Source organism: Panthera leo, chromosome B1, assembly GCF_018350215.1.
Source record: "Panthera leo isolate Ple1 chromosome B1, P.leo_Ple1_pat1.1, whole genome shotgun sequence".
Classification (NCBI taxonomy): domain Eukaryota; kingdom Metazoa; phylum Chordata; class Mammalia; order Carnivora; family Felidae; genus Panthera; species Panthera leo.
In genome coordinates, this window is record NC_056682.1 from 62,669,219 (window position 1) to 63,245,934 (window position 576,716).

Genomic DNA, 576,716 nt, shown 5'->3' on the forward strand with positions numbered 1-576,716 from the left:
ATGAAATTAAAAATGTTATAACTGACCTGCAATCATGGATGGATGCAGCCGCGGCAAGGATGGATGAGACAGAACAGAGAATCAGTGATATAGAGGACAAACTTATAGAGAATAATGAGGCAGAAAAAAAGAGGGAGATGAAGGCAAAAGAGCACGATTTAAGAATTAGAGAATCAGTGACTCATTAAAAAGGAACAACATCAGAATCATAGGGGTCCCAGAAGAGAAAGAGAGAGAAATAGGGGTAGAAGGGTTATGTGAGCAAATTATAGCAGAAAACTTTCCTGGGGAAAGACACAGACACCAAAATTCAGGAAGCACAGAGGACCCCCATTAGTCTCAACAAAAACCGACCATCAACAAGGCATATCATTGTCAAGTTCACAAAATACTCAGGCAAGGAGAGAATCATGAAAGCAGCAAGGGAAAAAAAGTCCCTAACCTACAAGGGAAGACAGATCAGGTTTGCAGCAGACCTATCCACAGAAACCTGGCATGTCAGAAAGGAGTAGAAGGACATATTCAATGTACTGAACCAGGAAAATATGCAGCCAAGAATTCTGTATCCAGCAAGGCTGTCATTCAAAATAGAAGGAGAGATACATATTTTCCCAAACAAAAATTAAAGGAGTTTGTGACCACTAAACAAGCCCTGCAAGAAATTTTAAGGGGGACTCTCTGAGAGGAGAAAAGATGAATATATATATCAAAAGCAACAAAGATTAGAAAGGACCAGAGAACACCACCAGAAACTCCAACTCTACAAGCATCGTAATGGCAATAAATTTATAACTTTCAGTACTCACTCTAAATGTCAATGGACTCAATGCTCCAATCAAAAGATATAGGGTAACAGAATGGATAAGAAAACAAGATCCATCTATATGCTGTTTACAAGAGACCCACTTTAGACCTAAAGACACCTTCAGATTGAAAATAAGGGGATGGAGATCCATCTATCATGCTAATGGTCAACAAAAGAAAGCCAGAGTAGCCATACTTATATCAGACAATGTAGACTTTAAAATAAAGACTGTATCATGAGATACAGAAGGGCATTATATCATAATCAAAGTGTCTATCCACCAAGACCTAACAATTGTAAACATTTATGTGCCAAATGTGAGAGCACCCAAATATATAAATCAGTGAATCACAAACAAAGAAACTCATCGATAGTAATACCATAACAGTAGGAGATTCCAATACCCCACTCACAGCAATGGACAGATCATCTAATCAAAAAATCAACAAGGAAACAATGGCTTTCAATGACACACTGGACCAGATGGACTTAACAGATATATTCAGAACATTTCATCCTAAAGAAGCAGAATATACATTCTTCTCCAGTGCACATGGAACATTCTCCAGAACAGACCATATGCTGGGACACAAATTAGCCCTAAGTAAGTACAAAAAGATCGAGATCATACTGTGCATATTTTCAGACCACAGTGCTATGAAACTCAAAATCAACCACAAGAAAAAATTTGGAAAGGTAACAAATACTTGGAGACTAAAGAACATCCTACTAAAGAATGAATGCGCTAACCAAGCAGTTTAAGAGGAAATTTAAAAGTATATGGAAGTCAATGAAAATGATAACACCAAAACCCAAAACCTCTGGGACGCAGCAAAGGCAGTCATAAGAGGAAAGTATATAGCAATCCAGGCCTTCCTAAAGAAGGACGACAGATCTCATATACACAACCTAACCTTATGCCTAAGGAGCTGGAAAAATAACAGCAAATAAAAACCCAAACCAAGAGAAGACAGGAAATAATAAAAAGTAGAGCAGAAATTAATGCTGTCAAAACCAAAAAAACAGTAGAACAGATCAATGAAACCAGAAGCTGGTTCTTTGAAAGAATTAACAAAATTGATAAGTCGCTAGCCAGTTTGATCAAAAAGAAAAAGGAAAGAACTCAAATAAATAAAATCAAGAATGAAAGAGGAGAGATCACAGCCAAGACAGCAGAAATAAAAACAATTAGAGAATATTATGAGCAACTATATGCCAATAAAATGGGCAATCTGGGAGAAATGGACAAATTCCTAGAAACATATGCACTACCAAAACTGAAACAGGAAGAAACAGAAAATTTGAACAGACCCATGACCAGTAAGGAAATTGAAGTAGTACTCAAAAATCTACCAAAAAACAAGAGTCCAGGGCCAGATGGCTTTCCAGGGGAATTCTACCTAACATTTAAGGAAGAGTGAACACCTATTCTCTTGAAGCTGTTCCAAAAAATAGAAATGGAAGGAAAACTTCCAAACTCTTTCTATGAAGCCAGCATTACCTTCATTCCAAAACCAGACAGAGACCCCACTAAGAAGGAGAACTATAGACCAATTTCCCGGATGAACATGGATGCAAAAATCCTCAACAAGATATTAGCCAACTGGATCCAACAATACATTAAAAAATTTATTCACCATGACCAAGTGGGATTTATACCTGGGATGCAGGGCTGGTTCAATATCTACAAACAATTAACGTGATTCATCACATCAATAAAAGAAAGGACAAGAACCATATGATCCTCTCAATAGATGTAGAGAAAGCATTTGACAAAATACAGCATCCTTTCTTGATAAAAACCCTCAAGAAAGTAAGGATAGAAGGAGCATACCTCGAGATCATAAAAGCCATATATGAACAAACCAATGCTAATATCATCCTCAATGGGGAAAAACTGAGAGCTTTCCCCCTAAGGTCAGGAACAAGACAAGGATGTCCACTCTCGCCACTGTTCTTCAACACAGTATTGGAAGCCTTAGCGTCTGCAATCAGACAACACAAAGAAATAAAAGGCATCCAAATCGGCCAAGAGGAGGTGAAATTTTCACTCTTCCCAGATGACATAATACTCTATAAGGAAAACCCTGAAGATTCCACCAAAACGCTGCTAAAATTGATTTTTTAATTCAGCAAAGTTACAGTATATAAAATCAACTCACAGAAATCGGTTGCATTCCTATACACCAACAATGAAGAGAAAGAAAGAGAAATCAAGGAATTGATCCCATTTATAGTTGCACAAAAAAAACATAAAATACCTAGGAATAAATCTAATCGAAGAGGTGAAAAATCTATACGCTGAAAACTATAGAAAGCTTATGAAAGAAATTAAAGAAGACTCCAAAAACTGGAAAAAGATTCCATGCTCCTGGATAGGAAGAACAAATATTGTTAACATGTCAATACTACCCAAAGCAATCTACATATTCAATGCAATCCCTATCAAAATAACACCAGCATTCTTCACAGAGCTAGAACAAATAATCCTAAAATTTGTATGACACCAGAAAAGCCCCCGAATAGCCAAAGAGATCTTGAAAAAGAAAACCAAAGCAAGAGGCATCACATTCCCAGACTTCAAGCTATACTACAAAGCTGCAATCATCAAGACATGGTGCTGGCACAAGAGCAGACACATAGATCAATGGAATAGAATAGAGAACCCAGAAATGGACCCACAAACGTATGGCCAACTAATCTTTGACAAAGCAGGAGAGAATATCCAATGGAATAAAGACAGTCTCTTCAGCAAGTGGTGCTGGGAAAACTGGACAGCGACATGCAGAAGAATGAACCTGGACCACTTTCTTCCACCATACACAAAAATAAACTCAAAATGGATAAAAGACCTCGATGTTAAACAGGAAGCCATCAAAATCCTCGAGAAGAAAGCAGGCAAAAACCTCTTTGATCTTGGCCACAGCAACTTCTTAGCATGTCTCTGGCAAGGGAAACAAAAGCAAAAATGAACTACTGGGACCTCATCAAAATAAAAATCTTCTGCACAGCAAAGGAAACAATCAGCAAAACTAAAAGGCAACCGACAGAATGGGAGAAGATATTTGAAAATGACATATCAGATAAGGGTTAGTATCCAAAATCTATAAAGAACTTATCAAACTCAACACCCAAAAAACAAATAATCCAGTGAAGAAATGGGCAAAAGACATGAATAGACACTTCTCCAAAGAAGACATCCACATGGCCAACCGATGCATGAAAAAATGCTCAACATCACTCATCATCAGGGAAATACAAATGAAAACCATAATGAGATACCACCTTACACCTGTCAGAATGGCTCACATTAACAACTCAGGCAACAACAGATGTTGGCGAGGATGCGGAGAAAGGATCTCTTTTGCACTGTTTGTGGCAATGCAACCTGGTGCAGCCACTCTGGAAAACACTATGGAGGTCCCTCAAAAAACTAAAAATAGAACTACCCTACAACCCAGCAATTGCACTCCTAGGCATTTTTCCACGGGATACAAGTGTGCTGTTTTGAAGGGGCACATGCACCCCAATGTTTATAGCAGCACTATCAACAATAGCCAAAGTATGGAAAAAGCCCAAATGTCCACTGATGGATGAATGGATAAAGAAAGTGTGGTACATATATACAATGGAGTATTACTCGGCAATCAAAAAGAATGAAATCTTGCCATTTGCAACTATGTGGATGGAACTGGAGGGTATTATGCTAAGTAAAATTAGTCAGAGAAAGACAAAAATCATATGACTTCATATGAGGACTTTAAGAGACAAAACAGATGAACATAAAGAAAGGGAAACAAAAATAATTTAAAAACAGGGAGGGTGACAAAACAGATGAGACTCATAAATATGGAAAACAACCTGAGGGTTACTGGAGGGGTTTTGGGAGGGGGTATGGGCTAAATGGGTAAGGGGCACTAAGGAATCTACTCCTGAAATCATTGTTGCACTATATTCTAACTAATTTTTAAAATAAAATAAAATAAAAATAAAAAATAAAAAAAGTTAATAGAAAAAGAGGAATGTTACAAGATTATTTCAGGCTATTCCAAATAGAAAAACCAAGTTACATACCTGAACTGTCTGAGGGCTAAAAGAAGAGAAAGAAAACAATTTTTCACTCTTAAGGGTAACCTGCTTTTTCAGTTTTATTTAAAAAAAAAATAACCCATATGTATGTTTTCTTTTTCACTTCTTTTGCACAATTACCTCTCTTGAAAATTTTCTATAAACTATCATAGCATGAAAACACATTAAACTTGAAGTTAGAAGAATGGATTGTTACTAGTTTTTTCATTGGTATTATACTGCCATCTAGTGACCACAAAATTTATGACTCATCTGTGCAACTGAAAGGCCAGTAAGGGCTGCCCAAGGCAAATCAGCAAGTAGCTGATGCAGCTTGTCAAAGTCCCCTTCCATTAGATGTCACTTCCCGGACAACTCACTGTATCAAAGTGCCCCTCCAGACTGATGCTTGCTGCTGACATGTCCCAGCATGAAAATGATTTTTTTATATTTATTCTCTTCTGTGTATCAAATAGGCAACATTTACATGCTGAATAAATCACTTTAATTGGACTCATGAAGGAAATGCCCTATTGCATCTATTAATGTCTCTTTCACTTCTCCTTCATAGCAATCAGGAAATGTTTCGGATCAGGTGGACCTCAAACATTTGCCTAACCATTTCAATATGGAGAAACTAGGAGACCATTGTGGTAAGAGACAGGCATACGGCAGCCAATGCATCTAGATGTGTGTGAACACAAATATTTCTGCATCTATTCTGGCAGTGACTGTAACCATAGAATGCCTAAACTATATAAAACTATTTATCTTCTCAGGGTGCCTGGGTGGCTCAATCAGTTAAGCAGCCAACTCTTGGTTTCGGCTCAGAGCATGATCTCATGGTTCGTAGATTATTATAAATTTTATAGAGAACTATTCTCTATCTGCCAAATAAGCCCAAGCTGCTGGTTTAATTGCTTTTCATTCCTCACCACACTTACTTTGTATAATAAAGGTGAATTGTTTGATCGGCTTCATCTTTTTCTCAATAGTTTTCCACATTCATTTCTAAAGGTATCATAGAAAAAAACATGTGACACAATGTAATCCAACTGGGATACATTGACTTACTTGATTTTCATATAAACAAAAAGGGATTGGTGTGTACTTGTAAGATCATCTTGTCTGGCGAACATCTGGCATGAATATATCTAGAAAATAAGGAGGCATCCAACTTTAATCCTCCAAGGAAAAACTCTCCAGAAAAATGGAAGCACATTTTACAAGATGGAACAGAGAATAGTGGTGCAAGCCTTATAATCTAGCAATCTATTGCCATCAAAGAAGCAAGGACTTCTCATGTTTACTCAAGGGAATGAGATGCATGTTTCTCATGAAAAGGATCATCAGAATTAGAGATACTACATTCCATTCAGGCTGCTGTAACAAAATTCCATACACTGAGTAACTTATAAACAACAGACACTCATTTTTTTTCACAGTTCTAGAGGCGGGGAAGCACAAGATCAAGATACCAGGAGATTGGGTGTCTGGTGGGAGCCCACTTCCTGGTTGGGTGTCTGTCTTCTCACTGTGTCCTCACATGGCAGAAGGGACAAGGGACTTCTCTGGGGCCTCTTTTATGAGGGCACTAATCCCATTCATGAAGCCTCCACCCTTGTGACTTAATCACCTCTCAAAAGCCCCACTTAGTGGTACCATCACAGTGGGCATTAGGATTTAACATATAAATTCTGGGGACCAACATCCACTGTATAAGATATTTTCATAAGAAGGGACAGTGAGCAAAATGTTTATATAAATTCCAAAAGCAGAGACTAAATCTTTCTACTTAAAGAAATAACTCATTAATAAATAAGAAGTAATTAACTGATTTTATTTTGCCTTTTCTTGATAGAAAGTTTTAAAATAAAATTGATCTTAAGTATTTACTAAGCATATCATCATAAAATGATTAGCTTTCATACCCTTTTTCATAGTGTTTGAGGAGAACATAGGTTTTTAAAAATTTGTTGCCTCTTGCTATGACTAAAGCGGTAGGGAGATCTCTTCTACGTGCCTGCAATTTATGTTCTCACTTCAGAGCATCTTCTCTCCATCCATGGTGTGTCCTCTAATCATGGACCACCTCTAAAAGACCATCCCAAGCAAATGGCATTAACTACAGGAGCCCTTTCTCCCAATTCTATGCCAAGCATGTATATTTCACTACACACAGACATGCATAGAAGGAAGAGCACTAATCCCCCCGCCAAAAAAACGCCAGATTAGCATTCTCCAAATAGTGCTATGGATGTTAACAGGCGTTAATGTGAAAAATGGGTACAAAATCAAATAAGTTTGGGAACAATTTTACAAAAAATTGGACAACCTAGAAGAAATGGATAAATTCCTAGAAATACACAACCTACCAAGACTGAATCATGAAGAAATAGAAAATATGGGCAGACCAATGGCTAATAAGGAGACTGAATCAATAATCAGAAACCTCCTAACAAGCAAAAGTCCATGAACAGATGGCTTCACAGATGAATTCCACCAAACATTTAAAGAATTAATGCCACTCCTTCTCAAACTCTTCCAAAAAATAGGAGAGGATGGAACACTTAAAAACTCATTGTCAAGGCCGACATTACCCTGATGCCAGACAAGGACACTACAAAAAAAGAAAACTAAATTATGGGCCAATATCCCTGACAAACATAGATTCAAAAATCCTCAACAACACAGTATTAGCAAACCAAATTCAGCAATACATTAAAAGGATCATACACCATGATCAAGTGGGATTTATTCCAGGGATGCTGGAGTGGCTGGACATCCACAAATCAATTGATGTGATACACCACATTAACAAAATGAAACATAAAAATCATGATCATCTCAATAGATGCAGTAAAAGCATGGGACAAAAACAACAACAACAAAGATAAATAAATGAGGCAATAGATGCGTTCATTAACTAGATGGGGGAATTCTCTCACAATGTATATGTATATCAAATCATCAATGATGTACACATTAAATATCTTACCTTTTCATTTGTCAATTATATTTTAATAAAGCTGAAAATGAAAAGGAGTAGGTAACTTTGGGATCCTTCACTGACTGCTAAATGGTGCGATGTGGTAAGGATTCAAGATAATCAGGACACTTTGAAATATAATACCGTTAAGAATAAAATGGTAAATAGAATCAGAACAATCTTTTCAACCCATCCCTCAGATCACACACCCTCTCATTCCAAACTCTCCCCTTGTTACCTTCTACATCCTTACTTTGTCCTATTTTCTTCCCATCACCTATCACTGCCTCAAATGATATATGTTCCTTTTTAAATTTTCATTCTGTCCCCTCCGTCGTGTGGTCTCTAAAGCTTAGAAAAGTATCTGACATAGCACAAGCATTTAGTAAATAATAATTGAATTGCAAAAGGATGTTTTATTATAGATTTGAGCTGTCAGAAACAAAGTTATATCCAAAAGCTACTTTTGTAGATAATAAAACAGACTTATATGTATATCCAGTGTAAAGAACCATTGGTCATTTCAGCCCACACCTGTTACCACTGCAACTCCTACTACCTCTACTCTTACTACTACTTTTAATAATTACTGATAATAACAATAGTAAACCTCTTTTTTTTTTTCCCCCTAGTAGACCTCTTAAGTACTTAATACGTGCCAGGTGTTATACTGAATACCTGACATGTGTTAAATCGTTTAATCCTCACAAGAATTCCATGATTCTTGAAATTATTGAATCAGATTCACGTGACTCAGAACTCACCCAACGTCAAGCTTTTCTAATGACTTCAAGATTAGAAGGGCACAAGTAAAGCAGGGAGTGGCCTGGAACATCCCAAATGAGAATGTAAGTGATACATATGAACGGCGACACACACAATGACAGAGTTACAGTGTTATGAGAACACAAACATTTTGACTCATTTAGGAAGAGGAAGGGAACAGAATGGCCTCGTAGCACGCCATGGCTACGGAGTACTCCTGCATGTGCACATACATGGGGAATACATATCCTCATACCCACACGTGTTCAAGAAAGAAGCAACAACAAAATTCATCTGTGCTGTAGTATTCTGTTTGCCTTTCAGAGAGAACTCTCGGGATCTCTTGACAGCAACCCAAGGGCCACGTTGGACAGCAGTTCTTTTGGAAGCCTGGGAAATGCCAGAGCGAAGCCCAAAGCGGTGGAAATCAAGTGACCATAGCTGCATGTTTATGAATCTTGAAAGTTTTCAGAACACATTCATTTGCTTTTAAAAAGTATGCCCTCTTGGGGCGCCTGGGTGGCTCGGTGTAGGTTAAGCGTCCGACTTCGGCTCAGGTCATGATCTCACTGTCCGTGAGTTCAAGCCCCGCGTAGGGCTCTGTGCTGACATCTCAGAGCCTGGAGCCTGTTTCAGATTCTGTGTCTCCCTCTCTCTCTGCCCCTCCCCTGTTCATGCTCTGTCTCTCTCTGTCTCAAAAATAAATAAACGTTAAAAAAAAAAAAGTATGCCCTCTCTTTTTGAATCGCTTATCATGCGAAGTGAAGAAAGAAAAAGTAAATGAATACGACTTAAAAAATAATGTGAACTTACAGTATGTACAGAACAATGGATTTCCTCGAATAAAGTAAGCATAGGACTAATAGGAACCGGGATAATGAGTTATGAAGATATCCCTACTTTAGAAATAGGCGAAAGACGCTCGCTATTTATTATTTTTTTCAGAATGATATATTCTTATTTCTCACAATTCTGTTTATTACAAAAGTTTTACACACATAGCTGTAAAAGACATATGAAACGTTTTCCTTCCTTAATTCTAAGATTGTGCATCAGGCTTTCACAAGTCTGTGATCTAGAAGTGTGATCCAGGCTATAAAAGCAAGTGTCTCAAAGGAAAAGCAGAGAACATACCTGAAGACCATTAACGTATATATGTAATGTAGGAGATAAAGCACAGACCAGAAGTCAACATCCTAAGAGATTAGTTAACATCTTAAGTGATCTTAAAATCTTAACCTTGGAAGCCCCAGAAATCTGCAGATGGGAATTTGCCTGCATCATATGCAGTTGAGCATGTGCTAAAGCAGCCTCCATATGGCATCCCTAGTAACTAAAAGGACTGCCATTGCCCTTCTAAGGAGCACACATTTTTTTTTTATCCTCATGCACCTGACTTTCTCAGAATTACTAAGCACTATATTAATTAATTTAAAAGTTGATTAAGACTCCTTTACTCAGGGTGCCTGGGTGGCTCAGTCGGTTAAGCATCCAACTTCAGCTCAGGTCATGATCTCATGGTTCGTGAGTTCAAGCCCCACATCAGGCTCTGTGCTGACAGCTCAGAGTCTGGAGCCTGCTTCAGATTCTGTGTCTCCCTCCCTCTCTGATCCTCCCCCGCTCTCATTCTGTCTCAATCTGTCTCTCAAAAATAAATTAACGTTAAAAAAATTTTTTTTAAGACTCCTTTACTCATCTACAAGGTAGAATGGGACAAGAAAATAAACCAGATCTGTAAGAACTAAAGATGACATAAATTGTAATTAATCTACAAGGAGAAGTTGTCAAGTTGTCAAGGACTGTGGGGAAGATTTAGATGAACTATCTGCTTTCCATAAGTTTGAAGTCAGCACCCAAATCTTAGTGTTTTCTTTGGGGAACTCTTGGGGTGTAACACATATATCTGGAAAAAGCAATAATTTGAAAATACAAAGTGCCCTTATGAAAACTGTCTGCCAGTGAAGGAAGAACAGGAAACCCGCCTATCCCAGATCCTTTAATGACAGCAGATGGAAGCCATCTGCTGCTGTTGAAGGGAGGGATATAGGCAAGAAAACCAGTTATCAAAAACCTTGCACTGGGGCATGTGGGTGGCTTATTCGGTTAAGCATCCGACTTTGGCTCAGGTCATGATCTCTAAATTCATGAGTTGGAGCCCTGCATCTGACTTTGTGCTGACACCTCAGAGCCTGGAGCCTGCTTCAGATTCTGTGTCTTCCTCTCCTCTTTGCCCCTCCCCACTCGCACTCTCTCTTTCAAAAATAATAAATAAACATTAAATTTAAAAAAAAAAAAAAACCTTGCACTGATACCAGGTCCCTGAGAATAAACAACTGTACTCCAGACCCTGTTTCAAGTAAGAAGGCAGGGATTGTTTGCCACTAGGGAGGATCAGGAATTTTGAAAAAGCCTTATCCCTAAGATCAGCCATATAGGCCTCCCTAAGACTGAGACTGGTACAGGAAAACCAAGAAATCTTCTTCTCGTGATTCCAAGTCTTACATCAAATACCGAAGAATAATCGCCTACTATTAGCAGAAGGCATGGAGAGAGACCTTCTGCACCAGGGTACAGTCATGCCAGAGCTTCTGAAATCTGAGAATAGAACAGAGATACTGAGAGAAACTTTGGTGCTCCAGGTCTCACCCTAAGCACAAGGCAGCAGCAGTACCCTGCAAAAGGAATTCACAGACTTTGATGCACTAACGCACCAATAAAACCCAACTCAACTCTAGTCTATATTGATTTGCTTTCCCCCCCATGCACACACACTGATGACTTTATAGAAGAGGCATGCCATTACTGAGCATAAAAATTGTATACCTCCATCTCTATTGCTCTTTTACACATAATTCCCAGCACTCAAAAACAAAATTATACAACATTCAAAAGAAGGGAAAATATGACTCATTGTCAAAATATAAAATAGCGACATTGTCAAGAGATAAAAGAGTCAATAGAATCAGACACATAAATGGCCTAAGTTGTTGCCATTATCAGACTGAGACTTTAAAATAACTAGCATTAAAATTTTAAATGATCTAGTAGAAAAGGTGGACAATCTTTGTAAACAGACGAGAAATTTCAGCAGAGAGATGGAAACTCGAAGAAAAAGAAGAGGAGGAGGAAGAAGAAGAAGAAGAAGAAGAAGAAGAAGAAGAAGAAGGAGGAGGAGGAGGAGGAGGAGGAGAAGGAGAAGGAGAAAGGAGGAGGAGAAGAAGAGCCCAGTGGAAATGCAATGAGTGAAAAATACTGTTCCAAAGAGGAAGAATTCCTTCACTAGGTTGGACATAACATAAGAAAAGAAAATGCATCTGAAGATAGGTCAATAAAAATGATCCAAACTGAAACACAATGAAGAAAAAAAGAAAGTCAAAATGGAAAAGAGCATCTAATATTTGTGAAACAATATTAAATAGCCTAAAAGAAACAGGTAGTCGGAGTCTCAGAAAAAGGAAGAGAGGAAGAACTATTTGAAATGATAATGGACAGCAATTTTCTAAAATTAGTAAAAGGCAAACAGGCCATAGAAGAAGCTCAGAGGACTCCAAGCAAGGTAATACAAAGAAAATCTCCATCAAAAGAGATAGCAAACACTGTTCTCTTTCTGTCTCTCATGGGATTGTTTTGAATCATAATAATATGTGTATACATATTGCAAAACTTTTCAATGGTTAATGGGTATTGGGATTACAACTAAAGATAACTCTTCCTGTGTGGTTAAGACTGTTTCAAAATCCCTGAACTTTAGAGTAAAGAAACCAGTAATTCAGAAGCCCCTACTGTTTGTCAAACATTCCATTATATTCTTCATACACCTTACCTCTTTCAGCCACTACAAAGCATTCATTCATTCTATAAATACTTATCAAATGCATACATTTTCCTCCAGGCCTGGCATCTCTGAGAAAGTAGCATAAAATGTAAAGCCAGAGGATGAGGTAAAACCCTGTACAAAGGCAAAAGTGACTAGTGAGGGAAGGGGGAGCCTGCTTCTATCCAGAAGAATCAGGAGTCTCAAATGTCCTCAGATAGGAAGCAGCCTGGCTCATTCCAGGAAATGACCATGGAGTGGCTGCAGTCCTCCAAGCCAGGGGAAGAATGAGTAAAATTGAGGCCTGATCGTCAGGCAGGCCACCAGTGCTTTGTGGAATGAAACAAGGCATTGAGCAGAACGGGAACTTCAGTTCAGAGCTTCCTGACTCACTAGCCTCTCTCCTCTTCCTGGGATAGTTCCCAGCTTTTGTAGAGCTTTATGTTTTCCAGAATCCTTCCATGTTCCTCATGCGTTTGAGCGTTCCTAAACTGGATGGCTGATCTTCAGAGCCCTGGCCTCCTCACTGCACGTCTAAAACCACTACTTTGCTGCCAAAACCTAGCCAGTGGCAAGAGGGATAAGCTAAGCAATCTTCCAACTTTGAGTGACTCAAATGCTTGACTTATTAGGGTCATGAATGATGGGGACTTGACAGACCCATCGGCTACTTTTGCATGTTTCTTGTTTCCTGCCCCCAACACACCTCATGACCAGAATTTATGTAACTAAAGGATTCTGCATCAAATGGTTACCACAAAGGATGCAGTTAAAGGTCATCTTTATCTCCCCTTTTCCTTTATTTATCAATAATGCAATAATGAAGCTTACAGGGCAGAGACATACAGGCAGCTGGTGGTTGAAGGCCGGCACACCTTTGGAGAGGATTTATTACCAAGCTGTCATATAAAATATACACTGAAGGGCTTCCCTTGACCTATGACTTTCTTAGATACAGAAGGGGAAGGAAACACTATCAAGTGCTTTAAGCATTCGTGAATACTCCGAAATGCCTGACGCCATGTTAATGAAATGCCTTTACAAGCCTGTTTGTCATGATCTCTGTGCCTGTACTCTGGGACTTTTCTCACTCCTGCCTCCTCAGATCTTATCTTTAATCTTCCAAACTAACTTACCTCTGCCGATTTCTAATCGTGCTTTCAGGTGTGTTCCCTGTGCTACAGTCTACATCATAAAATATCATAAATTAATTAGGCTCTTGAGTTCTGGCTTTACTGATGGTCTATTTTGCACACTGTTCAGGAAGTATCTATGTGCAAACACAGAGGTCGGCTTGTGTTTGGGCCCAGACTAGATGCTGACTCTCAATCCTGCTGCAGCTGCTTGGCAAGTAGGACCCAGGTCCCTTGGCTAAAGTCCTCTGTCACAGAGATTTTTTTCTTCACTTCCTTCACACTTGTTTCAGTATCTTTATTTTCATTCCCACTGCTGTCATCCCTGGACAGATGGTAACCACACTGTACATAACTTGCAACCAGCTCCTAACAAGTCTGCCTGATGTGATTCCTGCCCTTTCCTGCTCCCATTTTCTGTTTCTCACCCCACACTCTGTGAGGTTCCTCAGTAGCTCCCCAAGTCCTACATTCTGATATTTAAGGCACAAAATAAGACAGCCTCATCAATGAACAGTGCTGTGAGGCCTATTGAGATAACTAGGAAGATGGAATTCACCAGCTTAGTCCCCCTCAAATTTTAAGAAACAGGATAGAACGATAAGATTGAAGCCCGTAGAGTTGCACTTATAAAGTATGGAATAAGAGAACTCTATCAGTTAGGGTCCAGCCTAAGGAAGGCGGAAACTACACCCCATGTTTGAACAGAGAGAATTTGATTTCCAGAATAGTTTAGTAGATGAAAAATTGTTAACAAGGTAACTTAAAGGGTAAAAAGAGACATAATACAGGTAGTAACTGCAGGAAGCGATTGCCATCTGTAGGACTAAGGAAATGAAGGGAAGAGCTTGAAATGATTAAATGTTAAAGACTTGGGGCACCTGGGTGGCTCAGTCAGTTAAGCACTCAACTCTTGGTTTTGGCTCAGGTCATGATCTCACAGTTGGTGAGTTTGAGCCCCACATCAGGATTCTCTCTCTCTGCCCCATCCCCTCATGCTCTCTCTGTCTCAAAAATAAATAAATAAATAAATATTAAACAAATAAATAAACTTATAAATACATACATACATACATACATACATATATACATACATACATACAAGAGACTTGGGGGAGGGGCCGGTTGATGTTTACAATTTCCTTCTTTTATTTCTAATTCCATGATTTTTTTTTTTGCCCTCCCCCAGGACCTCAGTTACTTGGGGTTCTTAACTGATAGGGTGACGAAACCTTCATGTGTGATGGATGGGTCTGAATCCCCAGTTGCCTGCTTCCACTTTTGTAGTTTTCCATTAACTTTTACAAATGAATGTGAAAATACCAAGAAGCACCCCAAAGAGTCTTCCTTGTTCCAGAAAGTGTCATCTCTGTCCCCCTCCATATAAAACCAATCAATTTCCCCTGCCTTCCCAGACAGAAAGTCCAGAATCTCTCTCTTTTCATGTGTCTCAGTTATGTGTTTCGCTGTTGGTGAACATTCTGATTAAGATAATAATGCTGAGGGTCACCTGGGTGGCTCAGTCAGTTAAGCATCCGACTTCCGCTCAGGTCATGATCTCACAGTTTGTGTGTTCAAGCCCCGCATTGGGATCCTTGCTGACAACTCAGAGCCTGGAGCCTGCTTCCGATTCTATTTCCCTTTCTCTCTGCCCCTCCCTTATGCTCACTCTGTCTCTCTTTCTCTCTCAAAAATAAATAAACATTAAAAAAAAATTTTTGAAAAGATAATACTGCTAAAATATTACATATATTATAAGAAATAGGAGAATAATTATTAATAGAATCAATCTTTTAAAATGATTTTTAAAAAGTAGAAATGGAGTTTGTCTCAGTAAATTAACACAAATGATCTTACTTATGGAAATTGGTTACCAGTTGCCTAATTATTACACAGTTTAGTTATGCATGATTATCATAACATTTTTATCATGCATTTCATTCGACCAGAATATTAAACTATACAAGTACACTCACACCTCATAGTCTGGGTTTGTCCAATAAAACCGTCAGCGTATAATGCTAGCAAAAAGTAGAGGAGCATGTTGTCAATCCACACGCTAATCCATGGAAAAGCAATACTGTCTGCTGCAAATTCCAGGCGACAGTGGACATTCTGGTTTGTTTCACCCACTGGCATTTGATAGTCATGCCAAATTTCCTTTACCTGAACGTCTGTGTGGGTAATCTTCACCAGAAAAAAAAGTGGGATATGTTGCCCCCATTCCTTTTTCAATCTGCAACTTTTTTAGGCAAGTTAAGACAGAGTGTTTCTTTAATTAAACCATTTATTTTTTTTTAAACATTTGTTTATTTTTGAGACAGAGAGAGACAGAGCATGAACGGGGGAGGGTCAGAGAGAGGGAGACACAGAATCTGAAACAGGCTCCAGGCTCCGAGCAGTCAGCACAGAGCATGACGCGGGGCTCGAACTCACAGACCGTGAGATCATGACCTGAGCCGAAGTCGGACACTCAACCAACTGAGCCACCCAGGTGCCCCAATTAAACCATTTAGAAACAGATGGTATGATAAAGTTGATAATGGTCTGCTAACAATATCCAAACTCAATAAAAGGACAGTGAGAAGTTCTAACACTACCTCAATATGAGAAAACGTACCTATCCTCACTTAATCTCCTCTGTTGATTATTTTTAAATTTGCCAACAGCAATTTTAAAAAGATTGTTTTATTTCTTAATAAGATTTTAGAAGAGCACAGATATATACAAAACAAATTGATAGTAATTTATTAAGTTGTCCCTAAGGCTTTAGCTTTCTCTCTTTGAAATTTACAGCTATGCAAAGATTTGGATTTGGCATTAGTGGGTCTGCATGCAACTGCCTCTGGATGTCTAATTCAGTACAAAATTAAAGCAACAGAGTTTTTGGGTTTTTCGTCTGTTTGTTTTTGTAATGCCAAATGCTAACATAGCGTAACGTAAGAGTTGTTTCCAAAGAGAACGCTATTCTAAGCAGCAACATCAGGCCTACTTGACGTATTGTTTGACTTGTGAACTGCGGATATCCAGCTAGCTACAAGTACAAAAAGTTTTAAGGTGAACCACAGAAATATATTTTAAATGTGTATAAACCCCCATCAGGTTGTCTCCACTTTAGGTTGACAGTGACATTGAAATGTCTGTTCTGTAATCTTCTTCCTTGACGTTGCAAGTTTCAAAATAAGACAGCACTGGTTCCAAAGTTTTATGTCAATCGTAATGGCTGTGTTAAAACTACGTATAGAAAGGCAGCCAGAATTTAGAGATTTGAACACCAGTCTTAGAATGGAATTGGGTTAGGTTTGAGTTTCCACTCTCTCACTTGCTGGCTGCGTAAACAGCAACAACTGTTATCCCCAGTGCCACCCACAGGAAACATATAACGTACATACATAAAGGAAAAATGAGAAACATTTGAAAATAGCCTTTAATGTTAAAACTTACAAATAGTTTAATTTTAAATATCCCTGTAAGACATTCTTTCTATAATTCATTATTCGCGAGTTAAGAGAACCCATCTTGGAGTACCAAGGTGGCTCAGTAGGGTTGAGTGACCAACTTCAGTTCAGGGCATGATCTTGCAGTTTGTGAGTTCAGGCCCTGCATCTGGCTCTGTACTGACAGTGCAGAGCCTGCTTGGGATTCTCTCTCCCTCTCTTTTTCTTTGTCCTTACCCGAATCGTGTGCTCTCTCTCTCTCTCTCTCTGTCTCTCTCAAAATGAAGAAGAAGGAGGAGGAGGAGGAGGAGGAGGAGGTGGAGAAGAAGAAGAAGAAGAAGAAGAAGAAGAAGAAGAAGAAGAAGAAGAAGAAGAAGAATCAATCTCAGAGGAGGGGAAAGGGGGAAAGGTAGATACATATCTCTTATATATTATTCATCAGACGGATATTTAAATTACCAGTGTTTTGGGGTTTTTTTTCCCCCCCAAGAAAAGACTCCCTGTAAGTCCTTCGTGTCCTACCTTGGCATCCAAAGATAATAAGATAATCAAATTGCCTCAAACACAGCTAAAATACTCATCAATAGAAGTTTTGATGTGGACATGTCCCGCAAGAACAGAAACTCCTTAAGGGCAGGATTTGGGTCCACTGGGTTCGGCGTTGTGCCCTTACATGGGGAGCAGTCCTGAAACATACAGTAAATACTTGTGTGACTAAAGCCTCCATCATTTGAGAGAAAGACATCCTTTTGCAGCCAAAAGGACAAGATGAGGTGCATTAGGTGACTATGAGGCAAGAGAAGGGGTTAGGTGAGGTTCAGGAATGGAGACTGAAGGGTGAAACCTACCACCCTTAAGATCTGGGTGGTAGAATTATTCAGAATTATGCCAAATCTCGCATGCCAGTCTAGATTGCCAATTAATACATATAATTGCAAATCCCACAAAGCAGCAACCACTCCAAAGTGAAGCACTTAGTATATTATGTCTATACTCAAAAGATAGTGCAACGCACTTCTGGGTGTAAACTATATAACATACAAAGGAAATATAAGTGAATGTATTTATATCCATAGCAGGTTCTAAATTGGAATCAATCTTTCCTAGGAAAAGGAGGAGGAATGGTTGGACAAACTATATTTAGTGAATAGATGTTGAAGTTATTTGAATTCTACACATTTGGACAAGATCAGAGGAAAAGATATACACACACACATATACCATAAATCAGAGATAAATTTAGAGCCTACCTCAGAATTTCTTACTTACACTCCTAAATTAATATTCCCCTGGGATGATCTGGTGGTGTAATATATTTCTGATTATATTTCTAACGGGCAGAGAGCAGAGAATAATGAGAGGTCAACAGATGGTAGCAAAATGGTCTGGGTTTCAGTGTTGTCTCTGTCATTTTTTATAATCTTTGGCAAGTTGGTTAAATTCCCTGAGCCTCAGTTTATCATCTGTAAAGCAGAGACATTAACACATATTTAGCAGGTTGGTGTGAGAATAAATAAGGTAGGAAAAGTGGCTGGTACAAAGGGGGTACCCAGTGACCCATTTTCCTCCATTGTTTCCCTAATCCCCATGACTACATACCCATTCACCTTGATCATTTTAAGATGCTCTTTACCTAAAAATATAGTCAAATAACTCATTCAAATGTTTGCTTTTAATACAGCCAGACTGCTGAACAAAATTATCTCTTCGAATTGGTGAAAACAAGTAAACTGATAGCTTTATCAAAAAGCCCCAAAGTTAAGCTGAACATTATAGCAGATTTTATGGAGGATTACGATGGTTTCTGTTATTTTCTTTGAAGAGAAAAGATGGCCTGACTGAACACAAAACCTCCCGGGGCTTCTGGGCACAGTGAACAGAAACTTGTTGAAGGTGATTACTTCGCTGTACTATAATACATCTTACACTAGCTTCAAGGTGGGAAACGCTGTTATTCTTGCAGCTGTACTCCTTTCCTGACATATTGAAGTTTCAGGAAGAAAGCAGTAACAATTTGTGATCTATAAAGAAAAGGTATATGTGATACTTTAATCTCATAACCTATCCCTCTGGTTTAGCGTAGGCCAGAAGTCTATTAAAATGGGTATTCAGGGGCGCCTGGGTGGCTCAGTCGGTTGGGCGTCCGACTTCGGCTCAGGTCATGATCTCGCGGTCCGTGAGTTCGAGCCCCGCGTCGGGCTCTGTGCTGACAGCTTGGAGCCTGGAGCCTGTTTCGGATTCTGTGTTTCCCTCTCTCTGACCCTCCCCCGTTCATGCTCTGTCCCTCTCTGTCTCAAAAATAAATAACGGTTAAAAAAAATGTTTTTTTTTTTTTTAAAAAGAAATGGGTATTCAAATCCAAAGCTGACTTCCCTATCTTGCCCTAAGAGCTCTTTGCATGACAGGCTAGAGAGGGCTTAGCCACTTCCGCTTTTGATGGATGGAAGCACTATCTCAGCACACCTGAGGCACTGCCCATAAGTATATAAAGTCAGGTGTTAGGAGCCACCACCTTGCTTCCTGCCATATGCCAACTGATCCGATTCCAAGATCTCCCAGTTCCTCCCCCCCTTGCCGCTAGCCTCATCTAGCTGGTGCACTGACTCCTCCATATCGTCTCCCACTTTCTAGATGCCCTGTTTGTCACTGCTGTTGCTGCAAAATGATTTGGCAGTTTCTTCACTAGTTGAGACATTCCTGTAGGACACACCACAATAAGTAAATAACAGCATTTGGGGTTTCATATGTAGTAGTATATGTATTTGTGTTATAAGCAGTTGAGTTCCATTTCTGGACCTGGTTCTTGTGACTGTGGACAGCTTACTCACCTGGAGTAAGCCAAACTGCAAAGTTCAAGGGCACAGTCCTACAGGCTTCCAAGTCTGCTCAAGACTTCTGGAACCACCTGCAAGAAGTTAGAGTCCAACTACAATCTTGGGAAGGTCCGCAAAAGACGGTCCTTGCTTCTGACATCAACTGCAAGTTTGGGAGTTTCCCAAAACTACCTCAAGTATGACAGTTCACGAGGACGACTCAGAATTCACTGAAAGCTGCTATAGTCATGCTTGTAGTTTATTATAGGGCAAGGATACAAATTAAAATTAGAAAAGCAATTTATGCATAGGGCAGAGTCCAGAAAGATTCCAAATGTGAAGTTACCATTTTCCTGGAGACCTGTTACCCTCTCAGCATCAATGTGTGACAATATATATGGAGTACTCACTCAAGTTTCCACATTCAGAGTTTTTATTGAGGCTCCATTACATAGACAGGATTCATTGTTTGGCTTCGTGGTTGAACTCAGCCTTCAGGCCAACTGATACTTTGAAAACCTATGACCCCCACCCTAAATCACATGGTTGATCTCTTTGGCATGGCCACCACCCTGAGACTGTCAGGCGTGGTCAGCCTCCACTGTAAACAAAGACATTCTATCAGGTGTGATATAGATCACCTCCCAGAAATCAAGGGCAGAGGCCAGACCTCTCTTTGGGCAAGGCCAAATTCTTTACTACACATTACTTAACATCTCTGAGAGTCAGAGATAGTCACCTGTAAAACGAGAATACTCGTGTTGGCCCCATGATTTTTAAGCTCTAATTCATTTAAAAAATGCAACTATTCTCTAGATTCAAACACCCTACCTTAAAAGAAAAACCTTTGAGTGTTCTTCTCAACTGGAGTGATTTTTCTATGTCTGGCTCAAATATCGTCAAACAACTCCTGCGTTTAAACCCTACTTTCCAAAAAGATCTTTGGCTATTCTGAAGCACTGGTAGAAACACGCGTGAGCTGCATGATCTAGGGCAAGCCATTTAACTTCTCCAAACCTCAATGTCCTCATCTAAAAATGGAGATGCCATACCCAGCTGTTCCATCTCACAGGGTTGTTATAAAATAAAACCAATTTGCATACATGAAAAAGCTTGTTAAGCTAACTTTATTGAAGGTAATGGTGAAGTCAAGCCCTCAGGTGCTAGAACTTGTGTCCCCCAGGAGATGGGACCTAAAGTGCTGAACAAAGTGGCTGATGTGCCAAGTTCGAAAGAGGCTTTTCTACCAATGCTTCAGAATTGCCAATCAGAATTGACGGGTGCTTCCAGCACCTCATACCTCCACAGAGCCAAAAAGACAGCAGAAGAGGAGGGAGGGTACACTCCAGGGCCCCCCAGACACTGTCAAACCAAAAGTCTATGAGCAAACATTCCAGAGCCAACAAAGTTTCATCAAAGCTCCACAACCCCACCAGTCCCCCTTCCGTCTCCAAGACCTACGATGTTTTCTCTCCTCCTTCCAAAGTCCTCCCCTCCCGCTCTGCCTCAGCTCCCCTCTCCCACTTGCCTTTTAAAAGTAGGAAAATGAGAAAAGAATCAAAAAAAGAGAAAGTGAATATTTATTATGTGCTGCCTTTACCATCAACAAGGTGACATTCTTTCCTACTCACCAGTACTTTTGCAAGACTCCAGTGAGTGGGGTCAGATGTAGCCCAGACCTGGTCCCCAAGGAGCAATGTCCATTCACAGGGGGAGAGAGGGAGCCACAGAGCCCCGCCCTGACATTACATTACCCTCTGTGGAGAGCTGGTTAATGGCACCTGACTTGGCTTGGGCTGCTATGGGCTAACCAAGAAATTCAGTTTCTTTCCATTTTGATGAATGATTTATAAGCTTTGATTGGTTTGGTTCCAAAATACAAGGAGACCAATTTTTCTCACCTGTGCTCTGCTGCAGCCAAAGGCAAATGAGATGTCATGAGCAAAAAAAAAAAAAAAAAAAAAAAAAGAGGGGACGGATGCAAACAGTGAATTGTTCTTAAGAGGGAAGACTGTTGCCCTGCAAAGGCTGGTGCCTCTTTACTACAGTTGTTCCAGAAGACTAAACAGAAGAGACTGTATGTCTTCATCTGATGTGGCCCAGAGCCAACCTGTCAGAGACTTCATCTGTTCATGTAAGAGGTAGGAAAAATATGAATTTGGAACATAGTTCTGGTCAGTAACTTAAAGAGGCAGGCACAGACATTATTTCTAAACAAATTATTGCTGTGTTTACTACTGCAAGCAGTCAGACTCTGGCAGAGACCAGAGGGCACACTCCCTCTTAGCTCAGGGGGAGAGTTAACGACAGTAGAAGACAGACTTGAGGGAAACCAGGGAAAGCGACAGGCATGGGGCAGCCCTAGAGCCAGAAACAGAGGAGCCACTTATTGCCACCCTAAGCCTGGGGTGAGGGGACAGACTGAGAGAGAGAAGCCGTACAGCAAGGGCCACCTGACAAGATTGGTGGTATTTGGTGGAAGAATGGAGACAACACTCAGTGCCAAGGAATGGAGGTAGCCTGGGGAAGAAGGCACACATTCCTCCTGACCTCCAACCTTGACATCTTCCTTTGGTGTCACCCAATCACAAGTCCAAAGGCAGAGGAGTGCCTGGATGTAGTCCAGGACAGAGCATGAAAAGTAGAGATGGAGCTGGAAGGAGAAACAAAAAATAGTTCGACAAGGATCCTTTATACGTTTTGTCTTATGTGGGAATAGATGACGCGTTGTGTATTGAACTGGATCCTCCAAAAATATATGTTCAAGTCCTAATCCCTTGTTCCTGTTTACATGGCCTCATCTAAAAGTAGGGCCTTTGCACATGTAATCAAGTTACAATGAGGTCCTACAGGATTAGGGTGGGTCCTAACCAATGACTGGTGTCCTCATAAGAGGAGGAGAATTTGGACACAGGCCCAGGGAAAACACTATAAGACTGCAAAGGCAGAGATTGAAGCGATGCATCTGCAAACCAAGAAATGCCAAGGATTGCCAGCAACCACCAGACGCTAGGAAGAGGCAAGGAGGGATCCTCCCCTAGAGGCTCTGAAGACATCACAGCCTCACCTCTCCCTTGATTTTGGACTTCTAGTCCCAGAACTGTGACTTAGTAAATAGCTATCATTTTAAGCTATCCAAATTGGTGGTGGTTTATTATATAGCAGCCTTAGAAAACTAGACGACCATGTATACCATAGATGATAGACCCCATATCAGCATCAATGCGCTGGTGTTACTGTGCTTCAGTGAAAATATGTCAAATGAAAAGCTGTTCTCAGAAGTAATGGTTTCAGGAGGGATGAGTTATCTTTATCTTATTTTTTGTGGTTATTTATTTTTGAGAGAGAAAGGCAGGGCAAATGGGGGAGGGGCAGAGAGAGGAAGACACACAATGGAAAACAGGCTCCAGGCTCTGAGCTGTCAGCACAGAGCCCGACGCGGGGTTCCAACTCATGAACCGCGAGATCATGACCTGAGTTGAAGTCGGACGCTCAACCAACTGAGCCACCCAGGTGCCCCTATCTTTATCTTTTTAAAATGAGAGGGGGGCAGTGTCACTACCATTCACTAGTACTCATAAAAACTATGAATTTTTTAGGTGACCAGTACCTAGGTGATATAAGATGTTCCTATAACTACCTTGAATGGGACATTTTTGTGATGATCTCAGAAGCTTTTCTAAACACTCTAAAGCATAGCTTCTCAGCTAGAGCCTCTTTTGCCCCCGCCCTGGGGGTCATTGGCACATCTGGAGACATTTTTTGGTTGTTGTCACAGTTGGGGAATGCTACTTGTATCTAAATGCATAGAGGCCAGCAATGCTACCAACCATCCTACAACGCACTGGCCAGCCCACGACAACAAAGAATTTTCCCCTGCAGCGTCAGTAGTGTTGAGGCTGGGAAACCCCCATCTAAAGGAATATTCCAGGATCATAAAGTGGGAAAATGATTTGTAACTACAGAAACAATGAGCGAATGCACATTAATCCTAATGAAGATTATTAGTAGAAGGCTTACAAGGGCACATCCCAGAGATGCTAAATGACTACTGGTCACTGGCCACTGCAAGCATAGGCTTCATGATTTACCACTCACCCCCTAATCGACAGCATTTTTAACTGTTCTTTGGTTTCCTCATCTGTGAAATGGGGATCTCCCTAGATTCCCACGGATCTCATCTCCCTAGATCCCTAGACCCATCTCCCTAAATTCCATCTCCCTAGATTCCCACAGATCCCATCTGTGAAATGGGCCTCTCCCTAGATTTTCTAGGGAGAGGAAAGGAAACCCAGTAGGAAATGTGCTTTTGCACAGTAACTCCTCCAACAATGCCAACTATTATTATTATCATCGCGAGTATCATCGCGAGTATTATCATCATGATTATTACCACCATCACTACCACCTGAGTCCCGGGGACCATGGTCCACCACCACTTTGTCCCATCTCACTTCGGAGTTGTCTCTGTTTTGACATGACCTGATTCCGTGAGATCTCCTGAAAACCGAATTGCTGATCTTAGACAAAAATTCTAAAATAAAACCCAAATCCAATTCCACAGAAACGTATCAAACTGCCACTAAATGCTAAATGGAAATCCCATTTTCCTTTGAATTACTCCATATCCTTACCATGACAGACTCAAGTTTCTGTTCGCCATTTCCTTATTTTGTAAATAAAAAGAAAAAAAATCCCCACTCTATATTCATTTCTTTAATGGTTTAGCCAGAACAATTCTGGATTTTTCACTATTCAGTTATGTGTCTAAGAAATATTTCGATTATTTTATGTAAAATTAAGCTGGTTACAAGTTCTGTAAACATACTTAAGTTCGTTTTTGCTTATCATAGTTCTTTTAAAAAGGTAGAACATCGCAGGGTGCCTAGTGGCTCTGTTGACTAAATGTCCGACTGAGGCTCAGGTCATGATCTCATGGTTCATGAGTTCGAGCCCTGCATTGGGCTCTGTGTTGACAGCTCAAAGCCTGGAGCCTGCTTTGGATTTTGTGTCGCCCTTTTTCTACCTCTCTCTCTCTCTCTCCCTCTCCCTCAAAAATAAATGAACATTAAAAAACATTAAAACCAATTTTGAAACATTCCAGCCCTTGCCAGGCTACCAAATCTATAACTGTTTTGCCCCTTTATTTCACACCCCATTTGTTTCTTGCACCCACCCTTCAGTCCAGCTGCTGTTTGGAACTCAGAGAGCATAAATGCTTGTCGGAGCAAATGGACTGTGGTTCTCCAAAAGGAGATTCCAGAGAAAACCATGCCAACCCGAACCCAAATGGAGACACAGAAAGAGCACAGGAATGTTCATTTTCTTTCCCTCGTGTTCTCAAAATGTTCATTTTTTTTCCCTCGTGAGCTTATCCTGTCCTGTTGTAATTTCTTCTAGACCTTAGATACACAGCCAAAGTTCATTTTCCTGGCAGATTCTGTGATACCCTCTCTCACACACCTATAGCTCACTGGTAAAGGATGCCAAAATTAACCAGAGCAGACTTAATAATAGTATTTGTTGAGCACTTATGATGACGCAGGCACTGTGCTAAGTGGTTCTTCAATGGTATGTACATATGGAGGGAAAAGAAAAAAATAAAAGGAGCTCCTTCCTCTTAAATGTGACTTCTAGCAAATGGGAAGTACCAACTGTTCCCTCCTAGCAGCAAAGACCTACTCTCAGTTTAGGTTAATATTTGCATCCTGAATTATTTAGTCACTAGCTAACCAGCATGCACTTGCCTGTTCTTATACCCCAAATGATTATCTTTAAAGGGAAGGAGCGCCTGGGTGGCTCAGTTGGTTAAGCATCCGGCTTCAGCTCAGGTCATGATCTTACGGTTCATGAGTTCAAGCTCTGTGCTGACAGCTCAGAGCCTGGAGTCTGTTTTGGATTCTGTGTCTCCCTCTCTCCTTCTGCCCCTTCCCCCACTTGTGCTCTGTCTCTCTCTCTCTCTCGTTCCAATGTTAGTATATGTGCTGCCGAAGCGAGCACTCTCTCTCTCTCTCAAAAATAAGTAAACATTAAAAAATTTTTTAATATAAAAAATAAAGGGAAGGAGAAGAGGATGTAGGAAGGGGGAGTGGGGAGAGGGGAGGGGGGGGGAAGAGAAGGGGAAGGAGAAGGAGAAAAAGAATGGAAGACCAGGACAAAATTTGACATTCAATAATTATCAGAAGTTCACATAAATTGCAATATTTTAAAACTAAGAGTTTGTGTGGTCTGAACTCTACAAAGAATGTTTATACTTGAGGAACCTTTGTGGCTACATGTTACCGCAAAGCAGCTTCAGGCGGAGCGTCTTTTTCTCACTTGGACCCTGTTTCATACTTGCTTCTGTCTTTTAGCAAAACAACCTCCTGCAAGAAAAAAGTAATATCCTTTTTAAAATTCAGAAATGATTTTTCCCCCAAGAAATTATGCACAATGTTCCCACAGAGGCATCTTAACTGCCTTGCTATTATTTGGCACACACACTTAACATGGAAACAGACATCCTCATAATTGCATACATGTCCACAGCACAATAGTTTTGCCATACAATCCCATTGTTTTTCTACACTATTCGGATAACTAAGCAGAAAAACTACTTCAAAGTGCCATCTGAGCCATGGAGAGGAGTTTAAAGACAGCTTATTTAGGCTTACTCTAAGAGGTGGGCATTTTCACAGGAGGTTCTTAAAAATGAAAAAGAAGCAGGTCTGTTTTGAATACAGAAAGTAGATGAAGGCAGTAGTGGCACCCTCTACCTACCTGTCTTTTCTCCCACATCCCTGGTTCTGGGACGGGATCCCCTCAGAGTTCTGCTACCTAGCCCCCAACCACCTTGGATGCGGCTGATACTGAATGAGGTGCTGATAGCTCCTGGGCATAGCTAACTATAGGCGTAGAGACAGGGATGGAGAGAAGAGGATGAGAGGGAGGGCGAGGGAGAGAGGGGGAAAGGATAAGATATGTCCCATATCAGCAGGGCATGGTTGGACTCAGAGCATCCCCGTATAGTTCAGATTTGACTCCTGCTGAGCATTCCTGCCCCACTGCCCTGCTCCCTCTTGCCCCAGCACCTGTACGCCATCATCAGGACCAGTTTTCACTGACTCCTCTCCCCCTATGGTTGCTTCGTCTGACTCAGAGGCTTCTTTACATTCTTAGGAGTCACTCTGTGAGGGTGTGGTGGTGGAGGGAGTATGTCTAAAGACTTGAGCGTGTGTTGTGCTCAGAGAGGCAACATGACCAACAGTTATGAGTCAGCACGTTCTATGGTCACATAGCATGGCCAGTAGAAAGCGATTTCTGAGCCATGGCACATTTTAATCACAACCTCAAGATTTTCCTGTGCTTTCCATTTTGACCTTCCCTTACGTTCTACAGGAAATTTCCTATTCATAGATTTAGGAGATTATTAGGAAAAGAACTTTAATAATATCTTAATAACAACTGTCTTCTAGTTAAGTAGGGGAACATGGAAGTTCTGAAAGGTGCCCGCCCATTCACCGAGCCTGTCACTCAACAAGTTGAGGTTGCTGCTTGGGTGTTTGAGCCACGTCCAGGGCTCTTTCTTTTCCACCACACTTCCTGCTCTTCTGAGTTCATCCTTCTCAGTGTTTTTTTTTTTTTTTTAAGTTTTTATTTATTTTATTTTGAGACAGAGAAAGCTTGAGTCAGGGAGGGGCAGAGAGAGAGAGAGAGAGAGAGAGAGAGAGAGAATCCCAAGCAGTCTTCTCAGTGCCAGTGCACAGCCTGATGCGGGGTTTGAACTCACAAACCATGAGATCATGACCTGAGCCAAAGTCGGAAGCTTAACTGACTGAGCCACTCAGGTGCCCCGATCCTTCCCAGTATTTAATGTATCTGGTTGCAGTTTCTCATATTTGTCAATAGTGAAGGAAGCAACCTAACTCTTCATGAAATTTGTTTCGCCCAGGGGACCTGGTTTCAGATAAGCCAGGACAGATTCCAAAATGAGGATCTGTGCTCTTTGGGGTCAGGGCCAGGGTTGGGGGAGTTACATGGCTGTGGAGAAGGTCAAGGGGGTTCTCTAGAAGGCAACCCACCCTGGGAATGGCTGAGGCTAGGAAGACTCCTTCTGAGGAAGGCCCCTTCCCAAGGAAAGGAGGAGGAAGAAGACAGTCTGCACAGCTTGCTCTCAGCCTCTTTTCTGCCTAAATGTGGCCATGACCCAGAGAGGTCCAGAAAGGCAAAGGGAGAGAGAGCAAAGGAAGAAAAATAGAGGAGGCAGAAGAGAAGGACAGACACCAGGCAAAGGGAAGTTACGGAAGCCTGTGACAGACAAAATGTATCTGGGAGACAGGAGATCAGGAAAACAGAAAAGTAGAAATGCAAGAGAAATGGGCACCGTATTTTAGGTTGCAAAAACTCAAGACGATATTGGGTTTGAAAATGATTCCTAAGTGGGGAAAAAAATTACTTTCGGCTTTTCCATTTGTTTGTTTGTTGAGCTGCAATCCCAAAGCATCTGTCTGTAATGAGCACGTTCTCCAAGCACCTAAGAAGGCCACATACAGCTCACGTGGATGGGTGGTTCACGGCTGCCTCAGCTACACAATTAGAGTCTGGTGCTGTGATAGCCGGGGGGCGTTTTCTCACTTCTGCACGGGTGAATAAGAGGAAGAGGAGATACTATGACCACGTCTGTGCAGGCAGGAGCCTGCAGGCCTGTTCCACTTGGCAAAGCACTCAACCAAAAATCCAGCATCTAATCCTCCTTTTCATGTCTGCCTGTCAGCTCTGCATATCTGTTGGTGCCTCCCGTGGATTGACAAAGAGCACATGTGGTGGTTGGGACCTGGAGGTGTGCACGTTAAGCTGGCGTTTTCTCACTTTAATTACACCCATACTTGGCTTTGAAATACCTCCGTGTATTTAATGCATAAGAAAGTGTATTTTAGGTTTAAAGCAAAGAATGCTACACCACCCACCGTTTTCATCTCCCCTCACGAGACCCCAAATCCCATAACAGTGGTTCATGTAACCAGATAAGCCACAGCAACAAATCTACAAAGCTCTGGTTAGACTCAATGCTGTTTTCTCACCACCTTGCTCTTCAAATGTAAGATTTAAAATAAACACAGAGGAGAAGCTGCAATGAAGTTTCTGGAGCAAAGGACAGCAGTAGACCAATGACTATGGCCAGCTGCTTTGAGATTGTTTCATTGCAAGGGCAGGGAATGGGAATGTGCCTGGTAGTATCAGGGCTGATTTTTTAAGGAATTTCTAGAATAAATATTAGTGTAAATGTAGGTAAGAGGAAATAGCAGTTTTAGTCAGAGAGTTCACTGAAAAACTGTAAGTCACATAATCAGGACAATAGGAAGAACATACTATTATTTTATTTTAACATTTATTTTTGAGAGACAGAGCACAAGCAGGGAGGGGAAGAGAGAGAGGGAGACACAGAATCCAAGCAGACTCCAGGCTCTGAGCTGTCAGCACAGAGCCAGACGTGGGGCTGAAACTCACAAACCAAGATACCATGACCTGAGCCGAAGTCGGACTCAACCTACTGAGCCACCCAGGCGCCCTAGGTAGAACGTATTATTATGATATTCAAAGTCATGAAATTTGGCTAATCAACCGCTGATTCAGCTACTCAAAAAAGTCATTATGTCATTTTCTGGTTTACATATTTTACATATGTGTTATGTTCTGTCTTCTAATAATCACCTGTGATGTCTTAGTAATTCATTAAATACCCTATTCATGTGTCAGTCTTAAGTCTATGAATACGATTTCAACCAGATCAATTTGAAGACACCAAGCCATTAAGTTTAATTCTCAAAAATTACGTAGAAAATAATTATGACAAAAAGACTGTATTTCTTCCTGTTTTGTAGCAACTGCAGTAGGTAAATGTGTGTTGAGGGAGTTTACGAAGTAGAAGTGCATGGTTATCTGCACCGATGGCAATGGGAAGTGTTTTCTTCCCACTACATTTCTGTGTCAGATTGCATGCTGCCAATGAGGCTCTGATTTTATTTATAGGTTGATGTTGGAGCACTTTAGTTCAAGTGTATGCCGCTCACCTGTCACTGTGCTCTCTCCTCTCTGAACATGCATTCATTCCTCCGACAAATCCCTGCAGATAGACATGCACAATCACCCAGAACTTCTGGGCAATCTCTCCATCTTCGGTCACTGTCATCACCGGATGGACACTTAGCCGATAACATTTCAGAAGCACTAAGCTTTCACAATGCAAGTTGGACACTGACCTCACAAATCTTGAGGTATAAATTCATTATGGTTTTGTCTCTCTTTTTCATTTTATCAGATGACCTTCATATTGCTGATTAAACACAACAGCAAGTAGAAACAATACAAATAATTATTTAAATAATTTTTAAGGTATCTAAATACGACTATAGTTGATGCTAACATTATTACTAAAGAATAGCTTTTTACATGAGGTCCGGCCAGTTTTATGCCTCTTTATTTCTGCTCTCCACTGAGTACCATCAGCAGACTCAGGTGAACTGCGCTTGCCTAACTGATCTTGATCTAACATAGGCATATTTATATCCTATCTCTACCCCAATATTACACCATCACTCTTATAATAGCTAGGCTTTCACCTCATCCCCAAGTGCTGGTCCCACTTGTGGGTCTTTTACCTGGGTTTCTTCTGTGGTCCCAGCTTCTAAGTAGCAAATCCCATAACTTAACCTGGCAGTGAAGGTAGTAGGAATAGAAATAACCACACTTTTTTGAATAATAGTCATGTATTGTTGAGTAATAATGAAGGCAATTCCATTTTTATCACTTGCAGTATATCAGACAGTTTTCTAAGTGCTTTACATATATTAATTAATTTAATATGTGCAACACGGGTCCTCCTTGCCAGCCTTCCTTCTAGGATGACAGACTGACCAGGAACGAATGTCCAGGAGCAAAAGCCTCACTATCCACGGATAGCCACCTTGAAACTAATGGACTGTGTCCCTTAGCTTGTGTCTTTATCAAAGCACTGTCTTCATCAATTTTCTGCCTGATTTCAGGAACCGTAATACTTAATTTTCTACCCCCCTACTCTACCTTGCTGTAGTTTGCCCTGACTACAACTTCAAGAGAGACACGACCTCTGCAACCAGAACCTGCAGCTGGTCAGGCTCCCAGAAGTCCCTGCCCCCATGGGGCAAGTGAGAGGCAAGGAGGAAGTTATGATGCCACATCATTCTATCCTCACATGCCCTGTTCTGCTGTTAAGTTACTGGCCGTGCCCTGGTATCCTGAAATGTGTCTCTTCACAGCATTAATGTTGGGGTCAAGCATAATATCTGGGGCAAACATCACCATGTCCACAGGGAACAGGACCAAACTAACTGGATTCCTAGTAATTCTACATAGCAAGAAGCCATAAAACAGGAACTTGTATTTATTTGCAAAATGTTTTAAAATTATCTTTAAAGGGTAGGTCATAAATCGTGCTCAGAACCCAGAAGTGTAGTGATCAGCACATGTGAAGTAGTCAAAGGAATATAAAACAAAGATATGTTTCATCAAGAATTCAGTCCTTTCCAGGTCATGCTAAAGAGATGAGGTAGGCTCAGTCGGTTAAGCGTCTGACTTCAGCTCAGGACATGATCTCCCGGTTCATGAGTTTGAGCTCCGCACCTAGCTCTGTGCTGGGAGTGCAGAGCCTGCTTGGGATTCTCTCTCCCTTTCCCTCTGCTCCTCTGCTCACGCTCATGCACTCTCTCTCTCTCAAAATAAATAAGCATTAAAAAAAATTTTTTTAAAGAAACAAAGTAGGGTAAAAACACACTTGGAATCAGACAGACATGAGTTTTAATCTTGGTCTGACCACTTACCAGTTCTGTGAGGTAAAAAAATTTAGCTTAAATACTGAGCCTATTTCTTCATCTGTTCAACAGCAATGTTGCAATAGTTCCTAGCTTACAGCTTTGTGGTGGGGTTTCAAAATCCTATATTTCAAATGCCCAACACAAAGCGTGGACAGCTCCCAGCTGACACCGCGGAGCCTGCTTAGGATTCTATCTCCCTCTCTCTCTGCCCTCCCCTGCTTTCTCTCTAGCTTCCTCTCAAAATAAATAAAAATAAACTTTAAAAAAAAAGTTACAAAAAAACCACTGATCCTCAGGAAATGTTTCAATGATTTAAGTTAATCGCACGAAACTAAAGTTATACACTACCCTGGAAACCCCTGTTATAATTGAATTGATTCACTGGCTGTCTAGTAAAAAGAAGCAAAGGGTAGAGAATCAGAACATTTGTAAGCACCAGAAATGATATTTACCTAAGAACAGCAAGACCAGGATATAGTGTATTTATTTTTGAACTAAAGGTCCAAGTACATTCTATCTTGACATTTCTGAGGCAGAAACTCCAAAGGCTGTCCAGTTTTATCCACAGAAGAAATCCTCATGAGGATTTAGAAAAGAGAAGTTGAGTCATATGTTGGAACAAGTGATGATTTTTTAGCCTCCCGCAATACCAAATCATGGAAAGATTTCAGAGGTTGTATAAATAAAATATGAATATCAAAGTTCATGGTTCCCTTTCTGCAAGTAATGTTTATCTTTGTTTATGCAAAGCATTGAAAATCAAAATGTGAGTGGAGATTAGCTATTTCTTCCATAACATGTCTGATTTTCTCTATGAAGGGGAAAAAAGCAGTTTAAAATGTGTTCATTATTTCATGAAAATCAATTCCCCAGCCCCCTCCCTTTCTGATTTTTGTTACCTACAACAATTTAGCTCTGTTGTTCATAATCCAGATCTGGTTAATCCTCAGCCCTCATAGCCTCCAGATTCTTACCTGCTCTAACAGTTACTTTCAAACTAAATCAAAGCTTTAACGCAGTTTTCATTTATGCTAAATTTATATGAGGCAGGAATGTGACATAAAACCTCGAAAAAATGTCTGTCCATTTTAGAGTGTATTAAGAGAAGTATGGTAACCAAAATGAGATAGCAGCTGGTCCCTCTTGACTTTTGGAAAGAAACAAAAACAAAAACAGAAACCCCTCATGTATTAAAGTATTATACCTCTTAAAATTTTAGGGATCCAACATATAGTACCCATTTCTTCCATTCCTGAGTTCAGAACCAGTTGAAAAGTAAGACACAGGAAACCAACAGACAGGTTAAACGGCTTTGTTATTGATAAACTAATTGGAAAAAGTGACATTAGATCTGTGGTACAAAGAGCCTATTAATTTTCTATGCCCACAAGCCCTTCCTGTCCCTGCGCACACACCCAAAACCTACCGCAGCACCTAAGGGAGAGTCTGGAACTGCCTCTGTCCAGGTCAGAGAAGAAAGGGAAAGAGGAAGCTTACAGTCCTTTGATAGATTTGTTCACCCGATTAGGTTAGCTTACCTGCCATCACCTAACAATTAAGTGATTGACTTCACTGTAGGAAGAGTGAGTGAGACATGGGAACAGAGGCCAGTTTTATCCCAGTGGAGGTCCTTCAACAGAGAAACACTGACCAAGAGGAATTTCCCTCCCAACAGCACTCGATTCTAAACCCTTCATTTGATAAATCAGAGCATGTTGAGAGCGTGGCCAGGAAAGCGGAGACCTTTGAAACCCTGTTTCATAACAAATAGATTCAAGGGCAAGACTACATGGAGTGAACACCTTCCTTCCAATAGCTGAATGCGTAGCTGACTTGGTCTGGTGGCAGAGACAGATATTCTATTTGTTCCTCCATATTTCCTTCATCCTGCTCAGTTAGGCAAACGCATATGACTAGCCCTGGCCAACAGATTGCGAGAAGAGCTGACATGTGTCTTCCCCAGGCTAAGTCAATAAAAGGTCCATTCTTGATTCTTCAGTCTCTCTTTCCATCTGCTTCAGTGACTTGGGGAGGTCCCACATACCAGGTGGTGCACCTCCATTAACCTAGGTCTTAAATGAAAGACAGAGAAGGAGTTCAAGAGTGTCACATCACGGTCTTGCAGAATAAAAGCAGAAAAGCACCTTCCAGAGTCCAGAATCAATTCTGAAACCAGGACCATTCTCCATCCCCAGAAGAGGAGGCCTAGAATACCCACTTGGCAAGATTTCAGAATTGCTGTAGACCAGTGGATACTATGCACCTCTCATTCCTCACCATTTCAAGTTGGAGGGTTTATGACATTATCTTGACCCTATTCTGTTGTATGTTGGGAGTGAAGGATGCAATAACCTGTCTTTTTTGTTTGTAGATTTGTGGAGCAAGAGGGGCCACATGCTGATCTGATATAGAGGTTATTGTGGGATCACTCAGAAATCCCAAACTTGAAGCTCAAATCCTTGATTTAAGTTGCCTCACTTGTTACGGGGTTAAGTGACTTCTATATTTGGAAGAAAGGAGAGCAAACCTATGTTGGCAACCAGAAGGCAGAGCTACACTAGTGACAGTGTTGCTCACTAAATATTGTCATCCAACGGGGCTGTGTGACTAGCTCTGGGCAATAAGCCATGGGTGGAAATGACTTCAGGTATCTCTTACATGTGTCTGAGTCAAAACTACGCTTTGATTGTGCTTAAGCCATTATATATTTGTGGTTCTAGTATTACAACAGTTAACACTACTTTAACAAAAACCCATACCTGGATGTTGATCAACCATACCACCACCACCACACACACACACACACACACACACACACACCCATACACTCAGTCACTGCATTGCTCACACCTGCTCATATTTTGGACCCGGGCTTACATACATCAAGAGGTTATTTCTGAGTCCCCTCAGCTGGTCTCATTTTAAGTTTCTCTATCATGCTCTCTTCCTGCACATCCTGTTCTTCCTGCCATTTTACTTATCACAATGGATAATTACATACTCATTTCTGTGTACATATATTTAAAGCTTATGTCCAAAACTGATCCATAAGATCCATAGATTCAAAACCTTTTGTCCACCACAGTAATATACACGGAGTTTGCACTGTGCTTGGCAAACAGCCATCACAGTCAAATTTTAAAACGGCGAGGATTAACAAGTGAGAGCCCATTATCAAGGAAATACACTTTTTAATGACAAGACTACTGCTCTAGACCAAAAATCACAGAGAATTAAAATAAAGACCATGGGGATATTTTTTTTTACCTTTATTCATTCAGAATACAATTCTAGACCAATCTACAGCCAAGAGAAAACCCTAAGCTTTTAAGTAGTGTTAGCAGGCTGAATAATATAACAGTATCGCCCCCATATGTGCAAGCAGGAAGTCAACTCTCATCATAAAATACCTTTCTAAACATTTATTTTTCCTTCCCATCCAAAAAATGCATTAACAAGATCATGCTTATATAGCTAGTCAGCACAAGACAAATGACAATTTATACTGAACTATGTAAGTCTCGCGGTATAATGCTCACAACACCAAAATGTAGCTGTTGACCTTTTCAGTGGCATTCACTATGTGGCACTGTTACATTACACTAAAAGGACTTCATTAGTTTTTAAAAGCCAGAATTACTCAAAAACTTCTGGATCGTAAATAACACGTGGAATATTTCATTTAAGTCTAAAATGGCAGATCACTCAAACCTTTCCTATAGTTCTCCATGTAATATACGTAGGAAAATGAATGTTATATGAGAAGAAACAGACCAAGTTCTTATACTTTTACCTAAAAGTCTAGTTGTTTATTTTAAGTGATATCTATTAATATTTAAATGATTAAAAATAAATCAATGTTAAATATTGCACAAGATCTAAAAGAAAATGGCCACATTACATCATACTACATTGTATAGATAGATTGATTAAAAGCAGCTAATTAGAAGCTTTTTAAAAATTTAAAGTTTCTGACATCATTTTCCACCATTCCATCAATTCTTCCTTTTCTACTTCTTTCCTTTCAGAAAATGACTCCAGTTCAAAATCAACCTAAAGGAGAAAAACAAGAATATTTTGTTACCAACTGCATGTGTACTTTTAAAAGCTGAAATTAAGTAAAAAAATTAGTGCAGTTTTAGATCTTATAGGATAAGCTCAGTATAGCCACCTGAGCTATATATAGTATATCCTAAAAATCTCTTGTGATAAACAAAAGATACTTTCAGAGGAAAAAAAAAAATCAAAAGCCATTATGTTTGAAATGTGCTTTGATCTAATAGCCTTGTAGGATTATTTAAAAGCAGATTTTTTAAGTCAATTTTCCCTCCAATAAGAAGATGTAATTTAGAATGAATTTTCTAACTTTGACTCTTCACTGAGCTTCTCCTATAAACCTTGAGTTTTCTCCTAATAGCTGGGAAAATATGGAAGAATGTAGTTCAGTGTCCTGGTGTCCCAAACCATAAGTTCTGCTTTCTAGAATCTTGAATCTGTTAAAGAAACTGATGGAGGCACATACATCTCCAAACAACCACAGAAGCCAGGGGCCCAGGAACTCAACTCTCAGTGTGAACTGGGAGTTTTCATCAGGTCTGTGGACAATCCCTACATCTACACAAAAGGCTATTCAAAATCTGTACTCCCCAACCCCAACCCTTCTCAGGACCTCTAGATACTTCTGTCCCCATTGCAAACAGAACTAAGAGTTCCTTGGGGCACCTGGGTGACTCAGTTGGTTAAGCTTCTGACTTCAGATTTCAGCTCCGATCGGGATCTCATGGTCATGAGATCAAGCCCTGCCTGTGGGGCTCCTTGCTGGGTGTGGAGCCCGCTTAAGATTCTCTCTCCCTCTCCCTCTGCACCTCCCCTGCTCGCATGCACGAGCGTGCTTCCTCTCTCTGTCACTCTATCTCTGTCTCAAAAAACTAAGCAAATAAATAAACAGAAAAATGAATCAGAAATAAAAATGATGTTTAAAAAAAAAGGAACCAAGAGTTCCTTCATCTGGCCACTTAAGCCCCTAGATGTTTAGGAATATGACTATACTCACTACCTCCTTGAAGTAACGCAGGCCAGAAAGGCTAAGATCCAAATAATTAAATGTTTTACAACCTATTTCTGGGGCTACTTTTTTCCAGGTTTCATTTGCCCAAATTTATCTCCTGATTTTAATACATATACAGCCTAATGTACACATACACACAAAGAAAACCAAAGCATCAGTTAAAAAACTCAAGGTATTCTGTTTGCAAAACCAAGCCCTTATACTCCAACTCAGGGGCATGAACAAAAATGCAATAAATTCTTTACAGGTAATTCTTTCGACTGGAAAGTCTGCAGGCCATTTCCTGGTTCCAAAAATGTAATGCAAAGATAGCAGTAGAATCCTCACCTTCCTAGCAAAATAGGTGGTACCTCCTTAAATGAGATGCACTTTTTGATACCGCTTAGCAGAGGGTCTTTCTCATAATATGTGCTTAATAAAAGTTTGGTTAATGCCTAAAATCACCTTGCAGGCATGATCAATTTTTCCAAATACTCATTCAGTAAAGTGTTATATTGGATGCTGGAAATAAAAAGATAAATGGAACAGAAATCTCATTTAAACTGAAATCACTGTGGCAAAAAAAGGTTTAATTTTTTTAAGTTGTCTTTGATGTTCTTGGGTATGTCTTCAAAAAACTGAGAAGCAATAAGGGAGCTTCACATTGAATGGTATAAAATCAACCAAGGAGCCCTTGGTCAAGTCACTTAACTTTGCCAGCTTCAGTTTTCTCATCTGTTAAATGGGGGTATTAGTGGTACCTACCTCATAGGGTTATTACGAAGACTAAATATAAATCACTTAAATATACCTGACACATATTAATTGCTTAATAAATCTTAGCAATTATGATTTCTTACCCCAACAGCAGGGCTATAAGGGACTGCTACTTTCTTTGTTATTGCCAGATACCCTGGAGCTGAAGCTGTGAGTTTATAGTTTCCAGGTACAAGCAATCTCCAGTAATCGCCATCCTTTGCTGTAAGGAAACAAAATATCAAATCACATAATTATGCCATTTTAGGAATACCCAGTATACCTCCGTTTAATTTCTTTGATTCCCTATTTTGAAAGTAAATGTTTATGGAATTTGATAACATTCCATTGAAATCAGTGTTACATTCTCTTAGAGGAAGTAATTTCTAATAGCAATTTTACAAATACTAATGTCAAATTGTCAATAAATCTTATAAGATAATGGATCTTCATAATCATGTCAGGTGTGCCACAGGTAAAAAGATATAGAAAGCCCCCAAACATGGAGTCAGGGCATCTGATGCTGTGTTTTGATTCTGGCCAAGTATCTTGACATGAAGACCCAATGGTGTAAGTCTAGATCAGTGCTTCACAAAGTGTGGTCCAAGAAAGCCTCATCAGAAACCTGAGGTACTTGTTCTTGTTTTTTGTTTTGTTTTTTAGATTTTATTTATTTATTTTATAATTTTCGAGTTTTATTTAAATCCAAGTTAGTTAATATATAGTGTAATAATGATTTCAGGAGTAGAATTTAGTGACTCATCACCCAGCGCTCAGCCCAACATTGCCCTCCTTAATACCCATCATCCATTTAGCCCATCCCCTACCAACACCCCTCCAACAGCCCTCAGTTTGTTCTCTGTATTGGAGTTTCTTATGGTCTGTCTCCCTCTCTCTTTTTACCTTATTTTCCTTCCTTTCCCCATCTGTTTTGTTTCTTAAATTCCACATATGAGTGAAATCATATGATATTGATCTTTCTTTGACTTATTTCACTTAGCATAATACCCTCTAGTTCTATCCACGTTGTTGCAAATGGCAAGATTTCATTCTTTTGGATCACCGAGTAACATTCCATTGTATGTATATACCACATCTTCTTTATCCATCAGGGATAAAGAACCCTGAGAAACTTGTGAGAAATCTCCTTCTGAAGATTCAGAATAAGTTGTTCTGGAGTGCTGGTCTTGGAGGGACTGCATTTTCAGTTAGTTCTCCGAAGAATTCTTAAGCAGAAGTAAGGTTCACAATCTTTCTCACCCCACAGGTCCACAGCTCCCTCCTAACCTAGGTTAGGTTCCCTGGCCACCCTATAATCACTGAAAGCACGTGCCTTCAACTCATTTGCTTTTCCCTCTTGGTTATACATGCCTGGCAAGCCACCAATCCTGGATAATTTTCGGCCCTCCGCCTGTCACCAGCTGCATGCAGCCAGAAGAAACACACCGTCACGCTCATCAGTCTCCGACACATACACGCCAACCTAACCGAGGGCATGGAACTGCCCTGCTTTCCTTCTGGTCCCTTCCTCCCTGGTCCTTTCACACTCCCATCTTCCTAGACCAGTGCATATCAATCACCTGGGAAACTTGGTACTGTGCGAATTCTAATTCACTAGCCCTGGGGTGAGGCCTGAAATTCTGCATTCCTAACCAGCTCCAGGGCAGTGCTGAATTCACCTGCTGGTGGGGGCTGAGCTTTGAGTAGCAAGGTCCTAGTGGACATTTCACACTTTTTCCTTTTTCCTAACACCGCCGACACATCCTCTTCATCCTCACTCCCAGTAGATGCTCTACATTTTATTTCACTATGAAAATGAAATCAGAATAAAGAAAACCCTCATGGCCACCTCTTCCGGTCTTCCTCTGACCCCCACATCTCCTTTCAACAGGCGCCATCATTTATCTCTTTCGCTTTACAGCAAAATGTCTGAAGAGATTTGTCAATACTCTCTTTTTTCTAATGTCTCTCCTAGTCTCTCTTAGACCCTCCGATCAGGCTCCCACTGGTCCGTGGAAACAGATTCTGTCGGGATTCTCCACACTGGTTCATGCGAAAGGTTTAGCTTACCTGGCACTCCGGATCAGTCCCTCCATCTTGAAATACTTCCGGGCTCCCAGGAAAATGCACTTGGTTCTCTCTCTACCTCAGACTCCATTCCTCCTTACTACTTTGCCCTCAAAGGGGTGGAGTGTTCCACAGTTTCACTCTTACCTATGTTTCACTCTTACTCCTCAGATTTCACTCTTACCTATGTTTTTTCCCCCTGTTACATTCTCCTAAAATTCTCATACCATGGAATGCAGAGGAAATCCTATCTCTATGGCACCAGGGTTCACAGACAGAAGAGACTTCATGTGGCAGAGGGGTCAAGGTCTGGGCTCCCCGAGGGCTAAGGGAGCAGTGTCTTGGCACAGATTCTGGTATATTGGTTGGCAAGATGTGCTGGCCACATCTTCTGGGGTTTTAATAAATATTTGTTAAATAGATAAATAAATGGAGCTTTAAAGGGGAAACGTTAAGGATTTTTAAAATATACAAGTTATAAATGAGGAGGTTAAGAAAGAAGTAATGGTATAGAGTGGTTTGGAAAATAAGGTAAAGGTTCATTAATTATAAGGTCTAGAAATAAATGAGTAGATTATACATAAAAACATATTGTTGCTGGATAAATGGAATGGGACTATGTAGGTTTTCCAGGAAAATACATCCTTGTCTCCAAATAGGGAAAATGGAAACGGCATTTGGAACTCAGAAATAGCTAACATCCAGCTCAATTCTGTTAACATCCTGTTTAACCCTGAATGAGTCTGGATTTTTCATACAGATGAAATAAAGAAATGTGTGAGGAATCCTAGACACTGGCATTTTTCTTTCCTCCTCTTTTCACTCCCTCCTGAGGTCGTCCCATTAACAGCTTATTAGCACTTAAGACAGAAGGGAAAGACACTGATAATTCAACTCCAGCTAGTTCATCTGCCTTTGCCTCAGGAATTCCACAGAATCTCCAGTGGGTGGCACCACCTGGCAGCTCCAGGCTGAGACAGCTGAGGAAAGGGCGCCACCTGCTGCACCCCAATTTCTAAGCCAGCAGCCATCCAGAGTGCCTGACTCGCTCCCACAAAGGAAATTTAACTAGGTCAAAGCTGGGGGAGAGGGAGGTAAAGAGACAGGAGGCATTCAATTGTTTTGCTTAGAATAGCATAAAAATTGTTAACTATAGTAACAAGTAATCGTGCTCTGTGTATAACACTAGAGCCTCCAGATCACGGCAGAGAACACCCACCAGATGTAACGTCATGGTCTATTCCTTCCACGGAGATGGTTGCATTGGCAATTGGGTTACCTTGAAGGTCCCGGACGAAGCCTTTAACTCCTCGGTGTATCTGTAAAGGTCAAGAACAACCACAAAAATCATACTAGAAATGATCTGACGACACATCTCTGTCAAGAATCTCCTTATTTGCTAGCATAATACTGTAGATCCTCATTGTTTAAGGATCAAAATATGCTCAAGAGGCTGCTGAATTTTGTTGAACACTCTTTACACTGCTTTTCCTCAAGTAGACAAATGAGAAAAAAAAAAACCCTGAAAACTGAAATCTCGTTCTGAGTGAAAGAAAGGCATTAAAGTACCTTCCGAACCACCAGAATGAAAAACAAAAACAAAAACAAAATTGTCTATCACATCTGTAAAGTAGTTCTGGTCTTAGCATATTTCATGACTTTGTCCCTCTTTTATTGGGTCACCAAAAATAGGTTGTATGGCCACTGCCAGTTAAGAATAATATTACATTACAGCCCTTTAATATTTGTTCATGTTGAATGAAAACACATACTGTGACTGCTCTTGCAATCGAACAATATTATTTGCTTGAAAATAAGTGACATGAAAGATCTGTGAACTTCAAAACTGAAGATTCGGTTCAGAAAGAAAATGAAGGAGATGCTGTCGAGAATAATGCCCCCCAGATTAAGTTGCAGTCAACAACTAAAGCAATACAAACTATAAAAGCAGATTTTTTCCCCCTCATTTTGAAACAATGGTTCAGCTAAATCAATATGTGTTTGAAGTGACAGAGAGTCACTTCAGGTCTCTTGGAAAGTGCTTCTGGAAAACCAAATGGTAATTCATTAAGCTTACTTAACAGAAGATTCCCGAACTCTCAAAGGCTCAGGTTGGCTCAGGTTCCTCCTCACTCAATTTAACCCTAGAGAGTGAATATTCTTTTGCTACCGATGATACTGGAATCCTTCCTACAGAAGGCACAATAAGTGTCAAGTATGCTTTTGTCATCAGAGAATAAATCTGGCAGTGGTACAATGTTTTAGCAAGGGGATGCCCCTGATTATCAGCAAATCCTTTTGCATTTGCTTTTTTTTTTTTTTAAAGCAAAACCTCTGAAACTCTACAAAAATCACATGTACTTCTTTCCTCTAAAGGCAATTTGGGGATCTGAAAAATTTTACAGAAAAGGAAGAGAGATATACATAGAGAAGAAAATCAGGGAAAAAAATACAAACTTTACATTTCTTAAGATGAGGGCTCATCAAAGAAATTTAGAAAGCTTGCAAACAAGCAATTATTTACCTACATGTACTTTATTCATCTTGAGGCACCAAAATCCCGGTATTATCAATATTATAAACCTTAGAGAAATAAATTTTTAAATTTCCTTATCATTGGAAAATAAGCCAAACAATCACTCCAAAAACATATAGTTCACCTGCATTAGGCACAAATACACCCAGTTAATATTCATTACTTTTTTCAGCCTCTGCAACCCAAGATTTATGGTCTGTAGCTTAACAAATAGTGAAATAAGTATCTGTCCCTGATAAGCCAGTTTTTGGAGCAAACTTCTCTGTTGGAAAACTTCCACTGTAGTAATAAATCTCAATGGAAATGTTATGGGCTCTCACAACTCTACATGAATGCAGCTGTCACTTTATAGCTTTTGCAAAGGAAATCACAGAGAAATTCAAATTTCACTCATGCCTGAAGAAACTATTTGCTACACTTGTCCCTCCTGTAATGTTCTCTCCTCAGATTCCAGGACATCAATCAACCAAAGCTGGAGAAACAAAGAACATCCAGAAGATTCTCCATTGTTACTAAAACTGTGCATAGCAGTAACCCTTAAGCCCTCCTATACTTAAGTGTTACCCAGAGAGCTTGCTGAAATGGAGACTTGGGGGTCCTACCATGCAGAGTGGGATTCAGTGATGGAACAGGAAACTCATTTTTAACAAGAATCTAGGTGATTCTGGTGCAGGCGCCCATGAACCATTCTTTGTGAATTTTGTGAGGAATTTTGAGAATTAGACTGTTCCAAAGCTATTGAGAGAGAGGCATTCCACCACAGCAAACTGTACTAATTAACTTTACAATTCCAATTCCTACAAACATCCCTTTAAAACTCTGCAAGAGATTTCCTCTCAACCAATTATAGAATTAGACCCCCTAATCACCTATTTTCCATGAGTCGTAAACTAATCCATGGTTAGGCTTTAGGTCCAGGTGTTCAATTACTAATTCCCACCATACTGTGTCTCATTGTCAATGAAATAATTTCAACACAGAACTTCTGGCAGTCTTCACTCATATGTCATCAGCCTTTGAGTCCCTAAATTAGAGTGTTCTATGAAGCAAGTTGGATGAGCTCATTGTAAATATCACTCTTCTTGCTTCTACACAACTTGCACCGTAATACTGATGTCCTATAGGGTGGACCACTTGATCTGTGGACAGATCACATTCTTATTCCAAGTGGCATAAAACAGGTCTGTACAACCCTCTTCTTTTCAGTTTATTTCTATATAAATTGATATAGCTCTTAGATGAATTAATACATGCCTAACTGCCACCATAAATATAACAAATATTCTCCTCTTTCCTGATGGTATACCTTTGTGGGTTTTGTTTTATATTGAGTTTTTTTCTTAAGAACAAGACTTAAGCAGCAGCTGAATCTGTTTTTTCAATTGATGATCAGAGTAATCATCTTACTGGTGTTTCAACTATAGTAAATCTTACAGTAGTCCCAAGAAGGCTTTGCTGAACCACCAGGACTGGATTAGGGACCCAGTGTACTGCCACCGATTTTGTAATGGGCTTTTATTTTAGCATTTATCATCCTCTCTTGTGATTAGGTATTGATGTCTCTGAACTCCACTAATATGAAGTCAGTCACTATCCCCAGTGCCTCACAGTGTGCCTAGGACACTAGAGTAGCTGAATACATTTTTGTTGAAAAAATATGTAAATAAAATGAAAAGCACTGTATTAAAGAGACATTATCTGATATCTAAATGGAGAACACACACCAAATAGCCCAGTCTTACTTCCTCTACTCAGAAAATACATTTACAGCTCTCCTTGAAGGAGACACTATTAGAGGGGTTCCTATCAAGGTCGTTCTAGGGTCGACATGGCTAATTATCTTTAGCCTTTGTTGCTGAAAATGCCTTTCTATATTAACATGAAGCGGGATTCCACTGATTGAAAAAATCCTGTGTAATAAGTAATTTTTAATCATTGTGAGTAACAGTGGATCTATTCCATGAGAATCTCTTTTGGTAAGGTACTATATGGATATCTGACACATGTAAAAGAATACTTGAGCTGATTTTACAGCTTTTTAAATGCATCAGTCTCATATGCATGTTTGTATGTCAACATATATGCAAATAGATTCACGTTTATTTCATAGCATTTGTTTGTATCAAATTAGTTTTTAAATTAATCTGGACTATCTGCTGGCATGTGAAACTGATATCACCCTATCTGGCTTTGGGTGTAAACAGACATATACAGAATGCAATTTGAAGACTGTCACGGCACTGCAGGCAAGGAACAGAGTCTTTAGGTCTGTTTCGCCCCCATGGCCGCTGGTGCCAATGTCTACATAGTATAGAGATGTGGGGTTGGCAGGGTGTGGCCTGTATTGAGTCTCAGTAGGTAAGGTATCTAACTCTGGTAGATGATGAGATTTCCCCTCCCCCCCCCCCAAATTCTGTACAGACTCCACAGGAATGGTTATATAAGTGCCTGTCTAGTGAAGATCTAAGTTTCTGTCATCAGAGGCAATATGGCATGGTGATTCTGGAACTAGACAGCCTGGTTTAAAATTCTGCCTGATTGGGGCCCCTGGGTGGTTCAGTCAGTTAAGCTTCCGACTTCAGCTCAGGTCATCATCTCGCGGTTTGTGAGTTCGAGCCCCGCGTCGGGTTCTGTGCTGACAGCTCAGAGCTTGGAGCCTGCTTCGGATTCTGTGTCTCCCTCTCTCTCTGCCCCTCCCCCGCTCATGCTCTGTCTCTGTCTCAAAAATAAATAAAATATTTAAAAAAATAAAATAAAATAAAATAAAATAAAATGAAATTCTGCCTGATTGACTTCAGGCAGGCTGTTTAACTTGTCTGGTCTCTGATTCCTCACTTTTAATTCAGGGATGATGATGACGATGAAGATGATGAAGATGATGAAGATGACGATGATGATGATGATGATGATACCACTTCCCCCACAGGTTTGTTGTGAAAATTAAATGCATTAACGATTACATGTAAGGCATTCAGAGCAATGCATGGGAAACAGTAAACACCCCATAAAGGTAATTATTATGATTACCTGAGATCTAAGTCGAGGCTGAGACAAGTGGAGCATGTGAGGCACAGAATTTAAGGAAGCACTCACACTCAGGTGCTAATCCTATACCCACATGCCTCCAAGAAAAAGTGCCTCCTTAAATTTTGGGCCCTCAGTGCCTCACTTACCTCACTCTTGTCCTAGTCCTGCCAGGGATGGCTGACTGGCCCAAGATGAGCAGGATGGAGGAGGGTTCTAGGACTGCCTGGCTTAGAGCAATATGAATGAAAACAGGGCATCACGTCACTTCCCACAAATCTCAGTTTAATCAGTTCTCAGGAAATATTTATGAACCACAAAATCTCTGACAAATGAAAGCCTGTTTGGACCACTACTGACATGTTTTCCAAATGTAGAGTCCTCATTATGAGTCAGATGGACTCCTCTGGACCAGACTCCTCTGAGAAAATCATTGTATGCCAGGTTTAAATGCTCTTAGATCTCCCATTTTATGCTGGAGATGGTGTTTACCTGTTCGAGGTAGCTAATAAGGGAGTTTTTGTTATCCTCCCAGTAGCTCTTCAGAGTCTCTTCAGGTGGAAACTTTTCACAGCTAAGCTCCACGGTGATCTCGAAACAGTTGCTGCTGAGGTAATTGAAGTCTTGCATTCCTGCCAAAGCACCAAATGGAAAGTCAAAATACACATGTGGAGACTAAAACTCTACACAAGCCGTTCTGCTGAATGGAGAGCCAAGTAAAAGACACACCAACCAGTACATTTTGAGTAGCCTATGGGAAACCACAAGGAAAATCACCTCCTGTAAGGGACAGAACAACATAATTGGGAGACTGTTACTGCCTTAGAGCACAAAATCTCTCAAGTTCTTAAGCATTTACTTAGTGCATTGCTGTTGTAGGGTGCCAAAGCAGGCATCAACCGTGTTCCGTATTGTTGGCATTGACTTCAAAGAAGAAAACTGGGAACAATGACATCCAAATGACAAAATAAGGGTTTTCTTACCATCTTCCTCGAAAAAGAACACCGATTTGGGCAATCACCCATGGAACAGAGTGCCTTTGTGGAAGGCTGAGAGTCCAGTGTAGAAGTTCCAGTACACCATTGGTGGAAAAAGTCGAAGATTGGATGCATTGAAGAAAGTGACAGTAATGGTTTTGCTTTACTTGTATCACCCCTTCCCCACGGTGGCATAGCTCAGTGCCAAGAGAGAACTTTTTCATCCACCATTCCTCCCACAAGGAAAAGTAGGATCCTGTGAATGAGCTGTGCTGGTCACAGCTTCTTTCTCATCCCATCCAGAAAACTAAAGTATGCTACATGGCTTGGCTGAGCAAACAGTAGCCAAGACTTTCAGAGTGCATCAAAGGGATGTGAATCTTACTAACCATGTCACAGATCCCATCAGGAAGCCTGCCCATTAGCTGCTGGGGTCACCTTTCCTGAATACCCCCCCCCCAATGGCCCACAGGCACTCCTAACATTCTGCATACACCATCCACACACCTGTCACCCCATAGCCAGCTCTCTGTGTATGCCACTGACAATAGCAACAGCAAGCATTTGAAGATGCCTCATGAGTCATACAGCATACATGAAGCTGGCCCAGATCTGGAGGCCTGAGAGAAAGGACACAAATTTGAGCGTTTAGCACTGCCCTGGGGAAAACAAACAAGAGTCTATCAGCAATTGATCTGGACCTTGTAGGATCAAAAGAAGGCATGCAATTTTAAGTATTCTCCCCCTAAGAAGTTTGGAGCAGGTATGTCACAGAAAAGGTCTGGGAAAGCCTCAGAATCTCTAGCAGGGCTAACAAGTTATTACTCTACCAAAGCCAGTCAGTAAAGACAGAAGGAGGTAACTACTTCAAATGTGAAGGCAGCAACACAAGACTTCAAGGAACATTAAAAAAACAAAGGAAACATGATACTATCAAAGGAACACAATAATTTTCTGGTAGCCAACTGCAAAGAAATGGAGATTTGTGATTTTCCCAATAAAAAATTCAAAATAGTTGCTTTAAGGAAGCTCAGTGAGCTATAAGAAAACACAATTCAATAACAGAAACACAATTCAATGAAATCAGGAAAATAATATGTGGACAAAATGAGAATTTTAACAGAAGACAGAAATCATAAGAACCAAACAGAAGTCTGAGAGCTAAAAAGTATAAAGAATTAAATGGCAGGGGAGGAGTGGGTATAATGCAATAGAGAGCATTAACAGAAGACTGGATCAAACAGAAGAATCAGTGGGCAGAAACAGGTCATTTGAAATTATCCAGTCATAGGAAAACAAAGAAAAAAGAATGAAAAAGAGTGAAGAAAGCCTACAAGATTACAGAATACCATGAAGAAAACAATCTACACATCACTAGAGTCCCAGAAGGAGAAGAGAGACAGAAAAGGCAGAAAGGTAATATCAAGAAATAATGGTTTAGAACTTCCCAAATCCAGGGAGAAATTTGGACATCCAAGTTCAGGAAGCTCATAGGTCCCCCCAAAATTTCAGTTCAAAAAGATCTTCTCCAAGACATATTATAATAAAACAGCCAAAAAATCAAAGACAAAGAGATAATCTTAAAAGCAGCTGGGCGGTGGGGGGGGAACAGTCTGTAACTTACAAAAGAATCCCTCCCCACCCCCAAGTAAGGCTATCAACAGATTTCTCAGCAAAAACCTTATAGGCCAGGAGAGAGTGGAATGATATGTTCAAAGTGCTGAAAGAAAAAACTGCCAACCAAGAATACTTTACTCAGCAAAGCTATCCTTCAGAAATGAAGAAGAGATAAAGACATTCCCAAACAAAAGCTGAGGGAGTTCATCACCATTAGAAATGTCACTTACATTACAATCACTTACAAGAAATGCTGAAAGGAGTTCTTCAAGCTGAATTGAAGGGATACTAATCTGTAACATGGAAACATAAAAATATGCAACATACTGACTGGTAAAGATAAATATATAGTCAAATTCAAAATACTCTAACACTATAATATAGTAGTGTGTTAATCACTGAACTCTAGTATGAAGATTAAAGGACAAAAATATTAAAAACCACTATAGCAACAGTAATTTGTTAATGGATACACAACAGGAAAAAATGTGAACTGTGACATCAAAAACATAAAATGTTTGGTGGGAAAAGGAGTACAAAGAGTTTTTGTAAGTGATCAAAATTAAGTTGTTATCACCTTAAAATGGACTGTTATGTCTATAATATGTAAACCTCATGCTAACAACAAAGCAAAAACATAGTAAATTCACAAAAGATAAAGGTATAAGAATCAAAGTATATCACTAAGGAAAAATCATCAATTCACAAAGAAGGGCAGAAAGAGGGGAAGAAAAGAACTAGGGAACTACAAAACAGCCAGGAACCAATAAGATGGTATTGTGTTCTTACCTATCAATAATTAAATATTAATAGTTTGAATTCTCCATAAAGACATAGAGCATCAGAGTGGATTAAAAAAGAAAACAAAACAAAATAAAACAAGACTCAACTATATGGTGCCTACCAGAGCCTCACGTCATCTTTAAGGACAATGAAAGCTCAGAATGAAGGAATGGAAAAAGATATTCCATGCAAGCAGAAACCTAAAAAAATCAGGGGTAGCTATACTTTTATCAGACAAAATACACTTTGAGCCAAAAAACTATAACAAAAGACAAAGAAGGTCATTAAAAAATGATGAAAGGGTAAGTTCATCAAAGGACATAACTCTTGAAAATTATATATGCACTCAACACTAAAGCATCTAAATATATTAAGCAAGGGGTGCCTGGGTGGCTCAGTCAGTTAAGCGTCTGACTTCAGCTCAGGTCATGAGCTCACAGTTTGTGGGTTCATGCCCCACATCGGGCTCTGTGCTGACAGCTAGAGCCTGGAACCTGCTTCAGATTCTGTCTCTCTCTCTCTCTGTCTCTCTCTCTGTGTGTGTCTCTCTCTCTCTGCTCCTCTCTTGTTCACGCTCTCTCTCTCTCTCAAAAATAAATAAACATTAAAAAAAGTTTTTAATAAATAAATACATATATTAAGCAAATACTTAAGACCCGAAGGGAAAAATAGACAGCAATACAATAATAGGGGAGATTTCAACATCCCACTTTTAATAATGGATAGATCATCTAGTCAGAAATCAATAAGGAAACAGCTGCCCTTGAACCATATGTTAGACCAAATGTACCTAACACACATATATGGAACATTCCATCCAATAGCAGAATTACACATGGAATTACACATGGCTTCTCAAGCCCACATGGAATATTGTCCAGTATAGAGTCGCAATTATGTAGAAAATTAAAACTACACATTTCTGAAAAACTAATGAGTCAAAAAAGCAATAAAAAGGGAAACCAAAATATCGTAAAACAAAAATAGAAACACAGCATACCAAAATTTATGGGATGCAGCAAAAGCAGTTCTAAGGGGAAAGTTGATTGCAATAAATGCCTGCATTAATTAAAAAGAAAAATCTCAAATAACAGTCTAACTTGATACATCAAGAAACTAGAAAAAGAAGAACAAACTAAGCCCAAAGTTAGCAGAAGGAAGGAAATAACAAAGATCAGAGCAGAAACAAATGAAATAGAGACAAGTAAAACAAAAGGAAAGATCAAGAAGCCTAACAGCTGGGTTTTCTTTAAAGATAAACAAAACTGACAAACATTTAACTAGACTTAAGAATTAAGAGAGCGATGACTCAAAAAAAATCAGAAATTGAAGAGAAGACATTACAACTGATATGACAGAAATACATGCTTCTTTTTTTCTTTTGTGCTAAGAATATTTAACATAAGATCTATCCTCTTAACAAGTTGTCATGTGCCTAATACTGTATCATTCTCTATAGGCAGTTTGTCATACAGCAGACCTCTAGAACTTACTTATCTGGCATAGCTGAAACTTGATACCCATTGAACTCCCCATTCCCCTCTACTCTCAGCCTACTATATTCTGGGTTTCTATGAGCTTGACTATTTTAGACACCTCATATAAGTCGATCATGCAGTATTTGTTTTTGTGAGATTGATTTATTTCCTTTGGCATAATGTCCTTCAGGTTCAACCATGTTGTCGTAATGCCAGGATCTTCTTCCTTTTGAAGATTGAATGATATTCTATTGTAAGTATACACCATATTTAGCCAGTAAAATCTATTGGGACTTCTAATCAAGAAAGTAGGCAATTCTGTCTTCTGCACAATGACTGTTTCAATGCAACATGATGCTTCACGTTTCCATGTTTTTTCTCCATCTTTGTTTTTTCTTGTCTATTCTATTGCACTGGCTAAAAATTTTCAGGGCAGTGTTGTTTATATAGATGCTAAAAGTCATCCTTATATCGTATGTTTGATGTGTCACAGTTGGGGTGAATACAACTAGAAAGTGGTGTATCTGGGCATCAGCCCCCATGATGAATCTGAAACCTACACTCTCTCTTTTTTGCTATAATAACTTGCTGTTACAGAACAGAGATAGTGGAACTATTTTATTTATTTACTTTTTTATTAAAATGATCCCAACCCTTTTAGAGACAGGCACCAACAAAACTTTACCTTTCAAGAGACAGAGAGAGAGAGAGAGAGAGAGACAGAGAGATTACTGTGAATGAGGCCAACAATTGGATAACCTGAAAAAACAGATAAATTCCTAGAGGAATATAGCCTACCTACCAAGACTGAATTATGAAGAAACAGAAAATGTGAAATAGACCTATTACTAGTAAGGAGATTGAACCAGTAATCAAAAATTTCCCAACAAAGAAAAGCCCAGGACAAGATGATTTACTGGTGAATTCTACCAAACATTTAAAGAAGAATTAACACCAATCCTTCTAAAACTCTTCCCAAAAAAATTGAAGAGGAGGAAACACTCCCAAGCTCATTTTACAGGTCAGCATTACCCTGATACCAAAGCCAGATAAGGACATTACAAGAAAAGAAAACTACAGGTCAATATCCCCGATGAATACAGTTGCAAAAATTCTCAATAAAATACTAGCAAACTGATTTCCACAGTTCATTAAAAGGATCATAAAGAATTATCACATAGAATTCATACTTGGGATGCAAAGTTGGTTCAACATAGGCAAATCAACAAATGTGGCACCACACTGATAGAATAAAAGATAAAACTCATAATCATCTCAAAAACTGCATAAAAAGATTTTGACAAAATTCAACATCTTTTCATGATAAAAACTCTCAGCAAATTAGATATAAAAGGAATGTACCTCAATATAATAATGGGCAATCTGACAAGCCCACAGCTAACATCATACTCAGTGGTGAAAGGCTGAAAGCTTCCTCTAAGATCAGGAACAAGAAAAAGGTGCCCACTCTCAACACTCCTTGCAACATAGTATTAGAAATCCTAGCCAAAGTAATCAGGCAAGAAAAAGAAAAAAGACATCCAAATTGGAAAAAAAAAAAAAAAAAATGAAGTAGAACTGTTATTGTTTGCATATGATATGGTCTTATGCATAGAAAGTCCTAAAAATCCCACCAAAAAACTGTTGGAACTAATAACTAAATTCATTAAAGTTGCAAGCTACAAAATAAACCTATAAAAATTAATTACACTTCTATACACCAACAATGAGCTATCTAAAAAACAAAGAAAGTAAACAATCTCAGTTACAATAGTATCAAAAACAATAAAATACTCAGAAATACATTTAACCAAGGAGGTGAAAGATCTATAAATGAAACACTGTAAGACATTGATGAAAGAAACTGAAGAAGACACAAATAAATGGAAAGATATCATGTGTTCATAGATCAGAATTAATATGATTAAAACATCCATACGACTCAAAAACATCTACAGATTCAATGCAATCCCTATCAAAATTCCAATGGCATTTTTTTACAGACAGGAAAAAAAAATCCTAAAATTTATGTGGAACCATAAAAGATACCAAATAACAGAAGCGATTTTGAGAAATAAGAATAAACCTGGAGACATTACATTTTCCTATTTCGATCTATACTACAAAGCTATAGTAATCAAAATGGTGTGATACTGGCATAAAAACAGACACACAAATCAAAGGTACAGAATCAAGAGCCCAGAAATAAATCCTGCACATACAATCAACTAATTTTTGACAAGGAAACCAAGAATACTCAATGGGGAAAGATAGTCTCTTTAATCAAAGGTGTTGGGAAAACTGGATATCCACATGCAAATGAAAGACATTGGAATTTTATCTTACACCATACACAAAAACTAACTCAAAATGGATTGAAAAAGTAAATGTAAGAACTGAAATCATAAAGCTCCTAGAAGAAAGCATAGGGAAAAAGCTCTTTGAAATTGGTCTTGGCCATAGTTTTTTTGGCTGTAACAGCAAAACACAAGCAAAAAGGGCAAAAATAAACAAGCAGGACTACATCAAACTGAAAACTTCTGCACAGAAAAGGAAACAGCCAAAAAATGAAAAGGCAATCAATACACAGAATGGGAAAAAATATTTGCAAACTATCTGATAAGGGGTTAATATAAAAAGTATACAAGGAACTCATACAACTCAAAAAACAAAAAAAAAACAAATAATCCAATTAAAAATGGACAGACAACCTGACTAAACATTTTTTCCAAAGAAGACCTAGAGATGGCCAACAGACATGAAAAGATGCTCAACATCACTCATCATCAGGGAAATGCAAATCAAAACCACAATGAGATGCCACTCATTGTTAGAATGGTGATTATCAAAAAGATAAGAGATAATTGCTGGCAAAAATGCAAAGAAAAGAGAACCCTTGTGCACTGTTGGCGAGAATGTAAATTGCTACATTCACTATGGAAAATGGTAGGTTCAGAGGCTTCCCCAAAAAATTAAAAATAGAACTACCATATGATCTAGCAATCTCAATTCTGAATATACATCCAAAGAAAAAGAAATCATTAACCAGGGAAGATATCTGCACTCCCATGTTCACAGAGGCATTATTCACAGTAGCCAAGACATGGAAACAACTTACGTGTCCATGAACAGATGAATGGATAAAGAAAATGTGGGATATATAAACAAGGGAATATTATTTGGCCATAAAAATAAGAAAATTCTCCCATTTGTGACAACATGGATGGACCCTGAAGGCATTATACTAAGTGAAAGAAGTCAGACAGAGAAAGACAAATACTAAATGATCTCACTTATAAGTGAAATTTTAAAAAGCCAAACTCATAGAAACAGAGTAGAGCAGTGGTTGCCTAGAGGGGGACAGGGAAATAAGGAGATGTTGGTCAAAGGGTACTCACTGTCAATTATGAGTAAGTCCTGGGCATGTAATATACAGCAAGGTGACTACAGTTAATGATACTATGTTATATACTTGAAAGCTGTTGAGAGAGTAGATATTAAATGTTCTGATCACACACAAAAAAAAGAAAAATGGTAATTATGTCAAGTGATGGATGTGTTAACTAACCTTATTAGGTAATCATTTATATAATGCATACATGAAATAAATCACATCAGACACCTTAAACTTACATGATGTTATATACAATTATATGTTAATGAAGCTGGGGAAAAAATTAATTTCTTAAATAATAATAATTTAAAAAAAAAAAAAAAAGACAAATACTCAACCCTTACTGGCCTGCAGAAGAAACATGCGTCCCTCTAAACCTACTTTTCTATCAAGGAAGAGCTTGAACAGTCATGTAAGATGATCTAACATACTATTTTATTCTTTAAGTCTAACCAATATCCCAGTATCATCCTGAGGGATTGAGAGTCTTAATAATATACTACATATTGGGGCACCTGGGTGGCTCAGTCAGTTAAGTGTCCAACTTTGACTCAGGTTATGATCTCACGGTTTGTGGGTTCAAGCCCTGCATCACATCAGGCTCTGTGCAGACAGGTCGGAGCCTGAAGCCGACTTCAGATTCTGTGTCTCCCTCTCTTTCTACCCTACCCCACTCACACTCTGTCTCTCTCTCAAGGAAAAGTAAACGTTAAAAATTTAAAAAAATATATAGTACATATTAATTTAACAATCACTGAATATCTCCTACATTTGAGGCACAATAATAACAATTCAAACTGCACCAAGAGAGAAGATTCTATAACCAGAACAATTTTACTCTGAACCTGATTCAAGTTAATAGTGAATGCTGTTGGTGCCACCAGATTGCTTTTTGTTTATTTATTTTGTTGTTTTTTATTTATTTTTGAGAGAGAGAGCGTGAGCAGGGGAGGCACAGATAGGGGGACAGAGAATCAAAGCAGGCTCTGTGCTGACAGCAGTGAGCCCCATGTGGGGTTCAAACTTAAAAACCGCAAGATCATGATCTGAGCCGAAGCTGGATGCTTAACCGACTGAGCCACCAAAGTGACCTTGCTTTTCCTGAGCTGGAGTGTCCACCCCAAACTGCTGTTGAAGTGTTGGCTATTAAGAGCTCAGAGCTGCCCCTGTTTTCCAGGAGAATTGGAAACCCCACTTGGCTTCAGGGTTCTATCTCCTATATCCCATTCCAAAACCCTCCACAGCAATCATCAAGGCAGGACAACCTTGCCTGTGATTTATACTTTCTCCCAAAAGCCCAAGCCAAGGCTACACTGTCCCTGGGATCACTTCCTTGTTCAGCTCTATCCCCTTCCTTACTCTGCTTCCCTCACTTCCATACAGGGTTTTTCCTAAAAAGCACTTCCTCAATAAATTACAAGCATCCAAATCCCTATCTCAGGCTCTGCTTCTAGAAAACATGGACATAAGGGGCACTGATTTCATTCACTAGAGAGTTAAAGAAAGTCAAGGCTTTCTTTGACTGATTACTGTGGTTTATGATCTCTAAGATTAATACTATTAATATCATAGTCATTATTTTACAGATAGGGATTTCTTGGTATTCTGTAGACAATACACTGTTTGTCCATAAAGGGAAGACCAAAAGTATCATTAAAGCTTTTATAAAAACTGAATTATAAAATTTCTTCCCATATGATGTATTCAACATAGTCTAAATCCTAAATCTGACTTTATTCCTCAAGGTATAGAGGAGAAAAGTGCTAAATCTGATCTGGCATGATGCAAAATATAAGTTGAAACAGAATAGACATATATCAGAAACAAAATCAGGAATAATATTTTCCTCAGGGCATAATTCAATAAAAGAAATAAACAAACCAAACCCTATAATTAGCTAGTGCTGCTACTGCCCTAATTCTCCTGCATTTTCAGGTGGGTCATAGACAATCCTTCTTGGGCAAAGAGGGGGAAAAGACCACATCAGTAGCTTTACATTTCATTCTTCATCTTCAGTAGAGTGACTCTTACACAACTGTGGTGGTCTGGGTAGCCATGAAAATAAGAGCTCTGTAGGGGCTCGGTTAAGTGACAGACTCTTGGTTTTGGATTAGGTCATGATCTCATGGTTCATGAGTTCAAAACCTGCATTGGGCTCTGTGCTGACAGCACAGAGCCTGCTTGGGATCCCCCTCTCTCTGCCCCTCCCCTCCTTGTTCTCTCTCTCTCTGTCTGTCTCTCTCTCTCTCTCTGAAAATAAATAAGCTTTAAAAAGGAAGGAAGGAAGGAAGGAAGGAAGGAAGGAAGGAAGGAAGGAAGGAAGGAAGGAAAACCACAGCTCTAAAGTCCATATGGGGCAAAGGGACTCAGGAGTGCTCCCCTGGTTGTCTAGAAGATGCTTTCTCCAGCATCTGAGCTGCATGTGGGCTTTTCCCTTTTCAGACCCCATAAAAGGTGAAGAGTTTCATGACATAATAGTGCTTATTATAGCAGTGAAGATAAAACTAATATTACACATCAAACAGTCCCCATTATCCCATCATCTAAAAGAAAAAAAAAAAAAAAAGGTATCTAGACCAAGATATGCTAAAAGCCAAAGCCTGCCCTCCAAAAAATACATTTGCCTACAGTAAAAGCTTAACTAACATGTAATAAGGAAGCTATCTTATTCCCTAGGGCCAGAATTTCAAAAGTAGGGTAGTTAATAATATTCAGTTTATATTTTCCCAATACGTGTCTTTAGTTCATTTCTTCTATGTCTTCAATTAGCATCTTGATCTTTAAAAATCAACAAAAACAAACCTGTACACAACAACCATTCATGCAGAAAGCTAATTTTAATGAACTATAGGGTTAGCCTATTTCTTAATGTTTGAGGAGGACTGAAAAATCTCTAAAGTGAAATGGTAATTATAAAGAATTCACTATCACATGATCAAAAAGCGAAACGGAAACTCACCACCAGGTACACTATACCAAGCAGCACCATTGGTTGTTCCATCTATGAAGCTGCTGTCATCGTCATTCTTGCGACATGGTGGCCGATTGGGATCAGACATGGGTGGGTTAAAAGCAGAATACGCTCGAGCCAAGCTTTGGAAAATGGCATCATCTGGGCAGGAGCTATATTCGTGAGCACTACCTAGTAAATAAACCCACAGATTAAAGAAATTAACACAGACCAAGGAGCACTCCTTGTTTTCTGAAGAGTGATTCAGTGTTGTTTCTTGCTGATGTATTTCTTTAGCTACATCACTATGGGAAAGGAGTGAAGGTTTAAGTGCTCAAAAGCTACACTTAGCTTTTAAATTCTATAACATTCCGTTCCATGCAACAATGTAGAAATTGGGTAGAATGCACATTCTATTTATGAATTGAAAGCTTCAGGAGAAAAGGTGATAAACTTGTGGTGAACTAGACCTGAAAAAACAGTAAGATTTCCATTGCTAAAATTTTTAATTTTAAAAATGTACCTGTACCAACCTCACAGCCACCGTGAGCCACTCTCACACATATTTTTAGTATTTGAGTTTAAATGTTTTAAAAAATCTCCTATGTGTAATATGTAAATAAATAATATATATTTTGATACACTATATTCTTCTTCATATGTTATAAAATATGCTAAGCTTTTAAATTTCCCAGCTATTGACAAACTAAGAAATCTCTAAATTTTAATGATGTTTCAGCAGAGACTTTTCCTCAAAGCTCAGAGTTTCCAATATCTAAAATTATTATCCGTGGGGCGCCTGGGTGGCTCAGTCGGTTAAGCGTCCGACTTCGGCTCAGGTCATGATCTCACGGTCCATGAGTTCAAGCCCCGCATCGGGCTCTGTGCTGACTGCTCAGAGCCTGGAGCCTGTTTCAGATTCTGTGTCTCCCTCTCTCTCTGACCCTCTCCCGTTCATGCTCTGTCTCTCTCTGTCTCAAAAATAAATAAACGTTAAAAAAATTTTTAAAAAAAAATTAAAAAAAAATAAATAAAATTATTATCCTGTGCTTACAAAAAGCAATTCTCCAAACACCCTCAGAATCCATCCAAAGCAGGAAATTTCTTGGAGCAAAAAAAAAAAAAAATAAGTTGAAAATAACTCTCTGGCTAAAGCTTGCTGTGCCTGAAATTTAACTAAAACTAGTTAGAGAAAGTCAAAGTACCACTCCCCACCCCCACGCCAGACACCATCATTCCAAATGTGAAAGTGTGAGTGTATGTTAAAACACGTAGAGATCCACATGGGCCCTCATCAACCTCTGAAAAGACTGCTTCCACTTTTAAGCCATCTTGTCCACACACCTATATACCTCCCATTATCTCTCCATTCTTCCAGGGTTCAAGAATGACCCAAGTTCATAATGTCTGTTTTCTCTCTTTCTCCTGCATTCTGTCAAGATCACATTCCTCTTCAACTAAGCTTATGAAAAACTTACAGTCCTTTGCTGCATACCCGTGCCACATGAGATATACATATATACCCGTGCCACATGAAATAAGGGATGTTCCTATTAAACGTATGTATTTCTATAGGTAAAATCACTTACGGACCAGGTCCTTAAAAGGATATTATAGAAATCATTCTATAAATCCTCATAAGGTAAGTGTAAACCTTGAACCATTAAAGAAACAAGAAAAACACTTACCACTCCGCGTCTCATCATATGGGTAATTGGCCACGAGGTCTCCTCCGTGGAGATTGGCAGAGAGCACGAAAGGAATATCCATAATCCAATGAATGACTGCCTTGGTCTCAGGAGCAAGCTGTATTCAAGATTAGAGATTAAAAGGATTATAAATTTGATTATCATTGGGGGGATCGCTTGACAGGAAAGGCACAGAAAAGAAAAACAACAAGAACAACAATCATTGAAAGCTGGGCATAGGCCATATTTCAAGCACTTTGCGGCTGTTTTCATAAAAATAAAAAAGATTCCAGTAAGAACAGTATTTCCATCTCTATATTCTCACTTATAATAAAAAAATATATTGCAATAGTGTTTAAGTTTCGTTAGAAGTTTTACTTTTGTGAGCTGCCAGCTTTTTTCTCTTTGAAACTTGAAAACCATTGTGCAAATCACTTTCAAATTCTGGGGCGTCTCCATCTGATCTTTGTTAATAATAGCTAAGAGTAAGAAAATGAAAAAAGAAAATAGTTGGACTGAAGAACTAGGTTCTTTCCCTATGGTGATTAAACTCTAGAAATATATGGGAGATTTTATTTCTTTTATTATTAATAATTATTATTTATTATTTTCTTTTATTGCTTACTATTTTTCCAATTCCCTCTACTTCTAACACTGTCCCTGTAAAAAATATTAAACTGGGTCTCTTTCAAAACTCACTGTAAAACACCACTTTACTTTAAGAAAACCATCTTAACCAAAGGCAAAAGTTTCAGAAATTCACGTTGTCTTTTAACGACTCACAGCCCTTCATATCTTGGTAATAAAAGACGGAAGAAATTTATAGCAAAGAATTAATCTGGAGCCAGAAGCTTGATCTTTCATGTGATGAGTTTTCAATACTAACTAGGAAGACTCTCAAACTCCCAAGTACCTCATTGATTTAAAAAAAGAGAAATATTTTCCTGGAGATGTGATCTGTACTGTTCCTTGGGACAGAAAATCTAACAGCATCAGTAGGGTTTAATGGTTACAGTAAGATCTTGTATTTCTATAGCTCTGTTCAATTTATGAATGAGCATCACACATCCCCATTGTATACACAGATATTCATCCCCCTTTCACAGGGAAGAATCTAGGGGTTGAGTGTGTCAATAATACATCCAAGTTCACACAGCTGAGGATTCAGTCTATGAAACTATAAAGCCCATGTTATTGTCAGTATGTCAACTTTTTTAATGTATCAAAAATATCTTATTTTCCACGTAGGCAACTTACAATTTGTGAAAAAGTGTGATTTAGAATAGGGTGATGTTTTTATTATTTGTTTAATGGCTTATCTCATTCTCCCTATAAAAACTGTTTATTGTAGTGGCACCTGGGTGGCTTAGTAGATTAAACGTCTGACTCAGCCTTTCGGCTCAGGTCATAACCTCACAGTTCTTGACATGGAGCCCCATGTCGGGCTCTGCACTCAGTGCGGAGCCTGCGTGGGATCCTTTCTCTCCCTTTCTCTCTCTCTCTCTCTCTCAAAATAAAATAACCTTTAAAAAATGTTTATTATAGAAAATGTAAAGGAGACAAACACAAAGAAAGAAGATTATTTTATTCATAATTTTACCTTCTAAGGATAACCATTGCTAACATTTACATATATCTTTCTCAGTCTTTTTCCAAACACTTATATATTTTCTAAACGTGATAATTTATGTATCATTTCATATGTGACCTTTTTTGTTTGACAACAGGTAACAAATACTTTTTCATGTCATTGAATAGCCTTCTAAATTATTGTGGTAATGTCTGGGTAGTATATAATGTATAGATGTATCATTCTTTTTTTTTAAATTTTTTTTTAATGTTTATTTATTTTTGAGACAGAGAGAGACAGAGCATGAACGGGGGAGGGTCAGAGAGAGAGGGAGACACAGAATCGGAAGCAGGCTCCAGGCTCTGAGCTGTCAGCACAGAGCCCAACGCGGGGCTCAAACTCACGGACCGTGAGATCATGACCTGAGCCGAAGTCGGATGCTCAACCGACTGAGCCACCCAGGCGCCCCTAGATGTATCGTTCTTAAACATGAATAAAATAATGGCTAATACTTACTAAATACTTTCTGTGTGGCACATTGAAGTCTCGCATCCATCCTATGAAATAGGGACTATATGTACTCCCATTTTACAGATGAGCATATTGAGACACAGAGAAGTTAGGCAATATAGCATGAGGCCAGTCAGTTGTAAGTGGCAGGGCCTGGACTCAAGCCCAGTCAGTCTGGCTCCAGACCAATGCACCAGCACTGACAATCTCCAATTGGTGGGAGGTTTTGGGGAGAAAGGGAGCATTTTGGTCTGAGGGTACAAACTTTCAGTTATAAGATAAGTTCTGGGGATCTAATGCATAGCATGGTGACTTAATAATACTGTATCGTATACTTGAAATTTGCTGAAAGAGTGGATTATAAGCTGTTCTCACCACAAAAGAAAACTAAGGTATCTATGTGAGGGGATGGATATGTTAATTACCTTGATTGTGATAATCATTTCACAATGTATACATATATCGAATCATCACGTTGTACACCTTACATCTATACAATTTTTGTCAATTACATTTCAACAAAGCTAGGGGATAGGATCTCTAATTATTGGGTATTGAGTTGTTCACTATAAAAGAAAATTCTATGAACATGCTTGTAGTTACTCTTTGTGCAGATCTATACTTTGCTTAAGGAAATTTCCCTAAAAATTGAATGATCAAACCGAAAGCTAAGCACATTTTTTAAATTTTAAATACGCATTCTAAATTGCTTGTCTGTAAAATATAGCAATAGTATATTAAACCTGCTATTTCTCATCACTCTTACCAACATAGGATGTGTGTGTGTGTTTTAATCTGTCACTTTGATACACGACAAATTAGAATTTTTTTTTAATATGCCTCTTTAATTAACAACACTAGAACCATTTTTATATGTTAGTCACCATTCATGTTTATTCTTTGGTGACACTTTTATACATGGTTTAACTGATTTTTCTATTGAAATGTTGATCTTTTTTTATTAATTTGTAAGAGTTTTTTACTCAGTAAAAACATGACCATCTATATTATAGACATTTTCTAAGTTTGTCATTTGTCTTTCAAGTTTCTTTCAAATTTAATAATGATAATAATTAAAATACAAAATATTAAGGTATTTATGTTGTCAAATCTACTGATCTTTTCTTTATGGTCTCTTCCTTTGTTTTTTTATTTTATTCATTCACTCAAAAGCTATTAAGTGGTCACCATGTGCCAGTTTTTCTATATAAGGCATTTAGAAGCTCTATCCCCGTCTAAAAATTATATATTTACCAAAGTTTTCCTTTATGAGGTTCATGTTTAGATAGATAGATAGATAGATAGATACATTTTATGTTGATTTATGCTGATATTTGTGAGATGGATTTGTCTCAATTTCATATATAGAATTTATCCTTTCTTTCCACAATGATCTGAAACATTCCCTTACCATATACTAAATTCTTACACATACTTAAATTTGTTTCTGGAATTCAAATTAATTTGTTAAATCCAGTTTAAATTTTGATTTAAATCAACCTTAAAAGAACATATATGGATCACTTAATCAAAAAAATCTTTAATCCAAAAAATGCATATGCTTTTCTTTGCGATGAATTTATGGTTTATTAGGCTCGACTGTTCAAAAAATGGCAATAGTGTCATATGATATGAGTGTAACACATTCTTTTAGGATGTTCTGCTTAAAGTTTTCATTGTACTATTGAATTTCTTGTCAATCCCCTTCCGTGTTCAACCTTTTCATTCCTCCTATTCACTCAAACCCAGTGATTGGTACTGACAATTGTTTCAATGAGTTGAGAAGAGACAGAAATCTCTGAAGACTTTAGGAAGAGGGTGTAACTCCACTATGCCTTGGGGGAAAATAAGGCAGGGTTTGGACAGGGGGAAAGGGGAGTGGTAAAAATAAGAAAGGAGAAGAGCACACTTGGAGGAAGTAGGCAAGCACCCCCCGGGGCAAAGGACTGGTTTGAGTGGGAGGTCAGGAGGCAAAGCCATACAGTGACAGACTCTACTGTTGTATTTATTATTCACCTGAGAGGGTTCAAAACAGTGTGCATGTATGCTTCCATACATTCACAGATTGATACATGCATACAAAATAATTCTGGGGTGCTTGGGTGGCTCAGTCGGTTAAGCGTCGGACTTCGGCTCAGACAGGTCATGAGATCTTGTGGTTGGTGAGTTCCAGCCCTGCGTTGGGCTCTGTGCTGACAGCTCAGAGCCTGGAGCCTGCCTTGGATTCTGTGCCTCCCTCTCTCTCTGCCCTTACCCCCCTTGTGTTTGTTCTCTCTCTCTCTCTCTCTCTCTCTCTCTCTCAAAAATAAACATTAAAAAAATTAAAAGATAATAATAATCCTGAAGGATACATGCCAAAATGTGAATGGCGGTCATGTAAGACTATAGGGTAAAGGGTTATTTTTCTCCTCATTTATATTTACTTTATCTTTTTGTTCATAATAACATATTAATTTTGTAATAAAAAACATTTTTAAGAATCACTTTTGAAATAAATTTTACAGTCCTTAATACACAAAATCATATTCGGCCATTAGGTTTGACCTACTGTTAATTCTTATATATACACTGTTGTTAATAGACGTGTTACCACTAACACGTGAGTAAATTAAGTGAGTAAATTCCACAATTTGACAAATTAAACTCAGTTTGTCTTTGGCTATTAATAGAATGCTTTAGGCTGTCTAAATGATGAGATCCTCTTTGTACTGTAATTATGTCTTTAAGTAATCCATAGAGAAACTTCTGGAACACCTTCAAGATTAAGCCCCAACAGAAGCTAGAATCAATTATGACCCACCTTTAAAATTTCCATTTAAGAACTGTAAATAGAGCTCAAATGTTATGTTCTATAATTAGATGGCTTTGGCTTTTAAAATATATTAAAGCTGTATTTATTTCCTTTTCTTCACAACTCTAGCCACTAAAGACAAGTATAAATTTAATAAAATTGTTTGATTTAATCCACTCTGCTTTCAAACAATCCAGGCCAAGGCTCATGTACTAAACCCAGATAACAGTGGTGGTGACCAGGCCAAAGAGCTCAAGAACAGATGAGAAAAGACAGGAGCAAGAGAGAACTTTTATTCAGAGGCTCAGAAGAACAAGGAAACAGCTGGAGCACTTGGTAAAAATGTAGACTCCTCTTCATCACCCATTTCCCCAGGACACACACACCAGAATTCCTGAATCAGCATTCATAAAAATCTGCATGTTGGGGGGGGGGGGGGCACCTGGGTGGCTCAATAGGCTAAGCATCAACTTTTGATTTCAGCTCTCTGGTCGAGATCTCACGGTTCGTGGTTTCCAGCGGTGTTGGGCTCCACACTGAGAGCCTGGTTGGAATTCTCTCTCTCTCTCTCTCTGCCCTTCCCCTGCTCTCTCTTTCTCTCTCAAAATAAACAAAAACTTTTTTTTTTAATCTGCATTTTTAACCCCTAATTCCTACAAATCTGGACATTTAAAAACCATTATAAGGACAGATGGGCGGTTGCCAGAGGCAGTGTTGGGGGATGGGGAGGGAAATGGGTGAAGGTGGTCAAAAGGTATAAACTTCCAGTTATAAAATAAGTCATGGAGATATAATGTACAACAGGGTGACTATATTAATAATACTGTACTCTATATTTGAGGTTTCTAAGAGAGTAGATCTTAAATGTTCTAGCACAAGAAAAAACTGTATGTATGGTGACTAATGGTTAACTGATTTATTGTGGTTATTTCACAATATATGCAAACACCAAATCATTATGCTGCACATTTGAAACTAATGTTCTGTTATATGTCAACTGTATCTCCATAAAAACAAATAAATAAACATAGAAACTACTATAGGGATATAGAAGCTGAGAAGGAGAAGTCAGAAAAGGGGAAATGTGTAATAATATTAAGTAAATGCCTACTATATGTCTCCTACCAGGCACAGTCTAAACACTGTCTCAGTCTTAATGACAGAGATGGAAACAAGACAAGATGAGCCAGACATGAGCAATATCATCCCAGGATTATTAGGCAGGTTTACTGAAGATTTAGTCTAATGTAAACACACCTTGCTTCTGTTCCAGAAAAGAGACCAATTTTTTAATTTTTACGTATTTCTCTTTAATTTACCTTTACCCAGAAAAAGTATTGGCATTGAGATTGTTTCAATGAAAGCTCTAATTTTTTTTAAGTATCATGAAGATACACCTTTTAAGTAAGTATTGCTTAAGCTGGAAATAAGAAAATATCCAATACAGAGATTATGCAAATATTACACAAGCTCTATTGGGGAAGAGGAAGGTAGTGCTGACAGAAAATAATGGCATTGCACAAAGGCTGCCAATCAAATGTCCTGTCAACATGAACTTATTTCATAGATTCTTCTTTGCGAGGTGACAGGAATTGCTTTTCTCATTTCTCAGATTTGGTGAAGACAGCACAGGCAGGTTAATGCAAGCAGTGGGTAAAGTCTGTAGGCTAATATCAGCATTGGGCTCCCACAACAATTTTTCATTTCCTGCTCCCTCACAGCTTATCACACAGGACTGCCCTCTTTTCACCTCTGCTGACCCCACCCACTCCCCTGCCTTTCCAGCTATCCCTTCATCCAGGAAAGATGCATGGGGACTGAGAAAATGCAACTGTATCTGTGAATCAGAAGCAGGAATGTTTAAGTCACCCACTCACCAGGTTCTACTAGAATCCTCAGCCCCTGCCAGCCCTTTTCTGAGACCAGTTTCCACTTGTAGGCATAGCCCAAGTTTCTGGAATGAATCCTAAACATAGGCAGGAGAGTTTTAAGAACTTTACACCAAGAATCCAGGACCCTCCTTATCTCCTGGATCCTCTCTCTGGTGCCCCAACCACATGATGAATGCTTGTCTGAAACCCCAGCTGTGGATTTTCAGATATTGTGATTTGCTTGCCAAGCTCGATTGCATTCATTCATAACAGATTTCCAGCCTGCTATGTCAGGCTCAAATATAAACTATAATTCTTGCAACCAAAAGACTGAAATCTAGAATTAAAAGGCAAAATAGTTATAGAAGTAATTATAACAAACACAAAGCTCTATATAATTGTAAGCACCACACTGAAGTATTTATAAAGAACATCGAGGAAGCTTAACAGGATCTGTCTGGAAGAGCTGAAGAAGGCTTCACAGAGGAGATGACATGGAAAAGAAAGGAAAGAGCATGCCAGACAGTTGGAACAACACATAAATAGGCATAAAATAATAAGAAAAGGGGGATGCCTGGGTGGCTCAGTCAGTTGAGTGTCTGACTTCGGCTCAGGTCATGATCTCACAGTTTGTGTGTTTGAGCCCTGCGTTGGGCTGGCTGCTGTCAGTGCAGAGCAGCCAGATCCTCTGTCCCCCTCTCTCTCTCTCTGCCCCTCCTCCACTCACTCGCTCTCTCACAAATATATAAACGTTAAAAAAATCATTAGAAAATGGTGTGCTTAGGGAGCAAAAAAGGAGTCGGTGGACTAGGTATATGGACTATGAGAGCCCAATTAAGGAACGGGTCGGCCAGCAGCTGCCGGACCCCAAGGGACACTTGAGCAGCCTTGGCATTATAGTAAAATGGAGAAATCATACTTTCCACATTCTCACTTAGGAAAGGTACAAGAAGTAGTTGGTGAGCCAAAGCAGAATGGCCTAGAAAAATCGAAGAGGAACTGAAAGCTGCCAACAGCGGTTCTCCACCTTTCCTCCACTATGGGCTCTATCTCTCTCCAGGTAACTGAAAACAATGTTCAAACAATATTGGTTTGAAGGAGCATCGAAGTTTAGTGGAGATGTCAATGCATCCATCTCACTCTGACGTACATAACACAGAGCACTGAGAAAGTATGCTGAAATAGTAACAGTAGTTCTGGGTCCTGACTTCAAGTACTTTATATCTATTAACTCGTTCAATCCTTATAACCATCCTATGGGGTAGACATTATCATCTCCATATCGGATGAAGAAGCAGAAGCATATAGTGGTTAAATAACTTTCCAAAACTCATGCAGCAAATATGGAGCCAGGGCGGCCAAGGTGGCTGCTTCCAGAGTCTCCATGCCAAGCCATCACACAATTCTGACATACTGAGTTTTTACTTTATCCTCTGGACAGTGGACACCTGGCAAGGCTTTATAAGCAATGGGGCAGTAATCTGTGTATGAAGATCACTCTGGAGGAATTTGAGAAGATTGAACAGAATTGGGAGAGGCTGAAACCCAAAGCAAGAATAGGGGACTACTGTATTCATCAGAGCAGGAGACAGTGGGGGCCTGAACCAAAAAGTGGAATGAATTTGCAGAGTAGAGGAAACTGAAGAAGTGTTATGGCCCTCAAATCACTGGGATCCAACTGATTGCTGGTGGGTGGTAACAGTGATGAGAAAATCAAGGCTTTGATGATAGGGTAAATGAGAAAACACTGTTTTCTTATGGAAAATGTTTCTTTTTGAGGCCCTGGGTGTCGCCAGATAAAGGGACTCAGTGAGTAAGTAAAATAGAGAAAGAGAACTCCACAGGAGATCGGGAGTTGCAGAGATGGGTCTGCAGGGAAGGAGATAAGGGTAGCAGATTGCACCCTGAAGGCCAGCACTTAGCCAAGGTAGAGGAAGCAGGGAAAGAAGCTGAGCAGTAATTGGAAAGGCAGTAGAAGGGGCATGAGATAGTGGAGTTGTGCAAAGCAAAGAAGGAGAAAGTTCTGGAAAAAAAGAAAAAGATCAACAGTGTGAAATGCTCTGATGTGCTGATAAAGCACCTCTGAAAGGCCGTGAAGACTTTTTAAGACACCCCCAACTGGGTTCTTCCTTCATGTCCCCACCCCACTTCTTATTCCCCTGACCCCCTGCCCAATTCCATGGTCTCCAGCCTTGACTTTCCAGGCACTGGCTAATTATCCCATACAAGCTTTAGTATTACTCTTAAGTCCTCCATTATGTTGAAGATATTAGAACACATTTCCTTAGGCTAGAGGACAGAACCCAGGAAAACTACACATATTCGCTACCTTCGTGTTTTGATCCACAATCTTCTTCAGATTTTTCAACAGATGATTATTTGGACCACCTTCTTTCTCATTCACATAAACTATCCTATCCAGGTCTGGAAAGTTCCGGTTCAGATCTATTCCCTGGGCATTGCTTCGACCCACAAACCAGTCCTTGAGCTCACCAGGCTGAAAAAGATCAAGGGGCAAAATAATAAGTTATTTAGTACCACTGTTACTATTTAATGAAGGTTTTCATTAATGATTTTTAAAATAATTTATTAAGATTAATTATTTCAGCAATATCCTCTCAAAGCTGCATTTTCACTCTCTTACTGACAAACACATGAAGGTATCAGGTTTAAAGTATTTGTTATGCTCATTTCAAAAATATTTTCAATGAATAATATTTTAAATAATAATATTTTAAATGTAATAATAATTACATTTAAAAGATATGTATCATCAAACTGCAAAAAATATCTGTGTATATTAGTAATAGATGATACCTTTCACAGCATGCCAATCTAGGGGCACCTGGGTGGCTCAGTCGGTTAAGCATCTGACTTCAGCTCAGGTCATGATCTCAAGATTCCAGGGTTCAAGCCCCACATCGGGCTGACAGCTCAGGGCCTGGAGCCTGCTTTGGATTCTGTGTCTCCCTCTCTCTTTGCTCCTCCCCCACTCACACTCTGTCTCTCTCTCTCTGTCTCTGTCTCTCTCTCAAAAGTAAAAAACACTTAAAAAAAAATTTATTAAACGAATCATGCCAGTCTAGATTTGGGTTTAAGTAAAATATTCATTGGCTTTGTAAATCACAGCAATCAATCTTTTTAGTATTCAAAAGAAATTACTAAAGATAGGAGGTTTTAAATGAGTTTAACATAAATTATTTACATATTAGTAATATACCTCCCTCTTACAGTCTTCATGAACAATTTCATAGAGCTCTGTAAGTTCAAAAATTTCTGTTCAATTTTAAGCCCTTTATTCCAGTAATGGCATAATCTGGAAATTTAATGAATTTCCAAGACATTTAGCTATATTCCATAATGCATATTTCTTGTTTTACTATTAAATTATACATAATCTATGATATAGAGCTAATTCCCATATTCTTGAGATTATATAAGCCCAGATGACTTAGACTCTAAGGAATAAAAATCTAAAACAGAAAATAAAAATGATAACCTTTTTGTCCTTCTGTCTTACAATTCTGAATATAAATAATTATATTTATAATTATTAATTATAATAAATAATATTACAGTTCTTAAGATAGTAAATAATTTAATTCTCTATTATTAGAATTTTCCTTTTATCACTTTAGAAATTGTATCGATGTTATTTACAGAAATTCACTGTCTGGGTTTCTTACAATGTCAAACCGACAGATCACTGGATCTTTCATTTTTAGAGTACAAATCAACTTTCTACGTGGAGATAAGCATCCTATTATATACTTTAGTACCTTCCTATGAAATAAGAAAACTGCAGCTAAGGTTCTCCATACCTGTGCAAACAAAAAGGGAACGCATACCATATATTTTCTCTTACAATTTTGTCATTACTTCCCAGGTTCTCTAACAGTTACAATGTATTAAATTAATTTCATGTTTGATGTAGGAAGAGTTCTTGTTGTTGTTGTTTTTTACTTTACTCATCATACATAGACAAGAATTAAACATTCATCTGGCCAAAATATTTCTTCCTCGTTGTCAGTAGAGGGCGCTATGACATCACCTCATTCAGAGACAGCCATGGCATTACTCTTCAACACTTGGCAATAGTCCTATTTTTAGATTTTTAGAAGAAAGGAAATTTATCTAGTCACAAACGTGGGTGAATAAATATGATTTATTTAACAACAAAACATTAATTGAATATTGACTTATCAACAAAATTTCTCATTGGCAATCTCTGCTGAAGAAACTCACCCACCATCTCTTTCCTTCTAAATTTTTTTCTTGCCAGCAAGTTGAATGGCATGTCCCTTATATCCTCCTCTGCCCTCTATGTAAACTTCATATGAGTATATTACTTACACATAAGCACATAGGTACAAACATATGAAATGAAGAAAGCGTGCCCTGCTCTGAGCTGGCCAGAACTCACCTGAGATGCAGCCTTCTCAAAGCCATCGGGGTTGAGGGAAGGCATGATGTGGATACGAGTGTTGTGGATCAGCTTGACGATGGTCTCGTTCCCCTTTTGGTATTCGTTGCACAGGTATTGGGCCAGGAAAATGAGCAGTTCCCGTCCAACGGCCTCATTACCATGCATATTCCCAATGTATTTAAATTCAGGCTCACCTAAAAGAGCAAAAATCGATAGTATGGAGACACTTTCTATAGCTCCAAATGGAATACAAATGGCATACAGTTATGAGTATATTGTATATCTCCTAATTTACTACACATAGCTGACAGTTTCTTCTGCCTCCCGAATTGCTACCTAAGAAATCTACTTTAAATATCAAAAATACTCCAAATGCTTCTTTCCTTCCAATTCTCTCTCCCCAGCTTACCAGCTTGATAAGGACTGAACTGTGTCTCCTCCAAATTCATTTGTTGAAGCCCTAATCTCCAATGTGACTATATTTGGAGACAGGACCTTTAAGGAAATAATTAAGGTTAAATGAGATCATAAGGGTCAGACCCTAATCCTTTCAACAAGAAGAAGAGACACCAGCAATCCCTCTTCTCTCTCCCCAGGTGCATGGAGAAAGGCCATTTGAGGACACAGTGAGAAGACTACCTGAAAACCAGGGAGAGGTCTCAGAAATCAACCCTGCTTGTCCCTTAACCTTGAACTTCCAGCTTTCAGGACTGTAAGAAAATCGATTTCTGTTGTTCTGACTGTTCACCCAGTCAGCGGTATTTTATTAGGGCAACCCGAGCAGACAAATATACCATCCCACCCTCAATAAATAATAATATACTGCATGCCTCCTATTGGTTGAAAACTGAACTTTGCATTTTTTTCTTACTTAGTCCTCACCGAACATCTAAAAGTAGGTGTTATTTTATGATGAGCAAACTGAAGTTCAGAGTGCTTAAGAGGCCTGACCACAGTAACACAGCCCATGAAGCCAGGATTCAAAAACTGGTCTTCTCATTTAGTTAAGAGTCATTGTTGTTGTTGTTGTTGTTGTTGTTGTTGTTGTTGTTGTTTTTCCTCTTTTTAATCCGAGTGATTAAAACCATGAACTTCTGGAACCCGAGCGCATGGGTTCAAATCCTAGCACCAAGACTTACTGGCCAGCCTTGAGCAAGTTACTTTGGCTCTCCGTGGCTCTGTTTTCCCTATAAAAGGAGAGAATAGAGTCTACCTACAAGATTATTTTAAGAACCAAGTGAAAGAATCAGTATAAATGCTTAGAACGGTGCCCGGCAAATAACAAGTGTGGTGTTTTCCTTACATAATCTAATTTTTTCTTTACAAAAGCCCACTAAAATGGGAAAGACAGATATTTTTATTGCCATTCTTCTTGCACAAATGCAGCCCATAGAGGATACGTTTTGCTGAAGGGCTCAGAATTCAAACACAAATCACTGTGGCCCGTTTCTGCTGCTCTCCATTGCATTTTAGGAGGAGTAATAAAATTGTGGAGCAGAGCAGCAAATGATCTTAATTAATCCTGTTGTTCTGTTCCCTTCTGCTTTATCCTTCCCCCAGGCCCAATTTCTGCAGTGGAAAGAATTTTCCCACTTACAAAATCAACTAGAACTTCTCACCCCTGGTAAAAGAAAAGCTGGAAATATTTTTCTTCTGGAAATATGTTATCTGAACATCCTTTGCATGAGATTCCTGAGTGTGTGATTTAAATGATTACCTATTACAGAGAACCATGCCCTTGTGTGACCTTTCAGCCCGCACTTAAGCTAATCTTAATCTAGGCAGGAGCAGGATCAGTGCTATTTATATGCCCCTCATTTTTTTACTTTCAGTGAAAGTCGCTAATAAAACTACCCCCAGGGACTTGCCCACAAGGTATATGAGAAGAGATCTTTTCTTTGCTTCTGATTTCAAATGTCATAATAACCTTCTTCCTTTCTGTCAAACTCATGTGCTTTATACCTTCCCCTACTGGATATTAATCTGATTGAGGCACAAAAGAAACTGTAGCAGTCCACTACAAAAGAAAATAGAGATCAAACAGCCAGGGGAAGATTACAAGCCTCTTTGACAAAGTTATTGAGAAGACTGCACTGTGGGAGGCAGTCTGGTCCTGCCCCTCACCTAAGCACAGCTTTGCTGGAGGCTTCAGTCACTCAGAGGAGCTTGGCCCACAACCCAAAATAGTAGATTAACTCACTGAAATTTTGTATTACTTCTCTGGTTTAAAAAAAAATGTGTATATATATATATATGATATATATATATGATATATATATATATGATATATATATATGATATATATAAGATATATAAGATATATATAAGATATAGATAAGATAGATTAACTCACTGAAATTTTGTATTACTTCTCTGGTTAAAAAAAATGTGTGTATATATATATATATATATATATGTACATACACACACACATACACATATATATATACACATTTACTCATTTAAAGGAGAAATAGCAAACTCATACTCGCTTAGCCCCCCAGTGTGTGTTTGGTCATCACAGTATATTTTATATTTGAATCTGAATGCTTCTGCAAAGAACTTGCTCTCTAGGCTCTGACACAGGCATTACCATCCTTATGGCCTCAAAAACGCCTAGTTTTCAAAGTCAGAAAATTTCCGATGTGATTTTGTTTCCTCAACTCTGTAGGAAATTTCTCTGAGAAGCAAATCTCCCCTAAAATGTCTCTTATATTTATGAGGAGATAGTAATAATAATGACAATAGCAATGCTTTAGTTCGACGTGAAGAGAGAACTGTAAAGGTCATTTTCTAGAAGACATTAATGTATGGAAATGGAATTCAAGGCACATGTGACTTAGCAAAAGAAAAAGGCAAGTGTATTTTTATCTTCCACTGTCTTCTGGAACAAATTAGATTGCTAGATAATGCCATCCCCAGAATACAGAAGAGCTGTGTTAAGCCTACTGACGTGTCTTGTGAGATGAAGAAGAGCCACACTTTTTAAATATAGCATCTGTTGGGGGCGCCTGGGTGGCTCAGTCGGTTAAGTGCTGACTTTGGCTCAGGTCGTGATCTCACGGTTTGCGGGCTCGAGCCCCGTGTCGGGCTCTGTGCTGACAGCTCAGAGCCTGGAGCCTGCTTCGGATTCTGTGTCTCCCTCTCTCTCTGCCCCTCCCCCACTCACACTGTCTCTCTCTTTCAAAAATAAATAAATATTTAAATAAAGCATCTGTTGGATGCACATGCAAAACTGGTGTCTGACACTACAGGAGACCCGAAAGCCAATAGAAGAGCGTCCCAAACTTCAAAGAATGTAGGGGCTGGAGGAGGACACAGATGTGCACACAAACAGTATTCGGCAGTGAGGCAACGATGAAGAAATGTTGGATACATAACCAACCAGCTTCAAGGTTCTAAAGTGGAAGGAATATCCCTGCCACCTATATGGCCCTCCTCCCTCCCACTGCCAAAATTATCTTTTCATGACACAACCCCCATTGGGTTTCCTCCATCTAAAACCCGTCAGCAAACTAGCTTCCCATTTGCTTTCACCATAAAGACCAAAATTCTCTACAAGGGCTTTAATTTCCTTGCAGTTCGGCCTACTGCACCTCCCTAGTCTCCATAGGCACCTCCTTCACTGGGGCTCTGGCCTCTTTACTTCTCTCCCACCCATTCTGCCTTCACATTCTTCCAGTCATGGAAAACTATGGTCTCCTCAGAGTATCTCTAGTCTAACTCCAGTTCTTCTGTTATGTTTAATACCTCAGTGTGAAAATATACATTAATCAGTGTGATTGTTCGATCTTGCACCCCCAGACTACACGGTCTGTCAGTCTTGGGATGGTGTCTCTTTTAGCTCACTAGTACACTACTCCTACCCAACGTAGAGCCTGAAACACAACAAGAGCACAATAAATACTGACTAAATAAATCCATGAGTAAATGAATAAATGAAGGGTCTTGCTTTTCACTCCCAACCTCCCAGCAGTATCACCGACAGCAGAAAGTGCCCTTGAGATGCAGCTGGGCTGTGGCCACCTGAAAACTTTCTGGCACAGTGAGGAGGAAAATGAATAACTGAAGGGGACTTGAGACAGGGTCAGGGAGTTCGTGACCTGGGGGCAATATTTAGAGACCTCAATGCCTGTTGCTGTATCCGACATTCCCAGGCGGGAATGGAAATTCTCTGGGAATGAAAGCAGCAGTGTTGTGAACAGCTGATTTCCCAGGAAGAAGATTAATCTCCATGGTCACAAGAGAACCACAAAACCTCTAGGCAAGAACTCCCTAAGACTATTTTTGTTGTAAAGTCTAAACAAAGAGTCCTGGAGAGGCTTTGCCTTCAGAATCCTTCATTTGGAAACAGAGATAAAATTGAAGACTCTGAACTTACAATAAGCCCCTCTAAGTCCGTTTACCTTACATTTGTTTACAGGAGGACTGACGGCTTTTCAACAACACTTCATTTTCTTTTCTGTGGCTCTAAAGCCGTAGTTAACAATGGGCTGTGAAATGGAGGACGTGTGCATGCCTGTTTACGGTGTCCATACAGAACGAATCCCGGGTTTAGCAGGTGTATCATCTCCTGTGGACACAGTTGGTAACGCACACACACCCAGGTGTTAGCTCATCCCTCTCCTGGCAACGGGAAGCCAAGGCGGCAGGAACTACTCTTAGTGCACTTGGAGATGGTTGATTTTACATTCGTCTTACCTTCTGCACTCGCTAGCGAATTCATTTTCCTTTTTACACAGTGATTACCCTGAGTTCCTGATCCTGCAGCTGACGAATCATATTTGCGCAATTTGCCAAATTGCCAATTGCACTGACTCAGGAAGCACAGGTCCCCCTGTTGCATCAATCTTTCCACAATTTCACGTAACCATCAGTTTTCCAGTGACTGCACATGGCATACAGTCATCGATCAAGCCACGATTAAAAGATAATCACCTGACAAACCAAGCCCCAGCCTGGCTGGGCTTCTGTCTTTTCCATCTGCGTCACAGAACAATCAATGTACCTGCCTGGATTTGTATCCTCATCTCAACAAGAGAAGAATAACTGACAAGTATTTTAAAATAAGAGCCAAAGATTTACTGAAGTCAGAAATAAATAAATTTCAAACTGGAGCAGGCAAACGATTTTTACGTTCCGTACTTTTAACTCTTCATTTGTTCCAATTGTTTATTAATGTGATTTGAAATAACTAAATCACTAAAAAAAAAAAAAAAAAGAAAGAAAGAAAAGAAAAAAACTTGAAGAAATACCAATCGCTGCAGGAATAAAACACAAGTATTTTACAATCCCAGAAAGTCACACGCCTTAGGCTTGGCCCATGGGTAAAGGTTGAAGCTGACAGACTGACAAAGGCCCCGGATGGTAGGAATTGATGGCCTTAAAGTGACCGGAGAGCCTCTAAAGCAGAAGTTCACAGGCTCAGTAGGCTGAGCCAAAATAATTAATCATCATCATCATCATCATCAAATAAAGGGGTAAAAGTAAAGAAATCATACTGTCTGCCTTTCTTACAAAAAAAGAAATTCTACTTTCACTACCTTATTTGACCCAGTGGTCACCCTGTCTGTCTCTAATATTTTCTCCTCTTGGAAACAGCTGACAGGCTGATCACTTGGGTAGAGGACTTGATCAGATGACTTGTAAGGCCCTTTCAAATCTTAGAGTCAATAATTCAATGACTTCCACATGGGAAGAAAAGAGCAGAGGACAGATACCTAATGGAAAAATGAGATAAATGTAAAAACAGGTGGTAAACCGTGAAACTCTATGTAAGAAGTGTAGCATCATTATTTAGAAAAAGATAAGTAGGTTAAGGGTATTTTAAGAAAGAACTTGATTCTAGTAACAGAACTCTACCATCTTTCATTCTGTAAATAGAAATGAAACTCATCCTGAGATGAATCTATTCCTCCAACATCAAATTATTGCCAAAATGTTAAGTCCACTAACTCATCTGAAAGGTATACTTAACTCACTGATTTCACAATTCTTAGAGCTGGCAACAATTTCAAAATACATGTTCCTGGTGCGTGTAATATACTAAACACATTGCTGAATAACTATAGTATCCAAAAATAAAGTCTTATATCTCAAAAACATGGTAAAATGTGCACAAAACCAACGATTTTGAGAAATAGATCTATAAATAGCTATACAGGCAGTATAATCTCTGAACTGATTTGCTTTACAAATGGCTATGCAAGCAAGTTGGAACCATCTATGGAACAGATGGGCCTTTTCATCAATGATCTCCCTCTCTCAGTGGTAAACCTGGGGTTAAGACATTAGTGCTACTAATTGTTTCCACTTGCTTGACATTCTAACATATTATAGCTTGCAAATCATTCTCACAGAATGAACCCTGCAAGTTTCCTAAAACTTGTCAATAAATATGTCATTAATTGGCTCACGTTTTAGCACATTTTAGCGGCCAAAAATGCTGAGCATATTCCTAAAAAAATCTCCAAGGGTCAAATAAGTAACGGAAGAGGGTGGGTATAGACATGAAAATAGATTCTTCTTCCACGGAAAAGATGAAGAGAGAATAAAGAAGGAAGGCGAGAAAATAAACCAAAGAAGGGCAAAAGAAGAACAAATCAGTTGCAGAAGACAACACAGAGTATGGAAGATTATATTACCTCCCCTTGCTTCCTCCTTCATAGTCCTATTTTAAAATAACTAAATTTACATGACATCTTGAAAGTAAAATCTTACTTCATCTGATTTTTAATGGGCAGCCAAAAGAGAATGCATTACAGAATTTTTCTGCAGAGATGCATTCCAGAATTATTTTTGAAAATATTAGTTATGCATTAGCCATAACATGTAATTTTAAAGTTCTCTTACAAATGACATCTAGCATGTGTCTAGTAAGATCCTGAGGAAAGACGGATAAACAAAAGAGCAGAAGATACTCCTAGCCTTACAAGTCTATAAAAACAATGTCAGAGTTCCCAATATTAACATATAACTTTAATTTTTTAAATTAAAACATTTGTTTTTATACAAGTATCCTAGAAACTTTTTACAAATACCCATACTCAATGATGAGCAAGTAAATGTTTAACAACCAGCTCTGAGCTCTTTGCCAATTTCCATGGTATAAATACACCCATCATGGCCAATCTGAAGCTATCAATGTGAGGTCAGTCAGCTCACAAATTTCCTGAAAATTAAAAATAGGTCTCATAAACCAGTTGAAGCCTACACACACCACTGCATATGGAGAGCAATCATTTGGAATATATGGTTTACAGTTTCTTCACCAGTTCTCCAGGAGCAGAATCTGAGGTCTAAGAAATCTGAAGGATTTTCAAACACATTATAAGAAATAAAACCATGGGGCACCTGATTGGCTCAGTCGGTTAAGCTTCCGACTCTTGGTTTTTGCGGGATTGTGATCCTGGGGTTATGAGATGGAGCCCCGAGTTGGAAGAGGAACCTGCCTAAGATTGTCTCCCTCCCCAGCTCGCATGCAGGCACATGCACACTCTCTCTCTCTCTCTCTCTCTCAAAAAAAACAAAAACAAAAACAAACACACACACAGATTTGTTTAAATATGTGTGTTTTTGCTTATTTATATTTATATATTTTTTTTAGGCTAGCATCTACCATACTTTCATTATGTTTCATTTTATGCAGTAAGAATTAAAAGAGGTTTGAGTTTTTTTTCTATTGAGATAGAGCTTTTTACTAAAGCACTGCACCATTATCCATTCATTCTAGGGAGAAGGAAAGGAAGAGAAGAGTAGAGAAATTTTTTTGGGGGGGTGGGGGGGCTGAGTGATTTATTCTAGCAGTTACTGATTGACTGGATTATATCACTCTTTGGTGTAAAGCTAATTATAATAAATCAATGAAAAAAATTTACTTTAACCTATGAAGTAGTTTTTCTAAAAATTTATCATTCCAGGTATTCAAAATTTTTTCTGTTCTTCCTATTGTCTTGACCTTCAAGTCTATCTTCACAATGAAAAAGGCAGTATAATTCCCGTGCCCACTCACAGAAATCCATAGTTTAAAAATCACAGTAATTGATTATTTAAAATTAGTAATATGAAACTTTTTATAGTTACTATCTAAAGAAAGGCTAACTAGAAAAGTCTTAGATTCAAAAAAATCTTTGATTTGTTTAAGAGCATCGTGACATGAACATAGAACAAATTTTAATATAGAAACCAGATAAGGCAGAGATTATTTTAATGATGCAGTATCATGAAATCTTTCTGCAGATATTAATCACCAGGAAAGACAGAATTATTTTTAAAGTACTATAATAGTTATATCTATAACACCAAATGTTTATCAGAATGCCTTTGTGCAAGTATTTACAGAAAATGGATTCTGGACCTTAAAGCATCTTTTAGTAATTTTATTTTGGGGCACCTGGGTGGCTCAGTCAGTTAAGCATCTGACTTTGGCTCAGGTCATGATCTCATGGTTCATGGGTTCAAGCCCCACATCGGGTTCTGTGCTGACAGCTCAGAGCCTGGAGCCTGTTTTGGATTCTGTGTCTTTCTCTCCCCCATTCTCTCTCTCTCTCTCTCTCTCTCTCTCTCTCTCTCTCTCTCCTCTCTCCTCTCTCTTCTCTCTCTCTCTCAAAAATAAGTAGACATTAAAAAAAATTTTAATCAAAAAAATAAAAAATAAAAATAAAAGTAATTGTATTTTACATAACTCTTAAAGGCTCTCTTGTCTTTCACCAGTATTTTTATTATATAAAATAAAATGTGAGGATTAACATATTTAAGGGGCCAAGAACAGAAGAGTTCAATGAACTGGCACCAGAAGACAGGGAAAGAAAACATAAATGGACCTGGTTTCTAGCAAATGATGACAATTCAGTCTTTGCTGGATCTCTCACTAACATATGTGGTTGTGATTAATGTGTCCGTTTTAGAAAATAATGTCCATGAGGAGTCATGTTGTAGCTTGGGAAGAGAAGTTTAGGTGCAGCATCGGGTTCCCAAAGGCTGTTGTGAGGGGAAAGGTTTGGACAATTCTGCAAAGCTCCAGAAGACAAAACTGGAATCGTGACTAGAAAGTCTAAAGAGAGAGTATTTAGCACAGCTAAAGAACAGACTTTCTTTCAGCTCAAGCTGTTGAAAGCCAGAACGGCTGTTGTGAAGTCATCAACTCCCCTAGAAGGCACAGAGTCATCTCGAAGCCATGCTGCAGAAGCTGGACTGGATGACCTCAGATCCTAGGATTCCACAGAAACAGAGCCTAATAGCTTTTCTTTGACAAACTATTGGTGTTTGAGCTTCTAAACTTGCCCTACACAAATTGTAGTTCTCAATAAATGTTACCTGACAGCTTGTACAGTTCTCTGGAACAAAGAGAAAAAGGTAGATCATCATCGTGAACTAAAACAAGATTACAAAAAAGTAATGGAAAAACACAAGTCCGTATCCAGCAATCACCACTCTGCATGCGTATGAAAAAGCAGCCCATCTTACTCCAAAGGTGATAGTGAAAGTGATGTCATCAGAACCTATGTGGGTGGAAAATGTCAAGCATTTCTAGCCGACACGGATGAGTGGAGAAAAATTTCAGTTTGCTAATAAGCAGGTGAGTGGTAGCAATACCAACTACCTAAAACAGTAGCAGCAGCACAAAAACTTCATTGAACAGTCTCCTCCCAGAAACTCCTTGGAACTTTCTTTTCCTTCTTCTCAGGAAGAAGATAACTCAAAGGTCAAACGGACTTATCAAAACATCTTCAGGTTGTTATTTTCTCAATCATAACTAAAGGCTGGCAACGCTAAACACACACTAGTATCAGAAGCAGTGGGCAATATAAGAGAGTATACTTTAGAGAGTAAGGAGCAAAACAGAGCCCTCCAGATCTCTCTGCATGCCTCAGCACCTTAGAAAGCCTGTACTAGGTGGTGATGATTCCCTTGTGGGAGGGCTGGGTCTCCTCTAGGTCTCCCGCCGGGAGATTATTCCATACCAGGGCATGCGTGAAGTATCCCCTTTTATTCAAAGTTGTTAAAGAAAACACTGCTGACTAACTGCTCTCTAGGTAAGAATCAGTTGTGGGCTTCTTACAAATACGGATTTCTGAGTGCCAGTCCCAAAGATCATACTTCAAGAGGTCTGAGAAGAGGTCTGAGCAACTGTATTTTTTTTAAAGATCTTGAGATGATCCTGATGCCCTTCTGGGATTAAGAAAGAATGATTTGGGAGTAGGTTCAGGGAAAGTCTAGTAATGGAGAGGAGTTCAATGATGCCAGCCGAAAATTGGGAATTCCAATGGTGAGGGTCAGTGGGATACAGACTGAGTAGGATGATAGCTCTTAATTTATGAGTCATTGGAGCTTTTGTTAAAATTTGATTTAAACAAAAGTATGAGTTCTCTTCCCTCACATTTGCAAAAAAAAGTTCGCAAAACTATACAAAGATCTTACAGACTTAAGGAATTTGTACTAGACATTTAGAAGTCAGAATCTGGAAAGAGAGAAATCGCAGCCCAGATAAATATCAACATACATTTCTTACATAAGCTTGTTTCCTGATCCAGATAAATAGACTATTTCATGCCCTTCCTTACTGCAAATGGAACACAGCAATATGGCAGCAACAAAGCACTGTTCAAAAGAAAGTTAGGAGATTGGGGAGCATGGACTTAAAGAAGACAGACTTGGGTTTGAATTTCAGCTCTAACATGATATATCTAAGCTTTTGCAAATAACCTCTTCCCCAAGCCTCAGGATTCTTTTCTGTAAATTGGCTTACTAAAACTTATTTTGCTGAGTTGTTGAGAAGATTAAGTGAGAAAATATACAGCTTGAGACATTTTGTGCCATGCCCACAACCAATAGGTAACCAATAAATGGTTGCTCATGACTGACGCTATTAACATAATATAAACAATCTTCCATACTGGAAACAGATAGAAGCTAGAAGCTTCCAACAGTAATACGAGGTGGTCCTGGGATCTTTCAAAGAGCTGTGGAGCCTAAGTGAGTTTGGAAAATTAACCAATCCTTCTAGGAGTATAGATAAAAATATCAGCCTAGTGTTGACCTATTCCATAGGGCAGGCTCCTCAAACTTGGCTGTCAATCACCTGAAGATCCTGTTAACATGCAGATTCCAATTCAGCAGATCTGGAGGAGGGCCCGCCTGAAACTCTAATGAGCCCCCTTGTGTGCGTGTGCTGGGGTGGGGTGGGGGGGGGGGTGCACTTGCTGCTGGTCTGTGGAGCACTCTGAGTATAGGAGGGCCTTTCGGAACCTCCAGAATCAAGAGTGGGGGATAGAGAGAAAAAGAAAAAGCAAGTGACTGACTTCCTTTAAATTTTTTTTAATGTTTATTTATTTTCTGAGAGAGAGAGAGAGAGACAGAGTGAGTCGAGGAGGGGCAGAGAGAGGGAGGCACAGAAGCCAAAGCAGGCTCCAGGCTCTGAGCTGTCAGCACAGAGCCCGATGCGGGGCTTGAACTCACAAGCTGTGAGATCACGACCTGAGCCGAAGTCAGCTGCTTAACTGACTGAGCCACCCAGGTGCCCCAAGAGACTGACTTTCAAATAACAAAAAGACTCTTTGGGAACTTGAGTGTTTTTTCTTAGTGTTGGCTTGCTGCAACCAACTTGTGTGCCCGCCCACCCAAAGGCACACAGTATAATTTTGGAGGCCGCTACATGGCCTCAGGCCTAAGATTCACTGTAAATGCTAAACTGCATGAACAAAAAAATATCTGCTGATGTATACTGAACCCAATGTTAGATACAAGAGGATGGTAGAGTATTACAGGACTTCTTGAAACATCCCTATACTGCTCTAGAACTAGTCAGATTATAGGAAAGTATATGGCTTTTCTCAATTTTATATCCAACATTTAAATTTTAAAAATACATTAAATAATTATGTATGGCTCTACATTTTTAATGTAGTTATGAATAAATTATGAATAGTCATGGATTCTTATAGGCTATGCAGTATCATATTTTCTGTATAATTCTCCCAGTATAGTACTTTCAAGATTTTTACATATTGCACCTATCCTAATTTTATCTCCCACTCCATCTCACCCATCTTCTGCTACTCTTTTATTTATTTCTTTGGGGACTAAGATAAGCACTTGAGATTATTGTTTTCTTTCTTTCCTTTTTCTTTTTCTTTTTTTTTTTTTGCAATGAAAAGGAGAGGGTAGTACAATGAGGGGAACAAAATCTCATCCAAGGACAGGTTGGCAACTAAACAGATACATGCACTCCCCAACAAAGACTAGAGATTTCTGATCTTATAATACGTTTTATTTTTTTATATAAAAAAATAATATGGAAATACTCTGCTAAATAAAATTTAAAAAAAAACAAATAAGGACAGTTACTAAGTATTAATTAATCGTCTTTAATTTCATGTGTCCCCAAGTAAACAATACCTACAATCCCAAAACATCAATGTAATATTTTATATTGAAACCTTGTCATTTTTCTTGTTCATGATTCTTTTAAAGTTATTTAAGATTCTGTATTTGGATGGTGTGAGATATGATGTCCAAAATATTCTTATTGAAACATTTCTTTGTAAACAAAATAAATGGCTATTTGTTTTCAAGTGTAATGGTAAAAATAATCATCTACATCAAAAGTTGCCATTTAAAAATAATTTCTAAGTGCTTAACTGCTCAAAAAAAAAAAAAAAAAAAAAGGATAAATAACTGTATCCCAAGCCCAGCAAGAAAAGAATTTCTTTTCTGGTAAGATAATTAAATAACATAAAACAACCCAAAAAATCCTTCATGAAATTGCACGACACCAAAGCAAACGCACAAAAACTTTTACAGCTTTAGCTACATAGTTTCATCGCATATCTCAACTTTAAGGTAGGAAGTACAGTTATTTCCTTCAAATATCTGGTACTCTCCTTTCATTATTTACCAATGACTCTCCTGTCTTCATACTCACTTCTCCGATCTATATATGTCTTATCCCCACAGCGTGTAAATATGAAAAGACATACCTAACAGAGCAACAAGGGCAGTCATGAAAATTAACAAACAGAAGTCACAAAAAGAATTAGATCCCTCCTTAGATAAACTGGTATTCTGGAAAGCAAAATTAGCAGCTCAACATTTCTGGTGTCACACGTGAACCCATTAACACACACGGCAATGTTCAAATGTTTATTAACCTCCATCTCATCTTATCCTTCTTCAACTCATGGTATACATGTAGGCATTATCATTACGACATCGGTAAACACAGACTAATCGTGTCACAACTATACCATGTATGAGACCTAGGTTTGGTGATATTAACAACGGCCTGCACGTGCTAAGGTCTTACCCTGTGGCAGGGGTTGTTCCAAGGACTTTCTATTTATTAATTAATCACACATGCACACACATCCTATGAGGTAGGCACTACTTTCATCTGCATTTCATAGATGAAGAAACCAAGGGTTTGGGAATCTAAATAGTGTCCTCAATATCACACACCTTACTAAGAGCAGTGCTGGGATTCAACACCCATGACTGAGCACCATAGCAAATTATTTAACTACCTTGCTATCTGCCTCACTTAATCAAATTTTAATATTCCATTCTGCTTTGTCCTGAATATCCAAATTCTAGGGTACTGATATCCAATAATCCATTGGACACTGGATGAAAGATCAAAAGTGTCTTAGCGTGGCAGCCCACTGCTACAGGTGTGGTAGAACGAAGGGGTCAGGTAGGAAGGATAAGAGTACACCCAGTAATAAATGAGGTCGCCTTTTGCTTTAGTCTTTATTAGTTCCCAGCAGGGTCAGAGCCAGCAGCGTCTCCTTCTTATGGTTCCCTTCCCCAGACAGAAGTAAGGCATTTCCTGTCCCAGTTAGGTGCCACACATCACAAGATGCAGCTATGGTATGGACTGTAAGAAAGAGGTATCGCAATCCCATGTTCACTGTGGCACTATTCACAATAGCCAAGATGTAGAAGCAACCTAAGTGAACGTTGACAGATGAATGGATAAAGAAAGCGGGTAAATACAATGGCACATTATTCAGCCTTAAAAAGCAAGGAAATCTGGGGCACCTGAGAGGCTCAGTTGGTTAAGCGTCTGACTTCAGCACAGGTCACGATCTCACAGTTCATGGGTTCAAGCCCCACATCGGACTCTGTGCTAACAGCTCAGAGCCTGAAGCCTGCTTCGGATTCTGTTCTCCCTCTCTCCCTGCCCTCCCTTGCTTGTGCTCTGTCTCTCTCTTTCTCTCTCAAAATTAAATAAACATTAAAAAAAAAATTTAAAAAGGAAGGAAATCCTGCAATATGTGACAGCATGGATAAATCTTGAGGACATTATGCTAAGTGGAATAAGCCAGTCTCAGAAAGACAAATATTGTATGATTCTAATTATATGAAGTATCCAAAATAGTCTAACTCAATAGAAGCAAAAAAGAGAATGATGGTTGCCAGGGCTGGGGTAGGGGAAATCCATGTCAACGTGTATAAAACTTCAGTTATGCAAAGTGAGTAAGTTCTAGAGATCTACTGTACCTAGAGTTAACAATTCTGTACTCTTTTTTAAAAACCGTTTATTTATTTATTTTGAGAGTGTGTGTGTGTGTGCACAAGTAGGGGAGAAGGGCAGAGAGAGAGAGAGAGAGAGAGAAAAAAAGAATCCCAAGCAGGCTTCCACACCCAGCTTGGAGCCCAATGCAGGCCTCTATCCCAAGCCCCTGGGATCATGACCTGAGCCAAAATCAAGAGTCAGTCTCTCAACCCACTGAGCCACCCAAGCACCCCAACAATACTGTACTTCTAAAAATCTGTTAAAAGGATAGATCTCACGTTGTGTTCTTACCATAATAATAGAAGAAGAAAAGCAAAGCAACTGGAGAATGTCATCCAGTTTTCAATAACGAGCATCTTGTTCTTCAGTTGCTACAGCCATCCTGTTCACGGGGCTAGTGCAACTGAGCATTGCTACAGCCCAAGATGAATCCCTCCGCTCACCAAATAAAACTGGGGGGAATACAGTGAGGCTAGGAAGAGAGGATATGGCTGGGGTAGCAGGAAGTCTGCGGGAACTAGAATTGGCAAGCATAACAAAGAATAGCAGAAGCCAGTAACAACAATGGCTGTGCCCTGTCTCCCCCACTTGGCTGTCATTACCCTCCATACCCCACCTCAATCAGCAGTTATTTCTTTTTCTAATTAGTTTCAAACCCAAATGGGCTGCCAACTTAAGAAGATGCAGTACCGCTCCCCAGTGGTTAAACGTGGAAGTCCTGAATTAGGCTACATGTCTGTGTTCCAACATTTACCAGCTGTGAGACTTTGGGCAAGTTATTTATTCTCTGTACCTCGGTTTCCTCAACTCAGATGTAGCAATGACAAGAATACCTACATACAGGATTATTGAGAGGATTCAATTTTTAAAATCTATTAAAAACAGATCAGTGGCTTACATGTAATAAATGTCCAAAAAGTTTAGCTACTTGATAATGATGGCAGTGAAGGTGAGGGAAGATGAAAGAAAAGGAAGAGAAGGAAAAGGAAGAACCACTAAGAAAATGCTCTTTGCTCTATTCTTTGTTGACTTCTATATAGACTTTTCCAATGACTCTTACTTACTCTTCCTCCTAATTCCTTGAGAACCTTCAAAATGATCCAAACCCCAACGAGTGCCCACATTTTTGTAGTCGGCCCCTTTAAGTGAACTTGGCTGAGCTCCTTCATTTATTCAATCACAGAAGTATTTATTGAATGTCTACTATGTGCCAGACTCTGGGGTTACAATGGAAAACAAAACAGACTTAGACCTGAACCTGAAAGTATCCTAGGTCTTGGATTCTGAGTTCTGGGACAGATGTGCCACTGTTAGGTTTCACTCCTCTTCCATGAATTTTCCATCCAGAGACATCCTGCAGTTCCTTTAACATAACAGTATTTTGTATCCTTCTTTTATTGTTGAGATTAAATTGTCAGGACTGAATTTTTAAGATTTATGTCATAAATTTTTTGCTGCCATTTGCTTGTCTCTTATCCATGAGATAAGGAGCACCAGAGCCTCTCTGGGAACTGAGAAGTCCCAATCTCAGAGGGAATTTTCAAGCACTAATAACCACCAGTGTTTATTAAGGACTCAAATGACCCTGAGCAAAATCCCTCAAGGCAAATACTTCCCAATTTGAGAAATAGGGGCAGAGGTGGTAGTTTCTCGCGCACTCCCTGGAATTCTCCCAGCACTGATTCTCATGTTTACTAAGGGCTGCAGGTTGTCATGACACCATATGGGAATGCAATTGGGAGGGTATGAGGAGGATATCTTATAAAGTGCATAGGGCTTTAAGTGCATACATTATTATGGAAATGTACTCTTGTTTATTCCGTCATGTTCCTATGAACCGTGATACCAGTGACATTTTCTCAAGCCCTGGCAATCATACCACTGCTCCAGAAACCATATTGGGAGCGGTATGGCAGGTAGCTGGGGGAATTCTGAAACTAACGTTTGGTTCATTTCTGCTACGAATGATTATCTTGGTAACACTTCCAATGGCCAACATCTGGATTATAAGAGGGACATGGCTCAAACTGATCTGACTTCTGGATACATGAAGAGACAAGGTTATGTTCTATAATGACAAAGATTAACTTTAAAACCACCTTTCTTCCTCCCTCCCGGTGATTCAGCACAGACAAAAACACAGCCTTTCTGGTTAAATACGTCACGGCATGAGATGCATGTTGAAAATTTGGAGAGGATACATGGAGAGTGAAAAAAGAAAAACACACACAACACAGTGTTTTTAGCAGGAAAAACTAAAGAAAGCAAGAAAGGCTGATGTGGAAGTGTTACATGAAGCTATATAACAGCATAATTGTATTATGCAAATGATAAGCTTTGAGCTAAGGTATTAAAATCTAAAAAATTCTAGAAAGCAGAGAAGCTAACTTGACAAACAAACAAATTACATTGTGTTCATTCATCAGTCTAGAGCTGATCTGGGGAATGGTTTAGCTCTCATTATTCCTCCAGCTCCCCATCACCTCAACGTTCTTTTATCTAGAACACTGATGCGTACAACTTAAGAAAGCTGCTCCCCTTTTCTAATCAGATGGCTGCCCCAATCTCACGGTATATAGAAAGTTCTAACACCCACGATAAACATATATTCTCACTAGTAACGGTATCCTTTGTTGGTAGTCTTTCTGAATTTTTTATAACAATGAGAAGTATAGCATGAACTTCCTGTCACATTGAGATAGAAGATAAAAGTTTGAAACTGAAGTATATCTTCAAAGTGTTATGAGTCACATAAAAAATTGTTTCAGCAGACTTCTGCTACAACATATTGTTCCTTCTATGTGAATAAATCGGCAATAGAGAACACAGATGGCTCCTCCATGAATAATTTATTTCTAACAATTTAACTAGGAAATGAATTCCTCTTGACTTACAAATCAGAATGATGAACAACAAAGACATGGTCTACTATCCTTTCCCCAGTTAAGTCTTTGGTCTTTATCTCCTCTTCTTTTACCTTACCCATTTCCCTTTTCATATATTCTGTTGCCTTACCCAAGTTTAAAGTTGCTTCAACCCAAGGCTACCTTCTGGCAATTACGAGACAAATCACATTTATGTTGTTATTTGGGGTTTGGGCTTTTGGGTTTTTTTTTTATTATAGTTGTTCATATTGGGGTGGTTGGTTGATTGGTTGGTTTTTTCAAACATAAAGCTAGGCTTTTTATCCAAAAACACCTTTCATGAACCAGACAAATGAAGTTTTCCTCATTATTCCCTTTTTTCTAGGTCAGAATTATAAGAGCCAGATTCTCTGAAAGCTTATGCCCTCTTCCTGACTACTAGTCAGACATCTTGGAAAATTACACACGCTCTTTTAAAATACCAGGACACATCTCAGTCAGGAGTGCCTTGCACCAAGTCTGCCCTAGGTTAAAGGGACAAGTCTTTGCACTACAGGTCAGTCTAAGGATCTCCACCTCTGCTTTCGGCTGTTGGTGCTCATCCGTTGACCAAACACTCCTTGAAACTCTATTAGGAACTCTGCCATCCATGAGTTACAAGAAATCCAAAATCAGCTCCATATATTGCCCCAGTAGCAGCCACTGGCATGAATCTTTCCAGTTCTTAATTAGCCTTAAAGCCATCCAGTTCTTAATACACATTAGCCTTAAAGCCAGAATGCGCCCTTTCACTGCTTTAAAACTGTCTTATCTTTTTAAAACCATATTTTTTGCGTGGATTTGTAACACTAATGTTTGAAATTTCCTGTTCAAATTATCCATTTGTCTTCTCCACTAGACTGTAGGGTACATGGGAGCAGGAACTGTGACTGTTTTGTCCATTATGAGGACCCTAGCACAGAGACCATCATAAAAGAAGATGCTCAATAGATACATGTTGATGGAATGATCAATAGAGGGGGAAACGTGGTGCAGCATATCTGTGCCTCAAATAAAGAAGAAGAGATGCCCAATTATTTCCCCTACTCTTTCCTCAGTGGCTTTTTTGTACTTCTAAATACACCTGTTGCTTTGGCTAGACCAAAATGGTCTCCCTAACCTGAGCGTTGGCACCTGGGAAGAGATCTGTACCGCAAAACAAACCCCCTACATTGATCCAATTACCACAATTTGCCAATATTTCTTATATCCATTCTTATATCCTTTCTGAATATTCTTCCTTTCACTCTCCTCATCATCTCTCACTAAGTCTATTAAAATAGTCTCCTAAGGTGACTTCCTACCAGAACTGACCCTCCCCTCATTCATCCTCCCCACGATGGCCAGAGTGATGCTTCTGAAATGCACATCAGACTACCTTTCCCCTAACTAAGCTCCTTTGAGATCTCCTTAGCCCTCACAGGATAAAGTTCAAATTATTTTGTATTTGAACTTAATCTAAACTCTAGGTAGCTTATGTTGATGTCCAATATCTGGCCCTCATCCACCCCTTCTAGCCTCTCTCTGACTCATACTTAATCCTCAACAACATTAAATCATTTGTAGCTCACCATTTACACTTCGTTCTATCACATCTCCATATGTGTGCACATTATGTTCTGTCCGCCCAGATTCTTCATTCCCCACTTTTTCATCCAAAAGAACTTACTCAGACTTCAAGATTCAGTTAAGATGTTAGCTCCTCCAGAAAACCTTGCCTGAATTCTTTCCATACCCCACTCGCTGCCCCCAGACTGGCTGTATACCTTTCCTCCCATGATACCCAGCACACGATGACATCATAGTAAATCTTCCATTGTCTTAAATTCATATGTTTATATGGCTCCTATTAGACATAATGACTTCAAGAGCCACAACGGTGCCTTCTCTATTTATATATCCAAGATCTAGCAGACTGCCTGAATTTATTATTTAACAAGTATTAATCTCCCCCCCCCCCCACTTCCAGTCCTTGAGAAAACAATAAACTCAGGTGCAGGGAGGTTGACAGAATAGAGCTGGTTCATTCAGGATCCATACCCTCAATAAAGATCCCTAACTTAAACGAGATCTAAAGTGGACATCTGATGCTTTTGCTGGTCCAGAATTTATATTCCCTTTGTTGAGTAATAATAGCACCATGATTTCCTCCACTCTCAATTCATATGAACCACACCCAATCAGCATACTCCGTCTCTCTGACTACAACAACTGTTTCAGATATGAACATGTGATACAAGTCAGACCAAGAAGACTCAATGAAAGACTTCTGTGGGAACTTATCCTTCCCAAGAGAAGTGCCCGTCTGAAATAGCAGACAACAAGGAGAAGAGCATTCTCCCTGACCAAGTCCTTGAGATCTCACTTTCACTCTGATCCAACCATGCCTGAAGCTGACAAGAGCTATCCTAGGATCTGCCATTTCTGCAAACCAATATATCCTCTTTTTCCCTGGAGTTAGGCTGTCTCTCACTCACCGTGAAAATTTCTATACAGTGTCCAACTTAAATAACCACTTGAGATATCAAAGCTCCCAAACCAGACCAATTTTGAATAAATAAAGTAATAAAGAAGAGTAACTAGTGAAGGTTAAAATTCTTCTGTATGTCAAAATTGAGCGGTTTTTTTTACTCCCCGAATTCCTCTATAATACACTTGAGTTGAGGTGCAAAAAAATAAAATTAAAATTAAAACACATTAAATAAATTATTACAATCTGTTTTACATTGGACTGTCTCTAAAATAGACCAAATAAGAAATTGGCTGGGCTTTGGAAAACTCTGGCCCAATAATAACGTAATGTTATTCTTTAAATGTGTTTTGATAGGAAACAGACTAAATGTCTAGGGGCATTTTAAGTAGAGTAAAAGCATCATACACTAACTTGAAGAAAAACTGTTTGATGGAAGAGCTTTAAAGGTGAAGTTACATAATGATACAAAACTCCCAAACACAAGGAAGTCTTTCAGCCTGCCAAGAATTAGCGCCACCTTTGGTCACAGGGTCTGTAGAGGCCACTGGTTTAAGGTCCTTCACCTCTGACCTCCATCCACAGATGGGCAGGGGTCTGGGCCGGAAGTAGAGGGGGCTTCTCACCTTCAGCTTAGGAAAATGAACTACCCTAAGGTTCTCATCCGCAGCCAGGGCAGCCATCCCTGATTGGAGAACAGACATGAAGGGGAGCAAGTCTGGTATTGAGGCAGCAGGCATGAGAGAGGTCCCCAGTGGAAGGCGAGCCCTTGGGACATGTGAAAGTTCAGACACAGAAAGAGCTTTATATGGTGACCATGCCATCCAGCTCAGGGCTGAACACAGACAATGGCATAGGGCACACCCCTCCCAAACGTGGTTCACATTGAACAAAACAGTTGAATTGGTTTTACTCACAATGCAAGTTGGCAGTTGTTAGAATACTGGTAAACTGTAGAAAGAGATAGCAAATATTGTACACCAAGCCTACACAGATAAAAGGAAGTAAGCAGAAAAAAACCTTATTATATTCACATAGTGTTCTTCAATTTATGGGGTATTTTTTATACATTATTGTTATATTTGATCATCACTTTACCTTACCACAAGCCTCTGAGATGATGCAGACCTGATATTAATAATCTCACTTGATAGGTGAGAAAACAGAAACCAAGTAAAGTGACTTGTTCAAGGTCGCTTTGCCAGCAAGTTGCAATACTAGAATCCAGATTTGGACCCTCCTATCCCAAAAGTAGATACCCTCACCATCCCAGGCTGTTGCTCTGAAAAATATCGACTATCCACACAGCTAAAAAGCATTTATTCTGACTCTATACAAAAGCATCCCTTTCACCCGTGATATGCAGTTATTATTACCATTTCGATTGTTACATAACCAAGATTACAAAATTACAGAACACTGCAAGAACCTAAAATTGGAAAAAGTCACAAAGCATAGTTTAGTTTGGAAAAAAAGAATGCTATAATAAAAGAACACAGTTGTTTTCCTTCAGGAGGAAAGCCAGGAGTCTGACTTAATAATACTCATTGCAATGTGAGGAAACATTAAACAAAAGTTAATAACTGGGTCTTTCCTAGGTCCATCAAAAGCGGGTAAAAAGAAATGGGTCTCTGGTGTATCTTCAGGCTATGTGTTAGAAATGTAGATGATCGTAGGGCTGGTAAAATTAGGGTAGATATTCTGAAAGGAATTATGAAAGCTATTTCCTCGGTTTGAAGATTTATTCGAAAACATATTTTCTATGTCTAAAGTGATTCAATAATGATTCTGCCAAAAAGTCTTTGGAATAGTCTAGATCAGGGCTTAGCAATCTATAGTCCATGATCTGGCCACCTGTTTTTGGTAAATAAAGTTTTATTACCAGGTGTGACAAAGCCACACCTATTCACTTATGTATTGTCTATGGCTGTTTTTGCACGACCACAAAGTCAAAAATAATTATTATCTGGTCCTTCAGAAGAAAAGGCAAATGAGACCATTAGAGGAATGAAAGTGACCCAAACCAAAGATTGGCTACCTCTCTTTAGGACTGACTCATCAGTCTCTGCTCCTCAGAGATTCTGTTTTAGACAAATTGAGTTCAAACTACCTATAAGAAATTAAAGTTAAGATATATTATGCTGGAGTTCAGAGAGAAGTCTTAACTTCTCTGGGGTTACACATGCAGTCTTCACTCTGCATCGATCCAGTATGCATGAATATTGGCTACCATGGTTTAGCTAAAAAACACCAGTCCCCAACAACATGGCTCAAATTTCATGGTGTATTAGGTGTGAGTGTTTGCATAAAGTCCAAATGTCACTAACCCTTCTGTCCACAAATAACTCCTTAAAATAACGGGTGTGAATCATGATGAGTGACCAATCATGTCCCTTCTTTTAAAGTTTCTTGGTGACTGGCTACAGGACATCTGTCATTCTGTTTATGCCCAGACAGCAAAGCACGTCGTTGTGTTGCCTTCTTACCTCACAGTAATAAACACGTATGACTTTTCACAAATGGGATCATTAAAAGAGAAAAATGGTCAACAAAGATGAGATTGCACCAAAGCAATGGAGGGTAATACTGCGGGAAGTAAAATTCAAACTGAACTCCAATGGAGTCCTGGAAGAGACAGCTGACCGTGGGAATACTAGCTACAAGGACACAGCTTCCATGTGAGAGACTCTAGCTCTGAAGCCACAGGAACTTAGTGAAGGGTAACGGATCTACATAAATGAGGAAAGCGGTGGTGAGGAAAAAGATAAAGGGGTCCTAGAGGAAGCAACGGTGGCAAAACATTTAGCTTTAAAGGAACTTTTGGAGATGTTTTACAACACCGAAAGTGCAAAGAATAAAATGTTGGTAGCTGATCCAAATTCAGAAAGCAGCACTACAACTTACCAAGGCATTTAGTTCATTCTACAAGGTAAGTTATACAAGAAGCAAGCAAGAACTGTTCAAACTACTCTTGATTCATTCTTTACCAAGCAATAAAACACTGATTCTCAGTATTTCTATAATTTTCAGTTACAGTGCACTAAACAATATGAGGCTTACTATTTTCCATTTCCCTCTATATTTATGACCAGAACCTAAAAGAGTTTTTAACGTTTTAACAAAAAGTTTCAAAGACTGACTTGTTCCCTTGATTATGAAGATTGTTTTGCATGCTTCCAGTTTGTACAGTCATTTCTACGATCCTACACTCCCATGCAGAGTGAAAACTGCTTATATACTTTGACATCATCTGCATAAAAGTGGCATCTAAAGCCATGAGACTATACGAGACCTACTTAGAAAAATGTTTTTTCAACTGTAAGTTGTGACTCATTGAGTGGGTAGTGAAATCAAGCTTGTGGGTGTGAAGAGGCTTTTTTAATGAAATAGAAAAGAGAATATATCAAAATGCATTGTTTTGTGAGGACTTTGATTCAGTGTGTGTGTGTGTGTGTGTGTGTACTCAGCAATGTTGGAAAATGTGTTTTTTACTGCATAGGGATCGAAACAAGTTTGAAAGTCACTGACCTGGGAAATGTGTGCAGGGAAAGAAGAGATCGAGGACAAAGTCCGAGAGTATTCTAAATATTTAAGTTTGGGAAGTGGAGAGCAAACTGTGAAAAGGGTAGAGGAGAATCACCCAATAGGGGAAGAGGAGCATTAAGAAACCACCAAGTCCTGGAAATCAAGCATGAAAGTATTTGCTTTTTAAGAAAGAAGGCATGGTCAACAAAGTCAACTGCCAAACAATTACTATCGTACTTAGCAGTGTGGGTACCGATGATCCTGACAGTGACAGAGATGGTAACTTTCAATGGAACTGTAGGCTCAAAAGCTTAATTGAAATTTATTCAAAACAACAAGGAGAGTGAAGGCTGACAGAAAAAAGTTTTGCAGTAAAATGGCACAGATTGCCATTTAAAATTTTTAAGGAACATGATATCAAACTGAACAAATGTCAGCACACATAATATCACATATGGTATATCAAATATGTTCAAACTTATTATTTTTTTGCTTCCCTCTACACCTTTCATGAATCATAAAGCTAAAAGGGCACGTGAGTGGTTACAGTCTTCGTACTCCCAGAACTTTCAGGGGTTGTTAATATTTTACATCATGTTTATAATTCCTTCCTATTATTAACCAACCCATAACATGTTCCACTAATTAATTCACTATATATCTGTCCTTTATAAGCACACACTCAAGCTTTCGTCCTTTCTTCTTTTGCTTCTCTGAATTATTTTCCAGGGATCTTTTCTACTGCAGCCTGAAACACACTGGCATCTGAATTCTCTCAGAAAGTCATATAGGCAAAACCATGGTTCCTTTTCATTTAACTGAATCCATGTAAATTATGTGAGACTATGGTTTTTTCATATCTTTTCCGATAGTTTTGACCAACTAGCTCTGAAGATCGTTCGTTATCATGAACTCAATTACCAGTTGTTGCTACCTGTCTTCTTGTTTATACCCTATTGGCAGCTTCCCTTGTTCATACTTCCAGGACCTCACATCCACCAAGAACTTATGAAATACAAATTTCAATGCAACATAAGCCAGGTGGGCACTGTGACCCACGGTTGATGTTCATCAGTTCCACCGAGTTCTTCGGGTGCTAGAAGTGAATAGCTAGAAGAAAGAGGGCACACAAAATATTTAGTATTAGGTTGAGGCACATGAAATTGCCCTCTCTGTAGGCCAAGAATAGCCAAATATAGGCAGTTTCATACGGTTCGGCCTAAAAGTTTTTCTTGCAAAACCTGTGTGTCCTTCATGGTCACTAATCAAACACTACCACATCTCCCTTTCACTTTGATTCTCCAGCTGGCAAGTTTCTCTAATACCAATTTTCACATTATAGATACAAATTATAGATGGAAATGTATTCATTTGGGGCACCTGGGTGGCTCAGACAGTTAAGCATCTGACTCTTGATTTCGGCTCAGGTCATGATCTCACGGTTGTTGGGATTGAGACCCAAGTAGGGTTCTGCACTGACAGCATGGAGCCTGCTTGGGATTCTCTCCTTCTTTCTCTTCCCCCTCCCCAGCTTCCACTCTCACACACTCTCTCAAAATAAACAAAAAGAAAAAGAAATGTATTCACTTAGCAAATATTTGCTAACTGACTACTATACAAAGCACAGGATTTGATGATGAGAACTGATAGTCAAAACGCCAGACATGTTCCCTGACCCTCAGATTTCATAGTCTAACAAGGAACTAAATGTCAGACAAACAATCACACAAGTACTTACTTAATTAAAAGTGAGATAGAAGTTATGAAATAAGTATGGATATAACAGAAAAAATCTAAGTCTGGAAGGATAGGGAAGGTTTCCCTGAAACCATTTAAGCTGAGAACAGAAGGCTGAGTGGGAGTCAGGAAAGTGAAGTTTTCCAGGGAGAGGAAAACAGCTTGTGTAAAGGCCCCAAGTCAGGAAGGAACTTGAAGCTTTCATGGATCTGAATGAAATAGGGCCACTAGGACTGGCTCAAAATGATCAAGAAGGAAGGGGCTCAAGATACGCAGAATAAAGAAACCACGCTTTGCCTATTTATTGCAGAGCAGTGAAGCAATTAAATAGCTTCCCGAAAGGGTCAGAAGCGGTTAGATTTGCATTTCAGAAGGATTACTAGCCACGCTGTAGAGCAAGGATCCTCAGTAAACGGTGGCCAGAACACCAGCCCTGCTGCTATCCGTTTGGCAGATGGGTTGGTTTGTATACAGTCTCTGGCCTCTTCCCCTTCAGTGGCAGACTGAGTAGTTGAGACAGAAACTGTATGGCCAACAAAGCTAGAAGTATTTATGATCTGGCCCTTTACAGAAAGAGTTTGCCGACCTCTGGTGTGGATAATGACTTGCAAAGACCAAGAAGGTAATAAGGAAAGAAGTCAGGAGACACTGTGATGGTCCAAGCAGGAGATGCTATTGGATTAGGATAGTGGTGGGGGTCTTGGAGAACATGGACAGATTTGAGAAAGATTAAAAACTAGAACTGGCAGATTTTGGTGATGGCTGGGGTGAGGCAAAGGAGGGATCCACTGTGACTCCCAGGTTTCTGGTAGGAGCAGCAAGCGGTAAGGAGGTACCACTTATGCAATTAGGAAACAAAGAATAAACTGAGTTTAAGGGAGCAGATCAAAATGGTCTTGAACTATAGCTACAAATAAGAATAATCCATCTTTGGCGAATCTATTATCTGTGCCCAGCACAATGACTAGAATATGGAATGATGGAAGACAGGCACAAATAAATCTACCTACACCAATGAGCTTCTCATTTTTTAAGGAGCTGAAATGTTTTAGAAGTGTTTATGTCTTCCTGGACCATTTTCTCTGGCATCATCCTGATAGTCTTACATTGTTAGTCTTACACTGTCTGTCTTACACTGACGGTTTCTTTTTTCTTCAGTGGGGTGGTGTGTAAACAGGAAAAGGGATGCTTTTTGTTTTGTTTGTCTATTATATTTATCTCTCGTATCTTTGTTACCTAGGTTCTCTATTAGCCACTGCACTGGATAGGAATGACTACTTTATTCCATAAAGCCTTCAATGTACTTCCCTTCCTTCGGCTCTCTTCTCATATATTTAAAATATTCTCATTATTCTCTGGGGCCTTTATCACCCATTACCATATTTTAATGTCTTTGTGTTCAAACAGAAATCTAATCAACTTTCACATATATCTGCTCCAAACACCAAATTCTTAGCTACTTCATTTCAGTTGCTGCCATTTATGTTGTATGGAAAGAGCAGAATCTATTTCAGATGTTTCAAACTTGTGAGAAAACAGCATCTTTTGGTGAAAAAAAGCTGGGTCTTTGTCAGAAAAACTCCCCCCATTATCAACTGCGTGTTCTTACTTGATGAGGATATTAACACCTCTTCACAGAAAGCTATGGGAATTAAATACAGAGATTATATATGGAAAGCACCTGGCCGAATGCCCTCAACATATTTTCGTCTATCTCTCCCTTTCTCTTTCCCTCTCTAATACAGAAAGATAGCTTTGCTAGTCCTTTCCCCTTTCTTGAAAGGGTGATTTTGTAGCACTGACATGCCTGAACCATAGCCAGGCTAGTATTTAGATACAAAAACAAATGCTGAGGCTAACCCAGGTGGCATAATGTAAGACAGTGGAAAACAGAGGTACCACCTTAGGACAGAGAAGCCCTACCAGAGTAGAAAATGAGAGATATGGAGAAAACTCAACACTATAACTCCTGAAGCTTAGTAGAAATATGACTCATAGCTCAACATAAGGACATCTAAGGTAAGAAAGCCAGGAGGCTGGGAAAAGGCAGGGCACACATTGGAAACACCAGAAATGGGGCTCAGGCTCCATTCCAGACTGAGCACTCTCAGCAGGGAGCTGGTGCCAGGTGCTGAAGAGCTGTCTTTGGAATGATCACAAAGTCTCCACTCAGGTAAGACAAGTTTATTGGAAAAAGTGAAAAGATAGAGCCAGTCATGAGCAACCGTGAAAGCCAGAATTCCTTCCAGTCAGGCAGGGGGGCTGCATTCGTAATAACAAGATGGTGGCTCAGGCCTTACCCATAGTTCCATTCAGTCCCTGGTTTCCTCAGGACCGTGCCAGCATTCTTCAACCTTGGTGTCCAAATATTTAACTCAACTCATTTTCCGATTGTTCTTTTTTGCTTTTAAGTTACAACTTCTTCACTCTAAATTTCATTCTCAGGGCGCCTGGGTGGCTCAGTCGGTTAAGCATCCGACTTCAGCTCGGGTCATGATCTCAGTTTGTGAATTTGAGCCCCACGTGGGGCTCTGTGCTGACGGCTTTGAGCTCAGAGCCTGGAGCCTGCTTCAGATTCTGTGTCTCCCTCTCTCCCGGCCCCTCCCTCCCCCCTCTCTCTCTCTCTCAAAAATAAATAAGCATTGGGGCGCCTGGGTGGCTTGGTCGGTTAAGCGTCCGACTTCGGCTCAGGTCATGATCTCACGGTCCGTGAGTTCGGGCCCCGCGTCGGGCTCTGTGCTGGCAGCTCAGGGCCTGGAGCCTGTTTCAGAATCTGTGTCTCCCTCTCTCTCTGCTCCTCCCCTGTTCATGCTCTGTCTCTCTGTGTCTCAAAAATAAACGTTAAAAAAAAATAAATAAATAAATAAATAAGCATTAAAAAAATTTTTTAATTTCATTTCTCTTAGTAGGCCTGGAAAGTATATACCCTAAAATAGCTTTCTTTGTTTTTTTTTTTAAAGTAACTTGCTTTTTATATTTCTTCTGTGAACCATATATTAGATACAAATAAAAATCACTTTCATGTAGATCTATGTTTTTTTGCAAACTTCAACATGGAGTGACAATTATATATTTTACTACCACCCAATTTCAACTATCAATCATAGTCCTTATCTTCTTTTGGAGATTTGTGCTAGAAATGATGAAGCTTAAATATTAATTGACAACACTCTTAGTCTGTTACCTTCAAAATGTCACTGAAATGGGATCCTGCAGAATATATCTATAAACATCATTCTGAAATCCCACACAAGCACTTAAGTTTGGAATCAGGCCCAAAACAATATTTTTTATGTTATTTTTGTCACATGTTGTTTTGCACTGCTTTCAAAAAATTTTATGCAAACTTCCCAAAGTGACATTTTCCTCAGAGAACAAGAAAGTCTTGTAGTAAGTGTGGCTAAGAGTACCTCTTCCAAAAATTGAGTTAACACATGCAATCAATTTGGCCACATATGGTTACTTGCAAGCAGTAATTTTTTTTAATGAAAACTACCTCTAGGCTATGTAATTTCTGTAGCTAGTAAAAACTGGTAGAAAAATAAAGACTAGACTCAATCCGTTTTAAAAAGTAGAGTAGCAATAATGATAACATTATTCTATTTTTCTTTGATATTTCCACTCAGCTTTCAAACAATCAGATTCTCCAGGTGCACAACAATTACCTGTGGAATGATTCCCACACAGTCATGGCAGGCCTCTTGCCAGCTGAGGTTACGATTTTCCCGGGGATTAGATGTCAGGCATAAAATTTGTTCTTACCTATGAGTCATATATACAGCATAAAAAAACAACCCAAAAGCACAAGCACAGTATAAACAAGGACTTATAATAATTCCTTATTTTGTCTTGGTGTTTATCATCGCCTTTATATTTTATTTTTTATGTGTGTATTTAATTTTTCTTATAAATTTGAAGTGCTGTTAACCTGGCAGGAGCTTAATCATCTTTAAAGTATGTGTAAAAGGACTCTTAACTATAGAGAGAACAAACTGATGGCTCGGGGTGGGGATGCTGGGAGGATGGGCGAAACAGGTGATGGGGACTTAGAGGGGCACTTGTGCTGAGCACTGGGTGTTTGTACAGAAGCGTTGAATCACCATATTGTACACCTGAAACTAGTATTACATGTGTTAACCAACTGGAATTTAAATAAGAACTTTAAAAAAATAAAAATAAAGTGTGTGTAGGGGCGCCTGGGTGGCTCAGTCGGTTCAGCATCCGACTTCGGCTCGGGTCAAGATCTCACGGTCTGTGAGTTCGAGCCCCGCGTCGGGCTCTGTGCCGACAGCTTGGAGCCTGGAGCCTGTTTCGGATTCTTTGTCTCCCTCTCTCTCTGACCCTCCCCCGTTCATGCTCTGTCTCAAAAAAATAAATAAACATTAAAAAAAATTTTTTTTAAATAAAGTGTGTGTAAAAGAACAAAGAATCTTGCCAATACATTTAGTCTGGAAATGTTATTGTACAAACTTCAATTTTTATTTTTTTTTAATTTTTTTTTTTCAACTTTTTTTATTTATTTTTGGGACAGAGAGAGACAGAGCATGAACGGGGGAGGGGCAGAGAGAGAGGGAGACACACAGAATTGGAAACAGGCTCCAGGCTCCGAGCCATCAGCCCAGAGCCTGACGCGGGGCTCGAACTCACAGACCGCGAGATCGTGACCTGGCTGAAGTCGGACGCTTAACCGACTGCGCCACCCAGGCGCCCCAAACTTCAATTTTTAAAAGCATTGAAAACAGGAGATGAAGGGAATTAGAAATTGTTAAATTAATGGTCTTCAGAGTCACAACTCCCTGAGCCTGCATCCATGTATAGTGCCCCCTGGCCTGCTGGTTATCCACAGCTGGTTATCCAGCATAGACAGGAATAATTGAAACCATTGAACCAGCCAGTTTCTAATTTTTTTTTTTAACGTTTTATTTATTTTTGAGACAGGGAGAGACAGAGCATGAACGGGGAGGGTCAGAGAGAGGGAGACACAGAATCTGAAACAGGCTCCAGGCTCTGAGCTGTCAGCACAGAGCACAATGCGGGGCTCGAACTCACCGCGAGATCATGACCTGAGCCGAAGTCAGCCGCTTAACCGACTGAGCCACCCAGGCACCCCTGAACCAGCCAGTTTCTAAGTGAACTACAGCAAGCTAGCAGAAGAATTGCCCGGCTGAGCATAGCCCAAATTGCTGACCCACAGATTTACGAGAAAAGCAAATGACTGTTTTTAAGCCACTGAGTTTTGGGGGTGGTGTGTTAGGTAACAATAGATAACTAATATAAGAGAGAAGAGTGACAAGATTGGTTAAGAAAAATAGTAAAGATTGGTGCTGTTAAAAGATAAACTCAGGCACAGTAAAAATTAGGAGTTCATTTGAGCACGAATTAATTCGAATCAGGCTGCATCCAATCTCCAATCTAGTGGATAGAAAGGAGCTCCAAGGAGCTGTACGAAATGACTTGTAAAGGTAGAAGGGAGCAGGAACAAAGAAGTTATACTAGGCAAAAAAGAAAAAAAAAAAAAGCGGACTGGTTACTGCAAGGTTACTTCCTTTAGGTGATGGCAGGGGTCTATCAAGATTACCTAACTAGTGCTGATCTGATGATTCCCGACTAACTGGCTTAAAATTCCATTTCTGGAAGAGATGAAACTAATTAAATCTCAGTTTAGTGATGTGGGGCTAAGCATAAGCAACTCCATTTTGGGCCTGTTTTGTTTTTAACCGGGTAGTAGGCTGAAAATGGCCCTTTAACAGATATCCATGCCCTAATCCTCGAGCCTGTGAGTATTGTCTTATGTGGCAAAAATGAAAGAGTCTTTGCACATGTGATTATGTTGAGAATCTCGAGATGGAGCGATTATGCTGGATTATCTGCGTGGGTCCTAGCCACAACCACACATGTCCTTATAATGGAGGTTTCCCATACAGAAGAGGAGAAGACAAGGAATGGGAAGCTGGAGGAGGAAAGGAAGGGATTCTCCCCTAGAGCCTCTCGAGGGAGCAGTGGCCCTGCCAACACCTTGATTTCACCCCAGCAAATACTAACTTTGAAATCCTGGCCTCCAAAATCTTAAAGCATAAACATCTGTTCTAAACCACCAGGTTTGTGGTAATTTGTTACAGAACCCACAGGAAACTAATATATTGGGTAATGCATGTATATGGGAGACCAGGAGGTCTTTATGTTGTGATGCCAAGGGAAAAATTATCTCCCATTTTGATAGGGAAAAGATAGGATAAAATAGGCAGAGAGGGAAAGATTAGGACCTCATACCTGAGGTCCTGGGTGGGGAAAAACACATATTTTGGAACAATTCTGGGAGTGTCTGACCACAGCAAACACCCTCAGGCATAAAGTTCCTCTTAAGAATGTAACAGACAGGGGCACCTGGGTAGCTCAGTCAGTTGAGCGTCCGACTTCGGCTCAGGTCATGATCTCACGGTTTGTGGGTTCAAGCCCCACGTCGGGCTCTGTGCTGACAGCTCAGAGCCTGGAACCTGCTTCGAATTCTGTGTCTCCCTCTCTCTTTGCCCCTCCCCTGCTCATGCTCTGTCTGTCTCTGTCTCTCAACAATAAATAAATGTTTAAAAAAAGAAAAGAAAGAAAGTAACAGACACCACTTACTCCACCTCTGGTTCCCCTCAGGAATTTGACAAAAAATAAGTGGTAGACCATAAAACACATGACCCACAAGTAAAGGTATGGCCATAGACTACCCCTCACACAATGGAAACGAGCCAGTTGGGAATGGACAACACAGAACCTAGAGCTATCAAGCCAATAAAGATAGAACCTGGGAAAAAAGAAGGGGGAAGGGAAGGGGGAGCTGACCAGAACCTTATAAAACAAGGTTTCATAGTCGCGGGCTTTCACTTTCAGATGTCTCCTCTCTGTAAAGAGAACTTTCATACTAGTCTTCCTTTCTGACCTTATAATCTAATAAACTTTTGCTTGCAGCTCATTTTGGGTCCACCTCTTCATTTTTCAAAGTGGCAAGACAACAAATCCTGGATATTGAGGTAAAAAAAAATCCTGCAACACCATTATAGACAAGTCTTTTTTTGTTGAGCACCAGGTCATGTTTGGGTATTTTCACATCGGAATATTTAAATCTTGCCCAGGAGTTTAAGAAAATACAATATAAAGTGTATAATCTTAAGGAAAATTTAAGGAAAGTGCCCATTTAACTAGTAAGTAATAAAGAACATTATTTTCACATTTGTAGAATGAAATATGAATTCATATGAATATTTTCAAGAAGAAAATGACATCTAAAATAAATATCAAATGTGCAAGATATAGTTGCTTTGGACTACACCCTAAAACTGGTGTAGGTTCTAAATCACTACACTATACCTTATTGCTAGGAAACATGTCATAGAAAATATTGGGAAGTATTATATCCACTTCTATTTCATCCGACTAGTACAACGGGATACTTCTGATACGTTCTTAGAGGAATAAAGCATCAAAGACAAAGAGATCCATACAAACTGTAGAAGACAGGGTCTCCTTTAGAGAATCTAATATTCAGAAAGAAATAATTGAAAATTCTTGTAGAGTCTTAACCAATGTCCACATTATTTTTTTTCCACTTTAATTTAGAAATAATCCTCCACAAAATAAGTAACTAAATTATGCCATATCCATTAAACAAGATTTAACACAACAATTAATATGTCCTCCAAATAACTGTAGAAAACGGTTGAGAAAGTGTTTATGACACAATATTTTTAAAAGGCAGAACAAAATTATAACATGTACATATATACACATAAAAAGAGGACAAAAAGGGAACAATGCCGAAGGATTACTACAGCTAAACTATTTCTACTTTTTTGAATTTTCCCAAACACGCGCGTGTGTGTATGTTTCTTTTAGAAAACAGAAATGGCCCCCCTCAGATAGAAATGAAAAGTTTTACTTCTTCCTACTTCTAAATGAATTTGCGGCATTTTATACGATTTAATATTACATACACTAGACCACTGAAATGGAAAATAAAACCGAAGCCAACAAAAGAGCTGTATCTCAAACTTTCCTGTTCATATCCATCACCTGGGGATTATTTACATGGAGATTCTGATTCGAGGCGTCAGGTCTGGGACTCAAGAGCCTGCATTTTGAGCAAGATCTACATGTTGGTGATGCCACCGATAGAAGGGACAGGGGTGGGCACCACACTAAGCAACAAGGAAAGACACAGGGAGCAGATGGCGTGGGGCACCTGAGATGACTTAATCACTATAACTGGACTGGTTTATCGTCTTCCGCAGCTGTTTAAACAGAATAAATCACTACACATAACAAAGGCTAACTTTAAACTATAATTCAGTGAAAAGGATTGCTCCAATAACCTGGCCTTCAATTTCACGTTTTTAAAAATACAGAACAGAAGCTTGTTTCACATCCCTCTTGAAGGAACAGCATTTACAGACTTACATAAAGTTTTGGTTGTACCACTAAAGATAGAGCTGACAGAGACTTAAAATTCTAATGTTGAAAGACATTCCCCAAGAGAATTTTTTTGAGTGTGGAAAATTATCAGCTATTTTGATTTGGCTGAAGACCCTACAGTGTTGCTGGTGAGAGCCCTGAAATCCAAAATACAGAGAATAATACAGAAAAGCTTATTACTCAAGTCTTCAAGTAATTCTTTCAGGTATTTAGATAGGTATTTAGATGTGTGCTTCTGTCTTAGAAAAGACATTCTGTCTCACAATGCACATCTACATTATAAAAATCTATTTTTCCTGTTGTACATATTCATTTAGTTTAAGGAGTCACCTAAGCCAAAGCAGGTGTAACTGGCACTATTGACCTTTGGGACCAGATCACCCGCTGTTGTGAGAGGTGGTTCCATGCATTACAGGATGTTTAACAGCATCTACAGCCTCTACCCAACAGATGCCAGTAACACCTCTCCATGAGTTGTGACAACCAAAAATGTCTCCAGACATTGCCACAAGTTCCCTGAGGAGCAAAATCTCCCCCGGTTGAGAACCACTAGTCTAAAATGTCTACTTGGGGGGCGCCTGGGTGACTCAGTCAGTTAAGCGGCCGACTTCAGCTCAGATCATGATCCCGCGGTCCGTGAGTTCGAGCCCCGCGTCGGGCTCTGTGCTGACAGCTCAGAGCCTGGAGCCTGTTTCAGATTCTGTGTCTCCCTCTCTCTCTGACCTTCCCCCATTCATGCTCTGTCTCTCTCTGTCTCAAAAATGAATAAACGTTAATTTTTTTTAAATAAAAAATAAAAAAATAAAATGTCCACTTGGACTTTATTGGTATTAAGTGACTTTTAGAAGAAATATTTGGTTTTCAAATGGATCTGACCTTAAACAATATTTGCAGGGTCTCACTGTATTATCAACATCTTAGTAACTCTGGCAGATTATTTTTTACTTCTTGCTCATCTTTATCCAACTAAGAAATAGGCAGGTGGAATTTTCTATTTTCCTAAATAAAAAGCAGGCAAACCTTTCACTCTCTCTTCTATCTGTAGGTACATAAAGGGAATACTTACCCAAAATATTGCTTGAGCAGAGTTCTGTAAATTCCTCAGGCTCAAGAAATTAATTTAAGAACTAGAAGAAGTAGTAAAAAAAGGCCCTATAGTGTTTTCTTTCACAAGATAAAAAGACTTAAAAATCAGAGTAAAAACTCCTGAGTTAAATACAAAGAACCAACAAAAGCTGAAAGATAATATAGATTTATAATTTCCTTATTACTATGAAAATACAGATCTATATTTATGGTAAGAAACAATGTAATTTAAAAGAGGTTTCTGAGGCACCCGGGTGGCTTAGTCAGTTGAGCCTCATACTTCAGCTCAGGTTGTGATTTCACTGTTCATGAGTTCAAGCCCCATTTCAGGCTCTCTGCTATCAGTGAGGCTCCCACTTCACATCCTCTGTCCCCCTCTCTCTGCACATCCCGGCTCATGCACTCCCTCAAAAATAAATAAACATTAAAAAAAAAAAAAGAGGTTTATGGGCACCTGAGTGGCTCAGCCTGTTAACCGTATGACTTCCGATCAGGTCATGATCTCACGGTTCGTGGGTTCAAGCCCTGCATCGGGCTCTGTGCTGACAGCTCGAGGCCAGGAGCCTGCTTCAGATTCTGTGTCTCCCTCTCTCTCTGCCCCTCTCCTGCTTGCTCTCTCTCTCCCTCCCTCAAAAATAAATAAGCATTAAAAAAAAATTTTTTTTAAAAAGAGATTTTGACTTTTTAAATCATTACAGAAACTAAAAGTAAAGAAGATGTCATTCATTGGACAATGCAGAATAGAAAGCAAATAGTAATAAAAAATAAAAGCATAAAAATAATGATAGGATCAATAATAATAATTACATCAATGAGGGGCGCCTGGGTGGCTCAGTCGGTTAAGCATTCGACTTCAGCTCAGGTCATGATCTTGGAGTTCATGGGTTTGAGCCCCATGTCAGGCTCCGTGCTGACAGCTCAAAGCCTGGAGCCTGCTTCAGATTCTGTGTCTCCCTCTCTCTCTGCCCTCCTCCACCGCTGCCCTGCTTGTGCTCTGTCTCTGTCTCTCTCTCTCTCAAAAATAAATAAACATTAAATATAAAAGAGGAAAAGAAGTTTATAACATCATGAGAAAATAACTGATTCTACAACTTCTGATAAATATACCTTAAAAAAGTTATATGGAGAGACAAAAAAAACAAAAACAGAAAACCAGAATTTGCACATCATATTAAGCAAACCCAAAACTAAAAAACAAGTAAAGTAGTTATGCCAAGTTGACTTTAACTTTTTTAAAAAAGAAGTAAGCAGTATTTTGAAGTCACAGTATCTACTGAGTATGTAACTCTGGATAATGCATTAAGAAAAGCATATGCAACAAACACCCTTGGAAATCCAAGCAGAAAACAGTCAAAGCTCAGTTACATAAGAGACCAACACGCCTTCACCAGTTTACAATCAGTCAAGTAGACAAAAAGAAGGGATAGTGGAGGTTTTTAAAAGAAAGATAAAATTAACCAAAACATATCCAACTGGATAATCTAGAAATGGGGAATTCACTTTCTTTTTATTTTAATTTTTTTTTAATGTTCATTTTTTATTTGTGAGAGAGAGACAAAACATGAGCAGGAAAGGGGCAGAGAGAGTGGGAGACACGGAATCAGAGGCAGGCTCCAGTTCTGAGCTGTCACAGCACAGAGCCCGATGCAGGGCTTGAACTCATGAACTGGGAGATCATGACCTGAGCTAAAGTCAGACGCTTAACTGACTGAGCCACCCAGGTGCCCTGAGAATTCACTTTCTAATGTACATATGAAACATGATGGCTAATTACATAACCGGTCATAAAGAAACATTTAATATATTTTAGAAAGCAAAATTTTACATAAGACTAGATCATATTCTCCAATAATCATACAACGAAACTAGAAATTAATAAAAGTTTGAAAAGAAGCCTAGAATTGGAAATTTTTCTTAGAGAGCAAAGGAAAAATTAAATATAAAAAAGTATTTATAAAAGAACAATAATGAGGTTGCTAAATATTAAAACCTTTAGGATTGGTTCTCAGAGACATTGTCATAGCTTTAATTTTTTTTCAAGTTTACATATGAAAATAAATGAGCAAGACTAGTTTTAAATTGTAAAAAGATGGAAAAACTTCTTTAAGAAGTAAAAAAAAAAAAAAAATTAGGGGCCCCTGGGTGGCTCAGCTGGTTGAGCATATGACTCTTGATTTCAGCTCAAGTCATGATCTCGGGATCGTGGGATTGAGACCTTGTTTTGTGCTGAGCATGCAGCCTGCTTAGGATTCTCTCCCTCCCTCTTTCTCTGCCCCCTCTCACATGGGAGCTATCTCTCCCTCTCTTAAAAAAAAAAAAAAAAAAAAGTAAAAAATAATTAAAATATAAGCACAAAATAATAAGAAAGAAAAACAATGAATTGAATAAACAAATTCCAAAGTTCCTCATTTGAAGTGATAATAATGATGGAATGGGCTAGCACTTCTCAAACTGGTGTTAAGAAAAAAAAACCAATAACCATGCCAAGAAAAAGTCTTCCTCTACACAAATAAGTTCTTTATTTTTAAGTTCTTTAAAACATTAAATAGACTTCACAAGTTTTCTTTTTTACTTTAAAACTTCTCTGATCTTTTCTTATGTTAATATGTACTTTGAATCCTCAAGAGGGGTATTTAGTAGAATTTCCCAAGTTCACTTGCCATTTTTTAGTATTCAGAGGAGAAGAGCTTTGCAAAATACTGAAACAGAAAAACCCTTAGCAAAACCATCAAGGAGAAAAAGTAGAAATAGATTAGAAACAATGAAATGGAAGTATGTGTTAAAAGGAAGTCTGTGCACAATTACACGTTAATTTAAATGGGAGAACATGATTTAAGAAAGTGCTCGTTGTCAAGATATGCCTTCCAGGTTATATAAAACTTGGGATTTAAATTAGGATGTGATCTTAACTCAAATTATGAAATGGATGAAAACGTGAGCAGAAAATATTAGCTTATATCCAACTTTAAGTTAGCATTTTATAACTACAACGCACATTGTCCTCTCCTGGGTGGAAAGCTATATTATGTGAGGAGAGACAAACGTCCAGGGTCCCTATTGTAAAAGCAGGAAAGAAACGTGGTTTTCTAGGCAATGTGAGTTCTTTGGGCAAACCTAAAGAAGAACAAGAAATCCACCAATCTGGGAATGAACCCTATCTCTGACAGGAGGACGCAGAGGACCCACACTATCAACTGCCAAGTCCAGGAGGTGGAATGGGGGCAGAGGTCATTTGCTGACCAACCATACAAGGTACATCAAAATTAAGATTCAGTACCTTCCCTGCCCTAAAAGTACACCTTTCAATAGATTTGTTGTTTTCTGCCCTAAAGAAACCATTAGCCTGCAGAGCACAGTAATGAAAAGTCTCCAAATCCTAGGTGGACTGTAAAATATTTTCTACTTTATTACTGCACTCCCAGTAAGTTTCTGCCTTAAGAGAATGCTTAATTTGGCCAGTCTGAGGCAGTCAAAGGGAAATAACTAGTCATCTGGCAGAGTGCTAAGAACTATAATTTTCCTGTATGATGCAGACCTAAATAGAGCCATTTCTTATTACATTAACAAATAGGTAGACCTCAATGAAATAATTTTCTCAAAATAAGTTACAACTTCAAATCTGAGGACGTTTACATAAAGTACAGGCCAATCTCCTTCATGAATGTAGATATTAATATCTAAATAAAATATCAGAGTAGAAATACATTAAAAGAATAATCTGCCCCAGTTTATTCCTAGTATCCCTTAAATAAAAATTCATTTCAAATCAAAATGACATTTGATAAAACTAATTAAGTATTGCAAAGGTGTAATGTATCTCATCTGCAACTACAGGAGTACAGTCATTGATGTGCTCAGGTTCGCACACTGGCGCTTATACACGGTGAGCAGAAGGGCCATCCATTCCCAAGAAGGCAGAAGGCAAAGATGCTTATTGATGTTACCATGTAACAAAGTACTAGAAATTCTGCACTTTTAATACGTGTGTGTGAAATAAACTGGGATATATGAACTTTGACAAATCATGCAAACATTGTATACAGATTACACAGTATACTCAGAAGAACTGAAAAGAATCAACCAGACAACCATTAGAATTGAAAGCTCAGGGGAGCCTGGGTGGCTCAGTCGGTTAAGCGTCCGACTTCAGCTCAGGTCACCATCTCGCGGTCCGTGGGTTCGAGCCCCGCGTCGGGCTCTGGGCTGATGACTCAGAGCCTGGAGCCTGCTTCTGTTTCTGTGTCTCCCTCTCTCTCTGCCCCTCCCCCATTCATGCTCTGTCTTTCTCGGTCTCAAAAATAAATAAAAACGTTAAAAAAATTGTTTTAAAAAAGAAAGCTCAGCAATGGCCAAAACAGGAGATAGATAGATAGATAGATAGATAGATAGATAGATAGATATGACAAGTTAGTAGTTCTTTTACTGCAGAAATAACGAGTTACAAATACGATGAAAGAGAATTAATCCACAGTAGCAAGAAAAATACTGTTCATATGGCCATGACTTCAATGAGAAGTAGATTACCAATATTAACAAAACTGCTAAAATTTTCTGGAAAAAAGACGTAAAATATTTCCATTTTTCCCAGATTCGTATTTTGATGTATCTTCGGTCAAAATAAAAGAAGATATTTTCGTTTCACACGACAAAATGATTCTTAAGACCTCTTAGAAAATAAAAATGGTGGGAATAACAAAACAAAGAAAATCAGTAAAGAGATGAGACCTGAGAATTAGCATGAGGATAGCACTAATCGTTTGAGATATTAAGAGATACCCACACATATAAAGCCATAGAAGTGAAAAATCTACATATGAGAACAAGAAGAGAAAAATAATTAGCTGTATATACCTCCCAGAAATAACCTATTATATTTCCTAATCACTGATTTAAAAAAAAAAAAAAAAGCATTCTAAATCTGAGGTTAAAAAATACAAGATCAATTGGCTAGCAACTTGCAGAAAATAATGTTTAGCACTTCACCTACCACCCTATAATTGAGCGGGTGGGTGGATGAGTGGGGCAGTTGGTTGGTTGGTTGGTTGGTTGGTTGGTTGGTTAACTGGGTGGTTGGCTGGCTGGTTAGTTGGTTGGTTGGTTGGTTGGTTGGCTGGTTTTTGAAACTTTGCATTCAGCAGTTGCCAACTGAAGGCTGGAATCAGAACATCCTCTGAAATTTTTTCACCCTTCATCTGCCAAGGTACCACCCTTGGATAAGTGTAAAAGTCAAGTAGTCCAATGGACAATGGAATTAAGTACTGTAATGTGCAGCTCCCCTTCCCCTATTAAGAAGCACTGACATAATGGCAAGAGGTGGAGGACGTATAGAACTGAGTTCAAATCCTGACTCTGTTACTTATTAGGTATGTGACTTGAGGGCGCTGACTTGGTTTAGATGATCCTCTGCTTCCCCTATTATAAAATGAGGATGATAATACCTACTTCAAAATGTTATTTTAAGATCAAATAAAATAGTTTATGTAAAGTGTCCAGATCTCATGATTCTGGCTCATTTAAAAGTATACTGATATATAAGCTTGTTTCTCTGAAAACTGTGTTTTTTTTGAGTAAAACAAATTTTCTTAGTATATCTAATTCTTTGCCTTTGGTTCTCAAGGAAAGGGGCTGAAACATCATCACATCATCCACTTCCCAGTCTTTTACTTGACTCATTCCAACTTAAAATACAATACTTAATCTTAAGTAGTTAAAAAACCAAGAGCAAAACAATGAAAATAGATAAGAATAAAATATATTACATTATTAACTGCTTCTTCTAAAGAAGGAAGTGAAGCACCTAACATCTCCACTGCGTGAAATCAGAGACATATTCCAGCACATAGCAGAAATGCTTCAGTGGTCCAGAATAGGGTTGTAAAAACCCACGCTTTATCTGACTTCATAAGCTGGACACTGCTGTAAGAAAATGAAATAGGTAGTTCTCAATCAAAATTTAAACTTAGGTCCGTTAGGTAAAAACTATTCCCAATTCTAAATGTTCGACTGTGTCTATCCTGAAACACCGACAATGATTTTTTTTTTCAAATTCTCCCAATACTACTTTAAACCATCGATTTTCTCTGCTACAATCTCAACTTTCAAATTAATATTCTTTACTTCAAACCTCAACACTGTTATTTCTCATTTTCTATTTCCCATCCCAAAGACCTTTCTAGGGAAGGAGAGAGCAAGAGAGAGAGAGAAAGACTGAGAAAGAGTGTTTTGTGCACTCTTTAGTTAGAAAATTATGATTGTTACCTTAGCAACCTATTAATATTCTCAGGGTAATTCTTTCTTACGTCAAAAATGTGAAAGAAACAGACTCAATACTAATCCAACTCTTTTTAGGCAAAACAAAATACTTTTGATAATTTTGGTCACAATCTCTAGACAAACAAAACTTCTGTTCTAATAGAATAATGCATCTCACATTTCTATTATCCTGACTAAATGCATACTTACTTAATATTCTGTTTCTGTACCAATCATCCTTTCCTGTAATACTAGCAAAGAGTTTTCATTTTTCCCCAAAACTGCAAACTACAGATGGATAATTTTACAGTCTTTGTGATTTTTAGCACAATCACTGCTCACTGAATACTTCCTGTCACCATCTGCCTCTTTTAAGGCCAAATAGGACATTTCTTGGCTTGTTTATTTTTCTCCACAGTCTGTTGTCTGGCATTTTTTCTCACCACCTTCTGGCCTTCTGTGTTTTTGGATAGCTGCTCCAATCTGACTCTGGGCTCTTTCCACCCTTGTGTTTCCTGATTTTTCCAATGGGTCTTGAATGTCAACCAGTGGGCTAAGTTCTCATTCACACAGAATCTGTTTGCCTCACTGCTAGCTGATGACATTTGTGTTTTAAATCAACACATTTATTAAGTTCTTAAATCTGTTATTCTTCACGACTTCCTACATTGATGTCATCTGTCTTAAGGTAAATGCTTAGAAGATGAGAAATTCTCATTTCCCCTCAGAATTCAATTCAAACGTGTGTGTAACAGTGGCACATGAATTTGATCCTTAAAGTGTTTCATAATGTACATTTGACAAAATACTCCTTACACAGAACTAAACCAAAACCCAGATACCAAACCAAAATATGTCAGACTTTGTTAATACTGAACAGAAAATGATTTACAGTTCTGACTTCTCTCTTCCACTATCCATCATTTGCTAAGTTCCCACCAACGTCCAGGCACAGCTTCACAGTTATACTGATGTGTGATGTACTATAATTTCATGCTCTTGTTTATATAGATTTCTCTGGATTAAAATCATGGTTATCAGGGCACCTGTGTGGCTCAGTCGGTTAAGTGTCCAACTTCAGCTCAGGTCATGATCTCACGGTTCGTGAATTCAAGCCCTGCGTTGGGCTCTGTGCTGGCAGTTCAGAGCCTGGAGCCTGCTTTGGATTCTGTGTCTCCCATTCTCTCTGCCCCTTTCCCACTCACACTCTGTCTCTGTCTCTCTCTCTCTCAAAAATAAATAAACATTACAATTTTTTAAATTAAATCATGGTTCTAAGTGAAATGCCATCAAAAAAGACAAAACCAGTGATGAAAAACACTTACTGCCAATAAATATTTGTTTATGAGTGAATGAATAAATGAAAGCTCCAGCTTTACTGTTTCTTTTACAACTCTAAAGTTAATGAATCTCCTTGAGCTTGTTTCCATATCTGTAAAATGAAAGTACAATTCCCACTTCATCAGATTTTTGTATTAAAGGAGATGGTCCATATGAAGTCCTGGCCCATAGATATTGTTCAATAATGATCTGTCTCTACATCAGATATCATCCAATAATATCAAAGGAATCATATTTAACTTAGTCCAAATATTTTTACAAGGCTACATCTGACTGTTAGGAAGTTCATTCATAAAAAAAAAAAAAAATCCCAACTAAGGAACTGGACAGTTTCCCAATTTCCATAACCATCAACACCACACCTGGCAGTGATCCCTCACCCCCGACTCCATTCCATATTATTTTCTAGTTTGAGAAAATGGCCCTATTATGCTAAGTGAGATAAGTCAGAGAAAGACAAATACTGTATAATCTCACTCATACATAGACTCCAAAAGAAACAAACAAATCAAACTCATAGATAGAGAGAACAGATCGGTGGTTGCCAGAGGCAGGGTGGGGAGTGGGCAAAACAGGTGAAGGGGGTCAAAGGTACAAACTTGCAGTTACAAAATAAATAAATCACAGGATGTGCCATACAGCATGGTGACTACAGTTAATAATACTGCACTGTATGTTTGAAAAGGGCTGAGAGTAGATCTTAAAAGTTCTCATCAGAAGAAAAGAAAATTTGTAACTCTGTGTGATGATGGATGTTAACTAGACTTATCATAGTGATCATTCTGCCATAAACTCAGATATCAAACCATTATATTGTATATCTGAAACTAATATAAAGTTATATGGCAATTGCATCTCAATTAAAAAAAAAAAGATAACAAAAATGGGCTTTTCTCTCTGCCTCTTAAATTCATTGGTTGATGTGCACTTTTTGTAAGGAAACCCACCAATTCTCTAAATAAAATCCAACCCCGATCCTGCAAGGTTACAGTAAAAGAAGCATCCCATTTAGTGAAGGGAAGCTAGATGGACTCTTTTTCTCTGGAATCCTGGACATTTACTCACTGGCTCATTCAAAAATATCTGTTGAGTGCCACATTGTGCCAAGCACCATGCTGAGGAGGATACAGCAGGGAAAAAACTAAGTTCCCACCTCACTGAGTTGTGGCCCTAATAAGATATCCAACTGCAAAATAGGATATCCGGGGCAATGAGGAGGCATGTGTAGGGTTACTAGAGCATATGGAATAAACAAACCCAAGCCAGGCCTGGAGAATCAGGGGGACATCACAGCGACACTGAAATCTAGTGAATGGGATAGATAGCCAGACATTGATGGAGAAGAACAGTGTCAGCAGAGGAAAGGCAAGTGCAAAGCCTAGCGTGGAAAAGGCTTTGGGACTCTGGAGATCAAGCAAGTTACATGGAGGGATCTAAATTGTCCACTGCGTTTTCTCCCCTTGCTGGTTCCTTCTGTTAACTCAAAGCCTCCAGCTCCCTTTTGTTTAAGTATCTCACCCTACCAGGAGCTATGCTACTGGAAATTTGAAACAGTATTTTATGTGTCCCTACTTGGGACAGAGCTAAGGAGAGCAGCACCATAGAGCTGGCCCCACAGTGGCAGCGTAGCTGAGGAGACACTCAGAGAGGCAGGTGAATGGAGGTGGGCAGATTCAGGGTCAGAGGCTCGGCTAAACCCTCCCCATTTACGTTCTCCTCCAGCACTGGATGCGGAAGATGTGGCTTAGCCTTCTTGAGGAAGCCAGAGAGTTTCCTTACACCTCCCTCACCTGACAGCACTGATTTGGCCTCATCAAAAGTTATGAGTGAGCTGATACAGGAGTGTAGACGGTGGCTGAACTGCCAAGGGAGGACAGATGAGAACATCCCTGACCTCGTCCGGCACCTACATTTCCAAAAAAACATTAATGCCATGCCTAGAACTGGAAAACTAAAGCCAAGGTTGAATTCTTCTTTGCATTTAGTGTTTACCTCTGGTGGGTCTCCATCCTAAACAACACTAAACAAACAAAAACATCTGTCTCCTTTGAAGAGTGTATATAATGGCATAATGATGCTTAGTTCATTCTCCTGTTCTTACTGTCTCCAGTTCTTACTTACAAAGTAGATGAAGGCCTATATGCGGCAAAGATAGCATGTAATATGTCACTAACTAAATGTATTTGTACTAATTTTTATCTACACATTGTACTCGATTGAAATTACACACTTTCGGCACGCCCAGGTGGCTCAGTCAGTTAAGTGTCCGACTCTTGACTTTGGCCCAGGTCATCATCTCATGTTTCATGAGCTGAAGCTTCGCATCGGGCTCTGCAGTGTTAGGGCTTCGGATTCTCTGTCTCCCTCTCTGCCACTCCCCTGCTCTCTCTCTCAAAATATAAATAAAATGAACATTGAAATTATACACTTTCAAGCTATAAAATAATTAGGTGATGATTGGGAGAGAGACAAGAGAGAGACATGGAATACAAATGTTCACCAATGAGCTTGTACTCATGGTGAAAACTTAAGTATTAGTTTATTGCTAATTATCCCAAAGCATACTTTCAGGGCAAATAATGCTGAGAAAATAGTAAGGATTGTGGTGACACTTACCCTGAATAGTGCTGCTTTCACTTTGCTGCATTTAATCCACACGATAAAAGAATTTATTAACATTACCCTCCAGGTAGCAGTAGCTTTAAAAGATAATTCAAGTCAGTTCTTACACAATAGCTCCCCAGAGAACAGCAACGGATCCTACAAAGTAACATAGGAAGAAACACACTTGTCTGCTGCCCCCATGTTGGAAGTAGATTAGCTCCCTGCCGTGGAAACGTGTGAAAACCTTTCTCTGAAGACTCTTCCTCAAATCAGGTCAATGACCCACACACAGTTTCAGGTTTGGCACTACGGACATCTTCACCATTGTACTTGCTTACAATTTGGGAGCCTCAAGGCTAAGGGTGAAATACAGACTCCAGACCAATGTCTCATTCAACATATTCATTTGGAATGCACTTATAATTAGGTAGTTATAGGAAAACTCATTCTTCTACTGTAAATTATACTTTATTTTAAAAAAAATGGTTTCCTGCTCTCCCAACGTGGCACTTTGCAGTCACTACAGGTCACTTCTAAATGCAAATATTATCCTAAGCAAATAACCAGCTATCCCTTCCTCATGCGAGGTGGTACTTTTCAAGCTCCATTTTATCTCTGGATGCCTTCTTCTGGATTACTTTACTTTGCGTGTGTGTGTGTGTGTGTGTGTGTGTGTGTGTGTGTTATTTCTGTCCAACATTTCTTTGGACAAACTGTGTAAACCAGTTGATTTTCACCAAATATTGTACTGATGGAGCCAGGTAGTCTATGAGGGAACACAATTCAAGCTATTAACACACACAACACAATTTATGTAAGAAAATGTTCTTAGCTTCCTGATTGCATCGCTGTTTTCATTTTTCTTACATAAAAACTATTCTTAGAAGCATAACAAAATTTTGCTTTTCAAGTAAGAACATCTGGCTTTAAGTTCTATACAAATACACTAAGATTATTTAAACTCACCCTTCTTTATTTTTTTTTTATTTTTTTTTTTATTTTTTTTTTATTTTTTTTTTATTTTTTTTATTTTTTTTATTTTTTAATATATGAAATTTACTGTCAAATTGGTTTCCATACAACACCCAGTGCTCATCCCAAAAGGTGCCCTCCTCAATACCCATCACCCACCCTGCCCTCCCTCCCACCCTGCCCTCCCTCCCACCCCCCATCAACCCTCAGTTTGTTCTCAGTTTTTAACAGTCTCTAATGCTTTGGCTCTCTCCCACTCTAACCTCTTTTTTTTTTTTTTTTTTTTTTTCCTTCCCCTCCCCCATGGGTTTCTGTTATGTTTCTCAGGATCCACATAAGAGTGAAACCATATGGTATCTGTCTTTCTCTGTATGGCTTATTTCACTTAGCATCACACTCTCCAGTTCCATCCATGTTGCTACAAAAGGCCATATTTCATTTTTTCTCATTGCCACGTAGTATTCCATTGTGTATATAAACCACAATTTCTTTATCCATTCATCAGTTGATGGACATTTAGGCTCTTTCCATAATTTGGCTATTGTTGAGAGTGCCGCTATAAACATTGGGGTACAGGTGCCCCTATGCATCAGTACTCCTGTATCCCTTGGATAAATTCCTAGCAGTGCTATTGCTGGGTCATAGGGTAGGTCTATTTTTAATTTTCTGAGGAACCTCCACACTGCTTTCCAGAGCGGCTGCACCAATTTGCATTCCCACCAACAGTGCAAGAGGGTTCCTGTTTCTCCACATCCTCTCCAGCATCTATAGTCTCCTGATTTCTTCATTTTGGCCACTCTGACTGGCGTGAGGTGGTATCTGAGTGTGGTTTTGATTTGTATTTCCCTGATAAGGAGCGACGTTGAACATCTTTTCATGTGCCTGTTGGCCATCCGGATGTCTTCTTTAGAGAAGAGTCTATTCATGTTTTCTGCCCATTTCTTCACTGGGTTCTTTGTTTTTCGGGTGTGGAGTTTGATGAGCTCTTTATAGATTTTGGATACTAGCCCTTTGTCCGATGTGTCATTTGCAAATATCTTTTCCCATTCCGTTGGTTGCCTTTTAGTTTTGTTGGTTGTTTCCTTTGCTGTGCAGAAGCTTTTTATCTTCATAAGGTCCCAGTAATTCACTTTTGCTTTTAATTCCCTTGCCTTTGGGGATGTGCCGAGTAAGAGATTGCTACGGCTGAGGTCAGAGAGGTCTTTTCCTGCTTTCTCCTCTAAGGTTTTGATGGTTTCCTGTCTCACATTCAGGTCCTTTATCCATTTTGAGTTTATTTTTGTGAATGGTGTGAGAAAGTGGTCTAGTTGCAACCTTCTGCATGTTGCTGTCCAGTTCTCCCAGCACCATTTGTTAAAGAGACCGTCTTTTTTCCATTGGATGTTCTTTCCTGCTTTGTCAAAGATGAGTTGGCCATACGTTTGTGGGTCTAGTTCTGGGGTTTCTATTCTATTCCATTGGTCTATGTGTCTGTTTTTATGCCAATACCATGCTGTCTTGATGATGACAGCTTTGTAGTAGAGGCTAAAGTCTGGGATTGTGATGCCTCCTGCTTTGGTCTTCTTCTTCAAAATTACTTTGGCTATTCGGGGCCTTTTGTGGTTCCATATGAATTTTAGGATTGCTTGTTCTAGTTTCGAGAAGAATGCTGGTGCAATTTTGATTGGGATTGCATTGAATGTGTAGATAGCTTTGGGTAGTATTGACATTTTGACAATATTTATTCTTCCAATCCATGAGCAGGGAATGTCTTTCCATCTCTTTATATCTTCTTCAATTACCTGCATAAGCTTTCTATAGTTTTCAGCATACAGATCTTTTACATCTTTGGTTAGATTTATTCCTAGGTATTTTATGCTTCTTGGTGCAATTGTGAATGGGATCAGTTTCTTCATTTGTCTTTCTGTTGCTTCATTGTTAGTGTATAAGAATGCAACTGATTTCTGCACATTGATTTTGTATCCTGCAACTTTGCTGAATTCATGTATCAGTTCTAGCAGACTTTTGGTGGAGTCTATCGGATTTTCCATGTATAATATCATGTCATCTGCAAAAAGCGAAAGCTTGACTTCATCTTTGCCAATTTTGATGCCTTTGATTTCCTTTTGTTGTCTGATTGCTGATGCTAGAACTTCCAGCACTATATTAAACAGCAGCGGTGACAGTGGGCATCCCTGTCGTGTTCCTGATCTCAGGGAAAAAGCTCTCAGTTTTTCCCCGTTGAGGATGATGTTAGCTGTGGGCTTTTCATAAATGGCCTTTATGATCTTTAAGTATGTTCCTTCTATCCCGACTTTCTCAAGGGTTTTTATTAAGAAAGGGTGCTGGATTTTGTCAAAGGCCTTTTCTGCATCGATTGACAGGATCATATGGTTCTTCTCTTTTTTTTTTGTTAATGTGATGTATCACGTTGATCGATTTGCGAATGTTGAACCAGCCCTGCATCCCAGGAATGAATCCCACTTGATCATGGTGAATAATTCTTTTTATATGCTGTTGAATTCGATTTGCTAGTATCTTATTAAGAATTTTTGCATCCATATTCATCAGGGATATTGGCCTGTAGTTCTCTTTTTTTACTGGGTCTCTGTCTGGTTTAGGAATCAAAGTAATACTGGCTTCATAGAATGAGTCTGGAAGTTTTCCTTCCCTTTCTATTTCTTGGAATAGCTTGAGAAGGATAGGTATTATCTCTGCTTTAAATGTCTGGTAGAACTCCCCTGGGAAGCCATCTGGTCCTGGACTCTTATTTGTTGGGAGATTTTTGATAACCGATTCAATTTCTTCGCTGGTTATGGGTCTGTTCAAGCTTTCTATTTCCTCCTGATTGAGTTTTGGAAGAGTGTGGGTGTTTAGAAATTTGTCCATTTCTTCCAGGTTGTCCAATTTGCTGGCATATAATTTTTCATAGTATTCCCTGATAATTGTTTGTATCTCTGAGGGATTGGTTGTAATCATTCCATTTTCATTCATGATTTTATCTATTTGGGTCATCTCCCTTTTCTTTTTGAGAAGCCTGGCTAGAGGTTTGTCAATTTTGTTTATTTTTTCAAAAAACCAACTCTTGGTTTCGTTGATCTGCTCTACAGTTTTTTTAGATTCTATATTGTTTACTTCTGCTCTGATCTTTATTATTTCTCTTCTTCTGCTGGGTTTAGGCTGCCTTTGCTGTTCTGCTTCTATTTCCTTTAGGTGTGCTGTTAGATTTTGTATTTGGAATTTTTCTTGTTTCTTGAGATAGGCCTGGATTGCAATGTATTTTCCTCTCAGGACTGCCTTCGCTGCATCCCAAAGCGTTTGGATTGTTGTATTTTCATTTTCGTTTGTTTCCATATATGTTTAATTTCTTCTCTAATTGCCTGGTTGACCCACTCATTCGTTAGTAGGGAAACTCACCCTTCTTTAAAGCAGATCATCCTATTTATCATAAGATTCTTAAAATTATATAGCTTTGCTTTTGTTTATCATAAAAAAGCTTTCTTTGGAATAAAACCAATTTTATCCAAACATGCAGAATTATTTTCAATATACATTCATCTGGTCAATTTGATAGATTAAGACTCTCTTCAAATAGTAATCCTTTAAGTTATTTTAGGAAAACTAATAAAACAATAAAAGCTTAAAATGTGAATTACATAAGCTTTATGTAATTTAAATCCTTCATGGATTTTATTTTGTTATTTTATTGCAGGAAAAACATATAACTATCTTGAGAAAATAACAAAGCTAAGACAATTTTTCTCAGTATGCTATAAGAAAGCTCAGGAAATGTTTCAAACTGAACATTCTTCTTGTCCGTATTAAAAATAGAATATTTCTCCAAATGTTATTAATAATTTAACTTAGAGTAGAATCATAAATATGCATGAATGGAAGATCACTTGCTCAGAAAGACTTTGGACTACCCTTTTCCATAAAGATGAGCAGCTTGCCAATTTTCAGGTATCTCGAGGCACCTCTATGCCAGAAGCTCTGAGGAAGACGATGGAAAGGCTTCAATGGTATCTTCCCTGATCTCTTGGGCTGTGCTGGCTGCCCCTCAGTCTATGTTCCCACAGCACTCTGCCCATGCCCAACACATAGCATGTGCCGTAATCACCTATGCACAAGTCAGTTTCCCACACATACGTTTCCAAGCCATTTGAGTGATCCTTGTTTTTTTTTATTTGGGAAAACAGCACAGAAAGGTTAAATAACTGGTTTAAAGTCTCGAAAGTAGTAAGTGAAAAAGCTAGAATTCAGTTTAGAGCTATCTGATGCCAAAGTCCCTCACTCCCCATTATACTTCACTTCTGCTCAATACCTAGCATCGTACCTGCCAATGCTGTTGTTCAAAAGATGTCCGTGTATTGAGTAAACGTATGATTGCATCGCATTCTGTGTTAGAGAGAACAAGAGTGAATAAGATCGCCATCCCCTGTCCCCCCAGCCTCCACTTCAGCTCCATCGTCATGGGGTTTCCAGGCCAGGGTAGGAAGTAATGAACATACAACACGTTGTGGAGAAGTGGTATCTAGGTGAAGATTGAAAAAGAAATAGGATTTAACAACTTTAAAAAGAAAGGCAGGTAAGAGGAAGGAAGGGAAGATAAGATGCTTGAGGCAGAGGAAAGGCATATGTAACATGGAAGAGGCAAGAAATGGAACGTCTTGTTAAAATAAGCAAAGTTGAGGGGCGCCTCGGTGGCTCTGCCCGTTAAGAGTGGACTTCTGCTCAGGTCATGATCTCGCGATTTGTGAGTTCGAGCCCCATGTGGGGCTTCATGCCTCTGGTGCGGAGCCTGCTGGGGATTCTCTCTCCCTCCCTTGCTTTCTTCCCCTCCCCCACTCTCTCTCATTCTCAAAATAATTAAACTTTTTAAAAAGTTTAAAATAAACAAAACTGAGTAGGGCCAGAGCTCGAGGGGGAGAGGGGAGTAGCAAGTGATGAGGCAGCAGAGGGGAGCAAGAGTCCGTCAAGAAGTCTCCTCGGTACTGCACCAGAAACTTCAAGGCTGCTAAGACACTAGATCCTAATTGTTCTCACCACAAAAAAAGGAAATGACAATTACCAGATGTGACAGCTCATGATGCTGCGGCGGCTCTGCTGCAACAGATAAATGTATCAAATCAACACATCGTATACCCTGAACTCATTCAGTGTGATATGTCAACTCTATCTCAATTTTTTAAATGAGAGAGAGCAAGAAATCATGCTGAGAAGTTTGGGCACGATCCTAACAGTACAAGCAAACGGTTTTAAGCAGAGGAGCAACAAAGATTTTGTGTTTGAGAAAAACCACTCTGCCACAATTGGAAGAAAGGGCAATGGAGGGATGTGACTGCTGAGAGGCTGGGAAGCCAAGGAGACGGGCATTAATCAAAGCAAGAGACGAGGAAGACTGTATAACTTCTTCCTGGCATAGAATTTTAAATAGGTCACTTTTAAATTTTTTTTGTAGTTGCACATTTTTTAAGTGTGAATAAAACACTGCCTCCTTCACAGGGTTGTTTTTAAGATTCAATGCGTGGGGACAGAGCTGATCGCATGAGATGGGACAGTGTGCTGGTGAAGGGCACAGACTCTGGAGTGAGACAGTCTGGGTGTTATCCTGGCTCCTCTACTTCCTCTCTGTGACTCAGTTTCTTCCTCTGAAACCTCTCTGTGACTCAGTTTCTTAACACATAAAATAGACAAAATAGAGATAATAATAGAAGGTGACTCATCGTGTTTCTTGAGAGGACTTAATGGAACAATGCCTGTTTTATTTATTGCCTTCTCCAGCATCTAGAACTCTGCCTGGTAAGTAGAAAATGCTTACTGATACTAGTAATTATTTGAAAACTATAAAGGACTACATCATTGTAAGGTGTCACTGTAACTGTAGAATATACTTGCCCAAAATTTTCCTGCCACCAAACTATATTTTTAAAAATCCACAGCCTCAGGGCACCTGAGTGGCTCAGTCAGTGAAGCATCCGACTTCAGCTCAGGTCATGAGCTCACAGTTCGTGAGTTCAAGCGCCATGTTGGGCTCTGTGCTCACAGCTCAGAGCCTAGAACCTGCTTCGGATTCTGTGTCTCCCTCTCTCTCTGCCCCTCCCCTGCTCGCGCTCTGTCTCTTTCTCTCTCTCAAAAATAAATAAACGTTAAAAAAAAATCCACAGCCTCTACATAAACCACACAATTATGTTCTTTTAAACATAAAAGTTCATTTACATTCTTCTCTTTTGCTTCTTTCTTATGTTTTTCAGAATGTGCTTTACTCCTTCAGACAAGACTTCTTCTGTTGAATGAGTTGGTACACCTTAACTTCAGGCTGGCTAGCACCCAAGTGCCCTCTAAAATCATCTAAACCCACTCTGCATGTGCAGAGGTGCTGTTCCACTGGAAGACCTTGGATGCAGCTTCAACACCTTTAAAAGCCATATTAGCTCAGCCAAGGAGCCCTGCTAAAAGTTACAAGTAATTACAAAAAAAGACGGTTCCCTTGTGTTCAGAACATGTTTTTATATTGAAAGAGATGGTTTCATCCTCATGGACCTAAGGGACACTCGGGTCCCACTCTCTTCCCCACACTGCTCTTCTCCCCATTTCTGGTAAAGGAAGGTCTGCTTCTCAAATTGTCAGCAACAGGTGTAGAGTTTCAACTAGCAGGGCTAGAATCCACTGAACAATTTACCACATACTATGAGAGCACACTCTTCATTTTGAATAAAACTATTTCATTAATCATTTGATCAGATAAACAGAATGTGTTTGCCATGGAGCCTACACCCTTACAGGAATCTAGATACCCATGAGAAAACCGCTCTGAGCCCATCACAAGGTTTCCATTGTGTATTATAAAGAATTAGAATTCAAGTGGCCATACCCCCACCCCCAAAGAGGAGAAAACTGGTCTCCATCTTCATTCAACAGAGAATGAGGAGGGGAAGTGCATTCATTGATCAAGGCTGTTCTTGGCCAGTGATTTAGCCATGTATATGGCACTGATTTATCAGCTGTGTAGAACGTCAAGTATAGTCTACCTGATGGACTGTGAGTTCCACAGAGTGAGATAAACCAAGTAAAACAAGGAATCAAGGGAAGTTGGAATGCAAGGAGTAAAAAGAGGAGGAGAGAAAGGGGAAGGAAGGGAGAGAGGGGGAAAAGGAACAAAGGAAGGGAAGAGGAAAGGATGAAAGAAAAAAACTTGACCAAAAAATCCATTTTTAAGTAAACAAGAACTGATAGCACTTCTCTTATGCTACTAAAAAACAAACAAACAAAAACTTCCTTTCCAATAATGTCTTTTATTTTAATAATTTCTCTCCTCAGAGAAAATAAAGGGGGGGGGGGAGAATATTCCCTCTAGAGAAGAGAAAGAGACCATCTCTTAGATACAATGAGCTAGGTTTTGATCTTAAGTAATACTGGGATCAAGATCCCATGAGATAATATTGAAATAGTCATTTCCTTATTTCCTTGAACATTGGAAAGACTGTAGAATGTCCTACATTCACCATTCTCTCTGGTCCTGGATTCATCTACCAGTGCCACCAGGAAATTACCTTTGACATCCCCTGAAACCAGGCTTTCTACAAAATTGTTGTCCTTTAAGCCACAGATCCTATGGCATCCTCAAAAACTCCAACACATACACCTGCATGGGCGTGCACACACTCACACACACACAAGAGATGACAGCACCATAAATGAAAAGAAAATTAATTTTGAACAAGATTTCCCCACTCTCTAAACTAATCCCAGGTTTTCTGTGAGGCCTTTAAAATATCTTCTGATAAATTACTCCATTTTCCATTATGGGAAAGGAACAAATACAAAGACAAATATGGTCCCCTCCCTCTTTTTTTTTTTTTTTTTTTGGTTTGTTTTTTTTAGTAACTGCACGTATAAAACCTCTGCCTCCTAAATCAAGTAGTACTGAGATTCTATTTCGGCACCCTCTGGGATGACAAGTTTCCAAATGTGTAATAAAAATAAATCTCCATTAATAGCTGGACCTTTAGCAGCTGAGAGAGTCACTGGTCCCTTTCGTTTACTCACTCAGCTCAGTGTGATTTCTACTTTAGGCACAGCTGTGAATAGGGCTTTTAATAATGAGGCTGCATTAAAAAGGGATCAGTTCATAGCTCTGGGTTTCAATGATTATTTTTTTGACCCTTTATAAATTGAAGTTGTTCTTCTGAGTGAATTGTTCATACATTTCAAAACTGACCCATTAAGATCTCTAATTTTTTTAAATTAATTCATTTAAAAGCTTTGTATAGTTGACAGACAAAACTACTTCAGGAAGAGGGACAACAGGTTCACAGTCCTGAGATTATGGATAGCCCATTAATACTGAGTCTGTATTTACAGAACTCAGCAATATGAAGGGTACCAGGTGAGCATACGCCCTAAATAAACTATGGCATAAAACAATTCAATAAAGACCAGCTTAGCATAGTAGACCAGACCACCACAGTATTTCGCAGCTTCTTCGAAAAGCATTGCGACACTGCTATTTTTGATGTTTTCTTTATCAAGATTTCATTTGTACACTGAAAGACTCAGAAGCAAAAAGAATCATCAAATTAAGTTTATTTTTAGTCTTTCATACAGATGGCATCAAGTCACTGAACCTGACCATGGATATAAGAGTGCCTAATAGATTCCAACCAGCTTCACTCACCTTACTTTCTAGTATTCAGCCTCATAATCTGGCTGCTTTCCATACTTCCCCAGAACCACCACGCCCTCCATGATGAGCTTGCTCATACAGTCATGCACTTAGCTGCTCTAGACATATTTGTGACAAAATGAGTATCAGAAAGGTCAGTTGCTGCTCTGTGATTTCACCAGTTGGAGGTAAATTCTTGTGATACATAAATGAATCCATTCCCACAATGTCTCCTGCAGAAACTTGTCCTAATCCTATAATCAGAGTTAATATGTTTTTTTCCCTCTATGTACTCCTAGCACTTTGTAACTATTATTGACTTTATATTATTTTCTCTTGAGTCTCCTTCCACTCCAACTAATAGCTCCTTGAGCATCAGAAACCATATACATATATCTAGGGGAATCATCAGAGTATATTACAGTGACTCTCAAAATGTGGTCCCTGGACCACCAGCATCAGCATCCCTGGAAACTTGTTAGAAATGCAAATTTTCAGGCTCCACATCAGATCTATTGAGTCAGAAACTCTAGGGATGGGTCCCAGTAACCTACGTTTTTAACAAGTCCTTGATGTGATTCTGATGCGGGCTCAAGTTTGAGAACCTCCGCTATATTTAAACAACTATGGGTTTGGGAAGCAGATAATCTAAGGTTTTGTTTGTTTGTTTGTTTTAATTCCTACTGTACCATGATGATATTAAGTAAGTGATTTGACATCTCTGAGTTGCCCCTCCTCATCTATGAAATGGAAAGAACATTAAACGATGCATGACAAATAATGTCTGTCTTTATTTTTATACTGCTGTCTTTGTATTTTGTATCATCAACCCCAGGTATCTAGTCAACACTGAAAATACTTTGTTCTCACATTTATTTACCTAACTAAACCAAATGAACTGAATGAAATTAAAAAAATAGGCACGACCATTGGGAACCAAATCATGTGTCTGCAAGCAACACCACTGATAGATACAGGTAATGGGTGAAGAGGAAAGTCACGTAAAATGCCAATGGGGAAATATTCTAGGTCAATAATCCTTACTGCTTTATCTCATAGTGACTCTCCTGTTATCTCAAACTCCTGACATATCTTTGCCACAATAAGAATTCCATTCTTTGTTAGACATAAAGGACTAAAGTTTAGACATCAATATCCCAAATCCCTAAACAGTCACTGCAAATATTTACAGTATCCACATAAACTTTATACTATAGAAGTTGTTTGTTAAATAACTCCTTTCAGTCAGAAATAGATAACTATCCACCCATATTGTATTCTGGGATTTAGAGAAGGTCTTAGGGAGTTATCTCAATCATTTATATCTGGGGGAACCAAAAAAGCTTATTCATGACAGGTGAAAATATTGTGAAGGAGAGTTACTTTTTAAAGAAATAGTCTTTTCAAGGGTGCCTGGGTGGCTCAGTCAGTTAAGCATCTGATTTTGGCTCAGGTTATGAACTCGTGGTTCCTGAGTTCAAGCCCCGCATCAGGTTGGAGCCTGCTTCAGATTCTGTGTCCCCCCCCTCTCTCTGTTCCTCCCCTGCTTGAACTCTGTCTCTCTCTCTCTCTCAAAAATAAAGAATAAAAAGTTAAAAAAAAAATAAAAGGAATATTCTTTTCAATAAATGGTGCTGGGACATTGGATATCCAGATGCAAAAGTAGGAAGTTGGACCCCTACCTCACACCATATACAAAAATTACCTCAAAATGGATCAAAGAGCTAAGTATAAGCATTAAAACTGTAAAACTCTTAGAAGAAAACATATATGTAAATCTTTGTGACCTTGAATTAGGCAATGGCTTCTTAGATATAACACCAAGAACACAAGAAACAAAAGAAAAAATAGATAAGTTGAATTACATCAAAATTAAAGGCATTTGTGCTTCAGAGAATGCCACGAGGAAAGTGCAAAGACAATCCACAGAATAGGAGAAAACTTTTCAAATCATATGCCTGATAAGAGACTTGATTCCAGAATATATAAAGAACTCTTACAATTCAACAATAAAGACAATAGCCCAACCAAAAATGGGCAAAAGATTTGAAAGGATATTTCTCCAAAGAAGATATACATATAGCCAATAAGCACATAAAAAGATACTCAATTTCATTAGTCATTAGAGACATATATATCAAAACAACAATTAAATACTACTTTACACTCAGTTGGATGGTGGCCATAATTAAAATGACAGAAAATAACAAGTTCAAGAGGATGTGGGAAAATTAGAACCTTGGTACACTGGTGGTAGAAATATAAAATGGTGCAGCCACTTTGGAAAACAGTCTGGCAGTTCCTTAAAATGTTTAAGAGTTACAATATGACCCAAAAATTTCACTGCAAGGTATATGCCCAAATGAAAACATATGTCCATACAAACACTTGTACCCAAATGTTCATAGCAGCCTTACTCATAATAGTCAAGAAATGGAAACAACCCAAATGTCTATCAACTGGTGAATGGATAAGTAAACAGTGGAAAAATCCATATAATGGAATATTACTCGGTAATAAAAAGTAAGTACTAATACATGCTATAATATGGATGAATCCTGAAAACATTATGCTAAATGAAAGAAGCCAGTCACAAAGGAACACATATAATAAGGTGCCATTTATAGGAAGTATCCGGAATAGACAAATCTACAAAGACAAAAAAGATGTAGATTGCCTAGGGTTGGTGGGGGACTGTGGAGAGGAAATGGGGAAATGGAGAGTGACTGCTGATCAGCATAGGGTTTCTTTTCAGGGGGATGAAAATTTTCTAAAATTGGTTATGACGGAGGCTGCACAGGTCCATGAATATACTAAAAACCACTGAATTTTATCCCTTCGCTATGTGACTTGTTTGGTGTGTGAAGTCTATCTCAATAAATCTGTAATAAAAATGATAACAGCAAGGATTTTTAGCCATTAAAATAAAAGAGGAAAGTTTTAGGATAAAGATTGAGAACAGTATAACTCTGAAATCTCAAGAAAAAAACTATGAAGTCAGTTCAATTATATACTCCTTGTTATAATGTATCAAAAGAAATACAAAGAAGAAAATGAGACCAAAAAAATGAATTATAAAGTGTTTCTGACTTCCTCTTTTTATGTTATTAGCAAGCCAGAAAACAAATATCAGTAGCATATGTCATAACTTAAATTCTGTTTAACAATGAAATCAACTGTCACATTTAATGGTAGTGGCAGGATTTGAGAGCAGGGGCTCCAGTGAGGATCTATTCCCAACCCCCTAATTTTACAAAAATAGACTTCTTTAACATTTTTCATTTCATTTCACACTGCTTCCCCATCAGTATGCAAACATTAGTTTTTATTTAATGAAATTCTAATAAACTGTCTTCTGGAACATATGTTTCATGGCCTGAAGAATGAGGATTTTTTTTATCTTAAATTTCTTACACTGTCTTCTTTTCACACTTAATTGACTTGAACCTTTGCTGTGATGGTTTCCTTTGTAATGTAAACAAATCATAAATCATCCACCATTCAAACTTTTCCTTTTAATAATTTGTCTAGATACTTATACGGAGCTATGAAAGAATCAAGTAGCCATCTAAATACATTTTTTATTTTTTTTTAATGTTAATTTATTTTTGAGAGAGAGAGACAGAGTGCGAGCAGGAAGGGACAGAGAGAGGGAGACACAGAACTGGAAGCCAGATCCAGGCTCTGTGCTGTCAGCACAGAGCCCAACGCAGGGCTCAAACTCGGGAACAATGAGATCACAACCTGAGCCAAAGTCAGATGCTTAACCAATGGAGCCACCCAGGAGCCCCTAAATAATCTTCATGATCACCGTTATTGTTAGGTGTTTCCCAGAGCTGACTTTTTAAATCTGAGCTCAAATTTGGTCTGTCTGCTCTTCACTTCAGGACCAAATATTTCCTAATGTTTGGTTATTTCAAAACCTGAAAAAGGGAGGAAAAGTCTTGCATTTTACATTACAGATTTCAAAACAGTAATTATTAAGAAAGAAAGAAAGAAAGAAAGAAAGAAAGAAAGAAAGAAAGAGAAAGAAAGGAAGACAGAGGAAGGAAGGAAGGAAGGGAGGGAGGGAGGGAAGAAGGAAATTTACAAATATTTTTAAAGACATGGGTAGTTTTCTCCTTCCTATTTTTCAATTTGCCAAATTTCTGAGCTTTTAATATTGACCCTTTCCTGTTCAGTGGAGAGTATATCTTCCTGTGATATACTTGAAAGTTTGTATTTTAATTCACATGGTGCCATGCAATAGGCCAGAATCATTTGAAGTACAAACCTCCTCCGAGAGTGAATTACATATCACGAACAGACTGTAACTACGACAATAGTAAATGTACCACAAATGGGACCAGTCTTTTACAAAATTCATTCAAAGACTGAACCTGAAGAGGTAAGTTAACATCTAAGTTAAATAGTGAGTAAATCAGGCTGAAAATGTTTGCCATCATTATCACTGGCACATTCTCGTTTTCTATCACTAATAGATTGGAACAAAACATAAGGACATCCTGGTCTATAAAAAATTACTAAATCTTTATTAAATATATCTTGCAGATGAAAATAAAGTTGTAGTCTGCTGAAGAAGAACTAATATGAAAAAAATAATCTGTAGATTTATTACCTTTCTTTACCTATCTTTTCCTCCTCAAATTATCTGACTCTTACTTCAACAGTTGCCTGGCCAGCCTCCCCTACCCCACCCTTTTAATACATCTAGCTTAACGTTAAAATAACAAATTTTACAAACATACCACGTTTCATAGATTTACCCTTATGCTTAAAACTCACAAGAGCCCTTGTTACCCACCATCATATCTAAACTCCTCTGTCCAGCTTTCAGCATCTCACACCAATCTTCAAAAATATTTCATGTTCCCCCAAACATGGGCCCTCCTCCACTCAAATAGGTATTCATATCTCATCAAAACAGGAAATGTGGGAGGAGAACAAGGTTTGGGGAATAAAAACAATCCCTATTATTCATTAAATGTACATTGTGTGCCATGAACTATGTAAAGCACTTCACATGGCACTATCTCATTTTAACCCCACATAAACCTTATGTGATAGGTTTTCTTTTTATTCTATTTTATTTGTTTTTAATTTACATCCAAGTTAGTTAGCATACAGTGCAACAGTGATTTACCATTTAGCCCATCCCCCCTCCCACAACCCCCCCAGTCACCCTCTGTTCTCCATATTTAAGAGTCTCTTATGTTTTGTCCCCTTCTCTGTTTTTATATTATTTTTGCTTCCCTTCCCTTGTGTTCATCTGTTCTGTGTCTTAAAGTCCTCATAATACCCTCTAGTTCCGTGCACAGAGTTGCGAATGGCAGGGTTTCTTTCTTTTTGATGGCTAAGTAATACTCCATTGTGTGTGTATATATATATATATATATATATATATATATACGCATATGTGTATATATGTATATATATACACCACATCTTCTTTATCCATTCATATGTGATAGGTTTTCTAATCTTACAGAAAGAAAATTGAGCCATAGAGAGATTCAATATCTTCTTCAAGGTCTCTAAACTACTAAATGGCAGAGCTGGCAACCTATGTGTGTCTTATTCCAATGCTCAAATTCTTGCCTGTATGTTGAGTTTCCCTCATAGTAAAGGTGTTGACGAAGTAGATGAATATGCAAACCTGAAGTTAAAGGGGAGAAACTAGAGCTATGTGTTGCAGGCATTGGCTTGTACTTAACTGTACCTATCTCTATGAAGGAGCTTGTCCAAAGAGAACTGTGTGACGAGAAGAGAAGAAACCAAGAACAGAACTCTGGGCAATGCCACTACTGAAAGAGTAGACAGAGGAGGATACCTCAGAAAGACTGAGAAGAAGGGCACCTGGGTGGCTCAGTCAGTTAAGTGTCTGACTCTTTATCTCGGCTCAGGTCACGATCTCACGGTTCATGGGATCGAGCCATGCATTAGGCTCTGCACTGACAGTGCGGAGCCTGCTTGGGATTCTGTCTCTCCCTCTCTCTGCCTCTCTCTCTCTCTCTCTCTCTCTTTCTCTCAAAATAAATAAATAAACTTCAAAAAATAAAATAAATAAAAGATTGAGAAGATAAAAGGAGAACCAGGGCTTACCCAGCCCAACTCAAAGAAGAGGAGCTACAAGTCACAATAAAGGAATGTGATCAACTGTATAAAGCAAAAATAAATAAATAAGGTTAAGTATAACAAAGACTGAAAACTGTTCAGTGGAAGTTGTAGTTGAGAGCCAAGGTGACTCAGAACTTATCACCCAAACCAGGAAGTTTTGAGAGCAAAGCGAGGCCCTGTTAACAAATACTCAAGGACCACAGATCGAGGACCACAGATTATGGCTCCAGTGAAAGCCAGGACCCAAGGTCACCCTAGGAAGAGATCATGAGTGCCCTTCATGAGAACAGTTTCAATAGCGTGATGCCATGGAAATCACACTGCTGTGAGTTTGGAATGAGTGCAATGAAGAGGCAGAGAGAGATTAATCTTTCAAGAAGCTTGGTTTGATGGATGAATAAGAAAAGGTTCGTGTTTGAGGGGAAACGACCCTCCACTCACTCCTTATTCCTTGGTCTGGCTCTTTCCTCTCGGTTCTACTGAACCTGCTCCCCGACATGTCACAGTGACTTCCAGCTGGTCCAGGAAGCCAGTGACCTTCACTGAGACCTCTGTTTCATCAACTTCCACAACAGCACCTGGCATTGCCCTAGCCCCCCGGCCCTTGAAACTTTCTCCTCCCATGATTTCTATGGCACTGAATTTTATCAATTGTCTCCACTTCTCTGACTACTTCTCTGCTCCATCTACCACCTCTAATCTTTAAAATGTCAATATAATCCTAAGGCTCTGCCCTGAGACACCTTCCTTCCTTGGTCTATTCTCTCTCCCTCAGCGGTCTCATCCACAACCACCACTTTCATCTGCACCAGCCATGCCAATGATTCCCCAAACTCTTCCTCTGTCTTCAAACTCTCTCCTGAGAGTTTTCATTTCAAACTAATGACCATACATCTCTCTCCTGGTGGTTGGTCCACAACACCTCACTAAACCTGTCAAAAGCACACATTCCTTTTTTCTTAAACTAGCAGCCCATACGTTTTCTACTTAAGGACATCATAATATGACTAAAGCCTGTCTGTTAAGATTTTGCTGCCTTTGCATGTGCGGTAAGCGCTGGACACAAAGTATGCTGTTGTTATTCTCCAAACATGAATTACCTTGGAACCCATTCTTAGAGAGCTTGGGGTTACAATTCGGGGGAAAGGGTTATAATTTACATGAGTGTTATTGCTTCTTCTAGAATCCTCTCTTCATCTAAGCTTGCTAAGATCCAGGCCAATCAGGCACCACTTCTTCCTCAGAGACTTCTTGGAATCCTTATTGAATATATCTTCCTCCATTCTTTAATCTCAAACTTCACTTTGCATTTCTATTAAAGTACTTGCCATATTCTGTTTTGATTATCATATATATGCACCTTATCCCCTCCTACCATATTGGAAGCTTCTTAAAAATTGGGTATGTCTCTTTATACACAACAGACACTTATTATTTAGAATGGATACTTATTTAGATAATACATGCATTTCACATCTTTTCACTTCTTACTTGAAAATCCATTCTTTTTATCACCCTCAAACACAAAAGAAAAACTGACAACTATTCCTGTTCCAATATGTTGAACATCTTCAATAATCATTATTTTTACAATATATCTCTAACCATATGGTTTGTGGAGATACAATGGGAGAGAACAGTTTATCAAGTGGATTCATTTTTAGACACATCAAGATTAATATGATCATGTAAAGGTGTATATTTAGGCAAATAAATTTGTATAACATAAGCAAGCTCAAAAATAAAGCTTTTAATTCCTAGTGTCAAAGCCTAGATGAATTAATAAAATTGGCTACAATATGCAGTAATTTGAAGTAGAACTTCTTAGTCACGGATTAGTTAAAACAACTAATTCCTGCAAAACCTATTTTTAACACCTCAGCGTACGTCACCCGATAGTCTTTGTCTAACAGAACTGTACCTTTAAATACGGCTTAATGCCAGATGGTCTCCTCAATAAAAAAACAGCAGGAGGCAAATATTAATGTTACTCAACAAGCAAGTCTTCAGACACTCAACCAATGAAATTAGTCTTCAGTGGCTAAGCCATTCTGTCACCATGGCAACACCTACTTCAGAAAAAATATTGGATCTTCCAGTGAAAATGAGCACCCATCTTAAAACTCCAGTATGCTCCAAGCTATGATGGTCAGGTTACTTTAGCTAAAGTAATTGACTAGATCTTTTCACTCATCTCACATCAGGTCCACCTATGAAGAGTCATTTGCCCTTCCATTTTGAAATGTTTATCTATACTGTTTCTAACTCTCTTGATTTCCTAGATAAACACGCTCCATTTAAAGGTGTGTGTGTGTGTGTGTGTGTGTGCATACACTGGTAGGCTAAGTCCTAAATATAATGACAAATGTCTTAGAAAATTTTAACTGGTACATACTCTTAGGAGTCTGTTGCTAATATTATATCTGATTAAAGAGATTAATCAAGGAAATAAATAATGTACAAACGACCAGAATGGTATTATTACCAGCCTCTAAGCTATCTAATATGAATAAAATTGCATAACTTACATTACATAAGTTAAATCTTATTTTTAATTCAACTCCATTTTTAAGTTGAAATGATAATTTGCCCAAGGGCAGATAACCTCGTTTTACCTGATGAAAATGCAGAGAACCTAGTGTTTGGAAATACACTGTAAACTCAAGATATGAAGGTGGGGTAGCAAGGAGACCTTGGAAGCAAGGAGAGAGGGTGTCTAGGAACATAGCAGCAACCCCTGCTCAAATCACATATGAGAAGGAGAATTTCTCGAAAGAGAAAAGAGAGAGAAAGGCAAGAAGAGAGGAACTGGTCTGAGCAGAAAAGAAAGGGATGGATGAAGCAAACAGGTGTCTTAATGTACTGATTTCGTGTACTGATTTAACAATGTAGCTATATACCCATGTATATTCTAATCTGGATTTTGCCACTTACAAGCCTGTGATGTTAAATGTCGCCTCCCTGTGCGTCTGTTTTCAAATTTGTAGAATGGGGATAATAATAGTACCAATCCCACAGGGGTTCAGGATTAGAGGAGTTAAGCCTCTGAACAGTGTTTGGCACATACTATACATTATATAAGTATGAGCAAAGACATAAAATCAATTCCTATTCCTTTTACAACGTTTCGATAATTTTGCTTATGTTTTCTCTTTCACTCTATCTTATTTATACCATTTTGAGCTACCTCAAAGACAGGCTGTAGAAGCTATAGCAGAAAGACCCCAGGCCGTAAACCGTGATGAGTCTGACACAAGCACACAACCTAATAGATTACTCAGTCCAGTTAAAGATAACTCAGGAAACGAATTCAGAAATGGGATGTAATATATCTCCCAAGAACAAAAAACCTCATTGCACAAAGAACACATTTGATTAACTAAAACATATTTTTTTCCATGAAAACACAACTAACTTTAAAATTTCAACATATGTAAACACACACAATACAAACACACTTTCTTTTTCCTTTTAAGGGAGGAAAAAAGAAAGGGTGAATGCAACATTTGAGTGGTAACTCCTTTTTATGAGGAAAAAAAGAAGTCCTTTTTTGAGGAGAAAAAAGTTGCAGTGGTCTTAGAATAACTGACTGGATAAAAAGTCTACTAGTTTTTATTTACTTATGACAAGGGATGGCTCTTCTTCGTACTAGAATTAGACCACTCTTTGGCCCATACATGCAAGACTGGGTTGTCACAAACACTATAAATATTTTTGGTCATTCTACTTCTGAAGTCCTTCAGTCATCGACAGGCCTTGTATGTGCCCAGCTAGCATTCTCTGAAAAAAATTTCCAGGGACGACTGGGTGGCTCAGCCTATTAAGTGTCTGACTCTTGATTTCGGCTCAGATCATGATCTCGTAGGTCCTGAGATCAAGCCCCATGACGGGCTCTGTGCTGATGGGTCCTCTCTCTGTCCCCACCCCACTCACGTGCACTCTCTCACAAGCCTCTCTCTCTCTCAAAATAAATAAGTAAACTTAAAACAAAACGAAATTTCACAAGAGTCCTGTAAAATTTTCTATGTGAAATATCACATAAAACCTTTGAACTACATAAAAATGCAGCATCTGTGATTTCAGGTTTAATCCTGCGTTGTCTATTCAGCTTTTAAGCAGAGTATATCTTTAACGGAAAGTAAGAAACAAGCTGAAATGTAATCCACACTCTTTTTCATTCTAATCCACTGCTATAAGAGAACTTGGAAAACGACCCTAAAAAGTCACTTTTTTATTAAGTTGGCAAAGAAGTAGCTGCTGACGAAACTGCCCAAGCAAATCATTACCAGTATTATTCCCTGACCCTTAACACACAGAAGACTGTCTCCCCACCCCTTCTTCCTGACCTCGCGCCAATTGGCCTCTGGACTCCCACCCTCATGGATGCCCAAATGACCACAGAGCAAATGGGGAATTAGAGCCAGAGTCTGAATAATTCAGACACAATGCTTTCACCTGAAACAATATGATAACCAGAAGGCAAGTTATTTTATCCTGAATTAACTTAAACTTATCTCAACTCTTTTCATTGTAGTATGAACCCATTTCCTGCTCATGAGAACACACCCTCCCTCTCACTCAAACATCAGCCTGAAGATTCTAGCATTTTTACTGCTTGCCCAATGCTGCCTGTAAATTACCAACAGAATCTATCATCGAATCATCGTGATAGGGTCTCGCAAATGGCAAAACACAAAACAAAAATGATTCACCCATATATATTTCATATACATTCTTAATGTCTTCCAATAATGCATACCACTATTTTCTGTACAATAATTTAAGGGGCATTTTTCCGAGGTATAGTACCTACAAAACTGTATCCTTTAGATATAGCCTATTTATTAGATATGCAGTATAATATTAATAATTCTTCTACCATTATGTTTTATAAAACATACACAAATATAGAAATAAAGTTCTTTTTTTTAATGTTTATTTATCTTTGAGAGAGAGAGACAGAGTGCAAGCAGGGGAGGAGCAGAGAGAGAGGGAGACACAGAATCTGAAGCAGGCTCCAGGCTCTGAGCTGTGAGCACAGAGCCCGATGCGGGGCTCAAACTCACGGACTGTGAGATCATGACCTGAGCTGAAGTTGGATGCTTAACCAATTGAGCCACCCAGGTGCCCTTAGAAATAAAGTTCTTTAAGAAACTGTGTCCTGATTGTTGGTTTGAAAAAATTCTCAGTAAATATGTACTCTTCTTTAGCACAAGTAACTTTATTTACATTAAAATTTAATGTAGACATAGGAACAGGACAACACAAGTACTATTTTTGAAAAAGAAACCTCACCCAATATTACTTATTTCTATTCTGTACCCCTGACTTCCAACAACACAATGTATGATTCATTCTGCATGGGGCACACAAGCCTTGAGCTGGCCTTACAAACCACAACACCCTCACAATGGACTTCTCCCGCTGTTTACATTCTCCTGGGACTAGGATTCCAATTTGGAATACATAATTTAGGAATCTAAGACATCACTATAAAGGGTCAGTGAGATGGGAGATGTCTGGATTACATTCCCCCCAAAATGCCTGTATGTTTTCTAGGAAGTGCTGTGATATAGTGCATATCTGACCTTTGTTAATAAATTCCCATAAATGTATTGTAGCGTATGTGTAACTGTCCTTTGGACAACCTCTGGTTTTGTCAGTGTTTATCCTGAAGCAAGATAAAGTACCTCATCTTGTCTCCCAAAGTAATGTACTCCACAAAGCATCACAGAGGATAGTAGATTCTGCTGACTTCTGCATTCGGCATTTCTGTCCTCCCCAAAGTTTCGTAAGCCATCAGCCGTTAAGTCTTTCTCTCCCTCTCTGACCATCCACACCGTCTCTGAACATGTTCCTCTCCTTATTATTCAAGTTAGCGGATTCTTCAGGGTTGAATGTCCAGCCCTCAAAAGAGTTCATCAGAGCAATCTTCCAACAAAAGTTTATTCCTTCCTAGAGAGTAGCTACTACAGCCAAAAGAAATAAATAAATAACATTTTCTATATACACTTAGAGTATGCTGAAGTGATTCATTTCAATCTTTTCCTGATCCGGCCACTTAACACACTGTCCGGCCTCCCCGGGCCTGGCCTTGTCCATCCACCTCCAGCACACCCATACCCAATTACAGCACAAGAGGCAGGAAAATCTAATCCAAGGAATTGAAAACACGGACAAGTCACATTCCTGTAAACTCCCGCACAGACTTCAGTCCATGCAAATAGCTTATGACCCTCAACGGCCACATAAGAAACAGTCATGTTTATTCCCCTCTCTGTATCCACATCGCTATGGGAAATGCTCTAAAAAGAATGCCCAACTGTCTATCAGGAAACGGGTTCTAGGCCTCCTAGGCTACATAAGCTTTGGCAGGTTGTTTAATCTGTCTCTGGGGTTCAATTTATTCATCTATAAAATGAGAGTGTTCCTTCCAGATAGGAAAAAAAAAAAAAAAATTCTATGATTCCATTTCACAATTCTATGTAGCACTAATAAAGACTGGGCTTAACATTAGGAACAATTTAAAATAATTTTACCCTAATCAAAAAGCTATAATTTGAAAAATTAGTTAAATACTAAATATTTCTGCATAGTGAATTTCTCTCCCAAAATCGTCTGACAAACTACATGATCATTATTCAAATGTTACACAAATACATCTGGATGAACATTCTGGAATGGCTGCCAACACATGGAGAAGAGCTATGGGCTGAATTATCCTTCAATAACTCAAACTACATCATTTTTTGGTGTTGCTCTTATTTTGTTGTTAAGGACAGTTTTTGAAATGTATAGTCAAGTATAATTGAGCTATATTTAACTGCAGGAACTTGGTCCAACAAAATCAAAATTACTTGACATCTTTTTACTCCAAGACTTTTAGCGAATTTCCAGTAATAGCTAGGTAGAGGTGGAAAACTATTGGTAATTAATTGTTACTTATTACAATATAATATATATTATGTGCTTAATATAATTATGATATCTGATATGACCATATCATTTATATGCTTAATTTATAAAATGTTATATATAATGTACACAATATGTTACATATTACATATATATATAACATTATAATATATAATGTTAGCATAATCTCCATCCCGAATAGTTTTACCCTCCGGAGGAGGGAAATTTATCCCAAGGGACAACATTCTAAACACTGTATTCTCTTTAACGAGGTAAAAATTTCACATGTTAGTGAAAAGTAATTATCTATCACAACATTTATTGAATACTTACATATCACCACTAACAGGGACAGTGAAGAAAAAGATACAACAATGATCTTATACTGGCATAGAATGAATTCCTCTCCTCCACTTTCCAGATTTGATTCACTATAAGACCTGTTCAAGTCCCCCTTCCTTCTGAAAGCCCTCCCTTCATGATTCCTCTATCAACCCCTTACAGAATCTGAGTCAATACTTTCATAATAAGTACTTGGTAAACTGTCGTTTGTTGCTCCCTTTTGTAAGTATCTCTTCAATTTGCAGAATGTCGGTCATAAGTACCTTGTTATTATTGTTAAATAGGTTCATTAGAGATACAAATATAATAATATACAGTAATAAAAGATGCACATCATTTACTGACTTCTACTACCCAGAGTTGGATTTCCAAATGTGAACTGGGTTAAAAGCACTTCTCTCCGGCATTTCTAAATGCCTAGTGAATGAATGTTTTTAGTTATGCATTTAGGGTGATTTATACCTGCAAGTTGTAAGTAGGGCCTTTTTTGATAATACAGTGTTCTTATTACCTTGGTCTGGGAACTAAGAACATCATGGAAAATGTGGTATGGTCTACAAATGAGAGCCTTCTTGTCCTCTTGGAAATGTTGGCAGAGGTATAAATGCTTTGCTTATACTACTGTCTTTACAGACTCCATAAATACATTAACTTTATTCTATGAATTTGGGGGGAAATACCAGCCCGTCTCACCCTTCTGTACATTCATTTAAGAAACACATTCTCATTCATTCCCTCTCCCTGTACACAGAGTTCACTGAATTATAGCGATCAATGGTTCACCTTCGATATTAAAATAACAATGGCAGCAATGATAAAACTATTCAGGAAGAAATACTTAATGTTCCTGAAAGTTACATGTAATTTTTTTTAAATTATTTTTAATTTTTACTTATTTTTGACACAGAGAGAGAGACAGAGCATGAGCAGGGGAGGGGCAGAGAGAGAGGGAGACACAGGATCCGAAGCGGGCTCCAAGCTCCGAGCTGTCAGTCCAGAGCCCGATGCGGGGCTCGAACCCACAAACCGTGAGATCATGACCCGAGCTGAAGTCTAACGCTTAACCGACTGAGCCACGCAGGCGCCCCTACATGTAATTTTTTTAAGATACTGTCTTGCAAACTGAAATACAGTCAAAAGAGAAGGAGAAATGTTTCTTAGAACAGTATCAAGTACCCCAACTCCCATCTATCCAGCAATCTGAATCAACTATAAAAAGCATACCCAGAAGTCTAAAAATAATGGAACAAAGATCTCAGAAATATTAAAAACAACTGACACATAGTTCATGGTTTTCACTGCAAGTGCAAGGCTTAGAGTCATTCCCAACATACACCACCAATTTAGACACGTGAGTAAAATTATTGCACTTTTTTAATGAAGGTTCTCCAGTTCAGTCCACAGTGACCAGAGGAGAGAAAAATCAGTTGCTGGAATGGATTTGAGAGGTACAGTAAAATTGTGCATCACTCACTTGTATGAAAACATGAACCTCTTAATCCCAGACACTACAGTGGACAGTGAAACACTGGAATCAACCAAACACCAGGTAAGTATATTGGGGAGACCTTCTAAGCAACACACAGGCCCAGATGTTGTTCTAACCTGGAGAAAGGTGATGTAAGGAAAGCTTATAGGATCCTTCCCATGCATTAGCAGACAGAAGGAAACATCTTATCAGATATTTTGCAAATGTACAACGCTTCCAAAATCTCCTATAGCTCTTGAATTGGGAAGCAAAAATTCTTTCAGAGGGGGATGTCTCCCTACTTTAATCTCCCTACTGAGTTCTGAGCCACTGCATACAGAAAGTAATGCTAAATGCAGCTTTTTGACACCTGTAAAGAGTGATTTATGCAAACAGAAACAATTTAGAAATTAATTTGGTTTTTAAAATTCAAGATTGAACTTATTAGAGTTACAAATTATAAACTCAAAATCCTAGTTATTCCATAAGCATTTAAGTTCAGTCGATAAATCATACGGATGTATTTACAAATCTAGCAGATTCTATAATCTTACCTTCAAGGGAAATCTGCTCACTGAATTAAATTATCTTAAATATTTCAAACTGTAAAACTAAATTTAACACGTTCAATTTCCTTTTTAAGTACTTTGACTGATTGACAAACATTCCTTCTTAAATAATATGGTAAATTTAATACTAAATGTACATGATCATTCTTTCTTTTAATTTTATTTAAACAAAACAAAACAAAACAAAAACAGCTCACCCGTTTCTCCCACACCCTACTCCATACATGGTGATTCTTAAGTTCTCTTAATGTTCTAATACAGTTTACAAACTTGTTAAAGTTTCATCTTAAAAATCATAATTAACACACTTTCCTATTGGAATTACAAGATTAATCTTTCGACAACGGAATCTACCAAATTGTATTAAACATTTTAAGTTTTAAAAGTCCTTGAAATCCCAATAATATATAAATTATTTCTAAATCTCTTTAGGGTTTAAGAGTCTTACTCAAAAGCAAACAGCTACGTCGAGCCACACAGTTTTGTGGTTACCTTCCCAAAGGAATGTGGGCAGTGTCGGGGGTTACCACCTCAGTTGGCTGAAGTTCTGGTCAAATGAAGCTGACAGCTATTGGGGGCAATTTTTGTCACCACCTTGACTGCCACGTTGAGCTCAATTTCTACTTCATGAACTGCAAAACTTAAGAGAGCAATGGTGACCTTCCCACCTCCCTAGGTTTATGCCCTCTCTTCATCTGATTTTCAAGACAAATTGGAGTTGGCAATTCCCTCCCAGGGGATTATACCACTAATTTGACTTCGTACTTCCTTGGCTCTTAAAATAATTTAGTAATTTCCATCTTGCTTCTTTCTTTTCAATATTTTTTTTATTTTTTTAAATGTTTATTTATTTTTGAGAGAGAGAGAGAGAGCACGAGCAGGGGAGGGGCAGAGAGAGGGACACACAGAACCCGAAGCAGGCTCCAGGCTCTGAGCTGTTAGCACAGAGCCGGACGAGGGGCTCAAACCCACCAACAGTGAGATGATGACCTGAGCTGGAGTCGGACACTTAACTGACTGAGCCACCCAGATGCCCCAAGAAATTTCCATCTTGTTTCAAAGCTATTTTCTTTCTTTCCATTATCACTCTGTTTGACAATGCCACACTACTCTTACAAATATTGAAAGAGTATTCAATTCCATGCTAAATATAGTATATAGTATATTTGTCAAATCAATTAAGAAATTAGCAAGAAGGCCTAGTCCCCTGGAGAAAAGGAAAACTCCAGCACAAGCAATGATTTACATTATTAACTTGTACCTGAATATACAACCAGATTTTTGAAACTTCATTTTGCAACTCTGATTTTTGCGATAAATGAAATGACGATGCTCAGGACATGGAAGCCAAGAAATTCGGCTTTTTTGTGTAGCTGATAATAGGCTGTCCCTGTTTGATAAACAAAGGCAGTATAGACTTAACCCAAATGTGCCTGAGGACTCAGACTGTTCTTTCTACAGCCCTATAACACTTCTTTTTTTTTTTTTTTAATTTTTTTTTAATGTTTATTTTTGAAAGAGAGAGAGAGACAGAGTGTGAGCAGGGGAGGGGCAGACAGAGAGGAAGACAGAATCCGAAGCAGGCTCCTGGTTCCGAGTTGTCAGTACAGAGCCCGATGGGGGGCTCGAACCCACAAACTGTGAGATCGACCTGAGGTGAAGTCAGACACTTAACCGACTGAGCCACTCATGGCGCCCGGCCCCATGCCACATCTTAGAAATAACCCCCTTGAAGGGTGCCTGGCAGGCTCCATCGGTGGAGCATCTGACTCTTGATTTCAGGGTCTTAAAAAATAACCTCCTCAAGTTACCTGTCTTTTTTATAGTGTAACTATTCTTAATATGGTTATGAAGTCTTTTCTAATGCATAAAGAACAGCAAGTTATGTGCATTTTTATAGGGGATTAATTAAGATTACTTGTGACAAGATCCTAAAAAAAACACACACAAGGAAATCTTTCAAATGTTTTGGGTTTTTTTTTTTTTTTTTCAACAATAGGCAGACTCTTTCTGCTTCTTTAAGTTCCCATTAAGATAAATACTCTCCAATTCCTCACCTGTGATGGGTATGGAAAATCAGTTCATGTAGGACCAAACTGGAGGCTGTTTACAAAGAGAGGGAGAGCTGCTGAATAAAGGCTGGGCAGTAAAAGAGCTGGTACACATCCCTGAGTGTTTACAACCCCAAGGAAACAGACAAAAGCCTCCCAATCGTTATTCCGATGACGACTCTATTCTAATAGCCACAGAAGAAAGGAATAGCCAAAGGTGGCATGGGAACACAATGTGGGCCCACATTAACCCATTAGGTTCTCCAAACCTACCTCAGAGGGTATCTAGCTGGAATCCTCATGAAAATAAAGGCAACTCTGACCAAATATCTAAAACCCTGGTGGAATATCTGACCAGATTTAGAGAAAGCAACAATAACTCAAAAAACCTTCCTGAAAGAAAAAAGCTTCTGAGAAGACTTTTTAAAATTTTTTTTCCAGTTTATTTATTTATTTTGAGAGAGAGCGCACAATTGGGAAGAGGCAGAGGGAGAGTGGGAGAGGCAGAGATTCCCAAGCAGGCTCCACACTGTTAGCACAGAACCTGACGTGGGACTCAATCTCAGGAACTGTGAGATCATGACCTGAGCCGAAGTTGGACACTCAACCGACTGAGCCACCCAGGCACCCCTATGATTTCAATTTTAAGTAATCTCTACACCCAACGTGGGGCTCAAACCCACAACCCCGAGATCAAGAGTTGCAAGCTCTACCGACTGAGCCAGCCAGGTGCCCCAAGACTTTTTTCTTTTTTTTTTTTAATTTTTCTTTTTAACGTTTATTTATTTTTGAGACAGAGAGAGACAGAGCATGAACGGGGGAGGGTCAGAGAGAGGGAGACACGGAATCTGAAACAGGCTCCAGGCTCCGAGCTGTCAGCACAGAGCCCGACGCGGGGCTCGAACTCACGGACCGCGAGATCATGACCTGAGCCAAAGTCGGCCGCCCAACCGACTGAGCCACCCAGGCGCCCCAAGACTTTTTTCTTAATAAGCCACTTAGATAAAAGATAAATGTCTTTCATTCCTGATGGTAGCTATGAGTAGGAGTGAAAACAAGGAAAATGAAGGCTCTTTTAGAGATGCAAGTGGAATCTCTGAATATAAATACTTAAACCAATTTGAAATTTCAAATAATTTAAAATTATTTCTCCATTCATGATTATCTTGCCATCATCTAGACAAAGCCTGTATGTCTATATAGTATTTTAGTCTATTTGTCTATGTAGTATCATTCACATCCATAAAATATTCACATGAGAATTATCTATCTATATTTTGTATTGCTTTAGCATCTTCCAAAGACTGAATCTGACTCTTGAGAAAATACATTTAACAATTGGGTTTCTCTTTGTGCGAGCACTCTAGAGGTCCTGTTGACTGTGTAGAGTTAATACAGGTTCCCAAAAGTCCCTTAACTTAATTCCCATAAAGCTGATTATGGGAAGAATCTGGCTTAAGATTGACTGAGTTTCCACAATGAATGAGACTGGTTTGCTCTAGTAAACTTCAAAAAAAATAAATAAATAAAATAAAATAAAGATCTGTGCTGAACAATGTCACAATTTGAGACAAATTAAACTATTTCAATAAGACTGTTTGTGCTTTAAAACAGATGTCCAACACTGCACCTTCAAAACACAAAAAGGACAGAAGACATTTTGTTTTGCAAACGTCTAACATTTCCGGTAGTTTCCCCTCCAGATACTGTTTTTACGAGTGATCCAGCAAGAATAGAATAGGGAACCCTTTGACCCTTATATTTATATGCAGCACACATTTTACAGAATAAAGTAATGTGACCACTAGTGACACAGCATGTAAATTAAGCTCAATGTGTGTTAAAGAGTAAATGCAAGTCAAGAAACTAACTCATTTCATGATATGCAAAGGCATTGCCTGAAGGGGTGACTAGCAGAGAAAATAAAATAGCATTTTATTGTGGGGATTCAATGGGGATTCAGTAAAAGTTCTCTAAACTAAATGAATGGTATTAGCTACACTGACAAAAGCCTACATTTTCTTTTCATCTTGGAAAGATGCCTTTACCTTGAGATGTTACATAGCAATTTTTTATAATGGTTATGAGAACAGGCCATTTTTAAAACTATCCCTTGACTAGAAAAAGAAAAAAAAGGAGGGGGGGGGAGTTTCAGAATATTGGTCAGGGAGGTGACAGCCCAATATTTATATCGAGGTTTTCCTACTCTGAACTCATGGTGAAGCTCATGATTTGTGCAAGTTGTTGAAATGAGCTCTAGAAACAAAATATTCCTTGGGAGAAAATAATTACACAATGGCAGTGAATAGCAGCTATGTGGTAAAGAGAAAATTTTCTGGTGTTGAATAATTTAAGCCATGTAATAAGAGAAATGGGGTAGGTCCAATCAGACAGCATCACTCTGGGATGTGAACATGTGAGTCGTTGCCTGCAAATGCAAATATGTGAGATCATTGTTGTTTTTCCCAATTACCCAACACACAAAACCACAACAAGGGATTTTTTTTAGGAACCAGGATTTAAGTTAAAGATACTTAGTCTCATTTTTGAAATGAGCGATCTGTATCCATTTTTTAAATAATCTGTCTTTGAAAGCAAATGTCTTAAAAATGAGAGGTATTATTATTGTTTTATTATTATTATTATTATTATTATTATTATTATAGAACTATGATGCTCAGCAGTGACTTTAGAGTAAACAGATTTCTATATAAAAAGAACACAAGGTATTTATTGGCAGTAGAAAATTATTTCTGAGTTTTATTATAATTCATTCATTTCTTCTTCAAGAATCAACTCTGTAATTCTCTACATGAGCCACCTTATCCATTAAGGATCACTATTTGAGGACAGTTAAAGATGTAGGCGATCATTTGAAAATAATAAAAGGCTCTGGTAATACAGACAGGATCTCTTCTGAAGCCACATTTTATTAGAAAGAGCTGGCTGCTGGATTGCCTACAAAACACCATAGCCTGAACTTTGAAAGAAAGAGAAACATTCGCAGAGGAATGGACTGGCAGCAATTACAGTAATTAACAAGGGAAGGAAAGAGCAAATTTAAACGTATTTCAAATTTGAGCTCATTCGACCCATCAGCTGGCTTTGAGATAAACCTCCTTTTCTATGGCATTTTCAAAGGCATGATTTGAGTGCCATCTCATGAAGGAAGGGATGATTAAAACCTGGGTAGTGTGCTTTCTATGTTCAAAAGAGCATACAGTTTTAGGGAAGCCTGAGTGCCTCAGTCAGTTAAACATCCAACTCTTGGTTTCAGCTCAGGTCATGATTTCACAGTTCTGAGTTCAAGCCCCACTGACAGTGCAGAGACTGCTTGGGATTCTCTCTCTCTCCTCTCTCTCTCTGTCCCTACCCTGCTTGTGCACTCTCTCTCTCTCTCTCAAAATAAATAAACTTAATTTTTTTTTTAAAGAGTACACAACACCAAAGGCTCATGCAGATTTTTTAAAGGTCAAAAATTTTACCAAGTAACTTTTTACTGATCATCTCTAGAACTTTTATTTAATGCTTAAGAAGCCACCTAATTTTTCTACAATGTCTCAAGGGGAGGAGTCTAGTTATAGCAGACAACAAACACAGCAAGCCATTACTGAAACGTACAGGTGGTGGATTCTCCATTAAGCAAAACTGGATGCATCACAATAAAGCATCAGTGTATATATAAGAAAAATCCCAGTTCTACCCCTTCTTGTTGTCACACTTCTGGTATGCTAGCATGCATGAAATCAACACTGACCTTCAATACAGCTTCGTTTTGTGATGCACCATTTTTTGTCTGTTTGAGAAATTTTATTTATTCCACAACCATTCTCTGAGTGGCCACTATGTCTTACACACAGTAGTAAACATTCAGGATAAATACAATCCCTGCCCACAAAAAGCTCACAGTCCACTAGGAGAACACAGACCAACATTGGAAAATACCATAATAGAGGTAATAATAGACTGAGGAATTTATACTTACTATTTCATTTAAACATCAGATTATTGTCATCTCATAGGTGATGAATTTCAGACTTAAAGAGAAGTGAAGTAATTCACCCAAGAGCAACTAATTAAAACTAAGAAGAGATGGAAAAGAAAAAAAAAAAAATAGGAAGAGACAAAATTTGAACAACACCCTCCTGACATCAATGTGTGTACTATAAACCTTTATGGTACAGCTATTCAAAGAACTATGGAAAACAAAGAATGGACCCCACTGAGAGTAACAAAATGAGGGAGGGGTGAGAAAGGAGGTTTCAAAGAGCTTTCACTCACACTGAGTCTGTAAAAGAATAAAGTATTCAGGACCTGAACAGTTTCATTATAAACTTTTTGGAAAAACAAGTTAGTCTGCCAAAGTAAATCCTGGGATTGCCCTGGATTTATTTAGCTACCTGAAGGAACAAGCATAAAGACATTCGCAAATAACGATGAACACTTTCACTGTTCTTACTGAATGAAGCAAAAGAAGATGTTAAACTGAAGAAAAGCAGAAAAGCCTCATATTTGAAAAATCGATAAAAGGCAAACGTTTGTGAACAAGAAACAGTGACAAGCAGGGAAAAGTCCCCCTGGGCTGTCAGCTGGCCTTGTGCGGTACCATCAGAACAGGTAAGCATCCGTCAGGTGTCACGTGGAAACACGGCCAAGAAGGCCTTCTCCAAATGAGCAGAGCCAATGGAGCACATTTTCCAGACTGACTGAAAGTGAAGATTTTTAACAAATTAGCCCGTCTTCTCAATAACTAGAGGCAAGCGACCTCACTAAATTATTTGCTATGTATTCTACTGCTTCGGCCTCACAGCAACCCTACGAGGTCTGAGTTTTTAAGTATTCCTGTTTTAGAGATGAGAAGAACAGGTAAACAGAAATTGAAAGCACAAAGCTACTGAGGCGCCTGGGTGGCTCAGTCGGTTGGGCGTCTGACTTCAGCTCAGATCTCACAGCTCATGAGTTCGAGCCTCACATCAGGCTCTGTGCTGACAGCTCCGAGCCTGGAACCTGCTTCATATTCTGTGTTTCCCTCTCACTCTACACCTCGCCCACTCACACTCTGTCTCTCTCTCTCTCTCTCAAAAATAAATAAACATTAAAAAAAATTTTTAAAAAAAGGCATAACGCTACTTCCCAATAAAGGAATTGGAACGCATTTGTTAGTTTAACCTTTCCTATCAAAATTATCTGTCCTATGATTGCCTCAGAACCGTATTTCTCAATTCAATAAGCATATCTAAAGACTTTACACAAATCACTATGCTAGATGTTTATGGGCAAAAATAAAAAAGGAAAACATATGCTCTCCATCCCTGAGGAACTCCTTGTATGAGTCTCTCAGCTACAGAATTGCCAAACTAATCCTGCATAATATGTTAATGAATGATAATGTACTAATGCTTCTGTGCAATACTAGTTCCAAGATGAGTTCCTTGGAAAAAAAAAAGGGAGGGTTGGGGGAGGAGAGCCCTTGGGGAAAAAACATTGGAAAATACTGTATAGTATACATCTAGCTTGGAGATTTGAAATATAGGCTAGCTTATTTAAGGGCTCTGATAAGGCTTGCAATATACAAGCCTATTTATTTTTGTTTACCTACTGTTTCTCAAGCCAAGCTGACCAAATGTTCCATTGAATATACTTGGGGGAAAGCTAGGTTATGTGTAACCCTTTATGGGGGCTATTTTTGTATTTGTCACAAATATCATTCCCAAAGGAAGTAACTGCAAATGTGGGGATTTCACCCCTAGGGTATGCCAATAAGGGATGCTGGGAGGTGACTCCTTTGCCATCTCTCAAATCAGTTTCCATAAAAAACTGGTACTGAGCACAGGATATAATGTTAGGGGCCAGTCCCATTTCCTCACTTCCATAAGCCAATCACACGTCAATCAAATACACAATTTCTGGCAAGAGCTGCAATGACTCAGGTCTAAAAATAACTCTTGACCATATGTGGTACACATCTAGATCCTTCTCCAGAATCTAACCTCTATGTTCACTAACTATAAGGTGTTATTCAGTTGTAATCACTTCCCATGAATACATAACATACTAACTTGGTATGAAAAAGGCCATACGAAATAATCAAAATCCCCACTTTGTTTTTAATTTGGACAGAAATTTTGCCAACATTAAATGTTCCATCACAATATTTGGCAAATGAATACTGGCATTCGTACACTTTCAATTTTAACAGATTTTGGAAGGAATAGGTCCAAAATAATCATTCCAGCCTTTGAGAGAGAAAAATCTATGCTCCAAAGAATGTTTCTAAGATAGCATTTTAGCTATAAATCAGATTTACTTCCCAAGAGCCATCTTAAACTACATGTAAAAGAATTCACGTCTTCTTCTTCAAATTAGTTTATTTCTTCAAATGCACCAATCTAAACTCCAGTTCAACTCTGGGAGGAGTGGTCTGGGAATAAAGATTCATTGCATAGACATAAATTAATACTATAGGTTTCTTTCATGAGTATTGCGATGATGGATATGCATGCTTAGGAGAGAATATGTTTGGGTTTGAGCACATGAGTCCCTAGGTGTAGAAATATTTTAAAAGTATAAGATATAAGCAAACAGGAAGAAAAATAAGGAACATGACAAGTCCTGGAAGGTATCGTATGGAAGGGAACACATCTAAGAATCTAGGATCAGCCAAGAGCCCAGTTGGAGGACGCACTCACTGTTAACCCAGCCCTCATTCTAGTCCTGCATCTGGGGTCCAGACTCACAAAGTGTGAGGAGATGAAACTGGTTCCAGGACTACTTGTGGTTCTTCTAACTGAGGATGGCTGATACCCACAACCCTCCTCCAATACAGTTTTGTGGGTCTCCAAGTGATACAAAATAATAACTAAGACCCAACATTCAACCAGTCAAGAATCAAGTTGATTCCTCCGGGGCCACGACAGAATAAATACGGATATTCCTTGCTGATCAATTCAAAATGGAACTTTCTTTCCCTTTTGATGAATTCAAATGCAGAATATCTGAGAGAATGAATCATTTTCAGTAGAGAAGTTAGAGCTCAGCCCACAGCCTAGTACCAAGCAAGTATGATGGTCACTTCTTTCTGCTCAGAAAGACAGTTGATGATGTCAGCCAACACCTTCCATCCGTAACCTGCTAATCTAACCAAGTAAACCTCTTACTTGCCAGTTCTACCACAGGGAAAGTTTTATGTGTACTGTAGATGTTGTTTTGTTTTGGGAGAGCTCTTCTATTATAATAACTAAATCCTTAGTCATTTGCTATATTTTTCTAAAGTTCATTTTTTTTAAGTTTAAAGTTCATTCGCTACAATTTGGTTAGGAAACTAACAAACGTGACACTTCTCTCTTACTGGAAGGTAAAATGAATATTGGCAAGTTGATCAAAGTCCTAATCAAGTAAATGAATTTGTTAACCCCAATGTTATCTCCTACTAGCTTAATCAGAAATATTATTTCAGGGGTGCCTGGGCGGCTCAGTCAGTTAAGCATCCGACTCAGCTCAGGTCATGATCTTGCAGTTTGTGAGTTCGAGCCTGCAGCAGGCTCCGTGCTGACAGCTCAGAGCCTGGAGCTTTCTTTGGATTCTGTGTCTCCCTCTCACTCTGCCCCTCCCCCACTCATGCTCTGTCTCTCTCCCTCTCTCTCTCTCAAAAATAAACATTAAAAAGTTAAAAAAAAAAGGAAAGAAATATTATTTCAAACAAACAAAAAGGATACTTACAAGGTGAAAATAGTTAAGACATTGACCTTAGATGCACAGGACTCTGTTAAAACATACATCAACTGCACATTTCTTGCCCTCTTGTCATCCAGTCTTCAGTAATTTAATGTTCCCAATCTCCTTTACCCAGTCCTCCCACACTGTTCTTCCAGTTCCTAATTCTCAATTCTCCAGAGCACAGGGAGTAGCTTGGGTATCACTTCAGAGCCCATAGAACTTGGCCCACTTAGCAATCAAAAAGAATGAAATCTTGCCATTTGCAACTACGTGGATGGAACTAAAAGATATTATGCTAAGCAAAATTAGTCAGTCAGAGAAAGACAAATATCATATGACTTCACTCATACGAGGACTTTAAGATACAAAACAGATGAACATAAGGGAAGGGAAGCAAAAACAATTTAAAAACAGGGAGGCGGACAAAACATAAGAGACTCTTAAATATGGAGAACAAACAGGGCTACTGGAGGGGTTGCGGGAGGGGGGATGGGCTAAATCGGTAAGGGGCATTAAGGAATCTACTCCCAAAATCACTGTTGCACTATACACTAACTTGGATGAAAATGTAAAAAAAAAAAAAATTAATTAAATTAAAAAAAAAAAAAAAGAACTTGGCCCACTTAGAGTGTGGGGTGCTCAAAAAAACAAAAACAAAAACAAAAACCAACAACAAAAAAGCATTGAATGCATCCATTTCTACCTCAGAATAAGTGTGCATATTTCTTTTTCATTTCTTAAAATATTTTACTCTAAAAAGAATTTGAAAACCATTTGAGAAAGGTGGATATTCTCCAACTTCCTAAGAAGTTATTCATACAAGTACTGTCAAACTTCAGTTTATTTATTTATTTTGAGAGAGAGAGAGAGAGAGAGACTGCAAGCACGAGAGCAGGAGCAGGGGAGGGGCAGAGAGAGGGAGAGAGAGAACCCCAAGAAGGCCCCAAGCTTGACAGCACAGAGCCTGACGTGGGTCTCGATATCACGAACCGTGAAATCATGACCTGAGCTGAAACCAAGAGTCGGACGCTTAACCAACTGAGCCACCCAGGTGCCCCGTATCAAACTTATGTATTAATCAGACCTCTCTGTTTACTAGTTTTAGAAATAAGACAACAGGCCCAAAGTGGAGTCATTTATGCTAAGCCCCACATCACCAAACCAAGACTTAACTTAATTACAGTTTTATCTGTTCCAGAAATAAAATCTTAAACCGGCCAATCAGGAACCACTAGTCAATCAAAACTAGTGATCAGCACTAGTTAAGGATTCTGCCTGATAGATCCCTACCATCCCCTAAAGGAAAGTAACCTTACAATAATCAATCTGCTTTTTTGCCTAACTTCTTTCTTCCCACTCCCTACTGCTTATTTTGCATAAAATGGGCTCATTTTGCACAACTCCTTGGAGCTCCTTTCTATCTGCTAGATTGGATGCTACCCCATTCATGAATCGGTGAATAAAGCCGATAAGATCTTTAAAATTTACTGTTAAATTTTGTTTTTTAACACTAGTTCACTGAAAATTTCTAACCTACTTATTTCCTCTTATAAGTGGTAGAGGGAGAAATTACCCCTGTGGTATTTTTAGTGTTGGGTCATAATAGGTCATTTCTACCTTTAAAAATACAATGGATGGGGCACCTGGCTGGCTCAATCGGTGGAGCATTAGATTCTTGATCTTGGGGTGGTGAGTTCGAGCCCCACATCAGGTGTGGAGCCTAACTAAAAATCATAATAAAATAAAAACAAATGCAAATACAATGGATAGACATTTGTATTTTGTTATTAAGTAATACCATGAACTTAAAGTTCCCTTCATTTAACAAGGAACTATAAAGCACATAATGTAAAACATTTGAGTTCACTTTTATAAAATGGGTTTGCTTGTTTTTTTGTTGTTGTCTTTATGGGGAATAAAACATTTTATTTTAAAACACTGTGTTATTCAACTAATGACTGAGTTCATTTTTTCCGTAATACATATTGAGTGCCTGTTGTGTGCCAGATTCAGGCTAGGTGTTGGAGGCATAGTCCCCCTCATCCACCAACCCCCTCCCTTCCGCTTATAGAGTTTGCAATCTAAAAGAAAAATTGGCAAATCTTGAAAGTCTATACGTTCCAGGTATTAAAGTAAAAAAATTACTGTTTTCATCTTCAAAAGCACATTGCATTCTAAGAGTAATATCACTTTAGAATATTATTTCTAGGGGCGCCTATGTGGCTCAGTCGGTTAAGCATCTGACTTCGGCTCAAGTCTCACAGTCCGTGGGCTCCAGCCCCGCATCGGGTTCTGTGCTGACAGCTCAGAGCCTGGAGCCTGCTTCAGATTCTGTGTCTCCCTCTCTCTGCCCCTCCCCAACTTGTGCTCTCTCTCTTATTCTCAAAAATAAATAAACATTAAAAAAAAGTTTTTTTAAGAATTTTATTTCTAAACTTGAAACAAGACAACAAAAACGTTAACATTAGCTTTCATATAATCTTGAAGAAACAATGTAACAAATTCTGAGGAACAGTCTCTAAAAGCAGAATAACAAAAGGTTCTTATTAAGCAGGCAACAGGAGACACAAATATTTAGATTAGCTTTATCTGTGCCTGGGATATCATGGCTTTGGTTATTGGAGATTTTGGTTATTTGAGGTACCTGGACTTTGGTTATTGGAAATAACCGAAAAGGAGTCATCGCATTTTAAATTTTCCTTTATTTTCAGATAATAGTAAGTAAGAAACTAATCTTCAAACTTTCTAAGTCTACACGCTGAGTCCTACTAGACCTTACTACATAAAATGTTTTCTAGGATTTCATTTTAGGGTTTTGACAGCAAATTTATTCAAACCTTTCCTCTTCTGTTAGCTGAAGGTAAGAAATGTTTCCTGTTTGAAGATTTACTATGGATCAACCCATACACTCTGCATTTGAAGATCCAAGTGTCCCTATTAGTCACTTACTTTCATCTTTTTTCAATTTGATTCTTAAATATCATTATAAAACTATCCTGGCCCTACACTGAGAATTTTTAGCCTATTTTCTAGGTTTCTTTGTCATAAAAAAAACAAACAAACAAGCATCCCATGATGATATTAGTAGGCCAGATTATTTTAACAGTATCTTTACTATCAGAAGACAGGCCTTATATCACTCTAAGAGTTACATCATTTCCAAAGAGCAGAAGCATATTGAAAAGGGCCCCAAGAACATTTTTTAAATCCCTTTATTGATACTAAATGAATCATATTTAATGTAAATAAAACGTGCTTAACATATTTAGAAAGAAGGTGCTTAAGAACGCCTTATGGGAATGTTCCTTATGGGAACATCAGCTGAAATAAAAACCTGGTCACAAACTATTCGTGTCAACTGGCTAAAGCAGGGGAAATGGGGTATTCCTTTTTTTCCTTAGGCCTTCTGCGGTTTCAAAATGGAAACGTCTGTCAAGAGGCCACTTTCGCACCCTGGGAAGGAAGACCTGCGTGTCTGCCCACCACTCCCACCCCCCACCCCCCCACCCCCGTGTTGCCGCTATCTTTAACACCCCGGGAGCACGCCAGCGGCGCGCATACCTAACACACACACACACATACACACACACAGGTAGGGATGGGTATGCAGAGCCCGCAGGACCCAGTAAGCTGGTCCTCTGCAAATGAGGAAACGAATGATAAACGGCTCTTCCTCGTTTCCTCTAAGTCCCTGACTTTTGCACCTCGTCTCTCTACTCTCGTCTGCAAGGAGGACTGATGTCCTCGCTGGGGACTCTCAATTATTCTCCCGGGTCGTTGATTCGGCCAAGTGAACACCGCGTTTTGCTCGCGCGCAGATTCGCCTGCTCCGCGATCCCACCTCCACCCCGCCAGCCTCTCTGGCCCATGTTCACCAAAGGGCGAGCTAAGGGCTGGGGTGGGCTCGAGGCGGGGGGCGGGGGGGGGGGGCAGGAAGGACCGCAGAGACGGGGGACCCGGCGACCCGCAACGCTCTAGGTCAGGTTCATCTCCATCGCCATCCCTCCCTGCACTCTTCACCTTCCACCCCAGCCGCCCTTTCCCATAGGGCACCCGGGCCCCACCTTGCCCCACCGCCACCAGTCCACCCCTCTGCGGCCCTCCGAGACGCCCCTCAGAGACGGCAGGGTGCAGCGCCCTTACCAGGCTCATGGACACCGGGGTTGTCGGACAGCTCGATGACCAGGAGCTCCCGGCCCTCGAAGCTGCGCCCCACCGTGTAGATCCTGCTGATGGCGGTGCACTGCAGCCACACCGACACCAGCGCCTCGCGCAGCTCGGGGTAACGGTGGTACTCGAAGGAGATGCCGTCCTCCTGCTGCAGCCGCCGGCGCCGCCTCATGCCCGCCGCGGGCGCCCCGGGCTCCTGGGCTTGGGCGCCCAGCAGCCACCCGCAGGCGGCCAGTGCCCCGCACAGCGCCAGCAGCGCCCGGCCTCCTCTCGCGGCCATCGCCCCGCGCCGCCGCCGCCTCCCGTGCCTCGCTGCGCCCGCGGCCTCTTTTGTCTGCGCTCGGCGACTCTGCCGGCCGGCGCTGCTGGGGGCGCCAAGTTCCGCAGCAGCCTCCGCCCGCCTCACCTTCCCGGGGCCACCGAGTGCGCGCTGCGCGCTGGGGCCACCCACAGGGGAAGGGCGAAGCGGCGGCTCCGGGCCGCACTACCGGCCGCCGAGCCCAGGGGAGCAGCAGGAGAAACCACTGCGAGGAGGGGGCCGGCGCCCGCGAGCGGGATTCGGTAGTGGTCGGGGAGGGCTGCGGGCGGGCTTGGCTCGGAACCACGTCAAACGCGGAATGGCGCAGGGGACGACGCAGGTGAAGTGACAGCTCAGGGCTGGGTCTGCGAACGTTGATGTCATTGAGAGACCCACGGCACCGGAAAAGTACCCTTGGGTTGCTGGTGGAGGCTTTTAAAGTAACATCTGTTCTAAGACCAGGGTTTCCATCTTGATGCACCGATAATTAGAGAATATTCCAGAAAAAGAAAGAAAGAAAGAAAGAAAGAAAGAAAGAAAGAAAGAAAGAAAAAGAAAGAAAGAAAGAAAGAAAGAAAGAAAGAAAGAAAGAAAGAAAGAAAGAAAGAAAGAAGGGAGGAAAGGAAGAAAAGGAAGGAAAGGAAGGAAAGGAAGGAAGGAAGGAAGGAAGGAAAGTTAGGAAGGAAGGAAGGAAGGAAGGAAGGAAGGAAGGAAGGAAGGAAAGGAAGGAAAGGAAGGAAGGAAGGAAGGAAGGAAGGAAGGAAGGAAAAGAAGTATTGGCAGCCAGTTACCTTGTCCCTCTGATGGATCTCTAATGACTGTATTGATAGTCCAAACACAAACCCAAGAGTTGGATTTTCATTTATTGCAAGGTCTTGCTGGAGAACAGAACATTGTGCACTTTGATTTAGAGGCTTAAGAGAATAAAAATGCATTCTATCATCTTGCACATACTGTCTTCACTTGCGTTAAACGCACATTTCTGGATTCTTTCAGGAAAAAACAAACAGAGGCTGTCATTTGGCAGTTCCTGTGCCAACATCCATCTGTAACGCCCCTCTGGAAAACAAAGTGTAACGCTGGGGACAATGGATGTAGTTTGGCATTAAGATTAAATCTTTCAGGAGCAGTTTATTTGGGTAGTTCTGGCTCAGAGTTTCTTACTAGATTGTAACCAGGATGTTGGGTGGGACTGCTGTCATCTGAATGCTTGACTGGGGCTGGAGAATCTTTTCCAAGAAAACATTTAAAAATGAAAAGATGAAATTCTGTTATAGAAAGAAAACTCTGATCCTGAGAAATAATGTCTCCGGAACCCTCCTAAAGTTATTGTAAAAAATCTGTAATCATTTAGAGCTTTAAATGCCCACCCTTTGGACAAGATTTATGTTCCTGGAGCAACTCTGACATAGATGTGATTCTGAAGAGGTTGCCATTTGGATGTAAGAACTGTATATATCTAATTAAATAATCCATCGAGTACTCTAAGCAAGCAGAAAAACTGGACACATGTGGGTCATTTTTCATGTTAGACACTTTTTTTTCCCTTAACTTACTCTTTTTCTACCTGCCCAACAATGTATCACACTGAATAAAAACTTTCTCCTGGAAAAGGACCCAGACATTTAAATGATTTTATTGGATTAAAAAAATTGTTTTGGGGTGCTTGGATGGCTCAGTCAGTTAAGCATTGGACCTTTCATTTCAGCTCAACTCGGGATCTCACAGTTCGTGGGATAGAGCCCCACCTCAGGTTCCATGCTAACAGGGCAGACGCTGCTTAGGATTCTCTTTCTGCCCCTGCCCCCCCCCCCACCCAAAATAAATAAATATACTTAAAAAAGAAAAACAGAAAAATGTTTCTGGAGAAACTGGTTCCACACCCTTCTGTCTACATTTCCTACAGCAGCATGTGTCTTCTTTTTTGGATTTCTTTTTAGGGGCGGGGGGAAGCGGCCACTGTGTGGACATATGCCACTCATTAGATTTGAATCCAGTCATGTTCCTTGTCAATGTACACAGAGCTAAGAACTGTATATTTTCCACCAGGACCAGTCTGTGCTTGATTACATAGTCCAGAAGTTTAAAACCAGAGTTATAATTACATTTCTAAAATCATGCCCAAAAGAGCAACCTTGGAAACCTAGAAAAAGAAAATGGAGAGGCTAAAACCAATACCTTCAGAAGTGGGAAGTTAAGTTTTCATGTTAGCAATTTAAGGTAACCACACTAATTTGTGGCTAGGTGGGGCATATCAACTAGTAACTATACACATGCACAACATAATATTCATTGAAGTCCTGTGTCGCCCTTTAGCTGTCTCCGTAAACAAAGGGCGTGTTTTCTATTTTTTCCCAAATCTCATTTTTATGGGTTGCTTTTACTTGTTTTTAAGTGAGTGGAATGTTAATGGTTACGTGGTCTCACTTAAGGAGGAAATTTTGCACCTTAGAAGTTTGTTTCCCTTGTATGGAAAACAAAAGGCTCTGATTGGATTATTCATTTGAGGACAAGTGAATCATCTAGAGAGTCTGTAAAATATGCAGCTTCATGAACCCCATCAGTGCAGGTCTGACATGTGTTCCAAGTATTGACAAGAACACCAAGTATTTTCGATTTTGATATTTGATTGACCATCTCACTTGAGAAATACTGTCCTAAATGTTTTCTTTTCTTTCTTTCTTTCTTTCTTTCTTTCTTTCTTTCTTTCTTTTCTTTTCTTTTTTAGTGTTTATTTATTTTGAGAGAGAGAACATGAGTGGGAGCGGGGCAGGGAGAGAGAGGGAGAGCAAGAATCTCAAGCAGGCTCCACACTCTCAGCACAGAGCCCAATGCGGGGCTTGAACTCACCAACAGTGAGATCACGACCTGAGCTGGAATCAAGAGCCAGACACTTAACCAACTGAGCCATCCAGGTGCCCCTGTCCTACATGTTTCCTAAGGTCTTTTTCAGATCTAAAATGTTATGATTCTGGAAGAATTTTTTTAGAAAAAAAAATAGATGATAGATGATAGAGCTCCTTCGTTATTTGGGGGCATACTACATACACCAAGGAACCAGTCTAAAGGAATTAAAACTTGGTCCTTGAATTTCTGGACTATTTTAGGTATAGGTCATCTTCATTGGAGCACATACTACTTGTTTGTGGTTTCATAGCCAATTATATAAAAGCCATATATATATGTGTGTATACACACACACACACACACACACACACACACACACACACACACACATATATATATTATATATATACACATACATCCTTATTGCCAGATAGAAAATCCTGCATGCTAAGTCTCTAATGTGTTTGACTGTGTATACCTACAGTTAAATCTAGTATGCAACCTACATTTCAAATTGGGCATTTGTGGGGTACCTGGCTGGCTCAGTAGGTTAAGCTTCCAACTCTTGATTTCAGGTCAGGTCATGATCTCACAGTTTGTGATTTCAAGCCCCCCATTGGGCTCTGCACTGACAGTGTGGAGCCTGCTTGAGATTCTTTCTCTCCCTTTCTCTCTGCCTCTCTCCCACTCATGCTCTCTCTGCTCGCTCGCTCTCTCTCTCTCTCTCTTTCTCTCTCACTCTCACTCTCTGTCTCAAAATAAATAAACTTTAAAATTGTGCATGTGTAAAAAAGAGAGATCTTTTTTCACATCACTTTCGGACATTGGTATGGGCATATTTAAGCTCCCCAAGCCTCCATTTCCTGCATCATTTCTACTCCTTTCAAATCTGGAAACTATCTCTTCCTCTATTCCAAGCCTTTTATTCTCTCTTCCAAAGCCCTGTCTAAAATTCATCTACCCCACATAAGTTCCATGAGCACATAGCTCTATATCCATCCAGTGGTGTGCTGGTAAACGTTTTCCACTCAGCTCTCCAGGGGTGGGGTGAGGAGACCTGATTTAGAATGTTTGCTGACTTCCGCGGTGTAGATATTCCCACCGTGGCTGATGTCAAATTAAGGATGTGACCTTACCGAGCACAGGTGTTGAGCAGAGATACGCATTGGCACACCTTTAGATGGCGTGGTGTGCATACACATTCCTTATACTCTTCCTTTTCAAGAGGTGGAGCTTAATTCCCTTACACGTGAGTGTAGGCAGGACTTAGCGACTCACCCCTAGTGAACATAATACAGCAGAAATGATGGGACGTATCTACCAAAATCAGGTTATAAAAAGACCACAGTTTCAATCTTTCTCTCTCTCCCTCCACTCTTCCTCTTACAATTTGCCCTGGACCACCTTGTGGAGAAGCTCACATAGCAAGGACCTGAACGGAGGCCTCTGTCAAACAGCTGAGAGGGACTGACATCCTTAAGTGCATCAGCCTGTGAATTACTGACGCCTGTCAACAACCATGTGAACAGGCTTGGAAGTACATCCTTCAGTCCCAGCCAAACCTTGAGATGGTGGCATCTCTGACAGCTGACTACAACCTCAGAAGACACCCTGAACCAAAACGACCCAGCTCAGCAGCAACCAAATTGCTAGCCTACAGAAACCGTTAGAGAATAGATGTTGTTTTAAGCTGCTGGTGGAGTAATTTGTTACACGGCACCCAATAACGAATACACATAGTTATTTCCTTGATACAGATGCAATAGACACAAATAACCTCAAGAACAGAAGAGGGTAACAATGCGGCAACATAATTAAGAAGTGATGGGGTCACCTGCATAGCTCAGTCGGTTAAGCATCTGACCTTGATTTCAGCTCAGGTCATGATCTCAGGGTTTGTGAGTTTGAGTCCTGAGTCAGGCTCTGCGCTGACAACGTGGAGCCTGCTTGGGATTCTGTCTCCCTCTCCCTCTCTACTTCTCTCTCTCTCTCTCTCTCTCTCTCTCTCAAAAATAAATAAATAAACATTTTTAAATTAAGAAGCGAAGTGCTGAATTTTGAGTATTTATTGCCTTTTGAGTATTTATTGCCTGTTCTACATATAATTTATTTAATGGCAAGTTTATATAATTTATTTTTTGTGAAGACTGGTTGTGTTTAATAAGTGCCTCATAAGATGTCTTAAGTTTTAACAATTGGCTCTTGCAAGTGGGTCAAGCTGCCTCCAACAAACTACTATACTTACTTCTAGTCTCCATTCTTCACTTAGCAGTATGCCCTCCGTTTATGGCTGGCCCTCCTCCGCAGTTCCCCACAGAGGCGATATTGTATCGTTATTCAGTTTTCATGAAACTTCTGTATCAGAATCACCTAGTAAGCATGGGCCTGTTCCAAACCAATTGAATCTAATTTTCTGGGGACGGGGGCTTGGAAATCTGCATTTGAAGAAGCTCTCCCCACCCCACCACCCCACCCTCGCACAGTGATTCTGATGCAGTACAAATTGGAGGAACACTCAGTCAAGAGACTGGCTTTGACATCTGACAGGACAGCGTTCTAGTCCCAGGCCTTCTTGTTTTGGAAACTGCTCAATGCCTTCATCTGAAAACGAGGGATACTATGAGCATTCCATGAAATAAAGCCAGCAAGGGGCTGGGCACAAGAGAAGCGCTCTATAAACGGAAGCCTTCCGTGCCCCTTCACTCCTTGCTGGGACGAACCGCCATCATGGCACCCTCTCACTGGCCACTGCAGCACCCCATCCAGGTATTCCTGCTCCCGCATCCTTCCTCCTCCCTTCTGAACCCCAAACACCGAAGTCTGACATTCCTTGCTAGCACTGACGACATTCTCTCAGCCAGCCTCCCCTCAACCATTCCTCTGCTCACACTCTGGCGGACCCCCGTGTGCCCGGCCAGGGCTGTAGAGGCTCTCCTGTTGCCCTCACTTCTCACTCCTCACATTTCTCGCAGTTGTCTCACCGCTGGGCTGTGTGCGTATCAAGGTCAGTCAGGTGTGCCACCACAGTGTTCCTGCCACTTCCACTTGTGCTTGTGTAATTAATCAAAGAGGTGAAGTGATAAATCCAAGAGCAGAAAAAAGTTGAATGCTTTGGATGCACTCAAATTTTCAAAGTGGAATTAAGTGTGGAGAAAACAGTCAAGGACTGCGGAAAACATAAAAATCTCTAAAAATTCTGCTCTTAGATTTGTTCCAAAAGCTGCCACTTTACTATAAAGGAACTGAAACTTTTACCCTAAGGAACAGAACATACATTATCGTGAAAAGGCCTTGAAAAGGCCTTGTTCCTGAAACTAGCAACCAAGAACCAACCAATGGATGAGCATGTGCTTCTATTTTAAATTTAAATAGATTATTTAAACTGCGCTTGTATGCTTCATTTTTTAATTTTTTAAAGTTTATTTATTTATTTTGAGACAGAGAAAGGTGCCAGTAGGGGAGACGCAGAGAGAGGGAGAGGGAGAGAATCCCAATCCCGACACAGGGCTCAAACCCATGAACCTGTGAGATCATGACGTGAGCTGAAATCAAGTCAGACCTTAACCTCCCGAGCCATGCAGGAGCCTCTGTATGTTTCATTTTTTATGATTCTCTTCTTCAACTGATTTTTCCTTTAGCCATATTCCAGTTATATGAGGTAAGAAGGTAGATATGTACCACAGCAGACGGGTAACAAGCAAATGCCTTCTGAATGTGCCACTTGAATGAGTACTGCCAATAATCCATCGCCAAGTATCACCACTAAGCATCTAATTACCACCTCAAATTAAATGTGGTCCAAAAGGTTTATCAATGGTTTTCTACAACCTTATCCTGTACCAATTTCTCTGTAACCTAGTGGCCACCTCAGTATTACCAACCTCCCAGCAGCCTCATCCAAAAACATATAATATGAACCGTATGTGTACCTTTAAATATTTTGGTAGCCATGTTTTTAGAAAGTAAAAAACAGGTGAAATTAATTTTAATACATTTTGTTTAACCCAATGCCCCCAAATATTATCATCTCAACCGGCAACCGATTTAGAATGTATCAATGAGGGGCACCTGTTAAAAGCCTGACTTCGACCCAGGTCATGATCTCACAGGTCGTGGGTTCAAGCCCCGCCTTGGGCTCTGTAGCTGACAGCTCAGCGCCCGGAGCCCGCTTTGGATTCTGTGTCTGCCTCTCTCTCTGCCCCTCCCCCACTCATGCTCTGTCTCTCTCTCTCTCTCCCTCAAAAATAAATGATCATTAAAAAAAATTTTCTTAAAGAATGTATTAACGAACTATTCTTCCATACTAAGTCTTCAAAATCAGTTTTGTAACTTACATCACCGCACATCAGTGCAATTCAGCCTAGCCATGTTGAAAGTGCTCAATAGGCACCTGTGGCTAGACAGCTGTATTGGACAGCTGACAAATCTTGCCGTTCTTATATTCCTATCTTCTAAAATTATTCTTTGTGATTTATCTTCACAGTTAATGCCATGGTCCAAGCACTGGTTATTTCTTTGCCTGGACTATGGCAACATCCTCTCCTGGAGGTGACTCTTCTCCATCACTGGTTAATCAGAGTTTTCAATCTTACTTCTTAAACCTCCTTCATCATTCACCCTGATTCATCATTCACACTATCCACCATCCTGTCACATCCATCACTCGGCGGATCAAAACCAAAGCTGCCAACCCCTTAGTGAAAATAAAAGGAAACCTTGTTTAGAGTGGAGTCAGGAGGCCAGCAGAGGGAGCTCTCAGCCCTACCACTCCTGGTGAGTTTCAGGCCCAACAGGAAGAGACACTAGATACCACTTCATTATCCCAGCCAAAGAAAGGAAGGTTTCCTCCTTCCATGGCAACAGCCCAGCCAATAAGAGACAGTTACAATTCAGGCAATGAAAAGCCACTATACTTCCAGCTCCCAGTCTACTCCAATGAACTTTCAGTTTCTAACGGTCTCTCCCAACCCCTCCCCTTTTTGCTCTATAAAAGAGTGTTCCCCTCCTTACTTCTCCAGTCTCACCTATGGCTTTGCCCCATGTTGGTTGTCCTGGGCTAAAATTCTTAGCTGTTCCTGAATGAACCCATCTTTTGCTGGTGAAATGACTGGCAGTTTTATTTTTAAGTTTTATTTAACATCTTCGGAGAATTTTATTGGGGAGCCCTAGGAAATCTTACATCTTGTGTCTCTTGCTGCTTCTTTCACTATTTCATTTACTCTCCCAACCTCATTTTGAATTCCTGCACCACCGTCCCCCAAACTACAACCATAGTGATATCTACACCAGCCTTACCTCCCACGCTGTCGTCCCTCCTCTCGAGGCCAGCCCCATCCCTTACCTCCTATTCCCATCCTCCTCTTCTCCACCAGGCGATCCTCCTCGCCTATACTTTCAGGTCCTCTTTCTCCCCTTGCAATTCCTCTTTGCACCATTCTCTCCTATGCTCTTAAAAAACAAAACAAAACAAAACAAAACAAACAAACAAACAAAAAAAAAAACCCTACATTCTGACTTGAGTTCACTTTCCCTAGCTAGCACCCAAATACCTCAACTTTGTCACATCTCATTCACTCTTCCACTCAACATCTACTCTGTAGATTTTATGCATCTAATCAGACTCAACACCAGGGGGCCTGGGTGGCTCAGTTGGTTAGGCCTACAACTTCGGCTAAGGTCACAATCTCACGTTCTGTGAGTTCAAGCCCCACATCAGGCTCTGCACTGTTCGTGCAGAGCCTACTTGGGATTTTCTCTCTCCCCCTCTCTCTCTGCCCCTGTCCTGCTTGGTCTCTCATTCTCTCTCAAAATAAATAAATAAACTTAAAAAACAAAAAAGAATCAACGTTCATTGACCTTTCCTGGGCTTCCTCGGGGTCCCACACTCAGCTTAGTGTTCTTCCCTCCCTTGACATGCTCTGGGTGGCCTCTTCCATGCCCGTGGTTTTGGTTATCACCTCCCTGCTCCCGCGATCTAAAGCCTCATCTCCATTCCGTCCCATTTTAGAGATAGAGATGGCCTTTTGTGTGTTTGCCTCCACGGCCTAACACAGCAGGATCCACAGTTATAGGGGCTCAATATGTTTGCATGTGAATGAATGAATTAGTGAATCTGCTACCAACTCCTGCTAACCATGGTACTCAGACTTCTCCCCAGGTTTGTAATGTTCTGCTTACTCAGTAAGCTCCTGGATTCCCACATTCTCCTCCAGGAACCCTTCCTCAGCATGACACAACTACAACAGCCTTCTTTTCACTCAGCAACCACGTCCACCAAGTTGCTTGCGTGTAATGTGAGTCATTTGCCAATTTTCTCATTTTATCTGTGTACTTGTTCAGTGTAGTTTCTATTTCTGTTTACATTATTATTGTCCGTGTTATACTTTTAAGTCTACCACACCATAAGTTCAATATTCAGAAGCGAAAAGTGGGTTTTCTATTATGTTTTTACCTTTGGAAACCAAACTGCTGAAATGAAAATCAGATTGCCGATTTTCACTGCCAAAGAATGATTGGCTTTCCCTTCGGCTGCTGGAGGCTGACCAATGCAAAGAATGCATAACAATTTTACGATGTAGGATGCTAACAACTTAATGGGGCTCAGGAATGTTAAGGATTACATAGTATACGGACAAGTACCGGAATGTTTTTGTTATCAATAACAACCATGACTTACCTATTGCCTTATTTTTCAACCCATAATATTTCTTGTACCTTTTAAATTTGAGTGTCCAAAAATGAAAGCTATTCACCTCTGTTTCGTGCAACTTACAAGACATCGGGGTGATGTCACTTATTTAGTGAAAGCTGCTCACTTCTTTACAAGACTACAAAATTAGCAATGCATGTAAACACATTTTGTGCCCACACATGTTTTAAAGTATCTCCTGCCTTCGCCAACACTTTGGAAGCCTCCCTGCTACTAGATGGACTGACCAAAGTGCTAATTAGGTCAAAATTAATGAGGTTAATCATACACACAGAGAACAAAACAAACAAACCTCTTACTCATTGTCAGGACTATGCCCTTAATTTCAGAAAAGCTTTGTGCATGACAGCAAACCCAACTCCACTGAAAGTTTAAGTCAGATGGCTGTAGGTGGGTGAGTGGTCAGTCACATTGTTACTGGCAAAAAAGAAAAAAAAAAACATACACAGCACATTCATCAAGTGGATACTCAATGTTCACAATAGCTATGACTTTAATATAGTACCATACATAATTTTTGCTGTTAGAAACCTCAGTGTTGTCTGATTAGTCCTCGAAGTTAAATCAGGATTCTCCTGCAACCCAAACACAAAAGAACCTTCCACTGGCCCTTTTGTTGAAAAATTAATCTGTATGTGGAGTCTTGGTCCAAGCTGGGTTTGCTCTCCACTTGGTTGCACGATTTACTCCAGGGGCCTGCATCCTGAGATATGTAATTTGGGGGAGGGCAGATCATTCTACCAGGTAGATGAGAGGCCAGGAGGTATGGAATGGTCACTGCCCAGCAGAGTCCTATGGGGGGCTGAGCCTAGGTCTTGGGGCCAGGTTTGCCTTCTTGTGAGTGACCATGGGTTGTCTTTGTCCGGGGGAATCTGTGGTCAAAAGAATAGAGTTTAGGTGAGAACTTAAGTCACATTTGTGTAAGAGAAGAATGAGGAGTTAGGGGTGGAGAGAGAATAGTGAAATAGCAAAGAAAAAGGAGGAAGAGGAGATGAGGGGGAGGAGGAGAGAAAAAGAAGAGAAGGAAAGAAAAAGCAAAAGTAAGGCAGTTGAAAATCCAGTACTATGTCTATTCAAGGGTCTTAGAAATTTTATAAACTTCATCTTCCTTAGTGTGAAATGTGTAGGAAATTTACCTTCCTTATGGATGATTAGTCCTAAATCAAACCGAAGAATCTCTATATCTTATTCAAGATGCACAGCAGCATAACAAAAACAAAAAAAAAGCATGACATTTATAAAGCATTTCAGTGTTCACAAAGTGTTTCTCCTGCATTTTCCAACTTTATTCTCAAACTTTTTTCATTTTATTATCCACTTTTTACAGATAAGCCACCTGAATTCATGGAGGATAAATTCAAAAGCAAAGATATGTGAAATCAAAGAGAAATATTATTAACTCAAAGATGTATTTTAGAACTACCCCTTCATTTAATTTTTTGGACTTGAGCTCATTCTACTCTAGAAAAATGTACTATAAATCTAAAGTCTTAGCGTGTTACTAGGAGCCAAGAACAAATTGAATTTCTGTGTCTTCCTCCCCTCTGTGAAAAAATTATTATGTCTGTGCTTTTACCAACGATAAAATGTGGTGTTCATCGGACTTCAACTAAAATTATATACTCTGCTATTTAAAAACAAGATACCAAAAATGGAATTAAAAAGATAATACAATAACTTGCTTATAAAATATAACAGACCCTAGTAGCTAAGGGAATGCATTGCTTTATTGCCCTTAAATTTTCCATTTATATAATACATAGAAAAAAGTCAGAAGTGCATCTTCTCTTATATACCCATGTTTGAGAATGAAATTACCAAAAATGAAAATCAAATGTCATGCTCTCGTGAGACAAATGTCACAAAGGATGATTGATTTTCTCTTTAGCTATAAGATGTTGGCCATCTTATACATTTTAAACTCTTATAAATTAATAAATCTTGTAAATAAATAGGGTCTTTAATTAGGGAGTAAGTTAAATTGCTTCAGGAATCTATAATGGTAACTCTAAACTAAACATTACACAGGTGCACACAACACTAACCTTTCATCATAATTAATAATCATATCTACTTGGATCTTTAATACTCTCGTCAAAGTATTGATCCCCACTTCCCCTCCCTGTCGTAGACTCGTTCTTTCTTGTCCAGCAAGAAACTGGGATGCAGGGGGGCGCCTGGGTGGCTCAGTCGGTTAAGCGTCCGACTTCAGCTCAGGTCACGATCTCACGGTCCGTGAGTTCGAGCCCCGCGTCGGGCTCTGGGCTGATGGCCCAGAGCCTGGAGCCTGCTTCCAATTCTGTGTCTCCCTCTCTCTCTGCTCCTCCCTGGTTCATGCTCTGTCTCTCTCTGTCTCAAAAATAAATAAACGTTAAAAAAACAATTTTTTTTAAAAAAAAAAGAAAAGAAAAGAAAGTGGGATGCAGGATTAAAATGCGAGAAATGGCTAATGTCCAGGAGAAGACAAGAGCCCCGATGAAGGGTTCTTGCTCCATTTTTATTAGGATCAGAGGGCTTACAAAAATGGTGATGGATGTGCACAAAGAGGCAATGAAACTGTGAACATTAACCCATGGGCATGAGGGAAAGGGGGTTTTGAAAATATGCGGTGCTAGAGGTTTGGGTTAATACAAAACAAAATCCTGGCTCCGGTTGGAAGGTTGTTTACGGCAGACTGAGGCACTACCTCTGTCTACCTAAACTGGTCTAGGGGACAAAAAAGACAGAGCATGCAACCTCAGGGTCAACAAGGCACCTTTCTTTTGTTAATTAGCTCTGCTCTGGACAACTTCACCCCGCAGAGGTCTTACAGCTCTCTTTACCTGTCTACCTAATTCGGTCCTTCCTTCCTGTTAAAGCCACGTATTGTACTAAATTGGGGGCGTTCCTGCCCTGAATACCTAATCTTGTTTACCTCATATACCTTTGTCCTATACTGGGGTCTTTGCCCTGCCCTATCTATACTGGGGCCTTTGCCCCACCCTCTTTATACCCATTTGCCTAATCTCGTTTACCCAAACTTGGGTGAGAACATACTATGGCTTTCTAATTCTTTATGCCTTGTTAACACATCAGGGAATTCCTAAGCCTATTCCCCACACTTCCCTACACACACATACAACCCCTGTTTCTCCATGGGTATTTCATCTCAGAAATGGCCTCATTTTCTATTTGTTCAATAAAATTCCAATTGACAGCCTTGATCTTCCTTTTTTCCCCATGCCCCACATCAGCACTTTCCATCAATTCTACCATATATATATACACACATATATGTATGTAATATGTATATATATATATATATATATATATATATATTCCACCCTTTCTTTTTTTTAATTTTTTTTTAATGTTTGTTTATTTTTGAGAGAGTGAGAGAGACAGAATGCTAGCAGGGGAGGGGCAGAGAGAGAGGGAGACACAGAATCCAAAGCAGGCTCCAGGCTCTGAGCCATCAGCACAGAGCCAGAAGTGGGGCTCGAACCCATGAACCATGAGATCATGATCTGAGCCACAGTTGGATGCTCAACTGACTGAGCCACCCAGGTGCCCCTATATTCCACCGCTTCTTGCCATAACCACTGCCATTACCCTAATCTCGGCCTCCAACTTTTCTCACATCAACAATTGTGATCGCCTCCTAACTCATCTCCCTGCTTCTACACCCGTCCACCCTGAATTTATTATTCCCACTGCAGCCCATTTTCAAAATTTAAAGCAGATTATATCACTCCCCTGCTGAAAATTTCCAGGAACTTTCTAATGTACTTGGAATAAATTCCCAACTTCTTGCCTTGCCTGCCTCTCCCATCCCATCAATAACCACTCTCTTGGGATCCCTAAATGCAGTGGGGACTCCCAGGTACTATCTATCATATCTTCCTGTTCATTTCCTTCAACACACTTATCACAAAATGCCGTTTCTTTACTTGTGTTGCTTTTTTTTTTTTCCTATAAAAGATGAGCACCTTGAGGGTAGGTTCTTGACACTAGAGTCTAACTTACAGAAGAGATTCCATAAATATTTGTTGAAAATAATGAGACATATGTCCTGACATTTTAACTCAAGTCCACAAGAACTTTATCCCTTTTAAACTTTAAAGACTTTAAGGAAATAACCAATCCGCATCTAAAAGAAGAATATTATCCCTAATAGACTTAATATCTACAATCTTTTTTTCTTAAGTTTATTTATTTATTTTGAGAGAGAGAGAGAGAGAGAGAGAGAGAGAGCATGAGCAGGGGAGGGGGAGAGAGAGAGAGAGAGAGAGAGTCCCAAGATGGTTCCTCACTGACAGTGTGGAATCCGATGTGGGGCTCGAACTCACGAACCTCAAGATCACTACCTGGTCTGAAACCAAAAGCCGGAAGCTTAACCGACTGAGCCACCAAGGCGCCCCACTATCTACAATCTTTGAACGAGACACTGTCCTAATTATTGGCTTTAACTTTCTACCCCTATGTCATATTTTACAAATAAGGAGACTGAAGTTGAGAGATGTTAAATAATTAGTACAAGTTTATATAAACAGGAAGTGATGAAGTCAGGCTGATGGAGAAACTGCATCATTTTCATGGTATGGGCTTTCCATTCATTCATTCAGTCAGTCAGTCAGTCAACAAACTTATTTAGAACCCACCATATGCCAGGTACTTGGTAGTTACTTGGTGGGATGTGGTCAGTGAGGAATGTAAATGGATTAACATATAGTCCCTGACAGAGAAGAGCTCAGAGCTCACTCTCCAGTGTGGAGACATAAGACTGCCTTGTCCAGTGATAAACATGTTCTCTGGCTAGAACCAATCACCATGCATAGGAGAGTTTATTTCAATTAGGATGTAGCAGAATTGAAATCTTGGAAAAACACATCCTGTTACGATGCGACTTGTTGAATATTTTAAACACTTTGAAAACAATATACAATATAAAGTCCAATAACTAATTAATTCAGATTCAGAACACACTACACCCCAGCGGCTTGGGAACCGACTTGTGGCAGGGAGTGTTACCAAACACATTGAGTCATTAAGTCTTCTTAGTTGGGTAAAACAATTAGGTTCAGCTGCCACATCGCTCAAAATTGCTTCATGAAGGATTCTTTCAAGATTTAGTGTGCTATTTATTGTCTTGTTCCTTGCCTCAGCGAATTAATATGCTGATTCGTTGATTCGGCTTAAATTTTATTTCATACTTGCAGAATACCCCAACAGCGCAACTAAAGCCCCGTCTTTAATCTAGTTTTATCTCTTCCTAGGAAGTAGTTGCTTATCTCCTTATTGTCTTCAGGCCGCCTCCCAACATCTCTGTCTTTCAACATCCACTTAATTGACCCGCCCCTGGATGTCTATGACCAACCCACACTTGGCTAGACAGCCAACTGGGGCCGAAATAACACCACCACATAGAGAAGGGGCTCAAATGGTACCTTGAGCTGATGGGATTATGTAGGAGAGGAAACAGAGGGCAAGAGAGAATGAGTCACAGGTACTCCGCTGGAAAATAAACCACAGGGCCCCTTGGCCATTCTTCTACCTTGGCTTGTCTCATGTATACGCCTCAGAGCAGGGCAAGCTCCCTTGTTTGAAATGCTTCTGGAACAAACTCCAAGTCACATCACGAGCTAGTGTTATTCTGCAACTTCTTTTCCCATTGCTCCCAATGCTTCCATCCATCTCTTCGTATGTGGCATATTCCTGGTCTGAGCAGGTCTTAATGCATGTTGTTCACTGTACTGTGATTATTCTTCCCCTTCTGTCCCCACTCCATTTCTGGGTAACTTCTGTTGTTATTCAGGTCTCAGAGTTCTTATGGGGGAACGTTCCCTAACAGCCTCCATCAGGTGTGAAAGATCCCATGGCTGTGTGATCCCAAAGTTCCTTGCGTCTCTCTCCCTTCTCAGAGCTTTTTACTAATTGCTTATTTAATTGACCAAAATCTCCTTTATACTATAAATTTTGTGAAGGCAAGAATCATGTCTCTCATGCCTTCTAGTGTCTTCTACTGCCTAGCATAGGTTGATACAAAACTAAAACTAAGCAAATATTTATTGACTGCATGAATATATAAATTCTTACAGAGATCAAGCAATGCTCCTCAGTTGACACTGGATACTCCACCATTCAAAAATAACTTGCTCAAAATCTACATCCGTTAAACCGCAACTGCTTCCATAGCTACGGGAAACAGCCCATGGTTATGGACGTATGCAGATCTGAGAGAAGTATTGTCCTGAGCTTGAGGAAGAACCATCACCACTGCCTATTTCTGCCAGTTCACATGGAACCTGGAATATAACTCTACTGACTCTGAAGTCCTGAGCAGCTGAACTAGTCAGGACTTGCTTTGTTACAACTTAAAATAAACTGAATTCAAAATGGCATAAGCAGGGGCACCTGGGTGACTCAGTTAGTTAAGCATCTGACTTTGGCTCAAGCCATGATCTCACAGATCATGGGTTCGAGCCCCGCATAGGGCTCTCTGCTGTCAGCGCGAAGCCTGGCCTGCTTCAGATCCTCTCTCTGCCCCTCCCCCAGTCTCTCTCTCTCTCTCTCTCTCTCTCTCTCTCTCTCTTTCTCTCTCTCTCTCTCAAAAAAAACCAATTTTTTTTAATAGCATAAGTAAATAGGAAGTAATATAGGAAGGAAGGACAGAGGGAGGTGGGGAGGGAGGGAAGAAGGAAGGAAACTAATTCACAAAATGGAGCTGGCCTCTTTCCCAACTTCTTCCAAGGACTCCACCAACCCCAGGAATCTCCATCTAGCTATCCATCCACCTATACGTCCCTTTCTTGCCTCAACCTTCTGTGCTAGCTTCATTCTCTCCAGGGAGAAGGACTTCTACAGGGAGTTCTGCAGGCACTTTCAGCACTCTCTGTCAATGCCCATACATAAATTCCCTAAGAAAGATTATGGATCCGTCAGCAGACTTGGGTCAGGTGCCTATTCTCAGGCCAATCCCTGGAGATAAGAAAATGGGGCATTATGGTAGGTTACACCTACAATTTTTTTTATCTAAAATCCTGGAACAAGCAAAATCTCTATAAAGACTAGAAATACAGGTAAAGATTCATTATCATCAAAAACATATCCAATCTGTAATAAAAATTAAATAATATTATCTGTGTTTTCAGGTTTTATATAAGACTTCATAGACTAGAAACTAGAGTTCTGGCTTTAAATAATGTTCATTATCTAAAAAGAGGTCAAGATTTTGTGTGTGTGGCTTTTTTCTAGCTTGATCTTTGTTTCTGGAAGACAAGCACTTTCCCCAACCATCCCTCAGCCAGAAATGGATGGAAGTCATCACCAAGTTCCCAGTCTGGGACTTTTCAGTCTATAAACAATTAAAGCTGTGGAGCCGACATGTGGCCATATTAGAAAGGAATATTTTTTAATGGTTAAGTCTCAGAACAGTGAAGTCTCAGAGTATTTTGTTGTCTTGTGATCTGTCCTCACTCCACTGAATTAGTACTTTAGAAAACCATTCTTACTCAATCCTCACAGTCTGGTGTAAGAAATTCTTTCTAACATGTAAGCTTAGTGTAGTAGGTAAGCGATGGCTATAGACTGCTCTTGGATTAAATGGTAAAAATAAACCGGGGTAGCATGAACAAGACTTAAGAAGATCATTTGCTTTGGTAAACTAAATGGTCTGGGGGCATAGCCACCTGGACAATCTAGTTCCAGAGTTGTCTTATGCTTTCAATCCAGCATCAACACTCCTCACAGCAGGAACATCACTTCATTTATGAGGTGCAAAAAAAAAAAAAAAAAAACATGATTCATTTGGACTAAAATAAGAAAAACTGATAAAATGGATGATAAATATGATTTTCATGTAAAACTTCCATCAAGTTGAAAACTTGATTTTTTAAAGTTTTTGTGCATGGGGGTTCCCTTTTCTCCATATCCTTGCTAATACTTGTTATCTCTTGTCTTTGTAATAACAGCCATTCTGACATAAGTGAGGTGATGTCTCATTGTGGTTTTGATTTGCATTTCCCTGATGGTGAGTGATGCTGAGCATCTTTCCATGTGCCTGTTGGCCATCTATATGTCTTCTTTGGTAAGATGTCTATTCAGGTCCTCTGCCCATTTTTTAATGGGATTATTTGGTTTTTTCGTGTTGAGTTGTATGAATTCTCTATATATTTTGAGTGTTAACCCCCTATTAGATATATCATTTGTGACTATCTTCTCCCATTCACTAGGTTGCCTTTTCATTTTGTTGATGGTTTCCTTTGTTATGCAAAAGCTTTTTAGTTTGCTATAGTCCCATTTGCTTATTTTTGCTTTTTTTCCTTTGCTGGGGGAGACACATCCAGAAAAAAAGTTGCTTCACAGTTGAATTCTACCAAACATTTAAAGGAGAGTTAATACCTATATGTCTCAAACTCTTCCAAAAAAAACTAAAGAGAAGGGAAAGCTTACAAACACATTTTACACGGCCAGAATTACCCTGATACCAAAACCAGCAAAAATGAAACAAAAAAAGAAAATTACAGGTCAATATACCTGATTAATATAAATGAGACAATCCTCAACAAAATATTAGCAAACTGAATCCAACCATATATTAAAAGGATTACATACCACAATCAAGTGGGATTTATCTCAGGGATGCAAGGATGGTTCAACATCGGCAAATCAATCAACATAATACATCACATTAACAAAATAAAAGATAAAATAATATAACCATCTCAATAGACGCAGATAAAGCACTTGAAAAAATTCAACATTCATTCATGATGAAAATTCCCAACAAAGTGAGTATAGAGGGGATATACCTCAACATAATAAAGGTCATATATTAACATCATACTCAACTTTGAAACTTACAAGACACCGATGAAAAAAACTGAAAAAGACACAAATAAATGGAAAGATATTCTGCGTTCATGGATTGGAAGAATTAACATTGTTAAAATGTCCATATTACCTAAGTCAATCTACAGATTCCTTATAATATCTATTGAAATTTCAACAGCATACTTCACAGAACTAGAACAAATCTGAAATTTTCACAGAACTACAAAAGATCCTGAGTAGCCAAACCAATCTTGAGAAAGAAGAAGAAAGCTAAAGGCATCACTCTTCCTGATTTCAAACTATACTGCAAAGCTATAGTAATCAATACAGTCTGGTATTGATATAAAAACAGACACACAGATCAATGGAACAGAATTTGAGAGCCCAGAAACAAATTTATAGATACAAAGAACAGACTAGTGGCTTCCAAAAGGGGAAGGGGGTCAACAGTATGGTGCTGGATGGTAATGAAGTTTGTGGGGGTGATCACTTTGTAGTGCATACAGATGTCAAATCATAAATCTGTACATCTGAAATTTCTATATTAAAAACACAACAAAATGGACTTTATATTTCTGAGATAAATCCCATCTGATAATGTATAATCCTTTTTGTATCATCCTAGATTTGGTTTGCCAATATTTTCTTATGAATTTGTGCATATATACTCAAAAGGGATATTGCTCTGTAGTTTCTCCTTATTGTGATGTTGTTAATCTGGTTTTGGTATCTAGGTAATACTGGTCTCACAGAATGCATGTGAACTGAGTTTTAAACACTGCTGTTCTCTCTCTCTCTCTCTCTCTCTCTCTCTCTTTCAATTTATCTATCAGGTCACTGCCAAGTGTTTTCACTTTCTTGGAAAGTCTATATACCTATAGGTAAAAAGACTTGGGTCAACGATTGATTATACATTCATCCACTTAGTAAATATTTATAATGAAATCATTTTTTAAGAAGCATTTGTCAGCGTATTCTGGTTTCAGTCCAAAATAGCTGTATTTTAATTTTATTTAGCATTCTTAGAACACCAAACACTCTGTAGGAACTGGGATGGCTACTGTGGATAAGATCATCGCTATGACAATCCCTGAGTCTCCTGGGAGATACAGACCAGCACATATCCAGTGTGCTAAGTTCTACGATAGAAGTCAACAGTCAACAGTGTTATGGGAGTACTTCAGAGGAGTACCCATGTCTGACCAGAAGAGAAGAGGTTAGGGGTGCCTGGGTGGCTCAGTCAGTTAAGCATCCGACTTCGACTCAGGTCATGATCTCACGGTCCGTGGGTTCGAGCCCCACGTCGGGCTCTGTGCTGACAGCTCGGAGCCTGGAGCCTGTTTCGGATTCTGTGTCTCCCTCTCTCTCTGCCCCTCCCCCGTTCATGCTCTGTCTCTCTCTGTGTCAAAAATAAATAAACATTAAAAAATAAAAAATTAAAAAAATAAATAAAAAAGAAGAGAAGAGGTTAGAAAATGATCACCAGAAGGGAGTAGAAATTGAACAGAAGAGGCTAGGGTATCTCTGGATACTGAGGAGGCCATGGATCAAGTGGGCATGAGGCTGAGAACAGACAGACTCTAAGGTTACCTGCTGAACCGTGGATCCTAAACCTTTTTCCAGAATTGATTCCCAGAATGAATCTGGGCATCAGGATATATTTCTCCCGAGACAGAGATTGAAACTGAACCCAACCTATAGAGAAAGACAAAGGCTGAAAAGACTCTCTTGCTGCCTGATTATCTAAAATGGTTTCACAATCATATTTGCAAATTCTTTCCCCCCTCAGGAACTTGGAAATTTCAAAGTGCATTTAAAGCTATTAGGCACTTGATTAAATATCTCCTCCTCTCTCCTGGGATTCAGTTCTCAATCTTAGCAGGGCAATCTCGCTTCTTTTCCCAACGACAGATCATTTTCCCTTGGTAAGGAAGTGTAAGGGCTGAGTAGCTCCAACTGCTACTCTGTATGCTAACAGTGCATCACCTACTCGTGAGCAGTAACCAATGCCCTATTCTTGCTTCTTACTCTCTACTTCTATTACTAGCAGATGAATTATTTTATAGCAAAGAAAGCTCACTGAATCTCCATGGGCTACAAGAAGGTGCATTCAAATCTGCCAAAAGGTTAAACAAAATTTAAAATTTTCTTTATAAGGTGGACACAATCTTTTGTCAAATTCGATAGACACGCGTGCCCTCTACACGTACCAAGCAGCATACTCCATAAGAATCTATGTTACTGAAGTCAAACTCTAAGCTGCCAGAACATTAAAGTGCAGCAGACTTCAACTGACCCAGGAAGCCCCGATGCAGAGTTTCTTTCACCTTTGGCGTGTACTTCAATGGACATCCCCCTTTGCCCTCTGCTCTCCCCAGCACTTGCTGTTATTTACTTAAGACTTTCTCAATTGATTGTTAAAATGGCAGCACAGTTGCCAAATCCTACATTAAGGTGCTGTTGTGTGCTCTCCTCTTTTTTTAATCGATCGACATTTCTTGAACTCCTATAACATAGGAGGCATCCATCACATCAGATGTGCAAAGGATATGGAGGAAAATACAGAGAATAGGAAAATCCCAGCCTGCCCTGCAGGCAGCTTAGCCACTCATGACCTGCATGCCTTTGATCATTTTAATAACCCTCGCTGCGCCTCTGTTTCAGGCTGAGAGATTAGCATGAGCAAAGGTACAATAGTACATAGTGCAAAATAGGTAACTTTGGCTAAAAAGAGGTAGCAGCACATAGTAGCCTGTGCTAAGGAGTGATAGAGACGAGTGTTACAGAACCCACCGTGGGGAGAGTGGGGAGAGGCTGCAGTCACCTGAAGCGGGAATAAGACCTTATAGGAATAAGAAGGAGGGGGCGGTGGAGGGAGGCTTGAGCCGGGTCCTTAAAAGTAGGGAAAGGTACGGAGTTTTTAACAGAACGAATAGCTAACATTTATTGCCCACAGCAACACATACATACTCCACATGGAGGATCTTACTTAATCCTCACAAAACTCCTATGAATTACTATTATCCTCATTTCATACGTGAGGAAATGGGTTGAGGAAGAGGAGGGGAAAAGGCTTTCCAGGAAGTGAAATGACTTATCGGGAGCAAAGGAATGAGACCTGCTATGAGGGCATCTGCGGCTTTGTCTCTCCTGTTCCTGTCCCTGCAGTGCTGGTTTCAGTCCATGAGCAAGCAGCTCCTGTGTTTACTTGTCCCGTGATCCTCTTCTCTGCCACCAGCCCTTTCCTTTCCATACACAGCGAGCCTGTGTCTGTCCCCGGAGTTTTGCTTATTTTCCTAGTAGGCTTAAGGTAATTTCAGTTAGTGCATTTTAGCCTCCCACATCCCCTTGCTTTTGACATGTGGACTTCAGCAGTACTCTAAAGACATTTCAAATGGTCCTCTAGTGATTTTATGTAAGAATGTCAGCATTTGCCAGTACCCTGCCATTCATGTGACCAATGGCGTGCCACTCTTCCGAACATTGGCAGAGATGCTAGTCTTTTAGAATGGATTGGGAGTTAAATCCTCAGAGATGAACATACAACCCTCTGCCCCCTTGCTCACGAATGGTTTTGGGTCTTTCTCCAGCTGGGGGGATATGGGACTTGAACATGGATTTAACAGCCCTAGGCTTTACGTAAGAGCATTAGAAATGGGAGATGTGGGACAGGGGAGGTCTCGTGACACACTGCAAACCCAGGCTTTTTTAAAGGTCTAAATGTCTTTAGCCAGGATATGTAGAAGAGTGAGATACTAGTTCACTGGGACAACACAGATGTAACTCTAACATTCATTTTAGCTACAATATTAACCATAAGCTTTCAAATTACTTCATTACCACTATCTTTACTTTTGGTAAAATCCAAAATAGATAACCCGAAACAGAATATTTTGCTATTTTCTAGAGTAGGAGAGCTATGTATTTTATTTGTACTCTAGTCTTCTTACTTGTTTCATTTTTGTCTGTCAAGTGTAATAGAGAAGATAGTTTAATCCAGGGGATTTTAAGAGGTCTGGCCAGTAAATCATATTAAAATGTATTTGTACTAAAGTGTTGTGTGAGCCTTGCTTTCTGGGTAGCTACTGGTTTAGAACTTTCTTCTCAAAAGCCTGTATATAATGACAAGGGGAAATTTTGGAGACCCATCCCCTGAGATTTTTATAGAAGATGCAAGTCTCCAGTGTTGTGAGCGTAGTAGCCACAAGCACGGCTTCTGAAGTCAAAAGGCTAGCCCTGTGATCGTGAGTCACTTAACCTCTCAGACAATGCCCTCACAGAGAGGCGGAGAGAATGGCATTTGCCTCAGAGACTTAAATGAAACCATACATTAAAAGCTCATGGCAGAAGTCAGGGTATACATTAAGTGCTCAGTAAGTTAACTAGTATGAAAAGAATGAATGAGGTGAACCAAGGTGTTTAGCACCATTTCCAACAGTAGATGTCACCCTCCTCCCAAGTACTGAGTCAAAACATCTGTGCATTCCATGAACATTAGAGAACAGAGGGTAGAGAATAAAATTTCCTACAGATAGCTTATAATTAAACAGCACGATTTTAAGTACAGCCCCCAAATCGCTGTTTGAGAATTAAGAGCTAACATTTTAAACCACGCCCACACAGGAAGGGAAAGGGATAGAAAGAATGAAAAGGGTCATATGGTCTAGGTACAAATTAGAAAACATGGTCTAGCAGAATAGTCTCAGTTCAACTTTCTGAATCCTTATTTGAATCTCTTTATGTTTGCAAAAGAAGGAAAAGAAACTTACCCAAAAATGGCTCCATATTATAAATAACAATTTGGCAGAATTATCAATTCTTTGAGTTGAAATCTAGGTATGAGATTAAATCAGCTCTAAAAAGTTTAGTTCTATTCTTCCATCTGCACAGAAAACATACACCTCAAAACAGAGAAAAGAGCTGTCTCAATATCCTCCATCTTATTAGCTCAATGGAATTGCCTGCAATCATAGCCTTATAAATACATGTTGAAACTGCCAAAGACGTTCAGCAAATGAAGCACTTAAAAAAGTAGAATTATTCCTTTTATTACAAAACTTAATAATTTAACGATTTCTGTACTTTTCTTTAGAAGAATAAAAAAATGACAGCTGATACTCAAAACCGGAAACCAGATAATCAGACAAAAAACATCACATTTATTTCAACAGTTCAAAGTGCAAATACAGCAAGTCAGTCCACAATGTTTCAAGATAGTTTTAAGTATAATGAAAACTTGATCTACAAAAATGAAAGGGTAAACAGCAGAAATAAAGCTCAATTTTTTTTAAAAATTCAAGTAACCCAAAAACCCTTAGACTAAAATATTCCACTTATGACGATTCAGAAATGCCTTCATTTATGGATACCAGTAGTATTTTGCAGTCCAAAAGGACTTCTCAAAGAAAGAGAATCACCCAAAACCGGTCAGCTTAGGACAAGAGTGGAGGTTCTTGGTGCGGGCTCTTCCTGATTTGGCGGCCTCACTCACACTGTCAATTGATGTGGTCCAACCCATGATACTTTGAGGTTTAGGCAAATTCTAAAAAATGTGTGAAGTTCAATATGAGGCTAACACCCTGCTAAGAGTTTTTGAAACGGCCCCCATAGATTTAAAAGATTTTATAGACCGATTTTCACTTCAGGACTATGGTGTTATTGGGGGAAAGACATAGATTAATACTTGTTCCATTACTTCGCACCTTTCCGTAAGGTTAGCAACGTGGCCTTTGAAACTTCCTTGTGACAGTCGTCCTTCAGTATCTATTTACTTATTTCCACACATACAGAACTTTATTTATATAGAGTAGAAAAAGTTCCCACTAGGAAGATAATTAAAGGTTGTTAATGTTCCTTGTATCACCTGGCAGCCAAGACACGTTTATTTCTGCTCCGCAGAAGCAATGTTAGCTACTTGCTTCAATTCAGGAAAGTGTATCTTCAGAAGGTTTAGATGAGATATTTATTTACTCGGTCTTTTTTCCAACTTTCTTCATCTTTTCATTATAGGCAATAAATTGAGAGTCTGTTCCAAAAATTCTATCCCACCATGTAAATGTTGAAGCATAATTTCCGATGAAGTTCATATGGTGGAAATCATGATGCCGAGAACCAGCATAGAAAGGGATCAGATTTAAAGGGTTGAGAGGAATGTCATAACCACTGAAATAAAAATGATAAAGATTATGAAGGAAATAAACCCACTTCAAATAACTGACATTTTCATTGACAGTCATCTGCCTGTTAACTAATTCGAGTAACTTTCCATGTCACCTAAGTCACATTTATTTCCGACATGTTTACAAAGACAAAACCTCACAGAAAAATGGTACATATTCTAGAAACCATTTCAAGAAATTAAAATAAAAACCTTAATAGATCTTTGGAACTTAATTTTATATATCATGGGATCAGAGAGAGGGCTTATAGTAATGAATCTTTAGACACAGCCTTTCAAGAATTATTTTTCTTTTCTGTTTTAGAGGAGCTTTCTCACCACAGTTTGTAATGCCCATAAAAGTATGTGTCCTTTAGGAAAAGTTAAATGAAAGGAGTGACTGGGGACTCCTGGGTGGCTCAGTCAGTTAAGTGTCCAACTTTTGATTTCAGCTCAGGTCACGATCTCACGCTTCATGAGATGGAGCCCCGCGTTGGGCTCTGTGCTGACACCACGGAGCCTGCTTGGAATTCTCTCCCTCCCTCTCTCTCAAAAGAAAATAAATAAACAAAAATCTTAAAAAACAAAACATATGTAACAAACAAGGCTAACATGAACCAAGAGGTTACAAGACATATAACCTAACAAAAATGGGCAAACGATATAAAAGGGTTACTCAAAGAAGACAAAACACATCGACTGATGAGCACACACAGACGCACAGCCTCTCAAGTCCCTGAAGAAATGCAGATCACAATACTGAAAACTCTTCAGTTCTCTTAAGGACAAAGAGTAAAGACTGTATCTATCCGGCTTGGAAGGTGTTGTGGGAGGGCAAGCATTCTCGTATATACTCCTCCTGGGGATGTAAATAGGGACCCTTTTGGAAGGCAGTTGGGCAGTATCAATCAAAATTTTATTTCACTTGACCAAGCAATACATGAGTACATTCTAACTGTAAAAATGACAACTGCCAGAGACAGGAATGTAAAAAAAAAAAAAAAAAAATGTTTATCCAATGATTATGTTCTCATGTTTCCTTTAAATAAAAATAACAAAACTAATGTGTCTTACTAGTCTGCTTAGAAAGATCGGGGCGCCCGGGGGACTCAGTCGGTTAAGCATCCGACTTTGGCTCAGGTCATAATCTCGTGGTTTGTGACTTCGAGCCCCACGTTGGGCTCTGTGCTGACCGCTCGGAGCCTGAAGCCTGCTTCAGATTCTGTGTCTCCCCCTCTCTCTGCCCCTCCCATGCTCATGCTCTGTCTCCGAATAATAAATAAACAGTAAAAAAAATTTAAAAAAAGATAATCTTACGACTGTGAAAACAAAGATATATTTTGATACCTTATACCTGAATAGAAACCATAGCTCACCTATGGACGTCAATAGTTTCCATCAAACGAATGGTCACCCATGCCCAAAGGAAAATGACATGATCACATAAAAGCATGATTCCAATAAAAAATCCAGTTCCAAGAATCAGAGTTTCCAAGGGATGTGCATATTCAGCTTCCATTCCAAATGGAGCCTAAAATAAATAGGTAAGAATTACTTAATGTGTTGTGACTGTTAATTTTATGTGTCAGCTTAGCTAGGCTACAGTGCCCAACAGTTTGATTGGTCAAATACCAGTCTGGATACTGTTGTGAAAGTACTTTTTTGATGTGACTAACATTTAACTGAGGAGACTTTGAGTAAAGGAGATTACTCTCCATACTGCAAGTGCTCTTTATCCAATCAGTCGAAGACCTTAAAAGCAAAGACTGAGGCTTCTCAAGGAAGAAAGGATTCTCAAGACTGAAATACAGAAACCCTGCTCAAATTTCCAGCCTGTGGTCTGTCCTACGCATTTCAGACTTGCCAGGCCCCACAATCACATGAGCCAATTCCCTAAAACAAATCTGTGTGTATCTCCTATTGATTTTGTTTCTCTGGAGAACCATGACTAATACATAACATTAAATATATTCTAATTTATTTATACATATGGTTTTATAATATTATATTGTTTCTTTATGTAATGACAGTATACCTAGCTGAAGATATATAAACAATAACCGTAATTCTCAATAAAAACATCTTTTTGTGGGGGCCTGGATGGCTTAGTTGGTTGAGTTCAACTCTTGATTTCAGCTCATGATTTCACGGTTCATGAGTTTGAGCCCCGTGTTGGGCTCTGTGCTGACAGTGCGTAACCTGCTTGGGATTCTCTCTCCCTTTCTCTCTGATCCTCCCCTGCTTGCTCATGCGTGCGCGCGCTCTCTCTCTCTCTCTCAAAAATAAAGAAAACTTGAAGCAAACATCTTTTTGTTTCTACCAAACATCAAAAGGTCTAAAGATGTCCCTAATAAAATCTTAATAACTGCCTTTAATGGTGTTAGATAAAAACATTAAACAACTTAAACTCTAATTTTGGTTTATGCAGTTGAATTTGTTCTGCCCAGAAAAGGACACTTGATTTAGCAGACCCTGTCATCAGGATCAATGTGTAACACATTGACATAACCAGTTGGACAAAGGTACATGAAAGCAGTTCTGATCAAATCAGTTTTTGTGGAGGCCAGAATGAGGTGGAACTGTGTTAATCAAACAAGTCAGTAATTGTTTCAGAAGTTTAAAGATGAAAGGTTCATTGTTTTGGGATCCAATTTAAATGACTTTAACATCACTATGGCCTCTATTAATCTGCCACATACCAACTGTGATAGGATAGTGCTCTGGCCCCAAAGATGAGTGACTGAACTATTTCATATAACATTTTTCTTGAAAATTTATAGAACTGGTTGTATGTATGTGCGTGTGTGTGTGTTATGGTCTTAACATGTTCACGCCAAATAAAAAGCAATACAAACATCACTGACAGTTTTTTAAAAGCTTGAAGAAAAACATTTTGCCTCTAATAGAAAACAAAAAAAATTCTAACATACCTGAAACTCATGATGAACTTTATGAATATATTTATATATTCTTTTATGATGTAAGAGCCTATGCAGAAAATAGTGCCAGGTATCTTCAATCACTGCGCAGCCTAAGCATTTTACCAACAGCAGACACCTTTAAGATGAAAATACTGTAATGAGTATACGATAACTTACTTAAACAATCTAGATTTTTCCTTGGGATCACTGCTTGAGGAATTACATGAAACCAAATACCCACCAACCACCTGACCTAACTGGATACACTGACCAGCAAACTCTCAGAACTGATAAGTACAACGTGACTATATTATAGCTGGTATTATAATACCTCTGAAGAAGGGGTAAAGAGATTGACACTGTAGCAATTCTAATTCATTTTTTAAAAATGCACATGTATAGGGGTGCCTGGCTGGTTCAGCAGGTAGAACACATAACTCTTGATCTCAGGGTTGTGAGTTTGAGCTCCACATTGCTCCACTTAAAAAAAAAAACAAAAAACAAAAAAACTGAAAAAATTTCACATGTATAAAATCAGAGTTAAACAAAATCCAAAACATCTAGGAAAGGAATAATACTGATGAAGGACTTGAACTGAGATTATTAAGAGTTAAAATCATCACTTCTTTTCCACCAAAGAGAGGGTCATAAGAGCAAGGGGCAAAAACATTTTATATACAAATGAACACATACACAACGCTTTTATACGTTAAACATATATTACAAAGAAAAGAAAAAGTGTACACCTAATATTGGTATATCTGTATTTGGGTAAGTCAGGAGCAAACAGTTGAACACAAATATTATTTGAACACAAATACTTGTGCTCAGATAATATATATGTGTCTGTATGGACACAACTTTTATAAATCTCACAATTACTCTCTTCTCTTTTTATTCATTTTGGACTTAAAATGTAACAGAGTTTTTCTTGGTTGAAGCATATGGATCTGTATACAGTCACATAAAGGGTGCTACTGAAACTTCTGATGTATGTAAGAAATCACTTTCCAATAAAATATTACATTAAAATATAGAGAGATAAAAAATGGAAACATTTTAAGTTTCTACTAATGGTTTACTTTTCTACATTGTATTTACTTCTAAAGTTTAGAATAAACATTAACCAAATGAAGAAAGAAGATCAACATTAAGGATATTTTAACTAGATAATAAACCATGACTGAGTATCAAAATCAAATCTTTATCTACATACCATCTTGGCATTCTTTCCCAATCATAAGGAATATTAAAATACTCTGTAAAATAATAAGTTCCACATATCAAAGGAAGCTGGATACAAAAGTGATTAAAGAGAAGTACTTTAAAACATTTCCACTGGTTTTCCCATGTTTCTGGTTTATCCTAGGGAGAAAAATCGTAGTATTTAGTATTGTGTCGGTAATTTGACCTGAAAATCAGAGTGAATTCTAATTATTTCTGTAATGTTTCTATGTGACCTTAATTCTACATTATTTAATTAATCTTATATTACAGTGACTATGTTGTAATAAGCAAGGGCCAGGAATCACAGCACCCTCCCCTTCTAAATTCTTGACAACTATGGTAATGAGTTAAAATAGGTGAAGAAACTGTTCCCAAACAAACCCAGGAATAAAGGTCACAAACAAACTGAAAAAAAAAACAAAACAAAAAAACACCACACCGTGAATCACTCTTCTGTCTTTGCTGCCCACAGAGCCCTCACTTCTGTCAGCAGGAATTTCAGAGAAGACATGTGTTATGCTGAGATCACAGGCAGGTTCTCCCAGCTGTCATACAGACCGCACTGGAAACCTGGATTACGGAGGTGAAGTGATGCCTCCAGCCATTTAGCGGTACTCAGAAATAAGTGTATTCCCAGAAATAAGTGGATTTTTGTCATTTCCAATGACAGAATTATAACTCTCTGAGCTGGAAGAACGTCAGAAATGAGTCCGGTGGTTCCCAAAGAATGGAGAGCTACTGCCCACAGATGACGACATTCAGAGATGAAAGTCAAAATGAGAAAAGTGAGATCAATGTTGTAAAAATGTTCAGAAAACCTCATCAGGATATCGACTTGGTTAGCAAGCCATATAAAAGAATCTAAATTTATTCGATTTAAAGGGCTGCAGTTAGATAAGAAAAGGTGCTTCTGGTTTCATAAAAAGACGGTGATAATATATAATAGTTATTGCTTTGTTTTGCATGTCCTTACTTAAAAATCCAGACAGCTGCCAGTCAAACTTTTTTAACTAAACCATAATATCCCAAGCAAGGAAACTACTGCTCAGCAGAAGCCCAGAGAGGTCTGCTACCTTGCCCAGGATCACACGGGCAGGGACCCGAACTAGAACTAACTAAAATCTAGGTCTCCAGTTCTGGTCTTAAAATTCTCTTTTTTGTTGCTCTTAAAATTCCTTGAGTTATCCTCTCTAACAAAAAGAAGAAAAAGCATTTAATAGATAACCAATCTAGAGAGCCAGCCTCCAATCTCAGGGCCACCATCACTAGCTAACTAGCTCTGAGATGCTCACAACTCTGTTTCCTCAACAATAAAATGAAGGGATTAGACAAGATAATTATTAATTAGCTATCTCTACTCTGAGATTATCTGACCTCCTTACTCCAAACCTCCAGTCTGTGATTGGGGACAAAATAAATTAAAGAGCCTAGCTTGGGCAAATTTTCCCTACAAATTCCATTTAACAGACTTTTAATATGCTAGCTTGAATGTGATACCCTAATTTAGCTGCAGAAATTAACACACAAATCAGTCAACTATAAAATCACATGGTTAAAATGTACATAAATTAGTTTAAAAGATAATGAACAATGGGGGAGCCTGGGTAGATAATGAACAATGGGGGAGCCTGGGGTGGGGGGGGTGGGGGGTGGGGTGGTGGTAATCTGCTTGGAATTCTCTCCCTCCTCTCTCTGGCCCTCCCCTTGCTAGCTCTCTCTCAAAATAAATAAATAAATAAATATTAGAAAAAAAGATAGTGAACAATCAAAAACTCCTACCTAGTGGAACATCAGAGTTTACTGCATTTTACACTTTATATATCACTGCATCCTAATATGAAGGAATACCATTATTAGGACAATCGAATGTTTTTAGTATACGCGTCCCTGAGGAAAACTGCTAGAGAACTACGAAGATGTGATGTTCTGTAAATTTCCCTCTCACTAGTGAGCACGCGCACTGACTATCCCCTAGTCTATCCTGTTTGAAACTGCTCTCCTCACTGCCAGCAACCTTCTTCCTGTGCCCACAAACAAGGGTTTCAGGGCTTTTGCCTTCAAAATGCATAAACCTGTAATTAACTGTACTGATTCTGTTGCTTGTTTTTAAACCCTTTTATGAGAACTTGTACTGATTTACCAACACAGTTCATTTTGATATCAAAAAGCTCAAAGCAGGGATTTTGATGGTGTTGAACCTCAAAGGAAGACAAGACAGCATGAGGCCATATACCCGCCCTTTCCATTTCTGTTTCTAAGTCCACCTGTAACCAACTAGACAATTACTTGTACGGTCTTTTGCCACCTTTTAAAGTCATTCATAAAACACTGACTGAAAAAGGTCTTCTTCTCTCTGGAAGTGACCACCCTCTGACCAGTGAGTCAAGTGTGGAGGGCAGAAGGAGGCCAGGGACACTCTGGCCTGGCCAGACATACCATGATTCAGCCCTATAAGCAAACAAATCAAGAGGTGACACACTCTAGTCAGAATCATCCCAAACATGCATGAAGACAGACATCCAAATTGAACTCTGCCTTTCAAAGCAGGCCCTGTTATAAAAAGCATTTTGGAACTTCTGTCCTTAATTTAGGGTAAGAGAATACTCCCCTTTGGGCATGTCCCTTTTTCCTTCCTCTCCAATCTTTTTGTTCTTCCCTTGGCTTACAGTCTAGTCGCCTGATCGCCTGCAGTATCCCCGGACAGGATCAATGACGCCCTTTGCGTGAGCACTTAAACTCACTGGGAGAGGCAGCGGGGCAAACAGACCCATGGGGGAGAATGTGCACACCGCCTGCCACCTGACGGGTACTTAGTAAGTGCAAATTAGTCTCCACAAAGGAACACTCTCAAATGTTCTACCAAGACCACGTGTCCTTGAGTTTTAGTTTGGCATGACTTTTTAGAAAAGTAAACAGCAAGCATTAGAAACTATCATGGGTTTGCCAAGTGCTGATAAAGCATCTCTAATAAGCTAGTCCAGACTCTTTGCTGGGACCCCTGTCACACTCTAGTTGACACTCTGGTAGAGCTCACCATTTTCCCTGTGATTAAAACTGAAAAGCAGCACTGTGTGTATCTCAACACTTTGTCATGCACGGTGGGATCTCAAGAAATTTAGTGCACTAAAACAAGTATCTAGAAACTAGGGGCCTCAGGACTTCCTCATTTGGGATGACATGAATGCTGCTCAACCACTACCATATTATTTAAGGAAAAAACAAAACGTTTAATAACCCCAATCAAGATCTTAGAATATTAACTTACACTTAGCAGCTGAGACATCAGGGGTAGGAGCGAATTGCAAATTATCTACAAATCCCCATAACTTTCCTTTCCAGCTAGTTTAAGAGATTAAAATTTCTAAGCCCAAATTAGACAAATATCACATCTAATGAAAGCATAATTTAACAAATTATTCTTGAAACATTAGCAGTAACAATCTAGGGCTGTGCTGTCCAATATGGTAGAACTAGAAATGTGTGGCTATTGAACATTTTAAATATGGCTAGTCTAAACTGAGATGGGCTAAAATTAATGTAAAATACACAATTGATTTCAAAGTCTTATTGTGAGAATAAGAACATAAAATATCTCATTAAGTACTTTTATATTGATTACTTAAGATAATAGTTTAGATTTATTGTATTAAATGAAGCATAATACTAAAATTAATTCCCCTATTTCTTTATACTTTTTTATGTATTCTATCAGAAAATATAAAATTATGCATGTTCCTTCACTGAATTTCCATCGGACAGCCGTGATCTAGATTCTCTCAAAACAAAGTTATATTTACTTTTAAAACCTTCCACATCAACGATAACATTGCATTGTAAGTCCATCACACTCACCTTCTGAATTTTGTACTTTTTCATGTAAGGTATAAATTGAAACAAAAATCCAGGTAAACAGAACAAGAAATAAAGCGCCTCATGAACTATCAAAGATCCCCATGTTGCAATCTGGAATTTCGTGTAATTATTCAACATATAGTTCCAAGCATTTTTAAATGGTTCTTGTAGAGGGTTCTCAGGTAACAGTGAATCTACATACTCCACAGCCAAGGATGCCGAACTAAAGATGCTGATACTTTCATTTGTTGCCATTTTTCAAATCTCTGCAGAAAGCCTTAGAATTCTGTAAAAATAGACAAATAAATACATAAAACAGTGAAATTCCAGCAAAATAATTTTTAAAATTCATCTTCTGATAATTTTTAAAACAACAAATACTAAAGTACCAATTCTCAGATCCTAAACATGTGATTAAAAAAAAAAAAAGTCAACTACTAGATGTCATCACCGTGTCCATTTGAGGACACTGATTTAAAAGCCACACGTTAAGTTTCAAGAGCAGGATCTAAAAGAACACTGGACAAAGAATTTCAGACTATATTTATTTATTTATTTATTTTCAATATATGAAATTTATTGTCAAATTGGTTTCCATACAACACCCAGTGCTCATCCCAAAAAGTGCCCTCCTCAATGCCCATCACTCACCCTCCTCTCCCTCCCACCCCCCATCAACCCTCAGTGTGTTCTCAGTTTTTAAGAGTCTCTTATGCTTTGGCTCTCTCTTCCACTCTAACCTCTTTTTTTTTCTTTTTTTTCCTTCCCCTCCCCTACGGGTTTCTGTTAAGTTTCTCAGGATCCACATAAGAGTGAAAACATATGGTATCTGTCTTTCTCTGTATGGCTTATTTCACTTAGCATCACACTCTCCAGTTCCATCCACGTTGCTACAAAGGGCCATATTTCATTCTTTCTCATTGCCATGTAGTATTCCATTGTGTATATAAACCACAATTTCTTTATCCATTCATCAGTTGATGGACATTTCAGCTCTTTCCATAATTTAGCTATTGTTGAGAGTGCTGCTATAAACATTGGGGTACAAGTGCCCCTATGCATCAGTACTCCTGTATCCCTTGGGTAAATTCCTAGCAGTGCTATTGCTGGGTCATAGGGTACGTCTATTTTTAATTTTCTGAGGAACCTCCACACTGTTTTCCAGAGCGGCTGTACCAATTTGCATTCCCACCAACAGTGCAAGAGGGTTCCCGTTTCTCTACATCCTCTCCAGCATCTATAGTCTCCTGATTTGTTCATTTGGCCACTCTGACTGGCGTGAGGTGATATCTGAGTGTGGTTTTGATTTGTATTTCCCTGATGAGGAGCGACGTTGAGCATCTTTTCATGTGCCTGTTGACCATCCGGATGTCAGACTATCTTTAAAGAGACTTTTCAGTGTGGTCTCCTTGGAAAAACTTGTAATTTCAATTAGCAATAATGGAGTTTGAGTGTCACTTAAAACCAAAAAAAAAAAAAAAAAAGAAAACATCTGCCAAATAAGACTACATAAAAATTAAATACTTCTGACTGGGGAATAAATAATTATAAGTAAAGTCAAAGATCAAATGACAAACTGGAAAAAATATTTCCAACACTCATGACAAAAGGCTGCCAAGTGTGCTTTAAAGAAAGACTAAAAACCCAACAGAACAATGCCAAAAGACATTCCCAAGGAGTTCATGGAAAAATAAATATAATACAAATGTTCACTAAACAAATATGCAGCTCAGTTCCACTCAAAGAAATACATCCTAAACCAAAAATCTTTAAAAGTTTCATGGTGCTCAGGACCCAATATCGGAAACACACTTTGGGGAAACAGGCATCATTATACATTGCTAATGGAAGGATTAGTATGTCTGAGGAAAAATTCATAATATTTGTCACAATTAAAAATAAATACACCCTTTGATCCAGCAATTTTCTTACTCAGGTACACTAAGACTGAAGGAAGCATTGCTTATAGCAGCCAAAACAAAGAAAAAAGAAAAACAACATAAATAAGTCCATCAACAAGAAAGGAGTTAAATAAACCCTAAGTCCTTTCACAGGCAATTATACAGCCACTTAAAAGAACAAGGAAAATCTGTATGTTCTTCATAGAAGGATGTCTAAGATACAATGTTAAATGAAACAGCAGGTTGCAGAATAATACCCATAAAGAAGAGCCCCCCCACTTTGTTTCTGTGAAAACATTATATATTTATCTGTGTGCGTGCACACGTGTACACACACACACACACACACACACACGATGTATGGAAGGATATCCAGGAAACAATTGAGAGTGGTGACCTTTAGAGGAAGAGATCAAGAGGAAAAGATGCACACTCTTGTCCATGTGCACACACGGGATGAGGGGCGGTGAGACGGGAGGAGAAAAATTCTACTTTCCATTTTATACCTTTTTGCAATTATAATTTTCTCATGAATATACTTTACCTATATAATAAATAAGCGTAACGGGTCATGAAATCAAAAAAGAAAAACTTACAAAGAATGTTACTTTCCTAAAAATGTTCCCTGTTGTTCCTAATGTGCAAATTATGAAGGACAACTTTAAAGACAAATTGTTTAAAGCCTCAGAAGCATTCTTTTCTTTTTTTAATGTTTATTTATTTTTGAAGCAGAAAGAGAAAGACAGTGTGAGCAGAGGAGGAGCAGAGAGAATCCGAAGCAGCTCCAGGCTCTGAGCTGCCAGCACAGAGCCCGACACGGAGCTAGAACACGAACGGTGAGATCATCACCTGAGCCGAAGCCGGACGCTTAACCCACTGAGTCACCCAGGCGCCCCAGAAGCACTCTTAATAGTGCTCAAAATGCCCCACTCCCAATGCTGACCTCTCACTGTGCCTCACAGAGGATACTGGGGAGCTCAGTCAACTTGCTCAGGTCTCTGAATTCACTTTGTATGCTTAGTTCTTTTGTCCTACTCATTCTCAAATGGCTTATACTATGGGACTACAGTTACATCCTGGCCATTCCAACCTCAAAATTTCTCTTTTCTCACTCACCCTCTCTGAGAGTGACTAGTGTTTTGTTCCCTTCTTACCTTAAGAACTAGTCTGTCACTTGTCCTTTCTTACTCTTCATCTTGCCCTCTTCACTGAGTCCATTCCTTCAAGTTTAGAAAACATACTCATGTCTCCATACTCGTACTTTCACAAGAAAGTCTTCCTTTCTTGTGAAAAGTTTTCCTAACCTGTATCCCCCACTTCCCCAAGCCACTGTCCCACTTTTCTTCTTTGAACCAACCTCTTTTTTCTCTAGGGAGAAATCAACAAAAAGCCTCTCCCTGCTTTGTTTGCATCCAAACACGTCACTCAACCACTTGCAATCTAGCTCCCATTCACGCCAAGGTGTCTTCAGTCTCCTAACTCACAAGATAAAAGTCATTCCAATCCTCATTTTTCATGAGATCATCACCAAATTTGACAATGCTTAACCAACATCACTTAGTAGCTGTGTGACGTTAAGCAAGTTATAGAACCTCTCTGAACCTCAGTTTTATCATCTGCAAAATGTACAGAATCGTAACTAGAAGGTGGGATCTTTTCATAATATATGTGTATGTTTATATATATATATATATATATATATATATATATGAGATATATATCATATATATATATCTCATATATGAGATATATATCATATATATATATCTCATATATGAGATATATATCATATATATATATCTCATATATGAGATATATATAGAGATACACATATCACCACAATGTACACCTTAAATATCTTACCTGTCAATTATACCTCAATAAAGCTGAAAAAAGAAAAACAGTTTTAATGAGTCCAAGACATAATACACGTGAAGTACTTAACTTAGGACCTGACACACAGTAGCTAAGCTAGCAGTAATTGAGCACTTCCTATATGCCAGGAACTGTGTTCTAAGAACGCTACATGCTCTCTCTATATTAAAGACTTTAATCCTTCACAAAGCAGGTGATTTTATTATTTCCATCTTATAAATGAAAAACTGAGGTTTAGAAAGAGTAATCAACTTTTTTTTAATGTTTATTTATTTTTGAGACAGAGAGAGCATGGGGGGGGGGGGGGGGGGGAGGTGCAATGAAAGAGGGAGACACAGAATCTGAAACAGGCTCCAGGCTCTGAAAGGTCAGCACAGAACCCAATGCGAGGCTCGAACCCACAAACCGTGAGATCATGACCTGAACCGAAGTTGGTCTTTCAACCAACTGAGCCACCCAGGTGCCCCAGAGTGAGCAACTTTCTTAACCCAAGTTACAAAAATACTAACTGGGGGAGATTATGCTCTCATCCACTATGTTCTATTGTAATCAACAATAATAAAGCATACAACAGGGGAGCCTGGGTGGCTCAGTCGGTTAAGTGTCCGACTTCAGCTCAGGTCATGATTTCAGTTGGTGGGTTGGAGCCCTGCGTCGGGTTCTGTGCTGACAGCTGGGAGCCTGGAGCCTGCTTTGGATTCTGTGTCTCCCTCTCTGCCCCTCCCCTGCTCACGCTGTCTCCTTCAAAAATAAATAAACATTGGGGCACCTGGGTGGCTCAGTCGGTTAAGCGTCCGACTTCCGCTCAGGTCATGATCTCACGGTCCGTGGGTTCGAGCCCCGTGTCGGGCTCTGTGCTGACAGCTCGGAGCCTGGAGCCTGTTTCGGATTCTGTGTCTCCCTCTCTCTCTGACCCTCCCCTGTTCATGCTCTGTCTCTGTCTCAAAAATAAATAAACATTAAAAAAAATTTTTTTTAAAAAACAAAAATAAACATTAAAAAAATTTTTGCTAAAAAGAAATTATCTATAGTATCTATAGTCTTTCTGTCCCTAGCCCTTTCTCCTAAACTCCAGGTTCTGATTATCTAAAACTCTACCGGCCATCTTCAATTACACAGTTCAGAGTTCCATCAAACTCAACATGCCCCAAAATTCAGCCAACTGCTCCCTGTAACCCTGCCCAAATATTCTATCTTCCTTAACCTCTAATTTGGGGAACTGCACCATCATCTACTTAGTCATCTCTGAAAGAATGTTCCCGGTCTCTCCTCTGCTGCCTAGGTCAAGCCTTCAAACTTACCCCCAATTTAGAGACTTGGTGTAATTCAGGGGTTTACTCTCCCGACACAAGAAAGGAGAGTTGGATACATCTTTGCCAAATGAACAAAACCAAAAAACTAGGAATTAAACTTAAGGAGAGGGGAGGGGAAATAAAGAGTTCTTTTCCCTTTTCTTATCCTTGTGCAACCTGATTGGGAGCCTGCTCCATTCTCAGGAAGAAAAAAAAAAAATGAGTTATCTGTGTATTCTCTGAGAAACTCTGAAGTTTGGCTGAGCACGGTCGGCCAGTGTCCATCCTTTGGCCCATATACCTTGGCTGAGCCCGGACTGCAGCAAACAGTTCCCTCATTGGCTGGCGTTGCCCAATCTCTTAGCTTGCCCTCCTTAAACACTACCTTTAAGGTACAACGGCAGGGTCTAGCTAAACAGCAGAGTTAACCCCCTTCTTTTAAAAAGATGCCAAGGGAATGCGTCCCTGAAAGATAAAAACCAAGGCCCTGAGCGAGGCGAAACAGGCCCTGCCAGGCCTTCACTCTTCACCTCTCTTATCTCCCACCTTCCCGCTGTATTCTCACACTTCACGTGTAACGGGCACAACACTCCCTTGTCGGTAACGTCCGCCATCCAACTCCTATTCATCCTTCAGTGACCTCCTCTCAGACGCCCTTCCCAACCCCACTACCTCCACTGCACATACGCAAGAGACCTTATCTCCCCAGTAGTGCTTCTGCTTTTGCAAAACTTTCATCACTCCTTCACCCTGTGAACTATCTCCTAATATATCCCGTCTTCGGATGACTGTAAACTTTTAAAGGGCAAGAACCATGCCCCAGCCTAAATTCATCGTTTGAGATTTCACACGGCTTTCACCTGTTCCCCTTGCCTTCCGTCCTCACAGCGGGCGCTGCCGCCCTTCGAGCGCGCATCCACGGCCGACCCCGCTCCCCTCAATACCACGGGGCAGCTGGCCGGCGCCCGCCCGCTCCCCCTTCCTGGCCTACCAGTCTCACCTGGACGACCGCGCGGGAACTGCGGGCCACCGTCACCCAGACTCCACCAGGTGCTGCACCTTCGGAACCTGCCTTTCCGGCTCGAGGGTGGAGCTAAGAGGCCGAGGCGGCTTCTTTTGCTGTTATTGGCTTGCGAGGGCTCCCAACCCTCCTTTTCCGCGCTGTGATTGGTCCTTGCAGTAGGCGGACTCGTGTGACTCGCGTGAACAAATCCCTGGCGGTCCCAGCCATTGGCTCTGCGAATGGAGTGAGGATAGTGAGACCGAGGCGTCTAGCCAGTAGCCAGCGCCGCAGCGCGCCTGGAGGCGGGGAAGCGCGAGGACGCGTGACGGCGTGAGGGGGCGGACACTACCACCACGAGAGCCGCTGCAAGGAGTTGCCTTGGCAACCGGGGTTCTTGAGGAGTTGCTGCCGGCCCCCGCGCAGTCCCTGGAAGAGGGTACCAGGCCGCCCTCCGCGCGACTTTAAGATGTGACTTGTGTAGCAGTCGCTTGGCAAAAACCTGGGAAGAAAAAGTATAAATGAGTTTTAAGATCTGTTTTGACGGTTTCTTTACAGACAGCCTTGCCTCCCTCTGCTCTACCTTGGATCTAGATCATTCTTCTTCCTTGTTTCCCCAGCCCCAGTGTCCCTTAATAACCCCCTATATATGGAAGATGGAGAATTTCAAACGCAATATATCTCCTGTGATCATCTAAAGAGTTATGATTACCCCCATTTTCAGATGAGAAAACACGAAGCTCAGAAAAGTTTAGCAAATGGTTTGACTTGGCAGACGGCTGCTCCCTGGGGTGTTTAGGCGTCAATCTAGCCCATAGGCCGTGACCTGAGAACGCCCACGTGGTGTACGTGGTGTAATCCAGGTGTGGGACAAACGGGCAGAGAGCTTGATGCGCTTACAACTTTTCGGGAGCCCTAGCCTCGTCTCCGCCATGTGTCAACAGTAAAATACTTGTGTACGAGGCAATAAGAGTCGTGTGTACAGATGGTGTAATAGTATACGAATTTAAACAGGGCCTTCTAAGAATTCGCACAAAGGCACCATTTGGGCTAGGTGAAAGCACTTGCTATTCAGTAGTTTCTGGAAACAGGATGCCATTGTTTCTCTCAGGGCTATGCTCAAACTGGTTCTTCTGCCTGAAGTACTCAGCCATCTCTTCCCTTACCCATCACCCATCAACTCAGGCACTATCAGCTTGAGGAAGTCCCCTTTTGGTGGATGTCTCTCGATAAGTTCAGTGACTCTCTCGTCTAACTGTCCCATGTCTGACAACCACGTTCTCTGTAAAGTATCAGGACAGAGAGGTCAAATCAAATGAAAAGCAAATGGATCTGCCCTTTTGGTGGTCAGAACCTTGTAGGACGCCTGTGCAGGCAGGTGAATGGTGTCCTGGAATGGATGCTGTGGTGCACCACCCAAATCCCCCTCTTCAGGACTGAAGCAGGCATTTAGCTTCTGAGTGTTGGCAAAGACAGCCACCTCTCCCCACTGGCACACCCCCTTTTCATGGGACCGGAGTCCAGTGACTGAATGATGCCGCAGTACAAAAGCGCAGCCCCTCATCCTAATTTAGGACTACTTTGCTTGTCCAGCCCAGCTCCAGAGATCTCCCCTCTTGTTGGCTGAGGTTACCAGGCTTTCTCAATTAGCAGTGTGCTCTTGGGTAACTTCTCAAAGTCTTACCTAGTACATTTGTAAAATGAGTATTGTAATAATACCTACATCTCATTTGCACAAGTATCTGGAATACAGGAAGTGTTCAGTAAAGTGCTTACTGACCATTTCAGATCATATCCACCATAGTAGATACATTTTCTAAATCAGAGCAGGTGTATGTATTGGAGGGGCCAAATTATTATTTTAAATCTTGGACATTTAGAGCTGAAAGAAAATACAGATATGGCAGCCAACTCAGTTATTTCCCTACAATGAAGAAATGGGATGTTCAGAGAAGAGCAACGAAGGCGGTAATTTATCGAGGGTCCTCTGTATTTCAAGCTTATTATAACACACATCATTTCTTTCAAATCCCACAATAACCTTGTGACACAGGCACTATTGTTGCCATTTTAGAGAAGACAAAATAACAGTCAGAGGTTAAGTAATGTGTTTAAAGTCACAGCAAGCAGCTGTTGGAGAGGGATATAAATTTAGAGCCACCTTCTGATTCTTATGCCCATGGGTTTTCCAGTACACATCTTTTTCTTCTTTAGAGTCATGAGGCCAGGGTTGGAACCCCAGTCTTGATTCAAAGTGTGATTCCACTCTCCCCTGTAACCTCCTCTTCCAACTGAGGCACTGGCAGCCATACAAGCCAATAGGAGGCAATTTGCTCAAGATCAAACTGAAACAAGCGGCAGGCATAGCACATCAATGTGTATTATGCTACCCTTGTCTCTAATAAAATAAGTCTCATAACTCGGGGTGCCTGGGTGGCTCAGGCGGTTGAGCATTTGGCTCTTGGTTTCAGCTCAGGTCATGATCTTATGGTTCGTGGGATGGGGCTCTGTGCTGACAGTGCAGAGCCTGCTTGGAATTCTCACACCCTCCCACTCTCTCCCACTCTCTCTGCGCCTCCCCCTTCTCTCTCCGTCGTTCTCTCTCCAAATAAACAAAGTCTCATAACTCATCAGCAGCTAAGATTATGAATACCCAGGACCTCATGCTCTAAGAGATGATAATAAAAACCAGGAATCATATGCCAGAGTCTAAAGGAACTCCTAGCAGTATGCACCCCATCCACCGTACCCTTGCCACCAGTGCATTTGGCCAAGAAAGCAGAGATCCACACAAAGCAGGAAGCAGATTTCCTTCCCAATGCAGATGCTCAAATCTAGTCTTGAACTCTGCTCAACCTGGTGCTGTTTCTTTGGCAGGATTTCTAACATGCCTCTCTGTCTTAAGTTCTGCTCTTTTTTGTACGATAATAGAACATACCAGGAATGGTCTTCTATGCCTTTTTAAAAAGGGGTGGGGGGTGGGGGGTGTTCCAAACTGGAAAGACAGAGAGGCATGGGGGAACAGGGTACATCCAAAGCCTCTGAAAACAGTTATGAATCCACCCACTGACAAAACGTGGCAAAACTACTTTATAGTATAGCTATTAAAGCTTCAAAGGAAGTAAAGACAAAGTGGTGTTTGACATTTTAAGTATTTAAGTCTCTGTTACCTTAATAGATTGCATTTTAAGAAAAGCTTACACATTTTTTAGATAAGTCTAATAATGCACAGAGAGTTTCATAGAATATTAGTGTTTGGAAGCGATCAGGAAAGATAATGACACACATTTTCCTTGATGCCACTGTGGGAAACAGCTAATAGTGCTCTAAGTTCATTAGATCCTCAACATGTTCGTTGACAGTGGATGTGCTTGGAGCCACACTAATGCAGAAATTCACTTTTTCATATGGTAAGCAGAGGCTTTTTCTTTTTCTGATTAAGTTCTTTATATTTCCATTTATAATTGGAAGTTCGAGTATTAAATATGGTTGTTTAAATTTCAGTACTCTGTATTAAACTAAATGGAAATTTTATCACAGGTATAATTCTTTCCTCTTGGTTATCCATTGTTCTGGCTAACGTTCTGTCTATGCTAGCCTTTTAAATTCCTCTTCTGAGGCACAGCCACCATATCCCATCGCACTTTCTCCTTCCCATTCCCCTCCCCACTCGTCCTTCCCCTCTTCCCCTTCCCATCTCCTTCCCTCCCCCTCTGCACCCTGTCAGGGGTCCACAACCTCAGCTGTCCATCTTGCTCCCCCACTCCCAATCCTTCAATTCCTTTTATTTAGTATCAAAATCACAATTCCTTTCTGAGTTACTTTAGAGCAGATTTTTTCTTTTTTCTTTTTGGTCCATTGCTCTTTGTTCTATTGTTATCTTGTGCTTAGATTAGGGGACAGAGGAATATAAAAACTTTAAATTTCACCAATACTTGGGAGACTTTTCTCCGATGGTTGAGGTAACTTTTTCTTGGATAACAATTTTCAGGGACCTCAGTTAATGATAACAGACTTGCCTTATAGGTTACTTTGGCATCAAATTTAAAATACTGATTTGTGAAGTTACAGAAAATGCAAACTTTAAAAAAGAACAGAAAAACGAAGTAGGCAACTTTCTTAATATGAAACTAAATAGATACAAATCAAGGACAATGTGAAACAAATAATATACAAACTTTTATTCAAAGATATTCAAGAAAGACATGTTTTGGTCATTTTAAAGTGAGATTAATTGAAGATCTCAGAAAAATTGTATTTGATCAACGCACATGGCTACTCACAGAAAGTTCTCTCTTCTGTTAATAGCAGCTAAATTTATACACACAGAAAAAATTCTTAAGACCATGCAAATTCAGTTGAATTCCATACATTCATTATATTCATCAAAAACCTGCAGTAATATTCATGCCAAAGAGTTACTTTAAGAAAAAAATTAAAAATACACACCAAAACATGACCAAGATTAAACTAAGGAAAATAATAAATAAGCATAATTTATATTTTATTTAAAAAAGTTTGGCATCACACATAGTCAAGTGTGTTACACCATGTTCATTCCTCAGAAGTGGCATTTTAAAGTGTTAAGCATTGTTAAATATCAAAAAATACAACTCTGTTTTACAATGTAGTACTGGCATAATTCAAAGTACTGTGCCAATTATAAATAGTATAATCAAGTTTCAAACATCTTTTCAAACATATTTAAAGGAAAGCATATAGACACACATTATATGCACACAATTTATTATACTCATGTAATCAAAGGTATTTTATAAAAGCAAACAGTTTTATCCCTCACCTAGTTTGTATACTTACATAGATTTTAATACCTGTTCAAAGATTTTCAGTTCCTGTGTATACAGATTTTCAGGAGAAGGAATAAAGATAAAATTTAATTTTACAAGAACACACATTATTTTATCTTCCTTCACAAAATAATCCATAGTCATTCAAGGTTGGTAAAGAACTAGTCTTTAAGAAAGCAACTGTTGTCTAAAGACTACAGAGTAAGTACTGCAGTCCGGGATTCTTATTAAAACTCAGTCAGCTGCTGCTCATTGCAGAAAAAGCCTATGCGGTGCTTCTACCAAAAATAATCTTCAGTGTCTGAGGCCTCTCAGGGCAGCCGATCGTAGCTTCTGCTGAGACGTAAAGTGCAGCCACAAGTGGAGAAGTGCTAGGCTCTGAGTCACTTCAGAAATACTTGGTGAAGCCTGTCTCTCCAGTATAAATATGCCAACAATGCCCTTCAGGCTCATAGTGGTTTATCAATAACTGTGACTCCTGAGCAAAGACACAAAGAAATAAGACAGAAGTCACAGGCACCATTCTGTACCTCTCAGAAAGCAGTGGACTCTTTCCTACAAAAACATCAGGGACTGAACAAATCATGGTGTTTCAAGGTCTCTTTCTTAAACTTTATTTAATACTACTATCATTTTAATCTAAATGACAGCTAAATCTCTGTTCCGGTTATGGACCAGAACCACATCAGACTATTTAATCCAGAACTAACCTTTTGCTCTTTATAGTTATAATTAAAGGAAAATAATTTTATTTTATTCAGGAAATGTCAAAATCCACCTAATACTCAAAGGGACACAAGAGACTTTTGGGGGTGATGGATATTTTCATTATCTTGATTGTGATGATGGGTTCATGGGTATATACACATGTCGAAACTAGTAAAATTCTACATTTTTAATATATGCTGTTTATTTTATGTCCATTATATCTCAATAAAGCTATTTAAAAAATTCACCTAATTTTGAGCTATGTTATTCTGGGATCCTACTATATATAGTTCTTCTATTAGGTGTTTGGATGATACCTAAATAACAGTGATGGTTAGTTAGTATAAACTTCTTTTCTCTCCACTATTGGGTCAATATCAGCATGAATATTAGAATTTAGAGTGATATACATATGTATCTGTCATCAGAATAATATGCAACATACAATTTTAAAGACCTGTCATTATATTTATTATTATTACCAATCTCTTACTAAGAGAATGGGCCCAAAATGGTATTTTATATGATTCAACCACTGTTTTGCTTAAGTAAGAAAAATTATGCCACTGTCTTACTGTAGTACTATCACACGGCACCCTGCCAGGGGAGGTGTTCTAGTGGTTATATTTCTTGGATAGCTGAGTAATTAAAGACTTGCCACATAGTGAACTCCACTCTATGTAGATTTTAGCCATATTAAATTTTATTGTACTGTTCTACACTGGAAAGGTTTGGGATTTTGAATTCAAATGACTGTAGAATGACAAAAGAATACCAGTGCCTTATTTTAGAATATATACATCCAGTATTAATTATTTTGAGAAAAGAAATATACTTTGAGAAAATTCTTCTGACAACATTCTTACATAAAAATCAAGATGATGTAATCTTTCTCATATTCCAATAGAAGACAATTAGACAATTATTACCTGCGTAACTTCTCCCTGTGCTCATACAAGATGACACAACTGTCCATTTATCAGTCGTTGGGTTATAATATTCTACTGATGCCAAGTTACAGGAACCATCATCCCCTCCAACTACATATAACAGACCATTAACTGCACAAACTCCTTTAAAAAAATTATGGAGAGAAAAAACAATTAATTTTAAAACTTTGGGGAAATATAAATACCCCTATATGTGTTTGGTGAGGTGTTCCAGAGACACTGATTTCCTTGAAAAGAGGCAAGAAGAGAAGATGGTGAACATGAAAACAATTCCTCTTATATTTGAGAGGTGAACACCACTTCCGAGCTCCTACTCATGCCATGTAGGCAGTAGCTGCTTATGCAGGCACTATTTCAGTTAGTCTTGACAACAACCCTACTTTATGGGTCAGAGACGATTTTAATTCTTATTTTGTTAAAGAAAAATTAAAGGTCAAAACGTTCAGTTAACTTTCCCAAAGTCAGCTTCTTAGGGAACCCTAAAGAAAAAATATATATTGGTAGAAGGTAAAAATGATTTTGAACTCTGAAATGATACTGAATGGTTAGCTATTTTATCTCCTGTAAGAGGAGAGAACAATATTATTTATTACTAGAATAACTCATTTTTTTGGAAAAATTCAAAATACCTAGAAAAGCATATATAAAAAAAGATCACCTCTAATTCTGTACTACTTAGAATAATGACCAGTGAAATTCTGATCTCTACTCTTGCAGACTCTTTTCTATGCATATATACTCAGATACTTCTTTTTTTAATCTTAAAGTTCCTCATACTACACATGCTACTTTATTACCCACCCACTCCTAAATGATATACCTTGGACACTTCCCTAAGTTAATAAATACAGATCTATGTAATTTATAATGGCTGCATAGTACTCCATCTATGATAATACCATAATTTGTTTGTCTTTTAGATATTGTTATTTTCAGGTATTTTTGCTCTTATCATGATGTTGCAATGAACAAGGATTCCTCTTGCATACTTTTTTTGCATACTTGTGCAACTATTTCCTAAATATATTTTTTTACAAAGAAAATTGCTGAGTTAAAAAGATAAATACCTTTTTTTAAGATTTTATTTTTAAGTAATCTCTACACTCAGCATGGGGTTCAAGCTTACAACCCCGAAATCCAGAGTCGCATGCTCTACCGACTGAGCCAGCGAGGCATGCCAAGATGAACACCTTTTAAAAGCTCTTTATTTTAGTGTATATTTTAAAAGCATATTTCTAAGAATTTTAAACAAGGTTCAGAGCTATTAATAAACTGGCACTTGGAGGGCATTAAAACATCCAGACGATGCTGCCCACACACTGGTCTCTGTAGTTTTGTAGATGGTTTTTCTAACATAATGAACAGATGCCTGCGGATTTTTAACATAACAAAATAATGAGTTCAAATCTCTATATGGCATTTAAAAGTGGACAAGCAATAGTATTTTCTGTGCAAATGGAATGGATCTTCTCTACTCAAATTCAATTGTGTTACTATTCTAGTCTCTTGACAGGGAGCAAACTCATACCATTTTAATGTAGCTCAAACACTTGAAAAGCAAGAGCAAGATGGTAGTTCTACATACACAAATGACTACCTTATTCTTCTCACTAGCAGAAATGAACTAACTTTGATTTGAAAACAATAAAACACAGGTAGAGAAGAAAGCCACAGACTATTCCAATCTTTAGGAAAATAATGAAAGCTAAATGCAAATAAATCTCCCAGTCCAGCAAGGCACATGAATGTATTACTGTGGCTTTTCTAACTTTGTATACACCAGGGTCAAGCACTTATTCTACTTAATAATTTGTGGGTCTTACCATAGTTCTGGACTGTCTAAAGCAGAGAGGTTTTTAGTACCTCACCAAATACAATTGACTAGATGAGGGGAAAGGTCAAGTGGAATTAATTATAAATTCTGTTCTGTTACGGACAGTCCTTGCAGTCCCACGTACTTTGTCTCCCCTCATGATCACACTGAATTAAACAGAAATTTTTTTTTAATGTTTATTTTTGAGAGAGAGAGTGTGTGTGTGCCTGTGTGCACGATGGGGAGGGGCAGAGAGAGGAAGAGGAATACAAAGGATCTGAAGTTGGCTCCACGCTGACAGCAGTAAGCCCTAAGCGGGGCTCGAACTAATGAACAACAAGATCATGACCTGAGCCAAAGTTGGACGCTTAACCAACTGAGCCACCCAGGCGTCGCAAATAGAAATTTTTGTAAAAATAAAGAGAAATTCAGAGGAGCATTTTGGGCAGGATCGAGGGTGCATCTTGCGACATCATCCAGTGGTGAACAGTGAGTTTGAGAATCATGAGGAACTTATTTTGGACTGGAAAATGGCATGAAGATAATGGCATTTTCAAATAGACCAGCATTTCCTGAAAAGACAATCTAGCTATCCTGGATCTAGTTTCCATTTCTATTTTCCTTTCATGGATCTTCTTTCTAAGAGGTTAGTTCCCTAATCTTGAAGACCTCAGTTTTCTTAAAATTACTTGTTGCTATTGTTGTTTTAGTTTTTCCATTTTTAGAAATCAAGAACTAGTAAATTAGGGTTAGCTTCTTCAAGCTTCAGATTCAGGTAAACAACTAGCTTTTAACCTGGTACCAATATTTACTCAACCAGACTAAATTGAGAACTGTAGTCTCTAGTACATTATGCATGGTATGCAATAAAAAGTGTTTGTGGTTAAGAATGAATGAATTCAAGCATCAAATATAGAGGGCTCTTCCTCTCATTTAGTCACCAAAAAGTAGCCACTAAGCTAGGCATACACTATATAAAATTATTACATAAGCTTCTGTCTTTAAAGAACCAATCTATTAGAAAACCCAAATCACTAAAAGAATAAATATACAGCAATACTAGTAAAACTCTGAATACAAATCAATATACATTTCATAACTGTAAGCTAGACAGATACCTGCATTTCTTCTGCACATGTTCATATCTGCAACCTGCCTCCATGTATTGGTGGTGGGATCATACACTTCAACACTTTTTCGTACTAAAGGACCATCATGACCCCCTACAGCATACAGTAAATTGTTTAACACACCAACACCTATAAAACACAAAGAACCAAACTAGAGCAGAGTAAAAGGGACAAGAAATTCAGAACATATTGGGGTTTCTACAAATGACTTGTAAAAGTAAGTCAATATTAAAGCATACAATCTAAGAAATGGAAATGAACAGAATTGACAAGTGAGTATCCCAATAAGAACTATTATTCTAAAAGAGGGATGTCAAATAGAATAAAAATAACATGTACGTGAAACACAGAGAGGCAAGTCCTTTAACATGATCTCTTGAAATCAACTTTCATGGTGTAAGCAAACCAGTATTAAAGCACAAAATTTGTAAGAAAAGGATATGAAGAGACTTGATTATTGAGTTCAATAAGCACTCAAAACAAAAACTAAAAGGAATGCCAAACAATATAAATAATTAAATGAAACACAGAAGAAGCCTTTAATATAGCACTTACGAATTTTACAGTGATATTTAAGTACACCTACTACCACTACCTGCATAATTCAAAAGACATTTGACAGTGGCATTAAAATCAGTATGTATATTTTCCGATGGTATAAAGAGATGCTAATGAATCATTTCACTTGTTTAACTCTTTTCCATCATTTTCATACTTCAATTGCTAATGAGTTTCCTACGTACCGGCTCCACTCCGTCTGGTGCTCATTTCTGCTATATAGGTCCACTCATTTGTGGTAGCATTATAGCATTCGACTGTGCTAAGACACTGACGTGACGCTCCATCATACCCCCCTACAGCATAGAGCAAACCTAAACAAGGAATCACAAAAAAAGCCAAATTCATAAAAAGCCATTTTTTCAAGTCATAAAGTATTTTCCTCCACAGTAGCAGTTTCCCTTTTGTTACTCATTTTTATAAATTATGAAGATCTTGCCTAATGGTGACAGTAGAGTTACCAAACTGCATTATGAAGATCTATACGTGATGGTATTAATTTAACATCTTCATCAATAAATCTGACTATAAAACAGAAACATAAAACTCACTACATCTTTGGATAACATTATTTGGTAAGTGAACAACATCCTGGAAAACAGAATATAGTAATCTTAGTAACTTGGGAAAAAACAGTTAAATCAAGAATTAGTACCAATATGCAATAGAATATTATTTGGCAATAAAAAGAAATGAGGTACTAGTAAACGTTATAGCATAGATGAACCTTGAAAACTTTATGCTAAATCAAAGAAGCCAGTCACAAAAGAACACATACTATATGACTTCATTAATATGACATTTCCAAAAATGGGAAATTTATCCAGAGACAGAAAGTAGACTAGTGGCTGCCGAGGTCTAGGGAGAATGGGGATGACAGTTAAGGGGAGTGGACTGGTTCTTGGGTTAAAAATGTTCTAAAATGAATTGTGGTGATGGACGTACATTGAATTGAACACTTTAAATGGCTGAATTGTTTGGTATGTGAATTATATCACAAGAAAGCTTTTCAAAAAAAAACTCAGTGCAAAGAATTATACCCACAGTAGGGAGGGAGCGAGAACCCACAGATCTGCCCAAGCAAATAAAATAAAAATCACACCAAAAAATAATACTTATAGCCTACTTAAGCTCTGTTGGTAAACAAAGTAGGATATAAATAAGTAACTGTGGCAATACATCCTCTTAAATGTGAAATAGACTTTCTCTAGAATTAAAATTTTTCACTTATGTCATTTGATTTGTTCCCCAAATAATTGTATTAAGATCAGTTAACAGTTTTATGTAAGGTAAAAACATACACACACACACACACACAGAGAGAGAGGGAGAGAGAGAGAGAGAGAGGGAGAGAGAGAGAGAGGGAGAGAGAGAGAGAGGGAGAGAGAGAGGGAGAGAGAGAGGGGGAGAGAGAGAGGGGGAGAGAGAGAGAGAGAGAGAGAGAGAAAGAGGGAGGGAGAGAAGGGCAAAGAAGAGGACAGAGGGAGAGAAGGAGGTGAGGGGGAAACAAGGGCCTTACATAGGTTACTTTATATAGACAAACTAATTTAAAAAAATAAATAAAATTTTACGATGGCTACTCCTTTCTTTTAAATGATCATTTGCTTGCTCATTTAGAAAACTGGTGTTTGGATTACTAGAAGAATCACTGCTAGCAATCCAGAAGCCGTATGTGCCTGGAAATGTTCACCTAAAAGAACAGTCAGCACCCACCTCCAACAACACCGACACCCACGCTGCTCCTCCTTGTGTTCATGGGAGCCACGTGAAACCACTCATTTGACTTTATATTATATGCCTCCACAGATGATAAACCTATAATAAAGCACAATGCTCTTCATTTCCTCCTCTAAAAAAAAGTGAGGTAATTTTTCTTTTATATATATTATTAGGGAAAAATACTTTAGGTATGTTAAATTGGGCTAAAATGAAAAGAGGAAAATGGTGGAAGGTAAACATGTCAAAATAGGCATAGCCTCTCTTCCCCAGGGCCCCTAACCATGCTACTCACACTTACTAGCTTTTTAAATGTAGTAAGAGGACTGACAGTGATCCATAAGGAAGAAAATTTATATACTTAGTATTCTTACACCATTTAAAAGAGTTCTTTTAACATTTATTTATTTTGAGAGAGAGAGAGAGAACAAGTGCAAGCAGGGGAAGGGGCAGAAAGAGAATTCCAAGCAGACTCTGTGCACTATCAGCACAGATCTCATGAACTGTGAGATCATGACCTGAGCCAAAATTAAGAGTTGGACGCTTAACCACCTCAGCCACCCAGGTGCCCCTAAAAGAATTCTTGATGAGAGTTTTTAAACTTATCTTTATAAATTCCCGTTAAAACACTCAATGTCTAATTTTGCCCCAATTCGTTCCCTAAATGTGATTGTTGTGTTAATTCTAATGCAATGTAGAAAAGATGAAAAGGAAGTTACCTGTACTGCCATCAAAGCCTCCCACAGCATATAACAATCCATTTAATACAGCAGCCCCCAAAGTGCTTCTGCGGTCTCGCATGTTAGCAACACTGGTCCACTGATCTTTCACGGGATCATAGGAATCTACAGTGCGGACTCTTAAGGAGCCATTAAAGCCACCAACAGCAAAAACGAGCCCAGCCATGTAGACCATCCCTGCAAGAGAAATCCAGCAGTTAACGATGAGTATGCAACCATACTCATACCATAGATAGACTACCATACTATCTAAAGGCTGCATTCCAGTAAGTCTATAGCTGTTGTCAGAATATAAGCTACTCTTAGGAGAATGCTGACTGAATAGAATTCTACTCATTAGCAAGAGTATCTAACCAATACATTTTCCTCCTTTCTAAGATTATTAAAAAATCCAATGGTATGGGCTGACATATTATTCTGACTCTTGACTTTTTCAAATATTTATTTATAGACTTAAATACTGAGCCAAGAAGTTTGCCAACCACTTGTATACAGCTCCCATGGCTTTCAATTTTGGATCTTCTACTTTATATGTGTATCTTAATTTGCACAATATATTCTGGTTTATCACAGTGCGATAAATCAGGGGACAGTAAATTACAGCCTGCAGGCTATTTTTTGTAGAACCTATGAGCTGGGAAGGGGTTTTACATTTTTTTAAATTTATGTATTTATTTTGAAAGAAAGAGACACACACGAGAGGGGCAGAGACAGAGAATCCCAAGCAGGCTCTGCACTGTCAGCATAGAAACTGATGAGGGACTTGAACTCACCAACCATGAGATCATGACCTGAGATGAAACCAAGAGTCGGACACTTAACCGACTGAGCCACCTAGGTGCCCTTACATTTTTTTAATGGTTGAAAAACACCAAAAGAAAATTTTGTGACACGTAAAAAATTACATGAAATTCAAATTTCTGCATTCATAAGTCTTACACAGCCCCACCCATTCATTAATGTAGTATCTATGACTACTTTCACACGATAGTGGCACATGAGTTGTGACAAAAACCATATAACCCCCAGAGCCTAAAATACTCACTCTCTGGTCCCAAAGAAGTTCGCTGACCCTGGGCTAAAGAGAGGTTAGGGAATCCCTGGATGGAGAAGCCAAATTGCTAGCCTCTGGATCTCAACCACCTTTTCACTTTTCTAAGCTTTCTCCTGTGCTTCTCCTGATCTGAGAAGCCCCTCTCACCATCCACTGTGCTTTCTTCAAGTTTAAAGTCCTACTGAAAGTTCCACATTCTCTAGGAGGCCTTCCTCGAACCACTTGAGCCTGAAGAAATTACCTCTAGCTCCTGAACCCCTAGAGCAAATAATACTCTATACAGAGCATTTGAGGTTAATAAATCTTACTGAACCTGCATTATCATCACTTTAAATTGTTCAAAGTTTTATTTTTAAATTCTGTAGTGTTTATGTCACTGTTCAGATGAAGGCAGGCATTGTGCCTCACAGTTCTCTGAATCCAGCCAGGAGAACAGGAATCACCAGCTCTGTGTTGACCAGCTCAGTGTTTCCTATGATGGTGTCAGGCAGGCATACATCACTACCCCCGACTGTCTTACCCTCTGATGCTTCATCCCCAGCTCCCAAAATATTTAGGGATGTGTAGTCCTTCATATGGCACGAAGACTCCTACTGTTCAAATGAAGCTGCCCATGTTGGCAGCTCCCTGTCAGAGAAAGGAATGACTTCTCAGTCCCTGCTTCAATCAGGAAATGAAAACTCAAGCTAGTTTCTGGTAAATCTTCAGAGTTTGGGGAGAGCTGTAGGCAGTGGACAATTTAAGTAGGCAGGGGACTAACAAATGCTAGAGAGTAACCCCTGGATTCCTGAGTGCCCTCAGTAGCAGAAAATGTGGTAGATCTCCTGGGAAGGTGGGGGGAGAGGCAGTGAGCAGTGAACACTGCAGGCAATATATTTCACCGTGAAAATGCCCTATATCCCAATTCATAAGGAGCACTGGGGAATGTTCACTGTGGAAATTTGGTCCATTTCAATGTTTTCTTTTCTCTACAAACAAAACAAAAATCTATCATTTCTTGCAGACAGTATAATATGCTTACCAAGTGGTAGGGTATAAATGACCAAGTGGTAGGGTATAAATATATGAGTCCAAACACTCTGGGGGAGAGGTGGGTGAACTAAAAGAATTGATACTTGGGGCACCTGGGTGGCTCAGTTGGTTAAGTGTCTGACTTTGGCTCAGGTTGTGATCTTGGAATTCATGAGTTAGAGCCCCACGTCAGGCTCTGCACTGACTGCAGAGCCTGCTTGGGATTCTTTCTCCCTCTCTCTCTCTCTCTCTCTCTCCCTCCCTCCCTCCCTCCCTCTCTCTGTCTCCCACTTGTGCACTCGCTTGCATGCTCTCTCTCAAAATAAATAAACTTAAAAAAAATAAATAAAAGAACTGATATTCTTCACAGTTATAGGGAAGCAAAGCACCCAGACGTTTGAGTAATTTGGCCATAATTCCACAATTAAAGGGCATCAACTCTAATCTAAAGTGGGTAGAGAAGCACACTGTACCTTCATGGGGACACAGTGAAAGTAAAATTTACTCATGAACAGTAAACTTTGGAATGGACCCAGGCTAATGACTTATGGTGCAATAAAAAGGAAACTGAATCAGGAATCAGATATGAAGTAAGAAACCAGTTATAAGTATCACAGAAGACTCCAACAGTAACAATAAAGATAAAATACCTAAGAATAAACTTGCCAAGAAACATGTAGAAGCATATGAAGAAAATGTTAAAAATCTACTAAAGAGGGGCACTTGGGTGGCTCAGTTAAGTGTCTGACTTCAGCTCAAGTCATGATCTCACGCTTTGTGAGCTCGAGCACTGCGTCAGGCTCTGTGCTGACAGCTCAGAGCCTGGAGCCTGCTTCACATTCTATGTCTCCCTCTCTCTCTGCCCCACCCCCGCTCATGCTGTTTCTCTCTCTCTCTCAAAAATAAATAAAAACATTAAAAAAATTTTAATAAATAAAAAAATTAAAATCTGAAGAAAGAAGACAGGAGTCCCATCACCAGTCCCATCACATATTAAATTATAAACCACAGTAATTATAACAACAACTGCTCTGTTTTGATGCATAAATTGGCAAGACAAATCAACAGAACACGATATTTAGAATAAAACCAAGTAAATGTAGAAATTTAGTATATGATAAGGGCAGCACTTCAAATGAGTAGAAACAGCTAGGTTAGCCATTAGAAGTCTTTGGACAACCGGATACCATTAAAAAAACAAACTCTACATCTTACTTCTTATATCAAAATAAAGTCTAGATGTTTTTGATATGAATATAAAAAATAAAACTCTGAAAGTACTAGAAAAATTCGTATTTTAGAATATAATTTTGTTTTAGGGAAGAAACCTAACAGGTACCACCTTAACCAAGTGATTGAGGTTACTATCACCAGAAATACCCCATCTAATCATGAGAAAACATCACACCCAAAACTGAGAGACATTCTTCAGAATACCTGACCAAGTACTCTTCCAAAGAATCAAGGGCATGAAAAATAAGGAAAGACTATGGAACTATTACAGAGGACTATCACAGAGGTCAGAGGAGGCTAAGAAAATATGACAATTAAATACAATGTGGGATCCTGAAACAGAATAAGGACATTAATGAAAAAACTCATAAAATACGAAGTCTGTAGTTTAGTTAACAGTAATGTACCAACACTAATTTCTTAGTTTTGATAATTGTATCACAGTTGTGTAAGATAATAATATTAAGGAATAAATATATCAGAGCTCTTTGTAGCATCTTTGTAACTCTTCTGTAGGTGTAAAATTATTTCAACACAGAAGTAAATAATTTTTTTAACTTAAAAAAAATAAAAAACGTGTATGTACATACACACACAGTTTTACAGTAAGGATTTTCTACACACGAAATAAATCCTTAAGTCTAAAGGCAAAACTCTGATGTACAGGACTTCATAAAAAGGCAAAAATTTGGGGAGTTTGGGTGGCTCAATCAATTGAGCGTCTGACTCCTGATTTCTGCTCAGGTCATGATCTCACAATTCGTGGGATTGAGTCCCCCTTGGGCTCTGCGCTGACAACATGAAGCCTGTTTGGGATTCTTGCTCTCCCTCTCTCTCTGCCATCCCCCTGCTTGTTCACACGCATACACACTCTCTCTCAAAATAAATAAATAAACAAAAAAAAATGGCAAAAATTTTACATGGCAAAAATAACACAGGTAAAATCAACAAAGATTAACACAAATATTCACACATGTGACAGACAAAAATGGTACTTTCCTTACCATATATCTGTCAAATCAATAAAATAATATAATAAGAAATGGCAAAAATCATAAACTGACAATTCAGAAAGATGTTTAACTTTCCTCATAATAAAAGAAGTATAAAGTAAGATAACATTTTTCACCTACCAGACTAGCAAAACTCTAAACATTTAATCACAAGATGTTGTTAGGAATGTAGGGAAATTGACACCTTCATATTTTACTATTAGTAGTAATAATTGGTAGTTCCTCTTAGGATACCCTTTGAATCAGTCATTACAGTTCTAGAGTTTTACACCCCACTAAAATATACTGGCACGTGTACATAATAATGTATATATAAGGAATTCATTCTGGCATTGTTTATAATGTAAATTTAAAAACAATTTTTAATGTTCAATTAAAAATTCGCAAAAATTACACTACATCCAGACCGCCCCCCCCCCAAAAATACTAAACAGCTCTTAAAGAATGAAGTAACTCTATGCTGACAGGTAACAATCACCAAGAAATACTGCTCAAGTACTGCCTTCCATTTTGCTATGGAAGCTATGAATTATGGATCCAAATTTGAGTCCCAGGAAGAATCCTTAGAATTTACAACTGCCTATTCTGACTGCAGTTTTGGCTAAATAAGGTCTATTTCAACAAATGTTTATAAAGTGCATGCTTGGAAGTAGGCAACTTACTGTGGATTATGGCTAAGTCAGGAGTCTCTTAGAACTAAGGGTCCCACTCTAAAAAATTATTTTTCAGCACTTCAGCAAAGGTAACTAGGAAAATACTGACCAAATTGCTAAGTTATTCCGCTTTATATTAGAGAATCAGAAAGGTATGTAAAGATGAAGACTGAGTGGCTGTTCCCAATAATGTCTTGGGACATTAAAGACACGTCTATTTTGGGGCACCTGATTGACTCAGTTGGCTAAGCCTGCAACTCCTGATTTCGGGTCAGGTCATGATCTCATAGTTGGTGGGTTTGAGCCCCACATCAGGCTTTGTGCTGACAGCATGGAGCCTGCTTGGGATTCTCTCTCTATTCTAATTAATAAAACAGGACCTCAGAGAGAAGCTCCCAATGACACAGCAGTAGAGAAATGACCATAATGCATCATGCTTACCTGCCCTACATCTCCTGGAAGGCAATTCTGCTACTTGGTGCCATCGCTCTTCTTTAAAGTCATAGCATTCCACACTTCGGATAGCCTTTGGTGCTTGGCCCCCAACTACCACCATCAGCTGGAGGGCAGAAATGCAAGCATTTGAATAAACAACTATTGCATTTTGGGGGGATTTAAAATGTCTTACAAAGACATCGATGTGGAGAGTGTTAGGATGAAGATGGTGGGGTGAGCTGGGGAAAAACAACCACCTAATCAACACTTAATAAACATCAACAAAGGGGGCACATATTAGAACTACAATTCTATTATCTAGCACATTTAGTCAAAAATAAGGATTTCAGAAACTAAAATAAGTTTCTGATCCTTCAAGCAAAAGCAGAATTAAAGCCAAAAAACAGCAGGCAGTCAGCACTGGCAAGGCTGCAGTACGTCATAGGGCTTGCTATAAACTAAACCCTGGCTTTGTAACGACCAGGGATTAGATCTCCACAATCCAGGAGTACAGACAGAAGTGAAATTTATGTTAGTGGGTAGGTGAGATGAAAAGGATGGTAAGGCATTAAAAGAAACATGGAAGAAGGTGGGGGGAAAAAAAACCTATTGAAAAAGGGGGAATAATTGAATTGGGAGTTCACAAGAGAGCACACATTCCTGTATCTCAAATAGAGATGCCACACAAATAATGGAGATGCTAGAAATCATAATGAATGAATGTACAATAACCTAGTGCTGAGAATAAACAAGGTCTACAAATTTCTTCATTTCAACTCAATCCAACAACTATTTACTAAGTGCCTGTCATCTATCTATACTTGTCCAGAACTAAGCTAGGTGTTATACACATAAGAAATATAAGACATAGTCTCTACCTCCCAAGAGCTTATAGATCTCACTAAGGAGACAAGACCCATGAAGTAATTCAAGAACAATATACATTTATTTATGACCAAAAAGGTATACGATTAGTATAGACATTAGTCACTAACGCTGATCAGAAAATGGAATGTTGCCATAATTTAATGAAAGCTTCCTGGAGGGAGTGGAACCTTGAGAGACAGATGGAATTTAGCAGTCACTGTGTTTGTCTTTTACTGAGTACAAAGGGGCACTTTTTGGCAACAATGGAAACACAGCTGTCAAATCAGAAGAACATAAAAGTTAATGATGTCACATATGGAAAACTTTAAAGAATGGCAAGGACCTTAGGGGAAAGTTGAAATGATGATAGGAGAAAATAGATGTTCAAAGGAAATAAAAAAATCAAAACAAACAGAAAGTGGAATGATTCATACATACAAAGAGGGGAGGTTTGCAACCTTGACTATGACCTACCTGTACTTAGAACTACAGAAAGACAGGTGCACAGAAAACAGGATTCCTTAGAGTAAATCCCAAGTTTCCAAAAAGAATCCTATTTTAGTAATTTATTAACTGGAGAGTTTAAGGAATTTTAAAGGTTTTAAAAAGAAGACTGAGCATAGACCAATTACACGATTTTCTTCAGATGTGTCATTTTTCTAATGTTGATGTAAATAAATAAAAGGAAGAATTAACAAAGAAAATCCACGATATTCTCTCCACATATTACGGAAGAGGAAAGAACAGGGAAGAAGGCAAGGTTGTAAAATCATAGAGGTAGAATAGACAGAAAGATCAACACCATATCCAGGTGTTTATATAAGATCGATCAGAATTTAAACTTCTAAACACTGTCTGGCAGTTAGGCAATAGTTAAGAGGCTTAGTTAACATCTCTGATAAAGATCAATCTAAAAAAATCTCCACACCTGAAAAACATAATCCAGTGAAGAAATGGGCAGAAGACATGAATAGACACTTCTCTAAAGAAGACATCCAGATGGCCAACAGACACATGAAAAGATGCTCAACGTCGCTCCTCATCAGGGAAATACAAATCAAAACCACACTCAGATACCACCTCACACAGGTCAGAGTGGCTAAAATGAACAAATCAGGAGACTATAGATGCTGGCGAGGATGTGGGGAAACGGGAACCCTCTTACACTGTTGGTGGGAATGCAAACTGGTGCAGCCGCTCTGGAAAACAGTGGAGAGGTTCCTCAAAAAATTAAAAATAGATCTACCCTATGACCCAGCAATAGCACTGCCAGGAATTGACCCAAGGGATACAGGAGTGCTGATGCATAGGGGCACTTGTACCCCAATGTTTATAGCAGCACTTTCAACAATAGCCAAATTATGGAAAGAGCCTAAATGTCCATCAACTGACAAATGGGTAAAGAAGATGTGGTTTATATATACAATGGAATACTACTTGGCAAGGAGAAAGAATGAAATCTGCCCATTTGTAGCAAAGGGGATGGAACTGGAGAGTATTATGCTAAGTGAAATAAGTCAAGCAGAGAAAGACAGATACCATATGTTTTCATTCATATGTGGATCCTGAGAAACTTAACAGAAGACCAGAGGGGAGGGAAAGGGAGTAAAAAAAAAAAGTTACAGAGAGGAAAGGAGGCAAACCATAAGAGACTCTTAAATACTGAGAACTGAGGGTTGATGGAGGGTGGGGGAGAGGGGAAAGTGGGTGATGGGCATTGAGAAGGGCACCTGTTGGGATGAGTACTGGGTGTTGTATGGAAACCAATTTGACAATAAATTATACCTACTATCTATCTATCTATAGATAGATAGATACAGATATATATATGAAATAAATCAAGCACATGTTGTAATGTTCTAGAACAAGATTAAGTCTAAGTATAGTTATACATTTTGAAAACATTGTACTTCTCTATGCTCTGCTTACTTATTAAGGTGTTTGACATGTTCAAAAAAATTAACCAGGCTAATTTTTTAAGTCTATTCTAAATCATTTAAGGGGATTCAATTATTTTTATAATAAGAGTTGAAATATTTAAGGAAGATTAACTTATGAAGTTTATTGACAATTATTTAATAAATCAAACATTTAAGAAAATGTAAAAAAAAGAATAAAAAGTTTATTATTATTTTTTTACAAACCTCTAGCTATTCTACCACTGTTCAATAGAAATGTGATATATATAATGTGCATATCATTGTAAATTTTCTAGCAGCCACATTAAAAAGCATTAAAAGAAAAAAAAATCTCCAAAGGGAATATTTTTTTAAAAGACCTTGAGAAACAATATGGGTTTATTAGATTTCATGATTCTTAAACTTTGAATCTCATGTTTTCCACGCAGTAGTTCACTTTTGCGTATCAGAATAAGAATGGAAGAGAAAATGTACTACTGAGTACAGAGAATGCTAGTGTTATCTGTTCTGTACTCACCCAAGTAAAATGGGGTGAGGATTTGGGACTCCAGGAATCAGAGAGAACAGGGACAAAGAATGTATAATGGGAACACAAGAGAGCAAGGATATTTGTATGACATCAAGAGACTGCACTAATAACCACTATGCTACTAACCATCAAAAGAGGTACTCATGACTCTAACACTCCAGTTATTTGTAAAAGACATTTGATATCATTTGAGAAACACCAAACTAATTATGCTACTGTAAAGAAATAGAAAACTGGGAACACTTTTGGTATGAAAAAATTAAATGTGACATATTTAAGGAAGGCAAGGGGTAGGGAGTTAAAAAAATTCAAGTGACCATCCTAAAATGTAGATCGATTAAACTTTATTTTTTTTCTTCACCTATTAAGTATTAGTTAGAAATTGCCTCCTGAAAACTCCAGTTTCATAATTTTCCAGTTGGAAATCTCAACACATATGCTGGGTAAAATACAGAAAAATAGATACACAGAACTAATGATAGCATTTGTTAAAAAAAAAAACAGATTCCAAAGTAAAAAAGAAGCCACAAAGTATAGTAGCAAACACACATAGTTTGTCACTATGATGTCCAAAGCCAAGAGCGCCTTACAAAATCCCAATACTGTTTACTGGAGATGCAAAACTAATGTCTGAGATATACAAAGAATCATTCATGCAAATTTGTATGTATATATCAGAGCCTAATATAAAAAGTACTAAGTCACTGTCATGGTAGACATATTGCCAAAACATTACAAAAGTTTCCTTAGAACCACTACCGCATTTTGTCTGATTTTACTTATCATTACTATGAAATATGTAGGCATGAGAAATTAATCTTTGCTTCATTCTTACCTACTCAGAATTAATCTTGAATATAACCACTTGAAAATGCTGAAAGAGCATCCAACATAAGCACTTTTTCAAAAATATATGTAGATAAGTAAATTTTGAGAAGGGATCATGCAAATGCAAGGTCAAAGCAACAGTGGAGTTCACTACCATTTGCCATGTCTGCTGCCCCTCCTCCCTAGCCACCTGAGAAAGCAGAATGAAACAGAACCTTCATGGACGGTATACCAACCACAAAAAAAAAAAAAAAAAAAAAAAAAAGCTAAAGAATTGAGAAATCCAAAAGTATAATAGATTGGAAGGGCCATTCCAAAGCCATAGCCAGAAAAGCCCAGAAACAATATAAACTGAACAGATAATCACAACTCTACAAAAGAGAAAATAAAATACCTGATAAGATTTTACCAAGAACTCTTTAGAAAGTTTCCAAAAGTGACATGTTTATTCCAGAAATTAGAAGAGAGTTAGTTTTCACTCTAAAGGTCTTTGCAGGATAAAGATAGCAATGCTAAAGATGCCAGAAGAGGGGATATACAGATATGAAATGTTTAAAAAAGTATTAAAGATAAAACAAACCAGAAGGAAGCTGACAAAACTAGCATAAAATAGTAATTTAAATGGGCTAAGACTATCAACACTTATTATAATTTTTTTTAAGAACAAAAACTGACACCAAATAATATGGACAAATATGAAGTGATGAAGATTTATAAAGATGGCTATTTATAAAAGCAGGTAAAAGGGTATTTGGAAAATGTAAACATTTATAAAACCAGCAGACCCAGATGGCATGCATACTAAGATGTTAAGGGAACTAGCTAATGTACTTACTGAGCCACTTACAATTATTTTTGAAAAATCTTGGAGAACTGAGGAGAGATCAGAAAATTTAAAAACGGCAAATACCAATTCTCAAAACAGGGTAGGAAGTGAATGCCTTGTAAATACCTTCTAAGTGATAATAGTTCTGAGTAAAAATTTAGAATATTTTGAGAAAAGCATCCAAACCTCTAGGAGACGACAAAATGATGAGTAACACGCAGAGGGATGTTAAAAAAAAAAAAAAATCATGCCAAATTTGAGTCTATTTGATCCTGAATCTCACTGGACATTACAGGCCAAATTACTTATTTTTGGCTGAGATAAATTATCTCTGTTTAGATAATAAACATAATCATATGGACTGAAATTTTCTGCAAATGGACTATGTCAGTGAGTGGGTATTTCTAGCAAGGTATCACCAGGGAGAGTGCTGAGGTTCATTCTAGATTAAAATGTTTACTAATGATCTAGAAAAAGGAGTAAATAGCATACTGGTAAAATACACAGTTGGTTCTAAATTGAGAACTGATGTTAACACTGGGCAGAACAGAAAAACAGTATCGATAAATATGTGAAGCAATTAAAAATGTAGATTCCAAAAATAAAACTTGAAAAAAACACTAAAAAACATTAAGTGAAAGAATTTAAAAGACATAATTTAATGGAAAGGATAGAGTGGTAACTAAAGATGATATAAAAAAAAAAACAATGGGTAACAGATTCTTATTTCTTAATTGATCATTGCCCCAAATGCATACAAGAGCTAAAAATACATAAATAAAAGCATTACACTATGGATCATTCTGATTAGACCCTACACAAAATGACACATAAAGTGCTGGTCTTCCAGTACTGTGAAGATGAAAAATGAGTACAAGAAATTGCAAACAGAGACAGAAATGAGGGGTTTTTCTGAAAGGAAAATTAAATCAGTGAAACATACATGGCTTCAACTAAAAAGATAAAGGTAGAATATGAACGTTGACACAAGGGAAATATGAACACTGGAGATCTGGGAGGACATATGGTGAACCTTGCACTGATGGCTACATAGGAAGTGTGAGTGCACCGTCAAAGAGTATACAACAGGGAATAGGAAGGAAATGTACTGAACAGGCTATTCATCAGCTTTAACTCTAATATGTAATTCTGAGAAACTACTTGGTCTTCAATTATTATCTATATGCGCAGCTTCCAGAGAAATCTTTTTACCTACTCTGATTTTCCTTTGTACTCTAACTGAAGCTAATGAGACTCAGAAGGGAAAAAGATCAGTTGCCTTCTGTTCCAGAACAGTGACATCATGCGGTTTATAAAGATTAAATGAACCAAACAATCCCCACCCTCTACAGACAAACCCAACAGGGAAGTTGAGTTATATACACTACAGTGAATTTCCAGGCACATAAAAATTCCAGACGAGTAAAAGTATTAACAGCCTCACTATGGGCCTTTCAGATGAAATAATAAGTGTGAACAATAGATCCTACTTTGGGAAGGTTCATGGGTGTCCTCAGTCGGGTCCGGACACTCTTCATTAATATACGCTGCTCTGTCGGCAGCAAATGATACTTCATAGCTTCAATGAGGTAATCTTTGCAGGCACTGCTATTCTTGACCAATGCCTCCTCTTCAACCCTCTGTAAGAGAGAAGACACACCCCATGAGGGGAACAACTATTTCATGATAAAACGGACAAAGCAACAGAGTAAAGAAGAGGGAAAAAAGCAGTAACTATCCTCTCTGGTTCAGTCTTTCCCTTACAAAGGAACATTTATAAATATCACCAAGAGAAAAATAAATGAAGTCCAAAAATGCTCAAGTATCTGGTGTGCAGAGAAAAACATACGTATGCAACAAAAAGAAGAACTACAATCAAAATTATATACCTCAACATCGGCTACAGAATAATCTTTAGATCATACTATATTTGCCTATTTCTTATCTTTAAACATCAAGCCAAAGAGTAAGAAAAGAATTTAGACAATGAGTTCTTCAGGTAGAGTAGGCAATACTAATAAGCTAAAGACAATTTTTCAAACACAAAAAGGCAAATAAAATATCCAGAAGAGGGACTCAAAATATTCTATAACAATGTGCCTACACCACAACTAAATCTTGTACCTGCTATTCCTGACCTCAAATGCAGGACAGGTTTTTCTGTTCATTTTCTTAATAGTGGAGTATCAATGATTATACAGATCACAACAAATAATGAGGCTTCAAGAAATCCTAAAATGCTCAGACTGAATCTCTTAATAAAGAAGGTTTCCTTGGATGGCTCCAATTATAAAAATGTTGAAATGTTCCAAGTAGGATACTAATAATAAAAAAATAAATTCAAAGTTGTTCATAGACTGCTAAAGATCCATTTATTTCTACTTATTTCAAATATGGTGGTTTTCCTCACCTTAGAAACAAAGACAGAAACCCAATGCATGCCACTATAATACTATGAAGTCAAATTCAATGGTATTTGGGTCGCATGTCAAAACTCCATTTCTGCAGGGCAATCAGAAGAAGCTATCAAAGGGAAAGCACAGAAGATGCAGAGCAGGGACACAGAGCCACAGGTGCATTTATTTATGTGTAAATGACCATAAATACTGCCTCAATAAGTTCTAGTATCTGCTTGCCCACATCAGAAGTGGGGAGAAGTAAATTTCCAAGAATGGGGAGTGGTCTAAGTAAAGGAGCAGCTGCCGAGGACTGCAGGTGCCTTTATCATTCTCTGTCCTGCGCCCTGTGGTCTGCATTCTGCAGGTGTTATCACCGTGTTAACAGAGATCTCCATGCTGTCAGCCCAGTGACAAAGTGCTATGTGTATTCAGGTGTTGTGAATATGCTTTTACCTGAACTAAATATTCCCGAGGAAGCAAAGGTAACCGCACATGTTCCATCAGCCGTGCCATAAATTCCTGCCTTACATCCTTGTCATGGTTTACCCAAGCTATTACTGCTTCAAATACCTTGCAGAAAATGTGGGGAAAAGAAAATAAGTAATGAGTTATGTACCAAGGCATCTGAATAAAGTATGATGAGATTACATTTTATATACAACTCTTGCTAAGACATTCAAGTTTAATACATGGCTCAGGGGCACCTGGGTGGCTCAGTACTTAAAAAGTTATCCAATCTATTTCTTTTTTTTTTTTTCATTTGACAGAAGTACTTTTTTCCCCTGCTTTATTGAAATATAATTGACAGATAACATTGTATAAGTTTAAAGTGTTCATTGATAGACTTGTACATTGTGAAATGATTACCATCAAAGCTCTAGCTAACCCTTCCAACATGTCACATAATTACTTCTTTTTTTGTGGTGTGAACATTCAAGATCTATTCTCTTAGCAACTTTCAAGTATATAATGCAGTTTTATTAACTATAATCACCATACTATACATTCTCCAGAACTTATTCATCTTATAACGAGAAGTTTGTACCTCTTTGACCAACATCTCCCCATGTCTCTCACCCTCAACCCCATCTACCACCACTCTACTATGTTTCTGTGAGTTGTTTATTTAGATTCCACATATAAATGATACCATACAGTATTTGTCTTTCTCTGTCTTATTTCAATTAGCATAATGCCTTCAAGATCCACACATGTTGTCACAAATGGCAGTATTTCCTCTTCTCTCATAGTTGAATAATATTCCTGTATATGTGTGTGTGTGTGATACTTCCTTATGCATTCATCCACTGAGGGACAACAGGCTGTTTCCAAATCTTGGCTATTATGAATAATGCTGCAATAAATCAATGCACATGCGAGTGCAGATGTCTCTTCAAGATTCTGTTTTCATTTGCTTTGGCTATATACCCAGAAGTGGCATTGTTGGATCATATGGTAGTTCTATTATTAATGTTGTAAGTACTTTTAGTACTTTTATGTATCTAGTATTTTTCATTTGGTATTAACTAAGCACTTAACCAAGTACACTATCTAATCTTCTTGAACTTAAGTGGTAGCTATGATAATCAGATGATACGTGATCTAATTCACTGTTGATGACTTTTCTAAATTGAATTTGGTTCTATTTACTTGATTTAAATCTCAAGTCTCTTGCAATTCCTATCAAAATAACATCAGCATTCTTCACAGAGCTAGAACAAACAATCCTAACATTTAAATGGAACCAGAAAAGACCCCGAATAGCAAAAGCAATCTTGAAAAAGAAAACCAAAGCTGGAGGCATCACAATCCTTCAAGACGTATTACGAAGCTGTAATCATCAAGTCAGTATGGTACTAGCACAAAAACACACTCAGATCAATGGAACAGAATAGAAAACCCAGAAATGGACCCACAAACGTATGGCCAACTAATCTTTGACAAAGCAGGAAAGAATATCTAATGGAATAAAGACTGTCTCTTCAGCAAATGGTACTGCGAAAGCTGGACAGCGACATGCAGAAGAATGAACCTGGGCCACTTTCTTCTACCATACACAAAAATAAACTCGAAATGGATGAAAGACCCAAACATAAAATAAGAAGCCATCAAAACCCTCAACGAGAGAGCAGGCAAAACCTCTTTGACCTTGGCCACAGGAACTTCTTACTCAACATGTCTCCGGAGGCAAGGGAAACAAAAGCAAAAATGAACTACTGGGACCTCGTCAAAATAAAAAGCTTCTGCACAGCAAAGGAAACAATCAGCAAAACTAAAAGGCAACCAACTGACAGAATGGGAGAAGATATTTGCAAATGACATATCAGATAAAGGGTTAGCATCCAAACTCTATAAAGAATTTATCAAACTCAATACCCACAAAACAAATAATCCAGTGAAGACATGTGTAAAAGACATGAATAGACACTTCTCCAAAGAAGACATCCAGATGGCCAACTGACACATGAAGAAATGCTCAACATCACTCATCATCAGGAAAATACAAATCAAAACAATGAGATACCACCTCACACCTGTCAGAATGGCAAATATTTAACAACTGAGGCAATGACAGATGTTGGCAAGGATGCTGAGAAAGAGGATCTCTTTTGCACTGCTGGTGGGAATGCAAACTGGTATAGGCACTCTGGAAAACAGTATGGGGGCTCCTCAAAAAATTAAAAATAGAACTACCCTATGACCCAGCAATTGCACTACTAGGTATTTTTCCAAGGGATACAGGTATGCTGTTTTGAAGGGGCACATGCACCCCAATGTTTATAGCAGTGCTACCGACAGTAGTCAAAAGTTTGGAAAGAGCCCAAATGTCCGTCGATGGATGAATGGATAAAGAAGATGTGGTATATATCTACTATGGAGTATTACGCGGCAATCAAAAAGAATGAAATTTTGCCATTTGTAACTACATGGATGGAACTAGAGGGTATTATGCTAAGCAAAATTAGTCACAGAAAGACAAATATCATAAGGCTTCATTCATATGAGGAATTTAAGATGCAAAACAGATGAACATAAGGGAAGGGAAGCAAAAATAATATAAAAACAGGGAGGGGGACAAAATATAAGAGACTCTTAAATATAGAGAACAAACAAAGGGTTACTGTGGAGAGGTTGTTGGAGGGGGAGGATAGGCTAAATGGGTAAGGGGCATTAAGGAATCTACTCCTGAAATCATTGTTGCACTATATGCTAAATAATTTGGATGTAAATTAAAAACTAAATTAATTAAAAAAATAAATTTCAAGTCTCTTTGGAATAAAGCACCCAAAATATTAAAGCAAAGTGATGTTGTGGGATGAAAATCATATACCCTTATAAACAACTATTTTTGGCATTTCTTTAGATTTACAAATAGATGTGGACCATACACTTCTAAACTGAGGGTCTGCAAAATAGATGAACTTTCTTTTCTCACAATGGAATATGTTAAAATCTAATATTTGAATTTTTTCAAAAAATGAAATAAGATCATTACAAATTAACAACATAAACCTATGAGAAAGCTAATAAGCTAATATGAAGATAATAATTGACTACATAATTTCCTTCCAGACTGATGAACACATAATCAATAATTTTTAAAGTGTTGTTGAAAATGCTTAATGATGATAGTTAAGTTGATTACCAGGAACAAAAAATATTTATTTTGATACAGGAAAAGAGCGAGAAATTAAAAATAATCTACATTATAATGAACATGCCTCCTTAATTTATTTGGTCAGCAAGCACCTACCAAGTACCTCTATGTGTTGGCTGCTAGAAATAGAGGATCCTGTAAATTCTATCTACTATTTCTCAGCTCTGCTTTCTCTTCACCTGTTTATACCATCCTGAATCAGATCCAACTACTCACTGGTTTGACTTCAACATCCTATCTGTCCCTCACCCCATTTCTGGGGTTTTGTTCATTCAGCATATCACCACTGTGACAGGTGGTCTCCAAACTGGTCCCCTAATAAAGTACATCTCTCAGTATCCACATCTTATGCAGTAAACCTCCCACAGGGAATCTAAGCTGTCCCTGTGTAACCAAAAAAAAAAAAAAAAAAAAAAAAAAAAAAAAAAAAATTGCAGATGCAGCACTGTGTGACTTCTGAAGCTGGGTCATAAGAAGCTTTTCTCATTCATTATGGTCTCTTGAAATGCTCATTTCAGGGGAAGCCAGATGTCATGTAAGAAGTCTGATTACTTGAGGTGCACCTGGATGGCTCAGTCGGTTAAGTAGCCAACTCTTGATTTCAGCTCAGGTCATGATCTCATGGTCCTTTGAGTTCAAGCCCCACGTCAGGCTCTGCACTGACAGCATGGAGTCTGCTTGGAATTCTCCCTCTCCCTCTCTCCCTGTCCCTCCCCTGTTCACTAATGCTCTCTCTCTCTCTTTCTCAAAATAAATAAACATTAAAAAGAAAAAATAAGTCTGATTACTTAAGATCAATCACCATGCTATGAGGAACCCAAGCTAGCCACAGAGAAGGAGGGTAGGGAAGGGGAGGGAGAAAGAGGTCAGAGGGAAGGGAGATACCAACCAAACTTCAGCCCAGGAGCCAGATAAGTGAATGAAGAAGCCATCATGGATATTCTGGATGGATGTCCAGACGGACTGAAACCCCAGCTATACGGCTAATTTGGTATCACGCTGGTATCTCCAGATATTCAAGCCAAGCCAGCTGAAGCCCCAGACACTACAGACTGTTCCTATATGCCCTGAATGAATTCTGCCCACAGAATTGTGAGCATAATAAAATGGTTATTGTTTTGTGTCACTACACTTTGCAGTGGCTTGTTATGCAGCAGTGGAAAATCAAAACAACCTTCATGACATTTCTATAATATAGGTATTACCATGGCATTCTCCTACCATTTAAAACCCTTTAAAGGCTTTTTGTTACAAGGATGACGTCAAGTTTCTTTAATACGGCTGAGAAGATATTTTATGTCATTTTCCCATCTTATCTCCCAGCATTCTGCCATACATATTCCAAACTCTAATCACAAAGAACCAACCTAATATAATTATTCTTTCATGCCTTTTTTACATTTATGTATTGTACCTCTTCCTGGAATGCCCTTCCCATTCCCACCCATCCCGACTTCCCTGGAAAACTCATAAACATTTTTAAAAACTTGGATCATAACTTTGGGAACAAGCTGATCTTGTTCCCATCCCTGGAATGATGTAATGTTCCTACAGTACCCTCTACAGCATTCTGTAGTCATCCATTTACCCCGCTGGTTGTCCCTCCAGTGGAGTAAAGAGTTCTATTTTGTTAGTATTGCCATATCTGGGACTCCGTGACAGTGTCTGGTACAAAGTAGGCACTCAATATGCGTCTGTATGCGTCTGAATAGTGATGTTTTCCTCTCCCCTGTATTTCTAAAGTGCTAAGATTATACATCTAACAACCATTTACTGCATGTTTTTTCATATGGTATAGTAAATACGTCTTTTTGTGCCCAGGCAGGAATAAAGCTAAATTTCATACAACTTTAAATGTAAAGCATCAAGGGGGGCGCCTGGGTGGCTGAGTTTGTTAAGCACCTGACTCTTGATTTCGGCTCAGGTCATGGTCTCACAGTTCGAGAGTTTGAATCCTGCATCAGACCCTGCACTGACAGTGCGGAGTCTGCTTGGAATTCTCTCTCTCCCTCTCTCTGCCCCTCCCCTGCTCGTGTGCGTGTGCTCTCTCTCTCTCAAAATAAATAAATAAACTTAAAAAAAAAGTTTAAATTTTTTTTTTTAATGTTTTATTTATTCTTGAGAGAGAGAGAGACAGAGCATGAGCGGTAGAGAGGCAGAGCAAGAGAGGGACACAGAATCAGAAGCAGGCTCCAGGCTCTGAGCTGTCAGCACAGAGCCCAGTGGAGGGCTTGAACTCACAATCCGTGAGATCATGACCTGAGCTGAAGTCAGATGCTCAACTGACTGAGCCCTAGGCACCCCTTTAAAAAACGTTTTAAATGTAAAGCATCGAAAGAAAGAAAGTTTCACTTCCTTCAAACTTTCACAAGCTTTTGTGCCCCGATTCCCATAGGATACAATACCTATCCAAAGAATAAAACTCACTAAGAGAAGATTCTTCATCAACAGGAAAGGTACAGGTGGCTGACATAGGTAAGCTCAAAATGTGGAGAGATCGGAGGCTACAACCAGACAAAGCAGTTGCACAGTGCTCTGGAAGGGAGGAGGGAAGCACTGGGCCGGGCAGAGTATAAGTAGTAGGAGATCAGTCTAAAGAGCATGGTCACGAATGTTCAGTCTAGAACAAGCTAAACTTTATTAGCCCTGGTAACTTCCACCAACACACATGATGGTGAAATTACTTTGGTCTGAGAAATACTGCATTTAGATCACAATTTTTACAGACATCTAGCTGTAGGAAGAAACCTAGCACCCATAAGGGCTTATTTCAGTTTAATGTGTTCAAGCACTTGCTGTGGGGTCAAGTACAAAACTCTAATGTCTAGCAATTTAGGGAACTTCCTATGGAGTGAAGAAACACACCAATTTGCACAGATAATCAAGTTGACTAACTGAGTTTTTAATACCTTACAGATCAAAGGTCACTGGCTATCACTACACATATAGGATTACAAAGTTACAAAACAAAGTGAAATAAAGAAAGGAAAAATATTACATCACTATATACTAGGAAAAAAATTTTTTCCTTACCTTCTCTTCTGAAGAAATGGTAAGTTTGTCGCTTGAGATTAAGCTGCACACTTGTTCAATGCCAAGATTGAGAAATTCTTCACTAAGGACAACATCTGCAAAATGCTGCTCTGTTTGGAGGTTAAAAATAAAATCCATTAACACCAACATTCCATTATCCAGCTTCAAGCTGCTTTAAAAAAGAAGAGGTTTTTCTAAATCTAACCTAAGAATGAAAAGAACAAATTACTTCCTCAAAGCAAGAACTAACAAAGCCCAAACAAACTCACCTGGGGAAGTGGTCTCTACTTGAATAACAAAGCAGAAGCATGAGCAGAAAGGCTGCCTTATCACATACTCAGCTGAATCACTTGTGTTTTATGTTGGTATTTTAAACATGTATTCCTTACACAGTAATAAGACTACCAGTATTTAAATCAGTAAAACCTTTTGATTACATAAATCAGAAAAATATATGGCATTATATACTAACACATTTGAATGTATTATGTAAAACATTAGAGGGTTCTAGAACATAATGGAGGAAGGATGGAAACCTGCTTTACTTGAAAACTTTAAACAAAGAAATTTTAAATGCCAGTTTGAATATATGACCATCATTTAAAAAACAGAATTGATTTATAATATAGATAACTCTGGATTCTATGGCAGTTTATCTGGGGATGAAATCACACTATTTTTTACTTTCAACCCCTTTCCAAAAACTAGTAAAATTAGTAATTCTTAAAATACTAAAAAAACCTTTCTTTGATTTCAATGATAAAATATTCCCACTTCTCCAAAGGGGGCAAAAAAAAAACTATTAGTATAATCAATGACTTTACAACTTTAAGAATAAATCATCTACAAAGTAACCTTTCCTGAAACTCCAGCTCTCATTTATAAGACATGAGCTCACAAGGAAATGTGGCACTTTGGAGTCAGACACACCAAGGTTAAATCAGAGCTCTGTCACGTACTAACTTGGAAAACCTTGGGCAAGTTATGTCATTTCTCTAAGCCTTGGTTTCCTCATCTATAAAAGGAGAATAATAATACCTTACGCAATAAGACTGCTGTGAGGATTAAATGAACTAAGCACCTAGCATTGTGGCACAGTAGAGAGTAAGGATTTAATAGTATAGCTCTTAAGTGTATTGTAATCCCTAAGTTCTAAGGTAAACCTAGGTATTTTCTAGGTCTTCACAATTAACCATATTCTAATAGTAATTTTGTTAAAAGGCTTCCTTAGGTGAAATAAAGACTTATCTCAAATGTATTTCAACATACCACAGAAACGATTAGTTGGCTTCCCTTTCAGAAACACTTCAAAATCTGGATTTACATAAACCCTATAACTATTCACTTTACAAAAGATTCCTTACAAAATCACTTTAAAAATGATAAGCAGCTCTAGGATAATTATAAAATGATGTGGATTTACAAATAATCTGACACACAATTTTTTTCTGTTGGAAAAAGTTTATTTTATCTTTTTCATTTATTTTTTATTAGAGTTGACAATATTAATATTAGTTTCAGGTGTATAACACAGTGATTCAACAATTCTATACATTATGCAGTACTCACCAAGGAAAGTATAGTTACCATCTGCCATCATGCAGTTATTACACTATTACTGAGTATATTTCCAATTTGAACTTTTCATCCCTATGACTTATTTATTTTGTAACTGCAAGTTTGCACCTCTTAATCCCCTTCAACTATTTCACCCATCCATCTATCTTTTTACCTCTGGCAACCACCAGTTTGTTCTCTGTATTCAAGAGACTTTTTCCAGACTTATGTGTGTGGATTTTGTGTTTTTTAGATTCTGTATGTTAAGTGAAATCATATGGTTTTTGTTTTTCTCTGAGAAAGGGCCATCCATATTATTGCAAGTGGCAAGATTTCATTCTTTTCCATGGCTGAGTCACATTCATTGTATCCATATACTACTTGTTCTTTATCCATTCATCTATCAATAGATACTTGGGCTGCTTCCATATCTTGGCTATTGTAAACAGTGCTGCAATAAACATCGGGGGGTGGGGGGGCATATAGTTTTGTTTTGCCACAATAAACCTAAGGTTGCATATATCTTTTCAAATTGGTGGTTCGTTTTCTTTAGGTAAATATCCAGCAGTGGAATTACTGGATCAAATAACATTTCTATCTTTAATTTTTGAGAAACCTCCCTACTGTTTTCCACAGTGGCTGCAAGTATTTACATTCCCACCAGCGTGCACTCAAAACACCTTTTCTCCACATCCTTGCCAACATTTGCGTTTCATTTCTTTTCTTTTTAATACTAGTCATTGTGACCGGTGTGAGATGATATCTCTTCATGGTTTTGATTTGTATTTCCCTGATGATTAGTGATGTTGAACAAGCACTTTTTTATGTGTCTGTTGGTTATCTGTATGCCTTCTTTGGAAAACTGCCTATTCAGGTCCTCTGTCCATTTTTAAAACAGATTATTTGGTTTTTTTGTTACAGAGTTATAGGAGTTATTTTTTTTGTTTATTTATTTATTTTGAGAGACAGAGAGAGAAAAAGAGAGAGAGAGCAAGCAAGCAGGGGAGGGGCAGAGAGAGAGGAAGAGAATCCTAAGCAGGGTCTGCACCATCAACGCAGAACCTGACACTGGGCTTGAACTCACAAACTGCGAGATCATAACTTGAGCTGCAGTCAGACATTTAACTGACTGAGCCCCCAGGTGTTCCATGAGTTCTTTATATGTTTTTCATATTAACCCTTTTTAGGATACAGTATTTGCCAACATCTTCTCCCATTCAGTAGGTTGCCATTCTTTTTTTTTTTTTTTTTTTTTTATGGTTTCTCTCACTGTGTAAATGTTTTTAGTTTGATGTAATTCTGGTATTTCATTTTTGCTTTTGTTTCTCCTTGTCTGAGAAGACATATCCAGCAAAACGTTGTGAAAGCTGATGTCAAAGAGAGTATTGTTTATGTTTTCTTTTAGGAGTTTTACGGTTTCAGGCCTTACATTTAGTTCTTTAATCCATTTTGAGTTTACTTTTGTGTATGGCTTAATGAAATTCCAGTTACACTCTTTTGCATGTAACTGTCCAGTTTTCCCAGCACCATTTATCAAAAAGACTATCTTTTCCCTAATGTATATTCTTGCCTCCTTTGTCATAGATTAATCGACCATGTTATTTTGGGGCTCCCAATTCTGTTCCATTGGCCTAAATGTCAATTTTTATGCCAGTACTGCCCTCTTTTGATTATTATACTTTTGTAATATAGTTTGAAATGAGAAAGTGTGATGCCTCCATTTTTGTTCTTTTGTTCCAGTCTGAAACCATAGTTTATTTTTAATGTAGCTAGAAATCCAATAACTGTATATTTTTAAGCAGAAAAAAACTCCTTTACTTTTCTTTCTTTCAGCATTGCTAGCATAAGAAAAAAAACACTTCTGGTTTAGAAATGATACTGAGTTTCTATGAAAATGAAGGTACTTCGTATTTGTGGAAATTAAAAGCACAGGACACATTTTCAGAAGACCACAAATTTTACTTTTACCCCTTTATGGTAATATTTGAAATGTTAGAATGTACTTAGCTAATATATAATTAAGTAAATTAAATAAGGGACCCCAAAAGGAACTGGTCTTCTTGAGTTATTCACAGCACACATTAGAAATTTTTAGAGAGAACACACATTAACAACAACAAAAAAACACTGACAAGCCCAAATGCAAATTTATATGCTGAGTATTTTTAAAGGGTTTAAAAAGCATGTTAGCAGACAGCCTTTTCTCACTTATACAACAGATGCATTTCTATCTGCTTGTGCACAGCAAAGGGTGAGAACCTGAATCAACTTACTTATGACTTCAGAAATGTGCTATTTCAGAAATGTATTCCATGGAATTTTATTCACTGCTCCTATCACTGTCTCTTCAAATAAGCAAAGTACAGAGGCTTTTATCCCTTGAAACTGTTTTTAAACATCAGCACTTTAAATTGAAAGATAGGAGGAAACTTAGCAATTCCTGGTACCGCGCCTGGACTTAGTCTTAATAAATGTAAGAGGTGAAATGTGCAACAGAAAATCTATCATTTCTTTATTCTTGGAGGAGAAGGAGGGAGAAACAGGAGAGACGGAGGTACGGTGTAATATTTAAGAGCTGAATAGGAGCACAATGACTCATAATACCATCAACTCCACATTGAAGAACCATGGAACTCATCAATTTTATAATTCATGCTGAACCACAAGTTTGGTTCCCTTCTATGTATATCAATGAATTCAAACCTCATGCTCTCCAAAATATGAAGATGAATAATGGAAGATAAACTCCAACTATAACAGATATTTCATAAGTAGAAGGCTAAACACCAAAGGGAATCCCTCTTAGAGAGCCAAAGCATAAAAGACTCTTAAAAACTGAGAACAAACTGAGGGCTGATGGGGGGTGGGAGGGAGGGGAGGGTGGGTGATGGGTATTGAGGAGGGCACCTTTTGGGATGAGCACTGGGTGTTGTATGGAAACCAATCTGACAATAAATTTCATATATTGAAAGCAAAAAAAACAAAGGGAATCCCTCTTTCCAACATCTTTTGATATGGTAACATTTCACTGAGGGGGAAACCTAACACTTAACTATGAAATCTTTTGGTCAAGTAAGAAATTACAACTGCTTACATAATCACTATATGTATTACATATTAAATTAAACCCAGCATTACCTATGCTTGCATAATTATGCTGTGAATGATGATAGCAGTGATGATGCCACCAAAAAAAAGGACTACTTTTAACCCCAAAAAAGTAAGGGTGGGCAGCGGGGGAGGGGAGGTGACAACAAGTAGAAAGCACACAAAGAGATGGGCATTTTCTGACCAGGAAAGGTCATTCTAAACACAGAAATCTAAAAAGAAAAGTATTCCCCTGTGTGGAAATAATGTGAAACATTTATTTTCTGTATCAGACAAGAACACAACTAAGAAATCCAACCCTACTGCAGCATTATAAAAATCATGCCCTCACCAGTGTAAGCGTAAATGCATCTGCACAAGGGCAACGCCACATAAAAGGAGCAAGGTTGCTGCTGTTCTGCCAGTACTTCCGGCCCCTACCCAGGTCCTACTGCAATACTGGTGGTCCCAAAGGTTTTATTGAAATAAATCATGTTTAAAAAATAAAGCACTTAAAAAGACAAGTCAAAATGCCTCAGTAATCATATATCCAACTCAAACTGCATCTATTTAAATGTTATATTTGCCTCCTGCTAATAAACCTCTATTTCACTCAAGCTGAGCAGTAAATCTTCCATACTGAAAAGTATCTTCCTTGCCCAATTAACCCAAAGGGAAAAAACTGAAATCATTAGTAAAGAAAAACGTAGGGGTTAACACCCCCTTTTAATATGTTTTAAAATATTTTTAAGGTTGAAAAAGTGTTTAAAGTTTGTAATTCCCAGTAGGAAATCATTATCTGAATGAACCCAATGGCAAGCCACTGTAAAATGTTTCAGTTGCATGCGAGGCAGAAGGGTAGGGATTATCTTCACAGCACCCCAGCTTTCTCCATGAGAAGGTCAGAGGGACGCTGACTCCTTCTCCTCCAGGGTTTGTATTATTGCAGCATCCAATAGGTGGTCTACATTGCTTTTCCTTCAGCAAGGGCTTTATTTGTCAGAAGGGCATTATGCCTGACCTCCAAATTTGGCTGACAATTTACCCATGAGATTCATAACATTTGGGTTGCTCTGATATCCAGACATATTTGCTGGGTTCTGGGCCACATCCTGGAAGGCCACCATAACTTCTGGATACTGCATGGCTTCTGGGTCACTGAGAATTTCATGGAGCCCAGGCATTCCTGCCATTCCAGGCATTCCTTGAGGAAAATTACCAGGCATTAAGAAGAAAGTTATCCGGGAAAGAGCCATAGTGAGCTCCTGATTGTCCTCTGGCTTCTTCCTCCCTCTGGGCTCTCTCATGTTCTTCCAGAGCCTTCTTAACCCTTTCTATTCTTTCTTTGATCTCTTGCTCTTTCAGTTTTTGCTCATACTTTGTTCGATATTCAGCAATTTTCTGGGCCCTTGGTTGAACTTCTTTCAGCATTGCACTAGCATCTTCATCATAATCCAGTTTACAAGTAAGGGCAAGATCATGTAGTCCAGAAGTCTGTGGTGCTTTCCCTCACCACTTGTAAGGCTGAGCTGAATCAGGATTTATTTCAATAGCTCTATCACAGTCTCGGATGGCAGCATTTGGCTTCTGTAATTTGATGAAGACACTGGCTCTCTTGACATACAGAACAGCCAAGCAAGGATTCAGCTTGATGGCATCTGTGAACAAGTCAATGGCTTTCTGTAGTTCACCATCATTCAGGGCATCAATGGTAGCCACTGTTCTATCATTTGCCTGATCCATCATTTCCTCAGTTATCTCTATATTTTCATCCCCCATTTCTTGAGGGGCATCAGTATCCGGTTCAATCACACCACCATTGTCAATTTCTAGATCATTTTCCTCACTTGAAGGTTCATCTGTCTTTGTTTTCCTCTGCCTTCTCACTGTGTTTTCTTCCTCGATATGGTCTTCTCATTTAGTTTTATGGGTAGCAGGTGCTCCACTCACTCATGGAAAACACATTTCCTCAGTGTGTAGAACCCTCGGGTCCTGCTTACACATTTTCACAAAGGCCCCAAAGCTTCCTCACTTTGCGGGGTCCATGGTCCATGGTCCAGAGGTGGCAGGCGGTGGGCACGACTAAGGTTGTGGCTGATTCCAGGCGTGGGTACTAGCTCTGCATGACCATGTGGAAGGAAGCTGTTCTTCTTTCTTAAGAAGGATTGCTTTGGCTATTTGGAGTCCTTTGTGATTCCATAAAATTTTTAGGAATTTTTTTTTTCTATTTGTTGAACAATACCACTGGCATTCTGATACGGACTGTACTGAATCTATAGGTAGCTTTGGATGGTATGGACATTTTGATAATATTAACTCTTCTGATTCACGAACACAGGATGTCATTCCATTTATTTGTATCTTTTTCAATTTCTTTCATCTAAGTCTTGCAGTTTTCAATGTACAGATCTTTCACCTCTTTGGTTAAATTTATTCCTAAGTATTTTGTTGTTTTTGATGCTATTACAAACGGGATTGTTTATCTGTTTTTCAGATATTTCATTGTTAGCATACAGAAAGTCAAGTTTGTGTGTTGATTTTGTATCACATAACTTCACTGAATTTGTTGATTAGTTCTAAGTTTTTTTTTTTTATGGAATCTTAGGATTTTCTATATATATGAGATCATATCATCTGCAAAGACAATTTTACTTCTTCATTTCCAATTCAATACCTGTTATTTCTCTCTCTTGCCTGATTGCTTGGCTAGGACTTCCAGTACTATGGTGAATAGGAGTGGTAAGAGTGGGCATCCTTGTCTTGTTCCTGATCTTGAAGGAAAACTTTTCAGCTCTTTCACTGCTGAGTATGATGTTAGCTATGTGTTTGTCATACATGACCTTTACTATATTAAGGTTTAATATATTAAGGTATGCTCCTTCTATACCTAATTTGTTGAGAGTTTGTCTCATGGAAGGATGCTGTATTTTGTCAAATACTTTTTCAGCATCTGAGATGATCACATAATTTTTATCCTTCATTCTATTCATGTGTTGTACCACATGTATTGATTTGCAGATGTTGAACTATGTTTGTTATTTTTTTTTTTTTTATTTTATTTTATTTTTTAATATATGAAATTTACTGTCAAATTGGTTTCCATACAACACCCAGTGCTCATCCCAAAAGGTGCCCTCCTCAATACCCATCACCCACCCTGCCCTCCCTCCCACCCCCCATCAACCCTCAGTTTGTTCTCAGTTTTTAACAGTCTCTTATGCTTTGGCTCTCTCCCACTCTAACCTCTTTTTTTTTTTTTTTTTTTCCTTCCCCTCCCCCATGGGTTTCTGTTATGTTTCTCAGGATCCACATAAGAGTGAAACCATATGGTATCTGTCTTTCTCTGTATGGCTTATTTCACTTAGCATCACACTCTCCAGTTCCATCCATGTTGCTACAAAAGGCCATATTTCATTCTTTCTCATTGCCACGTAGTATTCCATTGTGTATATAAACCACAATTTCTTTATCCATTCATCAGTTGATGGACATTTAGGCTCTTTCCATAATTTGGCTATTGTTGAGAGTGCCGCTATAAACATTGGGGTACAGGTGCCCCTATGCATCAGTACTCCTGTATCCCTTGGATAAATTCCTAGCAGTGCTATTGCTGGGTCATAGGGTAGGTCTATTTTTAATTTTCTGAGGAACCTCCACACTGCTTTCCAGAGCGGCTGCACCAATTTGCATTCCCACCAACAGTGCAAGAGGGTTCCTGTTTCTCCACATCCTCTCCAGCATCTATAGTCTCCTGATTTCTTCATTTTGGCCACTCTGACTGGCGTGAGGTGGTATCTGAGTGTGGTTTTGATTTGTATTTCCCTGATAAGGAGCGACGTTGAACATCTTTTCATGTGCCTGTTGGCCATCCGGATGTCTTCTTTAGAGAAGTGTCTATTCATGTTTTCTGCCCATTTCTTCACTGGGTTATTTGTTTTTCGGGTGTGGAGTTTGATGAGCTCTTTATAGATTTTGGATACTAGCCCTTTGTCCGATGTGTCATTTGCAAATATCTTTTCCCATTCCGTTGGTTGCCTTTTAGTTTTGTTGGTTGTTTCCTTTGCTGTGCAGAAGCTTTTTATCTTCATAAGGTCCCAGTAATTCACTTTTGCTTTTAATTCCCTTGCCTTTGGGGATGTGCCGAGTAAGAGATTGCTACGGCTGAGGTCAGAGAGGTCTTTTCCTGCTTTCTCCTCTAAGGTTTTGATGGTTTCCTGTCTCACATTCAGGTCCTTTATCCATTTTGAGTTTATTTTTGTGAATGGTGTGAGAAAGTGGTCTAGTTTCAACCTTCTGCATGTTGCTGTCCAGTTCTCCCAGCACCATTTGTTAAAGAGACTGTCTTTTTTCCATTGGATGTGTTGAACTATGTTTGAATCCTCTGGATAAATCTCATTTGATCATGATGTATGATTCTTCTAATGAGCTGTTGAAATCAGTTTGCTAATATTTCAATGGGAACTTTTGCATCTATATTCATCAGTGATATCGGGCTATAGCTTTCTCATTCTCTGGAAGAACATGAGAGAGTCCAGAGGAAGGAAAAAGCCAGAGGACAATCAGGAGCTCACTATGGCTCTCTCCCAGGTGGCTTTCCTCAGAATGCCTGGAAGAACAGGAATGCCTGGGCTCAATGAAATTCTCAGACAGTATTCTCAGATAATGTCCTTATCTGGCTTTGGTAGTTTTAACCCTTGCAAAATGAGTTTGGGAATATTCCCTCCTCTTCTATGTTTTGGAAGAATTGGAGGATTCGTGCTAATTCTTTAAATGTTTGATAGCATTCATCAGTGAAGCCATATGGTCATGGACTTTTCTTTTGGGGAGTTTTTGATTACTGATTTGTCTTTGAATTTTGACTGCTTTATTATAATGTGTCTTGAAGAAAATTTCTTTAAGTTGATTTTGTTTGGTGTCCTACAAAAGCTTCATGAACTTAAATTAAATATCCAAATCTTCATCCAGATTCGGGTAGTTCTCAGCCATTATTTCTTTAAATAAACTTTCTGCCCCTTCTCCCTTTCTTCTCCTTCTCAACTACAGTGATTCACCAGTTGGTCCTTTTGATGGTCTCTCATAGATCATGTATTCTTGCATTCTTTTTCCCTTGTTCTCCTCAGACTAGATAGTTTCAAACTTCCTGTCTTCAATTTCACGGGTTCTTTCTTCTGCTTGATCAAGTCTGTTGTTGTTGCTCTCCACTGCATTTTTCATTTCATTCACTGAATTCTTCAGCTCCAAAACTTTTTTTTATGATTTCTTTTTGTTAAACTTTTCATTTTATTCATGTATTGTTTTCCTGAAATCACTGAATTATCTGTGTTTTCTTGTAGCTCATTGAGTTTTCTTAAAACAGCTACTTTGAATTCTTTATCAGGAAAATCACAGATCTCAATGTTTTTGGGTTTGGTTATGGGAAGATTGCTATAATCTTTTGGTGGTGTCATGTTATCTTGATTTTTCATGTTTCTTGGCGTTGTGTGCTGCTGTCTTTACATCTGAAGTGCAATCATCTCCTCCAATCTTAACTGGAGTAATACCTTCTTTCAGCCCTGCTAGAGATTCCGAGGATAATCTTAAAAGCAAAAAAGGGAGGGGGGGGGGACCTTGTAACACACAAGGGAGTTCCCATAAGGCTATCAAGGAGATTTCTCAGCAAAAACCGTATGGGCTAGGAGAGAGTGGGATGATCTATTCAAGGTGCTGAGAGAAAACAAACACAAAAAAAACTGCCAACCAAGAATATTTGGCAAAGTTGTCCTTCATAAATGTAGGAGAAATACTTTCCCAGATAAAAAAGCTAAGGTAATTCACCATCACTAGACCTGCCTTAGTAATGCTGACAGGGGTGCCTGGGTGGCTCAGTCAGTTAGTTGAGTGTCTGACTTTGACTCAGGTCATGATCTTGTAGTTTGTGAGTTAGAGCCTTGCATCAGGCTCTGTGCTGACAGCTCAGAGCCTAGAGTCTGCTTCAGATTCTGTGTCTCTCTCTCTCTCTTTGCCCACCCTACCCTCCGATTGTGCGCTCTCTCTCTCTCTCTCTCCCAAAAATAAACTTTAAAAAAAAGAAATGTTGACAGGAGTTCATCAAGCTGAAATGAAAAGATCCTAATTATTAGTAATATGAAAACATATGGAAATATGCAACACTTTGTTCATGGATAGATACAGAATATTTGTTGTTGGGGGTGGTGGGGCAAAAACAAGGGATGTCTTATGCCACTGTGATAAAAAAAAAAGGTTTCAGGGGCACCTGGGTGACTCAGTGGGTTAAGCATCTGACTCTTAATTTTGGCTCAGAGCATGATGCCGCAGTGTGTGGGTTTGAGCCCTGCATCAGTCTCTGCACTGACAGTGTGGAGCCTGATTGAGATTTTCTCTCTCTCTCTCTCTCCCTGCCCTTCACCTGCTTGTGCTCTTTCAAATTAAACTTAAAAAAAAAAAAGGTTTTTAATCATATGAAAATATTAATGATTAAAATTTTTAAAACAAAGGAAAAAAAAACAAAATATTCTCAAACTAGGCCTAGTTTTCTTCCCCAATAAGAAAAGCATTGCTATAGACAATCGATGTATTTTACTGTCTTGACTTCAGTGGACAAATGCTGTCCTAAGAAAAAAACAACTGCTTACCCTCCTCATCCTGGGCCACTGCCCCACTTTGCTGGCCTTTATGCCAAACTTCTTTAGGGCAGATCTTAATAATGAAGCCTCTGTATTTTGATTCACACTCACGTCTTTATCTGTTGTAACACAGCCTTTGGCCCATCCTTCTTCCCCTGAATTTGTTCTTTGGAAGTCCTTTTCTTGAGATTAAAACTTCTCAACCCCTGCACAGTGTTTAACCCTAAGGTCACTCTCTCCCAGTCTGGATTCTATTAATACTTTTTTGAAAAAAATTTTTAAAAGATTTTATTTTTTTAAGTAATCTCTATACCCAACATGTGAGTTCAAGCCTGAACTCATAACCCCAAGAACAAGAGTCACATGCTCTACGAACTGAGCCAGCCAGGTGCCCCTCTAATCTTTCTGATCACTCGGTCTGTCTCCTTCAGCTCCCTAAAACTGGGTATTACTTACAGTTCTGACTGCCCTGAGCCCTCTTTTCATTCTCTGCTTCTTCTCCCTTAAGTATCTCATCCACATTTTTGTGTCCCAGTTATCTTTAACTAGCACTCCAGTATGGTTGCTCCCAGATCCAACCTCTCTCCCCAAACTCAATATTTGAATTTCCAGCTGTTAGTCTCCACATGATCTCTATCATGGCTCTTTTAAACAGACAGATCCACCCCTTACTGTGTACCCAGCAATACACATAAGCAGTCCTCTAAAACCCTCACTTTATTCACCACTTTAGGCCACTTACAATGGCCTGCTTTGAGCTGTACTGTCTTAATTTTTCATCATTGTGCATTTTTCTACTCCTTGGCCGGATTCTTAGCTAGGTCTGATTATCTCCTCAAAATAAATCAAGGTCTTCTACTAGCCTGCTGTCTTTGCTTATTGCTAATAAACTTGCCCAGTGGGAGAACTTCTAAAATTGATAGTGCATTTCACTGTTCATTCTCCCTTAAGCCATCAAGACTAAGACCCACCTACACCTCAAACAGGGTCAGTACCTTCCTCCAAACACCTGCTTGCTCTCCTGTACTCCTTTTGTGTCTTAATGGCTCTCCTACCCACACTGATTCCAAGGCTAAATGAAATCTCAGTTGATTCCTCACTCCCTTTTCTCTCTTTTTTATTATAGTAAAACATATAACATAAAATTTAGCATCTTAACCATGTTTAAGTATACAGTTCAGTAGTTTTAAGTACACTTAGATTGTTATGAAACAGATCTCCACAAATTTTTCATCTTGAAAATATGCAGCTCTATAGCCATTAAAGAACTCCCCTTTTCCCCCTTGTACATCCCTTCCTCCCTTTAAACCTGAAAATAAATTGTTTCACAAATCCTATTGATTCTTTCTCTGTAATGCCATAGAAAATCATAAGATTTAGTGGGGTAAGGGATCTGAAAGGTCCCCAGACACAACTTTTATTATGTCAGGGTAATCTCTAAAACTTTTATATTCAGTGGATATCTGGTATAGTTCACAGATATCAGCAGACATCAAGGCATTCACACCATTCTTGAACACTGAGTGTAAGTGGAAGTTCTGCTTTATGTTGCACTAAAATATTTTCCCCTCTGATTCTGTAGCACTGATTCTAACTCTGCCCACCACAGAACAAGATTACTCTCTCTTGCCCATGAAATTCCTTCAGACTTTTATAGAGCATTATATTCTCCCAAATTTCCCTCCCAAGGTCTGTAACTCTTAAGTCTTTCAAGCATTCCTTGTATAATATCATTTGGGGTCTTCGGTTTGTCAGTCTCTCTCAAAATATGTAACCTGAAAATGAACTCAATTTCACAGATACGGTCCGACCCGGGAAGAACAGAATGAGATAATCACCATACATCTTTCCAGACACAGTTACAGTACTATTATTGAATACACTATCAACTAAAACCCTAACATCTTTGGATTGGTTTGGCTAATACAAACCTAATACTTGTCATAAGCCAAGATAAGAACTTCTTTCTTTTCACTGAATGAATTCTGATTCAGCTTGCTGCACCTCAGCAAGGTAAGGTATTAATTAACAGCTACTGCAAACTGGAAATATGCACACACTAAAATGCACTCACAAAATATTTATTTAAAATGTAATGCTAAAGGGCAGATCACGTCAGAGTTTAGTGTGTTTCCTTTACTCACATCCAGGGTTAGTTTCCACATCCCCAATCTTGCTTCAGTCACCTCCTCTCTATCTTCATTATCATGGTTCTCTGTTGCCAACTTCAACTATTGTTTCCAATCCTTTCACTGACATGCTGACAGATTACTCTTGTTTAACAGCACAGAGCTTTCACTGTGACTTCAGTAACTTGCTCTTACTAGTTTACCACCGCTGCTGAGTAAAACCAAGCTAGTTAAAAATTTTTTTTAACATTTATTTATTTTTGAGACAGAGAGAGAGCATGAACAGGGGAGGGTCAGAGAAAGAGGGAGACACAGAATCTGAAACAGGCTCTAGGCTCTGAGCTGTCAGCACAGAGCCCGACGTGGGGCCTGAACTCACGGACCGCGAGATCATGACCTGAGCCGAAGTCGGACGCTTAACCGACTGAGCCACCCAGGCGCCCCTAAAACCAAGCTAGTTAAACTGGCATTCAATAATCAGTTCCTTTTTTTCTAAAAAAAAAAATCCCATGACTGCAGTAGGGCATAATTCCCAGCAGTACAGACTACACCATGAATATGCAATATACATTAAACACATATATTGTACATATAGGATATACAGATGTATTCTTCCTTATTGGTAAGGATTCTCTTCACTCTCTAGTAGGACAGCTGCACTTTGCTGTCTGCTTCCCTTCTGCAACTAAAATAAACTTATCAAGAAATGACTACCCTATGATACAGCAATTGCACTATTAGGTATTTGTCCAAAGAAGACAAAAATACAGATTCAAAGGGATACTCCGATATTTATACTCCGATGTTTATAGCAGCATTATCAACAATAACCAGATTATACAGAGAGCCCAAATATCCATCAACTGATGAATGGATAAAGATGTGTTGGGGCACCTGGGTGGCTTAGTCAGTTAAGTGTCTGACACTTGATTTCAGCTCAGGTCATGATCATATGGTTTCGTGAGTTCAAGCCCCGCTTCGGTCTCGGTGCTCACAGTACAAAGCCTTCTTGGGATTCTTCCCCTCTTTCTGCCCCTCCTCTGCTTGCATTCTCTCTTAAAAATAAATAAACTTAAAAAAAAAAAAAGATGTGGTGCATATACACAATGGAATATTACTCAGTCATCAAAAAAATGAAATCTTACCACTTGCAACAATGTGGATGGAGCTAGAATGTATTATGCTAAGTGAAATAAGTTAATCAGAGAAAGACAAATATCATATGATTTCAGTCATATGGAAGTTAAGAAACAAAATAGAAGAACATGGGAAGGGGAAGAGAAGAGATGGAAACAAATCACAAGAGACTCTTAATGACAGAGAACAAACTGAAGGTTGATGGAGGGAGGTGGGTGGGAGATGGGCTAGATGGGTGATGGGCATTACAGAGGGCACTTATTGTGATGAGCACTGGGTGCTGTATGTAAGCGATGCATCACTGACTTCTACTCCTGAAACCAGTATTACACTGTATATTAACCAAAATTTAAATTTAAAAAATTCTGAAAAAATAAAAATAAAAAAATAAAGACAACCCATAGGATTTGTTACACCAGGTTTATTGGGTTCATTAGTTCTGGTCTCTCATCCAAAATTAAGTCCAATGAAATTGATAATAGTCCAAAGTTTTTCTTGTTCCATTTTGTACACAGTGATAAGCCACAAAGTACCCTTTAGGTTTGATTTCTCAATACCAAACACCTTGTTGATCAAAATTAAGCCATGAAGAATTCCTATAATTTCTCTATATTCCATCTGGCGCAGAATTCCATCTGAGAAGTGAGGTAAGTGCATGGATAACAATAGTATTTTAACACACAAACAGCTCATCCCTGAGAGAGAAAGTATTTTTGGGAAAATAAAAGTCTCTCTGGTCTTCATCTTCCTAATTAATAAAACAAAAGTTATCTTAGCAGATAACTGCTAAGGTTCCTACAAGTGCTAATACTCTGTGATTCTTTCATTCTGAATACTATTTAGTCTCTAGGGAAAAAAAAATTACATATATATATCCAGCAGCTCCATTAACACAGATAGCTTTGGCAATATCTAAAAACAGCTAACTCATCTCAATGAGAAAAACTATCAACAAAGCAGAGCAGAAGAGACTGCATGTTTACCAGGACACAAATGAGGACCATAATGAATGTAAAAATATAAAAATGATTAATTCTTGTAAGAAGCATCAATTAACGTGGCATGAATTCAAGAAGTGCTGTACATCAAATTCTTTCACAGTTCTCCAAAGGAAGAATCTTCTGTAGCAGTAAATTAACATTGCAATAGACCCTCAAATAATCAGCACCTATTCTTTATTGCATATCATACAATCTAGGCTAGTAATACTATTAATTAAAACCACCCTCTTGGGTGTCTAGGTGGCTCAGTCGGTTAAGCATCAGACTTCGGCTCAGGTCATGATCTCACGGTTCGGTTGGTGAGTTTGAGTCCTGCACTGGGTTCTGTCCTGATGGCTCAGAGCCTGAAGCCTGCTTCGGATTCTGTGTCTCCCTCTCTCTCTCTGCCCCTTCCCTACTTGCACTGTGTCTCTCTCTTAAAATTAAACATTAAAAACAAAAAACAAAAAATAAAAAATACTCTCTTAACACAAGTTTCTTTCAAAAAGGCAGGCTTCAAAATCATGGGCTTATTTTGACAGATGTTTACCCCAAGCAGTGATTCCTAGCCTAAATTACAGAAGAGTGAGCAAATTGACTAAAGCAAATTGATTGGAAAGGAAAACAAAACAAAAAAAAGTTACAGGAACTACTTTTACAAGAGAATAAGGCAAAATGTGGATATAGTGAATCTGGGTGTAAGTGGAATATTACTGGCCTATAAACTCCTTGTAAGCAGGGGTTACATCGCACTGAGCTTATCACCCCCAGCAGTCTGGGTGGAGTTAGGTGCATAAAGAGGGTAGCTTTGAAATGACTGACCATTGAGTCTAGGTGGAACAGCCAAAAGATTACTGGGGTACTGGCATCAGAGAGCACACAGATTTATGAAGAAATACAAAAGTATGAAAAGGCAGGAATATAGTCAGCACAAAGGTTGAGACCTTGGCATTCCAAATAGCAGCAAGGTTCAACATGCCCCAGAATTGTGTTCTAAGGTGGCAGGTAGGTTTATATAGGAAAGATGGCAGTCACAAGCAACTATGAGGAAGGAGTCTCAAGGAAGTCAACAATATAGATCTTGAACTTGCTGATGGCAGTAGAAAAGAAGTAGAGAGGGAAGAAACACTCTAGGTGTCAAAGACAGAGGTAGACACAGGCCTGGAGAGAAAACAGGCTGCAGAGAGAATGCTGTAGGCTGACAGCCAGCCAGTGCAGAGCCGAGGATGGTGCCTGGAACGGAACAACAGTCTGAAGTCGTATCCCTTTACCCACCTTCTCGGTGAGTCGGGGGAGTGGTCTCCTAAAAAAGTTTGCCCCCAACATGCAGGTTTGCAGGGAGGGAGCAAAGTTTTATTTAAGACAAAGGGAGAGGGAACATACATGAAAGCAGGGGGGCATATGAAAAGTTTGATCGCTGTACAAGCACAGTGCAAAGGCTAAGTGGAGGGCAGCCCAGGCATCCAGGCCCAGGATGTAAAGAGATAACAGGGTTAAGAGCAAGAGTAGAATGAGAAATAAACTGAAAAGTATGGCAGTGACTGGAGAAGACTTCTTTGCAGGTTGTCCTAATACCGAAGAATGAGGAGTGTTCACCAAGCCCAGAATTTCAGTTGGAGCGCTGGCTTGAAAACGATACGGCAAATTTCCCCAGAGATCACTTAGAACTAATAGTAAGCAGCTTCTCAAATTTTTCATATAGGGAGTGGTGAGATGAAGAAATGACTAAGAATCTAAAACTATTGTTCCCCTTAAGTGTGTCTGAAATTCTTTTATAATTCTACAACTGGCAACTTTTATTTATCAACATAGAAGGTTAAAATCTAACTTTCAAGTTCAAATCTAACTTCCGAAACAGTCTGGGACTATTAAAATGCATCAAAACCAGTAAGTTCGGTTTTTATCTCCTCTATATTTTTATCCTGAGGAAAATGCTAAAGGTATTTGTGATTTGGGACATGGTTAAATACGGATGCCACTCAAAACATGGGAAGTAAAAGCATCCACAATCCAGCATTATCGAAACAAGTCTATACAACTTGGAATTAAGTGTGAAAGTTTTCTTTTTCAGGCTTGAAGCAAACATAATTTCATATAGCTTTTTAGCTAAGAAAATAGTCATTCAAGACCATAACAAAGGCTGATTACAGTCCAGAACACCATGCCTCAACGTGCAAATCATTTCCTTGGCTGGTCTGGTTGCCCTCAGTTGTCCAGGATTTGAAGAACATATCACTACATGCCCTGGTGAAGCGGTGTGGGCCAGTGTGACAGGCTGTGACTGCCAGCATCATGCTGCGGAAGCCATGAGTGTACAGCAGGATGAATAGAAGGATTTATACCCTCCCTGCCCAGACTTTCTATCCTGCCTACTTGGTTTCTCACATTTTTACTTTCTTCAAAAATGTGATATTATGAAAAAATAACAAGTTCATAGAAGACATTTCCATGGGACACCTTAATTCTTTCATTATACCTGTATAATTTAATTTAACTATAATAAACACCAGAGAGCTCTTTTCCAATCTGCAAGAGAAAGGAATAAAGCAGATCTTATGTCCAGAATCTCTGGTAGAGTTTTCAAAGGACAGGAGTGCTCCAGTCTCTGAAGTGCAGGCTACGTTGGATTAGAAAGTGCCCTGAGGTTAAGCAAGCCTTCTTTCCTTTCCTTTCCCATTCTTCCTCTCTGCCAGCTCCCCTCTCTCCTCCCTTCTTCTTTCCTTGTATGTATGTCTGTATGAACCCTTCTATTATTGCTCTGTATTCCTTCCTTCCTTCCCCTTCCCCTTTCCTTTCCTTTCCTTCCTAGAAAGGCCTGTCACAGGCCTACCTAGCCCACTATCTAGGACAGAAAAATGAAAAGGTAACATATTAACTTCCTCAGTTGTCACTGTCTCCCTTCACCGCACCCCCCCCCCCCCTGCCCAGATCATTTCACATGCTGGATTGTTTGAACGTGAAAGTAACTGAAGAATTTGGGCAGATTTTCTGGATGCAAAAAGTGCTTGAATTGTACAAAGAAAGAAGGGAAGGACTAAAAAACTATCATTTGTTCACAACAGAAAAAAAAAGTTACCTTCCTGCAAGGACTCCTGACCTCCCCACCTCCTATCTGCTTAAGATATAAACAACAATCAGATATTTTCACTAGGAAGAACAACTGTTTTTTAGTAGTCTACTGAATTACATAATTCAGAAAGCTTGTTATTAATATACCAAAGTATATGGAGATAGTTTCATTATATGAAGTTGGTCAATGCAATTTTATTTCTTTAAAATTATGAGTGAAATATATAGATAATATGACAGAATGGCTTCAAATAATACAAGATGCAAAAATTCATCAAGATGTAGACCTACCATTTGTACTCTTCTACATATACATTAGATTTCATCAAAAATAACATAAAAAATAACAACAGAGGGGGGGATAGTTAATAACAGAGGGATATATAGTTGAACAAGATTTTCCATGAATTTACAACATTTAAAGTTCAGTGATGAATACTATTCTATTTTTATATGTGTCACAGTTTTTCATAATAAAAAATGCTGTAAAATGTTACTTATAAACTCAAGCAAATATAAGATTCAAATACATGGTATAAAAACAGTGTATCTTTTAAGACTAGACTTTGATTTAAAATATAGAACATTAAAAGCTAAGAACTGGGGCGCCTGGGTGGCTCAGTCAGTTGAGCATCTGACTCTTCGTTTCAGCTCAGGTCATGAGCCTCACGTCGAGCTCCACACTGAACATGGAGCCTGCTTGGGATTCTCTTTCTCTCCTTCTCCCCCGCTTGTGCTCTCTCTCTCTCTCTCTCAAATATTAATTAACTAATTAATTAAGGGGAGCCTGGCTGTCTCAGTTGGTAGAGTATGCAACTCTTGATCTCAGAGTTATGAATTCAAGCCCCACATTGGGCATGGAGTCTAGCTTCAAAAAAAAAGAAAAAAAAAGGAATTTTTCTTCATAATTTTGCTGAAAATGACAATAAACTCTCCATGAAAATGTCTTTGCATAATTATGAAGAAAGACTCTACAAACCAAGATACAGAAGTGTTCAAATTCTAGTAGAGAATTGTTCATATTTTATACTTTATAATAATACATTTAAGATTTTAAATAAGAGAAAGAAACAATTAAATCTCATAAAAATCTCCTAAACACACAGTACATGAGTTGGTTCTGACAGGAGAAGAACTAGGAGTTCCAGTATATCATGTGAATTATGGGTGGACATCTTTTGCATGAATCCTGCTTTACTCATTCTGTCCCCAGCCCCTCTCCCTACCTCTTAAAAGTCAGTAATGTGTATCAAGTAATAGGAGACAACGAGCTGCCCAAGAAAGATATGTTAAACAGTGATTGTTTCCTGCAGAAAAAAAAAAAAAAAACATCCAAAAATATACAAGCCTCCTTCATTCTCCCAATATAAATCACTTATAACAGGCACATTATGTCTAGAGTTAATGGATCTTACAGATTTAGAAGGAAAGTTTTCTATTTAGCTGAAGAACAGCTGAAGAACACTGGAACACATCACTGAATCCAAATTTATCTTTGGTTTTTCTTAAAATGCCTCATCCCACTCAAAAGGATTACATGAATATCATTACATATTATAGGCATTCCCCAACTTACAGAAGGGTTATGTGCTAAAAGTTCATCTCTAAGCTTTCTGAAATTCAGATCACATTTTCTCACTGAAAGAATTTTATAAAGGGTAGTCAGGTCAGTCAGGTCACCCTAAGAAATCTATAAAGTTCAAACTTACTGGACCTTTTATGTTTCTCTGCAGCACTGTGGTTTTCTTTTCTTTCCAACTAGCCACCTAACCATTATTTCTTTGAAAAAATGGAACAGAGATTCTAGGAATACTCGTCTCCAATGCTTTGTGCGTGCGTGCACGTGCGCGCGCGCACACACACACGCACACACACACACACACACACACACCTTGCCCAGGTCTATGTGCCACGATGTCCCTTACCCATCAGAGTAAGCACAGTAGAACAGTTTAGACAAGGGGCTCTTGCGTTTGAAGGCTGAAGGAAGTTTTAGGGTTCTGTTTTATTGGGTCTCACAAATACAGGACAGAGATGGTGGGTTATAACTTCTATCAGGCTTATCTTCTCAAAGATGATTTAAAAAATTAGAAGCTTCCTAATAATCACTTTTAATACACATATTTTTAAATGCTTATAAACTCAGAGGAAAAATCAATTAGAGGTTACTTTTGTGTACTTTAGCTACATCCAAAGCTACAACAAGAAACTCTCCTCGTAGACTGGAGTGATGGGGGGATCAGAGGGTCCCTACACAGCAACTGAAGTGATGGCTTCCTCGACAAGGGCAAAGGGCTGCCCTCTGCCACAGGAGGGCGCCAGCAGGAGGTCCTGAGAACTGTTGTCTAAGGAGAAAGCTGCCTGTATTTCAAATCTACTTTTCCACTCTACCCAAAGGCAACTAGATTTCATCACCTTGAAAATGGTTAAGCCACTAGATTGTTCTCCTGGGTGCAAGAAAAAGGTGTAAGAAGCCATAGAAATAAAATGACTTAGTTTCATATGCAAATATTTTCTCATATGCCTGTTAATTTGACAGTTTGAAAGAAAGAGATATAGAGATTCAATACTTGCATAAAACTGGTATTCTATTCTTTAGACTCAATACCAATTTATAGAGTTTTTTGAGGTCAGAATTTTGTAAGTATGCTTTAATTATGCAGTGATACATTATAAGATTTTAAATGGATTTTTATAAGGTTCAGATCCAAAAACATGACATAACTTTCCAGAAATTACTACAGAATTTTATCAGAACTCAAGAGTTCCAGATTCCTCCCGGTCTCAAACTCAGCTGAGGTCTACTCTACTTGCCTGCATAGGTGTTGGCTTTGTTCAGGAGGTCTGTGCACGCGTGCATATCAGCAAAAGCCCGAATTCCTAAGCAGTTGACAGGGTGAAGCTGAGATTCCAAAAATTCACAGCAAGTCTTCTTCACATCCTGTAACTGTAACAGCCCAGCTGCTGGGAGAAGTACCTGCAACATCCAAGGAAGCAGTTAGGCAGGTGGATGAAAGAACAGTCACTACTTACCACTCCTACCCAGGGCACAACAGATGCAGGCAGAATTTATCTGCATCCAGACCCAAACACTCCATAGAAGAGGAATGCAACAACCATTTGCCAAAAGGGTGATGCCCACATTCCCCCATAATTTCTACAGTATTTTTCAAGGATCTCTTCCTGGCCATAAGAATATAAGAGATAGAAGATCATATTAGATTAAGGGTTCTGTTTATAAGCATAAACCAAATGCACCTTTGAATTTTAAAAATATAAATTATTAGGATGCTAGGGGGTGCTATACGGTTCAGTGAAAATGTTTTTTCCCCTTAATTCAAGCAGTCATGAGTTTCAGCGATTTGTAGGGAAGGCATGAGCCCAAAGTAATACATATCACAACAAAGCCTCATTTTGTTCTCCCACTGTCTGAAGAGCACAAGCTGCTTTCCTTAAGAGGACAGAGCAGTTTTAAATTCAACAGTCTCTGTACAAGCAGTTTCTCTCAAATGTAATATATGTGCTAAAAAAGAAAACACAAAAGGTAATTACCTAATATTAACTTTTTAATTTGTATTTTTATTTGAGTAACTCCACGAGATTTTGTATTAATTATAGGTTTTTCTATGGGATTTAACCAGTATCTTTACTATAAATACTATATTCAATACCACAACTACTTTTCAAATAGGTCAATAATGGAAATGTTTTTTTCTTGTAAGTGAATTAGTGTGAAGCTATGCTAAGTATCACATCTGAAAGTCAAATTAAATGGGAAAACATAAAAAATGAAGTTCTTGAACATCTGCTGCTCTTTTACAAAGGCAAAAGAAAATATAAGCCTCAACTATTAGAACAATGGTCAATTTTAGAAAAGATCACATTAGCATAAAAAAATAAATAAAACCTAAGTTCCTTCAGGAATTGACTCTTATATCTGCCAAGCTGTAGCCCAAAGGGAAAAAGAGAAAAGAAACAGTAGTTCTAGAAATGTTTTATAATTTTCCTGTATCTATGTAATAAGTCCTAAATGTGGAAAAGAAAGAATATGTTTGTGTCTTTGCATGAATTAAAGACTGAGAAAATAACTTTATGTTTTAGTGCAACTGTACCAACTAATAGTTTTCTCTAAAAACATACAAACAGTATCTAGTGGGCTTTTCCTTCTGAGTTTAAGAAAAATAAAGTGCAAATAATGTTGTTTATGGCCAAATCTTTTGTATAATATGTATAGTGTGTTTCATTATGTTATGAGAAATGATCTCCATGGAAACCTTTAGTTGTTGATAATTTGCAAATGGGAGGTTTTCCCACACGCGTATAATTGTGCTCTGAAGCAACATAAAATACATTCCAAGATGCTTAAGAGTCTGCCATTTAATTCAGCGAACACATACAGTTAAGAAAGTGGTCTTCAGTGTAAGATTCAATCTCTGTGAAATTTGCACAAGTAGTAATGATCACCCATCTGATCAGCATTTTCGCAGGGACAATCCTGTGAGGTAGAGTAGTATTCAAACTGCTTGGTAATGTAGAAAAGGCAGGAGCTTTGGGGGAAAAACATGGCTGAGCAGAAATGAGCTCACTCATGCACTGGTGGTAGGAGTGTATACTGGCTTCAACGTTCTTGAAAAACAATTTGCCCATTTCAGTCAAAACTACAAATGCACGGGTGTGCCTGAGTGGCTCAGTCGGTTGAGTAGCTGACTCTCGACTTCTGCTCAGGTCATGATCCCAAAGTCATGAGTCTGAGCACCGTGCTGGGCTTCACGCAGTGTGGAGCCTCTTAAGATTCTCGCTCTTCTTCTCCTCCCCCCGCCCCGTTCACAGCGTCTCTCCCTCTCTCTCAAATCATTAAAAGAAAAAAATACAAATGCACAATCCTCTAACCCAGCAATTTAACCTATAGATACACTGATAAATGCACAAAATCTCACATGCACAAGATATTGTTTGGAGCACTTGGAGCACTACTCTGGGTAATAGCAAAAGTGAGGGTAAAGCTTAAATGTCCATTGTGAGGAGACCAATTAAACAATATCATCCATTCAATGGAATACTCTGCAGTCATTCAAAAGAATGAGGAAACTATATGAATGGGACAGTTTCTAAAATACATTCTTCAGTGAAAAAAATTAGTGATTGATTCATACTATGCTAACTAATACATATACTCCCTCACGTATATATATATATATATATCCATCTAAAAAAAGCAGCTACAGCAAGCTTTTAAAATTTTTGTTTCATTACTTGCAACTTCATCACTACCAAGCCCATATCTACCTCATCAGGAGACTGAAATTCATAAAACTGTGTAATATATACACCAGGAATAGAAAAGTTATTCCAATTGTAGGCCATGTAGCTAGAAATTCACGTATAATTTTAATTTTTAAATGACAATGATGAGTCAAGTGGTTCCATGTTTGGCAAACAATATGTATTAAATACACCTTAAAGGTTAGTCAAATGTATAAAACAAGCTTACTCATAATTTCGTTGTCAGTAAATCCTTTAAAATTGCCTCAGTTTTATGACATAATTTTACTAGGACTAAATTTCAATAGCTCCTAAGTATTAATTATGTACAGCTTCAAAAACAATGAATAACTAGCCCAGGCTTACTAACATGACCCACAGTCACTCATGCTGAAAACAGGAAAGCAGCCAGGGCCACAGCTACTTTATGTATTAGATAGCCAGCAAAAAAACAAAACAAAATAAAAATGCTTCTAATTTCAGATGAACCACCTCTCACAATCAGAACCACTCAGTTGGCAGCCTGTGAGCTAGATGCCTCGAGATCAAATCAAATCAAACCTTCTAATTTGTCTGATAAAGAAATCAAATCCCAGAGGAAGCCGGAAGACATGACCAAGTCATACAGCTGGTCAGTGGAAAGCTGAGAATATAATCAAATTTACCAACTCTTTGGTCTATTGTTCTTTCTACTACCTTGGGCCCTATCTGTAGGTGCAGAATGGAAGTGCTTGTCCAGTTTTTAAATCTCCAATACTGCTCTTTTCAGCAAGAGTAATAAAGACCACAATCATTTCAACAACCCATTCTTGCAATTGCTTCCATTTACTGAGTAATTACTACCTCAGGCACTGTGCTGAGCACTTGTCACACAATAATATCTGATTGTCTCCATTTCACACAAGTGAATATAGAGGGTTGGAGAAGATGGGTAACTTGCCCAAAGTCACACACCTCATATGGAACAGGTAGAGTCCGCTCTAAGAGCAGTATTTAACCAAAGTGAGTTGTAACGCTTTTAGATGGCACACATAAACATTCTGATGTCAATAGTTAGGAATACGATTTTAAATACGATTTATTTAAACAAGAACTGAGCCAATGTAGAGAAAACATCAAGTATTTACCAGTGTCAGCAGTATAGAATATAGCAAAATCATGAAAGTACACACAAATTACTAAACTTTAGAAAACTCTGAATTGAGAGGTCACATTAATCCTTCAATATCTGATAGCATTCTGATTTTTACGGTTTTTACATACCACTAAAAGGAAGGATGTGCTTTAATCTGGGGCTATCACAGTCCCATGGCATATTTTCTACAGAGTGGATAAACTCTACTCTTAGTAACAAATGTCGGTAACACCCAGCAATGTAAAGAAGTGGTTTCTTAATTTGTTATTTAGGTCACAAAAATATCTTGGGCATTGTAATTAAGAGGTCTGAAGAATAAATTTGTGCCTTTAAAACTAATTTTTCTGAGCTCCCTAGAGCAAAGGTACAGCTGAATAGTGCTGCTTCTTATATGAAATGGAATCATATTGACACAATAAACCTCCAGCCACATAGCATTATGACCCAATGGAAATTTCCACTTGTTCCATTTTTCCATACACTAGTATTAACCCTGAAATTGATTAAAATAACCCTACGGTGCTCTATGATCTAAAGTATATTCTAAAACATCAAAGAAAAAGCAATTATATTTGTTATATAATACAAATGTTAATGATGTATTCTAAGAATCAAAAAGTGATTAATTCCCATATATTCTATTCCCATATATACTAAAGGGACGGCCACACTCCAAAAGCTGAAATATTTCTCTCGATTATGTTGAGCCCTAAGAAAAAATACAAAGCTGGCAGTGTGTCTTGGGGCCCAGCCTTTACCTCTCCCTCCAGCAGCCTCCTCCCTTGCTTCCCCTTTAGTTCTATTCTATCAACCTGGAGCTTCTCCACTCAGACCCTGGTGTTTTCACCATGATCTCTCAGTCCCTTTCAGGTCACTACTAACAGCATCACACCATTTCATCTGCTTTGTAACACTCACCAATGTCAGAAATGATTTTATGTATCTGCTCTCATGTTTACTGTCTCTCTCTCTGCAAAAGAATATATGCTCTGGGACCACATCTGTTTACCCCCATTGTAACCTCAGGCACTACAAGAATATCTAGATGTATAATAAACGAATCAACCTGAATGTAAATTAACGTGTTACTCTCATAGGTATTTGTATTTTAAAAGAGATACAAATTTGGATGTCCTTTAACCCAGAAATACAAACTGTATTTCTAGGCTGTGTCTATATGGGACATCTGTGACCTACTGCAAATCCTTTCAGCCCCAACTCTTGCTCAAGCCAACACTGCAGCAACCAGGTCCAAGTAGACTTTGATCACCTTTGTGAAAATATAACTTCACTGTGCCTCACCACACCTCCTACCATAGCTCTCTCTGCCTTCCTAGCCAGGGAATGCACTGGGGACTCACACCTGCACTATCTGGAAGCACAGGGGAAGTAATGCTTATGGGGCCACCCTGACCTATGGAGAATGGTCTAAGGAAAGATGACAGCTAAATGCTTCTCCTCTTTATTCCCAAGCAGATACTTCTGAGACACATTTCATAAGCCTCCTCAGAAGGTCCTGGTAAGAACAAACATCTTACATTTTAGCTGTAACCAGATCTATACCACACTTTGAATTGGTTTTCCCTCCTTTCCAATTCAAATTCCCTATTCATTCACTGTTGCTCTCTTGGATCACTTTCCAAATAAACTAACTGTACGAAATCTTGCTTTCAGGGAAACCCCAGGCCATTACACTGCACATGGAATAAACTGTAAGTGTGAATATACTTAGTTATAAGTATGAATTATAGTGCTGTTTATACTATTAAAAATTGAAAAGAACTCAAATGTCCAATAACAAGAGACAGATGAAGTAGATTCTGTACTATCAGTAAAATTGAATACTTTGTAAATATTAAAAGACATACAATAGACACATATCTAATGACCTGGAAAAATATTCCTAATACATTCAGTATACAAAGATAATTTCTAAACAAAATATACAATACAATCCGCTTCTTTGTAAACACACAAACACAACAACATAAAGGGCACTAGAGGAATATAAATATACTGCAATTGTTAACAGGGATCATCTCTGGTTAGTGGTAGTGTTAAGACTTTCTATTTACTTCTTTTTATTTGCATTTCCTAAATTTTCAATAATGAATCTGTACCATTTAAATAGTCACATATTATTTAAGAGAAAGTCGGGGAGAAACAAACAAAAGACTGTCTTTCTGGATCTCTAGAACTCCAGACAATATAGCAATGGTGAAGGGAGCTATTTATTTAATAATTATCACCCACCGCTTGCCAGACATTGCTTCAGTTTGACCTGTATTCTGAGTATCAGGAGTCTCAAAGGCCTATGATCATCAAACTAGTGTTCTGCAGAGTGTTGTGGAGGCTCTACACATTACTCTTCCTGTTCACGTGAATAGCGCTATCTCCAAGTGCTGGGAAAAACATGAAGTAATAGAACATGACCAGCTGATTAAATAAACTTAGAATCGACCACTTCAGCAAATAGAAAAAAATTATTTTCACCTAGATATGCTGATTTCCAAAATAGGGAGACAATAAAAGCCTAAGCATTTTACACTGTGGAAACATTTTCTGCAATGAACAAAAGAAGCAGGGGAAAAGCTACCACTGATTAGAGAAGACAAGTAGAACACTAGACAGAGAAGACACCCGAGACAAACAATTAGCACCCGTGTGACACTCTTACACCAGCTGCACATTTTAAAGTAAGATGCTTTCATCCTACTTCACTTTGTTTGACAAGCCAAATTATACAGAAGATGTTTCGCTTAGACAAGTACACTCCTTCTGCTTGGCTATTAGGATCTGCAATTTATTTTCAGCTCGGGCACTTACTCCATAGGGGGAAATAATTTATGTAGTAAGTCTTTTAAATCCTGAGCCATTAGCAGTGTGTTTATTAGAAGAGACTACCAAGGGGTCTGACTGCTCCATAGACAAGATTTCCAGATGTCTGTGAAAGTATGCAAATATGAAACAGCTCAGTCACTGTTAACTTTACAGTAGGTTTACTGCTAAAAAGCAGGTTTTTTGTTCATTTCCCAGCCATTTTATATTCACATGAGAAGCACCTGTTTGTCTACAGAGTAAGGAAGGGCCTTGTGTGTCAGGAATGACCTGGAAACAAAAAAGGAGACAGCTGTTCAAAGAGCACGCAGAGACAGAAGAAATTATCCCCAAACTTAAAGGAGCTCTATGTTGTTGGACCAAAAAAGTCTCACTACGAAAGAAAACCTAATATGCTTTCATTAGCATATATCTTCCAAAAGAAAACCTAATAACTTTCATTAGCATATATCTTCCAAAATCTGCATTTAGTCTCCAAATTATAAATAAGTCATGTTTCACAAGTTTACTTTTTCAATTGGCTGCTTACTACTCATTTAATCATAGAAACAGTATTGAAAAGTTATAAATCACAATATCAAAGAATATAATATTACTACTTGACTGCTGTGACCCTATGGGGCACTGGGTGCAGGAAAGAAGGAGAAAGAAAGTTTCCTTCCTCTTTCTGGGGTGCAGGCCTGGCTGGGGGCAGAATTTTGAAATAGGAAGTGTGCGCCCTTGGCATCCTGCCACCTCATTCACACTTTTACAACTCAAAGCCCTAAACCTTGGCCACCAGGAGTCAGCCTCTGCTCTGTGCACCCAGCTATGGTTCTCCACACAGATCTGCCTTTCCTGACTGCTAAGTGTTTCATCCCGTAAATATACTGACCTCACCTCTCTCCTCCCAACACCCCACACCCCAAGCTCCATCCCTCGGGATAGCTACTGCCAGCAGAGTCAAAATGAAAGCCGTCTTATTATTAATTCATACTAATTGCTAATAATGCATCACCTTCCAGGACAAATCCCTTCCAGGGACATTTAATGTTTTAAGAGATGCTAACTCTTAAGCAGAATACATCTGTAACTGAGGTCATTTCCAATGGTATAATAAATGAAGCGAAAAGGCAAAAGAAGTATGGAAAGAGGGAATATGTGGGCAATGTGGCTTTCCCACAGGCTGAAAACCACCTATCCTATACTTCCCTTTTAACAACTGCTTTTTCCATTCTTTTTAACCTAAGTTTTCTCTAAAATTTCTAACTTATTCAACAGTGGCTCAAATGTATAACAAAGACAGCACCTACCTTGTAGAGTTGTTGAAAAAAATTAAATAAGATGGCCTACCATTCAACACAGTGCCTGACACATGGTAGAGTAGAGCATTAGCTCCAATTCAAGGCATTGCTTCTCAGATTGAATCCAACATCCAATCCCATGACAAGAGAATGCCAGGATTTCCTTTCTCCCTCACAAGATGATGTTCTATGACAGATCATTCCCAAAGAGCACAAGGTTGCTTTCTTTTTTGAGCAAATATTCCCAAAGTAAAAGATACAATCCAGGACACTTTGGAAAAGAACAAACACAGCATGTGAAAAAGGGAAATACAGGGGCACCGACGTGGGTGGCTCAGTTGGATGAACATCCGACTACAGCTCAGGTCATGATCTTGCAGTTCGTGAGTTTGAGCTCCACACTGGGCTCGCTGCTGTCAGCACGGAGTCCACTTTGGATCCTCTGTTCCCCAGTCTTTGCCCCTCCCCTGCTTGTGCTCTCCCCAAAATAAATATTTTTAAAAAAGAAAATGGGAAATATGTTTGATATCCCACTAGTTATTAAGTAAATATAAATTAAAATAATGAGACCACATTTTGTAACTATTGCTACTTTTAACAACATATATTCAGGTCAAGGTACGGTAAGCCTTGGCCCCTATCACATTTTTGCCTTCACTGTAAACTAGTCAACTCTCTTAGAAGGGAAATAGACAAGGGGCGCCTAGGTGGCTCAGTCAGTTGAGCGTCCGCCTTCAGCTCAGGTCATAAACTCACGGCCTATGGGTTCAAGCCCCATGTCAGGCTCTGTGCTAACAGCTCAGAGCCTGGAACCTGCTTCCGATTTTGTCTCGGTCTCTTTCTGCCCCTCTCCCACTTGTGCACTGTCTCTCTCTCTCTCTCTCTCTCTCTCTCTCTCTCTCTAATACAAATAAACATTTAAAAAAAATTTTTAAAGAAAGGAAATAGGCAGTATTCATCAAAGGTACCAAAAAATATAAAAGTTTAAAGCATTTGATGCTGGAAGTACGTTCCTAAAAATCTACCCTGAGAAAATAGTTCAAAAATTGGAACAGACTAAATCCATAAATTTTACTTTAGCATTATTTATAAGAGTTCCTGGGGGAAAAACCAGAAACAACTATGGATTTAACAATATGTCAACAATTAAGTGCATTATGTTAAACCACATGATGAAACATCATAATCAATGACAATGAAGACTAATAATGGTTTTAAAAAACTAATATTTCTAAAATATTTGCAATAACATACAATATTATAAAATTGGATTGACACACTGCTCTAACCTATACTCATATTAGAAAAACTTAATAGACATCAAGTTCCTTTGATGTCAAGGAACTTGATTAGTAAAACAACGTTGACAGAGAAAAAACAAACAACAGAACATTTCCACACAACTTATTTTTTCTAACACATAATGGACGTAGAGACAGTGGCGCACTGGTCTTTTTAACAACAGATTGGCTCCCTGCCCTCGCATCTGTCAGTTCTATAGCTGGCAGCACTGGATCTGGATCCAATCCTGTCTCTAATCAGAGAGAACGTCTGGGCTCTAACTAACAAGCAGCACAACCTGGTCGACTTCATGTCAGTGCTAATGTGACACTGGGTACTTTGATGCTTTGTTTCCTGGACAAAGTTCCAGCCCACCTTCCTGTAACTAGGACCCTCTCCTAGTGGGCATCAGCAATGTGGCCCTGCTTCACTGTGCATGGAGCAGTTCTCCTGGAGGCTGAAATGCTGCCCCTGGGTGCCAGCCCAGAAAATAAAGCCTTGTTCCCAGGCTCCCTTCTCCTCTTGTTCTGCAAGGACCTCCTGCCGGGCTCAACTTCTATTCATCAAACATGCCTATCCTATGGGCAGTTCCTGATTACTCACCTAAGAAATACTTATTGAGCACATAGTCTAGGGTCTAATCACTAGTGTAGGTTCTAGGGCAATGGCAGTGAACAGAATGTACAAATATACCAGCCATCCTAAAGCTTGGATTCTAATAGGTAGTGCTTCCATTTAGTAAGGGCATGTGTAATTTCCATCATCCCAGCACTCCACCCCTTCAAAGTGGTCTTTGGATCTCAAAGTCTACAGTCTAGGGGCACGTGGGTGACTTGGTCGGTTAAGCATCTAACTCTTGTTTTTGGCTCAGGTTGTGCTCTCACAGTTCGTGAGTTTGAGTCCTGCATCGGGCTCTGTGCTGATAGCGCAGAGCCTGCCTGGGATTCTCTCTCTCCCTCTCTCTCTGCCCCTCCCTTGTTCTTTCGCTTTCTCTCTCTCCCTCAAAATAAATAAATAAACAAACACAAATTTTTTTTAATAAAAATAAAGTCTAGAGGCACTGGAGGACTCAAGAGCTATAGATTTTAATCCCCATCTGTCACTAAATTCCTATAAAGCCTCAGGGGCAGAATAGAGTTAGCATGAAAAGAATGGAGAATGGAAACCATACCACAGGCTCAAGAGGCAGAGAACTCTGGTCTTGAGTGCTAGCTGTGTGAGCCAAGAAAACCACTTAACCCTTCTGAGCTGCAATTCTCTAAGCTGTAAAAAACAATTCTGTATCCAAGATGTTGTAAAAACTAAATGAGATTAGTACTTTAGCAAAGTGGCTGGAACAGGGAAGGTAGGCAGCCCCTTCTTCCTCAATGAATATTTTATTCTATTTCCACTACCATTTATCAGAATTAATCCACTTTAATTTCCTCTCCTTTAGTCCTTCCTCTCCAAAATCACTACAAATAAAAAAACATGAGTACTAGTCTCTTGACTAACTGATCATGCATTTTACTCCTATTATAGATCAAAATTTCCCCTGTATCTCCCCTGGATTCTCCAGGATTCTTCCTTTCCACAACCTCAGAATTTCATGAATAACCAAAGAACAGACCAACAGACTGTCAGTGATTCCACATCCACCTTCCAAAAACAGAATTTAAACTGGTGGTGAGACTGAGGCATCAATGCACTGTCTAAAGAAGAACACAGGGACCAAAAAGTCCTGTCAGCAGGCTTCAAAAATATTTTTTAAAGAAACAAATAAAAGCAAGCAAGTTTAAGGGGCCAATGTTATCAATAAAGGTGATGAGTCTTAGTACGAGGGACTAGTGACACTTCCGGCTTTTCAAAGGTGCTGCATGGATGTATTTACAACTGTGCATGAGAAATGCCAAACTGTCCCAATAAGTTATCTTCACTGTCTTTCTGTGGCAGTCATTCCTTAGACCAGGGAAAGTAATCCAAATCACTCTCCAGGGTACTATGTTGCTTTATTATACACAACTCCCTCTTCCTCTCCTCCCTCTTGGTCTTTCCCCTCTTCCCCTCTCCCTCTCACCTTTCTGTCTTTGCCCGCTCCTTTTCCATCTTCTTTCTAAATTGATTTCTATTATTCAGAGCCTCTCCACCCCTGCAGATTACCAAGTCTATTCCAGTGGAATTTTTTTAAGAACAAAGAGACTGATAATACTTTTTGAAGATTTTTGTTTGTTTGTTTTCACAAATATAACACTTAAACCACATAGACACCCATGCATGTATGCACACAAACACGCACATCCATAACACACTCTTCCTCCTTAGACAAATGACTTTTTCTGTTGCATGTCATTTTTCACCAAAAATTATTTTATATTCTCTCTTTCCAACCATGTCTGTAATCAATATTCATATACTATCATCTCCCAAACTGTCAAAGTCTAGGCTTGACATGAAAGAGAGATCACAGGATAAAATTATTGCTGGAGAATAAAAAGTGAGAAAATATATGATAAGAAAGCACATGTCAAGCAAAAAAAAAATCATATTTAATAGACAATTTAATAACTTTACCTATCTGATTAGCTTCTCCCTGACCCTAACTACAGCTTAATTATAGACTATGTATTTCTCAACGTTCTTTATCAAAGTGCCTTAAATCCTATTCATAACAGCCCCAAAATTTAATTTTTTTAATGTTTATTTATTTTTGAGAGAGAAAGAGAGAGTGCACGCATGCGAGTGAGCAGGGGAGGGGCCCAGAGAGAGGGAGACACAGGATCCAAAGCAGGCTCCAGGCTCTGAGCTGTCAGCACGGAGCCCTATGTGGGGCTTGAACCCACAGACCACGAGATCATGACCTGAGCTGAAGTCAGACGCTCCACTGACTGAGCCACCCAAGCGCTCCAAGACAATCCAAAACGTTAAATACAGGTCCATTATCACCCCCCCCAAACCGCAATAAACCCATACAATGGAACACTCAGTATTTATAAAAAGGAACTAACTACTGAAACTTGCAGCAACACAGATAAATCTCACAAGTATTATGTTGTGCCAAAGAAGTCAGCCTCAAAAGAATACATTCTGTGTGATTCTATTTATATTAAGTTCAATAACAGGCAAAACTTAGAAATCTTATCAATGGTTGCCTGGAGTCAGGGGTAAGAAATTTATTAGAAGGAAGCTTGAAATTACAAAGGTTCAATATCCTGATTTGGGTGTATGCATTTGCTAAAACTTAGCAAACTGAACAGTTAAGATGCATGATGTACGAACAATAGCCCACTAGGAAAAAAAAAAAATGAATGCTTTAAGCCCACACAAAGATTAACCAGAAGTCAGTGAAAGGCATTTATAAATTATGAAACAAAATTTTTAAATGGAAAATAATAATCCTCTCTGCTAGAATCCCAAATAAGAAAATAAAAACATATTAAAATGTATTTACATGACCAAATCTCTATACTAGTATTTGTAAAGTTAATTTAAAACAATAGCTTTTGAATACATGTTAGTGATACAGCTATCTTCTATTTTCACAAAAAAATAAAGTTTTCATAAATTACATATCCTGGGAAAAGACACATGTACACATGTACACCAGATGATCAGAAGCATATTAATTCTAATGTGACATTGGAATTAAGACTTCGAGGTCCAAAAGGTAGTACTTTTTAAAGCTGTATGTCAATAATGCTAGGATTTACAAAACCTTTGGCTTATTTCAAACCAAATATGCCAGAACCACAGATAATTCAACCACTCTAGGCTCTCACCACCTAAAATGGTTTGAAGAAAGGGACCCTGAACACTGGCAACAACCTGGCACAGATGTACTATGCTCGACGCAGGCTCCAAACCTAAACAACGTGATATAAAGGTCAAAGATCAAGAAAAAAATCCACCTAATAAGGACTTTGATATATATCTAACTTTTCTAACTTTTTTCCCATGCTCAAATTAGAACACTGCTATAAGATGCTAGGTCATAAACAGGATGGAGTCATTTTTTGCTCATCAAGATAAATTCTTCCTATACACCCCATGAAGCTAATTAAAATATGACTCACAAGATGATTCAACCATGGACATCTTCAAAGATTATATATTCCAATAACATAAAACCACAAGTACCTTAATTATTAATATTTCTGGAGTACGTAGCTTTTCTCTCAACAAATACTTAAAAAACATTTTAAGTTTGATGTCTATCTAGTTTTATAACATGTTCTTATGATAAAGCTTCTAGATTTTTCTCAAACTAGCTGAACTCCAATGGCTTCTTCTATACTAAATTTTAAATAATAAGCTTTCATTTATTCTATACTCTTAACTTGTACAGAGTAAAACATAATTTAACTGGCATGACTGAAAAACAGATATTCTAGCTGGTCAAGCATTTTCATTAAAATTATAAGGATTACCAAGTTCAGACTTAAAATATAATAAAATACAATTAACATCAAAATTCAATTGTAAATAAATTTAAGTTGTCTCGTAATTATTTTTTTAAGTTTATTTTATTTTGAGAGAAAGAGAGAGAGAGAGAGAGAGAGAGAGAGAGAGAGAGAGCGCACACACATGAGCAAGTTGAAGGCAGAGAGAAGGAAAAAGAAGTCCAAGCAGGCTCCACACTATCAACCCAGAGCCCAAAAAGGGGTTGATCTCACGAACTGTGAGATCATGACCTGAGCAGAAATCAGGAGTCAGATGCTTAACCTACTGTGCCACCCAGGTGCCCCTACAGTAATTATTAATATAAAAGAAATTCACCACTTGGGGCCTCTGGATAATAATAAAGTAAAATTATCACTATTCTGGTAAAGTGATAAAATACTAGGTTAAGAGTTTTCTGGGTATTAGGATGTCAGACAAATTCATTTCAGTGATAGGATTTCCCATTGTTATCCCATAAACAACCACGAATCCTCAAAGTTTGATTCAATACATTTTTATGTTTGGGTTTTTTGGGGGGGGGGGTTTGTTTTGTTTTGTTTTTTACCTTTTAACATGTGTTTTCTAAGCACATCATCTGCCAAACTCTTTTAGTCGCAAAGAACTTCCTTTCTATCTCATAAGAAAAAGAGAACATGGGTGGAAAAAACAATAAGGCTTCCATAAACTCTGCTAGGAAAAATATCACTTTTCTTTGAGCCACTGCATGTCAAACCAATAAAAAAGGGTGTTACAAATTATACTGCAATCACCCCAGAGTGCTGCCTCCACACTAACCAAATAAACAAGTCTTGTCGGGTGGAGAGAAATCTATAGCAAATTCAGATTTTTTTTTTTTTTTGGTCACAAATATATTTCCTGATTCAGAATATAAAAAATGAGGGTAAGGTTACATGAGCCATTTTCTTTAACCCAATGATCCCAAACAATCTCAGTGGGTTCTTCTTCCTCGTGGTCTCAAGACTTTTTATTGCTGCCTCATTTCTTATTTCTGCTCAACATTTATAGAGCACTTCAATATTTTTATAAGCTTTAACTGGTATATTTTATAGCATTTCTGTGAGATGTCAAAGTAGTATTAGCCTTATTTATAATAGCTGAAAAGCAGAAAGGTTAATGTTTTCCTCAAGGCCATTCCTGAAGTCAGTGGTTAAATTCAAGATTTGAACTCTGAATTCTCATACAATAATTAGCCAGAGTTTTTTTTAAGCACATGAAAGTTTTCTAGCAGGGAGCAAGTCTAAGGGGGCTGCATATTATTTTCTGAGTTATTCAGTAATAATTTGAATATGTAGTATTATATACTTAATTTTAATTATTTATTAAAGTAAAAACATTTACAAAACTGCTCAATAGATGTTTTGTTCACCCTCAAGATAAGCATTCTACTGAATTGCTTTGGTACTTAGGCAACTTCTAATTGTGTGGCTAAGAATGGAAAGTGGTCATTCAATCAAGAGAACTAAAAAGCAGATCTGGAATGTGACTATAATTAAGGTTAAAACATAACCAAGTGTATAGTTACAGTCTCTGTCAGAAGAAATCATTTTTTTAATGTTTATTTTTGAGAGACCAATAGAGACGGAGCGCCAAGCAGGAGAGGGACAGAGAAAGAAGACACAGTATCTGAAGCAGGCTCCAGGCTTGAGCTGACAGCACAGAACCCGATGCTGGGCTCGAACCCATGAGCCATGAGATCATGACCTGAGCCAAACTCTGACACTTAACAGACTGAGCCACCTAGACTCCCCATGATATTACATAATTTAAATAAACACAAATAATCCAATGAACTGTAAGTGTAAAAGGAGAGCTGTTTCTACGAAAACTAAGTTGACTGCTTTAGAATGACTTGATCAACATGTTACTGCAAAAAAAAAAAAAAAAAAAGGTTTCTCAAATTATACATGGGGAAGGAAAGAGAAATTGTGTAACTGAAAGATGACTTTGCACTGAGATTTCAAGTGTCTGAGCTCTTGCTGTACTTTTTTAAAAACTCTAAAATTAGAGTTGATCCATCATTATGATGTCATATGTGTAAAAACACATATGGCTCTCTAAGCAGCTGACCATACTAAGTTTTACAACAAAAGATTGCCATACGATTGTACAGTTGCATATTTTAGGTTAAAATAAAATATCTGGGGTATACATGTATCCTTGTTTGATGATTTCTCCACTTTAACAATATTTTGTTGATCAAGCAGTCAACCACATCAACAGGTCTCCTACTGTGAATGCCCCTCTCTGCGAGGTCTTCTTTTTAGGACCGGCTGGTAAAACGCTATAGAACAACATTCTGTCAGCACTTCTGGTCTGAAACGAACAAAAAAAACCTGCCCTACACCACCAACAAAATGGACACACTATGTCGAATTTTCTACTGTACTGAGATTGTGTAAAATACTTTGGTGTGTTTGTCGCCAAAAGCTAATTTTAAATGTCTCTTGAAAAACTCTCATTTAAATTCTGTTCCTTTTCTAAAAGGATTGGATTTTCTATTTCAAACAATTTCAATTCATGCAAAACATAGAAGTTTCCTGAACTGTTTAAAACCTATCCATTCACAATTATGAGATGCTTAAGTTCTTCTTAAATGACAAAAGTTCTAATGCAGACAGAACTTGTAGATGAACACTCATAATATTAATTCGGGAATAAGAATTTACTTACATTGGCACTGCCTATTAACATCCGTACCTTTGTTTTTCACACTTACATCAAGTGAAAAAGATTCTTAGCTACTTTTAGCAAGCCAAAACAAATACCCAAAAGCTGAGAAGTCAAAATGTATATAAAACCACAAATTTAGCAATGAAGTAAAGGCTTTTAAAAATTCAAGTTGCTTTAGAAGTCTCCAAAAATGCTGATCAACACACAGAATGAAGAAGAGTTAAAAGGTACTTTTATTTATAAACTCTCTAAGCAACTATTAGTTCATGACAACTTAACAGTTGCTGTATGATAATGAACTAATTACTTAACCTTCTTTAGCTTCCTTAATTGCAAAATGGAGTAAAACCTACCTAAAAAGATGATGAATATCAAATGAGATTTATGGAAAATACCTAGCACATAGTTGAAAATAAACTCACGCGAAAGCCTTTCATTCATATAAATGTATATATTTATATATTTATTATTTTATATTTTATTTTTATATTTTATATATATATATATATAATATATATAAAATATACATATTATTTTTTCCAAGTATTCCTAAGAGTGGGAGAGTGAGGGAGGGAGAAAGACAAAGTACATGAATTCTCTAAAAGTATATGTGTATATGCAAAACTCTGCGTATAAATGGTTATATGTACTTTACTTGGGAAAAGGTCCATAGTTTTTCATCAGACTCTCAAAGGAATCCACGATAAGCCCCAAATTTAAAAAACTACTTCATAATAGCCCTTGGCTTTATTTTCTCTGTTCCCAGATGTATAGTTTATAAAATTTGACTGGAAACTCTAGACACAAGTTAAACCTAAATTACTCAGTAGCAGCAACAAAAAAAATGTTCAATTAAAAGCATGGTCATGGTAAGATATATATCCTCCTTTTATTTCTCCTTTAAAAAAATACACAAATTCATTTGGCTCAAATTATTCCCCAACCTTGCCATAAATTAAAGCAAATATCTAAACTCAAAGCCAAAGTTAAAAAACCTAAACAAAAAAAACCCAACAGCAACAGCAAAAAAATCAGGGAAATCATAAACAGCCAAGAATTAAAGTCCTATTACTTATATAACACTAATGATTATACTGTTTTTGGAGTTAATGCTTCAAATTAATCCATTCCTCATTCTGACTCAAAGTTAACAACCTTTACTTCAAATAGCTGTTATATATTTTTTAAATTTGTGTAATAGGAGACTCACAGAAGGAACCCTAAACTAGGAATCAGGAAAACCAGGGTTATGGTCCTATTCCGTCACGAACTAAGACAGCTGGACCCCAACACTCTATGGCACTATGATTCTACATCAAAACATGCAATCCCAAAGTAAAAGGCTAAGATACCTGCTATCCTAAAATTGTATTTTATTATTGCTAAAACAGAAACATGGTAAAAGAGAGGTGACCTGACAAGAGATTTGATTCTAGGTGTAATGAGAAAATATACCTACAACAACAAATTTTTGAATTACAGGAAGTTCTATCCCCACAGTCAGTTCTCTCAAAAGAGATAGGGTCAGGGTGGGCGTCCAGCTGGCGCCACTTTAAACTTTAGCTTAACATTAATAAGAACACCAGATACCTCCACCCTAACACTCCTTTCCCTAAGGTGAACAGCACTTATAAGAAAGATCTAACAAAGTACAGACAGGCAAAAATACAAAAAACAGTGGAGACAGCAGTTTGGTGTATCTTGATAGGTAATCTCTTACTTTGTATTTCACCGAAAAATTACGGAAAAGGCAACTTGTTTTAATGAATTTTATTTCCAAACTGCCTTTTCTAAAATAGGTATTTTTCGATGGACAAAAATAAGGCTTTGCACACTAAGGTACCCCTATGTTCTCTTCCCCCTTCCCCTCAAAATAAAAACTACATGAATATTAAGCATTTAACAAGTCTGCCAAATACACCTCTTTGAACGTATTCCTGTAGGAGCTGAACACATATACAAAAGGCAAATCAGCATGGCAAGAGGTTTTCTGAAAGGCTGCGATGACTAATATTTCAGGACTGGAACGTGATAGTTATTAAAAGAAACACGAGAGGCGAAGCGTTCTCCCAGTTCCGCATAGACCCATGTCTCCACTGCAAGAACTACTACAAACAGCATTCAGTGCTGAATTCACACAGTCTATTGTCTCAGGCCTAAATCATCTTTTGCAAATTTCCCTCATGTCACATATTACGTGAATCAAAGAAACCAATCAGCAATTCATTTGCTGAAGGTCAGATATAGGGCACAGTAAGGCCCATGCACTCAAATGAATTTAAAAAGGGAGGAAAAAGAAAACCAAGATAACTTCTTGTTGAAAATGATGCCCTAGAATCCAGCAGACAGTAGAACTATACAGAAAAAATTAGATTGAGATCATATGGTGGTAGTTACCTCCTGACATGTACCAAACACCTTCCTCCAGGTTAAAACAAAAGTTCACCTAGCAGGTGGTTCACACCTTTATACATGACTTGAATATCAACCAAGGTTTTTTCAAATGCCTTCCATCATGAACTGGATTGCCAAGCAAAGGCAAATGAGGCCACCCATGAAAGACCACCAGAAGGCCTCACCACTGCCAATATTTCAGATTTAATAAAAGCATTCTTAGCAAGTTCATGTCCAAAGATTTCAGTCTCCAAATTCAAATATTTTGCATCCTATTTCAACTAATTACAAAAGCGTTAAAAGACTGAGCTCAGACTTTCCTATTCGAGTAAGTAGAATTTACAGACCACTTCTTAAGAAATAGTCCTAATTTGGGGCGCCTGGGTGGCTCAGTCGGTTAGGCATCCAACTTTGGCTCAGGTCATGATCTCACGGTTCGTGAGTTCAAGCCCCACATCGGGCTCTGTGCTGACAGCTCGGAGCCTGGAGCCTGCTTCGGATTCTGTGTCTCCCTCTCTCTGTTCCTCCCCCGCTTGCACTGACTGTCTCTCTCTCTCTCTCTCTCTCTCTCTCAAAAATAAATAAAGATTAAAAAAAAAAAGAAAAGAAATAGTCCTCTTTTTTGTTGTCCTCAAGACATACTTTACCTGTTGGAAGGAGTGTAAATAAATATAAACTTTCAGATGGCAGTTTGGCATGCCTATCAAAAATTAAAACATGCATGTACCTTTTGATCCACCAATTACATTTGAGAAGTCTATTATATGACATTTTGGATGTAAATATAAAAATGTTCATTCAATGCAGTATTTTTATAAAGGTAGGAAAATCATATATGCTGATTAACATATGGGATGCCATTCAAAAGAACGGGTTAGACCCACATGTATTGATGTGTAAAGAACTTCAAGAAACTTTGTACAGTGAGAAAAGCAAGTTTCAGAAAAACTGTGCATGTGTGTGAATGCATGTATATATAAAACTGCACAAAAAATGGTCTGAAAGAATTCACACCAAGCAGGTAACAGAAGCTACCCTCTGGGAAGGAGAGTGGATCAATGTGTGTGGGCTGGGGTGGGCGAAAAAGGAAGGGCAGTTTAAAATTGGGACCTTCACTTTCTGTGCTTTATGCACCTGTATTATTCACTTACATCATAGATTACAAAACATTTATTCTTTACAGAAAGCGAGAAAATGCAATGTCAAATTTTAGCTAAGCTCTAGAATCACTTATATGCTGCAACAGGAAAAGAAGTAAAGACCACTGATAGTCAAAAACATCCCTGTAGATTTGAACCTCAAGGGAACAGAGAAATGTAGGCAGCATCAGTCAGTAGTTACAAATGAATATGACAGCATTTTCACAAACAAGCATCACTCAGAGAACTAAAAGATTACAACTTTAAGATTATAAAGGACACTGAAATCAGAAACATTACTCAAAAGATATAATCATTCCAAATGTCTCCTGGAAATTCAGTTTTAACAATGAATTCTATTACTTTGGTACAAAAAGTATACTGTGGGTATGCTCTTTTGACTTAAAAATCTGGCATATACAAAGAGCTAAATGGTATGGGGTGTTTATTCTTACCTGTACATTTTCTTCTGTAACCTGAATTTCTGCAGTGTAAACATAATCAATTAGCATCCTCAGGGTCCAGCCATCTACCTCTTTTATTCGAACTCTCTTTGCTCGGCTCTCACTCATCTCACCTAAAACACAAAAGAGTGAGAGTAACGCTACAGCAAGACACTCTGTGAAAATACCAATGCCAAGACAGATTCATCCATTTTCTTGCCACTCATTGTATTTTGGAGGCAACACAATCCGCCGCTTCTTGCAGACCTGCAACATTTCATCACCTCCCCTGAAAGCTTACCTGAGCAAACCATAATATGTACTTTCATTACCCACTTACACCTGAAAATCACATCACCACACTGAATGTGCCACGTGTCCAACTATAATACCTGTGACATTGTAAGTTCAGTATCTGATGGTTTTTCTGGTCCGTGCTTTTTTTTTTTTTTTTTTTTTTTTTTTTTGTAAGAGAGAGAGAGAGAGGAGAGAGGAGCAGAGGGGCAGAAGGAGAGAAAGAGAGAATCCCAAGCAGGCTCTGCTGACATAGGGCTCAATCCCATGACCCCAGGATCATGACCTGAACCAAAATCAAGAGGCAGAAGTTCAACAGACTGAGGCACCCAGGTGCCTCTGATCCATGCTTCTGAGCATCTTGTTTTCTTTTTGGATTTCCACCCATGACTAGAAGAGTCACAATGTTACCCCTTTTGGCTAACAGCAACCAGTACTTGCTAAAAAGGACTCACTGGCCTAGCAGCATTCATTCAACAAGCACAGCAGTGCTGGTCATGGGCATGAGTGGCCTGGACACAGAGCCTCTGCCCTGGGGGATGACACAACCTTCATGCAGGAAACAAGTAGAACACACATTACAGAAGATGCTGAGGGAAGACAAGACAAAAGAGGGATCATAAAAAAGTTAGTCAATGGCAAGGGCTTGTTATAGGGATCTTCTAGCCCAAGTTCTCATCCGGTTTGTCATCTACAGTCACTTTGCCCACAAATGGTAAGTCATTTCCATACCAACATTTATTACTAAAGCCAGACATTCTTCTATGTCACTGCCTGCTAGAAAGTGCTATACAACCTCTCTCTTTTACTCACTGAACTAATTAAGCATTCAAGGATCATAAATAAGATCCTCTCGTGTGGAAAGAAACAGGAAAGCAGAAAAGAGAAGGGAATGTAGGGAGAGAAAGCAGCAGGTTTGAGCACACGTGTGTGGCCAAGAGAAAATGACCCAAGACATAGGGAAACACAAACTTTCGAATGGAGGAGAAAGAAAACTTCAATCAAAAATGACAAGTGCAGAAAAAAAAAATGACAGAGGCAGTTTAAAAATTATAATGAGTGCTATAAGACACCTTAAAGAAAAGGTTTGGTTCTAGAATTCACGAGGCTTCAAAGATTAAAGAAGCATGAAAACGATGCTGCCACCCCTCACCTTCACCTTAATCCAGCATCTCCTGTTAGAAAAACAACATAATTAAGCCTCAGGATTTCTTGAAAGTTCATTTCTTTTTTAGACACAGTACACTGTCAGCGACCATAAGCTATCAGAAAAGCCTATGGGAATCAATAATTACACCAAATTCCTTCGTAAACACAAACGCTGGGAGGAAAGAAATAATAATGATGTACATTTAACTGCGTGCTTCCCAGGAGATTATTTCTGACAAGATCTCAGAAAGAAGCTGTTTTCCTAAGAGCTAAAATATCTCAAAACTATCCTGCCACTTCCCAGGGGAGGAAACATCCATCTGTATTATAAGGGAAGGGAGCTGGTTAATGAGAAAGAGGTATATATGCCTATACAGCAGAAGACAGGGATTGGGTTACGAGTCTGCTGCCTAAGCACGTTTTTCCCTCTAAAAAAAGGGAGGAAAAAAGAAGGGCTGAGAAATACAGAAATATAATTCTTCATCTGCATATAAGGCACGTTCCTCTATCCTACTCTCCCTGGATCTTGTAGACAGATGGGATTTGTATTATCTGGAAGTTCTTTGGTGCCAAAAGTAAAGACACTTGGGTAATTCTCACTTGGACTTTAGACAAAAGCCACACCTAATTCATCTATAAGGCTCAAGCGATGCATAAAACCCCACAGGGCCTGGGGCCACACGAATATAAAACCATGCACTTAGTTCTCAAGGACTGAATTCACCTCTTAGGACTTAGGCATGACTTAGCTTAGACACAAACACGTCTGACTTTAATTTATATATATATGACTGCCAAGCAATTTTTAATATCATCATTTCTAAAGTATTACTAGAAGACATACTTTGCTAATTCATACATTCCAAGGATCATTTTTAATATGAATTCTTTCCCCAGAAAACTGCATCTGCTTCCAACAAATTCAATCTCTATCATACGCTGCTTTAGAAATGTTTTAATCTTTGTTTCATGTTAACCTGTGAAAGAGTATCAAAACAAATAGCTTGTCACAGATTGCATTAATAGCTTAAGAATTCCAGTAAATACTGAGAATTAATACTAAAGACATACTAAAGACAGTTGTAAAAGCTTTAGATTTAGAGTAAAAGTAGATTTAGATCGGGGAGCCTGGGTGGCTCAGTCGGTTGGGTGTCCGACTTCGGCTCAGGTCATGATCTTGCGGTCCATGAGTTCGAGCCCCGCATCGGGCTCTGTGCTGACAGCTCAGAGCCTGGAGCCTGTTTCAGATTCTGTGTCTCCCTCTCTCTCTGACCCTCCCCCGTTCATGCTCTGTCTCTCTCTGCCTCAAAAATAAATAAACGTTAAAAAAAAAATTAAAAAAAAAAAAAGTAGGTTTAGATCTAATTCTAGTTTTTATATACCACCTGAGTTACTGCTCTTTGCTGTTTATAGAGAAAACCTTTAAGTAGTATGGTTTGTGACATTTACTTTTGACAAGGCACTAAAAAAACATATCCAATGTAGTCAGGTGTCCAAGTCTTGATTTTAGCTCAGGTCATGGTCTTGTGGTTTGTGGGATTGAACCCTGTGTAGGACTTCATGCTGACAGTGCAGAGTCTACTTGGGATTCTCTCTCCCTCTCTCACTGCCCCTCCCTCCCTCCCTCCCTCCCTCCCTCCCTCTCTCAAAATAAATGAATAAACATTTAAAAATTAAAGAAATAGGGGTGCCTGGGTGGCTCAGTTGGTTAAACATCCGACTTTGACTCAGGTCATGATCTCACAGCTCATGGGTTCAAGCCCTGTGTCGGGCTCTGGGCTGACAGCTCAGAGCCTGGATCCTGCTTTGGATTCTGTGTTTCCAGCTCTCTCTGTCCCTCCCCACTCATGGTCTGTCTCTCTCTCATAAATAAATAAACATTAAAAAAGTTTTTTAATAAAATAGAATAATTAAAAAATATCCAATGATACTGTACAGTTTACCTGGTGTCGTTTTTAACTTCACAGAGTCTCTCTCCAAATTAGAGTGTTATGCTTCTGTATTTCGATCATGTACACCTCTGAAGCTCTATGTGGATATCCACACAGACATCATCACTAAAATTCTGAGAGTCACTTTTGACTCTCCCCTCTTCCTTACCCACCCATGCCATCATTCACTAAAACCTGCAGAATTAAGCTCAGGGAGATCTCAAATCAAATACACCCCCCCCCCCCATCCCTTCCACCACTATGTCACCAGGGTCCCTGCTAACACCACCACAGCAACTTCCTAATTGTTTCCCAACCCCCAGGAGGACTCCACAGATCTAACCATGGCACTCAAAAGCCATGAGCTGCTCTTAGTCCAGGCGTGTGAGCCCCTTCCACATCCCATCCCTGCTTAGCTATCCAGCTTCCTCTCTCCCTCTCCCACTTCTAGCCTTAAAATGTATCAGGAAAGAACTTCCCATAGTTCACATACAGCGAACAATATCCTGCTTTAATGCCTTTGTTGAGTTTTCTCTTTCTCTCCCCATGCTTCCATTTACCAGGCTAATCTCCATTCTTCAAGATTCAGATGGACCCTCTGCAAATAGGCTTACCTGTTGATGAGCCAAGGCTGGGTTAGGCTCCCAACCTGGGTATACTTGGGTACCTACTGCAAATGCACTCTGTTATACTATACCTAGCTCTCCCCACCTAGATCTTGAACTCCCTGAGAGTGAGATGTCTTTCTCATTTTGTCTCTGTATCCCACAATGACTGACCTATTGTAGATACCCAATAAATTCTGGTTGGATAAATGAATGACTAAAAAAATAAAAAGTAAAGTGTAACAATTTAAAATGTAGGATCTTTACTCAACATAATTAACATGTGAATTAATCTCAAGCATGGGTATTCTAGCTATGAAGGATTTCAGTCAATATTCATTGAATATCCACTATACATCCCAGGCCAAGCTAAGCCCTTCACTAGTGAACACTGCACCATCCCTACTCTTTTTCTTTTAATTTTTTTATTGTTTATTTATTTTTGAAAGACAGAGAGATGGAGCTTGAGTGCGGGAGGGGCAGAGAGAGAGACAGAGAGAGAGACACAGAATCTGAAGCAGGCTCCAGGTTTTGAGCTGTCAGCACAGAGCCCAACGCAGGCTTGAACCCATGGACTGCTGAGATCGTGACATGAGCTGTAGAGGGATGCTTAATCTGCTGAGCCACCCACATGCCCCTCATCTCTACTTTCTTTGAGAAAAAAATGAAGTCCTCCAAATTGTAAAAGTTTATGGACATATCTCTGAATAGGAACATTTCCATCTCAAGGACCTTTAATTAAGACTCCAGAAATCCAGCACAAACTGGTAACTTTATTTATCCATTCTAAAGTTCTAAAAAGTGAATAGGTTGAGACGGCAAACCCTAAGATCTGTTTCAATACAAAAATCCTATGATTCTAACTTCAGTTACTGTTCAGCATATAAAAATATTTGGAGAAAAAACATAAAAACAAAGAATCTTTACTCTGCTGAAACCTTAAGAAGTGAATGACAAATTTATAGCTACATTTAATAAATAAATTTTATTCCATTACTTTCAAGTTCACATATATTCTAATCATTATTCTAATCATGTATTTGCCATTAGTCCTGGGTTACAAAGAAGCTATTGACACACAGGTATTTTCATTCTGGCAACCTGTCCTGGATGCCCCTGCCAGTCATTCCCTATGATGGTCATGGTGCATAACTCCCCAATTCTACCAATAATAAGAGGCAAACATGGTAACTGCATTCCCCTGCCAGTTTTGGTCTAGTTTGAGTAACTTCTGGGAAAGTTCTACTAGACCCTAAAGGGGAGAAAAAAAGAAAAAGCAATCCCTCTCTTTCCTTGAGATGTTGGGTTCACTCTGATAGGCATCTTGCATTCATGAGGGGCAGCAACCTTGGTATAAAATTTTTACTGAGGCTAGCAGACAGAGAGACAGAAGAAAGCAGATCCTTCATGAAATCTTTCAGCTGCAGATCTGACCATGCCTGGTGTCCAGCCTACTTTCCAGTTATGAGAGAAGAGATTTCCTTACTATTTAAACCAGTTTAAGTACAGTTTCTGTTATGTGCAGACTAAAGCATCCTAACTTAGGCTCTTAATACACAAGACCCTATTTAATTCTCTTCACAGCAGTCAATAATATCAGAAATTATATTTTCTTTGAATTTACTCTGTCTAGCCTTTCCTCCTCTTCCAATGACAATCATGAGAACAGGGACCTGTCTTATCCATTTCTAACATCCCCAAACCTAGGATAATGCCTAGGACATAGAAGATGCTGAACAAATATTCCTTGATGAACAAAAGCATGAATCTTAGACAAATATAACCATACATACAACTTTCTAAAACTCTCACTTCTTGGGGAGAGAAAAGCCATGGAGGGTAGGGAGCTGTTTTTGCAGAGAGAGGACAGACAAAGGGGGAGAGGGAGGACAGAGAAAGGGGAAGAGTGCAGGAAAAACGCTTCACCTTTAGTAGCTGGAGAGAAAGAGTGAAAAATGCTCATGGGGAAATGAACAAGAAATCTGTTCTCCAAAACTACTGATGGGAAGAAAGGCGAGGGTTTCAATACCACCAGGATTCTATAAACCGTGAAATGCAGAGTCTCAAATTTCAGAGCTCAGTGCCTGGCAGTGCTCTGGTGAGGAAGCAGGACTAATCCCCAGGAGCAGGCAACAGGATGTGAAGGGTCCATGTGCCACATAGGAAGAAGTGGTTCCCCTGTTTGGAGAGCATTTGGTAGAGATCATACAGCCTCCCCACAGGCAAAGGTCCCAGCAGACCCTGGAGAGCAGCCGTGTTTGCTGACAAACATATTGGGACAAAGACACCAGAGTGTGGTGAAACCAAGTGCCGGCTGTGTGTTGTGATTTGCCAAAATCTCTGAACCTCTGCCGCTGCACGATCACACAAACCTTTTCAGAGGCAAGCCAGCACTTGGCCATTGCTCACCGAGACCCTCCCTCAGGGAGTCAGGACAGGACTAAGCCACAGGGGTCTCTGAAGTGTGAGGTTTTGAAACACAACCCAATCTGAGATAAAACTCTGGAGGGAGGTGCTGCCTGGCAGGCTGACAGTTTGGACATGGACAGAAGCTTGACACAAAGGAGGAGTGCTTGATCGTGGGTAGGCGAGAGCGCAAAGTTCCTGTGACAGAGACTAGGGAGCTGGGTGAGGCCATTCCCACCTCTCCCGCACACCCATAAACTCACCACACTGATCCACCCCAGTAAGCTAAGCAGTGCCACCTTGTGGGGAACGGGGCCACTACACCAAGCCCCACCCAACTGTGCCCTCCAAGCACACCCCTAGAAAACCAGGACAAGTCCCTCCACCTGCATAGTTTACAGACTATAGAGGACTTCATAGTTTCAATTCTAGGGAAAACTGGATATAACTTCATTTGGGTTTCATTCTGTTTCCTGGTTGATCTGTTAATTTTTTTTTTTTTTTTTTTTGCTTCTGTTTTTGTTTAACTTGGTTTTGTTAGTTCTCTGTTTCTTTTCTTTTCCTTCTCCTGGATACAGAAAGAGAAAAATCTATTCTTCTTTTCTTTTTCTTTTTTTTCCATTTTTATAAAATCTTTTTTACTTTATTAAATTTTTTATTCTACCTAATTTTCTGTATTTCATTTTACTCTATTTTATTACGTAATTCTTTTAATTTTCTAATTTTTCTCACCTTTTTTTCCCTTTTCTTTCTTTTCTTTCCCTTTTTGTCTATTCTATCAAGCTTCTTTCAGCAAGCAGAACAAACTAGGATCTAGCTTCCTCTATTTGATTGTTTTGTTTCTAATTTTTTAATTTTAATTTTTTATTTTATTAATTTTTTTCTTCCTCCAAAATGACAAAATGAAAGAATTCATCCCAAAGGAAGAACAGAAAGAAATGACAGCTAGGGGCTTAATCAACACAGATATAAGCAAGATGTCTGAACTAGAGTTTAGAACCACAATAATAAGAGTACTGGCTGGGGTTGAAAAAAGCATAGATTCCCTTTCTGTGGAGATGAAAGAAGTAAAATCTAGTCAGGACACAATTAAAAATGCTATAACCAATGTGCAATCTCGAATGCATATGGATGCCATGGTGGCAAGGATGGACGAAGCAGAGCAGCAAATCAGCAACACAGAGGACAAGATTACGGAGAATGAAGCAGAAAAAAAGAGGGAAACAAAAGCAGAGGAGCATAATACAAGACTTAGAGAACTTAGTGACTTTTAAAAAGGATTAATATTTGAAAGGTAGGAGTCCCAGAAGATGGAAGAGAGAGAAAAAAGGGACAGAAGGTTTATGTGAGCAATTTGTAGCAGAAAACTTTACTAATCTAGGGAAGGACACAGACATCAAAATCCAGGAAGCACAGAGAACTCCCATTAGATTTAACAAAAACCAACCATCACCAAGACATATCATAGTCAAATATACAAAATACACAGACAAGAAAAGACTTATGAAATACCAGCAAGGGAAAAAAGTCCTTAACCTACAAGGGAAGACACATCAGGTTCACAGCAGACCTATCCACAGAAACTTGGCAGGCCAGAAAAGACTGGCAAGATATATTCAACGTGCTGAATTGAAAAAGTATACAGCCAAGAATTTATCTGGTAAGGCTGTCATTCAAAATAGAAGGAGAGATAAAGTTTCCCAGACAAACAAAAACTAAGGGAGTTCTGACCACTAAACCAGCCTTGCAAGAAATTTTAAGGTGGACTCTCTAAGGGGAGAAAAGACAAAACAAAGACTAGAAAGGTCCAGAGATCATCACCAGAAACACCAACTCTACAGGCAACACAATGGCACTAAATTCATATCTTTCACTACTCACTCTAAATGTCGATGGACTAAATGCTCCAATCAAAAGACACTGGGTATCAGAATGGATAAGAAAACAAGACTCATCTATATGCTGCTAAAAAAGAGACTCATTTTAGATCTAAATACACTTGCAGATTGAAAGTTAAGGGGATGGAGAATAATCTATCATGCTAATAATAGTCACCAAAAGAAAGGTGCAGTAGTCATCCTTGTATCAGATAATCTGGACTTTAAAATAAAAACTATAACAGATGAAGAAGGACACTATATCATAATTAAGGGGTCTATCCACCAAGAAGACCTAACAATTGTAAATATTTATTCCTCCAATGTGAAAGCACCCAAATATATAAATCAATCACAAAAATAAAGAAACTCATTGATAATAATACCATAATAGTAGGGGACTTCAACACCCCACTTACAGCAACGGACAAATCATCTAAGCAGAAAATCAACAAGGAAACAATGGCTTTGAATGACACACTGGACCAGATAGACTCAACAGATACATTCAGAACATTTCATCCTAAAGCAGGAGAATGCACATTCTTCTTGAGTGTACATGGAACATTCTCTAGAACAGATAGCATATTGGGACACAAATCAGCCATCAACAAGTACAAAAAGATTGAGATCATACTGTGCATATTTTCAGATCACAATGCTATGAAACTCGAAATCAACCACAAGAAAAAATTTGGAAAGACCATGAATACTTGGAGATAAAATAACATCCTACTAAAGAATGGGAACTCTTTCAGAGGAGCCAGGATAGCGGAACAGCATGGAAGATTTTTTGTGTGTCTCGCATCCATGAAATACAGCCAGACCAACACTAAATCCTCCTACACACCTAGAAAACTGATTGGAGGATTAACACAACAGTCTTCACAACCTGAACCACAGAATTCAGCAGGTACACAGCGCGGAGAGGTGGACTAGGGGAGTGGGAAGGCACGGGAAGGGAGGTGCTTTTGCAAGTGGAGAGAGGATGGAGACTGGGGGTGTGGGGAAAAATACGGGAAAAGCACCCCTCCCCAAAAGCAGCTGGAGAGAAAGTGGAAAATTGGAAACAGCTACAGGGACTAAACTAAAAAGGGAGTAAGGAGAAAGGAGAGGGTTTAAATTCCATTAAGACTGTAAACAAGGGGAACACAAAGTGTGCAACTCCTCAGCTCAATACCTGGTGGTACTCTGGTGAGAAGGGCAAATCCCCAGGAACAGAGTGGGGTCCGGGAGGTTCTTGGGCTACACGGGGAAAAGTGGTTCCACTGCTGGAAGGACATTTGGTAGAGACTATTGAAGCCACCTGGTCCCAGCAGACTCCAGAAAACGGCCACATTCGCTGGTGCTGGCACAAGGTCGTTAAGGGTGAAGCCTGGTGCTAGATATATGTTGTGATTTTCCATAACCCCGAAAAGCTGCTGCTATGCTATCTTGCAAACTTTTTCCGGGGCAGGCTGGAACCTGGCCACAGTCTCTGGGCACTGGAAGCAGCACGGTCCAGCAAGCATTCCGGGGTGCAGCCAACATTCGGCCATTGCTTGGTGAGACCCTCCCACAGAGGGGCAAAACGGGTCAAAGCCACAGTCCTTCAGAAGTAAGGGACCGGGGAAAACAGCCGCATCTGAGACAAAACTCGGGAGAGAGGTACTGCCTGGGGCTTGGTCACCGACAGTGAAGAAGCAGGGAGTGGACTAAAGCTGAAGACAGAGGACGGGTGCACGACTGCTGATCAGAGAGAACAGAGTTCCCATACTAGAGACCGGGTAGCTGGGTGACGCCATTTTCACCGCTCCCGCACATACGCATAGACACCTACCAGCGCTAAAACCATCCACCCCAGTAGGCTAGCAGCGCCATCGAGTGGAGAACAGAGTCTTTACACTGAGCCCCGCCCAACTGGGCCAACCTCGCTCTTCAAGAACACAAGTCTCACTGCCTACTTAGTTTATGGACTATAAAGCGCTACATAGACTGACTTCTAGGGGAAAACGAAGTAATTTCAGTCCTATTTCAATCTGTTAGCAGGTCCATCTATTCAATTTTCTTTCTTTTTTTTCTCCTTTACACTATTCTTTTTCTTGAATACAGAAAGAAAAAATTCATTTTTATTTTCAATTTTTTATTAAAAATATTTTTAATTTTTTTTACTATATTTTTTGTGTCAATTTTTTCAAATTCTATCTTACTTCCATCATTCTATTTTTGTCTACTTCAGTGTATTCACCTTCTCAAATTTTCAAACGATTTCCTTTTCTTTTTTTTTCTTTTTTCTCTTTTTCATTTCTATTCTTTTTCTTGAGTTCAGAAAAACTTCATTTTTACTTTCAATTGCAACTAAAAATATTTTCTTTTAATTTTTTACTATATTTTTTGCTTTTATATAAATTTTTTCAAATTCCATTTTACTTCCATCATTTTATTTTAGACTCCCACTACTTTGAAAGTGTATTCACTTTTTAAAACGATTTCCTTTTTTCTTCTTTTTCATTTCTTTTCTTTTTCTTAAACAGAAAGAGAAAAAATTCATTTTTATTTTGAATTATTATTAAAAATATTTTTAATTTTTTTCTACTATATTCTTTACTTTTGTGTAAATCTTTTTAAATTCTATTTTACTCCCATCATCTCATTTTAGTCTACTTGAGTGTATTCACTTTTTCAAATTCTCAAACAATTTCCTTTTTTTTCTTCCCTCTTTTTTTTCTCTAATCTGTCAAACCACTTTCAACACCCAGACCAAATCACACCTATGATCTAGCATCATTTACTCGATTTTTTTGTGTATGTTCTTAATTTTTTAATTTTAATTTTTTAATTTTAATTTTTCCACCTTATTAATTCCTTTTCTCCCTTCAAAATCACAAAATGAAGGAATTTACCCCAAAGGAAAGAGCATGAAGAAACAACAGGCAGGGATTTAACCAACACAGATACAAGCAAGATGTCTGAACCAGAATTTAGAATCACGATAAGAATACTAGCTGGAGTCAAAAATAGATTAGAATCCCTTTCTGCAGAGATAAAAGAAGTAAAAAATAGAATGAAATTAAAAATGTTATAACTGACCTGCAATCATGGATGGATGCAGCCGCGGCAAGGATGGATGAGGCAGAACAGAGAATCAGTGATATAGAGGACAAACTTATAGAGAATAATGAGGCAGAAAAAAAGAGGGAGATGAAGGCAAAAGAGCATGATTTAAGAATTAGAGAAATCAGTGACTCATTAAAAAGGAACCACATCAGAATCATAGGGGTCCCAGAAGAGGAAGAGAGAGAAGTAGGGGTAGAAGGGTTATGTGAGCAAATCATAGCAGAAAACTTTCCTAATCTGGGAAAAGACACAGACGTCAAAATCCGGGAAGCACAGAGAACGACCCCCATTAGATTCAACAAAACCCAACCATCAACAAGGCATATCATAGTCAAATTCACAAAATACTCAGGCAAGGAGAGAATCATGAAGGCAGCAAGGGAAAAAAAGTCCCTAACCTACAAGGGAAGACAGATCAGGTTTGCAGCAGCCCTATCCACAGAAACTTGGCGTGGCAGGATATATTCAATGTGCTGAATCAGAAAAATATGCAGCCAAGAATTCTTTACCCAGCAAGGCTGTCATTCAAAATAGAAGGAAGGATAAAAAGTTTCCCAAAAAAAAATTAAAGGAGTTTGTGACCACTAAACCAGCCCTGCAAGAAATTTTAAGGGGGACTCTCTGAGGGGAGAAAAGATGAATACATATACATATACATAGCAACAAAGATTATAAAGGACCAGAAACACCACCAGAAAATCCAACTCCACAAGCATCATAATGGCAATGAATTCATATCTTTCAGTACTCACTCTAAACGTCAATGGACTCAATGCTCCAATCAAAAGACATAGGGTAACAGAATGGATAAGAAAACAAGATCCATCTATATGCTGTTTACAAGAGACCCACTTTAGACCTAAAGACACCTTCAGATTGAAAATAAGGGGATGGAGAACCATCTATCATGCTAATGGTCAACCAAAGAAAGTCAGAGTAGCCATACTTATATCACAAAATCTAGACTTTAAAATAAAGACTGTATCAAGAGATGCAGAAGGGCATTATATCATAATTAAGGGGGTCTATCCACCAAGAAGACCTAACAATTGTAAACATTTATGCACCAGATATGGAAGCACCCAAATATATACATCAATGAATCACAAACATAAAGAAACTCATCAATACTAATACCATAATAGTAGGAGACTTCAATACCCCTCTCACAACAATGGACAGATCATCTAATCAAAAAATCAACAAGGAAACAATGGCCTTGAATGACACACTGGACCAGACGAACTTAATAGATATATTGAGAACATTTCATCCTAAAGCAGCAGAATATACATTATTCTCCAGTGCACATGGAACGTTCTCCAGAATAGACCATATTCTGGACACAAATCAGCCCTAAGTAAGTACAAAAAGATCGAGAGCATACAGTGCATATTTTCAGACCACAACGCTATCAAACTCAAAATCAACCACAAGAAAAATTTGAAAGGTAACAAATACTTGGGAGACTGAAGAACATCCTACTAAAGAATGAATGGGCTAACCAAGCAGTTTAAGAGGAAATTTAAAAGTATATGGAAGTCAATGAAAATGATAACACCACAACCCAAAACCTCTGGGACGCAGCAAAGGCAGTCATAAGAGTAAAGTATATAGCAATCCAGGCCTTCCTAAAGAAGGAAGACAGATCTTAGATACATATCCTAACCTTACGCCTTAAGGAGCTGGAAAAAGAATAGCAAATAAACCCCAAACCAGCAGAAAACAGAAAATAATAAAGATTAGAGCAGAAATTAATGCTATTGAAACCAAAAAAAAAAAAAAAAAAACAGAACAGATCAATGAAACCAGATGCTGGTTCTTTGAAAGAATTAACAAAATTGATAAACCACTAGCCAGTTTGATCAAAAAGAAAAAGGAAAGGACCCAAATAAATAAAGTCAAGAATGAAACAGGAGAGATCACAACCAACACAGCAGAAATAAAAACAATAATAAGAGAATATTATGACAATTATATGCCAATAAAATGGGCAATCTGGAAGAAATGGACAAATTCCTAAAAGATATACACCACCAAAACTGAAACAGGAAGAAATAAAAAATTTGAACAGACCTATAACCAGTAAGGAAATCAAAGTAGTAATCAAAAATCTGCCAAAAAACAAGAGTCCGGGGCCAGATGGCTTTCCAGGGAAATTCTACCTAACATTTAAGGAAGAGTGAACACCTATTCTCTTGAAGCTGTTCCAAAAAATAGAAATGGAAGGAAAACTTCCAAACTCTTTCTATGAAGCCAGCATTACGTTCATTCCAAAACCAGACAGAGACCCCACTAAGAAGGAGAACTATATAGACCAATTTCCCTGATGAACATGGATGCAAAAATCCTGAACAAGATATTAGCCAACTGGATCCAAAAATACATTAAAAAAATGTATTCATCACGACCAAGTGGGATTTATACCTGGGATGCAGGGTTGGTTCAATATCCACAAAACAATTAACGTGATTCATCACACCAATAAAAGAAAGGACAAGAGCCATATGATCCTCTCAATAGATGCAGAGAAAGCATGTGACAAAATACAGCATCCTTTCTTGATAAAAACCCTCAAGAAAGTAGGGATAGAAGGAGCATACCTCGAGATCATAAAAGCCATATAAGAACGACCCAACGCTAATATCATCCTCAATGGGGAAAAACTGAGAGCTTTCCCCCGAACATCAGGAACAAGACAGGGATGTCCACTCTTGCCACTGTTATTCAACATAGGATTGGAAGTCTTAGCCTCTGCAATCAGACAACACAAAGAAATAAAAGGCATCCAAATTGGCCAGGAGGAGGTCAAACTTTCACTCTTTGCAGATGACATGATACTGTATATGGAATACCCAAAAGATTCCACAAAAAAAACTGTTAGAATTGATTCATGAATTCAGCAAAGTTGCAGGATATAAAATCAATGCACAGAAATCAGGTGCATTCCTATACACCAACAATGAAGCGACAGAAAGAGAAATCAAGGAATTGATCCCATTTACAGTTGCACCAAAACCCATAAAATACCTAGAAATAAATCTAACCAAAGAGGTGAAAAATCTATATGCTGAAAATTATAGAAAGCTTATGAAAGAAAAGACACCAAAAAATGGAAAAAGATTCCCTGCTCCTGGATAGGAAGAACAAATACTGTTAACATGTCAATACTACCCAAAGCAATCTACATATTCAATGAAATCCCTATCAAAATAACACCAGCATTCTTCACAGAGCTACAACAAATAATCCTAAAATTTGTATGGAACCAGAAAAGACCCCAAATAGCCAAAGAGATCTTGAAAAAGAAAACCAAAGCTGGAGGCATCACAATCCCAGACTTCAAGCTATACTACAAAGCTGTAATCATCAAGACAGTATGGTACTGTCACAAGAACGGACACTCAGATCAATGGAACAGAATAGAGAACCCAGAAATGGACCCAAAAACGTATGGCCAACTAATCTTTGACAAAGCAGGAAAGACTATCCAATGAAATAAAGACAGTCTCTTCAGCAAGTGGTGTTGGGAAAACTGGACAGTAACATGCAGAAGAATGAACCTGGACCACTTTCTTACACCATACACAAAAATAAACTCAAAATGGATGAAAGACCTCATCTTTGATCTTGGCCACAGCAACTTCTTACTCAACACGTCTCTGGAGGCAAGGGAAACAAAAGCAAAAATGAACTACTAGGACCTCGTCAAAATAAAAAGCTTCTGCACAGCGAAGAAAACAATCAACAAAACTAAAAGGTAACTGACAGAATGGGAGAAGATATTTGCAAATGACATATCAGATAAAGGGTTAGTATCCAACATCTATGAAGAACTTATCAAACTCAACACCCAAAAAACAAATAATTCAGTGAAGAAATGTGCAAAAGACATGAATAGACACTTCTCCAAGGAAGACACAGATGGCCAATGGACACATGAAAAAATGCTCAACATCACTCACCATCAGGGAAATACAAAGCAGAACCACAATGAGATACCACCTTACACCTGTCAGAATGGCTAACATTAACAACTCAGGCAACAACAGATGTTGGCGAGGATGCAGACAAAGGAGATCTCTTTTGCATTGTTGGTGGGAATGCAAGCTGATGCAGCCACTCTGGAAAACAGGTTCCTCAAAAAACTAAAAATGGAGCTACCCTACAACCCAGCATTGCAGTACTAGGCATTTATCCAAGGGATACAGGTGTGCTGTTTTGAAGGGACACATGCAGCCTCCATGTTTATAGCAGCACTATCAACAATACGCAAAGTATGGAAAGAGCCCAAATGTCCATCGATGGATGAATGGATAAAGAAAATGTGATATATATATTAAATGGAGTATTACTCAGCAATCAAAAAGAATGAAATCTTGCCATTTGCAAATACGTGGAGGGAACTGGAAAGTATTATGCTAAGTGAAATTAGTCAGAGAAAGACAAAAATCGTATGACTTAACTCATATGAGGACTTTAAGAGACAAAACAGATGAACATAAGGGAAGGGAAACAAAAATAATATAAAAACAGGGAGGGGGACAAAACAGAAGAGACTCATAAATATGAAGAACAAACTGAGGGTTACACAAGTGATTGTGAGAGGGGGGATGGGCTAAATGGGTAAGGGGCATTAAGGAGTCTACTCCCGAAATCATTGTTGCACTATATGCTAACTAATTTGCATGTAAATTTTAAGAAATAAAAAATCAAATTAAAAAAAAGAAAAAGTACATGGAAGCCAATGAAAATGAAAACACGAAAACCCCAAACCTCTGGGACACAGCAAAGGAGGTCATAAGAGGGAGGTATATAGCAATCAGGTCTTCTTAAAGAAGGAAGAAAGGTCTCAAATACACAACCTAACCTTACACCTAAAAGAGCTGGAAAAAGAGCAGCAAATAAAGCCCAAAACCAGCAGAAGTCGGGAAATAATGAAGATTAAAGCAGAAATCAGTAATGTATATTTAAAAAAAAAAAACAAAAACAGTTGAACAGATCAATGAAACCAGGAGCTGGTTCTCTGAAAGAATTAACAAAAGTCATAAACCCCTAGCCAGTTTCATCAAAAAGAAAAGGGAAAGGACCCAAATAAATAAGATCAAGAATTAGAGAGGGGTGATCACAACCAACACCACAGAAATACAAACAATAATAATAAAATATGAGCAACTATATGTCAACACATTTGGCAATCGGGAACAAACAGAAAAATTCCTAGAAACATATAAACTACCAAAACTCAGATAGGAGGTAGAAAATTTGAACAGACCCACATTCAGTAAAGAAATTGAATCAGTAATCAAAATCTCCCAACAAACAAGAGTCCAGGGCCAGATGGCTTTCCAGGGGAATTCTACCAAACATTTAAAGAAGAGTAGCACCTATTCTTTTGAAGCTGTTCCAAAAAATAGAATGGAAGCAAAAACTTCCAAATTCAGTCTATGCAGCCAGCATTACCTTGATTCCAAAACCTGACAAAGACTCCACTAAAAAGGAGAACTACAGACCAATTTCCCTGATGAACATGGATGCAAAAATTCCCAACTAGAACTAGCCAACAATACATTAAAAGAATTATTCACCAGGATCAAGTGGGATTTATTCCTAGGATTCAGGTCTGGTTCGTATCTGCAAATCAGTGTGATATATCATGGTAATAACAGAAAGGATAAGAATCACATGATCCTCTCAATAGATGCAGAGAAAGCATTTGACAAAATACAGCATCCTTTCTTGATAACCCTTAAGTAGGAATAAAAGGATTATGCCTCAAGATCATAGAGGCCACTACAAAAGACCCACAGGTAATATCATCCTCAATGAGGAAAAACTGAGAGCTTTCCCCCTAAGGTCAGGAACACAAGGATGTCCATTCTCACCACTGTTATTCAACATAGTGTTGCAAGTCATAGCCTCAGCAATGAGACAACACAAAGAAATAAAAAGCATCCTAATGGGCAAAGAGGAAATCAAACTTTCACTCTTGGAGGACGACTTGATACTCTATGTGTAAAACCCAAAAGAGTCCACCAAAAAACTGCTAGAATTGATCCATGAATTCAGCAAAGTCGCAGAATATAAAATCAATGCAAAGAAATCAGCTGCATTTCCATACACCAATAATGAAGCAGCAGAAAAAGAAATCAAGGAATCAATCCCATTTATTGCACCAAAAACCATAAAATATCTAGGAATAAACCTAACCAAAGAGGTGAAAAATCTATATACTGAAAATTATAGAAAGCTTATGAAAGAAATTGAAGACACAAAAAATTAGAAAAACATTCCATGCTCATAGATTTGAAGAATACTGTTAAAATGTCAATACCACCCAAAGCAAGCTACATATTCAATACAATCCCTATCAAAATAACACCAGGATTCTTCACAGAGCTACAACACATAATCCTAAAATTTGTATGGAACCAGAAAAGATCCCAAATAGCCAAAGCAATCCTGAAAAAGAAAACCAAAGCTGGAGGCATTATAATTCCATACTTCAAGCTGTATTACAAAGCTGTAATCATCAAGACAGTATGGTACTGGCACAAAAACAGACACTTAGATCAGTGGAGCAGAATACAGAACCCAGAAACGGACCCACAAACGTATGGCCAACTAATCTTTGACAAAGCAGGAAAGAATATCCAATGGAATAAAGACAGTCTCTTCAGCAAATGGGTGTTGGAAACACTGAACAGCAACATGCAGAAGAATGAACCTGGACTATTTTCTTACTCCATACACAAAAATAAACTCAAAATGGATGAAAGACCTAAACATGAGTTAGGAAACCATCAAAATCCTAGAGAAGAAAACAGGCAACAACCTCCTTCACAGCGGCCACAGCAACTTCTTACTTGACATGTCTCCAGAGGCAAGGGAAACAAAAGCAAAAATGAACTATTTGGACCTCTCTGCACAGTAAAGGAAACAATCAGCAAAACTAAAAGGCAGCCAACGGAATGAGAGAAGATATTTGCAAATGACAAATCAGATAAAGGATTAGTATACAAAGTCTATAAAGAAATTGTCAAACTCAACACCCAAAAACCATGTAATCCAGTGAAGAAATGGGCAAAAGACATAGACACTTTTCCAAAGAATACATCCAGATGTCTAACAGACACATGAAAAGATGCTCAAAATCATTCATTATAAGGGAAATAGAAATCAAAACCACAATGAGATACCACCTCACGCCTGTCAGAATGGCTCACATTAACAACTCAGGCAACAACAGATGTTGACAAGGATGCGGAGAGAGAGGATCTCTTTTGTACTGCTGGTGGGAATGCAAACTGGTGTAGGCACTATGGAAAACAGTATGGAGTTTCCTCAAAAAATTAAAAATAGAACTACCTATAACCCAGCAATTGTACTGCTAGGTATTTATCCAAAGGATACAGGAGTGCTGTTTTGAAGGGGCACGTGCACCCCAATGTTTGTAGCAGTGATATTGACAATAGCCAAAGTATGGAAAGAGCCAAAATGTCCATCTACTGATGAATGGATAAAGATGTGGTGTGTATGTATGTATACACACACACACACACACACACACACACACACACACAATGGAATATTACTCAGTGATCAAATAGAATGAAATCTTGCCATTTGTAACAACATGGAAGGAATTAGAGTGTATTATGCTAAGCAAAATAAGACAGAGAGAGACAAATATCATATGATTTCACTCACATGTGGAATTTAAGATACAAAACAGATGCACATAAGGGAAGGGAAGCAAAAATAATGTAAAAACAGAGTGGGAGACAAACCATAAGAGACTCTTAAATACAGAGAACTGAGGGTTGCTGGAAGGGTGTTGGGTGGGGGAATGAACTACATGAGCAAGGGACATCAAGGAGGACACTTGCTGGGATGAGCACTGGGTGTTATATGTAAGTGACGAATCACTAAAATCTATTCCTGAAATCATTATTATACTATATGTTAACTAACTTGGATTTAAATTTAAAAAAAGAAAGTAAAATAAAATAGAAATCTCACTTATCATTCAAATGATAATCCCCATTTTCCTATTCTACTCACCGAATCATGTTCAATATGACAAAGGAAATCATCAAAAAGCACAAAAGAGTAAAAACAAAAATCCAATTATTTCCTACTAGATGTCAGATATTTTAGCCTGGGGTACTAAATAGGCCTCAAATGTATTTGTAAGAGAAACAACATTTTAAATTCCACATTTATAAGAAACAAGTAATTGAAAAACACAAGAACTCAAATGATATATGCTTCCTTAAGTAAGAATTAAACCACCTGGCCTTGCTCTAAATGGGCCCATACTTCACAGAGTAAAATCCTGTGACTGTATCACACAATTACTTTTCACCTCCTTTCTCTACCCAAATACTTGGAACTACAAAGAGTAACACAATCCTTTTTTTAGGTAATAGAATTTGAATAAAAATTCCTCCTACAATTTATAGGAGATTAGAAACAAGGGCCAAAAAAGAACCTCTTCATGTTCCCCATTTCCTAATAGGTGAGGCCTAGGAAAACAAGAATAGGGTAACGACCTATGCCACTGCAAGCACTTCTGATTACCCACCGAGCAGGAGAAAATAAATATACATAATGTACGATGGAATGGCAGCATGCAAAGGTCTACTGGTTTCCTCGCTCTATTTTTTATAATAAAGTTTAACAGGGTTTCAGACCAAAAAACAAAACAAAAAGATACAAGGGATTCATAGCAAATCATAGCAAACCACAAAAAAAATATATGTACGCTAAACCACCTACACCAAATCTCCTTATCTTCCTCACCTAATCTCTGACAAGTGATGGGCTATTCAGTGGATTCAAAAGTAGAAATGTACAAAGACTGCCAGAAAAGTGAATAGCATCTATTGCTAAAGAACCAAAAAGTCAGGGGCACCTGGGCAGCTCAGATGGTTAAGCGACCAACTTCAGCTCAGGTCATGATCTCAGCATTTCTCAGCCCACATGGGCTGACAGCTCGGAGCCTGGAGCCTGCTTCAGATTCTGTGTCTCCTTCTCTCTCTACCCCTCCCCTGCTCATGCCCTGTCTCTGTCTCTCTCTCTCTCTGTCTTTCTCTCTCCCTCTCAAAAATAAACATTAAAAAAAATATTTTTTTAAGTCAAGCCTAATAAGTATATGAAAAGATGTTCAACATCATCACTTATTTGGGAATTGCAAATTAAAACTACAAGAGATGCCATTTTATACCCATTAGAATGACTACAATTAAAAAAAATTAACAAGTGTTGATGGGGATGTGGAGAAATGGGAACCATCCTACATTAACAGTAGGAATGTAATATGGTACACCTTCAAAAACAGCATAGCAGTCATTGTTAAGTTTAAAGAAATTTACCCAGCAATTCCACTCCTAGGTATCTACTTCCATGAGAAATGAAAATAAATGTCCATGTAAACAATGGCACATGGATATTGACACCAGCATTATTCCCAACAGCCCAAAACTGAAATTAACCCATATGTCCATCAACTGGAGAATGGACAGCCAAAATGTGATACATCCATACAATTTTATCTATTTAGCAATAAAAAAGAACAAACTGATAATAAATACTATAACACAGAAATAATTTACATACATAAACCCAAAATCATTAATGTGGGAATAAAAATGTTCCAAAATTGACTTATGGTGATGACCACTAAATACATTTACTAAAATTCACTGCCACTACACTGGAAATGTGTAAATTTCATAATATGTAAAATATGCATCAAAAAAGTTGTGAAAAAAACACAACTGAGGTATTCAATTCATTTTATATGAATCAGAAATTAACACAGTATCCCTATTTTGCATTTATCTTAGTATACCGCAATCTAAAATTTGACTACATGTAAAAGGTATATTAGACTAAAAACAACAACAACAACAAAAAAAAAAAAAAAAACAGGGAAAGTGAAATGTAGTTTAGGTCATAAGGTAAACAGAAAAGAAGACAAAGATATAACAAGATCTCCCATCTCTATTTAGCATGCATGTCTCTGGATACCTAAGGGTCAGGGAGATTGGAGACTCTAAGTGCTGCCTTTTGAAGGGAAAGGAAACTAACCTTGATCCTGCAGTTTTAAGTTACTTTGATCTTGCATTTTTAAGTTAATCACTATATATTTGTGTAGCTCTATAAAAAATAAAACATTTATCAAAAGAAATTCTAGTCTAAGCGTTCCTCAATCTTCTACTCTTACAAAATATAAGGACATTTAGAAATTTAGAGTAAAAGAAAAATAATTGATCATATGGTATTCTTATTTTTAATTTTTTGAGGAACCTCCATAGTGTTTTCCACAGTGGCTGCACCAATTTACATTTCCACCAGCAGTGTACAAAAGTTACTTTTTTCCTACATCTTTGCTAACACTTGTTACTTCTTGTCCTTTTGATTCCAGCCATTCTGATAGGTGTGATTTGCATTTCCCTGATGATTAGTGATGTTGAGTACCATTTCATGTGTCTGTTGGCCATCAGTGGTCTTTTTTGGAAATGTCTATTCAGGTCCCTGCACATTTTTTACTGAATTATTTGGTTTTTGATATTGAGTTATAAAGGTTCTTTATATATTTTGGATTTACAAAAAACAACAACAACAACAACAAAAAACACACCAAAAGCATTAATTCGAACAGATACATTTACCCCTATGTTTACTGCATTATTTACAACAGCCAAGATATAAAAGCAACCCAAATGGCCATCGATAGATGAATGGAAAAAGAACATCTGGTATACAATATTAGCTGTAAAAAAAAGAATAAGATCTTGGCATTTGTACCACTATGGGTAGACCTAGAGGGTACCATGCTAAATGAAATAAGTCAGAGAAAGATATATACCATATGATATCATTTATATATGGTATCTAAAAAACAAAACAACAAACAAGCAGAAACAGACCCATAAATACAAAGAACATAAATAGACCCATAAATACAAAAAACTTGCGGTCACCAGAGGGGAAAGGGGGGCAGGACAGGCAAAGGGGAGAAGGGGAGTTGGGGATACAGCTTCTAGTAAGGGAATAAGTTAAGAGGATAAAAGATACAGCATAGGGAATACAGTCAATGGCACTGTAATATCATAGTATGGTGACAGATGGTGGCTACAGTTGTGGTGAGCACAGCATAACATATAGAGATGCAGAATTACTATGCTGTACACCTGGAACTAATGTAACATTGTGTGTCTGCTATTCTTCAACTCAAATAATAATAACATAATTACTGCCAAAATTAATTATATATTTTCTATGGGCCAAGTAGAGTGCTAAGAAATTCATATATATGATCTGATTTAATTTTTATAAAAATCCTAGAAAGTGGGTAAAATTACCATCCTCCTTCTCCAGATGGGGAAACTGAAGCATAAGTTGATGATGTGAGTTTCCCATGGTTTCCAACAAGGAAATAGCAATAGCAGTGTCATGTGAGAGAATGCCACCTACAGGGGACAGCCCTACACTAGGGAATTCTTAAGTTAGGCTGACACATTCCAGCCAGAACCTTCCTCTCATAAGCCTGGACACTCTGTTTAGAACACTGTCCAGGGGAAATAAATAAGATGTAAGATGTAAACCATGAGACTGAAATGAACCCTAGGACATAAAAATCTGACTAGTCCCACATTATTAGTATTGACTTTTCAAATCAGCCTCAGCTAAAGGCACCCTCCCAACTTGGCTCACAGCCCCTCCGCTATCATTCCTACATTCTTGATTATTTAACTCCGTTCAGGAACAGCAAGGCTGCAACAGGCTGAATAGTGAGGGCCTTCCAGACTCTCCTCTACTCCCAAAACATTAAGCCCATCCTCTTCACGTGGCCTTCTGGACTCCTCTTCATTGGTGTGAACCCTTTAAACCTATGTGGCTTCAGGAAATGTCAGATCCCCTTCTCTTCAGTGCTGTCCATCACAGCCCTCGCCATCTGCATCACTGCTTGGGCAACCAGATCTTCCATACTCTACTACATACTTAAAGTGTGCGTATTGTTACTGGGGGTGGGAAGCACACTTACACGATTGTATATTCCTGGAAGTATCTAAGCAAAATGTTAGGCACAAGAAATACTTCATGATTTCTAAAGTATGAATATCTTTTATTATTTGCACTTTTTCATGTAACTATATTCGTATTCATAAGTGTTTTGTTTTGTTTTTTTAGAGAGAGAGCACACGAGGCGGGGAGGGGAAAGAGAGAAAGAAAGAGATCTTAAGCAGGCTCTACACTTAGTTGGAGTGGAGCCTGACACGGGGATTGGTCCCCCGACCCTGGGATGATGACCTGAGCCAAAATCAAGAGTAAGACACTCAACCAACTGAGCCCCCCAGACACCCCTGTATTTATAAGTATTTTGTTTGTTCTACCAATACTCTTAAGATTATAAGCTCACTGTTCTAATATATGACTTCATTTCTTTGTACAGTAATATATGTTTAATTTTTTTAAGAGAATGAGTGGGCAAGCATAAATTACTTTTTTTCCAGAAGTACTGAAGTCATTTTATATATTTTTAGTTACCTAAGTGCACCATTTTTTTTTATATATTTAAATCAAAGGACATTAAATAAACATCTCTTTATTCACTGTAAACAATCAACGAAACATATGTGAAAATCATTTGGAAAAAAAAAAATGGAAAACAGTAAAAGCACTTTTCTTTTGCCAAAATAATCAAGTGCCAAAAGTTGTTATAATTGGCAGGCAGGTAAACTCGGCCAGTATATGTAGATGTAAATACAACGGGGCAAAACTAGCATAAAACTATGAGTATGTGAATATAATGCACATATACACACATGATTACAAAACCGAAAAACAACAGGGAGGAGGAATTTGAAACAAAGCAAGAGCGTTTACTTCCATTACAGCACTTCATTTCATAACAATAAAATGTTAATAAGAAAAGAAAATGTGGAAAGAAAAGCCCAGATCTGTATACGCTTGAAAAATACCCAGAACTAAGACATTTCATACCTGTAAACATGGCATGAAAATAAGGACTACAGGCAGCCAGCACCACTCTGTGAGCAGAGATCTCCATGTCTTCAGCCACAATGGTGACATCACACAGCAAGTTTTGACTGTTCACAAAGCAGAGAAAGAGAAAATTTTAATGATACCAATAATAAATGTATTCAGCATCCTGTGCTAAAATATTACAGTAAAAATTGCAACATATTACACTCTTCTGAAGTTGAGACTTTTAAAACTGCCATCCTTTACTTTAAAACAGAATTCCTTAAACGTGAAGCGCACAGAAAACAGTCACAACAAAGACCCGACATGAATTGGGCCCTCACTCAGAATCCTAACTTTGTTCAACAGAGAAACCTTTCCCAACTTGATTAATGATTTCTCAACCTAAATAAATTACTGGCAGCAAACCATCAATGGATTGTAAAAGGAGAGGATGTTTGAATTAAGAACAGTTTGAATTAAGAAGTGGCAGATGGCAGTCTCACATTAAGATGAGACAAAATAAATTGTATGTAGAAAACCAAATTGGGTCAAAGTACCAAAAAAAAAAAAAAAAAAGATATTTAAAATGATGCTGGGTCATCAAGCAAAGGTAAAACTATATTCAATTACTCCCACTACTTAAAAGGCATAGAAGACATTTTAGGCTTAACTTAATCACAACATTTTACCAATGCCAACTATCTCTTTCCTCAAAGCTGGAAAACATTACCACGTACAAAATTAAAAAGCATTTTGTTACCTTAAAACAAACCATTATTCAGCAAGCATAATTATACCTCCCATTCTGAAATATCCATTTTGAGCCATTCAAAACCATACGGTGAACACTTTCTACATTCTACACAAACTGCTAGATGAGCTTCTCCCGCTAAATAAGAATGTCACAGGATATCTTTTTGGCAAAAAGTGGTGCTGATGCTTATTCCAGAACAAGCAAGGAGGCTGCAGCTCTAAAACTGACCTTACTGGTAGTCATGTCATTAATGACTGAAAGAGGTGTGGTGAACCCAAAAGTCCTTTCCACACCTCACACACCCAAGCATGAATTTGTGTGTATCCCACACACAGGTCACACTTGTCCCCTCCTCCACTATTCTATCTCCTACAAGGATGGCCTGCGGCCTGCTATAATTTTCTAGTAGCTCACAAGCAACATTTTCACATGAGCTTAACCAAATCCTTGAAGTTTTCCACTTTTCCACACTGCCTGTTTCTGTAGAATTCACACCAAAAGTTTTTGGAGATCCTACTGGCATTGACTTTCCCTCCGGTCTAGGGGAAACTGTAAGAAAAAGGAGCACGGCAGCGCCGGTGATAACTGTGCTCCAGAGCCTCCCTGCTGATGAGCCTGCTGTGTCCTTTAGAGCAAAGTATGGCTCATGGGTGTCAATTTAATGGCTCAGGATGCTGTATGAGACACCAGGTAGGTCCCACGTTAGAGTCATGGAAGTTAGAGTCATCAAAGGTGGCATAAGGTCACTCTTCGTGATTCCTCCACTGTGAACACCGACAAAGTCTATGTCTGCTCTGAGAATATAAAAACCATACTGCAATTCTATGAATTCCATGGTTTTACAAGTAACCAGGGTGGGAAAATTCAGTGGTGTTTTCAGGAGGTTACTATGCAAGTGCTTTACCTGCATGTTTTATCTCATTTAGGACCCACCACAATCTTACCAGGTAGGTATTATTATGATTTTTACCCCCAAAATGTACAGCTGGGGAAGTCAAGGTTAAAGATGAACAATCAGCCTTAAGTCCCCACTTGTGGAATGCCAGGATTCAAATCCATGGAGTCTGGCTCCAAAGCCTTTTAACCACTACACAAAACCACCTGTGTGTTTTCAAGACTTGTTAAAGCTTGAATGAAACAGGGAATAAAAAGTATAAATCAAATAACACCAATCTATTATTTGGCATACTATATACTAGAAACAATTTTAAGTTCTGTATATAGTTTATAAAAGGCACAGTTTTAGTGGGGTTTTAGCACTACAAGCATATTCAGAAAGATCAAATTCAACAAAGCACTGCAAGATCATCTCTGACCTTAAGGAGTCTAGCAGAAAGGAATGACCGTGCCAAGATTACAGGATAAAGTAGAAAAAATCACTGTAAAGGTGCTATGGGGAAGCATCTAAAGCAGACTAGGGGTGAGAAAAGTCTTCCTGCAGCTACTGACCTTAAGCTGAGTTTTATAAACAAGTAGGCATTAGCGGGATAGAGAAGCGGGATAGAGAAGGAGCAAGGGAGCTCCTAACAGAGAGAACAGTATGTGCTACTGCATGGAGACGTGAGGCAGCACAGCACAATGGGGAACCCTGGAAAAAGGAAAGCAGAGAGAAAGAAGGGTGATCGAAGAGGAGGTCAGCAGAGATGCACACAGTCTCTCAAGGACGGGGCCATCCAGGTTTTCCTATTATGGCCAGTGCATCTGGACACAACTCAAACATGAGCCAAGTACATTTTTATGCCGATTTTCCTTTTGTCAGTACTAATCTTTCTTAGTGCTCTAGTTTCAAGATGGAACATAAGTGGAATTACACTTGGACACCCCAAAATCACATAATTAATTACATTTAGCTTCAATTACAATTACTTATTGATCAAAACCATCTAGCATAACACCTGCTGGCTGTCACATAATTAGCTCAGCCTTACTGGCTTATTAGCTGACATTAGTTAACTAGGAAGGTAAAAACACTGCCAAATCAGTATGTAGCCACACCCTGGGTTAGGTCACACAGAATCTAAGGGTCACATTCTAAAACAATAACATATTTGGTTCTAGTGCTTCATTTTTTATCTTTTTGTGTCCAGCAATAACGTATTTTATTTTGTAATGTTTTTCAATTTTTTCAATATTTTTTTTTTGAGAGAGAGAAACAGCATGAGCAGGGGAGGAGCAGAGAGAGAGAGGGGAACACAGAATCGAAAGCAGGCTCCAGGCTCTGAGCCGTCAGCACAGAGCCTGATGCGGGGCTTGAATCCATGAACCATGAGATCATTACCTGAGCTGAAGTTGGATGCTTAACCAACTGAGCCACCCAGGTGCCCGAACAATAACATATTTTAAAACGGCACTCAAAGACAAGAGAGACCAGGAGCATTTGGGTGGCTTAGTGGGTTAAGCGTCTGACTTTTGATTTCAGTTCAGGTCATGATCCCAGGGTCATGGGATTAAGCCCTGAGTCAGGCTTCACACTCACATGGATTAAGATTCTCTCTCTCCCTTGTCCCTCTCCCCCGCTCCCGCTTGCTCTTAAAAAAAAAAAAGAGAGAGAGATCTGACCAGCTTTCTTATCTTTCAGCCAGTGTGTATCTAACTGAGTATGGCCCTTACCTCTTTCCAAATGTGCATGCTTGTAAGTAGTACAATAACTTTTGGATGAGGAGGAGGACAGGTACACATGAAAAGTTTGGCAATAAAAATTAAAGTGAGTTTCTGAGTTTATATTCCTATTACTTGAAATTCAATGAAACAATGAATGATAGAAGGAAAAGTCTTCCAGAATAGTAAGACAAATAATTGCTATTTAGCAAAATTTGCATCTATTCATTCATCATCAAATATCCAGAGTGGCTACTGTGCACCTAGCACTATGTTCATTTACCACAATAGCAAGGCAATGCCCATGACAGCAAGGAGTTCCCAGTGGAGTGGGGAGAAACAGACAAGCTAACAGCTAATTACAAAAATGAAACTGTGACTTTTAAGATGGGGCACGTGTGGCATGTTTGGGAAGATATAAGAGAGGCGAAGCCCAACCTTAAGGTGGCTTTGCAAAGGAAGATGCCTCTAAGCTCAAATGTGGAGAACAAAAATTATATAGGCCTTTTGTAAAACCCAAATTGCCTAGAAAAATGAAAGGCACTCCAAAACCTAAATGAAACAGCATCATGCAAATTGGTCCTTCTCAGGAAAAATGCTGCTTTGAAAATTAATGAAACATGCCTGACATACCAAGACATCCTTTAGTTTCCTGACACAAAGTCACAAATTCCTAAGAGGAGAAAAACCGATCACTGCTGTGTACATATCAGGCTTTCAGAGGTCAAAAATAATTAGTAGTCACATGAAACAAAAATTGACTTTCTACTGGAAGCCGGCACGGTGAGGCAATCACATGGCATCTGTCCGTCTGTCTTCCTCGGGTGCCACGGAAAACCTAGAGGCACTTCCTGCCACATGGAGTGGACTCGGTGGCTCGTGAGACGAGGCTTCCACCACAGCCCAGGGGCAAACCCCATACCACGGCCTGGAATGTGTCCAAAGTCATCTCTGGAACAGCAACAGGTGTTAGGATAAAGAAACAATAGCAAGACATAAAAAGAAACGAGGCAAGGGGTCAGAGGTCAAGGAAAGAAGCCAAGAAGTTTAAAAACTGGTCAGGAAGCAGAGGGAGAGCCAGATGTGGAGCTGCTGTTCAGGACATGGCTGCATCGCCGAGTACTGGTCACTCGGCATGAAGGGAGATGAGCTGGTTTAAAGGCGAAAGGCTGCACAACTGCTGACTTAAATTAGTCATATTTAACCAACCCTCCTCTGACAATTTCATTTAACAGACAACGGAGATGCAATCTGGCTTATAATGTCAATAATCTCGAAGATCAACAGAACTCCATGGCATGTGTCACCACCATCTTCCTTCTTTTTCTTCTTAAAACTATGATGGTTTGATTTTGATATGAATTTAAATTTCTGTGGCAGTTAAGCACAGGGAAAAATGTAGAGGCTGGGTTTACCCAACACAGATTCACCACCATAGTGTAAGTCCTGATAGCACAGCCCCCTCAACAGATTTGCACCTGCTGAAATTTTCAAACAGAAAGCAGGAAGTGGTGACAATGTGGAAAGTTGTAGGACAACCTACTACAGTCAATAACTTAGAAACTGCCTTAAACTAGCAAGGGTCCCAGAATATAGAGATTATTCTTTTCAAACAGAATCAAGACAGCAGAATGACAGTGAGGGGTGTCTGGGTGGCTCAGTCGGTTAAGCATCCGACTTCAGTTCAGGTCATGATCTTGCAGTTCATGAGTTCGAGCCCTGCATCAGGTAAGTTTAAGCCTCGCTTTGGGTTCCCATGCTGACAGTGAGGAGGCTGTGTGGGATTCTCTCTCTCTCTCTCTCTCTCTCTCTCTCCCTCTCTCTCTCTGCCTCCTCATGGGATTCTCCCTCTCTCCCTTTCTCTCTCTCAAAAAAGAAAAAAATTAAAAAATAAAAAAGAGTGACAGTGAAAAATGACAAAACGGAGCCACTGGAAGGCACACAGGAAAGTGTGTTACTAAATACCTGCAGAGAAGGGAAGGTAACATCTCCAGATTTGAGGACCTACAAGAACACTTGGTCACAGTTGAGAGAAGATGAAAAGAATAATTAGAAATAAAATGAAGGAAGAGATTAGGGACAGAGAAAAGCTGGTGGGGAGAAGAACAGAGAAATGAGGAAGGTGAAGGATTTCGGGGGGTAGGGACGGGAAGAGTAATGCAGCAGAGATGAGTTTCTGAATATGCAGATGAAAAGCCTCTGTGGTAGAAAGTGTAGGATGCATACAAAGGAAACTTCCTCATTACAAAGTATTTTTTAATTGGTGAAATAAATCATAAGCTACTCTTAGCTATAATAAAGAAAAAAGCCAGAGTAAGATCTTCTGATTTTCTGATTTAACAGGCATAGTAAAAGCGAGCTCTGAAGCCGGTAGGTATTCAACAACATAAAGAAAGGGAAAAGAAAGGAGTTGGGTCAGTAAACTCATTTATTACTATCCACTATTGGTATTCTTTGAAATGTTCAATGATCCTATCCATGCTCAATAAACACCACTTAAAAAGAGATTAATCACATGTGCTTAAGAAACACTGCAGAAGATTACCAGTTAAAGTGAGACTAGAAGTTTCAAACTGTATCTTAAAATTTCTAAATAAACAAGTCTATTTGATTTGGGGCTCTACCCAACTGCTCTATCTTTCAAGGAATGTTTTACATCCTACTCTAGTATAACATGAAAACAAAAGAACCTGGCAATGTTTTACTACAGAAAAAAATATATGTTCGAGCAATAAAAAAAACTCACATCGTATGTAACTTCCTGAAATCTCTTTTAAAAACAGTCCCATAAAGGGGTGCCTGGGTAGCTCAGTCAGTTAAGCATTTGACTTTGGCTCAGGTCATGATCTCATGGTTCCTGAGTTTGAGCTCCCCCACTTGCACTGTCTTCCTGTCTCTCTCTCTCTCTCTCTCTCTCTCTCTCTCTCAAGAATAAACATTAAAAAAAAAAATTAAAAACAGTGATATAAAGCTGTGAAGAGAAAGGGAGATTGACTTAAGTTTGTTCTTTAATTCACTTGCCATCTAAGCAACAGAGTATAAATAACTAAAGAGCCACAACTCCAATTTTTCACAGATGCACAATAGATAACTTAATCCTACTGGTGATCTGGATCCACAAGGTCTAAATGTCCTGGAGGAAAAACACAATAGGCACTCCTTTAAAAGACAGCTTCAGGCTTTTTTGATTAAATTATACTCGGGAAGGTAAAAACTGCTGTTATAACTGACCTACTAAATATTTATGACTTAGATATGATATATAGAGGAGCACTTGAACTGCTTCAAATGATTTATCCTTACTAAAAACTTTCAACTCCTTAATATAACTTAAGGATCAAAATTCTCTTCCTTCTAAACAAGCAACAGGTTGGCCCTAACTAACAGTCACTGAAATTTTTAAAGCTCAGATACTCTTATCCCATAACCTACAAAACAGAAGTTGTGTGTGTATGTGTGTGTTTAATGTAAAGGCAAAAAGCTATCTCTTGACATTTCCTTTCTGGGGCCACCTCAAAAAGCCCATAGCATAATGTTCTCAATAAAACCTATGTCTGAGATTTAGTCTGCTTGTCTTCTCCACAGACTCACTACAGTGTTTTACACATAATTAGATCTATTGCTTTGATTTTGAAAATGTCAGTATCCTGAAAAATTCCTACCCCCACCAATTCAAGCTTGGGAAGTTGAAAGAGCTGAATTTTCTGCCAGAGATGCGTTGCTAAAAAGACCTGTCCTTTCACTACACTGCCAGGTTATGCCTCCAACACCATTCATTTTACAACGCTGCTCCCTTTTTCAAAAACCTTCACTGATTCCCAGTGCCCACAGGATTAAGTCCAAATTCATCACGCTATTTAAGCCTGCACAATTCAGTCCTTCTCCCGCTCCTAACCTTTTCTGCACAGACTCCCCAGCACGAACTCTTGATTCACTTTATCCAACAAGTTATGTTTATCCCCCCCCGTAGCTCATGCAGTCATCCAGGCCAGGAACTGCCTTTCCTCTCCTGTCCTTTGTATGAATCCTACTGCCCGCGATCAGGTCCAGCAGAAACCTCTTCTTTGGGCTGCTGTGGATTTCTCCTGTGAAAATCCTCTTCAGCATGCACTGTTCCCCCACCTCATCCTCTCCTCTAGACATCTCCTATAGCAATCTAGACATTCGCAGGGCATGGGCCAAGTCTGATGCTGTTTCTGGCTCCCGCACAGCCGCGCATGCTAGCAGATTTCAAAGGAGAACCAGCTGCTTACAAACACTTGTAGAATACACTGTTTACAAGTAACTGCAGGGTTTTTAAGCCAAGTAATTTTAAGCTATTCAAGCTCATACTGGGCTGGGACATGGAGCTATATCTGGGCCTCCTGTCTAAAAAAGAAAACAAAAACAAAAAACTAGTTTAAAGAAAATGTCACATTCTTTTTCTATAAACTATATTAATTCTCAAACTTAAACTTTACAAAGCTCTTGCCCGCTCACTCCCACTCCCCCAACCACACCTTACAACAACCATAACTAGAAAAAAAAAGTTACTCTTACTCCTAAAATATCACTTCCATCAGTCAAACATTCATAAAAATGCTCTCTAGTGTATGGCTGTTATTCTACCAGTTAAAGGCAAGGGCCCAAGAGCAGAGCAATAAGAACAAGGAAGTTCTCTCTTCCCAGAAGTCAGGAAACCACTCTCAGCTACCTCTTCCTGGCAGCAGGAAGTTGATGCAATGGCAGGAAATTAAAGATTTTCAGCTGTTTAAAGAATAGGCTTCCTCCAAGATTTTTTTTTTTAATTACTCAAATGGGCCATAAGGGTTAAGAGAGAAGTGAATGATATTTTAAAAATTTTTTAATGTTTATTTTTATTTTTGAGAGACAGAGAGAGACAGAGAGAGAGCATGAGCAGGAGAGCGGCAGAGAGGGAGAGAGACCCAGAATATGAAGCAGGCTCCAGGCTCAGAACCCAATGAGGGGCTGGAACTCACGAGCCATGAAATCACGACCTGAGCCAAAGTCAGACGCTCAACCAACTGAGTCACCCAGGTGCCCCAGAAGTGAGTGATATTTAAAACAAAACAAAAGGGTTCTGATGAATCCCAAGAGAGTTTATTAAAAAAAAAAACAAAACAAAACAAAACAATATCAGTTAGTGAGTTTATTAAAACAATCCTGGATATAGAGCTGGCAGCAAACACCCTCTGGCTATTTAAAAGTCGTTCTTTGTTCTGAAAATCAGCATCAACTACCAGCCTGGTGACACGTTGGTTCCTGATATGGTACGACACAAAGAGTAAGACGCTGTTTCACAGCCATATAGTTCACACCCAAAACGGGACAAATAGGTACATGAAGGCTAGAGCAAAATAAACCCAGGATGAAGCAAGGACACCAGTGCTGTGCATGTAAGCAGGAAAAAATCTCACAGACTCAGAGAAGTCAGAGCAGCAATGAACCTCACATTCCATCCTGTCTCCTCACTTCACTTTATAGTTAAGCCTCAAAGAAGTAAAACAGTTCGCCCAAGTCCAGAGTGTGTCCCTAAACCGGGGTCATCCACCTCAGGGGAAGGTGTCACCTTCCCTGAAGTTTAGTGAGTCATGCCTAGGTCAACAGAGGCCCTACTCACACCAGTGGAAGGCCATGGTTATGGTGCTCCCACAGAAGGGGGTGGGGAGAGGAAATGTGAACAGGAAAAAGTCAGTCTTTCTAGACTTTTCAAAGAAAGAGAAGAGCCATTAAAAATCTCAGTCTTAAAATGACCAGACTAGGGTCACCTGGGTGGCTTAGTCGGTTAAGCGTCCGACTTCAGCTCAGGTTATGATCTCGTGGTTTGTGAGTCTGAGCCCTGTGCTGACAGCTCAGAGCCTGGAGCCTGCTTCAGATTCTGGGTCTCTGTCTCTCTCTGCACCTTCCCCGCTCACACTCTGTCTCTCTCTCTCAAAAATAAACATTAAAAAAAAAACATCTTAATGACTATTTTTCTTACTTTTCAGTTCCATTTAGTAACCACTGCAGTTTACATTCAATAACTACTGTTAAAACGGGATTAAAAAACTAGAACAGCACATCCGGACCTGCTGGGTTATCCCAACTACATATTTTCCCAAAGACTAAATGAAAACATTAGAAATACTATCAGAGCTGGACTAGGAAGCAAATCAAGTATGTTATAGTCGATTTAACTTCCTTGTCCCTCTCCACTTCACTCTCCACCTAGCAGCAAGTATGTTCTTTTCAAAGTACAAATCTGATCATGTCACTACCCTGCTTAACACTCTCCAGTGGCTTCCTCCCATGACAACAAGACTGAAATGTGTAAGGCCCAGAGTATGCTGGGCCCCACCTGCCCACTCAGGCTCCTCTCTTGCCATGACCCCCTTGACATCTGTGCTCCAGCTGCCCCTCATTTCCTCCAATGAGGCCAGCTCTGTCCCACCACCAGACTTGGGCACTGCCATTCCCTGTGCGTGGAACAGTTTTCTAACCTCTCCCACCCCCATCCTGCCTTCATTTCCTTACCTCTGTTTTGCTTTAGTTCTCAGCACAAATATTTCTATCAGGTCGGGAAGCCTTTCCTGACCACTGTTATCAACCTTCACAGCACCAGGCAGCCCTCCTTCATAGCACTTACTGCCATTAAAATTTACAGTAAATTATGTGTGTAATCCTCTGATTAATGCCTGCTCCCTGCATTCAACCATAAGCTATGTGTCTCATGCTCACCATTGTATCTCCAGCACCCAATAGATAAATATTTATTGAATCTTTACGTAAAGAAAAAACAAACAAATGATGGGCCTAAAGGGTGGACTTTTACGAAGACATAGCACATAGAGATTGAAGGACAGTTTAAGTCACTCCCTTCTTTTTAGTCCAAGCTTTTAAAATATATGTACTTTCACAAAGAGAACAATGCAGAAAAAAATACTTTCACAAAGGGCTAAGAAAACTAAACCAAGGTTAATACACACATTAGTCTTTTAATTAAAAAAAAAACAACTATTCATTTTCCAATCAACTTTTAAAGTCACTTTTTTCATATCAGTGACCTTTAACATACTTAAGAATAACGTTAACAATGGGCAGGTCACCAGTCCTCAAAATTACTACCACCACCACCACCACCAAAGTATCACATTTTTCCCTTACAGTTTTCTTTCCGTATCTTTGTGATAAGTGAGAAACCCTACACCAAGCCATCCAATAGAACTATGGGAAATATATGTAATATAAAATATAATGCAATTCATAATTTTCTAGTAATCACATTAAAAAAAGAAACAAGTGAAAATAATTTCAATAATATATTCTATTTAACCCAAAATATCCCATATATTATCATTTTTAAATGTAACCAATATTCTTAAAAGTTATTAATAAAACATTGTACATTCTTTTTTGTACTAAATCTTGGAAATCCACTTTGTATTTTCTACTTACAGAACATCTTAATTCAGATTAACCACATATGGCTAGTTGCTACATATCGGAGACCAGCCTTATACTATTCATGCTTCTGATTAAAAAAACAAAACAAACAAAAAAAAAAAAAACCCGTAGAAACAGCTTTTAATGTTGTCTATATCAAATAAAGAACCAATGAGGCATGAAGAGCATATTCACTAGAAACAACTACAAAATAAAGGGAAGAGACCCATGTTACATGAATATTAATGTAATAATACCTTCTTAATTCATTCATGACTTTGAAAGCTTTCTTCATATGCCAAGGATTCACTGTCACTGGGCAGTGTTTTTCAGTATTATCATCTTTTGAATCGAGAGGCTTCTGATGACCCTGCTTTGTGCATCTGTACATAAAAGAAAAAAAACAGAAAAGATCTTATTAAAAATAATTTAGTTCTGGCTTGTTAGGCTATAAGAGATACAACAAATCTCTCAAATTCATTTAGAAGAAGTCTTGCAGTATATCCCAATGTAAGATCAAGACACAATTCAGAGCACTTTCTGATGGTCACTACGATTTCAACAAAAAAGTGGGTAATCACCTCCACGGTGTCAAAGCTCTATCACAAAGGAGCACAGAAAATTCAGTAAAAGTGGTTCAGCAGATACTTTGAAATAAAAATGCTGAGAAATGATCTCTGTTGGAAATTAACATGCTTTTAACAATCTGCTGTAGTCATACATTATTTACAAACCAAGACAGGAACAGGACCATATTTTACACAAACTTCAAAAACTTAGACTCTGATTTGAATTTTGCTCTCTACCTGCCAGGCTATTTATTTACCCCATATATTTCAGACCTACTCTTGTAACAAGAGATTAATCCTATTAGTTAAAGTTTATTGAGTATTTACTATTCAGCAGCCACTGTGCTAAGTTGTTTACTTGTATTATTTGCTTAATCTTCACAACAACTCTGTGAGCTCATTACTATTACCATCCCCATTTAACAGATGAAAAGATGAAGGCAAAAAACAATTTAGGTAACTAAATAGTAGAGCTGGGTAAGAGCAAAGTCAGTCTGACTCTTTGAGCCCATTCTTTTCACTAATGTTCAATACCATTTCCTACATTAAGCAATGATATTTAACTTCATATTTAAACATAATTTTTAAGAGCACAGGCTGTATTAGTATTGCTGTATAAACTACTCTTTTGAGACTTGGGAGCAAAATAATTAACAAATAAAATCAGGGTACCATGGCAGGGAGTGGGGATTAACTACTAATGGACACAAGGGAACTTTCTGAGAAGACAGTTGCGCAACTCTAGAAATGTACTAAAAAATCACTGAATTGTACAACTGTAATAGGTGAATTTTATGGCATGTAAATTATACCTCAATAAAGCTATTAAAGAAAAAAATCAGGATACCAAATTAAGCCTAAAGAAGTCATACTTGCATATATATCACACAAAGGACAACAGGCAAACATCATTATTTATTGCCATATTTCTCTTCGTACCTCTTTCTTTCCTGACCCATTCTGAAAGGATCACTTATTTTTAAAGTATTACCTCTTACGAATTCACTCAGCAAACATTTTTTGAGTCCCAACTATGTACCAAGCACCATTCTAGGCACTTGGAATACAGGTGAACAGTGAACAAAAAAAAAGACTCCTACCCTCACAGAGCCTGGAGTCTAGCAGGGGCGATGGGGAGGAGACAATACGCAGAACAAATCAGTAAAACAGGCAGCACATCATAAAATAAGAGCTACGGATATAAGAACAAAGGCAGGGTAAAAAGAATCGAGAGGACGGAGTGATACAACTTGCACTAGTCAACAGGGCCATCAGGTCATCAATAGCCCAACTGAGAAGTGAGATCTGAACCAAGACTAGGAGGTGAGAGAAGGTCCAGAAGGAATGAAGAGCTAGAGCCAAGGCCTACATGTGCCTGGTGTGTTCCAGGAATGGTGAGGCCAGGGCTGGGGCTATGGGGGCAGAGGGGAGTGCAGATCATGTAGGACCTGTGGGACACTGTAAGGACTTTGGCTTTTACCCTGAGTGAACAGGGAGGCATCACAGAAGAATGACACCATCCAAGTTACGTTTTCAATAGGATCACTTTGGCTGCTGGGTGAGAATAGTCAATGTGGGCAAAGATAAAAGAGTGTAAACTATTTAGAAGAGTGATTCAGTAGGAGATGCCAGAGGCTCAGAGCACAGTAGTAGCAGTGGAGGTAGGAGCAGTGATGAGAAGTCGCTGGGTTCTGGGTATATTTTAAAGGTAGTGCCAACGAGATTTGTTGACGAAATGCACGTGGTGCATCAAAGAAAATCAGGATGACTCCCAATTTTTTGGTTTGAGCAACTGGAAGGACTGAGTTTCCATTGAGATGGGGAAGGCTGCAGGTGGAACCAGTTTGGGGGTAGGAAGATCAAGAGCTTAGCCTTCACACATGTTGGTTTTAAGATATCAGACATCCAAATGAAGATGTAAAATTGGCATATTAGAGTCTAGAGTTGGAGAAGAAACTTTAGCTGGGTAGAAACGTACACATAGAAGGTACACGAAGCAATGGAACTCAAGCACTCAAACATTAATGTAACCTCTACCATTAACCACAGATGCTATCTTTGCTCAGTCCTCCATTCAACACTAATTGAGGCATCTGATTCTTCAAGGGTTTGCATACCAGAAGTGGAGATAAGTCATGTGTCCCTATCACTTGAGAGTTTTTAAAGGGGGGCCTTACAAGCAAATGAGTACAAGACCCTGCCTCCTGGAGGTGAGCCCACAGCTGGAATGGGAGAATAGGACAGTACATCCTCGTGTGTGTGTGTGTGTGTGTGTGTGTGTGTGTGTGTGTGTGTGTAGAGGGATGGGTTACGCTTGGCCTGAGAAAAAGAGCTAGTAAGTCTAGGAGACAAAGATGAAAGAACATTCAGATCTGGTGGAGGGGACTGGGAAACATTTTATAGTTTAAGACATATTCTCATGCTATTCCCCACCACCCTTTCATAAAGAAAACAGTAGGAGGAAAGGGAAATTATATAGATATATTCAACCTATGCAAACTTTCTGACCACATAACACTGAACGTCCGCATGTATAGCAACTTAAGAAGTTTTACATTAGCTTCTAGTTTAATAACTTAAGAGTTTATAACAAAAGGGAAATATAATATTGAGGACTGACAAAACTATCACAGAAGGGCTTTTCAATGCTCAGAATGGAAGTGAAAGCAACTCAGTCCTAGAAAGAATACCATTATTTAAGAGCCAAGAGTGTTTATATTTGCTTAAGAAATTATGAATTAAAACTGCCTGCATTAGAGAATTAACTTTAAGACAGCTACCATACATGGGGCGCCTGGGTGGCTCAGTTGGTTGAGCCTCTGACTTTGGCTCAGGTCATGATCTTGCAGTTCATGGGTTCAAGCCCCTGCTCAGAGCCTGCTTCGGATTCTGTGTCTTACTCTCTCTCTCTGCCCCTCCCCCGCTCACACTCTGTCTCTCTCAAAAATAAACATTAAAAAAAAATTTCTTTTAAAACTACCATATAGCAATCAATATCTATATAGGTGCATTCTTAAAGCTATGTTCAGCTCCTGCTTTTTCTGATGTACTCCATAAACTCTACAAAGAAAAGACTTTATTCAAAGGCTTAAAGGAATAAGAAATAACACTGACTTTTTTTTTCAAGTGTTCTCTGTACTGAGAGCTACTTACAAATACAGCACCCTGCTGCACAGGGCTACATTTTCAACACTAAAGTCCTTTCCATAATTTTCCATTTCCTATATGGTTTTGTGTTAGATAGTCTCTCACTCAGAAGCAGAACTGAGTAACAAAATGATACATCATGCCTAAAACTACAGATGTGGAAAATGAACATACACTAGGAACCAGCTAAGTGGGAGGTGAAGGTTTACCCTTTCAGGTATACCAGTAAGTGCAGTTAAACCTTCTCCCTGCTTCCCTTCTGAAGCAGGGAGGTAGCCTTTTCCAGAGAAGCTCCTCATTCTGAAAACTGTCTTCTTTTAATTATCTAGAAGAGATACTTTTTCAAAGTTCTTTCATTTTAAGTCTTTCCCCAAGTCTAACTCGCAACCAGTCTTAAAACTTTCCAATAGCTTACTGCTATCAAAACATACTCAACATAGTTGAGGTTTCCAAGGGTCTGGATCCCAATACACAGCTATGTTTTATAAGAATCTTTGAGTCTTCCTTCAATGACTGACTCTTGTGTAAATTTCCAGCTGTGGGTAAGGTTGGCTTCTCAGACCAGGTAACTAGGTAACTCTAACTCTGCCCCAAAACACACTAGTGACAGAAATGAACTCTCAGAGAAGAAGAAAATAAAGTCTCTCACAGGGCTGTCTCCCTCAAAGAGTCAATATCCATAAGCAAAGGTTTAAACCTACTGCAAGAATTCTGTGGCCATCTTAGAAATGAGGCATAGTTTCTTTAGATATACATTACTTGTTCTGGCAGAGTGATTCCTAATGGCAAGGGTCAGAAGGATGAGAAGCAAGGAGTACCTGAGTGGCTCAGTCGGTTAAGTGTCCAACTCCTGATTTTGGCTCAGGTCATGATCTCATGGTTTGTGAGATGGGGCCCCATGTTGAGCTCAGTGCTGTCAGCTTGGGGATTCTCTCTCTCCCATTGTCTCTGCCCCTTCCTCACTCATGCTCTCTCTCTCAAAATAAATAAACTTCAGAAAAAATTTTAGGAGCGCCTGGGTGGCTCAGTTGGTTAAGCATCCAACTTGGGCTCAGGTCATGATCTCACGGTTTGTGAGTTTGAGCCCCGTGTCAGGCTCTGTACTAACAGCTCAGAGCCTGGAGCCTGCTTCAGATTCTGTGTGTCCCTCTCTCTCTGCCCCTTCCCTGCGTGTGTGCGCTCTCTCTTACTTTCTCTCTCAAAAATAAATTTTAAAAAAATTTTTTAATTATTGATTTTTAAAAATCAATGAGCCAAACAATTTTTCAAACTGCACTCAACCATCCCTTTTCCCATGAAGATTTGGGCAAGCCCTTTTTATAGGACTAGGTATATCTGAATGACAGCATCTCCAGAAGCAGGGGTGAAAGGCAGCTATGTATAATTTCAAAACAAAACAAAAAAAGTGATGTAATATGTCCCACCACCCACTTCCCTCCCACCCCGGGACAATCATCTCAGATTGAGAACAAACACTTTAGAACATATGAGTTGTTCATGTTTTTAGGGTTTTCTGGTAGAAACAATGCTGTAACTCATGTGAATGATGCAGCTGCAAAATTTAACAGGGGACCAGACATTTTCACATGCAGGACACAAATACTTAGCCCCTGGGTGGCCACCATCTCTGCTCTCCCCTCTGCCTGTTCACCTCAAAGGCTGTAAGACTCCCTTGCTCACAATGAGTCACCCACCATTACTCACAAACTTCTGCCAAGTTCACATCAGCAGCTGTTGTTTTCAGTCACCATCCATGCTCTACGGCTCTGAAGTTTCTCCATTACTTTATAATATCTCTTCTATTTTCTGTGCTGTCTTCCCTAACTAAACTTCCACTCAGAAGCTGATTATACTAACAACGCTCCAGTTTGCAAGTCCAAGACATCAGAAGGCCGATATTTTAACTAGTATGTTATGTCACTCTACAGTTTCCCAACAAAATAGTCTCACATCCTTCATCTCACCCACCGTATATTTAGAGGTTGTAAAAATATATATATAAATATATATATAAATATATATAAAAATATATATATATATAACCACCGTAGTATTTAGAGGTTGTAAAAATAGAGGGCTTTCTCCACTGGAAACAGGATTTGGTTTGTGGAAGAGTTGCGGCTTCAGTTTTTGCAATTAGCTAAAGACAAAGAGACATGCTCTGCAGATTCTCTTCAATTGTTTGGAATTCAAACTTTCATTAGGTATAGAGCCAGCAGACTAACTATCATCTACAGACATTTATTTGGTCCTATTACCAAATAAATGTAGCTTTAAAAAAGTTAGTGTCTATATCTATTTACATGTAAGAACTTGGATTGTACCTTCAGTATGAAGACCTATAGAACTGAATATAAAGCATCTTGTGAGACAAAACAAAATCCCTGCTCTCCAGTCACAGAACACCTTACAAGACATCATAATGATGCCACTGAAATCTTGCCATTTGTGATGACATGGATGAACCTAAAGGGTATTGTGCTAATTGAAAAAAGTCAGACAAAGACAAACGCCACATGATTTCACTTATATGTGCAATCTAAACAAACAAACAAACAAAAAAAGAGAAAAAGACTCATAAATATAGAGAGTACAATCTGGTGGTTGCTAGCGAGGAGAAGGTTTGGGGAGTGAGAGAAACAGGTGAAGGGGATTAAGAGGTACCAACTTCCAGTTATAAAATAAGGCACAAGGATGAAAAGTACAGCATAGGAAATATAGTCAATAATATTGTAATAACTTTGCATGGTGACAGAATAAAAGGTAATGCCACTGAATACATCAGTATAGCACATATATTGCCAAAAGTTATGTTTCAGATTTCTCTGAGCTGGAAAAGCTGGAAATGCCCAATTTTCCTAAAATGGATTAGCAATTAAGGGAGAGCACTGAACCTACTGGAGGACAGAGGGAGATCTCACACACACCCTGGACCCACTACTCTCCCCCTGGGATTTAGTCGTGTGGCTTTATGTTAAGTGTGCGTTGAAGCACTGGCAGGAGGACGTGGTTGGGATGTCTGAAGTGGAGAGGTTGATGAAAGTTGGAATATAATTGCTCTCTGATAGAACAATAAAGCTGTAAAAAGCTCTGCTTCAGTTCAACTCAGCTTGCTCTCCCTCTTTCCCTCCCACCTACACGACAAACAGAGCACAATCAGGCACTTTTTGTCCCTGGCAGTGACTATTACCAGGAAAGGGACCAGGGTAAAAAGCATGTCTTATGCAAGATCAATCTTATTTTAAAGAATTTGTTATAAACAAACAGTTAACAAAGCGCTGTCAGAGTGGGATATTTGTGATGTGCTAAAATAGGGAGAAAGAGGTTGGTGATCCATTTCAAACACTTCCGTGTCTTTTATCAACTCTTTTTTCTGGCCTTTCTTTTGCCACTTTCCCTAGTATTACCAGCACTTGGCTAGTAAGAGAGGGCAGCAATTTGATTTCACAATTCAGTTGACTAGGCTACATTTTCTAACACTCGGATGAAAACACACTAGAAGAGGACCAGAATCAGCTGGAAGACCTGAATGGTATTCCTGACGATGCCAAATACTAACCAAGTGACCTTGGGTGTAGTCACTTGGCCTCTCTGGCCTTTAGACTGTTTACTTACAAAATAAGGTGCTGTTATTCCACAAATATGTCTAATACGAAATGTAATAGGAAAGTCAAAGATAATAACACCTCACCTACTTGCCTCAGGGAGCTGTACAAGCATTAAATACTGTATGAATGTAAACACAGAGTTAAGAAGAAAAATGTTGAGGTTAGGAGCTGAACTGAATATAGAGATATATTTTTATGGATTTGACTGGCCTTCCTCCTTTTTAATTGTGACATTCAATTAAAAATTATTAGCAATACTCCACGCAGCCACCAGTGTTAATAAATCAAGTAGATAAGCACTGCCTAGATGCTGACTGCATACCCTAACATAAGCAGAATAGGGGAGATGAAGGAGGCTGAACGCAAGAAGTTTCTCCAGTTACCATCTAACTGGGGAGGCACATCTGAAACCACCAGGGAATGGCACAAGTCAGCACACAGGTGCAAAATAATGGGCTACCAACACTAGAGGAATGCAAAGAGCAGCTGGAATGAATTAGAGTAAATAGGGAAGACTTTGTGAAGGAAGAGAGGGTTCCAAGTGGGCTTTGGAAGAATTCCAAGTTGTTTTAACTGGGGACAGGCTGGGAAAAGGCTGGGGATTCCTCACTCATGATAAGGCAGAGTTTACTCTAGGAGGTCAAAGCACATAATACTTTTGAACATACTGTAAGATTAGGACAAAATGATCGAGGACTCTGACCATCTATCTGGTTGAGATAACTGGTTTGGTAAGTCACTTGATGTGACTCTAAGATGTTGGGGTCAAAATGGTAAGTGGATTGAAAGGTGAGGAAACAACACATAGAGTTCAACAGGAGAAAAGGTAAAAGAAAAATGCAGGTATCAAGGGATGAAATCTGTTCAGGATAGAAGGAGTCAGAATGGACACTTGAAACCATGAGTATACAGTTTCCAGAAGTTGATAAGTGTGGAGGATGATGAGAGACAGAGAGACAGAGAGACAGAGAGACAGAGAGACAGAGAGAGAGAGAGAGCGAAATCAAAGACCATGCCAAGGCTTTGGGTATCTGGGACCAAAAGGATGATTATTCCATTGATTATGTGCAGATGTTATAAAGGGAAATCAGTTTGAGAACAAAGGTTACAAACTCAGTTTTAGACATGTTGAATCTGATGTGTAAGCGAAGAGCAGAGAAGTTCTATAAGAAGTTGAAAATTCAAGACTGAGGCACAGATCTAGAGCCTAGGCTTAAGACACAGATGGAGCCACAACTTAGTGATCAATAGTTATTAAAAAGAACTGGCCAAAACCTGCATCTGTGAGGAGCAGCCACTGCCAATGAACCATAACAGAAGAAAAGCCATCTAAGACAGAAAACAGTGATCAGTGAGAGAGTCCCAACTTCTCCTCCTACTTGATAACCTTCGAAAAGGAATTTACCGTCTGAAAAAAGATAAGAACCTACACCAACATAATCTCATGTTCACAAGATTAAATGAGATAAAGTAATAAAGTAAATCACATTTAGCAACCTAAAACCTATGGGAGGGAACCAAGAAAAAGCAGTGTCATAGAAAGCAAGGGCTTATTTTCAAGGCAGGATCAGTGAAAAGAACGGGTCAAAAAAATACTTCAGCAAATGCCAGCCGTCTGAAATGTAAAACAGTAAAGCACATAACACACAAAGTATACTGACCCTAGCACTACGGGAATTGTATTAAATATTTGTTTGCTATCAGTTTCAACCACAATGAAAAGGACTTTGTTTTCTGAGATATTCCCGAAGTCTGGTCATAGTAAGCACCCAATAAATATGAATGAAAAACCTTATCTCCCTTATTATCAATAGTAAACAATATTTAGAATTTGGAAGAATTCTATAGAAGAGCATCTGAAAAGCAATTTTCATTCTCTGTATCACCTGAAAAGAACCTTCTCCCTGGTCTTAAGGAAGAAGTTCAACTGTTTTCATAAACACTTCTAGTGCAGTTCCATTACAGCCACAGATGAGTAAATTTACAGTCACCTTCAAGAAAGCAGGCTTACTGATATTTATTGAATGCCTACTGTGTGTATTATAGAAACAAGAGGTTTGGGGCTATTTCGTGGGAGAGGGAGGAGTGATTTCCCAGCATCAGAAAAATTTAAGACTACTGCATCAATGTTACCTATTTCCAGAATCCACTTCTCAAGTTCCCAAATACACCTCAGAATTTTCCTTACATAACACTTCTTTCAACACACAGTGATCCATGTCTTCTTTCAACATCACCTTGTCAGCCATTATTACTCCTACATATTTTAAACATCTTTGTCTGTCACTGAGGAGATTCACCTATCATCTGACAGATGCCCAATTTACATTCATGCCTACTTAAACAAAACCAAGAATACATTCCAATGTGCTGTAAGACAAACCAATGAATACTGGGGTAACCTGCGTCAAGGTTCCAAATTCACAGTAACTCAATCTTAAAATTAGAAAGAACATTAAACATCATCTGGTCCGGTGGATCACAAAAGCTGGGCTCCAGTAAACTTTTTATTGATCCGTGACAAAATAAGGAAAATATAGTAAGTTTTCATAAAACTAAATTAATTCAATTTAAAGACTATCCTTTTAAGTCTGAGATTACATCCTTCTTTGTATTTGGAAAGGGACACTAAACTGTCCTTCCTTTTACAAAAAAAAAAATGGTGATAGCTTATAATTATTATTTCATCAATTTTTTTTCTACTAAGCAAAAAAATAAGTTAGCAGTTCTGTGATGGACCTCAGTTTATTTATTTATTTATTTATTTAACTTTAAAGGTCAGTGAAATCCAAAATTCTGAAAACCTCTGCTCTGATTCAACCAATCTTCTGCTGCCTAAATCCCTATGAACACAGTCAAGAAGATGTCTGTCTGCCTACGCTTGAACAACTCTTATGCCAAGAGTCTCCAGTGATGTGGAATCGCTGATCCAAGATATGGTTGTATGTGAGACATGTTTGCTGAGCTCTGTGAAGGAAAAGCAAAGATGTAAGGCTTGTAAAGAGAAAGCCAACATGTAAAAGCAGAGCCATTAAGAAAACAAGGACCAAAACAATGTTCAGTGAGAGGTGGTCAAAGGGATGCATGCCACCCTATACCTCAGCCTTCCCTCAATTTCATAATTATGAAAATCTTTTACAAAAATAACTATAAAAGCTAGAATATGCAAAACATTCCTGAGGTCAGGGCTGCACGTCTCAGTTTACCACCCAAAATTCCTATACTAACCTACATCTAATTTTTAGTTACACACCTTCAGATTCAATCAGAGGCAAATGTCCCATCATCTTAATATCACCCAGACTCCTAAATGCAAGAGAATCTAAACGTCACATATAAGATCCAAAAAACAACAGGCAGAGAGATATGAAGCCCAGTGACAATATGAGAATCAAAAAGGATGAGGAGAACTTGAAGGCAAAGAGTGAAAGAGTGGAAAGAGTAGAAGAGATCAAAACCTAATTTCAACGAGCCCATCCCATCCCAAAGGAACTAGAGAACCTGGGCAGTCATCCTACCCCTCCAAGACAATGTGCTAACAGGCTGAAGGGCAGCAAGGTGGGATCTGAAAACAGTGTAAAACTGGCTGTCACAAGAGAAGGACGAGCATAAGCTCCTCCACAGTGGCAGGCAGAGACAGGCATTCAAATATTCGCAGAATTAATGAGTTAATAAACAGACACTCACCCAAAGAGGACCTGAGCTCCTGCTTCCAACCACATCACCCAAGGCATTTTAAGTCCACATCAAACATCTTTCCTTGCCTTAAAGCTCAGGTTAAAAATCTAACCTTACAAGAAGCTGAGCCCTCCCAATAACTTTGACTGCCTCCATCTACCCAACTCAAGCCCAGTGAGGCCCAATAAAGCTCCTTCCCAAAGACACTGTCTGCAATCCTCAAATACAGCACCTATGATTTAGTGTGGAAGGAAAAAGTAAGCTAATGGGAGTGAAGGCAAATAGGCCAAGGGGCAGGAAGGGAACCTATTTCTGATTCTAACAAATTCTGGAATGAGGGTTAATTTTAGATGGGCCAAATGAAAATAAACCCCATTTGTATTTAGTGTTAAATGAATATCAACAATCAAGAAGTCTCACCAACTTTAGCCACCCCTCATTAAAAGAAGTTTTAACAAATCTTTCATCCCTGCTGACATTCCTTGTTTTCCATTACATCTCAGCCTGTCATTGTTCCAGCATTATTGATGGAGTCTCAATACCAGAGAGTTGTGCTGGATACCAAAATTATGATTAATTGATCTGTCCTAGATTCAGTTTATCACTATTTCCATGCACACGTCCATTTCATTTTCAATTATTTCTATTTAAATCATTTTCTACATCTCTAGTCCCTCCCTCCAGAGGCTGCTTTTTGTCCACACCCTTTTTCCACCTGCATTCTAAGAGCCCCTTGTTCTTTCCTGTAGTTTCCTCTGCTCCAAAAGTAAAAGGGGACTGCAGGAAACTGATATAAAGGGAACAGGCTTAGTATAGATAACATGCCTACATGATATATTCCATATACTATGTGCTATCTACATACAAGAACCATTTCCTGCCTTAATTGTCTCTAAGCCTGGACAGAACCCATGTGCTGGTGCTATATTCATGCTGCTGATGCTAACAATCCACCATCATGTTTCCTAGGGTTTAGGAGCCTTCCCAAACCCGCTAAAGAACATGACCCGATCACAAAGCCCTCAAAGCTAAGTGATCACGAAGCCACTGAGCCCTTGCTTCTACTGGCCAGGAAGGGTCAATTCATCAGTTTTATCATCTACTCCTTAGATCCCCATGACCTGTTCCACTCAAGCTAAAAATTCTGTAAGGCACTTTTAGAAATTACAGTTCCAGGATCTTATAGTTCCAGCTCTCCTTAAAAGGGCTGGACATCAAAAAATTATTCAGTCCAGGCCAAATACCCATATTTTGGCTGGAATTCTGCCAAATAACCACAAGAGGCTGGTGCGGTACAACTGCCATGGAGTGAAGCTGGCCAAATCTAAGTGAAAAACGATAAGGCTCCATGAATAAGCTCTCGTGAAAAGGTACACTGATCTCAGAATGAGGTTTGCTTGAGGTTTGAAAAGTCAGATTCAAGGGGCTCTTGTTCCCTGATAAAGGTTAAACTAAGGAAGGCAAATCAAAATGGAAATTTTCAAAACTCCTGGGGATTTATAGTCCACTTTTACCAAATACTTTCAAAAAATATATACTGTACTGAATAATGCAATTCTTCAGTATCTTCCACGTAATTGTTCAACTGTTATTATTTCTGGAAAGTAGTTTCGCTGCAGGTATCTTAAATGTATTTGGGTACCAAGGAAGAAGACACCTGTGCCTGGCAGGTAGCTACACTACTAATTTGCCTAGGGTACCAAGGAAACAGAAGATGCTCTGGTTTCTGGATACAATTTTCTGCAGTGCCAGGTAAAAGAGGTCACATGCCCTGAACAGCCGTGGCTCACTTAGAGTGATGTAAAAGCTCTTCAGATATTAATTTTGCTAGAAATTCGAAGAAGCAAGCAATCTAAGGTCAATTCATTTAGACGCCGGTGTCTGGTACTTTCCAGTTCCCTTTTTTCAACGGACTCCCGTGCAGCATATCTCCATCCCTTAGAAAGGGGTTGGCAAGCTAGGCACCAGCAGCCCAAGCGTTCCAGGGAGGCGCACACAGGACGGGCAGAGTCCCCAAGCCCAGCCCAGCCGGAATCTTCTATTCGCCTGGGATGGGGAAGCCCCTTCCCTAGATACTATCCAGGGTTCTAAGTCACTGCCTGGCCAGGCTGAGTTTCCGCCCGCGTCCGCCTCAGGACTGCGGGAACCGCACCTCGTCACGCCCCGCAGCTCCCACCTCCCGCCGCCCCCAGCGTCCGCTCCCCGGCGGCTCCGGGCGTCTTCCGCCGGCGGGCACCGGGCGGCCGTGCCCGAGCAGCGCCCGTGGCCGGCGACACGCGCCGCAGCGGCGCGCTTATCCGCAGCCGCACAGCCCGCCCGCCTGCCCGCCCGCTCACTCACGCGGGAGGCAGCGGCGGCGTCTCCATTGTGGCTCCTCTCGGGCTTCAGAACGCAGGCACCGACCGCCGCCGCCAGCACCATTCCAGCCGCGGACGCCGGCACTGCCCGCCCGCCGAGCCGCGTTCCATCCGCCCCGGAGGGGGCGCCGCGCTCGCCTCACCGCGCGCCACCACCTGCGGCGGCGGCCCCCGCGGCCATGGCCCGCTCGGCCGGGCGCGCTCCGTCTGCCTGCGCGGCTCCCGCGCTCTCCGGAGTGCGGGGCGGTGGCGGCGGCGGCGGCGGGACGGGCGGGCGCGCGGGCTCGGCCACTTCCGGGTTTGGCCCCGGCCGCGCCGACGCCGTGACGGGACGGCGATGCGGCCTCCCGCGGCGGCCGAGGACCCCTCCCTCGGCGCCTCCCCTTCCTCTTGCTGCTGCTGCTGCTTCTGCTGCTGCTGAGGGTGCTGGCGCTGCGGAGGGTGCTGCTCCTGCTGTTGCTGTTTGAGGGTGCTGCTGCTGCTGCCGCCGCCGCCGCTACTGCTGTTGTTGGTGGAGGCGGGCGGGCGCCAGCCAGGAGCGGGCGGGCGTGCCCAGACGCGGGCTCGCGGGGCGGGACGGGGGCGGCGGCCGCCCGCAGCTGGGGTTGTGGGTCACCCGGGCGGGGGAGCTAGAAAATGGGGCGGGGGGCGGGTTGTCTGTGCGGAAAAAGGGCACCCGAAAGCACGGCATATTAGCGCTCGCTATTGACTTACTGCTCTGCTTTGCAAGCGTGTTCACATCCTTCGCTTTTGATTTGAGCCTATGCCTGGGGAGAGGGAAAGGGTAGGCATAACCAACCACTTCCTTTACAAATGGTGAAACTGAGGCAGGAAGAAATGAATTTGCCTGTCCAGTGTTCCAAGCAGGGACCTGGGCCTCCCCTCTCAGTGTATGATCCCTTCGTTGGAGAAGTGAAATGAGCACCTACTAGACAAGGTGTTGGTACGGAATGCGATGAGAGGGCAAAGCCAGGTCTGTGGGCTCGTGGAGCTGTCAATCTAGACGGGCGGAGAAACAAACGAACGATGCCTGCTATGAAGAAAATCAGAGTGAGGAGCTGGGATGCTATTTTAGGAGTAGCCAGAGAAGGCCCCGCAAATGATGTCATTTAAACAGAGATGGAATAAAATGAATCTTGAGGAAAGCAAAGAGCGCTCAGGGCAAGGGAAGAGTCATGCAAAGACTCCTATGCAAAATCTTGCCTGGCTTGTTGAGGAACAGGAAGGAGAACAATGTAGCAGGTGGTTGTCCAGGTGTGTCCAATAGCATCTGGGAATTTGTTAGAAATACGAATTCTGGAGGCCCACTTCAGATCTACTGAACCAGAAACTCTGGGGTGGAGCCTAGCCGTCTGTGCTATAACAAGCCTTCCAGAAGATGCTGATGCGTGCTAAGGTTTGAGAATCTCTGGTGTAGCTGAAGCAGAGTGAGGACAGGAAACGAGATGTTGTATGGGGCAGACTGGCATATCACAGAGGCCTTGTAGGCCATCATAAAAGATTTGACTCTTATACCGAAAAGCAACTGGAAAGTTGTGAGCAGCTTGATCTCATAATTAAAAGGACACCTTTGCTGGTATTTGTTTTAAAATATTCCACAAAAAAAAAAAAAGAGGGTAAAAAATAGGGGAAAAAAGATAAGGAAGGGGACACCTGGGTGGCTCAGTCAGTTAAGCCTTTCACTTTTGATTTCGGGTCAGGTCATGATGTAACAATTTGTGAGTTCGAGCCCCACATTGGTCTCTGTGCTGACAGCATGGGACCTGTTTGGGATTCTTTCTCCCTGTCTCTCCCTCTCTCTCTCTCTCTCTCTGCCCCTCTCCTGCTCACTTGCTCTCTCTCTCAAAATAAATAAATAAACACTTAAAAAAGCTTTAGAAAAATATGAGCAAAATGTTAATTTTTGATGCTAAGTGATGGGTACATGGGGGTAGTCATCATTTATGTGTATTTATGTGTATGCTTTTAAAGGTCCATAATAAAAAGTTGGTTTTTTTTTTTTCCAAACGATGACTGATTGCTATGTGAGCAGTATATATAGGGAAACAAGAGAGCAAGCACAGAGATTAGCCTAACTGGAATAAAAAAAATAAGGATGACCTGGACTAAAGTCAGTGTGATGGAGAGAAGTGGTCATATTCCAATCCTATTTAGAAGATAAAGCACACAGGAATTGCTGATAGGTTAGATATGAGTATAAGAGAAAGAACAGAGTCAAAAATGATGCCCAGTGTTTTAGTCTGGGTTCTTGGGAGAATGGAGCTGACATTTACTGAGAATGGGGAAATAGAAAGAAACAGATTTGGTCAGGGGGAGGGGAGTATTTTTAAACTCTGATTTAGACACAGTTAAGTTTGAGGTGTCTATCAAACATCCATGTGAAGATAGGAGTAGACAATTAGATATATGTATCTGGAGGGGATATAAATGTGGAGTTTGTCAGCATAGATATTATTTAAAGTCATGGAACTGGTTGAAAAAAAATAAAGTCATGGAACTGGTTGAGATCAACTAGATAAAGTAGCTACAGAAAAGAAGAGGACCAAGAATTGAGCCCTGACGCACTCCAACATTAAGATAATAAGATAAGCAGAATTCAGCAAAGGAGACAGAGAAAGAGCAGTGGGTAAGGTAGGAGGAGGACAAGAAGTTTCTTGGTGGCCTAGTGAAATGTTCTAGGAAAAGGCAATACTTTGGTATGCCTTAACGTGAGCTAACCTTTCTATAATGTGGTGGCATTATTGATCCATCATGAGTAGGAAATGACTAAGGATGTCATCATTGATGACATTCTCTCATTGATGGTTTTTCTCGGGTCACCAAAAAACCTCCTACTTTATAAGGTCGTTGTAAGAATTAAGTGAAATCATCTATGTAAGCATATAACACTAAATGTACAATGGGGGCACTTAATACATGGTCGTTGCTATTATTATTTCTACACATTTCCGTGACTGTCCGTTATATCTGTACCTGGCTTTGCTAGGAATTGAGTTTAAATGCTAGTCCCAAGAGATACACACTAACTTAGATTTGATCAAACCTGTGGCCTGACTTCTTTCTTCTGCATGCAAGCTGAGTGAACAGGGCTGTTTGATCAGCCATTTCAGGAACTCTTTCAGGAGAAAACAAAAACAAAAAACAAAAAAGTCTCCTATTGCTTTCGTATACTTCTACCCAAATAAGGAGGTGTCAGTCTGACAAGTAGATACGCAAGTCCAAACCATAGCTCCTTTCACATCTCCCCTGGATTAATTTTATCTGTTATAATTCTCTGCTTGTTAGGGGATCCAGGTCAACTAGAATGCTTAATGTCTACCCAAACTTTTTGTTTTTCATATCTATTTCTAAATTTATAGACTTTACAAATGATCTGGGAAAGAATACCTTTTTACCCTCATACAGTTCAACCTCACTGAGAGTTAAACATCAGCCCACAAGCTCTAGTATTCTAGCTTGTTGGCCACCAGGTAGATTTGAAGGCAGTCTATACACGTTTCTTTTCTTTTTTTTTTTTTGTAATGTTTATTTTTGAGAGAGAAAGACCGACAGAGCATGAGTGGGGGAAGGGCAGAGAGCGAGGGAGACACAGAATCCGAAGCAGGCTCCAGGCTCTGAGCTGTCAGCACAGAGCCCGATGTGGGGCTCAAACTCACGGACAGCAAGATCGTGACCTGAGCTGAAGTCTGACGCCCAACCAACTGAGCCACCTAGGCGCCTTGAAGGCAGTCCATGTTTCTAACTCAAGTCTCTGCCATGGAGCCCGTTCCTTGCAAAGAAGAGGAACAGCCAAACCCACAACTTGGCATCTCCTCTGAGAATCTTGAAGCAATTTGAAAATGTTAATTCATCTATGCTGAGCTTTTGTTGTTTTCTGAAAAGACAGTGATGGAACCCTTGGCTTTCAGACATATGTAGACCTGCCTAAGATCAGCAGCAATTTATGAGGCCAGTTTCCATTTTCATCTTTGTGTGGGCCAAGTAACTTCACAAAACTGGCCCTTGGCAATCAAACATCAAGATTTAATGCTGCCTCACCCTTCACGAGGGAAGTAAACAAAAATGCTTGTCAGGATGAACACAAGGCCATCTGTGGGGGAAAAAACTTTTAATATATCTTCCTTTGTATATGAGTTTCACTATTTTCTCAAGTAAAGGATGCAAAAGATTGGGAGTAGCTTTCCAAGGGCCGCTAAGGACTTCTCATTTCTCTTTCCCTTGGAATGGTGCTCACTGGACACGCAAAGGTGTTTGACCTCTCCCTGCTTGGGTTATTAGCTCCACCCACCTGCTGATTATTCTTTGGATGAGCTCCTCACTCCTTACAGAGGGATGAGACCTTACAAAAGTCCGTCCATTTGTTACACTGTTGAAAGAGAACAATTCCTTAGCCATATTAGTAACCATAACATAAAGCTAATGTGAATAACCAGATTATATCACTTGTAAAGAAGATGGAACCACACAGAGGAACATGTCCATGACAGGAGCTGGTGGCAAAAATTACTGAGATTCATTTGGAATCCGATGTTGCAGTAAAACTAATGACATGACATGGCAGGTGCAAACACATCACGTGGCAAGAATCTGGGAACTGAGAATCGTTCCTGTAAAGAAAAGACTTCACGTCACTAAACAGTATAAAACTGTAAGATCCTGTTTTTGTAATTCCTTTCAGTGTAAAGATAGCAAGTATGAAAAGCATCACGTGTTCAAAAATATGGTTTTAAAGAAGATGGAGACCTTCTAAACAGTCTCATTTTCTATCCTAAAGAGTTAGTTTAAAATGCATTTCTTGAGTTGTTTCTCTAATTTTAAATCAGGGTTTTTTGCTTTTATTCCTTGGATTTGGAAGCAGCTTAGTGTACATAATATACTATGAAGCATTTCAAAGTATCCTTGCAAGATTTTGCTATTTAGCAAATGGGTTTGTCGATACATTAAAAGTATTTATTACAAGCTTTGTGCTGTTAAGTGGGGTGAAGTGTGTCTTCTGCTCCAGACCAATAGACAATTCTAATTGAAGGAATCCTTCATTTTTATGACTCCAGTTTACTCTGCAAATGCTTGCTTCCTTGTTTTCATAGTCTTTAAGATACCAACCTTTCTTCCAGCACAACACACCTGCCCATTACCCTGTATCAGAGGTTCCTGGAGAAATGAAAGCAAATTGTTTGCTGCAAAGTTTAATTGGAAATCTGTTGGAAGTGGTACAGGAAGTATCCAAAAATAGACTTCACACTAATGTATATCAGGTAAGCAGTTTCTCTGTGCTTTTTTAAGAAAAGGAAATCTACTTAATCTATTTTTACTTGTATATAGTTATAAGGTATCTATTTATGTAGTCTAGTGATGTAATACCTCATTATAGAATTATCTAGGACTAAACATCTTTCTACACAGTCAGCAATGCTGGCGGAAAGGAAAAGCAAGTAAAAATTCTTGACAAATTACAGGAAGCATTATTAGCATGCTGTCATTCATCTCAAGTTATGCGCGCGCGCACACACACACACACACACACACACACACACACACACACACACGAGCTTTTATCCACTGCTTCTCTTTGTTCATCACAGCTGACTGTTAATAGCATAGAACCTAAGCAGTACTGTGAAATGAGTTTGTTGCTGGCATTCTCATTTTCCCCATTCTGTTCCTTTTTTTTTTCCTTTTGGCATCAATATACCTATCACCTCTAACCATCACCAGCTACAGGTCTCCAGTGTCCTTTCTTCATCCGTAACAAAACCTATAATAACAGTTAACAGAATGATTGATTAGTGGATTACACTTTCATACAATAGCTTTAGTATAATGAGGTAACTTCATATTGGCATTACTCTAGCTGAAGAGAATCTTCATCATCTACTCCCTATTCTTTCTCCTAGAATACATTCCAATGCCTTCTATATTCTCTCAATCACAACATTTTTTGATAATAAAGTGTGATGTTGAAATGTGTCATTTTCATTAATGGAGGTGTTACTGTGCAACACTGTGAATGCTTTACTTAAAGAACAATGCTGACAGAAGAGATGAAAAATATTCTTGAACTCTAGACTTTTTGAGACCAAACCTCCGGGAGTTTGTATTATTTGTTCAACTTGTTCACATGGTAATATGAAAAGATAAGTCTTGAATTTCCACATAAATCCTAAAATTGGAGCTCAGCCCAAGTCTTGGAATTATTTTTGCAAGTGAGGATCTTTTGCCAAGAAATCCTTTCTAGTTCTTAATCTGGTTCTAGTCAGCTTCTGGATGCAGAGAAGCATGTTTAATGCAGGATATAAGTGGTTAGTCAATTCCTGAGGCATCCATATTTCTTCATTTTTCTTGTTAAGATCTTGGTAACAATCCAACCCAAGAAATAGAGTTGAATCCAGGCTGCATATGTATGAGAACTATTCTTCATTGAACTAAAAATGAACCTAAGTTGCCATTTTGAAGTCTTTGTTAAAAGCCAACTAAAATTAAATCATGAGAAAAATATTCCTAGTCATATTTTCTGAGGCAAACTGATTCAAGCAAATCTTAATTGTATTATACTTAGGTATTATGTCAATTTTGTATGCCAGATAGGGAAAACCCTGACCACCCTATTTTAGGTTACAGCTGTACCCTTAACACTCCCTAAACTCCTTTTCTAATTTATTTTTCCCCAAAGCACTTATCCCAATTTAACAAGCTGTGTTTTACACGTTTATTTCATTTATTGTCTGTCTTCTCCCTTGGAATGTAAGCTCCGTGAAGGCATAGATTTTAGTCTGTTTGGTCCCTGCCATATGCAGGCTTAGAAACATTCTGGCACATAGTATGCGTGCAAACAATACTATTGAATGAGCAAATTGACACGATTTATTGTATTCACCAAGCAAAACATTTACTCCCAAGAACACATATTCTAACTCAGATTCAGGCAATGTGCATTTTAACACCTATATACAACATCTATATATTAATTTTTCTTTCTTTTCTTTTTTCTTTCTTTTTTTTTTCTTTTCTTTTTTTTTCTTTTTTTTCTTTTTGTCTTTTTTTTTTTTTTGCTTTTGGAAGCATAAAATCAATGCTCCCAAAAATAAGTCACAGAGAAACTTATGTTGATTTCAGTCAGTGAATCAGCCAACGTGTGTCAAATGACTTGTTTGATGAATATACTGTGATAGGTTAGGAGTTGCGGGGAGTGGTAGAAATAATAAAAAGCTTAAGCCAAGAGTTCTGCCTTTAAGAAACTTGTAGCGGGGCACCTGGGTGGCTTAGTCGGTTGAGCATTCGACTTTGGCTCAGGTCATGATCTCGCGGTCTATGAGTTCGAGCCCTGCCTCAGGCTCTGTGCTGACGGCTCAGAGCCTGGAGCCTGCTTCGGATTCTTTGTCTCCCTCTCTCTGACCATTCCCCACCCATTCTCTCTCTCTCTCTCTCTCTCTCTCTCTCTCTCTGTCAAAAATAAATAAAACATTTTAAAAAAATTTAAAAAAAAAGAAACTTGTAGCTAACTTCAGACACAAGAAATAAATCCAGTATATTAAATCAAATTAATTAAACAAAAATACCAGACAACAAAGTCTTCACAAATAAGATGAATACTGACTTGAGCACTTAAGAAAGAGAAAGCACATAGTAGGAAAAGAGAATGTATTCATGGACAGTAAAGGGGGATTTTAGACAACAAATGATTTGAAGATGGGTAATAAGAAACAAAGCCAAGATGTTAATGTGAAGGTCAGATTCTAGAGATCCTTGAATAGATTCTGGGCTTTATATGAAGTGAGTAGACAAGTATTAGAGGAATATGCTGTCTGTATGTATATGTGTGTGTGTTTGGGCAGGTAGTGGAGTACAAACTCTACTGTAAGAATTTCAATCTGGCATTGGTGTGCAAAATTAGCAGATGGAAGAGACTGGAAGCAGGAAGATGAGTTGGGAAACTATCTTATCCCAAGAGTTCGTGTGTGAGACGACAAAACTTGAAATAGAGCAGAGTGCTATTAATGAAAAGAAAAGGCCAAATGGCAAAGATGAAATAAGCATGACTTGTTGACTAGTTGGACATGGAGGCAAAGGAACATAAGTCGTCAAACACCCCAGGGTTTTGAACCTAAGAACATGGTGATAGAATTGATAAAAAGAAGAAAAAAATCACATGAGCTAAATGATAATGGGTACGGTTGCAGGCCTGCAGAGTTTGCAGTAATAGCAGGATACCGAAAGGTATCCTGCAGGAAGCTGCAGATAAGGCAGGACAAGGCCACTTGGTACAAAGATACAATCACTCATAGAGTTATCCAACCCTGAAGAAACAGGTAATGCAACTTTCTGTGGCCAGCTACTTTGTTGTAAGAGGTAAACTCTCCCGTGTGTTCGCCACATTTTTCTATGCATAGATTGCCGGCCCTGTTTTGTTACTTGTTAACTTCTTAGTTGCTGATTTTTTTTTTAATTAGGGACATAGTACGTGATTCTATTCTTCCAGTAAAAACTCAGACCATAAAGTGAAATCTCCCACTGACCTCTTCCCAATCCCTTCCCAGAGGTAAGCCATTAACCGTTTTATGTATGTCCTTTCAAACATTTTTCTGTGCGGTTACATGTGGATATAGTACATACAGAAACACATGTGTTTGTATTTGTTTGGTTTACATAAGCGGAAACACGCTGCATGGTACCATCAGCCCATTAGCAGCTGCTAAGGAAATCTTACTGCCAATTTGCTGTAGCTGTGGGGAACCCAGGCAGGGATAGCTCGGCTGCCAGTTGCCAATACATCCAAGATTTTAACTGATACTAATTTCAGGGAAAATTCTGAACATCGGAAGTTTGGCTAATGCATTAGATTAGATTCAACAGTACCTCGCCAGATAGATACTCCATTGCGTCTCGGTACCACAGACGATTTTTCCCTCCCCTCTCACCAAAACACACACACTCTTTTAGAAATCATATTTTTGTCCTCATCTTTAGGCAATAAGATTCAAGTCACTACTTCTCCAGTAATTTTTTTTAATGAGTTACATTACCAGAAATCCTTAGTATTTCTAGATTCTCTATTTCTGTTTTTTTCATCTCTTTCTAATCTGTACCTTTTCTCTCCATACTTTTTTCATTCCAGTTACTGCTTTTAATTGTTTTCAAGTTTATTTATTTATTTAGAGAGAGCGTGCACACAAGCAGGGAAAGGGCAGAGGGAAGGAGAGACAGAATCCCAAGCAGGCTCTGTGCCATCAGCACAGAGCCAGATATGGGGCCCGAACCCATCAACTGTGAGAACATGACCTGAGCTGACATCAAGAGTTGGAGGCTTGGGGCGCCTGGGTGGCGCAGTCGGTTAAGCGTCCGACTTCAGCCAGGTCACGATCTCACGGTCCGTGAGTTCGAGCCCCGCGTCGGGCTCTGGGCTGATGGCTCGGAGCCTGGAGCCTGTTTCCGATTCTGTGTCTCCCTCTCTCTCTGCCCCTCCCCCATTCATGCTCTGTCTCTCTCTGTCCCAAAAATAAAAAAAAATAAAAAAAAAAAGAGTTGGAGGCTTACTCTTAAAAACTGAGAATAAACTGAGGGTTGACGGGGGGAAGGGAGGGAGGGGAAAGTGGGTGATGGGCATTGGGGAGGGCCCCTGTTGGGATGAGCACTGGGTGTTGTATGGAAACCTATTTGACAATAAATTTCATATTAAAAAAAAAGTAAATAAAAAAAAGAGTTGGAGGCTTAACCAACTATGCCATCCAGCCTCTCCAAGCGACTGCTTTTAAAAAGAAGGCTTTCTCTTTACAACTCAGAGTATGGGACTGCCTGGGTGGCCCAGTTGGTTAAGCGACCAACTCTTGATGTCGGCTCAGATCATGATCTCATGGTTCGTGAGATCTAGCTCCATGTTGGGCTCCGTACTGACAGTGTAGAGCCTCCTTGGGATTCTCTCTCTCCATCTCTGTCTGTTCCCCTACCCCGACTTGCTCTAACGCATGCACTCTCTCCCTCACTCTCTCAAAACAAATAAATTTTAAAAAATTTTAAAAATAAAACTCAGGGTATGAGGAAGATCTAGAAGATTTGAGTTATGGTTGATAGCTGTTCATTCTATATTGGTCAAAAGCTGCTGAAATTTCAAATTTCATTCTTTTGTGTTTTTGTTCCTGGTTAAACTTTCCTAAAACCATAGTAATTACATGCCTACTTATAATGATTTACTGATTTACTTTAAAGCGTATTTAAATATTGCAGCAACATGCATTTTATTTAGCACAATCTGTTTTTAAAGTTCTAACTGTGGGAAGCTATATATGCTCATAATTACAGTTTATTTGAATGTGTAATATTTTTGGAAAGTGAAGTACCATACTTTGGGGGGGTGGAATGAAAATAATTTATGTATTTTTAAATGAACTAAAGATTTTTTTTAATGTTCAGTATCTAGGGTAATTTTTAAATTCGTTGGTTCTATTTTATATTTTAAGCCTTGAATAAAAATATCTTTATACAATGAAATCTCACTAATGTTTTCAAAATCCATATCATGTGACCACCTCTAACTACTTTGGTAATTGTGGTGATTAAAATATCATTGAGAGATTTTTTTTCTTATACTGAACTCCATACAAAACCACTTTTGCAAGTAAGTGGATGTGTCTTTCAAAAAACTAGCTGAAAATTATTTACATTTATCAGTAACTAATTATAATCATGGTATTAGAAAAGTATGGCTAAAGCCACTTTGATAACTCATCCAGTCTGTTAGTTTCATATGGGAGTATGACCAACCCTATAAACATTCAGGATATATTTCAGAATGTTCCCCAATAACTCATTCCACACTTTTACAGTCCTTTTCAAGATTTAGTACCTAGCACTGTGTTTACTTTGGAGACAGACGCAAAAAATAACCTGTCTGGGAACAGCTTGTCTACCCTGAGGAAATGAGATATACATACCTAAAATTATAGGGCAATATGGTTTATGACTGTAAAGATATTATGAGTTGGATTATTCCAGAAACACCTTTTGGAAAGTAATAATTTGATTTGAGCCTTGGGGGACATGTAAGATTTACATTAGTAGAGAAGAAAAGGGAACAGTTTCCTCACATAGGGAAGGAAAAAACAAAAAACAAAAAACAAAAAACAAATGGTAGATGTGGGAAAAATTGTAGGTCTACCCTAACTGGAGTTTAAAAAGAATAGGTGAGATTGAACAGGTAAGACAAGGTATTTTCCCAGAGGACCCCCAAGGCCTCAGTGTGGGATGGTTGACAATTGGCCTAATAAACTAGAAGACTGAGGATTTTTAACAAGTGAGTAAAACATTCAGGCATTACTTTATTAAGATTTATCTGGCTGAGGTGGATAGACCAAGTTGTAAGTTGGAAGGTTTTAGAAGGACGGACATTGATTAAAGATGGCTTTACACGTGTATCAAAAGGTTTAAAAAATACATATGTCCTGGGGCACCTGGGTGGCTCAGCTGGTTAAGCGTCCAACTTCGGCTCAGGTCATGATCTCACTGATCGTGAGTTCAAGCCCCTTGTCGGGCTCTGTGCTGACAGCTCAGAGCCTGGAACCTGTTTGAGATGTTGTGTTTTCCTCTCTCTCTGCCCCTCTCCTGCTCAAACTCTGTGTCTGTCTCAAAAATAAAGAAACTTTAAAAGTTGTTTTAAAAATATATATGCCCTGTGACACAGCAGTTCCACTTTTAGGAATTTATCCTAAAGAAGTAATCATAGATGCAGATAAGTCAGCTACCAGGATATTTAATGCAGTGTATTTCAATAACAATAAATTGGAAACTTACATTGGTGACCAAATGTTATTATAATACCAACATATAGTGGCCTGTTATGGGACCATTAAAATTGATACGTTATAAGACTACTTAATGTCATAAAAACACGACATACTGTTGACAGGAAAAGAAAGTTACAAAATTTGTGTATAGTATGATCCTGTGCATGTAAAAGGAAAAAAAGGTGTGTGTGTGACAGAAAGAGAGAGAGCATCTCTGTGTGTAACTGATAAATTGAGCAAACAGGACACATTTTGATTGGGTGAAAAATGCAATTTTTATCTTCCAATGTCCTTTTAAGTGTGTGTTCATTGGTGTTCCTGCCCTAAGGTGAAGTGTGGGAGAGCCCCATCACTTTCAGGAAACAAAAATTTCTTCAGCCAGTTACAGTTCTACAAAAACCACAACTCAGTCTCAATAGTCAAAGTTCCAATCCTGGCTTTGTGCTAATTTTTCTTCTCCCCCGCCGCCACCCCCCGCCCACTTCTCTGACTACTTCAATCTGAAATCTCGCAAAGGGAAAAGTTGGAGAGGGAGTGAGATCCCTCAGCAATACTCTTTAGACTTTGGATGGCTAATCAGGAAATTTGCATTCGAGAACCACCTCTGTGTATCAAACTAGTAAATTAACCACACCAATTTTTCATCACCTCATGTGAAAAATGGAACTAATAACACTTGGCCTGCCTACATCTTAGATTTATTAGGCACATCAAATTATATCGCAGAAGCAGAATTACTTTGCAGAGTTGAAAAGTGTTTTAGCAGTGCATTAGGAGATACAACCCACTAGACGAGGGATCCAGAAGCCAAATGCCGACAGGAGGCCAGGAAGGTAACATAAATGGCTATATCATTGAAGATGTGAGGTCGTAAATAGCAACTGTAACAACGGGCATCTGACCTTAACGTTGAGGATGTGGTACACAGTGGTAGGGAAGATGGTACGAAGGATGGAGAGCTCGTGCCCAGTGAGAGGGAACAGCTGCCCCTCAGATCGAAGCAGCTCGTGCCATGGAGACATGCAGGCCGTACTGAGATGCTCGGATATTTCAAGGGAAGTCCCAATTTCTGATTTTTTGTGAAATCTAATTTTCCAATATTGACAACTGATTTAAATACCAAACACAACATAGACCAACAATGTGTGATTTGAATTTACAGTGAACAAAGGCTAGATTCAGGCCCCACGACATCACTTCATAATCCTGTGCTAGACTACAAACAACTTGAGGGCAGAGATCTTGACTTTTATCTCTGTGGTCCTGATATTTTATATAATGTCTGACATAGCTGGTGCTTAATATACGCTGGCAAAATGATAGATGTGCACTGCTAAATTGAAAGACTGTTTCTACACATGAAGTCATCCAACAACTCAAGACTGCCTCGTCATAAGGGTTTTTTTTTTTAATATATATATAAATTTAATCGTAACAATCCTCCCTTTGATTTTCCCAACCAGTCAAAGTAGAGTAGGGGAAACAAGTAGAAGACAGCTAAAGGAATACATGCAACATAAAAGGTGAATGTGAGCAAAGAGTTACATTAAATAAATAAATTGTAAGAGGTTTTGTTATTTCTGGTGCTTTGTTTAATCTCCTATAAGGAGATTGGGTTTATCTGATGGAAGTGGGTGGATTTAGTGAACTAAAGAGGTAGGTGAGAAGAACAGCACCTAACTTAGGGGATGTGGGTGTCTGTTGTGGGGACCGCGAGTAGTCAGAGAAGACTTCCTAAGGATGTGTTGCCATTTAATTCAACAAGTGATTTAATTGAACAAATATCTATTGAATATTTACTATGGAATATATCAGTGAGCAAAACAAAGACTCTAATCCTCATGGAACTTCTATTTTGCTGGTGGGGACAGACAGACAATAGACATAATGTATTAGAGAATTATATAGTACCAGGGAGCCTGAGTGGCTCAGTCGGTTAAGCATCTGACTTCGGCTCAGGTCGTGATCTCACGGTTTGTGGGTTCGAGCCCCACATCAGGCTGTGTGCTGACAGGTTAGAGCCTGGAGCCTGCTTTGGATTCTGTGTCTGTCTCCCTTTCTCTCTGCCCCTCCCCTGCTCATGCTCTGTCTCTCTCTGCCTCTCAAAAATAAATAACTGTGGAAAAAAGTATTTTAAGAAAAAAAGAAAATTATGTAGTATGTTAGATGGTATGATGGTCAATTTTATGTGCTGGTTGGCTAGGCTATAGCCCCTAGTTATTCAAACACTGATCTAGGTGTTGCTGTGAAGGTTATCCTGGATAATCTGGGTAGACCTGATTCAATCAGTTGAATGACCTTAAGCATAGAACTGAGGTTTCTCCACAGAATGAGAAATTCTGTCTACGGACTTCAACTTCAACTCACATTGGCAAGTTCTAGCCTGCCCTTCCTGACAGCCTGCCCTGTGGATTTTGGACTTGCCCAACTAGCCCCCATAGCTGCGTAAGCCAATTCCTTATACTATATTTAAAAAAAAGTCATTTGTGTTTGTATCAAACTACTGCCACGAAACAAACCACCCTCCAAATTTAATGACTTCATCACCATTTGCCCAAGATTCGGTGCACTGGCAATTTGGATTTAGCTAGGGTAGTTCATCTCCCCTCCATGCCATGTCAGCTGGAATCACTCATGTGTTTGCAATCGTTTGGCAAGCCAGCTGGGCTGGCTACCACCAACCAAATGGCCTCATTCACAGACAGGTCTAACAGCTGAGTGAGGCGGCAGGGCCTCTGGGACAGCTGTCTTACCAGCAGACTAGCCCAAGCTTCTTTAGGTGATGGCTGGGTTCAAAAAAGCAGCAAGCAAGCCAGTGCAAATACTCCATGTTCAAGCACTCATCAAGCCTCTGCTTCTGCCATTGGCCAAAGCAGGCCATATGGCCAAGCCCAAAATCAATGTGGGAGAACACATTACAGGGGCCTGGGTTTAGAGATGCATGACTCATTGGGTTTGCCATTACTTCAACAACCCACATTAGGGGCGCCTGGGTGGCTCAGTCAGTTGAATGTCTAACTATTGTTTTCAGCTCAGGTCATGATCTCACGGTTTGTGCTTGAGATTCTCTTTCTCCCTCTCTCTCTCTGCCCCTCCCCCACTCACTCTGTCTCTCTGAAAATAAATAAACTTAAAAAGATAATAATAATTGGCTAGGATTTGAGCCAAATCTGACTTCAGGGACTGTGCTCTTAACCACTAAGCTCTACACGAGGGAAAGCCGTGGGAGAAAGACCAGAGGGGTGAGTTGGGGCAGATGGTGATGGGCCCTGAACACCGTCAGGGTCGTTTCCTCCAGGTCCATGCAAACTGCAACAGCAGGTATAGGAAGCAGCAGGTAGAGGATTTGTGGGCTGGGATTCCTGAAAAAAGAGAGAAAAGCTTTAACCAAGAAATAGAGCCAGAGTCATAGCCTGGGAGAAAATGAACCCTGGACCAAACCACAGAAGGCAGGTGGTGGCATAAATAGATGTCAGCATCTAGAAGTAGATACTGAAGAAGGTCAAGAGAAAGGAGTGAAAACAGTGTTCTAGACATTGCTGCAGACAAACCAGAAGTTAATTTTGCATCTTGAAGGGTGAGGTACCCCTAAAAACTGGCATCTGCTTTTGTAACAATTTGTCTGGAGTCATGCTCATCATAGCAGAAATAAATTCAGTTTTACTCCGTTTTCGTGAGGGTGCGGGTGTATGTAAAAGCCGGGAATAGTGGATGTGCCGAAATAACAGTGAGCAGCTTTGAGCAGCCTCTGAGTGTATTTATAGATATCAAGCACACGAAACACGCCCACATCATACACCCTCTCCCCAGGAATCCAGGATGTATGCAGAATAATACAAGGTGTACATTTGGCAGTCTGTACCACACAGGGGTGTGCTGGGTGTAATAATTTTAAAAATCCTTTATCATACCTGACCAGTATTTTATCAAAGCTATATGATGAATGATTAAAAGGCTTGTAGGCAGAATCATTTTGAATGCACAATTTTTCTTTTTTCCAACATTGGTGCGACATAATCTGTCTGAATCTCTTTTTTTTTTTTATTTTTATTTTTTTATTTTTTAAATTTACATCCAAGTTAGTTAGCATATAATGCAACAATGATTTCAAGAGTAGACTCCTTAATGCCCCTTACCCATTTAGCCCATACTCCCTCCCATAATCCCTCCAGTAACCCTCTGTTTGTTCTCCATATTTCTGAGTCTCTTATGTTTTTGTCCCCTTCCCTGTCTTTATATTATTTTTCTTCCCTTCCTCCATGTTCATCTGTTTTGTATCTCAAAGTCCTCATATGAGTGAAGTCATATGATTTTTGTCTTTCTCTAACTGACTAATGTCGCTTAGCATAATACCCTCCAGTTCCATCCACATAGTTGCAAATGGCAAGATTTCATTCTTTTTGATTGCCAAGTAATACTCCATTATCTTCTTTATCCATTCACCCATCTTCTTTATCCATTCATCCATCAGTGGACATCTGGGCTCTTTCCATACTTTGCCTATTGTTGATAGTGCTGCTATAAACATAGGGGTGCATGTGTCCCTTCAAAACAGCACACCTGTATCCCATGGATAAATGCCTAGTAGTGCAATTGCTGGGTCATAGGGTAGTTCTATTTTTAGTTTTTTGAGGAACCTCCATACTGTTTTCCAGAGTGCCTACACCAGTTTGCATTCCCACCAGCAGTGCAAAAGAGATCCTCTCTCTCCACATCCTCGCCAACATCTGTTGTTGCCTGGGTTGTTAATGTTAGCCATTCTGACAGGCATGAGGTGTTATCTCATTGTGGTTTTGATTTGTATTTCCCTGATGATGAGTGATGTTGAGCATTTTTTCATGTGTCCATTGGCCATCTGGATGTCTTCTTTGGAGAAGTGTCTATTCATGTCTTTTGCCCATTTCTTCACTGGATTATTTGTGTTTTGGGTGTTGAGTTTGATAGGTTCTTCATAGATTTTGGATACTAACCCTTTATCTGATATGTCATTTGCAAATATCTTCTCCCATTCTGTTGGTTGGTTGCCTTTTAGTTTTGCTGATTATTTCCTTCGCTGTGCAGAAGCTTTTTATTTTGATGAGGTCCCAGTAGTTCATTTTTGCTTTTGTTTCCCTTGCCTCTGGAGATGGGTTGAGTAAGAAGTTGCTGTGGCCAAGATCAAAGAGGTTTTTGCCTGCTTTCTCCTCGAGGATTTTGATGGCTTCCTGTCTTTCATTGATCTTTCATCCATTTTGAGTTTATTTTTGTGTATGGTGGAAGAAAGTGGTCCAGGTTCATTCTTCTGCATGTCGCTGCCCAGTTTTCCCAGCACCACTTGCTGAAGAGACTGTCTTTATTCCATTGGATATTCTTTCCCGCTTTGTCAAAGATTAGTTGGCCATATGTTTGTGTGTCCATTTCTGGGTTCTCTATTCTGTTCCATTGATCTGAGTGTCCGTTCTTGTGACAGTACCATACTGTCTTGATGATTACAGCTTTGTAGTATAGCTTGAAGTCTGGGATTGTGATGCCTCCAGCTTTGGTTTTCTTTTTCAAGATCGCTTTGGCTATTTGGGGTCTTTTCTGGTTCCATACAAGTTTTAGGATTATTTGTTGTAGCTCCGTGAAGAATGCTGGTGTTAACTTTGATAGGGTGTTGCATTGAATATGTAGATTGCTTTGGGTAGTATCGACATGTTAACAATATTTGTTCTTCCTATCCAGGAGCATGGAATATTTTTCCATTTTTTTTGTGTCTTCTTCAATTTCTTTCATAAGCTTTCTATAGTTTTCAGTGTATAGATTTTTCACCTCTTTGGTTAGATTTATTCCTAGGTATTTTATGGGTTTTGGTGCAACTGTAAGTGGGATCGATTCCTTGATTTCTCTTTCTGTCGCTTCATTGTTGTGTGTAGAAATGCAACTGATTTCTGTGCACTGATTTTATATCCTGCAACTTTGCTGAATTCATGAAACAATTCTAGCAGTTTTTTGGTGGAATCTTTTAGGTTTTCCATATAGAGTATCATGTCATCTGCGAAGAGTGAAAGTTTGACCTCCTCCTGGCTATTTCGGATGCCTTTTATTTCTTTGTATTGTCTGATTGCTGAGGCTAAGACTTACAATACTATGTTAAATAACAGTGTTGAGGGTGGACATCCCTCACTTTTTCCTGACCTTAGGGGGAAAGCTCTCAGTTTTTCCCCATTAAGGATGATATTGGCATTGGGTCTTTCATATATGGTTTTTATGATCTCAAGTTATACTCCTTCTATCCCTACTTTCTTGAGGGTTTTTTTATCAAGAAAGGATGCTGCATTTTGTCAAATGCTTTCTCTGTATCTATTGAGAGGATCATGTGGTTCTTGTCCTTTCTTTTATTGATGTGATGAATCACGTTAATTGTTTTGCGGATATTGAACCAGCCCTGCATCAGGTATAAATCCCACTTGGTCGTGGTGAATAATATTTTTAATGTATTATTGGAACCAGTTGGCTAATATTGTGTTGAGGATTTTCACATCCATGTTCATCAGGCAAATTGGTCTATAGTTCTCCTTTTTAGTGGGATCTTTGTCTGGTTTTGGATGTCTGAATCTCTTAACGTCAAGATATATCAGTTGTGACCTCAGGTGAATGGATTAATGATAAGATGGCAAAGGGTTGAAACTATTCCTTTTTACTCCATTCAGTTCTCTACCATCACTTTTAACAACAACAACAAAAATAGATTGCTTTTATGGTCAAGAAAACCTTACTAAAAAAAAAAAAACAAAAAAAAACTAATGGAATCTCTAGACAGAACTGTCTGGCTCTGTTAGTATGAAACACAAGCAGAGAATTATCAGGGAACAGGGGGTACAGGTACTTTTGTCAGAGGGATACTCCCCCAGTGCTCCATGCCCCAAATATTGGGAATGGAGTCATTAAATGCTAGGATCAAATTCCAACCAATAATAGTCTCTAGGCATGAAATGTCAGGGCTCTGGTAGCCTTTTGATTTGTTATCTTTACAGGCAATGGAGGCACACATTGTTTATCAGAAAAGACATCAGTTTTTCACTCACCAGGAAAGAAAGAAAGAAAGAAAGAAAGAAAGAAAGAAAGAAAGAAAGAAAGAAAGAGGGCTGCCTTGGTGGCTCAGTCGGTTAAGCACCCAACTCTTGATTTCAGCTCAGGTCATGATCTTGGCAGTTCGTGAGTTTGAGCTCCACATTGGGCTCTATGCACGCAGCACGGAACCTGCTTAGGATCCTCTCTGTCCCTCTCTCTCTGCCCATCTCTCACTTGCAGTCTCTCTTTCTCAAAAATAAAGAAACATTAAAAAAGGAAAGAAAGAAAAAACAAAGAAATTACTGTGAGACCCAGGCTTAAAACAGACAATACAAAAGATTGAGGGCATCTGCTCTCCTGCCACCAATTTAGTGAGGTGCAAAGAAGAGGAAAGATTGGCAGAGACTCAGAAATGCTTAATATGAGAGAGAACACAGGCATAGGCTTGTCTGTTCTATACCAAGTGTGCCCGAAGTATGTTTTTATTTTTTTTAATTTTGTTTTAATCTTTATTCATTTTTGAGAGGGAGACAGAGTGTGAGCGGGAGAGGAGCAGAGAGAGAGACACAGAATCCGAAGCAGGCTACAGGCCCCGAGCCGTCAGCACAGAGCCTGACGCGGGGCTCGAACCCACAAACCGTGAGATCATGACCTGAGCCGAAGTCGGACGCTCAACTGACTGAGCCACCCAGGCACCCCAAGTATGTTTTTAATGATACAAACTTATTGAGCACCTACCCTGCTGCTGAGTGTGACGGGGGATGCACCAGCAAATAAAACACCACTTCTGATCTCAAGAAGGTGATAATTTAACCATCCATGCTGCTCTCTAGGACTTTGTAGCAACTCAAACACTCTCTCCCTGTTTCTTGGAATTGGATCTGCTTATTTGCTTGATTTCTTCTTGGTCTCTTGCTACTTCCCGCCACTAGTTTCCCCACATATTTGATGGCTGGTGGACTTTATTTTTTATTTCAAGTCTCTCACATCTGATTTCCTGGGAGAAAAAAAGACAGATTAACATGTTATTGGTTGGGATGTATTCAGTGACTCACTCCTCAGGGTTCCTAACTCACAAGAGCTCAGTGACAGGAGAAAACACCTCTTTTTCCAAGCTGTTAATTCCTTCTTTAGGTATAAACCATCTCTTTTAACACAATTTCATAATGAGTTCTCTTTGGACATAGTAACAGTAGCAAAAGTTATTAATCCAATCTTTCTGACCTTTAAATGATCAGTTAGGTCCTATACATCTGAGTTCTTTGTCTGGCTCTGTGACACCCAGCAATATCACACTACCAGGTTTCAGTTGTACCTGTTACTATCTGACTAACTGTCCAAAGGAGACAGCAGAGGAAAGCTGAAGCCATCTGGCTTCTGGCTACCACAGGTCCCTAGAACAAATTTTTCCTGCTTGCTTGCTTGCTTGCTTCTCTTTTTGAATAATAGCATGGAGCTCATGGAATGTTCTGAGGAGAAACATTAAATAAGCTAGTGCCTGGATTCATAGGAACAGGGAGAAATAAAACACGTAGAATTTCTGAAGGTCATTTATTGAAAAGAAGGGAAAAGGGATGAGGCTAGGGCACATTTCATTCTTTTTTTTTTCCTCTGTCGTTTTCCCTTCAGTGTGAGAACACTCTATATATAATATCCTTCCAGCCTGCACATATATCCGTGGTGTCCCGGGTAAAGCTCTGTCTCCTCAAGCTCCAGTAGGCCTTCACTGAGAAGTAGCCCAGGACAGGGAAGGGATAGTAACCCAGGCCAAACAAAAGAAAAGCACACAAAACTATTATTCTTTTAAATTTAGACAGAGTTCAGGAATCTATAGAAATTCAGAGGTGAAAGAGCCCATTTTTGGTTAAGAAGACAAGGAAGGGATAACAGAGTGGGTGGCTTTTGAGTTGAGTTTTGAAGGATGAGTAGGATTTCCATGGCAGAGTTGATGGATGGGGAAAGACAAACTACCTGCTTCCGTCGTAGTGTGAGATTGTAACTCCTCCTCCCTGAGATCCATAGCTTCCTCTATAGAATGAAGATGTGAGACTCTGGAAAGTTTCCTCCCAATTCATCTCTTGTTCTAGCATGTGATTCAGTCTCCAAGTGAACTTTGGCTAATATTTGCTTGGATCTTCACCAAGATCTTTCCCACTCCTCTGCTCCTTTATGCTAATTTTTGTCTTTCTCCATTTCCCCCCATTTATCTTCTTTAAGTTAATAATGAGACAATCATAGCTTATATAAATAAGTGTACTTGTTGGCCAGTGCTATGATCATGTTGCATATAAACAACTCCACAGTTTAGTGGCCTTTGACGTTAATTCTCCCACTCAGGTTTCTGGGGTAGCTGCTCTGGCCTGGACTTTTCTGGACCCTTCTGGTTCACCTTCCAATCTTAGTCAGCTCTAGTTTATTCTCATTATCACTTCCAGCTAAGGTTTTGTATTCTTACCTTTGGCTATACCATCTCCCAACACATTGTTTATGTGGAAAAAGACAGAGTTAATATTCATTAGCTAAATCAACAAAAAACCCACAAAATTTTCCAGAATCTTGTTTAATGTTGAAATGAATGTTCTAGAAATAGCTAAAATCAAACCATAAGGAACTGCTGTCTGGACCAAGCTGTATACACATGACACAACTACCATTGTTGTGTGGTGAATAAAAGTGATGATGAGGATTTAGTAATATCTCACTAAAAAAACCTAGTACTTTAAGAAGATGAGATATTTCTAGTAAGGCAAGATCACAACGTTTGTACTTCTTCTGAAGAAAGTGTTTGCTAAATAAATTATTAATGAAAAAAATCCAAGAGGAACCATTAACAGTCTTCAGAAAGTCCTTTCAAGCATTCTTGAAATTCTATGGCAACATTTATTTGCATATGAATGATGAACAAATTAAAAATTATTTTTATCTGTTTGTTAAAACAGGTTCAAAAGAAGCTCTCCTTAGAAGTTTTGTGGAAATTAGCCCACATTGCAGAAGAGCTTTAAAATACAAACTTGTAGATCTCAAAAAGAACTCTATAAAGTCTTTCAGATAATTTTTCTGAATTAGAGTTTTTCCCACATTAAGCAATTTTGCCCACCTACTGATGACTTTTAACAAAGCATTTTAGGAGGGATAGCAAATAGAGGATTACGTTGGATATTTTAACCCAAATAAGTCAGCCCAGACAAACCCCATTACATCATGACACAACTATACCACACTGTACCACACTGAGACCTAACTGTACCAAAACAACCTGAGAAGAAAAATTATGGGAAACACAAAAAATATGAGTATTACGCTCCAGAATTGACTCTGCTTATATCTTTTTTTTTTTTTTTTGACTCTGCTTGTTTCTTAAAATAAGTCTTCTTCCATGGGACACAGGTAGAATGTCCCTGTTTATTCTCCAGGGAATGCGTTTCTCTAATAGTTCAGTGTAATTGTTGTGCAAGGAATGGTAAACATATGAAAATATGTGCATGTTTGCTATGCTATTTGCCTCCAAATGACATATGCTTGTGAGTATTATTTGTGATTCTAGTTTCTGGCAGTAATAGACTCATTATCTTAAAATATTTAATCCCTGGGGTGGCTGGGTGGCTCAGTCAGTTAAGCCTCTGACTCTTGATTTTGGTTCAGGTCATAATCTTAAGGTCATGGGATTGAACTCACAGGCTCTGCAGTGAGTGTGGAACCTGCTTGATATTCTCTCTCTCCCTCTCTCTCTGCCCCTCCCCCGCTTGCACTCACATGCACAAGCTTTTTCTCTAAATAAATAAATAAATAAATAAATAAATAAATAAATGGGTGGCTCAGTCGGTTAAGCATCTGACTTTAGGTCAGGTCATGATCTCACAGTCTGTGAGTTCAAGCCCCATGTAGGGCTCTGTGCTGACAGCTCAGAGCCTAGACCCTGCTTCAGATCCTGTGTCTCCCTCTTTCTCTGCCCCTCCCCTGCTCATGCTCTGTCTCTCTCTGTCTCAAAAATAAATAAAAACATTAAAAATTTTTAAACAAACAAACAAACAAATGTTTTAAAAAAATGTTTAATCCAGGGGTGCCTGGGTGGTTCAGTCAGTTAAGTGTTCGACTTTGGCTCATGTCATGATCTCACAGTTCATGAGTTCAAGCCTCCAGTGGGGTTCTGTGCTGACAGCTCAGAGCCTGGAGCCTGCTTCAGATTCTGTGCCCCCCTCTCTCTCTGCCCCTCCCCTGCTCATACTCTGTCTCTATCTCTATCTCTCAAAAATAAATAAAAATTTTAAAAAAATTAATGTTTAATCCCTGTGCACTGTAGTAAATAGCATTTTTAAGTACTATATGTTCAATTTGATGATGGTTTATTGTTAGTGATCCTGTGTTTCTTTGTAAACCTAAAAATCAAATAAATTTTTCTTAATTTTCTCTCTCCTTTTCTTCCCAATTGTGTTCATGCATTCTCTCTCTCTCTCTCTCACTACCACATCTTCCACTGTTTATTTTCCCAACCACCTTAGACCCAGTCAAATACTTTAACCTTTTGGAATTGACATTTGGCAAGGGTTAGTTTTATCTGTTTCATTTCTGAAATGCAGTACCAGAGATTTCAACTGAACTCAGCCTTTTATCACACTAATCAAGGCACAGACTAAGCCTTCCAAATTCACAGCTTGCTCATGAACTCGACAAGTATGGGATGGGGGAGGAAACTAGAACACTCCGTACTGCATGATCCTCCCCATCGCTCTGTCACCTCTTTTACCAAGAAAATTTTCTGAAACTCCAAGCTAAATGACCAGTTCTTTTTAACCCTCTTTCCTTCACAGTAGTTTTCAGTATTTATACCTGCTTCTCAAGCTTTTTTTACCTATACACCTAATTTTTCCCGAGTTTTACCTTCTGTGTCTTGTTATAAAAATCAGTGTCTCTGCAAAAATATACAATTATAATTTTTTAAAGTTTATTTATCTATTTTGAGAGAGAGAGAGAGAGGACAAGTGGGGGAGGACCAGAGAGAGAGGAAGTGAGAGAGAATCCCAAGCAGGCTCTGCACTGACAGCAGAGAGCCCGACATGGGGCTTGAACTCACAAACCGAGAGATCATGACCTGAGCCAAAACCAAGAGCTGGATGCTTAACCGATTGAGCCACCCAGGCACCCCAATTATAATATTGAATTCTTTTCCATTGACATACCCTGGAGATTCTCATTCACCCCTGAGTGAGGAGTGGAGGGCCTGGGGTTGACTCTGTACTCTGAGAATCACTGCTCCCACTGTACTGCTCCTGGGAGCTTGGTTAGTAAATCTGCCAAAACTGAAAAAGAAATTCTAAAGGATAAGCCGTTATTGTTGTAGATATTCCAAATTGCATTAAACTAAGAGTTAGGGCTGTAAACTATAAATGAATTGGTCCCTCGGGGAAATATGCAGGTTTCTATGTGGCTCTACAGTTGGTCCTAGAACCTTGCACTGACTTTAGAGATTTTGCAACTAATAAAGACTAGCAGCCCATGATAATCTTTGTTTTGCTAAATAGAATTTAGAGAGCTGTTTGACTAATCTAAGTGAGTTTTCTATTTTCAATCCCTTTTCCAAAATATGTGGTTCTGCATTTCCGTTTTTAAATGAAATTGGCTTATGCACATTCCTTACAAAAATGAGATCCAGAAGTTAGTGATTAACGAATAGATAAGGCTGAACAACATTGGAACAATGTGGTAAGCTTGTCCTCTGTTAGGATTTCTCTGACCTTGGGAACTTGGGTTTCTAAAGCTGAAGGTTTTTTGGTTTTTATTTGTTTACTTTCCTTGGCAAAGCAACAAGGTAGAATTTGTCTATGAATGTGAAACACCAAAAATATTAAAGTTTACACATGCTTTCATTTTTTCCCTTTAGTTATCAATATGGAATAAGTGCACCCATAGCATTTTTTTTCCTTTTCCCAAAAATAGTTTATCAATATTATCTCATTAACCAACCCTTACTGCCCCCCTGTGGCATAAGGCAATGTTCTCTTCCCTCTCTGTCTCTATTTAAAAAAAAAAAAAATTTAATGTTTATTTATTTTTGAGAGAGAGAGAAACAGAGACAGAGTGTGAGTGGGGGAGGGGCAGAGAAAGAAGGAGACACAGAATCTAAAGCAGGCTCCAGGCTCTGAGCTGTCAACACAGAGCTGAACACGGGGCTCCAACTCATCAACCATGAGATCATGACCTGAGCTGAAGTCGGTCACTTAACCAACTGAGCCACCCAGGCGCCCCGGCTCTCTGTTTATTGGGCTGACAAAATCTTCTAGAAATAAAGACATTTGTCCAAACCAAACAGTGTAACACTGCTAGAACTGGAATAGAATTTTAGACAGCAGTGTCTAAAATTTCTCAATCAAATTGCAGCAGAATATGTAATTTGACTCAATGTATATACAGTGTTAAGGAGGCTTATTTAAGACAACATTTTATTTAGAGGATGCCTTTTGGCAGTTTCATTACATGAAAAAACTAAACCTTAAATAACTATATGTGAAAAATTTTAAGAAATATAAAGCCCATTCTGTTCTATTGCTCTATGTGTCTATTTTTGTGCTAGTACCATACTGTTTTTGATCACTATAGCTTTGCAATATAGCTTGAAGTCTGGAAGTGTGATGCCTCCACCTTTGCTTTTATTTGTCAGGGTTGCTTTGGCTCTTTGGGGTCTTTTGCGGGAGTTCTATACAAATTTTAGGATTGTTTGTTCTAGCTCTGTGAAAAATGCTACTGGTATTTTGGTAAGGCACAAAAATAGACACGTGGATCTGTAAATAAAACAGAATAGGGGCGCCTGGGTGGCTCAGTTGGATGAGCGTCCGACTTCAGCTCAGGTCATGATCTCACGGTTCATGGGTTTGAGCCCCTCATCGGGCTCTGTGCTGGCAGCTCAGAGCCTGGATCCTGCTTCCAATTCTGTGTATCACGCTCACTCGCGCACACTCTCTCTCTCTCTCCCCCCCTCGTAATCTGTTTCTCCCTCTCTCTCTCTCAAAAATAAACATTTAAGGGGCGCCTGGGTGCCTCAGTCGGTTAAGCGTCCGACTTCGGCTCAGGTCACGATCTCGCGGTCCGTGAGTTCGAGCCCCGCGTCAGGCTCTGGGTTGATGGCTCAGAGCCTGGAGCCTGCTTCCAATTCTGTGTCTCCCTCTCTCTCTGCCCCTCCCCCGTTCATGCTCTGTCTCTCTCTGTCTCAAAAATAAATAAACGTTTAAAAAAATTAAAAAAAAAATAAACATTTAATAAATAAATAAATAAATAGAACAGAATAGAAAACCAGAAATGAACCCACAACTGTATGGTCAATTAATCTTCACCAAAGCAGGAAAGAATATCCAATGGCAGAAACAACAGTCTCTTCAACAAAGGCGTTGGAAAAACTGGACCGCAACATGCAAAAGAATGAAACTAGACCACTTTCTTACACCATACACTAAAACAAGTTCAAAATGGATTAAAGACCTAAATGTGAGACCTGAAACCATAAAAATCCTAGGAGAGAACACAGGCAGTAACTTTTTTTACTCTGACCATAGCAACTTCTTTCTAGATATGTCTCCCAGGGCAAGAGAAACAAAAGCAAAACTAAATGATTGAGAATTCATCAAAATAAAAAGCTTCTTCACAGCAAAGGAAACAACAAAACAAAAAGGCAACCTATGGAATGAGAAAAGATATTTGCAAATGACATATATGGTAAAGGGTTAGTATCCAATACTAGAACTTATAAACTCAACACCCGAAACACAAATAATCCAATTTAAAAAATGGGCACAGGACATGAACAGACATTTCCCCAGAGAAGACATCCAGATGGCCAACAGACACATGAAAAGATGCTCAGTATCACTGATCATCAGGGAAATGCAAATCAAAACTACAATGAGATACAACTTCACACCTGTCAGAATGACGAAAATCAGCAACACAAGAAACAACAGGTGTTGAAAAGGATGTGGAGAAATGGAAACTCTCTCACACTGTTGCAAACTGGCGCAGCCACTCTGGAAAACAGTATGGAAATTCCTCAAAAAGTTAAAAATAGAACTGCCCTACAATTCAGCAATTGCACTACTGTGTGTTTACCCCCAAAATACAAAAATGCACCCGGATGTTTACAGCAGCATTATCTACAATATCCAAATTATGGAAACAGCCCAAGTATCCACTGACCTATGAATGGATAAAGAAGATGTGGTATATACACAATGGAATCGCCACACAAAAGGATGAAATCTTGCCATTTGCAATGACGTGGATGGAACTAGACAGTATTATGCTAAGCAAAATAAGTCAGTCCGAGAAAGACAAATACCGTATTATTTCACTCACATGTGGAACTTAAGGAAGAAAGCAAATGAACGAAGGGGGAAAGAGAGAGAGGCAAACAAAGAAACAGGCTCCTAACTATAGAGAACAAACTGATGGTTACCAGAGGGGAGATAGGTGGGGGGATGGGTGAAATAGGTGACGGGGATTAAGAAGTGCACTTGTGATGAGCGCCAGGTGTCATATTGAGTCACTACATGGTACACCTGAAACTAATATAACACTGTGTTACCTATACTAGGATTAGAATAAAGACTTAAAAAAAAAGAAATATAAAGACCACATTGGTTGCTCTCAATATTATGGAGATCTTGCCTAATAGCTGCTTGTGTTCAGAAATGCTTCAGGTCATGGAAGGGAAGACTAAATCTATTTCTAAATCCAGTCCACTCTTTTGGAACATAATACCCTCTTGAAATACATTTGATAGTTCAATTACCAATTCTGTTTCTTTGCCAGAAATATGCTTCTGGCAATAGTGTGCAATAGACTTGGCCTTGCCCTGATGCTATATTTTGGCCTGTGACTCCGAATGTTTCCTTCATGGAAGTCGATAGTGCTTTACAATGATGCTTTTCCTAGCCTTGTGATGCATCATTTTTGTATATTTCACAGGAATGCAAATATATTTTGTAAATTCAAGAGATTTAAGTTTCTGAATAATGAATGCCACTTTTGAGTATAAATGTAATATTTTGGTGGTAGAATGTTTTAAAAAGATACATAGATACAATGTGAACTCTTTGAAGCCACATTATTGGGTAGGCAGTCATCTGACCTTATACTAACCACCTTATTTCTAGTGTACTAAATACCTCTCAACATCTCCTGTAGTCACTGAGCTTTTTTTTTACATTTTTCTTTAGGACTGAGGGTATTTTAGGGGAGAAGTTTTCCTTGACATGATCACTGTTCCCATATCTGCTAACATATGCATTGCTGTGCTGAAAGGAGCTGCATTTAGAGTCCTTTTTTTTTTTTTTTTTAATTCTTTTTTGATAGCATCAATTTAAAAAAAAAATTTTTTTTAACGTTTTGTTTATTTCTGAGACAGGGAGAGACAGAGCATGAACAGGGGAGGGTCAGAGAGAGAGGGAGACACAGAATCTGAAACAGGCTCCAGGCTCTGAGCTGTCAGCACAGAGCCCGACGCGGGGCTCGAACTCACGGACCGCGAGGTCGTGACCTGAGCCGAAGTCGGCCGCTTAACCAACTGAGCCACCCAGGCACCCCTTGATAGCATCAATTTTTAAAACTAGCTTGCTGTTTTTAGAACATGATATATGCTCACTATGAACAAAATTCGTTTTTTCTTTTTTTTTCAAAATTTTCTTTAAATTATAGTCAGTTAACATGTAGTGTAATATTGGTTTCAGGAGTAGAATTTAGTGATTCATCACTTACATTTAACACCCAGTGCTCAACGCAACAAGTGCCCTCCTTAGTACCCATCACCCATTTAGCCCATCCCCCCCCCCACACCACCCCTCCAGCAACTTGAACAAAATTCTAACACGACAGAAGAGTACAAATAAGAAAATAAATACACACCTAAAAGCGCATCACCAGAGAAAACATCTGACAGTGTGGTGAGCATCCTTTAGGCATATCTACCCATTTGTAGACTAGTGCAATTTTACATAAGGGAAATCACTCACTGTATACACTATTCTGAAACATGCTTCTTTTCATGTTAATCATTTGTCCCTGAGATCCTTCCATACCCATCAATAAAGAACTACTTTCTTGTTTTACAGGCTGCAGTGTTTTCTTTTTTTTTTTTTTAACTAAAAAAAAAAAAAAAGATAATTATCGAACAATTACCCACCACTGGATTTGACTTAGGCAGGCCCTATAGAGGGTGTCTCCACCTTCCTGATTTATTTTCAGCCCTTAAGGGCATCATTGTAGGTGAAAATCAGGGTGACATAATCCTGGAAGTTTACCACCTGGTCCTTGTTCCAGTCCAGGTCATCCATGAGCTTTGCAATTTGAGTATCCTGCACCTTTGGGCCAATGGTGAACTCTTTCTGGATCAGCAACTTCAACTCCTTCTTGCTCAGGGTGTTCTTGTCACCTTCCCTGCCCAAGTACTTGTGGAAGATGGCCACAAAGAGGCCAATAGCCTGATCCAGGGGGTACGCCATGGTTGGACACTAGGTTTAGCTAGCACAGCCTGGAGAGCATGGAGGGACCAGCGGGCGGTGGCCAGCCTACCTCTTAGCCTACAGGCTTCAGTGTATTCTACTGAATTCATGTGTCACCTTGACACAACTTATCTAGGCTATTTCTAAATTTCTACCATTATAAACAAAGCCACGATGAGTATCCTGTGAGAGTATATCTATTCTCACTTATTCCTTTATTTCTTTTGGATAAATTCATGCATGTGTGATTTTGGGTCATTTTTATGAATATTGCCAAACTATCCTCTAGAAATATTGTACCAATTTACATTCTCACCAGTAGGACATGAAAGTATACATTTCCTGAGACTATATCAAACTCTGAATGTTATTAACCTTTTCAATATTTGTTGAGGACCAAACAATAATATTTCATTAATAGTTTACTTAGCTAGTATTTGATTCCTAATAAAATTAAGCATCTCCTATGCTTATTGGTTATTTGGATTACTTCTTTTTATAAATTTCCTGTTCATATTCTTTTGTCATCTTTCTTTTGTTTTTTCCCCCATAAAGGTATGTATGTATGTGTGTGTGTACATATGTGTGTGTGTATTAGCACTTTGTTATATATCATTTTCTGAAACGTTTTTCTAATTTGTCATCTGTCTCTCTCCCTTCCAGATAGTGTGAATTATGAGTTCGTTTTCTATTTGGTTGTCTGCAATGCAAAAGTTTAAAAGGTCAAAGTTAACAATCTTATCCTTTTTGGTTTCTGAGTTTTTGTGACATGGTTTTAAAAAGTTCGCCATATCTCAGGGCACCTGGGTGGCTCAGTCAACTAAGCATGTGACTCTTGGTTTTGGCTCAGGTCGTGATCTCACAGCTGCTTGTGTTCAAGCCCCACATCGGGTTCTGTGCTGTCAGTGGGGAGCCTGCTTGGGATTCTCTCTCTCCCTCTCTTGCTGCCCCTCCCCGACTCATGTTGTCTCTGTCTCTCTCAAAATAAATAAATAAACTTAAACAACAATTTTTTAAGGGGTACCTGGGTGGCTCAGTTGGTTAAGCATCAGACTTCGGCTCAGGTCATGATGCAGTGGGTGGGTTCAAGCCTCTCATCAGGCTCTGTGCTGACAGCTCAGAGCCTGGACCCCGCTTTAGATTCTTTGTCTCCCTCTCTGCCCCTCCCCCGACTCATGCTCTGTCTCTCTCTCAAAAATAAATAAACATTAAACAATTTTTTAAAAGTCTCCCATATCTCAAAGGGAAAAATATTTACTCATTTTTTTTTCCCTCTAGTACTTTTGTTCCATCTATCACACTTACATCTGTGATATATCTAGGAGGTATTTACGCAAAAGGAGTTGAAGTCTGGATCTCTATGTTTTTTGTTTTTGTTTTTTGCTGGATGACTAATCTATTGTCCCAAACCCTTACTGAATGACCTTTCTTTTTTTTTGTTTATTTTTTTTATTTAAAAAAAATTTTTTTAAGTTTATTTACTTTTGAAACAGAGAGAGACAGAGCATGAATGGGGGAGGGGCAGAGAGCGAGGGAGACACAGAATCGGAAGCAGGCTCCAGGCTCTGAGCCATCAGCCCAGAGCCCGACGTGGGGCTCGAACTCACAGACCGCGAGATTGTGACCTGAACGGAAGTCAGACCTTCAACCGACTGAGCCACCCACGCGCCCCTGAATGACCTTTCTTTACCACATATTCAAAATGCTACCTTGGGGTGCCTAGGTGACTCAGTCTGTTAAGTGCCTGACTTCAGCTTAGGTCATGATCTCACAGTTAGTGAGTTCGAGCCCCCAATCAGCTCTGTGCTGATAGCCCATAGCCTGCTTCAGATCCTCTGTCTTCCTCTCTCTGCCCCTTCCCTGTTTGTGCTCGCTCTCTCTTTCTCTCTCTGTCTTGAAAATTAAAATAAATAAATAAATAAATAAATATCTGAAAACAAAACAAAAAACACCACAAAATGCTACCTTTATCTATAAATTAATATGTATGAATATATGCAGTATAGTGATTAACACTGTATTTGGAGTCAAACAGATCTCAATAAAGTTTGATCATTTTCTTCATATAGCACTTATTATTAATGTTTTCTTATGTAATTTAAATTTTTGTGGCTATTGAAATCAACATGTTGTCTGCCAACATATTTTATGATTAGGGATTTTTTTTGTATATAAGCCAACTATTAATTTTATGTATATATAGATTAAAATAACCTGCAAAAATGACAATTTTGCTGCTTCTATTCCAGCTCTTATTGAACTCCTTGTTTTAATATATTAGTGGCCCCTTTATTTTACCCCAGACATTAATGAGTTAAGGAAATATTCATCTAATTCTACTTTACTGAATGTTTTCATTGAAAATGGATATTAAGCTTTATTAAATGCATTTTTGGCATCAATCAAGATGAACATCAGTTTCTCTCCTTTGACCTATAAATATGGTGAATTATATTAATACTTTTATTTAATGCTATAAACTACATTTGCATTTCTGGAATAAATCCCACTTGGTCATGGATTATCAGTCTTTTAATATACTTCTACATTCTGTTCAAGACATGCAAGATTATTTTTGCATTTATAATTTGACTCTAAATAATGTATCCTAACAGTCCCACCATTTTTTTTTTTGTTCTACTTCAAGTACCAACTTTGAAGTCAATTAATTTAAAATATTATGCTTTATAAAATGGAACTACTAAAAAAAATCAGAAATGAGAGAGGAGAAATAACAACCAACACCACAAAAATACAAAGATTATAAGAGAATAATATGAAAAATTATATGCAAAAATATTGTACAACTTAGAAGAAATGGATAAATTCCTAGAAATATATAATCTCCCAAAACAGAATCAGAAAGAAATAGAAAATTTGAACAGATTGATTATCAGTAATGAAATTGAATCAGTAATGAAAACACCCAGAAAACAAAAGCCCAGGACTACATGGCTCCACAAATGAATTCTACCAAACATTTAAAGAAGAGTTAATACCTATCCTTCTCAAACTATTCCAAAAAATAGAAGAGGAAGGAAAACTTTCAAATTCACTGTATGAGGCCACAATTACGCTGATACCAAAACCTAATAAAGGCACCACACAAAAAAAGAGACCAATATCTCTGATGAACATAGATGCAAGCATCCTTAACAAAATATTAGCAAACAGAATCCAACAATACATTCAAAACTCATTCACCATAATCAAGTGGTATTTATTCCTGGGTTGCAAGAGTGGTTCAATACATGTAAATCAATCAACATGATACATCGTATTAACAAGAGAAAGGATAAAAGCTGTATGATCATTTCAATAGATGCAGAGAAAGCATTTGACAAACTACAACATCCATTCATGATAAAAATGTTCAGCAAAGTAGGTTTAGAGGGAATATACCTCAACATAATAAAGACCATATGTGAAAAACCCACAGCTAATATCACACTCAATGGTGAAAAGCTTAGAGCTTTTCTCCCAAGATCAGGAACAAGACGAGGATGTCCACTCTCATCACTTCTATTTAACATAGTACAGGAAGTCCTAGCCACAGCAATCACATAACTAAAAGAAATAGAAGTCATCCAAGTTGGTAAAGAAGAAGTTAAACTTTCACTATTGCAGATGACAAGGAGGTGAAAGACCAATACTCTGAACACTAAAACACTGATGAAAGAAATTGAAGAAGACACAAAGGAATGGAAAGATAATCTATACTCGTGCATTGGGAGAACAAATATTGTTAAATTGTCCATGCTACCCAAAGCAATCTACAGATTTAATGCAATCCCTATTAAAATACCAATAATTTTTTTCACAGAACTAGAAAAAATAATCCTAAAATTTGTGTGGAACCACAAAAGACTAGCCAAAGCAATCTTGAAAAAGAAGAAGACTAGAGGTATCACAATCCCATATTTTATGATATACTACAAAGTAGTGGTAATCAAAACAATATGGTACTGGCACAAAAATAAACACATAAATCAATAGAACAAAATAGAGAGTCCATAAATAAATCTATGATTGTATGGTCAATTTATCTTTGACAAACAAGGCAAGAATGTGTAATGGGAAAAAGACAGTCTCTTCAATAAACAGTGTTGGGAAAACTGGACAGCTACGTGCAATGGACCACTTTCATACGCTATAGGAAAAAAAAACCTCAAAATGGATTAAAGACCTAAATGTGAAACCTGAAACCATAAAAATCCTAGAAAAAAGCATAAACAGTAATTTCTCTGACATTGGCAGTAGCAACATTTTTCTGGATATACCTCTAAGGCAAGGGAATCAAAATAAAAAGTAAAATAGACTATTGGAAAGTTTCTGCACAGAAAAGGAAATGATCAACAAAACAAAAGACAACCTACTGAATAGAAGGTATTTGCAAATGATAATATATTCAATAAGGGGTTAGAATCCAAAATATATAAAGACCTTATACAACTCAACACCAAAAGACCCCAAATAATCCAATTTAAAAATGCGCAGAAGACATAAACAGACATTTCTCCAAAGAAGACATCCAGATGGCCAACAGATACATAAAAATATGCCTAACATCACTTACCAACAGGGAAATGCAAATCAAAATTACAATGAGATATCACCTCACACCTGTCAGAATGGCTAAAATCAACAACATAAGAAATAACAGGTGTTGGCAAGGATGTGGAGAAAAAGAAACCCTTGTGCCCTGTTGATGGGAATGCAAACTGGTGCAGCCACTGTGGAAAACCTTAACAAATTAAAAAGACAATTATCATATGATTCAGTAATTCTGCCACTAAGTATTTACTCAAAGAACAGGAAAATACTGGTTTAAAAAGATACATGCATCCCTTTGTTTATCACAGCACTATTTACAATAACCAAAGTATGAAAGCAACCCAACTGCCCTTTGATAGATGAATTAGGATAAAGAAGTAATATCTATATATCTATATCTATATCTATGAACATAGTGGAATATTACTTAACCATAAAAAAAAGAATTAAATCTTGCCATTTGCAAAAACATGGACGGATCTAGAAGGTATAATGCTAAGTGAAATAAGTCAGTCAGAGAAAGACAAATACCATATGATTTTACTTATATGAGGAATTTAAGAACCAAAACAAATGAACAAAGTAAAAAGAGACAAAAAACCAAACTCTTAGATGCAGAGAACAAACTGGTGACTATCAGAGGGGAGGTGGGTAGAGGGATGGGTAAAATGGGTGAAGGGAATGAAGACATTTATCATAATGAACACCGAGTAATGTATAGAATTGTTGAATCCCTATATTGTACACCTGAAATTAATATAACACTGTATGTTAATTTATACTGGAATTAGAAAAATTAAAAACAAAAATAAAATAAAATGTATAAATACATAAATAAATGAATAAATAAAATGGAACTACTATCATGTGTGAATTCTACTCTAAGAGAATGAAATGGTCTATATGAATTTTCTAAAGCATAATTGTGTACTATCTCATAATGTATAATTACATTAAAAATTTGAACTTGAAGGTATATATACAAGAGAGTTATACATATGTCCTACAAAAAATGTGTACACAAATGTCCATAGAATTATTCATAATAGCCCAACTGGAAACAACCCAAATATCTACCAATTGACAACTGGATAAACAAAATATGGTATAGTCATACAATGAAATATTATTCAGCAATGAAAACAAATGAAATTCTAATACATACTACAACATAGATGAAAATCTTAAAAAGATTTATACAACCTGACTTCGAGGTTTTCTGTAATATATCAGTAATGAAGAAAGCATGGTATTGAAATAAGGAGAGACTTATGGATACAGACTAATGGAACAGAATAGAAAATTTAGATCCACACATATATAGTCAAGTGGTTACCAACAGACATCAAAGCCAATTAATTGACAAAGATGGTCTTTGCAACAAACATTACTGGAACCAAATAGTTTTCATACAGAAAAAAATGAACCATAAATACTATAAACAAACATTAACTTGCATTAATATAAAAGCCCAAACTTCTGGAAGAAAACGTAGGAGAAAATCTTTGTGATCTTGGGTTAGGCAAGGTCAAAGCACAAACGATTAAAAAAAAAAAAAAAGGATAATTTGAACCTCATCATATTTAAAAACTTTTGATCTTTAAAAGACAGAAATTCTGAGCTTCCTTTCTTGCTGGTGATCTGAAGAGGTTGGAGGACTAAGGAAGGACTCATGCACTCATGGATGGGAGATAGATTCACGCACATTCTGAAGAGCAGTCTGGCAGTACTTCATCAAACTAAGTACATGTACAATGTGTGGCCCAGCAGTCTTTCTCATGGGTGTATACGATATCCTCACACAAGTCCAGGGAGTGGCATGTATAACTACTTTCATTGGCGTATTAATGGTGGTAGACGCCAAAATAGTATAAAGCAAAAAAAGCAACTATTAATTTATATAGAAAACTTTTTAGCATTCCCAGACCCCCCAAATAACCTCTTTTAGGCTTTTCTGATACGTTCGGACACATCTTGCTAACAGACGCACAAATAAACTGAGATAAAGCACAAATGTTCACGAACGATTCAAAGTTACAGCAGCTTGATGTTGAGATGCTGAGGGTAGTTCCCAGGAAAGAAGCCCACTAGGGTTACTCTGGCTGTTGGGGGGCAGAGATGAGGGGCATGACCCACAAAACAAACTCTGACCGCTATTTGCACTGTTTGTCTTTTTTATAAAAGTGAAAGTCCTCTTTGGATTTCTTTCAAGTTAGCTAAAAGAGTTACTAATGTAGGTCTTTTGTAAGAGTGAAATGGCATAACATGAACTTTTGAGAAATGGGGGAAGACTGTATATAACATCAACCATAATCTTCAAACCTGAAAGCAATTCATCCTGGTAGATTCTACTTTTTTCAGGTTACAAAAAAGAAAATGACCCCTCTGCACCCATTAGGATGGCTATTTTTTCTTAAGGAAAATAACAAGTATTGGTGAAAATGTAGGGAGAAATCGGCACCCTTGTGTAATGCCGGTGGGAATGTAAAATGTTGCAACAGCTGTGGAAAACAGGTTGGCTGTTCCTCAAAAAGTTAAACATAGCAGTTTGCAGGGTGGTGGAGTGCAAAGGTCAGGAAAGAATTCTTGAGACATTGTATGGCTCAATTTATTAAGTTTATTGAAGTAGCACAGGGACAGTACAGAAAGACCTGCACTTGAGCTATGTGAAAGCTGGCGGTTATCTGCTTAGTGCTCAGGGGGGAGGGGACAGGACATGTAAGAAGTATTAGATCATAAATGTCTTCCTCGAATTTCTCCTCACAAAACTACTTTCACAAGATTTCTCTGGTGTTTATCATTCAGTTGGATATTAACTATCGGTAAGATTTACAAGCCGTCATGAGACCCATTGAGAATGTGGCAACCAGGGGCACCCGGCAGATTCAGTCGGTAAAACATGCGACTCTTGATCTCGGGGTTATGAGTTTGAGCCCCACAGTGGGCGTAGAGATTATTTAAAATAAATTCTTTAAAAAAAAAATGTGACAACCAGCACGTATTTGATCCTTATCGGAACTATGCAGGCTATAGGTCAGCCTTCCAGGCTAAAAGTGAACATTTTTCTGCTTCCAACCCTCATCAGAAGTACCATATGACTCCACAGCTCCGCTTCTGGATTTATACACCTCCAAGAGTTGGAAATAGGGACTTAAACATATACTTGTACATGAATGTTTATAGCAGTGTTACGGTAAGCGTAAGCGAAAGGTGGAAACAACCCAAATGTCCATGGGAGTGGATAAACACAACGTGGTATATACATCCAATGGAATATTATTCATCTGTAACAAGGCATGAAATTCTGATACATGCTACAGTGTGGTTAAAACTTGAAAATATTATGCTAAGTGAAAAGCCAGACACAAAGGACAACTATTTTATAATTCCACTTATGTAAGGTTCCTAGAATAGGCAAGTTCCTAGAAACAGAAAGTAGAGTAGATGTTGCCAGGGGCTGGGACCAGAAGGAAACGGTGTGTTGTCGTTTAATGGATATAGAGTTTCTGTTTGGGATGATGAAAAATTCTGGAAATGGACAGTGGTCGTGGTTGCAGAATACTGCTAAATTGTACATCTAAAAATGGTTGAAATGGCAAATTTTGTGTTATGTCTATTCTTTCCATAATAAAGAGAGAACAGCAAACACAAGGTTCAGAAGAGCTAAGTGACTTACCCGAGGCTATCTCCCTAGCAGATGCCAGAATTGGGATCAAACCCCTTCCAACTGCCCCCAGGGTGGGACTTTCTTGCCCTGCCCCCTACCATCTCCATCCTCCTGCCATCTCAGCACGAGAGCTGAAACAAGGCAGAGGCGCCTCCTTGGACCTCAGCTGGGAACCTGTGCATCAGGCTACTCAAATTTTTCCAGGCTCTGCACATGTCCACAAATGACCATGAAAGTACCACGAGTATTGATTTGGGGATTACAAAGAAATTTTAGCAAGTAGGTGAATCCATGGACACGCAATCTGTGAACAACGGGGATCGATCATATTCACTAAAATGTATTTTTAAAATTGGCCAAGTTTTGGAAGTTATCTTCCAACAAAATGGGTACAGATTTATATAAGGTAGTCTCTCTCTGGCTTTACTTGAATGGACATTTCTTCAGCACACGTGGAAAACATGTCAAGCTCTGTATACACTCTTACATGCACATAACATTCACCTGAGAAGCTTGTTAAAATGCAGCTCCTGGCCCTCTGAAGAGGTTCAGGTGATCTAGGATTGAACCCAGGCATCTGCATTTTTAAAAGCAAGCTCAGATGATTCTGACAGCTGAAAAGAAAAGAAAGTATATGGCAGTCCTAAACCTGGGCCTAACTCTGGTTTATGCACTGCAGCCAAAAACTACAAGTAACACATCTGTAAGTCAAACAGACTTGGTTTCTTGGCTGGTCTCACTGCAACCACACACCATGGAGACCACACACCATGCAGGAACTATGAGGGCATCTCATTAGGACAGAGTTAGAAGGAACTGTCTGTGGGAACTTGGCTCGTGTTAGACATTTTGGAGAAGAGTTCAACACAAGCAGGTGTCTGCCATGGATTGGATGCTGGCAGGAAGTAATTGGGTATCTATAATTGGGTACCTTGATCATTTTTATCTAGAAGGCAGGAGAAACGAAGAGGGGTTAGAGCTGCCATTGGTAAAGAACCAGACCAGGAGTTACTCTGCTGGGAGACAGGACGTTTGATTGTTTTTATGATTTCATAGTGACCTTGTTTTTTGTTAAGCTCAGACCCAACTCCACAGTGGTCTTGCTTTTGTTTCACTTCATTACCAAGACAAAGTGCCCTCATCCAATGTTGGTGCTCTAAGAGATTGTTTATACTCAACAGGAAACCATCATGGCCTGGCTGTGAGCGCCATGAACTCTATGGCCCAGTTGACAGGACCAGGCCAGCTCCCAGCTCTTGAGGGTTATTTTGTTCTTTTTGGTCCTCTTAGACATCAGTTGTTTGTCCCATTTGCCCCTTCTTCCATGGTCCTGTCACTCTCCCTCATTCCATTTTGCCAATGTCTTACCAGATTCAAATTCAGCAATCGGCTTGTCTAACATTCGCATAAAATGTCCCATGCTCAAAAGGGTACCAGCACCTATATTTCCGGATAACACATATACAAATGATAGGGAGAAATGCTCCCCAAACACTCACAGTAAAAGTGAGATGATACTTGAAGTTGCTATCTCAAAGGAAAAATTTTGTCTTTTTTTTTTTTTATAGCTCTTGGCATATCATAAATGTTAAGCAAATATGAAATGGATTGTGGTGGTGAGCTTGGGGAGAAAAAGGAGGAAGCAGTTGCGTTAAAAGGAGTCAGAGGTGTTTAATCTCATTTTAAATCCTCAGAGAAGTTATAACCACCTCTAACAAACAGCTTTAAGTGAGTTGTGGTAAAAAGGTGTGGATCTAGTGATCAGAGGGTCATTAAGAAAACCATTATGTAGCCTAGATTTCTTAGAAAAACAGTACTTTTTAAGACTTTTAGGAGAGCCAAATTCAATTTCCAGTGGTTCTGGATCTACCTCAGACAGGATGGCTCAAGCTGATGGGTTTGCACAGTGATGCAAATGGTTAATAAAACCTAGAGCTCTGTAAATGGAGTGACGGTTACCGTAAGTATGCTAATTATTAATAACTACAAATACTTGAGTTTAGGCATTCCCAGGATGCTTTTACTTGCTCGGAATCTGGGAAGTAGAAATGCCAAGCATTTACATCATAAAAAACAGGATTTGCCCATTGAAAATACCTGGCTTTGATCATATATTTGGGCAGTATCATCCACCAAAAATTTTTGAATTATTATCTCTATAAACCAAGTCTCTGATAGTTCCAAATAATGACTGAGTGTTTTAGTGACTGAAGAAGAAAATCTACTGTTACCAAAAAGAAAAGGTAAAGATGAAACTAGCCCAGGGAAGAGAGAGAGAAATCACAACAACTTGACAAATGAAGCAGCTCTAGGTAATCTATTCACAGCAGCTCTCCCAATTCTAGGTGATCTTTATTTCTCCCTGAAACAACAGACTCTCTGAAAGCTCTATTTTGAAAGGAAAAAAAATTGTATTTCCAAATGCAGAACACTTAATTACTCCCTTAGTATCGTTACCTCTTAATTTCTCTAGATGTTGTCTGGAAAGAGAAATAGCATAAACATACAGAGAATTCTCTATTTTTTTGAGACTAGATTTATTTCAATCTTGATAGTTACATAGAAGCACATGATTACTCTATAAATGATCCAAGTAAAATATGTGTTTTAGGATCTTTATTGGTGTGTTGACAATACACATCGATTCAATGAAACCGTTTTATAAAAGGAAACCCGTATGAAATAGACCAGTGGTGGGCAAATGTAAGTATATTTTAGTTTTGTATCAAAAAACAAAATGATAGACTTGCCTGTTTACAACATTTAAAACTGAAGTATGTATCACATAATTCTCTGGCTATGTGTCACATTATTATTTGCCAATCTTCCCCATAAGAGATGAAAGATTGGAAATATGTTCTTCAATTGAGGAGAGTCTAGGTGGTTCCAGAAATGAATGTGTACAGAGCCAAGTAGGTAGAATTTGTGGATACATTGGAAAGCATAGTTCTGTCAGGCTTCCGCCCAGTGTGCCAACCATACCTACACTTGGTCTGTGTCTCTCTGAGCCTTCAAAGTCCTGAACCTCTTAATTGTCGTACAACAAGCTAGAGTTCACATACTTTGCTGGTAAAGTACATGAACATGAGACTTTCTTCTACAGTTCTTATTTGCGTGGCTTTTCCTTCCTTCCTTCTTTCCTTCTTTTCTTTAAGTAGGCTCCACGCCTAATGTGGGGCTTGAACTCATGACCCTGAGATCAAGCGTTACATGTTCTACCAACTGAGCCACCCAGGTGCTCCTATTTGCCTCACTTTTAAAACCAGGTGAATTGTTTATGTAATAAGTAAAAACAGCAAAATCTCTGTTGCATTTACTTGAACCACAACCGAGAATGATACAAAAGGAAAAAAATCCTGATTAGGAGAAGGAGAAGAATGAAAAGGTGCTTCGATCTCATGAACGTAGCGTTGGAATTTATATATACATAGATGATTTATGTGTCTTCATGAACTTAAAGCAGTTTTTCTGTAAGACACATATCTGCAACACGTTTTGAGAGCAGACACATCATGAAACAGTACAATCACGAGGATGGCATTTAGGTGTGTTCTCTTTCAGGGTTAACATACCACAATTTTCCTCAGTCTGTTCATGTGTTTAATTGCCTTCTGTTATTATTTTTTATGCAAGACATCTAGCCGGAGAATTGGAGCAATTACGTTTGGCTCGGATTCCCTCTGAGAACAGAGCCTACTAATTGCAGCGAAATTCACCCTTCACCTGCGCTTTCAGTTGTCTGCCTCAGACCCGTGTACCCAGGCAGAATGTAGGGCTTGGGACATTGTTCAGGTAAACTAACAGCCTCAAAATAATTTGGAGGAAAAAATACATTTTCTAAAATACAATATGGTTGTGAATTTACAATGGTTTTGAGAACATACTTTACTCACCAATTGTTTATAAATGACTGCTCAGCACGTCCCTTGGGTATTTAATATTCACATAATAATATATGTGCAATACTAGTTATAAAAGTGAAAAATGTAGTTCAAACTACATGGAAAAGACTGAATCATTGAACGGAGTCGTAATATTTGGAGAATCATTGTAATGGTATTTGAGCCACAGGTCCACTATTTTCATGTGACTGTTCAGTAGTAGGGAGATGGCAATACGGTTGACCTTGATCAACACAGGGATTAGAAGCACCGACCCCTGAGTAGTCGAAAATTTCAGTATAATATTTTTAAAATTTTTTTAACATTTATCCATTTTTGAAAGACAGAGAGACACAGAGTGAGAATGGGGAAGGGGGCAGAGAGAGAGGGAGACACAGAATTTGAAGCAGGCTCCAGGCTCCAGGCTCCAAGCTGTCAGCATGGAGCCTGATGCGGGGCTCGAACTCAAAGACAACAGATCAAGACCTGAGCCAAAGTCGACCGCCCAACCAACTGAACCACCCAGGTGCCCCAATCTTAGTATAAATTTGACTCCCCTAAAATTTAGCAACTAGTAGCCTATTGTTGACCAGAAGGCTTACTAATAACATCAACAGTCGATGAACAAATATTTTGTACATTATATGTATTTTTTAAATATTTTATTTATTTCTGAGAGAGCACAAGCATAGGAGGGGCAGAGAGAGAAGGACAAAGGATCTAAAGGGGGCTCTGTGCACTGGACAACAGCGAACCCGATGTGGGGCTGAAACTCACAAACAGTGAAATCATTACCTGAGCCGAAGTCAGATGCTCCATTGACAGAGCTACTCAGGTGCCCCTGTATGTTACATGTATTAAAAACTGTATTCTTACAATAAAATAAGCTAAAGAAAAGAAAATGTTATGAAGAAAATCATAAAGAAGAGAAAATACATTTACAGTACCGGACTGTATCAAAACCAACCTGTATGGATACGGACCCGTGCAGTTCAAATCTGTATTGTTCAAGGGCCATCCATACACCTCAGCCAGACTGAAATATTTTTGTGTTTCTGATTTTGTCATGTTCGCACAGAAGCAGCCTTGCTGAGAAACACTAGGATGTAGATCATTTCCCCCATCCTTGTCAAGACTAGATATTCTCTTGTCTTTAGTTTTTACCTCTAATCCTGACAAAGTAATGCTGGCTTCCCTCCCCCGCTCCCCACATCAGGTCCACCCTGCAGTTGGGCCAAAAGGCTGCCCAGATCAGCTCCCAAAAGACCCCAGGAAGGCAGTTCTAGGTGGGCCTAGAAAATGCACCAAGTTTCTATTGGGTCAGAGTTGCTTCTCTACAGTGATGCTGGTTTTATTTTTGTTTTCTCCCTGTTTTTCTGTAATAGTTAACTATCTTTATTTCTAAAAAACTATTTATACTTATATATTTTACTGTCGTGCTGCCCCTATCATTTAACTTCTCATTTTATCACCAATTCCTAAATTTATTTATCTGACATAATTGTTAAATTTCATGTTCTTGTAAAAAAAAACAAAACAGGATCTATTTTGGATTTACATTATACTTAACTTTCCCTCTCCTTATCTTTTATTTAGATGTACTTCTCCATTCTCCAGTACATTTTTCTCAGTTTAATAGTGTCTTGCTTGTCTGATCAAGAGCTACTCGAAGTTTGGTATTACTAGGGTCAAGGTCAACCTTTGGATTATCAATAAATAGGATTTTAACTTTAAAAAAGTAGTGTTGGTTAGTTTTCTGTTCAGTTCCATCAATTTAGCCTTGTCCCTCTTTCTATAGTATATTCTCTTTTTTTATGCATAGCTTTATACATTTTTATCCCCTTAAAGAAAGAAGCTCGCATTTGTAATTTTAACCTGAAAGTTAAAAAAACTCACATAATCTGAATTGCTCAATCCTCGGTATTTTTAATACACAATATTGCCTATATGACTGTACTACAATCATCTTTTAGCATGCTTTGTGTTACCTTGATCTTTTTAACTATAAACAGAGAGTCAAAGTTCTTTTACCAAATTTGGCTTATGGAATTGGAATTCAGTCCTAAACCTGCCTCAAAATAGATGAATAGGCAAATAGCAGCATATTTATCAGGACAAATCACTTCCAAAGGAAAAGGCTAGAGAAGCACTGTTTTAAAATAAAACTTCTGGTGGGCACCTGGGGGGCTTATTCAGTTGAGCATCTGACTTCCGCTCAGGTCACAGTCTCACAGTTCGAGGCTTGTGTTGGGTTCTGTGCTGTTAGCCCAGAGCCTGGAACCTGCTTCTGATTCTCTCTCCCTCTCCTCTCTCTCTCTCTCTCTCTCTCTCTCTCTCTCTCTCTCTCTCTCTCTCTCACACACACACACACACACACGCACAAATAAATAAACATCAAAAAAACTTAAAGTAAAACCTCTGGGAACAATCACTTGCTTATCTCACATTATTATCTTTAATTAAGTGCCTATTGATTCTACTCATGCTGGCAGTTGGATTTGTGGGTTTTTGTTTTTCCTGAGGAAGGCTCTTCTGGACCTGCATGTCTTGGAGGCAATTCCAGCATGCCTGGGCTGAAGATCAAAAAATAAAATAAAATAAATGTAAGAATTCAAAATCTTAGGGAACAATATGGTAATTAAGACACATGGCAACTGGTGGCAATTACTGCTTCCCTCCTTGCTCCTCAAGCTGTCACTAAAAGTCCTCTTTTCAGGCTGGCCTCTTTACCTATTTAACATCGATTCTCCTGAAACTGTCTGCTTTCTGGGAAAAAAAAAGTTCCAGGCTCACCTTGATTTTTTTCTGCCCCAAGACACTGGATCAGCTATTTTGAAAAGCTCTGCTTTTTTTAATGGAAAACAATACTGGAGGATAAAAAAAGACAAAATCGGGCACTACAATGTATTTTAGATTGCTTAACAGGACCACTGGAAGGAGTCAGATGACATCAGAGAAGACAGTCCCTAACATACTGTAACAGCAATAATCCCTTAACAACAACAATGAATTCATGTTGATGTTTCCAATTTACCTCCAGTTAAATTGAGTCCCTCTTGTATTGTTCTGCTAGGACAGCTGATTTTTCCACTTTAGTTAATGGAGCTCTGGTTTACATTAACATGCCACAGTACAGGTTGTCATACTATGCATCTTAATTATTGTGTTGTCCCCTAAAATGTCAAGTTCTTAGAATTCTTTGAATTTCATCTTTGGATGCTCAACCCCGGTGTCTGGAATTGCCTCCAACGTATGCAAGTCCACGGAGCTCTCTCTACCCCCTTCTCAATATCACCAGAAACACCGAGCAAGTATCTTTAAAACTGAAAGAAACCCACGCTTCCTCAGGAACACATCCACAGATCCAACTCAGCCTCATAGGCTAAGTCAGTGAACACTTAGTCAAAGATAATAATATCCAATGGGCAAATTATTGGTTCTCCAAATTACTTTGTTTTTCAACAATGCTTCTCTAGCCTTCTTCTTTTGACCTGATTTTTCCATTATGTTTTTTTTTTTCTCTTACACTCTCATGTCCTTGTTTGTTTGAGTATTCCTTCATTTCTTTTCTTTTAAATATTTATTTATTTTGAGAGAGAGTGAGAGAGCACGATCAGGAGAAAGGGCAGAGACAGGAGAGAGAGAGTACCCCAAGCAGGCTCAGAGCTCTCAGCAAGAAGCCCAAAATGGGGCTTGATCTCAGGAACTATGAGATCATGACCTGAGCCAAAATCAAGAGTCGGAGGCTCAACTGACTGAGCCGCCCAGATGCCCCACATATTCCTTTATTTCTAAGGCTGTCTTAGGGCTGAATTCCAATTTCAAAAGTCCTCGGATGCATATGTATTGTCTCAGTGTTGTTCAATCCCAGTGATCCAAACCAGGCAAAAGATAATCTGAAAACAAAACTAAATTATAGCTAGAATCATTAGAAAATTAAGTTACATGGAATAGAGAATTCTCTTCCTGGAAAGTTTACTCTGAACAACTTCTGTATTTCTTGTTGATTCTGCTATATTCCCATAAGAACCATTTCATAAAAGACAAAAGCCCAATTGAACTATATCATATTTCCATATTCAAATAACTTTTAGATATTCCCCTAATGGCATTATGTAATTCCCAGACACTTGGCCCATCTACAGACTCCTGTAGTTCAAGAATTTTTTTCACCCATTAAATTATAACGATAAGAAGTTTTAGTGCAACATATCCAGGTTCTCAATGGATTAAAACACCCCATGCCTATACACCACTCCTGTACTTTACAATAATTGTCTAGTCACCGCGGAAATAAATACTTCAATTTCCACTCCTCCGGTTGGCGCTCCCCCTCTGGCGTCAGCTGCGCTCCTGGGGAGGGGACCATGGAGTGGCAGACAGGACTGAGGCTGATGTAAATCAGAAGGCCCCTGACGCCCACCTCACCAAGGAACTACTGGACCTTGTTCAGCAGTCATGTAACTACAGGCAGCATCCGAAAGGAGCTAAGGAAGCCGCCAAAACCCTCATCAGAGGCGTCTCTGAGTTCATCGTGATGGTTGCAGACGCTGAGCCACTGGAGATCATCCTGCACCTTCCCCTCTGTTTGGATCAGAATGTGCCCTACCCCTAAGTGTTTGTGCACCCCAAGCAGGCCCTGGGGTGGGCCTGCAGGGTCTCCAGGCCTGTCATCGCCTGGTCTGTCGCCAGCAAAGAAGGCTCACAGCTGAAGCAGCAGATCCAGTCCATTCAGCAGTCCATTCAAAGACTCTCAGCCTAAACGGACGGCCCCTGCCCCACTCCTCGCTGAATCCCCCCACGCCCTCCCCACCCTGGGGCTGTATATCATGTTGTCTGTGTTAGCATGTAGTACCTCAAGCCACCTTCTCTTATGATATTACGGTACTAAATCTGGTTTTTGCATTTTTGTATTATTTTTATTTTACAGGTTGTCATCCATATATTAATCCCCCACCCCAGCCCAATCTCCCATTCTACTCTTTCTGCCTTCTTATCGTCCCTTTTGAAAAACGAACTAATGCCAAGAACAGGCCAACACAGTGGTGACACCATTCAAAGGCAGGGAAGAGCCAGGATAGAGATCCGGTTTCAGCTTTCAGCCACTAGCTTCCTATGGTGTGTAGAACATGATGGCTATAAACACCATTCACTTTGTAGCCCTTGTGCCTGGTGTACAAAATCATTCCATACAGTATTTGCTCTCTATGAAGATGATGTATCATCTGGGGAGACTGCATGTATCCTGTGAGGCTGTTAGGTGTATGTTCAAGTGTTATTTGCTAATCTGCTTCTGCTGTTTGCTTTGGTAATATGGTGTTATTCCCCCTCTCCCCCAACTCCTAAACATGCCCCTGAGGGCAGCAGCATGCCAAAGATGTGAGGCAGAATTCCAGAGGCTGCCTGGGGAAGTTAGACATGGGGCAGTTGACCTACGTCATGAAGGAGTCCAGAGTAGCAAGAAAAAAGAGTCAACTGATGGTGGAATGAAGAAGTCTGGGCAAGTCATGGAGACCTGACTGGATGCTACAGCAGAGATGTTGGAGTCAAGGAAACATCCTTTGTGGTGAATGGAGATGTCTTCAGTGGACACTTGGTACCAGCCCTGAGAGCCCTTACCCCTGTTTCCTGCAACAATGTGGGTCAGATAGATGTATGTATTCTTTATTTTTTTTTATTTTAATTTCTTTTTTTAATTTACATCCAAGTTAGTTAGCATATAGTGCAACAATGATTTCAGGAGTAGATTCCTTAATGCCCCTTACTCATCAGCCCATCCCCCCTCCCACAACCCCTCCAGTAACCCTCTGTTTGTTCTCCATATTTCTGAGTCTCTTATGCTTTTGTCTCCCTCCCTGTTTTTATATTATTTTTGCTTCCCTTCCCTTGTGTTCATCTGTTTTGTATCTCAACATCCTCATATGAGCGAAGTCATATGATATTTGTCTTTCTCTAAGTTCACTTAGCATAATACCCTCTAGTTCCATCCATGTAGTTGCAAATGGCCAGATTTCATTCTTTTTGATTGCCGAGGAATACTCCATTGTATATATATACCATGTCTTCTTTATCCATTCATCCATCAGTGGACATCTGGGCTCTTTCCATACTTTGGCTATTGTTGATAGTGCTGCTATAAACATTGGGGTGTGTGTGTCCCTTCGAAACAGCACACCTGTATCCCTTGGATAAATGCCTAGTACTGCAATTGCTAGGTCATTGGGTAGTTCTATTTTTAATTTTTTGAGGAACCTCCATAATGTTTTCCAGAGTGGCTGCACCAGCTTGCATTCCCACCAACAATGCAAAAGAGATCCTCTTTCTCTGCATCCTCACCAACATCTGTTGTTGCCTGAGTTGTTAATGTTAGCCATTCTGACGGGAGTGAGGTGACATCTCATTGCGGTTTTGTTTGTATTTCCCTGATGATGAGAGATGTTGAGCATTTTTTCATGTGTCGGTTGACCATCCGGATGTCTTCTTTGGAGAAGTGTCTATTCATGTCTTTTGCCCATTTCTTCACTGGATTATTTGTTTTTTGGGTGTTGAGTTTGAGAAGTTCTTTATAGATTTTGGATACTAATCCTTTATCTGATATGTCATTTGCAAATATCTTTTCCCATCTGTCGGTTGCCTTTTAGTTTTGCTAAAAACTTCGCTGTACAGAAACTTCCTTCGCTGTTTCCTTCGCTGTACAGAAACTTTTAATTTGGATGATGTCCCAATAGTTCATTTTTGCTTTTGTTTCCCCGGCCTCCAGAGACATATTGAGTAAGAAGTTGCTGCGGCCAAGGTCAAAGAGGTTTTTGCCTGCTTTCTCCCCTAGGATTTTGATGGCTTCCTGTCTAACATTGAGGTCTTTCATCCATTTTGAGTTTATTTTTGTGTATGGAGTGAGAAAGATTAGTTGGCCACATATTTGTGGGTCCATTTCTGGGTTCTGTATTCTGTTCCATTGATCTGAGTGTCTGTTCTTGTGCCAGTATCATACTGTCTTGAGGATTATAGCTTTGTAATATAGCTTGAAGACCAGTAGATGTATGTATTCTTTATCACATCAGAAGGACAGTGCTAGTGGGCCAGTCTTGTGAGCATTCTAATAAAGAAAGATAAGAACATTCGTAAAAAATACATGAATATATATGAAAGAAAAATATAAAGGAATATGAATATTCTTATTCCAATTTTTAAAAAAGGAAATAAATACTTCAAATAATCCACTGATATTAAAGATTTTTTAAAAATATAAAAAAGAAAGGAAAAGACGGTTTCTCTTTCAGTTAGAAGCATAGGGAAATCTCATAACTAAGAAACATTAACTTCTTCAGTTTTATTGTACCATACATGTCAATTATTTTTTTGATGATAGAAGGAGAGAGTTTTACTCCATTGTAACCAGATGGAAGAAAAATAAATGTGAGTCCAAATAGGCAGGTTTGTAGTTTTGCTGTCACGAAGATGAAGAGCCTGAAGTCTGATGATTTCTGTTTTCTCATTGAATTTTGTTTCACAATGAAATATTAGGGAAGAGCATCATCTCAAGAATGAGTATATCAGGAGTGCAGAAAGTTTAAACATAGAATAGGAAATGTAACATCATTATCTCAGGAGTGGGAAAACTGGCCAATTTGGAACACCAAGGGATTGATAGGCAGAACCAAGTATCCATGAGGTCTGTGACCATGAATTTAAAGTAGAAGTGTTTACCTGGATTGTGTGATTCAAAAACGTCCAAGGTGGCAAAAGAAAACTTTGAATCAGAATTATTCTGACACACCCCATCCTGACCCCAGCCAAATGCCAAGGGTGGGGAGAGGGGAAAGTGAGGTGAGATTATCTATCTACAAGTGAGCTATTAAAATGTTAGATCATAGAATCTAGACCACCAAAGAGAGAAGGAGGTTGAGAGAGTCCTGACACTGCATTATGGTCAAGAGACTAGATGCTAATAAGAGGTTGAGGAATAGAGGTTACTAGAGCAACTGAACTGAAAGAATAGGGAGTGATAGTTAAAGAATGAGTGTTTGAAAACAAAGTTTCAGCAGTGGACATATTTTTTGAGATTGGTATCTTGGTTGTGACCGTGGGAAGTGGTTGCCAGGAATCGAGTAGAGGAAAAAGTCATTAGAGACGTCTTAGGTCCTTTTCAGTCTTACATTTTCAATTGACTATTAATGGTACATAAGAAAAATGTTGATTTTTTAAATTTGTATCTTGTCTCTGATGACCTTACTAAACAATCTAATTGGTTCTAATTATTTTAAAGTTGATTACTCTTGAATTCTCTGGGGAGATAATCATCTTACTGACAAATAACAACAGATTTGTCTCTTCCTTTCTAGTAATTCTACCCAACCTTTTCTTCTTGCCTTATTGAATTGCCTAGAGAACCCTCTTGCACTGTTGGTGGGAATGCAAACTGGTGCAGCCGCTCTGGAAAACAGTGTGGAGGTTCCTCAAAAAATTAAAAATAGACCTACCCTACAACCCAGAAGTAGCACTGCTAAGAATTTACCCAAGGGATACAGGAGTACTGATGCATAGGGGCACTTGTACCCCAATGTTTATAGCAGCACTCTCAACAATAGCCAAATTATGGAAAGAGCCTAAATGTCCATCAACTGATGAATGGATAAAGAAATTGTGGTTTATATACACAATGGAGTACTATGTGGCAATGAGAAAGAATGAAATATGGCCCTTTGTAGCAACGTGGATGGAACTGGAGAGTGTTATGCTAAGTCAAATAAGCCATACAGTGAAAGACAGATACCATATGTTTTCACTCTTATGTGGATCCTGAGAAACTTAACAGAAACCTATGGGGGAGGGGAAGGAAAAAAAAAAAAGAGAGAGGTTAGAGTGGGAGAGAGCCAAAGCATAAGAGACTCTTTAAAACTGAGAACAAACTGAGGGCTGATGGGGGGTGGGAGGGAAGGGAGGGTGGGTGATAGGTATTGAAGAGGGCATCTTTTGGGATGAGCACTGGGTGTTGTATGGAAACCAACTTGACAATAAATTTCATATATTAAAAAAAAATAATAAATTGCCTAGAATACCCAGTAAAATGTTGAATAGTGATTACCAGGGTCCACTTTGGTTCCTGACCTTAACAAAAATACTTCTACTATTTTTTTTAATGTTTATTTTTTGAGAGAGAGAGAGAGAGTGAGAGCATGTGTGCACATGAGTGGGGGAGGAGCAGAGAGAGAAGGAGACACAGAATCTGATGCAGACTCCAGGATCTGAGCTGTCAACACAGAGCCGGAACTCACGAACTGTGAGATCATGACCTGAGCTGAATGAAGTAGGATGCTTAACCAACTGAGCCACCCGTGTGCCCGATGAATACTTCTACTATTTTATCATGAAATATGGTGTTGGTTATGGCTTTCTGATATATTCTTTTTATCAAACTAATAAGTCTTCTCTTATTCCTAAGGTTTGTTTTACTTCTTGCTTTGAAATCAGAAATGTGTATTACATTTTACTGAATTTTTTTTCATCATTTATGAAAGTAAACACAACTTTCTCCCCAATCCCTTAATACAATGGCTCTCATATTAAAAATGCAGACACTATTTCAATCCAATTCAACAAATATTCTTTGACTCCTTACTATATGCTACACTGTAATTTAGACTGTTACTGTTCAGTGTTGAACAAAATATGTATTTTTAAAAATCTCTTCCCTCATCTAGTTTTCATTCTTATGGATCCATCTACCTCAGCACTCCCACTTCTAGGGATTTATTCCACAAATATATGGTTAAATGTATGTAGGTTCAGGGGTATGTATTGGAACAGTTTTCTGTGTTGTAGAATATTCAATAACAGATGAGTAAAAAAGGAATAACGACCTATACACAGATAGAACACTGTGCAACTATTAAAAGAATGAGGTAGACACATGTGTAGTGACATGAAAATTTCTTTAAGATGATTAATTTTTTTAAAGTGCATCTTGGATCCATTATGCAAAAGATACGTGTGTTTATGATGTACATGTATAGAGAGAGAAGTGAAGGATACTGTGATCGTTAATTTTATGTGTCAGCTGGACGGGGCTAAGACATATCCAGATAGCTGGTAAAACATTATTTTGGGGTGTGTCTGTGAGAGCATCTCTGGAAGAGATGAGCATTTGAATCAGTAGACTGAAGAAAGCAGACCACCCTCACCAGTGTGGGTGGGCATCATCCAATTCTGTGAGGATGTGACTGAAACACAAAGGTAGAGGAGGGATAAATATGGCCTCTCTGCTTGGGCTGAGACATCCGTCTTCTCCTGCACTCAGATATCGGTGGTCCTCGTTCTTGGGCTTTTGGACTCAGACTAGGACTTACGCCATTGCTCTTCACTCCCCGTCTTCAGGCCTTTAGACTTGGACTAAATACCACTGGTTTGTTTGGTTCTTTAGCTTGCAGATGGCAGACTGTGGGACATCTTGGCCTCAGTAACCGTGTGAACCAGTTCCTGTAATAAATCTCTTATGTCTACATCTACGTCTACATGTATCTTCTCGGTTCTGTTTCTCTGGAGAACCATGACTAATACAGATATCCATCAAACTGTAACAGTGGTGGTTGCCTCTAGGGAGGGAATTCGGAATGGGAGTGGGGTGAGTAGAAGCCACAATATGTTACTCTATGGACTTATGTATTGCTCCAACCATTTGCAATGAGAATTTATTTGTGTATATTTGTGAAATTTTAAAAAGAGAGAGAGTGAAAAAACAGTATGAAACTGCTGTGAAACCAGCAAAATTTTGACAGATGGTCTGTCAAAACTACCAGGAAAAAATGCAAGCACTAGGAAAATAACAGAGGAAAAAAAAAAAATCAGGGAAATATCCTCGGTTAATTAGCACTGAGAAAGAAAAGAAAGAGAACGATAGAAAAATAACCTAAGTAGTTAGAATCTAAACCTAAAGCAGGAGATCTGAGAGATCTTGAAGAGCTCTTAAGTATGACCACAGCCCATTACATCTGTGATTTATGAAGACCATTTTGTCAAAATGAGAGCATCACGAGTCTCTCTTGCAGCTCTATTTCAGAAAAGCTGGAAGGCATCATTTCGTTTCAACACCCGAGAGGAAACAATCATGAGCCAAGAAAGATTTAAATATCCTCTGAGACAAGAGTTTTGCTTGCCAACTTTTAAGAAGCCAAGATTTACTTGTCATGATGAACCAAGATGCTGAGCAGAGAACAGATTCCCAAGTCAAAGTCAGGGACCGAGCACAGTGACATCTGCAAGTCAGATGTTTTTATTCAAGAGTTGTTGTTTTTTTCATTTTTAGATTAGAAAATTATTTGATATATGCTTCTCCAGTCAAAATCAGATCACATCAAAGGGAGACCATGGCAGCTTTCTGGATATTTAGCTGTCCATGTCACTGAGCCCCCCTGTTCCTTGCACATTATCCAGCAGTTTAGAAAACACTTGCTCATGCATTACCTCAGGGGGTTCTCAGAACAAATCCAGGACTGGTACTATTGATCTTAGCTTAAAGGAGTAGCTTCAACCAAGATCACCTTAGTGAATGGCATAGATCTAGGGCTGCTGACTCCAGCATTCCCCACAGTGATTGCTCAGGCAGAGACAATTAATGTGTTTGATCTTTTCTTAAGCAATATTTGGGTAGCAGTACAAGAGGAGGAAAGTAGATAGCTTGGGATGGAGCAGGAGAACCGAAACAGGAAATAAATAGTACAAAATGAGCTTGGGGAAGCATGTAAAAGGGGAAGTGAATGAGCAGTCTTGATTTAGCTGGAGGGTTTTTTATCTGTTGTGATTAGGCATACCAAATGCCACTGTAGAACTTTGAAAAGGGAAACGGCATGACGAAAACTGTGGTTGAGGGAAATTATTTGAAGCATCCAGCATCAAAGGAAATGGTAAAAGTGTATCGGAAACAAGGGGAGTGGGGCAGTACAGAAAAGGTGATGAAAATCAGAAATATCCAGCGCTTGGGGCGCCTGGGTGGCTCAGTTGGTTGGGCGTCCGACTTCAGCTCAGGTCACGATCTCACAGTTCGTGAGTTCGAGCCCCGCGTTGGGCTCTGTGCTGACAGAGCCGATTCTGTGTCTCCCTCTCTCTCTGCCCCTTCCCTGCTCATGCTGTGTCTCTCTCTGTCTCCCTCTCTCTCTGCCCCTTCCCTGCTCATGCTGTGTCTCTCTCTGTCTCAAAAATAAATAAACATTAAAAAAAAAAAAAAAAGAAAGAAATATCCAGCGCTAGAAGATTCCCAAGACCCTGGAAAGACGAGCCAGTCAGACTGTGAATGAAGAATGAATCAAAAGATATATGCCAACATTTTATACCAAGTACGCCAGACTGAAGTAATGCTAGTGACCAGTGGAAATGTTGACAGGGTGGCTTTTTTTTTTCTTTTTAGTTTTCAAAGACTTTTTACTGAAGAAAAAAAACAAACAAACCCAAAACGCAAATCAAAATATTTCCCATCTGAGGCTATTTCTTTTTTTGTCTTTTAAAAATTTTATTACACAGCTCTCTCCCATTCCCATGTGTCAGAGGAAAGATGTCCTTGCTCTTTCCAAAACCAATAGTGGAGAATGTTTAGAAAACAAAAGTCCAACTAGTTTCCCTCCTTCCCTGCTCCCAAATACCCACCGAGTGTCAACCAAAATAGCAGGACTTGCCCCCTTAATGCTTACATTTAATTCACATTTTTTTATTTTTTTAAAGTTTATTTATTTGGGGGCACCTGGCTGGCTCAGTCAGATAAGCAACCCACTTCAGCTCAGGTCATGATCTCACAGTTCCTGGGTTTGAGCCCCAAGTGGGGTTCTGTGCTGACAGTTCAGAGCCTGGAGCCTGCCTCAGATTCTGTGTCTCCCTCTTTCTCTGATCCTCCCCTGCTCGCACTCTGTCTGTCTCTCTCAAAAATAAACAATAAAAAAATTTTAAGTTTATTTATTTATTTTGAGATAGAGAGAGAGCATGCACACACACACACACACATGCACACACACGCACGCATAAATGTGAGAGGGGCAGAGAGAGAGGGAGAGAAAGAATCCCATACAAGCTCTGCGTGCCATTGGCACAGAACCCGATGCAGGGCTTGAACACACGAACCATGAGATCATGACCTGAGCAGAAATCAAGTGTCTGACACTTAACCAACTGAGCCACCCAGGCGCCCCTAATTTAACATTTTTAGCACAACACTGGAGATTGACTCTAAATCAGCAACAAAAATTGTATATTGACAACATTCTCCAAAACACAAAAGAACACAACCAAACCCTTTAGACACAGTAACTTTAGGAGTTTTATCTATGCAGCAGTTATTTTTTTTAATCACCCAGCGATTTTATATTATATGTATATAAATTTTCTTCCTTTCCTTTGTGGTTTTTCACCCCGGTGCTCGGAAAGACGGAGGCGGGGTGTCCAGCTCTGTGGTCTGAGGAGGGCAGGCTCTCCTGGCAAGACCACATCTCAGAGCAGGTTGCAAGATATGCAATGGGAATTCCAGGATCCTCTGTCCCCAGAGATTTCTTTCCTCTGCAGGGACAAATCCTCACCTCTAAAAATGTCCCCCCACCCCCAATATGTAAAGCTTCAGGTGTCAATAATCAAGTGAAACTTCTTATAAGGAGTTGGTGGTATAAGTCTGGAGAAAAGTAAGAAATGACTGCTAGACCTTTATATATGAAAGCCGTTTATTTAGTTAGGTGATCATGACAATCAGGAGCATTGAGAACTGCCCATGTATAAGAAACACTGGAGAGGTCCACCCAGTAGCAGGCAGATGGGGAACTCAACCAAGAAGGAGAGATCAAGGTAATAGTGAAGGTTTCAGCAAACGGCATCCACCAAAGTGGGAAGAAGGAACAGGAATCACTAATCTACCCAACAAGATCTGCAAGTCTGCAAATACAGCCTCATGGAACATGTCTGTTAAGCTATGGTTTTACAGCAGACATCCTCTTTGCTTTTGCTAACCTCTTATTAAATGGAAGCAATCCTAGACTTAACAGCACTCATTATTGCTACGAAGAGATTATTGGAGAATGGCAGGGTGTTGGAATTACTTTATTCTAAAGGTATATAAAATAAAAGGGAGGAAAGCAAAGCCCAAGTTTTAGAGATAGCCCATAATGAAAGAACAGGGGAAATGTTAGTGAAGGAGAAAGAGAGGAAGATAATGGTAGAAGGAAAGGAGAAAATAACAGTATCTCAAATCTTAGGCTAAGGTAAAGCAGAAAAAGAGAAGTGCTGTTAAATGTAACAAAAAAATCAAAAAGTATGAGAACACACCAAATAAAGGTTTCAGTTATTTGATAATCAGGAAACCATTGGAGATGAAAAGAAAGGTAATTTTGGTGAAGATGCGGGGATGAAAATGTGAGAATGGAGAGCAAATTGCTGGGAAGGAATGGTGGTTAGGAAGGCCATAGGGAAAGAACAACTCTGAAAGACAGTAAAATAATGCAATGACAATTGTTAGGGAAAGAAAATTGAATTTAATTGAAGAAGCATTTAAGGAACATGTATGGTATGCATAGCATTCTGTTAGGTGCAAAAAAAAAAAATGTTTTAAGAAGAAATAGTCAAAGGAAAGTAAACGGTAGGAAACATAGATGAGAAAGGTGGTTCCCAAAAGGCTAATGCAGGGAACCCAGAAAGAATAATAATCTGTCAGCTGGCTGCTCAGGTATGGTAGAGGAGGCGTGGAGGACGAGTTGGGGTAAATGAAAAGCAGGAGCAGAGAAAAACTCAGCATAAAAGTTTGGCCTCAAAAGGGAACTGGTAATCACTAACTAAGTACAAGATTGGCAACTCCAGTCAAATTGTAGATAAACGTAAGGCTGGAGTGGGGGTCAGGGAGGTGAGGGTGGAGGGTCTGTAAGAAGCTTAAGCTGAGGTCAATCATGGGGACAGACCAGATCACTGATAGCAGCCTGTTGTTTGTTTGTTTCTTTCTTTTTTTATTTACATCCAAGTTAGTTAGCATATGGTGCAACAATGATTTCAGGGGTAGATTCCTTAATGCCCCTTACACATTCAGCCCATCCCCCCCTCCCACAATGGCATGTTGTTTCTGAAGTCAAAACAGAGCTGGATTTCAAATCTGGTCCTGTCACCCTCTATTTGTATGACCTTGGGGAGATTACTTAAGTCTTTGGAGCTCTAGTTTTTCCCCTGGAGAAAGAGCTATCTCATAGTGTTACTGTGAAAAGTTTTTGATGGGAATGCAAGCTGGTGCAGCCACTCTAGAAAACAGTATGGAGGTTCCTCAAAACACTAAAAATAGAACTACCCGGGGCGCCTGGGTGGCTCGGTCGGTTAAGCGTCTGACTTCGGCTCAGGTCATGATCTCACGGTCCGTGAGTTCGAGCCCCGCGTCGGGCTCTGTGCTGACAGCTCAGAGCCTGGAGCCTGTTTCAGATTCTGTGTCTCCCTCTCTCTCTGCTCCTCCCCTGTTCATGCTCTGTCTCTCTCTGTCTCAAAAATAAATAAACGTTAAAAAAAAAAAATTAAAAAAAAAAAAAAATAGAACTACCCTACGATCCAGCAATTTCACTACTAGGCATTTATCCAAGGGATACAGGTGTGCTGTTTTGAAGGGACACATGCACCCCCCCCATGTTTATAGCAGCACTATCAACAATACGCAAAGTATGGAAAGAGCCCAAATGTCCATCGATGGATGAATGGATAAAGAAGATGTGGTATATACATATACAATGGAGTATTACTCGGCAATCAAAAAGAATGAAATCTGGCCATTTGCAACTACGTGGATGGAACTGGAGGGTATTATGCTAAGTGAAATTAGTCAGTCAGAGAACGACAAAAATCCTATGACTCACTCATATGAGGACTTTAAGAGACCAAACAGATGAACATAAGGGAAGGGAAACAAAAATAATATAAAAACAGGGAGGGGGACAAAACAGAAGAGACTCATAAATATGGAGAACAAATGGAGGCTTACTGGAGGGGTTGTGGGAGGGGGGATGGGCTAAATGGGTAAGGGGCTTTAAGGAATCTACTCCTGAAATAATTGCTGCACTATATGCTAACTAATTTGGATGTAAATTTTAAAAAATTAAAATTAAAAGGATTAAAAAAAGAAATTGCCAACACCAAAATGTGAAAAAATAAATAAACAAATACATACATACATACATACAACTTCACATAACATAAGGGTAGAAAAACGTGGTCTTCTGGCTCTTTCAACATGACTAAAATATGTAAAATTGAATAGCGACAAAGGATAGACAATTAAGCCTTTCATTATGGATGAAGACAGCCTATTTTCAAAGCATCTAATTAATTTAAGTTGTGACATTTTTTGAAATTAAAAAGTAATCTGCAGGAGGAGCCTTTAATAGTATTGACTTTTAGTCAAGAAGTTACGTTCCTTTTGCTTTCGAGTTTAATTCAATAAAATAATTTTGTTGTATAATCTCCCTCTCTAAAAGCGAAGCAGAAGGATTTACCCGAACAGCATTGTAAGAGGAGTACTGGTGTTCTGATAAAACTTCTAAGGAACTTAATGCATTCAATTCTCTCCAGAATGTAAATAAACCACAACTTTTTCAGTTAAAAAACAAAAAAAGTGTATGAGATAGTGCCTGTAAAAGCAAGTAGTTGATATTCAGTAAGTACTGAATGTGGCTATTTAGCCACTGTTATGAACATAAAGTACAAAAGGACAAAAACGTGGGTGAGGGATACAACATTGGATTGCATCTGGACACTAAGGCACTATGGTTCTGAGGAAATGGAGTAAGGGAAGCAGGAATGAAAACACCTCAGAACTCAACATTCAGTCAGAGGGCTGGGAGATCATCTTTGATACTTTCTGAGAGATATCGTCAGTAGTGCTATCAAAGAGGACCCCCTCCCATTAGAACAGCAAAACAGCATTTCAATTTTAATATGTTTATTATTAAGCTAATACATATGCAAAAAAAAAGTCTGTATAGAAAAGCCAGGGACGCCTGGGTGGTTCAGTTGGGTGAGCGTCCAGCTCTTGATTTTGTCTCAGGTCGTGATCCCAGGGTCGTGGGATCAAGCCCCAAGTCAGGCTTGGTGCTGACACAGAGCCTGCTGGGGGTTCTCTCTCCCTCGCTCTCTGCCCGTCCCTTGCTCAAGAGCTATCACGCACACGTGCACCATCTCTCTCAAAATAAATAAACTTAAAAAGAAAAGAAAAAGAAAATCCAGAAAATATTAAAAATGAGTTTAAAAAGTTATGTAGTTCTATATGTGGGAGCTAACCACTATTAAAATGGTAGGGTAATTCCTTAGTTTTGTTTTCTGCATACATGTAGGGGGGTAACAACTGAATCCTACTTTGTTCACTTAATATCATATCATAGCTTTTCTCCATACTTCATCTTATGGGTATACCATACGTCATTTATCAAACAGCTTACTATTGAACACTTGAGTGTTTTTAATTTTCTCTAATATAAGTACTGGAGTGATATTAATATCACTTTGCATCATTTAAAACAGTTGTGTAGTACTCTATTGTGTTACTAAGCCTTAATTTACTCCCCATTTGTCTCCTACTTGACATTTTAATTTTTTCTTTCTTTTTGTTCTTTGATATTGAAACAATATCATAATGTACTTGTTCATACTTTTACATATTTGTGTGTATGTGTGGAGACAAATTCCTTGAAAAAAAAACACACACACAACTTTTCAAAAAACCCAAACTCTTGATACAGACAGCCAAATTTACCTCTGGGAAGTTTGTGTTGATTTTCACCCCATCAGCAGAACCTGACTGCCCATTTCAACACATGCACATTAATAATGAACAATGATCGTTTTCTTAAATGTATTGCTAAATTGCTGATCGAACCAATAGTTTATGCTTTATTTTTCATTTATTATTAACAAATTGCTGATCAAACCAATAGTTTTGGGTTTATTTTTCACTTACTATTAACCAACTTGCACACATACATTTTTATTGGCCGTTTGTTTTTCATAGAATCCTTTTTAAAATCTCTTTTAAGGAAAATATGACAATCACAGAAGCCTATTTTTAAGTACCATAACTTGAACATCAGAAATCACACTTTTTGCACAATTCTCAAAGGGCTTTGTTCTGTTGCCCACAACCTAATAGCTGGAAGCAGAAGCATTTGGCTTCAACCCCCAGTAGCTCTTCATTATTTAAAGGATGGGATGGAAAACTCTAGTGGATATCTGAGACTATGTCAGTAACAGAGCCTCTGTTATCTTCTCTGAGTGCTATTTCCTCATGTACTCTCTGTTGCGGTGCATTGAAGGGCTAGGTTGCATAGACTATAGACTGTATATTTTTCTACCATGTTTGATTAAGCTCTGCCATTTCCTTCAAGTTGGAAATAAGACACTGGACAATGGAAGTGTTGACTGGAATTAATTGTCAAACAAGGCAGTGGGTATATTTCTTTTCTCATGGCTAGTGATAGTAAGGGTAGGGAAGTGCAGACATTTCAAACAGAAACAATCTTATTTAAAGAAAGAAAAAGAAAAAGAAATAATCTTAGTTAGATGGAAGAGACCACAAAGATTGCAATAGCAAAATCTGGTTGCCCAAATTTCTCCTATTCTGGGAACTCCTTCCTTCCCTGCTCACCCCTGAAATATATCTAAATTATCACCAACAGGTTGATTCTGCTATAGACAACTGTCAGAAACTAGGCCAATCTCAACCCTTGGGAACTGGAAATTTTTCTCACCAGGTGGTTGGACCTGAAGGCTAATAAAAATTTGGTACATTTTGGCAGGTAGGTTTTCTGCCATGTGGCTTGGGAAGCAGAGAAAGTTGGTTAGCAAGAGGGAAGAAGGTAATAGATGAGAAATAGTGCGAAATATTTCCTTGGTTCACTATGATGCTGCAGGCTCTAGTTCTAGTCCACTGGCATGTGTCCCTGCCTGTATCTTTATAATCAATTCTCTCAAATTCATTCTCTATCTATCTTCTTAGTGCTGGCGAGGGTTGGTTTCCATTGCCTGCAGACAAGAGAATTCTAAACAATGCAACCACCCCAATCTCTTTTTCTATCACCTTACCTATAAATAAAGAACATGCTGATGATTTTAAATTGATGAGGAAAGGGATATATCTTTTCCCCTAATGCCTTTATCCCAACTGTTTTCTTTTCTCTAGCAAAGCAAAATACTTGCAAACCATTTACTATCATGTTCTTGTAAATGTAATGAAGTTAATTGTAAATGTGGTCAATTCAATTAGTAGATGTAATCAATCCAATTGTACGACAACCTTATTGTGTGATTGCCTTGGATATTCCTCTTACTCAGAAGAATGCTAAGTCTTTTAAAGAGCATTCCAATTAATTATTTTCCTAGGCAGTCTTAGATAGTAAGGTAGGCATGTTTTGAGACATATTATTGAAAGATTTTCGGGGCGCTTGGATGGCTCAGTAGGTTAAGTGTCTGACTCTTGATCTCAGCTCAGGTCTTGATCTCGGGGTCGTGTGTTCAAACTCCGCATTGGGCTCCATGCTGGGCACGGAACCTACTGAGAAAGAAAGAAAGAAAGAAAGAAAGAAAGAAAGAAAGAAAGAAAGAAAGAAAGAAAGAAAGAAAGATTTTCCTATTCAAAAATATTTCCCCATTTGGGATGATGAAAACATTCTAGAATTAGATAGTGGTGATGGCTGCACAACCTGGTAAATATATTTTTTTAAAAACCCACAGAATTGTACACTTTATTTTTATTTTTAATTTTTGAGAAAGACTGAGTGAGAGAGAGGGTGCATGCATGAACGAACATGAACACAAGCAGGGGAGTGGCAGAGAGAGGGCGAGAGGGAGAATGAACCCCAAGGAGGAGCCTCACCCATTGTGAGTCTGAAACAGGGCCCGATCTCACGACCCTGAGATCATGACCTGAGTTGAAACCAAGAATTGGATAGTTAACCTACTGAGCCACCCAGGCACCCAGAATTATACACTTTATTTATTTTTATTTTTTTTAACCTTTATTTATTGTTGAGAGATGGAGAGAGACAGAGCACAAGCAGGGGAGGGGCAGAGAGAGAGGGAGACACAGAATCTGAAGTAGGCTCCAAGCTGTGAGCTGTCAGAACACAGCCCAACATGGGGCTCGAACCTATGAACCATGAGATCATGAAATGAACCGAAGTTGGATACTTAATCGACTGAACCACCCAGGCGCCCCAGAATTGTACACTTCAAATGGTGACTTTTATGCCACATAAATTAAATCACATAAAAAGTAATAAAACGAAAAACAACAACAATGAAAACCTGGCCACGCCGAGTAATACATATTTAAATTAGAATAGGAAGTAATAAAATTAAGTTTGTTGATGATATAACACAGAAAAAAGAAATGTGTCACCAACTGCCATGCCAAAATGTCTCTAACTCTATTACTGGAGAAATTGGTCCTTTAGTTAAAGCTTTGCCACTTTTGGAACCCCCATTCATGAGCCAATAAAATTTTCAAGGTTACATAAAAAAAAAACACAAAAAACAAAACAAAAAAAAACACTATTGGCCATTCACTCTTTTAGTTTAACTTATCTGGTAAGCAGCAATCACTTATCAGGGTGTGAAGAGAGAAAATATGATGGAAAAGTATAAATTCCCTTCAGTGTAGACAGTTGATGGGGGAAGATAGTGGTGAGAAAGTGGGCAGTGAGCAAAGAATGGACTGTAAATCATGCTAGGCCCTGGACAACTAGAAGATAACATTAGTGCTTGGGGTCTATATAGAGTAGCAGGGGATCAGATTGTGGAGTAGGAAGAAAAAAGAAGAGGAAAGGAGTGCCAAATAGAGCAGAAGTGCAGGGAAGGGGGTGGGTAATGAAGCACTTAAGCCACATTTGAGCTCCCTTATAACTACCCCAGAGTGGATCCAGCCTGCTTTCATCCTTCTGAAATCCTGAGCTTTCCATGGAAATCGCAAAGACAAATCTTAGAACAAAACTAAATTATTAATGATCCTTAAAACAAAATGGACTTTTTATCTCTCTGACAACACACTTGTTCTCCTTTGCTTGCTAACTACAGATCACACACAGCTTACATTTCTCTTTGTTCTCCAAGAGGTACATGAACTTTTTGAATTCTTGCCATATTATAGAATGACAGGATGGGGTTTCGTCAATGAGGTGTGATGGGTAAGTCTAAGTTACACAGGCAGCAAAGCACTAAAGTTTTCACTAAACTACTCCAAAGACTCTTAAGAAAGCACAATGAAAATGAATTCTTTAGAAACAGTATTTACTAATACTTAAAAAATAATGATTAAAATTATGTCACTGTTCCCATCCAAAATTAAAATGAACTTACAGATAGATGATTAAGTAATGACTTTGTAATTCAATATGTACATAGAGAATTTAGGTAATGTTACTTTCTCATCAAAATGTTTTGGGATAAATTTGACCTAGGCTTTATCTTTGCTCATGTAAACAAATGCCTATGAACCACGGAGAAGTAAATGGAATTAGCAATTGCTTGAGAGAAGACCAACGAATGCAGTGGTGATGGTTAGGTACTAAGATAGAATTGTTCTAATAGTAACAGCTAAACTTTACTGAATACTGACTGTGTACCAGGATTTGTTCTATGCATTTTACACATACTAACTCATTTAAAATTTACCATAGAGGGGCACCTGGGTGGCGCAGTTGGTTAAGCGTCCAACTCTTGATCTCAGCTCAGGTCATGATCTCACAGTTTGTGAGTTCAAGCCCCATGTCGGGCTCTCTCTCAAAATAAATAAACTTTAAAAATTTAATAAATAGGGGCACCTGGGTGGCTCAGTCGGTTAGGCATCTGACTTCGGCTCAGGTCATGATCTCACAGTTTGTGGGTTTGAGCGTTGGGCTCTATGCTGACAGCTTGGAGCCCGGAGCCTTCTTTGGATTCTGTGTCTCCCTCTCTCTCTGCTCCTCCCTCACTCATGCTGTCTCTCTCTGTCTCACAAAAATAAAATAAAACATTAAAAAAAATTATAAAAAATTTAGTAAATAAAATTTACTCAGTTGGTGGAGCATTTGACTTTGGCTCAGGTCGTGATCTTATGGTTCGTGAATTCAAGCCCCACATCAGGCTTGCTGCTGTCAGCTCAGAACCCGCTTAGGATCCTCTGTCCCTCGCTCATGTTCTCTCTCTCAAAAATCAATAAACATTTTAAATAAATAAATAAATAAATAAAGTTTACTACAATGCCATGAGATAGGTAAGGTTAGTATCTCCACTTACAAAATGAGGAAATGAGGAAGAAGTGAGAGCTTTACCCCTAAGGTCAGGAATAAGACAAGGATGTCCACTGTTACCACTTTTATTCAACTTGGGACTGGAAGTCCTAGCTACAGCAATTAGACAACAAGAAGAAATAAAAGACATCCAAATAGGTAAGGAAAAAGTCAAACTTTCACTGTTTGAAGTTGACAAGATATTATATATAGAAAATCCCAAAGAGGATGAGCACTGGGTGTTGTATGGAAACCAATTTGACAATAAATTTCATATATTGAAAAAAAAAAAAAAGAAAATCCCAAAGATTCCACCAAAAAACTGCTAGGACTGATAAATGAATTCAATAAAGTTGCAGGATACAAAATCACTATGTGGAAATCTGTTGCATTTCTATACACTAATAATGAAGCAGCAGAAAGAGAAATTAAGAAAACAATCCCATTTACAATGTAGCAAAAGTAATAAGACACCTAGGAATAAACCTAATCAAAGAGGTAAAAGAACTGTACTCTGAAAAACTGTAAAACAGTGATGAAGGAAATTGAGTATGACACAAAGAAATGTAAAGACATTCCATGCTCCTGGATAGGAAGAACAAATATTGTTTAAATGTCTATACTACCCAAAGCCATCTACACATTTAATGCAATCCCTATCAAAATACCAACAGCATTTTTAGAACTAGAACTAATGATCCTATAATTTATATGGAACCACAAAAGACCCCAAATAGCCAAAACAATTTTAAAAAAGGAAGGTAAAGCTGGAGGCATCACAATTCCAGACTTCAAGTTCTAGTACAAAGTTGTAGTAATCAAAACAGTATAGTACTGGCACAAAAATACACACATAAGTCAATAGAACAGAATAGAAAATCCAGAAATAAACCCACAATTATATGGTCAATTAATCTTCTACAAAGCAAGAGAGAATATCCAGTGGCAAAAAGACAGTCTCAGGGGCTTCTGGGTGGCTCGGTTGGTGAAGCATCTGACTCTGGATTTCAGCTCAGGTCATGATCTTGTGGTTCATGAGATGGAGCCCCGCATCAGGCTCTGCACTAATATCACAGAGACTGCTTGGGATTCTCTCTCTCCCCTTCTCTCTGCCCCTCCCCACTTGCTCTCTCTCTGTCTCAAAAATAAATAAATAAACATTAAAAAAAATTTTTTTTAAGAAACAAAAAAAAGACGGTCTCTTAAATCAATGGTGTTGGAAAAAACTGGACAGCTATATGCAAAAGAATGAAACTGGACCACTTCCTTTCACCATACATAAAAGTAAACTCAAAATGGATTAAAGACCTGAATGTGAGACCTGAAATCATAAAAATCCTAGAAAACAGCACAGGCAGTAATGTCTCTGACATTGACCATAGCAACATTTTTCTAGATATGTCTCCTGAGGCAAGGGAAACGCAAAAGTGAACTACTGGGATCTCATCAAAATAAAAAGCTTCTTAAAAAATAATAAATAAATAAAATAAATAAAAAGCTTAACCCAAATAATCCAATTAAAAAATGGGCAGAAGACATGAACAGACATTTCTCCCAAAAAGACATCCAGATGGCCAACAGACACTGAAAATATGCCTAAAATTACTTACCACTGGGAGAATGCAAATGACTTCACACCTGTCAGAATGGCTAAAATTAACAGCACAAGAAACAACAGGTGTTGGTGAGGATATGGAGAAAGGGGAACCCTCTTACACTGTTGGTGGGACTGCAAACTGGTGCAGCCACTCTGGAAAACAGTATGGAGGTCCCTCAAAAAGTGAAAAATAAACCTACCTAATGAGCCAGCAATTGCAATACTCTGTATTTACCCCCAAAATACATAAACACGAATTCAAAGGGATACATGTGCCCTGATGTTTATAACAGCATTATTTACAATAGCCAAGTTATGGAAGGAGCCAAATTATGGGGAGTCCACAGATAGATAAATGGGTAAAGAAGAGGTAGTATGTATATATATATATATATATATATATATATATATACATACATATATATATATGTATATATGTGTGTGTGTATGTATATATATGTGTGTAGATATATGTATATATATGTGTATACATATATACATATATATTTACATACACATATACATTTCCATATATATATACATATACACACATATAAATATGTATATATATATACACACACAATGGAATGTTATTCAGTCATAAAAAAAGAATGAAATCTTGCTATTTACAATGACATGGATGGAGCTAGAGCGTAGAATGCTAAATGAAATAAGTCAGTCAGAGAGAGACAAATATCATATGATTTCACTCATATGTGGAATTTAAGAAACAAAACAAAAGATCAAAGGGAAAAAGAGAGAGAGAGAGACAGGCAAACCAAGAAAGAGATTCTGATAGAGAACAAACTGATTGTTACCAGAGGGGAGGGGAGTGGATGGGGGAAATAGGTGATGGGGATTAAGGAGGGCACTTGTGATGAGCACTGGGTGCTGAATGGAAATGTTGAATAACTATATTGTACACCTGAAACTAATATTACACTGTGTTAACTATATTGGAATTCAAAGAAATTTTTAATGAGGAAATGAAGGTACCAGCCTGCTGGTGACAGGAGTAAAATAAATTGCAGGGAGATCCCAGATTTAAAGTAAAATTCAAGAAGTTTGATTAGTTCTCCCCTCTCCCTAGAAATTCTCCTTCCAGTGTTAAAATTTGCAGATTCTGGGTTTTGTCTCATTATCTCACTTGTAAGGTTTGTCACCTTGAGTGCCTTGCCCAAATCCCCCAGGGGACTGTCATGACTCTGTATGAATTCTGTGGGTATAGTTCTAGAACCTCCCAGACTAAAGTGAGCTTTGACGCTTTGCTTTTGTTGCCTAAAAGGACTTCAGACTTTATTCAGAGTGAGATGGCAAGCCATATGAGCATTTTGAGCAGACAAGTGTCATGATTTTATTTTTGTTTTTCACAGATCACTCTGGCTGGATGTGTAGAAAATAGATTGGGATGAGGGCAAGGACTGAAACAGAGAAACTAATTAGAAAGCCACTGAAACAGTCCAGGTGAGAAATAATTACGGTCTAGGTTAGGGAGGTGGTAGAGAAGGTAGTGGGAGATAGATTTTTAAATATATTTTAAAAGTAAAGCCAGTAGGATTTGCTAATGGCTTAATTGTGGGCTATCTCCAAGTTTATTGGCCTTAGAAACTAATTGAAAGGAGTCTTTCTATTCAATAATATGGGGAAATCCATGGAGAAGGATAGAAAATTAAGAGTTGTTTTTTTGGATATTTTAAGTTGAGATGCCCTTTAGACATTCAACTGACAATATTTAGTAGGCTTTTAAATACATGAGTCTGTACTGTAGAAGAGAGGTACCTTTGTTTTTTTTTTTAATCCCTCCTCCCACCATGTTCTCAAGCAAAGACTTAACTCATATCAAGCTACAAATTAAGATGGAAATTTTACACATTCTCCTTTTAGAAATGGTTTAATTTCAATAAAGGACAAAATGTTATGCCATTTCCTGGTGGCACAATTTCAGACATTCATATTACTCCAATTTGGGGTGAATAAAAAAGGCATCTAAGTGTTGCCTGGGCCATACCACAGAAGTAGGTATTTATAATACTATATAGTCACTCCTCATGATAATCTATGTTCAAGAAGCAGACATCCTTATAGAAATGTCAATGAGTACCTTGACATTTTACCACTTTGAAGAAGAAATTTCTTGTATTAAATATGTTCTTGGATTAAACAGATAGTTGATAAAAATTATGCTTAAAATAAATTTACTTCCTTTTGCTCACTGAATGGTTTTTAAATATGGATGAAGAGGGAGAGGTAGGGAATGTTTTCACAAGCTGAAATTTTATCAGGAAATACATAAAGACACTAAAATCACAGCACCCTATCAGAATGTGTGAAAAAAATACAGTATACAAAAAATGTTTTAAAGTCTGACGTTTTTACATGCAAAAAAGACACGCATTTTCTTTATAAAATATACTTAACTGTATTTCTCAACAGCTAAATACGTTTCTATAGTTGGATTTATAGCTGGAAAAAAAAGGAACATTCTCTAAAATGTCCAACAGAAAACACTGAAACCACTGTTATTTTGCTTTTATGTTATTGTTTGTTTTTCTCAAATATTCTTCAAAATAAAAACCCTTATCATATCTTGCACTAAATTTAGAGTGCTGTTTCACTAACATATATAAGATATAATATTTTACAAAATATACTTACACATACATTATGTTTGTCTATTTGATCTGTGCAACAATCTTTCGGAGCAAGTGGTATTAAAATCCCCATTTTGCAAGTGAGAAAAGTTGACACTCAAAAAAGGTTAAATGATATGCATAAGATGATATAATCAACTGATGGTTTTAAAATAGGCTACAGTTTGGTTCTTCAGATTCCGTAACATGCTGATGCTTTGCATTTCCCCTCCTCCCAACCCACAATACCCATTCAAATTTTATCCATTTTCCTTTTCCTTGAAACCATAATGTTTCTATCAAAAGAGGCTTTTTCAGGGTGCCTGGGTGGCTCAGTCAGTTAAGCGCCTGATTCTTAATTTCTGCTCAGGTCATGATCTCATGGTTTGTGGGTTCAAGCCCCACACTAACTGTGTGGAGCCTGCTTGGGATTCTCTCTCTCTCTCCCTCGCTTTCTGCCCCTCCTGTGCACACACTCTCTCTCTCTTTCTCTCAAAATAAATAAAATTTTAAAAAACAATTCTTAAAGTGGTTTTTTAAAGAAAATACTCACTGCCCTTGCCAAGACAGTTGCCCTTGCCCAGAGTGAAAGAACAATCAAATGTTTTCTGTGAGCCTGACAGAGAAAGGAAAGAATTTGTCTGAACATGCCATGTATCCCTCTTTCTCCCCTACTTCCTACTTCTACCTTCCAAATCTGATCCCGATCTATGTTAAAGGCTGCTTTAAACCCCTTTTAATTTGAACATCTGAGTCATCTCATAGCTGACCCCTATTGATTCTCTTCCCCTTGAAAGTGACTGATATTTTTCTAGTTCTTTGTATGTCAAGTAATTTGGGGCTGTATCTTGGAGCTCGTGAATGTTGTAAAGACTCTGGATTTTATTATATTTCTCCTAAGAGTGTGGCCAGTTTTGTTTTAGAGATAGTGATCATTTAGCAGATAGTTAATTTGGCTAGATTCAAACTACAAACTTTGTCTCACCTGCAGTGGGGGGCAGCTCAAATATCAGCTCCGTTCTTTTCTCTTTAGCTGCACTGCTTGCAGTCTGACACCATGCATGGCTCAGGAAGCAGCCTGAGTCTTGGTGAAATTTATACACAACATTTTGGACTCCCTTCTCTAGCTCTTTCCTTTCTAGGATTTCTCCATCATGCTTGTTCTGCGCGCCCCCTATTTGCCCCAAAGTTATTCTTCATATCAGAAAGATGGCTAACTTCCTACTGGTGTTTTAGCTGCTATGTACCCTGAAATGACTGTGTCCACTCAGGGAAAAGCTTCAAATCAACAGGAAGCTCCCCCTGTCGTTGTCTCTCCCTCCAAGTTTCAACTCTTCTACAAAAACCTACTGCTTTGCCCACTCTTCATAGGTCGTTGTTTTTTATATTTTTTCCAGAGTTTACAACTGTTGTCTGCAGTAGGTTTGATCTATCAGTTTGCTATGCTATACCAGAAGCATACTTCTCCATATAGATCTCCATTTCAGTTATCTGTTGCAACAACCCAAAATTTGGTGGCTTAAAATAACAACTATTTGTTCGCAATTTTGCAACTTGGGCTGGACTTAACTGGGTGGTTCTTCTCCATGCAGTGTTGGATGCAGCCATCTGGAAGCTTGAATGGGGTGGAAAATCCAAAATAGCTCCACTCACATGCCTGACACCTCAGATGGAATGGCTGAAACAGCTTTGGGGCTGATCAGATGGCTTGCTTTTTGCTTTCTTTCGAGCAAGATAGCTGGACCTGTTTATGTTGTGGCTTAACGTTTCAAATGGAAGTATTCCAAGAGCACAAGCCCCAATATACAAATACTTATAAAGCCTCTGTTTGCATCACACTTGTTAATGCACCATTGGCGAAACAAATCACATATCTAAGCTGAGAGTCAACATGGGAAGGAACTGCACAAGAATGACTCAAGCCGTTGAGTTGAGGCTACCAATGTAATAGTCTACCATAATCTCTCAGGTACCTCTCCTCCATTCAAGTTATAGGTTACCTCTCCCCACTCTTCTACCTCAAGTATCTTTCTCTATCATTTGTTCCTTCCTCAACCTCTCTCTCTCTCTCTCTCTCCCTCTATTGATTCTTTCCATCAGTATGTAGGTGATCTCCATATCTTGCTCTTAAAATAACACAAAACTTGACTTTGACCTAGTACCCTATCTCTCTACTAACTCTCACAATCAAACTTCTTAAACAGTTGTCCCATTCAACTGTTTCCAGTTCTCCATCTTGTGATTATTTGACTCCATAAGTGATATGGCTTCATGCACACCACTACATTGGATTGCTCTCATCAAGGTCACTCACACCTTTTTATTGTTAACTATAACAGCTGTGGCTCAGTTCTTTGATTAACTCTCAATAGCACTGAGCAGTGTAGATCAATCCCTTCTTGAAACACTCTCTTCCTTGTACCCACCTTACTTTATCTTCTTCCCTTGACAGTACAGTTCCTTGCTGCTCCATTTATTCCATGTCAGTTTTTAAAGTGTTGTCCTTCCTGAGGTTTTATCTTGAGCTCCCTTCTTTTTTTGCTCTAACATTATTTCTTGTCATCTCATCCTTTTCAGTGCCTTTAGTTACCATCTATATGCCGTTACCTCCTGAACCTAAATCTTTGGCCCAGATCTCTCTCCCTTAGCTTCAGAAGTGTACATCCAATTACCTACTCGACATTTCTGCTTGCTTATCTCACAGGTAACCCAAAATGAAGTTGTTTCCACTCTCCCCAAAACTATCTCTCTTCTTGTGATATCTCTCTTCATGACCAACACCATCAATGGCTCTCGGCTATCCTCTTACCTCCCTTTTACCCACTCCCACCTCCATCCAACCGATAGTGCTCCGTCCCCAAGTAGATCAGCCATCAATGATCTCATTCAGGTTTCTGCCAGGATATCATCTGATTTCCCTGAATACACTGTCAGGTTTCCTGCCATACCCCATCCACATCCCAATCCTTCAGGCACATATATACATAAGCTATTTATCACAGACAATCCAGAATGATCTTTCTATATGAAATTTATCCACTCATTTTAAATCCTTCAGTGGGTCCCCAACATCTGTAGAATAAAATCTCAACTCCTTACTTGGGTGACAAGGTCCTTACTGATTTGGCACCTACCGCTCAAACTTCCTTTCTTAGCTCTCTTCAACTTCCTCTCAAATCCTCCCCCTTCACTCACTTTCCCTCTTCTGCTTTTCCAATTACACACAATCTCAGTCACCCTGGCACGGGAAATTCAACATGTTATCTCTGAAGTTAGACTAATTGGCTGTTCTGTCACTGCCTTAGATGTGTGACCTCGAGCAATTTACAAGACCTCTCTGTGCTTCAGTTTCTTATCTGTAAAACCAGAATTGTAATAGTATCTACTTCATAAAGCTGCTGTGAGAATAAACAGGTAATGTATGCAAACTCCTTGGCCTAGTGCCTAGCACCTAACAAACACTCAATTAACATTATAGCTTTGGGGCACCTGGGTGGCTCAGTCGGTTAAGCATCTGACTCTTGATTTGGGCTCATGTCATGATCTCACAGTCATGAGATTGAGCCTCCTGTTGGGCTCTGTGCTGAGTGTGGAGACTGCTTGGGATTCTCTCTCTCCCTCTCTCTGCCCCTCCCCCATTTGCACACATGCGCTCTTCAAAATAAATAAACATTAAAAAAAACATAGCTTTTATTATTTTTTTTCCAGCCATACTATTTTTAGTTCTTCAGTCTATTCATCTCCTTCCTTCTGAGTCATTTGTGAGCTGCTCCCTCAGCCTAGAACATTCTCCTTCCTCCAACATCCTCCTCACAATCTCCCCTTCCACCACCACCGCCTAGCCAACCCATACACATACTTCAAGTGTTAGTTTAGACATCATTTTCCACTGGAGGTCTCCCTTCCAAACTACTGTATTTCTTTCTATCTATAGTATCTATCACACTGAAGCATCATCTCCTGTTTATTTCTTAGCATCTCCACTAGGTTGGAAATTCTCTGAGTGATTTGGGTGATATCTTTCCTTCTCACTCTCTTCCTGTAATGGACTGAATTATGTCTCCCCAAAATACATATGTTGAAGTCCTAACTCTCAATAACTCAGAATTTGAAGACAAATTCTTTAAAAAAAGGGAATTAGGTCAAAATGAGGTCATTAGAGCGGGCCCTAATCCAATATAACTAATGTCCGAAATTTGGACATAGACATGTATGTGTATAGAAGAAAGATTGTGTGAAGACAGAGAAGACTGCTATCTACGTCTTCTAAGCTAAGGAGAAAGGCCTCAGGAGACATCAACCCTGCCAACATCATAGATTTCTCCAGAACTATGAGACAATGCCACCCAGTGTGTGGCACTTTGTTATGGTGGTCCTAGCAAACTAATATACTTCCTCATGTTGCATCTAGCAACATGCCTTGCAAACAATAAAAGCTCAAAACTATTTGCTGCATGAAAACAAATCATCCTGTTTTCTCCAATCCTATTAGAAAACGCCCCAATGAGTTGGAATAACAGTAATAAGCTAAAACTTTTTGTCCAGACCAAAGATACCACAGAAATGTGAGATTAAACCAAAATCGAAATCTAAACACTAAGTTTCAAACACTTGCAAATCACTTCCCTTTTTTTCCCTTTCAGAAACAGAAGGTAGGAAATCTTTTTTTTTTTTTTTAATGTTTATTTATTTTTGAGAGAGACAGAGACAGAATGCAAGTGGGTTAGGGGCAGAGAGACAGGGAGACACAGAATCCGAAGCAGGCTCCAGTCTGCGAGCCGTCAGCACAGAGCCCGATGCGGGTCTCGAACTCACAGAGCTGTGAGATCATGACCTGAGCTGAAGTCAGATGCTCAACCGACTGAGCCACTCAGGTGTCCCAGAAGGTAGGAAATCTTAAAAGTTGTTTATAAACAGCTGAAGCAAAAGAGAATATTTACAGTATCTATATTCCAAGCAACTTTGCTTTTGATTGATTTCATCCCTGTTATTTAATTAATGGGGGTGTGTATTTGAAAAAGTCACCAAAAGTGCTCAGGATGCCTGCAACCGGCATCCAAAAGCCCCAAGTCCTTCAGGCCCTCAGAGGTAGCAGGGAAATAGTGGGGGACAAAGAAACAGTCCAAAAGATTCTCTTGCTAGGAAACAACTTTCATTCCCTCCTTAACTTTCTCTTGATGGGCTAAGATAACCCAAAGCAGAGAACCAAATGAAATGATTCCTCTATCTTAGTTTGCTACTATATCAGTATGTAAAGTTTATTTGATCTTTTCCTCAATCAAAAAATGAGGCTCCCTAAGATATAAAGAGTCCATTTGAATATAATATCTGCTGAAAAATTACAAGAATGAATGGAAACTCCAAATCTGCAATGAAACAGTTTTATATTGCTTTGCATGTAGTTTAAAATCTTCATGGGGCGCCTGGGTGGCTCAGTCGGTTGAGCGGCCGACTTCGGCTCGGGTCATGATCTGGCGGTCTGTGGGTTCGAGCCCCGCATCGGGCTCTGTGCTGACAGCTCAGAGCCTGGAGCCTGTTTCGGATTCTGTGTCTCCTTCTCTCTGACCCTCCCCCGTTCATGCTCTGTCTCTCTCTGTCTCAAAAATAAATAAACGTTAGGGGCGCCTGGGTGGCTTGGTCGGTTAAGCGTCTGACTTCAGCTCAGGTCATGATCTCACACTCCGTGAGTTCCAGCCCCGCGACAGGCTCTGTGCTGACAGCTCAGAGCCTGGAGCCTGTTTCAGATTCTGTGTCTCCCTCTCTCTCTGCCCCTCCCCTGTTCATGCTCTGTCTCTCTCCATCTCAAAAAAATAAATAAACGTTAAAAAAAAATTAAAAAAAAAATAAATAAACGTTAAAAAAAATATCTTCAATCATCTAAAATTTCTGTAAAGACAACATTGAAGAAATTCCTTTTCTGTAAAATGAGCATAATCTCACCTACTTCATCAGGTTATGAGGTTTAATGAGGTAACTTTTAGAAAATAGCAACATAATACCTAGTGTATGAAGGACATTTAAGAAATATTAATCTCCTTTCCCCGCTTTCCTTCCAGAGGAAGGAAAAATAAAGACAACCAGAAAGTCCCTTCTCAAACTCACAAAGAATTTCGGTTATATTACCTGGCTTTGTGTTCCTGCAGCCTGCACACAGAAGAGTATCACACAGCAACAGATTAGTGTAGTACGTGAGTATGGCCTTAGTGATGACGATGATCATAGTTGAGGCACATTAGCAAAATCTCACACTTTAAAATTCTGTTTTCAGCGATTCAGGAAGTCAACCTCCTCACACAATGCCTGGTAAATACTAGTGCTATTCAAATAATAGTCCACTTTACTAATTTAGTATCCACTGAAAAGCCACTTCATACATGTCACTAACAGGAAACAAATATCTATCTTTACGTGCTGAGACGGAAACACTAAACATTTGTCCCGTTTGATGAAAAACATTACGCCGGAGTCCACGGTCTCCATCTTACTGATAGAGGAACAGCGCCGCTCAGCGGGCTAGTTGAGAACTGCACCTCTAAATGCAAGTGTGGTTTGGGAGCGTTTACAACCAAGTATTTTAGCTACTGCGAAGCAAGTCAGTTTCTTAAAGTTTCTGGATAGCTCGCAGTCCTAAAGCATTGAGATGGACATAGCACCCTGCCGAACCTTATTGCTTACTCCTAGGGAGTGGCCCCCTAGCAGTATAGGGGATGTGGTGTGGAGTGTAAGAGGAAGGAAGAAGGGGTGATAAGGTGGAGAAGAGTTCATACCACAGAGTATATCCTAGGGAGAGCTCTAAGTCTGGAAGAAATACTTTGATGAGCTACTTGGAGAGGAGGGTAGGGCATCAAGGTCCTGCTCAGGCAACAAGAGATGTAAGCTGAATGGATATGCATGAAAAAGAAGGTTTTTTTTGCTCCTAAAAAGGAGAGAAAAGTGGAAAAGAGGAAGAGGGCTGAGTCAGTAGGACAGCAGGAAGCCCTACCTTCCCCAAATCCTCAGGCAATCCTATAGAATCCGCAAGCACCTGGCATAAATTGGTTTCCTGTAGAAATCAGCAAAGGCAGAAGGGCAAGAAGAATTGAGCTAACTAACGTCTGGGTTCCTTTTGAAAGCCGCGTCTTTTCCTGGCTTTGGAGGGGTGAGTGATGGTAAGAAGCAACAAACCACTTCCTCAGTCTCTCTGACTAGCTTCTCAATCTCTTGCTTCTATGTTTGGTTAATTATGTTATGGACCAGAAGGCAGGCCCTCAAATTCTAGACCGCAGACTGTCCAATGGCATAGAAACAGAGTTGTGAGACAGGTGGGAGGATTATCATCCCATCTTGGGGAGAAACGAATTGAAGTATCATTATGTGATTTGCCAAAACAACACTTTGAGTTCATCATTGGTGCCATCTGAATTTCTGCCAAGGAAAAACATCTAATCAGGGTGATTGCTCAAAGTGTTTTTCACCCACTATGATGCTGCTGAACTTAATCAAAGAGCATTTATTAAGTACTTAATTACATGCAGTGCTGTGCTGGATACCCACAGAGAGAGCTATGTGCACTGGCCCCTCCTTTCCAGCAATTTGCATATGGAGAATTGCAGGAAACAGAGAAGGAGACAGGAAGGAAGCTACAATTTCACGAGTTCCTCATATGTGCCAAGGCCCAAATAGATTCAACACGTGATTTAATACTTCCTGTCACCTTATGAGACACAGATCACTGTGTCCATCTCATAGATAACGGAAAATGAAGCTCAGAGGGGTAAGTGGTAGAGCTGGAATTCAAGCTGAGTTTTCTGGCTCCAAGGGTCTTTCTCCATGCCATGTTGGTGTGCCCAGGCTGACATGGGAAAGGGTGCCCAGAATGAAAAGCCTCCTTAAAACAAGAAGCTGACTTCTAAGCGTTTAGGGGTGGAAGGCAGAGATATGTGTGTTATGTATACTTTGAGATCAAAGAAAATATGCCCTGCAGACACTTCTTTCAGTCTCTAAAAATTTGAGATGAGAATGTTTTGTTCATTACCTAAGGCTTGAGGTGCCTGAGAGATAGCTGCCCTCCTCTCTCTCTCCTACCCCTCCCTCACTCCCCGTCCTCCCCCCACCTCCATCAGCCTCTTTAAGAGACTCTGACAGTGCCTTCGGGGGTTAATGCCCAGACCTGAGCCAGTGAATCTGCCCCAGATGCAGGGCATTCTGGGAGTAAAGCTGCAAGGTTATGGCAGGATCCACCACAACAAACCTGCCCAAATGAGAAATTCACTGCTGTTGGTAGCCCAGCGATGTGCCAGAATGCCCAGCCAAGGACCCTGCCACCCAAGTAGCCATTTTACTGCCTGGCATTAGTCCACCACTCACTGTCAGCATGTGATGTTTGAGTGTTGGAGGGGGGTTCCCCCTGCTTTGCCTCAGACATCCTACACTACTTACCTACCCACTGCCCCCCATCAGCCCTTTGGCTGTTTCACATAGATCTTATTATCCATGTATTGATCTAATTAATGAAGAGCATGGGTGGCTCCCCAGTTCAACACCTTTCCACACCTCTTCCCCTCAACCCCTCAGGTGCTCCTGTTCTTCTACTGTTCCTCTCATCTCTGTTCCTCCTTCCCACATCTCTCCTTCTAGCCCATCCTCCTTGCTCTATTTCCCCCACTCCCTACATTCCATCAGCGTCTTATTTTTACACCTTATCCCGTGTTTCTCCTTGACTGAGGTCAATTCAGCCACCATTTGTTGCCTATTTAGTTCTGGGTTGTGTGTGATAAATTCCACCTTAGGGTGTCTGAGGCATAGTCAGGGTGGGGGTGGGGGTGGGGGGAGTAAGGCATAAGCAGGATATTTCTAGTGATTTCAGGAAATAATTATTATTGGGAGTCAGACAGGAGCGCCTGGCTGGCTCAGTCAGTGGAGCTTGTGACTCTTGATCTGGGGGTTGTGAGTTTGAGCCCCATGTTGGCAATAGATATTACTTAAAAAAATTAATTAAAGGGGTGCTGGGGTGGCTCAGTTGGTTGAGCGTCCCACTTCGTTTCAGGTCATGATCTCCGGTTGTGGGTTCGAGCCCCACGTTGTGCTGTGTGCTGATAGCTCAGAGCCCGGAGCCTGCTTCAGATTCTGTGTGTGTGTGTGTGTCTCTCTCTCTGCCCTTCCCCCTTCATGCTCTGTCTCTTTCTCTCTCTCAAAACTGAATAAACTTAAAAAAATAAATTAAATTAAAAATTATTGGGAGTCAGACAGAAAAACAGTATGTACTAGTATCTAAAGAGATGAGAAAGATTTTTATCTTCTTTTTAGCTCTCTAAACTCTGAATACCTGGCTTAAAATTTGTTCATCTCTCTCACTAAAGGATAAAAGTCAATTGAAAACGTGAAAAGAATGAGAAAATGATACTTCTTTAAAAAAAAAATTCAGGGTTATTACTGTCAGGTGGCTGGAAAAAGGCTGTATAGGGAAAGAAGAGGGGGTGGCCGGTTGCCATGTGTTGAGTGGACAGGCATTATTTATGATAAACAAGCACGGTCCTTGCCCTTGAGTCAACAGCCCTGCTCAGCGCTGAGGAGACCCTTCCTCTCAGCCTCCCCTGGTCTGCAGTCCCGGAGGACTCCTCCCTGCATTTCTGTTCATGTTTCCTCCCACCCCCCCCTCCCTTCCTTCCTTCCTTCCTTCCTCCCTTCCTTTATTTCTTCAATTACGATTCCCCAAGTTTGATTCAATATATATAATTCAAAAACCAACCCTATTTCAGACATTTAGACAATGAGGTGGATTTTTAAGTCCTTTTTCTCCCATTTTATTTCTCTTGGCTACTTTCCAATGACACACCAAGGGACAACTTCATCTTTTAAATATATATTTTTATGTATGTTGTTGGATATTTTTTTCTAAAAGAAAATTTTCTACGGATTTTCCAAAGCACAATTCTTTTCTAAACTATTTTTAATTATAAAAACATCATACCTGTTCTAGAAATATACCTCTGCATATGCACCAAGATGCACAGGTATACATAAAAAAAAAAAAAAGTAAGGGTGCCTGGATAGCTCAGTCAGTTAAGCACAGGACTCTTGATTTCAGCTCAGGTCATGATCTCACATTTGTAAGACTGAGCCCTGCATCAGGTTCCATGCTGGGCATGGAATCTGCTTAAGATTCTCTGTCTGTCTCCCTCTGCCCCTCTCCCTGCCTTGCTTACTCTCTCTCCCTAAAATAAAAAAAATGAAAGAAAGAAAGAAAGAAAGAAAGAAAGAAAGAAAGAAAAGAGAAAAGAAAAGAAAAAGAAAGAAAAGAAAGGGAAAGAAAGAAGGATGTTCATTTGTGCCTGGGTGGCTCAGCCTGTTGGGCACCCGACTTTGGCTCAAGTCATGATCTCACGTTGTGTGGGTTCGAGCCTGAGTCAGGTTCTGTGCTAACAGCTCAGAGCCTGGAGCCTCCTTCACATTCTGTGTCTTCCTCTCTCTCTGCCACTCCCCTGCTTGCTCTCTTGTCTCTCTCTCAAAACTAATAAACATTAAAAAAAATTTTTTTTAAATAACAAATAACTGAAAGCAAGCTAAATATCCATTATTTGAAACTGGTTAATAGACTATGGTATTCATAATTAGAACACTATTCAGAAATTTAAAAAAAAAATGGACCTACATATGTTATAAAAACAAAAACTCAGTTTTACAATAGAGGGAAAAACTAATTTTATTCATGGAAAAAATGTATGTGGACTAGAAAAACCAAATGTTTTAATATGCAAATTTATGCTGTAAAAATATACAGAAAAATACCTAGAGAAATATATGCACAAAAAATGCTCACTGCAAGTCATGAATTACCTGATTAATTAAAAATTTAAAAATTAAGGTTTTAAAAAGTCATACATAGTAAAAATTTCATAGTGCAGGAGAAACAAAACATTTTTCTACAACCTCAGTCCTACTCAAATAGAGGTAATCATGAATGATTCTTGTATATTCTTGCAGAACATTTTCATAACTATACAAAGACAAATATGTGAATAGCTATTTTGCCTCCAGTGGAAACATGTACATATAATTGCAAATTGAGATTTTTTTTTTTTACTCAGTATATCATTCTGCAGTACATATTGATCAGTGTTATAGATGTACCCCTATGCTTTTTAATGGTAAGTTTCATTGGTACAGTATTATATTTAGTCCTCTATTGACATATATCTAGATTGTTACTGTTTTTAATAAAGAGGATGTTTCAGATACAATGGTGCAACAAATGTCCATAAACAAATATCTTTCTTACTTTTTCCAGTATAACTTCAGGAAAAACTCCTACAATTAAAGGATAAATATTTAAAAGGTAGATAAATGTTGATTTGATAAGTTTGACAGACTTGGCCAAATTGTTCTCAGAATGCTGCAGTAACTCATACTGTTTCTAATAGTGTGTGAATGTTATAATACTTTTCATCTTTGTCAATCTGATAAATAAAATAGCATCTTTTGGGACACCTGGGTGGCTCAGTCACTTGAGTGGCCAACACTTGATTTCAGCTCAGGTCATGACACCAGGGTGATGGGATCAAACCCCATGTCAGGCTTGGAGCTGAGCACGGAGCCTGCTTGGGATTCTCTCTCTCTCTCTCTCTCTCTCTCTCTGCCCCTCTCCCTTACTCATGCTCTCTCTAAAATAAGAATAAAATTTAAAAAGATAAAATAAAATTTAAAAATAGCATCTTTTGTTGTCTTAATTTGCATTTTCAAAATTATGAGTGAAATTGAACATACTTATGCTGTTTGCATTTCTATTTCTGTAAACCACTTGTTCTTATCATTTGCCCATTTTTTGAAACTTTTTTTGTTTAACATTAACTTGAAGTGCTTTTTGTATAACAAAAAATTAGCTCTTTATCATGTGAGTTAGAGTTAGGATCATGCAATAATTCATAGTTGCATGGTAAGCAATTGTGTGTGTGTGTATTACAGACTTTTTATTTTTTATTTTTTTAATGTTTATTTATTTTTGAGACAGAGAGGGAGACACAAAATCTGAAACAGGCTCTGGGCTCTGAGCCTGGACAGAGTCTGACGCGAGGCTGGAACCCAGGAACAGCAAGATCATGACCTGAGCCAAAATCGGACACTTAACCAAATGAGCCACCCAGGTGCCCAATATTCCAGACTTTTTAAAAACTATATTTTTATTGTGGTAAAATATTTATAACATATCATTTGCCATGCTAACCATTTTTAAGTGTACAATTCAGTGGTATTAATTACATTTATAATATTATTCAACCATCACCACTATTGATTTTCAAAAATTTTCCTCACCCCAAATAAAAATTCTTACTCCTTATGGAATAATTCCCACTCTCTCCTTTCCCAGCTCCTGGTAATCTCTAATCTACTATCAGCTTCTTCTAGATACTTATAGAAGTGGAATCATATGATATTTGTCCTTTTGGGTTTCACTTATTTCACTTAGCGTAATATTTTCAAGGTTCATCCACACCGTAGCAGGTATCAGAACTTCATTCCTTTTTATGGCTGGATAATATTCCATTGTATGTACATACTACATTTTATTTATCCATTCATCTGTTGATGGACACTTGGGTTGTTTCCACCTCTTGGCTATTGTGAACAATGCTGTAATAGACAATAATGTACAAGTACCTGTGTGAGTGCCCACTTTCAGTTTCTTTGGCTATATACACAGGAGTGAAATTCTCTTAAACTGACTTTATGTTTAGCATTTTGAAGAACTGCCAAACTGTTCTGGCTGCATCACTTACTTCCCACCAGTAATGTACAAGAGTTCCAAATTTTTCTACATTGTCACCAACATTTGTTATCTTTCATTTTTCTAAGGATCGCCATTCTAGATTCTAGTAGGTGTGAAGCACTATCTCATTGTAGTTTGGCCTTTCCCCAATGACTAATGATGCTGAGCATCTTTTCGTGTGCTTATTGGCCATTTAGATATCTTATTTGTAAAAAAGTCTGTTCAAATTCTTTGCCCATTTTTAAATTGAGTAGTTTCGTTTTTGTTAGTATTGTTGTTGTCATTGTTTTTGAGTCGTAGGGGTTCTTTCTATATTCTGGATATTAACCCCTTCTAAGATATATGATTCACAAATATTTTCTCATTATGTGCATTGTCTTTTCACTTTCTTGTCTTCTGATATGCAAAAGTTTTTAATTTAATTTTATTTTACTACATAGCATGACTCTTATTTTGCAAACTACTGTTACAACAAACTATATTATACAGCCTCTTTTTGCCAATAAATATAGATCTACCTCATTTAAAAAGTTGTTGGATAATATTCTAAGTATGGATACATAGTTTACTTAACTATTCCACAAATAATAAATATTTGGATTGTTTTCAGTTACTTGGCATTTAGCATTTATATTTTAATTTTAAGTTGTCTTTTTCTTTTCCATGCAGAAGTTTCAAACTTTTTATGTAATCAAATGTATTGCACTTTTTTCTTTAGTGCTTCTGAGTTTGGGGTCATGCATGGAAAGTCTCTCTTTTTTCTTCCACTGTGTTACAACGTTTTTTCCCTAGAATTTTGTTCATTCATTTTCAGGTTTAGATCTTTGAACTATTAGGAACTTATTTTGGCTTAATAAATATGGGAGTGATCAGTTTTTCTTTCTTCCCAATGGCTAGCTGACTTTCCCAACAGCATTCGCTAAATAATCCACCAACTGGGGAGCCTTATAAAAGAGATATAAAGTTCAAGTTGAGGGTGCCTGGGTGGCTCAGTTGGTTAATCATCCAACTTCAGCTCAGGTCATGCTTTCACAGTTTGTGACTTTGAGCCCTGTGTCCATTTCTGTGTTGACAGATCAGAGCCTGAAGCCTGCTTTGGATTCTGTGTCTCCCTCCCTCTCTCCCCTTCCCTCGTTTGCTCTCTCTCTCTCTCTCTCTCTCTCTGTCTCTCAAAAATAAACAAAACATTAAAAAACATTTTAAAGGTCAAGTTGAAAAAGAAGTAGGACCTTTTTAGCACACAAGGGTTAGACTCTGAGTCTCCTGAAAGAGAGTGAAGCTTACTTATCTTTCAGAACTGAATCAGAGCCAAATTAGGGAGCTACTGCTCAGCTCAGTGTACAAGACTATAGCTTCTAATTGACGTTCTTTATTCATGCCCTTCAGTTCAAATATCCCTTCCTTTCTACTTTGCTCTGTGGAACCCAATTCAATTGCCACCTCATCCATAATAAAATTATTTCCTCGTTCTCCAAAAGTTTGTTTTTGCTCCTGCTCTACTTTAAACACGTATCAGAATGTCTAGGAATCCTTTTCAACTGTGAACTCTAAGAATAGAAAGGTAAAAATGGGAAAGGGTTGACAGGAGATACCAGAAAACTGGGCTGACGCTGGAGACCATAACAGAGTATTAAAGCATAATTAGGAGAAAGCTGAGGCCTGATGGGAATTCGTGAGTATAATTTACTCAGTCCATGTAGAGGTTCATTCTAAAGGCAAGAGTCTAAGGCAAATCCAAGATCAGCATTTACAAAGACTAGCCAGGAGGAAAGGAATAATAAAAGGAAACAAAACCTACTGAATTTTTACTTTGCTACAGGGCCTACCAGGGTCCCATATTGGAGAACTTTAATACATATTTATTGATGAATAAATAAATGACTAAGTGAGTACCAAACATGAAATCAGACTCCAATTTTCTCTATTATTAACAAATGACCAGGGCACCTGGGTGGCTAAACCGGTTAAGCGTCAGACTTCGGCTCAGGTCATAATCTCCCACTTTGTAGGATTGACCACCACCTCAGTCTCCACGCTGACAGAGCAGAGCCTGCTTGGGATATTCTCTCTCCCTCTTTCTTTGCCCTACCCCTGCTTGCACACTTGTGCTCTCTTTCTCTCTCTCTCTCTCAAAATAAATAGACATTTAAAAGAGAGATTTTAAAAAGTGAAATAAAGTGCAAGTAATAATATTACACAACCCCAGCTCTGAGGACTATCATAAGGACCAAAATAGTATGGGGTTTTCAAATGTGTAAATGCTTTGTCAATTGTGATGACCATATAAACACTACACTTAGACAGGCAAGGCATAGACACACCCATGAACAAATTTAAATATTATTTGTTTCTGTCTTTTGTTTTGTCTCCTTTTTAACACTCTAAGTAACTTAATTTTTTTAAATTTTTTTTTTAATGTTTATTTATTTTTGAGACAGAGAGAGACAGAGTGAGACAGAGTATGAACGGGAGAGGGTCAGAGAGAGAGGGAGACACAGAATCTGAAACAGGCTGCAGGCTCTGAGCTGTCAGCACAGAGCCCGATGCGGGGCTCGAACTCACGGACCGTGAGATCATGACCTGAGCCGAAGTCAGACACTTAACCAACTGAGCCATCCAGGCACCCCATAAGTAACTTAATTTTTTACTTAACTTAAAGAATAAGCCCATGTCTAGCTTATATTAACAAAGGTGTTATAAACAAAAAATCATCACATATCCTGGTTTATTTCACCTTGGTCCAAACAACTTCAGAGATTTGGAAGTTATAAGGTTTTCTGAATATTGGAAAATCAACATAATTATTTTGTAAGTTACTGGAAGACACTTTCAAATGCGCTTTAAACTGCAGCACACTGAATTATGAATTGCATTTTAAAACAAAAATTTTGGGGCACCTGAGTGGCTCAGTCAGTTGAGCGACCGACTTCAGCTCAGGTCATGATTTCAAGGTTTGTGAGTTTGAGCCCTGCATTGGGCTCTGTGCTGGCAGCTCAGGGCCTGGAGCCTGCTTCGGATTCTGTGTCTTCCTTCCTCCTCCTCCCTGCTCGTGCTCTGTCTCTCTCTGTCTCTCAAAAATGAATAAGTGTTAAAAATTTTTAAATAAATAAATGAAACAAAAAATTTACTTCTTAAATACCTAGAACGTAATTAAATGAGAGATCACTGCAAAAAGCTTAAAGCCCCATCTTCTGGTTTATTCTGAAATAAGGAAATCCACCCATGAAAATGCTGAAAACTAACTTGGCTGGATTACAGATCAGAAGTGAGCAGAGATCAGGTAAAATTAGCTCTAGAATAACTAAGGAGTAGCTTTGATTTTCATGAAGGTTACAAAATGCATTTTCATCCTAAGTTTCTGTAAATGCTTTTCTAAAACTTTAAAAGAAAAAAAAATTCTTGGTCTAAAACTTCACATACTTGGTATCTATCCAAAGATAAATTATTTTTGGAAGTTTTAGCAAATTTGTTCTCCCACTCCCGCATTAGTCAGTGGAGCTAAAATAAATCTTTCTGCCTTCAGAAACAAGTGTGTTTTTAAATGTCAGCACAAGAACTTCAGGAGAACACAAACCAATAACGTGGGAGGAGGTGCTGGATAACAAGTCTGAAATTTCATAGGTTCTGAGGACCTCTAAATATACCTTCTTCACCCAAATTTGAAGTGTTTGGTTACAATTGGATTCTATTTGTGGGACCTCGTGCTCTCAAAGACCCCAAAATTTATGGAATAAATGGAAATGGCAGAATATTTCCAATTGCTCACCATTTAACACTACCATTAAACTTCTTTCTAGAGAAAAAAATTTCTAGGAAAAGTATATAAGCCAAAAATAATTTGATACATTAAAATAACTGTAGACTTACTTTTTCTGTCTGTTCATTGAAAGGGAAATTGTCAGCAGCATCTCTCTAGGTATCTAAGAGAAGCTTAGCTACAAACCTTTATAAGTGCATTCCTGACAGAGGTACAGGGAAGCTTAAGAGAATCGTAGACAAGTCTAGCTAGGATTGACTCAATCTAAAATGATTTAAAAAATCAAGTTAAGGGGCGCCTGGGTAGCTCAGTCAGTTAAGTGATGGACTTTTAATTTCAGCTCAGGTCATGATCTCATGGTTTGTGAGTTCGAGCCCCACATCAGGCTCCACACTGACAGAGAACCCCTGACACGCTTGGGATTCTTTCTCTCTGCCCCTCCCATGCTATGTCTCTCTCTTTTTCTCAAAATAAGTAAAGTAAACTTAAAAATAAAAAGCCAAGTTAAAATCAGTATTAGTAGCTAATGAGATCTCACTTAAAAATCAATAATAGGGGTGCCTGGGTGGTTCAGTCGGTTAAGCATCCAACTCTTGGTTTGGGCTCAGGTTGTGAGATCTCACGGTTCGTGTGTTTGAGCCCCGAGTGGGGCTCCACACTGTCAGTAAAGAGCCTGCCTGGGATTTTCTCCCTCTCTCTCTGCCATTCCCCTGATTGTGCTCTCTCTCTCTCAAAATAAATAAATAAACTTAAAAAAATAATAAATGTTTTAAAAAATAATAAAAATAAAATCAATAATAAATATTAATTAAGCACCTATTGTTTGCATTATACATGATACTATGGTAGGCTGAATAATGGAAGTTGTGTTGTTAACATTATAAAGTGAATTAAGGACATATTTCATATTGATGTTAAAAAATGAGATATTATTAACACTTTAGTATCTGTGATCGAGCTAAGCACTGTGCTTGAAATAATGTTGATGGTGACAACATTTATAGGAAAGATAGAAATCTTTGGAAATTAGATCCAAATCTAAAGGTGAACCATTTGGCAGAAAAACAGGTTCTCTTTATCTTCTTATTCCTCATAGGTAAACAAATGCAAGAATTTCCACTAAAAATATTTCAATCGTGCAACAATGAAATGTCACATACCTTTATAAATATAACTTCTTTTATGGGGCTTTGCTTATTTAAATTGCTTTGACCAACACTAGAATTTTATATGGACATAAGATTTTAACAATCTTCCCTGATAATGACTAAGTTTTAATTTCCCATACATTTCATCTATGCCTGAGTTCTATAAGAATTCCTTTTGGAATTTTGAAGAGAGTTCCCCAGAACTGTATTCCACTACCTAACCCATTGTTTCTGTTTATATTCCCTGAGTAGATGGCAATTATATATTATGGGGCAATTATATATTAGTGGCAATTATATAGTTTTCTTTATTTCTTTTTTTTTTTCTTAGGTTCATTTATTTATTTTGACAGAGATAGAAAACCACAGGGAGAGACAGAGAGAGATGGGGACAGAGGATCCAAAGCAGGCTCTGTGCTGACAGCAGAGAATCTGATATGGGACTTGAACTTGTGAACCGTGAGATCATGACCTGAGCCAAAGTCGGATGCTCAACCAGCAGAGTCACCCACGTGCCCCAATATATTTTTCTTTATTTCTAACTTTTCCCCTGGACGTACTAAACATAACTATGCTTGCGTGGCTAGGCCTAAAATTAAATCTTCTTCTTCTTTCTAAATTTTCACTTGCCTTTCTACAGAGCATTGTTTTCTACCACTCTTTCTAATCCCTGGAAGTTGCCATCTCCTATTGAAGCACACCTCCTAGCCTGACCCCACTCCTCTACCAACCCACTCCTATAAAATCTTGCAAACTTCAAAATTTTATTTCCTAACACCATTGCCCCCTTCTGGTTTGCACAGAGTAATCACAGATTATTCCCACAATGAAGCCTGTTAGCCTACCAAGGGCACCATCATCTCCCCCCACCCCCCGCCAACTTTTTTATTTTGAAAAATGTCAACTTCCAGAAAAAAGTCTTCCTGAACTATTTGAATAATGTAATATTTTAATGTACTATTAAAACAGTGACTATGCATGTTAATAATACTTTAATAAACCTGACTTAGACAAAAAAGGTGACTAACCTTTCTGAGTGCTTAGAGGCAACACTGTACCGAGAGCATTACATGCATTATTTCATTTAATCAAAAATCCCTCTGAAATTATATCTATTAACAGTTCCATTTTTACAGATGAGATAACTGACTCCTAGAGAATTTAAATAAAGTGCCCAATATCATACCCCTAGTAAGATGCAGAATTCTAACCTTCATGACTAATTCCAGAGCCCGGGTCTTTATCTTTTTTCATTTCGTTTCATTTCATTTCATTTCATTTCATTTCATTTCATTTCATTTCATTTCATTTTATTTCATTTCATGGAGAGAGAGAGAGAACACATGAGGGGCAGAGAGAGACAGAGAGAGAGAGAGAGAGAGAGAGAGAGAGGGAGAATCTCAAGCAGGCCCCATGCTCAGTGTGGACGTCCTTATTTTTAGCTATTGAAGTAGTTGGAATGAAGTTTCATAATGTCCTCAACTAACTTTCAAAACGTTTGGTTAAAAAAAAATGTGTATGAACACTTGCATGCGCGTGCGCGTGCGCACACACGCACACACACACACACACACACACACACACACACACAGCCAACTGTGGCATAACATGAACAACTGATGAATCGATGTGAGGGCCACACTGATGTTCATTATACTAGTCTTTCAACATTTCCCTATGTTTGACATTTTTCAAGATAAAATGTTAAAGGAAAATGAATGCCTAGAAAAGGCTCTTGATAAATAACTCAGAATCTCAGGAAATTTTTAAATTTCCTGAGATTTAAAATTTTTGTTTAACATTTATTCATCTTTGAGAGACAGAGAATGGGTGGCAAAGGGGCAGAGAGAGAGACACACAGAATCCAAAGCAGGCTTCAGGCTCCGAGCTGTCAGCACAGAGGGTGGGGGCTCCAACTCACAAACTGTGAGATCATGACCTGAGCTGAAGTCAGACGCTCAACCGACTGAACCACCCAGACACCTCTAAATTTCCTGAGATTTTAAAGATCAGGTAGAGTCTTATATCATGTTTTCCTTGGCTGATGTTTGAATAATTTTATTTCACCAATGGCATAAACAGGATTACATTATATGCAGTGTAAAAATACACATTAAAAAGTATGGGTGGTACCTGGTTGGCTCAGTTGGTTGAGCATCTGACCCTTGATTTTGACTCAGGTCGTTATCCCAGGGTCATGAGCATGGGGACAGCTTAAGATTCTCTCCCTGTATCCCTCTCCCCTGCTTGCACTTGTTCTCTTTCTAAAAATAAAATTTAAAGTTCTATTAAAAGTATGAAAGTGTGTATATCCTCCCTAGTAGGGTTAAATTAGGGAGCTGATATTAGCAGAAATTTTTACTTTCTTTACATTTTTACAACGATCATGTATTTTCAGAAAATTTCATTAAAGTTTTGTTTTTTATTCCACTAAAAAAAAAAAAGCCCTGAAAATTCTAAATGCTTCATTTCCTATAAGCGAAATCCGTAAATATGTCATGTAAATTAGAATCTTTATTTTGTTCCTGTCATTCTGCTAGTGGAGTTTCCAGGTATAAATGGGAGCGATAGGATTCTATAGCTGTTTCTACTTATGCATAGAGCTGTGTCTGCAAACAAAATCTAAGGAAGACGATGAAAAATTAATATTTTTAAAAGAAGCAAGTGGCAGCCGAAAATAGTTAAATTCTTGGATTTGGAACACAACCTTCAATGCCCAAGTCTCCGGCCAACAGCCGACCTCAGCAGAGATCGCTGGAACTGGAAGGTAGGACCAGCCAAAGCGACCCACAGAGCTGGTTTCAGAGAGGGACACGCCCCTCCGCCTTGGCCAATCGGGAGAGAGAAGGCGGGGCTCGGGAGAGAGAAGGCAGTGCTCGGGACCCGCCGGAGGCGGAGCGGGAGTCGAAGGGGTGTGTCTGAAGTGGGGGCCGCTAAGTCCTAGAAGGTGGCAATTTTCCTGGGCCCGCGGCGCGCGGCGCAGGTGGAGAGGCCGGCTGGCCCGGACTTTGGCCTCGGGCTTCGGGAAATGGCGGCTGGAGGCAGAATGGAGGACGTGAGTGCACGGAAGTGGCGGGAGGCTGGCCCCGGAACCCCTTTCTTCCCTTGCTGGGCGCGCTGGGCGGAGACTGCGGAGGGAAGCCACCCTTACCCGGTGCGACCGCGGCCGGAGGAGGCGCTTCCTGTGCAGGGCTGGCCCGGGACTCGGGGTTCTGGGACAAGACACCCAGGGGGGCAGTGGGGTCCGCGACGCGCTGGCTCCAGGCTTACTTTTCCGAGTGGAGGCCGGGTGGGCTGCTGGGCAGGGGATGCGCGGATGCTGGGGGTCCCAGGCAGGCGCCCAACCCACGTGCGGCGCGCGTCTTTGATCCCGGAACTGGGAACCTCACGTGATGCGCGTCTGGCCTGACAGCCGTCTCTGGGGTGCTCCTCTGAGCTGGGCCGCTTGGCTCCGCTCAGACGTATTGGGTCGCGGGGACGAATCTCCCTCCTCGTGGGTTCCCTGCCCTGGCTTTAGAGGGCTGTGAACGTGGAGCGGCTGCGACATGCAGGCCGGCTGCCAGTGTCTCAGGGGTCGACCTGTCACTGGCATCGTCCAGCAACCCGCATTGGAGAAAAGCAGTGTCGTGATGTTTTGAATGTAACCGTGATAGGCAGAAAAGGATTTTTAAATCTCCTTGCTTAATGGATCCAAACCAGGTTACTAAAAAACTAGTCGCCTAGTCTACAGTCTGTAGAGTACGAAGTAAAATATTTGCATAAGTATATTGAAACATTTTTAGGGGAAACATGTAATTGTGCCCAGAATAACTGGCTGCCCCATTGTCAGGTAATAAAATTTTTATCCTTGAGAAATGCGAAGTTGAAAGAAATGCAAAGCACTAATTTGGATTAAGACATTAATAGGAATTATTACTGTGATCCTGTCAGTTCATTAGGGGCATCAGGCAAGATTCATAACAGTTCCAGCCCTACATGAGCTTAGATTCTTGTGTAAATAGCAACAACAGTTAAGGTATCTTAACTAAAAACCAAACAATTTCTTTTTATTTTATTTTATTTTATTTTATTTCATTTCATTTTTTATTATTTTTTAAAATTTACATCCAAGTTAGCATATCGTGCAATAATGATTTCAGGGGTAGATTCCTTAATGCCTCTTACCCATTTAGCCCTTCCCACCACATACAACCCCTCCAGTAACCCTCTGTTTGTTCTCCATATTTAAGAGTCTCATGTTTTGTCCCCCTCCCTGTTTTTATATTATTTTTGCTTCCCTTCCCTTGTGTTCATCTGGTCTGTGTCTTAAAGTCCTCATATGAGTTAAGTCATATGATATTTGTCTTTCTCTGACTGACTAATTTCGCTTAGCATAATACCCTCCAGTTCCATCCACGGTAGTTGCAAATGGCAAGATTTCATTCTTTTTGATTGCTGAGTAATACAACATTGTGTGTATGTGTATATATATATATATATATATATATATATATATATATATATATATACCACATCTTCTTTATCCATTCATCCATCGATGGACATTTGGGCTCTTTCCATACTTTGCCTATTGTTGATAGTGCTGCTATAAACATGGGGGTGCGTGTGTCCCTTCGAAACAGCACACCTGTATCCCTTGGATAAATACCTAGTAGTGCAATTGCTGGGTCGTAGGGTAGCTCCATTTTTAATTTTTTGAGGAACCTCCATACTGTTTTCCAGAGTGGCTGCACCAGTTTGCATTCCCACCAGCAGTGCAAAAGAGATCCTCTTTCTCCGCATCCTCGCCAACATCTGTTGTTGCCTGAGTTGTTAATGTGAGCCATTCTGACAGGTGTGAGGTGGTATCTCATTGTGGTTTTGATTTGTATCTCCCTGATGATGAGTGATGTTGAGCATTTTTTCATGTGTCGGTTGGCCATCTGGATGTCTTCTTTGGAGAAGTGTCTATTCATGTCTTTTGCCCATTTCTTCACTGGATTATTTGTTTTTTGGGTGTTGAGTTTGAGAAGTTCTTTATAGATTTTGGATACTAATGCTTTATCTGATATGTCATTTGCAAATATCTTCTCCCATTTCATTGGTTGCCTTTTAGTTTTGCTGATTGTTTCCTTTGCTGTGCAGAAGCTTTTTATTTTGATGAGGTCCCAATAGTTCATTTTTGCTTTTGTTTCCCTTGCCTTTGGAGACGTGTTGAGTAAGAAGTTACGGCCAAGATCAAAGAGGTTTCTGCCTGCTTTCTCCTTGAGGATTTTGATGGCTTCCTGTCTTACATTTAGGTCTTTCATCCTATTGAGTTTATTTTTGTGTATGTTGTAAGAAAGTGGTCCAGGTTCATTCTTCTGCAGGTCACTGCCCAGTTTTCCCAGGACCATTTGCTGAAGAGACTGTCTTTATTCCATTGGATATTCTTTCCTGCTTTGTCAAAGATTAGTTGGCCATACGTTTGTGGGTCCGTTTCTGGGTTCTCTATTCTATTCCATTGATCGGAGTGTCTGTTCTTGTGCCAGTACCATACTGTCTTGATAATTACAGCTTTGTAATACAGCTTGAAGTCCGGGATTGTGATGCCTCCTGCTTTGAAAACCAAACAGTTTCTAATGATAAGACTAAAACTTTTTTTTTTTTTTTCAGTTGAAAAAATGGAAAACTAACTGTAAGACATAGAAGTAGTTTTGACATTCATATACATTTAAAGAAAAATCATTGTTTCTGAATTTTTAAGGGTGAGATTCATGACCTGACAATGTATGGGAACAAAATCTGAGGAAAATGAGAGACTGTTAAGCAAATGTGTGCAGTAAATGCTTCTTGGTTGATTTTAACTTGCCCCAGGTTCTTGAATCTGTAGCTTTTCGCTTTGGGATGAGTACAGTCCGAGAAATCAGTTTCATCAAACAATTGGAGATTGATGTTTCACCAACAGTTACATACGCAAATCCCTTTAGATCTGAGCAAGTTGCCTGTTTTTGGTATTTTGTGGATATGATTTCTACCATTCAGTAAGAAGCTAAAACTATGGTGTATGCTGTAGGACTAGACATTTAAGTGAGTTAGCAGAGGCAGAGGCTTTTTAGTTAGGGTTCATTGTTTGCAAGCTGTGAAACCAACTCTGGTAAATTTAAAGAAGTTAGGAATTTATTTGAAATGATACAGTGTGGATGAACCCTTAGGCCTCTGAAAGGACTTGAAACAAGGGCAGCTCAAAGGATCTAAGTGATGGGGGTCCTTTCAGGGTCAGCCCTGGACTGAATCTGCCCCACCATGGTCCCCCTTTGCTTTGTTGCTCATAGAATTGGATTGCCCAGCCCTCTTAGGTTCCACCTAGGCCAGAGGAGGGTGAAGAGTATTGAAGGATGTGCCCAGTGGGTCCCCAGAGGAAATTGAGTTATGGTCACAAAAGAAGAGGAAGGAGATCCGTATGGGCAAAAACAACAGATCTCTTGTACAGATCATAAGTTACTAATAGTGTAAGTAAAGAAATTATTTGGATTCAGGAGTTGTCTTCCCTTTACCCTTCACATGCAGATGGGGAGGTGCCATCTGAGGGTGATAAGGTATTGTTTGTGTGGTTATATTACATTTCCTATAGAATCCACTGGACAGTTTATTTGATATAGCCACCAATACATTGTATTTACCGAACATCTATTAAGTGACATAGAGAAGAAACTGTATTCTAGTTTCAAACCCCAATGTAGTCAGGAGAAACAAAAGGTATACACATAAAAAAGGAAGTAATACAAGACAGCATAAGAAATAATCCAATTAATGTGAGCAGTACATTTTATAGCAATTTAAAAAATTTTTTTAATGTTTTTATTTATTTTCTGAGAGACAGAGCGAGTGGGAGAGGGACAGAGAGAGAGAGGGAGACACAGAATCTGAAGCAGGCTCCAGGCACTGAGCTGTCAGCACAGAGCCGGATGCGGGTCTCAAACTCACTAACCGTGAGATCATGACCTGAGCCGAAGTTGGACGCTCAACTGACTGAGCCACCCAGGCACCCCAGCAATTTTAAAGTAGAAAGAAAACACTTGTCAGGACAAGTTTTATGGAGACCTTAAGTCTTGGTTGCACCTTGCAAGGTGAGTTGGATTCTGAAAACAATAAGAGAGGATGTTTGTGGGGCACTCCAGAAAGGTCATTTAGGGTAGAGGAGATGGTGCGTGGAAGAAAGGGAGGTAAAGGAAAGACTTACCGTTAAGTCTTCAAGGCTAGCTTTGTATAAATTCCCAGGTCCCAAGTGTTCAAGTTGGGCAATCTTTCATTCACTCCACACACATACTGAGCACCTACTCTGCGTTAGGTGCTACGTATAAACAATATATACTACAGAGTCTCTGCCCTAGTCAAGCACACTATTCCCACAGCTTTGATACCTTGTGGTTAGTATTATAAGTTAGCAGTAGGAACCACGATTCCTAGCCAGCATGGAGTAACAGGGCCTAGATTTATCCTTCTGCCTCAAACAACCAAAAAACTGTATACAATATATGAAACAACACTTTTTAAGATATTGAACATCAGGCAGTGAAGGAAAGTGTTTTCCAAGAGACAGGAAACAAAGTGAGTCGGGGGTGCCTGGGTGGCTCAGTCGGTTAAGCGTCTGATTCTTGATTTCAGCTCAGGTCATGATCTCACGGTTCGTGAGTTCGAACCCCGCATCAGGCTCTGTGCTGGCTGTGCAGAGCCTGCTTGAGAGTCTCTCTCCCTCTCTCTCTCAAAATAAATAAGCTTAAAAAAAAATTTTTTTTTAATTTAAAAAAACCAAAGTGAGTCATAGGATTGCCCCAGCCGACCACCTTGAGAGTCTGCAGGCTGTGATAGGAAAGGGCGCCCCAGCAGAGGTCAGCAGGCTCCCTGAATTGAGGAGATAGAGCTGAGAGCCTGGGGAGGCAGAGGCAACAAGGGTTCACACGGCGGTCCCTGGAAGAGGAGAGAGCTGCACAGAGGGAGAACTGAAGATGTGCAGAGTCCCCCTTAGGTAGTCAGCAGGGTCTTGCTCAATACATGCCTGTGAGGACATTTCCCACAGCCTGGAAAAGAACCACCTGAAATGATTAGAAGAAACAGTACTTAGTGCTCACACAGGGCCCGGGATAGTGCCTGTTCCACCAGTCAGACTGGAAACCCCATAATTCACAGGGTATTAGGTGCTCAGAAAGGTCTTGCCTTCATAGTGGGGAAAAATTAGCCTTAGACTAAACACAGCTATGGTCCAATCTAATAATAAGTCTTAAAAGCAAGTCCAAAAAGATCAAACTGTTTCCAAGTAACTTAACTGCATTCCAGAACAAAGCTCAAGGATATTTATAGGAATACAAAACTGTCCTGCACCCAAAGAGATAAATTGGGAAGTCTGGCATCTGATCCCAAATTACTAGGCTTTGGTAATTATGTGACATAATGAAGGTGTTAACTAATGCTTCCGTGGTAATCATTTTGCAATACATAACTGCATCAAGGGGCGCCTGGCTGGCTCAGTCAGTAGAGCATGTGACTCTTGATCTCAGGGTTATGAGTTCAAGCCCCATATTGGGTGTGGAGCCTACTTAATTAAAAAAAAAAAAAAGTGTATCAAATTAACTCATGGTACACCTTAAACTTACACAATGCTATATGCCTATTATATCTCAATACAGTTGGAAAAACTATCAAGCATGCAAAAAGGCAGGAAAATATGACATATAAGGCAGTTGAAACTGATTCAGAAATGACATGGTAGAAATAGCAAACAGGGACATTAAAAAATTATTATACCCGTTTTCTCTACATTCAAAAGGTTAAAAAGACATATGGAAGATAGAAAATAGACCCAAGCCAAACTTGGGGACATGAAAAGTAGAATGTCAGATGAAAAGGGCAGTAGGAACAGTGTTGAAGCATCAGGGAAGCCAGTGATTTTGCTGAGACAAGCCTTGACACGTGGGCAAAAATAGGTAAAGGCCCAGGGACTGAAAGAGTTTTGTGAGAGATGGGAGCAAGGAGCAGTCGGCATCAGGGGGAAGAGAGAGAATGAGAGGCAAGTCCCAAAAACTAGCTTGGGAATGGGTTGGAAAAGAGAGAGCCAGTCTAAGAATTTGGCCTGTGTTCTGAGGATCATCGGGAGGGACTCAAGGTTTAGGGGAAAGAGACGTGTATGTTATTTTAGAGGATGTCCAGCTGCAGCAAGAGTTTGCTGAGGTCTGGAGACTGGAAGGCAAAGGCCATGAGAAACGCTGGGGCCTGCACTGAATAGTGAGCACAGAGAGAAAAGAACAGACTTAGGAGTTCGGATGGTAAAAGGAATACTATGTGGGGAAAAGCAAGGGAAAAGCAAGTTAGAGACAACAGCGCCTGCTAGTTACTCACTGCTTAGTCTGTGCCTGCCAACATTCTGGCACTTTTATGTATAGTAACTCATTTCATCTTCCCAAGAAAGCTATGAAACAGGTGCTGTTATTATTCTCTTTTTTGGGATGAGGAAACTGAGGCATAGAAAGCTGAAGTAACTTGCTCACAGCTAGGAAGCAGTAGAACTTGTAGCTGAAGCCAGGCAGTTTGACTTAGGAGCTTGCCTTTGACCACAGTACGTTCTGCCTCTGCATCTGATCAGAGCTGATCCTCCCGCAGCTCCTGGTGACCTCTCCTGGTGAGCCCAGGTCTTTGATGATACGATAATTGAGTTAGGAACACTGCGAAGATAGGTTGGGACCAGTCATTCATTCATCGGGTGTTCTCTGGGTGCTAACCCTAAGTCACTGCCGGGTGCCAGGATTACAGAGACAAGGGATGGGAGTTCGTGGGTCTCATGAAATGTACTGGGGACGGGTAAGGAATAAGACCGTCAAAGAATAGTATGATAGAGGAAGTGAGCACAAACGTGGGAAGACATGAAGGTGTGGCACGATCCAGATGCTTGGATGCCTGAGAAGGCTGCCTGTGAGAATTGCCCCAGCGGGGCCTGGACGGATGCACAGACGTTAGCCCTGTGGAGCTAGGACATCTGCTGACTGAGAAAGAGCCAGAGGCAAAGGAATCTCAAAAAGAACAGAACTAATCAGAATCATACCATAAGTTACGGCAGACTGAACAGGAAGCTATCTAGGCACTGAATGAAAAAAAAATTGCAGAACAGCCTTGAACGCCTGAGCTTGGAAATTGAGAAGCCCACCCCAGATCTGAGTTAGGCCCCAGATTATTATTTTTATCTTTGTAATCTAGTGCCCAGAAGGCATCCCTTATACCGTTTGTCTCACTCTATCCCTTCCAAAGAGTCCTTATCCTCTGTTTCCAAATGCTGTTCTCAGGCTTCCCTTTTTCTGTTGAAACCTTTATTTCCATCTTATTTTGTATTTCGTCCAATGAGCTCACTTACATTATCATTTCATCCTGTATGCCTTTATCCCTAACCTCCCCAATGAAAATGTAATCTTTTGGACAGGGACTGTGTTTTATGTTTTTTAATCTTAGAGTGCCTTATGTACGAAAGTTTTCGGTTAGGGCCTGAGATTAAAAGATTGCCGTATGCATCGGAGACCTGGTAGTACTGTTCCTGTACCGCCAATACCTTTCAATAAGACCGACTGAAGTTGTAGGTTGTAGCTCAACCCCATCAGCTACTTCAGTGCCATTGCCACTAGTTGTTTTCATTGGGAATCTGATATCTATAAACTAAAGTCTCCTCAAAGATCTAGCAGGATGATGTTTCCTTCTCTAAAATGTTTCAATCATAACTAAAAGTCCAATAAAGCCTCCACTAGCTTTCCAAATTTTTGTGGAGCACCAGGATGTAGTTTAAGAATTGCAACCACACACGGGGCGCCTGGGTGGTTCAGTTGGTTAAGCATCCGACTTTTGATTTCGGCTCAGGTCATGAGCTCACGGTTCCTGGGTTCGAGCCCCACATCGAGCTCTGCACTGTCAGTTCCTCTGCTTGGGATTCTCTCTTTCCCTTGCTCTCTGCCCCTCCCCTGCTTGTTCTCCCTCTCTCTCAACATAAACTTTAAAAAAAAAACCAAAAACTAAAAAAAAAAAGAACTGCAACCATATGTAATTATTTCATCAATAATGTGAATGATGTTAGATAAATCAATATCTAAGTTTTGAGGGCTTAAAGAAAAAATGTTTGCTTTAATCTCATTCTGTATTATCTCATTTGAAGATAACTGAAGTTAAGATTTCCTGTACCCATTTTAATACTTGCTTCACCAAGTTGTGTATAGTAGTTGTCTAGAAGTTTATGGTCTTTTTAAATTGGCTCTAGGTAGGGAGTCTATTTTTCTTGCTTCTAACTTGTATAATGGTTTTTTAAAGCTTTATGGTTTATTTTTTTAATTTTTTTTTTAACATTTATTCATTTTTGAGAGATAGAGACAGAGCGCAAGTAGGGCTGGGGCAGAGAGAGAGGGATTCACAGAATCTGAAGCAGCCTCCAGGCTCCGAGCTGTCAGCACAGAGCCCAGTGTGGGGCTTGGACTCATGAACCATGAGATCATGACCTGAGCCAAAGTCAGATTCTTAACCAACTGAGCCACCCAGGCACCCCAAAGCTTTATAGTTTAGTAGATTTGTCTTAGAAACATAATCCAGAAAGTGGTGATTATAGTTTGCTTCTGTTTTTCTGTCCCTCAGGGCTCCTTGGATCTCACCCAAAGTATTGAAGATGACCCCCTTCTGGACACCCAGCATCTCCCACATCATTCATTACATGCTCATTTTAGACCCAGATTCCATCCTCTTCCTACGGTCATCATAGCAAATCTGCTCTTGTTAATACATGTAAGTTGGCTGGGACAAAGTAATCCATACAAAGGTGATGTTCTTAAATATATATAGAAGCTCTTTAGAGGGCAGTTTGGCTACATGTACTGACATTTAAAATGTGCATACTTTTTGACTCATCTCTCTTCTTCAAAGAGTTTACTGTAGATGTATTTGCTCATGTGTCAGGGGATTGTTGATAATAGTACTCCTGTCCATGATATCAACTTACTGCCCCTACCACCACACAGAGGACACTTTGTATGTCCCATCCATATGAAAGAATGCTCTGCAGTCTCTGAAAAAGAAACAGGATGGATGTGCATATATTAGACCAGCGTTCACAATTATATTATTGAGTGTTTGCAAACATAGGTTTACAACAGTGTGCACAGAATGTTCCCATTCACACATTTTAAAAGAGAATTCAGAGGGCTGGTGTGCATGTGTATTCCTGGCTAAAAACAGATTATTTCTAGATGCATTCACATGACTGTTTTAACACTAGTGGCCACTGAGGTGGAGGACTGAGGGCCCCATAGAAGGAATACCTGATATATTTTACTATCTGCCTTTTGTACTATTTGAATTTTTTTCCCCCATATGCATGTATTTTTCAGTTACAAAAGAAAAAAGAGATGTAGATAAATCTATATATGTTGACAGAATCTTATCAATTTATCTACACTTAGGAAATAACGTTAAGCAGAGAAATCAAATTACAGCAGAACAATAAGTACAGTGGTGCACCTTATTTTATATTATGATAAAATTATAAATGTCTGGGGATTTTTAAAAACACACGTGTTGCTACCAGTAGATAAATAAGTCCTGGAGATCTAAGGCATAGCACAGTGACCACAGCCAACCATACTGTGTGTATTGTAAACTTGAGAGTTGCCAAAGGTTACATATCTTAATTGTTCTCACCACAGAAAGGAAATGATAATGATGTGAGGCGATAGAAGCGTTAGCTAACACCAAGGAGGTAATCATATAGCAATATATATTAATGTATTAAATCCACACGTTATAGGTGCACCTGGCTGGCTTAGTCGGAGGAACACGTGACTCTTGATCTCGGGGTTCGAGCCCCACATTTGGTATAGAGATTACCCAAAAATAAAATAAAAACTTAAAAAAAAAAACCCAAAACAAAGTGGTACTCCTTAAACTTACACAATCAGCATCATGTACCAAAAGGAACCCCTAAATGGACAAACAAACAAGGGAAAAAATCTCCATGTATGAATGGTCTTGTTGTGGGCTTACTGATGGCTCTGCATCTACTCTGTTAAAAATCTCCATTTCAGTTGTCGAGATCTGAAGTGCGAGGGGACATAGTTATTCTTGGCTACAATGTGAGAAATCCAGAGGGCAAATTCTTAGCAGCCCAAGTGTTTATGGGGATGAATGTGGTTCATTGACTTGCTCAGCTGCTGCTCCAGTGACACGCACTGTGTAGCCTTGAATTAAGAACTGAATACCCTGACGGGGTGCTTGGGTGGCTCAGTCGGTTAAGCATCCGACTTCAGCTCAGGTCATGATCTCGCGGTCTGTGAGTTCGAGCCCCGCGTCGGGCCCTGTGCTGACAGCTCGGAGCCTGGAGCCTGTTTCGGATTCTGTGTCTCCCTCTCTCTGACTCTCCCCCGTTCATGCTCTGTCTCTCTCTGTCTCAAAAATAAATACACATTAAAAAAAAAAAAATTTAGAAAAAAGAACTGAATACCCTGAGGAGACAGATGTGTCCTTTCTCCTTGTGTAGATCTAGTAAGTGCAGTGTGGTTCTGCCATGGCTTCTGATCCCCAGATTATCAACTGAAGCACTTCTTTCCTGATGCCACCACATGCAGAGGTGGCCTCCTGGTCCCTGCATCGTGGCCGGTTTTTCTTCTTCTTCTTTTTTTTTTTTTAATAATATACTCCTTAATTCATGTAACGTACTCTTTATGTATACATACCCCCCACATACACACAAACATACACACATACCACTTAAAAAAAAAACTTTTTATATTAAGTTGCCTGCCTATGATATTATGGGGTCGGTTGCCCTAGTTTTAGGACTAAGAAAATATCGTGTTAAAAAACAAACAAAAAAAATACCAGCATTACCCTGATACCAAAACCAGATAAAGACACCACCAAAAAAGAGAACTACAGGCCAATATCTCTGAGGAACATAGATGCAAAACTTCTCAACAAAATACTAGCAAACCGAATCCAACAATACACTAAAAAAATCATTCACCACAATCAAGTGGTATTTATTCCTGGGTTGCCAGGGTGGTTCAGTATTCCCAAATCAATCAATGTAATAGATTACATGAATTTAAAAAAAGAACTATATGATCATTTCAATAATGCAGAAAAAGTATTTTGGCAAAGTGCAACATCCATTCATGATAAAAACCCTCAACAAATAGGTTTAGAGGGAATATACCTCAACATAATAAATGCCATATATGAAAAACCCACAGCAAACATCATCCTAAATGGGAAAACACTGAGCTTTTCCTGTACAGTCAAAGAACAATGTTGCCTGTGATACATTCACAGGGATGTCTATTCTTACCACTTTTATTCAACATAGTACTGGAAGTCCTAGCCACAGTAGTCAGATAACAAAAAGAAATAAAAGGCATCCAAATCAGTCAGGAAGAAGTCAAACTCACTATTTGCAGACAACATGACCCTGTATATAGAAAACCCAGAAAACCCGAAAGACTCCACGAAAAAACTGCTAGAGGGGCGCCTGGGTGGCGCAGTCGGTTGGGCGTCCGACTTCAGCCAGGTCACGATCTCGCGGTCTGTGAGTTCGAGCCCCGCGTCAGGCTCTGGGCTGATGGCTTGGAGCCTGGAGCCTGTTTCCGATTCTGTGTCTCCCTCTCTCTCTGCCCCTCCCCCGTTCATGCTCTGTCTCTCTCTGTCCCAAAAATAAATAAATTAAAAAAAAAAAAAAAAAAAAAAAAAAAAAAAAACGTTGAAAAAACTGCTAGAAACAATACACGAATTCAGTAGTGTCATGGGATATAAAATCAACATACCGGAATCTGTTGCATTTCTATACACCAATAATGAAGCAGCAGAGACATTAAGGAATCAATCCCATTTACAATTGCACCAAAAATCGTAAGATACCTAAGAGTAAAGCTAACCAAAGAGGTGAAAGGGCTATACTCTGAAAATGATAAAGCACTGATGAAAGAAATCAAAGGTGACACAAAGAAATGGAAAGACATTCAATGCTCATGGATTGGAAGAACAAATACTGTTAAAATGTCTATACTACCAAAAGCAAGTGGCACATTTAATGGAATCCCTATTGAAATACCAACAGCATTTTTCATAGAGCTAGAACAAACCTAAAATTTGTATGTAGCCACAAATTAGTTACCAAAGCAACCTTGAAAAAAAACAAAGCTGGAGGCATCAAAATTCTGAACTTCAGGTTATAGTACAAAGCTGTAGTAATCAAAACCATATGGAACTGGCATAAAAATAGCACATAGATCAATAGATCAGAATAGAAAACCCAGAAATGAACCCACAATTATATGGTCAATTAACTTCAACAAAGCGGGAAAGAATATCCAATGGGAAAAAGACTGTCTCTTCAACAAATGGTATTGAGAAAACTGGACAGCAACATGCAGAGGAATGAAACTGGACCATTCTCTTTCACTGTACACAAAAATAAGCTCAAAATGGGGTGCCTGGGTGTCTCAGTTGTTTAAGCGTTGACTTTGGCTCCAATCATGATCTCATGATCATGAGTTGGAGCCCCGAGTTGAGCTCCACACTGCTGCTGTGGAGCCTGCTTGGGATTCTCTCTTTCTCCCTCTCTCTCGTGCTTTCTCTATTTGTGCTTTCTCTCTCTCTCTCTCAAAATAAATAAATAAATAAAAGGAAAAAAAAAAACCTCAAAATGGATTAAAGACCTAAATGTGAGACCTGAAACCATAAAACCCCTTAAAGCACAGGCAGTAATTTCTCTGACATTGGCCATAGCAACTTTCTTCTAGATACGTCTCCTGAAGCAAGGGAAACAAAAGCTAAAATAAACTATTGGGACTACATCAGAATAAAAAGCTTCTGCACAGTGAAGGAAACAACAAAACTAAAAGGCAACCTACAGAATGGGAGAAGACATATTTGCAAATGACATATCCGATAAAGGGTTAGTATCCAAAATCTATAAAGAACTTATAAAACTCAATACCCCAAAAATAATTCAATTAAAAAATGGGCAGAAGATATAAATAGACATTTCCCCAAAGAAGATATCCAGATGGCCAACAGACCCATGAAAATATGCCTAATATTGCCATCAGAGAAATGAAAATCAAAATGGTAATGAGATATCACCTTGTATTTGTCAGAATGATTAAGATCAACAACACAAGAAACAACAGGTGTTGGTGAGGATGTGGAGTAAGGGAAAGTCTCTTGTCCTGTTAGTGGGAATGTAAACTGGTGCAGCCACTCTGGAAAACAGTATGGAGGTTTCTCAAAAAGTTAAAAATAGAACTACCCTACAATCCAGCAATTGCACTACTGGGTATTTAACCCAAATAATACAAAAATACCAATTCAAAGGGATACATGCACCAGTATTATTTACAATAGGCAAATTATGGAAACAGCCCAAGTATCCACCAACTGGTGAATGGATAAAGAAGAGATGGTGTGTGTGTGTGTGTGTGTGTGTGTGTGTGTGTGTATCTATATATATGTGTGTGTGTGTGTGTGTGTGTGTGTGTGTATACACACACACATACATATATATACATACCTATATATGTGATGGAATATTACTCAGCCATAAAAAAGAATGAAATCGAAAGAAAAAATTTAAAAAATAAAAAGAATGAAATCTTGCCACTTGCAATGACATGGATGCAACTAGAAAGTATTATGTTAAGTGAAATAGAGAAGGACAAATACCCTATGATTTTACTCAAGTGGAATTTGAGAAACGAAACAAATGAGCAAAGGGAAAACAGAGAGACAGGCAAACCAAGAGACTTTTTTTTTTAATTTTTTTAACATTTATTTATTTTTGAGACAGGGAGAGACAGAGCATGAACGGGGGAGGGTTAGAGAGAGAGGGAGACACAGAATCTGAAACAGGCTCCAGGCTCTGAGCAGTCAGCACAGAGCACGACGCGGGGCTCGAACTCACGGACAGTGAGATCGTGACCTGAGCCGAAGTCGGCCGCTTAACTGACTGAGCCACCCAAGCGCCCCAAGAGACTCTTAATTACAGAGAACAAACTGATGGTTATCAGAGGGAAGGTTGGTAGGGGGATGGGTTAAATAGGTGATGGAGATTAAGGAGGGCACTTGTGATGAGCGTCAGGTGATGTATAGAATTACTGAATCACTATATTGTACACATGAAACTAATATTACACTGTATGTTAACTAATTGGAATTTAAATTAAAACTTAAAAAAAACTAAGAAAAATGTCTATATGCTACTTTATGTATAATGGATCAATTTGGTCCAATGTACAATGTTTTATAGTATAGAGTATATGGTGACCGTTCAACTATTTGCTTTATGTTAATAAGCACCTTGAGTTGCCATAGCAAGTATTACTATTCTTGACAAATCACTTTGACAAATCACATATATTTTACTTTATTGAATTTTTTTAAGTTTATTTATTTTCTTTGAGAGAGAGAGCATGAGCAGGAGAAGGGCAAAGAGAGAGGGAGAGTCCCAAGCAGGCTCCGCGCTGCCAGCGCCAAGAGTCAAACGCGTAACCAACTGAGCCACCTAGAAATAAAGTTTTTTAAATGATGCTTTTTATTAGTTAACCTTTGAGGCACTGAGTTAATGATGTTCACTCTTTTCAATAAAAGAGAAGTGAGCAGATGGGGCGCCTGGGTGGCTCAGTAGGTTAAGCGTCCGACTTCGGCTCAGGTCATGATCTCGCTGTCGGTGAGTTCGAGCCCCGTGTTGGGCTCTGGGCTGATGGCTCAGAGCCCGGAGCCTGTTTCAGATTCTGTGTCTCCGTCTCTCTCTGACCCTCCCCCGTTCATGCTGTGTCTCTCTCTGTCTCAAAAATAAATAGATGTTAAAAAAAAACTCAAAAAAAAAGAAGTGAGCAGAAAGCTGTTTACCATTTACTCATCTCTGTTAGATGCATTGGGGGTGATTTGTCTTATTTGTGATTTGTTTCCAAACTTCCTGTAAAGTTTCCTCCAAATTTTCTGCTTAAAATGTCTGTAAAAAGGCAAAAAAAAAAAAAAAAAAGGTTTTAAATTCATTCATAAAAACAGGATAACAAAATCATAGGTATGAGTATGTGCTGGGATGGTGATTATTATTTCTTAATTCCAAATATTGAACATTAATCCTACTGCTCTCCTTTCCACCAGGTTGTGTTTGTCATTTTGGCGTTTTTAACAGGTGTACTTTGTTCTTACCCGAATCCAATTGAGGACAAGTGCCCAGGAAACTATACCAACCCATTGAAAGTTCAGACAGTCATAATCCTTGGGAAAGTTATTTTGTGGATTCTGCACTTCCTTCTTGAGCGCTACATCCAGTATCACCACAACAAAGTAAGAAACCGAGGCTATAACATGATCTACCTGTCGACAAGGCATCTTAAAGGACTTGCCCTGATGATCCACTCCACTGGTAAGTCTGGCTCAGCTGGTCTGTGGCTTGCGTCAGTGGCAGAAATGATAGCAGAAAGAAAACGTGAAATTTGACTTTATAATCCAATATATTCTCTCATTTTTGTGAGATGTGTGTGGTGGCCACTAAAATTGGGATCACCTTAATGTCTTGAAGCTTTTTAAATAATATATTACAGCTTTAACTTTTCTTTGACATCTGTGTTTGCTATTCTAGGGGAGGGAAAAAATTTTTCCCTCTACCCTTTCAGGTAGATTCTTTTCTTTTTTTTTTTTTTTTTTTTTTCTGAGCCAGCCAGATGCCCCTGACATTTTAATTTAACTTTAATTCCCATATAGTTAGAATACAATGTTATAGTAGTTTCAGGTGTACAATATAGTGATTCAACACTTCCTTACATCACCTGGTGCTCATCGTGACAAGTGCCCTCCGTAACTCTCATCACCTATTTCCCCCATCTCCCTAACTCTGTTCCCCTCTGGTAACCATCAGTGTGTTCCCTATGGTTAAGAGTCTGTTTCTTGGTTTGCCTCTCTCAAAAGACCTTCTTTTTCAGTTTGAGTCCAGAATAAATGCTTACACATTTTGAAACCAGATTCGAAATTATTTTTTTTCCTACAAAAACAGCTGTACAGAATTTAATTTTTATTTTTTTTATGCTCTATTAGTATATTTTCTATTTATTTATTTATTATTTTATTTAAATCCAAATTAGTTAACACATAGTATAATAATGATTTCAGGAGTAGAACCAGCGATTCATCACTTCCATATAACACCCAGTGCTCCTCCCAACAAGTGCCCTCCTTAATGCCCATCACCCATTTAGCCCGTCCCCCCACCCAACACCCCAGCAGGAATCCTGTTTGTTCTCTGTATTTAAGAGTCTTTTATGGTTTGTCTCCTTCTCTGTTTTTATATTATTTTTGCTCCTCTTCCCTTATGTTCATCTATTTTGTTTCTTAAAATCCACACGTGAGTGAAATCAAATGATATTTGTCTTTCTCTGACTGACTTATTTCACTTAGCATAATACACTCTAGTTCCACATAGTTGCAAATGGCAAGATTTCATTCTTTTTGATTGCTGAGTAATATTCCAGTGTATGTATATACCACATCTTCTTTATCCATTCATCAGCTGATGGACATTTGGGCTTGTTCCATTCTTTGGCTATAGTTGATAGCGTTGCTGTAAACATTGGGGTGCATGTGCCCCTTCGAAACAGCACTCCTGTATCCTTTGGATAAATTCCTAGTAGTGTAATTGCTGAGTCGTAGAGTAGTTCTATTTTTAACTTTTTGAGGAACCTCCATACTGTTTTCCAGAGTGGCTGCACCAGTTTGCATTGCCACCAGCAGTGCAAAAGTGTTCCTCTTTCTCCACACCCTCACCAACATCTGTTATTGTCTGAATTATTAATTTTAGCCATTCTGACAGGTGTGAGGTGGTATCTCGTGTGTGTGTGTGTGTGTGTGTGTGTGTGTTTTCCATTGTGGTTTTGATTTGTATTTCCCTGATGATGAGTGATGTTGAGCATTTTTTCATGTGTCGGTTGGCCATCTGGATGTCTTCTTTGGAGAAGTGTCTATTCATGTCTTTTGCCTCTTTCTTCATTGGATTATTTGTTTTTTGGGTGTTGAGTTTGATAAGTTCTTTAAGGATTTTGGATACTAATCCTTTCTCTGATATGTCATTTGCAAATATCTTCTCCCATTCTGTCATTTGCCTGTTAGTTTTGCTGATTGTTTCCTTTGCTGTGCAGAAGCTTTTTATCTTGATGAGGTCCCAATAGTTCATTTTTGCTTTTGTTTCTTTTGCCTCCAGAGACATGTCAAGTAAGAAATTGCTGCAGCCAAGGTCAGAGAGGTTGTTGCCTGTTTTCTCCTCTAGGATTTTGATGGTTTCCTGTCTTACGTTTAGGTCTTTCATCCATTTTGAGTTTATTTTTGTGTATGGTGTAAGAAAGTGGTCCAGGTTCATTCTTCTGCATGTCGCTGTCCAGTTTTCCCAGCACCACTTGCTGAAGAGACTGTCTTTCTTCCATTGGATATTCTTTCCTACTTTGTCAAAGATCAGTTGGCCATACGTTTGTGTGTCCATTTCTGGGTACTCTATTCTGTTCCATTGACCTGAGTGTGTTTTTGTGCCAGTACCGTACTGTCTTGATGATTACAATTTTGTAATACAGCTTGAAGTCTGGAATTGTGATGCCTCCAGCTTTGGTTTTCTTTTTCAGGATTGCTTTGACTATTCAGAGTCTTTTCTGGTTCCATACAAATTTAGGATTGTTTGTTCTAGCTCTGTGAACAATGCTGGTGTTATTTGGTTAGGGATTGCATTGAGTAAGTAGATTGCTTTGGGTAGTATGGACATTTTAGCAATATTTGTTCTTCCATTCCATGAGCATGGAATATTTTTCCATTTTTTTGTGTGTGTCTTCTTCAATTTCTTTCGTAAGCTTTCTATAGTTTTCAGTGTATAGATTTTCCACCTCCCTGGTTAGATTTATTCCTAGGTGTTTGATGGTTTCTGGTGCAATTATAAATGGAATCGATTCCTTGATTTCTTTTTCTGCTGCTTCATTATTGGTGTATAGAAATGCAACTGATTTTTGTACATTGGTTTTATATCCTGCAACTTTGCTGAATTCATGTATCAGTTCTGGCAGTTTTTTGATGGAGTCTTTTAGATTTTCCACATAGAGTATCATGTCATCTGCGAAGAGTGAAAGTTTGACTTCCTCCTTGCTAGTTTGGATACCTTGGATTTCTTTGTGTTGTCTGATTGGTGAGGCTAGGACTTCTAACGCTATGTTGAATAACAGTGGTGAGAGTGGACATCCTTGTCATGTTCCTGACCTTGGGGGGAAAGCTCTCAGTTTTTCCCCATTGAGGATGACATTAGCAGTGGGTCTTTCATATATGGCTTTTCTGATCTTGAGGTATGATCCTTCTATCCCTACTTTCTTGAGGATTTTATTAAGAAAGGATACTGTATTTTATCAAATCCTTTTTTTAATTATTATTAAATTATTATTATTAAATTAAATTATTAAATTAATTATTAATTAATTTATTTATTTATGTTTTTTTAGAGAGAGAGACCTAGTGCAAGCTGGGGAAGGGCAGAGAGAGAGGGAGACACAGAATCTGAAGCAGGCTCCAGGCTCTGAGCTGTCAGCAGAGATCCCAACATGGGGCTTGAACCCATGAACCATGAGGTCATGACCTGAGCCAAAGGCAGACGCTTAACTGACTAAGCCACCCAGGTGCCCCTGTCAAGTGCTTTTTCTGTGTCTATTGAGAGGATCCTGTCGTTCTTATCCTTTCTTTTATTAATGTGATGTATCACATTAACTGATTTGTCAATATTGAACCAGCCCTGTGTCCCAGGAATAAATCGCACTCGATCGTGGTGAATAATTTTTCTAGTGTATTGCTGGAGCCGGTTGGCTAGTATCTTGTTGAGGATTTTTGCATCCATGTTCATCAGGGAGATTGGTCTGTAGTTCTCCTTTTTAGTGCGGTCTCTGTCTGCTTTTGGAATCAAGGTAATGCTGGCATCATAGAGTTTGGAAGTTTTCGTTACATTTCTATTTTTTGGGAGAGCTTCAAAGGGATAGGTGTTAACTCTAAATGTTTGGTAGATTTCCCCTGGAAAGCCATCTGTCCCTGGACTCTTGTTGGTTGGGAGATTGTTAGTACATTTTCTTAAGGGGCAAGCTGCGAGTTCATCCACTCAGTGATGTTCTCAGTGGAAGCCGCAGGGCCATGCTATAACAGAGAAAGAAGCATATTATAGAGATGGCTGATTTGACTCATCATGAAAGGGGTGACATTTTTACTGTTCCCTGGGGTAGAGTTTGGCTTATATGTTGAACTGCTGATATGTAGTACTTGTTTTGGGCCAGAAGATGTCACTATGACCTTTCCTGCCACCCACAAAGATAAAAGCAAAACCCATTTTTAACTTATATGAATTATGACAAAAATAATGTTCAAGTGACCGGTCTGGAAATAGTATTTTTGAAGCCCACCAAAGGATTGTCTAATCTTTACCTTTCCTCTCACTTTCAAATTCTTGCTAATATGACCCTTAATCTGTTTCTAAGCAATCGGACCCTTACTTTAATCACAAATGGCAACACTTTTATGTTGCTCATATAAGGAAGGACCCAGAAAATCAAAGAGATTGGGACGGGTATTTACCTTGTTTCTATTTTCTTTAAGTATTTTTTCCTTATATGAAGAATAAGAAGGTAAATCTATGAGGCTATAGGATTTCCAGCTAATCAGATGAGTGTAACTATTGTTTTTATTGCTGGTGATAATATTGTCAGATGGTGATTAGCTTCATCCTGATACTTTTTCTCTATAAAATTGGAGATATAATATTTATCACACAAACTCTATTGTAGGAGGAAGTGAACAGTGCCTAGTAGGCATTCAAGAAAGGGTAGGTATCCCCAGAATTATCAGAATAATTCTGATTTCATGTAATCCTTCACAGTTGCAAGTACATTGCCATACAACCCTTCCTCCAAGCAGGTCCCCATGGCAAACTCCGTCATACACTACGCTACGGCAAGACCTGGGCTCTTTGCTCCAGAATTGTATTTTTCTTCTGTGTTATATTTTGATGGTCTTCAAAACCAAGTAATAGATATGCTGAGCCAGGAGTGGGGAGGGGGAATAGCTCATATTTATCAAATACTTGCCATTATAAGTATTTTTCACATATTAACTCATCTATGCCTCACAACAGGACTGTGAGCAAGGTCCTGTCATCCCCATTTTTCAGACGAGGAAGTTGAGGAGCAGAGGTATCAGGTCACTTGTCCACGGTTAGCAACGTGTCCCGGAGTTCCACCCAGATGGTGCGGATAACCGCAACATCCTTAGCCTCGCGGCAGTCTGTGTTGTTGCAGTTTGTCACCAGCATGGGCGACCAGGGTCCTCGTGCCTCTGGATTCTGAAGAACTGGGATAATGCAAAGTTCTATGAACTGCATCCTTTCTCAAATGCACACAAGACTCAACGCATATGCCATTGCGAATAATTTTATAAAGCAAAAAATCATTTCTTAGCTTTTAAGTATTATGGGGCATCATTAACTCAGACGGGTTGGGTTTTTTTTCCTCAAGAGAGCAGCAATTTGGGGCTTTTGTCCTTTTGCTCCCTTGACTGCTCAGTGTAAGTGGCCCCGTTGTAAGCCTGCCCTGGGGCCGGCTCTGTGCTCTGCTGACTCTGTGTTTCTTTCTCCTCCTCAGGCAACACGGCTCTTCTCCTCGTGCTGTGCGTGCAGCACTCCTTCCCGGAGCCCAGCAGGTTGTATCTTGACCTCATCCTGGCCATCCTGGCCCTGGAACTCATCTGCTCCCTGACATGTCTGCTTACTTACACAGGTGAGAATTACAACTACACAGTTGGGACAGACCCCTTTAACTGCTTGTTCCATCCCTGATAGTGGGAAGTTTGCTGTTATCTTTGCAGCAGGGTGTTTCTAGTAGCTAAGAGCCTCTTTAGCACCTCTACCTCTCGTTGCTGACCACATCCAGACTTCCTCAATTTCAAACGAACAGGAAGATACCAACAAGTCACGCTTCTAAGTATGTGTCATCAACAAATCTTGGTCAACTCAAGTAATGCCTGATCATTAAAAAATACAAAAACAAAAGAATTTTAAAAACCCACAACCATTTGCTTCCTCAAAGGCAACTGAAATGTAATTCTGGCATTAAATTTAAAATAATGAAATACAGGGGCACCTGGGTGGCTCAGTCGGTTAAGCATCCAGCCCTTGACCTCGGCTCATGGTTTGTGGGTTCGAGCCCCATATTGGGCTCTGCGTTGGCAGTGCAGAGCCTGCTTGAGATTCTCTCGCCCACTGTCTTTGCCTCTCTGCCATTTCTGTGTTCTGTCTCTCTCTCTCAAAATAAATAAATAAACTTAAAAAAAAAAAAAGAAAAGAAATACAGGGGTATGTGGGTGGCTCAGTTGGTTAAGCATCCAGCTCTTGATCTCAGCTTAAGTCTTGAACTCTAGGTGGTAAGTTCAAGCCCGTGTTTGGCTCCTTGCTGGGTATGGAGCCTGCTAAAACATAATAATAATAATAATAATAATAATAATAATAATAATATAATAATGATAACAACAAAATACAAAGTAAGTAAGTAAATAAATAACGCGTACAAAACTGCATTTAGCCTAAACTTCCTTTCGGATAAACTATTTATGAACCCATTTTCTAAATTTAGAGCTGTCTGAGGGTTGGTCTGTTTGTCTGTCTCTCTCTGTCTCTTTGCCTCTCTCAGAACTCTCAGTGGTAAAATTTAAGTAAGCCTTAGATACGTTAACATGAAAAATAGATGGAAGGATACTTTTAACAGAAAAAAATTGAAGCCCTGGAAAAATCTAGATGTCATTCCTGCTGCAATATTGGCATGCTGTACAATCTGTCCATAATAGTAGCTAATTTTCACCCACGAACATATGGCCAACTAATCTTTGACAAAGCAGGAAAGAATATCCAATGGAATAAAGACAGTCTCTTCAGCAAGTGGTGCTGGGAAAACTGGGCAGCAACATGCAGAAAAATGAACCTGGACCACTTTCTTACACCATACACAAAAAATAAACTCAAAATAGATGAAAGACCTACATGTGAGACAGGAAGCCATCAAAATCCTCGAGTAGAAAGCAGGCAAAAACCTCTTTGATCTTGGCCACAGCAACTTCTTACTCAACACGTCTCCAGAGGCAAAGGAAACAAAAGCAAAAATGAACTATTGGGACCTCATCAAAATAAAAAGCTTCTGCACAGTGAGGGAAACAATCAACAAAACTAAAAGGCAACCGACAGAATGGGAGAAGATATTTGCAACTGACCTATCAGATAAAGGGTTAGTATCAAAAATCTATAAAGAACTTATCAAACTCAACACCCAAAAAATAAATAATCCAGTGAAGAAATGGGCAAAAGACATGAATAGACACTTCTCTAAAGAAGGCATCCAGACGGCCAATGGACACATGAAAAAATGCTCAATATCACTCATCATCAGGGAAATAAATCAAAGCCACAATGAGATACCACCTCACACCTGTCAGAATGGCTCACATTAACATTGGTGCATTGTTACATTGTAACATTGTTTCAATCTCCTTTGCATTATTGGTGGAAATGCAAGATGGTGCAGCCACTCTGGAAAACAGTATGGAGGTTCCTCAAAAAATTAAAAATAGAACTAGCCTATGACCCAGCAACTGCACTACTAGGTATTTATCCCAGGGATACAGGTGTGCTGTTTCAAAGGGACACATGCACCTCCATGTTTATAGCAACACTATCAACAATAGGCAAAGTATGGAAAGCACCCAAATGTCCATCGATGGATGAATGAATAAAGAAGCTGTGATATATATATACAATGGAGTATTACTCAGCAATCAAAAAGAATGAAATCTTGCCATTTGCAACAACGTGGATAGAACTAGAGGGTATTATGCTAAGCAAAATTAGTCAATCAGAGAAAGACGAATATCATATGACTTCACTCACATGAGGACTTTAAGGCACAGAACAGATGAACATAAGGGAAGGGAAGCAAAAATAATATAAAAACAGGGAGGGGGACAAAACATGAGACTCTTAAATATGGAGAACAAACAGAGGGTTACTGGAGGGGTTGTGGGAGGGGAGATGGCTAAGTGGATAAAGGGGGCATTAGGGAATCTACTCCTGAAATCATTGCACTATATGCTAACTAATTTGGATGTAAATTAAAAATATGAAATTTAAAGGTAAAAAAAAAAAAAGTACCTAATTTTCTGGCACTGCTCAACAGTTATTTTGTGACAATAAAATATCTTGTCCATTTTGAAAGAGATCATTTCTCTAATTATGAAGGACAAAATCACATCGGTCTCAGTTTCTTTCATTTTACTGTTTTGTTTTGTTTTGTTTTGTTTTGTTTTTTGCATACCCTTAGGCCTATAGAAGAGTACTTAGAATGTGAATGGAGTGACTAGTTTGTAAATGTGAAGGATGTCACATTATTGACTGATCTTTGTAAATTTTTCTGTAGTTATCAGCTAACGATGAAACAAATTATGTAGAGGATTACATTTGTCCCTCACTCTAAAAACATAAATTTGTTGGGGGGTGTGGGAGAGGGGAAAATGGGTGATGGGCACTGAGGAGGACACTTGTTGGGATGAGCACTGGATGTTGTATGGAAACCAATTTGACAATAAGTTATATTTTAAATAAGTAAGTAAGTAAGTAAGTAAGTATCATACCCACTTAACCTCCCAGAAAAGAATGAGACTTTAGTTTTAAAGTAAGGTTTATTTTCCAATATATAAGAAACAGCTTGCTGTGTCAGTAAAGTGATCCATGTGACAAATGAATATTGAATTACTTTATTGATTAAGATCAGGTCCATTCTAAACACATCTGTCAAATGCTGTAAATGAGGTGATAGTTTAGATCTGAATATGGAACTGGCATGTTATGTTCCAGTATCTACAACTGTTCTTTACTGCGAGGGTGCAAGACTTCTTGTATTAAAGTGTTTTCTGTAATACCTGTGGAATGGTCTATGACATACAAGGAGGTAACAATCATATTCCAGATACCATTTGAATGTCATCATGTAAATAAGAGGAAATTAATACTGTTAAAATGTAGTCCAAGATTTATTTCTCTAGGATTTATTGTACCTTTTAAAAAAAATTTTTTTTTTAATATTTATTCATTTTTGAGAGACAGAGAGAGACAGAGCATAAGCGGGGAAGGCGCAGAGAGAGAGGGAGACACAGAATCCGAAGCAGGCTCCAGGCTCTGAGCTGTCAGCGCAGAGCTCGACTCAAACTCACAAACCCGCAAGATCATGACCTGAGCCGAAGTCAGACGCTCAACCGACTGAGCCACCCAGGCGCCCCTATTTTACCATTTTGAAAGAATTTGCTGTAGCATTTTTAATTAATTATAAGTAAAATAGGCAATGTTAAAAACAAAAAGACAAAAACCTGAGAGTGTTTAAGAGGTAAAGCAAACAGATGTTCCAAAAATCCTGACTGGAATTCATTTTCACAGTTGGACACAAATATATCAGTTACATGGAACCTAAACTTAAAATAATTTTATTTTATTCTTTTCCATTTATTTTAATCCATTGTCTTCCTAATTAAAAAGAATTGCTTTATTCTATACTCTAAGACTTAATGGCATATTTCATCTTCATTCACATTAAATTTTAAATTTTTATCTGAATAAAAATGCCATTAAAATTGTTTAAATCTCAAATAATATGGTTCCTAATGTTAGAAAACCTGATAATTGGTATTTCAGACCTGTAAAGTAAATAGATGGTTTACACAGGGAAGTGTTTATAATGATAATAATTATAAACTTCGGGTTTCTGCAAATATTGAATTGCTTTAGAAGATTCAAGTATGACTGTTTTACCTCCACGTCGTCAATAGTAGGTTTAACTTTTTAAATTATAATGTTCCCTTAAATGTACTGTAGGTTCTGATAGGAGAGATTTAGGGAATAGCTTCTAGAGACAAATGTTGCTTTTGTTCGGTGTCATGGCAAATTTAAGATAGGTTCCCTGATATATGGATTTTTCTTGCTTCTCCATACTGAAATGATTTTAAACAATAGTGAGTTTTGGGGTGCCTCGGTGGCTCAGTCGGTTAAGTGACTGACTCTTGATTTCGGCTCTGGTCATGATCTCACGGTTTGGGAGTTCGAGCCCCGTGTCGGGCTCCATGCTGACAACCAGGTTCATGGGTGGCCTCCAAACTGCCACATCCACTGGGTCCTCTTCATGTCTTCATCTTTGTGGCAGTGAACAGTGACTGCGCTTTCCTCATGCTCCTCCTGCCTTTGCAGATTCGTTTTCTTTACTTCTTTAATATTGGTAGGTTTTGGTGTTCCCTCGTCTTTTTTCATCCTACATACTCAGAGTTACCATCTGTACACTCATGGGCAGCCCTCAGATGAACAGAGCCACCCAAACCTTTACATCCATCTGCTTAGTGATAATTTCCATCCAAGTGTTCCAGTGTACCAACAAGGCAGAGGTGGAACATCTTTCTCTTCTCCCAAACCTTCCCCATCCCATCCCTCCTCCCCATCTCAGCTAGCAGGATCAGCCTGCACCTTTTAATCAGAAACCTAGACATCCTTTTGGATTCTTCCTTCCACCTTACTCTCCCAGGGATCAATCATCAGTCCTGTTCAGTCTGCCTGCCTCTCGAACTTGTCTCCTTTCCTCTGTCACTGCCACTGCCTTAAGCAGACACTCATCACATCCTGTGTGGACAATTCCCTTCCTCTGTCCTCTTCATTTGTATTCCTTACTCCTGCTAATATAATTGTATTCATAGGTAAATTCAAATCATTAACAACATCCCTGTTCAGAGTTTCCTTTTTTTTTTTAAGTTCCTTTTTTTTTTTTTTTTTTTTTCAGAGAGAGAGAGAATGTATAAGCACCAGCAGGGGAGAAGCAGAGAGAGGGAGAGAGAGCTGACAGTGCAGAGCCTGGTTCAGGGCTTGAACTCACAAGTCGTGAGATCATGACTGGAGTCGAAATCCAGCGTCAGATGTTTAAAGGACCGAGCCACCTGGGCGCACCCCTGTTTAGTGTTTTCTAACGGCCTGAGGAAGAAAATCTGCAATCTTGTTGTGGCATAAAAGGCTCTCCATGAGCTGGCCCTACTCATCCCTGCTCTTCAGGGATGATGACGAGATGCTTTCAATAACTTGCATTTACTCTCAGGGCAAATCTAATGCCTTGGCACGGCAACACCAGTCACTCATATCTTCCCTACCTACGTTTCCACCCCCTCATACACACATACACCTTGTCAAGGTCTTAAGTATTTGTTCAGGCTCTTCCTGCGCCTAAAACACCCTTCTTCTCTACTCCTCTAGTCTGTGTGATTAGTTCTTGTGTTTTCTTCGAGGCTGGATGCAAGCCCTACCCTCCTCCCTCTCCATGATCCTCCCTCCCATCCCACTGCTGCTGAGTTAAGGGGCAGCTTTCCAGGGCTGTCACAGCTCCTTGTGTAAGCTTTGATTTTTGTTCTTTTCTTTTTTTTTCTTTTCTTTCTTTCTCTTTCATTCGTTTGTTCATATATTTATTTTGTACAAGAGAAAGAAAGCATGTATGAGCAGGGTAGGGGCAGAAAGAGAAAATCCCAAGCATGCTCTGAGCTGTCAGCACAGAGCCCGACTCAGGGCTTGAACTCACAAACCATGAGATTATGACATGAGCTGAAATCAAAACTCAGACATTTAACCTACTGAACTACCCAGGCGCCCCTTGGTTCTTTCATACTGCCTTGGAATGTAGACTTATCATCTGTATTTTTCTCTGGACTAGTAGCTCTTTTTATAGGGTAGTATCAACAGTGAAGGCTTCAAAGTTTTGGTTCCTGGATTAGAAACCTGGCTACTTGTCTACAGCCATACCCTGACGTGCCTGTTCTTGTCTGATCTTGGAAGCTAAGTAGAGTCAGGCCCGGTTAGTACTTGGCTGGGAGACCTGGCTACTTAATTTAACTTCCCTGGACTTCACTTTATTGTGGAAAGTAAGCATAATAAGAACATCTACTTCAGGGGATGGTTCTGAGAACTGAATGAGGCATTCCGTGTAAAATAGTTTGCCTATGTTTTAAATTCACAAAGAAATCATAGCTGTTATTATTATTATCAATAGTAACAATACTGTCTGTATACCCAGTGTTTAGGACAGGCCTGGCACATAGACTTTCAAAGGTTTGAGTACATCAATAAACAAACCTGTTTATTCATTTTATGAAGCATTTTTACCCATATTAACTTACTTGAAAAGCATAGCCAATTAATGTAATTTGAATAAGTGGAAATACATTTTTTTTCATAATTATCTAACCTGACAATGACTTTATTATTTTAGTGAAAATTCGAAACTTTAATAAAGCCAAGCCACAGCCTGATGTACTTGAAGAAGAAAAAATCTATGCTTACCCCAGCAATATAACCTCGGAGACTGGATTCAGGTAGGCTTTGGATGGGGTGTAAAAGACTAGAGAGAGAATTATAAAAATTTTTCTCCCCTGGAAATTTAGAAAACATTCTAATGCTTGGAGTTTATTATTATGCATATGTGCCTTTTTTGTTTGTTTGTTTTTGGTAGAAGTTTATTTATTTATTTTGAGACGAGGGGGGAGGGGCAGAGAGAGAGGGAGGGAGAGAGAATCCCAAGCAGGCTCTGCACTGTCAGCATGGAGCCCAATAGCAGACTGGAACTCATGAAGCGTGAGATCATGACCTGAGCTGAAACCAAGAGCTGGACGCTTAACCAACTGAGCCACACAGGCACCCCCATGCATATGTGCCTTTAGAATTAAGTTCCATTTGCTTAATTCCATTCAACTGTAATGAAACCAAGTCTAATGAAAGAATCTTATTTTGGGATATTGCCTTGGCTTAAAATATCTTAAGAAAGAGTCACAAATACAATATGCTGTACTGAAAACTATTAGCGACCCATTTGCAAAGAGACCAATGAGTATTGGTGAATTTGTGCAACCCGTTAATATCCTGATTGTTTGCAGGACTATTTCAAGCCTAGAAGACATCGTTGAAAAGCAAGGAGACATAATAGCGTACCTGAAGCGACACAATGCCCTGTTGAGTAAACGGTTGTTGACTTTCACTTCCTCCGAGCTAGACTCTCCACCTAGTAGAATGTGAGAGACTCAAGGCCAAGACAGCAGGTGCAGAGGACTCCAGAGTAACGTAAGACTGACTGACAAGCTGTCCTGGGGAATTGCAGCTTTTGCCAGATAACATTTGACAATTTTTGTTGGAAACCTGAATTTCATTTTCACCTGTGTGGCTGTTCAATATGTGGGACTTGCGGGTCACTTGAAAGGTACTTCATCGGTAACTCAAGGAGGTCTGTTTTTGCACATTTTATAGTTGTTTAACTGCCTGGTTTATCATAGGATCAAAAGTATAATTTAAACACCTCCTCGCTCAATGCTTGTACCACATGACATTAGAACCCTGTAATAATTTGGTTATTTATATAGAGGAAGTCTGACTCGATAATCTATTTTAAACAGGGTTTTGATCAAATAAGTTCTTTCCATTCTCAAACTGATGAGAGAGTCATTGTTTCTGGTGGTTTATGTTTTTTCCCCCTTCAGAGCTTTGTCATGTACTTGACATGCTCATGTGGTTTGGGATTACAGCATGACCTGTGCTGCAGCTTTTATGAAGCATTTCCTCACTGTAGGACCAAGATCTCACTAGGTGATTTCCTATGCAAACTCCTACAGTTTTCCATTCTCCAGAAATAAGATACTGAGTTTACATGGACCAGTGTTAGACTGACCAGTGTTGCTTGTTACATCGGCAGTACTTTTCATTAGCAACGACTGAAATACTTAAGAGAAAACTTGAGAACTTTCCCTTTATTTTTTTTATTTTATTTATTTATTGAGAGAGGTGGGGGACATGCACAGGACAGGCAGAGAGAGAGAGAGAGAGAGAGAGAGAGAGAGAGAATCCTAAGTAGGCTCCACACTGTCAGCACAGAGCCCAACATGGGGCTCGAACTCACGAACTGAGATTATGACGTGAGCCAAAATTAGAGGAGTCAGACTCTCAACCAACTGAGCCATTCAGGCGCCCCCCATCTTTATTTTTACCCTTCTTCAAGAAGTTGCCATAGATTTCAGTATTGACTGTGCCTTGACTAGATCAAGAAAGATATGTTCTGTGACTTTAATTTGGTCTAAAAAGGGAAAAAGGACCTTTTTTAGTCTTGGATTATACTTTTTTTTTTTAGGTTTTATTTATTTAATTAATCTCTGTACCCAGTGTGGGGCTTGAACTCACGACCCCGAGATCAAAAGGCTCCGACTGAGCCAGCAAGGTGCCCCTTGGATTATGCTTTTAAATTATAGGAATAAAATGTCATATAAACTTATATAGATATTAAACATTATCTCTTTCTCCAGGGAAAATGAAGCACTTTATGAGTAAAGGGCATTATTTCCCCAGTTTTCCTAGTTTGCCCTTTTAATTTATCCATTTGCTATTAGCACCTTTATATACTGCCCTAGAAAGCTTAATATGAGGAGAGGGGATATTGTGATTATGTATGTTAGTCACTAGCTGAATAATATTTCATTTGAAAACCCTTAAATATTAAATATTTCATTTGAAAACCCATCCAGGTACTTATGGAGGCCAAACACCAAGCTTCCCTTAGATATAGAGGTTACTGGACCATTCTAATTTTTTTTTTTTTTACCAAGGTAAAGGTGATGGTATATCCCCTGTAGGCAATACCCTTGAATCCCCAAATGACAACATCTACAAACTAAAGCCGAAATTATATTTTTAAGATTTAGATTGTATCCAAGTTTCCCGACTTCTCTCTCCCTCCTCCCCCTCCCCCCTTCCTCCTCCTCCTCCTCCTTCTTCTTTTTCTTTCCTTCCTTTTTAATAAGTCTATCTCAAAGTCATTGCCTTCTCTGGAAATCTGTCTCTGTGTTCTGGCAGAAGCCATAAACTGCCTCTGTTGGTTTGCAGCCTCCTTGGGAGCTTCCTGGGTATAATCTGAAACTGGCCCCACATAGAGGACAGAGAGCAACCAGAGAGAGGCAGAGCACTCCAGATTGGCAGGTAGGAGGTTTAATGAACAAGGGAACTTGTGTACAAGGCTTGTCTTGAGAGGCGGGCTGTCAGGTAAACAGATCTCTGCATCCACCCACCAGAATCTTAAGTTTATAAAGAGGCCTTAATTGGCCTCATATACCATCCGGAGGTCTCAACAGCACGTTATTCTCCCAAAGCTGTGTCCTCGGAACAGCTCCCACTGTGAGACAGTGGGCAGAACGTCTATTCCAAGGACAGGGGAGGGGTGAGCAGCCTCCGATTGTCCAAGTCCAGCTAATGGGTCAGTTGGCAATCATGTCCAACAGCCTTCAGCTATTTTCCTTTTCAAAAGGAAAACACCAGTGGTAGACGATTCTTATTTAAATTCATTTGGATCTATAGTCAGTTTCTAAGGTGTATAGGATGAACTTTGGTTTACAGAGAAAGATACAGTTAAAAAGTTAGGATGCTCAGATTCTGATGTGATGTCTATATAACCGCAAAGACTTCTCTAAACTCAATCATGAACGTACCAAACAATGAGCAAAAATGAGATGAAGTATCGGAACTAGGAACACAGGATAATGAACAAAGCACTTTAAATGTTAAGCATTCTATTCACCAGGCAGGTGGTGTGGTGGCACAGCAGACACAAAACTTAAGGAGACCCTGGTTTGTAAGGAGGAAGAGGACTAGGATTTCTAGGCCCTGTGCTAAGTGAAATAATGGCTATAAGTCCGAGGAACTATCGGAACTTCAGGCCAGGGCACCCTGGCAGGGAAGGGGCTGTAGGAATTCCAGGCAAATGAATGAGTAAAGGAGCAAGGCAAACAGCTGCAGAGATCACAAGCGCTGTGCACTTGAGTGTGAAGCACGACATGGGAGGAGAGGCGGACAGCATCAGATCTGGGAGAGTACCTTCTTGTTCTCTGTGCTGAGCGGCCCGCCCTGGAATGGGATCCGATGAAGAGTCTCAAGCAAGGAAGTGACAGAGTCAGTTTTATTTTCAGGAGCATCAGATTATAGTACAAGGTGGAGAAAAAGTAGATGGCAGAAAGATTTGGCCCTGAACTAGGACAAGTATAGTAGCATTCTATTGAAAGTACATATGTATATATATGTGTAACATAGATGTCTGTAATTTGGGGATTTTATTTCAGAGGACAATAGCATCATGACTTATATGTTAAAAGCTCATTTTTTAAAAGAGCACTATCGAAAACTATAAGGAAAAAAAGATCTGAAATCCCACTGCTAAGGAATTGTACCAGTTTATACTGCTTGTTGTCCCATACTTTCACCACCTGTGGGTGTTTTCCGTCTATATTTAATTCTAGCCCTTCCAATGGATTAAAATATATATATATATATATATATATATATATATATATATATATATATATGTCATTGTTTCATATTGCATTTCCTCGAATGCTAATGAAGTTGAGTGTTTTCCCCCATATTCTTTGACCTTTTATCAATCTTTCGTGACCTGTATATATCATCAGGTCTTTTGCTTATTATTCTCCTGGAATACTCTTTTTCTTAACAAACATAATATCACTTTATATATAAGGGTAGTCCTCAGTTTCTATCTGTTGGAAATATTTCATTGTTCTGTGTTCTTCTGCTATGATCTCTTCAAACACTGCAGCCTAGATTTTATCTGCTGCAGCCCTGGTGAAAAAGTTCACACAAATGCATCCCTAAAAGCCATATCAGATGTTTCCTTGTGTGAGAGCCAGCAGTGTCTTGAGTGAATTTTAATATACCCAGCTTCTGAAGGTCCTTTTCCTTCTTCCAGGGATTCAGACCCAAGTCTTACATGAATCAAGCTCATTCTCCTTTTTCCTTTAAGGCAGCATTCTCCAACCTTGCCACTATTTTTTTTTTTTAACATTTATTTATTTTTGAGAGACAGAGTGAGACGGGGCAGGAGTAGCGGAGGGGCAGAGAGGATCGGGGGCAGGGGGGGCGGGGGGACACAGAATCCGAAGCTGGCTCCAGGCTCTGAGCTGTCAGCATGGAGCCCAATGCAGGGCTCGAACTCACAAACTGCGAGATTATGACCTGAGCCGAAGTGGGACGCTTAACTGACTGAGCCACCCAGGCACGCCCAACCTTGTCACTTGAAACTGACATTTCAAGTTGGATTGCCTTTGTTTTGAGAGGCTATGCTATGAACTGTAGGATGTTTATTAGTATTTCTGTCTCTAGGATGCCACTACTTACCCCCAGTTGTTACAGCCCAAAATGTCTCCATAACATGCATTTCATTTCATTTAACACTTAGCATTTAATTCAGAACTGACCATGTGCCCGAGTGTATTCTAGGTGCTGGGAATTCAGGGGTCAGTAAGACAGAGAGGGTTCCTGTTCTCATGGAATCTGCATGCTAATGATGGTGTGGGGGGTGGGAGTAGAGGAAAGATGGACTTAAACACACTAGACAAATAAACCAACCATTGGGTTTGATAAATTCGATTATTCTGTAAATTAGACCTTGTGGAGTACTCTTATGTTACTATGACTTACAGAGAAAATTTAACTTCTGTGTACTATAGCCTTTCAGAAAATCAAATGGCAAATGAAGTGAACTTTATGTTCTTCTTCCTCCATCCTCTTTACAGAAAAGACTTACTTTAATGATCTCACAACTTGATCAGAGATGCTTTTAGAAGTCTTAAATTCTTAAGGAAACAAACTTTGAAAATATGTCAATCACAAATCACAAAAATCTCAAAACATTACCTAGGTTTCTTAAGGAAAATTGTTCCTTTCTTTTTTTTAATGTTTATTCATTTTTGAGACAGAGAGAGGCAGAGTGCGAGCTGGGGAGAGGCAGAGAGAGAGGGAGACACAGAATCTGAAGCAGGCTGCAGGCTCTGAGCTGTCAGCATGGAGCCTGACGCGGGGCTTGAACTCACAGACCATGAGATCGTGACCTAAGCTGAAGCCGGCTGCTTAACCAACTGAGCCACCCAAGCGCCTCCCTGCTCCTTTTTTAAAATTAATTAATTTATTTATTTTTAATTGTTTTATTTGCAAACGAAGGAAGCCTGTCTCTAATTCTTCTCTTCACGTTTTCTCTAATCTAGTCTTACTTTTCGCCCTACTACTCCACTGAAACTGTTCTTGTCAAGGTTACCAAGAAGGCCCTTCTGTATTGCTTGAGCTGGGGATGAATGCATAGGTCTCCTCTTCCTTAGCCTGTGAGCGGCAGGAGACTCAGCCGAGCACTCCCTCCATGATTCATCTTCATTTGGCTTTCAAGACACTGCAAACTCCTGGTTGTCTTCCGACCTCACTGGCTTCTTGTTCTCTCTCCTTTGCAGGTTCCTTTTCTTCTCATTGTTAGTGTACTCCAGAGCTCAGCCCCTGGGCCTCTCTCTTCTCCGTCAGGACTCACTTTCGTGGTAAACTTGTGTCTTTAATACAATCCGCAAGCTGGCAACTCCCAAATGTGTACCTCCGGTCTTTTTGAACTCCAGACTCCTATACCTAGCTCCCTCATCTAGCCCTCTACGGTAACATCTAAGACATCGCCAACATAACACATCAAAAGCCAGGCTGTCCTCCACAGCCATCTGTCTCCATAGTGACAGCTCTTCCACCCCTCACACCTATATACAGTCTTATATACAAATCCTGCTGGCTTTTCCTTTAAAATAGATCTAGAATCCATCATCCTCACATGGATTATTTTAATAGTCTCTTAAGTGGTCTTTTGGCTTCCAACTGCCACACACGCCCTGCTCCCAAAACATCAGTGTTTAATATAGTAGCAAAGAGATTCTTCTAAAACATCCATCACGTTACTCTAATGGTTGCCTGTCAGTAAAAACCAAAGCATGGCATTGACCTCTAGGACTGTAGAGAATCTGCCCCACCTCCCACCCTTCCCTCCTCTCTTCCTACTCTTCTTTTACTTACTCTGTTTCAGTTACATTGTGATTGTTGGACTGTGAGACCCATTTCCACCTCAGACCTTTGCAGTTGCTGTTCCCTCTACTTAGAATTAGCCATTTACATATATCCTTCTTCCTCCCAGTCTTGGTTAAATGTTACTTTCTCAGTGAAGCCTGCTCTGGACCACTATTTAAAACCACAGCTTTCCCCATACTCACCATTTTCTATCTTCCTTACCCTCGTAGGGGTTTACACTGTTACCCCAAAACATGCCACTTTGGCTTATTGATTATTTTGAATTAAAGATACTTGAGAAACAGTGACCCTCTCAGAAACTCTGACCCTCCCCTTTCCCCCCTGAAAGATTATAAATGTCCCATGTGAAAGCTGTCTGCCTTTTACGAGGAGGGTAGAAGGCATCCTTATGACCAGAGATGGGGTTTAAGGCTAAAGAGACTGTATAAACAAGTCTTGATAATTCTTCACCCCAGTTTACTATCCCTAACCCCAAACCCCTTTGTCTTGTCAGTTTTTCACAAATGTATTGTTTCTTTGTCTAAAAGGTTTAAAGGCTTCCTGCTATGAGTCTCATCTTTTTTATGGGGCTCCTGTGTATATGAAATTAAATTTGTTTTTTTCTTGTTAATCTGTCTTATGCCCATTCTGTTACCAGACCAGCCAAAGAATCTAGAAGAGAAGAAGGGAAAATTTTTCTTCCTTTATACCCTGTTTGATTCATCCCCCACTGTACTTATCTCCTACAGTATGATATAATTTACTCATTTGCTTGGTTTCTCTCTCCTGATTAGAATGTAATCATATCAATTCAAATTTAAATGGTAAAAAAAAAAAACCATTATCCTGCATAAGATTTTCATTTGAAAAGAATGCTACAGAAAAGAAAATCAGTAGAAAATATCAGACATGTTTCTAGTAACATCAGAAATGAGAATGTCTACACTTATTATTCTAGAGGTTTTAACAAAACATGTATATAAGAAAAACAATATGGAGCTATATAATTTGAAAAGGAAGTGATAAAATTAACACTGTTTGCAGATAACATGATTGAAGATGCAGAAAACTCCAAAGAACCTACTGGGAAAACTATTAAAAAAAAAAAAAAAAAACAGAAATGAGAGAATTCAAATTCAGTAAGGTGACTGGGTGCAAAGTTAATATGTAAAAATCTATTGCTTTATAGAAGCAACTACCAGCTAGAAGATACAATTCAAAAAAGACCCCATTTATAATAACAACAAAAAAGACTAAATACCTAGATCTTTTTGAAGAAAAGTTAAAAACACTACTGAAAAATAAGACATGAAAAGGCATGGCATGTCCTCAGATAGCGGCTTGACATCGTAAACACGGCCATTCTCCCTTGGTTAATCTATCTATGAGGACTAGTGCTCAGCCATAATATAATATCATATCATAATATAATATCAGCCATACTATAACAGTAATGATTAAAATAGTGAGATACTGCCCACAATCAGATCAATGTAACAAAAAAGGAAAGGGACAAACAGACCGAAGTGTATATGGGAATTTAGGATATAAAAGGTGACAATTCAAATCACCAAAAGGTTAGCTCATTCAGTAAATGGTATTGAGACAACTAGGTCAACCATCAAAGAAAAACACAGGTTTGTGAAAGGATTTCCATCTGACATGGAACTGGAGGATATGAAATGGAGAACCTCACACATGCACCTTCAGAAGCATGGAATTTAAGAACAGAGACTGATTTCCCATAAATGCCTGATGTACAGAAGACTGAGACTTATCTCCTGTCCAGTGAACATCCACCAAGAAGCTCTCCCCATCCTCAAGCCAATGAGCTTCTTGTTTGAACTCTGGCTGGACTAGACGCCCCCACCCCCTCCACCCCTGCCTGCTCTGTACTCCTTGCCCATAAATACAAACCATCCCAAATCCTCAGCAAACTTGCCTGTAGATTGCTAGAGCATGCATTCCCTGAAATGCAATTCTTGTGCTGTTCCCAAATAAACTCAATTTCTGGTAATTTGAGCTTGTTGCAGTTTACCTCCTTATTTAGGTTAACAGATTATATCCCTGCCTTGGAATTCATATCTAATAAATTACTGCTGATTCAAAGATTTCATGGTTTAAAGTAAAACTACGAAAGTACTATAAACAATGGGAGAGGTTTTTAAAATCATTTCAGAGTAGGGGAACTTTTTCTAAGATTGGTATAAAAGCCATCGGTGAAAACCCTGATATATTTAACTACATAAAAATTCAAATTTCCCCTTGGCAAAAAGTGTTATGAGAGGAACGAGCCAAAAGTTAGAAGACAAATACAAAAATGGGTAAAAAAACATTTACAATTCATGTCACAGAGTGTGATTTGTGATTTATAAGAAAAGTACATTTGGCATAGAGCTCCTAAACCTTGGAATCTCCTAAGAGCACTGGGAGTACCTTTTGTTAAAATAGTTGGTCTTCAGCAGATTCCCAAATAGCTCTAGGACCATAAAAGTGAAAGGAGTGTCTTGTTATTCATAACAAGCCCCTTTCAACCACACCTGGGTTTACATGTTATTGAAGTGACTTTTGGAAACCCCCCTGAGGATAGGGACTAGTCGCCTGTAAGACCAACCGCATGATTTAGAGAGTTGGGACTCACAGTTCACCTCTACCAACCTGTGGGGAGAACTGGGTGGCTAGAAGACAGGTGGGAGCCAGACTTCATTGTATATCCCTTCCTATGTTTTTAATTTTAAAATTTGATATTTTTTATTTTTATTTTTTAAATTTATTTATTTTGAGAGAGAGAGAGAGAGATGAGCATGAGTGGGGGAGGGGCAGAGAGGGAGACGGAGATTCCCAAGCAGACTCCATGCATGCTTAGCATGGGGGACCAACTTGGGGCTCAATCTCAAAAACCGTGAGATTGTGACCTGCGCCAACATCAAGAGTCAGACACTTAATCAACTGAGCCACCCAAGTGCCCTATTCAAATGTTAAATTTAAGATTTACAAAAGCACAGCAAAGAAAAATAAAGGATAAATACACGCAGCTCATAGATGAAACACGGTGGCGAAAATCCACCTTGTTACCTATCAGGGAAACAGAAGTTAAACAAGGTACATTTGCAAGTCACAGTAGCAAGAGTGAAGAGATTGGTTATATCCAAGTTTGGCAGGAGTGTGCACAATGGATATGTCAATAATGGGCAAATAAGTGGAAAAGCATTCTTAGTGGTAATTTGACCCAGTAATTTTGACTCCCAACAATCTTTCCTACAAAAGTATTCATGTATGAAAATTATATGAGCAAATACACACACACACACACACACACACACACACACACACACACCCCAACATGAAATCATGCCTCTAATACACTGCTAAGTGAAAAAAAGCATATTGTCCAATATATTTGTATAATGTTTTGATATTCCCCTTAGGTTAAGAATTTGTGTGTGCATGTGTGCGTGTGTGTGAATCAAGACAGAAGTAGGTCCAGAAGGATATAAAACAAACTTAGTAGTTCATACTGCAAAGAGTGAATGGGAGTGGGAGAATGAAAGGTAGAAGAGTTGAAGAAGGAGAAGAATAAAAGTAAAGATTTCTGGCTTTTTATTCTGCTTCTGTATTATTTAAAATTTGTATAGTGACTTATTTTCTAATGAATAATGTTCAACATATAGTAAATAAAAAATGTAAGTTGCAACTCAGTATATTTAATATAACTGCTTTGTAAGTAATAGTGCATAGCATACATACAAAGAAAACCTGGTACTTGAAAGTTAAGATGGCGTGGATTGAATATACAAAGTTACTACTGATTCCTCTGCTAAAATGATAGTAAAGAATGTGTTAAGCTGGGCATCTGGATGGCTCAGTCAGTTAAGCATCCGACTCTTGATCTCGGCTCAGGTCATGTTCTCACACTTCATGAGATCAAGCCTATCAGACTCTGAGCTTGGGATTCTCTTTCTGCCTCTCGTCTGCTCATTCTCTCTCTCTCAAAATAAATAAACATTTTTTTTTTAAAGAATTTGTGGGGCACCTGGGTGGCTTAATCGGTTAAGCATCTGACTTCAGGTCATGATCTTGTGGTTTGTGGGTTCAAGCCCCGCATCCAGCTCTGTGCTGACAGCTCAGAGCCTGGAGCCTGCTTCAGATTCTGTGTCTCCCTCTCTCTGCCCCTCCCCCGCTCTTGCTCTGACTCTCTCTCTCTCTCTTTCTCTCAAAAATAAACATTAAAACAAAAACAATTTTTAATAAAAAATGAAGAATTTGTTAAAGCATAAACTCACAATGACAGAAGAATAGGAAACAAAAGGCTTTATTTATTTTTAATGTAAAAAAATGTTTTTAATGTTTATTTTTGAGAGAGAGAGCACACGAGCACACACACACATGAGCGGGGTAGGAGCAGAAGGAGAACATAGAGGATCCAAGTGGTCTCTGCGTGACAGCAGAGAGCCAGATGTGGGGCTCAAACTCGCAAACCGTGAGATCATGACCTGAGCGAAAGTCAGATGCTTCACCAGCTGGGTGCCCTGACAACTTAAAATGTAAAGCAGCAAACCCTTCTAGAGTGTTGCCAGTTCTGCTCAAGGTGTGGTTGGTCTCTGGTCTGGTGCTGGCAACAGTAACCAATCCATGAGAAGAGAAGGCTCTTGAGCCAGTATGTAAATCAACTGTCATGAAGAATTAAGATTAGATGATTTTTTTTCATAGCAAGATTTCCGAATAACAGAATCAGTGTGTTGGTTTAAATTCTAGTGTATACTCCTTTCTCCTAGAGGACCAGTAACTATTTGTTAATAGCTCACGGACTGGCACTGATCTGTGTTAATTGTCTTTACTTCTCCGATTCTCTCTTGAACCCACATTTTTGTCAGGCTTTTGCCTCTACTGCTCCACAGAAGCTACTGTAGGCAAGGTCACTAGAGACTTCCGTGATGCTCAGTCAGTACTCACCTCTCACCATCCTGGATCTCAAGAGCATCTGAGTTCATCATACCCTCCTTGATATACTTGCTTTACTCAGCTTCCAGGTCACCACAATCTTTGGGTTTCTTGTCACCCTACTGGCAATTTCTGCTGTCTCCTTTGCTCTTTCCCTGTTTTCTACACCCAGTTTTAACATTTGCGTACAGGAAAATTTCACTGTTGCTATGATGTTCTATGACTTTTGAAAAATGTATAGATAACATTGTCTGACCAATACCACCATAGTAATAGTTTGAAACTCTGTGCAGGTCGAGATGAGGTGGATGTGAGGGATTTTTGCTTTTTTGGCTTTTTTGTGTTTTTAAAAAAAATTTTTTTTAATTTTTTTTTTTAAACGTTTATTTATTTTTGAGACAGAGAGAGAGCATGAACAGGGGAGGGGCAGAGAGAGAGGGAGACACAGAATCCGAAATGGGCTCTAGGCTCTGAGCTGTCAGCACAGAGCCCGACGCGGGGCTCGAACTCATGGATCGCGAGATCATGACCTGAGCCGAAGTCGGACGCCCAACCCACTGAGCCACCCAGGCGCCCCTTTTTAAAAAAAATTTAAGTAAGCTCTATGCCCAAAGTGAGGCTTGAACTCAGGATCCCAGTCAAGAGTCACTTCCTCTACTGACTGAGCCAGTCAGGCGCCCCTACATGGAGCTGTTTTGCATGTGGGACAGATGTAAATCTTTGGGTGCCAGAGAGTGGGCTGTGGCAGACAAGATAATGGCCCCCCCTCCAAAGATGTTCATGTCTTGATTCCAAGAAACTAGAGGTTAATGTAATGGCAAAAGGGACTTTGCAGGTATAATTAAATTTCATGAATTAAGTATCATGAAAGATGGAGAGATTATCTTAAAGTGCTTGGGTTGGCCCAGTGTAACTTAATCACAAGGGTCCTTATAAGGGAAGAAAGAAAGCTGGAGAGGAAGAGTCACTGAAGATGTTATAAGGGAAGTAGAACTCAGAGCTGCTACACTGCTGGCCCTGAAGATGGAGGAGGGACAGCAGCTGGCCTGTGGCCTCAAGAAGTTGGAAAAGGCAAAAAGGAAATACTCCATTTCTTTCCGAGAGCCTCCAGAAGGAATGCAGCCCTCCCAACACTTTGGCTTTAGGACTATTGGCCTCTGAACTGGAAGATCATAAATTTGTGGTAAGCCACACACGTGTGATTAATCTGTTACAGCAACAACCGGAAACTATTACAAGAGAAATAGTTCTAACAGCCCTTTCCCCCAAAAAATCTACTTCTACATTCCCTTTATAATCAAACCCTCCCCTGACTATTAACCACTGGCAAGGATTGACCTGTTTTCTAGCTCTATAGTTTTGTTTTTTCCAGGTCATATAAATGCAATCATATGGTATGTAACCTGTTAGGTCTGTCTTCTTTCCCTCAGCGTAATACACTTGAGATCCATCCATGTTACAAATATCAATAGTTCACTCCTTTTTAGTGCTGAATTAAGTATCCCATGAACATACCATAGTTTGTCTATTTCTCAGTGCAGACATTTGGGTTGCCCCCGGTTTTGAGCTCCTATGAATAAATCTGTTATAAACATTTGCTTTAAAGCGTTTGTGTGAATTTCATTTAAGTGATGTTTTCATTTCATCTGGGTAAACACCTGAGTAGGATTGCTGAGTAATATGGTTTTATAAACCTTTACCTTTATAAGAAATTGCCAAACGATTTTCCCAAATAACTACCATTTTGCATTTCTGCCAGCAACATAGAAAGTTCCAGTTTCTCTGCATACTTACCAGTGCTTGACATTGTCACTTTTTAAAAATTTCAGCTATTCTAGTAAGTGGGCAGTAGTATCTTACTGTGTTATTTTCGTTTCACTGATGGCTAGGATGTTGAGCATCTTTTCATGTGCTTATTTATCATGTTCATGTTCTTCGGTAAAAAGTCTGTTCTGATCATTTATCCATTTTTTACTGGGGTGCTTGCTTTCTTAGTGTTGATTTTTATTTCTTTATTTTGAGAGAGAGAGAGCATGCATGGGGGGGAGGGGCAGAGAGAGAGCATCCTAAGCAGGCTGCTCACTGTCAGCACAGATCTCAGTTGTCTCAGGGCTTGACCCAAACTTTCACAAACTGCAAGATCATGACCTGAGAAGTTGGAAACTCAACCAACTGAGCCACCCAGGTGCCTGCTTAGTGTTGATTTTCAAGAGTCCTTTCTATATTTGTATCTGCCTCTCGTGTGAGCCACTTAGGAATTGTCTGGGACTTGGAAGGGGTTTACATCGTCGTTGCATTTCTCAAAGCATTTGCTTTACTTCGCTGGGTTGTTCCCTCAGGCTCAGCTGTTGGGTGGGCCTGGAAATATTCTGAGACAGAATTCCCTTCTCCAGTTCTCTCCTCCTTCCCTCCCCACGTCCTCTCTTTCCCAATGACCTGTGGCCAAACAGATGGAGTTTTCTTGCAAATTTAGCTTCCTGTGCAATTGTGCGATTCTGAACAAACGGGCCTGGACTGCGGACAAAGGAGCAAGAGAGAAAAAAACAGACGGATCCTCCTCCATCCCTTGCAACTGGGACCCCTTTTCCTGGTTCCCATTGCCTGGGAGTACAGATCCCCAATTGGGGTCAGGTCTGGTCTCTGGGAGAAAAAAGAAAAAGAAATCATATCCCCAGGGGCCTTTTTTCTGGTCCTCTCCTAAGATGGATTGTTCTCTGAGTTTTTGCTGTCTTTGATTCATTATCTCACTCAGCACAAAGCTGGGAGATATAAAAAGGAAACTCTACAGGTTTCTTTTCAAGTTGTGCCTTCCCTCCCCAGTCTGTCTGTCATTATTTACCTTTTGGAGTCCTCAGATAATTGCTTTTCTATTTTGTTGAGGATTTTAGTTGAAATCAGGGGGAGAGATACGCTACAGCAGGCATTCTGGTTGGCGTCCAATTTCTTTCCCTGGATATTCAAGGTTGGAGAGCTCAATCGTTCAGTCCCAGGCCCTCTTCTCATCAGTCTGCACACATTCCCTTTCTGATTTCACCCAATGTCATTGCCTGAATAATTCCCCAAATTTAAATTGCTGGTCTAGCTTTCTCCCGAACTCCAGAACTCCTAGACAGTTGCATGATTGTCACTTGTATATCTAATAAACATTTTAAAATTAATATTTTTGAAGCTGAACTCCTGATCTTCCCTACCCCAAACCTGCTCACCTATCTTCCCCCATTTCAGTAAATGGCAAGACCAGATGGTCTTGCCTTTGTTCAGGGCAAAAAAATTCATGTCATCCTCAATGTTCGAGAGACCTGGAGAATCAGCAGTGTGAATGTGCATAAACAAGTTAGTGATAAATAGTATGTAGAACACTAAACTCAAAGGGAGGAAGACTAACGAGTGAAAAAGGAAAAGTGATCAGAGAAAAAAGTGACTAGAGCATTCACTGTCATAACTTAAATACTGAATGTTAACAAAAATGACAATAAAGTTAAATGGGAGATTTGGAGGAAAAAAATATTGCACATGTGTGGTTGGGCTGGAGCGGTGGAAGGTTGGTAGAACAATGCCTAAACCTGAAAAAACAAGTAGCAAAAGAGGAGTTAAGAAATATGGAGGGGCGCCTGGGTGGCTCAGTTGGTTAAGCGGCCAACTTCGGTTCAGGTCATGATCTTGTAGTCCGTGAGTTCGAGCCCCGCGTCGGGCTCTGTGCTGACAGCTCAGAGTCTGGAGCCTGTTTCAGATTCTGTGTCTCCCTCTCTCTGACCCTCTCCCATTCATGCTGTCTCGCTCTGTCTCAAAAATAAATAAACGTTAAAAAAAATTTTTTTAAGAAATATGGAGGTAAACACTGAAAGATATTCTGAAGAGCTGAAAGTAGTTATCTCTGAGAAGAGAGGAGTTGGGGAGGTTAGAGAATGTAGTTTCTTATAATTGTGTAGAACTTTTTGACGGTAAAGTATATGCATGTAGAACTTTTATAAAATAAAACTGGTGGTCGATGCACACCAAACTGTTAGATGATAACAGTGGTTGCTTTTGTGGACTTAGTCTTTAATTTTCTAAATTATATATTCCTATAAAACTTGAATTTTCTTAAGAATCACATATTCATTATATTGTTCTATTTTTAAAAGCATAAAGTATAGGGGTGCCTGGCCAGGTCAGTGGGTAAAGCATGTGACTCCTGATCTCAGGATTGTAAGTTCAAGTCCCATATTGGGTATAGACATTATTAATAAATAATGAACTACTGGGACCTCATCAAAATAAAAAGCTTCTGCACAGTGAAGGAAACAATCAGCAAAACTAAAAGGCAACTGACAGAATGGGAGAAGATATTTGCAAACGACATATCAGATAAAGGGTTAGTATCCAAAATCTATGAAGAACCTATCAAACTCAACACCCAAAACACAAATAATCCAGTGAAGAAATGGGCAAAAGACACGAATAGACACTTCTCCAAAGAAATCCAGATGGCCAACTGACACATGAAAAAATGCTCAACATCACTCATCATCAGGGAAATACAAATGAAAGCCACAATGAGATATCACCTCACACCTGTCAGAATGGCTCACATTAACACCTCAGGCAACAACAGATGCTGGTGAGGATGTGGAGAAAGATCTCTTTTGCATTATTGGTGGGAATGCAAACTGGTGAAGCCACTCTGGAAAACAGTATGGAGGTTCCTCAAAAAACTAAAAATAGAACTATCCTACAACCCAGAAATTGCACTACTAGGCATTTATCCAAGGGATACAGGTATGCTGTTTCAAAGGGGCACATGCACCCCAATGTTTATAGCAGCACTATCGACAATAGCCAAAGTATGGAAAGAGCCCAAATGTCCATCGATGGATGAATGGATAAAGATGTGGTATACACACACACACACACACACACACACACACACACACACACACTGGAGTATTACTCAGCAATCAAAAAGAATGAAATCTGGCCATTTGCAACTACATGGATGGAACTAGAGGGTATTATGCTAAGTGAAATTAGTCACAGAAAGACAAATATATGATTTCACTCATATGAGGACTTTAAGAGACAAAACAGATGAACATAAGGGAAGGGACACAAAAATAATATAAAAACAGGGAGGGGGACAAAACAGAAGAGACTCATAAATATGGAAAACAAACAGGGTTACTGGAGGGGGTGTGGGGGGGGGGGGGATGGGCTAAATTGGTAAGGGGCATTAAGGAATCTACTCCTGAAATCATTGTTGCACTATATGCTAACTAATTTGGATGTAAATTTAAAAAAATAAAATTAAAAATTAAAATAAATAAACAAAAGGTAATAAAGGAGAAAGTTTTAATAAAAGCATAAGGAATATTAGGGATCTTCAGAGGAACAGAAGATATATATACATATAGAAGGTATTATATATAGAGAGAAAATAGATATAGATATATAGAAGCCATATATATTATGAGGAACTAGCTTCTGATCATGGTGGCCAAGAAGTCTAGTGATTTGCCATTTATAAACAGAAACCTAAGAAAGCCAGTGGTGTGATTTAGCCTGAATCCTAGGTAGATGAGATGTGGCAGCTCAAGCACAGAAAAATAGGAGTGAAGTCCTCCTTCCTCCTCCTTTATTCTATTGAAGCCCTCAACAGACTGGGTGATGCCCACCCACAAAGGGAAGGGCAGTCTACTTGTATCCACTGATTCAAATGCTAATCTCATCTGGAAACACCCTCAAAGACACACCTGGAAATGTTTAAACTGGGTACCCCCTGTCCAGTCAAGTTGACATATAAAATTAACCTTAATATAAAGATATAAAAGAACATTGGAGACCATTTTTACAAACTTGATATAGGCATGACTTTCTAAACATGACTTGAAACCAGAACCCACAAAATTTTTAATATTTTTTGTAGTAATTTATACCAAGAAAACAAATTTCATGAATATGTAGATAAAAATGTAAATATATAGATTAAAAAGTAGAGCCTGTCAGATGGGAAATCCCTAAACCTCTATAATGAATTTAGTAGATCCAAAATCTCATCCTATCCATCCTCTTTACCTTTTTTTTAAGTCAAGGAGTTAACCTCTCTAGGTCAAAGACCAAATATTCCTCTTGTGGTCTGTATTCCATTCTCTTTCCTTCTAAACTTTGAGGTAGTTGTTCTCACTTTTTAATCTCAGGACCCCTCTACCCTTGTAGGGGAGGGAAAATAATCTTCCTAGATAGTCCCCTTCTCAGCTAGTCCTATGAATTTTGTGACTTTCACCCAGCATTCTTTCTCTAAGTTTTATCTACTTTCAGTGCTTCAGTTTCTAAGCATTTACTGAGGACTCCTAAATTTAGATACCCAAAAATCTGAATGTAAGAGTGACATAGCCAATGAGATAGAAATCTGATCATATTGTTTCCTGCTTCAAACCTCTCCATGGCCTCCCATTGTTCTTAAATCCTTAAGTTACCTGCAAAGCTCCTTTCTTCCATTCTTGCTGTCCCTAATATATTGGCTTTATTACAAATTAGTTCACATAGGGGTGGCCTGGCTGGTTCAGTTGGAAGAGCATGTATTTGACTCTTGATCTCGGGGTTGTGAGTTTGAGCCCCATGTTGACTGTAGACACTCTTTAAATAAATAAATAAACTTTAAAAAAATAAAGTACATAAATATGGAATAATTGATTTAAAAAGTTAGTTCACAGCAGTTCTTTCTGCCCACAGGTCCTGTGTCCCGTCCCTGTGCTTGAATAAAACCACCTTTTTGCACCAGAAGCAAAAAGGGGGGGGGGGGGGGGGCAGGGTGCCTTGGTGGCTCAGTCACTTCAGCATCCACCTCCAGATATGGACTCAGGTCATGATCTCAGTTGGTGAGATCCAGCCCCGCATTGAGCTCTGTGCTAATAGTGCAAAATCTGCTTGGGATTCTCTATCCCTCTCTCTGCCCCTCCCCTGCTTGCGCTCTCTCACTCTCAAAATAAACTTTAGAAAATATATTTAAAAAAATTAGTGCACATAAAAAGTCCTTAATATATACTGATTTATGCATGCCAAGAAATCAGTACAGGTATACACAAAATGTTAATGCTGTTAATAGGAAGGGTGTGTGGGTATGTGTGTGTGCCTGTATTGTTAAGGGAATAGGGGAAAGGGTCACACCAATAATCTCTATATGGCTATTTTTCTTTTTTTTATTAGAGCAACCATGTTGTATTAACAGGGAATTTATCAAAAACAGTTGTCAAAAAAAGTCCAATTGAAAACTAAAGGAAAGTGAAATGTAATCCTGAAGTTTGTCATAATTCATATAATGTAACTAGGCAACAGACAATAGAAGAGGCAAAGCATCTTTTGTTATACTATTACAGTAAAAAAAAAAAAAAAATATGTAAAGCCAATAGAGAGCCCACCTAGTAACTGCTCAAAGGACATCCAATCTGCACTCAATTCTAAGGAAATGGATAGTTAATATTTGTAGTTCAAGAACAGCTAGCTTCTCAAAACTCAAGAAATGTGGAACTAGCCAAAATCAATATAAACCTATTTTAGATAAGATAGGAGAGATAAATGTGTTCATTCAACTGTAAATGCACCCATTCAAACTTCAGGTAGAGATGGCAGAGTGAGTCCATGCAGAAACCTTACTTTGGTGCACAAAGACAAAAGGAAATACCCCTGCTAATTTTTATTTATTTTTAAAATTTTATTTAAATTCAAGTGAACTAATGTACAGTATAGTATTGGTTTTAGGAGTAGAACCCAGTGATTCATCACTTATATACACCCAGGGATTCAACACCCAGTGCTCATCCCAACAAGTGCCCTCCTTAATACCCATCACCCATTTAGCCCATCGCCCTAGCCACCACCCTCCGGCAACCCTGTTTGTTCTCTGTATTTAAGAGTCTCTTATGTCCGGCTCTGTGCTGATAGCTCAGAGCCTGCAGCCTGCTTCAGATTCTGTGTCTCCCTCTCTCTGCCCCTGCCCCACTCATAATCTCTCTCTCTCTCTCTGTCAAAAATAAACATTAAAAAAATTTTGTAAAGTCTCTTATGGTTTGCCTCCCTCTTCATTTTTATCTTCTTTCCTTTCCCCTGTTCATCTGTTGTTTCTTAAATTCCACATAGGAGTGAAATCATATTTATCTTTCTCTGCTTGACTTATTTTGCTTAGCACAATACACTTTAGTTCCATCCATGTTGTTGCAAATGGCCATATTTCATTCTTTTTGATCACCGTGTAGTATTCCATGGTCTATATTGATGGACATCTGGGATCTTTCCATAGTCTATTGTTGGTAACACTGATATAAACATTGGGGTGCATGTGTCCCTTCGAATCAGCATTTCTGTATCCTTTGAATAACTTCTTCACTGAATTATTTGTTTTTTGGGTGTTGAGTTTGATAAGTTCTTCATAGATTTTGGATACTAACATATCCAGTATCATTTGCCATTATCTTCTTCCATTCAGTCAGTTGCCTTTTAGTTTTGTTGTTTCTGTGCAGAAGCTTTCTATCTTGATAAGAGTATATAAACCGAATGTCCATATACTATCACCAAGATTCCAGAATTATCAGCATTGTCACTTAGCTTCATTTATTGCTCTGTGTCCTCCCTGCTCCACCCCCCCACCTTTTTTTGGCTGGAGTTCTTTAGTAGAAATCATAGAAACAAAATTGCACCCTTATATATTTCACTAGTAATTTCTAAGAATAAGGACATTTCCTGAATCATAATTGTATCACATCTAACAAAATAAATAGGTCCCTGATGTCACCTAACACCCTATTCACACTTCCGTCACTGAGTTAGTATTTTTCAGTTGTTCAATAAATCAGACTCCAAAAAAATGACCCACACATTGACTGTATCTATTTTCTTCAAAAACATAAAGATTTTTGGTGGAAGAGAAAAACAAAGGGAAATGACATCAATATGAAGATGGAAATAAGAGGCTAAGATATAAAATTCTATTCAAAATAGGGAAAGATATGAAAGTTAACTTTGGAGCATATGCACATAGCTATATAGTTTCACCTTCATGCAAAATAAGTACATTTTGCAAATTAGTTAAAGTACATCATAGAAAACGAACAGAACCTAGATCCTTCTGGTGAAGTCAGTGCAGTGTCCAGGGTTAAACATGTACACTTGTTTTCTTTAACAGCCTAGTGCCTTGCACTTAGTATTTGCTTTGAAAATACTGTAACTCCTGGGACATAGGACTTGCTAAATGTTAGCTATCCTAGTAAGAAAATGCTGAATAAAAATAGATCTGCCATCACGCCCGAATAGTTTTTACTACTTGGTGATTCATCTTATATTCTCTGACATGGTTTCTAAACTGCAATGTCTGTTACTAATAAGACTTTCCAATTTTCTACAATGCTGTGAGTCACCATGCTATAAAATACAATGCATAATAACAAAGAATTTAGGATGAAATGAAAACTATGTAGAGGGTTTCTAAAAAGGCAGATGTGGTGAGTGCTGCCAGTAGCTGGCCCCATTGGGGTAAAGGAAAAAACGGTCTGCCACTCCCTCTGATGTCTGCCCCATCCCTTTCAATTGTGCCCTTTAGGAAAACTAAGGTTACAGTTTGCTCTGCCTAGTACACAACTTGTACATGACAAGAATAGCACAATGTTTTAATGACACAACTTTGATAGAGCTGAGGCGAAGCTGACCAGTTCTGTTTTGGTCAATCCCTTGCTTGCACACTCCATCTGCACTTTCTGACCAACTTAATCCACCCTCACACCCAGAAAACCCCTTCAACATTCCTGGAGAGAGGCATTACTAGCACTGTTTTCTAGAGAATTGTGCAAACAAAGCTTTCTTCTTGGACAAAGAAAAAACTGGGAGATGACAGGGAGCGGGGGTGTGTGGAGGAGGGTTTCACTTTACTGGCATGTTAATTAATACATGAGCCTACCCACCTTCCAATTCTTTTTTAATGTGTATTTATTTTCGAGAGACAGAGCACAAGCGGGAGAGGGGCAGAGAGCGAGAGGGAGACACAGTCTAAAACCGGCTCCAGGCTCCGAGCTGTCAGCACAGAGCCCAACACAGGGCTCAAACCCACGAACCATGAGATCATGTCCTGAGCTGAAGTCAGACGCTTAACCAACTGAGCTACCCGAGCGCCCCCACCTTCCATTCTTTAAAACAAAACAACTATTACGATGGTCCAGGGAGTTTTCATTCACAATCTGTTCCTGTACAGATTCTGAGAGGCTTTGAATCGGGTCCTACATAGAAATAAGGCCTAAGCGGTCTAGTAAAAGTGTCAGTGAAAGTATAGATGTGAGATTTCTCAGTTATGTTATAAAATGAGATCTCACCCAGCTCATAGTCCAAGAAAATGCCAATGCCTCTGGGTTTCACGTCTAACAGTAGCAGTGTTGGAACAGCTCCCACTGCATTATATCGATCCCCCTGCAGCTGAAGCCTCCAGCATCCCTGCCAGGCTGACAGAGATCTCCTGGCCTTTGTGGGAAGCGAGTCTCTGCAAATCCCAACAGCCCATTCAGACTTGTCTCCCACTTCAACCTCCCAGAAATGCCTGCCGGAATAAAAATATGGAAAACCCAGGACGACTGTGTTGGTTGTAAATCTTTTTGGAAAGTAAGGAACGTTTTGTTTTCTCTTTGCAAATCTCACATCTTTTTTATCCTCGGAGACAATCAAGTTAGGGTGTGCCGTCTCAGGGTCTAGGATCACGTCCACTCCAAATTTTTTAATAATTTTCTGCAAAGCAGAGTACTGGGGAGGAAAACTGCAACCTTCTCTTCTTAATTGGATCGAAAAGATTGATGGGCTAATCTCATCCTCAGACTTCTTGTAGAAATGTTTAATCTGTGATAGCAATTCTACCTCAGACAGCACACTGTTCTCTACTACTTTACTCAGCAGACCTTTGAGGGTGGAAATGTAGTTTGAAAATGCAGTTATGTTTGCACTCAGTTTCTGCTGAATGTCCTTCTCTTCATCAGCTAACCGAGAAAGAACTGCGGCTTGATCACGATCTAGAAATTGCTTCAGGCACTCAAATTCAGAGAGTAGTTCCAGCTTTTGGTTTTCCACCTTCTCTTTCAGCTCTAAGGGTTTTTTGCTTTGAATGCTTATTAATTTCTGAATATCAGCCACCTGCTTCTTCAGGGGCTCGATGTAACTGCCGAGCCTTTGCCTATGGTGAGAGGCGGCCTCCTCCACGGGCCTCACCCAGTGGCCCTGGTGGTCAGGGGGTCGCACGCACGCCGGACACAACACCTGTAGGTCCTCCTCACAGAAGAGGGTCAGGACCCGGTTGTGCCTCTCACACAGATGCCTCTCGTCCCGCCTCTTCCTCTTGCTCCTGCTGATGTGGAGGAGCTTGGCAATGTCAATCACCCTTCCCAGCTGGGTGTTGCTCCTCAAGTGCGTCTCTCGACATGAGTGACGGCAGACGGGGCAAGGGAACCTGTCGCTGAGATCAGCCCAGGATTGCTGGATGCAGCAGCGACAGAAGTTGTGCCCACATTCGGTGGTGACGGGGTCTCTCAGGTAGTCCAGACAGATGGGGCAGTTGGCTTCGGCCTGGAGTCCTGCCAGGGCTGATGACACTGCCATTGGGCTGTGAATGAGAGACTGGACTGAGGTGGGTTTTCTTCAGGAGCTTGGGCTCCAGTGAGAAGTGGATACACTGTAAAATCTCAGTCCTCACTTTGCTGGCCGCTGCTAAAGTCCTGTGAATCTTCAGGCCTTTAATTCCAGCTGCCAAGGAGAGCCCTTCCCACAGCCTGCAACCAGTCACAACTCAACTAGACAAGTCCTCTCCAGCCTTTGGAAACAGAGAAAAGAAAGCCGAGCGAGGCAGCTTTCTTAGCCAGGAGAACAATTGTTTCCTCGAATCATGAATTACTTGCAGATGAAGTATAACTTCCTTAAAAAAACAAACAAACAAAAACAACTCTGGGTTTGTTTCAGGTGGTCCTACCCATTACCAAATTCTAGTCAGATTACCCTCTTCTAACCCCAATCTTTTATTTCCATGCCTTTATTATGATGCTCTATCTATTCCTACCTACTTGGTACCACAATCCCTACATCTCATCTACCTCCCATTCACCCCAACGTGGGCTGTGGAAAGGGCATGGGCTCTGGGACAGATAGATGTAGCACAGCCAAATTAAGACACCTATCTATGTAACTTGGAGGAATTCATTTTACATCTTGAAGGGGTTCAGCACATGCAACCCGAAAATAGGCCATTAGTAATGTGAATTATTTTGAGGAAGGCATTCGAGACCCAGCAGGAAAAGCCCTTTACCTCCATCTTAACTGCCTTAAAAAAGTAATTTCCCCCTTTGTGGAGAGGGCGGGATTTGCAATTATAAAGGAAATTTACATTATAAAGGGGGACTAGTGCAAAAAGAGCTATTACCGGAAAGAACTTTTTCACCTAAGAGACTTACCTGCAGAACATAAGAACCTTTGTTTACCAGACTTTTTTCTACTCACCTTTCTGGGAATTGCCTCCCTCAACCGCAAAGGTTCCAGACTTCTGGCTCTTTCCTGAGCTCTGGATGGCATGGAAGTCCCAATCATCTGGTCTGTCTGGGTCGTCGTTTGAGTCTCATATCTTTGTGAGATTCCTTTGCATAAATAGGTTATTAAAGTTTTTTCTTATTCTTCTATCTCAACTTAATTCTTAAACTAGCTATAGAACCTAAAAGGACAGAAGGGAAAATTTTTCCTCCCCTACAATCCCAAACTCTTAGAATTGAGTGAAGAATGATTATAATATCACTATAAACTTTTGTCTTATGAGAGTACAGAACTTAAGGAAACCTCCTCAATTCTGAAGCTTAAAACACAGTTTTTCTGATGGCTCAGAATTCACGTTTACCATATTTGGTTTGCTTTTCTCATCCTTGCTCCTCTAAGGTACAGGGGAGGAAATATAATTTTCCCTCTATCCTCCTAGGCTCTTGACTGAGCCTCCCCGGTTATAAAAAGATATATTAACAAGAAAAAATATATGTTTTATAATATGTATACCTCCATATACAATGGAGATACCCACGAAAAGTGGAGTAACTCCCCCAAAATGGCCCAAGCCACCATTTTAAATACCATCTCCAGCTAAAGACAAAAAATAGATGCAAGGGAGGAGAGCAGTTTGGGGAGATTATTTGGCAAAGCAGAGTAAACAAGAGTAAGGTTGTTATGCAGATTTGAGTCCCTGCCTTCTTCAAAGATAAGGGTTTCTAGAGATTTAGTCATCCCCCTCTTGCGATACAGAGTGCAAAGAAACCCTTACAAATGGATATTTCTTTTATGAATGTAAATTACCCTCACAAAAGGGCAACTTCTATTTTCAAACATTATCCAGCATTTGCCCTCTTTCAAAAATAATCAGCTTGAAATAATCCTTATGCAGAAGAGCTTATTTTGGGGTGGCAAATTCTGCTCCCCTTCAACAACTCAATGTGCTTCTGGACAGGCTGTTGCGTAGTGAGAGCCGGGAAATAACATCTAGACATACGAATTTATAAAAAGAAGAAAAAAAGGAAAAATATTTTTATTTACTAATTAAATCCTATCTCTGAACAAAGAGTACCTACAAAATAAGTAAAACAAATTTTAAAAACCTGAACTCCCAGTGCAGAAAAAGAAGCATAAAAACACGTTATGGAAAACACAGAAACTTATTAATAACTTAAGAATTACAAACTGAAAAAGAGCTTTTCCCCTTTAACTATGCTTATTGTATTGGTAAAATTGAAAAGAATAATACCCTGTTTTGGCTTTGGGAGGTAGAGTTTCCAACACTGTAGACTGGTGAAGTAGAAACCTTTTATTTTTAGAAACCAATGCTGAAATATCCATCAAAGATTTAAAAACTCTGCTTTGCCCTACTAATTCCACTGATACTAATTCCAAAAATCAAATGTTAAAAACAAGAAAATGGGTCCAAAATGGGGTAAGCCCCATGTCACCAAGACTTAACTCTCCCAGAAATGGAGTCTTTCCATCAGGAGTCACCTGATCAGGCCTAGTTGATCTGCCTGATAGACCCTTGCTATCCTCTAAAGGAAACTCACCTTGCTTTTTTTGCCTGTATAATTTCCTTGTTCCCGCTCCCTTCTGCCTATAATGTTTTCATTTTGTACAGCACCTCAGAGTTCTTCTCTGTTAGATTTGAGATCTTTAAAATTTACTCAGTTGAGTGTTGTTTTTTTTTAACACACATATAATGTGAACAAATATCCAAATACATACAAAGATGTTCTCTTGAGCACTGATTTGAACTTCAAACAAGTGGAAACATTAGAAATCTCTACTGTTGGTATTGGCTGAATAAACTACATCACGTGCATGTCACATACATTCTTTTGAAGAGACTTAAGTGCAGATTTTATTTTATTTTTTGAGGGGGGGCAAGCGATTGAGGGCCAGAGAATCTCAGGAGGTGCAGAGAGAGAGAGAGAGAGAGAGAGAGAGAGAGAGAGAAGCGAGGCTCACCAGAAGTGCGGCTCGAGCTCACCCGATATGGGACTTGAACTTCGAAACCGTGAGATCATGACCTGAGCTGAAGTCAGACGTTTAACGACTGAGCCACCCAGGCGCCCAGCAAGCAGATTTTAAAGAAAGGTGGTAGTACTAAATGTATTGATGTAGAAAGATGCAAACAATTCATTATAGACCGAAGGAAGCAGGAGACTTCCCACTTTCTCAACTAATCCCTCACTCCAGTTCCCGCATTCTCTTCCCCTGAGACCACTGGCCTACTACTATATTTGGAATGTTATATTTTAGAAAAAGAATATAGTACATACATCAAGTATAATGTGAACATCCCCAAAAGAGTCTGGGGAAACACTTCCTAATTAAACACTGTAATATTTATGCAAAATTCATGTGTATTTAAAGCAAGTGAGATAATTAAAGCTATCCTTTATAGGATACAAAAAGCTTTGTGTCAGGTGAAGTTTTTTTACCAAATACATTTTGCACCAAATTTATCAAAAACTTGTTTTACAGTGGTTTGAGTTTCAGACTTGTGGACTCTCCAGGATGACCCGGGACCAGCGGCTACCAGGCCCCTGCCATTCCTGCCTCTGCTTACACAGGTACAGGATTTAGAAAGTGCCCAGGCTCCCCCAAATCCTTCACTGCGTTCCCAAGACCCCTCATGGTCAGGGCCTTTGTCTGGCATCCAGCCCCCAAGCTGGCTTCAGCCCCAATTCTTCCTTCACTTTCTCCAGGCTGACCTCCCTATGGCCAGAGGACATTGCAACACTGCTGACCTAAAGTCCAGCAGAGCTCTGGTCCATCGCTCAGTGTCCTTTCTTAGTTCCTCCTCTCCCTTCAGATCTCAAACATCCCCCCTGATCTCAATATCCTAGTTCAAGGTTCAGTATTAGACACCTTCCCTCCGTAAACCTTAATTACTGTTGTGTTTTGAGGTCAAGCTCTGTCTTCCACACTAACCACCAAGAGTGTACTTTGATTTCTTATAATTGATCCTTAAGCACTCAGCTCAGGAACCGATTAAATACTTGTCGAATTAGATTCCTGTTGCTCCCTTACAAGTTCGGTGGCTTTGGGTAAACTACTCAACCTCACTGAAACTTAATCTGCCCTCTGTAAGAAGGCAGAATGGTTAAACTAAGTAAGAAGAAGGCCATGCAGGGCCTGGAATCAGGGGTACAGGGGCCCATAGCTCTTATCCCTCCACTCGCCCCACCGCAAACCATTTCTGAGACATCCTATAAGGAAATTCCACTTCAACCTCAGACCAGCCCCTCCCAGGGCTTTGAAACAGGTATTACTTCCCCTTTAGGGCAGGGTGGGATCTGGCTATCGGTGAGTTTAGCAAACATTTCAGGCGATTCTTAACAAGGCTCTTTGAGAGACCGGGAACCATGTTACAAGGGATGTGTTTTGAAATAAGCCAAACCCAGAGTTTACAATTCCTGACGAGGTATGGTCTCTCCAAGCATGGTCTCTCCAAGCATGGTCTCTCACGGGGCACTGAGCGCTTAACTCCAGAGGCCACGGATCCTACCGCTCCAGTCTCCCGCACCCACATCCTCCCTCTCCCAGCTTACCTGGAGCCTCTGCTAAGGTCCCTTTATTTGCGCAGGGAGGCACAATCTGCAGGGAAATCCACATTATAAATGGGAGGGACCAGCTGAGATGACTCCACCCAGCAAACCCGGCTCCTCCTCTAAGTGGGAGGGGCGTGAAAGAGAGAAGGTGGGGGGCGTCCTATAATTATAATAAGCCCTTAAGTGTCTTTGGCCTAAGAACTTTAGAGTCTTCTTCATAATAACAATGTAGGGCAGTTTCATTCATTCATTCATTCATTTTTTAAAGTAAGCTCTATGCCCAATGTAGGACCTGAAGTCACAACCCCAAGATCAAGAGTCTCCTGCTCCATGCTCCATGGACTGAGCCAGCCAGGCGCCCAGGCAATTTCTTTTATTGTTTGCATTTTTATGACTTTCAAAATGTCAAAAAGAGATTTCAACCCAGAACTGCCCAGCTGGGTTACCTGCTGAAAGATCTTCTTCCTTAAAGAAGGTTAACACTGAAGGTGTCAATATAAAGCAAGCATTGGTTCAATGTACAAACTAATTTTATTAGAAAATTATTGAGAAATAATCTGTCCTCTTTTTTTGAGATATAGACAGAGATATAACATAATTCTGAAGTGATTCTTAAGTTGTAAGACTTTGGGTGATTGTCGCATGGAGGTTCATTTCCCATTCTCTCTACTTTGTATAAGCTTTAAATTTTAAAGCTTGTAACAAGATTTTTAAAAGATTTAACTGAGGATAAAAAGGTTTTACACCTGAAAATATTTTTTGTATTCATGTGAATCCAGTATAATGTATAACAGAGTCCCATAGTAAATAATACTGTACATACATAATATTCTTCAGCTAACCTGATAAGAGATAAATCACTAAAGAAAATCTATTATTATTGGTGAATAGTGGAAGATTGTAGACAAAAAATAAAGTATTAATACCATTCATGTAGCACTGTAAAAGCACATAACCAATACTGTTTTTAAGTGAAGAGCAGGAACTAAAAAGCAAAGTCCAACATAAATTAAATGAATTCTTATACAGTACATGTGGATCAAATGAACATATCGGTAAATTAAGCAGACTTAACTTTTTTAATGTTTTTTATTTATTTTTGAGAGAGAGAGAGAGAGCACACTCGATCAGGGAAGGGGCAGAGAGAGAGGGAGACACAGAATCCAAAGCAGGCTCCAGGCTCTGAGCAGTCAGCACAGAGCCAGATGTGGGGCTCAAACCCATGAGCCACAAGGTCATGACCTGAGCCGAACTCAGACGTTTAATCAACTGAGCCACCCAGGCACCCCAAATTAAACAGACTTAGACCCACAAAGCAGTACTTTATAATCTTACAAAAATGCATCCAGTCTTAAAGGAAAATGAAATGCATTCAAGGAGGTACTGAATGGAGGAAGAGAGAACAGGAGTGGAGAACAAGAATGAGGGGAGATATTTAAAAACAATAAGAGTGTGGTCTTGCATAAAATGATGATAAGGTGATCTGACTGAAGAACAAGATGAAATCCAGTTTCTCAAAAAGAGAGGGGGAAAAAAAAGTATTGGTAGCAATACTATATGCATACAAAATGATATACTTGAACAACTTACTTACAAAATTGAAATATGCTGTTTAAAAAAAAATCAAGTTTATTTCATCCTCCTCCTATGTCTTAGTTGTTTTTAAAGTGTAAAAAGGAAGCCTGTATCTATTAACATTTCCACTGATAGTGTATCATTTCCCTCACAATCCTTGCCAACTGGTTATTAAGGGTCATTTTCACTTTTGTTAATCTAATAGGAGAAATCGATGTTGGTTTAACTATCTTTTCCCTGATTACTAGTGAGTTTAAGAATTTGTTAATTTGTATTACTTTTAGGAGTTTTCTGTAGGGTCCTCATTTTTTTCTCTTTAATTTTTCTCCTTAGGTGGTATTATCGCTCTTTAACTAAGCTACCTTTGTGCTGAGAGCTCAAAATTTTTCTCAGGTTGGCCTCTTTCTGGACCATCAGTCTCCTGTATGCAACCGCCCAATGGAGGCTTTCACTTGGATTTCAAACTGGCATCTCCAGATTCATGGATACAAACAGAAATCTTTTTGGAGGGAGGGGGAGAGTGCAATTGAGTAAAGGGCAGAGAAAGAAAGAATCCCACAAAGGGCAGAGAGAAAGAGAGAGAGAGAAGTGGGGCTCACCCAAAGCGGGGCTCGTGTTTTTACCTGAAGCAGGGCTCAAGCTCACCCAATGAGGGACTAGAACTCACCCAATACTGGGCTTGAATTCACAAACTGTGAGATCATGACCTGAGCTGAAGTCAGATGCTTAACCCACTGAGCCACCCAGGAGCCCCAAAACAGAAATCTTAATTTCTGTTAATTTCTTAATTTAAAGAAATTCTGTTAAATCTTAATTTTCTTAATTTCTATCTGCCCAGAACCTGACCTTCCCCCAGGCCTCTCCATCTTAATCCAGGGAACCACTGTTCTCCTAATAGCTGAGGCAAAAACCTACTAGGCATCTCTGATTTCTCTTGTTCCTTTACTCACACCCACTCCATCAGCAGTTCCTGTTGTCCTCCCTTCAGATATATCCCTAAATTCTGTCCATGCTCCTGGGGAACCCCAGAGTACCCCTGCCCTGGGTTGCCTGGTACCTTAAAGCCCCGCACTCTTCCGAATCACAGTGTTGTCAACAGGGTGTGTGACTTTGGGAACTTGTGTTTGGCTGTATGTAGGTCCTGTGGAGGCAGAAAAGTGGAGGGCACTGGCCAAGAGCAGAACCTTAGGGAGCAAGGAGTCCTAAAGGGCAGGTAAAGGAAGAGCTGTTTGCCAAAGAGACTGAGAAGCAGTCAGAGGAAGTCAGCACTGTCATGGGCCAGGGCTCAAGACAACATTAAAGGGACTGAAAAAGTATTCATGGACTGGGACAACAGGTCACTGATGGATGAATTAGTGCAAGCAATTTCAGTGGGGGGGGGGGGGGTAGGAGGAGCCAAGGGAGATATGAAAAGGAAAGGTGGATTATAATTCTTAAAGGTAATTAGTCCTGAGCACAGAAACAAAATGTAGAGGTAGATTTGGGGGATTAATTTGCCTCTCTGAGGGTAGGTAATTGCATCTTTATTCTGCCCCTTCCCAACCTGTTGGCTAATTGCATTTAGTTCTATGGCCCAACCTATAGATTCAGAAAAATGATCAGATCTACAGTTTTCGCCCTCAGGAGTTTTTCATACTAGGCAAGGTGAGGTTTCCTGTTTTATGGATGAACTTGAATGTTTTCAATTCTATGCACTCTTAAAATTACAATACAATAAATGTGGGGATTCTAATAAAGTATAACATATTCAATGTTTAATGTTTTCTGGGAGAAAAAATAATAAATGGAGAGAAAGGGCAAGCAGTGACCATCAAAGAATGTAGAGGAGTATATCCTGGTCATCTCTTCAGGCCACACCTACTCCCTGTATGGTTTTACCCTTTCCGCAAACTTACACTGCAATCTGTCTCTTGAATGTCCCCAAAATCATGTTTCACTGTATTTCTTTATTTGTTTTTAATTTAATTTTTTATTTTTTTAAATTTACATCCAAATTAGTTAGCATATAGTGCAGCAACGATTTCAGGAGTAGATTCCTTAGTGCCCCTTACCCATTTGGCCCATCCCCCCTCCCACAAGCCCTCCAGTAACCCTCAGTTTGTTCTCCATATTTATGAGTCTCTTCTGTTTTGTCCCCTTCCCTGTTTTTATATTATTTTTTCTTTCTCTTCCCTTATATTCATCTGTTTGTTTCTTAAAGTCCTCATATGCGTGAAGTTATATGGTTTTTGTCTTTCTCTGACTGACTAATTTCACTTAGCATAACACCCTCCAGTTCAACTATTATTGATAGTACTGCTATAAACATGGGGGTGCATGTGTCCCTTCGAAACAGCACACCTGTATCCCGTAGATAAATGCCTAGTAGTGCAATTGCTGGGTCATAGGGTAGTCCTATTTTTAGTGTTTTGAGGAACCTCCATACTGTTTTCCAGAGTGGCTGCACCAGCTTGCATTCCCACCAACAATGCAAAAGAGATCCTCTTTGTCTGCATCCTCGCCAACATCTGTTGTTGCCTGAGTTGTTAATCTTAGCCATTCTGACAGGTGTAAGGTGGTATCTCATTGTGGTTTTGATTTGTATTTCCCTGATGATGAGTGATGTTGAGCATTTTTTTGTGTGTCAGTTGGCCATCTGGATGTCTTCCTTGTAGAAGTGTCTATTCATGTCTTTTGCCCATTTCTTCACTGGATTATTTGGTTTTTGGGTGTTGAGTTTGAGAATTTCTTTGTAGGTTTTGGATACTAACCCTTTATCTGATATGTCGTTTGCAAATATCTTCTCCCATTCTGTCAGTTGCCTTTTAGTTTTGCTGATTGTTTCCTTCACTGTACAGAAGCTTTTTATTTTGATGAGGTCCCAGTAGTTCATTTTTTTGTTTCCCTTGCCTCTGGAGACGTGTTGAGTAAGACGTTGCTGTGGCCAAGATTAAAGAGGTTTTGCCTGCTTCCTCCTCGAGGATTTTGATGGCTTCCTGTCTCACATTTAGGTCTTTCATCCATTTTGACTTTATTTTTGTGTATGTTGTAAGAAAGTGGTCCAGGTTCATTCTTCTGAATGTCACTGTCCAGTTTTCCCAGCACCACTTGCTGAAGAGACTGTCTGTCTTCCATTGGATATTCTTTCCTGCTTTGTCAAAGATTAGTTGGCCATACGTTTGTGGATCCATTTCCAGGTTCTCTATTCTGTTCCATTGATCTGAGTGTCTGCTCTTGTGCCAGTACCATACTGTCTTGATGATTGCAGCTTTGTAGTATAGCTTGAAGTCTGGGATTGTGATGCCTCCTGCTTTGGTTTTCTTTTTCAAGATCGCTTTGGCTATTCAGGGTCTTTTCTGGCTCCATACAAATTTTAGGATTATTTGTTGTAGCTCTGTGAAGAATGCTGATGTTACTTTGATAGATACACTGAATATGTAGATTGCTTTGGGTAGTATCGACATTTTTAACAATATTTGTTCTTCCTATGCAGGAGCAGGGAATATTTTTCCATTTTGTTGTGTCTTCTTCAATTTCTTTCATAAGCTTTCTATAGTTTTCAGTGTATAGATTTTTCACCTCTTTGGTTAGATTTATTCCTAGGTATTTTATCCCCTAGGTATATGGGATTGACTCCTTGATTTCTCTTTCTGTCACTTCATTGTTGGTGTATAGGAATGCAACTGATTTCTGTGCATTGATTTTATATCCTGGGACTTTGCTGAATTCATGGATCAGTTCTAGCAGTTTTTGGTGGAATCTTTTGGGTTTTCCATATAGATTATCATGTCATCTGTGAAGAGTGAAAGTTTGACCGCCTCCTGGCCGATTTGGATGCCTTTTATTTCTTTGTGTTGTCTGATTGCAGAGGCTAAGACTTCCAATGCTATGTTGAAGAACAGTGGTGAGAGTGGACATCCCTGTCTTGTTCCTGACAGGGGGAAAACTCTCAGTTTTTCCCCATTGAGGGTGGTATTAGCATTGGGTCTTCATATATGGCTTTTATGATCTCGAGGTATGCTCCTTCTATCCCAACTTTCTTGAGGGTTTTTATCAAAAAAGCATGCTATAGTTTGTCAAATGCTTTCTCTGCATCTGTTGAGAGGATCATATGGTTCTTGTCCTTTCTTTTATTGATGTGATGAATCACATTAATTGTTTTGTGGATATTGAGCCAGCCCTGCATCGCAGGTGTAAATCCCGCTTTGTCGTGGTGAATAAAATTTTTAATGTATTGTTGGATCCGGTTGGCTAATATCTTGTTGAGGATTTTTGCATCCATGTTCATCCAAGAAAATTGGTCTATAGTTCTCCTTCTTAGTGGGGTCTCTGTCTGGTTTTGGAAATCAAGGTAATGCTGGCTTCATAGAAAGAGTTTGGAAGTTTTCTTTCCATTTCTTTTTTTTGGAACAGTTTCAAGAGAATAGGTGTTAACTCTCCGTTAAATGGTAGAATTCCCCTGTAAAGCCATCTGGCCCTGGACTCTTGCTTTTTGGTAGATTTTTGATGACTAATTCGATTTCCTTACTGGTTATGGGTCTGTTCAAATTTTCTATTTCTTCCTGTTATAGTTTTGGTGGTGTATATGTTTCTAGGAATTTGTCCATTGCTTCTAGATTACCCATTTTATTGGCATATAATTGCTCATAATATTCTCCATCCAAGAATGTAGAGGAGTATATCCTGGTCATCTCTTCAGGCCACACGTACTCCCGGTGTGGTCTTACTCTCTGCAGAGACTTACACTGCAATCTGTCTGTTGAATGTCCATGTTTTGCTATAGGTAACCAATATTTTTTTTCTGATTCTATATGATTCCGATCATGTCCTGCCAAATATTAGCTTATCAACCATGGACAAGTTTCTTATAACTTCCTCGAGTCTTGTTTTTCTCATCTGTATTATGAAAACATGTACACATATTATCTGGAATATTAATACTATTGTTACGATAATATCATAGTTTAAAAATACCTAAACACAGACACACAAAAATTAAATAATTCCATTATCCAGAAATAATCTTATTCTGAATATACAGACATATTTTTCTGTATGGCAAGAACTGGACAAACTATTGGCATGGACACTCCATTCCAATAACTTCACTCAAGACTTGACCAAACTTTGGGGCACCTGGGTGGCTCAGCCGGTTAAGTGTCCGACTTTGTCTCAGGTCATGATCTCACAATTGATGAGTTTGAGCCCCACGTGGGGCTCTGTGCTGACAGCTCAGACCCTGGAGCCTGCTTCACATTCTGGGTCTCCCTCTCTCTCTGCCCATACCCCGCGCATGCTCTGTCTCTCTCTGTCTCAAAAATAAATAAAACATTTAAAAAAAAAAAGACTTGACCAGATTTTAACTTGACTTCTAGCAGCTTCTGGCCCTGTACGGGGGGGATGCCCTCTTTGAGTGACTGTTCAAAAAAGCCGAAGGTTGTAAAATCTTCCCCAATCCAAGGATTGTTTTAGAATATTTTGTTGTATTTTCTTGTACATAGATATAAATGCTGTTAAAAAATACATCTTTTTACATTCTTCCTTTAGCTTCCAGACAAGGCAGAAAGGAGATGAGTTTCACCCCTGTCCCTGAATCCTTGTCAATCAGGAAGGTTAAACCATTTACCACAATCAGCGTACATGGTGGGGAGAGTAAGAAGTAACAATGGACTCCCATTCAAACAGCTTGCTTTTTCTATAATCCCAGTCAGCCTAAGGCAGTGATTGTAGGTGCCCTGGGTGTGGGGAGGAAGGAAAGAGGGAGTGGAGACAAGACGGGAGGGATATGTGGCCAAAGTGTGCAGGAAGGAAAAAACTGCAGCTGATTTGATCAAGAGAGTGAGGCAGGAGCCAGGATAGAACGTCTTCTCGCCCACCGAGATAAATCAGGGTGGGCCAGGCAGCTTGTCAAGGTAAGTTTACACTTCAGTTGCCTGCAGACATCTTCAGATTCCCTCTGTCGGTTAAGTCTCCGTCCTTTCCCTCCAGGGGTCAAAGATCTTCCCTCTAAAAGGTCATTGTTTTCCTAAGTGCCCTGGGTTGTTTCTTGTGGCAACATTTCACGGGTTCCTTTTCCCAACAATTATGGCACCTTAGCATAGGTTGGCTCTGGTCAGACGGAGTTGGATGAAGTCAGTCCCTGCTTCCATGGAGTTTTATCGTCCATGAGGGAGTTTGTAATCTAGTCTCAGGATAGGCACTACCTGAGCCACCGCACTGTGTGTGCTGCGTGCTAGGTGCCACAGAACAGTAGACTGGGCAGCAGGTGACAGGCTCCCGTTACTAGCATGAAGGACCCCTGAATTCCTCCCTGGGGAGGGGACTAAGGCCAAGTGAAGTCCAGTCTCAGCAGCAATTATCCCGGCCAAGGGGACAGGACATCCACTCCAGGCGCGGTGAACAAATGAAGGGAGATCGGGGCAGAAAAGGGCCCGGGGTGGGGGTGGGGGTGGGGGGACGCAAAGGCAAGAAGGCCAGTTTGTGTGGAGCGCTGACCAGAGGGCCCGGCAAGGGGCAGGTGGCGTAGGTGGGGCAGGCGGCCGGCTGAAGGTCAGATGCTGGGAGTCTTGCAGGCCAGAGCAGGCAGTCAGAGGGGCTTCCCAGGCGTCCCCAGGAGAGCGTGCCAGAATGCGAGCACAGAGCGCAGCGGAGGGACGGCTGGATATCTGACCGGCTGTGGGGAGTCAAGCAGAGAAAGCAGAGAAGCCGTGAGGTTTTTGCTGGAGCTGTTTAGAGAAAGGGGTTCCCTGGACCGAGGGAGAAGACTCGGGGAGGAGCAGGTCCCGAGGAGGGCAGATCTGGGAAGGGCGGGGAGACTTATTCTGATGATGCGAGTAGTGCTTGCGGTATGCAGTGGGGTGGGCGTCTGGGTGTTTACTGAGGAGTCGGCTGAGGTTCACGGAGGTGATGGAGCCTTCCCAAGGAGGCAGATGATAAAGGGGAGCCAGGATTTATTTACTGGCAAAGATTTATGAAGGCCCGTTATGAATCAGAAACCAAGCCAAGGGCCTGTGAATACAATGATTAAATTTCTTTAATGTTTTATTTATTTTTGAGAGACAGAGACAGAGACAGAGAGAGCAGGAGCGGGGAGGGGCAAAGAACGAGGGAGAATCTGAAGCAGGGTCCAGGCTCTGAACTCTCAGCACAGACTCAAACAGCCCCACAAACGGTGGGGCTCAAACCCACAAACGGTGGTCATGACCTGAGCCCAGGTTGAAGCTTAACAGGCTGAGCCTCCCAGGCGCCCCCTCCCAACTTCTTTCTTTAAAAAATTTAAGCCACAGGGGTGCCTGGGTGGCTCAATTGGTTAAGCCTCCAACTTTGGCTCAGGTCATGATCTCAGGATTAGTGGGTTCAAGACCCACGTCCGGCTTTCTGTTGTCAGTGAGGAGCCCACTTTAGATCTTCTGCCGCCCCCCCCCCCCCCCCCCCCCCCCACCATCTCTGCCCCTTCCTAGCTCAGGCGCACACACTATTTCCTCTCTCCGTTTCTCTCAAAAATAAACATTAAAAAAAAAAAAAAAATTAAACCATAGCCAAACGCTGAAAGAATAGTATAACAAACACCTTTTAACAATTTAAGAATAATTTGTGACATTTGTAAGTATATTTCACCACAATGCTTAAGCATAAACCTCCTAAGAATGAGGATATTCTACTAAATGGGGTACCATTATCATAAACATCAAAATTAATAAAAATTCCACTATTATTATAAGCGTTCGGTTTTAAATCCTCTCCAGTAGTCTCCCAAATGTCATTGTACCTTCCCCCCCAACCCTCGATCCATTAAGGTTAGTGCATTGCACTGGATCGGTATGTTTCCGCGGTCTCTTTGAATCTGGAACAATTTTCCTGCCCCTTTTATCTTTTCAAGAGAACTTCACTTTTTGAAAAGTCCAGCCTAATTGCCTTTTAGGGTGTAAAAGAATTTCAATCTAAAATGGAACTGGAAGGGCGCCTGGGTGGCTTAGTCGTCAGTTAACTGTTTAACCGTAATGATCTCACGGTTCTGGAGTTCAAGCCCTGCACTGGTCTCTGTGCTGACATCTCAGAGCCTGGAGCCTGCTTCGGATTCTGTGTCCCTCTCTTGCTCTGCCCCTTCTCTGCTCATTCTCGTTCTCTGTCTCTCTGTCTCTCTGTCTCTCTGTCTCTCTCTCTCTCTCTGTAAGGGTTAAATTGTAGTGTTGGGCTAACCTGTAGCGTTAACAAATAACAGCTTTGTTTTAACAGTGTAGATTAAGAGATAACAGCCTTGTCTTCTCAATCAAGGGAACAAAAGTTCAAGGAAAGTCAGAGGGATTAGTGTTTGATTGGATTGGGACAAGGGCACGTCTGAACTGTTTCCACCCCCATCTGGGGACTATTTCTTTGTTTTGTTCCCAGGTGTTGATAAGACGATGTGGTCGGCTGTAAAAACTCTGTACCCCGGCTGTTTGGGACCCCACTCTGGTCAAGAGCGTGGGTCCCGATCCGTTGGCCTTGCCTCTCATTGTAATAAACGTTGTTGTGACTGTCACTGGCGCCCGTAGCATTGTGTTTCAGGAGTCGTGTGGATGCAACACTCTCAAGAATAAACATTTTAAAAAAACTTTTTGAAAATTAAAAAATAAAATAAAATGGAACTGGATGATACAAACTGGAAAATGGAAAACCGTCCTCAGGAAAACAAAACTTCAGGACTGAGAGGCTATTTTCCCATAAATGCCTGATTTACAGAAAACTGATAATATTGGCATTTTCTTACATTATAGGCAGTTGCTCAGGGGTTGCCTCATATCAACCTTGGGAAGTCTTGTTTAGGGTTTTCAGAGACATGAACAAGAAATGACCCAGGTTGGGTTGATCTCACAAAATAAACTGAATTGGGCTTTGTTTTATGACTGGACTGGTTTCCTCTGCTTGGGGAATTTTCAAAGCCCTCCTGTGTCTTTCATTTTCACAGACTCTAACAAAACTCACTCTTCTTCACATTCCCTGCCCGTAAATACAGCCCACCCAAACCCTCAACAGGTTTGCCTTAGCTTGCTATAATTTGTATGTACCAAACTGCAATTCCTTGCTATTCCCAAATAAACTCATCTTTTTGACAATTTTGAATTTGCTCTGGTTTACCTCTTTCTGTAAGTCAGCAAAGTGGACCACATTCTTGATTGACTGATGATTTCCTCATGGCATTCTTCAGTCCCTCTATACCCTGTATTTCCTGTAAATTGAAAATTAGCTCTAGAGGCTTAATTCAGGTTAAGCATATTTGGAAACAATATAGCGCAGATTACACTGCGATCTTGTTAAAGTTCCGTGTACCTTCTGTATGTGTGTGTGAACTGTACTACCTTTGCACACTTTTCTATTGGGGTTTTGATCATTTGCTTCTCAGTCTAAGGCTAGTCTATATTCCAATACTAACCTGAGTTAGTTATAGATGAGTTTACACTCCCCTACTGATCTTCAGGTCATTGTCAATAAATGCAAGGGCAAGAGATAGATTATAAAAAAAACAACTCTCACCAACCATGGAGAGACACATTGTGGCCAACTGTATATCAATGTGTGAATGAATAAACAATTAGAGGTGTATCTGTGCAATGGAATGCTATCAGCAATAAAAAGGAATAAATGATTGACTCGCACAATTCCAAATGGAGAAGCCAGAAAGAAGAGCATATATGATTTCATTTCTTGGTATTCTGTAGATAGGCTGTCTCTGTTTGAATGAGTAACAAATAAAGTTATATGTAATTTATTATATTTATATACATTTTTCTTGCCTTTATTTTAGCCAAATCATTGTTATCAAGATATGCGCATTTGTTTTTTATTAACAGTAGTGCCTTTTTATTTTTTATTTTTTATTTTTTAATTTTTTTTAACGTTTATTTATTTTTGAGACAGAGAGAGACAGAGCATGAACGGGGGAGGGGCAGAGAGAAAAGGAGACACAGAATCAGAAGCAGGCTCCAGGCTCTGAGCCATCAGCCCAGAGCCCGACGCAGGGCTCGAACTCACGGACCGCGAGATCGTGACCTGAGCTGAAGTCGGACGCTTAACCGACTGAGCCACCCAGGCGCCCCAACAGTAGTGCCTTTTAAACAATTTTTCTTAAATGCCTGTTCTCAGAGTTGCATGCTTTAGAAATTCAATTGAGGGGTGCCTGGTGGTTCAGTTGGTTGAGTGTCAGACTTTGGCTCAGGTTGCGATCTCATGGTTTCTGGGACTGAGCCCCACATTGGGCTTTCTGCTGTTATCATGGAGCCTGCTTCAGATGCTTTCTTCTTTTTCTCTCTGCCCCACCCCCACTCATGTGTGTGGACTTCATATTTCCACTTTGGTGGGGGGGGGGAGGGGGAAACATGGCGTCTGCTCCTCTGTCTGAGTTAAGGTTTTGAATTAGGTTTTCCATTTCTGCCTTCTACTGGCACCTTACCTCTTCTGCCTTCCCCTCCCCCTGCTGTTTCTGCACCAACTTGGGTGTGGTCTACATTTCTGGTTCCTATACCCTCCTCAGTGCCTCAGGCCCCATTGGCTCCTCCTCCCATCCTCGAGGTTAAGGAGTAAAGTGCACCCCCTTGGACATCTAGGTCTTTTCCAAATAGAATAAATCGCTAAAGCTTTGATTACTGAACATAGGTTTGTGTTTTTAACTTCTTATTGCAGAGAAATTACGGCTATTTGGACCTATTGGAAAAACATGCTTTGTACTTAATTGGTTCATGAATTTACCATCTAAAAAAGTTCTGGTGTAAACACCTCTCGGTTACTAAGTCCTCAATTGGAGACTAAGGTTTTGTAAGAGTTAAAATTCTGCTAAGTGTACTTAAGACAAATGGAAATAAGGAAAGCAACCCTGTATGTAGGAAAGTAATGTAATGCCCCCGATTTCGAATCTGAGAGACCACCAAGGAGCCAATACCGATGCAAACGCACGAGGGTTTATTTACAAGCTCGAGCTTGGGCCCAAGTATACCCGACACAGCGGAGCAGGGACTTGGACCCCTAGGCTAAGAGGGGTAGCAGTTTTATAGGGGCCAGTGACCAATGAGATTGTAACACACACAGAAAGTTGCGTAGTCATGTCAGTCCACACGCAGGTGGCCAATTGAATTACAATTTACCCCAGAGTAACTGTTTGAACTAGCCTGTCACTCTGGTCAGAATTGGTGCGCAAGTTTGGCGGGCACAAGGTGGGGTTTAAGAATTGGCGATTAGGGGTTCCACATTCCTATTTGAGCCGGTTTCCAGTAAGGGTGTGCTCAGAGGCTTGACTAGGGTGGGGGAGTGTCTTAAGCAATAAGTAGGTCATGTGGGGGTTATGCATGAGATAGTGGGTGTAGCACAAAATGGAGTTAGTCTTGCTCTGCTTGTCCAGGGGTAGGGGATTTTTGTTAAATTCCTTGGGTCCCACAGTAGGAGGTATGTAAGAAAGATATAAGGAATGGAAATACATTTTTGTTGAGGGTAGAAGAAAGTAATTCTGTCTTCAATGAGACTGGTTATTTGGAGAGAAATGGCTTTGGGACAAAGTTTGAAGGCAAAGGAAAGTTGTAGAAGGTTCATGAAGGGAAATCTTTGGAAAGGAATTTTATGTGTGGTCATGATGGACTAAGGTTGAGATGAATAGGATTTTAAAAGTACACTGGTGTAAGGTTGAAATTCTGCTTTTCTCTCTGCTCAAATGACAAAGTTTTCTTGGATTGTTGATCTGCTCTTGATAAGACAATGCAAACAAAGGTTTGTCTTCCAGGAAAACCAAAGTTTCAGGTTTCATCTTTATCAGGTCTTTGATTACTTAGTTAAAACTTCTCAATGTTAAAGGAGCTAGGTTTTGGTAACAACTATATAATGCTATACATTCACCTTTAGGATCTTTTATTGCCACCTTGGTTGAATAAATAAAGTTTTAAGATTTGTAATGATCTGTAATCCTATTTAGGATGTAATTATAACTTCCTAAGGTTTTAACAATCTTCCCAGGATTTAAATGGTAAAGGAAGTCTTTTTGACCAGTTAGGCCCTTTTATTTGGGATGCTAAGTTACTTGGAAACTCACTGTCGTACAACGGTAAACCTTAGGTTGTATTGCACAGGTTAATGCTGTAACTGCCCAAATATATATGCAATTCCTAAAGTTTTAATGTTTTGGTATAAGGTCATCACTTAATATTCTGATTACTTGAAGTGTTATGTGTCACAGAAATAACCGAATTTCTTTGTCAATTGCATCATAATGAACTCTCATCAGATCTTTAACAATGTCTATTTCTGAGATTTTGTCATTTACAATTGTTCTTATTCTCTCACAAAATGTGTTTCTTATTCAAGGAGATTTATAAAAAGGACTTTGTGGACAAATACAGGTATTCGACATCTTTAAGATTAATACTAAAATGGGTAAGAATTTCCAGAACTAAAAATCTGCATTCAAATTGAACAAGAATTAGGAACATGGGATTAAATGAACTGAGGAAGATTATAGTTTTGTGGTTCTTTTTGAAAATATTGCTGGTTCTCTAATGTTTGCTCTTTTAGATTAAGGAAACTTTCTCTTAAGATATCTATGATATACAGAAATGTCATAAAGTATTCATTTGTAAACTGAAGCATTTATCTTTTCTCTCTACATAACTTCCCTGAAATTCAAAAACTCTCAGTGAGTATTCTTTCTTTCATGGCAATTACAATTGTTTGCATAAGTTCATTAAGAATCTGTTCATCTTGTACCAGGTCACCATTGGATATACTGGTTATTTTACCAAGGCTTTGACAGGAATGTCATATTTGAGAGTGACATTCATAGACTCAGATATGAGCAGACAGCTTTAAGGAACTAAGGTTGGCTTTATGAAACATGGAGCCATAAAGAGCCTTGGAAATGCTGGCCTGATACCTTGCTTACAGAGTTCCCAGCAGCCTTACCAGGTGAGTAAAGAAGGTCACTTCCTGGCAGTTGCAGGAACCTCAGGATATCTTGGGGACCTCATGAACAGGAATTCGCCCAATTCTACAGGTATTGCAGGCCTGTCTGATGGCAAGTATTTGGCTTGGCTTCTGGCCTCAAGAGGCTACTAAAAGTTCAACCAGGAGATTCCTTATAAAAGGTTCCAGGAAAGGAAACTTTAAAAGATCCTCATGATCGATCGCTATTCTTGCTGAGCTTATGTAAATGATGAGACCAGGTTTGTTAAGACTGGACTTGTTCAACTGAAGGTTGATGGGGGGGTGGGAGGGAGGGGAGGGTGGGTGATGGGCATTGAAGAGGGCACCTTTTGGGATGAGCACTGGGTGTTGTATGGAAACTAATTTGAGAATAAATTTCATATAATAAAAAAAAAAGACTGGACTTGTTCTACAAATGCATTGGCCTCAATTTGGCTATCTCTGGAAAGGGTTTTTTTTTTCTAGAGAAAAACTATATTTCAACAATGCACCATTATGGATGTTAAATTCTAGTTATGATTGTCTTTAAATGTTTGTTGTTTACCTGAACTAGACAACTTGAGGTAAACTTCAGAAAATTGTCACCGTATTTCATGTGTAAGCAATCTTCTGTGCTTGTTATTCTGTGGGGATAATAATAAGACCCCATGGGCATATGATTATTTAAACAACTGGGAAACAGGATGGATCTCTAAATGTGCAAACCGTATCTTCCCTAAACCTGATCTGACAGTTACCAGAAATCCGCCCCTTTCAAAGACTTGGAGGTGGACTTTACAGACATATAACCAAATAGAGGATTCAGTTTCAGGTATCACCCCAAGGGTCCAGCACTCCAGAGTTAAGAAGGCCAACTCAGAGGAGCCCTCAGCCTGACGAAGTGATCCAGATCCAGTCAACCCGCTTAAACTGACCCTCAAAAGGACACTGGCCCTTGGGATCTCCAGCCCTGCTCCAGCCACACCCCGGAAGCTGGCTGGCCTGCGTTCAGCAGAAGCTTGAGGAATCAACGTGTGGACTGAGCCCAGGGGTTCGGATGCAACTCTGCCAGCTCTTGCCCCTTACTGGTGTCATAGCCCTGATCTTGTTTCTGGCGTTGGGCTAATAGAGACTGCACCAACAAACTAGGACATGGAACCGATGGCAGACTCCCTGGTAACCTGACAAAGCCAACTAAGCTCCCTGGCGGCAGTGACCCTCCAAAACAGGCAAGCCCTCAACCTCCTCACTTCAGAAAAAGGAGGGACTTGTATCTTTCTGGGGGAGGAATGTTGCTATTTTGTAAAGAAATCAGGAATAGTCAGGACTAAGGTTAAAGAACTCAAGGAAAGAATTCAACGTAGACAACAGGAAAATATCGGTCAATGGAGAGGATGGGATCTCACACACCGGGCATCCTGGCTCCCTGCCCTGGAAGGGCCCCTCCTTTCCATAATTTTACTTGTGACCATCGGCCCCTGTATACTAAATACCCTGCTACGTTTTATTGAAAACACTGTTGCTCGCCAAATTTAGCCCTCCGAGGGTACTAACCCCTAGAGCTAAAAAGTGATGCCTAATAAAAGATTTTAAAAATGGCATTGGGGCGCCTGGGTGGCTCAGTCGGTTGAGTGTCCGACTTCAGCTCAAGTCATGATCTCACAGTCTGTGAGTTTGAGCCCTGCGTTGGGCTCTGTACTGACAGCTCAGAGCCTGGAGCCTGCTTCGGATTCTGCATCTCCCTGTCTCTCTGCCCCTCCCCTGCTCATGCTCTGTCTCTCTCTGTCTCAAAAATAAAATAAAATAAAATAAAATAAAATAAAATAAAATAAATAAAATCAAAATGGCATATAAATAAATAAATAAAATAAAATAAAGTAAAATGGCATCAAAGCAGGGAATGTTGGGAAAATGAATACAGTTTTACACCATAAGATGGCCGATGGGACTAAAACAAACTCTCTCTCTAGCTTAGAGACCCTCTTCTGGGTTCTTCTTGCCCTGTTTGCCACGCGCAAAACCCCCCACAGATATGGAAGCTGAATATAAATTACTCTCCCTCCTTCATTCCGAGCTCAGATCTTTGGAAAAAACGGTCTCCTCCGAGCCCGCTGCTGTTAAATAAATCTCTGATCCACCAAGATCTCCGAGTGCCGCTTGGTTTTTCCACCAGTGTTCCGACCTGGTTCTGTAACAGAGGGGCAGAGAGAGAGGGAGAGAGAGAATCCCAAGCAGGCTCTGAGATGTCAGGACAAAACCCGAAACGGAGCTCAATCTCACCAATCGTGAGATCATGACCTGAGTCAAAATCAAGAGTTGGATACTTAACCGACTGAGCCACCCAGGTGCCCCTAAATCAAATAAACATTAAAAAAAAAAAAATCTTTTTGATGCAATACAGAAGAAATATAACAGGCAATCTCACATCAAATGTCCCTAGGAATATTTGATTTCCCTTGAGTCCAGTGCCTGATGGCTATCTTTGGCTTGGACATACATCTCTAGTCCAATAATTTTGGGTAGATATCATCAACTACATGAAGCATGACACATAACATAGAAGAGCCTGTGGGTGGATCAGACACAGAGAAACTTACGACTATGCTCAGTACACACAGTTATAATGGGACCAGATTAGATTGTGAGCACCTTGAGGATGGGGATTAAAAAATCTTAGGCATCTCTATATCCTGAACAGGGCTTGGCACTAGTAAATGCTCAATAATCATGTAAAAACCAATCACCCACTGAGCTAAGAGTCACTGCACTACCCTTACTCATACCAAATCGGTATTTATCATCAGTGAAAACAGGACCGAAATAGAGATTTGCTTATCGCCTATTACCATTTTCTACCCAAGTTTCCAGTGTGTGTTTCCCTCATCTTCCAACTAATAGTTTCTGCTATCATTTTTTATCTTCATTTGAAATTGTCCTATTGTAAGTGCTTTTTATTTCCAGCTATCTTAAATGCAATCTGGAAGGTGGCAGAGAACAATCATAATTGAGCCAACAAGCAAGTGGAAGCAGAGGAGAAAAGGTGGCCCCCATTTGGAGGGGAAGGAACACAAGGAGGGGCCAGCAGGTCACTAAAACCCTCTCAAGGTGCTCTTTTGGCTCAGCTCTGGGCTCCTCTTTTCTCTCCAGAAAGTCCATGGGGAAAAGAAATACAAGTTGTATTAATAAAAAGAGTAAATGATCAAGAAAGAAAAAATTGAGGGGTGTTATATTCACTGATAGTTGTCCAATATTCCACCCAGTGTCCATAAATTACAGGAAGAGAATGAAGCCTACTCTCAATTCATCCTTCAAGATCCCTTACCGCACAGATGGTAAGAGGTTTAGGGTCCCACCCCACACAGAAGTAAGGCTTTAGTACTTGAGAAAACGCATCGGTGAACGAATGGATGTGAGACCTGTCGTTCAAACTGTAAAAGGAAATCTCCCCCAACTCACAGTCCAGATAAACGCCCACCCCTCTGGGCTTTTCCTTCAACACAAGAGTGACAGGAACAGCCCCTTGTGCCACATAGGCACCATCCTGCAGCTGAACTGTCCAGCGTCTGTTCTGTCCTGACAGGGGCCGCTGTCCCTTCCAGGAGAGGGGGTCCTCACAGACCCCCACGGCCCACTCGCTCTTGTCACCCAGCTGCACCTCCCAGTAGTGTCGGCCCCCGTCGAAGCCCTCGGAACCCAGGACGACGGGATCCGTCAGAAGTCTCTTTGGATGCTGAGGGACGCTTGGCCTTTCCCTCACGAATGTCACAGACGTCCTATCCTCAGACACAAGCAGATGAGGATGTGCTGTTTCAGGATCCAGGGTAACTTCTCGTCGGAACCTCTGTATGATCTTCTGCAGAGCCAAGTACTGCGGGGGGAGACTGCAGCCTTCTCTCCTTAACTGGAAAGAGTAGAGAGCTGGGGGCTCCTGGTGCTCACACCGGGCACGGACACCCCCGAGGCCCGTCAGCAGCTTCACCTCTGACATCACACTCCTCTCGGCCACCTCCTTCAGGAGACCTCGGAGGGTGGAAACGTGGTCTGAAAACGCCGTTATGTTTGCACAGAGTTTCTGCTGAATGTCCTTCTCCTCTTCGGCCAGCCTCGACAGAACTGCCTCTTGCTGCCGGGCTACAGACCGGTTCAGGTGCTCAAACTCAGAGGCTAACTTCTGTCTGTGGCATTGCACCTGCTCTCCCAGCTCTAAGAGTCTCCTGTCTTGGGTGGCTACCAGCTGCTGCACGACTGCCAGCTGCCTCTTCAGGGGCTCCACGTAACTGCCGAGCCTTTGCCTGTGCTGGGAGGCGGCCTCCTCCGCGGGCCTCACCCGGTGGCCCCGGTGGTCAGGGGGCCGCACGCACGCGGGACACAACACCTGTAGGTCCTCCTCACAGAAGAGGGTCAGGACCCGGTTGTGCTTCTCGCACAGATGCCTCTCGTCCCGCCTCCCCCTCTTGCTCCTGCTGATGTGGAGGAGCTTGGCGACGTCGATCACCCTTCCCAGCTGGGCGTTGCTCCTCAAGTGCCTCCCTCGGCCTGGGTGGCGGCAGACGGGGCAAGGGAAGCTGTCGCTGAGATCAGCCCAGGATTGCCGGATGCAGCAGCGACAGAAGTTGTGCCCACATTCGGTGGTGACGGGGTCTCTCAGGTAGTCCAGACAGATGGGGCAGTTGGCTTGTGCCTGGAGTCCTGCCAGGGCTGACGACGCTGCCATTGGGCCGAGATAAACGTCTTTCTGGACCGACGTGGCTCTTCTGGAGGTGGTGCCCTGCGGGAGTCCTCCAGTGAGAGGCAGACACACCCTCAGATTTTACTGTCCTTTCCTGTCCTGGATGTCCTTTGGTCAAAGGAGGGCAGCCTTGCTGTCCTAGGAGGCCACTGGCCTCAGGTGCAGTCGTAGATGCCCAGAGGAGCTCTGTTCACCACCTGCAGGTGATCACAGATGAGCTGGGCAGCCAGCTGTCCTCGGCAGCCCAGGGGATGTGAAGCCAAGGTCAGCAATTCTCTTGGGCAGAAGGCAGACATAATTTTTAAGTGTGTTTTCCTTCCTGGGGATGATAAAATATTCCTTTACATAAAATAGGCTACTCTTTATCTCATTGCCCTGTTCACTGCCACCTTTAAAGCAACCACTGAGTCTTTTCTCCACCCCCAGGATTCCACCTACACCCACGTCAACCAAAGAGGGGCTAAATGGGACTGTGGAGAACGTGTGGACTAGATCTCTTGGCCCTGGGTGAGATTTCTCTGTAGTCACCTACTATCTGGGGGACCTGGGGAATGTTATATAATATCCTCACCTCTACTCAGGTAAACAAAGTATAAATCTCCACTTCGATCATTTCAATAGTCAAAAATCTATTGAAAAAACTTGGTATTTTTTGGCTTAAACCACAGACATTTCTGACAGCACTGAATTCATAATATATCAAAATTTTCTTTTCACTTGAGTTTCTCAACTGGAACCGATATCCAACTCTGTACGTAGTAGATGGGATTTGGACTAGATTAAATTTACTGTGAGGACCCTGCCAACTTGGAAAACTAATTCTTCACATAATGCACAGAATGAAATTGGAGATCAGGAATTCAGTGTGAGAAAAAGCTGAGAAACACACACATACACACAATACTCTCTGAAGTGAATGGTGAGCTACCAAGTAGTGAGCACTTGTTAGGACAGGATCCTGAGAAGAGGGCATGGAGCTTTTTCTTTCAAGCTGTTACTGATGATTTCTCCAGGAGGCCAAAAGGCTGAGAAGTGACCTCCATGTTGGATCACCTCACTCACCACTGCCACAACACCAGAGTCTGTACCATGATTTTTCTTTCAACTCTGATGTTGCAGATTAATGTGCATTTTGGAGATCTGCATTCCCCACAGATCTATAATCTCCACGTTATCCCCACGATGACTGTATCTGCAAGTATCTCCTAAGTCCTAGGCTAAAGCTGTTGAATGACTAAGCTTGGCCAAGTTTCTGGGCCTCCCTTAAGAACTTAGTGACTTTGGGCAACCTGCTTATACTCTCTGCGCATCTGTAAGCAGACAGATGGTGAGATTAAGGAAGATCAAGTTTATGCAGGACCTGAGTACTAAGGATCCTGGCCCCATAGCTCTCATCCCTCCACTCCCCACCTATACACAAACCACCCCTCACTAAGATGCTGGAAAGGATTCCACACTGGGCTTCAGATCAGCACCTCTGGAGGCTTTGTCACACAGATATTGGGAACCTCTAGGACTGGCTGGGATCATGGTGTCTGTATTTTTAGCAGTATTTATATGACCTAGGACAAGGGTCACTGAATAAAATAAACCATAATACAAGAATGGTTCTTAAAATAACCTGAATCCAGGGGCAGCTGGGTGGCTCAGTCAGTTAAGCATCGAGTCTTGGTTTTGGCCCAGGTCATTATCTCCCAGTTCATGAGTTCAAGCCTGGCCTCGGGCTCTGCACTGTCTGTTCAGAGCCTGCTTAGGATTTTCTCTCTCTCCCTCTCTCTGTCTCTGCCCCTCCCCTGCCCCCCACTTGTCTCTCTCTCTCTCTCAAAATAAATAAATAAACTTTAAAAAAGAATAACCTGAATCCAAGTTTGCTTTTCCTTAAGGTTTGATCTTAGGCACTATACAGAAGAGGCATCGGGACGCCACCAGTCTTACCATGCCCCAGCCTCCTGTACTTACGTTATACCATCTCTGGGCTTACCTGGAGCAGGTGACTATGGGAGGTCTGTGAGGCTGGTCTCTAAAAGAGTTCCCAGAAGACAGTTTTGCAGGAGATTGCCGGGTCAGTGATGTGACCATTGCATATATGTATATATCCTACTAGCAAGGTGGAGTCATGGAGACCCCACCCACCAAAGAGTGGTGGGTCCTCCCTCCAAGAGGGAGGGCAAGGTCTGGCCCAGGTGCCACCCTGGATAGAGGTGGGGAGATTATTACCTGTGATTAAATCAAGCCAGCAGGGACAATGTTAATTACATAGTCTAATTTGAATGTTTATTTATTTTTGAGAGAGACAGAGACAGAGTGTCAGCGGGGAGGGGCAGAGAGAGAGGGAGACACAGGATCTGAAGCAGGCTCCAGGCTCTGAGCTGTCAGCACAGAATCTGACGTAGGGCTTGAACTCACGAGCCATGAGATCATGACCTGACCTGAAGTTGGCACTCAACCAACTAAGCCAGCCAGGCGTCCCTAATTCTTCAACAAGTAACATTAAGAAATATTAAGAGGGCGCCTGGGTGGCTCAGTCGATTGAGCGTCCGACTTCAGCTCAGGTCACGATCTCACAGTCCGTGAGTTCGAGCCCCACATCGGGCTCTGGGCCGATGGCTCAGAGCCTGGAGCCTGCTTCCGATTCTGTGTCTCCCTCTCTCTCTGACCCTCCCCCGTTCATGCTCTGTCTCTCTCTGTCTCAAAAATAAATAAACGTTAAAAAAAAAAAAATTAAAAAAAAAAAAGAAATATTAAGAAAGAAAAAAAAAAAAGAAATATTAAGAAAGAACCTGCTATGTTCCAGGAAGAGCATGTAGGCCAATGTAGATAGAGAGGAGAGATTGTTGAACAGGAAAGTCTGGTAAAGTTACTCTCTCCCACCACCAAAGCCTCTAAGGACTCCCATTTATTTCACAGAGTAAAATACCTCAAATGGCCTATGTGACTCTACCAAGGCTGGTTTTTCTCCCTTTTCCCCACAACTCACCTCTCTGGCCTCAGACTCTCCTTGCACTCATTTTACTCCACTAACAGGCTTCAGTGCTGGCCCAGGTCCCTTCTGCCAATCCCTTCTCCGTAACATTTTCTCCAGCCGGTCTCTCTGCAATGCTCCACCACTGCTCTTCCCTCATCCAGAGTTCTGCTCTGATTCCATGTTCTCTAAAATGCCTACACAGGGGTGCCTGGGTGGCTCAGTCTGTTAGGCAACCAACTTCAGCTCAGGTCATGATCTTGTGGTTTGTGAGTTCCGAGCGCAGCATCAGGCCACGCTGACAGCTCATAGCCTGAGGGCTGTTTTGGATTCTGTGTCTCCCTCTCTCTCCTCCCCTGCTCCTGCTCTTTCTCTTTCCTTCAAAAATAAACATTAAAGAAAAAATTTTAAATACCTACGCCGACCACCCAACTTCAGGTAGCTAACCTGCCCCCACCCACAGTACTCCCATGCTCTGTACCTACCCATCGAGCTTTATTAGCTTCTACCTTGCTTTATCAATTCTTTATATTTATTATTTGATTATCTGTTTCTTCTACTCTAGGAAGTACACTGCTCAAGGATAGGAATCTTAGTTTTTCTCACCTCATACAATTTCAAATTGAAGATATCCATGATGGTTAATTTTATGTGTCACTTTGCTGGGCCTCAGTGCCAAATATGTGGTCAAACATTATTCTGGATGTTTCTCTGAGGGTGTTTTTGGATGAGACTGACATTTAAATTGGTGGACTTTTTAATGTGGGAGAGTCTCATTCAGTCTATTGAAGGGTGAATAGAGCAAAAGTCTGACCTACCGTGAGCCAAGAAAGAATTCTATCATGGGATGACCTCTGTACTTGAAATGCAGCATAGAATCTTCCCTGATCTCCAGGTTGCTGGTTTTAAAATCTGCCATGCCGGTCGTCATAGATTTGCCAGTCTCCATAATCATTTAAGCCAAGTCCTTAAGATAAATCTTTCTCTAAAAATACACATCTGTTTGTTTATTTCCCTGGAGAATCCTGACCAGGTATCTCATCACTCAGCAAAATAAATGGACAAAGCTCAAAACACTAGGAATAGGGGTGCCCAGGTGGCTCAGTCAGTCGAGTATCCAACTCTTGATTTCGGCTCAGGTCATGATCTCACGGTTCGTTGAGTTTGAGTCCCACATCGGGCACTGAGCTGGAGGTGCAAGCCTGCCTGGGATCCTCTCTCTCCTTTGCTCTATGCCCCCCTTAAAATAAATAAATGAACTTAAAAAAAAAAAAAAACCAACTAGGAATAAAAAAGGTCTTTAAAAATCATAAAACAATGGTAGCCAAAGTATCAAGAATCAGATGGTATGAGACTTCTCAAAAACAATAGTATGTTTTGAAAATTAGGTTATATGACTTCAAATGTAGCCATGTATATTTGGCTTAACTGTCACCTCAACATAGGTAGAATAAAATCGTTTTGAAATGTGCCAAATCACCCAAATTTTAAAACATAGAGAGGATGACACCCCAAATTTAAAGATAAAACAAGCAGGGAGACATGGGATTAAACCAAGGAATTCTAGAACAGAGGGCAATTCCCAGGATAGTGGGGAGAGAGACAGATATACACATAGGCTACTTTGTTCAGATTGCAACATGAGATGCAGAATCATGTTCACTGGGACATAGATTATCTATGATCTATATAAATATGTGTAGGACAAGGGCTGTTAAAGAGCAAAATTTCAGTATCTATAGTAATCAGTCATTTGGGTCAACTGATAACAAACACAGTAAAGATGAGAAGGGAGCCTGGGTGTCCTAGTCAGTTAGGCATCTGACTTTTGATATTGGCTCATGTCATCATCTCATGGTCTTGGGATCAGGGCTTCTGGGATCACGGCTCTAAGTTGTGTGCTGGGCATGAAGTCTGCTTGGGATTCTCGCTCTCCCTCTCTCTCTCTGCCCCTCCTCTGCTGGCACTTATTCTCTTACACAAAAATAAATAAGTAAATTTAAAAGAAGAAAGAAAAAAAGAAAGAAAGAAAGAAAGAAAGAAAGAAAGAAAGAAAGAAAGAAAAAGAAAGAGAGAGAGGAGAATATGATTATTAAGAATTATGGAAGTAGGGACGTTTGGGTGGCTCAGTTGGTTAAGCATCCAACTTAGGCTCAGGTCATGATCTCAGTTTGTGAGCTCAAGCCCTACCTGGGGCTCTGTGCTGACAGCTCAGAGCCTGGAGCCTGCTCCTGATTCCGTGTCTCCTTCTCTCTGCCCCTCCCCCCACTTGTGCTCTGTCTCTATCAAAAATAATAAATGTAAAAAAAAAAAAAGAAAGTAACTTATTTAACTGTAAAGGAATGACTATAATTAAAAGACATGTTGGGGCACCTGAGTGGCTCTGTCTGTTAGGCATCTGACTTCTGCTCAGGTCATGATCTCACAGTTCGTGGGTTCAAGCCCCACATCAGGCTCTGTGCTGACAGCTCGGAGCCTGGAGCCTTCTTCAGATTCTGTGTCTCCCTCTCTCTCTGCCCCTCCCCTGCTCGTACTCTGTCTCTCTCTCTCTCAAAAATAAACAAACATTAAAAAGTAAAAAATAAAGACATCTTATTATAGGTAATTTCAACAGAAATATTTTATTAAATTTGTTAAGTAGCATAATCCTCAAATACTTTATCTTAGAAACTAAAAGCATCTATAACATCTATAAAATTGGTGTTACTCTCATGTTTTATAGTTGCTTAAAATGAAAGAGAAAAATCTCTTCTGGTTTTCAGCAGTAAACCACAAGAATCCAGAATTGCTGAGACTAAATTTACTAGTTATCCCTAGATACTGAAACAGCATTGTTTCTTTCCCAGGTACTTCATCTTTCATCATCTGTTACTGAAGAGATTTTAAGAGGTTCAGAATCTATTCCAACATAGAAATAGGGACAAACAGCTTCTGTAAAAGAATCATTAAAAGTATAGAGAAGAGATCTATCATTCATATTGTAAAAGGAAACCTCACCCAACTCATAGTCCAAAAAAATGCCAATCTTAGTGGGTCTTACTGTGGGCAGAAGCTGGCTTCTCTTAGGACCCAACATAACATAAATGCTTTCAATATATCTCCCAATTGCCCAGAACCCACCCTCAGCTACTGGCTGATTCCTCCAATTCCTAGGAAAACAGTCTTGACACACTCCCAAGGTCCATTTAGGCTTGTTTCCCACTATGACCTCCCAGTAATGCCGGCCAGAACTAAATCTCTTAGAACCCAGGACAGCAGGGCAGAGGTAAAATCTCCTTGGGTTATAACAAAGGTATTTTCTTCTCTTTCCATAATGCACAGTTTTTCTATCCTCAGAGACGATAAGCCGAGGGTGTGCTGTTTCAAGATCTAGAATCACATCTACTTGAAATGGCTTGATAATTTTGCCCAAGCCAGAGTATTGTGGAGGAAGGCTAAGTCCGTATTTCTTTAATCGGAATAAAAAGAGCTCAGGACGTTTTAGGTTTTGATACCTGTGGTAGATACCTTTAACATGTGTCAGTAATTCCAGTTCCGATTGCCCAAACTTGCACTCTACCTCCTTCAGCAGATGTTTTAATGTGGAAACATGGTCTGAAAATGTTATACGGTTGGCATTTAGTTTCGTTAAAATGTCCATCTCTTCATCTCTCATCTGCCTAAGAAGAGCCTCTTGCTGATTTTGCAGAAACAGTCGAAGTTGCTCAAATTCAGAAATGATTTCTTCTCTCCTATACTCTACCTTCTTTTTCAGTTCCACAATTTTGCTGGCTTGCAGAGATATCACTTTTTCAACTCGTTCCACATTGTTCTGCAAGGGCTCAATGCTATATTCTAGAATTTTCCGGTGATAAGAGGCAGCTTTCTTAATGGGGCAAATGTAGTGTTTCTGGTGTTGAACAGAGAGACTGCACTGTGTACATAAAACCTCTAGGTCCTTTCCGCAAAAAAGGGTCAGAAACTGATTGTGCTTCTCACACACAGAATACTCTTCCTGCCTTTTTCTCTTGCTCCTTCTGACCTGCAGTAGTTTAGCAATTTCAGTCAAATTACTGAGCTGACGGTTGCTCCGTAAGTTTTTGTTACGAAAGCAAAAACGGCAGACAGGACAGGGGAAGGTATCTTCTAGATCCTTCCACATCATGTTGATGCAGGAGCGACAGAAGTTGTGCCCACAGTTTATAGTCACTGGGTCTTTCAAGTAGTCCAGACAGATGGGGCAGTTAGACTCTTCCTGAAGGTGTACCAGGGCTGTTACAAACTCCATTGAGCAGAGAATGAAGGTGGTGGGTAAGAATGTTCCCCTTGGCAAGGCTTGCCGTAAGCTCAAGACCCAGAGAGTAGATCTTCCCCAGACCTCGAAGCTTTAGGTTCCACTGGCCCAGCTTCTGATGGCAGCCACTGAAGTCTTGTGTAGTGTCCTGTCCTGTAGCTTGAGGTCAAGAAAGATTCACTGTTCACAGCTCTCTCACGGATTAACTCACCTAAATTTAAGATTAATGACTTTCTTCTTCAACAAAGTAGCCACGGGTCCAAGCAAGCAACCATTCATTCCTATGAGTGAGAAAAGTTTTCAATAATAAAATCTCCTAGATGTGCTATCACAATATAATAATTAATTTAGGCAAGAATCATCAATAACTGCAAAAACTATTATGTGAAATTTCCTGGGTAATGATATATTCACAAAAATCTCAAAATATCACTGTTAACAATTATGTGAAAAATAAGTGCCTTTACAATGTAGAATCCTAAAGAATACCTCCTGACCAATGAAGGGATAAACTGATGGCCTGCAATGAGAAAAACATCACTTACGGAGTATTTATGCTCCCCCTGCAAAAAAAGAAAAAGCAATTCCTAAATTTAATCACAAAGATACAGTCACTAAAATCCAAACCACAGAATGTTCCACAAGTCCATGGTCTTAAACTATATACAATGGCACTGAAGTTTCTTCTACGTTAAGAAACTAAAGAAACAAGTTAAATTTGTGATCTTAGCTTTCTAGAGTCTAGCTAGACATATATATACATTGCTCTAAAGTGGACAGAGCATGGCAAAAATATGAATATGGACTATTCATTAGACAACAGTAGCAAAAATCAAACTTCCTGAATTCAACAATTGCCTCATAGCTACATAAGAAAATATCCTACTCTTAGCAAATACGTACTTTAGTACTGAAGGAGTTGTGATCTTTGAATGTTACTCTTAAATATAACTTAAAAAACAAAAAAAGTGGTGGGCCTGGGTGGCTCAATCAGTTGAACATCCAACTCTTCATTTTGGGTCAGGTTATGATCCCAGGGTTGTGGGATCGAGCCCTGTGTCGGGCTCCACACTGAGTGTGGAGCCTGCTTAAGATTCTCTCTCCTTCTGCCTTTCTCCCCTTGCACTTTCTAAAAAAGAAAAAAAAAATGTGGGTGTCACGGTTTTGGTATCATGTGGGTGATGGGTGTGTCTATAATAAGGCAGCATGAAAGACACTCATTAGTGATGGAATGGGTTCTATAACTTGATTTTGGTGGCCACTATGTGAATCTACATGTGATAAGTGGCATAAAACTAGACAGTCATTTGACCAAGATCAAATTCCTGGTTTTGATATAGTATTTGGAAACATGGGAATGTGGATGATAGATACACGAAACCTCTCTGTACTGTTTCTTAAAATTCCTGTGAGTCTATTATTATTCTAAAGTGTTAAAGTTTTAGAAAAATCACCTTCAGGCTCATCCGGATGTTTAAATCAAAGGGAAGTTGTGTAGTTCATTTTGTAAAGCACTGGGACATATAATAAATCACTTATATCCCTTGCTTTTTATACTCATTGATTTTCCTGTATATTATTTGTGCATCATCTGCCACCTTTTAAGATATATGGACCTAGTACAGAAGCTTAACCTAGCCCAAGCTGTGTTCAGCTCAAGAGGATTATGGTACTACCCTTCTACCTGGTCAGCCTGTTTCCATTCTTGCATTCTGCATCCATTCGCAATTCAAGTAATAAGAACTTTCTTTGAATATACAACTCCTAACATCTCTTTCTAGTGCTTAAAATCTTCCAGCTTCTGAATGCACTTTAAATCCTCAACATGGTGGGGGCGCCTGGGTAGTTCAGTTGGTTAAGCATCTGACTTTGGCTCATGTCATGATTTCACGGTTTGTGAGTTTGAGCCCTGAATCAAGATCTCTACGTTCAGCATAGAGCCTGCTTCAGATCCTCTGTCTCCCTCTCTTTCTGCCCCTTCCTTGCTTGCTCTCTCTCTCTCAAAAAAAAAATAAACTTAAAAAAAAAAAAACTCTAAAAAAAATCCTCAACATGGTATGCAGAGCGCTGTAGGAGACCAAGAACATGGGTTTTTTTTTTTTATGTTTATTTATTTTTGAGAGACAGAGAAAGATAGAGCATGAGCATGAGTATGGGAGGGGCAGAGACAGGAGGAGACAATTTGAAGCAGGCTTCAGGCTCCGAGCTGTCAGCACAGAGTCTGATGTGGGGCTCGAACCCGTGAACCGCGAGATCATGACCTGAGCCAAAATCATACGATTAATCGACTGAGCCATCCAGGCGCCCCAAGAACGTGCTTGCTATAAAAGTGGACCCCCCAAACTCAGGGTTCTTTGGCTGTGTCACAAACCCACAGTGTACACAGCATCCAGCTGGTGAGACTTGGGAGAGATGGGAAACTGACACCAACCTGATGCTCATGCTATTGGCTGTGCCAGTAGTAACTGAGTCCTGTCTCTGACCCAGGACTTGTGTCATCTGGCAGCAACCATGAAACATCAACAGGCTAACTTACTAGTTTCAAGTAGGGTAAAATGCTGAGCCTTGACACTTGAGAGTTAAAATCTTCAATTACAGCTGTGAAACTCAAATTTATGAGAATTGAACAGGCTTATCCAAAGTCATAATATTAAATGCTATCAACTACTAGCATACTAAGCCATTAAGCACACTACACTTTTCTGGGTGACATAAATATATATTTGGCCTTTGTCCCAGGTTCCTGACATAGGGCTCTTAACACCCTTGGACTCACCCCATAGTGATAAGGATGCACTCTGTATGCTAATGAGCTGAGTGATGGCTAAGGACCCCTAGATAGCTGCAGAAGGGGGCAGGCCACCAAAAAGATCCAGGGATGATTAGTGGGTTGGAACCATCAGCCCTATCCTGTATCCTCCTGAGGAGAGGCACAGATGAGATCGAGGTAATCACCCAAGGCCAGTGATTTAATCAACCATGTAAATGTAATGAGACCTAGATAAAAACCGGGTTGGAGAACTTCAGGGTTGGTGAATACATCTAAGCGCATGGGGGTGGCAGGCACTGCCTGACCAGAACAGATGCTCAGTAAGTGCTATTGTGCAGAAAAGAGTGATCATAATAGGCCTAAGACTGCTTGCTGTCCTTAGAAGGGCCTGCTTGCAAGGTTGACCCTTGGGTTCTATCTGAGAACTTGGATTTTGGAAGGGTTCCCATCCTTCTCTGATAACAATGGCTCACCGAGCCTAAAGTATCGGTGTAACTAATGTGGTTTATGCTAGCTACCAGCATTCCTTCTGATAATCCGGAAATTTGATACATCCTAAGCAGAGGCTGACCTCATGACCTGTTCCCAAAGAAAAAATAAGCGTCTAAGAGCTTCCCTGATAGACAATTCACACGTTATCATAACTTGTTGCTAAAGGAATTACATGAGTCCTATGTGACTTAACTGGGTAAGAACTGTTGGATGTTTGCCATGGTCTCCTCCAGACTTCAACTCATGCACCTTTTCCTTTCGCTGATTTTGCTTTGTATCCATTCACTATAATCAGTCATAGCTGTGAGTACATTTTACTCTGAGCCTGGAGTCCTTGTAGCAATGTCTGAATCTAGGGTAGTCTTGGGAACCCATAGACATAAGTATTATTAGAAAATCTTATAAAATTTCAAAGTGAAGAAAGCTCTTAGAAATCTGACCCAACTGACTAGATATTTATTATATCATATAATCTATTAAAGTATATACTATAACACTGTCTTAGTCTAAAAGCCACTATATATCTTATTGTTATTGTTAATATCTTATTATTGTTTCCCCTTTAATGAGTAAAAAAGACGCTAACTGCTCATGGTGGTTTGGCAGAGAAAGTCTGAATAGATTCTAATTGTTTTAAATGTTTATTTATTTATTTTGAGAGAGAGAGCAAGCGCATGTGTGAGTGGGGGAGAGGTAGACAGAGAGGGAGAGAGAGAATCCCAAACAGGCTCCATGCTGTCAGAAAAGAACCCGATGCAGGGCTTGATCTCATGACCAAGAAATCTTGACTTGAGCTGAAATCAAGAGTGAGATGCTTAACCAGGTGATCCACCCAGGTGCCCCAGATTCTAATTTTGAAGCAGCAAGGTATTATTACATTAAAAAAAATTTTTTTTTATTATATTGCGATTGGAGGATAGCATGATATGCCATTCAAAAATATGCCTCTTTGGCATAAGGATGCCAAATCACAAGGATGATTTTGAGCTGATTATTTGGAGAAATAGCAGACACAGAAGCTCTGAAAACAGACCAGCAGCTACCCTTTTGAAAGGGCAATTTACCATAGAATGGGGACCTGTGCCAAGAAGAGAACTATTACTAGACAACTTTTTCACCTGGGTGGGGCAAACTTCATTTACCAGATACTTTCTCTTTTCAGTGTCCTATGAATTGCCCTCCTCCCCTTTGAAGCCTTAGACCTATATCTCTTTCCTTAGTTCAGGATGAGCTGCCCACTTACACTCACGCTACCTTTTTTGAGTCTCATATCTTTGTGAATCTCCCTTATGTGCAGATGGAGTACATAATTAAATTATTTTCTCCCGTTAATTTGCCTTTTATTACAGATGGGGTTTCAGCCAAGAACCTAGAGGGGTAGAGGGATAATTACTTTTCCTCTCCCACACAATAAAAAGAAACATAAAGTAGTGATAATGATAATGTGTCTTCAAATTTTTCTGATATTCCAGTCTAACTTTTCATGAATAACACTGTCACGACGAGAATCCCTAATCTTTGTTTGAAATTCCATATTTTGGGGCACCTGGCTGGCTCAGTCAGTTAAGCGTCAGACTTTGGCCCAAGTTTGGCCCAGGTAATGACCTCATGGTTTGTGAGTTTGAGCCCCACATTGGGTTCTCTACTGTCAGTACAGAGCCTGCTTCGGATCCTCTGCCCCCATCAGCTCTCTGCCCCTTCCTCGCTTTCTCTCTCTCTCCCTCTCAAAAATAATAAATATTAAAAAATAAATAACATAAATAAGAGTATTTCAGGGGTGCCTGGGTGGCTCAGTTAGTTAAGTGTTCAACTCTTGATTTTGGCTCAGGTCATAATCCCAGGGTCGTGGGATCCCAGAGCCCTGTGTCAGGCTCTGCACTGAGCGTCATTAAGACAGCTTGGGATTCTCTATCTCCCTCTCTCTCTCTGCCCCTACCCCACTTACACTCATGTGTCCTCTCTCTCAAAATAAACAAACATTAAAAATAAATAAGTAAATAAATAAAAAGAATATTTCAGGGGCACCCGGGTGGCTCACTCGGTTGAGAGGCCGACTCTTGATCTTGGCTCAGGTCATGATCTCACAGTTCATGGGACTGAGCCGCGAGTAGGGCTTTACACTGATATGCGAGCCTGCTTGGGATTCTCTCTCTCCCTCTTTCTCTACCCCTTCCCCACTCATGCTTTCACTCTCTCAAAAATAAATAAACATGAAAAAAAGGGTTTTTTTCCCCTGCGAGCACAAGTGGGGGAGAGGCAGACAGAGGGAGACACAGAATCTGAAGTAGGTTCCAGGCTCCAAACTGTCAGCACAGAGCCCGACTCGGGGCTGGAACCCACGTACCGTGAGGTCATGACCTGAGCCGAAGTCGAACCCCTAACCAACTGAGCCACCCAGGCGCCCCTGAAAAAAAAAAATTAAGAGTATTTCATTTAACGTTTATTTTTGAAGGGGAGAGAGACAGAATGTGAGTGGAGGAGGGGCAGGGAGAGAGGGAAACACAGAATGGGAAGCAGCCTCCAGGCTCTGAGGTGTCAGTCAGCCCAGAGCCCGGCACAGGGCTCAAACTCATGATCCGTGAGATCATGACCTGAGCTTAAGTCGGTAAGTGTATTTCATTTAAAATAAGAAGGAGGTGGGTGGTGTTCCTGCACAGATCTAGATTCCCAGTGGGTCCTCCCCTTTCCACATACTTATGTACTCTAACTCACTTTCCAGACTCAAGCTATGAGATGAAATAAACACCTTTGGGGGCCATTTTCCCAGTGCAAGCTACAAACAGCCTGCTATTGTGACTACTGCCTTCTACTCTATCCCTTCAATCAGTTTCATAACTCTACAGCAAGCCTCTTTCATTACTTGTATGAATAATAAGACTTAGAGGGCACCAACATCTGGGGCATACTCTCATTTCCTGGCTCCACACATCTTTCGGTCATAGCACAGATCATACTTGTGGTTTTACATTCTTTTTTTGTTAATGACATGGCAGCCTATGGTTCATGGTCTGAATTCTTTATTTTTTCTCAAAGCTGTATTACCTTCTCTAATTCTTGTGGCTGCTAAAAAATATTGGCTAGTATGACCTCAATAACAAAAAAAAAAGTTAGGCTAATAAACTAAATTTGCAGTAGATCCTCAGCTCTCAAGATTCGATCCCTGCGACTTGAAATGATGTTTAACATACCAGAGCCTCACCTTACAGTTAAAAAAAAGGAAAATTCCGTACCTACAAGGCCTACAAATGAGGAGCAAAGGATGACACTGACTACGTCAGGGAGGTGCTGGCACTGTGGGTTGGAGGTTCTTACCTTCACACCCCAACAATCCTTCTTTGGAGAGCACGTGGCCACTTTGCAACTTGAAAACTGTTGTTCTGATGAAAATCTCATGTAACGCAGTCATACCACCTCCATTACGACTACATGGACTTAAGAGGCAGGCCCAGGATCCTGTATTTCTTTAAAAAAAAATTTGGGGGGAAGGGGGGAAGGGGGCACTTGTAAGGGGATTCCTGTATTTCTCAAAGAGTCTTGCAAGAATCTGAGAGACCCAGTCGTGCACAAGCACCCCCACATATGGAGCCCAGAAGAGGCCCAGGAAGCCCTTGCTCAGCTAAGCCTCAGGATGAAAGGCCCTTCCTGCTTACCTGCAGCAAGCGGTTCAGCGGCTCAAGCAAGGCGCTGCGCACTCGCACTCGGTTCAAAGACAGGCCGGCCACAGATTAAAGACCCCAACATCCCCCCCGCAGAGCGCGGTTTCCTGCGTCAGAGACTCACATTTGTTCCGTGCTGTGATTGGCCTGTTCCCCCGGAAGTGGTGGCAGCTATGGGCCTGCGCATGTGCATGCTCAATGACCCTGCTTGGAGAGGGAGAATGGGAAGAGATCCTGAGGGTAGCTGGGGGTTGTAAGGCTAAGTGATTAAAGGCATTAGTCCCAATTTAACTCGAGTTGCTAATATTTATATTCCTGTGACAAACTTGAGAGCCAAAATAAGGCCAAACCATACAGCAGGCGGTTTTTAAAATCTTCGACACCCCACCCTCCTCCCAGACTGTGAAGGAGTGAAGAATTCTGCTGTAACCACTTCACCTAGTGTGGGATTACTGAGATTACTTGTCATAGGTGAGGGTGTAGTTAGCGTTGAAAAAACAATCCTCTTTGGATCAATTTGCATCTCAGTGAGTGCTTGGGTGGGTCTGTCCCACCCTGTAAGATTATGCCCCACCAACTCAGGCTCACCCAGGTCTCTCCTTGAAGTGCTTCTTAAGGTGAATTAGTTGGACAACTTGATAAAGTCTTCAAGGCTGAAGGATCAGTAACTAAGTACTTCTGAACTCATAAATTAGCACCCAAGTGGGACCGAAAGAGGTATTTGCAGAAGAAATAATAAAGTTAAGGTATTACTTTCAATTGAAATCAGACGGCTGGATTCTCAGACGAATAGCCTACTGTCATGTGGTCATCATCCAGATGTCCCACATATACTTCTCATATATATTTTTGGTCTTTGTCCATGGTTTCTGTCTCACAGCCCCTAAAACACTTGTAACTTTGCGGGTGATAAGAGTAATGGAAGTGTCTTCTGTTGTAATGCTTAGTCTCTTGTCTTCAGTTCCTTCAGTGTGTAAAGGTGAAATGGGTGTTTTGTTATTCATAACAAGCTCAACCATAACTGATTTTATGTCAGCGAGGTGACTTTTAGAAATTCCCTACAGATCTTGAGGTGGGAGGGCTGGTTGCCAGAGGAACTGACCAAGAATGGAGGGTTGGAATATACAGTCCCACCCCTGATTTCTGGCGATGGGGGGAGAGGCCGGAGGGTGAATCAGTCACCAATGACCAATAATCGCTAAGCAGTGAAGCCTCCACAAAAAGCCAAAAAAGGAGGGGAATTTGGAAAGCTTGCAGGCTGGTAAGCCAGAGGTTCACCAGCCACCATGCTGGGCCCCAAAGTCTGAAAGGACAGAAGCTCTTTTGGAATCTTGCCCTATTCATCCCTTCATTGGCTATTGATTTGTATCTTTCAGTAGCCTTTAGATATAAACCAGTGAGTAAATAGATATAAACCAGTGAGTATTTTTAGCTAACAAGTTGAAGAAAACATATTGGGGGGATAGCAATGGAGGGGAAAGCACACCTTAAAGCTCTCCAAAGAACATTTATTACATTTTTAATATTTCCCATTTAGACATTTACCCAAGTGTGCAACACATTTTAAAATAGAATGAACTATATGTGAGGACATGGACTACCTCCTAGATAAAATATTCAAAGAAAAATTTACAGAATACACAGGATGCTCCCATTTCTTAAATACATATACACAAACTCATGCAATATACACTCTCCTATGAGTAGGTTATTTGGAAGGTTTGCACAGGAAGCTGTTCCAGGTAATGTCCAGATTCTAGGGAATGGACTAGAACACATGAAGTCACTGTGTAGCCATTTTCACACATGAATTGTTTTCATGACATTCAGTAGACAATTTTAATTTTAAAGAAGTTTCACAGCAATATTTTTGGGTGCAGGTATTTGTGTTCCTGATTAAAGGAAAATCTTTTCACTCTGTTATGTGCTCTCTTCATGAGGTCAATAATGCTTGTTTTGTTCTTAGTTTTTTCCTTACTTTTTGTGATGTTAGTAGGCATACTGGTCATTGCCTAAACCTTTTAATAAATTTGGGATTGTAAAATAATAATGGTTTCTGCTTTTTAATTTAATTTAATTTAATTTAATTTAATTTAATTTTATTTTTAGGTTGGCTCCATGCCCAACATGGGGCTTGAATTGATCACAACCCTGAGATCAAGAGTCAGATGCTCTACCAACTGAGCCAGCCAGTTGCCCTTGCCTTATTTTATTTTACTAAATGTTTATTTATGTATTTTGAGAGAGAGAGAGAGAACACATGAGCAGGGGATGGGCAGAGAGAGGGAGACAGAAAATCCCAAGCAGGCTCCACACTGTCAGCACAGAGCCCAGCCTGGGGCTCAAACTCACACACTCTGAGATCATGACCTGAGCCAAAATCAAGAGTTGGAGACTTAATCGACTGAGTTACCCAGGTGCCCTGCCCCTACCTTATTATAAAAATTAGTGGAATATATCTTTGGTAGTAACTTTCCTTATTATTTGACCAACATGAAGTGCTGTTCATGTCACGAAGGAAGAATAAATATTTCACTGGACATCCTTTAAAATTTTTTTTTAATGTTTATTTATTTTTGACAGAGAGAGAGAGTGAGAGACAGAGCATGAGTGGGGCGGGGGGGTTGGGCAGAGAGAGTAGGAGACACAGAATCCAAAACAGGCTCCAGGCTCTGAGCTGTCAGCACAGAGCCTGACATGGGGCTCGAACTCACAGACAGTGAGATCCTGATCTGAGCTGAAGTCGGACGCTCAACTGACTGAGCCACCCAGGTGCCCATGAGCGTCCTTTTAAAAAGGGAATATCTTGAAGACATCCAGGTGGCCAACCAACACATGAAAAAATGCTCCACATCACTCATCATCAGGGAAATACAAATCAAAACCACAATGAGATACCACCTTACACCTGTCAGAATGGCTCACATTAACAACTCAGACAACAACAGATGTGGATGTGGACAACAGCAGGGATGTGGAGAAAGAGGCTCTCTTACACTGCTGGTGGGAATGCAAGCTGGTGTAACCACTCTGGAAAACAGTATGCAGGTTCCTCAAAAAATTAAAAACAGAACTACCTTAGGACCCAGCAATTGCACTATTAGGTATTTATCCAAGGGATACAGGTATCCTCTTTTGAAGGGGCACATGCTAGGTATTTATCTAAGGGATACAGGCATGCTGTTTCGAAGGGGCACATGCACCCAATGTTTATAGTAGCACTATCCACAATAGCCAAAGTATGGAAAGGACCCAAATGTCCATCAATGGATGAATGGATAAAGAGGTAGTATATACATACCATGGAGTATTACTCGGCAATCAAAAAGAATGAAATCTTGCCATTTGCAACTACGTGGATGGAACTAGAGGGTATTATGCTAAGCGAAATTAGAGAAAGACAAACATATGACTTCACTCATATGAGGACTTTAAGACACAGAATAGATAAACACAAGGGAAGGGAAGCAAAAGTAATATAAAAACAGGGAGGGGGACAAAAACATAAGAGACTCTTACATATGGAGAACAAACAGAGGGTTACTAGAGGGACTGTGGGAAGGGGGATGGGCTAAATGGGTAAGGGACATTAAGGAATCTACCCTTGAAATCATTGTTGCACTATATGCTAACTAACTTGGATGTAAATTTAAAAAATAAAATAAAAATAAATAAATAAAAATAAAAAGGGAATATCTTGTCCCTAGGAACAATATAGTACTTGCAATTTGGGTTCTTTTCTGACCAAGAGGACTCCATAGTGACCTTCAATTCATGTGGGCCAGTGAATACAGGAAGATTAGTTATCTGGAGATCTGTGGCTCTTCTTGGGAAGATTCCTCTGGAAATAAAGGAAAAGAGCAGAACCAAACTTCAGGGACTGTAGCTTACTATGTACTGATTTCAAAAGGAGAAGTTGAGGATTCACCAGCTTCTCGTTTTTCCTTAGCTCCTGGAGAACCAGTCCCACCCCACCAGCCTCTGACGTTTTTGAAAATGTTTTCCAGTTTTATTGCAAAATAATTGACATACATCACTGTGTAAGTTTAAGGTATACAGCATGAGGTTTGATTCACATATATTGTGAAATCAGTCCTTTTTTAAGATGGAAACCTCAGAAAGAAACCCACTCTGCACAATGACCTATAAAGCCAACCTGCGCAGCTCCAGGCAGAGGCCAGCTGCCCCATCTGCCTGGATTATCTGAGAGACCCAATGACCCTTGACCACAGGCATGACTTCTGTGGCTCCTGCATCCACCAGTGCTGGGAAGACCTATAAGATATATCCCCTGTTTCATCTGTCTCCGCCACTGCCCTGACAGGGACTTAAAGAGGAACACCCACTTTTGTCCCATGTATGATATTGTTAAGCAGCTTCCCACCACAAGGAACAAAAGGGAAGAGAGACTAAGCGGAAAGAGTTAGGGGTCCCTGGAAAAAGAAAGAGGAGACTTGGCTTTGAGACCTAAGAAAGCACATTTTAGGACTCCGGCCATTGATTGTATGATCTTTGCCTGACTTGCTCGAGCACACTTCTTGCGGAACTTCCTAGGAGGTGTCGGAATTACAAAGAAATGCAAAAACCTCAGTAGTTAAGGATTTTAAGGGAACAAAGAAAATGCAAAAACAGTCTCTACCTAGCCGGGAAATAACCTAACCGTAACTGAGATGATAAATCAATGGTAAAAACTCCCAGTGCAGTTTCAAAAGCAAAGACTTATCTAACACATGTTCTTGGGTCGTTTTTTGCAGGATTTAACCCCCTTTGAACACTCAAATACCAGACTAACTGGAGCAGAGAATTGATGACGCTGACCCTTGCTGGCCCTTGTAACTTCAATCAGCTAGGACCTGGACTCTGTCAATTTAGGATGTCTTTTGCCCCAATCCTTTCTTTTTTTTTTTTTTTTAAGTTTATTTTTATTTATTTTGAGAGAGAGATAGCAACAGGGGGAAGACTTTTGCCCAACTTCTATACTGAACTCTCCTTTGCCCAGGCCCTTCATGAATATGCATGCACCCCTAACTTAAAACTTCCCTAATTTTGTTGTTTGGGGAAACACGGCTTTGGGAAACATCCCTGGTGTTCTCTTGTTGCAAGTAAAACCCTTTCTTTTCCTTATCCTTTGGCTTGTTTGTGTCTTTTGGCTCAATACCCACCAAGAGGCAAACCCAGTTTCCATTAACAAAACCCTTGTGTGAGAAGTGCAGATTCTGGCTCTGTTCTGTGAGAAAGATCTGAAGCTATTGTGTCCCCAGTGCAGGGTCTCCTCTGACCTCCAGGACCACACCCTGACACCCACTGAGCAAGCTGCAGCTGGTTACAAGGAAGCAGTTCAAAGGCTACAGTGAGCCTCTGAAGAAGCAGGTTGAAAATGTTGAATGGCAGTTAGAAATCCAAGTCTCAAAAGTACTTGCCTTAAGGTGGAAGGTGAAAAAGTAGAGGGGGGAATTACACTCTGAATATGAAGAACTACAGCATTTTACTGGAAGAGGAATAGGATGCCCTTTTTTTAAATTTATTTTTGATGGAAAAGAAGGATCTTGAAGAATAACAAATTGAAAACAAAGGCCATTATTCAGATCATAGTTCCAATCCTAAAAGAAAAAACAAAACAAAACAAAACAACAACTGCCAGAGTCCAGCTCCAGCAGGTCCGGGGGTTCCCGAAGGATGAACGGCATCGGCGAAAATAACAAATAACAAAATAACAAAAATAACAAAATAACAGCTTGTTAGACCGGCCGCTTTATTGTGGCAAACGTGGCATTATATTTGTTAGCAATTTCCTTGTAACGTGCGTCATCTATGTTTCTCCGCTTTACCTAATTCTAAAAGTGTTCCTTTGTGCAATCACCCATTAAGGAACATCATGGTTATTTTCTTGTAACTTTCCCTCCTGCACTTTGCTTATTGATTAATTTCTTCATATTACTTTCATTATGTGTCTACATTTATTTATAGTTTATAAAGCGTTTGCTTCGCTATTTTCATGAAAGGTCATCTAACTCTCAACACCTCAAGTGGAACATTTACAGAGACATGACTTCTTAATTGTTCCTTTGAGCCATTTGCGGTACAAGGACCAAAAGTCTTCCCTTCGGTCTGAGGTGCTGGGAGGGAGCCAAGAGGGCCCTGGGAACCCAGACTTATGCGCTCCCAGAGAGACAATGTATACCTAGGAACTAATGAACCATTCTGTACCCTAACCCACCAGGTCCAGTTACCATCTTGAAAGCCTCCTGGGGGCCAAGTGGGCCTAGGGGTTGGAGTAACTTGTATCCATAGATACATTCCTTTGTTGCTGGAATGGGGATTTTGAACCCATTAGTCCCCTCCTTGGCTGGGAAATATATGGGGCTATCCTTCCTTTAGGTAGGGGACGGGCAGGCAGGGGTGGCACCGGTTGGATATAAGGTTTCTTTTTTGTCCTGGGGGTCATCCCCAGAAAATATCCCTGAGTTTGCCCCCATGGGTTTATTTTGAATCATCAATGCCAACTGGACCATGGGGATGGCCATGATGAGTAAGAGAAGGGATACCAGTAGCTTCCCATTCGGAGGGTCGCTATGCGTTGCCCTTCCGCCAACTACTCAGGCTGTGCCATCAGGAAGTCTGGATGGATCGGCTCCCGGCAAACAACAATGCTATGTGAAATAGCAAACAAGTGTGTCCAGGCAGACTTATATTTAGTGATAGGTATTGGACATATACATACATAACAGACATAAAAACCTAAAAACTCCAGAAGTTTTTTTATATTAATTAAAGAGACTTATTATCTCTTTCACATTTTTGTCCTGCAAAAAAATTATCAACACATTAAGGTGGATTTAACACTAGATCCTAAAACTGCCCACCCAGACTTATATCAGAAGACAAAACAAGTACGAAATATGGAAAGACACAAACTTTCCATATAATCCCAACACATCTACTTTCTACCCTACTGTCCTGAATTTTGGAGGGTTTGATGCTGACGGGCAGATAGAAAGAGGCCCTATGGATTTTCCGTAGGTTTGTGCAGACTCTTCTTCGGAAATGCTCTTGCAGAAGTGCCTGGGTGCTTAGTGAGTTAAGCATCTGACTTTGATTCAGCTCATGATCTCACGGTTTGTGAGTTGGAGCCCTGCATCAGTCTCTGTTCTGACAGCTCAGAGCCTGGAGCCCACTTCAGATTCTGTGTCTCCCTCTCTCTCTGCCCCTCCCCCACTCATGCTCGCTCTCTCTCTCTCTCTCTCTCTCTCTCTCTCAAAAATAAATGAACATTAAAAAAAAATGCTTTTACATCCTTATCACCAAAGAGATACTGCTGGCAAACTCAGGATTCAAGTGGGTGATGGGGTCCAAAACACATGGACTGGCTTTTTCTGGATCATGAGTTGGAGAGGTCTCATTTTTTAATATGAGTAATATAGGTCTTATATTTATACCTTCACCGATACTTTCACACAAAAACTTTGGCCTGAGATCTCTATTGGACCTACTTCAAACTCTCTTACTATCTGTCAAATCACAGATGAGTTGTGAACTCGTTGGAACCCTGTATGTTGTTGTATTTTCTTTCTGTACTCTGGAATGTCCTTAAGATAATGTATAATCTCTGTTATGTTTTGGATAACATGATTTCAAGAGTTAGTGTTTTATGTTTTCAACATCAAGAGAGTCACTTTTTATTCTTCTATATCAATAACTAATGAGAATATAGAATTTGTGTTGTTTCATGGAAATGACAAGGGAATCAACTAGAAATTGCAATTTTGCAGTTCTAAAAGCAAAGACTTCAAATTGAGCATGTTTTATTTACCATTCACGTTTTATCAATACCAGTAAATGTACTTTGTGACTTCACCTCATGTTATATATACACGTGTCCTGTAAATTCAACAGTTTAAGTGTCTTAGAAGCCCATGTTGACAATGGTTGGAAGACACAGATTTAGGCAGAAGTCTTCAGCCTTCTGCTTTGTTGGAGAAATGGAAATCAGGAGGAACTTGGAAGTGTTTAGACCATTATTTAAAAACTTACTTCGTATAGAAGAATTCCAGAAAGAGATGAGGAGGGTGTATTTCACGAAATGGAAATTGAATCAGTCGTATGGGATCCTCCAAAAAGGGCTGACAAAATTCTCTTTTCACACAATAAACCAAGATAGAACTGAGTAGCTAAGTTTAATAACTAAGACATTTGCAGAGTTGGGTGACTAATCTTCCTAACTAATTCATGGGTGTCAAATTTACACTCTAGCAAAATTTATAAAATTTGAGTAAAAGAAAAATTATAATGCTGTTTTTCTCCTGAAATTTCCTCATTTAAATTGCATACATTTTTAAATTATATTATATTATATTATATTATATTATATTATATTATATTAAGAGTGAGAGCAAGGAAGCAAGGAAGAGGGGCAGAGAGAGAGAGAGAGAGAGAGAGAGAGAATCTTAAGCAGTTCCCATACACAGCATGGAGCCCAATGCAGGGTTTGATCCCACAATCCTGGGATCATGACCTGAGCCAAAATCAAGAGTTGATGCTCAACCTACTGAGCCACCCAGATACCCCAAAATGGCATATATTTTAGTGTTCAGTCTACTTGTCTCATATTTCATACTACATGACCAGTGATTAACTCATAATAATTATATCTTAAATTATGGAATAGATGTGTGTGCTGTTTTACTACTCATAATTCTGTTATTTTAGGAAAGCAAAGGATAAAGGTTTTGAGAACACATTTTATAAAAATATAATTAATTTCTCTAGTAGTCAGCATTTTAATCATGTTTTCCCCCAGTTTTTAAGATATAATTGATTTATAGTCTATATAAGTTTAAGGTATTCAACATAATTTACATATATTATGAACTGATTACCATGGTAAGTTTTGTTAATATCTATCATCTCATAAACACCAAAAAAAAAAAAAAAAAACCCAACATTTTTTTTCTTGTGATGAGAGTTCTTAGCATCAACTCTCTCTTAACTCTCAAATATATCGTACAGCCGTGTCAGCTATAGTCATCAGGATGCACATTTCATCTCTAGCACTTATGTATCTTATAAGTTTGTACCTTTGACCTCCTTCCTCCACCTTCCCCCCTCCCCGCCACCCCCTCTCTGGTAACTACAAGTCTGATCTTGTTTTCTATGACTTTGGATTTTTTTTTTTTTTTTTTTTTTTGGTTAAGATTTCACTTGTAAATGAGATCCTATAGTATTTGCCTTTCTCCATCTGATTTATTTCAGACACAGCGTAATGCTCTCAAGTTTCATCCATGTTGTCACAAATGTGTCACATGTGATACAAATGTCACTAAATCTTTTTTTAGTGACTGGATAATATTCCGTTGTGTGTGTGTGTGTGTGTGTGTGTGTATCCAGGAAGGGACTGCCTCTCCTTTGGTTACTTAATCCCTAGAGAGAACAATTTGCCTGAGACTCTGGCTTTGATATGTAAACCAACCACTTCTGAGACCAGTCCAGCATCAAGCCTGCTTTTATTAGGGCTCTTGAAGCTCTGAACACTGCCCCTGAAATCACCCCAGGTACTGAACAAAGAGAAACCACCCCTATCCGAAGGCACCAATCCTAAACCTGTTCAGCTGCCTCACCCATTCATTCCCTTGAAAACTCCAATAAAGGCTCAAGCTAGGCCCTGGTAATTCCTGCATGATTCTGCATGATGTGGTATGCCCTCTCCTCTTGACAAATGTAAATAATAAACTATCTTTTCAATGGTAGCTGTTTCCTGATGGAAACAACAGTTGGCCTCATGTGTTGGCCATACGTGAGTAAAGTCAAAGCTTTCCATTTTTCTCAATGTAACAGCCCTGGCCAGAGTCAGATGTACCCAGCATATACTGGGGTAGGGTGGGGGCAGTCATTTCACTGATGAATGAGAATCTCTCTTTAACTCTGACTGGGAATAATATATTCAATAGAAGAGAAGAAGTAATCTCTAAGGGAAAGAAGGGACACATTCTATCAAATTAATTTTTTTTCATAAAAAATATATATATGAAGACTAAACAGGGAAGCTATAAATCAAAGATGATATCAGCAGTGTATATGATTAAAGATTCATTTCTAGAACATTTTTTTTAAATGTTTTATTTATTTTTGAGACAAAGAGAGAGCATGAGCAGGGGAAGGGCAGAGAGAGAGGGAGACACAGAATCCGAAGCAGGCTCCAGGCTCTGAGCTGTCAGCACAGAGCCCGACGCGGGGCTCGAACTCACAAACCGCGAGATCATGACCTGAGCCGAAGTCGAACGCTCAACCGACTGAGCCACCCAGGCGCCCCAATTTCTAGAACATTTCAAAATTTTTTATTGGTCTATAAGAAAAAGAAAACCTATTATAGATTGAACATGTGTTTTTCCCCAAAATTCAAATGTTGAGCCCTTACTTGGAATATGATGGTACTTGGAGGTGGGGCTTTTGGAAGTTAATTAGGTTTAGATAAGGTCATGATGGTGAAGCCCTCACAATGGGATTAGTCCTCCAATAAGAGGAGGGAAACCTGTTGTGCCTGGAAAGGCCATTCACACAGAGAGTGAGAAGGTGGCCATCACCAAGCCAGGAAGAGGGCCCTCCCTAAAACCAGAGCATGTTAGCACCCTGATCTCAGATTTCTAGCTGCCAGAACTATGAGAAGTAAATGTGTAAGCCATCTGGCATATGGTATTTTCTTATAGCAGCTGGAGCTAAGACAAAACCTGATATAAAAATGAGTATATTACAGAAGGTATATCAGAGTAGAGAAATCATTAATAGTCCACAAAAAAATAAAAAGACGATGAAGTTTATTAGTAATCAGGAGATTATAATTTAAAACTGCAGTGTGACAGAGGACCTGCGGGGCACCCACTTTGGCCGCCTCTCTGGCTCCCTTGGTGTCTGACCGTGTGTTTAGTCCTGCACCCTGGGGAAGCGGGACGATTGGGTGGCCTGTATGAACCCGATAGCAGTGGCCAGATCAGGGATCCAATCCAGTCTTCAGGGCCAACAATCCAAGATTATCTGAATCGATCAAGGCCTACCTGGGAAGAAGTAAAAGAACAGCTGGAGGGATACCTGGGTGGCTCAGTCAGTTAAGCATCTGACTTCGGCTCGGGTCATGATCTCACAGTTCGTGAGTTCAAGTTCCACATCCAGTTCTGTGCTGACAGCTCAGAGCCTGGAGCCTGCTTCAGACTCTGTGTCTTCCTCTCTCTCTCTGCCTCTCCCCGATTTGTGCGTGTGCACGTGTGCTCTCTCTGTCTCTCTCTTTCTCAAAAATAAATATTAAAAAAATGAAAAGAAAAGAACAGCTAGAGAAGAAAAAGAAAGGCCCTAAGACATTGGCTGAATTTGAAGAAAAAATGAATGAGAACTTGAAGAAAGAACTAGAAAAACACAGGGAAAAATTATTAAGTGGCAGTGAGAGCTCATCCAAAAACAGACAGAAAAAGAAAAAAGAAAAGAAGAAATCTGGTAGGTACTCGTCGTCTTCTTCACCCAGCTCTGATTCTTCCAGCAGTTCTTCAGATGCTGAAGATGAGGATAAAAAACAAGGAGAAAGAAAAAAGAGAAAAAAAAGAACCATTCACATAAATCTTCTGAAAGCTCCACGTCAGAAACGGAATCGGACAGTAAGGATAGTTTAAACAAAGAAAAAGAAGTCAAAGGATCCAACTGAGAAAGAGAAGGACATTAAAGGAGTCAGCAGAAAAAGAAAGATGTATCCTGGAGATAAACCTTTATTATCTGAGTCCTTATCAGAATCAGATCATACTGAAGAAGTACTAACGTGGGAGGGTGGGGGAGAAGGTCAAATGGGGGCTGGACATCGAGGAGGGCACTTGTTGGGACGAACACTGGGTGTTGTATGTAAGTGATGAACCATGAGAATCTACACCAAAAACCAAGAGCACACTGTACACACTATATGTTAGCCAATTTGACAATAAATTATATTTAAAAAATAAATAAATAAAATGTGCCAGCAATAAATAAATAAATAAATAAATAAATAAATAAAATATCCTGGCAAAATAAATAAATAAATAAATAAATAAGAAGAAGTATGAGCAAAAAAGAAGAAAAGCAGTGAAGAATGAGAAAAAGAAAAAACAAAAAAGAAAAAGAACCATAAGACACACAGTGAGAAGGGGCGTCTGGGTGGCTCAGTCGGTTTAGCATCCAACTTCAACTCAGGTCATGATCTCACGGTCCGTGAGTTCGAGCCCCGCGTCGGGCTCCGTGCTGACAGCTCAGAGCCTGGAGCCTTCCTCAGATTCTGTAACTCCTTCTCTCTCTGCCCCTCTGCCTCTCGCTCTCTGTCTCTCTCTCTCAAAAATAAATAAACATTAAAGAAACACAGTGAGAAGAAAAAGAAGGCTCCTAGTTCAAGTCCTGACTCACCATAACATTAAGAAAAATCAGGATTCCCTTATAAAGTGCAATGTCTAAGAAAATTTCAACTGCGAAAATTATGACATAGTTACTAAAATGCATGGATTGTCTTGTCTTTACAATTATTCCTGGACTGTTCAATAGTCACTCAGAGGCCGTTGTGTGAAAGGGCCGTAACTGTTGCCTGCTGCTTGAACATCTGTTTTTTTTTTCTCTTCCAGTGCTTAACGACTCTGGGAGATAATACATTGCAGTTGCACTACTGGCTAAGATATTTGGGGATAAAGTTAATATTTTTTTTTAAAAATTTTTTAACGTTTTTATTTATTTTTGAGACAGAGGGAGACAGAGCATGAACAGGGGAGGGTCAGAGAGAGGGAGACACCGAATCTGAAACAGGCTCCAGGCTCTGAGCTGTCAGCACAGAGCCCGACGCGGGGCTCGAACTCACGGACCGCGAGATCATGACCTGAGCCGAAGTCGGCTGCTTAACCGATTGAGCCACCCAGGCGCCCCTAAAGTTAATATTTTTGACTAGAAGTATCTAATGATAAATCAACAGAAATCGAATCTGGATATATCATTAAGATATAATCAGAAATGATCAGATGACTCTAGTTAACATTTTGAAATAGGGATTACATTGATGTTTCAAAATCCTTACTCTGTAAATAAGTATATTTTAGTTTTCTCCTCTTAAATACTTTTTTACCTAGGGAAGGAGCCTTTAGGGTGGGGAGGGGTGGTTCTCAATCTCTCTCTTTAGCTAGCAGAGTAGCGTGCCTTTTCTCTTCATACATCCTATGTTTGTGGACACAGTAGCCATGCTTCATGGGGAGGTCAGAGCTGTGGGTACAGCGGTCTTGCCCTTAGACATCCTTGGACTCTTGTCATTTGCTGCTTTCAATGAATCAGAGTGACAGCCCTTTGCAGCACGACAACGCCCCAAAAGCTCTGGGATTTATCTCCCCTTCGATGATACTGTATTTTTTTTAGCATTAGAATGTGTTACAGCATTTGAATTAATTTTGACTACGCTCTGGCTTTGGAGAGGAATCATTGCAAATAGACACTGGTACTTTTTGCACTTGACAGCGAAAAGTTCTAAAATGCATGTTTTATGCTGTTAGTTTTAACCAGTCAGGAAAATTTTACGCACCCGGTGTTCGTTATTTTATTTCTGTATGCCTTTTGTTTAGGCTGCCGGGTTTAGCTTTTATTAACTCCTTATTCTTGCTACCTAAAATCCATGCTGTGTTTAATGGCATGCTTCCCGAGATACTTAGCGTGTAAAAGAAAGCAGGCTTTTGACTTTTTTTTTTTTTTCTTTAGACAGCTTCATATTGAAGCTGAGACTTACCATAAACAAGATGAGTGGCAGGCCTGAGATGCTGTGTCTTGTTACATGAAGCTATTGCCAGAATCTCAGTGAATATAACATTTGAGAAATTTGTCTTTGTATATTCATAGCAAATAATGACAATTTAAACGAGAATTACATTATTGCTCTTCCTGTGTCATATTTTTTTATTTTTAAAAACAAATTTTTAATGTTTATTTATTTTTGAGAGAGAGACAGAAACCAAGCTCAAGCAGGGAGAGTTCAGAGAGGGAGGGAGACACAGAATCCGAAGCAGGCTCCAGGCTCTGAGCTGTCGGCACAGAGCCCGACACGGGGCTGGAACTCACTGACCGTGAGATCATGACCTGAGCTGAAGTCAGACACTTAACCGACTGAGCCACCCAGGCACCCCTCTCCCTGTGTCATCTTTTACAAAGATTTTGTGCTTCATTTCCACTGCTGAATTGTTTACTAGTAACATTAAAAGGAATTGATAAATCATTTTTGCTTTACATTTTTTATATAATCAGGTAACATGAAATATAATTTGATGTACAATTTTACCTGTTACAGAGGACATGCTAATTATAGTGGTATATGTACAAAACATTTTGGCATGACAAGGGGCCGAATAAATAGCTATTTTACTTAAAAAATAATAAATAAAAATAAGATAAAATTACAGTGTGATAGCATTCACACCATTCAGCTAAGCAGTATTCAAAAGAGTGGCGATACCTGTATTAATCATCAAGGCGGTCAAACGAAATACCACAGACCTTTACTTTCTCCCAGTTCTGGAGGCCAGGAGTCCAAATCAAGGTGTCGTGGGTTCGTTTGCTTCAGAGGCCTCTCTCTTTGGCTTGCCAACGGCCTGCTTATGCCTGTGTCTTCACATGGCTTCTTCTATGTACCCATGCAACCACAATGCCTCTTCCTGTTCTTATAAGAACGCAATCATATTGGACTTTGCCTAAGTTACCCATCGTAAGCTCATTTCTCAGTTCTGTATACTGAAGATAATAATAGTCGCTGCTTCAGAAGTTAGCTACAGAGATTCAATTAGATAGTTATTTATTTATTTATTTATTTATTTTTCAATTGGATTTTTAGACAAACACTTGAAACAGCGCACATAACGTGGTGAGTCAGTAAAATGTAGCTATGTCACCCAAGTCCAAGCTTCCTCTGCTCACACTACGTGACAAGCCAGTAAGTCGAGAGGCAAGATGCCGGGGGCAAAGCAAGTGACTTTATCTGGAAAGCCAGCAAACCTGTGAGATGGCAGACTGTTGTCCCAAAGAACCATCTCCCCCCCGCATGAAATTTGAGCTTCTTTTATGTTAGGAAAAGTGGGAAGGGGAGGGAGCCAAAAGATGGCTGACCTCTGATTATATCTGAGGAAGGTGTGTAAGTTCTTTGTCTCTAGTCAATTGATCTTACTGTAGAGGAATCTAGTCATATCATTTCTGTGAATCTTAAATATAGCATAGTCATTTCTACATGTACTCCCTTATCTCCTTGGGCGAGGTCTATTTCAGGTGAAAAGCAGCCGTTTGCAAATCTTAGCTGCAACATGTCTATGTGCAGGGCCAAGTAGAAGTTTCTAAGCTCCAGGGCACAGTAGCAGGGAAACAGAAGCAACGTGGAGCTAGTCATGCTAAGTTATAATTCCCCAACATCAACGTTCCGTTCCATAATCTTGAGGGATCAGGACAAGGGGACATCACCTCTCATCTGACTGCTTCTTGTTGGACAGGGTCAAAGAGAGGCAATTGTGGAATAGAACAATTTGACCAGACTTATGAAATATTCCAGAACGCTCTTTTTGCCATTGGGGTCTTAGAAGCAACCCTAGGCATTTGTCCCCCTAAAATTGAATGAGTTCTCTTTTTTAAATTCCATTTGTTTATTTTATAAGTTTATTGATTTATTTTGAGAGAGAGAGAGAGAGAGAGCACAAGGAAGAGGGGCAGAGACAGAGGGAGAGAGAGAATCCCAAGCAGGCTCTGTGCTGACGTGGGGCTTGAACTCCCAAACCATGAGATCATGACCTGAGTCAAAATCAAGAATCAGACGCTTAACCAACTGAGCCACTCAGGCACCCGTAAAATCAAATAAATTCTTTTAGGAATCCAGGGAAAGGGCCTTGAGAACCAGTTTCCTATTCTGATTCACATTCCAAGGTTTGTTGGAGGCAAGTAGTCTGTTGTCTAATTTTGTCAATATGGGTTCTTCTGAGGAAAAAACATAAGTGCAGCAGGTGGTGTTTAACTATCGTATAGACTCTGCCTTGTTCAGCAAGCACCTGGGTAATTAATAAGAGGCATTTCTAAGGAAACAATAGAAAAACACAGCGTGGAGCAAATTATAAATCTAGTGTCTGAGTCTAAATGCTGCCAATAAGAGGATTTTTAGGTGCTGCACTCAAAGCATCCTCAGATGGAGTGAGTGCAGGCAGACATAATCTGATGGATTTTTCTGGTTCATAGTGGCAATGACTCTGGTGATCCTTCTGAGTGGCCCACAGAGTGATGGGAGCTATTGCAACAATTTCTCTGATATTTCTCTCACATTGTCCAGCTTCAGTTTGCAGGGATGTAGGAAAGACAGCAGTTTTAGTTCTCAGGGATTTCAAGTCAAGAGAAGGGAGAAAATTGGAAACCTTAGTTTGGAGAGTCATAGCTAGATAAGTAGGAAGAAGAATTCAGGTTCTAACCCAGTTTCATAGGCAAACAATCAACACTCAAAGACAACCAGAACTAGAATCTAACATCCTCTAACATCCTCAAAGGTGTGTTTTTGAAACATAATTTTTTTCTCTGAAATCACCCTCCTATTTATCAGATAGCCAGATTAAGACTAATTTATTTGTAAAATAAATTTAATTTTAACACACCTGGCCTAATTATTTACATAAGTGTGGCAAGAATACCACATAGGTCTTTTCATTCTGCTTTGCTGGAATGTTTTTTGGTTTTTGTTTTACCTTGTTTTTTGTTTTTGAGAGAAAAAGTGGGCACACATGTGCCACTGGGGGAAGGGCAGAGGAAGAGGGAGAGAGAATTCTGAGCAGGCTCCACATTCATTGTGGAGCCAGACACAGGGCTCCTATCCCACGACTGTGAGATCAAGACCAGAGCTGAAATCAAGAGTCTGATGCTTAATCAACTGAGCCACCCAGACACCCCTGCCGGAACATTTAAATAAGGAATTTCAGATTGAACTTTTTCATAGCCTCCCAAGGCCAGAAGCCAAGCCAAATACTTGCCATACCTATAGCTTTGGGTAAATTCCTCCCTTCTAGAGGTCTCCAAAATATCCTGAGATTCCTACATTTGCCAAGAAGTTACCTTCTTTACTCACTTGGTAAGGCTGCTGGGAGTTCTGTAAGCAATGTATCAAGCCAAAATTTCCGAGGGGTTCTATTGGCTCCCAAACTCAACTTTATTTCTTTAAAGGTGTCTGGTCATATCTGAGTCTCTGCATGCCTCTCAAATATGACATTCCAGTCAAAGCCTTGGTAATCTAACCAATGTTTTCAATGGTGTTCTTTTACCAGGAGATTTTCATTGAACTTAAGCAAAAAACTATAATTGCCATGAAAGAATACTCACTGAGAGTTTCTGAATTCTGGATGGTTCAGGTAGGGAGAAATCATCAACATGTCAACGTGTTTACTTTCCAGTTTCCTTAAACTGGAAAAGCAAACATTAGAGAGCTGTCAATGTTTCAGACAAGAGTAATAAAAACCATAATCATCTTTCTCAATTCTTGTTCTTGTTACTAATTCTTGTTACTAATTCTTGTTCTAATGTTACTAATTCGTGTTCTTTTAAAAAAAAAATTTTTTTATGTTTATTTTTGAAAGAGAGAGAGAGTGTGAACAGGCGAGAGACAGACACAGAATCCAAAGCAGGCTCCAGGCTCCGAGCTGTCAGCACAGAGCCCGACGCGGGGCTTGAACCCACAAACTGTGAGATCATGACCTGAGCCGAAGTTGGATGCTCAACTGACTGAGCCACCCAGGTGCCCCTCTTGTTCTGTTTGAATACAGTTTTTCCATTAGTTCTGGAAATTCTTAGTTTAGTTTTATGATCTTAAAGATATGAGAATCTTGTGTTTGTCAAAAGTCCTTTTTCATGAATCTCCTTAAAACTGAAACACATTTGTAAGTGTATCAGCGTGAAATAATAATCGTAAATGACAAAAGCTTCAAAATGGCCATGGTTAAAAATCTGATGGGATTTCATTACATTGTAGTTGATAAGGAAATTTGGTTATTTTTGTGACACATAACATTTTAACAATTAGGAGTACATGTGATTACCTTATATCAGGGCACATTAAAACTTGAGGAATTTTATATAATTTTTGGAATAGTTACAGCATTTACCCACACAATATAAGCTAAGAGGATTTATCATCATTTCTTTGACAATGCTTCCCATGTAACTTAACATACAAAATAAACAAGCCTAATTGGTTAAAAAGACTTTATTTAGAATTTGAATTTTTTCATAAGTTTGTTAAAAATATCAGAAAGTTTAGGGGCACTTAGGTGGCTCAGTTGGTTAAGTGACTGTCCGACTCTAGATTTTGGCTGAAGTCACGATCTCAAGGTTCACAAGATCGAGCTCTGTGTTGGGCTCTATGCTAACAGCATAGAGCCTGCTTGGGATTCTCTCTCTGTTTCTCTCTCTCTCTCTGTCCCCCTCCCCTGTTTGTGCATGTGTGTGTGCTCTCTCTCTCAAAAAATAAATAAATAAACATTTAATTAAAAAACTATGAGAAAGTGGGGCACCTGGGTCGGTTAAATGTCCTACTTTGGCTCAGGACATGATCTCACAGTTTGTGGGTTCAAGCCCTGCATCAGGCTCTGTGCTGACAGCTCAGAGCCTAGAGCCTGCTTTGGATTCTGTCTCCTTCTCTCTCTGCCTCTCCCCCATTGCACTCGGTCTCTTTCTCTCTCCCTCAAAAATAAATAAACATTAAAAAAAAAAAAAAACTATGAGAAAGTTTTTAAAAAATCAGATTAAAGCACATACCTAAGTAGGATTATAGCTCATTATGAAACTTAATGTTTAATTATCTATTTAGCCCAGGTGGCAATAAGAGATTCTACAGAAGGATATCTAGTTGTTAGCAAAACTTAGGTCCTTTAATATTGGGAAGATTTAGTTTTCTTAAGTAATCAAAGACCTGATGAAGACAAAACATAGATATTTTGTTCTGGGGTAGATTAAAAAACAAAAACAAAGACAAAAACAAAAACAAAAACAAAATCACCCTTTGTTCATAATTTCTTATTAAGAGTAAACCAACAGTCCAAGGAAACGTTGTCATCTTAACAGAGAGACAAACCAAATTCCAATCTCTTACTAGTGTACTGTTAATACTCATTGACTCCAATTTTATTCAGTCCTGACCATGCACACATACCATTCTTTTCCAAAGATTCTCCTTCACAAACTTTCTACAGCTTTCTTTTTCATTAGATTTTGTCATAAGGCTTCCCTCTCTAAACAATCAGTCTCAATTTAGGACAAAATCACTTTTTTCCCCCTTCGATAAAAATGTATTCTCACATTCTTATAGCTTTCTTACAAACCTCCTATTTTCCCTGCATACAAAGTTGCTTTCCTTATCATTTCTCACAGTCTCGATCACATTTAATGGAATTTTAACTTTTAAAACCTTAATCTCCAGTGAAGACTAAATAGTAACCAATTTTGAACCATTACGCCAGAATTCTTTAGAACTCTCGAAAATTTATGGAGTTATTTCTTAATTTCTAGAAATGTGTTTTTTTCATGGTACAACTTTCAATAAAGCATAAAACGTGTTTACCAGCAGACCTAAATTTATCTTTAGTTTCTCTGTAATAAGAAGCCAAAAGCAGATAAACCTATGTTCAGGAATGAATGTTTCAGTATTTTATTTTATTTGGAAAAGACTTATATATCCAATGAATTCAACTGAATTTACCATTTAACCTAGCAAAACTTCAAAGTTTCAGGTCACCAAAGATTTTGGAAGCTATTAAAAAATCTACCTATAAACTTTTTATTTATTTAACATATTTGCTCTTAACAATTACCCATGAAGGGGAACCTTGGTGGCTCAGTGGGTTAAGCATCCAACTCTTTTTTTTTTTTTTTTTTAGTGTTTATTTTTGAGAGAGAGAGAGAGAGCGCACGCGCACACACACAAGTGGGGGAGGGGCAAAGAACGAGGGAGACACAGATTCCTTAGCAGGCTCCAAGCTGTCTGCAGAGACAGACTCAGGGCTCTACCTCACGAACTGTGGCATCATGACCTGAGCCGCTTAACCAACTGAGCCACCCAGGTGACTCTTGATTTCAGCTCAGGTCATGATCTCACGGTTCCTGAGATGGAGCCTTGAGTCAGGTTGTGCACTGACAGTGCAGAACCTACTTGGGGTTCTCTGTTTCCCTCTCTGTCTCTGCACCTCCCCCCCCCCCCCCCCCCCCCACCATTTGTGCTCCTGCTTGGGCTCTCTCTCTCAAAATAAATAAATAAACAGTGAAAAAACATAATTACCCATGAAAACTTTGTGAGGCAGAAAAAATTAACCACCATTTGAAGTCATTTTTGCTGACAAATTACAACAAAGATAACATGAGTTTATTTGACATTTAGTCAACTTTGGTAAAATGAAAGTTTTATATTTAATGCTGATAACTCTAAAGACATGTCTATTTTAATTATATCAACACCTTTGAATTTTAGTTCTCCAAACATCATCCCAGATTATGTGAACTTGAAAAACATTTGGGTTAGTTTCTGTCTTTCTGAGTTTTAAAATGCCCAATTTTTGTAAGCACTTGCTTTTAAAACAATTAAATAGAGCTCCTTTCCAAATTAATTTTGAGCAATAGAGAAAATATCTCACATTTAAAACTTTTACAGACACATATACACAAACAAGATATAAACCAAATCTAGCCTTTAGTTCATTAATATTTTTGGAGAGGACATTAAAGACCCAATTTCCAAATATCTCTTTTTTACCAAACAAACCTAATTGCAAGATAGCATTACAATTTATGAATCCATTAATTAGTCATTTCCCATTTTCCAATTAGAACATAGCTGGTTTTAGGGGCACCTGGGTGGCTTAGTTGGTTTGACTTCAGCTCGGGTCATGATCTCTCTCTTCGTGAGTTTGAGCCCCACACCGGGCTCACTGCTGTCAGCCGATCAGCACAGAGCCCCTTCAGATTCTGTTCCCCTCTCTCTTCCTCTCCCCCATTGTTCTCTCCCCATAAATAAATAAATATTAAAAAAAAAAAAAGAACATGGTTGGTTTTGTCCAAAGTACCACAAGCTGCATCAACAAACAAAATGAAGCCCAGAGTATCTCTGTGAATATTCATTCTTCGCCAAAAGTAGGATTTTCACCAACTGAACTAAATGGCTTTCTAAACCAGTTAAGAGACCCAAACCAAACCCCTCTATTTGGAGAAAACAGAAGGGGAGGAAGAAAGCTAAGAGTCACTAATATTTGTAGAGATCATTAAAGCCCAATTTCCAAATATCTCCCTTTTAGGAAGCAAATCTAACATGGGTAAAACTCCAACGATGATTCCCCTCTCCAGCAGGGTGCCTAGGACAAATGCAAACAAACATCTTTTGTTCCCCAAGGAAAAGCCAGTACAGAAGGGAAGGGAGTTCCTGGTTGTACATGCAGGAATGACTTACCCTACTTTAGGGTCCATCAACTCACAGTTTGTTGAATTCTTGTCCCAGCAGCCTAGTGCAGGGGCAAGTCAAAGAAGTCAAGTCCAAGAGGAAGCCCCTGGAACAAATTGTCCCGACAGTTGCTAGGGAATCCCTGATGCAGGCCAGCTGGCTGTGACCTGGCTGGCTTACTAAGTCTGTAAAAGGGTCCAAGCTAGTCCTGCTCACCTCGGGACAGGCCAATAAGTCGAGAAGCAAGGAAAGCAAAGCAAACCAAGGAGATGCGGACTACTGTTCCAAAGAACCATCTTCCCCAGCCCCCCAGCATGAAATTCAAGCTTCTTTCATGTTAGGAAAATGGGGAAGGAAGGGGTTCTTTTTTTGGGGGGAAGGGGTTCTTCAGAAAACATTCATCATATTTATAATATTTCCCATTGAGGCTTTTCCTTTAAAATGCCAACACATTTTATTTGTATTTTATTTGTATTTATTATTGTTTTGTTTTGTTTTCTGGCTTGTTTTTTTTTTTGGGGGGGGGGGAGAATCTTAAGCAGGCTCCACACTCAGTGCGGAACCTGACTTGGGGTTTGATCCTATGACATTGGGATCATGACCTGATCTGAAATCAAGAGCCAGACGTTCAACTGACTGAGCCACCCAAGTGCCCCCAAAAGTTTATTTTATTTTTATTTAAAAATGCCAACACATTTTAGGGTACCTGGGTGGCTCAGTCCATTAAGTTACTGACTTCAGCTCAGATCATGATCTTGCAGTCTGTGGGTTCGAGCCCCATGTCAGGTTCTGTGCTGAGAGCTCAGAGCCTGGAGCCTGCTTCTGATTCTGTGTCTCCCTCTCTCTCGCTGCCCCTCCCCTGCTTGCTCTCTGTTCCTCTATCTCTCAAAAATAATAAACATTAAAAAAATTTTTTTTAATGTCAACACATTTTAAAATGAAATATATGTGGGGTGCCTGGATGGCTCAGAAAAGCATGCAACTCTTGATCTTGGGGTCATGAGTTCAAGCCCCATGTTTGGTGTAGAGATTACTTAAATAAATATTTTTTAAAAATGAAATATATGTGCTCATACAGGACAAAAACAGATGAAACATAGCCATTGAATATATAGGTTGCTGTCATTTGGAGATACACAAAGAAGAATGTTCTATACAAAAACACATATAAAACATATAAATATTTGCTTTTATTATGTATAGACTATTTGGAAAGATTCATCAAACTCCTTAAAAAGCCTCTACCTCCTGAATGAGCACAAAGAAAGAAGCTGCTACTGAAAGCTTGTCTGTTGCTTATGAGCCTGTGGAGGTTGAGAATTACAGAATGAGTTTGTGAATTAGAAAACAGAGAAAGGACAGTTTCTGGAAACACCTCCTTTAAAGGGCTGAAGATATTAGAATAGGCTGACAGAGAAAAAGCCACATCTGCTTAGCAAATCATGCATCTAATTGAGAGAAACGACACGAGGATTTTTCAAAGCATTCAGTGGATCCAGAAACCTGATCACTGATGGAATTAGAGGGGAGTTTAAGTACAGGAGTTGAAGGAGGTGGGAACAAAGGACAATCAAATCTAGCTTTTGCCCAGAAGATGCAATCAGAGAGGAAGATGGGGAGTGTTGGGAGCCTGTCATTTCCCTGAGGTTGATTGCACCTGGGGTCTTTCCAAACGGACAAAGGATGGGAAACTCCCTACAAGATTATAAAGCTAAACCGAGTCAGATTCTTAACACAACAGTTAACAGAGAACATGGACTATGTTGCATCCTCCCACGCAGAGCGGGCAAGACTAAGTGCTAGGCCAGGAAGGGAGGAGCCTGCAGTCCCAGGTGGGTGGAGCCTACAGCGGCCCCTGAGGCCTTAAGAACTCAGCACAGCTCCCAACCCAGCACAGAGCAAAGACCTGATCCTGCAGTGGGCACGCAAGCGTGTCTCGGGCCACAGGTGAGCACGCACTCAGGGAAGGGACCAGAAGGAGAGGCGAAGCAGAGCAGGAGCAAGGGCCAGGCGAGCAAGCTGCAGACCAGGGACTGGGGTGGCCCGCGCGGCTGCCTCACCGAGGTGGATGAGGGCGGGAATTCGGGAACTGACCGAGTTGCAGTGATCTGGGAGGCTTCAGACAGGTCCGGAAATGCTCGGTTGGGTTCATTTACAAGAGATTTTGTAGCCTGAAGAGTGGATAATTTAGTGGGTTCAGAGAAGGAGTCAGTAGGGGAAGTGGGCAGCTGTGGGTGTGCATGTGACTGGACATTGGCTCCTCACCTGGACCCCACCTGACGGAGGTGTGGGAAAGTCCCAGGGGCTTCTGCTGAGCACCTGCTGTGTGCCAGACGCCGTGCTCATTGCAGTTCTATTTTCTTCTTTTTTTAAAAAAAAATTTTAATGTTTATTTATTTTTGAGAGGAAGAGACAGACAGAGTGGGAGCAGGAAAGGAGCAGAAAAGGAGCAGAAAGAGGGAGACACAGAATCTGAAGCAGTCTCCAGGCTCTGAGCTGTCAGCACAGAGCCTGATGCTGGGCTGGAACCCACAGACCATGAAATCATGACCTGAGCTGAAGTCAGACGCCTAACCGTCTGAGCCACCCAGGTGCCCCTGCGGTTCCATTTTCTTAACCGGTGAACTTTGGTGAAGTGTTTATATATGTGTGTGATTACTTAACTGAAGATCAATTAAGTATTTGCTGATACTTTCATATGGACACATATACACCCAATTTCTTTTTATGTTGTGATCAACTATACGGAATTTCTTTGGGTGATAATCACAAGATTTATTAGGTGTGCCAGGGATTTTAACATGATTTTATCCAATATTAATCTAATTTTGAGGACCATGTTAAGAATAATCAGGAAATCTATAATGAAGCAAGCCAATTAAGGGAAGAGCGTTACAAACAGTGGAATTCTGTGTCACGCCAAGTTCCTATTATTTAAAACCAAAACATCTAAAAGGTTGATCTCGGTTTGTATTTATACTTACACGTAAATAAAAAGGGAAGATGAGGATAGTTACCCTTGTTTCAGGTGTCCCTGAAAGGGTTGGGGATCAAGCAACTAGCCCCAGATGACACAGGTGAAATCAGACCCTCACAACATCCAGGCAGTGAGACCTTTCCTCAGCCTCAATCCGGAGATTTCTGTGGGGTTACAGGAGTGTGGCCAGGGAAGGTGGGGGTGGGGCTGAGGTGGTTGGATGGAAAGAACATGTGGGCAGATTAGGATCACAGAGGAGAGGACTGCAGGGACCAGGGGGCTTTGAGATGGAGAGAAAGCTCAAAGGAGGTAGTAGAAGTTGCCTAGGTTAGAAAGGGAAGATTAGCCTTTAGGAAAAAAAGCTTTAATTACAGAACAGTTCATTTACCTATAATAGTAGGAAAAATTATAATGAATTCCCATGTACCAGGACACCTCCGTGTACGATTATAAATTAATTTCCAATTTACGTATAGTCCCAGCAATTCTCCTGTGCTATCAGTTCGAGGCAAATCCCTAGGCATCTTCAGATTTCATCTGCAGACAGTTCCTTGTATATCACCTAGAAGATCATTTTTAAGTGATGTCTAATACCATTATTGCCACTTAAAATAATTAGCAGGTTTTTATGAGATATTCACCTTGCCAAATTGAATTCTATTTTTATCCTGTGTTTTTAAATGTTTATTTATTTTTGAGAGAGAGAGAGAGAGAGCAAGCGGGGGGGGGGGAGGGGAGGGATAGAAAGAGAGGGAGACACAGAATCTGCAGCAGGCTACAGGCTCTGAGCTTGAATTCAAGAATCGAGAGATCATGACCTGAGTCAAAGTCGGACACTTAACCGACCGAGCCACCCAGGCACCCTTTATCCTGTGTTTTGTTTTTTTTTTTAATTTTTTTTAAACGCTTATTTATTTTTGAGACAGAGAGAGACAGAGCATGAACGGGGGAGGGTCAGAGAGAGGGAGACACAGAATCCGAAACAGGCTCCAGGCCCTGAGCCATCAGCCCAGAGCCCGACGCGGGGCTCGAACTCACGAACCGTGATATCATGACCTGAGCCGAAGTCGGCCGCTTAACCGACTGAGCCACCCAGGCACCCCTAAGTCTGCCTGAATCTCAAGTTTCCCTGGGAGACAGGCTGAAGGGATCTGACACCTTGGGATGGACGGGAGAGTTATAAGGGTTACAGCTGAAAGAAGGAAGAGAAAGACTGGCTTGGCTAGGAGGGGGCAGTGCACACTCAAAACAATGGTTAGCCTTTTAAAAAATGTTTTTATATAGAACATGCTAAGCTTATAAAATCGAAAAATAGTATAATGAACCCAATGTGTCAGTTTCCTGGGGCTCCATAGCCAAATACCACACGCCAGTTGACGTAAACAACAAAAATGTGTTTTGTCACAATTCAGAGGCTGGAGGTTGAAGATCAAAGTGGCATCAGCTTCGGTTTCTCCTGAGGCCTCACTGGCTTACAGATGGCCTCCTACTCACCTGGCTTTTCCTGTACGCCTGCCCAAACCTGTATCTCTTCCTTGTGTAAGGACACCAGTCATATTGTATTAGGCTTCACCTGACCAGCCTCATGGTTAACTTAATCGTTGCTTTATAGACCTTACCACAAAATAGGGTTACGGGGGTGCCTGCCTGGCTTAGTCAGAAGAGCGTGTGATTCTTAATCTCAGGGTCATGAGTTCAAGCCCCACGTTGGGTGTAGAGATTACTTATAAATAAATAAGCTTAAAAAAAAGAAGACATTATTTTAAAAAGTAGGGTCACAGTCTGAGGTACTGGGAGTTAGGGCTTAATCATGAATTGGGGAGGGCACAGTTCAGCCAACATCTCATGTATGCACCCAGTAATTATGCCCCCACTCTTCCCTATCCCTCATTATTGTCAAGCAAATCCTAGATATCATAGGGTTTATAAGTAAATATTAAACTATGTCTCTTTCAAGTATATGTAGAGTCTCTTCATTAACAAAACCACATTATTCCCCTTCTTTAAAATCATCAAGGGGCGCCTGGGTGGCTCAGTCGGTTAAGCGTCCGACTTCGGCTCAGGTCACGATCTCGCGGTCCGTGAGTTTGAGCCCCGCGTCAGGCTCTGGGCTGATGGCTCAGAGCCTAGAGCCTGCTTCCGATTCTGTGTTTCCCTCTCTCTCTGCCCCTCCCCCGTTCTTGCTGTGTCTCTCTCTGTCTGAAAAATAAATAAACGTTAAAAAAAAAATTAAAAAAAAATCATCAAATATCCACTATTAGTTATGCAAATAACTACAATTATCTTTTTTTAATTTTTATGTATTCGAGTACAGGAAATAAACCTCATAAAACATCGCCAATGATATATGTGCTCCTTATCTCTTTAATATATATTCTTTTTTTCCTCATTATTCTCTTGAAGGAACCTGGTGAATTGTCTCACAGACTTGCTCGCATCTGGATTTTGCTGTGTCCCCACGTCATTGATTTCCATCGCCACCTGGAGTTGTGGCTCTTTCCTTAGAAGAGGATTATGTAGCAAGCTTCGATTCCCAGCCATTGAGTAAAGGTTACAAAAGTGCCAGCAGAGACTGATTGGGGGCTGTAACCCCTGGCAGCTGCTGCAGAGCTGAAGGGAAAGGAGCGGAAACAGGCTCGAGTGGCTACAGTGTGTTGCACATCCGGGAAACCTGCACCTCCTGGCAGCTTTTGAAGGAACAGAGAGAAGGCCGAAGAGTCATCGGCTGCTGACTTTTCTAGCTCCCAGAGATCCAGGCCTTTCTGAAGGGAGTTTCCTCAGACACACACCCTGACCACGCAATGGCCTTTGCAGCCTCCCTGGCTGAGCTCCACGCAGAGGCCAGCTGCCCGCTCTGCCTGGATTACCTGAGAGACCCAGTGACCATTGCCTGCGGGCACAACTTCTGTCTCCATTGCATCCAGCAGTGCTGGGAGGATCTCCAGCACATCCTCCCCTGTCCTGTCTGCCTCCACCACTGCCCCGACAGGAACTTCAGGAGGAACACGCAGTTATGTCACGTGACTGGTTTTGTCCGGCAGCTTCCCGGCGGCGCCAGGAGCAAGAGGAAACTGCAGGACGAGAGACCCCTGTGTGAGAAGCACAATCAGGTCCCGGCCCTGTTCTGTGAGAAGGACCTGGAGCTGCTGTGTCCCCAGTGCAAAGCCTCCTCCGACCACCAGGACCACCCCCTGACGCCCATTGAGCAAGCTGCGGCCCGCCACAGGAAGAAGCTCAAAAGCTACATTGAGCCCCTGAAGAAGCAGGTTGAAGATGCCGAAAAGGGGTTAAAAATGCAAGTCTCAAAATTATTTCAGTTGAGATGGAAGGTCGAAAACCGAAGATACAAACTGCACTCTGAATTTGAACAATTTAGGCATTTCTTGGGAAAGGAGCAGGGTGCAATTCATATTAGGTTATTAATTGAAGAGAACCGTGTTCAAGAAAAAGTAATTGAAGGCAAAAACCAGATGTCAGACTACCATTCCACACTCAGGAGTCTGCTTAGTGCAATAACCGAGAAGTGTTTGCAGACAGACCTAGATTTACTGACCGGCATTGAAAGTATCCACAACATGTATGAACACCTAGAGACCCCAGCAGCCTTTTCATATAAATTAAGGAAGGAGATTTGCAGTCTCCCGCCACAGTATTTTGGGCTGCAGAAAATGATCAGCACATTTCAGGTCGATTTGACCCTCGATCCCGAAACTGCCCATCACAACCTTCTTATCTCGCAAGATAGGAAGACCGCAACGTTTCAAAAGATGAAACCGAGTGGTGCTCGTAATCCCCAAACATTTACTTCTTACCCAGCTGTGCTGAGTTGTGAGGGATTTGATGCTGGCAGGCATTTTTGGCAGGTAGAAATAAGAGGCCTAGGCGAATGGTCCTTGGGTGTGTGTAAGGAGTCTTTCCCCAGAAGGGCTCTTATATCACCAGTGCCAAACAATGGCTGCTGGCAAATCCAGTTCTGGACCAGTACGGATGGCACAGAGGATTCGGTAAACCTCAAGCACATTGGCATTTTTCTGGATTATGAGTTAGGAGAAATTTCGTTTTACAATTTGAGTAATAATTCACATTTATATACGTTCAGTGAATTTTTTTCAGAAAAACTTATGCCTTATTTTTCCATTGGGCCGTCTTCAAAATCGCTTACGATAAGTCTAGTCAAAGATGAATCCTGAACCACCTTGTAAATCATTCTGTCTGTTCCATGTTCTCCCTATGTTAGTGGAAAATGCTTGCATTAAAGAGTCTGAGTTCATTTTTGATGTTTGAAGCTGATGTCTTTTAACCCTTACCCCTCTGGCTCCACCCCCTGCCCCGCACCTGGATAAGCTGTTAGGACAGACTGGATGTTCCTTCACTGGACTTGGTGAGGTGGTTCTAATTAAGAAAGTCCCTGCTGCAGAGGCTCTTACCCCCAGTGCCTCTCCTCAACCACCAAAAGAACCCCCAGCGGGTCATCTTTGTCCCTTCTCTCAAGCCATCTTGGATTGGTAGCCACAATGCTCTTCACAAAGAGTCTCACTATGTGAGTAATAAACCATTTGATACTCACTTGGTGTGTTTGTGGTATAGGAGTCAGGGCAAGCCACCCCAAAATATATCAAATGGCATATTAGTTATTTCACATTAAAGCTACTTAGGGGCGCCTGGGTGGCTCAGTTGGACTGTCAGTTTTGGTTCAAGTCATGATCCCAGGGCCATCATGGGATTGAGCCCCATGTTGGGCTCTGAGCTGATTGTGGAGCCTGCTTAAGAGTCTCTCTCTCTCTGTCTCTGTCTCTGTCTCTGTCTCTGTCCCTCCCTTTCTCTCTCACTGCCCCTTTCCCCTCTCCCCACCCCCAACCCTGCTCACATTCTGTCTCTAAAATAAAAAAAAAAAAAAAAAAAAAAAAAAAGAGGGGCCACCTGGGTGACTCAGTCAGTTAAGCATCTGACTTGGCTCAGGTCATGATCTCACATCTTGTAAACTCAGGCCCTGCTCTGGGTGAGCACAAGTCCCACTCCAGGCTCTGCACCTCAGTCGCTTGCTCACACGCACACACTCTCCTGTTGCATCCATACGACTCCTGAAACAGAATGCTACGGGCACCAGTGACAGTTGCAACAAAGTTTATTACAATGAGAGGCAAGGCCGACCGATCGGGACCAACACTCTTGATAAGAGCGTGGCCTCGAACAGCCGGGGTACAGAGTTTTTAAAGCCGATCACATCGTTTTATCATTATCTGGGAACAGAACAGAGAAACAGTTCCCAGATGAGTTAGAAACAGTTGCCAGATGAGTCAGAAAGTTATCGAATGAGGTGATTATTTTAGACTTTCTGCCGCTAAGTTGCAACCAGTGGATCTCCTTGACCTTGTCTCTGATGCTCTTTTTTGAGCTTTTGTTTCCTTCATTGGTAAAGCCTGATTCACAAGAGTATGAAGTATGATTTACAAGAGTAAAAGCAAGGTTGTTATCTTTTGACCTTCAGTGTCAGAACAAAGTTGTTGTCTTTCAAGCTAAGCGTTAGCCCTACAGTACAATTTAACCCTTACACTCCCTCCCTCTCTCTCTCTCAAAAATAAATAAAGAAATAGCCAATTAAAACACAGCCATGCAAGAAGGACACTCACACCTTCCTGTGCCCCTGAAAGCAGGAAATTAATCTCCCATGTAAAAGATTCCCTCCCATTCCCTGTACCAGGAGATAAAGAGCCATACTTAGCACCAGAGATGGGAAATTTAGAGCCAAAAAGGCTGTATAAAGAACCCTTGTTACTTTTCACTAATTTACTACCTTAGCCCAAATTCTGCTTAGAATTTCTTACTAATTGAAACTCTCAAATATAAGTTTTCTTTGTCCTGTCAACTCCTCAAAAAGTTATTTATTTATCTTAAATGTTTATTTATTTTTGAGAGAGAGAGAGAGCACAAGCAGGGGAGGGGCAGAGGGAGAGGGAGTGGGCTCTGTGCTGACCGCAGAGAGCCTGATTTGGGGCTGGAACCGGCAAACCATGAGATCATGACCTGAGCAGAAGTCGGATGCTCAACCGACTGAGCCACCAAGGTGCCCCTTTATTTTTTTTAATTTTAATTTTAATTTTAAATTAAAGAGAGTGAGCAGGGGAAGGGAAGAGAGAGAGAGGGAGAGAATCCCAAGCTTCACTGTCAGTATTGAGTCCGATGAGGGCTCAAACTCACAAACTATGAGATCATGACCTGAGCCGAAATCAGAAGTTGGATGCTTAACCAACTGAGCCACCCAGGTGCCCCCAACTCCTCACAAATTTACTGCCTCTTTGTCTAAAATGTATAAAAAGTGCCCGCCTTTGCTATTTCTTTAGGTTTCATTTTTAATATTGGGTCTCTGTGTGCACGCTTTTTTTTTCCTCCTGTTAATCTGTCTCATGTTAAGTTTAATTCTTAGTCCAGCTGAAGGACCTTGAGGGTAGAGAAGAATTTCTTGCTTCCCTTTAGTGGCATTAGCAGTCTTGAAGCCAAAGCTAAGTTTTGACGGATGGAGTGGGGTTCTGCCTATGTGCAGTGACTGTAACTGCATTTAGAATATTATATAATCCCGGGTTAGTTCTTGGGATACTCTGATCCCAAGAACCATGGTATATTTGTTTTTGTTTTCCAACTACCATAAGACATTTACCCTTGTTTTCTAAAATTATAATATTGTATTTGTGGTTCCCCATTTCTCCTGGAAAAGTTGCAGAAGGTATTGTAATTGTTTTTGCATTTCTAATATTTATAAATAAAAATATTACATGACTGGTTCTTCGAAAAAAAAAAACAAAAAACAAAACACCTCTACCGCAAGTACATCTCATTTGTCTTTATATCAAGGAGGCAGTGAATGTTTTAAAATTATAGAAGAAGTATGGGGTGCCTGGATGGCTCAGTTGGTTGAGAGTCTGACTTCAAGTCAGGTCATGATCTCTCTGTTCATGAGTTCGAGTCCAGTGTCAGGCTCTGTGCTGACAACTCAGAGCCTGGAGCCTGCTTCACATTCTGTGTCTCCCTCTCTCTCTCTGCCCCTCCCCCCTTCACACACACTGTCTCTCAAAAATAAACATTAAAAAAGTTAAATAAATTAATTAAATGATAGAAGAAATAGATCTACATATGCAAATATCAAAAATATTTCTAGATATACTTAAGTGTTAAAGCAAAGGACATAGCATGTTTGTATTGTAACATAAATGAAAAAAACAAAAAATTCCTAGGCTTACATATTTCTATATTAATAGTATGTTCCTGGGAAGATAAAGAAAACACTTGAGAATCATAATGCTTAGGAGCCTGATGACCTAGGTTGAGGAAGCAATTTGTTTTATCTTATTCCTTGAATGGACAGCCATCCACATTGAGTAAGTCCTTAAATTATATAGCTTATGTTTCTCCATTCTCTGGACTGTCAGTTCTCTGATGATGGGGGCTCCAAATGCGATCTCTGTACTCCAGGCTTCTGGCTTAGGGCCTTACATGTAGTGAAAGCCATAAAAAGTCTCATGCATGAGTTATTAAAAATGAGACGCCTGGGGCGCCTGGGTGGCTCAGTCGGTTAAACGGCCGACTTCGGCTCAGGTCATGATCTCGCGGTCCGTGAGTTTGAGCCCCGCGTCGGGCTCTGTGCTGACAGCTCAGAGCCTGAAGCCTGTTTCAGATTCTGTGTCTCCCTCTCTCTGACCCTCCCCTGTTCATGCTCTGTCTCTCTCTCTGTCTCAAAAATAAATAAATGTTAAAAAAAAAATTAAAAAAAAAAAAAAAAATGAGACGCCTAGCTGGTGTTTATGAGACCAGGAAAAAGACCAGCCAGGGCTAGCAATACACCTCTGATAGTTTTCAGCTTCTGTGTGAATAAAGTCGCCAAGAGCCCTGGGTAGAACATATCAGAGCTTCCTGTCTATCCTAACCAAGAGGTTTTGCTGTTAAGCATATTGGGAAGTCTGGGTCAGCTTTCACACGCTGCTCCCAAGAATATCCATGCAGTGCGACAGGGTGTAACTGTCTGTCAGAGCCTGTTCTGGGATAAGGAGACTTGGGGTAAGGAAACAAAAGTGTCAACAGAGAAAAGAGCTGGGGAAAGAAATCTGGGAATCACCCACTTCTCAGAGGGGAAAAGTTAACCTGTCAGACTGAAAGGTGCTTTCTGAGAACAGTCGGCAAGATCAACTACGCAAAAGATCAAAAAAACCCTAAAGTTTCGTATAGAAACTACTTCACTGTTGAACACCAGATTACTGATAACATTTGGAAATAGTTTTGGAGCAATGAAAGAGGTAATGACAAATGGCTTCTTGTTAAGAAAGGAAGAGACAGGGCGCCAGGGTGCTTTAGTTGGTTAAGCATTTTACTTTGGCTCAGGTCATGATCTCATGGTTCATGAGTTCAAGCCTTGCATCAGGCTCTGTGCTGACACCTCAGAGCCTGGAACCTGCTTCAGATTCTGTGTCTCCTTCTCTCTCTGCCTCTCCCCCACTCATGCTCTGTCTCTCTCTCTTTCTCAAAAATAAACGTTAAAAATTTTTTTTAAAAAAGAAAGGAAGAGACAAAAAAACATGATTCTTTAAGTCTTTTGGTCCAGAAAATATATTTGATATGGAAATAATATTTTTTAAGACAGTGTCTTGAGTAATATGTTCAGCCTTCTGCATATCAAGATATGCATCTAGTTTCTCTACCGTGTCACAGATGAAGGAATTTACCACTCAAAATAGTAATAGCTGAAATGTCATTTGTGCATTCCAAGTGCCAGGCAGTATTTTAAGCACCTGGTTTGTATTAAGTTACTTAGTTTTCACCACGTTAATATTATAGCCATTCTACGGCCAGCCCTGAACCCAATCTTGTAAGTGGTGGATCTAACCCCAACAATCTGGTTAAAGAGCTTAGGTCTTTTTCCACCAACTTATGTAGCTTCTTGATTGTTACTCCCTTAAGAGTGAACCAGAAATAGTGTCTGTGCCTGTGTGAGGGTGTCCACATGTTGGTGTATTTATACTGTTTTGGAAAGCAACAGGAATAGATTCACGTATAATGCATTGGTTTATTTTTCTGGTTGAAGGATAAGCAAAGGAAGACCCTTTGGCAATTGTGTAGCGTCAGAATATTTAAAAGGGCCATGGGCCTTTCTCTGTTCCTTTGTCAAAATCCTATCGGGATTTCATCTAGTCCAATCGCTTTACTTTGTATTGCAATGGCTACTCACTACCTCTAGCTAAGACCTATCCCATAAATGTCAGGATTTCCAACTGCGTACTGAACTTCTCTGCTGGGGTTTCTCAATGAAATCCAGTATAATAGCCCAATGTGACCAATATTTAACTTCAATTTCTCCCCAAACCTACTCTTCTGTAGTGTTTTCCTACCTCCTACAGATGGCAACTCAAATCACCCAAATGTCCAAATCATGAACCTGGAGCCTCCTTGCACTCCCTCATTCTCCACAGGCAATCAATCGCCAGTGTATATATCTCCACTTTGTAATCCACTGGTGTCAGTCTGGATCAGGTCTACAGCATTCTTCACCTGCAATACAACAGTAGCCTCCATCTGGCCTCCCCACATCCTCATTTCACCAAACCCCTAGGAAAAATGCCAACAGAAATGCTAAGGAGGCCAGTCTCTCGGGTTTGGAATCGGAACCCTTGATTTCGACTCAGGTCGTGATCCCAGGGTGGTGGGATGGGGGCCACATCAGGCTCTGCACTGAGCACGGAGCCTGCCTGGGATTCACTGTTTCTCTCTCTCTGCCTCCCTTTCCCCCTCACTCTTTTTCCCTAAAATAAAAAGAAGTACACAAATTGCAAATAAACAAATAAATAAACAAACAAAATCCAGTCATTGAAACTGGCCCAGGAATTCTGGTGGATATTGTAATGTTGTCACTTAAAAATCAGAAACTGATCTCTGTCTTATATAAAAGAATGTTAATAATGCTTAATGTACAAAAATGTTATGATAATTAAGTAGAAATTGAAAAAATTCTTAGACAACAGAATTATTTCTTTCTTACCAACCATTTTTCTCATTTCCAAAGATGAATTTTTATATATTTATCAGTGTCAAATTTAGGTAGGTATATTGGGAACTGGGCACCCAGTTCTCCAAACTGATTGATGATGGTTAATTTTGCCTGTCCAGATAATATGTTTTATGAGTCAAGTGCATATTGTAATCTCAGTTGTAGTCTCTGCACATCTACAAGGGTTGAGACAGGAATTAAGTAGAGAAAGTGTAATTTTACAGGTGCTTTGAGAATATATGCAATAAAATAAATTATCACCAGAGGGCACACCTCAGTGGAATTTACCCCTTCAGTTTTCTTTGAGACATTTTCATCTACATCATTTTAGTTTTTCCTGAATTGACCTCCTCCCTAAAGTGTACAGTCATTTGTTCCTAGGGTGCTACCTTATGCAGGCTTTAAGTAGGACACAGGACTTAATAATTATATAAGTATCACATTTATACTTTAAGGACGAGAATGTAAGAAGCAGCTACAAGAGAATACTTGGACAATTATTAACTATTATTATGCAGAATGCTCTACTTATCTGTTAACACATTCAGTAAACCCTTTTCTGTGATGTAGGCTTTCAAAGCGTTTTACAGATTGGGGCACTTGGGTGGTTCAGTCGGTTAAGCGTCCAACTTCGCCTTAGGTCATGATCTCACGGTTTGTGAGTTTGAGCCCTGTGTCGGCTCTGTGCTGACAATGCGGAGCCTGAAGCCTGCCTTGGATTCTGTGTCTCCATCTCTCTGCCCCTCTCCCAGTCATGCTCTGTCTCTCTCCCTCTCAAAAATAAACATTAAAAAAAGGTTTTTTAACAAAAGCATTGAAAACATTTTACAGACAAAGAAGCTGAGGTATACAGGTATATAGAAGGCAGGAAAGCAACTTGGCTAAGAAAAAGTCAATTGTCTCTGATCTGACAGCACAGCTGTCTTCCTCCCTTCCTTCTTTTTCTCTTTCTTTCTTTCTCTGTCTTTTCTTTCTTTCTCTTTCTTTCTTTCTTTCTTTTTCATTCTCCTTTCTTCCTTATTCTTTCTTCCTTTTTCTGCTCCTCCCTTTCCTCCCTCCTTTCCTTCCTTCCTTCCTTCCTTCCTTCCTTCCAGTTTAGAATCCAAATATCATGCTAATGGTGTTACCTATGCATATTGAGTTTGATGCATTATCTGTTAACATCCTACTTGGAAAAATGAGGATTTCGGACAGTCCTAAATTAGTTTTTTCTTTAAAAAATTATTTTTCTACCTTTCTACTACTTTTATATTTTGTATTAGTTTGCTAGGGCTGACATAACAAAAACCACCTCACGGTGGCTTAAAAACAAATTTTTTTCTCTCACTTTGCTCAAGGCTAAAATTCCAAGATCAAGGTATATGACAGGTTTGGTTTCTCCTGAGAACTCTCTTCTTAGGTTATAGATGGCTGCCTTCTTACTGTGCCCACATTTGGCCTCTTCGTGTATGTGTACTGTCATCCCTAGTGTCTCCTTCTCTTCTTCCGAGGACACAAGTCATACTTGATTAAGTTTCCATCTTTACGACCCTATTTTACCTGAATTACCTCTTGCCAGGCCCTCTTTCCAAAATACAGTTGCATTCTAAGGTACTAGGGGGCCAAGGCTTCAAAATAGGAATTGGGGAGGAGCATATAATTCAGTCCATAACATATTTCAATACCATTCAAATGTGAGCCATGTAAGAGGTACTGATTATTTTTCTGTTCTACGCACACAGTATTTTCCCATAATCTCCCATATTTTCCATTGTCTCATTTATTTGTTTTTTCCTCCACTTCCTTGTGCTTATTTTATTTCCAAACTATATTCAAAATTGTCTAAATATGCCCTCCATTCATTCAAATGCACCTGGCTTTCCAGCATGTCGATCTTGCGGAAGCCCCTTGGGGAGCCTCTGACCTGCTCTGATCCAGAGAAGCTGTCACGGGCTGCCTCCCAGACGTCACCGGGAGGATTCCTTTGGCGGCTCCCTGGAGGCGATTTCCCTTTCCCAGCTTCCCAGGTGCTTCTCCTTTGGAGGTTAGTCCATTGTCCTGCAAGATTATATTCTTTTTTTTTTTTTAATTTTTTTTTTTTTTAACGTTTATTTATTTTTGAGACAGAGAGAGACAGAGCACGAATGGGGGAGGGACAGAGAGAGGGAGACACAGAATCGGAAACAGGCTCCGGGCTCCGAGCTGTCAGCACAAAGCCCAACCTGGGGCTCAAACTCACGGACCGTGAAATCATGACCTGAGCCGAAGTCGGCCGTTTAACCCACTGAGCCACCCAGGCGCCCCTGCAAGATTATATTCTTCTGCAGCTTCCTGAGGAAGAAGGCCCGGGAGAGAAATGTTTGGAGTTTTTGCATGGGTGAGAGGCTTTAGTCTATCCCCATGTTTAATGAAAACTTTGTCAAGATTAATTTGGAAGAATAACAGTAATTTTTCAGTGGAGAATCCTCTGGCAGGCACCAGCTCAGCCACAGTGACCTCAACTTTTATTTCCAGTGATGATGGTGACAGCAGCCTATGCCTTCTGATATGATGCACTGAGTGTTTAGCATCAGTTCTCTGCTGATTCTGCTCAGAGGCACGCCTGAACCAAATTAGGAGGGAACATTAGACAAACCCATCTGAAAGACAATTCACAAAATGACTACCCTGCACTTGTCAAAGATATCAATATCATGAAATAGACAGACAGGGGTGCCTAGGTGTCTCAGTCGGTTAATCATCTGACTTTGGTTCAGGTCATGATCTTGTGGTTCATGGGTTTGAGCCCTGCGTTGGGCTCTGTGCTGAGAGCTCACAGTCTGGAGCCTTCTTCTGATTCTGTATCTCCCTCTTTTCTGCCCCCCCCCCCCCCATGCTCTTTCTCTCTCTCAAAAATAAATAAACATTAAAAAAAGATTTTAAATGAGGTAGAAAGACTCAAAACTCTTCTAGATCAAAGGAGACTAAGAAGACATGAAATACATTATTCCCTCTGGCTTCTCTCTAGCATTACAATTCAGGTCTTTTAGGGGCAGCTGGCAGGCTCAGTTGGTGGAACATGCAACTCTTGACTTCAGGGTTATGAGTTCAAGCCCCATGTTGGGTGTAGAGCTTACTTTATATATATATATATATATATATATATATATATATATATATATATTTTTTTTTTTTTTTTTTTTTTTTTTTTTTTTTTACATTTTTACATTTTTTTAAGAAGTTCCTTCAAAGGGTTAATGTCCAAAATCCATAAAGAACTTATCAAACTCAACACTCAAAAAACAAATAATCCAGTGAAGAAATGGGCAAAAGACATGAATAGACACTTCTCCAAAGAAGACATCCAGATGGTCATGAAAAAATGCTCAACATCACTCATCATCAGGGAAATACAAATGAAAACCACAATGAGATACCACCTCACACCTGTCAGAATGGCTCACATTAACAACTCAGGCAACAACAGATGTTGGCGAGGATGCGGAGAGAGAGGATCTCTTTTGCACTGCTGGTGGGAATGCAAACTGGTGCAGGCACTCTGGAAAACAGTATGGAGTTTCCTCAAAAAATTAAAAATAGAACTACCCTACGACCCAGCAATTGCACTACTAGATATTTATCCAAGAGAATATAGGTATGCTATTTCGAAGGGGCACATGCATGTTTATAGCAGCATGTTTATAGCAGTACTATTAACAATAGCCAAAGTATGGGAAAAGCCCAAATGTCCATTGATAGATGAATGGGATGAATGGATAAAGAAGAAGTGGTGTATATATATATATATATATATATATATATGCACACATACAGTGGAGTATTACTTGGCAATCCCAAAAGAATGAAATCTTGCCATCTGCAACTATGTGGATGGAATCGGAGGGTATTATGCTAAGCAAAATTAGTCAGAGAAAGACAAATATCATATGACTTCACTCATTTGAGGACTTTAAGATACAAAACAGATGAACATAAGGGAAGGGAAGCAAAAATAGTATAAAAACAAGGAGGGGACAAAACATAAAAGATTCTTAAATATAGAGAACAAACAGAGGGTTACTGGACGGGTTGTGGGAGGGGGGATGGGCTAAATGGGTAAAGGACATTAAGGAATCTACTCCTGAAATCATTGTTACACTATATGCTAACTAACTTGGTTGTAAATTAAACAATAAGTAAATAAATTTTAAAAAGCTCCTTCAGTATTCCTCCACCAATGTCTTATGCATACACCAATATACAAACAAAGAAACACTCTTTAGTTTGTATTTACATCAATGGGAGCAAGTTTGTGCAGTTTTCTGCATGTTGCTTTTTTCACTGAAATATATCTGAGTTTAAAAATGGTTTTTTAATGTTTATTTTTGAGAGAGAGAGAGAGACAGAGCATGAGTAGAGGAGGGGCAGAGAGAGAGGGAAACACAGAATCAGAAGAAGACTCCAGGCTCTGAACTGTCAGCACAGAGCCCGATGAGGGACTCCAACCCACAAACCACAAGATCATGACCTGACCTGAAGTCAGATGCTTAACTGACTGAGCCACCCAGGCACCCATATCTGGAATTGTGTGGGCTTTTTTTTTTTTTTTTTTTGGTGGGGGAGAGTGCAGGCAAGGGAAGGGGCAGACAGAGGAGGACAGAGGATTTGAAGCAGGCTATGCACTGACAGGCTGGCAGCAGTGAGCTCGGTGTGGGGCTCAAACTCATGAACCGCAAGATCATGACCTTAGCCAAAGTCTGATGCCCAACCAACTAAGCCATGCAGGTGCCCCAATATCTGAAGTTTTTAAATATCCATCTGTGTAGATCGATCTCATCCATTTTTTAAGCTTTTACTGCCTCTTCCATCAAAAGCCTGAATGAGATTTTTTTGTGGTAGGTGTTTCTTGAAGTCTGATTAATTACTTTAGAACTGCAAAATAATTTATATTGATTTCCACATCTTCCTCATGAACAGGCATGGTAAATGCCATATTACAGGTAATTTTCTGGAAACAGAGTGACAAGACTGTCTTCTGGTAGTTGGACACAAATAACAAAAATTCCTTAGTTTTTAAAAAGAGATTGTACAGTATCCTAAGTATTGATATGACCATCCCTCTCAAAATTTGGTCCAAATGTCAAAACCAATGATGTTACACAGACCAGGAGATTTGAAAAGGTTCATTATTCACAAGACTTTATGGGAGCAAGATGGCTATCCATTGAAGGTTCAAAAATGGTTTTAGAAAACAGGGAAAGAAGACAAGTTTGGGGTCTGTGTGTTGAGAGGGTGGGGCTGCAGTGCCAGTTCTAGAAGGACATATTATGTTTGGTTTGAACATCTCACCTGTGCCGAAGGAGGGAGAACCAGGCGTTACTTAAACAGTTCACCGAGATGTCAGTCAGAAGAGGAAGAGAATGGGGTGAGGCTTAAAATTAGCAGCACTGAAATATCAAAAATGGAGCTGCACTTTTTTTTTTAAGTTTGCTTAGTGATTTTGAGAGAGAGAGAGAGCATGAGCAGGGGAGGAGCACAGAGAGAGAGAGAGAGAGAGAGAGAGAATCCCAAGCAGGCTCCTCACTGCCAGCACAGAGCCCGACATGGGACTTGAACCAATGAACCTCGAGATCATGACCTGAGCCAAAATCAGAGTCAGATGCTCCTGTCCTCCACAGGCACCCCTGGATCGCAATACTTTTTATTAGAAGTATCTTCCAAGAACATAGGACTCATCTCTGACTACGTGGATTGCAAGAGACTTTTCAAGGAGCTCCAATACAGAAATAAGGCATAAGTTTCCTTGTAAACATATCAGTAAGTGTAAACAAATATAATCTATCATTCAAGTTGTAAAATGAAACCCCTCCCTACTCATAATCCAGAAAAAGGCCAATCCAATGGCCTGGTGGTAGATCCTATATACCGCCTGAATTAGTTGATGATGCAACTGCCAACATCCATTCCTTGGAAATAGTGCTATAGTAGCATTTCCAGGGAGATTCTTTGCATACACCAACGGTCCACACATCTGTGCCTCTCACATCTGTCTACCAAAAATGCCTGCCAGCATCATATCCTTCAGAACCTAGGACTTTACAGAGAATAAAATAAAGGGGGTGCCTGGGTGGCTCAGTGGGTTAAGCATCCAACTTTTTTGGCTCAGGTCATGATCTCCAGGTTTGTGACTTTAAGCCCCACATTGGGCTTTCTGTTGTCAGCACAGAGCCCTCTTCCCTCTTCGGTTCCTCTGTCCCCGGCTCTCTCTGCCCCTCCCCCGCTGGTTCTCTCTCTCTCTCTCTCTCTCTCTCTCTCTCTCTCAAAATAAATAAATAAGCTTAAAAAAAAGAAAGAAAATTAAATGGACTGAAATTAAGGAGGACAGTTTGGTTTCCTCATATCAAATATGACACTTTTTCTACTTCTGGCATAGTAAGTTTGTGGTGAGCAGTTTTAGGATCTAGTGTCAAAATGCCTGAAATGTGTTAACCTTTTTTTGTTGGCATAAATACTGCAGAGGGAGACTGTAGCTGTCTTTAACTCACATGGAAAAGACTAGTGGGGTTTTCAGATTATCATAAACTCTACTAGAAAATCAACCATGTTTCTTTAACACAAAAGTAAAAGAAAAAAAAAACATAGAGGAATTTAGGAATTAAAGTAGATTTGAGGCAACTGGGTGGTTCATCGGTTAAGCATTAGACTCTTAATTTCTGCTCAGATCATGACCTTGTGGTTTGGTTCAAGAGGTGGAGCCCTGCATTAGGCTCTGTGCTCATAGCAGGGAGCCTGCTTGAGATTCTTGATCTCTCTGCCCCTCTCCCCTCCCCTCAAAATAAACAAACATGTAAAGTGATTTCAAAGACATCCTAAACCATTGTTGTGTATTGACTTAATTCGGTACTATTTCAAAATACATCGTAATTCAATTTCAGATGTTGGATGTCTAATGATTAAAAAACATTAATGATAGGGGCACCTGGGTGGCTCAGTCGGTTGAGCGGCTCAAGTCATGATCTTGCCGTCTGTGAGTCCAAGCCCCGAGTTGGGCTTTGTGCAGACAGCTTGGAGCCTAGAGCCTGCTTCTAATTCTGTGTCTCCCTCTCTCTCTCTCCCTCTTCCGCTCATGCTCTGTCTCTCTCACTCTCAAAAATGAATACATGTTAAGAAAAATTTTAAAAAGCATTAATGATAAATTATACTTGAAATAAAACATACATTTGAAAAATAATAAAAATAGACATTATTAAAATTAGTGATAATTATTTTAATTAGAGATAATTAACGATATTAAAGGTATAAAAATGAAGTATTTTTTTTAATTTTTAGTTTTTAATTTTTTTTTAATGTTTATTTCTGAGACAGAGAGAGACAGAGCATGAGTGGGGGAGGGGCAGAGAGAGAGGGAGACACAGAATCCCAAGCAGGCTCCAGGCTCTGAGCTGTCAGCACAGAGCCCTAAGTGGGGTGAGATCATGACCTGAGCCGAAGTCGCTCAATGGACTGAGCCACCCAGGCACCCCAAGAGTCTTTTTTTAAAAAAATGCATAATGAAATGCTTACAAGGGAAACCATATCATGTCTGAAGACTTCCTTCAAAATAATGGCAAAAGAATGACAGCACCACAGATAAAGACTGGCAAAAAGTTTGCAATTACAGTGGTTGGGTGCTTGGTAGATCAGGTCATTATAATATTCTCTCTATAATTATGGCTAAAATATTTTATAATTTAAATTTTTTTGGAAGAGACTTTTTTTTTTCCTTCTAAGCCTTTTATTGTTTTATTTATTTATTTTTAATACATTTATTATTGTTTAATTTACATCCAAGTTAGTTAGCATATAGTGCAACAATGATTTCAGGAGTAGATTCCTTAGTGCCCCTGACCCATTTACCCCATCCCCCCTCCCACAACCCGTCCAGTAACCCTCTGTTTGTTCTCTATATGTAAGAGTCTTTTATGTTTTGTCCCCTCCCTGTTTTTATATTATTTTTGCTTCCCTTCCCTTATGTTCATCTGGTTTGTATCTTAAAGTCCTCATGAGTGAAGTCATATGATATTTGGGAAGAGACCTTTTAAATTCTGTTTCAGCGTCTCTGCTGCATGCTAACCAAGCCAGTTTCTTACTCTCTTCCTTAACATTCCTTTCTTTTCCTTTCATTTCAAAGCTCTCCCATCCTCTCAGTCCCTTCTCTCTTCCTCACAATTACTCCAAACCTGTCCCCATTCTCCTCCATCTCAAGCCCTTTGTCTTCTTCCCTGACCCCACTCTCTACTCAACTCCCCCATCTCCCACACTGAGATAAGCTGAAATTGAGGGAAGACCAGGCAGGCATTTGGGTCCCATCTGCTTGTATGCTATGTGGCTTGGATTTCAGCTCTGATCTCAGAAAATCTGAATCATTTGGGACTGGTTCCTTGATCCCCAACTCTTTCAGGGACACAGGGAACAAGGACAATTACACTCACCTTCCCTTTTAGTTTGATGTGAGTATAAACACAAATAGAGATACACCTCTTGGAAAATTTGGTTGTAAACAGGAATTTGGTGGTAGGGATTTTAAGATTTTCTAGAGTATTTGCATTTCTCTTCTGTGGAATAAGAAACATATTTGGTCTTAGTCTCTTGTTACTGGAACGGAGCTCCTAAATCTTCGGAATGTCCTGAGCAATAGGTGTGTCTGTGGGTAGTTGAAAAAAAAACCAACAACACCCTATTGGGCACACTTGAGTTTATGCCAATGAGGCGACTTAGGGTGGGTCTAGTCACCAAAAAGATCAAGTGATTTTAGAGTGTTGGAACTTTCTCTTGACCTCTAGGAAGGGTGGGGGCTGGCTATAATTATAAAATATTCAACAAGACTTGATGAGTTTCTGGTTTGGTGAATACATCCACACACTGGGAGGGTGGCACACCCCAGTTCCACAGGCACTAATGACCCACTCAGGGACCTCCCCTTAGATGCCCTTTCATCCGGACTTTCATCTGTATCCTTTATAATAAGTACATGTTTCTGAGTTCTGTAGGCTGCTCTAGCAACTAATGGAACCAGAAGAGGGAGTCATAGGAACCTCAGATTTATAGCCAACGTGCCTAGAAGGACTAGACTTGTGCATGGCATCTGATGTGAGGCCGGTCTTGTGGATTGAGCGCTTAACCTGTGGAATTGGATATGATGTCCAGGTGGAGAGGGTCAGAACTGAGTTAGATATGTAGGATACCCAGACAGTGTTCACTGAGAATTGGAAAATTGCTTGGTGGCATTGGAAAATTCTTCATCATCCTTATTTGGACCGTTTAGTGGTAGACTTGCTGATCATTCTTAACACTGTCAAAATGTGGTTCATATTGGACAAATTCACTTTCAATTCTTGGAACACTTCATGATTTTCAGCAAAATAAACTCCATAGTTTGCTCCAGGGTAAAAAGGGAACGTGTGCACATATGAAAATATCAGCAAATATTTATCTTCAATTAAGTAATCACACATACACATATATTAAACCCTAAATAGGGATTATATTAAGAAAGAAAATGGAACAGCCATGAACACAGCATCCGGCACACAGCAGGTGCTCAGCAGAAGCTCCTGGGCCTTTCCCACACCTCCCTCAGGTGGGGTCCAGGTGAGCAGCAGATGTCGGGTCGCATGCACACCCACAGCTGCCCCCTTCCCCTACTGACTCCTTCTCCGAACCCACTAAATTATCCACTCTCCAGGCTAGACAATATTTGACAAATAACCCCAACCGAGCCCTTCCGGACCTGTCTGAAGCCTCCCAGATCACGGCAACTAGGTCAGTTTCCGCATTCCCGCCCTCACCCACCTCGGTGAGGCTCCCCCGCGGGCCACCCCAGTCCCTGGTCTGCAGCTTGCTCGCCCAGGCCCTTGCTCCTGCTCTGCTTCGCCCCTCCTTCTGGTCCCTTCCCTGAGTCCCCGCTCACCTGTGGCCCGCGAAGCGCTCAGGCCTTGGCTCTGTGCTGGGTCGGGAGCCGCCTCGGGGAGGTGGGGGGTGGGGGGTGCTGTCGGTTCCACCCACCTGGGACTTCAGGCTCCTTCCTCCCTTCTTCGAAGAGCACTTAGTCTTGCCTGACGCACGACCGGGACACAACATGGTCCACATTCTTCGTTCACTGTTACGCTCAGAATCTGACATGATTTGGTTTTACAATGCAACTTCTCTCCTTTCCCTGCTCCTTGTGGAGGTGGGGGTCTCGAAGGGATGTTGGAGAAGGCTGTGACGCGGCAGTGCCAGGACAGGTATAGGAGGCAGCTTCCCCGGAGGGAATGTCCAGAATTTTGCCTTTGAGTCCGGGTGTATGCTTCTCTATTCATTTCAACTGAACTAAGCTCTCCCTGCATGGTAACTTCACACGCTGCAAGGAGGCACATTCCTTCACCACCTGCCCAGAATTCTTAACCTTGTCCTTTCGTTCTTTATCCTGATGTTAATTACAGAGACCAAGGGTGGGATGCCGGCTGAAAAAGTCTATCTTGCAGAACTGATATCAGACACGAGGTTAACATATAAGGAACCAGGACATTACCCCCGTCCCCCGACATGGCACCAGGATACTGAGGACAGCACATAACCTTGAGAAGTTTCAAGACCACGGGAGAAGTTTGAAGACTCCCTCGAGAAGCTTTGAGGTGCATTCTGTTCCTGCCCTAACCTCCACATACTTTGGTGGTCTTATATAAAGTGTTCCCGGGGCAATAAAACAAGGCAGACTTGGGACAGTTACCCAGCCTTCTAGTTGAGCTGCCCTTCCAGTAATAAAGCTTTCTCAGCCTCAAACCCAGTGACCCAGAGATTGGTTTACAGGTCATGGGGCATACAAATCGGACTTTGGGGTTTGTTTATAGCTTTGGGAGGCTTTGAATGCAATTTATTTATTTATTTTTAAAGTTTATGTATTTGTGGCACGTGGGTGACTCAGTCGGTTAAGGCTCTGACTTCTGCTCAGGTCATGAACCGGTGTTGATGAGTTCCAGCCCCGAGTGCAGCTCTGTGCTGACAATTCGGAGCCTGGAGCCTGCTTTGGATTCTGTGTCTCCCTCTCTCTCTGCCTCTCCCCTGCTCGTGCTCTGTCTCTCTCTCCTTCAAAAATAAATAAACATTTAAAAAAAATTAAAGTTTATGTATTTATTTAGAGAGATCAAGTGGTGGCGGGGTGGGGGGGGGGGGGGGATGTGGGCAGAGAGAGAGGGAAAAAGAGAATCTCAAGCAGCGCGGAGCTACCTGGGACTCTCTCACAATGGTTATGACCAGAGCCCAAATCAAGAGCCCGTGCCTGGGGTGCCCGAGTGGCTCAGTCGGTTAAGCCTCCGACTTTGGCTCAGGTCATGATCTCGTGCCTCATGTGTTCAAGCCCCGTGTCGGGCTCTGCACTCACAGCTCAGACCCCGGAACCTGCTTCAGATTCTGTGTCTCCCTTTCTCTCTGCCCCTCCCTTGCTTCCCCTCTGTCTCTCACTCTCTCTTCACTCTCTTTCAAAAGTAAATAAATAAATCAATAAATAAATGAAAGAGTCCGTGCTTAATGGACTGAACCACCCAGGTGCCCCTTGAAAGCTACTTAAATAAATCTTCCTGGTGCTCCTGACCTCTTAGGAGTACAGTAACCCTGAATCTCCACCTCCAGATGTGATCTTTCGCAGGATCCTTATGTTAATATGTATAACACCTGTATGACATCCCCTTCACTTACAACTCCATCATTCATATATTCATCCATCAAACCTGTAGGGTGCTCACTGTCCGTGGACTCTGACTAGCAGCCTGGAACATAAGGATAATAGCCCTTTTCCCACCTACGGCAGCTGCAATGCAGACTGGAGAAAGATGAGCCACAGAATGAAGGTTTGGGCCCTTACGTGAGGATAGGACCCCTTTAAGGACCCCTAACAAGTATGGATTATAGCCCACATTCAGTCAGATCGTATGCAAGCATGGAGCGAACAAAAAGGGACCAGACAGCACTGATAATCCTCAAGTTTCTAGTGAAGATTTAGATGCAAATGAATAGTTTGGGACCCCACGCATTCTGATTTCTCGAGCAAACCACCTGCTTGCTAGTTCTGTTTTGAGACACAAGACATAGTACAGCCTGGAGATGATACTTTTTATATGGAACCGTGGAACAAACTGAATTAACGATTTCCAGCGTTAATCCTTCCATCTGATACATTTGCCGTGATTCTTGCGAATAGAAGAATGATCTGAGACAAGGGTCTTCCTTAGCCTTGCCTCTTTTATTTCATGTTCAGTACATGGGATGAGGAAGATTTGAATAGGGAGTTGTGTGATGATGAGAATATAAATCACGAGTGAGCCCCAAAACAGAGAAGTTCTAAGGATGAATTTGGGGGAAAATGATCCAGAAGTATCTGATCTACTTAAAATATATATGTTTACATGAGTGTAGAATTACCTGAAGTATATACAAGGTTAGTTGCAGTAGTATTCTTAGAAGTTCTATGAATAATTTAGATTTCCTTTATATATTTCCCTATTTTCCAAATTTTCTTAAATAAACAAAACAAAAAAGGTTTAAAAAAAAAAAAAGGGTAGTCATCTACTCTGAGAACATAAAGATTTTCTTGAATCAAAAGCACAAATGCCTGCACTCCAGAACTATCTTCCATAAAAGTTTTTAAAGGTAAAATGACAACATTGTATTTTATAGAAAAGTCTCTCCTGTTAGAAATGTTACACAGTGACTCCTCTCCTCTATTCGCCTTTCTACAGGAATCCTACTTAATGGTTTTTTGATAAACCTTCCCAAATAGCCTATACATATAAAAGCAAATGTGTATATAATTTATATATTAGATGTATAGAACATTCCCCTTTTATATCTTCAAATGAGAGCAATCTATGGGTTCTACCACTGCCTATTTTTCATTTACTTTTGTTCTATATCAGCACATATACCTCAGTGTTTTTAAATGTGTTGCCAACATTAAGGAAAAGACTGTATGGAAATAGTTTAAATATAATAGATATTTTCTGAAGAGCCTATGAACTATCCACTGCTCTAGATTAATGCTTTCCACAATGATTTGTCCCTCTAGCTTACTCCCTTGAACATAGTTAAAAAAAATAAATAAATAAAATCATATTATTATTTTAATAATGTTCTTGTGGGTTTTATTGGGGATTTCACTGAGGCTGTAATCCAAATTGGAAAGAATTGACATCTTTACTATGTTAAGTCTTCCAAATCGTGAATGTTTATACTTTTGCATTTATAACGGTCTTCTTTAATCTCTTTCACCAAATGTTTTATGATTTTATTCACAAAACTTTTGCATTTAATGGCTTAATGATTTTGTTCATGAAATCTTTGCACTTAGTGGGTAGATTCATTCCTAGTTATTTTACATTTTGGTGCAATTATAAAAGGTTTGCTTTTTTTTTTTTTAATGTTTATTTATTTTTGACAGAGAGAGAGAAACAGACAGAGCATGAGCGGGGAGGGGCAGAGAGAGAGAGAGAGAGAGAGAGAATCAGAAACAGACTCCAGGCTCTGAGCTGTCAGCACAGAGCCCGACGCGGGGCTCAAACTCACAGACCACGAGATCATGACCTGAGTCGAAATCAGACGCTCAACCGACTGAGCCACCCAGGCACCCCATAAAAGGTTTGCTTTAAATATTATATTTTTCAGGGCACTTGGGTGTCTCAGTCTATTAAACATCTGACTTCGGCTTAGGTCATGATCTCACAGTTTGTGAGTTCGAGCCCCGCATTGGGCTCTGTGCTGCTCTGTGCTGTCGGTTCAGAGCCTGGAGCCTGCTTCGGATTCTGTGTTTCCTTCTCTGTCTGCCCCTCCCCCGCTCACACTCTGTCTCTCTCTCAAAAAATGAGAAAAAAAAAATGTTAAAAAAAATTTAAACATTATATTTTTCTGTCTGTTGCTCACATATGGGTTTACTTAAAATATATGTAATGGGTTGATTTTTTTTAATAAAGTAATTTTATTAAAATCCCCTTAAGTCTTCATAATTTCTCTTTAGATTCCAAGTTTCCTAAAAGACAGTCAGTGTTTGCAAATAATGACAATTTCCTTTCTTCTTTTCAGTACTTAAAACTTTTAGCACTTTTTAAAAATGTGTATTTATTTATTTTGAGAGAGAGCGAGAAGGCGTGAGTGAGGGAGGGGCAGACAGAGAGGGAGAGAAAGAATGCCAAGCAGGCTCCTTGTTGTCAGCACAGGACCCAACACGGGGCTCCATCCCACAACCCCGAGATCATGACCTGAGCTGAAACCAAGAGTCAGACGCTTAATTGACTGAGACACCCAGGTGCCCCAGGACACCTAATAGTGTCTAAAGTGTCACCTTCCTGAGCTGGCTTGCACCTCCACTGAGGATTTACAATTGAGCTCTTGGCCGGTCACCATCCTAATGCACTGAGCAATTCTAGTGTCACTAGAGCAACTAGACATTATGTGCAGGCTTTTTTTAATTCTAATGCCTTATGAACTATCCTGCATCAACCATAAAGTACCCTGCTGCAAAAAAGTTGACTCTGAATTCAACAAGCCTTTGTAGCTACCTTTCAGTTTACGGTAAATATCAGGAGTAGAGGAGGAACAGGTTAACGGCTCTAGGAAAAAACAACATATCAATGTGAATCTACAAGACAGTGACCTAATGTCTTCAACAAGTCAATGGGATTTCAGGGCCAGAAAGAAACAAAAAACTTTGAAAATGAAAAATCTGTACACGGATAAATTTGGCATCTTTCTGTAGATATATTGAACTCCAGGAGACAAGACATGCACCAGTATCAGATTCCTGTTACCCCTCCATATTGTCTGCTTAGATAAAGACAAGGAATGTATATTTTTATGTCGTTAGATCATGAGAGAGCCCTACCTCTCACCAGCAGCTGGAAACCACTATAGTCCCCAATAAGGCAAACTGGAGTTCAGATTCCTGGCCTATTCACTTACGTGGCTTAATCACAGCTGCGTGGACGTGGGCCTGGCACACAGTAGGGGCACAGCTGGCAAATGGTGGAGCCAGTTTCAGAATCCACGGTCACGGTAACCACACAATTTAGATCTGAGAGAGTAGGCTACACCATCATCTCATTTCATAGTGGAGGAAACTGAGGCACAGGGCACCTAGCTAACCCATGCTGCCAAGCTTACAGCCAATCTGGCAGGGCCAGGATTCAAACCCAGAGTCTTGTTCCAGAATCCACTCTCATGATGACCACACTCTATGGTCATCTGAGGTAGAGAAAGGGCAAGGGAGGTTTTGCCACATGGTTTGGCGGGAAGGAAAGCTTAGTAGGGTGCTACCTTGTGGCAGGTCAATAGTCATGCAGCTAGTTGATGAGTGACCAGGCATCTGAACTCAGTTTTGTCTTACTGCGCACTGAGGCCCGTCCTTTTTTACCAAGGGGCTTTATCACGATCACCAAAATCTTGTTGCAAATACGGATTCCCTAGCAGATCTATGGAGACAAAAAAGAAGCAGTTGTTTTGTTTTTTTTTTTAAATAAGATTTTTGAAAAAAAAAATTTTTTTTTCTTAACGTTTATTTTTGAGACAGAGAGAGACAGAGCATGAACAGGGGAGGGGCAGAGAGAGAGGGAGACACAGAATCCGAAACAGGCTCCAGGCTCTGAGCTGTCAGCACAGAGCCTGACGCGGGTCTTGAACCCATGAACCGTGAGATGATGACCTGAGCTGAAATTGGACGCTTAACCGACTGAGCCACCCAGGTGCCCCTAAATAAGCGTTTATTGACATAGACCACACATACATAAAAACACAAACATGCTTCATTTTGCGTGGTTTGACGAAAATTACAAAGAGAACAAAGCCTTGTAACCAATACCCAGATCCCAAAATAAAAACATTACTTGCTCCCTTTTGCCCCCTGCTGGCCATTCTCCGTCATTACCTCGACTCTCCAAAAATAACCCCTACCCACCACTAAAACCACAGACTGTGCATGGTTTATCTTCATAAAAAGAAAATCATATATTGTCTTTCATTTTCTTTCTAGGCTCGTTAGCTCAATGTTATGTGTGAGAAATAAATCCACTTTTTCCTATTTTTCAGAACCTTTTTACTGGTGGATACTATTTCTTTTTATGAATGTAGTATGGTTGTATTAATCAATTCTATTGTTGAAAAACAATAGCTATTAGGAATAGTGCTGCTATGAGCATTCTTGTACATATGTACATGATTCTGAAAAGCAACTAACAGGAATGGAATTGCTGAGTCATAGGTAATGTGCACACTTACCTCAAGCAGAATGAGGCAGGCAGGTTTTGAAGGTAGTTGCACCAATTTCCATTCTTATTCTTCTTTATCTCCGCTACCCTATCTGACACTTTATGGTTGTAATGTCAGATGTTAGAAGCCTTGTTAATGTAATGTCAGATGTTAGAAGCCTTGTTAAAATGTTTTGTTAAAGGGGTACCTGGGTGGCTCAGTCGGTTGAACGTCCCACTCTTGGTTTTGGCTCAGGTCATAATCTCACATTTTGTGTGTTTAAGCCCCATATCAGGCTCTGTGTTGACAGTGCAAAGCCTGCTTGAGATTCTCTCTCTCCCCCTCTCTCTGTCCCTCCCACGCTTGCACTGTCGTTGTCTCTCTCAAAATAAATAAACTTAAAAATAAATAAATAAATAGATAAATAAAAAAATAATAAATAAAAGGTGCCTTAAAAAATGTTAAAATAGGGGCACCTGGGTGGCTCAGTTCATTAAGTGACTTCAGCTCAGGTCATGATCTCACAGTTCGTGGGTCCGAGCCCCGTGTTGAGGTCTGTGCTGACACCTCAAGGCCTAGAGCCTGCTTCTGATTCTGTATCTCCCTCTCTCTGTGCCCCTCCCCTGCTAGCACTCTGTCGCTCAAAAATAAAAAACATTAGACAAATGTTTTTAATTAAAAAATGAAAACTAAGTGAAACATTTTGTTAAAATACCCGTAGGCAGGAGTTCTATGTTTATTTTCTCTCTGTCTTGCCTTTCAGGGGAGCAGGGACTTCTTGTCATTCCCTGTAGTTCCCCCAACACTGGGACTAATGACTGACACTTAGTTGCTATACAATTCTCATGTGCTTTATATGGAAATACATATTATTAATTAATGTTTATTATTAATTATTAATTAATGTATTAATCAATTTGGATTAACGGATTATGGATTAACATTAATGTTAATTATTAATAATCAATTATTAATTAATTATTAATAATTGATGTGTTAATTAATATTAATAATTATTAATAATCATTAAAATTATATTGTGGGTAGATGGTAGATATAGTACAAAAAGTTTTCTATTAAATCATTAACAATGATTATTAGAGGGTATTGGTAGACTTGTCTTTTTGCCCTTTCCATATGTTCTGTTGTTTGTTTTATAACCAATATATATATTACTTTTTCAACAAAAACAGAATTTCCATTTAAAGAAATAATGTTATGGGGCTCCTGGGTGGCTCAGTCCGTTGAGCGTCTGACTCTTCATTTTTGGCCTAGGTCATGATCCTGGGTTTGTGGGATCACGCCCCACATCAGGCTCCCCTGGGATTCTCTCTCTCTCCTTCTGCCCCTCTCCCCCACTTGCATGCTCTCTTTCTCTCTGAAATAAATACAAATTAATGTGGAGGGAACTAGAGTGTATTATACTAAGTGAAATAAGTCAGTCAGAGAAAGATAAATATATGATTTCACTCATATGTAGAATTTAAGAAACAAAATGGATGTACATAGGGAAGGGAAAGAAAAACGAGATAAAAACAGAGAAGGAATTGAACCATAAGAGACTCTTAAATACAGAGAACAAACTGAGGGTTGCTGGAGGGGTGTTGGGTGGGGGATGGGCTAAACGGGTGATGGGCATTAAGGAGGACACTTCTTGGGCTGAGCCCTGGGTGTTATACGTAAGTGATGATTCGTTAAATTCTAATCCTGAAATTATTATTACACTCTATGTTAATTAACTTGGATTTAAACAAAATTTAAAATTTTTTTAAATAAAATAAATAAAATTTTTAAAAATTAAAAAAAAGAAACAACATTACGATATTAAAGGACACCATATTATATATTGTTAAGTGGAGGGAATCAGGTTAAGGAAATGTGTGTAGAATATACTACCATTTATGTTAAACAATCCCTCACATACAAAAACATAAATATATAGATATACAAAATTTCTGAAAGTGTACTGTTGAGAATATGACTACTGATTATATCTAGGTGGTGAGATTAAGGCTGATTATTTGACTCATCGGTATTTTTATGTTTTTAAATATTTCTTCTCTGGTCATATGACAATTCTAATAATATTGATCAAACACAAATTGAGTACTTCATGCAGCAGTATGCACTTTACATTAATTCTTAATTAATTAATTAATTAATTTTTTTGAGAGAGGGAGAAAGAGCATGAGTGGGGAAGAGGGGCAGAGGAAAAGAGAGTGAATCCAAAGCAGGTTCTACACTCAGCATGGAGCCCAACCTGGGGCTCAATCCCACAACAGTGAGATCATGAGCGAGGCTGAGATCAAGAGTCAGGTACTTAACCGACTGAGGTACCAAATGCCCCTAAATTTAGTTTTTTAAAAAAAGGTTCTGTGGGGCACCTGCGTGGCTGAGTCAGTTAAGCCCTACATCGGGCTCTGTGCTGACGGCTCAGAGCCTGGAGCTTAGTTTGGATTCTGTGTCTCCTTCTCTCTCTACCCCTCCCCTTCTCGTGCTCTTTCTCTGTCTCTCAAAAATAAATAACTTTTCAAAAATAAATAAATAATTAATTTAAAAGGTTCTGGATGTCATTTTCAAATTGTTCTCTAATATTTTTAAGTATGTTCAGTACAATCATGAAAAACACTGGGTTGTTGTGAGGATTAAATAACTTTACTAAAGTTGCCACTGGGGTGCCCACAATAGCTATTTAAAAAAAACAATTTTTTTTAAACATTTATTCATTTTTGAGAGACTGAGCATGAGCGGGGAAGGGGCAGAAAGAGGGGGAGACACAGGATCAGAAGCAGGCTCCAGGCTCTGAGCTTTCAGCACAGAGCCCGACGTGGGGCTCGAACCCACGAACTGTGAGATCAAGACCTGAGCTGAAGTTGGACGCGCAACCGACTGAGCCACCCAGGCGCCCCACAATAGCTATTTTTATCGTTCTACTTGCCTGCCACCATTATGCCAGTCACAAATAATCATCTTTACTGAGGCATGTGGCCAGGGAACCCCACATGTGTCTTCAGATTCGAATGTACCTATAATGGAAAATTTTGTCAAAGGCGGCTTCGCTGTACACGGCTCAGACTCTGATCTTTGCAGCAACCAGTTATTAGATGCAGCTATACCCAAGAGAGTTCCAACTGTGGGCATGGCAGCTTCCAACACGCATAGCAGGTGGGAGAGTGAGTGAACAGCATCCACTACAACTGGCCAATAGAAAATACAGAAAATGGAAGGAAAAAACAAACAAACAAACAAACAACACTGAGGGCAAATCATGCAGCACAACCAAAATAAAAATATGCACCAGGAGCAGGGTGCCTGGGTGGCTCAGTCTGTTAAGCATCTGATTCTTGGTTTCGAGTCAGGTTGTGATCTCACAGTTCCTGAGATCCAGCCCTGCGTTGGGCTCTGCACTAACAGTGTGCAGACTGCTTGGGATTCTCTCTCTCTCCCATTGCCTTTCTACCCCCCCACCCAAATTAATAAATAAACTTAAAAAAATAAATAAAACAGAAGCATCAGGTAGATAACTACCCCAAATTAATAAATAAACTTAAAAAAATAAATAAAACAGAAGCATCAGGTAGATAACTTAACTAAGAAATCCCTCTACTTTGGAGCCCCTGTTGAAACCATGCCCATAGGGTTAAAGAAAGTAAAGCTAGCAGAAAATTTAAAACTTGTTTTTCAGAGAACTGTTTCTCCCTAAGGATCGATTGTTTCTTTTCAGGCCCCACCAATAAATACATTAGCTGTCTAGGCGGAAGCCTGGATTCAAGGTCAACTGACAAGGTTACAGCCTATAGACAAGCAAGGCCCAGAATTCCTTTGCCCAAATGGTCTTAGACCACAGAATAACCCTAGACCACTTACTAGGTGGTCTAGACCACCTAGCTATTCTGGCTTTGTTAAGAACTAGCCAGCCTAAGCCAGCTTACACCAACTTGACCTCAGCCACCAAGTCAATGCCCTGCACTGAGGAGCCAAGAAATGTCCAACAATTACCTCTGCTTCATTATAATATTAAACTCTCCACCTTATGAAGCACAAGCTTCATTAAAATAGCATACGATGCATGTGTAGACATCTTTTCTAAGTATGCCTCCACAAGTTTATGCCCATCTTTAGAAAACTTCCTTTTCTAAATATTCATCCTAAGCCCTAAATAAAAAGAACCCATTCACTCCTGTTTGGGGAGTCGTGGCTTTGGAAATTATTCTCCATGATCTCCTTATTTGCTGCAAATAAAGATTGATTTGTGTGACAACTCTAATGTTGTAGTCTCTCTTGGTAACTCACCAAGGAGCAGACTCATGTCAGTCCAGTTGCACCGGCGACTTCCTCTCTTAACCCAGTAGATTAAGGTTAGAAGTGAATTCAGAGATGAGAAATATACCTTCAAAAGCCCATGTACTTTGGTAAACTGAGAAGTTATGGGCAGTGTTTCATTCTGGAATGGGGGCACAGAGAATTAGCTTCCATAAAGCAAGTGTGTGAGGCAAAGGACAGTTAACATAAAGCCATGTTAAGAATTGGGGTTTTGGGGGGCGCCTGGGTGGCTCAGTTGGTTGAGCGTCCGACTTCGACCCGGGTCATGATCTCGCGGTCGGTGAGTTCGAGCCCTGTATCAGGCTCTGTGCTGACAGCTCGGAGCCCGGAGCCTGTTTCAGATTCTGTGTCTCCCTCTCTCTCTCTGACCCTCCCCTGTTCATGCTCTGTCTCTCTCTGTCTCAAAAATAAATAAACATTAAAAATAAATAAATAAATAAAAATGAAATATTAAAAAAAAAAAAAAAGAATTGGGGTTTTGGGGCACCTGGGTAGCTTAGTTGGTTAAGCATCTGACTTCGGCTCAGTTCATGATCATGTGGGTTTGAGCCCCACATAGGGCTCTCTGCTGTCAGCACAGAGTGTGCTTCGGATCTTCTGCACCCCTTTCCTGCTTGTGCTCTTACTCTCTCTGTGAAATAAATAAACGTTGAAGAAAAATTAAAAAAAAAAAAAAAAAATTAAAAAAAAAAAAAAAAAAGAATTTGGGATTTTGACCCAAGAGCAATGGAAACTTGCCAGCACATTTTAGGCCTAGGGATATCATAAGCAGAAGATAGTTTTAAAATGATCTCTCTGCATTTTAGAGATTAGATTATGGAGTTGGTTGGATGAGGTGGGGTAAAATGCAGCCGCCAGTGTAATGCCCCCGATTTCGAATCCGAGAGACCACCAAGGAGCCAATACCGATGCAAATGCACGAGGGCTTATTTGCAAGCTTGAGCTTGGACCCAAGTATACCCGACACAGCAGAGCAGGGACTTGGACCCCTAGGCTAAGAGGTGTAGCAGTTTTATAGGGGCCAGTGGCCAATGAGATTGTAACACACACAGAAAGTTGCGTAGTCATGTCAGTCCACACGCAGGTGGCCAACTGAATTACAATTTACCCCAGAGTAACTGTTTGAACTAGCCTGTCACTCTGGTCAGAATTGGCACGCAAGTTTGGCGGGCACAAGGCAGGGTTTAAGAATTGGCAGTTAGGGGTTCCACATTCCTATTTGAGCCGGTTTCCAGTAAGGGTGTGCTCAGCGGCTTGACTAGGGTGGGGGAGTGTCTTAAGCAATAAGTAGGTCATGTGGGGGTTATGCATGAGATGGTGGGTGTAGCACAAAATGGAGTCAGTCTTGCTCTGCTTGTCCAGGGGTAGGGGATTTTTGTTAAATTCCTTGAGTCCCACACCAAATTGGATTGATAGGAGGCTTTTGGTAGAAATCATGGTGTCCTGAAGCAGGTGGTGGAATGAGATTAGAAGTGGGCATACAGACATTGGGAAATGATGGGATCTGGAGGGGAAGAGAAAGAGCTCCCATCCACAGTCACTGAAATAACAAGCACTGGGTAAGGACAGGATTGAATGGCGAGGGAACTTCAGTCTTGAACACAATGAGTGTCTGGTACCATTAAGACAGGGAAATGTCTACTTTACAATTGAACTTACTGATTTGACATATAGGGAAGAAATTTAAGGTAAAAGCACTGGCTTGAGACTCTGTACAAGAGACAAAGTAGTTGAAGTCTTTAGGAGTGGTTGACATTTGACGGAGCACATTGAGAATAAGGCCTTTGAGTTCTCCGATGTTCGTTTATTTCCTGGCTCTTAACTCTGAAAAGTAACTCCATTAGAAAATATTCAATCTTCAGTCAGAGAGCGTTACCTCTCAGTGTGCATCCAGGGTAGGGGGTGGGTGGGATTTAGTTTCTCTTTTAACACAGGTTTCCCCTCCCTCTTCTGTGACATAATCATTTCCTTTGTCATGGTAAGGAGCTTCATTCAGAGGAAATCTTTTAATAGGGTGGGGACTGAACTGTTTGCTTTGAATGCGTAGGGGGCGGCAAAACTTATCCTCTACCCAACTGGGTTTTCAGCTGGGAGTCTTAAACAAAAAGACATCTTAGAAGGAGAAAGATAGTTCATTTGGTCATGCTGCCCTTCCTTCTAGCTGGAGAAACCTAAGGAAAATTAACGAAACATGGCGGCTTAATCCCAGTTTATATAGTGTCTTCAATTAGAACAATACATTTATAAACAAAGGAGAGGACAAAGAAAAATCATTTTAGGTTTCCTAGGGTTGCACAATGTGGGAAGTAAATATATGGAAGGGAGTTAACAGAATAGAGATTGCTTACAAATTCCTCTGGTGTCCTCTCTGAGCTGATAAGCTTCCGCCTCCAGTAAAACAATTTATATACCACCTGTAGGCAGAAAAGAAAAAAAAAAAAAAAGAGCCTCTCTGGGTTTGTGGCTTCTTTTTTTTTTAATGTTTATTTTATTATTTTTTTAAATATTTTTTTAACGTTTATTTATTTTTGAGACAGAGAGAGACAGAGCATGAACGGGGGGAGGGTCAGAGAGAGGGAGACACAGAATCTGAAACAGGTTCCAGGCTCTGAGCTGTCAGCACAGAGCCCGACACGGGGCTCGAACTCACAAACCGCGAGATCATGACCTGAGCCGAGGTCAGTCGCTTAACCGACTGAGCCACCCAGGCGCCCCTTTAATGTTTATTTTTGAGAGAGAGACAGTGACAGAGTGAGAGCAGAGGGAGGGGCAGAGAGAGAGGGAGACACAGAATTCGAAGCAGGCTCCAGGCTCTGAACTGTCAGCACAGAGCTAGACGAAGGGCTTGAATGCTTGAACTCACAAACCTCGAGACCATGACCTGAATCGAAGTCATGCTTAGCTGACTGAGCCACCAAGGTGCCCCAGTTTGTGGTTTCTTAATTGCTTTCAGCTCAAAATAACTTTTATGTCAAAGAAGCATCTTTTGGGGGGATATTCTAAGCTTCCTTCAAATGCAATTTCCAGATGAAAGGTTCTCAAACTTTAGGATGCACCGGAATCGTCTGATAGGCTTTTAAAAAAAAAGTTTATTTATTTATTTTGAGAGAGAGAAAGAGAGCAAGTGGGGGAGGGGCAGAGAGATTGGAAGAGAGAATCCCAAGCAGGATCTGCACTGTCAGAGCAGAGCCAGCTCTCACAAACTGTGAGATCACGATTTGGGCTGAAATCAAGAGTCAGAAACTTAACCAAAGGAGCCACCCAGGAGCCCCCCTGAGAGGCTTTTAATAACAGATTGATTTCTGTTCTCCACCACCCATATCCCCTGACTTTCTGATTCCTTAGGTTTTCAGTGGGACTCAAGAATTTGTATATATTTTTTAAATTTATTTAGTGTTTATTTAATTTATAGAGAGACAGAGTGCGAATGGGGGAGGGGCAGAGAGAGAGGGAGACACAGAATCCAAAGCAGGCTCCAGCACAGAGCCCAACGAGGGGCTCGAACTCACAGACCATGAGATCATGACCTGAGCCGAAGTTGGACACTTAACTGACTGAGCCACCCAGGTGCCCCAAGAATTTGTATTTTTAATTTTTTTTTTTAACGTTTATTTGTTTCTGAGACAGAGAGAGACAGAGCATGAACGGGGGAGGGACAGAGAGAGAGGGAGACACAGAATCGGAAGCAGGCTCCAGGCTCTGAGCCATCAGCCCAGAGCCCGACGCGGGGCTCGAACTCACGGACCGTGAGATCGTGACCTGAGCTGAAGTCGGAGGCTTAACCGACTGAGCCACCCAGGCGCCCCAAGAATTTGTATTTTTAATAAATTTCTAGGTGGTTCTGATGCTGTTGTTCTAGAGAGGACACTTTGAGAACCACTGCTGAAGACCATTGCTTGAAGTATCCTCAATTCTGTCTTCACATCTTCATCCCTCACACCACTAGGATTGTTCTTTTTTTGTTTTGTTTTTTGTTTTTTGAAAGAGAACACTTGAGTGAGCATGAAAGGAGGAGGACCAGAGGGAGAGAGAGAATCTTAGGGCTTGATCGCGCAGCCGTGAGATCATGACCTGAGCCAAAATCAAGAGTCAGAGGCTTAACCAACTGAGCCACCCACGCATCTCAGGATCGTTCTTAATACTTTCATCAAAGATCCAGGCTTCCAAGCCCACAGAAGTCTCAATTCCTATTTTACTGCTTCTTCTCGATCTGTTTAATGTTAGAAGAAAACTCTATGGGTCTCTTGGGTTTTTGCATATCTTGTGAGCAGAGGCACTAACTGCCTTTTGGTTCTAGACTAGAGAACCTAACAAGATATTAGAGGAAGTGCTTAGGAAGACAGAGATAGAATTGCTCTCCAGCGAGGGAGGTACAGTGGCCATACGCTATGATAAAGATGATACTTCCCTGTGGGGCAAAGTTTGGGCAGGTTTGCTTACAGCCCAGTAGAGAAGATTGGGATATCCCGAACTTGAGGTTCAACTCTGTCATGCCAATTCACTGTGTGCACATCATTCGTCTAAGTCTACCCCATGGGATGGGGGGACATGAGGTGTCATTGTTAATGTAAAATTTAGCATGAGTAAGAATGTACTTCATGTCTGATCCAAGGTGATGGTATCTTCTGCCAGCATCCATGAAACAGGGACAGGCTAACCTGTTAGCTCAAAAAATCTCAGATCCTTCATAGCTCTTAAAATGTACACCCCCAGGGGTGTTGGTTAAGCATCCAAAGCTTGGTTTTGGCTCAGGTCATTATCTCACAGTTGGTGGGTTCAAGCCCTGAGTCAGGGTCTGAGCTGATAGCACAAGAGCCTGCTAGAGATTCTCTCTCTCTCTCCCTGCCCCTCCTCTACTCATGCTCTCTCTCAAAATAAATAAATAAACTTAGAAAAAAATTCTTAATGTACACCCCCAAAAGTTTAATATCAAATATTTATTTAAAATTTTTATTTATTTATTTATTTATTTTTGAGAGAGAGAGAGAGAGAGAGAGAGAGAGAGAAAAGAGCACAAGTGGGGGAGGGGCAGAGGGAGAGGGAGACCCAGAATCCGAAGCAGGCTCCAGGCTCTGAGCTGTCAGCACAGAGCCCCACCTGGGGCTCGAACCCACGAACCATGAAATCATGACCTGAGCCAAAGTCCCATGCTTAACCAACTGGGCCACCCAGGCACCCCTATATCAAACATTTAAAAGGTTTCACTCCTGGCTGGCTTGATGTGGAGAACAAAAGCAAAAGAAAAAAAATTTAGGGGCGCCTGGGTGGCTCAGTTGGTTAAGCGTTCAACTTCAGCTCAGGTCATAAATTCTCAGTTCATGAGTTCGAGCCTCACATCAAGTTCTGTGCTAACAACTCAGAGCCTGGAGCCTGTTTCAGATTCTTTGTGTGTCTCTCTCTGCCCCTCCCCTGCTCATGCTCTGTCTCTCTCTCTCTCTCTCTCTCTCTCAAAAATAAATAAACATTACAAAAAAAAGTCAAAGAAGAGCACTGGTGTGGCTCAGCTGGTTAAGCATCTGACTCTTGGTTTCAGCTCAGGTCATGATGTCAGGGTTCCTGAGTTCGAGCCCCACGTCGGGACACTGTTAGTGCAGAGCTTGGGATTCTCCATTTCCCTCTCTCTCTGTCCCTCCCCTGATTGCCCTCTCTCTCTCTCTATCTCAAAATAAATAAATAAACATTTTTTTAAAAGTCAAAGAAACTTTCCTAGATTAAAAAAGACTGAAGCAAAATTATGATGTATAAACATTAATTGAAATTTGAATTTTGAAAATAAATTTGAGATAGCTTTGGAATACTTGGAAAAGTTGATATTATGTATTAGTTAAAATCACATTTCTTAATCACAATAATTATATGGTGGTAATATAGGAGACATTCTCATTTTTAGGATGTTAAATCTTAAGTATTTAGTGGGAAAGTGTCATGGTGTCTGAAACTTACTTTCAAATGCTTTAGCATAACATATTAACAGATAAAATGGATATATAGAGAGAAAGCAATATGGCAAACATGTTCATTGGACAATCGAAGGGATTGGTGTATAGGTGTTAATTGTATTATTATTTTAACTTTTCTGTAAGTCTGAAATTAAAAAAAAAACAAAAGTGTATCAAAATAAGAGTGTCTGCACCTAGAAAGATGGATTGGTGGAATTGAGTGAAATAGTAAGCTGGAGCAAGTTCTGACAGTCACTTAAAAAAAAAATTGTACCCTTTTGTATTGTATAAATTACCTTCTACAGGTACTTGATGTAGAAATAGGGGTGCCTGACTTGTACCCCAATGTTTATAGCAGCACTTTCAATAATAGCCAAATCATAGAAAGAGCCCAAATGTTCATCAACTGATGAATGGATAAAGAAGATGTGGTTTATATATACAATGGAATACTACTTGACAATGAGAAAGAATGAAATCCTGCCATTTGCAACAATGTAGATGGAACTCGAGGGTATTATGCTAAGAGAAATAAGTCAGTCAGAGAACAACAGATATCATATGTTTTCACTCATGTGTGGAACTTGAGAAACTTAACAGAAGACCATGGGGGAAGAGAAGGGGAAAAAGTAGTTTCAGAGTCTCTTAAATACAGAGAACAAATTGAGGGTTGATGGTAGGGGGGGGGGGGGTGCAGAGGAGAGGGGAAAAATGGGTGATGGGCATTGAGGAGGGCACTTGTTGGGATGAGCCCTGGATGTTGTATGTAAGTGATGAACCACAGGAATCTACCCCGAAACCAAGAGCACACTGTATACACTGTATGTTAGCTAACGTGACAAAAATTATATAAAGGAAAGAGAAAGAAAGAAAGAAAGAAAGAAAGAAAGAAAGAAAGAAAGAAAGAAAGAAAGAAAGATGCCTGGGTGTCTCAGTCGGTTAAACATCTGACTCTTGATTTCGGCTCAAGTCATGATCTCACGGTACTGAGATCAAGTCTTGAGTCAGCTCCCAGCTGAGTGTGGAGCCTGTTTGAGATTCTCTTTCTCCCCCTCTTTCCCAAAATAAATAAACATCTTTTTTTTTTTTAATTTTTTTTTTAACATTTATTTCTTTTTGAGACAGAGAGAGACACAGCATGAACGGGGGAGGGGCAGAGAGAGAGGGAGACACAGAATCGGAAGCAGGCTCCAGGCTCTGAACCATCAGCCCAGAGCCCGACACGGGGCTCGAACTCACGGACCGCGAGATCGTGACCTGAGCTGAAGTCGGACGCTCAACCGACTGAGCCACCCAGGCGCCCCATAAATAAACATCTTTAAAAAGAAAATATTTTTAAATTGCACAGAACAATCTCCTTCCTATCTTTGCTCCCACTCTCCTCAAAATCAGAATATTGGAAGTGTTCACATCATATCATGTCTGTAGATGGAGTAAAACTATGCATAAGTTCTAGGCACTTCCATCAGTCTGTAAAGGATAACATTCTTTAAGAAAAAGATTTGGCGGACAGTAAGTGTTAAGTTCCCTTTATGCTCTGAGTTTGTTTATAATCTACGACTTTCTTTACCTATTTGCTTGTTGTGGGACACTAATATCACTTATAGAGTAATTATATTATACCTATTACTAGAACGATATATATGCCTTTTTGTTGTTAACATCACTGTGACTTTCATCTTACATTTATGTGGCAAAAGAGGAAACTGAGGTTCAAGTAACTTTTCATGAGACACCTAGCTAGTAACTAACAGAGCCAAGATCACACTGATGCAGGCTGGCTGGGTCTGAGGACCCAGAGGGGTGTCTTCAGGACCAGCCAAGAGGTCCCTGGCTTCATGGAGGATAGCAATCAAAGGCAAGCGGACAGGAAGTGAGGAGCACAGAGTTTATCAAAGACATAGAGAAAGATTAGATATAAACAGAGCATCCAGAAGATTCGGAAAGGACAGAGAGTGAGTTTCCTTTTTACTTGGGGCCTGGGGTTTCTATTGAAGATGGAGGTCTGGTACACATGTCTTCTCAGCAATCCAGAAACAGAAACAAGTGTTGGGGTGCCCTCCGTAAATCACTTCTGCCCTGAAGCCAGGGGTCTTGATGAATCAGTGGTCTTGGAAAACCTTCATGATGACCACTCCTGATCGCTCTTTAGATGTTATCTATTATGCTGGAAGACTCCGAAGAAATCAGTAACTCCTTGACCTTTACAAGGAGAACATACATTATCTTCTCTCTAAGGTGGGTGTAAGGCCCAGGCTGTGGGTCCTAGCCAAAACAGAAGCAGGAAAAGGAGTAAAAAAAAAGGGCATTTTTCAAAAAAGACCATTTTTTAACAGGGTCCCTTTAGTTTCCCTGTCTTAACACCAAGGCTCGAGCTCATTCTGTTTCTCCTGAACACGGCTCATTTCTAATCTTTACATTTGATAAAAAACTGCATGCATGAAGTCTTCTTAAAAATCAGGATTTTCTTCTCCTTTGATTTTTTTTTAAGGGAGAGTATTCTGAAACCAGGAATTAGCAGGTCAAGGTGTAAAAAAAATTACAGATCTATAAACATTTTGAAAGAGAGATTGTTGTGGCAGCCCAGAGAGGTGAGCTCCATCCCTGTGACCCTAAGTCACCATTCTAAGTCTCCCTATCCACTTTTGTGTTATGGGAGACAGTTCTTTCTATAATACAGAATTCCTGTGAAGCTTCCATGGTATGTCTGAATAATGCATAGAGCACAGGGTCCCTAATATAGTAAAGTACTCAATGGTGGCTTTTATTTGAAAATGAAAAGGTATGAAAAAATACTGGAGGAAACACTGATCCAGCAGGAAGGATATCCTTTCTCCAAAAATTTTCTTTTTCCACCATGAATACATTTTCCATTTTAGGCTTTTGCTCAAATTTGACCCAAAAGAGTGAAATATCAGTGCTGATATGGGAACATTTCTAAGACCACATGTTAAGTGAACAAAAGGGGAGAGGGGAAGTTGTACAACACTTATGCTCTTGTTTGTAGTTTAAAAGGGAATGGAAAGGGTGCCTGGGTGGCTCAGTTGTGGGTGGCTCAGTCGGTCAAGCGTCCAACTTCAGCTCAGGTCATCATCTCACGGTTCGTGGGTTCGAGCCTGCGTTGGGCTCTGTGCTGACAGTTCAGAGACTGGAGCCTGCTTCAGATTCTGTGTGTGTGTCTCTCTCTGCCCCTTCCTGGCTCGTGCATTGTCAATCTCTTTCTCAGAAAAAAGCAAATATTAAAAAAAACAACAACAACAACAACAACAACAACAACAACAAAAAGGAGGGAATGGACAACCTAATGTGCACAGACCACTTCCAGGATAGACCAAGGGCGGGAAGCTTTACAGCGCTAGGATCTTGGGCACCTGCTGCAGTGGCCACTAGAGGACTGAATATCCCTACATTATTTTTGGTCTATGTGAAGTTTTAGAACCGAACGGCAGTGTGATTTTCAAGTTTTCCAGCAGATGGTGCTATGCGCTATTCAGTGCACAGGTCTGGAGGACAGGGCTTTGTGCTCGTGATGAAAAGAAATGCCTTATCCTCTCTCCAGAATGGATGGTCATCCTCACAGAAAACAGGGCAAAATCTGCATTGCCTCTCTTCTCCCTAGATGGTCAGGTGTCTGGCCAGACAGACACTGACTGGCCAGTCAGATGTCTGGCCAGACAGACACTGGCTATTGTCTCTGTGTTCTAGGATTCTAATGATTAAACAAAGTGAGCGCTTAAAGTCTGTTGAGTAGAAGGCCAAATGAACAAGCTGATAAGGAGATGACTGAATCCGGGTGCTCGGGTGGCTCCAACCGTTAAGGGTCTGACTTTGGACCAGGTCATGATCTTGCGGTTCCTGAGCCTGAGGCCAGAGTTGGGCTCTGGGCTGACAGCTTGGAGCCTGGAGCCTGCTTCAGATTCCATGTCTCCCTCTCTCTCTCTCTCTCTCTCCCTCCCCAGCTGATGCTCTTGCCTCTCTCTCTCTCTCAAAAATAAATGAACATTAAAAAAAAAAAAAGAAAAAAAAAGGAGATGACTGGATCTACTCAGAAGATGGAGGCAAAGCACAGGACAGAAGTTCAAGATTCAGCAGCAGTTACCAGGCAGGTGTGGACTAAAAAGAGTAGTTTTTTTGTTTTTGTTTTTGTTTTGGAGATTACTCCATCTCAACACACCTGAATGTTTTTGAAAACAACACACCATGCTTCCCCCGATACAAAATCTGTATACTTCCCCCTAAACAAGTCGGATTCTACACCTTCCTTTCCATGCCCTGCCAGGATGTCCACCTCCCCCTGACGCTCTACAGAGGTCCCAGGAAAGCGCACTCCCTACCTGGTTTTGAAGGGGAACGGGGCTGACTGCCACCTTTACAGTGACTGGGAGGTTGTTTCTTTTGATTAGAGAGACAATACACCACGTCTGCGCGCTGAAGGGAAGGGAGCAGCCCTCAATTCTGGGCATTTGGTCTGGGCAGTAGCACCGCGGTGGGCCGGGGGTGGGGGCAGGCCACGGAAGTGTAAGAGCTGCTCATCATTAGGAGTAGAGTTGCAAGTGGCACAGAGTGGACCAGGTCGCTCAAGCGGGCCACAAGTGAGCAGGGCCTCAGGAAGGGTGGCGGGCCTGCACGGATGTCAGCGGGGACGACTGCGCCAGCCAGGGCTGGGCGTGGGATGTCCTGGGAGGGCGCCTCGCCCGGTCTCAGGGTGCAGAGGAGGGTTGCTTAGAGTCACCTGAGTGACGGGGAGTGCAGGTCCCCGGGTCCGCACCGTCCGCGGGTTTTGGGATTCTTTACTATGGGTCAAAAACTCTGTGTTGGGCTTCTGTCGGGTCAAATCGGACTTGGCTGCATCCTGGGAGCCAGAGTCCAGGATCCAGACTTGATCCAAAGACTCAGAAATGCCTCATTCCACTGGGTTCCCTCTAGGAAGGAAGCAGCTTGGGGCTCTGACAGTCCATGATGGATGAAGAGACCCTAATCAGGGGGACCTGGGAAGCTTTACGTGCATATTGAGTGTTTGGGGGGAGAAAAGATTAGATTCATCTTTAAAAAACCACTTGGCTTGTGGCGCCTGGGTGGCTCAGTCACTTGAGCTTTGGACTTTTGATTTTGGCTTAGCTCATGATCTCACAGTTGGGATAGAGCCCTGCATGGGGCTTCGGGTTGAGCATGGAGGCTGCTTGGGATTCTGTCTCTTTCCCTCTCTCTCTCTGCCCCTCCACCCTCTCTAAATAAATAAACATTTTTTTAAAAAATCCAAAAACAGGGGCGCCTGGGTGGCTCTGTCAGTTAAGCTACTGACTTCAGCTCAGGTCATGATTTCGATTCCTGAGTTGGAGCCCTGCGTGGGCCTCTGTGCTGACAGCTCAGAGCCTGGAGCCTGTTTCAGATTCTGTGTCTCCCTCTCTGCCCCTCCCCTGCTTGCACTCTGTCTCTCTCAAAAATACATAACACATTAAGAAAAAACAATTTTTTTTTTTTTACCCAAAAACCAACCAAACAAACACAAAAACCCAAAAAACAAACAAACAAAAAAACACTTGGCTTGCAGTGTAGATACTTTAGTCGGATCCAGAAGGGGATGTAGTTCTGGAGAAACAAGAGAGGGGTTGTTCCATCTGTGGCTGTGGACACCGCCCCATATCTCTGTGTCCCTGGCTAGACCTGAACTAGGAGTGAGGAGGATGTGGGTAAGGGGGGTTAGTGTGAGCTTCTTCTCAGTGACCCCCACTTTGGGCTCTTTTCCTTGTTGCTAAATATTGTACCTGAAAACAGCTACAAATACAGGTACAAATATATTATTATGTAAACAACCTTTTTATTATTTTACAGTATTTCGATCATGTTGTAAGACCCTGGGAAAATTATTTATAACCTCTTAGAGTCTTGTTTTCTCTTTTTTACAACAGAGGCAATAATAATAATACTACTTCCTAACACATTTTATCTCCTAAATAGCTGGCATATGGTAGAATCTCAGTATTTATTCAGTGGATTAAATATTTGATAAGAATGCATGGAAAGTGTCCAAGGAATGGCGAGGAGGCCAGAATGTTGGAGCAGATGGAACCAGAGACGGAGAAGTTAGGAGGTGCAGCCAGAAAAATGGGAAGGGAGAGTACATGTTGGGTCCCACAGGTCGTGGTAAGGATTTAGGCTCCTTGACTGAGGAATGGGGAAATAGAGGAAACATTCTCAAGGAGTTTTGCTGTAAAAAGACCAGAGGAATGAGATGGGAGCAGGGCTGAGAGGAGTGAAATCAGAAGAGGATTCCCTTTTGGGATGGGAGCAAGGACACCTCATTTGTATGCTGACAGGATAACGTAACAGAGACATAAATTGATACAAGAGGAGAGAGAATGACTAAAGGCAGTGAGTGAATAGGGAGGGGTTGCACAGATGGAAATGCTTTACATACTGTGTTTACACACTAGATATGAAAATAGAAACCAAACACACACACACACACACACACACACACACACACAACAAAAAATGACAGAAAAAGGACCTAGAAACCTACTCCCCATGCAGAGACTGCCCTCATCCCTTAAGAGACACAAAGAGAGGCCACTCCAGGATTTTGGCCTCTCAGATCTGACAGACTGGTCTGCTCTCTAGTACCTTCCGTCAGTAATTTGGATATCCTTTCCACATTCTCAATGGAAGAGCTAGAACAAAAAAATTTAAACATATTCAAAAATGGAGGGATTAGGGGCGCCTGGGTAGCTCAGGACGTCCGGCTTCGGCTCCAGTCATGATCTCACAGCTCGTGAGTTCGAACCCCACATCGGGCTCTGTGCTGACAGCTCAGAGCCTGGAGCCTGCTTTGGATTCTCTCTCTCTCTCTCTCTCTCTCTCTCTCTCTGCCTCTACCCCCCTCATGCTCTGTCTCTCTCTCAAAAATGAACATTAAAAAATGTTTTAAAAAATGGATAGGTTAGTAAATGAACCCCCATGTACCCATCATTTAGCTTCAGCACTTACCAACTCTTCGGTGATCTTCTGTTACCCATTTGCCATCTTCTTTCCTCCTTTTCCCCCTAATTATATGGAAGCAAATTCTAGACAACATTCCCTATATGTCACTTCACATGTATATATTTGAGCTTCTTCTTAAAAGATAGGGACTTTTTTTTAAATGACACTATCATCATCACATACATACAAAATTAATTCTTTGTTTTAATCACATATTCAGTCAGTGTTCATATTTGCCTGATTTTCTTGTTGTACCAGGTAATTTTGAGTAACAACACATTCTGATTCACAAGACGATTGTAAGCCATATTTATTATCAGATCAGAAGGATATGCAACATGTATCAAAGCCTGCCAGCAGGGCAGTGTGAAATACCTTTCTTCAGTGGGAGTCCTCATCCATCCTCCCACCCCTCTACAACCAGGTGACAAATCAGCATTAGAGAGACCTGATCCACAACTGGGGAAGTGAGAGAATCACCCCGGCTGAAGAGCCTCCTGTATAATTTCTGTGGTCCCTTCAAAGGATAATTCTAATTACAAGATCACCATACTCAACAAAGGCCAAAGCTATAGTATTCCAATCAGGGGATGGGAATACTATAGTTTTCCCAGTCCAAATGCAATTTCCCAGTTTTAGTTCTCCCAGTCCAAATGCAATTTACCAATTAGAGGTCATTTTTATCATAAGCAGTGTTGCTTGCCAACATAGATGGTAGGCCACCTTATAAGGTGACTAGAGGAACAGATAGGAAGTTACTTAACTAACAGTTAACCGAAGATAAAATATGTGTGCATAATAGGAAAGAGTTTTATCTTTTTTTTTTTTAAATAGCTGTTTGAGGTATAATTGACATAAAACTAACAACAGGTTTTTGTAGGATAAAATTTGGTAAATTTTAACGTGTATACATCCATGATTCCATCACCACATTCAAGATGGTAACTCCATATACATATATCAACCTTAAATATTTTCTCACACTCCTTTATAATCCTTCTCTACACTATATAACTCCTCCACCCCATCCCCAACCACTCACCTGTACTCTGCTACTATAGATTCGCTTGCATTTTCTTCAAATTTATATACAATAATACAATATATACTTTTTTGGCGGGGAGAATAGGGTCTGGCTGGAGGGTCTCACTCAATATAGAGATCCTCTGTGTAGTGACAATGAATAATAGTTCGTTCTTTTTTATTGCGAATATCATTCCATTATGAGGATGTACCATAATTTTTTGATCCATTCACTCATTTGTTGGCCATTTGAGTTGTTTTTAGTTGTGGCTACTTTTATTATTCTTAATGTTTGCATGGACACTGTATTTACTTGAAGCAAAACACAAATAATAATATCAATACATACTCTATTTCCTACTACATTTTTTAAATAAAAAATGTTTTTACTTACAAGCATTCAGAATGTCAACAAAACAGCTGCAACCTCTTTTTTTTTTTTTTTTTTTTGCAATTACAGAGTGGTATTCAGTTAACAGAACAACAATTATTTTGTATAAGCTGCATCAGAGACAACTAAAGATGAAAACACTACCATCCCCATATATAACTAATTTATGCTGTGCACCAACAAGAACCTTCTTTGAATTTCCGTGCCAATTTGCAACCCCCATACTGTACCAGGCAAGGTTAGTGGCTATTGAAAATACCACTAGGACAGGGCTCTCTAAAGATACATTCAGTAGTGTGTTAACTATTCAAAAAAAGACACTGTACAATTTAAAAACAAATCTTTTTTTTCTTTTTTCTTTTTCTTTTTTTTTTTTTTTTGAGAGAGAGAGAGAGAAAGCCAGAGCAGGGGAAGGGCAGAGAGAGAGTGAGAGAGTGAAAATCCCACGCAGGCTCTGCCCTGCCAGAAATGCATGAACTTACAAACAGGGAGATCATGACCTGAGCTGAAATCAGGAGTCGGATGCTTAACTGACTGAGCCACCCAAGAGCTCCTTAAAAACAAATCTTACACAGCCTTACACCTCAAGTTTTTTCTTTAAAAGAAAAGAAGTGAGCTGTGTACAGGGGGTTAAATGCTTTATAGACAAGAAAAAACAAACTGCGCTAGAACCAATGTATTCATCATCATCTTCTTCATCTTCCTCTTCTTCCTCTTCTTTTCCTTGTTTTTTTCAGACTTAAAACTCCTTTTTTTTTTAACTGCCTCAGGCTTTCTTTGTATCCACAATATCCGCAATATCCTTTTCATATTTTTCCTTCAGCTTGGCAGCTTTCTTTCCTTGAGGCTCCTTGCCATCTGCAGCAGTGTTGTTCCACAACTCTCCAGTTTTGTTTTGTTTTTAACGTTTATTATTTGTTTTTGAGAGTGACAGAGACAGACACAACATGAGCAGGGGAGGGGCAGAGAGAGAGGGAGACACAGAATGTGAAGCGGGCTCCAGGCTCTGAGCTGTCAGTGCAGAGCCTGATGCAGGGCTCGAACCCACGAACCAGGAGATCATGACCCAAGCTGGAAGTCGGAAGCTTAACCGACTGAGCCACCCGGGCACCCCTCTCCCGGTTTTTTTTTTTTTTTTTTTAAGTTTATTTATTTTGAGAGAGAGAGAGAGAGAGAGAGAATGCATGGGGGAGGGGCTGAGACAGAGATAATCACAAGCAGGCTCCACGTTGGCAGCCCAGGGCCCCCACGTGGGTCTCAATCCCAGGAATCCCATGACCTGAACAGAAATCAAGAGTCTGACACTTGGGGCACCTGGGTGGCTCAATCAGTTAAGCATCCGACTTCAGTTCAGGTCATGATCTCATGGTTCATGGGTTCGAACCCCACATTGGGCTCTGGGCTGACAGCTCAGAGCCTGGAGCCTGCTTCGGATTCTGTGTCTCCCTCTCTCTGCCCCTCCCCCCCGTTCGCACCGTCTCTCAAAAATAAATGTTAAAAAAAAAAAAAAAAAGAATCAGACGCTTAACTGACTGAGCCCCCCAGGCGCCTCTCTCCCAGTTTCTTTGCACCCTCACCGATGGATAGGCTGGGAGGTTATCCTTTGATTTTTTTGGCTAATACTCAGAACAAAACATGGAAAAGGCTGAAGGAGCCCCCTGCCCCCCCCCCCCCCCCCACCCCCACCCCAGGTGCATTGGGATTCTTGAACTTCTCTTTTGCATCCGGCTCTCACTTGCCCCAGCACCGTCTCTATGGAGCTCAATGTACTGCAATGGCTGTGAGGTCAGGAGACTCCTGCTGCATTTCTTAACTAGAATATATCTATGGGGAAAATTCCACCGCAGCAACATGTTGATTACACTTAAGTAGGGACTGTACTGGAAGCATGGCATTTATGCTCGGTGAACTTCAGTTTCAGATGGGAGTATCTTCTTGCCCACAGGAATAAGTTCGTGACAAGGATTATAGTTCTTTCCTGACCAATAAAATTCCTCCTGTCCTCCAATTAGGCTGGGCAGGAGAGGTAAGAGGAGGATGTAGCCGGGTCATCTCTGCTGGGGCTGTGACTTCTCATGGAAGCTTCCCCTGGGTCTGAAGGGAGTGAAGCAGGAGCACACGTAGGGGCTGTGGCTTGCTAGGTGCCGCCTGCCAGGAAGGAGAGTGAGAACAAAGGAGACATCAGCCTCTCACTTTTCCTTGCACCAAGAGAACCAGACATTTCTAAGGGACTTTCCTCACACAGAAACCCTGACCACGCAATGGCCTTTGCAGCCTCCCTGGCTGAGCTCCACGCAGAGGCCAGCTGCCCGCTCTGCCTGGATTACCTGAGAGACCCAGTGACCATTGCCTGCGGGCACAACTTCTGTCTCCATTGCATCCAGCAGTGCTGGGAGGATCTCCAGCACATCCTCCCCTGTCCTGTCTGCCTCCACCACTGCCCCGACAGGAACTTCAGGAGGAACACGCAGTTATGTCACGTGACTGGTTTTGTCCGGCAGCTTCCCCGCGCCAGGAGCAAGAGGAAACTGCCAGAAGAGAAATTAAGAGTTTTCTTTAAAAAGAGAAGGGATTAACTCTTTTCACATTACAGGTTGAAGAGAAGGCTATTCAAGAAAACTGAATGAAGGGCACCTGGGTGGCTCAGTCTGCTAAGCGTCCAACTTTGGCTCACGTCATGATCTCACAGTTGGTGAGACTGAGCCCCACATCAGGGTCACTGCTGCCAGTACAGAGCCTGCTTCAGATCCTCTGTCCCTCTCTCTCTCTGCCCCTCCCTCACTTGCATTCTCTCAAAAATAAATAAAACATTAAAAAAACACATTTAAACATTTTTAATGTTTATTTTTGAGAGACAGAATGTGAGTGGGGAGGGGCAGAGATAGAGGGGGCACAGAATCTGAAGCAGGCTCCAGGCTCCGAGCTGTCAGCAGCACAGAGTCTGATGCAGGACTTGAACTCACAAACTGTGAGATCATGCCCTGAGCTGAAATCAGATGCTTAACTGACTAAGCCACCCAGGTGACCGTAGTGAGACACTGAATCTGAAGCAGGTTCCAGGCTCTGAGCTGCCAGCACAGAGCCCTGTGTAGGGTGCAAACCCACGAAATGTGAGATCATGACCTGAGCCAAAGTTGGATGCTTAAAAAAAAAGAAAAGGAAAGGAAAAGAAAGAAAGAAAGAAAGAAAGAAAGAAAGAAAGAAAGAAAGATGGGAATGCAAGCTGGTGCAGACACTCTGGAAAACAGTATGGAGGTTCCTCAAAAAACTAAAAATAGAACTACCATACGACCCAGGAATTGCACTACTAGGCATTTATCCAGGGGATACAGGTGTGCTGTTTCAAAGGGACACATGCACCCCCATGTTTATAGCAGAACTATCAACAACAACCAAAGTATTGAAAGAGCCAAATGTCCATCAATGTATGAATGGATAAAGAAGATGTGGTATATATCTTCTCAGCAATCAAAAAGAATGAAATCTTGCCATTTACAACTACGTGGATGGAACTGGAGGGTATTAGGCTAAGTAAAACTAGTCAGTCAGAGAAAGACAAAAATCATATGACTTCACTCATATGAGGACTTTAAGAGACAAAGCAGATGAACATAAGGGAAGGGAAACAAAAATAATATAAAAACAGGCAGGGGGACAAAACAGAAGAGATTCATAAATATAGAGAACAAACTGAGGGTTACTGGAGGGGTTGTGGGAGGGGGGATGGGCTAAATGGGTAAGGGGCACTAAGGAATCTACCCCTGAAATCATTGTTGCACTATATGCTAACTAATTTGGATGTGAATTTTAAAAAATAAAAAATAAAATAAAATAAAAAAGAATGTGAAAAATTCTTCAGGACAAATGAACCAATATCCTCAATAAATATATAACATTATAAAAGGGTGTTGAGAGGCATATTAACCAAAAACAAAGCATGGCTCTTGATTGGATCTTGATTCAAATAACTAAAAAGACATTTTTTTTTTTTTTAGAGAAAATAGAACACAGATTAGTAGATGATATGATTATTTGTAATGTTATTTTTCATTATTTGTAACATTATTTGCAATGAAATATTACTAAGTAATGCTTTTTAAAAGTTGTTATCTATTAGAGATTTATATTGGAATACTTATAGGTGAAATGATACAATATCTGCTTTTTGCTTTGTAATAATCTACAGAAAAATTACATAGGTTGGAGGGGGAATAGATAAAATAAGAATGGGAAATGGTTGGTAATTATTTGAGCTGGGTAGTGGGTAGGTAGGGATTCATTGTGTTATTTCAATTTTAAAATATGTTCAAATTTTTTCAAAATAAAAAGTTTTAAAAATTAAAAAAAAAGAAAGAAAGAAAGAAAGAAAAACTGAGTGAAAACAAAAGTAAAATTTGCAGAGCATGTGACCACACTAAAAAGGCTTCTGATTGAAGTAGCAGAAAGGTGAGTTGCTCACAGGTACTGAATGTATCTATAACAGGTGTGAAAACCTAAACACCCCAGCCTTCTTTTCATACAAATTCAAGAAAAAATATATTGGTTCTCCTGAACAATGTTTTAACCTACAGAAAATAACCTGTTTAAGGTCAATTTGACACTAGAGATTGAAACTGCTCCCCCCAGGCTTATTATCTCAGAAGCTAGAAAAAGTGCAACATTAGGAGAGGTGAGAACAAACTTTCCTTACAATCCCAGCAACTTTACTGTTTTAGCAGCTGTCTTGAGTCTTCAGAGGATTGTTTCTGGCAGACATTATTTAAGTTTATTTATTTATTTTGAGAGAGAAAGAGATAGAGAGTGGGGAGAGGGCAGTGAGAGAAGGAGAGAGAATTCCAAGCAGACTCCACGCTGTCAGCATAGAGCCCAATGAGGGGCTGGAACTCACAAACCATGAGATCATGGCCTGAGTCAAAATCAAGAGTTGGTCAGTTTACCAGCTGAGTCACCCAGGCACCCCTCATTTTATAATTGAATAATAGGTCTCGTACCTATACTACTGAAACAATTAGAGAAAAATTTAGAGTTTATTTCTATATTGGACCTACTTCAGACCCTCTTACAATCCGTATAGTAACTCATGAATAAAGAACTACCTGAGGGGAGCACCTGGGGTTCAGTCCATTAAGCATCCAACTCCTGATTCCCAGTCAGGTCATGATCTCACGGTTCATGGGTTTGATCCCCAACGTCAGGCTCTATGCTGACAGTGTGGAACCTGCTTGGGATTCTCTCTCAAAAATAAATAAATATTTAAAAAATACATGTTTAAAGAATGACCCGGGGACCTTTGCAGGTTGATATTTTCTATTATTCATGCATGCCACTAGGGATATTAATTATATAATTACTAGTTATTGGGATGATATGATTTCAAGAATTATGGTTATTTGGGCTTTGGTTGTGTGTGTGTTTTTCCTTTTTTAAAAAGTAATTCTATATTCACAGGAAATTGCAAAGATAGTGCGGTTTGTTTTATTAACACCTGGAAGACAGTCATCTTTCACTGAAAAATAGTGCCTCTCTTTTACTAACTATAATGTATTACTTAGCAGGACTATTTCACGGAAACACAGCAGGAAACAAATGCAAAGTGTTTTTGTAATTCCGAAATAAAATTGTAGTTCTTGAGGCACCTGGCTGGCTCAGCTGGTAGGGCTTGAAACTCTTGATCTTGGAGTTGTGCGTTCGAGGCCCACATTGCAGGTAGAGTTTACTTAATGAAAAAAAAATTTTTTTAATTGCAAGTGCAGGTCTTTTTCTTACATTATCTTTTCAAATTTTCATAAATGCACTCGCAGCATTTATAATTTCCTACGTATTCTCCTTTTCTAGAAATCCGCCAGTTTATTAAATCATTTATAAATTCTATGTTTTAGAAGAAGAAAAGGGCCTTTTACTTTCGGTGTTGTTAGAGATGGAGAAACCCATTTAATGCCAGGAAGTTTTAGAGCACTTTTGTAGGAACTAGTGTTTGAGAGGGATGGTTAGAGTGGAGGAGTAAGGCGGGAAGGACACAGAGAAGGGAATGTGACCAGTGATGCTGTGACATTAGCTAAGATCCTCCAGCAAGAGCCGTGAACACTTGTCCCACAAGTAACCAGAAGTGGGCAACTCAGCTTAAACTGTCAGACATTCGAAAGGTCGGTGTAATTTGTCTTTCTTTATACAAGGTATTTACGGAAATCTATTCATTTTGCTTTTGCCTTACATTTTTGAAAGCCATGTTCATGGATAACCTCAAAACACCACATACCTGTGTAATATTACATTATGTTAAACTATCATTTTATTATTTTTTTAAACTACTGTCATTTTAGAAAATATTTACATTTATAAGCCTATATGTGTATTGTTTACAATTCTTGGTAAATAAGGGTTTTATTTTGTGCATCTGTAATTTTTGTCTATAATGTGAGGATGATGCTCAGGAGAATTTTTGAGAACCCCTCTCATTGAGGTAAGAGGACCCCTACATTGATCAGGATAATATGCTGTGCAGTGGATATCTCAACTGCTTTGCAAGACAAAACCTAGTACTTTTTTTTTTTAACGTTTATTTACTTTTGAGAAAGAGAGACAGAGCATGAGCTGGGGAGGGGCAGAGAGAGAGGAAGACACAGAATCCAAAGCAGGCTCTAGGCTCTGAGCTGTCAGCACAGAGCCCGATGCAGGTCTCAAACCCATGAACCGGGAGATCATGACCTGAGCCAAAGTCAGAGGCTTAGCCGACTGAGCCACCCAGGTGCCCCTAAACCTAGTAGTTTTCATGTAAAGTGCAATGTGGGTCAGCAGGCCACTGCTCAGTTACTCCACCCAGCAATGTAACCCCGTCAGGCATGTGATAACTCAGCACTGGGTTACTGCAACTAGAAAGAGACAATTAAAATGGCACACTGAGGCTTAAAAGACAACACGAGGAAGTGACACATATTTTCAATTATTCCATTTTCTGAAATTAATCGCAAGGCCCCACTTATCTGCAAGATGGCTGGAAAGAATACATTAGGGTGAGGTGAAAAGCTACCATTTGCCACAATTCTTGAATTCACTTAGATATTAGTGAAATTCACATGAATGGTGAGTGCTAGAATTAAAATGCTCCAATTAGAATTTGTATATAGGTTAACATAGAAATTGATAATAGTTTGGGCTTAATTTGACAGCAGTTATTTAATAACTTCCCCCACATCAGAGATATTTCTTTTAAGTAAAATAAGCATAAAAACACTCTTCATTGGGAGAATTATAAAGCATTATTATTTTTTTTTTAATTTTTTTTTTAACGTTTATTTATTTTTGAGACAGAGAGAGACAGAGCATGAATGGGGGAGGGTCAGAGAGAGGGAGACACAGAATCTGAAACAGGCTCCGGGCCCTGAGCTGTCAGCACAGGGGCCCGATGCGGGGCTCGAACTCACGGACCGCGAGATCGTGACCTGAGCCGAAGTCGGCACTCAACCGACTGAGCCACCCAGGCGCCCCGTAAAGCATTATTATTATGAAATCCTGGTTAATCATTAGAAGAATTGTTAAGCGGCTCCTGGGTGGCTCAGTAGGTTGAGCGTCCAACTTCGGCTCACGTCATGATCTTGTGGTTCATGAGTTCGAGCCCCACATCGGGCTCTGTGCTGACAGCTCAGAGTCTGGAGCCTGCTTCAGGTTCTGTGTCTCCCTTTCTCTCTGCCCCTCCCCTGCTCATGCTCTCCTCTGCTTTCTGTCTCAAAATTAAATAACCATTTAAAAAATTGAAAAAAAGAAAAAGAAAAAGAATTGGTAAGAGTAATGTCCAAACACACGGGAACGAAAGCAAAAAAAGTCCTTTAATTGGGCAAGACTTATGTGGATGAGGAGCCCAGGAGCTACTTAAGTGACGTTTTGCAGGCCAGGGGTAAGGTTGAGGTAAAGTTAGAAAAAAGCACACAGAGCTGGTTTCTCCTTTGCCTGGTTTTGATAGGCACAAAATCCATTCACCGTGGTTAGTGAAGTAACACAAAAACAGTTACCACAGTATATTTTTAAATGTTTATTTTGAGAGAGAGACTGTGCATGTGCAGGGGAGGGGCAGGGAGAGAGATTGAGAATCCCTAGGATGCCCAACCGACTAAGCCACTCAGACGCCCCCAGTTACCACAGTATATTAACTGTGAGTAACTCCATAAAGTCCAATGTATATATATGGACCCAGAAGGCAGAATTTTCAGCCACAGAGGGTTACTCTCAAGTCTTGAAACCTAAAGGCATTCGTTCGCTGGGTTTCAGAATTGCCTGGGACCAGTGACCCCTAATAACTTCAGCACAAATGCGTACAGCCACAACCTTGTGTGCTTCTCCGTAGCACATACTTTCTAACAGTGAAGCTCCTAATTTTAGCTGTTTTTGCAATCTGGATAGGCTGAGGACCTCCCAAATCATCAGGTCCTGGTTCCCTTTTTTCTGCCCTTAGTTCATCTCTTTCCTCTCTGTTTTTCCATAAAGCAGCAAGAAGGAACCAGGTCGCACCTTCAGTACCTTGCTTGGAAATCCTCAGCTAAGTACCCAAGTTCATCACTTCCAAGTCCTGCTTTCCGCACAACTTTAAGACACATTCAGCTGTGTTCTCCTGCTGTATGACAAGAGTCAACTTCCCTCCAGTTTCAAATAACGTGTTCTCAAATCTTTCTTTTTAATGTTTTATTTATTTATTTATTTATTTATTTATTTATTTATTTATTTTTGAGGCAGAGAGAGACAGAGAATGAGCAAGCAGGGGAGGGGCAGAGAGAGAGGGAGACACAGAATCCAAAGCAGGCTCCAAGCTCTGAGCTGTCAGCACAGAGCCCGAGGCCGGGCTTGAACTCACAGACTGCAAGATCATGACCTGAGCTGAAGTCGGATGCTCAACTGACTGAGCCACCCAGGCGCCCCCCCCTCTTTTTTTTTTTAAGTAATCTCCACACCCAACGTGGGGCTCGAACTCACAAGTCCGAGATCAAGAGTCACACGCTCTACCAAGTGAGCCAGCCAAGCACCCCTCCTCAAATCCTTCTGAACTCTCACTAAAGCACCTCTAAGTTTTATCTTTCCACTAACATTTCCCTATGACTATGTGTATGTATATGTATGTATGTATATGTATATATATATATGTGTGTGTGTGTGTGTGTGTGTGTGTGTGTAGAGAGAGAGAGAGAGTTTAGTTACTCTAAAACTAAACTTGTTTGTCATAGGTTCCTTGTTGGGTTGATTAATCCCATTGTTTGTAAAATGAATTACCATACAGATTTATACCCCAGGGAAAAACAGAATCCTGATGAAACTGACTTAGACAATTGTTCCACATTGAAATTCCTAGAAGAGGTGATTTGAAGAACTGATAGCTTTGTCTCCTCTTCAAACTTCAACTCAAAGCAAGCTGCCACCAGAGTTTATTACTCAGTTAACACTTTTTCAGTAATTTCATAAGTAGTCTGGCAGCAAAGTCACTTGAAAACTAATGAGTCTTTATTTACTTTTCTTTGCTCACTCTGTTCCTGGCAATGAGATGGACAGGAATCAACGGTGACTCTACACCAGTTTTTTGCTTGCCAGGACTCACATGAACTTTCCCCATTAAAATTCTGTGGACTTCAAGTGGGGGGCAGAAGAGGAGAAGATACAAGCAGGGGCCCTAAGCAAGGGATGTGAGAAGGCAGTGACACAGTTTCAAACTAATCTCATGGGACTTACTGTTGGATTGATTGCTTGGGGTTAAGGAATTAGAGAATTCAAAGATGCTTCCAGGGATTTCTGCATTTGTCATTAGTCGAATGGAGGGTCCATGACTGAGCCGTGGAGATGGTTTTCCGATGTGCCGGAGGAGGCTAGTGGTAAATCAAGTGACATTTTTTCATGTTTGAGGGAAAATACTTCCAAAGACCCTAAGGCAGGACAGAGCGTGAGTGGCTGGAGCCAATGCAGTGGGGGAATTGCTGTTGTTCAGTCCTGTACTTCCAGCTCCTATAGTGGTGCCTGGTTACTAACAGTTGCTCAATAAATACTTGTGGTATTTTTTTAAAGTAATTTTTATGCCTAACGTGGAGCTCAAACTTATGACCCTGAGATCAAGAGTCACGTGCTCTACCCACTGAGCCAGCTGGGAACCCCTATTTGTGGTATCTGTTGAGTAATTTGTTAACTATGGAATATACTAATCTTATACACCAAAACCATGGTACATTGCATACCTTGCTAATTGATTTTGTCTTTCTGGTGTGGCTTATTAGGCCAACATCCCCTCTTCTTTACTATAAGGGTTAACTCAGCTCTCAGCTGTCATTGCAACAAAGAAACAGTGAAATCATCCCTTCTCTGTCAGTCACTGCCACCTTCCATCTCCGATGCAAAGGAGAATGTATTTACCATGTGAGAAAAAAAAATTTGCATTCATGGACCCATATAGAAACAAAATTCTTAGGAGTAATATGTAAACCTCATATGATGCACTGAGGAGGACGTGACATCACATATTTAGTATTCCTGCCTCAAATGCTTAACCTGAAACTAAAGAAGAACTAATCAGACAGTCCTGTCTGGGCCGTTGAGATCATTTGCAAAATAAGTGGCTTGGGTTCTGCAAAAATGTCAACATTATGAAAGATCAGGAAAGACTGAAGAACTCCTCCAGATTAAAGGATAATAGAAAGAGCAACTAAATGCAATTTATGAACCTATGTTAGGTCCTGGATCAGGAAGAAAAAAAAAAATCTATACAAGGCATTATTGGGGCAACTCAGGAAATGCAGGAAATGTGAATAGACACTAAATACTCAATTATAATATAACCTATCATATCTCTGCTAAATTTCCTAATATGGTAACTGAATTGTGGTTAGGTGGGAGCACACCCCCATTCTTATGGCATATCTTTTGAAGTATTTAGCCTCTCAAATGGTTGACAAAAGAAAAATAAAGGTCTGTATAAACAGAGTGATAAAGAAATGGGGCAAAATAAAAAGCAGGCCCCTCTAAATGAAGGGTATACTATGCTCATTATACTCCTAACATTTCTGTGGGGGGAAATCATTGAAAATGAAAAATCTTTTGGAAGAGTGAAAAAAAATCCGAATCTTTCCTTTAATATGGGAAATGTCCTCTTTCCAAAGACAACTGTAAAGGACATGTAGGGTGTTAGGAATTTATAATATCGGTGCATTGCTAGCTCTTCTCCTAGAAAACAACATGCAGTACATCTTATTTCTTCTGGGTTCATGATTAGGTTTCTGTTTAATGACAAGCAACAGCTTGGTTTCCTTATTACCTAAAATTGTTGGTTTTCCACTTCCACTTACACGTTGGAATATTCTATTGGTGTGCAAAATGGGTCGTTGTTTAGAAAATTGCAGTGAAATAGTTTTTGTGCCAGTTATGCATGAATGCCATAAGTAAGCATGCATAACATTGTAATACTTTATTTTTTTAACTGGCTTGTTCAGTCAGAAGAGCATGTGACTCTTGATCTCAGAGTCACGAGTTCGAGCCCCACGTTGGATGTAGAGATTACTTAAATAAATAAAGAAGCTTAAAGACAAAAGGTACAAACTTCCAGTTATGTGATAAGTAAGTCCTGGGGATGTAATGTATAGTTTGATGACTATAGTTAACAATAGTGTATTGTATATTTGAAAGTTGCTAAATCACTAAATCATAAAAATTCTCATCTCACACACACACATTTGTAACTATGTGTACTGACAGATGTTGACTAAAACTTACTATGGTAGGGGCACCTTGGTGGATCAGTGGGTTGAGCATGTGACTCTTGATTTCAGCTCAGGTCATGATCCCAGGGTTATAGGATTGAGCCCTGCATTGGACTCTGTCCTGAACATGGAGCCTGCTTAAGATTCTGTCTCTCTCTCTGTCCCTCTCCTTGGTTCATGCTTTAATATAAAAAATAAAATAAATAAAATAATAAAATAAAATAAAATAATCTTACTGTGGTAATTACTTTGCAATATTATGTTGTACACGTAAAACAAATACAATGTTAAATGTCAATTATATCTCCATAAAAAGAATATAAAAAGGATGTCTTATTTAAATTGTAAAAAAAAAACGAACATGCAATAGTATATATAGGGTCATCTCATTCCATTTATATATATATGAAAATAATAATATATATAATTATTATATTATATATTGTAATTAATATATAATCATATAATTAATACATTATGTTATAATCATTATATATAACAATATAAGAAAATATAATAAATATATTATATATTATATTAGTATTATATAATATATAATATAACATATTATACATAATAAAATAAAATAATATATATAATTATTATATTATATATTATATATGTTATAATTAATATATAATTATATGATTGATATATTATATATTATAATTATTACATATACATATAAGAAAATATAATAAATATAATACATTATTATATTATATATTATTATATACATACATATATATTATATGTGTATATAATATATTACAATATTGCATATGCATACACATATGTGTATATATAATAAATTATGTGCATATATAATTAATATATTATATAATTATTAATATATATGTATTACATATTATATACTATATATTAATATGCATGTATTATATATGTCATATATAATATCATATTATATATTATACATATAATAATTCTATATATAATATAATATAATGTTATATATTAATTATAATATAATATATTACATATTAGTAATACATTATAATTAATAATATAATCATTAATAATATATTACTATATATTATTATTATTATAAATATATATAATATAATATTTTATATATATTTTGGAGGGTGAGAAAATATATTTATATATTTAAATGTATAAATACAAAAAATAGGGGCACCTGGCTGACTCAGTAAGAAAAGCATGGGATCTTGATATCTGGTTTGTGAGTTTGAGTTCCACGTGAGGTCTAGAGATTACTTTAAAATAAAATCTTTAAAAATATAATAAAATAAATTTTATTATATTTTTAAATTTATTCTTTTTAAAAAATTGTTTTTATTTTTAAATTTCTTTTTTAATGTTTATTTATTTTTGACAGAGAGAGACACAGAGCATGAGCGGGGGAGGGGCAGAGAGAGAGAGGGGGACACAGAATCCCAAGCAGGCTCCAGGCCCCAAGCTGTCAGCACAGAGCCTGGCTCGAACTCACAGACGGCCAGATCATGACCTGAGCCGAAGTCGGATGCTCAACTGACTGAGCCACCCAGGAGCCCAAAAATACTTCTCTCTCTCTTTTTTTTAAATGTTTTATTTATTTTTGAGAAAGAGAGAGACAGACTGTGAGCGGGGAGGGGCAGAGAGAGAGGAAGGCACAGAATCCGAAGCAGCCTCCAGGCTCTGAGCCGAAAAAAATTATTTTTAATGTTTATTTACTTTTGAGAGAGAGAGAAAGACAGAGTGTGAGTTGGGGAGGGGCAGAGAGAGAGAGGGGGACACAGAATCCCAAGCAGGCTCCAGGCCCCAAGCTGTCAGCACAGAGCCTGAGGCAGGGTTTGAACTCAGAAACTGGGAGTTCATGACCTGAGCCAAAGACAGGCTCTTAGCTGACCGAGTCACCCAGGTGCGCCTTTTTAAATTTATTCTTGAGAGACAGAGAGCAGACATGCATGTGTGTGCGTGGGGGAGGGGCAGAGAGCAAGGGAAACAGAATCCCAAGCAGGATCCAAGCAGCCTCCGAGCTTTCAGCACAGAGCCTTAGGTGGGGCTCTAACTCACAAACCATGAGATCATGACCTGAGCTGAAATCAGGAATAAGATGCTTAACCGACTGAGCCCCCCAAGTGCCCCCTGTTATTATTTTTTAAGGTTTTATTTTTAAGCAATCTCTACACCGCATAGGGCTGGAACCCACAACTCTGAGCATGCTCCACTGACTGAGCCAGCCAGACACCCCTAAGCCTGTTACTTGTTTTTACAGTACAAAACGTATAATATATTGGACTTTATTACCCAGAAATCCCCTGTGTTTGGTTGTCTATGATATACCAGTACTTACCAATAACAGCGTTTCATTTGAAGTGACTGATTTAATCATTTTTCCTGGTTTAACAGCAGAATATTATCTAACCACAAGCAGTGAATTCCTGCTGATTTATAATGTACAGAATACTATGTTCGTGTGAATAAAACTATGTATTTTCCCTACAAAATCATTTTACAAGCACTTCCTATTAATTTCCCCTACTAACCCTTGGAACACTGACATGAGAGACCCATTAAAATTGTAATGCCTGTGTGGGGTAGTGATGGAGTGAGTGCTAAGACCTTCAGAGAGGACCCAGGGTCTGGAGGCAAGAGACAGGGGCAGGGTGTAGGCTGTAATGTAACGTCTCACGCTCCTTGGGGAGGAAGTGCGCCAGGGGGCTGCACCCAAAGGCCTCTTCATCGCCCACGTGCGGGGATCAGGATACAGGGTGGCTGTGCTTTTGGGTTCTGAGTAGGACTTGCCTGGGCTGTAACCCCTCTCCATCTCTTAAACTCTCAGGTCCTCAGTTTCCCCATCTCTAAACTGGGGGCCATAACTGCTGTGAGGGTTGTGTGAGATGAAGAAGCATGGTTAGCCTGAGCCGAGGCACACGCCATTTAATTCGCGTCCCAGGCCGCGCCTCTTCGAGCACCAGGAATTCCCAGAGCGGGTCCTTTCCCTGCCTCCGCCTCACGATCACCATGGGGGACCTCAATCGCTGTTTGGAGAAAGCCCCTGAGACTCCATCTACATTAGGTGAGGGCCTGTCACCCACCACGCAGCAGAGACCCATGACCTTCAGGACGTACTCCCCCGGGAACCTGTGACTGACGTGGTGGGTAGAAGCGCTGGCCTCAGAACTCGGCGTGCGGCCCGCAAAAGGAGAGTTTGGTTGTTGATTTCAACAACCAGAGGAATTACAGACAGAGGGACTGATGGGCCTGGCTTTCTCACCGGGGCTCCAGCTAATGAAAAAGGCGGTTTTGGCACCACGAGCTTCCGGGGCACAGGCTCAGCCCCTGAGGGTTCTCAGGAGCTGCAGACCTGAGACCTGCTGCCTGCAGAAAGCTCCACAACCCCTCGTCCTGCACAGCGCTTCACACGGTGAAGGGGCCTCCCCCTGGTCCTGGGGACCCGGCAAGGGAACGAACAGTCCTCATTTAAAGTTTCAGATTTCAGTTTCCTCATCAGCAAAAATGGGATTCAATGGCACTGAGAGGATCAAGGGAGGATTTCAAAGGTACACATGAGATTATGCATATTAACACAGTGCCGCCCATCCGGTCTGACCCAATCACAGGAGATCCCTTCCCCACCAAGCAGCTTTTCTGAATACCCTCATCCCCAGCCTGGCTCTGCCCCGCCCCCCGTGGGGGAGGAGCCACCAGTCTTTGGTGGGCCGGGTCCTAGTAGCTCCACCCTCCTCGTGGGGTATATATGCAGAGGTAACACTCGGATGGCACATTGGCTTCAGGCGTCCCTCAAGGAGACGTCTCTCGACAAGCCTTTACAAACCCTTTACAGACCCGTCCAGAGTCGCCTGCTCCAGGTAAGCGGGGAGTTGAGCCGATATGGGGGCATGGGGACGGGGCTGGAGAATGGTAAGAGCTGGAGTCCCCTGACCTCCTCTGTGCAGGGCCGGAAATCACACCTTGCAAGGGAACCTAATCTCGTTTGGCTTCTCTTAAAACACATCTCGTTTCTTAGGGTTTCCAGTTTTTCATTGAGCCTCATCCTACATCCCCTAAATGCTTGCTAACAATACAGATACTCACTTCCTGTCCTGTCCTATCCCATCCTAGAGGTCAAAAAACAGAGACTAATATCTGTGTGTACAAAGTTCCCAGAGGTGCTGGTCTGAAGTTGCGTGTGGAATCCCTTCCAGGATCTCAGTGAGGGGTGGTTTGTGTGTAGGTGGGGAGTGGAAGGGTGAGAGCTATGGGGCCAGGATCTCTGGTATTCAGGTCTTGTATAAACTTGATCTTCCTCAATCTAACCATTTGCTTGCTTACAGATGCTCAGAGAGTATAATCACTCTTGGGTGCCCGTTTGGAGGTTCTAGCAGGTGAGCGCAGCTACTGGTATACCCTTGACTGGAGAATGGTCCTCCTCTATTGGGGAAGGTCATCCTTTTAGACCGAGAGGGCAGCTTCAGGAGGGACACTCATGGAGTGATGAAGGAGGAAGGGGACCCCCACCTAGCCAGCCCAATCAGCCAAATCAACCCCGGCGATTAATGGGGTGATGGATGTTGCAGCCAGATCACCCTCATATCCAGAGTATAAGTACTCTTCCACTTCAAAGTCATTCAGTTTTTAAGGGAGACCCGGAAGCCTGGCCAATTTTAGTCATTCAACAGCTTTAACCAAGGACTGAGGAGATACTTGGAGATACAGTCATGGCGGGGATAACATGGAGGTTATGGTTCTGTGGGGAATGCAGATCTCCAGAATCTGTTTAAATTTACAAGTCACATAGTTAAAGGGTAAATTCATGATGCTGTCTTTACTGTTCTGTGACATTGTCTTAGGAGAGATGACCCATGAACAAGTCAGGAAGGTTGGATCACAAGAGGAAGTGAGCAATGAATGGAGAGCTGGTGGCAGCACAGCCAACAACTAAGGGATCTGTGTGTACAAAGGTGCTGGGGCCACAAGGAATTCAACCTGCTAGAAAAGGGAGGGCAGGTGACAGCTACAGGAAGTTTGGTGCTAGGAGAAGCTGGAGCTGAGGGAGGAATGTGGCCCTCCAGGTGGGAGCAGCAGTCCTGTAGGACAAG

At 39.7% G+C, this 576,716-nt stretch overlaps 8 protein-coding genes and 3 pseudogenes across 15 annotated transcripts; 4 read left to right on the forward strand and 7 right to left on the reverse strand.

Moving 5' to 3' along the window:
* Nucleotides 1-34,826: 34,826 nt before the first annotated feature.
* On the reverse strand, nucleotides 34,827-153,480 carry CPE (carboxypeptidase E). The gene is made up of 9 exons (XM_042935126.1): nucleotides 152,962-153,480; nucleotides 69,135-69,331; nucleotides 67,041-67,208; nucleotides 57,970-58,087; nucleotides 56,291-56,473; nucleotides 45,575-45,714; nucleotides 40,742-40,841; nucleotides 37,560-37,678; nucleotides 34,827-35,705 (listed from the first exon to the last, which is right to left on the reverse strand). Exons 1-9 carry the CDS (start codon nucleotides 153,266-153,268, stop codon nucleotides 35,607-35,609), a joined length of 1,431 nt encoding a protein of 476 aa, XP_042791060.1. The 5' UTR covers nucleotides 153,269-153,480; the 3' UTR covers nucleotides 34,827-35,606.
* A 23,309-nt stretch (nucleotides 153,481-176,789) lies between these two features.
* Nucleotides 176,790-191,980, reverse strand: MSMO1 (methylsterol monooxygenase 1). Its single transcript, XM_042935132.1, has 6 exons — nucleotides 191,879-191,980; nucleotides 185,811-186,096; nucleotides 181,948-182,096; nucleotides 180,741-180,867; nucleotides 179,187-179,341; nucleotides 176,790-177,815 (listed from the first exon to the last, which is right to left on the reverse strand). Exons 2-6 carry the CDS (start codon nucleotides 186,063-186,065, stop codon nucleotides 177,620-177,622), a joined length of 882 nt encoding a protein of 293 aa, XP_042791066.1. The 5' UTR covers nucleotides 186,066-186,096; nucleotides 191,879-191,980; the 3' UTR covers nucleotides 176,790-177,619.
* A 279-nt stretch (nucleotides 191,981-192,259) lies between these two features.
* On the reverse strand, nucleotides 192,260-313,845 carry KLHL2 (kelch like family member 2). 5 transcript variants are annotated; one of them, XM_042935127.1, is made up of 15 exons: nucleotides 313,697-313,838; nucleotides 300,612-300,737; nucleotides 289,596-289,702; nucleotides 265,236-265,357; nucleotides 245,156-245,318; nucleotides 223,760-223,869; nucleotides 217,522-217,638; nucleotides 216,160-216,309; nucleotides 209,707-209,824; nucleotides 204,281-204,478; nucleotides 203,559-203,660; nucleotides 202,031-202,159; nucleotides 201,276-201,416; nucleotides 198,324-198,467; nucleotides 192,260-192,380 (listed from the first exon to the last, which is right to left on the reverse strand). In XM_042935127.1, exons 1-15 carry the CDS (start codon nucleotides 313,720-313,722, stop codon nucleotides 192,343-192,345), a joined length of 1,791 nt encoding a protein of 596 aa, XP_042791061.1. In that variant the 5' UTR covers nucleotides 313,723-313,838; the 3' UTR covers nucleotides 192,260-192,342. The 5 variants fall into 5 exon arrangements, with proteins under 5 accessions (XP_042791061.1, XP_042791063.1, XP_042791064.1 ...); XM_042935128.1 differs by lacking the exon at nucleotides 192,260-192,380 and adding an exon at nucleotides 196,039-197,164 and having other exon boundaries at nucleotides 313,697-313,834; XM_042935129.1 differs by lacking the exon at nucleotides 217,522-217,638 and having other exon boundaries at nucleotides 313,697-313,845.
* LOC122217201 lies at nucleotides 228,256-241,566 on the reverse strand (annotated as a pseudogene).
* Nucleotides 313,846-350,398: 36,553 nt separating the features above from the next.
* On the forward strand, nucleotides 350,399-359,867 carry LOC122218391 (annotated as a pseudogene).
* Nucleotides 359,868-402,137: 42,270 nt separating this feature from the next.
* Nucleotides 402,138-457,250, forward strand: TMEM192 (transmembrane protein 192). Of its 3 annotated transcripts, none has more exons than XM_042935136.1 (7): nucleotides 402,138-402,281; nucleotides 410,843-410,989; nucleotides 417,362-417,626; nucleotides 422,899-423,033; nucleotides 429,583-429,685; nucleotides 430,244-430,427; nucleotides 456,180-457,250. In XM_042935136.1, the coding sequence occupies exons 1-6, from the start codon at nucleotides 402,255-402,257 to the stop codon at nucleotides 430,380-430,382; spliced, it is 816 nt and encodes a 271-aa protein (XP_042791070.1). In that variant the 5' UTR covers nucleotides 402,138-402,254; the 3' UTR covers nucleotides 430,383-430,427; nucleotides 456,180-457,250. The 3 variants fall into 3 exon arrangements, with proteins under 3 accessions (XP_042791070.1, XP_042791069.1, XP_042791068.1); XM_042935135.1 differs by lacking the exon at nucleotides 456,180-457,250 and adding an exon at nucleotides 432,234-433,631; XM_042935134.1 differs by lacking the exon at nucleotides 456,180-457,250 and having other exon boundaries at nucleotides 430,244-431,166.
* On the reverse strand, nucleotides 451,353-453,678 carry LOC122217731 (putative tripartite motif-containing protein 75). The gene has a single exon (XM_042935133.1). It carries the CDS (start codon nucleotides 452,760-452,762, stop codon nucleotides 451,353-451,355), a length of 1,410 nt encoding a protein of 469 aa, XP_042791067.1. The 5' UTR covers nucleotides 452,763-453,678.
* Nucleotides 457,251-475,022: 17,772 nt separating the features above from the next.
* LOC122218392 (putative tripartite motif-containing protein 75) lies at nucleotides 475,023-476,435 on the reverse strand. The gene has a single exon (XM_042936682.1). It carries the CDS (start codon nucleotides 476,433-476,435, stop codon nucleotides 475,023-475,025), a length of 1,413 nt encoding a protein of 470 aa, XP_042792616.1.
* A 5,625-nt stretch (nucleotides 476,436-482,060) lies between these two features.
* On the reverse strand, nucleotides 482,061-490,635 carry LOC122216936 (tripartite motif-containing protein 60-like). 2 transcript variants are annotated; one of them, XM_042933897.1, is made up of 3 exons: nucleotides 490,598-490,635; nucleotides 490,260-490,408; nucleotides 482,061-483,966 (listed from the first exon to the last, which is right to left on the reverse strand). In XM_042933897.1, exon 3 carries the CDS (start codon nucleotides 483,677-483,679, stop codon nucleotides 482,264-482,266), a length of 1,416 nt encoding a protein of 471 aa, XP_042789831.1. In that variant the 5' UTR covers nucleotides 483,680-483,966; nucleotides 490,260-490,408; nucleotides 490,598-490,635; the 3' UTR covers nucleotides 482,061-482,263. The 2 variants fall into 2 exon arrangements, with proteins under 2 accessions (XP_042789831.1, XP_042789832.1); XM_042933898.1 differs by lacking the exons at nucleotides 490,260-490,408; nucleotides 490,598-490,635 and adding an exon at nucleotides 484,231-484,253.
* Nucleotides 490,636-501,536: 10,901 nt separating this feature from the next.
* On the forward strand, nucleotides 501,537-517,731 carry LOC122218393 (annotated as a pseudogene).
* Nucleotides 517,732-517,838: 107 nt separating this feature from the next.
* On the forward strand, nucleotides 517,839-519,227 carry LOC122218394 (putative tripartite motif-containing protein 75). Its single transcript, XM_042936683.1, has one exon. The coding sequence runs from the start codon at nucleotides 517,839-517,841 to the stop codon at nucleotides 519,225-519,227; it is 1,389 nt and encodes a 462-aa protein (XP_042792617.1).
* Nucleotides 519,228-576,716: the final 57,489 nt, after the last annotated feature.

Excerpts from the sequence above, each read along its gene's own strand:
- CPE (XM_042935126.1), bottom strand. The coding sequence starts at position 153,268 with ATGGCCGCGAGAGGAGGCCGGGCGCTGCTGGCGCTGTGCGGGGCACTG. Across the intron at positions 56,474-57,969 it reads ATATGATGAGACGCGGAGTG|GTAGTGCTCACGAATATAGC; the intron begins GTAAGTGTTTTT and ends TTTATTTACTAG. Across the intron at positions 45,715-56,290 it reads TTGGTATAGTGTACCTGGTG|GAATGCAAGACTTCAATTAC; the intron begins GTGAGTTTCCGT and ends GTGCTTTGGCAG.
- MSMO1 (XM_042935132.1), bottom strand. The coding sequence starts at position 186,065 with ATGGCAACAAATGAAAGTATCAGCATCTTTAGTTCGGCATCCTTGGCT. Across the intron at positions 180,868-181,947 it reads TGGGAAAGAATGCCAAGATG|GTGTCTGCTGTTGGTAAAAT; the intron begins GTATGTAGATAA and ends TTCATCTTAAAG. Across the intron at positions 177,816-179,186 it reads GAAACTATTGACGTCCATAG|TGGTTATGACATTCCTCTCA; the intron begins GTGAGCTATGGT and ends TTTTTATTTCAG.
- KLHL2 (XM_042935127.1), bottom strand. The coding sequence starts at position 313,722 with ATGGAGACGCCGCCGCTGCCTCCCGC. Across the intron at positions 289,703-300,611 it reads GTCATGAATGAATTAAGAAG|TCAAAACTTGCTGTGTGATG; the intron begins GTATTATTACAT and ends CTTTGTGAACAG. Across the intron at positions 216,310-217,521 it reads CTCGGGAATATTTAGTTCAG|AGGGTTGAAGAGGAGGCATT; the intron begins GTAAAAGCATAT and ends TCTCTCTTACAG.
- TMEM192 (XM_042935136.1), top strand. The coding sequence starts at position 402,255 with ATGGCGGCTGGAGGCAGAATGGAGGAC. Across the intron at positions 410,990-417,361 it reads ATCTGCTCTTGTTAATACAT|GTTGTGTTTGTCATTTTGGC; the intron begins GTAAGTTGGCTG and ends CCTTTCCACCAG. Across the intron at positions 423,034-429,582 it reads ATGTCTGCTTACTTACACAG|TGAAAATTCGAAACTTTAAT; the intron begins GTGAGAATTACA and ends TTATTATTTTAG.
- LOC122217731 (XM_042935133.1), bottom strand. The coding sequence starts at position 452,762 with ATGGCAGTGTCATCAGCCCTGGCAGGACTCCAGGCCGAAGCCAACTGC.
- LOC122218392 (XM_042936682.1), bottom strand. The coding sequence starts at position 476,435 with ATGGCAGCGTCGTCAGCCCTGGCAGGACTCCAGGCACAAGCCAACTGC.
- LOC122216936 (XM_042933897.1), bottom strand. The coding sequence starts at position 483,679 with ATGGAGTTTGTAACAGCCCTGGTACACCTTCAGGAAGAGTCTAACTGC.
- LOC122218394 (XM_042936683.1), top strand. The coding sequence starts at position 517,839 with ATGGCCTTTGCAGCCTCCCTGGCTGAGCTCCACGCAGAGGCCAGCTGC.